At 43.1% G+C, this 537,758-nt stretch overlaps 7 protein-coding genes and 2 long non-coding RNA genes across 16 annotated transcripts; 4 read left to right on the forward strand and 5 right to left on the reverse strand.

Annotated features, from left to right (window-relative positions):
- Positions 1-106,645: 106,645 nt before the first annotated feature.
- On the forward strand, positions 106,646-124,486 carry LOC311138500 (rap1 GTPase-activating protein 1-like; the record flags this gene model as incomplete). Its single annotated transcript, XM_084173207.1, has 21 exons — positions 106,646-106,678; positions 110,287-110,334; positions 110,896-110,934; positions 111,152-111,337; positions 111,701-111,804; positions 114,578-114,656; positions 114,806-114,859; positions 115,103-115,186; positions 115,467-115,567; positions 115,908-116,037; positions 117,726-117,881; positions 118,153-118,224; positions 118,325-118,411; positions 118,736-118,876; positions 119,726-119,845; positions 121,943-122,052; positions 123,054-123,170; positions 123,402-123,537; positions 123,675-123,786; positions 123,882-123,982; positions 124,403-124,486. The coding sequence occupies exons 1-21, from the start codon at positions 106,661-106,663 to the stop codon at positions 124,484-124,486; spliced, it is 2,079 nt and encodes a 692-aa protein (XP_084029333.1). The 5' UTR covers positions 106,646-106,660.
- Positions 124,487-126,437: 1,951 nt separating this feature from the next.
- On the reverse strand, positions 126,438-136,589 carry LOC311138497 (protein-arginine deiminase type-2-like; the record flags this gene model as incomplete). Of its 2 annotated transcripts, none has more annotated exons than XM_084173201.1 (16): positions 126,438-127,385; positions 127,628-127,756; positions 127,866-127,945; positions 129,149-129,242; positions 129,505-129,652; positions 129,861-130,012; positions 130,125-130,232; positions 130,475-130,586; positions 130,710-130,813; positions 130,926-131,116; positions 131,272-131,424; positions 131,776-131,893; positions 132,298-132,359; positions 132,539-132,608; positions 133,052-133,220; positions 136,386-136,589. In XM_084173201.1, 16 exons carry the CDS (start codon positions 136,562-136,564, stop codon positions 127,152-127,154), a joined length of 2,103 nt encoding a protein of 700 aa, XP_084029327.1. In that variant the 3' UTR covers positions 126,438-127,151. The 2 variants fall into 2 exon arrangements, with proteins under 2 accessions (XP_084029327.1, XP_084029328.1); XM_084173202.1 differs by lacking the exon at positions 136,386-136,589 and adding an exon at positions 134,627-134,721.
- Positions 136,590-145,432: 8,843 nt separating this feature from the next.
- LOC311138507 (E3 SUMO-protein ligase ZBED1-like) lies at positions 145,433-147,769 on the reverse strand. Its single transcript, XM_084173215.1, has 2 exons — positions 146,354-147,769; positions 145,433-146,199 (listed from the first exon to the last, which is right to left on the reverse strand). The coding sequence occupies exons 1-2, from the start codon at positions 147,532-147,534 to the stop codon at positions 145,533-145,535; spliced, it is 1,848 nt and encodes a 615-aa protein (XP_084029341.1). The 5' UTR covers positions 147,535-147,769; the 3' UTR covers positions 145,433-145,532.
- On the forward strand, positions 147,756-165,727 carry LOC311138492 (leucine-rich repeats and immunoglobulin-like domains protein 2). The gene is made up of 17 exons (XM_084173193.1): positions 147,756-148,481; positions 150,399-150,473; positions 152,308-152,442; positions 152,706-152,849; positions 153,143-153,286; positions 158,104-158,247; positions 158,530-158,673; positions 159,565-159,645; positions 159,742-159,813; positions 160,019-160,087; positions 160,221-160,384; positions 160,506-160,817; positions 160,986-161,267; positions 161,456-162,049; positions 162,991-163,131; positions 163,320-163,619; positions 163,800-165,727. The coding sequence occupies exons 1-17, from the start codon at positions 148,297-148,299 to the stop codon at positions 164,030-164,032; spliced, it is 3,219 nt and encodes a 1,072-aa protein (XP_084029319.1). The 5' UTR covers positions 147,756-148,296; the 3' UTR covers positions 164,033-165,727.
- Positions 165,728-172,601: 6,874 nt separating this feature from the next.
- On the forward strand, positions 172,602-387,824 carry LOC311138782 (membrane-associated guanylate kinase, WW and PDZ domain-containing protein 3-like; the record flags this gene model as incomplete). The annotated part of the gene is made up of 21 exons (XM_084173606.1): positions 172,602-172,908; positions 335,951-336,067; positions 343,867-343,986; positions 362,326-362,532; positions 365,179-365,347; positions 366,750-366,829; positions 369,702-369,759; positions 371,653-371,759; positions 374,171-374,362; positions 379,710-380,327; positions 382,696-382,727; positions 383,304-383,466; positions 383,726-383,832; positions 383,950-384,142; positions 384,281-384,466; positions 384,715-384,900; positions 385,047-385,143; positions 385,345-385,453; positions 385,694-385,831; positions 386,000-386,138; positions 386,743-387,824. The coding sequence occupies 21 exons, from the start codon at positions 172,602-172,604 to the stop codon at positions 387,822-387,824; spliced, it is 4,407 nt and encodes a 1,468-aa protein (XP_084029732.1).
- A 58,389-nt stretch (positions 387,825-446,213) lies between these two features.
- LOC311138511 (complement decay-accelerating factor, GPI-anchored-like) lies at positions 446,214-468,677 on the forward strand. 4 transcript variants are annotated; one of them, XM_084173224.1, is made up of 11 exons: positions 446,214-446,468; positions 446,651-446,842; positions 446,957-447,059; positions 447,184-447,254; positions 447,567-447,752; positions 461,970-462,059; positions 462,207-462,257; positions 462,344-462,385; positions 464,833-464,884; positions 467,191-467,272; positions 467,423-468,677. In XM_084173224.1, exons 1-10 carry the CDS (start codon positions 446,405-446,407, stop codon positions 467,252-467,254), a joined length of 915 nt encoding a protein of 304 aa, XP_084029350.1. In that variant the 5' UTR covers positions 446,214-446,404; the 3' UTR covers positions 467,255-467,272; positions 467,423-468,677. The 4 variants fall into 4 exon arrangements, with proteins under 4 accessions (XP_084029350.1, XP_084029351.1, XP_084029352.1 ...); XM_084173225.1 differs by lacking the exon at positions 464,833-464,884; XM_084173227.1 differs by having other exon boundaries at positions 446,293-446,842.
- LOC311138518 lies at positions 449,370-457,418 on the reverse strand. Its single transcript, XR_014614054.1, has 2 exons — positions 455,822-457,418; positions 449,370-455,259 (listed from the first exon to the last, which is right to left on the reverse strand). It is a non-coding gene; the product is annotated as an uncharacterized lncRNA (long non-coding RNA).
- Positions 468,678-468,742: 65 nt separating the features above from the next.
- LOC311138517 lies at positions 468,743-506,602 on the reverse strand. Of its 4 annotated transcripts, none has more exons than XR_014614050.1 (10): positions 506,490-506,602; positions 503,383-503,477; positions 503,028-503,173; positions 501,708-501,959; positions 500,735-500,840; positions 472,658-472,830; positions 472,428-472,556; positions 472,199-472,289; positions 471,932-472,044; positions 468,743-469,908 (listed from the first exon to the last, which is right to left on the reverse strand). It is a non-coding gene; the product is annotated as an uncharacterized lncRNA (long non-coding RNA). The 4 variants fall into 4 exon arrangements; XR_014614051.1 differs by having other exon boundaries at positions 500,735-501,611; XR_014614052.1 differs by lacking the exons at positions 468,743-469,908; positions 471,932-472,044; positions 472,199-472,289; positions 472,428-472,556; positions 472,658-472,830 and adding an exon at positions 493,632-493,913.
- Positions 506,603-518,150: 11,548 nt separating this feature from the next.
- LOC311138783 (uncharacterized protein) lies at positions 518,151-523,354 on the reverse strand (the record flags this gene model as incomplete). Its single annotated transcript, XM_084173607.1, has 8 exons — positions 518,151-518,333; positions 518,800-518,949; positions 520,463-520,515; positions 520,614-520,734; positions 521,999-522,079; positions 522,185-522,429; positions 522,985-523,104; positions 523,339-523,354. 8 exons carry the CDS (start codon positions 523,352-523,354, stop codon positions 518,151-518,153), a joined length of 969 nt encoding a protein of 322 aa, XP_084029733.1.
- Between the last annotated feature and the right edge of the window lie 14,404 nt (positions 523,355-537,758).

The following is a 537,758-nucleotide window of genomic DNA, read 5'->3' on the forward strand; positions in this document are numbered from 1 at the left end:
GATAGCGCCTGGGGAGTAGGAGTGATACTGAGGGCTGCAGGGCCTGGGTTAGCCTCTACATCACCAGAGGAACAGAGGAGGACTAGAATAAGGATACGGCTAAAGGCTTTAAGAACTGGTCTTCTAGTGCGTTGGGTACATAGAATAAAGGGGGCAGATTTCCGGGTGTTATAGAAAAGATTCAGGGCATTATGTACAGACAAGGATATGGAAGGATATGAGTAAAGTGGAGGTAAACCTAAGCGTTGGGTAACAATGAAAGAGATAGCATCGCTGGAGGCATCAATTGAGTCGGTCCGCGTGTATAGGGGGAGGGGCAAAGGAGCTATCTAAGGCAGGTTTAGCTAGGCTGGGGGGTCTACAGTGATATAGTAAAATTAGAAATAACCGAAACAACAATAAACTAACCATGTTTGGGCTGAGGCTAAACATAAACAGGATGTAGTACCGTAAAAAGGAACAGTCCAGCAGACATCAGCTGTATAGCTGAGTTATCATAAGGTCCGGTGGTAAACTAGTGAGTAAGAGGCCACGGCTAGCGTGTGCTAGCGGGCCGGGGCTAGCAGATGGATGGAATCTTCGTGGTTAACGTCGTAACCACATCAGACGATTTCGTCGGCAGACCAGTCGTGTAGGATCGGCGGGGCTCCGTGTCAACACTAGGTGGTCCCGTCCGGTTGACAGAGAGGTAGATAGCCGGGAGATGGGCCTAGCTCAGGATGATTAGCCAGACCACAGCGTCCGTTTTGTTGTAGCTAGCTGATAGCGATGAATCCGGAGTTAAAGGTCCAGTGATTCAGTGATTCCGGCGGAAAAACTGATATGTTCTGGGTCGATAACGCGCTGTGCAGACTGGCCGAATATCCGGTGATTAATGTCCAGTGATTAAAATTAATCCCGCAGAAAAAATCCAATGTTCTGGGTGAAATACCGCTAGCTGAGGCTAATAGCAAGTAGCTAGTTAGCTGGCTAGCTAGTTTCAACTGGAGATTCTAGATTCTAGATAAAGGTAAGTCAATAATAGAATCCGTTCCACATTGAGTGAGGCGGGTTGCAGGAAAGTATATTTTGTAGAAGGATGAAAAGTCTGATATGGAAATATGTACGAAAAATACAGAAAAATAGGGTATTTACAGGCTATTTACAGACATACGATAAATACACAACTGCACTACTACGCCATCTTGGAACACTGCATTCATCTTAGCCCCGGGCTATCTTAGCCCCAGGCTAGACTGGCCCTGGGCTAAGGTGCAGTGTGAACATGTCCTTATTCAAGACACTTGAAAATGAATTAAAGGTCTTGAGTAGTTTCTAGAGAGTTCATGTGGTTGTGGACATGGATATGGGACTTCGATATCTGCATGTTTTTTTTATGTTCACCAGTAGCATACTACATCTCTCTATGAAAAGCAAAAATTATATATACATTTTATGAACATTTGTGCTTTTTAGTGTGACTGTCATGTGAAACAATTCCAAGATTCAGATCAAGATTCCCGTTGCTGTAACAAATGATCAGAACCCTTTTGGTACCCTTTTTTCTAAGATTTTACAGGGAGTAATATTTGTGGTGTATTTTATGGATGGATACTGTTATTCTCTTGTTGCAGGGCTTCATATACTGACATGGTCCATGGCTATAACAGTTACTGTCATGACTCCCTCTCCTTGTTCAGGCAGGCTCATTACACACACCTGGTTCATATCCCCTCATCGGTACCTGTATAAGTGTTCCCTCTGCCCCCTTGTCTTTGTGTGTGATTGTTTATTGTGAGGATATTGAAGCTCGGTGGAGCTCCTTGTATTTTGCATCGTTGGGTTATTTTCCCTGTGTGCCTTGTTGGTTCCAGTGTGCCTGTTTTGCGCACTGGACTGTTTTGACGCATTTCTGCGTAACTCTGTTTTCCGGAATAAATCCTGTTATTCTGTGATTTACCCTCCTGCGCCTGACTCCTTCAAATCACCCATCACAATTAACCTGTTTGGGTTAGGTCATAACACAGCCAGGGAAGTACATCAGCACTGCTCTTATCTGTGATTGACAGGGAGGGTGGAAGAGAGGAAGATGGATGAGCCTTTGAAGGAGAGGGATGTAAAAGAACAGAAATGTATAAAACCGAGCATAGGATTGGTGGAGAGAATACAAATCTGCAACTGTAGATTACCCTGCACATGTCCTGTCCAGCAGTCTACACCAGTGATTCTCAACTCTGGTCCTTGAGTACACCCAACAACACACGTTTTTGCTGTAGCCCCAGATAAACATACCTGATTTAACTCATTGAGGGACTGATGATTACTTGACAAGTTGAATCAGGTATGCTTGTCCGAGGCTACAATAAACATGTGCACTGTTGAAGGTACTCTAGGACGGGAGTTGGGAAATACAGTTGGGAGTCTACACACAATGAGACATATTCCTCATCAACTGAATAGGGAATAGAAGTCAGATCAGAACAGTGTCAGGATCCCCATGGGCCAATGGGTGAGTCAGACTGCTGGCCAAGGCTGTTTTTTTTTTGTTCAGGAAAGTATGGAAACAGTGCAGCCTTCTTCTAAAGGGAAAATAAGAATGTTCTGTCCCTTCCTACTGCTATTCTATCAAGAGGAATAAGGATTATCAGTAGGTAGCCGGTGTGTCTACATAAACATAATAACTAATAAATCAATCAACATAGATGTTTTATTTTCAACAGTGAGAAAACATTAAAAGGCTAAAGCTTACAGACACATTTTATCTTCCACAGCAGTGAATGCTGGTCAATGAGATTGGACAAAAAAACTGATTTGAGACTTTAGAATAGAATATGATGGTCTTTATTATTCTATTGTTGTGATGGAATTGTTTAGCTGCCTGAGGCTACTATTTGGCGTGTATCGAGCATTGGGTATTGAGGGGTCTGTGGGGATTGGTCCTGTGACAAGGAAAAATAGTGTTCAGTGTAGCAGATCTGCGCTGATACGTCAAGAGCGGATTGGTCGAACATCACACTGCTCTGCTCACAGGATTGCTGAATGGGGAGAACTGGCACAATTAAACATTGCGAGCTACCCTACCCAAACGCCTGAGAGGTCAAGAAACATCGATGAACTGCTCGTATTTTAAAGGAATGCAAGCAAACTTCCTTCAACGAGTTCAAGTGTATTGGGGTTAGTCGCGCCAGCATCCAATACCCGATTCATCAATAGAGTTACGGGCTCCAGCAGAAGGTAAGATATCGTAATTCTTTAGATAAGAAGAGTCGGCACGCTGTATTTTCACCATATTATGGTTGTAGTATTTTTTTTCTTTCTCTTATTATCGAGTCCGGTAAAGTGCAAGGTTCAACCACCTTATTTGCCTTCTATAGTATGCTTAAATTAGGTTAGATCTGCCTAAACAACGCTTATAGTCATGTCACTGATCTTAACCTGCTTTGTTGATGTACATATTGGCACGCTATCTCTTGCTCACTTCTCGCGTTGTAGTATCTAGAGAGCGGTCCAGTTTTTATTAATTGAGCGCCTCTTCACCTGCAACAGGAGTGGCAACTCCTTTATTTTTGAGGTAGCAGCCTACACAGTTTCATACCTGGTTTCAAGTTGTATAAATGATTTCCCTCTATGAGTCCTAATGAAACCGAAAAGGTTATATATTTGTATGTAGGCATTTCACCAGGTAGTTATAATAAGAATACCATTTAGATGTATGGTAGGCTGTAAAATATAGCCCACATATCAGGTGTCACACTGCTCCTTATTATACAAATGTAACACAGTCCATGGTCTCTAGTTAATCATGAATACCTATTACCTTACTTACCATATTTTATTTCCAAATATCCCTACAAGACCCTATCCAGAACAAGGATAAAGGCTTCATTCCCAGTTACAGTCAACTCATTTCAAAACCATTTGGGTTTAGGTCAGCGGTGTCAAATTATTTTTTTCTGGGGGTCCCTCTGTGTTCATGTCAGGAGGAATGCACATTGGCAAAACATGACCACTGCAAATAAACCTTTATACTAACATACCCATGGTAGAGTGGTGGTGTAGAATCATATGGTAGGCTACTGTATGCACATTAAGCCTCGGATGAGTTAAGACAATGTATTCACATAAAAGTGAACTGCAACATGGGACTGCTCAGTAACAATTGAATATCACCTCATAGTTACATTATGTGCAATCCAATACATTTTGTCCATGGTCATTACTGGCTCATTGCCTAAACAAATAAACACTTTTACGGTAAACTTGATTAGAGTTGATGAAAATCCTAGAGGGTTAACACTAATAAGATGAGATATGCCATGAACCAGATACATCCCACTACATTTGTGACTACATTTCCCATTAGAGACTTATGTACCATTTCCAAGATTGGCTTTTTTGTACATTTTATAAAAGTACAGAGAGATCTTCAAAATGATATATCATACACTGTAGTTGGGGGAAAAACATGGGAAAGTTATGCTTATTTGAAATATGATAAACTTGTTATTCCACCAAGTACCAGAAAATCCCCTTGAAAGTTTTTGCAAACTAGAGCTCTTTTTTGAGTAGTCCCATTCAGCATCATTCATTTACATTACATTTTAGTCATTTAGCAGACGCTCTTATCCAGAGCGACTTACAGTTAAGTGAGTGCATACATTTTCATACTGGCCCCCGTGGGAATCGAACCCACAATCCTGGCGTTGCAAACGCCATGCTCTACCAACTAAGCTACATCCCTGCCGGCCATTCCCTCCCCTACCCTGGACGACGCTGGCTAATTGTGCGACGCCCCATGGGTCTCCCAGTCGCGGCCGGCTACGACAGAGCCTGGATTCGAACCCGGATCTCTAGTGGTGCACCTAGCACTGCCACTCGGGAGCGCCACAGTCACACCCTGTTAAGCCTTAACCCCACCCATCTCTTTAAGGATTCACTGTGAGTGATTAAGGTAGTGTAGTAAACAAGTGGTGAAAGTAGTAGCCTACAAAAAGGAACATCTCCAGGTAAAAATACACCATCTAGTCCATGGCCTATATCCTAACATGTTGTTCTTCACATTGTCTCTGGTAAACACACTATATATATAAAATCAAACCAAATCAAACCACCTCCCAGATGCATCTAGCTAAGTGGATGGGTCTCTATTGTCTAGACCTGTTCACATGTTCATGAAGTACAATAGATGGCCGTTTTATACAAGAGCCCACTGGGCACACACTGGTTGAATCAATGTTTCCATGTCATTTCAATAAAATTAAGTTCCCTTATGAAAAAAGATTGTAGTCATAGTGCTGAATAACTGCAGTACACTGCAGTATAACTGCCGTTAGAGTGCAGTATAACTGCAGTATGCAGCAAATACTGCGTCCAAAATAACAGTTTAATAGCAATGGACAACTGCAAACGTGTTGCTACAGCTCTTAACAACATAGCTGCCCTGAATTTAACTGCCGCTATCGAGAAAAAATAAGAAAATGTGATATTTGTTTTGTCATAATATATGTCATTATGGGGTATTGTGTGTAGATTGATGAGGGGAAAAAATAATTTTATCAATTTTAGAATAAGGCTGTAATGTAACAAAATGTGGAAAAAGTCAAGGGGTCTGAATACTTTCCGAATGCACTGTATCACTTGATGGCCTATCCCTTTGTACTGGTACATATCTACTACTCACACCACTCTACTACTCCCTCCCCCTTGACCCATCTTCTTCTTTCTTCACTGCCTCAGCATACAACAACTTCTGCACTACTCTAACCATGGAAACCTCAACCTGCCTCTCTCGCACCGGACATTTCTGATCCCCAGCCCCATGGGCACCCCTGCATTTAACACATACCACTACTTTCCCCAATGCTACACATTCCTTTGTCTCATGCCCTTCTGTACACATCTCACACCTAGGAACCTCCCTCCTACACACTGCTGCCACATGCCCATAAGCTTGACACCTGTAACAACGTAATGTATTCGCCACAAAAGCTTGTATGGGATATCTTATATATACTAACATCACTTTGTCGGGCAAAGACTCAACATCAATTCTCAAAAGAACAGACAACGACTCTTCTGTTTCACCACTCACGCCACCCTGTCTGCGTCGCACCAAACGATGAGCATCACAAACACCGTGAATCTTCCCCTTCAGTTGGTCAACTTTCACATTTACTGCTACACCAGTAATCACTCCTTTCAATGGTGCCCTTTTCTTGAGAGCATAACAATTCACATCTCTTGCCCCCATTTGTTTAACACGGAGCGCCTGCTCCCTCTGACCAGCAGAAACACAAACAATTATCACCAGACCATTTCTGATTACCTTCACCAATTCCACAGCACCCAACTCTGTTTTCACCCACCCTGAAACCACAAATGGATTAGCCAAAAGGCTTTTTCCCCAAAAAAAGTCACTCCTACCATCACAGACTCATCTTTATCCTGACCCTCAGTGCAAGCTTCGGGCACCGAGAACTTCACCACACCTACCCCCTCTTGTACTTCGCCCTCACTCACTTCCATTTCTCCTCCTGTCTTCGATCCGGCGTACAGCTCACTCTGCTTACACTTTCTAACATTCTTCCTTAAAAACCTCTTAAATGTAATAGCAAAATGTAGATTTCCGCCTAAAGACATATCCAAAAGTAACTGCTATTCATGTGTAATTACATGATTCTGACATGCAAAAACTTGGTATATTTGGAAAGAAGACATCTGGGAGATTATGAGGAAATGATCAGAAGATAGATAGGAGTTACATAGCTCAGAATACACAAGATCAAGCACACACTAAAGAACAATTTTTTTTATTGTGAAAGTCATCTTTCATTGACAAGCTATAAGTTAATTATTGATGACTAGAGCTGGAAACACATCAGATGGCTTCCACAACATGTGAACAATATCAGAAAAAAATGGGATTGATAGACCTAACAACTAGAAATAGGCAGATGTTTTAGTAAGTGGTGTCAGGTGTGGTCACGGGACGTTTCCAAGTGTCCCTAAACCTGTCCAAAGTGGCATATGTCTGTAAATTAGATAATTCCAGTGCTATTACATATTTGCAATCCCCAAATGCTATTTGTTCAATATAAAAACAACATTTCTACCATATCAACCTCACTCAAACATTGTGGTGGTGTTATGGGGTATCCAGGGTACATTCAAGTGTCCTTTCAACCTCTGCAAAGTGTCTGAATGTGGTAATTGCACTGTTTTTGCACACTGGCTGTGCCTAAAAGTGAATTAGGAACGTCTGTCTTATGCCTCACTTGAGAGATCCAGCACATTTGACCACTCATATAGTGCATAATGGACAATTTGTAATATTCCCCAGAAAAGCACTAATCTAGAATCATTTTACATTTTAGTAGACACTCTTATCAGGAGCAATTAGGGTTAAGTGCCTTGCTCAAGAGCACATCCACAGATTTTTCACCTAGTTGGCTCGGGGATTCAAACCAGCGACTTTTCAGTTACTGGCGTAACGCTCTTAACCACTAGACTACCTTCTCCCCCAATTAAAAAAATAAATAAATCCAAACTTAGAAGCATTAGTAATACCTGTCCTATCCAGTGGTTGTATCTACAGTATACACCAGTTATCTCAGGGTGCTAGCTAGAAGCCTGGTGAGCAAATGAAATCAAATTGTATTTGTCACATGCGCCGAATACAACAGGCTTCTTACAAGCCCTTAACCAACAATGCAGTTTTAAGAAAAATAAGTGTTAAGTAAAAAATATATAAGAAAAAAGAAAAAAGAAAAAAAGAAGAAAAATAGCTAATAATTAAAGAGCAGCAGTAAAATAACAGTAGCGAGGCTATATACAGGTGGTACCGGTACAGAGTCAATGTGCGGGGGTACAGGTTAGTCGAGGTCATTGAGGTAATATGTACATGTGGGTAGAGGTAAAGTGACTATGCATAGGTAATAAACAGAGAGTAGAAGAAGCGTAAAAAGAGGGGGTGACAAATAGCCTCTTGTCTGTTTGGTGTATGATTGCCAGAGATCATTTCCCCATCTCAGCAGGAACCGGGGCAAGCAGGCAGACTATTTTCTCTCTCTCCACAGTTATTTTGCCTCGTCAGCCTTATGTCTAAGCAGAAATCGTAAACAAATTAACAGTTGATTCAGTATGGGTTTGATTGCTTGTGCAATCTATTTGTGTCTTCATCCTAATGAAGGTTATTAACTATTAATGTTTAAAAAAGACTGCACTCTCTGCAGAAATTAATGGATTGAGATATTTTATATTGAGAGAAAAATTCAACACCAGCCTTTACATCACCATAGCATTCCCCTGTTGCTTATGGCTGAGCTTGCATTGCCCACTCCTCTCTGTGAGGAGAAACTGACAGCTGCTTGGATGTTACGGAGTGCAGGGTCCTAAAGCTATTTTCTGATTGTTTCCTTCTAGACTGACCTTCTGGATGTAATGGGTCTCTACACTTCACAGGAATAAAACAGAAAAATACCATTATTATGTGCTGCCAGTGTAGGAATCTACTGATGGGTGAATTTTGCCGCCGGCCAACGCTTGTAGTCCACTGTTGGCCTAGTTAAGTTTTTGGTTTGTTTTTGCAAATTCCACTTGATGATGTAGGCATGAGGCCGTGCCCTGGTGTAGTTCAAGGACAGAGACGGTTGTCATTGATGATGTTGTCATCGTTGCTCTTGTTACCACAATAAGATGTTGTCATAAAGTTATTTGGCAAACTACAACGCTCCCTCCCTCCAGCAGTTTTCTATGCAATTAAGTAAATTAAAGTCATCCAGATCTGCTGGCAAATATAAGGACACTTTTGGAGCTATCCGAGCATCCCTCATTAGTATCAGCCAAAACTGTTCCTGAAATAAGTCTGCCAATTAAGCAAATATATAAATTAAGATTTAATCGCCTTGAAGTATCCGGTTCATCTTTTGAAATACTCGAGCTGGCACCCATGTAGCCCTCTTTCTATATTCTGGAACATGCACTTCTCCTTGGCCTGCACTCTTAGAAAAAAGGGTTCCAAAATGTTTTTTGGGCTGTTCCCATAGGATAACCCTTTTTGGTTCCAAGTAGAACCCTTTTGGGTTCCACGTAGAACCCTCTGTGGAAAGGGTTCTACATGGAACCCAAAAGGTTTCTACCTAGAACCTAAAGGGTTCTAACTGGAACCAAAAAGGGTTCTTCAAAGGGTTCTCGTATGGGGACAGCCGAAGAACCCTTTTAGGTTCTAGATAGCCCCTTTTTTCTAAGAGTGTGTGTTAATTCTTCTATGTAAAATGAAATTACAGTGAACTTAAGATGAACCATAAAACATTGCGATCTACTCAACACTCTGTGCAGACACATAATCTAGGCTCCTTACTGAGGGTGCACATACATTACATAAGCACTCAAGACAAAAATACTAAACACCTCCAAGAAATACCCATAGGTAGGCTCCTGCTTAAGTGGGTCAATGAATGGAGATTGTTTTAAATGTAATACCTCCAGGAAAGTCTAATAGTTTGGGACAAGGACAAATTAATTTGACTGGGGCTTGGGGCGGTGAGGATATTTTAAGCAGAGGCATCTGAGAACAGCGGCGTTACACAGTGCTTGCTGAAGGACCAAATTCAGTAAGCAAATGGCATTTCTCCTTGCAGGTGTCTGAGTTTTCCTCCAGCTGTGCTCCATCTGTGGCTCAGACTCAGATTTGTAAAAAATTAAAAAAACCTGGGGAACACTCCAAGTCCCAATGTCCTTCAAAAGCTGTTTGTTACACATTAATCTATTTTCTCTCAGAGGGCTTCAATCCAACTGTGGAGTGAATACAGAATTATTGTAGGGTTGGTCTGAAAATTATATCCGAGGTGAATACATTTTCTGGATATGACATAGTCATCATTCCAGTTTGATTTGACATGGAAAATATGACTGAATTAGTCATTTTCGAGTTTCTTTAGTGACTGTGAGGGCGAGACTGCAAATGTAATTACATAGTGACCTACTGGAATAGAGTTACACCCAAGTGAATGAGTGGGATGTTACTAAAATATAGTTTCTTATCCCTGGGGTTTCGATCAAATTAATACTGTAATCATTGAAGGACTAAAAATAGTGATTTTGAGTAAGAATGGAATGTCTCATTTCTGGAGCTACAGTACCTGAAGAGCTGTCACCATAAAAAATATGTTGATTGCCTTATCTTTTGACAATTCCAAAAAGGGTTGCTTGTAAGATAGAGGGGCAGAGCTATATAAATATGTATTTAATGGTTGGAGTGCTAGTGGGCACGTAGGGCTAGCATCATGAGCATCCTTTCCTCATGACACAGTATTTGCCCCCTCGATTATGGGATGTATGCACCAATGAGTCTCTGTCTGAGTTGTTTCCTGATTAATTTTTTAATTTACGTACACTGCATGCATAAGTAAGAAAAGTCAATTTGCGATTCCCTGTTAAACTGTGGAAATTGTTTATCTTAGGTTAAATAAATCATGTACGTTTTGCTTTTTGTTTTCTATGCAGACATTGAAATTGAGCATGTATGAAAACAATCATGATATTACAAAAAAATAGTGATGAAAACGCAGGGCCTGACTGACTGTCTACCAGTATATTAACATGAATACATTTTTAAAAATCTGTCAGTTGTTAGTAAAGTTGTTGGCAGTTTAAATCGTTTTATATCCCTTCTGAATTTTACTCACTATTCACCCATTATGTTTAACACCCCAGTTCAACATTCCAACACTAATATATCCAGTTAGTCAGTGTAGCTACAGTTGAAATCGTAAGTTTACATACACCTTAGCCAAATACATTTAAACTCAGTTTTTCACAATTCCTGACATTTAATCCTAGTAAAAATGTCCTGTCTTAGGTCTGTTAGGATCACCACTTTATTTTAAGAATGTGAAATGTCAGAATAATAGTAGAGAATGATTTATTTCAGCTTTTATTTATTTCATCACATTCCCAGTGGGTCAGAAGTTTACATACACTCAATTAGTATTTAGTAGCATTGCCTTTAAATTATTTAACTTGGGTCAAACGTTTCGAATAGCCTTCCACAAGCTTCCCACAATAAGTTGGGTGAATTTTGGCCCATTCCTCCTGACGGAGCTGGTGTAACTGAGTCAAGTTTATAGGCCTCCTTGCTCGCACATGCTTTTTCAGTTCTGCCCACAAATGTTCTATAGGATTGAGGTCAGGGCTTTGAAATGGCCACTCCAATACCTTGACTCTGTTGTCCTTAAGCCATTTTGCCACAACTTTGGAAGTATGCTTGGGGTCATTGTCCATTTGGAAGACCCATTTACGACCAAGCTTTAACTTCCTGACTGATGTCTTGAGATGTTGCTTCAATATATCCACATAATTTTCCTTCCTCATGATGCCATCTATTTTGTGAAGTGCACCAGTCCCTCCTGCAGCAAAGCACCCCCACAGCATGATGCTGCCACCCCCGTGCTTCACGGTTGGGATGGTGTTCTTCGGCTTGCAAGCAACCTCCTTTTTCCTCCAAACATAACGATGGTCATTATGGCCAAACAGTTATATTTTTGTTTCATCAGACCAGAGGACATTTCTCCAAAAAGTACGATCTTTGTCCCCATGTGCAGTTGCAAACCGTAGTCTGGCTTTTTTATGGCGGTTTTGGAGCAGTGGCTTGTTCCTTGCTGAGCGGCGTTTCAGGTTATGTCGATATAGGACTCGTTTTACTGTGGATATAGATACTTTTGTAAAAGAAAAGGAAAGCCACACACTCTAGTAGCTCAGATGCAATTATTAAATTATTGCATCTGAGCTACTAGAGTGTGCGGCTTTCATTTTCTTTTTCAAGTGTTTTACTCCATTAGCCAGCACCTCGTCTACATAGGTGTGCATTTATTTCGCCTATATATAGATACTTTGTACCTGTTTCCTCCAGCATCTTCACAAGGTCCTTTGCTGTTGTTCTGGGATTGATTTGCACTTTTCGCACCAAAGTATGTTCATCTCTAGGAGACAGAACGTGTCTCCTTCCTGAGCGCTATGATGGCTGCGTGGTCCCATGGTGTTTATACTTGCGTACTATTGTTTGTACAGATGAACGTGGTACCTTCAGGCGTTTGGAAATTGCTCCCAAGGATGAACCAGACATGTGGAGGTCTACAATTTATTTCTGAGGTCTTGGCTGACTTCTTTGGATTTTTCTATGATGTCAAGCAAAGAGGCACTGAGTTTGAAGGTAGGCCTTGAAATACATCCACAGGTACACCTCCAATTGACTCAAATGATGTCGATTAGCCTATCAGAAGCTTCTAAAGCCATGACATCATTTTCTGGAATTTTCTAAGCTGTTTAAAGGCACAGTCAACTTAGTGTATGTAAACTTCTGACCCACTGGAATTGTGATACAGTGAATTATATGTGAAATAATCTGTCTGTAAACAATTGTTGGAAAAATTACTTGTCATGCACAAAGTAGATGTCCTAATCGACTTGCCAAAACTATAGTTTGTTAACAAGAAATTTGTGGAGTGGTTGAAAAACGAGTATTTATGACTCCAACCTAAGTGTATGTAAACTTCCGACTTCAACTGTAAATGGACTATATTTGTTATAGATTGGGTATCCAACAGTAGCATCATTTACAAACACATAGGCTGAGCTTCCCTGTGAACTGTAAGGTAGGATGGGAATACAAAACGAAAATTAACAAAAAAAGGAAAATAAAGGAAACCAGTGGTTTTTAACCAGCAGTTAATTACCTTTCTATTGATTCCTTTAGAGTGTCTCCTGCTGGTGCTGGGGGGGTCGATTGTGGGAAATCCATTGTTCCACAGTGGGAAATCCATTGTTTCCCTGCACTCCATTGACACAGAAATGTAGCACATAGGTTTAATTCCATGGCAAATTGGCTTGTCCACCGTGATGGACACAGCCATCTGTCCTCAGCAACAGCGCTGCAGGGACCAGTGCCATTGGCCACAGGTAAATGGCTGACTGCTCACACTCTTGATTGTGCCTTTTTTAAGAGGAAGGTGGCTTCATGTGTGGTGCAGCTAATGACTTTGATGTAATGGTAAATTATAGGACTGTATTATGTGTTCATGTATATATATTTTTATGGATTTGGGGTTATCGTCAGGTGTTAAGTTCCAGTTATTAAAATCAATAAAACAGAAGAGCCACTATAGAGCCAGAAGAGCCACTAAAGAGCCAGATTTACTCAGCATTGCACGGGTGCAAAGTTGAACTGAGATAATTAGTAAATTTGGCCCTAGATGGAACCTCTCAGCGGTTACACTTTTGCATGCTTCAAACATAGCATGTTATTCTTTTGCAGTGTATTATTACTACAGCATTACTGCCTTCTCTGCAAAAAAAAGGCCTACAATAACACTAGCATAGAACTGATTCAGATGATAATGTACAGTGGTTTGCAAAAGTATTCACCCCCCTTGTCATTTTTCCTATTTTGTTCCCTTACAACTTGGAAATAAAATGGATTTTTGGGGGATTTGTATCATTTGATTTACACAACATACCTACCACTTTGAAGATGCAAAATATTTTTTATTATGAAACAAACAAGAAATAAGACAAAAAAACGGAAAACTTGAGCATGCATAACTATTCACCCCCCCAATGTCAATACTTTGTAGAACCACCTTTTGCAGCAATTACAGCTGCAAGTCTCTTGGGGTATGTCTCTATAAGCTTGGCACATCTAGCCACTGGGGTTTTTCCCATTCTTCAAGGCAAAACTGCTCCAGCTCCTTCAAGTTGGATGGGTTCCGCTGGTGTACAGCAATCTTAAAGTCATACCACAGATTCTCAATTGGATTGAGGTCTGGGCTTTGACTAGGCCATTCCAAGACATTTAAATGTTTCCCCTTAAACCACTCGAATGTTGCTTTAGCAGTATGCTTAGGGTCATTGTCCTGCTGGAAGGTGAACCTTGCCCTGTATTTAGCGCCATCCATCATTCCTTCAATTCTGACCAGTTTCCCAGTCCCTGCAGGATGAAAAACATCCCCACAGCATGATGCTGCCACCACCATGCTTTACTGTGGGGATGGTGTTCTTGGGGTGATGAGAGGTGTTGTGTTTGTGCCAGACATAGCGTTTTCCTTGATGGCCAAAAAGCTCCAATAATGTGACTTCTGAAGGTAATTGGTTGCACCAGATCTTATTTAGGGGCTTCGTAGCAAAGGGGGTGAATACATATGCACGCACCACTTTTCCATTCTTTATTTTTTAGATATCTTTGAAACAAGTTATTTTTTTCATTTCATTTCACCAATTTGGACTATTTTGTGTATGTCCATTTCATGAAATCCAACTAAAAATCCATATTAAATCCAGGTTGTAATGCAACAAAATAGGAAAAATGCCAAGGGGGATGAATACTTTTGCAAGGCACTCTACTCCATGTAAAAGGTAGTCTATCATTTTAATTATGTTCTCAGTGTAACCCACACAGTGGCAGTGATATTTATTGACTGTGTATCGATATGGATGTTGTATCTGTCATCTTTTTGTTGACGTCAATATAGGTCCATTTAAAATGGAGTCAATAATACAATTAAATGTTGTGCAATGTGTAGAGGATGCGGAAAACATTGATGAGAATATAAATATTCAATAGTAGCAAGCTGATTTATTCTGATTTTGTATGTAAAATGAGTCCCTATTGTCACTGTAATGGTATGTGGAAATGCAAGCTTAATTCATTCAAATACATCTGAGGATTACATAATTGTTTCTCAGATTATTGTTCCTCTCTAGTGGTTTCATATTCTGAGATCATATACTGTAGCAAACATGGAGACGCATTTATGAAGGCCACTGTATTTTCTTTCTTTTTTTAGAATACTGATTTGGTGCAGTATATATAAAAATCAAATGAAATTGTATTTATCACATGCTTCGTAAACAACAGGTGTAGACTAACAGTGAAACGCTTACTTATGGGCCCTTCAAACAATGCAGAGAGAAAGAAAAAAGAGAAATAATAGAAAAGAAAAACAATAATAATAGATAATAATAAATACACAATGAGTAACGATAACTTGGCTATATACACGGGGTACCAGTACCGAGTCGCTGTGCATGGGTATGATAGATATGCACATATAACTAGGAATAAATGTACACGTAATAACCAGTAGCAGCAGCTTATGTGATGAGTCAAAAAAGTTATTGCAAAAAGGGTCAATACAGATAGTCCGGGTATCTATTTGGTTAACTATTTAACAAACTATTTAGCAGTGTTATAGCTTGGGGGTAGAAGGTGTTCAGGGTCCTGTTGGTTCCAGACTTGGTGCATTGGTACCGCTTGCCGTGCGATAGCAGAGAGAACAGTCTATGACTTGGGTGGCTGGAGTCGTTGAAAAGGTTTAGGGCCTTCTTCTGACATTGCCTGGTATAGAGTTCCTGGATGGCAGGGAGCTCGGCCCCAGTGATGTACTGGGCTGTACGTACTACCTTCTGTAGCGCCTTGCGGTCGGATGCCAAGCAGTTGCCATACCAAGTGGTGATGCAGCCAGTCAAGATGCTCTCAATGGTGCAGCCGTATAACTTTTTGAGGATCTGAGGGCCCATGCCAAATCTTTTCAGCCTCCTGATGGGGGAATATGCGTTGTCGTGCCCTCATCACGACTGTGTTGGTGTGTGTGGACCATGATATATCCTTAGTGATGTGGACACGAGGAACGTAAAGCTCTCGACCCGCTCCACTACACTCCCCGTTGATGTGGATGGGGGGCGTGCTCGGCCCTCTGTTTCCTGTAGTCCACGATCAGCTCCTTTGTCTTGCTGACGTTGAGGGAGAGGTTGTTGTTCTGGCACCACACTGCCAGGTCTTTGACCTCCTCTCTATAGCCTGTCTCATCGTTGTCTGTTATCAGGCCTACCCCTGTCGTCAAACTTAATGATGGAGTTCAGGAGGGGACTAGATAAGCACCCCTGAGGGGCCCCCGTGTTGAGGGTCAGCGTGGCAGATGTGTTGTTGCCTACCCTCACCACCTGGGGGCGCCCCGTCTCAGAGGTAGGTGTAGGTGTTCAATCCCAGGCTCCTTAGCTTAGTGATTAGCTTGGAGGGCACTATGGTGTTAAACGCTGAGCTGTAGTCAATGAACAGCATTCTCACATAAGTATTGTGTGGAGATACCTAGTCAGTTGCAAAACTGAATGCATTCAACCAAAATGGGTCTTTAACCCAACTTCTCTGAATCAGAGAGGTGTGGGGGGCTGCCTTAATCAACATCCACGGGGAGCAGTTGTTGTTGGGGGTTAACGGCAGATTTTTCCACCTTGCTGGCTCGGGGGTTCGAACCAACGACCTTTCAGTTACTGGCCCAACGCTCTTAACCGCTTGGATACTTGCTGCCCCTGCCATCCCTGTTCCTCTTGTCCAGGTGGGAAAGGGCAGTGTGGAGTGCAATAGCGATTGCGTCATCTGTGGATCTGCTGGGGCAGTATGTGAATTGGAGTGGGCCCAGGGTGTCTGGGATGGTGGTGTTGATGTGAGCCATGACCAGCCTTTCAAAGCATTTCATGGCTGCAGATGTGAGTGCTACAGGCCGATAATCATTTAGAAAGGTTACCATGGTGTTTTTGGGAACAGGGGCTATGGTGATCTGCTTGAAACATGTAGGTATTACAGACTGGAGAGCGTGATCACACAGTCGTCCGGAACAGCTGGTGCTCTCATGCATGGTTCAGTATTGCTTGCTTCGAAGCAGAGCATAGAAAGCATTTAGCTATTCTGGTAGGCACACCTCACTGGGCAGCTCGCAGCTGAGTTTCCCTTTGTAATCCGTGATGGTTTGTAAGCCCTGCCTCATCCACATTGTCTGTATTTTCTCTCTGTTTATCTGTCTGTTATTGTCTAACTCTGTAGCGGCACCATTTCACACTTGCATGTTTCTTTGTCGAGCAAAACTTTTTGTGGAAGCTACTACGTTGCGTACAATTTATGAAAATAAACAGTTCATGACAAAATATTCAGATCTGGTAAAAGGCTGACATTTGGTGGATTCAATATAAAAAAGTATCTTTGCCACATGACAAACGAAGTGGAAACATTGTGATTTTAGAGACACAAAGTAACAATAGCCTCTATGATGAAAGGGATCGGAGTCCATCTGTTACTGGGCTCTCACCATCATCATTATCATTATTTACATCATTCAAATTCACTGAATCATTTTGTTTATAAGCCCACTAGGCTACTCATTTGATGTCACATTAAATGTCTTGAATAATAGAAAGGAAATACCTAGGGTGTTCGCGCAATAGCCTAGGCTATCCTACACAATCGCACACAGTAGCCTAGACTCAGTGTCCAATCCGACGTACAGAAACATATGAAAACATTAACTCATTACCTTGATGCGTTATCTGTTAAATCTTCTAGACCCTGCTGTAAATCAACCAGACAATAGCAAATAATCAACATAAATAAAGGGGTATTGTATTAGATCCAACGTGGATCACATCGGTCTTCACTGGCGCAACAAACAAGACATCAATATATTCTGGACATTCTTCTGAACACCGTTTTCCCACACTGGCTGTTTTTTAATCATGTGCTATAGGCCTATCACAACAGCTGTTTGCCACTTGACTGTCATTCAGAAAAATATTTCCTGGATCAGCTGATGATGGTCGACAATATCATTAAGCCTAGCTAAACATCTGGATACCAAATGCACCCAACAAATAGGTATATCAGCCTACACATAGCCTATTGAAGAACCACGCAAGTTAGGTGACTCTTTTGGTTAGTGTCACGATCGTCTACCAATGAGGAGGACCAAGGCGCAGCGTTGAATGTGAACATGATAAGACTTTATTACATCAAGCACGAACAAAACAATAAACGACTCGTAACGTCCAACGGTAAACATATACCGACACGGAACAAAAACCCACAAACACAAAGTGAAAAACAGACAGTTAAATATGGCTCCCAATCAGAGACAACCAGCCAACAACTGACACTCGTTGCCTCTGATTGGGAGTCACTAAGGCAAACATAGAAAACAACAAACCAGAACCCCCAACATAGAAACACACCACATAGAACAAACACACCCTGGCTCAACAACTAGAGTCCCATAGCCAGGGTGTGACAGTTAGAAGCATTCGATTTTGCAATCTTATAGACCTACATCGTATTAGATTTGTGTGCCCATAAAAACTGTTCACGGCGTAGTCTAAAATATCAATATGAACATTTGATAAAGCGGTGCTGCTGTTAATAGTACACCATTTCATAGACTCAGCAAGACTTTTGTCCCGCTGATGGCCATAAGGGGTTGATGGGTTGATGGGTTAAGCTTGGAGAACATTCACACCTAGTCTACTGGTCAATCAGCTCACAGTGGTCTGGACACTTCTGCCATATCAACGCATTTATATACAATATTTTGCCCATATGAACAAATGTATATACAATATTCTTCCAATATTTTTTATTTTATTTTAGGGCATTAGTGAACCAATAGGATATATAAGAGCCTTCAAACAGGTTTAAATTAGGTTCCCCATGGCGCCACCAGCGCACACGCATTGTTCCCCAGCCAATCGCGCTCATGTGTGCGGGCGCGCGCACGGACGAAAGAGTCTCTGACGAAGGAGTTCGCTTCTGCTGCAGCCTTCGCTGTAAAAAATAAACGCGTTGTGGCGGTGGTTCGCCATTTCACTGAGTCAAATTCCTTTACATGCAAATGTATTTGGCTAATAAAGGTGATTCTGATTCTGCATCTGTTAGGAAAAATAAGACATACTGACTGTCGCACTCTGCCTTTGAGAAGAGCGGAAACTATGTTCAGTATTCAAGGGAGCCGCTTGTTATATGCCTTAGCACACAATGGCTCTGATTATTGCCAGAATGAGACAGCAGCTCCAGACCAAATTCTTCATTCCTCCTCTCTGTGTGTCTGCTTTGTTTGCATGTGTACTGCATGCCTGCCAACTGTTATATAGTCTCTGAAACAAGTCCAAGTTTGTTTTGCCTTCTGCCACAGATTGGTTCTTTGATTATTTTACCATTACATTTAATAGAAACATGAAATACATTATCCTTCAGCTAACAGCACACACTGTGGCAGAGACAGAGTAGGTTATCAAAAGAATCCCGAAAATGTTATTACGTTTCTGTCTTGTGCTCTCTGCCATTATAAAACACTTTGTCAAAGTGTCCCCCTGATGTTAGTGTGAGTTTGATTCTTTCGCTGTGTTTACTGTTTACTGTGTGTCCAGAATATGACATTGGCTACTGTAGATGTTGTTGGAGCATAAGACCAACTTGTTTGCCAACAGACAGTAACCCCAGAACGTTCAGTGGGGAAGGCGTTGACAAGAGGAAACTCAGCAGATATGAAATGATGAGAGTCATTGTTCTGAGGAGTTCTGGGGTCAGTGGGGTCATCGGTGGAACATGAACAGCACTGATTCATCAGTTTAATATCTTAAGCCTGGAGCCACTGGGAAGCAAAGCTAATCTGCTGTGAGTGTATTCTACACAAGGCTCAGTCTGGGCCCAACGATGACACACCCAAGGCCACTGCTTTCTTTCTTCCCCTATCTCTCCTCGTTCTAGTTGTGTTCTATGAGGCAGTGGCATCTGAATGGAGTAATATCACAGCCCTCTCTATTTCTCTGCAGCCTCTGTTCCTGTGCTTCTCCGCACTGCAGTGCAGCATTCTCCAAATGTTCCGAGATGAATACACGAAGCCGCTTGAAAGTAGATATTTTCTGATAGGGTATCCTAGAGCTTTTCTCCATTTGGTTCTGAATAGATGTGTAGAATGGTTCAGACAGGAACAACAATACAGAAGTATGAGGACGAAGGCGCTCTTCATATAATTAAAATTGGTCCTCCTCATTTTCTTTATGACCAATTAACCCCTTTACCAAAGAGCACCTTCTATCTACCAAGATCTACTGTTATGTGTCCTAGCAGGGCTTCCCTTCAGTATGGTTGTATGTGCTCAAAAAGATGGCAAGGACGGTGAAACCTGACCCCGACTTTAGTATTTTAAATCGTATACAACTATCCATATTTAATGCATACTGATTGCATGCTAGGGTGTGTAACATGGGGGATGACAGATGTGTTTGATGATAGTTACCTCCCATTTATTTTCTATACAGTTGTTATGATGAGTTTCTCTGGTATCAAGGAATTCAATATGCAAGAACATATTTCAACACTTAGATGGAGAGTTGATACATGTATTTAATATACACGGTACGGGTTCAACATAACAAGACGCACGCACGTTGCCCCTTCCTATTTGAATGATGTGCATACAAAATCTCTCAGTTTATATACTGCTTTGCAAGCTAATTCTATCCAACAGTTGCCAACCATCATTGGGTGTCACTCCCAACCACAATAGTATCACCCTAGATGGTATCATCTTGCACCCTAGTCAGGACATTCCATCACATACTCATTCTAAAATTAACATCAGTGGCCCCCCAGCCTTCTTGGCATGCAGACCTTCTGGTACCCACCAGTGACAGAATGTCCTCATCCTCAAAATCCTATGCAGCACACAATATCAGTCACATTAGCAAATCCTGTATAAAAGACATCATATCAACAGTGTCCCTGAGTGATCATTTTTACTCCCCATTAAAATGTGCATAGAAATTGGGAAAATCTGCAAGGGAGGGACAGTATGGGGTGCTGAGGGTGTATTTAAATTATAACATGACAAACAGTAGGAGCATGGTGCTTTTTGCTGGGGAAGAGGAAGCCTATTGACCCATCCCTTTTGTGCAATAACTAGTACCACTCAGTGGCAAGTTGTCCTGGTGTACTTCAAATCAAATCAAATTGTATTTATTAGTCTTATGGACAGAAGAGTGATTATTGGACAGTCAAGTCAGTCAGTCAGCAAAATGTAAAGTTTTGAAAGTAAGTTGAAGAGCTCAGGGACGTAAATGTAATTTCCTCTAAATTACACGGTTGTGTAAGCGTGGCCTATTGGTTGGAGTGGAATAAGGAAGTGGATACTGCAGAGTGCAGCCAAGGTCAAGACAATAGACATCGCATCATTGTATCTGTTCCATTATGGCGTCTGTGAGAGCACGGGTAGCGCCATTGAGGACATCTCCATCTTGAAGTAGTATATTTAGTCTACTAATACTTCTGAGTTGGCAAACAAACTGAAAGGGTGCATACTGCCACCTGGAGTTTGTTTGAACACATACAATTTATTGGCTGATTCCTCCTGGTGACCTGGGTGGAATTATGTGATCATTCCTTAACCCATAGGAAGTCCCACCCAGTTGAATACTTAAAAATTGTGAAAGTCCTCAATGGTACTGCCCATGCTAAAACAGGCTTTTGGGAACTAGAGTCCTCTACCTATCTCTATGCTCCAGACACTCCTGTAAGCTCGCCTTCAGCATGATGACGTCAGGAGGAAGAGGAAAGGTTAGCTGGGGCTCTCTGCAATGAGTCACTCTTGTGACGAACAGATGATGACCTGTTTGTCTGCATTCCGCGCCATCAAATGTCAATCACATCTCGGCTCCCCCTGTGCCTCTTTCATACTTCTTGCTGCTGTGACATTTGTCATCACGTAATGATCTGAACACTCCGGTGTTTGAAATTGACTTTTATCCTGACACACTCCCACATAGTGCAGTAAACACACACATACAGCTTTGTTTTCACACACACACACACACACACACACACACACACACACACACACACACACACACACAGTCTTGCGCAGCTAACCTTGTGGGGACATACAATTCAGTCCCATTCAAAATCATATTTTCCCTAACCCTAAACCTAACCCTAACCCAAAAACCTAACCTTAACCCTAACCCTAAACTGAACCCTAGCTCCTAACTCTAACCCTAATTCTAACCCTAACACTAATTCTAAACTTAACCCTACACCCTAGAAATAGCATTTGACCTTGTGGGGACCAACAAAATGTCCCCAGTTGGTCAAATTTTTCTTGGTTTACTATTCTTGTCCACACACACACACACACACAGAGAGAGAGAGAGAGACGATCCTGCTACACTGGCACACTGGGAGGCATGCACACAGCACATGCAGAGCACATGTTGAACTGAAATGTCACGGAGATAAGCGTAATTGTTTTGCAGCTCCCCAGGGAGCAAGGAGTGCAGCGATACAATTACCTTAATGATGTGCTAGTGCTGTCTGCACTGCTGGCACACTACATCACTACACACAGAGGGCAGGCTCACTCCATCACTACTCACAGAGGGCAGGCTCACTCCAACACAACTCACAGAGGGCAGGCTCACTCCATCACTACTCACAGAGGGCAGGCTCACTCCAACACAACTCACAGAGGGCAGGCTCAGTCCATCACTACTCACAGAGGGCAGGCTCACTCCAACACTACTCACAGAGGGCAGGCTCACATCTCACCCATGTACTGTACGTACTTACACGCAGACACACCCCTCTGTTTGACCACAGTGGCTGGCCCCTTCGTGCTCTTTACGACAGGAAAAGTATTGTTTTCTCTCTGTTCTGACTCAATCTATTTTTACATGGTAAAGACTCCAGGCAGGCTACTGAGTTTCTTGTATTGATGTACTGCAATAAATTGGTTGTAGTTTCATGTTGACGCATATGAGTTCTTGTGTTGGATTTTTTCATTCTCTTGTCAGTGTTATTCATACGCAGGTCTACATGTTTACACAAATATAGTTGTTTGGAACTTCTAAACATCAGGGAGAAATTGAATGGAGTTTTTGATCCACACATCTTTCGAATTCTTACTATAATTTCTATCTCCCAAGGGAATTCGCTTAAATTGTGCTAACCAGTGTTTACATCCCAACGCAAGCTAACGCCAGCAATGCCATCGGCGAACTAGCACATCACAGTTCCACAGTGGAAAGATCTCACCCCAACGCCACAACAATCGTGCTGGGTGATTTTAACCACTCCAATTTGTCCCATGAGTTACCTAACTATGAACAACTGGTGACATGCCCCACAAGAGAAGATACAATTCTGGATCACTGCTATAGTTCAATCTCATCTGCTTACCGTGCATTCCCTAGAGCTCCGCTGGGAAAAGCTGACCACGCAATGCTGCTCCTCATTCCAACGTATAAACAAAAACTCAAAACTAATAAACCAAAGTCCTAAACGGTTAAAATATGGTCCACAGATGCCGTCGAAACGATTTGGGATACCTTCAGAGACTCATGTACCACACTCGATGAGTACATAGATACTGTGACGTCATACATCCGGTTCTGTGTAGAGAGACGTGTATCCCCACAAAAAATGTGACGTGATACGGCAACTGCAAGCCATGGTTTTCAAAAGAACTAGCTTTACTACGTAGGTAAAAGAACCCTGCCTACATCAGTGGAGATAAAGAAAAAGAAAATCAGCCAAATATGAACTGCACTCTGCAATAAGGAAGGCCAAAACAAATCACACAAAAAACCTGGAAGCGCAATTCACTGCCAAAGACTCAAGATTAATCTGGAAAAGTTTACAGGAGATGACAAACTACAAAAAAATGACCCCCCCCCCCCCCCTTCAAATGAGGACCCTGACCTCCCAGACAAGCTCAATGGTTGTTATGCGCGGTTTGAGGAAACAAGCACACAGACACTCAACCCCCCACTTCAGGTACCCCCTCCCACCACCATTCACCATACAGGAGGATGAGGTGAGAATGTTTTCAAAAAGCTAAACATAAGGAAAGCAGAAGGGCCAGATCAACTTGCCCCAACTGTACTCCACCACTGTGCGGAACAACTGGCTCCAGTGTTCACTGACATTAACACTTCCTTTTGCCAGTGTATAGTACCACAATGCTTTAAAGTATCCACCATCATCCCTGTCCCCAAATCACCCAAAACAACCTGCCTCAATGACTTCAGACCCATCGCCCTGACTTCTGTGGCCATGAAAACGTTTGAACGCTGGTCCTGGCCTACTTTAAATCATGCACATCCCCTCTGATGGACCCACTCCAGTTTGCTTACCGAGCTAATAGGTCGGTTGAAGATGCTGTCAACCTTGCGCTCCACCACATATTGCAACACCTGGAGACACCTAACACCTACGCATCTTGTTCATATACTTTAGCTCGGCCTTCAGTACCATCAATCCCCACAAACTATTCACTAAGTTGCTGGACATGAACATCAACCCAGCTATCTGCCACTGGATACTGGAATTCCCAAGGAACAGAAGCCAGACTGTCAAGGTAAACAATCTGACATCACTCTCTGACCCTCAGTACTGGTGCACCACAGGGTTGTGTGCTGTCCCCACTTTGCTTTTCCCTCTTCACAAACTAACTTACATCTCAGGAGACCTCAGTTAAGGTCTTTAAATATGCTGACGACACTTCCATAGTCGGTCTCATCACAGACAACAATGAAACACAGTATCACTGTGAAGTGGCTCGGACAGTGACGTGGTGTAAGGACAACGACCTCATGCTCAACGCCTCAAAAACCACAGCGATAGCAATAGACTATGGGAGAAGAAAGAACCTCAAGGACCCCGTCATAATCACTGACCAACCAATAACCCTGACAGATTCGTTCAAATTCCTCGGCACTTACATCAGCGACTTACTGAAATGGGACATCAACTCCAACCACATCATCAAGAAGGCCCAGCAGAGACTGCACTTTCTAAGACAACTGAAAATGTACAGGGTTAAACAACAGCTGCTGGTTCAGTTTTATACAGCCATCATACAGATCATTCTCACATCATCCATTACAGTTTGGTATGGGAAAATGGACAGTCACACTAAGAAAAGAGTGGGTTGTGTTGAAAGCTTCAAAGATCACTGGCTGGGACCTTCCCTCTGTGAGCTCTCTATACAAGCGCACCTCCAAAAGTGCGGAAGAAATAATCAACGACCCCTCCCATCCAGCCAAGTACCTCTTTCAGTCCCTACCCTCTGGTCATTGACCACCAAAATTGAACGTTTTAAAAGCATTTTTTCCCCCGCAGCAGTCAGAACATTGAACTCCCTTCACTAGCCTCACCCACCTCCTCCCTTCCGTGGCTACTCCAGGGATCTCGCACTTTATGGATTTATGGACTTTATGGATTGTTGATATTACATTTATGAATTGTGATTATGCTATTCTAGCTGCTTTGTACTAATTGTGAATGTAAACCCTGTATATGTTAAATTAATGTGGGTGAATGTTTGTTGTATGATGTGATGCTGGGGTATATACAGTCATGGCCAAAATTGTTGGCACCCCTGAAATTTTTCCAGAAAATGAAGTATTTCTCACAGAAAAGTATTGAAATTACACATGTTTTGCTATGCACATGTTTATTTCCTTTGTGTGTATTGGAATAACACAAAAAAAACAGGAAAAAAGCAAATTTGACATAATTTCACACAAAACTCAAAAAATGGGCCGGACAAAATGATTGGCACCCTTAACTTAATATTTAGTTGCACACCCTTTGGAAAAAATAACTGAAATCAGTCGCTTCCTATAACCATCAATAAGCTTCTTACACCTCTCACCCGGAATTTTGGACCACTCTTCTTTTGCAAACTGCTCCAGGTCTCTCATATTGGATGGGTGCCTTTTCCCAACAGCAATTTTAAGATCTCTCCACAGGTGTTCAATGGGATTAAGATCTGGACTCATTGCTGGCCACTTCAGAACTCTCCAGCGCTTTGTTGCCATCCATTTCTGGGTGCTTTTTGAAGTATGTTTGGGGTCATTGTCCTGCTGGAAGACCCATGATCTCGGACGCAAACCCAGCTTTCTGACACTGGGCCCTACATTGCGACCCAAAATCCTTTGGTAATCCTCAGATTTCATGATGCCTTGCACACAGTCAAGGCACCCAGTGCCAGAGGCAGCAAAACAACCCCAAAACATCTTTGAACCTCCACCATATTTGACTGTAGGTACTGTGTTCTTTTCTTTGAAGGCTTCATTACATTTTCGGTAAACAGTAGAACGATGTGCTTTACCAAAAAGCTCTATCTTGGTCTCATCTGTCCATAAGACGTTCTCCCAGAAGGAATTTGGCTTACTCATGTACATTTTGGCAAACTGTAGTCTTGCTTTTTTATGTCTCTGTGTCAGCAGTGGGGTCCTCCTGGGTCTCCTGCCATAGCGTTTCATTTCATTCAAATTTCGACGTATAGTTCGCGCTGACACTGATGCACCCTGAGCCTGCAGGACAGCTTGAATTTCTTTGGAACTTGTTTGGGGCTGCTTATCCACCATCCGGACTATCCTGCGTTGCAACCTTTCATCAATTTTTCTCTTCCGTCCACGTCCAGGGAGATTAGCTACAGTGCCATGGGTTGCAAACTTCTTGATCATGTTGCGCACTGTGGACAAAGGAACATCTAGATCTCTGGAGATGGACTTGTAACCTTGAGATTGTTGATATTTTTCCACAATTTTGGTTCTCAAGTCCTCAGACAGTTCTCTTTTCCTCTTTCTGTTCTCCATGCTTAGTGTGGCACACACAGAAACACAATGCAAAGACTGAGTCAACTTCTCTCCTTTTTATCTGCTTTCAGGTGTGATTTTTAGATTGCCCACACCTGTTACTTGCCCCAGGTGAGTTTAAAGGAGCATCACATGCTTGGAACAAACTTATTTATCCACAATTTTGAAAGGGTGCCAATAACTTTGTCCGGCCCATTTTTTTAGTTTTGTGTGAAATTATGTCAAATTTGCTTTTTTCCTGTTTTTTTTTGTGTTATTCCAATACACACAAAGGAAATAAACATGTGCATAGCAAAACATGTGTAATTTCAATACTTTTCTGTGAGAAATACTTCATTTTCTGGAAAAATTTCAGGGGTGCCAACAATTTTGGCCATGACTGTATGTATATTTGTCACATCAGAGCTACCATGCTATACCGTGAACACATACCACCAACCTTGGTTGCGTGGCAATAAAATATATTGTATCTTGTAAAATATCATTTTCAATTATCTGTATGTTTTACACTGAACAAAAATATAAACGCAACATGTTGTCACGCTCGTCTAAGGAGGAGGACCAAGGCGCAGCGTTGAAGGCAAACATCTTCTTTATTTAATAAATGATCACACGATCAAAACAACAAAACGAAACCGTGACGTCCCTGGTTACATACACCAACCAACACGGAACAAGAAACCACAAACACAAAGTGAAAGACAGACAGTTAAATATGGCTCCCAATCAGAGACAACCAGCTGACACTCGTTGCCTCTGATTGGGAGTCACTCAGGCCAACATAGAAATACAAACATAGAATTACACACCCTGGCTCAACATAACAGTGTCCCCAGAGCCAGGGCGTGACACATGTAAAGTGTTGGTCCTATGTTTCATGAGCTGAAATAAAAGTACCCCGAAATTTTCCATATGAACAAAAAGCCCATTTCCATCAAATGTTGTGCACAAATTTGTTTACATCCCTGTTATTGAGCATTTCTCCTTTGCCCAAATAATTCATCCACCTGACAGGTCTGGCATATCAAGAAGCTGATTAGACAGCATGATCATTACACAGGTGCACCTTGTGCTGGGGACAATAAAAGGCCACTCTAAAATGTGCAGTTTTGTAACACAACACAATGCCACAGATGTCTCAAGTTTTGAGGGAGCCTGCAATTGGCCTGCTGACTGCAGGAATGTCCACCAGAGCTGTTGCCAGAGAACTGAATGTTAATTTCTCTACCATAAACTGCCTCCCATGTCGATTTAGAGAATTTGGCAGTACGTCCAACCGGCCTCACAACCGCAGACCACGTGTATGGCATTGTGTGGGCGAGCAGTTTTCTGATGTCAATGTTGTGAACAGAGTGCCCAATGGTGGCGGTGGGGTTATGGTATGGGCAGGCATAAGCTACGGACAACGAACACAATTGCATTTTATCAATGGCAATTTGAATGCACAGAGATACCGTGACGAGGCCCATTGTCATGCCATTCATCCACCGCCATCACCTCATGTTTCAGCATGATAATGCATGGCCCCATGTCACAAGAATATGTACACAATTCCTGGAAGCTGAAAATGTCCCAGTTCTTCCATGGCCTGCATATTTACCAGACATGTCACCCATTGAGCATGTTTGGGATGCTCTCAACGTGTACGACAGCGTGTTCCAGTTCCCGCCAATATCCAGCAACTTCTCACAGCCATTGAAGAGGAGTGGGACAACATTCCACAGGCCACAATCAACAGTTTGATCAACTCTATTCGAAGGAGATGTGTTGTGCTGCATGAGGCTGATGGTGGTCACACCAGATACTGACTGGTTTTCTGATCCACGCCCATACCTTTTTTTAAGGTATCTGTGACTAACAGATGAATATCTGTATTCCCAGCCATGTGAAATCCATAGATTAGGGCCTAATGAATTTATTTCAATTGACTGATTTCCTTATATGAATTGTAACTCAGTAAAATCTTTGAAATTGATGCATGTTGCGTTTATATTTTTGTTCAGTATATGTTTTTGCCTACACTATCATTATATTCATTTTCACCCTGTGGTGTTTCTTGCTGAATATTTGAGTTTGTTCCATTCTTTACGAGCTACTGCAATGTTTACTCCCAATATGTCCATGTTGGTGTCTCCCCTGGCATTTCTCTCTTTGTTTCTCCCTATCTTTTTCCAAATGTCTCCAATGCCTGCAGCTCACAGGGGCATCTGCCCTCGCTATTCTCTATTCCATCTGTCTGCTTTTGTATTTTACTTTATATTTGTGTCAGTCCTTGGGGATATTCTGCTGAAGCGTATCATTAGAAATTCATTACAAAGCGTTATTAGATTAATGTCTCAACTGAACAGGTTGAATTATTCAACTGTGGGAATACTCATCCATTTGAGATTGCGTACACAATTTTGTATGCTACTGTTATGAAAAATATAGATAGTTCTACCCATTCACTTTTAACAGTTTCAGATTTACTAATTGAATATAAAAAATTGTTTCTGAGAAGCCAAAACCAGTTTATTGGAATGATGTTTACTGCACATGTAATGTAAAATCCTATCATGTATTTTACCACACTTAGGATAACACAATAAAATTGCCCATGCTCTCAGCATGTACAGTTGAAGTCGGAAGTTTACATACACTTAGGTTGGAGTCATTAAAACTCGTTTTTCAACCACTCCACAAATTTCTTATTAACAAACTATAGTTTTGGCAAGTCGGTTAGGACATCTACTTTGTGCATGACACAAGTAATTTTTCCAACAATTGTTTACAGGCAGATTATTTCACTTATAATTCACTGTATCACAATTCCAGTGGGTCAAAAGTTTACATACACTCAGTTGACTGTGCCTTTAAACAGCTTGGGAAATTCCAGAAAATGATGTCATGGCTTTAGAAGCTTCTGATAGGCTAATTGACGTCAATTGGAGGTGTACCTGTGGATGTATTTCAAGGTCTACCTTCAAATGCAGTGCCTCTTTGCTTGACATCATGGGAAAATCAAAAGAAATCAGCCAAGACCTCAGAAAAATAATTGTAGACCTCCACAAGTCTGGTTCATCCTTGGGAGCAATTTCCAAATGCCTGAAGGTACCACGTTCATCTGTACAAACAATAGTACGCAAGTATAAACACCATGGGACCACGCAGCCGTCATACCGCTCAGGAAGGAGACGTGTTCTGTCTCCTAGAGATGAACGTACTTTGGTGCGAAAAGTGCAAATCAATCCCAGAACAACAGCAAAGGACCTTGTGAAGATGCTGGAGGAAACAGGTACATAAAGTATCTATAGTAAAACGAGTCCTATATCGACATAACCTGAAAGGCCACTGAGCAAGGAAGAAGCCACTGCTCCAAAACCGCAATAAAAAATCCAGACTACGGTTTGCAACTGCACATGGGGATAAAGATCGTACTTTTTGGAGAAATGTCCTCTGGTCTGATGTAACAAAAATGTAACTGTTTGGCCATAATGACCATCGTTATGTTTGGAGGAAAAAGGGCTGCTTGCAAGTCGAAGAACACCATCCCAACTGTGAAGGACAGAGGTGGCAGCATCATGCTGTGGGGGTGCTTTGCTGCAGGAGGAACTGGTGCACTTCACAAAATAGATGGCATCATGAGGAAGGAAAATTATGTGGATATATTGAAGCAACATCTCAAGACATCAGTCAGGAAGTTAAAGCTTGGTCGCAAATGGGTCTTCCAAATGGACAATGACCCCAAGCATACTTCCAAAGTTGTGGCAAAATAGCTTATTGTGGGATCCTTGTGGAAGGCTACCCGAAACGTTTGACCCAAGTTAAACAATTTAAAGGCAATGCTAACAAATTCTAATTCAGTGTTTGTAAACTTCTGACCCTGAAATTCTGACATTTCTCATTCTTAAAATAAAGTGGTGATCCTAACGGACCTAAGACAGGGAAACTTTACTAGGATTGAATGTCAGGATTTGTGAAAAACTGAGTTTAAATGTATTTGGCTAAGGTGTATGTAAACTTCTGACTTCAACTGTATCAGTTGATCTGTTCACAGAACTTCACACTCATCCCAGTCTCTGTGGAGATAGCTGGATGTGAGATAACAATAATGTTCTCCTCCTCTTCTCAGCTTGAAGAGGTTTCTCTGTAGGCTGCAGATGTAGGATCACAGCACTCATCATCCCATGGATATGTGTGGGTTCTGTTGTCCGAGGAGTTTTGTGTAGGTGAGGTTTTATAGTCAACATTATTTTTGTGGAATGTGTCATGGTATTATACAAAGACACCTGGCGGTGAACATGCTGTCCAGCTACTGTTGTACTTTGAGATGTGAGGTTGCCGTGAAGCTTGAGCATCTTTCCCAGCTTATCTTCTTTGTTCTCTGCTTTTTCTGAACTTCAGCTAGAATGAGGGTCAGTTTGCTGTGGCCTTTCTGTTGGCACACAACTACAACCTCCATGCGTTTGAGCTGTTGCTAACAGTCACACCTAGCACATAACATGAACAGAAAATACGCTAATCAATAGACTCATGAACCCCCCCCAGATAGTGTGAATAGTTCTGTCTCAATCCCTGCTTTCTTTACCACAGTATAAGGGTATTAGTTCTTATTTCTGTAACCTTTGGCAGTGTATTTTATGGGGTTCCCTGTCAGCCTCTATAAACCCTGTATTTCACTGCCATTTATCCTGTCTCTGGCTTGGAAAGAAATCCAATACTGCCATGTCATTTACCATCCAGAGGAAGTGGGCTAGTTATGCAGTCTGTGCTGCTGAAACTGTGTGGAGAGGTGCAGATACATTGGCAGACCAATTCTTAATACAAACACGTCCTCTCAAACTACACCATGGAAAATCATGTCTGCTGCTGCTATCATATGGCTGGATGTGATTAAACATCATGTTGGAAGATAAGCAGAGAACGTTAGTCTGCTTACAGTGAGGAAAAAAAGTATTTGATCCCCTGCTGATTTTGTACGTTTGCCCACTAACAAAGAAATGATCAGTCTATCATTTTAATGGTAGGTTTATTTGAACAGTGAGAGACAGAATAACAACAAAAAAATCCAGAAAAACGCATGTCAAAAATGTTATAAATTGATTAGCAATTTAATGAGGGAAATAAGTATTTGACCCCCTTTCAATCAGAAAGATTTCTGGCTCCCAGGTGTCTTTTATACAGGTAACGAGCTGAGATTAGGAGCACACTCTTAAAGGGAGTGCTCCTAATCTCAGCTTGTTACCTGTATAAAAGACACCTGTTCACAGAAGCAATCAATCAATAAGATTCCAAACTCTCCACCATGGCCAAGACCAAAGAGCTCTCCAAGGATGTCAGGGACAAGATTGTAGACCTACACAAGGCTGGAATGGGCTACAAGACCATCGCCAAGCAGCTTGGTAATAAGGTGACAACTAGGAGCACGATTATTCGCAAATGGGTTTATTCGCAAATGGAAGAAACACAAAATAACTGTAAATCTCCCTCGGCCTGGGGCTCCATGCAAGATCTCACCTCGTGGAGTTGCAATGATCATGAGAATGGTGAGGAATCAGCCCAGAACTACACGGGATGATCTTGTCAATGATCTCAAGGCAACTGGGACCATAGTCACCAAGAAAACAATTGGAAACACACTATGCCGTGAAGGACTGAAATCCTGCAGCACCCGCAATTTCCACCTGCTCAAGAAAGCACATATACAGGGCCGGCTGAAGTTTGCCAATGAACATCTGAATGATTCAGAGGAGAACTGGGTGAAAGTGTTGTGGTCAGATGAGACCAAAATCGAGCTCTTTGGGATCAACTCAACTCGCCGTGTTTGGAGGAGGAGGAATGCTGCCTATGACCCCAAGAACACCATCCCCACCGTCAAACATGGAGGTGGAAATATTATGCTTTGGGGGTGTTTTTCTGCTAAGGGGACAGGACAACTTCACCGCATCAAAGGGACGATGGACGGGGCTATGTACCGTCAAATATTGGGTGAGAACCTCCTTCCCTCAGCCAGGGCATTGAAAATGGGTCGTGGATGGGTATTCCAGCATGACAATGACCCAAAACACACGACCAAGGTAACAAAGGAGTGGCTCAAGAAGAAGTACATTAAGGTCCTGGAGTGGCCTAGCCAGTCTCCAGACCATAATCCCATTGAAAATCTGTGGAGGGAGCTGAAGGTTTGAGTTGTCAAACGTCAGCCTCGAAACCTTAATGACTTGGAGAAGATCTGCAAAGAGGAGTGGAACAAAATCCCTCCTGAGATGTGTGCAAACCTGGTGGCCAACTACAAGAAACGTCTGACCTCTGTGACTGCCAACAAGGGTTTTGCCACCAAGTACTAAGTCATGTTTTGCAGAGGGGTCAAATACTTATTTCCCTCATTAAAATGCAAATCAATTTATAACATTCTTGACATGCGTTTTTCTGGATTTTTTTGTTGTTATTCTGTCTCTCACTGTTCAAATAAACCTACCATTAAAATTATAGACTGATCATGTCTTTGTCAGTGGGCAAACGTACAAACTCAGCAGGGGATCAAATACTTTTTTCCCTCACTGTAAGTATCTATGAAGCCTCTCATTGCGATCAAGGTTGCAGAGATATTACCGTATCACTGTGTCAATTGTGTGTAATCTGCATTCATGCAGCATCGTTGTACCTTAAAAAATATTGATTTGTGAAAGGTCAGTGGTACTTTTTCTGTTACCACTATGTAAGTAATTCTCTGTTTTGTACTCTATAGTTTCCCTCATTGTTATTGATTTTCTAGTTTCACCTGGAAAGCAGGATATGTTGGAGGTATTATTTTAAAAACAATAATATAACAGTATTTGTTTGAATTAGAATTTGATTAGGATCCCCATTAGCTGACGCCATAACATAAGCTAATCTTCCTGGGTTCCAACACAGAACTAAAATGACATTACAAACAATTACAATTTACATTAAGACATTACAAACATTTAACAAGTAGACATTACAGATCAGTTAAAATACGTAACAGGTAATACATTTAGCATTCAGTAGATGCGCTCTAGTATCTGACCAGTCATATGGTCGATTGCAATAGATGTTCTTTTATTGTTTTCTTGAAGATGGATTTACTTTTTGCCTGAGAAATGTGAGTTGGTAAAGAATTCCTTTCAGTGATGGCTCTGTATAAAATTCTAGATTTTAGGAGATTTGTCCTTGGCCTGGAAGTTATCAGATTGCCTGACGACTCAAACCGAATTATTCCGCTGCTTTATGTTCACTACGTACTTCAGTCTGAGACTGCCATCGTTGATGTAGTTTTTATTTTATTTCATTGTTTTATTATTATTGGGGGTAGATCAGCTTAATATTGCAGAAAGATTGTAACTTCCATCAATGTAATTGTCTGCATCACTTCCAATCCCCCATGTTATATATATATATATATATATATATATATATATATATATATATATATACACATATACACACACACATACATACATACATACATACACATACATATCCTTTAAAAAATATATATTCCCCTTTATTACTTTCCAACCCCGCCACCCTTTCCCTACTTGGAGTAAACTAGTGAACAACAATGCTTAGGCCTCTACTTCCAGCTTATACTTACTATCTACATTTTATGGACACAGTCAATTTTACAATAATTATATTTTGTTAGTTTTTTCTCCTGAACTTCTTCTACTCTCAACCTCTCCAATCATTTTCATGATGTCCATCCGGTTTGCTTCTATATGCCATATCTTTCTAACTGTGCTCTTTCACAAAAGCTCCCAACCTACAACCTATATACTTCTTATGGACACAGTATGCTTACATTATTAGTTATCTTGTTATTATTTGTTGTTAGTTGTTATTAGTCCCATCCTTCAATTCCATTCAACACCTCCCATCTATCTCTTAACACCATCCATATAGGAATTCTATTTGCCATATATATTTCAACTGTACTGTGATGTTTTACAAAAGTTCTGAACCTTTCTATTCTCATTGTTTCTACAGATTGTGAATTGAAAATAAACATTTTTGCTAAAAGTATTATTATATTATTAATAAATTGACTATGACTTTTCAGATCACCCAGTAACGCTATCTGCAACGTTAGCTCCAGGTAAATATTGCAATCTTTTAGCCATTCCTGGACCTGTGTCCAAAAACAAGCTACAAATGGACAGTACCAAAACAAATGATCTAATGATTCTGTCTCTTCGCAGCAAAATCTGCAGAGCTGGGAAGATTGTATCCCCCATATAAATAACATTCTATTGGTAGCAAGAATTTTATATAATAATTTAAATTGAAAGATTCTAAGTTTTGAATCCGATGTCGTTTTGCGTATCAGTTCATAAACACTATGCCATGGGATCGGTACGTCAAAAATCTCTTCCCAACTATTTTGCAATCTATATGGGACAGCTGTCAATCCTTTGGTCCTTAAATGAAACTGATATACTTTTTTATTTATCACAGTTTTCCTTAACCAGTTATGTGCTTTAATGCAAGGCCGACAGACAAGTTCCTTACTTTCTCCCCCTTCCACTTTCCTCTTCCATTTTTGCGGTAAGGCTGGGTAGAGCAGACATTTCCATATGTCTTTGTTAGCTGCATGTGCGTCATAACTCCACCAGTCCTACCGATGATATCATTTACGAAGATTATACCTTTTTAAACATTTTGTCAAAAAAAAAGGTTTTTTGTCAATTAGTATATTTGAGTTTAACCACAATATTTGTTGCATTATTTGTTCTGTCGTTTCTGGAGGATTTAATTGAAATTGCAACCAACTTTCTATGGCTAGTGATATTTGGGAGATGATTTCCTTTTCAAATAACTGAAAGTGAGTGGTTGTAATCTGAATAAAGTGAAAAAGGCCATTCTTGCACATTGGGTGATACAATCTTACTAATTTTCTAGAGAACCAGTTCGGATTTAAGTATAACTTTTGTATGACTGAAGCTTTTAGTGATAGGTCTAATGCTTTAATATTTAATAGTTTCTGTCCTCCGAATTCATATTCATTATATAAATAGGCCCGTTTAATTTTGTCTGGCTTGCCATTCCAAATAAAATTGAATTTTTTTTTTTTCTCATATAATTTAAAAAGCTGTTCGCTAGGCATAGGCAAGACCATAAGCAAATAGGTAAACTGGGATAATACTAAAGAGTTAATCAGGGTGATTTTTCCACAAATTGACAGGTATTTACCTTTCCATGGTAGCAAGATCTTATCTGTTTTTGCTAACTTTCTATTAAAATGTATTGAAGTGAGATCATTTATTTCCTTTGGGATATTCCGAGTATATCCACATCACCATCAGACCATTTTATTGGTAAACTACATGGTAATGTAAAAATTGTATTTTTTAGTGATCCAATACGTAATATAGTACATTTGTCATAATTTGGTTGTAATCAGGAGGGATTCTAGTTGTGGATTTAAAAGAAAACATGAATCATCAGCGTACAATGACACCTTTGTTTTTAAGCCCTGGATTTCTAATCCCCTGATATTATTGTTGGATCTGATTTTAATAGCTAACATCTCGATGGCCACAATAAATAGATATGCCGATAGTGGACAACCTTGTTTCACTCCTCTTGACAGTTTAAAACTTTCTGAGAAATTGCCATTATTTACAGGTCCGGGTGCCTTGTGAGAATTCGTCGGCGAGTGGGTAACCCGCCTCTACCATCCGTCCTTTTGGCCAACATGCAATCATTGGAGAATAAACTGGATGAGCTCCGGTCAAGACTATTACATTTACATTTACATTTTAGTCATTTAGCAGACGCTCTTATCCAGAGCGACTTACAGTTAGTGATTACATATATATATATATATATATTTTTAACGTGGTCCTCTGTAGCTCAGCTGGTAGAGCACGGCGCTTGAAACACCAAGGTAGTGGGTTCGATCCCCGGGACCACCCATACACAAAAATGTATGCACGCATGACTGTAAGTCGCTTTGGATAAAAGCGTCTGCTAAATGGCATATTATTATTATTATTTATTTATTATTAACGGGACATTAAAAGCTGTAATATCTTATGTTTCACCGAGTTGTGGCTGAACGACGACATGGATAATATACAGTTGGCTGATTTTCCCGTGCATCGGCAAGACAGAACAGCTGTCTCCGGTAAGACAAGGGGTTGCGGTCTGTGTCTATTTGTCAATAACAGCTGGTGTGAGAAATTAAATATTAAGGAAGTCTCTAGGTTTTTCTCGCCTGAGGTAGAGTATCTCATGATAAGCTGTAGACCACACTATTTACCAAGAGAGTTTTCATCTATATTTTTCGTAGCTGTCTATTTACCACCACAAACCGATGCTGGCACTAATACCGCACTCAACGAGCTGTTTAAAGCCATAAGCAAACAAGAAAATGCTCATCCAGAGGCGGCGCTCCTAGTGGCCGGGGATTTTAATGCAGGCAAACTTAAATCCGTTTGACCTCATTCTACCAGCATGTTACATGTGCAACAAGATGAAAAAAAAAAACTCTAGACCACCTTTACTCCACATACAGAGATGCGTACAAAGCTCTCCCTCGCCCTCCAGTTGGCAAATCTGATCATAATTCTATCCTCCTGATTCCTGCGTACAAGCAAAAACTAAAGCAGGAAGTACCAGTGACTCGCTCAATATGGAAGTGGTCAGATGACGCAGATGCTAAGCTACAGGACTGTTTTGCTAGCACAGACTGGAATATGTTCCAGGACTCATCCGATTGCATTGAGGAGTATACCACAGCAGTCACTGGCTTCATCAATAAGTGCATCGATGACATTGTCCCCACAGTGACCGTACGTACATACCCCAACCAGAAGCAATGGATTATAGGCAACATCCGCACTGAGCTAAAGGGTAGAGCTGCCGCTTTCGAGGAGCGAGACTCTAACCCAGACGCTTATAAGAAATCCCGCTATGGCCTCAGACGAAACAACAAACAGGCAAAGCGTAAATACAGGACTAAGATTGAATCCTATTACACCGTCTCCAACACTCGTCGGATGTGGCAGGATTTGCTAACTATTACGGACTCCAAAGGGAAGCCCAGCCGCGAGCTGCCCAGTGATACAAGCCTACCAGACGAGCTAAATAACTTATATGCACGCTTCAAAGCTAGCAACACTGAAGCATGCATGAGCACACCAGCTGTGTGATCACGCTCGCCGTAGCCGATGTGAGAAAGACCTTTAAACAGGTCAACATTCACAAGGCCGCAGGGCCAGACAGATTACCAGGACATATTCTCTGAGCATGCACTGACCAACTGGCAAGTATCTTCACTGATATTTTCAACCTTTCCCTGGCCGAGTCTGTAATACCTACATGTTTCAAGCAGACCACCACAGTCCCTGTGCCCAAGAACACCAAGGTAACCTGCCTAAATGACTACCGAGCCGTAGCACTCACGTCTGTAACCATGAAGTGCTTTGAAAGGCTGGTCATGGCTCACATCAACACCATCATCCCAGAAACCCTAGACCCACTCCAATTGGCATACCACCCCAACAGATCCACAGATGGCGCTATCCTTATTGCACTCAGCACTGCCCTTTCCCACCTGGACAAAAGGAACACCAACGTGAGAATGCTGTTCATTGACTACAACTCAGCGTTCAACACCATAGTATGATCAAAGCTCATCACTAAGCTAAGGACCCTGGGACAAACGCCTCCCTCTGCAACTGGATCGTGGACTTCCTGACGGGCCTCCCCCAGATGGTAAGGTTAGGCAACAACACATCTGCCACGCTGATCCTCAACACAGGGGCCCCTCAGGGTGCGTGCTTAGTCCCCTCCTGTACTCCCTGTTCACCCATGACTGCGTGGCCAGGCACGACTCCAACACCATCATTAAGTTTGCCAACGACACAACGGTGGTAGGCCTGATCACCGACAGCGATGAGACAGCCTATAGGGAGGAGGCCAGAGACCTGGAAGTGTGGTGCCAGGACAACAACCTCTCCCTCAATGTGATCAAGACAAAGGAGATGATTGTGGACTACAGGAAAAGTAGGGCAGAACATGCCCCCATTCTCATCGTTGGGGCTGTAGTGGAGCAGGTTGAGAGCTTCAAGTTCCTTGGTGTCCACATCACCAACAAGCTATCATGGTTCAAACACACCAAGACATTTGTGAAGAGGGCACGACAAAGCCTATTTCCCCTCAGGAGACTGAAAAGATTTGGCATGGGCCCTCAGATCCTCAAAAAGTTATACAGCTGCACCATCGAGAGCATCCTGAGTGGTTGCATCACCGCCTGGTATGGCAACTGCTCGGCCTCCGACCGCAAGGCGCTACAGAGGGTAGTGCGTACGGCCCGTACATCACTGGGGCTAAGCTTCCTGCCATCCAGCATACCTCTATACCAGGCGTTGTCAAAAATTGGCAAAAGACTCCAGCCACCCTAGTCATAGACTGTTCTCTCTGCTACTGCATGGCAAGCAGTACCGGAACGCCAAGTCTAGGTCCAAAAGGCTTCTGAACAGCTTCTAACCCCAAGCCATAAGACTCCTGAACAGCTAATCAAATGGCTACCCGGACCATTTGCATTGACCCCCCCGTACACTGCTGCTACTCGCTGGTTATTATCTATGCATAGTCACTTTACCCCTACCTACATGTACAAATTACCTCGACTAACCTGTACATTGACTCGGTACCCCCTGTATATAGCCTTGTTATTGTTATTTTATCGTTGCTCTTTTATTTTTTACTTTAGTTTATTTAGTAAATATATTTTTCTTAATTCTTATTTTTCTTAAAACTGCATTGTTGGTTAAGGGCTTGTAAGTAAGCATTTCATGGTAAGGTTTAAACCTGTTGTATTCGGCGCATGTGACAAATAACATTTGATTTGATTTGAATTTGTCTGTCTGGTTGTTAGTATACTCTAATTAGTCTTAGAAATACTGTGGTTTCTTGAAAAATATAACGTTCCTAAAGAAAATCTAAATACTGGATAGTAATTTGTGTTCAACAGAAAGCCATGAGAGATTCTGATGCATTTGGTTGACATTCATTCGGATAGAGCAATGAATAGCTCATCTGGCAGCCCTGTTTTGAGCGAGTTAGAGCTTTTTTAGGTATTTTTTTGCTGCAGATGACCATATGACTGGACAGTACTCTAGGTGTGATAGAACCAGAGATTGAATCACCTGATTCAGAGTGCTGGATGTTACATACTCAGAACATTTTGTTGTTACAGTAATGCCCTTACCCATTTTAATTACAATATTATCTATATATTCAGACCAGGATAGAGCTGCATCCAACGTCACACCAAGTAGTTTGGTATTTTTTCAAACTCGTTCTACAGGCATCCCATTCATCGACACATTTAATTGGGGGTCTCCAGCAAACACATACTGTATCTTGGACCAAATACAATACATTCTGTTTTAGAAATATTAAACACCAATTTGTTAATATTAACCCACTCAGACACCATTCTTAGTTCTCTGCTCAGTACATCTGTTAGTGCATTACATGCTAATGCAGCACTATACATTGTAGAGTCATCAGCATAACCACTCTTTCTTTGTTCATTACTGAGTGTAAATCATTAGTAAAGATAGATTATAGAAGTAGGCCTAGGCAGCTGCCTTGAGGAACCCCATAGTGTAGCTCTTTACGGTCCGAAAAGCAACCATTAAAGAAAACCTTTTGCCTTCTCCTGGATATCTTTCCATCCAGGATAGAGCGGCAGACATAAAACCATACCATTTTAGTTGAACTAAAAACAGTTTGTGATCAATTACATCAAAGCAGCACTAAAGTCAAACAACACTGCACCCACTAACTTCCTGTCATCCATACTCTTTAGCCAATCTGTCATTTGCTCTAAGGCCTTACTCGTAGAATGCCCTTCTCTGTATGCATGCTGGAAACCCTTTATCGACCATTACATTTAAAAAATCCTGGATTTCTACAGATACATTTTTTTCCAAGAATTTATTTAACACCGGCAGCAAGCTTATAGGACGACTATTAGGACCAGTGAAGGCAGATTTTTTATCCTTAATTAGTGGAATAGCCTTTAACTCTTTCCAGACTTCTGGGCACACCCCACACATCAAGAACCAATAGTATGTGGACACCCCTTCAAATTAGTGGATTCGGCTATTTCAGCCACACCCGTTGCTGACAGGTGTTTAAAAATCGAGCACACAGCCATGCAATCTCCAAAGGAAAACATTGGCAGTAGAATGGCCCGTACTGATGTCACGATCGTTGAGAGATGGGTCAGACCAAGGTGCAGCGTGGTATGCGTACATATTTATTAATGAAGATAAAAACTTGACAAAACAACAAAAGCAACGTAACGTGAAGTCCTATGGGCTATACTCACAACAAGCCTAACAGGAACACAAACAAGATCCCACAACTAAGGTAGGCAACCAGGCTACTTAAGTATGATCCCCAATCAGAGACAAAGAGCGACAGCTGCCTCTGATTGGGAATCACACCCCGGCCAAACATAGAAATACAAATACTAGAATCCAACATAGAAATACAATAACATAGATCTCAAACTGAACTCCTAGCCCTGACCCAACCAACAAGAGTTCTCTAGGTCAGGGCGTGACAACTGAATTAAAAATATGACAAATTGGGGTGGATATGTGGTTGGCTGTAACTCTAAGCAATTTGCCATCTCTTTAAGGAATACCCGGAATAGTATAACAGTAATCCTTTAACCCCCCCCCCCCCCCCCCCTCTCATTCATGATTCAGTCTTTGAAGTGTATATGACAGAGAGCCATCAGTTGGACTCATTACATTTCTCAACTTGTCCACTTTGCCAGTAAAATATGATTTTAAGTAATTTGCAATGTCACATGGTTTCATAATACAAATACCCTCTGAATTAACAAACGAGGCATCCTACCCATTATGACATTCAAAGTTCTCCATAGTTTTTTTCCATCATCCTTGACTTCATCGATTTTGTGCTGATTGTCCTTGGTCTCCCGCTCCAGCTCCTCATTGCCAAGGAGTAAATTAATGTAGCTAGCCCAGACCTCCTTCCTGATAAGAGACAAACTAATTACCTACATTATTTACCACTAATTACATATACAGTGAGGGAAAAAAGTATTTGATCCCCTGCTGAGTTTGTACGTTTGCCCACTGACAAAGACATGATCAGTCTATAATTTTAATGGTAGGTTTATTTGAACAGTGAGAGACAGAATAACAACAAAAAAATCCAGAAAAACGCATGTCAAGAATGTTATAAATTGATATGCATTTTAATGTGGGAAATAAGTATTTGACCCCTCTGTAAAACATTACTTAGTACTTGGTGGAAAAACCCTTGTTGGCAGTCACAGAGGTCAGACGTTTCTTGTAGTTGGCCACCAGGTTTGCACACATCTCAGGAGGGATTTTGTTCCACTCCTCTTTGCAGATCTTCTCCAAGTCATTAAGGTTTCGAGGCTGACGTTTGGCAACTCAAACCTTCAGCTCCCTCCACAGATTTTCTATGGGATTAAGGTCTGGAGACTGGCTAGGCCACTCCAGGACCTTAATGTGCTTCTTCTTGAGCCACTCCTTTGTTGCCTTGGTCGTGTGTTTTGGGTCATTGTCATGCTGGAATACCCATCCACGACCCATTTTCAATGCCCTGGCTGAGGGAAGGAGGTTCTCACCCAATATTTGACGGTACATGGCCCCGTCCATCGTCCCTTTGATGCGGTGAAGTTGTCCTGTCCCCTTAGCAGAAAAACACCCCCAAAGCATAATGTTTCCACCTCCATGTTTGACGGTGGGGATGGTGTTCTTGGGGTCATAGGCAGCATTCCTCCTCCTCCAAACACGGCGAGTTGAGTTGATCCCAAAGAGCTCGATTTTGGTCTCATCTGACCACAACACTTTCACCCAGTTCTCCTCTGAATCATTCAGATGTTCATTGGCAAACTTCAGACGGCCCTGTATATGTGCTTTCTTGAGCAGGGGGACCTTGCGGGCGCTGCAGGATTTCAGTCCTTCACAGCGTAGTGTGTTTCCAATTGTTTTCTTGGTGACTATGGTCCCAGTTGCCTTGAGATCATTGACAAGATCATCCTGTGTAGTTCTGGGCTGATTCCTCACCGTTCTCATGATCATTGCAACTCCACGAGGTAAGATCTTGCATGGAGCCACAGGCCGAGGGAGATTGACAGTTATTTTGTGTTTCTTCCATTTGCGAATATATCGCACCAACTGTTGGCACCTTATTACCAAGCTGCTTGGCGATGGTCTTGTAGCCTATTCCAGCCTTGTGTATGTCTACAATCTTGTCCCTGACATCCTCGGAGAGCTCTTTGGTCTTGGCCATGGTGGAGAGTTTGGAATCTGATTGATTGATTGCTTCTGTGGACAGGTGTCTTTTATACAGGTAACAAGCTGAGATTAGGAGCACTCCCTTTAAGAGTGTGCTCCTAATCTCAGCTCGTTACCTGTATAAAAGACACCTGGGAGCCAGAAATCTTTCTGATTGAGAGGGGGTCAAATACTTATTTCCCTCATTAAAATGCTAATAAATTTATAACATTTTTGACATGCGTTTTTCTGGATTTTTTTGTTGTTATTCTGTCTCTCACTGTTCAAATAAACCTACCATTAAAATTATAGACTGATCATTTCTTTTTTAGTGGGCAAACGTACAAAATCAGCAGGTGATCAAATACTTTTTTCCCTCACTGTAGGCTGACAGATTACAGGATAACTGATGATGGTGGTACCTTCATAATAATAATTGTCAGAGTACATTGTTTATTACTTGTTCAACATGTGACTGTCTGAGTTAAATACAGCATAATAAGATTCAATAAACTCATCTCTGCAGCAAATACACTGAGTGTACAAAACATTAGGAACACCTTCCTAATATTGAGTTGCACCCCCTTTTTCCCTCGGAACAGCCTCAATTCATCGGGGCATGGACTATAAGGTGCTGAAAGTGTTCCACAGGGATGCTGGCCCATATTGACAGTTGTGTCAAGTTGGCTGGATGTCCTTTGCGTGGTGGACCATTCTTGATACACACGGGAAACTGTTGAGCATGAAAAACCCAGCAGCGTTGCAGTTCTTGACACACTCAAACCGGTGCGCCTGGCACCTGCTACCATACCCTGTTTAAAGGCACTTAAATCTTTGTCTTGCCCATTTCACCCTCTGAATGGCACACATACACAATCCATGTCCATCCATTCATGAGAAACATTAAGGAAGCTAAATCAAGCTACTTTTTAAGCGCTATCTTTAACTCTGCTGTCGCAAAACAGTAAATGCACTGAAGCGTACAATTCCTCTTCTTCCCTGCATAAGCAAGTTCTGTCTGACTTTAGTCATAATTTTATCTCGGCAGGCTTTTTATTTAAGAGAAACTGTGGTTTAATTGACCCTGGTCAGTCAATCGACTGCTCTTCCCTGTGCCAGCCTCTAGCTGACTCGACGGTTAACCTGTCAACTTCTAGTGAATCTTTGTTTTCATTTCAACAATTTACTATATGTGATGTGCTAGATGCCTTGCTTAAGATTTATGTTTAAAAAAAACACTGGGGCTGATATGCTTGATCCAGCTCTCTGCTCCCCTGATTGTTGAATCATTAACCCATTTTTTTAAGGTTTGGAAGGCGGCCCATGTACTCCCACTTCACAAAGGTGGTGACCTAAATAATTATCGCCCTATTTCTAAACTTTCTTTCCTAGCTAAAATATTAGAATCCTTGATTAATTCTAAGCTAAGATCTTTCTTATCTTTGAGATGTATTCTAAATATACATCAGTCAGGTTTTAGACCAGGTCATAGCACTATCTCTGCTGCATCCCTAGTTATAAATGATGTGGTTACCTGTATGGATATAAGGCAACATTGTGCTGCCCTCTTCATTGACTTGTCAAAGGCTTTTGATACTGTTGATCAATGACTGCTAATTCAGAAGCTTTCCTCAATTGGCCTAGACCAGGCTGCATGTAACTGGTTTAAAAAATATTTGACAGATAGAACTCAATGTGTATCTACTGATGGTGTTGGATAGATGAAAAGCTGTCTTTTAAAAAGCATATTGATTAGTTAATTAAGAAGCTGAGAATAAAATGGTCTTATTCTATAGAAAGAAATAGGTCCTGTCTCTCGCTAAATAGTAGAAAGCAGATTATTCAGTCGACGCTCCTATCGGTCCTAGACTATGGTGACATCATCTATATGAACGCAGCTGCCACCTCATTAAAGCCGTTAGATGCAGTTTATCATAGCGCACTGCGCTTTATTACAGGTGACAATTTTAGTACTCATCACTGCATTCTCTACCAGAAAGTTGGTTGGCCCTCTTTTTATTTATTTATTTTTATTTAACCTTTATTTAACTAGGCAAGTCAGTTAAGAACAAATTATTATTTACAATGACAGCCTACACCGGCCAAACCCGGACGACGCTGGGCCAATTGTGCGTCGCCCTATGTGACTCCCAATCACTGCAGGTTGTGATACAGCCTGGAATCGAACCAGGGGGTCTGTAGTGACGCCTCAAGCACTGAGATGCAGTGCCTTAGACCACTGCTATATTTTCATTTATAAAGCCCTTTTACAAAAATTCCCACTGTACCTAACATCTTTACTAAACTTTAGACATACGAGTTACCATGCCTGGTCTCAGGGATGGCTAACTCTGGAAATTCCTTTGGTCTCTATTGAGTTAGATAAATCAGCTTTTAGTTTTCTTGCACCTTATTTGTGGAACAATCTTCAAAATGTTCTTAAGCTAATTGAGGACCTTTTTACTGATGAATGTGTTTGTTTTTTATGACCGTATTTTTCTTTCTTCTTGCATTTTGCATTTATATTTTGATATGTGTATTTTCTGTAATTTCTGTAATTCAGGGCTCATCTGTAAAAGAGACATTGGTCTCAGTTTGACTCTCTGATAAAATAAAGGTTCAATTAAAAATTAAATGTCTCAATAGTCCCAAGGCTTAAAAATCCTTATATTACCGGTCTCCTCCACTTCATCTACACTGATTTTAAGTGAATTTAACAGGTGACATCAATAAGGGATCATAGCTTTCACCTGGATTCACCTGGTCAGTCTACGTCATGGAAATGTTTTGTAGACTCAGTGTATATACTTTGAGATTTATCTAGTCTCAACTGTGTCTGCATTATCGAAGTACAGCTCAACTTATAGACTGCATACAGTAGCTTTAAGTCTTTCTCACAGGTGTGAAACAGACCTTAAGAGCCCGCGATACTATATGGATAGGAATCCCATTTTTTAAGTATTAATTATCTCACATATCTTCAGAGGCTCCATAGACTGAAAGGCATAATGGTTTTCATGGCTTGGCTTGTACATCACCCCAGAGCCTATGCAGATACACACACTGTAGCCTATATAATGTACTGTATTTTTTAACATGCTACAGTATATTTATTATGTTGACATGTTTGTGACTATTTATGTTGCCTTACATACAGTGGCTTGCAAAAGTATTCACCCCCCTTGGCATTTTTCCTATTTTGTTGCCTTACAACCTGGAATTAAAATTGATTTTGGGGGGGTTTGTATCATTTGATTTACACAACATGCCTATCACTTTGAAGATGCAAAATATTTTTTTGACTGAACTTGAGCGTGCATAACTATTCACCCCCCCAAAGTCAATACTTTGTAGAGCCACCTTTTGCAGCAATTACAGCTGCAAGTCTCTTGGGGTATGTCTCTATAAGCTTGGCACATCTAGCCACTGGGATTTTTGCCCATTCTTCAAGGCAAAACTGCTCCAGCTCCTTCAAGTTGGATGGGTTCCGCTGGTGTACAGCAATCTTTAAGTCATACCACAGATTCTCAACTGGATTGAGGTCTGGGCTTTGATTAGACCATTCGAAGACATTTAAATGTTTCCCCTTAAACCACACAAGTGTTGCTTTAGCAGTATGCTTAGGGTCATTGTCCTGCTGGAAGGTGAACCTCCGTCCCATTCTCAAATCTCTGGAAGACTGAAACAGGTTTCCCTCAAGAATTTCCCTGTATTTAGCACCATCCATCATTCCTTCAATTCTGACCAGTTTCCCAGTCCCTGCCGATGAAAAACATCCCCACAGCATGATGCTGCCACCACCATGCTTCACTGTGGGGATGGTGCTCTCGGGGTGATGAGAGGTGTTGGGTTTGTGCCAGACATAGCGTTTTCCTTGATGGCCAAAAAGCTCAATTTTAGTTTCATCTGACCAGAGTACCTTCTTCCATATGTTTGGGGAGTCTCCCACATGCCTTTTGTTTTACTTATTTTAAGCAATTGCTTTTTTCTGGCCACTCTTCCGTAAAGCCCAGTTCTGTGGAATGTACGGCTTAAAGTGGTCCTATGGAGAGATACTCCAATCTCCGCTGTGGAGCTTTGCAGCTCCTTCAGGGTTATCTTTGGTCTCTTTGTTGCCTCTCTGATTAATGCCCTCCTTGCCTGGTCCGTGAGTTTTGGTGGGTGGCCCTCTCTTGGCAGGTTTGTTGTGGTGCCATATTCTTTCCATTTTTAAAAATAATGTATTTAATGGTGCTCCGTGGGATGTTCAAAGTTTCTGATATTTTTAAACAACCCTGATCTGTACTTCTCCACAACTTTGTCCCTGACCTGTTTGGAGAGCTCCTTGGTCTTCATGGTGCCGCTTGCTTGGTGGTGCCCCTTGCTTAGTGGTGTTGCAGACTCTGGGGCCTTTCAGAACAGGTGTATATATACTGAGATCATGTGACAGATCATGTGACACTTAGATTACACACAGGTGGACTTTATGTAACTAATTATGTGACTTCTGAAGGTAATTGGTTGCACCAGATCTTATTTAGGGGCTTCATAGCAAATACATATGCACACACCATTTTTCCGTTATTTATTTTTAGAATGTTTTTAACAAGTTATTTTTTTCATTTCACTTCACCAATTTGGACTATTTTGTATATGTCCATTACATGAAATCCAAATCCAAATCCATTTAAATTACATGTTGTAATGCATCAAAATAAGAAAAAATGCCAAGGTGGATGAATATTTTTGCAAGGCACTGTATCAATTATCCGGGCCCAAAGTGAGAAATGTTCATGGTAGCTTTGCTCTGGCATTAACCCGTGATGTTAACCGCCCATGTGCATTTCCATTAACCCACACAATGGAACCGCCTACTAATTGTCCCAGCTCCACTTTAGGAATAATTTATTTTCATGATGCATACAGCTGACAGTTCAATTCAGTTTACTTATGTAGAAACATGGCATTAACAGCACTATGCAGTTTAGTGTGTAGTCAACCAATTATATTAGGCAAGATACAATTATTCTGACACTGATGATGCTGATGGTGGAATACATCAAATCCTGAAATGGGTCTATCACAGTAAGGTGTTAATTAAGATGTTTACGTTTTCTTTGTGATTTAAAAGTATTTTCCTTTTTTCAGGAAATCAGGAAGAGGAGAATACACAGACATAAAACAGGTAAGACAATGGACATGTTTATCACACTGTTTAACTTCTGACAATATTGAGAGATAAATTAAATCAAGCTGTTTGTTGAACCTGTGGTGTGTTTGTTTGGTGAACTGACAGACACAACTTTCGGGGTTGTCAGCTTTGCCTGTCGGCCAGGAACAGGCAGGCACACTTGCAGCTCTATTTCCTGCTGTTGATGTGAGCGGCAGCAGCAGAAGCAGCAGTGAGGATGGCTCAAGGTTATGTCCTGTGGCGTTTGAAATGGGGCTGGCCAGTCTGATGACTCCATGGGCTCAGATTATTGCCCCAGCGTGGAGGCAGCAGCAGGAGGAGTTTGCATGGCTTTAGTCCCTGCTGTCTGTCACGCGGCTCAGTACTGAATCCATTTGGAGAGGGATGGATAGTTGTGTTTTGATGTGAGTGTTTCATCTGCCCGGAGGCAGCAGGCGCTCTGCGCTTTGCCTGAGTGATGTTCTATAGTAATATAAGGCCTCCTGTATTTTCAACTGCAATGAGTACTCTGACCTGCCATGCCTCTCTTCTCAAGAGTTTTAGAGAATGGGCTATACCCAGAACTCCAACCAGGCTGTATGATTGTTCTATTTATAGGAGAAATAGGTCTTCAGTTTCCCTGCCCAGCTAACAATTATAATGTTTGAGTGTCCAGTTTTCCATTAGTTAGGGGAACATTCTATCTATGTTAGCAAAAACCTTCTGAGAACCTTTTAAGCATGTTTTGGTGTTAAAGTTAGGAGAACATTCTCTTACGGTTGCCATGTTCTCAGAATATTCTGGACACGTTTTATGAGAACATTCCTGTGTCCAGTTTTCTGAGGGTTAGGAGAATATTCCATCAACATCACATCAAACATACACAGAACATGGTTGCCATGTTCTCAGAATATACAATATTAATGTTCTAGACACGATTCATGGGACGCTGCATTACACATCACGCCTTGTTACAGTTGCCAAGCCCATCAAGGCCCTAATTGGTGAACCACTGATCAATTTACAGCTTTTTTTGTCTGTTGGCAAGGTTAGGGACACTCACACACAGTGCTTTTAACATACAGTGTTTTCATTTTTTTTTTTGGGGGGGGGGGGGCGGTGTACTTTTTACCCCTTTTTATCCCCAATTGGTAGTTAGTCTTGTCCCATCGCTGCAACTCCCGTACGGACTCGGGAGACTCGGGAGAGGCGAAGGTCGAGAGCCATGCGTCCTCCGAAACACAACCCCGCCAATCCGCACTGCTTCTTAACACTGCTCGCTTAACCCGGAAGTCAGCCGCACACCAAAGTGTCAGAGGAAACACTGTACAGCTGGCAACCGAAGTCAGAGTGCATGCGCCCGGCCGGCCACAAGTGGTCGCTAGAGCGCGATGGGACAAGAACATCCCAGCCAGCCAAACCCCCCCCTAACCCGGACAACGCTGGGCCAATTGTGCACCGCCTCATGGGTGTCCCGGTCACGGCCGGCTGCGACACAGCCCGGGATCGAACCCGGATCTGTAGTGACACCTCTAGCACTGCAATGCAGTGCCTTAGTCCGCTGCGCCACTCGGGAGGCGAGTGTACTTTTAACAGAGCTGAGATTTACTTCAAAGTGCATTCACCCTATTGCTTATACCTATCAAGTTGTTTCAGATCTACACAAGTGCCTAGGGAGGAAGGGTTAGGGTTTCTTCTGGACAGGGCCTAACTATACTGGCCCAATAAGCACATGCCCTAGCGATATCCCTTATTGAGACAGTGGTTAGGGCGTTAGTCATTGGTGCTGGTGATCTGGGTTCAAAACCCGCTAGGGGAGTCACCCTACTCTCACATTGTTAACAAAATACACTATAAATACCAAAGTATATGGACACCCTTTCAAATTAGTGGATTTGGCTATTTCAGCCACACCCGTTGCTGACAGGTGTATAAAATTGAGCACACAGCCATGCAATCTCCATAGACAAACTTTGGCAGTAGAATGGCCTTACTGAAGAGCTCAGTGACTTTCAACGTGGCACCGTCATAGGATGCCACCTTTCCAACAAGTCAGTTCGTCACATTTCTGCCCTGCTAGAGCAGCCCCGGTCAACTGTAAGTGCTTTTATTGTGATGTGGAAACTGCTAGGAGCAACAACTGCTCAGCCGCAAAGTTGTAGGCCACACAAGCTCATAGAACGGGACCGCCGAGTGCTGAAGCACGTAAGGCGTAAAAATCGTCTGTCCTCAGTTGCAACCCTCACTACCGAGTTCCAAACTGCCTCTGGAAGCAACGTCAGCACACAAACTGTTCGTCGGGAGCTTCATGAAATGGGTTTCCATGGACGAGCAGCCACACACAAGCCTAAGATCAGCATGCGCAATGCCAAGCGTCGGCTGGAGGTATGTAGAGCTTGCCGCCATTGGACTCTGGAGGAGTGGAAACGCGTTCTCTGAAGTGATGAATCACGCTTCACCATCTGGCAGTCCAACGGATTAATCTGGGTTTGGCGGATGCCAGGAGAACGCTACCTCCCCGAATGCATAGTGCCAACTTTAAAGTTTGATGGAGGAGGAATAATGGTCGGGGCTGTTTTTCATGGTTCGGGCTAGGCCCCTTAGTTCCAGTGAAGGGAAATATTACTACAGCATACAATGACATTCTAGACGATTGTGTGCTTCCAACTTTGTGGCAACAGGTTGGGGAAGGCCCTTTCCTGTTTCAGCATGACAATGTCCCTGTGCACAAAGCGAGGTCCATACAGAAATGGTTTGTCGAGATCGGTGTGGAAGAACTTGACTGGCCTGCACAGAGCCCTGTCCTCAACCCCATCGAACACCTTTGGGATGAATCGAAACGGCGACTGCGAGCCAGACCGAATCGCCCAACATCAGTGCCGACCTCACTAATCCTCTTGTGGCTAAATGAAAGCAAGTCCCCGCAGCAATGTTCCAACATCTAGTGGAAAGCCTTCCCAGAAGAGTGGAGGCTGTTGTTATAGCTGCAAAGGGGGGACCAACTCCATATTAATGCCCATGATTTTGGAATGAGATGTTCGACTGGCAGGTGTCCACATACTTAGGGGTCATGTAATGTAGGTAGGGGTAAAGTGACTAGGTAACAGGATAGATAATAAACAGTAGCAGCAGCGTATTTGATGAGTCAAAAGAGTGTAAAAAGGGTCAATGCAATGCAGATAGTGCGGGTAGCTATTTGGTTAACTATTAAGCAGTCTTATGGCTTGGGCGTAGAAGCTGTTCAGGGTCCTGTTGGTTCCAAAATTGGTGCATCAGTACTGCTTGCCGTGTGATAGCAGAGAGAACAGTCTATGACTTGGGTAGCAGGAGTCTTTCACAATTTTTAGGGCCTTCCTCTGACACCGCCTGGTGTAGAGGTCCTGGATGGCAGGGAGCTCAGCCCAGTGATGTACTTAGCCGTATGCACTAACCTCTGTAGCGACCGGGAGACCCATGGGGCGGCGCATAATTGGCCCTGCGTCGTCCAGGGTAGGGGAGGGAATGGCCGGCACGGATGTAGCTCAGTTGGTAGAGCATGGCGTTTGCAACGCCAGGGTTGTGGGTTCAATTCCCACAGGGGGCAAGTATGAAAAATAAAATAATGTATGCACTCACTAACTGTAAGTCGCTCTGGATAAGAGCGTCTGCTAAAATGTAAAATTGATTTTTTGGGGGTTTGTATCATTTGATTTACATAGCATGCCTACCACTTTGAAGATGCAAAATACAAAAAAATTGTGAAACAAACAAGAAGTAAGACAAAAAAAAGAAAACTTGAGCGTGCATAACTATTCACCCCCCCCCCCCGCCCAAAAGTCAATACTTTGTAGAGCCACCTTTTGCAGCAATTACAGCTGCAAGTCTCTTGGGGTTTCTCTCTATAAGCTTGGTCTCCCACATGCCTTTTGGCGAACACCAAACGTGTTTGCTTATTTATTTTTTTATAGCAATGGCTTTTTTCTGGCCACTCTTCCGTAAAGCCCAGCTCTGTGGAGTGTACAGCTTAAAGTGGTCCTATGGACAGATACTCCAATCTCCACTGTGGCGCTTTGCAGCTCCTTCAGGGTTATCTTTGGTCTCTTTGTTTCCTCTTTGATTAATGCCCTCCTTGCCTGGTCCGTGAGTTTTGGTGGGCGGCCCTCTCTTGGCAGGTTTGTTGTGGTGCCATATTCTTTTCATTAAAAAAAATAATGGATTTAATGGTGCTCCGTGGGATGTTCAAAGTTTCGGATATTTTTTTATAACCCAACCCTGATCTGTACCCTTGCTTAGTAGTGTTGCATACTCTGGGGCCTTTCAGAACATTATATATATATATATATATATATATATATATATATATATATATATATATATATATTGTGTATAGATACTGAGATCATGTGAGACTTAGATTGCACACTGGTGGACTTTATTTAACTAATTATGTGACTTCTGAAAGTAATTGGTTGCACCAGATCTTATTTAGGGGCTTCATAGCAAAGGGGGAGAATACATATGCACGCACCACTTTTCACATTTATTTTTTAGACATTTTTTAAACAAGTTATTTTTTTCATTTCACTTCACCAATTTGGACTATTTTGTGTATGTCCATTACATGAAATCCAAATAAAAATCCATTTAAATTACAGGTTGTAATGCAACAAAATAGGAAAAACGCCAATGGGGATGAATACTTATCTCTGATTAAAACAGATTAAAATTCCATTCCAATTATTGTGTTTTTTAAGGCGTGTAAAAAGCAGTTTTAGACAGTGGCCTTTGAATTGATTCAATGTGATGATTCACCATTATGTAGGTATTTTCTACCATACTCAAGATCTAGGGAAAATTATTACCAATGCTACAGTTTAGTTTGTTGTATCCAGCTGGTAGTAAAACCAGCGCAGCTGTGTGATTTATTTTTACCACAGCTTTAATGGGTCTTAGAAAAGTGTTCAAGTCTCAAGGCACTACTTTACACTGCATTAAAACATCAAGCTCCGTTCAAATAACACTTTGCTTTTATTTTTTTTATTTTTTTATTTCTCTTTATTTTTTTTATTTTTTGGGGGGGTAGATCAGCTTAATATTGCAGATAGATTGTAACTTCCATCAATGTAATTGTCTGCATCACTTCCAATCCCCCATGTTTTATATATATATATATATATATATATATATATATATATATATATATACATACATACATAAATACATACAGTGGGGAAAAAAAGTATTTAGTCAGCCACCAATTGTGCAAGTTCTCCCACTTAAAAAGATGAGAGAGGCCTGTAATTTTCATCATAGGTACACGTCAACTATGACAGACAAATTGAGAGAAAAAAATCCAGAAAATCACATTGTAGGATTTTTTATGAATTTATTTGCAATTTATGGTGGAAAATAAGTATTTGGTCACCTACAAACAAGCAAGATTTCTGGCTCTCACAGACCTGTAACTTCTTCTTTAAGAGGCTCCTCTGTCCTCCACTCGTTACCTGTATTAATGGCACCTGTTTGAACTTGTTATCAGTATAAAAGACACCTGTCCACAACCTCAAACAGTCACACTCCAAACTCCACTATGGCCAAGACCAAAGAGCTGTCAAAGGACACCAGAAACAAAATTGTAGACCTGCACCAGGCTGGGAAGACTGAATCTGCAATAGGTAAGCAGCTTGGTTTGAAGAAATCAACTGTGGGAGCAATTATTAGGAAATGGAAGACATACAAGACCACTGATAATCTCCCTCGATCTGGGGCTCCACGCAAGATCTCACCCCATGGGGCCAAAATGATCACAAGAACGGTGAGCAAAAATCCCAGAACCACACGGGGGGACCTATTGAATGACCTGCAGAGAGCTGGGACCAAAGTAACAAAGCCTACCATCAGTAACACACTATGCCGCCAGGGGCTCAAATCCTGCAGTGCCAGACGTGTCCCCCTGCTTAAGCCAGTACATGTCCAGGCCCGTCTGAAGTTTGCTAGAGTGCATTTGGATAATCCAGAAGAGGATTGGGAGAATGTCATATGGTCAGATGAAACCAAAATATAACTTTTTGGTAAAAACTCAACTTGTCGTGTTTGGAGGACAAAGAATGCTGAGTTGCATCCAAAGAACACCATACCTACTGTGAAGCATGGGGGTGGAAACATCATGCTTTGGGGCTGTTTTTCTGCAAAGGGACCAGGACGACTGATCCGTGTAAAGGAAAGAATGAATGGGGCCATGTAACGTGAGATTTTGAGTGAAAACCTCCTTCCATCAGCAAGGGCATTGAAGATGAAACGTGGCTGGGTCTTTCAGCATGACAATGATCCCAAACACACCGCCTGGGCAACGAAGGAGTGGCTTCGTAAGAAGCATTTCAAGGTCCTGGAGTGGCCTAGCCAGTCTCCAGATCTCAACCCCATAGAAAATCTTTGGAGGGAGTTGAAAGTCTGTGATGCCCAGCGACAGCCCCAAAACATCACTGCTCTAGAGGAGATCTGCATGGAGGAATGGGACAAAATACCAGCAACAGTGTGTGAAAACCTTGTGAAGACTTACAGAAAACGTTTGACCTGTGTCATTGCCAACAAAGGGTATATAACAAAGTATTGAGAAACTTTTGTTATTGACCAAATACTTATTTTCCACCATAATTAGCAAATAAATTAATAAAAAATCCTACAATGTGATTTTCTGGATTTTTTTTCCTCATTTTGTCTGTCATAGTTGACGTTTACCTATGATGAAAATTAAAGGCCTCTCTCATCTTTTTAAGTGGGAGAACTTGCACAATTGGTGGCTGACTAAATACTTTTTTTCCACACTGTACACCTACATATCCTTTAAAAATATATATATTCCCCTTTATTACTTTCCAACCCCGCCACCCTTTCCCTACTTGGAGTAAACTAGTGAACAACAATGCTTAGGCCTCTACTTCCAGCTTATACTTACTATCTACATTTTATGGACACAGTCAATTTTACAATAATTATATTTTGTTTGTTCTTTCTCCTGAACTTCTTCTACTCTCAACCTCTCCGATCATTTTCATGATGTCCATCCGGTTTGCTTCTATATGCCATATCTTTCTAACTGTGCTCCTTCACAAAAGCTCCCAACCTACAACCTATACACTTATTATGGACACAGCGTGCCTACATTATTAGTTATCTTGTTATTGTTTGTTGTTAGTTGTTATTAGTCCCATCCTTCAATTCCATTCAACACCTCCCATCTATCTTTTAACACCATCCATATAGGATTTCTATTTGCCATATATATTTCAACTGTACTGTGCTAATAGTATTATTATGTTATTGATCGATTGACTATGACTTTACAGATCACCCAGTAGTGCTATCTGGAGGGTTAGATCCAGGTAAATATTGCAATCCTTAAGCCATTCCTGGACCTGTGTCCAAAAACAAGCTACAAATGGACAGTACCAAAATAAATGATCTAATGATTCTGTCTCTTCGAAGCAAAATCTGCAGAGCTGGGAAGATTGTATCCCCCATATAAATAACATTCTATTGGTAGCAAGAATTTTATATAATAATTTAAATTGAAAGATTCTAAGTTTTGAATCCGGTGTCGTTTTGCGTATCAGTTCATCAACACTATGCCAAATCTCTTCCCAACTATTTTGCAATCTATATGGGACGGCTGTCAATCCTTTGGTCCTTAAATGAAACTGATATACTTTTTTATTTATTACAGTTTTCCTTAACCAATTATGTTCTTTATTTCAAGGCCGACAGACAAGTCCCTTACTTTCTCCCCCTTCCACTTTCCTCTTCCATTTTTGCGGTAAGGCTGCAATTATTTGGTTGTAATTTTGGGTAGAGCAGACATTTCCATATGTTTTTGTTAGCTGCATGTGCGACATAACTCCACCAGTCCTACCGATGATATCATTTACAAAGATTATACTTATTTTTTTTTATGTGTCAAAAAAAAAAGTTTTTTTTCAATTAGTATATTTGAGTTTAACCACAATATTTGTTGCATTGTTTGTTCTGTCATTTCTGGAGGATTAAATTGAAATTGCAACCAACTTTCTATGGCTTGTTTTAGAAATAGTGATATCTGGGAGATGATTTCCTTTTCAAATAACTGAAAGTGAGTGGTTGTAATCTGAATAAAGTGAAAAAGTCCATTTTTGAACATTGGGTGAGACAATCTTACTAATTTGCTAGAGAACCAGTTCGGATTTAAGTATAACTTCTGTATGACTGAAGCTTTTAGTGATAGGTCTAATGCTTTAATATTTAATCATTTTTGTCCTCCGAATTCATATTCATTATATAAATAGGCCCGTTTAATTTTGTCTGGCTTGCCGTTCCAAATAAAATGGAATATTTTTTTCTCATATAATTAAAAAAACTGTTCGCTAGGCGTAGGCAAGACCATAAGCAAATAGGTCAACTGGGATAATACTAAATAGTTAATCAGGGTGATTTTTCCACAAATTGACAGGTATTTACCTTTACATGGTAGCAAGATCTTATCTATTTTTGCTAACTTTCTATTATAATTTATTGAAGTGAGATCATTTATTTCCTTTGGGATATGTATTCCGAGTATATCCACATCACCATCAGACCATTTTATTGGTAAACTACATGGTAATGTACATTTTTTATTTTTTATTGATCCAATACGTAATATAGTACATTTGTCATAATTTGGTTGTAATCCAGAGAGGTTAGAAAATGTATCTAGATCCTCTATGAGGCTGTGGAGTGATTCTAGTTGTGGATTTAAAAGAAAACATGAATCATCAGCATACAATGACACCTTTGTTTTTAAACCCTGGATTTCTAATCCCCTGATATTATTATTGGATCTGATTTTAATAGCTAACATCTCGATGGCCACAATAAATAGATATGCCGAGAGTGGACAACCTTGTTTCACTCCTCTTGACAGTTTAAAACTTTCTGAGAAATAGCCATTATTTACTATTTTACACCTAGGGTTACTATACATGATTTTGACCCATTTTATAAGAGATTCACCAAAATTGAAATGCTCCAGGCATTTATATATAAACCCCAGTCGTACTTTATCAAATGCCTTTTCGAAGTCTGCTATGAATAGCAGGTCTGGTTTCTCAGATTTTCCATAATGTTCTATTGTTTCCAATACTTGCCTTATATTATCTCCAATGTATCTTCCATGTAAAAAACCTGTCTGATTAGAATGAATAATATTCGACAATACCTTTTTAATTCTATGCGCTATACATTTTGCCAGAATTTTTGCATCACAACACTGAAGTGTAAGGGGCCTCCAATTTGTTTAATGGACTGGATCTTTATATTTTAGGTAGCATTCCTATGTTGAAGATTAAAAAAGAATTTGGTGCATTTTTACCCATATTCCATCCAGTTTGCTTTATTTTTATAATACGCATATTACACTTGATCTTTCTTGAATAAGTTTCTCAATTTCTTTTAGTTTTTCCTCTAATTTATTCTGAGCCTCTATGTTACAGTTTTTATTGCCATCTATCTTTTCTGTTAGACTTTCTATTTCCTTTTTTAGTATAAACTCCTTTGACCTAAATTGCTTTTGTTTTCAAGATGAGTACTGAATTGCATGGCCTCTAATGGCACATTTTAAAGGTGTCCCATACAATAAGGGGATTTGCTGTACTTATGTTATGTCGGGAAAAGTCAGTTATAAATTCCTTTGTCCTAGTTAAAAATAAATTATCATCCAATAGGCTTTGATTACATTTCCAATATCCTCGCCCACGTGGAAATTCAGTAAGAGTAATGTATATGCCAATTATATGATGGTCCGACCGCATTCTGTCCCCTATCAACACTTTTTAAACTTTTGGTGCCAACGAGAATGAGATAAGAAAGAAGTCAAGATGACTAGCTTGATTGAGTCTCCGCCATGTATATCTCACTAGATCAGGATATTTAAGCCTCCATATATCTACTAGTTCTAATGTATCCATGACATTAACGATTTCCTTAAGAGCATGTGGGTGATTGTTTGTGGTGTGATTTCCTTTACGGTCCATTGAGCTATTTAAAACAGTATTATAATCACCCACCATAATAATATTGTCTTGAATTGCTTGCAGGGTTGAGAATGTATTATATATATTGTCAAAGAAGTGTGGATCATCATTATTTGGTCCGTAAATGTTAATGAGCGATATCTGTTTATTGTCCAATAACATATTTAAAATAATCCATCTACCTTGCGTATCTATTTGGACAATTTGCACATTCGGATCAAAATTACTATTAATTAATATCATCATCCCTTTTGAATTTCTTTGCCCATGGGAGAAGTATATTTCGCCCCCCCATTCCTTTTTCCACACAACTTCATCTAGAATTGTTGAATGAGTTTCCTGTAAACAATAGATATTATATTCCTTCTCTTTGAGCCATGTAAATATTGTTCTTCTTTTGTTATTATCAGCTAAGCCATTACAATTATAACTGGCTATACTTTGTTATTGACCAAATACTTATTTTCCACCATAATTTGCAAATAAATTCATTAAAAATCCTACAATGTGATTTTCTCGAAAAAAAATTCTCAATTTGTCTGTCATAGTTGACGTGTACCTATGATGAAACTTACAGGCCTCCCTCATATTTTTAAGTGGGAGAACTTGCACAATTGGTGGCTGACTAAATACTTTTTTTCCCCACTGTATCCCTTCAATTGTTCTCCACTAATTCCCCCGCTAAAGCCCCTCCCCATCCCAAGTTGAGCCGTCATCCCAGTGATCGGCATCCCACCCACATCCCTCCGGATCCCTAGGGCCCCGAGAGGCCAGGACCCATCCATCGAAAACAGCACACAGTGCCACGCACAAAACAGAAGCAGATTAACCGCCAAAAGCATTTCCAATGCTGTCACCTCTATATATAACTATTTAAAAATATATATCTATTCAAATATCTTGCATATCTTATTTTCCATCATTATCAATTAATATGCGTAATATGTCGGCAGTTCATGCGTAGGATTTTAACATATAAACCGGATTGCCATTGTAATACATTTAATTTATTGACAAGCAATTATTATCCTAGCAAATAATTACCGCGGTCCATCCCATACCCCCCCCCCCCCCCCTCCCCAACATCCCCCCCCCCCCCCCCCCCCCACAACAGATGCCGGACAAACACACACGCACATACTCACATACTTCAACACACTCAACCCCCCTCCTCCACAATCCACCATAAAATCATATACTCAACGGTTGTTATATCCCAGAGCCCAACTCAAGAAAGGACCTGATTTACGAGTGCACATACAGTTACAGCTGATTGAGAAAGCATGCAAGATTGAGCAGAAATTGACAACAATGTGAGATTTGATTAATCTACTTAATCTATGTCAAGTCCTAGGTGATGGAGATCAGATCCACCCTCTTCACCTGAGACACAAACACTCTGGTCCCCCGTTGTAACCATTTTTCCCAAGCATTTCCGTGCAGTCAGACCTTTGATTATTTTGTGCCACCTGGGCCACAATGATAAACCCCCTCTCTGATTGTCCGAGTGTGACCCCCTCCCCATGGGTTACTGCAGCCAGTGTTGCCAGCACTGCCACTACCTGGGTGGGGGTACCCCACCGGAATCCCCACCGGCTAGGTACAAGGTCGTCAAGGTTCTCATTAGCAGCTTTGAGAATTTCCTTGTATATAATGCTCTCCCATCAGGGGGCTCTGGCTTTGTAGGACCAACCCTGCCAGGCAGGCTCAGAATCTTTGCTTTTTGATATTTCATTAGACTCTAGTAGAAATACCGCTCAGTTATCAAGGGGCCAAATCACTGTGTGGACGAGTTGGATTTCTACAAGCTTAGATGCCATAAAGTCAAATCCAAACTCGTATTTTACCCTCAGCATCTCCCAGCTCCTCAGGTCATCCATCATTCCCAACACACCCATGGTGATTGGGTTTGGTTTGGTGTGAAAGGAGGACTGGGGGAGAGGCAGTTTTTCATCCCTGAGCAGAATACTATTATGATTAAATGGGATGTTGCTGTTGACCCACACCTCTGTCACTCTGCTTTAGTTGCCCCCTCATTCTTCAACACTATTTATGGATTTCACAGACACTGTCCTCCAATCCATTCCCAAATGGCTTATACAGTACTATGTACCGTACCGTATATTGAAAGGAAGACTGCAGTCAGAGTAATGGAGTGTGTGTGCTTATTTCTGGAAATAAGCACACACAGTGCTTAAAATAAGAAAAATGTTTATGAAGTAAGCATTCTGGGCACGATCTTAAGATGGAATTGTACAGTATAAAATGTTGTATGGATAGTGCATGTTTTTCTGACATTTTATGCCAACTCATCATTGCATTTTCAAATGTGTTTGATGATCGATCTCTCTCATCGCCAGGATTCACTGGTTGAATATTCAGAAAATGTGGCCTGAAACGCAGTGGTTCATGATACTATCAGGGATGATGCATGTCTTCAGATCAGGTTTAAAGCAGTCATTGCCCATGTTTTATAGGTGTATGAAGTGAAGTGTGTTAGTGGTTATCCGGCTGTGATCTCCCTCAGTGGCACTGTGAAGGGGGGAATGCACGGCTGGATCCTGTTTCACATCTCAAGGTCATAGGTACAGCAGGGGCTGGCCATTGAGCTGAAATACGCTGAAATGCCACTGCCGCCCGCTACAAAGGTAAATGAAAGAGGACAGTGGCACTTTGATGGTGTGACTGAAGACAAGGACTATTGGAGAGAGGCAGGGTGGAAGGAACACATACCTACTACACGGATCACACTACACACGGGGAAGTTCCATTACAGTACTGTCCATACCTTCAGCAATACTGCTGTCATTGAAAAGCATCAGGTTCATGATCTGGAAAATACTCATAGATATATCCTCCCACTAGACTAACGTGTGCTTATTTAATTGTTTTCATAAAAGCAAGAAATTGTTTGTGTTTGTGAATTAAAGAGAGACAGAGTGTATGTGTACTGTATGTTTCCTTTACTCTACTCTGGCCCCTTACCATGCTGCTGTCCATGGTGCTGAAACACACTCCAGCCAAAGAAACAATAAAGCCCATTGTTGAGCAAACCCCAAAGAGTGGCTTGTTGCCGAGAAACCGCACCTGGCATTCTTCCAAAAGCTTCCAGTGAGATCAGTTCTTTTGAAGCAGTAGGATTTTCAGCCTCTCCTTTTCCATGTGGTCTGATTGCCACTATTGCTAGAATCCAGGGATTCAGATGGGATTTTGTGGAAGTTCTGTAGTTGATTGCTTTTTCATTATGATTTTCAAACTGTGTGTGATGCTGTTACAATAGCTATAAGCAACTCAAGGTTGTAAAAACATATTGCATTTATTAATGAAGTGGTGAGAGCTAGTAGGCAGGCCTGTGTTATTTTAATAAAGCAGTGTGATGAGACATCCCCACTCTGTCTGGCCCTCTCAGTGTCTGTCCCTCTCCTCTGGATGAATCAAAGTAGGTCTCAAACTGTGTCCCTCCAGCCTCTGTTTCTGCACAGTCATTAACCCAGGCCTTTGGTCTGTGGGTGCTCTCTTTCTAGTTGAGCTGAAAGAAAGTTCACCTTCTCCATATCTCTCTGTTGTTTATCCTAGAGGCCTCTGCCTCTCAGTATTCACCTCAGAGAATGTGTGTGTGTGGTGTGGATGTGTTGTCCTGTAGTGTGTACAGTATGTGGGTTGCTCCAGTTGAGACACACAGGCAGGCAGGGATTCTCTCCATGTCTCTCTGCAGTGTTTCCATACTTCCACTACTCTGCTGTCACATGCAAAGAATCCTAGCGTGTCCCTCAGGATTTGTGTCTTCATATATCTTCTTTATTTCCTCTCCTCCACCTCGCTCTTCAGTTGTTAATCTGATCAATACATGTGGGGAGAATAAAGGTGAATGGATCCATATTCCCAACCACAGTTTTCCAGGCTTGAATGGTGCCTATGTAATAATAATAAGGTGGGTGTTTACATTTGTCCTATTTCACACATGTACAACATGTACACATTTTTGCATATCCCACTCCCCCTGAAACACCCTCAGAGAGTGTGGTCACGACCAGCCATTAACGGTGACCCTGTAGCAATGAGGGTTAAGTACCTTGCTCATCTAGTCGGCTCAGGGATTCAAACTAGCTACCTTTCGGTTGCTGGCCCAGCTCTCTTAACCGCTAGGCTACCTGCCGCTCATGTGATATTCAACTGACACATACATTGAGCCTGAACCCCTTCCTCATCCTTTTTTTCTCCTCTCACACACCAAAGTCAAGAATGTCCTCTATCCAGCAGTAACCTCATTTTTTTTAATCCATCTACCAGCTAAGTACATACCAAACCTCAACCCTTTTTATCTCTCTCGCTCGCTCTTTTCCTCTCCCCTCTCCCCCTCTCTCACTTTTTCTTTCTTTCTTTCTTTCTTTCTTTCTTTCTTTCTTTCTTTCTTTCGCTCTTTCGCTCTTTCTTTCTTTCGCTCTTTCGCTCTTTCGCTCTTTCTCTCCTTCTTTCGCTCTCTCGCTCCACCTCTCTCTCCGTTCTCACCAACCCCATGATTTATGTCGTAATAGGCATGCATACTTTTCTCTAGCAGTCCCAGAGAAGACATTTGTGGAATTCACGACATTCAGTGGACTAAGCGATGCTGGACAATAATAGCCTTGTGAATTCCTTCCTACTGGAAGCAGTCAGTTTGATGACGGGGTTATAAAATGTCTGTCTATTACAGTTTTTCTCGATTGCTAAGACACATTTCTTGAAAGCTGCTCTCCTTTTCTCTTAACTGTGAACACAAAACCCAATTTTCAAGCTACATTCACAAAACCTCAGACTCTTCTTGCAAAACCAAACTTTCACCTCAAAACAGTTCAATCTGTGCTCAAAACTGAACTATGTTGTCAAATCGTGCCCCGAGTCAATCAAAATAAAAAACACTACTGAACAGTCACTAAACACTACGTAGAAAAATAGAAAACACAATGCTCAGGACATGAAGCTGGAGAAATAAATGTTTATTGTTCACTGTAGGCTAAATGCATGTTGCAAAACAAAAAAATCTGTGCATTTAGCACTTGTACAAAAAGACAAAACAGAAATCTTGTGCATTTACATGTAGCACTTGTAAAAACAAACAGAAATCTTATGCGTTTGCCACTTGTGTACAGTAAGCCCATGTAAAAATAAAGTACAAAAATATACAAATAAGTGCATTACTCAGCCACAGCATCATGTCTCCGTACTGGGTCAGGCCACAGGACTTCATCCACATCACAGGCCACATTTTGTCTGGCCAGGCAACGGGGGAAAAAACCCCTGGCATGCCGTATCCAGGCTTGGCATGCCTCCACACCTATGTCACCACAGGCAAGTCCCATGGCTTGCAGGAGATTTACCCTGGTGTAAGGTTGGCGTTCATATACCTTCCACCGCCATGAGGAGAAGAATTCCTCAATGGGGTTTAGGAAAGGGGAGTACAGTGGAAGGCAAAGATTGATAAAACCTTGGTTCATATTGTACCACTCTCTAACCTGGAGGGCTCTGTGAAAACTCACATTGTCCCAAACAACAACATAGATGGGATGCTCATCCTGTTGCCCTAACAAAGCATCTCGCATGTGATTGAGGAAAATGAGGAGCTGGTGAGTGTTGTAGGGCCCCAGGTTGGCATGATAGTGGACAACCCCATGATTGCTGATGGCAGCACATAATGTGACATTGCCACCACGCTGCCCAGGAACACCAACAATGGCCCGATGGCCAATCACATTACGGCCTCTCCTTCTCCTTTTGGTGAGATTAAACCCAGCTTCATCCATGTAGATGTATTGATGGGGTCTTTCCATTGCATCCAGTTGAAAAACCCTCTGTAGAAATAGATATAGTTTTGTAAGTGATACGGAAAAAGTGATTTAGGCCACTACAGTAAATCACTACTTAGAGTAATCAACATTGAATGTGTCTGGATATATGCCAACCTGTACATACTGGAATCTTTGTTCTTTGACTCTGTCTGAGTTGCGATCAAAGGGCACTCTGTATAGCTGTTTCATGCGCAGTCTGTTGCGCTTGAGGACACGATCAACAGTAGAGAGGCTGACACTGTTGATACCCTCAAAATGTAAATGGTCCTCAATGATCTTCTGCTGAATTTCGCTCAGTTTAATGGCATTGTTCACACGGACCATATCAACAATTAGGGTCTCTTGGTGTGGGGAGAACATACCTGTCCTCCCACCCCCATGTGGCAGTCTTTCAATTCTACAAAAAGAGAACATGGAGTTACAAAAAATATACATGGAATACTAGGCCTACAAACAGTTAGACCAACCCTCCATTACAATACTACAGTACATTGGTACAGTGATGTACTGAAACATATATTTACTTACAGTATACTGTGGTACAGTATATAGTATGTCATACAGTAATTGCTGTCAACATTTACATACTGTACTATAATGTCAAAAAAAGTTAATTACCTGTTCTCTTCTCTAAATCTTCGGATTATGGTGGACACAGTGAATCTACTGATGTTTGGTTGTACCCTTTGTCCAGCCTCCCTCATGCTCATACCATGGACAAGAACATGGTCAATCACAGTAGCTCTGATTTCATCAGATATTACTGTTCTTTGTCTTCGCTGACCACCTCGACCTCCTCTCACACGAACTCTTCCTCTCAGATTTCTATCCATTGTAGGGCCTCACAAACCAGTGCTCTCTGAACTGGCTTACTGTATATGTTCCCTCACATCATTAGCCACAAGTGTGATCAATTTTGAGTTGTTGTGTTCAAGTGGTGACACCTGTGCTCTAATTGTGTTTGACTTTTGTCACCTGTGCTCACCATTATGCAGCACGGGTGCATCACAATGAAAATGTGTTGGCAAGTTATGTCTAAACAGGTGAAAAGTGCTTATGGTTTTGCCAAAAGAGTGATTGATTCAATCAGTGGGTTCAGGCAACTGAGCATTTGGTTCAGACAATAGGGTTTAGTGTTTTAGCAATTGAGAAAAACTGTAATCTGTGTTTTGCAATTTGAGGCAGACAGAATCTAATTTGTTACATTCAGTTACGGAACACTGGCCTTCGCTGCATCCTTCCATAATTATAATACTCCTCTAATGAGTGTACAGGTCCTGGCTGGAATAAAAAATATACTATTTTAATATAATTTTAATCTCTGGCTTGGTCAGATAATGAATGGGAAAAGTTTTTCTGGAGAAGTCTTTCCTCACCTTATTATTCTAATTCCCTTCTGTTGATATGTTCTGGGTGTATAGGGGCTCTAAGAGGACTGCATTAGTCCACTACTCCTTGACTGTTTTTGCTTTTCAATTCATTGTGATTTAGTAGATAGTATTAAACTTAAATTAAAGGACTATAATAGTATAGGGTACACATTGTATAAATTCTGATTCAGACCAATCTAACCAAATAGAAAAAACATGCAATACACCATACAATACACCTGGTTGGTAACAGTATTTTGACACAACCCAAATGTATTAATCAAATTTTTTTCCAAGGAAAGGTGCTCTCACACTCATGCTATCTCCCTGTCTGTGTCTCTGTCTCTGTGTCTCTTTCTCTGCCAGTTTTTCCTCATTTAATTGGTGCTGATGGCTTCTGACAGGTTAGTCAGATGGGATGGGATGGTGGGCGGCACTAGGTATACTGGAACACAAAACAACAGTGTGGAACTGTGATATGTCAATCAGTGGTGGAGAGGGTGGAGAACACAAAGTACATCAAGGTAGAGGAAGAATCTGTGGGCAGACATTTACAAGGGAGGTTGTCACTTGAATGAATGAAATGGAAAGGAAATGGCAGCACGTGTTAGTGCTGCAGGTAACTGATGCTGTTGTACATCCTTTGAGTATTTAAGAAACAGCAAAATGGTGATAACAAACAGACAATGCAAGAAAATCCTGCAAATCCTGTGCATACTGCAAGACAGGAGTTTCCCAACCATGATGTATGGTGAATCTTGGCGATGTGATTTTTGTGTTTGATTGCACTCTGTGTCAATTGTCAGTCCTTTGCAGGCTAGATGGGCAGAACCTTCAGATCGTGTCAGGGGTGTAGTTGTGTGGACAGAGAGTAAATATTTAATGTCAGCTTTTCCCAGTAGACCAGTTGACATGACAATAATGTAATGGGTTGTTAGCCCTGAGGACCTCTGTTGGACGAGGTATCCTCTAGTTAAAAAGCATATTTTCTCTTTTGAAGAAATAGTGCTGAGATAAATGATTAGTGAATGTCTATACAGTAAAGTTTATATATGCTGTTATGGTTCTGTAAGTCACCTTTGTCAGATGATAGAGAAACATGTTATTGTATAGGCCTACCAACCCTTACAAAAAAACACGTGAAAAAACAGAGGCGTCTCAGGGTGTACTCAACCCCATCTCTGAGGGCAGTCGCTCATTACTGTGCTGCCCTTGTTGCCGTCTGAGACTGTCTCAAAGTTGCGTCTGACCCACTTTTATAGGAGCACAAGCATCGCCGTGGCCATTGAGACTGGCGGACATAGACTAATTATACTAACGTACCCTTCCCGTTTCACCTGCCCCACACACATTACACTGGGTATTTATTTTTTTATTTTTTATTTTGCATTGGACATCTCTGGAGGGGAAGTGGAAAAACAGTAGTCAAAAGAACTCTTCAAAGTGCATTACCTTGTAACAATGATGAGGTATGAGATGGCAGTACAGATCCAGAGGATCCTGCTTTCATTCTGTTGGAGAAATTACATTTCAGTTGCTATGGTTATCACACACAGCACCACACAGCATAGCTGTGGTTAGCTGGAACAAAGTGCAGGCTTGTCCTTAAGATTTCACCTAGTTTGACTCAATGTAGGGTATACAGTATCACTCAATACATTGCTTGTTCAAGACTAGACACGATACATTATACTCCCCCAGAGCAACATCATGGGATCTATATCAGTTTCATCTTGAAAATATGATCCATAAACCATTACACTGGTCAACTTAGGTGAAGACAAAGGATAATCAGTTGCCAAATGAAAGACTTTCTAACATGGCTAACTTTAATCCCACACAGCTCCTGGGTCTTCTTCATTTTATGACCTCAGCCCACTTTATATAGAGATTATTGAAGTATGGAAGTGGAATCAACATCCCATTCTTCTGTGGCCCAACAGAAGAGAAGGCATGTCCTACAGGAGGTTGTCTGACTAATCTCCACTCAATGATGAGAGCAAACGAGTGTCAGGCAGGCGAGCGGATGGGAGTGGAGGGGAGCAGACAGGTGCAGAAATAACAGTCCTATGCTTTGCGTGTTTGTGATTTGATTAAGAGCCTATGTCTGGCCCCCGTCCATTCTGGCCTAATTGAATAAGAGCAGGTTTGATGGACACCAGGGCACCCCGACACCACAGCTGATGGATGGGGAACGGAGGAGGAGAGGTCGCACTGTAGCCCTGGACAGGACACTCCTGGAAAAGACGCTCTGACCACAGGACAGTGGGCAGGCTGGAGGGGAATCCACTTATATAGAGGGCAGAGCAGAGGAAGGGAGAGGAGGAATCTGTGGGGTGGCCCATCCCTTTATCCTTGGTTGACCTTAGGACAGGCTTAGGACCCACTCTGTCAGCAGATACTCCACCTGCACCACACCCTTAACCAGCTTTCTGTACAATCAACATTTCTGCATGAGATGCAAGGGTGTTTGTTTGGGTTTGACCTCCTTAACCTTTTGATTTTTACATAGACTTGACTGTAGGGTAGGAGAAAAGTCATGAGATTCCAATTTCCAATAGGGGTGAGCTGATTACCACAAGGTCAGTGCAAGTCATTATCGTCCACTATTCAACCTTTTGTCAGAGCCTTGAATCTGGCAGCTGCTACTAACAAATACAAATGTTCTCCCTTGTACAATATTAAGACTACTTAAGTAAAGGACATATTCTATTGAACAACTTAGTGATAATACGACTGAGGTTTTAAGCTGAAACAAGAAGTTACCTCTTTTTAGGATGAGGATGGAAATTGAGGACATGTGAGTTCTTTCTTTCTGAGTGCCTGGAAATGAATTTAGTCTAAGTGAGGGAGAGAGAGGCACCTGCTCGTTACCAGGGCAACGGAATGGTTGGACGCACCTTTCTCTTAGTCTGAGGGAGATATGACGTACTGAGGGAGCGGAGGAGAGAAGTGAGGAGGAATTGAAGAAAGGAGAGAGGGAGGTGGAGAGCAGGGATGTTTACAGACAGAAATGTATTCTTGTAAAACACACAGCCTCTGACAGCCTAGGGAGTTTAAAGAGAATAACTGAGGGAGGGAGGTAAGGAGGGAGGGAGGAAGAGCGAGGGAAGGAGGGAGGGGAGAGGTATGAGTGCTCCCATTGCTCACTTGCTGTGAACTCCACTGATGTGGACAGTCTCCCAAGAAAGCCTCAGCAGCCCTAGCAAGTAGGATGTCACAGAGAAAGAGGAGCTTCACTTTTGGAGCATATGGAGGGTAAGGATGAAAGCCATTCGGACAACAGATAACATTTACTTATGTGTGTCTCTCGGCATGCTAGAAATAGCCTTGGTGGGGGATAGTAATGGGGAGGTGTAACAGACAGTAATACCTGGTATGGAATTAACTCCATCACTGAAGACTTAGGCCTGAGATCTAATGAGGCCACCTGGGGAATAATACTTTAGATATTCAGCAGACTAGCAGTTGAGAGGAAGATACCAAGGTCAGGCAACAGTGTCTGCTCTGAACTACAGCTCGTTAACATCTATGATTAGCTCTGAAAGTTACTCAAGTGGTTTCATAATGAGGTCAGTGAAACAGGAGTTGAGTTAGATAGAAATAGAGGTACAATTATGAAATATACTCCAACACGTTTACCGCTGTGATCATTACTTTTTAAATTACAATAGTAATGTGCGGGAGAGTAATGTGTTTCGTTTATGTCCAACTAGTGAGTTTTATTGTTTTTATTCCCAGCACTGCAAAGATAGGCATGGTGGGGGTGTGTATGTTTGTTTGTTTGCTTGCTTGCGAGACAGAGGTTCATAGGTTTTAGATTTGATTAGTTTTTGGAGAAGTCAGTGCACTTTAACCTGTTGCTTTGGCTCTTTGGGGTACTGTTAGATGCTGCTGGGAATGTGTTGCATTGATGAGGTCAAGAGTTCAAGGGATGCTGTTAAACCGGTCTATGTGTTATATAGTGTACGGTCTCTGTGTAAAACACACTGGCAGATCTGTTACAATTAATTCAGTGTTATTGTGGTCTGTGGATGGCATATGAAGAGTTTAGCTAGATGTGGCTCACGTCAATGCATTATAATGGTATGAATGTTGGTCAGTGTGTTTTTACTGTAAATTACACACTTCAGCACAGCACTGATGTGCATTCAATGATGTATGATACTGTGTAGACTAGTTGCTTCGAAAACCCCTTGGCACTGGAATAACTATAACTTCCATCATTATGTTGCCCTGGCCTTGGGCACTGACAGCTACATGCAGGAAAACATTTCACTCATGAGACTCAGAGCACAAACTCAGCCTTTGGCTGACCCTTAGGCACTGTGTGAATAGTACAGTACAGTGTGTGTGGAGTTTCATGGACACCGTTTGATTCAAAGTCAGATCGTCAAGGCTGTTTTAACATAATCGCCCACCCTCCAGCCCAGCATCAACCGACTGTTCAGGCTCTACATGCTGTGGTTGGCACTGTAGTGAATTATATGGACAGAGTGAGATTCTTAGGTTTTTTTTGTGCGCCAGGTTTGCACAGCTATAGAAGTGGGGGAGGAACCACATGCATGTGTTCACACACACACACACACACACACACACAGCTCTGAGTAGTGGAGCACATTAGATAGTCTCCCTGACCGCCATCTGCACTCTGAGAAATGGAGCTTGTCCCCGTTAATGGACATTTTATTCCTCTAGTTCGTTTTTTTGTCACATCTTTATAACCGCGTGCATCTTTCCATACACAGCCTCCCCGAGCACATAAATGGTTAATGGAACTCAGAAAATTGGGGGAGAATAATACATAGGGCGAGAATACTATTACAAAGAGCCTTTGTCCATATGAAGAAATAAAACACAACAACAGTGTTCAGTTCATTCACATGGTTCAAGATACTATACTGCACCGTATACACGTTGTGGGCCTCAGGTAAGAATAAGGAATACTGTATAGCAGGCATGGTGAACAGCCATGCTGACATTACTGGATGTACTTGAGTGTTCAGGATGGACATGGTTTTCTGTTAGTTTTCTTTGACTGTATGTATTTCTTTGTTAATTTTTCAAAAGGGACATTTGCTTTTAGTATCAAAATAAATCCTTGAGAGGAGGAAGGCCCTGAAAAATCAACCAATCGCTGCAACTCCCGTACGGACTCGGGAGAGGCGAAGGTCGAGAACCGTGCATCCTCTGAAACACAACCCAACCGAGCCGCACTGCTTGTTGACACAATGCCCGCTTAACCCGGAAGCCAGCCGCACCAATGTGTCGGAGGAAACACCGTACACCTGGCGACCGTGTCAGCGTGCACTGCGCCTGGCCCACCACAGGAGTCACTAGTGCGCAATGGGACAAGGACATCCCTTCCGGCCAAACCCTCCCCTAACCTGGACGACGCTGGGCCAATTGTGCGCCGCCCCATGGTTCTCCTGGACTCGAACCAGGATCTCTAGTGGAATAGCGCATTCGACCACTGTGCCACTCGGGAGGCCTCTAACCAAGGACATTTCAACCTTCAGTTTAGCCATGAGCTAGAACTTCTTCCTCACTTTGCTGTGTTGTATTGGACTCCATTCTACAAAGAAGTGAAAAGACATGCAGGGAATGGATTTTATTAATTAGAAAACCTTGATTGCCTCTTAAGGCCAGGCACCACACCCTAATAGGTATTTTTATTTATTTATAATCATATAACAAAAATCTTTTGTGTTAAAAAAAGGTGTGCTATGTGGCATTACAACCAAACAGCATAGAGCTAGATTAACAATTTGATCAAATCTTAATGGGACACAGGTCATCCTATTTTTGGGATCAGGTGTGCCAAGAGGTCACTAGATGGGCACTGGTAGTTAGATCCAGGAGGGAGATAGGGAAGATAGGGAGGGAGGGAGGGAGGGGGGCAGGGAGAGGGGGTAGTACAACCCTGGGAGGGAAGGAGATGGGGGGGGGACATTGTATTTTTTGTATGCATAGCTGACTATTATATATTCAATGAAAGAAATGCTCATATCTTTGTGTTCTCTGTACCTAAACATGTATTTTCCTTCTAATTTTTATTTGCATATAAGCAATGTATAGATTTTATATTTTAGTAGACGCTCTTATCCAGAGCGACTTATAGTTAGTGAGTGCATACATTTTCATACTGGCCTCTCGTGGGAAACAAACCCACAACCCTGGCATTGCAAGCGCCATGCTCTACCAACTGAGCTACCAACTGAGCTACAGGGGATCAGATACATGCTGTGCATTCTAAGGGGAAAACCCCCAAAAAGCTTGTTATTATAACATTTATATAGTGTATAGTATGTCATATCTAATTCAAAGAGAGGAAGTAGCATGAGTAAGAATAAAATAACTATTTTTTTTGTTGAAAAAGGTGCACTACTGGTAATGCAAATGAGCTGGCAGCCTTGAATCAATGTCATATTGTGGTGGTGAATAAAACCGAAATTAACATAGAACTGTTGTTTACGATTAAAGAAAATGTTGTAATTAATGTTGTTGTATTGTACTGGAATGAATGACCAACAAACTATAATTTAATGGGTTCAATAAAAATAGGATTCTGATTGGGGTGACAAAATCGTACAAGGCTTATCAAAAAGCTATAGGATCGAATAGGATTGATTTCCAATAGGAAAAAAAGTAGTCCAATAGGATTCCGATAGGGTTCTGATAGAGGTGACACAAAATCCTATAGGATTGTGAGAATCTTATTGGATTCTATTGGAAAAATCACTAATCCTGTAAGGGTTGGTGTGAGGTGTGACCCAGGTGCGGTGCAGGATAGACAGTAGGCAGTAGGCAAGGATGGCGAAACAAGGATCTTTACTGGTGGTCCAAAGCCAGGATACAAAACAATGGACTATACACGAAAACAAATGAGGAGCACATAGGTCTCCAAAAAACAGGCTGACAGCAAACAATACGAAATGATAACTCTGACTGGAAAAACACAATGACACAGGGAGAACACTTCTCGAGTACCTGTAACTCCGTCACGTGATCCGACACTGATACGTACTGCTTGACATTAAGGAACTAGCAGAGAAAACTGAGCAAGGGAACACAGGGAAGTGAGGGCATAAATACACAGGTGTATCAGATAGCCACAGGTGACATCAACAGGCAGATAATTAGTCCCGACTGTGAGTGAGGAGGTGCATAAGGTTGTCGGAGGATGACACCTAGTGGGTCGCTCCGGAACTGCAACCCACTCCTGTAACATAATCCTATACGATTTTTTGACTAGGGTTGATTTTGTATACACATACAAATTAAAATTGCCATTAGTAAATAATGCATCCTACAGCATGTTCAAAATGATGGCACATACTGTAATTTCAAACGGAGGACTTAATCAATGTGAAACTAGAAATTCATATATTTGGGGCAGCACAAAATGTCTTTTTTCATATGCCATTTTGGGCCCTGTTTTGAGGGTATAATTTAGCCCAGGAAATGTATTTGAAGTAGATTAAAATGTACTGTAGAAGAAGAAGATGATTTTGTTAAAAACAATGAGATGTTCAATGAGGAGGAACTGCAGTGTGGTGCCAGGACAACAACCTCTCCCTCAACGTGAGCAAGACAAAGGAGCTGATCATGGACTACAGGAAAAGGAGGGCCGAACATGCCCCCATTCACATCGATGGAGCTGTAATGGAGTGGGTTGAGAGCTTCAAGTTCCTTGGTGTCCACATCACCAACAAACTATCATGATCCAAACACACCAAGACAGTCGTGAAGAGGGCCCAACAACGCCTGTTCCCCCTCAGGAGACTGAAAAGATTTGGCATGGGTCTCCAGATATACAGCTGCACCATCGAGAGCATCCTGACTGTTTGCATCACCGCCTGGTATGGCAACTGATCGGCATCCGATCGTAAGGCGCTACAGAGGGTACCGGAGTGCCAAGTCTAGGTCCAAAAGGCTCCTTAACAGCTTCTACCCTCAAGCGATAAGACTGCTGAACAATTAATCAAATGGCTACCCGGACTATTTGCTTTTTTTACTTTAGCTCATTTTGTAAATATTTTCTTAACTCTATTTTCTTAAAACTGCATTGTTGGTTAAGGGCTTGTACTGTAAGTAAGCATTTCACGGTTCAATGGGTGACATGTCTGGTAAGTATGCAGGCCAAGGAAGAACTGGGACATTTTCAGCTTCCAGGAATCGTGTACAGATCCTTGCGACATGGGGCTGTGCATTATCATGCTGAAACATGAGATGATGGCGGCAGATGAATGGCCTGACAATGGGCCTCAGGATCTTGTCACGGTATCTCTGTGCATTCAAATTGCCATCGCTAAAATGCAATTGTGTTCATTGTCTGTAGCTTATGCCTGCCCATACCATAACCCCACCGCCACCATGGGGCACTCTGTTCACAACGTTGACATCAGCAAACTGCTCGCCCACACGACGCCATAAACGTGGTCTGCGGTTGTGAGGCCGGTTGGACGTACTGGCTCTTTAGGCTTTAGATATCACTTCCTAATTATGGTCACTGCCATTTATTTGATAAGATAATTATAAATATGTTTTATATTATTATGTTTGGTTTGATACCATGATCTGTATTATTATTGTTATGGTGGCTGCCTGGTAACAGGTTGTGACATTGTTTTTGTGCAGGCGTGTTTTCCACTGTGTACTGTTAACACCAAAACAGAGATTTCCCCTCAGTCAGCAGAAAGAGGAGCAGAGAGAGATCCCTGAGTGACAGCCTGATATTTGTTATTCCTAACAGTCAAACACAAACAGAACGCAAATGGCCTTTTCCTGTTGTCTTACAACAACTTTCAAGTTGTGCAGAATGTCATACTGTAACGATGAGGGGGGAATAATTGTTTGTATGAACACAACTAATGGTGCGATCATGTGAGGGAGTTTAACAGTTGGTTCTTATTTTTGGATTGTTAAGCAAATGTTGAATTTTTCACGTTACCTATCTTATAAAACAGGTAGTAGGTCTCTAGGTAGTTCCTCATCTCCTCAGCCGTAGTTCCTCATACTGTATCTTCAGCCATGTAGAGACAAAGAGGATGTCCTGAGGGAACCCATCACTCTCCTCCACAGACCACAGGAGGCTGCTGAGGGCTCATAATAATGGCATCAACCACATGGAAACCATGTTGTTGATGTATTTGATACCATTTATTTACATTTTACTCATTTAGCAGACGCTCTTATCCACTTACAGTTAATGAGTACATACATTTTTTTTTTTTCATACTGGCCCCCCGTGGGAATCGAACCCACAACCCTGGCGTTGCAAGCACCATGCTCTACCAACTGAGCTACACGGGGTGATATTTATTCCGTTCCAGCCATTACTCTGAGCCCATCCTCCTCCTGTGCAACAGACTGAACCTCCAGCTCTATTGAGCCATCCAGTGGCACAGCCATTCTACTGCAAGATGCACCCATACATCTAAAGCATGTTTCACCACTCCTCCTTCCTGTCCTGTCCTAAAACCCTGAAGAAGGCCAGAAGCCAAAACGTGTTGGTTCTACTTTTAACAATAAATAAGCTTTTTTAATTAAATTGCATTGTCCTCCAAGAGTTGATGAATCTCCTGTCTACTTCAGTTTGCTCCTCAATTCATGCACCTTGGTTGGAAAGCGAGGTAGCGGCAGTGATCCCTTCCCTTTGCACTGTCCTGTCCTCAGGACAGGGATTCATCTCATCTTTGCTGCTAATATCCCATAGAACTCAAACAAGGCATGAATGGATCAGTTTAAATTGCAGAAAATTCCCTCCTTAGAATAGATAAGGGGGATGATATTAAACCATGCTGGGTTTAAAGTATGCTATTAGGATGCACGTTGTGTCACTGGCTTGGCATTGGAAAATCTGAACTGTTTCAGGGGCCGTCGCTTGTCACATTCATCAACCTGAAAGGGCCTGTATGAAAAGAGAGGGAGAAAGGTAGGATAGATTAATGACATCCATCCAATGTCACCTAGTCAGCATCGATGAGGTCTGCAGCAGTATGCTAGTTCTGCCCAGCAGATTGTATACTTTACTATAAAAGCATATTCAATCTGCTGTGCCATCCTATATTAACCTAGAATGCCTGTTGTGTTCTAAAGCATATTCTCCTGTTGATGGGGTGTGTGAAGGGTACCTGTACCTTTAATCTCTCTCTCTGATACTTTCCATTAGAGAGACTTGGGGCTTTGATTGCCTGTTTGTTATTTTACATGATGGATGGCTTTCGTTTGATTTGCTATGAATGACAATGACATTTGTTTGATTGGCTTAGGATTCAGGGGGGCAGGGATAAGCGGTGATTAGCAGTTGATTGATTGACCGTATTCAGCATTTATTCAGCATTTACTCCACAACGGCTCCTGTGATTGATCCAGGCAGAGCATTTGTCCGGTTTGATTTGTATGCAGCATGGTAAATGTAGTCAGAATTCGAACTGCTATCTCTCTCTGTGCAAACACCACAAACAAATCCATGGAAAATTGCCAAGAGAATAAAATGGGCTGTTGCTCTCTCCATCTCATCCATAGAGATCCTATTAAATTACTAGACGGGCTATGTCATATACCCTCAAAGTTCCAGAATGGGGTGATGACAGCCATTGTCGCCAAGGAGAAATCCATGAATGAATGGCAGTAGACACATAATCCTGATTTTACTTATGCATGAAAATAAAAGCTGTGAGTGATATTATACGAAACAATATCAGTACTTGTTGCATTTAAAACTTGTCAAAGTCCTATCATCAATTGATTTCAGCCAGTGTATGGCTACGGATTGACTGCAATGTTGGCATATTGGCATTTAATTTGAATAATTCCTCTAAAACTGTCTGGCTAGCTAGCTAACAAGCATACAGTGCAGATCAATTCTTCTAATTCATTGTTTTACACAATATCTTATCACAGCACTGGCAAACCATGGTTGACCAACCGCCTGACCAAAATGGCTAACCTTTTATACCATCATAAGAAGGTTCATGTCCATTCTAGTATTCTAATTCCTAATTCTATGATTATCGTCATCCTATCCGCTGTGGATTTCCTCATATTTTGAGCGCTACAATGGGCTCTGACTGTCTGACTGGCACACTGGCACCTCAGCCAGACTGCCTACTCACCTAGGAGATGGTGCCAGCCATAAGCCTGAGAGTGTGCCCATCGGCTGGTTGTCAGGCAGAGAGAGATGAATTGATGGACTCATTAATCTGGTGCCATGGGTCCATGGAGGTTGATGCTGTTTTAAATACAGACTATGGTTAAATTCTCTTTCTGAATGATGATTTTTACAGGCATGTAAATGACGTAGATATTATTTTCAGCCAAATTAGTCCTCAGCCAGAATCCCTCATGCTTTCACCTTAGAGTTTAATCTAAAACGCTGTTTCCATTTTTTGTCATTTAGCAGACGCTCTTATCCAGAGTGTAGTAGTGAGTGCATTTTCATACTTTTACGTACTGGTTGCAAGCGCCACGCTCTACCAACTGAGCCAGTCAGTTGGTAGTCTTACGGTTAAGGCAGTGGTCTAGACTCTTCTTTAGTCTGATATGACCTAACACACTCAGTGGAACCCAGTTGATTAAACCAGACCAGGTGAAGATGGTGGGAGACAAGAAGTCTGAACTGACATCTCTTTGTTCTTTCTCTTTCTAGTATCGACAAGACCTTCTCCAGGACCAGAAGTCTATGGTGAGTTTACCCCCCCCCCCCCCCCCCATAGGTGGCTCTAGATCACTCTTAAAAGTACTGGAGATTAATTTAATAAGAGGTTTCTAAGATAGGCCACCTCATACAATAGCTTTCTTTATCCAGCTAAGATGTCCAACCACGGTTAAGTACTGATTCCAGTCATAATAACAGGACATGAAACATTACATGGATGTCAGCCAATGTCTTTATTTACTGTGTATGTTGTACCAAATATGTCTATGCTCAATGTGCCATACTGCTGTTGTAGCCATGCTTGGGTTTCCTTCAGTGAACTGCTACATCAGACAGTAACATATATGGGCACTGAGGAAGCCTAATGTCATGGCTGTGGATCAGGGCATCTGGTAACATAATTAATATTGAGAAGGAGGGCAATGTAATATTCCCTCCTTGGCAGCATGATAGAAAGATGTGTGAATTCCCTGTAAATACAGGCAAGGTAACAGATGGAGAGAGTGCTAGAGAAATGGAGCGTTTGGAAAGAAGGCCTCCACTTATCAGACATATTTTATTTTGCCAGGGTGTCGTAGTGCAGGCAAGGAGCTGTGTGTGAGTCTGTCTCACACGTGTCCTTTTCACAGGGACAAAAATACACACTCACAACCCAGTCTGATAAAGTCTTCTTTTACCACTGCCACAGGGTGAAACGTGAGTGTTTGAACATAGTACAAGAGAGTAGTAGAGATTGAATCACCATTGTCTCCCCTGACCCTAATGTATGTACAGTTTCTGGCCAAGCAGCGTTTAAACATGAGATAGAGTCCCTTTTACACATTATCATCTGAAATGGAATATATCCGTGTAAAGCAATCTCATAAGAACTTTGGAAAGGGCTGATAATCTGCTGAAAAGAGAGAGGGAGAGGGGTGAAGATGGGGGGTGTGGACAGGGCCAATAGAGGTGCAGGATGATTCTGAAAGACCATCAGAGGGTAACGTTGGCCACATTCTCCCACTGAACTTAATCAAGAGGGGATTTGGGGGTTCATTCTGCATCGTGTTCCGAACAGGTCTGTAGCGCATGCTAATGTAGCAGGACACCAAAGGGAGGGAATGCCTTCTAGTCACTGAACAGTGCTGCTCTGAACAGTGCTGCTCTGCACAGTGCTCTCGCTGCACTCAGTAAGTCATTATGTTGAATTCTATCATTATCTACAGTGGGGGAAAAAAGTATTTAGTCAGCCGCCAATTGTGCAAGTTCTCCCACTTAAAAAGATGAGAGAGGCCTGTAATTTTCATCATAGGTACACGTCAACTATTACAGACAAAATGAGAAAAAATATCCAGAAAATCACATTGGAGGATTTTTTATGAATTTATTTGCAAGTTATGGTGGAAAATAAGTATTTGGTCAATAACAAAAGTTTCTCAATACTTTGTTATATACCCTTTGTTGGCAATGACACAGGTCAAACGTTTTCTGTAAGTCTTCACAAGGTTTTCACACACTGTTGCTGGTATTTTGGCCCATTCCTCCATGCAGATCTCCTCTAGAGCAGTGATGTTTTGGGGCTGTCGCTGGGCAACACGGACTTTCAACTCCCTCCAAAGATTTTCTATGGGGTTTAGATCTGGAGACTGGCTAGGCCACTCCAGGACCTTGAAATGCTTCTTACGAAGCCACTCCTTCGTTGCCCGGGCATGCTGAAAGACCCAGCTACGTTTCATCTTCAATGCCCTTGCTGATGGAAGGAGGTTTTCACTCAAAATCTCACGATACATGGCCCCATTCATTCTTTCCTTTACACGGATCAGTCGTCCTGGTCCCTTTGCAGAAAAACAGCCCCAAAGCATGATGTTTCCACCCCCATGCTTCACAGTAGGTATGGTGTTCTTTGGATGCAACTCAGCATTCTTTGTCCTCCAAACACGACGAGTTGAGTTTTTACCAAAAAGTTCTATTTTGGTTTCATCTGACCATATGACATTCTCCCAATCCTCTTCTGGATCATCCAAATGCACTCTAGCAAACTTCAGACGGGCCTGGACATGTACTGGCTTAAGCAGGGGGACACATCTGTCACTGCAGGATTTGAGTCCCTGGCGGCGTAGTGTGTTACTGATGGTAGGCTTTGTTACTTTGGTCCCAGCTCTCTGCAGGTCATTCACTAGGTCCCCCCGTGTGGTTCTGGGATTTTTGCTCGCCGTTCTTGTGATCATTTTGACCCCACGGGGTGAGATCTTGCGTGGAGCCCCAGATCGAGGGAGATTATCAGTGGTCTTGTATGTCTTCCATTTCCTAATCATTGCTCCCACAGTTGATTTCTTCAAACCAAGCTGCTTACCTATTGCAGATTCAGTCTTCCCAGCCTGGTGCAGGTCTAGAATTTTGTTTCTGGTGTCCTTTGACAGCTCTTTGGTCTTGGCCATAGTGGAGTTTGGAGTGTGACTGTTTGAGGTTGTGGACAGGTGTCTTTTATACTGATAACAAGTTCAAACAGGTGCCATTAATACAGGTAACGAGTGGAGCACAGAGGAGCCTCTTAAAGATCTGTGAGAGCCAGAAATCTTGCTTGTTTGTAGGTGACCAAATACTTATTTTCCACCATAATTTGCAAATAAATTCATAAAAAATCTTACAATGTGATTTTCTGGAGAAAAAAATTCTCAATTTGTCTGTCATAGTTGACGTGTACCTATGATGAAAATTACAGGCCTCTCTCATCTTTTTAAGTGGGAGAACTTGCACAATTGGTGGCTGACTAAATACTTTTTTTCCCCACTGTACCTGCAGGTGGATAAAAAACCCATATCATGAAAAGCCTTTTTTGGGTTTGTTTGTGTGAAAGTTTTATTTTTGAGAAATAAGACAAACATTCATCTGTATTTATTAAATGCATTCATCACTGCTATAAATAATTTAGGAAGGCTAGACCATGTATGACTTACTAAGAAGTCAGAAGAAGGATGTCCCAGACTGACTCCATCTCCATTATACAGGACTGAAAGGTGTCACTGTGTAAGAATAGCAGCTTGATAATCAGATTTACGAGAGCAGGTTTAAATCAGACACAGTATGCTATCGCATCCCTCTTAAATCCATCAGAGCCTCAGTCATCCTTTCTCTCAGCAGCCGGCAGGTGTGTGTGTGTGTGTGTGTGTGTGTGTGTGTGTGTGTGTGTGTGTGTGTGTGTGTGTGTGTGTGTGTGTGTGTGTGTGTGTGTGTGTCGTTTTTCCTCTTATGGTTAGCAGTGATAATGGTAACTTGACACTCACTACATAGTAAACTCCATCCATGTAGGCTGTGTTGTTTTTTTATCCCTCAGTGTATGTGTGGCAAGTGCCCTCTAGTGGTTAATGATCAATCATGACCATCTCAGAACACAATGTTCTTCAACATTCTTCAACGTTCTTCTTGCAGTGAAATAGTTGTAAACTTCATTACTCTTGATTATGGGACCGTTTACCCTCTAAATTTTCTTCACTGCCATGCTGAATATATATATAACCATCCAGACTTTTCTGAATGACATTTTCAGTGTTAGTCTTAACTGTGGTTTTGGAAATAACACTTCCCCAAGGACATAACTCAGCTTTAAGCCATGGTAAAGTCCTTTGTCCTCAGTTTGTGTGTGTGTAACAGTTTGATTGTGTCGGGGTTAGAGAGTGTTGATGAGGTGGTGTGGGTATGTGTGTGTGTGTGTGTGTGTTTGCATGTCAGTGAACCCAATGGGTATCCCGTCTGACTGCTGCCGAGGCTCTGTTCCCGTTCAGGGCCCAGAGCGGTGTCATGAAGTCATGAAGTGATCATCAGTGGTGAGTGATGAGGAGGGGGAGCTGAAGTAGGACCTCATTACCAGGATGTCCTCCTGAGCTCCTCTGTAATGGCTTGCCATCCACCCTAACACAAGCATGCAGGCAGCGGCAGGTCGTGAGGGGAAAGCTGAACTCAGCCCCAGAGAAAACAATTGTGGATGTGGGCACCAGTGTCACAGTGTGTCTCACCTGTCAAACGGGTCCCTGTAGTCCTCTTGGCATCTCTAATGACACAGAAAGCTGGTGAGGACGGAACTCACTTATTCAACTGCTACTGGGAGTGCTTAAGATGCTGATTACTTGAGTGTTTCGGATTATGCATTTGAATGGGGTCTGGTTATTTTTGGGGTACTGTAAGTCACTGAGCATGTAGAGAAAGCTGAGTATTCACTGAGCATTCAATTTGAGTGGTGACCCAGACAGAGTGGTGTCTATGCTAGTTAGATAGAACCCATTCTACTGTATGACCATTACCACTAGGTGACTCTGGTGGAGGTTGTAGAAAAGACAGACCTTTGACGCAACAATTAACAAAAGTTGTTAAGCAGTTTTTACACTTCACTTCTAGTCTAAGCACCTGTTCTGTTTAATGCATGCTAGAGAGCAGGCAGCTGGAGGAGGAGGCACACACATCCGCCCATTTGCCGATTTATAAATCACACCAATCGTGCCCTGTTAAAATGGTGTGCCTGTCACGACTTCCTCCGAAACTGCCTCCTCTCCTTGTTCGGGCAGGCTTCGGCGTTCTTCGTCACTGGCCTTTTAGCCACTGCCGCTCCTCATCTCATCATTCCATTTCACCCGTGTGTCTTGTTGTTTCCCTCAGCCCCGGCACTGGCCCATCACGATCCATCATTACCATTCGTAGTGGAGGTGGATGCGTCCGAGGTTGGGATAGGCGCCGGCCTCCTGCATTGTGGCGCCGGTAGTGTGGGCGATGGACGCGGACAAAGAGCAGGCGTTACGCACAGAGCCATCTCCACCTCAGTGTCCAGCTGGGTGCTGTCTCTTGTCCGTGACCGTCTGATCTACGTCACCCTCCTCTAGTCACCCAGGTATCGGCCGTACAGTGCGCTGCCTGACCGGAAAGTACTGGTGGTCTTCCTTGGCTAAGGACGTGAGTGTGTATGTCTCCTCCTGCTCGGTGTGCGCCCAGAGTAAGGCACCTAGGCACCTCCCAGCGGGTAAGTTACAGCCCTTACCAGTTCCACAACGGCCATGGTCCCATCTGTGTATTGACTTTTTCACTGATCTTCCCCTCTCTCAGGGTAACACCACCATCCTGGTCGTTGTGGACCGCTTTTCTAAAGCCTGCCGCCTCATTCCTCTGCCCCTGCTCGGTCTCCCCACGGCCCTGCAGACTGCGTAGGCCCTGTTTACTCACGTCTTCCGGCACTACGGGGTGCCAGAGGACATAGTGTCTGACCGGGGTCCCCAGTTTACATCCAGGGTCTGGAAGGCGTTCATGGAACGTCTGGGGGTCTCGGTCAGCCTGACCTCTGGGTTTCACCCTGAGTCTAATGGGCAGGTGGAACGGGTGAATCAAGATGTGGGTAGGTTACTGCGGTCCTACTGCCAGGACCGGGCGGGGGAGTGGTCGGTGTTCTTGCCATGGGCCGAATATGCCCAGAACTCTCTCCGCCACTCCTCCACTAATCTATCGCCATTTCAATGTGTTTTAGGTTATCAGCAGGTTCTGGCACCATGGCATCAGAGCCAGACCGAAGCTCCTGCGGTGGATGACTGGTTTCGGTGTGAGGAGGAGACGTGGAACACTACTCACGTCCACCTCCAGCGCGCCGTGCGTTGCCAGAAGGCCAACGCCGACCGCCACCGCAGTGAGGCCCCAGTCTTTGTACCGTGTAATCGGGTCTGGCTCTCGACCTGGAATCTGCCCCTCCACCTGCCCTGCTGGAAGCTGAGCCTGCGGTTTGTGGGGCCGTTCAAAGTCCTGAGGAGGATAAACGAGGTTACCTATAGGTTACTACTCCCTCCAGATTACCGTATTAACCCCATGTTCCATGTGTCTCTCCTCAGGCCGGTGGTGGCTGGTCCGCTCCAGGAGTCTGAGGTACGGGAGGTTCCTCCGCTCCCTCTGGACATCGAGGGGGCCCTGGCGTACTCCGTCCGTTCCATCCTGGATTTGAGGCATTGGGTGGGGGGCCTTCAGTACCTCGTGGAGTGGGAGGGGTACGGTCCGGAGGAGTGGTGCTGGGTCCCGGTGAGGGATATCCTCAATCCCTCTCTCTGATTTCCACCGTCGCCATCCGGCTCGCCCTGCTCCGCGTCCTCCTGGCCATCCCCGAGGCCGGTGTCGGCGCACTGCTGGAGCTGCGCATCAAGGGGTGTGGTACTGTCACGACTTCCTCCGAAGCTGCGTCATCTCCTTGTTCGTGCAGGCTTCGGCGTTTGTTGTCACCGGCCTTCTAGCCACTGCCGCTCCTCATCTAGTCCCGTGTAGCTCAGTTGGTAGAGCATGGCGCTTGCAATGCCACGGTTGTGGGTTCGATTCCCACGGGTGACCAGTATGAAAATGTATGCACTCCCTAACTGTAAGTCGCTCTGGATAAGAGTGTCTACTAAAATGTAAAATCTTTCCTTTTGTCTTGTTTATTACACACACCTGGTTCATATCCCCTCATCAGTGCCTGTATAAGTGTTCCCTTTGCCCCCTTGTCTTTGTGTGTGATTGTTTATTGTGGAGGTTAGATTAGCTCGGTGGAGCTCCTTGTATTTTGTTTCGCCGGGATATTTCACCTGTGTGCCTTGTTGTTTCCCAGTGAGTTTTACGCACTGGAGTGTTTGACGCATTGCTGCGTACCGCTGTGTTTTCGGAATAAACCCTTTTATTCTGTGATTTACCCTCCTGCGCCTGACTCCTTCAAAATCACTCCCCACAGTGCCAATCCCACCTCCACAATACCACACAGCTGCAGGTTTGAAATAAAATATGACCAACTTGATATCCCCAGTGGGCCCTGCTATAGTTGGATAGGCTACTGTAGATACCATAGGGAGAAACTCCACAATCACCAGCCACCACATTACTAGTCAAGGATCATTTGTCTCAACCGGTAACACTTACCTTTATCATAAAAATAAAAATAAATAAAAATATTTTAAATCATCATCTACATACATCATCATACCTTAGGAAGATTATGTGTTGAAGACTGACATAGGGAGGGAGCGGTCTAAAGTGATGTGTAATTTCCCTCCCCATTCTTTTGAATGACTCGATTCCAATCCATCACATTCCCTCTCCAGTTTCCCCCTCATATCTGATGATATGATAATGCATGGGGCTGTGAATACCATCTAATCATGCAGGTTAATGCTTCTCAGTGACACCACATATCACTAACAAATGCCTCCATCGAGTGTCTAGTTGAGTGGATTGAAGAGGAAACTCTTTCCTTTCGCGCCTCAGTGTGTCCTGTCCTCTGCACCCCCCCCCCCCCCCCCCCCTCACTCCCTTCTATCCCTCCCGCCTCCCATCACTCTCTCTGTAGAGGCTTGCTGATTTGCAGCATCTAGCTTTCAGCATTTGCATTTGAGAGTGCATTCACTCAGCTGTGATCTAGGTAATCTGTCAGAGTCCCTCCACTCAGGGTCCATATATTAATGCTATTAATCGATAAGATGTGACTCATTGAGGGAGTAATGTGGTCCTCTGTAGCTCAGCTGGTAGAGCACGGCGCTTGTAACGCCAAGGTAGTGGGTTCGATCCCCGGGACCACCCATACACAAAAAAAAAAATGTATGCACGCATGACTGTAAGTCGCTTTGGATAAAAGCGTCTGCTAAATGGCATATTATTATTATTATTATTATTAATGTCCCTTGCAGTTGTGAGCCTTCCCTATAGTCTGGGGGTTATTCTAATCTAATCAAGGGTTGTTAAAATTGGTTTAGTATGAGCACAGGGGATTGGCCAGAGTAGCGGCCGCCAGGTGAATTAAAGTGTGTAGGCTACCTCAGTGGAGATAGAAGGGGAATGTCAACGTCAACTTCTTATCAGTGGGTTGTCTTGCCTTCATTATTCACAGGATAATGAATGCGTCAGTCAGAAGGATCTGGTCTGGTTTGACGCAGTTTGAAGAATGTTGGCTACTCACTTATGAGTGGAACAATGAAATCCAACTATTCACAGTTCTTATATTGTTCTTATGCAAATCCCAGTGCTTTGGGCATTGTGTGGCTAGTGCATCAGCATAACAATACCTGAGTGGTTCAGATACATCTCTTCTATATTTAACTCTGCTGCTTTCATCTGGTGGTATAGTCATGGCTAGCCTAGAGTATGGCTAGCTTTACTGTTTGCTGCTTTTGGAGTTTAATGCACTTCAGTCAGCCACTGAGGTCCACCTGGAGCACCCGCTGAGATCACTGGCCATCCTATTAATGTCTGTAATCACCTAAATAGTCACCTTGTCAGCAGAGCAAAAGCCACAGCTAAGCTGGGCTCCGACTGGACCAGGACCAGGGCAGAGCAGAGCAGAACAGTACACTGAAGCACAGGGACAAAGGATGACCTGGGTTAGGCCTGGGCTCATTACTGAGCAGAGGAGCTTACCTCCAACCCCAGGGGTCAGGTTGACTGGCGCTGACACTAGGAATGAACTAGGAGGCTGCTGCCTGCCTGCGTGCCTGTCTGTCTGTGTGTCATCATCACGGGGTCAGGGAGACTGGCGTTGACACTGGGAATGAACTAGGAGGCTGCTGCCTGCCTGACTGTCTTCCATCATCACGTTGGGCTTCAGGGGACTGGGGACAGGGGCCATGGCCTTGCCTGCCTGTCTGCCGGGTTGTCGTGTTGTCTCACATCACACTGTGTTTCCAGCACCGGGCTACCTAAATCAATGGAGTAAGAGTTCCAAACACAATGTAATTATGAGAAGCAGAGGGGGGAGGCAGGGTTGACAGGGTTCTCATTTTCTGTGAGGCCAGCCATGTGTAGTCCTCCTAGTCCCTGCAGACTCAGAGGGAACGATGAGTCAGAATCCCACAGCCCCAGGACAGGCCAGACAGGAGGTATTTACTCTGATAAAGTTACTCCTTCAGTCACACTCAGTGAGGAGGCCATTGCCACTCTCCTTACCTCTCTCTGTCACACACACTCAATATAGTGTCTGTGCCTCCTCCCACATAGGCATTGTCTCTCAGCATGGAGTGAAGTATCTGCAGTATGACAGTGTGTAAATGTGAAGTTTAGCCTAGCTGCCTCCACAGATGACTGCAGGGACTGAAAAGACAGTGGCAAAGGGAGAGGGAGTGAATGGAGAGAGAGAGAGAGAGAGAAAGAGAGAGAGAGAGAGAGAGAGAGAGAGAGAGAGAGAGAGAGAGAGAGAGAGAGAGAGAGAGAGAGAGAGAGAGAGAGAGAGAGAGAGAGAGAGAGAGAGAGAGAGAGAGAGAGAGAGAGAGAGAGAGAGAGAGAGAGAGAGAGAGAGAGAGAGAGAGAGAGAGAGAGAGAGAGATTAAACTCCAGGCAAATGGGGTATTATACATCCTTTTAATTAGCATTAGCACATGCCAAAGAGCATTATTTTTCTAAATATTACTCAAATACATTGATCTTTGTCTGGGCTGACAATGAGAGTGGGATATTGACTCCCCATGACCTAGTTTTGACTCTCTCATTCTCTTTCTGTTTGGGAACAATGATACCCTGCTCATACTATTGTCAGCTTTGCCAATCGGAGAGGCCCAGATTGAGATGTGTGTCTAGCCTCACATGCCACGTGCCTCATCAGACCCTTCCAGGCTGCCTGGGTCTCGGTCTGGTTGTCGTCTCCTGAGGGGAAAGGTTATCGGAGGTAAAATTATCTTCCCTGTGTGAGTGCCAAAGTAGTTCACCTGGGAGAGAGACAGGGGGAAACTACGGGCTGTGAAAACCTTAGAAAAAATTGTTTTGTGTGTCTATTGAGACTGGTGTTTAACCACACCCAAACAACCACATTCCCAAATAATGGGCTTTAGGGAGCTCTGGGCTGGCCTGTAAGACTACACTCTGAGCTGGGTGTGGACCACAGGACTAAGTCTTCCTCCCGCCAATGACCTTGGGTTTCCCCACCAATGGGCATCCACCCTGGTCCTTTGTCTAGTTGAGCCTGGGCGGTCCAGGCAGGTCCAGGTGGAACCCTCCTCCACTGTAGAGCTGCAGCAGGCAGCAGCCAGAGAACATGCCTCAGAGCAGGAGGACAGGAGCAGGCAGCATGGGCTTTGGAACCAGGAAAGGGAGCTTCTCTGACACAATACTCCATAAGGTGCAGCATATCTGGTAAGTACTCATAGAGGAGGTGGAAAGAGACTGAAATCTGGCTCAGTGGAGAATGAGATAGACTTCTGGTCCTGGTAGACATGGTGGTTTGAAGATGATGCTATTTATAGATGCATTTGACTGTGTTTTATTTGAATTGTCCTCTATGAAAGACAGAATCTCAGCAGAATCATTGGTTAATAGCTGACTTTGTCCTTTACCTATTCGGCTATGTTTATCTCCATATGTGAATCCATAATCTATGCTTGAGATTAGAGTTTTTTTAGCGCTTTTCAGCTGTCAGCTACAGAGTCAAATGGCGCATGGGCTGGACGGGATAATTGTTGTCAGAGAGATGAGGTAGATAATGGGGACTGAGTGATTTGATATCTTGTCTGGTAGATAATGTCCTTCTTAGCACTTCGCATCATGAGTCCCGGCCACTCCATACACCCACTGCACTCTGATCACTCATGTGCATGTGGTGTGTGTGTACATGTGAGAGAAGGAGAGAGAGTGGGTGAAGAAAGAGAGAGAGAGTGGGAGGGAGGGAGAGAGAGAGGGAGGGAGGGAGATAGAGAGGGAGAGAGAGGGTGGGGGTGTGAGAGAGAGGGCGAGAGAGAGAGAGAGAGAGAGAGAGAGAGAGAGAGAGAGAGAGAGAGAGAGTAATGAGGAAGGGAGGGGGAGAGAGGAAGCTTTCCACAGCATCATCTGACAGGAGAGGCTGAGATCCGACAGCAGGTGTTAGAGCACTAAAACTGAATCAGACAGAGAAGTAGAGGGAGAGAAGGAAAGAGAGAAAGTGGGGAAGACATTTGGTGGTGAGCGATAGCAAAATACCATTCTGTGAAGCAGTTAAGTAAAAGGGGAGAGGTAGAAACTAAGAGCCTGTGAGAGACGGAGACAGCGAGAGGGAGAGAACATAGTTGTATCCAGCACTTTCCATCAGCGTTCTCCTGACTAGGTTCTGCTGCATAGAGCAGTGCTGATCGTCCACTGATCTCTTCATCCCATGCTGGACCCTGCCTCTGCACTCCGCTCGCTCTGCTCACACTGATGCCTAGGGTAAGTAACTCTGCTTTCATTGTGCATTAGCTGCTGCGGTTGATTAAATTGCCTCCTGTCTGTCTGTGTTCTGGCTGGCTGGACTGGCCGGTTAAGCTCTGGTAACTATAAGTGTGTGTGGGTAGAGGACAGGTGGGGTGGGCAGTAGAAGAGAAAGACGGGACCATTATGCTAGATGTTGTTAGCTATAAGAAGGCAGGTATGAGTATGTTGGTGTATTAGAGGGGTGTTTGTATACATGATGTCGATGCAGGAATCTGACAGTGCTTGGATTCATGGTTTTATGTCTCTAGGCTATGTTTGCAATCCCAGGCTAAACTCTGGTGGATTGTGGCGTATTTAGGCATATTGAAATGGTGAAATTATGGCATGGGGTGTCATTTTATTTCCATTGCAATTTCCTACCATCATTACAGGCAACACGAGTGCCTATTACCATCTAGTAGGTTCGCGACGAGCTAGGGTGTTGCGGGTGGGGTTGAGGACGGGCTCAAACCGCGAGCTACGGCTCAGAGGATCGCAAATTCAATCCCAGAGCTAGGCACTTTTTTGTCATCTTTTGTTTTTCTGTTTTAACCCTATTCCAAACCTTAACCTTTACCTTAACCACTCGGAATGAATACCTAAACTTAATCGTCGAGGTTAACCCTATCCCAAACATTAACCTTAACCAAACTGTCAAGGTTAGTTTCGGTTTCACTGAAAGCTGACATATGACAGTTAACATACTGCAAAATATGCCGTAATTAAAATGGCAACACACTCCATAATCTGCAGATGGCACCACAGACAGCCCCAAACGCCATAATTAATGGCCCCACATGCTCTAATTAAAAGGGCCAGCCATGCCATATCTCTATTGATGCAGTTATGGCCAGATATCTTTGGAGATTTAGTTGCGCAATCTGGATGAGATAACAGTCAGTGACGCATTAAATACTTGTAGATTAAAATGTTTTATATTCTCAATGTCTTCATTAAGCTTTACTAAGGACTATGTCCCAGACCCCTTCATTGAAACTGTACCTCATTAAGTACATGTTGGTATGATACTGTATAATATACAGTGCCTTGCAAAAGTATTCATCCCCCTTGGCGTTTTTCCTATTTTGTTGCATTACAACCTGTAATTTAAACAGATTTTTATTTGGATTTCATGTAATGGACATACACAAAATAGTCCAAATTGGTGAAGTGAAATGAAAAAAATAACTTGTTTCAAAAAATTCTAAAGAATATATAACGGAAAGGTGGTGCGTGCATATGTATTCACCCCCTTTGCTATGAAGCCCCTAAATAAGATCTGGTGCAACCAATTACCTTCAGAAGTCACATAATTAGTTAAATAAAGTCCACCTGTTTGCAATCTAAGTGTCACATGATCTCATGATCTCAGTATATACAGTGGGGAGAACAAGTATTTGATACACTGCCGATTTTGCAGGTTTTCCTACTTACAAAGCATGTAGAGGTCTGTAATTATTATCATAGGTACACTTCAACTGTGAGAGACGGAATCTAAAACAAAAATCCAGAAAATCACATTGTATGATTTTTAAGTAATTAATTTGCATTTTATTGCATGACATAAGTATTTGATACATCAGAAAAGCAGAACTTAATATTTGGTACAGAAACCTTTGTTTGCAATTACAGAGATCATACGTTTCCTGTAGGTCTTGACCAGGTTTGCACACACTGCAGCAGGGATTTTGGCCCACTCCTCCATACAGACCTTCTCCACATCCATCAGGTTTCGGGGCTGTCGCTGGGCAATACGGACTTTCAGCTCCCTCCAAAGATTTTCTATTGAGTTCAGGTCTGGAGACTGGCTAGGCCACTCCAGGACCTTGAGATGCTTCTTACGGAGCCACTCCTTAGTTGCCCTGGCTATGTGTTTCGGGTCGTTGTTATGCTGGAAGACCCAGCCACGACCCATCTTCAATGCTCTTACTGAGGGAAGGAGGTTGTTGGCCAAGATCTCGCAATACATGGCCCCTTCCATCCTCCCCTCAATACGGTGCAGTCGTCCTGTCCCCTTTGCAGAAAAGCATCCCCAAAGAATAATTTTTCCACCTCCATGCTTCACGGTTGGGATGGTGTTCTTCGGGTTGTACTCATCCTTCTTCTTCCTCCAAACACGGCGAGTGGAGTTTAGACCAAAAAGCTCTATTTTTGTCTCATCAGACCACATGACCTTCTCCCATTCCTCCTCTGGATCATCCAGATGGTCATTGACAAACTTCAGACGGGCCTGGACATGCGCTGGCTTGAGCAGGGGGACCTTGCGTGCGCTGCAGGATTTTAATCCATGACGGCGTAGTGTGTTACTAATGGTTTTCTTTGAGACTGTGGTCCCAGCTCTCTTCAGGTCATTGACCAGGTCCTGCCGTGTAGTTCTGGGCTGATCCCTCACCTTCCTCATGATCATTAATGCCCCACGAGGTGAGATGTTGCATGGAGCCCCAGACCGAGGGTGATTGACCGTCATCTTGAACTTCTTCCATTTTCTAATAATTGCGCCAACAGTTGTTGCCTTTTCACCAAGCTGCTAGCCTATTGTCCTGTAGCCCATCCCAGCCTTGTGCAGGTCTACAATTATAACCCTGATGTCCTTACACAGCGCTCTGGTATTGGCCATTGTGGAGAGGTTGGAGTCTGTTTGATTGAGTGTGTGGACAGGTGTCTTTTATACAGGTAACGAGTTCAAACAGGTGCAGTTAATACAGGTAATGAGTGGAGAACAGGAGGGCTTCTTAAAGAAAAACTAACAGGTCTATGAGAGCCGGAATTCTTACTGGTTGGTAGGTGATCAAATACTTATGTCATGCAATAAAATGCAAATTAATTACTTAAAAATCATGCAATGTGATTTTCTGGATTTTTGTTTTAGATTCCGTCTCTCACAGTTGAAGTGTACCTATGATAATAATTACAGACCTCTACATGCTTTGTAAGTAGGAAAACCTGCAAAATCGGCAGTGTATCAAATACTTGTTCTCCCCACTGTATACACCTGTTCTGAAAGGCCCCAGAGTCTGCAACACCACTAAGCAAGGGGCACCATGAAGACCAAGGAGCTCTCCAAACAGGTCAGGGACAAAGTTGTGGGATCAGGGTTGGGTTCTAAAAAAATATCCGAAACTTTGAACATCCCACGGAGCACCATTAAATATCCATTATTAAAAAATGGAAAGAATATGGCACCACAACAAACCTGCCAAGAGAGGGCCGCCCACCAAAACTCACGGACCAGGCAAGGAGGGCATTAATCAGAGAGGCAACAAAGAGACCAAAGATAACCCTGAAGGATCTGCAAAGCTCCACAGCGGAGATTGGAGTATCTGTCCATAGGACCACTTTAAGCTGTACACTCCACAGAGCTGGGCTTTACGGAAGAGTGGCCAGAAAAAATCCCTTGATTAAAGAAAAAAATAAGCAAACACGTTTGGTATTCGCCAAAAGGCATGTGGGAGACTCCCCAAACATAGGGAAGAAGGTACTCTGGTCAGATGAGACTACAATTGAGCTTTTTGGCCATCAAGGAAAACGCTATGTCTGGCGCAAACCCAACACCTCTGATCACCCCGAGAACACCATCCCCACAGTGAAGCATGGTGGTGGCAGCATCATGCTATGGGGATGTTTTTCATTGGCAGGGACTGGGAAACTGGTCAGAATTGAAGGAATGATGGATGGCGCTAAATAAAGGGAAATTCTTGAGGGAAACCTGTTTCAGCCTTCCAGAGATTTGAGACTGGGACGGAGGTTCACCTTCCAGCAGGCTAGATGTGCCAAGCTTATAGAGACATACCCCAAGATACTTGCAGCTGTAATTGCTGCAAAAGGTGGCTCTACAAAGTATTGACTTTTGAGGGGGTAAAAAGTTATGCACGCTCAAGTTTTCAGTTTTTTGGTCTTATTTCTTGTTTGTTCACAAAAAAAAAAAATATTGCATCTTCAAAGTGGTAGGCATGTTGTGTAAATCAAATGATACAAACCCCCCAAAAATCCATTTTAATTCCAGGTTGTAAGGCAACAAAATAGGAAAAATGCCAAGGGGGGATGAATATTTTCGCAATTACAGCTGCAAGTCTCTTGGGGTATGTCTCTATAAGTTTGGCACATCTAGCCTGCTGGAAGGTGAACCTCCGTCCCAGTCTCAAATCTCTGGAAGGCTGAAACAGGGTTCCCTCAAGAATTTCCCTTTATTTAGCCGTGCTCCGTGGGATGTTCAAAGTTTCAGATTTTTTTTTAGAACCCAACCCTGATCCCACAACGTTGTCCCTGACCTGTTTGGAGAGCTCCTTGGTCTTCATGGTGCCGCTTGCTTGGTGGTGCCCCTTGCCCTCTTCAACAGACTTGGTTTTGCTGCTGAAGTTAATCACTAGATCAAATTGGATTTTTACTGCATCTTGAACCATTGTATCGATCTGTTGGTTGCACCAATAATCAGGGAATGTTTTTCCCTCCACATTGCAGCCTTTTCAATTTTCTGCAGGAGATGTGTTTATACATTATGACTGGTATGGATTATACCAAACAGGGAACACCTTACTGAGGATATTGAGCTATTGTCTTGGTGCAAACATGTGCTCTCTTTTCTCTCTCTCTCTCTCTCTCTCTCTCTCTCTCTCTCTCTCTCTCTCTCTCTCTCTCTCTCTCTCTCTCTCTCTCTCTCTCTCTCTCTCTCTCTCTCTCTCTCTCTCTCTCTCTCTCTCTCTCTCTCTCTCTCTCTCTCTCTCTCTCTCTCTCTCTCTCTCTCTCTGCAGCTCAGGGACTAGAGAAATGAATTTGTCATTCCATTTTGTTGCAATACATGCAAACCAGTCCAGCTCATTTGTATTTCCAGGTGTACTCCACACCCACCAGAGGAGTAGAGAGAGCTCATTTGTATTTCCAGGTCTACTGGCACAGGTCAACAGTGTGTTGATCTCCTGAGTGGCACAGTGGTCTAAGGCACTGCATCGCAGTGCTAGCTGTGCCACTAGATATCCTGGTTCGTATCCAGGCTCTGTCGTAGCCGGCCGCGACCGGGAGACCCATGGGGCGGCGCACAATTGGCCCAGCGTCGTCCAGGGTAGGGGAGGGAATGGCCGGCAGGGATGTAGCTCAGTTGGTAGAGCATGGCGTTTGCAACGCCAGGGTTGTGGGTTTGATTCCCACGGGGGGCCAGTATGAAAAAAATAAATACAAAAAATAATGTATGCACTCACTAACTGTAAGTCGCTCTGGATAAGAGCGTCTGCTAAATGACTAAAATGTAAATGTAAAAATGTACTCCACACCCACCAGAGGAGTAGAGAGAGCTCATTTGTATTTCCAGGTGTACTCCACAGCCACCAGAGGAGTAGAGAGAGCTCATTTGTATTTCCAGGTGTACTCCACACCCACCAGAAGAGTAGAGAGAGCTCATTTGTATTTCCAGGTGTACTCCACACCCACCAGAGGAGTAGAGAGAGCTCATTTGCATCTTCTTATCAGAAACCATGACCCAGCAGTACCGTGTGGAGGAAGGCTTTTCAGGTTTAAAATGTTCACCTTGACTGGAAGTTTCCACGGTCAGTGTGGGACACCCAAACACACACACACAAACACACACACACAGCATTCATGGTAGTGGCATCTTAATCAGATTTGTGGTTGAAGGTTGGTGACCTCTTCACCTGGGGCTATTCTTGGACAGCTGTATTATGTAATGGCTGCATGACTCTCATTCTCTGATTCAGTTCTCCAGATTAGCCCTGGACCAGGACATGCCCTCTCTCTGCCAATCACTCCTCCACTGCAGTCTGTTAACTGAGGCACTCATGGATGACCAGCTGCACCCATCACTTGTTTCACACAATGTTCTGGCATTTGTCACTATTAAATAAAAATAGTTTACAAAAATGTATTAGATTACTGTACGTAGTACTAACTCGAGGTGCACAAAACCATTGCTCTGGACTTGGTGTTTCAGTGTATTTTTTTAAACATTGATAGTATGGCAGGTGTCCCTGTAATTGGTATTGGGATGTGACACGTATAGGATAGTATTGCTACTGTCATCAGTCACACTGTGAGACCATCATCTATTCTCTCTGTAAAGCTCACCCTTAGTGGTGAGATGATTACATGTGTGCTTTGTTAGGTGTCTTTTAAGCTACCATTGACGGGCGCACACACACACACACACACACATTCTGCTCCCGTAATCTGAGCCATTAAGCAGGCTGTGTGTGTTCCTGGGGTGAGGCTGAACCCTCTGATCCCTCCCTGTGTATTAGTGCCTGCTTTACCCAGCCGTGATCTAAACCAGCCTACTACCAGATGCCAACGTGTCGTACTGTTGTAGGATGGAATAAGCACTGCAAGGCCCTGCTTTGTAATGGGGCAATGTTATGACGTGCCATGCTAGAAAAGCATTTGAAATGAGCTCTCCGACATGATTCTGCTATGTTTTCAAATAGAAGATATGAAATAATGCTAGTAAAGGAGTGTCTGCTCCAGGTCAACAGTGTGTTGTCAGTGATGTTCAGTGGTGTGCACTGAGGGATTTTGCAGGGTTATGGGGCAGGGAACCCTTCAGCCGAGTAGAGCTGCAATTTAAGGATAAGGATAACACTTGGTAAATAGGCTTATTGAACCTCCAAACTACCCCCTGTGCCATGTGATTGAAAAGTGTGCATGCATGTGTGTGTGTGTGTGTGTGAGAGAGAGATTTACATATTCTCAGCAGCTCACCTTCCCCTGCCAGCCAGGTTGTTGTGCCAAGCCTTACTCCTTAATAGAACGCCTCCTGCTTCAAGGCTCAGTGTGGTGCCCTCTGTTCAAGGTTTTGTGTGGTGCCCTCTGTTCAAGGTTCTGTGTGGTGCCCTCTGTTCAAGGCTCAGTGTGGTGCCCTCTGTTCAAGGTTCTGTGTGCAGAAGGCTCTTCCATTTATTTAATATGGGCCGTTAAAACCCTGACTGCCAGTCGTTCCAGCAGACTGCTTTGTGAGACGTTGTGTGAAGTAACATGTTTTGACTCAATCACACAGCTCTGGCCAGGCTACTAATAAGATCTTGTCACCAGAGAAAACATGATCAGGCAGAGGGAGGGAGGGAAGAAGAGATCTTAACCTCCCTTTTCACTCTGTGTTGTTCAAGCCAAAGAACTACTCAGTAATTCTAATTCTATTTCAATTATTCAGACATTCCAGTTTCCTGACAGCCCTAGTTATAGCCTGTCCTCACCACTTCACAGGCTCAGGAGACAACACTGTAGACCAGTCGAACAAGACAGAAAAACAAGTTTGGGTTAACCCCAAGTATTTACTGGGGAGAGACTGGAAAGACATTCAGCTCAGTCACATAATCTACGGTGTGCTCCTCTCTTTCATGTGGTGAGGACCAAACGTGGACCTCCGTGATTGCCAGAATTTACACTGCCATTTCTCTGATCTCTACCGGAAATGTTCAACTCAAAACCAACCGAACCCTACCCCTGACAGTAACCCATAATGTCATCATATATCAATGTTAATAACTCTGACTTTTCCTTTGTGTTTTCACAGCAAACAGGATGGAAGGATTCCTCGTATCTCTGACACACTAGAGCCCTCGCTGTCACACTCCAAACCTCCGTATCGCGCTCGCTCGTTATCAAAGGTAGGAGCGGGATCCAAGCCCCAACTGCACCCTGTCAGCTCTAGTATTGAGCCTTGACCTCTCACCTTTCACAAGTCTCTCTCTTACCTGTCTCTTTCTTTCCTCTTTTCTATTCAGCCCCACTCCTCCCTGTGTTGTTCCATTGCCCTACTCTGTGTGCAGGGGAAAGGTGTCACCAATCAGACAGGGATGGCAGGTAGCCTAGCGGTTAGAGCATTTGTTACCGAAAGGTTGCTAGTTCGAAACCCCATCCAACAAGGTGAATTGAAAATCTGTTGATGTGCCCTTGAGCAAGGCACTTAACCCTTATTGCTCCAGGGTCGCCGTTGATGATGGCAGACCCTAGCCGTGACCCCACTCTCCGAGGGTGTCTCAGGGAGAGTTGGTATATGCAAAAAATAAAATAATTCCAAATAGGACAAATATAAGCAATTATTATTACTATCATTATTATTACTATTATTATTATTACTATTATTATTATTATTATTATTATTATCTAGCTGTAATCTAGTGGATAGTCTGCTCTGATACTTTACTCACACGGAGGTGATGGCCTATATGCCACAAGCTGCTGGGGTTAGGTCGGCTATTCATTAAAGTCAAAGTCATTATCAAGGGCTTATGATCTATTACTTTTAGATAAAATAATATATAAGTTGTTCCAACAGCCAAGGACAAAGCTTTTGTTTTAGTCCGGAAGATGCTAGTAGGTGCACTTGCAAAACACCTTAAATAATTATATGATACTGGGGGCTGAGGAATTTAGAGAATGCTATCAATTTCACACAGAAATAAATATTTTAGCAAACTGTTTTGGGTCTTGGGTCCCAGCTCATCACAGGTACATAGAGTCTCATAAAGAATATCTGTGTCTCAAAAACCCATATCTACCCCTTACATTTAGGAACTGGAGGGAGTTGGAGTGTTAGAGTGAGGTAAAGAGAGATTCAGTGGTCTAGACTCTAGTGGTCCGTCCTCAATCTCTGTAAACCTGCTGTCACTCACTCAGATGACTGAATCACTCTCTGTGGTTTTGGCTCATGGGAATTCATTTATGCTGCTCTACGAACCCAGGTGATGTGATTAGTTTGAACATGAGGAATACTCAATGATTAGATCTACAGTAATGCACACGTTTATGAGGTGAGTGTCCTTGTCAAGAAGCTGTCAATGATAGTTATGCATAATGCATTATCTTGTAATATATAAACAAATTCAGCAGAATATAAATCACAGAGTACTTCATTAATGTAGCTGTATCAGGTAAATGCTTTTGGTCCAGACTGTATTGCCGTAGTATCTAGGCATATTCTCACTGCTGTGTGCTGGGGCTCAGTGCCTTAGTACCTCAGCCTGCTGATTTTTCTCTGGTGGTGGTGGAGGTGGTCCTGGAGACACTGCTGCCCACTGCATCAGTCAATCCCTCTGATGGATGGATGTGTGGAGAGCAGAGCAGACTAGAGCAGCTGCTGTAGTGGAGACTGAGGCCTCTTTGTGCTCTACCGCTGCTGGCCAGAGGAAGGTCATGCAGGAGCCTGCTGCTGACGGCCACAATGAATGGATCCTGATGGATTTTCTCCGGCCCGTGCCGATTGGCTTTTGTGCACACTGCAGACTCATTGATTGACTCTCTTTGAAGGTTTTTTATAACCCTGCAGGCACCAGCCAATCAGAGGACATAATTGGAGAGGAGTGGATAGTAGGGTGCGTGGCCAAAGCATTGGCAGGTCTCACCACAGGTAGAGGATGGGAAACTCAGGTATCTGGTATTGGAGTGTGGTGGGAGCGAGCTGAAAGCTGTGATGGGGGCTGTGGGTTATAGTGGTGATGGAATAGACCAGGGAATCAGGTCCATCTTCCTCAACCCAGTTTGTCAAGTCCCTTCCATTATACTGTGGGTTTGAAATAGACTGAAATAGTCTGGAATAGCTGAAAGTGTTCATGTCCTTTTATGCAACAGCCTTATAGTGATCGTAGTCATTGATTCGTGGTCAATAGGGTCAGTGTAAGTGCTCTATAACTCATTGATATCAGCCTCAGCTAATCGTCTCTCCAGCCTGGCACTATACATATTTCTAAGCACCTCCAAGACATATGATACCTACTAATGGTCTAATTACTTTAGACAGAAACAAAAGTAGTGAGGTTGGTCGGGGAGGATGGGTAGGTGTATACCGCGACCGTCTAGCAATCCAAAGGTTGTGTGTTCGAGTCACATCGGGGACAACTATAGCATTTTTATTTAACCCTTCCCCTAACCGTTATTCTAACCTTAACCCAATTCACCTAGGCCCTGGGCCATCAGGCGCCTTGTCACTGAGCTCCACCAAGCTGTTTTATTTAGGGTCTGGGGAGCATCATGGCACTCACACAGACCAGATCTGGTAATTAAGTCAGAAAAAATACATATAAAAAATGCATAGCATTTAGGCCCCCAGGCCAGGGAGGCAGGAAAAGTGACTCAGTGGGAGAGAGGTTCATTATTACCTCTATTCTAGGGCACTAACCTGGAGTGCTTAAAGGACTCGTAAAAGGAAATGAAGGTAAAGTGTACTTGGAGTCTCAATATGATGGTGGGGCTTGAGAAAGAGAGCCGTGATCTGTTCCTCTATGTTGTCTGGTTATTACTTCTCTCTCCCTCTTATCATTTGGCCCATATCCCTTCTCTCTGTGAATACATGGTTTCCATTTTAAGCTACACCGTGCAGTAGACAGACAGCTGAGATTTTAGCAGTTTTGACTTGATTTTAACATTAGCTATACAGGATATTTCACTTGTGTGCGGCTGCTCGGCCATGGAAACCCATTTCATGAAGCTCCTGATGAACAGTTTTTGTGCTGACAGTGCTTCCAACTGACTTGTTGGAAAGGTGGTATCCTGTGACGGTGCCACGTTGAAAGTCACTGAGCTCTTCAGTAAGGCCATTCTACTGTCAGTGTTTGTTTATGGAGATTGCATGGCTGTGTGCTTGATTTTATACACCTGTCAGCAACGGGTGTGGCTGAAATAGCCGAATCCACTAATTTGAAGGGGTGTCCACATACTTTTTAATATATAGTGTATGTGTGTTCTACAAAATTCAACTGCTGCCATTTTTGTAAATGTACGCTTCACTCAAAGCTCTTCACACAACAAAAGGTCCTTCACAGTAAAGACTCCATTTTATTTAACAAAGGACATAAATCTGTATTATAAGTTTAAAGTGGCATACATAAGGTGCCTTCGGAAAGGATGGATTCAAAAATGGATTAAATAAAAATTTTCCCACATCAATCTACACACAATACCCCATAATGACAAAGCAAAAACAGCTTTTAAGAAATGTTTGCACATTTATTACAAATAAAAAACGGAAATATTACATTTACATAAGTATTCAGACCCTTTACTCAGTACTTTGTTGAAGGACCTTTGGCAGCGATTACAGCATCGAGTCTTCTTGGGTATGACGCTACAAGCTTGGCACACCTGAATGAAGAAGATGGCTGCCGGAGAAGATGGCTGCCGTTTTACAGCCCTCTAACCAATTGTACTATTATGTGTGTTTTTCCGCGTTATTTGTAATTTATTCTGTACATATTGTTTCTGCCATCGTCTCTCATAACCAAAAATAGCTTCTGGATATCAGGACAGCGATTACTCACCTCGTATTGGACTAATAATTTTTCTTCAACAAGTTGGACGCGAAGGATATCCTACAGACACCCGACAAGGCCCAAATCCCTGTCATTCACATGAGAAAGAGACAGAGATATCGTGGACGTAGGTCGGGGTGCCTTGTAAGGATCCGACGGCGAGCGAGTAAACTGCCTCTTCCATCAATCCTATTAGCCAATGTTTAATCATTTGAGAATAAATTGGATGACCTAAGATTACGGTTATCCTACCAACGGGACATTAAAAACTGTAATATCTTATGTTTCACCAAGTCGTGGCTGAACGACGACATGGACAACATACAGCTAGCTGCATCGGCAGGATAGAACGGCTGACTCCGGTAAGACAAGGGGTGGCGGTCTGTGTATATTTGTAAACAACAGCTGGTGCACAAAATCAAATACTAAGGAAGTCTCAAGGTTTTGCTCGCCTGAGGTAGAGTATCTTATGATAAGCTGTAGACCACACTATTTACCAAGAGAGTTTTCATCTATATTTTTCATAGCTGTCTATTTACCACCACAAACCAATGCTGGCATTAAGATTGCACTAAATGAGCTGTATAAGGCCATAAGTGAACAGGAAAACGCTCATCCAGAGGCAGCGCTCCTAATGGCCGGGGACTTTAATGCAGGGAAACTTAAATCCGTTCTACCTAATTTCTACCAGCATGTTAAATGTGCAACCAGAGGAAAAAAAACTCTAGACCACCTTTACTCCACACACAGAGATGCATACAAAGCTCTCCCTCGCCCTCCATTTGGCAAATCTGACCATAACTCTATCCTCCTGATTCCTGCTTACAAGCAAAAACTAAAGCAGGAAGCACCAGTGACTCAGTTAATAAAAAAGTGGTCAGACGACGCAGATGCTAAGCTACAGGACTGTTTTGCTAGCACAGACTGGAACATGTTCCGGGATTCTTCAGATGGCATTGAGGAGTACACCACATCAGTCACTGGCTTCATCAATAAGTGCATCGATGATGTCGTCCCCACAGTGACCGTACGTACATACCCCAACCAGAAGCCATGGATTACAGGCAACATCCGCACTGAGCTAAAGGGTTGAGCTGCCGCTTTCAAGGAGCGGGACTCTAACCCGTACGCTTATAAGAAATCCCGCTATGCCCTCCGACGAACCATCAAACAGGCAAAGAGTCAATACAGGACTAAGATTGAATCGTACTACACCGGCTCTGACGCTCATCGGATGTGGCAGGGCTTGAAAACTATTACAGACTACAAAGGGAAGCACAGCCGCGAGCTGCCCAGTGACACAAGACTTCCAGACGAGCTAAACCACTTCTATGCTCGCTTCGAGGCAAGCAACACTGAAGCATGCATGAGAGCACCAGCTGTTCCGGATGACTATGTGATCACGCTCTCCGTAGCCAATGTGAGAAAGACTTTTAAGCAGGTCAACATTCACAAGGCCGCAGGGCCAGACGGATTACCAGGACGTGTATTCCGAGCATGTGCTGACCAACTGGCAAGTGTCTTCACTGACATTTTCAACATGTCCCTGACTGAGTCTGTAATACCAACATGTTTCAAGCAGACCCCCATAGTCCTAAGACACTAAGATAACCTGCCTAAATGACTACCGACCCGTAGCACTCACGTCTGTAGCCATGAAGTGCTTTGAAGGGCTGGTCATGGTTCACATCAACACCCTTATCCCAGAAATCCTAGACCCACTCCAATTTGCATACCGCCCCAACAGATCCACAGATGATGCAATCTCTATTGCACTCCACACTGCCCTTTCCCACCTGGACAAGAGGAACACCTACGTGAGAATGCAATTCATTGACTACAGCTCAGCATTCAACACCATAGTGCCCTCAAAGCTCATCACTAAGCTAAGGATCCTGGGACTAAACACCTCCCTCTGCAACTGGATCCTGGACTTCCTGACGGGCCGCCCCCAGGTGGTAAGGGTAGGTAACAACACATCTGCCACACTGAGCCTCAACACGGGGGCCCCTCAGGGGTGCGTGCTTAGTCCCCTCCTGTACTCCCTGTTCACCCATGACTGCATGGCCAGGCATGACTCCAACACCATCATTAAGTTTGCCGATGACACAACAGTGGTAGGCCTAATCACCGACAACGATGAGACAGCCTATAGGGAGGAGGTCAGAGACCTGGCCGTGTGGTGCCAGGATAACAACCTCTCCCTCAACGTGACCAAGACAAAGGAGATGATTGTGGACTACAGGAAAAAAAAGAGGACTGAGCACGCCCCCATTCTCATCGACGGGGCTGTAGTGGAACAGGTTGAGAGCTTCAAGTTTCTTGGTGTCCACATCACCAACAAACTATCATGGTCCAAACACACCAAGACAGTCGTGAAGAGGGCACGACAAAGCCTATTCCCCCTCAGGAGACTGAAAAGATTTGGCATGGGTCCTCAGATCCTCAAAAATTTCTACAGCTGCACCATCGAGAGCATCCTGACTGGTTGCATCACCGACTGGTATGGCAACTGCTCGGCCTCCGACCGCAAGGCACTACAGAGGGTAGTGCGTACGGCCCAGTATATCACTGGGGCCAAGCTTCCTGCCATCCAGGACCTCTATACCAGGCGGTGTCAGAGGAAGACCCTCAAAATTGTCAAAGACTCCAGCCACCCTAGTCATAGACTGTTCTCTCTGCTACCGAACGGCAAGCGGTACCAGAGTGCCAAGTCTAGGTCCAAAAGACTTCTCAACAGCTTCTACCCCCAAGCCATAAGACTCCTGAACAGCTAATCATGGCTACACTGACTATTTGCACTGCCCCCCCACCCCCACCCCCACCACATCTTTTTACGCTGCTGCTACTCTGTTAATTATTTATGCATAGTCACTTTAACTCTACCCACATGTACATATTACTTCAACTACCTCAACTAGCCGGTGCCCCCGCACATTGACTCTGCACCGGTACCCCCCTGTATATATAGCCTCCCTACTGTTATTTTATTTTACTTCTGCTCTTTTTTTCTCAACACTTTTTTGTTGTTGTTTTATTTTACTTTTTTATAAAAAAAATAAATGCACTGTTGGTTAAGGGCTGTAAGTAAGCATTTCACTGTAATGTCTGCACCTGTTGTATTCGGCACATGTGGCCAATAAAATTTGATTTGATTTGATTTGTATTTGGGGATTTTCTCCCATTCTTCTCTGCAGCTCCTCTCAAGCTCTGTCAGGTTGGATGGGGAGCATTGCTGCACAGCTATTTTCAGGTCTCTCCAGAGATATTCGATCAGGTTCAAGTCCGGGCTCTGGCTGGGTCACTCAAGGACATTCAGAGACTTGTCCCAAAGCCACTCCTGCGTTGTCTTGGCTGTGTGTTAGGGTCGTTGCCCTGTTGGAAGGTGAACTTTCGCCCCAGTCTGAGGTCCTGAGCGCTCTGGAGCAGGTTTTCAGGCCAAAGAGTTCAATCTTGGTTTCATCAGACCAGGGAATCTTTAGGTGCCTTTTAGCAAACTCCAAGTGGGCTGTCATGTGCCTTTTACTGAGGAGTGGTTTCCATCTGGCCACTCTACCATAAAGGCCTGATTGGTGGAGTGCTGCAGAGATGGTTGTCCTTCTGGAAGTTTCTCCCATCTCCACAGAGGAACTCTAGAGCTCTGTCAGAGTGACCATCAGGTTCTTGGTCACCTCTCTGACCAAGGCCCTTCTCCCCCGATTGCTCAGTTTTCGCTTTGTCATTATGGGGTATTGTTAGTAGATTGCTGAGGATTTATTTATTTTTTAAATCCATTTTAGAATAACAAAATGTGGAAAAAGTCAAACGGTCTGAATACTTTCCAAATGTACTGTAGCCTCCTCATCATAGAAACTCAGATCTCTCCCTGCTCGAGTGTTTCGCCCATTGATTTCTCTCAGCAGAAATCAATTTAGGTGGAAGACCATAATAAATTACTCCAATCTGTTTTCATTGAGAGGTTCCTGAAATGTGTTTCCCTGTGGTAGGAAGTAGGGCAGTATTGGTTGGACATGTGATAGTGGGAGAGTACCTCAGAGAGGAGGAGTTCCACACAATACATAATAATACAACTACTCTTCACTCTTTCTCTTCCTCGTACTCAAAAATGTAATCCAACATACTACAGAATGATTACCCTTCTTTCTGTTCTGAAAGTTGAAAAGATGAGATGATGAGATCCTAAACTCAGACCCTGGACCTGGCTGTGTCAGCAGACCTACTCTGGGCTACTGCAGCCTGCTGACTCCTCTCAGACCCGGCCCATGAAAACTTTCCCAGGGTCAATAAAGGCCCCTGAAGAAATGTGATGTGTGTCAATAAAGGAAGAAGGAGGGTCTTACTGTAACATCAAGGTCTTTACAGAGCTTATCACAGTATCATCCCATCTTATCAAAGTGGCCGTGTGAAAATATCTGTGCGAGAAAGGCAGTGTTTACCCAGCTTTCAGCAGTGTACAATTGAAAAGAAATATGATCTATTGTACACATATGCATTTATGATATGTGTTTAGCTCAGAGGATTTGTGGACTATGGATCTTTTTGACTGTATGTTTGCATAGTTTGACAGTCAAGTGTATGATAGCTTAGACAATATATATATATAGAGAGAGAGAGAGAGAGAGAGAGAGAGAGAGAGAGAGAGAGAGAGAGAGAGAGAGAGAGAGAGAGAGAGAGAGAGAGAGAGAGAGAGAGAGAGAGAGAGAGAGAGAGAGAGAGAGAGAGAGAGAGAGAGAGAGAGAGAGAGAGAGAGAGAGAGAGAGAGAGAGAGAGAGAGAGAGAGAGAGAGAGAGAGAGAGAGAGAGAGAGAGAGAACAATATGCTTACCATATGAAAGGGTAAAAAAGAGAAGTCCACAAAGCGAGAGAGGAAGGGCGAGTAAGCCAGAGAAAAGCATAGTTATTCACAGAAGGAGGTGGAGAACAGACAGAGTGTGTGAAAAGAGGGAGGGAGGGAGGAGGATCTTTACAGTCAGGCACATGCTCACACAGATATAGTACATACAGACCTAAACAAACCCATGCATTCTAATGGGCATGCAGACCTATTTAGAGACCTGAGACACAGCAGCAGCAGCAGTTCCTGTTGTGTTTTTAGGGACAGTAGAAAACAGAGTGTAGTCAGGCCTCTGACCCTCGTCTGGTCAATATACACACAGAGACAAATATACCTGTACTCTGTTTTTGGAGTCAGAGTTTTGGAGTTATGACTGACTTCAGGATGACTAAGAGTGGCCATGTGTTCCTCAGTCCTGCGGTTATTACATGGGGCCAGAGGAGACGACACAGTGATGTAAGTATTCATTCTTACTATTGCATATGATTAAGAGACTGAGAGATAATGTAGTCAGATAACTGTGATCTTAGGTATCTTACAGTGTAGTGTTATAGATACACATCTGTTCACCATTACTCTGTAGCAGTCAGAAGAGCTGCTCTCACTTGACTGTAAGTCTTATCATTTTATATTTTAGTCATTTAGCAGACGCTCTTATCCAGAGCGACTTACAGTTAGTGACTGCATACATTATTTTTATTTTGGCCCCCAGTGGGGCCAACTCTACCAACTGAGCTACATCCCTGCCGGCCATTCCCTCCCCTACCCTGGACGATGCTGGGCCAATTGTGCGCCACCCCATGGGTCTCCCGGTCGCGGCCGGCTACGACACCAGGATCTCTAGTGGCACAGCTAGCACTGCGATGCAGTGCCTTAGACCACTGCGCCACTCGCCACTTATATTGATGTGTAATTTCTCATGTGGACAGAGATTGGTTTTGGTAGCACTCCATTTCCAGTAGCTACAGAGACAGTGGAGAGGCTAGGAAAGGAGATCATTAGGTCAGGGTCGGTCTTTACTGCTGTTTCCAGTCCCGTCACTTTCACTCGTTACCATGGCAGTACCTCTCAATGGTCTGTTTGTCTCTGGCAGAGAGTTCAGTCACCCCACACATGTAGGTTACTACTGCACTCACATGTTTGGTAGAGGGGTTGGTGAGGTGAATATTTGTGTATGCAAAACAGTAATATTTCTGTTTTGGGTTCCGATCCTCACTGATTATTTGGTCCATGTTAGTTTGCACTCATGTTTGCTTTCAAGGCAGCAGTATGATCTGCCAGCGTATTATATGACACTGTTTGTTCACACAGGGAACAATGGGTTGCACCCATGGCTTTATTAAAACAAGCCAGTGTTGGTCAGTATGTGCCCCTACAGTAAGTTTTGGTGTGCTCATAGTAAATTAATGTTGTCATGTGGAAACATTAGCTTGACACCCTAGTCCACTTGTGTTACATGGTACAGAGAGTGCCTCACTGGACAACAAGCTGGGCTGTCATTGGCTATCTCACCCAATAGCACAGTCTTTAATTGGTAACTTCCCTAGTCCATGTGTTGTGGTCAGGATGGAACTGCCCAGCATCAGGATAGTGGGCTTCGTGGAGAACAACTGCCTGGCTGTGGGTATTCCTTCTCTTATCTTGGATAGAATAGATCCTCAAGCCTCAGTAGAGTACAACTGCTTGACAGTGAGTATCCTTTCTCTTTATGAGTTCTTGTATTTTTACATTTGAGTAATTTGCAGATGCTCTTATGCAGAGAAATTAAGGTTAACTGCCTTGCTCAACAGCACATCGCCACATTTTTCACCTAGTCAGCTCGGGGATTTGAACCAGTGACCTTTCAGTTACTGGCCCAATACTCTTAAGCGCTAGGCTACCTGCCGCAACCTTATCTGGGATAGAATGGATTATGCAGTTAATGGGAGCTGATAGTGAATAGAGTTTGTAATGAGGTTACAGCACTGGTGTTGATTTTTGGTTAAAGGAGTCTGGAAGTGATGGATCTTTGGCTCACTTCCAGCAGGACTTGTACAGTACACTACTATTGATTAGAAATTAACAGGGCTGACAGACGGGGGGTAATATTAGACCCCATGCATCTAATTTGTTTTCATTTTCTGACTTCTCCTCTCCCCATTCCGTGTTGATCTAATGGGCTAAGTGTGTTACGGTCACACATCAACACATCCTGAGTGTACAGAGTTAACACACAGTCTCAGGCAGTCAGCTAAGGTGGTTAGTGGCTGTTTGCAACCTTAATATTCCCTCCCCTTCTTTAGAGGCACTGGGCTTCACACTGCCGGCTCCTTCAGAGGAAAATATCGGTGTTTCCAGGCGATTGTTTTCCAGTGTTAGGAGCGATTCGGTGAATAGTGAATGGAGCCTCAGTGAGGGTGATGGTGTGCTGGGGTGGTGTGACTGGCCTGGGAAAGAAGCGCAACACATTGATGCCATGGAGCATGCAGTCAGAGGCAGGTTGGAAAGTAAAGAGGGCTCGGTTCAACTACACTCCCAGCTCCACATCCAGAAATGTGTTGGGATGAACACGAGAAGAAGAAGACTGTAGAGCCAGCATATTTTACCAACCAGTAAACCGCTCTCCCTCTTTGATTTGTTTGTCTCTCTCCCTCAGACCTCAGACCTATTTGCAATGATCGAGAGAATGCAGGTACAGTAAGTTGTCTGAGATCTCTGCTGTATACTATACTCACTACTTTGTCTTCTTTGTAGTTTCCGTTTACTATTCTTGTGGGGACTTCTGGTCCCCACAAGTATAGTTAAACATGTCCACACACCCACACATACACACACACACACACACACACACACACACAGTCTTGTATAACTAACCATGTGGGGACACACAATTCAGTCCCATTCAAAATCCTATTTTCCCTAACCCCTAATCCTAAACCTAACCCTAATCCATACCCTAACCTTAACCTTAACCTTAACCCAAAAACCTAACCTTAACCCTAAACCTAACCCTAGCTCCTAATCCTAAAACTAACCCTATCTCCTAACCCTAAACCTAATTCTAACCCTAACACTAATTCTAACCCTAAACCCCCTAGAAATAGCATTTGACCTTGTGGGGACTAACAAAATGTCCCCCAGTTGGTCAAATTTGTGTTTGTTGACTTCTGGTCCCCACAATTTTAGTTACGCACACACACACACACACACACACACACACACACACACACACACACACACACACACACACACACACACACACACACACACACACACACACACACACACACACACACTGTGCAGTAATTAGAATCCATAGAGCAGCTTTAAGTGATACAGTCTACTGTTTGCTCACCCCTCCGCTGCCTATCTCCATCGCTTTCCCTGTGTCTTCTGTTGCTGTCTCTCTTGTTGCCCTCTTCTGTTGCTTTCTCTTGTCTACCTTCCTCTCTCGTCCTGTCCTGGTTGTAAAAAGGGTAAAAGTAAATCATTGTTTTAATAGTAATTTCACAGGCTTTTTCACCTCACCTGCAAATTCTTTGTAAACCATGTTTTACTTTTTCACTGTCTGTATTACACCTGTTATAATTTGTATAAATAAATCAAACTAATTAGAATCTATAGAGCAGCTTGAAGTGATACATTCTAATGTGTGCTCAACGCACCTCTGTTCTCTCTCCATCTGCCCTCTTCTGTCACCTTCTCTGCTTCTTGTTGTTGGTGTCTCCTTTGTCTATCCTCTTCTGTTATGGCCCGTTCTGTTCTTCCGGTGTCTCTCTCCATCATAGCCTATTCTTCTGTTGCTGTCTCTGTGTCTTGTCTGATGTGTCTTTCTCCATCATATCCTACACTTATGTTGCTGTCTCTGTATCTTGTCTGGTGTGTCTCTTTAGTTTTGCAATCCAAAACGGTCAAGGGGATACTCGGGTAGCTTAACTTGTTTTGGGCCTGTGTCTAGGTCACTTAAATCATCCTCTTTCCTACCATTTGCCCTTGGCTGCTACTGTTCTAAGTGCTCCACTGGCCTGCGGTTCTCATCTGTCCTCCTCCTTGGCTCATCTGAAAGGTAGCAAGGTAGAGGTGCAACATGTCATTAGTTCGTTTTAAAGGCCGACTACACTTCCTGATTTGGCCTAGTTTTAGATTTGGTTCATTAAGAAATGCTAGCGGCCATGACTGAATTCAAATGTGAGTTGGTTTCATGGTGTGGTTTGATGTGGGTGTCTCGTGTGTGTTCGCAGGTGGGAAGAGTTAGCCAAATTATTTCGTCAATTAGCTTGAGCCAGCTGATGTGCAACCTGACTGACTCAGCCTTAGGATAACCTATCTCCGGGACTAGTTAGGCACCGTCAATAAATTACACAATGTAAATTAGACCATTTTCATGTTGCACACCTTTTAGCTTTCAATATTTGTACATACATGTCTACAATTTATAGTTGGTTTGAGGGTTTAAGTCATTCAAATGTGGAGCTATTGGAATTGTAACATAATGTGCCATATACATTTAATAAATTACCAATGGTCCCTAACTAGCCCCCATAGGGATATCCGAAGTCAACCCAAATTTACCACAGGCATTACGATTGGGTCGCGTGCAGCTGCACTCCAAATGTATGATTACTTGTGTGCTGCCAGCTGTGGGCATGTGGGCAGGATTGAAACAACCCCAACCTTTATTTATGTTGTGATGCAGTCACGACCACAAGTCTCACAAATCTCCGTTTTGGATGAGACTGACTTTATGACCAGAATTATCCTATTTACACTTTGTAGTCAATTTTGACAGTAGAATAAATGTTTCTGACTCATATCGGTGCCACATAGGCTATTTTCTAAATGAGAAGTTGGTTTTTAGGGGCAGTTGCTCTTTTAAAGTGACTGTATACTGACATGACCAGGGCAACTAAACTGAAAAGAAAAATGTGTCCACATAACAGTGCAACACAACTCCAAACATGACATATAAGAAGCTACATAGCCCCTAGGCTATATTAATATTAAGAGATGTGAGCCCCAAAAATTGTCCTGTAGAATGGAATGAGTTATAAGACCTTTGTCAGTTCTACCAGCTAATGTGAGATATTTAGATTACATAACATTTGTGGACACATAACTTAAGGGCCTATGTAGTTTCAATGTTTTGTTCACCTACAATCACAAATAACCACAAAGCTGGCCATCTTTTCCCTCTCTTTCTGGCTGCCCTCCCCCTTCCCTTCTAAGCTCAAGTTCAAGTTTGTTTATTTGTCATATACACATGATATACATGGAGTACACAGTGCAATGAAATGCTTACTTGCAAGTTAACCTCTCAACAATGCAACAACATTAGAAAAAGTAAGTAGCTAAGTGAATAAAAATAGTAATACAAATAAAAGCTCAATGAAATAATTTCACCAATTTAATAATGGGCATTTTTTTTTAGTTTTTTAGTTTTTACAAATAGTTACATAACATACAGTATATGGAAATAACAGACATGAGCCAAGCATGTTTACCTGTAGAATGGAATAGGTCATTAGACCTGTAGAATGGAATAGGTCATTTTGTCAATTCTACCACCTCAACATTGCTAACTTTAAACAGGGTTAAATATAATGTGAAGTTGTGAAATCTCTACCAATCACAGCAGTCACCGCGTCACTCCAGGGGCTTCATGCAGAGCCTGCTACTGCCTAGAGCAATATATTGTATTGTTGATTTTTGTCATAAAAATGTCAGTAGATTTTTTTTTTTGTTAATACTGCGTGGTGCAGGTTATGGAAACTCACATCAGACTGAAATTTAAAATAAAGGTTTCAGGCTGGACCAAAAACATCCAGGGCTGAAGCCCTGGAAGCCCATGCCTAATGACGATGCTGTTAACTGCTTCTGTTTCAGTAGGTTTACTCCCTGTGATTGACTCATTGATGTGTGTGGTCTGGGCCTGGCTGTTGGTGACGCTTTCTCTGTTGTCCTCGGTCTCTCACACACTCACTCCTCAGCTTCAGTTACTACCCTATCTTTTTTCTTCCAGTGACATTTTAATTCTCTCCGCTTTTGCTTTATCTTCATGCTATGTTTAGTTGATATGTTGAAGCAATGTATTGTCCTTAATCAGAAATCTTCCCATGTCTCTCTTTTCCTATGTACCTGTAATGCCAAGATTGGTTATAGAGGAACATTTAAAACATATTACTATTGTTTTGAAGTTAACTTGAAGTGAGATGTATATGTTGGTTATTTCTGTGCAGCTGTGTGAGTGTGTGTGCTGTGTATATCACCTGGCCCCTGGCATGCCTCTATCTCCCTCCACAGGGTAGCAGAATGGACGAGCAGAGATGCACCTTCCCTCCACCCCTCAAAGTGAGTCTAGTCCATCCTCACATTTCCCCACAGACTCCCTGTGGACAAAGGCTCCATTATGGCAGAGCCTTGAACCTCTCCTTATCTCCCGTCAGACAGGCTTTCAGACACACACCACTCAAATTAGAACCCCAGCGTTACAAACCTCAGCAATCTTATCACACAGCTAGACTACTTGCAGTGTTGGAAAGCTGGATTGTGTAACATATCCTCGGCGGGTCGGCAGTCTGTGTCCGATTAAAGGGATGCTCGCCAAGGCTCTGAGTGTCACAATAGTGGACAATATGGATGTGAATACATTGTTGCGTTTATTGTGGTGGACACTCAAAAAATTGGGTCGAATTAGTTGGGTTAGCCCACCCAATATCGGTATGAGTCAATGTGGTTTCAATCTATGATTTCATGTGGGTTCCTTTCATTCTAGTTATGTGCTTTGTAGATTGATCATTTGCATATTGGTTGATTGTGCTATCAACATAAAAGTCACATGCTGCATTTATGAGGGGACTATGATGGTAAATGGAAATGTTTTGTTTATTATCATATGTGGTTTTCTTGCAGACAGAGGAGGACTATATCCCTTACCCCAGCGTTCACGAGGTACAAACAATCTAAAACTGACTCACATATGGAGCTGTGCATGATACAAACCATCGGAAACTGAAATCTGTATCACATATAGAGCTCTTTGATACAGCATAAATGGTCTGAATGAACCCACAGTGTGGTTGCCCTTTATCTGCTATTGAATTTAATCCCATGAATTGTATTTATTTTCATTTAACTTTATTAACTTCATCATCCTGGTTGGTATCAGGTCCTGGGTCGTACGAGCCCCTTCCCCCTCATCCTGCTGCCTCAGTTCGGAGGCTACTGGATCGAGGGGACCAATCACAAACCCAGTGCCACACCTGAGCCTGAGCAGAAGCCATGTGCTGCCTCCCACATCAAGCTGGAGACCAACAGCACAGCCAAGATCTACAGGAAACAGTTCATGGGCAAGGTGAGCATCATCTGATAAGCACCATTCTGCTCCCCACTTTTTTTCTGGAGTTTTCATTCCAGCTGAAAGATTGAAATAGAAATAGAACACAAGGAAGTAGCATATTTCTTTGCTAGCTGAGAGTCCCTCAAAATGATTACATCACAGGCTGAGGCTAAGTCCATTCATTCTCCTGGCAGGGGACTGTGTTTCTAACAAATGAAAGTATTTTCTGTATGTACCACTGTTGAGTTAGCTGGAGGAGCTTCTGTCTGTTTGAGCAGTGGAGCTGAGGGGGACTAGGCCAGTCAGAGGAATAATTAACATTACCTGAGGTGTGGATTATTTGTTATCTGAGTGTACTGCCTGGTGATGTCTCTATAGGAACACTTTAATTACTACTCCATGGACATCGCCCTGGGCCACCTGGTCTTCTCCATGAAGTATGATGTCATCGGGGACCAGGAGCACCTCTGCTTGCTGCTAAGGTACCAATTCCTATTATCTTTATTTCTCCCCTGCCTCCTCTTTCTCTCTACAAACCACAGGCGGCTGGTGGCACCTTAATTGGGGAGGACGGGCTCATAGTAATGGCTGGAACAGAATAAATGGAATGGTTTAAAAAAAAAACATCACACATGTTTGATACCATTCCATGCACACTCTATTCCAGCCATTATTATGAGCAGTCCTCCCATCACCAGCCTCCTGTGCTACACACTATTTGTCTCTTCTCCTGTCTCATTTCTCTATTGCCCACTGCCCTTCTCCCCATTCTCTTCTGTTTTCACCACTCTCTCTATCTCTCTCCCCATGTCCCGCTTTCTTTCTCCCTCTCTCTCTCTATCTCTCTCTCTCTCTCTCTCTCTCTCTACCTCTCTCCCCATGACCCACTCTCTTCCTCCCTCTCTCTCTCTCTCTCTCTCTCTCTCTCTCTCTCTCTCTCTCTCTCTCATTATACTCCCTCTCTCTCTTATCTCTCTAATCTCTCTTAATTCTCTCTCAATTTCAATTTAATTTCAATTTAAGGGCTTTATTGGCATGGGAAACGTATGTTAACATTGCCAAAGCAAGTGAAGTAGATAGTAAACAAAAGTGAAATAAACAATACATATTAACAGTAAACATTACACTCAGATGTTCCAAAAGAATTAAGACATTTCAAATGTCATATTATGTCTATATACAGTGTTGTAACAATGTGCAAATAGTTAAAGTACAAATGGGAAAATAAATAAACATAAATATGGGTTGTATTTACAATGGTGTTTGTTCTTCACTGGTTGCCCTTTTCTTGTGGCAACAGGTCACAAATATTGCTGCTGTGATGGCACACTGTGGTTTTTCACCCAGTAGATAAGGGAGTGTAGTATCGAGTAATGCTGGCAATTATTGCTGATAAACAAAGGAGTCCGCTCATACTGAACCTTAATCATAAGTTTATTCATATCACAAGCTTTCAGCATGAGTTACAGGTGTCAAGATCACCCGGAGAACGGCATCCCCCGAATTGCAATGGCCGCTCTAACCTCTTCGTCGTTTTTACCCAGTATATATAATCTTCCCAAGATAGGGGTGGCTCCCTCTACTGTCCAATCCCCTGTCTACAACACACATACTTCTCTGTCCTATCCGGGGTGTCACATTAAAACCGGCTCTCTTTCTGCTAAATAAACATCCTTTCAGGTTCCACTTAAAAACATTAACAAAGACATAATCCTAATACACTACAGGAGTTTATCAGAATTGGGTTTGTTTTCGAATTCTTTGTGGATCTCTGTAATCTGAGGGAAATATGTGTCTCTAATATGGCAGGAGGTTAGGAAGTGCAGCTCAGTTTCCACCTCATTTTGTGGGCAGTGTGCACATAGCCTGTCTTCTCTTGAGAGCCAGGTCTGCCTACCACGGCCTTTCACAATAGCAAGGCTATGCTCACTGAGTCTGTACATAGTCAAAGCTTTCCTTAAGTTTTGGTCAGTCACAGTGGTCAGGTATTCTGCCAATGTGTACTCTCTGTTTAGGGCCAAATAGCATTCTAGTTTCCAATGTGTCAAGTAATTCTCTTTTTGTTTTCTCATGATTTGGTTGGGTCTAATTGTGTTGTTGTTGTTGTCCTGGGGCTCTGTGGGGTCTGTTTGTGTTTTTGAACAGAGCCCCAGGACCAGCTTACTTAGGGGACTCTTCTCCAAGTTAATCTCTCTGTAGGTGATGGCTTTGTTATGTAAGGTTTGGGAATCGCTTCCTTTTAAGTGGTTATAGAATTTAACGGCTCTTTTCTGAATTTTGATAATTAGCGGGTATCGGCCTAATTCTGCTCTGCATACATTATTTTGTGTTTTTCGTTGTACACAGAGGATATTTTTGCAGAATTCTGCATGCAGTCTCAATTTGGTGTTTGTCCCAGAAGGCCCTTCTTGCCTTGTCTCTCAGATTGTTCACAGCTTTGTGGAAGTTACCTGTGGCGCTGACTCTTTTTGTGGCCTCCTCTCAGGCTCTCTTCAGCCATTAAAGGACTGCAGGTGCTTTTCAATAACACCTAACCCAGAGCAGAGGACATCTGTCTGCTTCAGCCTCTAATAGTGTTTGTTAAGCAGTCCTGTCCACATTTCCATCCCTATCCAGTTCTACTATGTGGTCAGGGAGAGGTTCATTTAGCTTAGCATGGCAGCACTCTAGCCTTAAATACTGGCCAGGCCAGCCTGTACACTGCGCTAGCACAAACACACCCATCTCTCCCCAACATGTTCACTCACTGTGAAATTATCAATTCGACCACGTTATAACACTAATGATAGAGTAGGAAGGAGGGAGGCAGCACTGAACGCTCCATAAAAGCTGTGAATGAATTTTACAACCCTAGAGAGAGCACTCCAGCTGTAATGGCTGTTGTGTTAGTTAGTGTGCTCAGTTTGCAGGTGGTGTATGCCTGAGAATTATGGCTGGCTGAGAGTACGTAGGTATGTCGGTTCATGTGCCTGCTGTGCTGTCACTGAAAAGACAGTAGGTGTGAACAGGTTATGTTGCTCATAGTTGACTGTGGCAAGGCGGGCTATGCAAATCGCCATTGTATATCCACGGCATCCAAGGAAAGATGATCCACATTGGTTTTGCATCACATTTGCATCAGCAGGGATGTCAACAAAATGAGAAGGATTTCTTTTTTTAAATGGGACCAAAGTGTTGAAGAAAAAATAGAGAATCCCCTTTCTAAAGACAGAATGCTGAATATCTATGAAACTATTCCATCAATTTGTCTTTTAGGACCAAATTAAAAACCCACCATGATGTGATTCCTATCTCCTGCCTGACTGAGTTCCCCAACGTGGTCCAGATGGCCAAGGTAGGATGACAGACATCCCAGAAGGAGATATTAATGCTCCGAGCCGGTTGAGAACGGTTGGAAAGGGATTTACTGGATGTGAAGTTGAAACAAAAGTTATTGTATAAAGTTGCAATGGCAGGAGGAAAAGTTTAGTTTTTATTTTGCAGCTGGTGTTTGAAGAGGTAAACGTGGACAGATTTTACCCGGTCCTCTACCCGAAGGTAGGCTCTGTTTTCATCTTGAAATTATTCAGTTACATGGTCAGCACTGTACATTTACAATGGAGTAGCTAACTATAACTATTTTATTATACAATAATAGTATGGTCCAGCAAGGAGCATTTATTGCTGTATTAATATTTATTTCTCAACTACAGTGTATTTATGTTCCCCCCTCATTGCTTTACATTGATGCAAGTCACATTCACCTTGACTCTGCTGAATGCACTACTCTAATTTTTCCAGGCCTCAAGGCTCATTGTCACCTTTGATGAGCATGTCATCAGCAACAATTTCAAGTTTGGAGTCATTTATCAGAAGTTTGGCCAGGTGAGTGGTATATAGCCTGTGGTAGTAAAATCATTTAAAGTCATATACATTTAAACAGTTGGTTGCTTCCCGTATTTGGAGGATTATTATGACTGTGCTACTTCCTGTTCATCATAGCACTCCAGCTTAGCCATTCTCAGGAGAGTTTAGGTGTATGAACTTCTCCCTCCTTCCCAAACTAAGAGGATTTGCTGTGCCACCTCCAGAGGAGGCCTGATTGATTTCCTGTTGAGCTCAGATGTAATATTTCCTCTCCACGGCCTTTTATTTCTCCCTGCAGACCACCGAGGAGGAGCTATTTGGGAACAGTGACGAGAGTCCTGCTTTTGTAGAGTTCTTGGAGTTTCTGGGGGACAAGATTGAGCTCCATGACTTTAAAGGGTAAGCGTGGCCTTAGAATGGTATTGACATGGCAGATGAAAGACTGGTCATGTCTCTATCGATTACAATTGACTTTGACATGACTCCCTGAATGATGACACTGCAGTCGTTCAGACGTCTAGAACCTCGTTTATTATAGTAGATCTGCTCTGATTCTCTCGATTTAGAGCAATATAATATTCTGAGTGATACTGACATTATGATTGAGTGGAAGGGGATAACTGCCCTTGGCATTCACTCCATGATGGATGAGACAGAGTGGTGTGGATGCGCTGGCTGAGACGACCTGTGCTACTGCTGTTGGTAATGTAACGGTCTGGTTCACACTCTGGTTCTGCAGGTTCAGAGGAGGACTGGACGTCACCCATGGCCAGACAGGAACAGAGTCTGTCTACACTAACTTTCACAACAAGGAGATCATGTTCCACGTGTCCACCAAGCTGCCATACACAGAGGGAGACTCCCAGCAGGTAACTAGCTCAGTCAGGCCCTATCCTGTCTGTCATTATGTCTGTCAGTAGCTAGATTGGATGTATAGTATATCTACTTCATTTCTATCAAGAAACATCACTGGGTAATTGGTACAGGTTTGTCAAATCTGAGAAAAAGAAAAAGATCCCCAGGGGCTAGCCACCATGAACAGCACTGTTATTATTTTCACTGTTTTTCTTTACTCCTGTTGGTGTGCTCAGTGACCCTGTCTGTTTTGACCTGAAGGGGCTATTTCTCATGACAAGTTGTCACTTCCATGAAGATGAATATGGAGTAGCTAGGCATGGGCAACATGTAGTTTCTCATTTGAGGACACAGTTTGGTGGCTTGATGCTTTCTCCTGCTGCTTTGAGTGACCTTAGCTACCTCACCTGCCCCACTGGGAGAACCATCCCAAGGAGAGTCCTTATTCTCAACAGATGAATGAGCAGCAGAGCTGAGCCATGTGGACAGACAGACACACATAAAGACGCAGGGGATACCCATGTAGGCTAAGACGAGCAGAGATTCACTGTGACACCAACGAGATAAAGGCAAAGATGAACAGACACAATGTGTTGAGAGGAAGAGGAAGGAAAACAACTAGCAGTCTAAAGCTGAGGCTGACCTGGCGTTGAGCCTGTGTTGAGTTCATTATTGAAAGTCTGTGTTTCACCATGGTTATACATGACAGCTCTCACTCCCTCGCTGTCCATCTGCTCTCATGCATAGTGGATGTTCTGGTACCATCTGGCCCCTACTGGCGTGTGTGTGTGTGTGTGTGTGTGTGTGTGTGTGTGTGTGTGTGTGTGTGTGTGTGCAAACATCAACAACAGGCCTCAGAGTTCCCACTGCCCAAGAGCCAGACCAACCATGCAACACAAGAACCCTGCTCAACATAATGCTACTACTGTATAAAATGGCCTTTGAACTGCCTTTGAACTTGTCAGGTGATCAGTCCTGAGTCTCTCACTTACTTTTTTTTATGAGATTATTAAATAGATAAAGCCTCTATGACAATAACAACTCTTCCTTATTTCTCCAGAGCTTGAAACAAATGGTTTATTGTTTTCATGTGTAAGACACAGTGCCAAAATACACAACTATAAAGCAATTCAGCAGCCAACAAGAGAGGAAATATCCATAAAGCCCTGAAAATAAATATTTGCCTTAATGTTTTATTCAGACAATCAATATGCTCTGTGTTATTTTATGACAGTACTTTGCCCTGCAGTAAATGTCATTCATCAACAGGTGTCATGTGGCCCTGCTGTGTAGAATAATTCCCCTATGTTCACAATGGTGTGCAGAATAACAGGGAAACTGGTGACTGATCAGTGAGTCAACACATGTTAGAGAGCAGGTGCTAAGCTGCAGAGGCCTATAATCACAGTGCAGGGAAATAGGTTCTGTCCTTTTCAGTCTCCAATCACTGAATGGGCTATAGGCCGCCCTATGCCTTTCAATATGCATCACATGACCGCCACTGTTTGATGAAAACTAATTGTAGAGAGATGTTTCATACCTACAATTAGTAAGCACAAATTGTTTCTGTAGTAGACTATGCATTTAGTGGATTATTTGCCTATTTAATTAATCTATATAGGTGTTCTTGGCTGACCTAAATGTAGTGGTAAAGTGTATGACCGTAATGGTGACACTGTTGTTTGTGCTGTTGTGTTTGCAGCTGCAGAGGAAGAGGCACGTAGGCAACGACATCGTGGCCATCTTGTTTCAGGAGGAAAACACACCCTTTGTGCCAGACATGATAGCCTCCAACTTCCTGCATGCCTACGTGGTGGTGCAGGTGGAGAATGCCTGCTCAGACAACGTCACATACAAGGTACTGTTAGCCCAGGGATAGTCAGACTCCTCACAGTCTATAAACCTGTTCAAGCCTCCTATTTCAATACATAGAGACTCGGCCCAAGGCAACCTGCATATTCCTTATTAGAAATCAATCAGTAACTGACTGGCGACTAACTGTCCTGCTTGTTCCTGCCTATTACCTGCCTCATAAATGTTTATAGAGCCTAGTCAGTGTTATGTGATTTAGTGGTGGCATATGGGCTGTTGTCATTTGGATACATTCTACCTCTCTTCTACCCCTCCAGGTGTCTGTGACAGCGAGAGATGATGTGCCTTTCTTTGGACCCGCTCTACCGGACCCAGCCATCTTTAAAAAGGTGAGAAGTCATGAATCTAAATAATGCATAAACTAGGTGAGCCCATGAGAGGGACAACATATTAATTTAGACTTTCCTCCTCCCTCCTTTTCTTCTCTAGGGACATGAGTTCCATGAGTTCCTGTTCACCAAGCTGATCAATGCGGAGTACGCCTGTTACAAGGCTGAGAAGTTTGCCAAACTGGAGGTGAGAGCAGGAGCATGCCACGGCATGCTGTGCAGTGTGGGGGCAGAGTCACGCTGCTCTCGCTGCACCACTTACCGTACTGTCTGTCTGTGTGTTTGTGTGGATGCTGTATGTGAGGGTGAATGACTGGATCATGGCAGTTTGCAGCTCATGTTCCTTTGTTTGTATCTCTGTAAAGGCACGTTTGTGTCTCTGTGTGTGCGTTCGTGTGTTGAACTGTATTGTACACTGAATGCCTGCAGAAATGTCTGCACAAGTGTTTACATGTCATTGATTTCTATTGAGGACACTATCCTCTGACTGATGAGTGTGTGTTGTTGTCAGGAGCGCACGCGGTCGGCCCTGTTGGAGACCCTGTATGAGGAGCTACACATCAACAGCCAGTCCATGATGGGCCTGGGAGGGGACGAGGACAAACTGGAGAATGGGGCTGGGGGGGGGGGGGGCTTCTTTGAGTCCTTTAAGGTAACCCCCTACTATGTAAGGTGCAAGCTTAATCGGGCACTTGACCTGCATGAGAGAGGTTGAATATTGAAAAATAAATGCTTTCTTTATTTCCTGGAAGGGATTCTGGGTATTCATACATTCAAAATAAGGCACAGAAAAGGAAGTGCCAGTATAAGTGCTCTCTGGAAGTGCCCTGATGCTGTTGAAGATTGGCTGTTGCCATATCATATCTCATTGTGTCACGTGACCAGAGGAGGATCAGGGAGTTGGGAGCATCCCTGTCGATGTGCATCCAGCACTCTGACTCTAAATCCTCTATCAATGACCATTAGGGTGGTGGAGCGTGGGCAAGGCAGTGAGCCATGGCAGTGGAGGAGCTGTGATTGTGTGTCTCTGACGAACACTGTAATGGCCTCATTAGGGAGCGGATGAGCCTGTCCGCATGGCTCCCCATCTGCCACTCTGCTCTCTTCCTCTCTGGCTCTGTCTCTGGCTTGTCTATCTCTCGCTCTCTCCTTTCTTGTCTCTCTCTGTCCCTCCCACTTTCTTTCTGTCTGTGCCACTCTCGCAGGTAGCTTAGTGGTTAAGAGCGTTGTGCCAGTAACCGAAAGGTCGCTGGTTCTAATCCCCGAGCCGACTAGGTGAAAAATCTGTCGATGTGCCCTTGAGCAAGGCACTTAACCCTAATTGGTCCTGTAAGTCGCTCTGGATAAGAGCGTCTGCTAAATGACAAAAAAATGAATAATCAAATACGGTCCTGCACAATCTCCATCACAGGTTATCATTAGAATTCAGGGTTAGTGTGGTTAAGGCGATGTTTAGGATCCATACACACTCACCGACCGTGTCTCTCTCTGTACTCTGTAGCGGGTGATCCGCAGCAGAAGCCAGTCTATGGATGCCATGGGCCTCAGTAACAAGAAGCCACACACTGTCTCCACTAGTCTCAGTAGCAGCTTTACTGAGACCCCCAAAACCCCAGGGATAGTAAGTAACCCTTTTGGTTTTACCAGAGGCCCACGTGGGCCTGTCTACTGACTCCCCTGTAGTAGACACTGACCCTCCCCTAACAACACCCAATACCAACTACTGCATACCCTATCGTCTCTCCCATGTGGGATAGTCATATACCGTCTGTACCTACCTGTGCTCAAATCCCTTGATTTAACACAATGTTTCATATATGGTATGAGCAAGAGTTTTAAATACTACCCCCCCCCCCTTACCTTTACCCTCATATCTGTCACCTCCATAGTTTGCCATTTTCCATGACTTTTTCCATGGCATTTTCAAATGAACCACTGTTCATTTTAAAGTAATGTTTATTTTCATGTCGTGAGAATGGGAAAGGGAAAGGGGGATACCTAGTCAGTTGTACAACTGAAATGTGTCTTCCATGTCATACAAAGTCATGCTCAACCCTAAATCATATTCATTTCATATAGTTAAATCTAGTTATCAGGGATGTTAGATGTAACTGGACTTGGTATAATGGTATAATCTGCTCACAGACCTGTTGAGGCTATAAGTAGGTGCTGGTGTGCTTTTTGGAAAGTTTATTTTATGTGAATGATCTCAAAGAACCTTTAACCCTTTCTGCCACTTCATAGACTTTGTGGGCTTTTGAGTCTCATAAGATTGTGAAGCTTGATTTGCTTTCTCTGGCAACCTGAGAGCCATTTGAAAAGAGATAAGTTTAGCTGTCAGACTACCCAGAGTCCCTCCCTTGTTACCTTGCTGTCATGAGTGTTTCATGGGCGCTGCATGAAGCCAGTCTGGCATGGAGCTGTGCATGGCAGGCAGTTGCGGAGATAAGAAGTGTATGCATGCATCTTTTTCCACTTTGTGTCACTGTACAGGTTGCAAGTACTCTGGTAGGCAATTCAAAGAAACAGCTGCTAGTTAACTATTAGTTTACTAATGACTTTTTACTACATTCAAGAAGTAAATCTGCCCTCTCACATGCTAACTCTTTGGATTGTGCCAGTCCCTCCTCTTCATCTCTCTATCTCTCATCTACCTATTTAAACAGGTCCACTCTGTTGTTTGACAAACTCCTCCTTGTTTTTGTTCATTCTCATGATAAGGAAAGAAGAGTGAGACCAAGCTACATGGGCTATTATTCAATTTCCTTCCGCACTCTGTGGTCTCTAACTCTAGTCCAGCTTTCAATGTGAATGGCCTTTCAATGTGTGCTCAATATGTCTCCTGTCTTCTGTGTCTTATGGTGTACTGTGAGCTCACATTCTAATTTGTACCTTGCTGTTCAAATGGTTCCTGCTGCATGAAATGTTGTGGTGTATTATTGTATCTTCTCCTCTCATTCTCTTTCTCTTTCTCTGCTTCCTCCTCCCCTGTGTGATTCAGTCATTACTTGTCCCAGGGAAAAGTCCCAGTAGGTATCATGGACGTCGCGGCAGTGCCATAGGGATAGGAACAATAGAAGAGGTTCATGTATAAATCTCCCTTCTAATGTGCTATTTCTCTGCTCTTTTCTTCGCTTACTTGTGTGGTTCTATGTCTCTTTGCATGACTCAATTACTGTTGCTTTCTGCTGAAACCAATATTTCTATAGCCATCTATAAAGCAATCATTTTCTACATCTCAAGTGTGGGGGGGAAAACCACTGGGATGTAAGAAAAATATAATTTAGGTATTAAAGATTTTATGAAGAGTATCCATCACAAAAATGGAAAGGTCTGTGAGAATAATTACTGGTTTATTACCTTCCTTTGTGGATCAATTCCTATCTTTCACTCGTACAACATGATGGAGTAGCTAAAATAGTATTTCACCAACAAGCCACTGTCACTTCATTTTAGTCCCCCCATAACGTTTCTCATGTGATGTAGATAGCAAGTATCAAATACTGAAGGCATTTGAGTCATTGTGCTGCAGAATCTCAATGACATTCAACAAATGCCATTCAACAAATGCCTTTTTGAATGGAGTTCACGTTTTCACTGACTGTAAAACAGACCAAGTCGTATATTATAGCCGTACAGTAGCCTCTGTCTTTTACTATATAAGTCATGCTAGAGGAATATAGTATTGAGGCTGACTAACCTAGCCACTCCTCCCCAGTCTCTGATAATTCCTGGGAAGAGCCCCACCAGGAAGAAGTCTGGGCCCTTCAGCGCCAGACGGAGCAGTGCCATTGGGATCGAGAACATCCAGGAGGTGCAGGAGAGGAGGTGAGAGGAGGGCTTCTTGGGCTATCTGGAGAAGAAAGAGGAAAATGGGGAGTGTCAGAGAGAAAGGATAGAAAGAGATGGAGAAAATAAACATACCAGAAGTACGTTCCAATACCACAAGTCACTCTGAATGGCGGTCAGCTGTCACGTGGTTGCATTTTACAGAAGTGTCGCCGTTGCATTAGCATTAGTGGCTAACGTTAGCTAGCAGGTTAAGGTTAGTGTTAGGTTAAGGTTAGTGATAGGTTAAGTTAAGGGTTAGGGATATGTTAAGGATAGGGTTAGAGTATGGCTAGCTAACATGCTAAAGTACTTGCAAAACGCTATTGTTGTGTTTAGCTAAAGTTGGTTATTAGCTAAGACGCTCAAGTTGACACCGACACAATTCGAACACACAACCTTTGGGGTAAAGAGAGCGATGAGGATTTCAAATATATGTCAGGTCACTGGAGAGACGTGTTGGTGTTTGACTCTTGGAATGATATGCATTTTATGCACTGCAGAGCTAGCTAGCTGTAGCTTATGCTTTCAGTACTAGATTCATTCTCTGATCCTTTGAGTGGACAACGTCAGTTCATGCAGCAAGAGCTCTGATAGGTTTGAGGACGTCCTCCGGAAGTTATCATAATTACTGTGTAAGTCTATGGAAGGGGGTGAGAACCAACAGCCTTCTAGGTTTTGAATTGAAGTCAATGTACCAAGAGGAGGACGAAAGCTAGCTGTCCACCGGCTACACCATGGTGCTACCCTACAGAGTGCTGTTGAGGCTACTGTAGACCTTCATTGCAAAACAGTATGTTTTAATCAATTATTTGGTGACGTGAATATATTTAGTATAGTTTTATTTAAAAAGGATAACTTTTTCAATTTCTTTTAATAAAAAAATAAATGAAATTCACTGAGGAGGATGGTCCTCCCCTTCCTCCTCTGAGGAGCCTCCACTGATTAGCGGTAATGTCTAAGAGCCCATCCTGATACCTCTCTATCACCTCCTACCTCAGTCGGGAAGTGTCTCCCAGCACACAGAGGACTCCAGACAGTGGACACATCTCCCAGGAACCCAAATCAGAGAACTCATCCAATCAGAGCTCACCAGAGATGCCCACCACAAAGAACAGGTGAATAGACAGCACTTAATAGTGCTGTCAAGCTCATGCTGAAGAACATGTGTATAGTGTGTGTGTGTGTGTAGTGTGTGTGTGTGTGTGTGTGTGTGTGTGTGTGTGTGTGTGTGTGTGTGTGTGTGTGTGTGTGTGTGTGTGTGTGTGTGTGTGTGTGTGTGTGTGTGTGTGTGCGTGTGCGTGTGCGTGCGTGCATATTAGAGTGGTCAGATTGACCCAGGTGTGTAGTTTGGCCATGTGTTGCAGGGCCCCTTCTATCCCTGAGGCCCAGGACCTTTCCCGCTCCTCGTCCAATGCCAGCAGCTTCGCCAGCGTGGTGGAGGAACACGATAACGAGGGCATCGAGGAGTACGACACAGGACTGGTAGGAGCCCCTCTTTTCCGACCCTCAATCACTAACATACATCACATAGAGGTCATGTCAATATAATAGTGACACACTCAAAATTAATAAAAAGCTAAAGATCCTGACAATTGCGCTTGTGTTTTTGTTTGTTGCAGGAGAGTCTGTCCTTTTCTGGAACACCACACAAGAGGGACTCATTTGCGTACGTCTCCTGGGTAGAGGATAGTGTGAGCAGTACTAGTGCCACCAGCCAGGGCAGCTCTCCAGGTGAGTTGTTTCAATAGTGTTTTCAATACTGCCATAAGGTACCAAAAGTTGAGTTTGTTTGTCATGATGGCCCATTGTCTGCCCCTCCCTGACAGCACCTGCATGGCCCCAGCAGCCTGAGGGGGGCAAAGGGGTAGAGCTCAAAAAGGCGGAGAGCCGAGACAAGACAGAGCGTTCACAGGATAAGTCATCATCGGTGAGATCGGTTTTACTCATTTAACAATCAGATCCTCTGTAACATATCCGCTCGTTCACTGTACTAGCGGTGTACATTGGAAGACAAATTTCATTCCGCTTACATACAGGTATATATAACCATTTATAAATCTGCTTATAAATGTATAAATGCCCTAAACTTACCCTCTTCATTGTTGTTCAGTCATTGTGGTCTTTGTTAACCTTGTCATTCTCTTTCTCTTTCTGTGTCTGTGTCCAGAACTGTTAGCCTCTCCCCATTGATCACTACATGGATGTCCATTAGCAGGTACCTGGAGTTGTTCAACTCAGTAGATGTAGCTTACTGACCATGTGTTACCCATGTCTGTATTTGGGTGTTTGTGTGTGATGACTTGTAGTAAAGATAGTGTCTGACCCCAGTCCCCCTATCCTCCCACAGCATTCCCATAAGAGGCACCCCCTGCAGGAGATGAAGCAAGCGCACGTGTTTTCCACCACTGACGCAGAGGAGGAGCAGAGCTAGTCGCTGGGACAGAGACAGACCTGGTGTAGGCTAGTCCAGTCTGAACAGCCAGGTCCATGGACATGCACTTACTGCCCTCCCTCATCCCAACTCTATGTGGCTGACTCCCAGCATGCCTAGAGGGGTGAAGGAGAGGAGCGGCCCGCACCCATTCCCAAAAGGAGTGCCACTCACACAGCATCACTTCTGGCTGTTGTCTGTTGGCTCGCTTAGCCTGCATACATTTTTGCTCCGTGAGCTCTGTGAAGCCTGAATCATAGTACACTCTCCCTTGTCCTGTCTATGGCATTGTTTATTGTTTTGTTTTGAAGGTGATGGCAGGGGTGGATCTTAAGCATTAGACAGATTGGTGTTGCAGGAGATCCGTTGATCATGCATTAGGGGAAGTTTTCTGTTAGGCTAAAGAGGAATGCATGAGAAGGATAAGAGGGTGTTGTCCTGTTGTCATTGTTGGAAGAACTGACATTATTGCTCCCATCAACCTCATGTCCCACCATGATACTGTACATTTGTTACTCTTGGTGTCCCGGATCCTTTGATGTCACACCAAGCCTGTTTTATTAATGGTCAATTATGAGTGTAATGGTGGATGTTGACTAGAAACTTTTGGTAAATGTTACATGTTTTTGATAGAAGGTACTTTTATCCTCATGCTGCTGCTGGTTTTGATTCCATTATTCATTTCCCCTGACAAACTGTACAATTACAGTTTGCAGTTTATGTTGATGAATGGAAAATATTTTACTGACTCCATAACTATGGTCAACCTATTTCAGGCCATTTAAAGGGGTAATCTGCAGTTCTAAAAAGAACAAAGTGGCAAACCCGCCACTATTTCAATAACCAGCTGAGTGATGGGGCTGGAGAAAAGTAACCACTCTCAAATTCATAGACAAAGCTATGGATGCAAGGACTGACCATCTATGATAGCAAAAGTATAGTTTTAACCATGTTGAGGCTATATAGTGTCTGTTTACAGTTACCTTGTTTACAAACAAATGAGTAAAACAAACTTATGTTTTGGGTTTTGATGGGGTACGACAGTTGAACTAGGTGCATGAGGGACTTCCAAGTTATATTCTTCAAGAATCAATGGATATATTTCATTAATTTAACAGTCCAAAAAGTGATGTAGCAATCACAGATTGCCCCTATAAGCTGAGGAAAAAAACATGAAGTATTGAATTACAGATAAGGTCCGGTGTCCAGACTAAATGACTCTCATCAGTCTTCATCACTGTCCCATACTGTAGATAGTACCACATAGTCAGACATTCCACCAAGGTGACCTAACCAAAGCAGACAGCCTCCAAAGCCAAGCTACTGTCCAGTGACTACTGTCTTCAGCTTCTTTTTTGAAATCACAAACCACTAGTTTGATTTAAAGTATGTGTTTGGATATGTATACATGGTGCATGGTGTAAATCTGCTTGCAAACCCATGTCAATTGGTGCCATGCTCGAAAATAGTTGTTCCTGTGATTTGTGTTACTTCAAACCAGTCAAACTTCTCAAAAAATACATATAAAGAGACATTATTTCTTTAGATTTCTTTATATCAGTTTCACATAGGTTTCGATTGAGAAAGATGGGGAAACTGGCACTACATTTTCAAATAATTGTTGATCTTTTGATAATCTGACTCATTTTTTAAAAGATTTACACTGTGACAAGTCTTGAAGTTGCCTTTTTAATGATTGTGTTAAGTAAGCTGCTTTGTAGGAGGGTATCCCCCTTCATATATGGAATCTATGCCATGGTGGATATCGCCAACTGGAATCTATCACCAACTGGTTTGAATGTAAAACTAAACAGATATATGTATTAATTTGTAGATATCTGCTCTCAATGAATGGAACCTTGGTATCTTGTGAAACGTCTTACATTGCCTGATTAGAGCCATTTTCCCTCATCTCAGATTTATATAATGAAAATAACTGATATGAAGGCATGGTTTTCATGACTTTTTATTTCAATGAAATAAATGGCTCTCTGAGTAAGTAAGGAACACTACATCAAAATACAGTTAGTCTGACATTTATTTAATCATGTATTTATTATTAAACACCATTCTGAAGATTATGATTCAACAAAATACTATTAATTGAAATGTGATTGGAAAGTGAAGTTTCATCAGGTTAAGAGAGCCTTTGGAGTCATAGTGTGTGTATCGCAGGCACTGAAACTCAAAATATATCAAAAACTATTTTAATCTCAAAGCTTAAAATAAATGTATTAAAGCTCTCTCACTAGTCTTTGGAAATGCTTGAATAGTTGGATCATGCCCTCTGGTGGCTCCAGATTATACTTGCACATTTCTCTGTGGTCCTGTTCATCTGTACCTGTGTTTGTACATGTAAATGCAAGACACTTGGATTGAGCACCCAGTCAATCCAAACAACAGATTCAACCTGCAATGTGCTTAATTCAGATGATTGTATTTCTGTTCTCGTTGATATTACGCTTAAGCCCTTGTTCAAGTTCGAAAGTCTTGTTTGTAAATATAGCCTTTCATCCTTTTGTAAATAAAGCCAATTACATGTTTAATAAAGACAAAGGGGTAATACAGTACAAGGACTACTGTTGTTGTTTGAAGATGACTACTGCTGGCGATAGTTGCTGCTGTTTACTTCAAGCCTTATTCCCTCTTCCTTGCCCCAACTCCCTCACATCTCCAGGTTCCACCACTTGAAGGAGAAGGATTCCCTGCGGACATTGGAGCCACAGTGAACCTCTCCCAGCAGTTTGTGGTAGGAGGCAAAGTCATCAATGTATGTGCAGCTGAGTCCCAGGCCCTCCATGAGGGAGGTCATCTCTGCCTCCAGGGAACAGCGGCCGTCCACCTTGGGCCCAAACGGCTTAGGGATGCCCAGGTTCTTCCCCAACACAATCATGTTCACCTGGAGGTAGAAACATATGCCTCAATTAGGATTTGTTTCTTGCGCTACTTGGGTAGTAGATGATTTGAGCATACGTCCTAATCACATGTAGAAAATGATCACAAAATTGCTAAAATTATTTGCCAGCATTTTTGAGAGTTTTGCCATTCTGAAATGTACAATGTATAACAAATAAAATAAGAAGTACTTTTGGGTTGGAGGTCAGCATGAGGTGTTCTAGTGTAGAACTAGTGTATTCTCACCATGTCTGGGTAGTAGGCCACTGCCCTGTTTTCCTCCATCACATGGAAAAGGATGGGCAGATCAATGATATCATCGTCGTCTAAACCCAGCTCCCTCTTAAGGACATCCCTGTTCCAGTCTATACAGCTCTGTGGGACAGCAGCAGTCACAACATTTACATGGTTATTTCACCAAGCACTGCAACACTCTGCTAGCCTCTCTGAGTAACTAGTTCATCTGGCCTTTAGTTTCCCTCACCTGGACATAGTTGTTTTCTGCTCTGAGTTTCTCATCACTCAAAATCTCATCTACCGTAATCTCTTCTTCTGCTCCAAGACCTGTTAGGAAGGAAGTGGGTGTTAATTAGTAAAACATACAGTTCAGCGGCGGTCGGTGACGCTTAAGATGAGGGAGGACTATTTCTTTTTTTATGAGCATGGCCCTATTTCTATTACAGCATATTGGATGACTTATTCATATTCCATTCACTCAGCCAAATGTAACATCGATAGGTTTAGGCTACTACTTGATGCTCAAATTTTCCCTATACCCATCGAGGTTGCTACAACCTAGCCTATGAATGTAGGTGCACAGGTCAAGAGAAATTTGAGTAATCAAGGTGACAGACATTGACACATTCAATACCGCCTTGCACACTCTTGCCTGTATCTAGCTGATCTAGGGTGTAATCATTAGTCTAACAGTTGCAAACAAGAGTTTCTATTAGACAAATTCAAGTATGTTTATCCCCGTTTCATTCCATTTAAGTAACGTTTTTCAACAGAATCGGCGGAATGAATACACCCCTGATCACACACAAACACACTTTCCTAGCAGCCACATACAAACAGCATGATCACTTTGCTAGTTGTATAATTACTTCACGCATCTACGCGCTCTCCTCCTCTCACATTTTCCCTTCACTTGTGGACTTCAGTGCACAACACATCAGCCATCTGTGACCAGGGAAAAAAAACTTTCCAAGCCAAACCTTCATATCATAACCGAGTTAACTACTCACCACATGTTATGCACTGCAGTGCTAGCTAGTTATAGCTTATGCTTTCAGGACTAGATTAATTCTCTGATCCTTTGATTGGGTGGACAACATGTCAGTTCATGCTGCAAGAGCTCTGATAGGTTGGAGGAAGTTGTCAGAATTACTGTTTAAGTCTATGGAAGGGGTTGAGAACCATGAGCCTCCTAGGTTTTGTATTGAAGTCAATGTACCCAGAGGAGGACAGAAGCTAGCTGTCCTCTAGCTACACCATGGTGCTACCCTACAGAGTGCTGTTGAGGCTACTGTAGACCTTCATTGCAAAACAGTGTGTTTTAATAAATTATTTGGTGATGTGAATATATTTAGTATAGTTTTATCTAAAAAGGATAACTTTTTTAATGTTTCACTATTTTTATTTTTTATTAAATTCACTGAGGATGGTCCACCCCTTCCTCCTCTGAGGAGCCTCCACTGATACAGTTCTAACTACGGTGATACACACTGAGACACACTGAAATGAGTCCCCTAACTGAACGCCTACCGTCAAACATTTTGGCTTGTCCATGCCCGTCATTCTGTAAGCCCCTGAATAGTTTATAGCCTGCGTCAGGGCTGGCGAGCAGCAGCCGGAATCCCTAGACAGAGAAACAGTGGACAAAGACAACATTGGCTGTGTGCTTCATTTGACTTCCTGACAGCTTTACACTATCACATAACCACAGGGCAGCCACAGCCTGCGTCATGTCTAAATGCTTTATGTGCAAATGGACGGCATTAACAATTCTTTGCTTAGAGGCTCTCCATCATTTCTACTCTAGATTACAGAGCATAGTGTTTTTACTCAGATGTTCTAAAAGAGGGGGCAACTATACTTTCCTTGAGGATATTTTTTTTTACCTTTTTGTCAGGAGCTGGGACAAAAGTCATGAATTCATCCACATGCCCAACTAGCAGCCAATCAGAGAACAGTGCAATGGGCTCCTGGACTTTCTGTGCCCACAGGAAGTCTTGCACTACTTTGGTCATATTGCGGCCCTTGGTTGCCCTGAAAAGTTAAACAGCCTTATCACCACTGTTCACAGCCATCTCTTTGTTCCAAATATTCATGAATCATTAGCAAGAGATTTATAGAAGGAAGTAGCATCAAGGTTATTTAATTAATAAATCAACTTTGGAGTAAAGGCAAATATTGTTATCTAAAAACCAGACTCTCTTCCTTTGAAGCAACTAACCCCTGGCTATGTTACACTCACGTGGGGAAAGCCACTCCAATTATGATCCTGCCCAGAGGGTATTTTTTTCCATTTACAGTGACTGGAGGGCTAACTTCCAGGTTACCAAATGAGTCCAGGCTGCTCACTTCCTCATCATATGCTGTCCTCGTCACATAGCCAAAGTCTGGGCCCTGAGGGCACCAGGCAGAGTGAGGTTGAGAGTGAGACACAGATCCACCACACCCCTCACAGTACGGAGATAAGCACATTTTAACTCTAGGTGTTGTGAATGCCTTTTCTTACCAGTAGCACATCATAAGGGAAATCCTGTAGTTTTCCATCTCGGGGGGAGTCCAGCACAACAGGGAAACGATGGTGAGGAGAGTCAATGTAGCCAAACTCTATCTCATCCTGAGAGAGAAACCTCTTTTAAATGTCTATTACATTTCTATATTTTTCATGCAGTTAGAAAAAAGACACCGGTCTTTATTCTGATATATCTTATTTAAAACCTAGAGACAAGACTGACAATGATTAGCATTGATGAAAAAGGATGTGAAAAACATATTGTGTTTAAAAAAAAGGTCGGAATTTAAAAAGGTTAAAATGCACAAAACTGCATGAAAGACTAGGAGCTGAATCCCACAGCTTACCTGCATCCAGCGGTCTCCTCTGTTCATGTACTCATGGCAAACCTTCAGCTTGTACCCACTGTCCTCCACCAGCCTCCTCATTCCCTTTAGGAACTGGTAGTTATCAGATGTGCTGGGTAACCAAATGCACAGAAACACTTGTCTAAGTACGTTTACAGCTAGCACCATCATTATTTCCATCAACATCAATGCCATCATCATCATCATCATTTTCTTTTTCATCATCATCTCTCACCTGCAGACGAAGACCTCCACAGGGTTGAGTGTGTTGGGTGTCATGATCCAGGGAGCCACTCGGAACACCACCCTGTCTGTAAAGATGGGCGTCTCAGGGAAGCCCTGGCAAAATAATAGAACAAAAACATGAACGAGAGATTCCACGACAGAGGTACAGTATATACCATTTGAAGTTTTAAACTACGAAGAGTAAAAGAGTTCAACTACAATGTACCCGAGAGCTGGGCTCCAGCAGGCTGAGGCTGATGCTGATGAGACCCTCAAAGTCTTTGTCAGGGAACCTCAGGCCCTCAACATATAAATTCATCTCAGCGTTTCCCCCGAGGTATGGGACCTCCTTGGACAAATCCTCACTGCCCAGCACCAGCGGGTAGTCCTTCACAAAGCTATTGTAGAACAGGTTTTCTGCAGCAGTAAATCATGTTTTATAATGATGATCAAATGATTCTCCATTTATATGCATATGCAGTCATAAAACCCTATTGTATACACATTATACATTAATGGACTGCCACAAGAACAAATACAAGATCTGACTGAACAAAATGTCCTTGACTCACTCAGTGTTTGGTGCATGCCTGCTGTGGACCTGGTCCTGAAGACCCTGACACTCTCTGCATCCCCCTGGGAGATGTGCATGGTCAGCTTGTAGCCCTCTGGGAGCTTGGCAGGGCCACTGGTCCGCAGCACCATCGGGGACATGTCTTTCAGATCTGACATTTCACAAATACTGACATTATGGTACATCAAGTGTCAACCCATCAATGTCATCATCAATGTGACAATGTGACAACATAGGTATGACAGTGTGTAATACAACTACTTATCCGAGGAGGATGGTGGTCGAGAAGGAACCATCAAACCAGACCAGACACACCCCTAGCTCAGGCATTTTGTGTTTAGCCAACACAAACACCCACATCCCTACTGCTCTTCTCTGCTGACTCCACACCAGAGACAGAGACCTGCAGCCTTTAAATGTTGATTTATTGCAATGCCTGCAGCACTGTCAGCCTGTCAGCTCAGTGTGCCATGATGACTTGGCTGTTGCTGTTGTTATATACCTGACACTCTGGTGACCTCAGCACGCTCACTGTCCCGCCTTTTCCCATAGGTGCGTTCTGAGTCACAGTTGACCAGTAGGATGGCACCATGACCATTAGGCCCCCACATCCATGATCCCTGTAGAGAGATTCTCTAGTCATTCAGCGACAAGAAATAACACTGCCCTGCCGATTTAGCTTTTCCCAATGTGTTTGCATGAGGTTAGATTAGATTTACAGCTGAGTGGAAAAGCACCATGTTCAAAAGAATTTCCCACTTCCAGGAATATAGCATGAACAGTATTTTGATATACCTATTCATATCAGTGGAAGGCTATGCCCTGTGTTAGTTGACAGATAATTTCCTAGAAGTGCCATGGCAATCTTCCTTTGTATTTTGGAATACAGCATGAACACTAGTCTTCTGACATGCCTATTCATGTTAGAGCGTCTCCTTCTGTACCCTGCTATGTTATGAAACAAAGATAGTGACCTCTGAGCTGAAAGCGACCTGGCTGGACAGACCCAGCAGACATAACTCACCTTGTTGGGGTTGTTCCTCTCCACCTGGCCATCTCGATCAGCATCTACATCCAGAGAAATCTCTACAAGACAGACAGGCCCTTGGTGTCACTTAAGCTCAAGAGCTGCTTTGGGGTCTCAAGTAGCCCAGTGAAATACAAGAATGTACAAATGACAGATTCACAAAGGTATGCTATGAAGGTGGGGGCGGGTGGTAGTTTATATGGGTGTGTTCTCCTATCCTAAGCATAACACAACATACCAACAGCGGTGAGGTGAACGACAGCTTTCCCTAACACCTCCGTCTTCTCTCCATAATACATGACCGATAGCTGCACAACAAAGGACAACATTTACAAAGTTAAGTTAATCTAGAACACTGGTGACTAAGCAGTGGTTGTGTTTTGATGGGGTATTCTATGATATATTAATGTCCAGATATGTACAGTACATTATTTCAGTAGAGAATCTGAACACCTGGCCCATTTTGGAACTGACAAAAAGTATCCTTCAATTCCTTATCAATAGAACTGGCACTGTGGTTAACCACATCACTTTCCACTGTTTCACATCTCTCTGGTATCATGTTGAGAGTGCCACATTTGCATTATTTCAGTGTGGTTTGCACGTCACTCTTAAGAGGTGTAGGAGCTGCAGATACTTGATTTATTTTTCTTATTAACATACTTCCCTGTAGCGTGTTCAGTCCCAAGAGGAAATATTCAACTCTAAATGTGTAGCTATTATTGTTGTAGGAGTGGCCTACTTTATTTACCTTGCTATCATTTACCACTTCGCTGGCAGTGTCCATTGTAATAAGAAGCACTGTATTCCCATTGAGCGTGGTGGGGAGGGGCCCACTCTCCGGTGGGGGTGGGGTGATCCTGTAGTGCACTCTGGGACTGCATTGCACAGAGAAGTACTTTGAGCTAGGAGGGGCACCCCTAGGGGAACAATAAATACACGTGACAGTTACATATCATATCCTGATACTTTGCTTATACAAATCTATAGCAATAACAGAGAAAACACAAGAGGACATATCTATAGTGCAGTGGAGCACCAGCAGTGAGTGCAGTTCAGTCTCCTATTTCCAGAAGCAACAGGTGGCAGTGCTAGTACTAAAGTTACATTGCTACAGTAATCGTAGAAGTATGATGTCTTCTACATGCCTCTAAAATGAGTAACGTACCAAAGGGGGAGAAATACTGGACTATCAACCAACACAAGAATACTGGCAATGAGGATTGTACTTATATGTCAAAGCATCAACCATCATCCCAAGTTGTTATACTCAGTATGACACTTGTTTATAAACATTAGGCTGAGCTGTAAAACCTAACACCTGGAGTCCAGGCTGAGCCCAGGAGGTGGTCCACACCAAAGGAACATTAGGTTTTTGGAGGAGGGATAGTATTTGCCTGAACAACAGAGCTTAGGCTCCTCTAAACAACAGCACAAAGAGAAGTGTTTCTTAACAATAAGTATTGAAGTTGTTACACACACCGATGTTGTGAAACCAACTGTATCTGTTGTGTAATCATACCATGTGGAGTGTCTGATAAACTACCCTCAGCCCTAGTCATGATAGTCCCACAATATGTTTAATTCTTCAGGTTGGCGATTTGTGTTGGGCTTACCACTCTTTTCTATCATGTTAACTTGGAAATAATAGGCTACAGTAACTGCTTATAACCCGAATCGAATTCGGTTGCACTGGAGTCATATGGATTGTCAGCTTGTAAGGACAACAAAGGAGAGTCTGTTGACTAGCAGAAAGACGTGACTGATGCAGACTCCCTCCGCTAAGAACAAGAGGTCTGACTCCTCCGCTGAATACAAATGCCATCCACAAACAGTCCTTTCAGACCAATATTGGGGGCATGATCATCCAACTCCTTCTGCAGTTGGAATATCCAAGAAGTAAAATGACAACAAAATAGTCAGTGGATGTAATCAGTCATTTAAAAATATATTATCACTGCAGGACCTACAAGTGGAATAAGATTATAAAGCAATTAAATTATTATATTCAATTAAATTATAAATAGGTGTAAAAGAAAAATACTATTGACATTTTATTTCATTTACTAGGCTATATTTGAAATGTTAATAACAGCACCACACCCCTTTACATTAGACTAATTAAAATCTAATGTGCCATTTTCATTTCACTAATAGCTCTGAATAATAACAAATGAGGGATACGATTTTCCACAAACAATAACAGAGATTGTTGTTAATCAACCGTCCTTACCGATGCATGACATAAGTAAATATTTTATTATATTTTTAATAAATTAATTAATAAATTACAACCCAAACTTGATGCCTTGGAGAACTAGCCTACCTGTCCATGTTTACAGTAAGTTCCGTGCCAACCACGCACATGACTTGAGTTGTTTCTCCATACTCAATTCTCAGCGTCCGAGGGTGGATGATCATGACTGTCCCTGCGGCAGTGGCTTAATTAATTGTTTGCTGTAGGCTATGATAAATTAGAGTTGTACCACAATTCCTTCACCCTGATATACAGTATTGGCAGGAAGTAGCTGCATGCTGCTGGGCAGGCTCTCGTGACCAGCTGATTATACAGCAGGTGAATGCCTCGCGACATCTGATGATTGGTTACAAATGGTCTCGCGCAGTTACTGTAACTGTATGCAGCAAGCCCCAATCGGCAATACGAAACATGACAGAGGTGCAACATTGTATTCGCCTTAACAAACGAAATAAAGCAATAGTGTTATTCAGTATTGTGCGCCTCCAAACCGGGGCAAACTACCCAGCTAGCATATAACATTCTGAGAACCATATGTTTCTTTGGGCTTGGTTGTCCTATGGTTATTTTGCAAACAACCTTCCCATAACATTTCCTACAAGTTTCTTCATGGTTCTATTTAAAGTAATGTTCTCAAATTGTTCAGAGAACGTTAAGAAACAACGTTCTTCTGTTGGAATTTCAGTACTTCAGCATAACTTTTCTACATGTTTCCTCATGCTTATATTTAAAGTCATGTTCTCAGAACATTCAGAGAATGTTAAGAAACAATGTTCTGTGGGAATTTCAGTACTTCAGCATAATGTTTTCTACAGGTTTCCTCATAGTTCTATTTAAAGTAATGTTCTCAGAATGTTCAGAGAACATTAAGAAATAACGTTCTTCTGTGTGAATTCCAGTACTTCAGCATAGCGTTTTCTTAATGTTCCCTCATGGTTCTATTTAAAGTCATGTTCTCAGAACATAAAGACAACTTTCCATAAAAAACACCAGAAAACATTAGTAACGTTTAAAGAACTTTGTAAGAATGTTATTTAAAACATATACATTCCGTTCTCAGCATCAACAAAATTCTCTCTATCCTCTATCTTGTTAAGTGTGTTCAGGTGTGTTGGCCACGCCTACTAATTGGCCACACCTGATCTTAATGAGTGCTTGTTTTCTTTGAAATAGGGTCTGTTTGAATAGGCTAAAATGAACAGCTTTGTTTGAGTAAAAACAAACATGGCATGCTAGCTCCATCCTGGAGCTATGAATTTCTATCTGTGCTTGTAGTTCAAAACAGTTAACCCAAATGAAGCGAGCAGCCTTATTGAAAAATGTTCTCATAACTTTATTTAATTACCTTCAAATAACCTATAATTTCTGTTCTCGGAATGTTAATAAAATCTCATAGGAAAACGTTTAGGGAACCATAGAAAAACGTTCTCAGAACTTCCCTACAAATTAAAAATGTATGTTCATAGAACAGGCAACATTTTCACTTCCATTCTCTGAACGCTTAAAAAACGTTCCGTTTTAACCGTCAGGAATATTATGGCTTGGTTCCCAGAACCAATGGGAAACCAAAAACGTATGTTCCCACAACTTCCAAGGAACCAAATGTGCTAGCTGGGTAGGCTACTGAGAGATAATCCCCAAATAGTTTATATAGCAGTACATAACTGGTGAAACAATGTATTGCCATACACATTTTTTTTTTTCTATGTCAAATATAGTATTGTCACTCTACCGTGTTATAGGCTACACTGTAGCCAACAACAGCCTACTACCACCTGAATACATCTATTGGTGCAGTAGCCTAGCTAGCATAGATACACACACTCACCTGTTTAGGTTCGCTTTCAACACTGTGCCAACAACGTAAAGAGCCGTCAAAGTTTTCTCAATGTCGAGACGAAATGTCTGTTGATACAGTACTGGCATGTTGGTTGCTTTTCTCTTATTAAGGTGCTGAAGGAGATTAGGGTGCATGGTCATAGAAACTTGCTCCTGTGAAACATCCATGGTGATACAGTCCACTGCAGAGGAGCAGAATGATGGAATACGATATGGCGGTGGAGGGTAGGCTTGGCCCTATTGTTAAGGGGGTGTTTTCCTGCCAGTAATTTGAGGCAGAGAAGGCTGCAATTACCCAGCAAACCAAACATGTGTCAACTTGCATAGCAGTCGGCACTTGAATAGCAACAGGATAATGTAGGCATAGGCCTAGACTATGCATACAGTATACATTTCGTTGTCACACTGATTGTCATGTTGAAGGCTATATTTGAATCACAAAAATATGTCCTAAAAATCAATCCCTGCCCTAAAAGCTATGCAGTCGTTAGACATTAGGCTCTGTACAGAGCCTAGGAATCTGGACCTACATGGCACCATTCATTGTCCCCTCACCTGGACTGTACGTACATTTTCTAACCAGAAGCCATGGATTACAGGCAACATCCGCACTGAGCTAAAGGCTAGAGCTGTCGCTTTCAAGGAGCAGGACACTAATCCGGACACTTATAAGAAGTCCTGCTAAGCCCTTCGACGAACCATCAAACAGGCAAAGGGTCAATACAGGACTAAGATCAAATCGAAACAAGGAGCTGATCGTGAACTACACACGCCCCCATTCACATCGACGGGGCTGTGGTGGAGCGGGTCGAGAGCTTTAAGTTCCTCGTGTCCACATCACTAAGAATCTTTCATGGTCCACACACACCAACACAGTCGTGAAGAGGGCACGACAACACCTCTTCCCCCTCTGGAGGCTGAAAAGATTTGGCATGGGCCCTCAGATCCTCAAAAAGTTTTACAGCTGCACCATTGAGAGCATCTTGACTGGCTGCATCAACACTTGGTATGGCAACTGCTTGGCATCCGACCGCAAGGCGCTACAGAGGTTAGCGCGTATGGCCCAGTACATAACTGGCACCGAGCTCCCTGCCATCCAGGACCTCTATACCGGTGTCAGAGGAAGGCCCTGAAAATTGTCAGACGCCAGCCACCTGGACTGTATGACTTGGGCGCTGATGCACCAAGTCTGGAACCAACAGGACCCTGAACAGCTTCTACCTCCAAGCCATAAGACTACTAAATAGTTAGTCAAATTGTTAACCAAATAGCTACCCAGGCTATCTGCATTTAGCCTTTTTGCACAAATGTGTTTTACTCATCAAATATGATGCTGCTACTGTTTATTATCTGTCACTTTATTCCTAGTTATATGTACATACTGTATCTACCTCAATTACCTCGTACCGCTGCACATCGACTCGGTACTGGTACCCCATGTATATAGCCAAGTTATCATTACTCATTGTGTATTTATTATTACTTTTATTATTACATGTTTTACTTTTCTTTCTCTTTGCATGGTTGGGAAGGGCCCATAAGTAAAAATGTCACTGTTAGTCTACACCTGTTGTTTACGTAGCATGTGACAAATACAATTTGATTTGATGGGGACTTGGGGATCTGGTGACTCAGGGTGATTGTTCCTTCAAATGGGCAGCTTTCTCTGATACCACTGGGTGGCTCTTTATTTCACTCTACCAAATGAATGATGATGAGCACAAATGGTACAAGTTTAAGGACTATTCTTTTGTAAACCAACATAAACCAGTTAGCATATCAACTAGTTACACTCAGAATAAAATGCCAGAGACCAAGTACAGGAATAATAGTAATACAAGTGGGGGGAAAAAGTATTTAGTCAGCCACCAATTGTGCAAGTTCTCCCACTTAAAAAGATGAGAGAGGCCTGTAATTTTCATCATAGGTACACGTCAACTATGACAGACAAATTGAGAAAAAAAAATCCAGAAAATCACATTGTAGGATTTTTAATGAATTTATTTGCAAATTATGGTGGAAAATAAGTATTTGGTCACCTACAAACAAGCAAGATTTCTGGCTCTCACAGACCTGTAACTTCTTCTTTAAGAGGCTCCTCTGTCCTCCACTCGTTACCTGTATTAATGGCACCTGTTTGAACTTGTTATCAGTATAAAAGACACCTGTCCACAACCTCAAACAGTCACACTCCAAACTCCACTATGGCCAAGACCAAAGAGCTGTCAAAGGACACCAGAAACAAAATTGTAGACCTGCACCAGGCTGGGAAGACTGAATCTGCAATAGGTAAGCAGCTTGGTTTGAAGAAATCAACTGTGGGAGCAATTATTAGGAAATGGAAGACATACAAGACCACTGATAATCTCCCTCGATCTGGGGCTCCACGCAAGATCTCACCCCGTGGGGTCAAAATGATCACAAGAACGGTGAGCAGAAATCCCAGAACCACACGGGGGGACCTAGTGAATGACCTGCAGAGAGCTGGGACCAAAGTAACAAAGCCTACCATCAGTAACACACTACGCCGCCAGGGACTCAAATCCTGCAGTGCCAGACGTGTCCCCCTGCTTAAGTCAGTACATGTCCAGGCCCATCTGAAGTTTGCTAGAGTGCATTTGGATGATCCAGAAGAGGATTGGGAGAATGTCATATGGTCAGATGAAACCAAAATAGAACTTTTTGGTAAAAACTCAACTCGTCGTGTTTGGAGGACAAAGAATGCTGAGTTGCATCCAAAGAACACCATACCTACTGTGAAGCATGGGGGTGGAAACATCATGCTTTGGGGCTGTTTTTCTGCAAAGGGACCAGGACGACTGATCCGTGTAAAGGAAAGAATGAATGGGGCCATGTATCGTGAGATTTTGAGTGAAAACCTCCTTCCATCAGCAAGGGCATTGAAGATGAAACGTGGCTGGGTCTTTCAGCATGACAATGATCCCAAACACACCGCCCGGGCAATGAAGGAGTGGCTTCGTAAGAAGCATTTCAAGGTCCTGGAGTGGCCTAGCCAGTCTCCAGATCTCAACCCCACAGAAAATCTTTGGAGGGAGTTGAAAGTCTGTGTTGTCCAGCGACAGCCCCAAAACATCACTGCTCTAGAGGAGGTCTGCATGGAGGAATGGGCCAAAATACCAGCAACAGTGTGTGAAAACCTTGTGAAGACTTACAGAAAACGTTTGACCTGTGTCATTAACAAAGTATTGAGAAACTTTCGTTATTGACCAAATACTTATTTTCCACCATAATTTGCAAATAAATTCATAAAAAATCCTACAATGTGATTTTCTGGAGAAGAAAAATCTAATTTTGTCTGTCATAGTTGACGTGTACCTATGATGAAAATTACAGGCCTCTCTCATCTTTTTAAGTGGGAGAACATGCACAATTGGTGGCTGACTAAATACTTTTTTTCCCCCACTGTATGAGTAAATAAGATAGATAGTCACTGCAACCAATAAGTTAGGGATAATGAACTGCACTCAATCGGTTATGAAAAATGCTTTCAATTCACCATAAATAGTCTTAACCAACACCAATGTTACATACAAGTTCAAACTTTCAATATCAATATCACACTTAAAAGGTCAAAACACACTAGGCCTTACCCAACTAACAATTCTAGAGCGAGAGAGGCCTTACATATCTAACTATTCTAGTGAGAGAGAACGTTTTTGTAATGTTACCCATAATGTTCCACTAATGTTTGAGTGTCCAGTTTTACATAATAATAATAATAATAATAATAATAATAATAATAATAATAATAATAATAATAATATGCCATTTAGCAGAACCCTCAAACATGTTTGTCCTGCTGGAAGGTGAACATCAGTTAGGGGAACATTCTATCTATGTTAGCAAAAACCTTCTGAGAACCTTTTTAGCATGTTCTGGTGTTAGAGTTAGGAGAACATTCCCTTAATGTCGTAATCAGCAGTTGCTACATCCATTTTTGGACTTATGAATGATACAGTGGCTTGCGAAAGTATTCACCCCCCCTTGGCATTTTTCTGATTTTGTTGCCTTACAACCTGGAATTAAAATAGATTTTGGGGGGGTTTGTATCATTTGATTTACACAACATGCCTACCACTTTGAAGATGCAAAATATTTTTTATTGTGAAACAAACAAGAAAAAAAAAGAAAAAAAAACGGAAAAACCCCCAAAAGTCAATACTTTGTAGAGCCACCTTTTGCAGTAATTACAGCTGCAAGGCTCTTGGGTATGTCTCTATAAGCTTCGCACATCTAGCCACTGGAATGTTTGCCCATTCTTCAAGGCAAAACTGCTCCAGCTCCTTCAAGTTGGATGGGTTCTGCTGGCGTACAGCAATCTTTAAGATTCTCAATTTGATTGAAGTCTGGGCTTTGACTAGGCCATTCCAAGACATTTCAATGTTTCCCCTTAAACCACTCGAGTGTTGCTTTAGCAGTATGCTTAGGGTCATTGTCCTGCTGGAAGGTGAACCTCTGTCCCAGTCTCAAATCTCTGGAAGACTGAAACAGGTTTCCCTCAATAATTTCCCTGTATTTAGCGCCATCCATCATTCCTTCAATTCTGACCAGTTTCCCAGTCCCTGCTGATGGAAAACATCCCCACAGCATGATGCTGCCACCACATGCTTCACTGTGGGGATGGTGTTCTCGGATTGATGAGAGGTGTTGGGTTTGCACCAGACATAGCGTTTTCCTTGATGGCCAAAAAGCTCAATTTTAGTCTCATCTGACCAGAGTACCTTCTTCCATATGTTTGGGGAGTCTTCCACATGCAAACGTGTTTGCTTATTTTTTTCTTTAAGCAATACCTTTTTTTCTGGCCACTCTTCCGTAAAGCCCAGCTCTGTGGAGTGTACGGCTTAAAGTGGTCCTATGGACAGATACTCCAATCTCCGCTATGGAGCTTTGCAGCTCCTTCAGGGTTATCTTTGGTGTCTTTGTTGCCTCTCTGATTAGTGCTCTCCTTGCCTGGTCCGTGAGTTTTGGCGGGCGGCCCTCTCTTGGCAGGTTTGTTGTGGTGCCATATTCTTTCCATTTTTTAATATTGGATTTAATGGTGCTCCGTGGGATGTTCAAAGTTTCTGATATTTTTGTATAACCCAACCCTGATCTGTACTTCTCCACAACTTTGTCCCTGACCTGTTTAGAGAGCTCCATGGTGCCGCTTTCTCGGTGGTGCCCTTTGCTTAGTGGTGTTGCAGACTCTGGGGCCTTTCAGAACAGTTGTATATATACTGATATCATGTGACAGATCATGTGACACTTAGATTGCACACAGGTGGACTTTATTTAACTAATTATGTGACTTCTGAAGGTAATTGGTTGCACCAGATCTTATTTAGGGGCTTCATAGCAAAGGGGGTAAATACATATACACGCACCACTTTTCTGTTATTTTTTTTTTAAGATTTTTTTTTAACAAGTTATCTTTTTCATTTCACTTCACCAATTTGGACTATTTTGTGTATGTCCATTACATTAAATCTAAATAAAAATCCATTTAAATTACAGGTTGTAATGCAACAAAATAGGAAAAACGCCAAGGGGGATGAATACTTCAAAACATGGTTAAAATGATACATTTAATATCATGGATGGTCAGTCCTTGCATCCATAGCTCTGTCTATGAATTCTCCAGGCCCATCCCTCAGTTTTTTACTAAACCAGGGGTGGGGAGACCGCTTTGTTATTGTTTCTACTGCTCCTTGACGCTTTAATGTCAAACAGAATATACACAGAACATGGTTTCCATGTTCTCAGAACATGAGATCTTAATGTTCTAGACACGTTTCATGAGAATGTTGAACTTTCATGTGTCCAGTTTTCTGAGGGTTAGGAAAATATTCCATCAATGTCCCACCAAACATACACAGCACATAAGATATTAATGTTCTAGACACATTTAATGGGAACGTTGCAAGAACATTCATGTGTATCAGTTGTCAGGACGTCGCAAAGAAGTGTTCTCCCCCAAACATTTTTTTTTCATTACACATCACGCCTTGTTACTGTTCCCAAGCCAATCAAGGCCGTGATTAGTGAACCACTGATCCATTCACAGCGCTTTGTCTGTTGGCAAGGTTAAGGACACACAAACACAGTGCTTTTAACATACAGTGTTTTCAACTTATACATATTTGTCATACATGATTTTATTGTGCATGCTCATTTATTCAGTAATTATTATTCAATATGTCCTCACCTGGGATTTAAACTCACAACCTCTTGGTTCACAGTACTCTGATCTTCCGGCACCATGTTCACGTCAGGTACAGTGGCGGGTGCTGAGGTGAGGACGGCTCATAATAATGGCTGGAATGGAGAGTATGGAATGTCATCAAAGACATGGAAACCATGTGTTTGAAACCATGTGTTTGATGTGTTTGATACCATTTCACTGATATGTGATACCATTCCACTGAGTCCGCTCCAGCCATTACCACGAGCCTGTCCTCCCCAATTAAGGGGCCACCAACCTCCTGTGGTCAGGTATCAGTTAATCTGACTATACTATACTCATTGATTTGAGGTTCATTGATCATATACTCTCATCATTGATCATTGATTTACTTAATTCAGCAATTTAAGGGCTTTCTGTATAGTTATCTAATGTTGGTGGGGCATATTAACCTGTTTTAATTATATTCCGGAATCACTATGATCACTTCTACATTAACTTCTACATTAATGTGGATGCAACCATGATTACAGACAATCCTGAAAGAATCGTGAATAATGATGAGTGAGAAAGTTACAGAGGCATAAATATCATACCCCTCAAAAAATGCTAACTTCCTCTGTTATTGTAATGGTGAAAGGTTAGCATGTCTTGGGAGTATAATATTTGTGCGTCTGTAACTTTCTCACTCATCATAGATGATTTGGACATGAAGCGTGGAAATGGCTTGCATTGGATTTGTGCCACAAATGCTAAAAAGGTAGCATTTGAAACAGTGGCCAGGTAAACAAAACCAAAGCATGGATTGCTGTCATATGTTGTCCATAAACTGCTTACAGGGTAAGGAAACCAATATGGTGAATTCGGAAAGTGTGGGACATCATATAAACTGGAACAGTTTAATCCTTGTGCGTTTATTTCTTAGTCTGACAAAATAAAATCTAAACTATTGTTATTAAACCTTTGCAGAGAAACCACATGATCAAAATCACTTAACTTGACAGAGGGGGGCAGAGGAAGCTTCAAACAGTAAGCTCACCCTGCGAAGCACATGGTAAGCTCAGTGACATATTGTAGTTAATGTTAAGGTTATAAAACTGTCATAAATAATGCACTGTGCCAAATTGTGATTTAAATGTGCATACTGTGTACTGGTGCATCAAAATACATAAAAAAAAGTTGCCAATACTATGTTTACATTTGTTGTTGTTCTGCTTTACCAACCTTAGCTAGCCAAAGTAAGTGTGACAGTTTACGTTAGGGACCCTCTGTTTTTTGCAGTAATATATCCTTTTAATTTTTTATTGTAGTACTGTTATTTGAGTGAATTCAGAAAAAGTGGGACACTTTTTGCATTTCCATATTCTGTACCCTCATCAGACATCTATATAAATATAGATCAGATGTTTCCTAATCACACAAAATTGAGTTGTCATTGGGGTACAATTAGCACTATAATAATGGTGCCCCTGTTTATCTAACCTGCTGAAATTTACTCCTCAGCCTTAAATCTCCCGCTTGCGTCGCTTCATTAGCTAGCGTTTGAGGTGGCGCGATTGGTTAAGATGCTTGAGGAGGGCTGTCAGGCGTGTTTGTGAGTGAGAGGTCCGGAATTCACGCCAGGTATGGACCGAATCCGGAAGGAAGTGGTACTCTCTAAACTAAGCAAAGCAGCATGATGTCCTTTACACAAACGCGCCAATCTGACATGTAGAATAACAGACTAAACGTAACATAGCAAACGTAAATCCAGGACAATCAAATTAGTTTGGTATGGTTACATAAAATAGGTTTCTTATTAAGGCAATAATGAAAGGTAGGTAGGTGGGTGTATAACACCCGTCTAGTAACCCAAAGGTTGCATGTTGAAATCTCATGCTAATTAGCAACTTCACAACTACTTAGCATATTAGCTAACCCTAACCCCAAGAGCTAGCTAACGTCAGCCACAACAAATTCTTAACATATTGTCCGAATTGCAATTCATATCGTATAGGAAATGGACAAAAATGTATGCACTCACTACAGTAAGTCGCTCTGGATAAGAGCATCTGCTAAATGACTAAAATGTAAAATACATACCATACGAAAGGTAACAAACTAATTGGGGTGTCTCGGATTTACATACAGAACAATACTAAATGCTCTGAAACCACATTGCGAATAAGGAATCACTTCGGCTCTATTCATGGGATTTATATCTGCAACGGTCGAGAACGTTTTGTAACCAGTATGAAAAATTTATGCACTCACTAACTGTAAATCGCTCTGGATAAGAGCGTCTGCTAAATGACTAAAAATGTCAATTGAACGTGGCCAGGGGCAAGGCCACTTGAGTTGTACTTATTATCGGGATAATAATATAGCCTAGCCCAGACTGGTCTACAACTTCTACTTTTGTAAAATTTCTCAAATAAATGTGTGCATGACATGCGCTCTTTTGATCGACATTCTTGAAGGAGAGCTTTTGACGTTCTCTCAACCAGTACCTAGCTATCTATTATTACAAATCGAATCAGTTAAGAGAAAATAATTGAGAAGCATGCATACTGACCAATAGGACAGCTGTAAACATGCTCTAAAGAGGCAGGATTCACGGTAATGATGGGAAGTTCGGCTCTTTTCTGAGAGCCGGCTCTTTTGACTCGGCTCCCAAAGAAGAGCCGGCTCTTTCGACTCCCGAACGGCTCTTTATTTAGGATCTTTTGTAGCCTATATTTTACCTTAACTTTGAAAAAAAATCATGGTTTATGTGTTGAAAACCCTTTTGCTTTCAGTGTTTTTATGAGAGACCTTATAATGCCTAATTCTGTGCATTTATTCTGTGACAAAACCACTCTTACATTTGTTTATTTCAATTAAACTTTTTTATTGCACAAATTAACAATAAACTTCAAACAAATCCACAGAACAGAATCAAAACCAGAACCAAACTCCAGCAAACAGCATTAGTCCTCAGGGCAGGTTGGCATTCAGGAAGATCAGATGCCTCAGCTTGGATGGGCTGATAGGCCTGATACGATTTCGCCTCTCCGTGAGTATCTGCCCTGTTTTGGAGAAGATTCTCTCAGAAGGAACTGATGTGGCAACAATACATAGTCTCCCCTCCATCACCTTCACCAGGAGTGGAAAGACTGAGGCCTTGGCCTGCCACCAGCTCAGTGGGTCTTCTGCTCTCTGGATGAGGGGCTCCTCAAGGTAGCTCCTCACCTCCATTATAGCATCAGCTGTCGGATTTCTCCTTGAAGCATCTCCTGTAGCTCTGTCATCAAAAAGCCTCCAAACAGCAGAGGTTTGCTGCTCCTCCTCCACTTGGCCCTGTAATGGTGGAGCTGGCTGGCTGCTGGGGGTGCATTTTGCTGCTGCTGCTGCACTAATCCTCTGAAGAGCTTCATCAACAGCTCTACGATCACTGAAGGCAAGTTTTTTAAACCTTGGATCCAATAAGGTAGTTTCTGAAAGGACAGTGTTGTACTCCATCCGCAGAAATTTGCGGTCCATGGCTGAACAAAGAGCTGCAACTAATTCCTTCACTTTCTGCACAGTTACTGTCCATTGGTTCTCGGCTGTCACCAGCTGCAGACCTTTGCAAAGCAGGAGCATTTTCGAGGCTGTGACATAGCTGAAGGAGAGAAAACAGCAACTTTTAGAATTTAGTTTTTTAAAAGTATGTGGCATATTATACGTGATGCATTATACTGTATGTGTTGTGTTTGCAATGTATAATAGTGACTGAATAGTAGTAGAGAAAACAATGCTTCAATGGTTCTAGGTACCTGTCTGCACTTATCTCCACAGTCACCTCCTGGAATGGTTGCAGGACGGCGCAGACCTCTTTCACCAGCTCCCATTCCTCTTGGCTTAATGGCTCAATAGATGCGTTGATGAGGGCCAGGGTGGAGATGATGGCATCTTTTATTTCAAGCATTCGTTTCAACATATCAAATGTTGAGTTCCACCTGGTGGCACACTCTTGTTTGGGCCTCAGTTCAGGAATCCCCATTTGGCGCTGTGTGGACTTTAGCTTCTGTGCTGCTACTGTGCTTTTGTGGAAAAACTCCACAACAGCCTTCACCTTATCCACGGTTGTTTTGATCACCTTCAGAGCATCTCTAACCACCAGGTTTAGTGTATGCGCCAGACATGGGTGATGGGTCCACTTCAAAACTTTTATGGCTTTGGTGATGTTTGCAGCATTATCACTCACACAGCACACCACTTTGTCCTCTACTTGCCACTCTTTTGCCACTCTTAGTAGCTCCACTGCCAAGTTTTCTGCAGTGTGTCTGTCGGTGAACTCGAAGCAGTCCAGAAGGCAAGATGTCATCTTGTAATCTTCAATAAAGTGGCAAGTGACAGACATGAAAGAGCAGGTTGTTCTGGAGGTCCAGCAGTCAGTTGTCAGGCAAACTGATGGAGCTTTTGTCACCCTTTCTTGCCATAATGCACGTTCTGTGTCATATAGTTTTGGGATCATTGTTTGGGAAAGTGTTTTTCTACTGGGTAGAGTGTATGTGGGATTTAGGGCTTTGACAAAGTTTTTCATTCCTTTGTCCTCCACAATGGAAAAGGGTTGAAAATCAGAAGCTACCATTTTAGCCAACTCATCATCAATACTGTGCTGTTTGGCTGGGGTCATCAGTTTAGGTAAAAACTGACTTATTTTGCTTTGAGTTGCAGTAGGAGAGGTTATACTTGCACGCATGGGGATGGCAGTAGACGTTACAGCAGCTGTTGTTCTGGTATGAGACACACCAGGATCAGTAGATGGTGAGCTGGCTTGCCCTCTCTCCTCTAACTGCACTGTAGGATGGACAGTTCTTGTATGTCTATGCAGGTTTGTGGTGGAACCTGCTCTTATAGTGACCTTCGTTTTGCAGTGAAGGCACTCTGCTTTCTTGTTCCCAATATCTTTAAACTGCAGCCAGATGCTGCTTCGCTTTCTAGTGTCACTCATAGTTAAACGACACGACAATGCAAGACGCACACACGCTCCTCAGTCCGCTCTGTCTCTCTCTTCACTTGCAGTGGAGTCAAGTGGTGTGTCTGCCCCGCCCCCTCTCTGTTTACACATCCTTAATTCTCACGTGAATGCCGCATGCTGGTCGCCATGCTGGCCAATCATAACAGACCTCTGTGAAAGTGAAACCTAAGCAGCGAATGGGCAAAAAACTGGGAGCCGGCTCTCACTCGATGCGAGCCGGCTCTTCTGATTCACTACAAAGAGCCGGCTCTCAGAGCCGATGCTTGTGCGCATGACCCATCACTAATTCACGGTATCTTATCGCTATTGTTGTTCCTTCGAACAGAAGTCGGGATAATCATACTAGATAATTAATATGTTAAGTCAGAACACTTTGCACGATCCAAAGCTGTTTGATATGAAGTCAAATTAACTTGGTCCGTGGAAACATCGACATTCAGGGTTACTTTAAGAAAGCAAGCTAGCTGCTGCTACTGCTAGCCACTTAGCTTGGGATTTGTGATGAGATTGGAAGCGGAAGGAAATTCTAAGGGAAATGAGAAAAAATCTGTACTGGGATGTCTTGGGCAAGTTGGAATAAATATTTTAGCTATGTTATACGACAAATGGGCTTTGCGACTCGTGAAAGCAGGGGGTTTATTTTGTTAAGATGAAGTTATAGCAATCGGTTGGTGTTGAGACATTTCGTAATTGTCAGAAGCTAACTAGCCACGTATTGATAGTTAGACTTTTAAAATGGCGGAAGGCTGGCCCATCCCCCCGGCCCTCTTCTTGTTGAGTTTGAGTGCCTGCTGGGGTCTCGATTCCTGCCCTGCGCCATGCTCTTGTCTAAGGGGATCAGACGAAATCCAAATCCTGGATTGCAATAGGAAAAGGTTGTCAGCGGCCCCCCTGGATCCACCTCATGGGATAACTCATCTGTAAGTAGTCTACTGTAAGCTAGCTAACCGGTAACAAGCTAGCTATGTAGCTAGCACGTTTGTTTACAAGCTGCAGTGGCTCCTGAGCAAGCCACCTGGCCTTGTTAGTTTGCTAGCGAGGTCTATATGTGAAGTTAATTATTTAACTAGATATATATGTGGATCAGTGGAGGCTCCTCCGATGAGGAAGGGGAGGACCATCCTCAGTGAATTTCAGAAAAATAAAAACTGAAACATTAGGTAAAACAACAAAATATATTAATGTCACCAAATAGTTTATTAAAACACACTGTTTTGCAATGAAGGTCTACAGTAGTCTCAACATCACTCTCTGGGATAGCACCATGGTGTATGCAGATGACAGCTAGTTTCCTTCCTCCTCTGGGTACATTGACCTCAATACAAAACTTTTGAGGCTCATGATTCATACCCCCTTCCATAGACTTGCACAGTAACTATGATGACGTCCGGCTCCAACCTATCAGCGCTCTTGCAGCATGAACTGACATGTTGTCCACTCAAAGGATCAGATAATTGGCAGGTAGCTTAGTGGTTAAGAGCGTTGTGCCAGTAACCGAAAGGTCGCTGGTTCTAATCTCCAAGCCGACTAGGTGAAAAATCTGTCGATGTGCCCTTGAGCAAGGCACTTAACCCTAATTTCTCCTATAAGTCGCTCTGGATAAGAGCGTCTGCTAAATGACTAAAAATGTAAAATGTAAATAATTAATCTAGTACTGAAAGCATAAGCTACAGTTGGCTAGCACTGCAGTGCATAAAATGTGGTGAGGAAGTTAGTTGACTCAAAGAGAAAGACAATAGTTTTACAGTTCTGAACAAATTCATTTCTTCAAAAATGAAGAAGCAAGAGGGAGAGAGCGTTAGCTATATTTCGTTGCATTTGTTTCACTTAGGTAGCGAATGCAGCTAGCTCATTTAGCCTACTCAACTGGCTCAAACAGAGAGGGATGCTATGTTAGCTAGCTGGCTAGGCTAAGGCTATCCAACACTGGAACTCTTCCAAGTCAAGGTAATCTTTTGGTTTTATAAATGTATTGCCACTCGGGCCTGCAGGTGTAACTACAAAACTGCTTGCTGTTGTAAACTGTATTATATGATTGTACCAGGTTTACTATGACATTAGCGAATATGGTGACAATGATGTAGGCTGTGTAGCAGTTCGGGTATGACGGTTTGGCTTGGATTTTTTTTTTTTACCTGGTCACAGACAGCTGTTGTGTTGTGCACTGAAGTCCACAAGCGAAGGGAAAAGGTGAGAGGAGGAGAGCGTAGATGCGAGAAGGAATTATACAACTAGCAAAGTAATCATGCTGTTTGTATGTGGCTGCTATGAAAGTGAACTGTGTTTGTGTGTGATCAGGGGTGTATTCAGTACGCCGGTTCTCTTGAAAAACGTTTCCTAAATGGAAACAAACAGAACGAAACGGGATAAACATACCTGAATTTGTCCAATAGAAACTCTTGTTTGCAACTGTTTGGACTAATGATTACACCCTAGATCAGCTAGATGCAGGCAAGTGTGTGCATAGGCGGTATTGAATGTGTCACTCTGTGTCCTTGATTACTCAAATTTCTCTCTTGACCTGTGCACCTACGTTGTAAACTTTCATTTGTAGGCTAGGTTGTAGCAACCTCATGATGGGTTAGTGACATTTTTAGTATCATGAAGTAGCCTAAATCTAGCGATGTTACATTGAGCTGGGTGAATGGAATATGAATGACAGTCATCCAATATGCTGTAATAGAAATAAGGCCATGCTCATAAAAATTGAATGAATCTTAAACGGCATTTACCGCCACTGATCTGGATGTTGTTCTTGTAAAGATGCCAAGGCAGCTGCAAGGTCCACTGAAGGTGGCTATGGAATTCCCGGTAATAACTAATGGAATCCTTTTCAGCACTATGAATCACAATGATCTGACAACTGTTCCATACCTTGGAGAAGTTACCCCAAACATCACAACACTCTCATTGTAAGTGAAAACAATTTTATCCTCCTGTCTGTAAGTTGTGTGATTCCTAGGTGTCCTGTAGTAGTATGCGTGCCATAGTAGTGATGTGCAGTTCACAAACAACTACTTTTACTGACTGAGTCATGATTAGTTTTTCTGAGCGACTCATTCATTTAAGTAGTTTATTTGAACTGCGAGTGCTGGCCGCAATGAGTCCTGCAGCAGGATTAATACACGCTCCTCCGGCTCAGCGGCTCCAGAGACGTGCTTCGACCACCAACTGTCTGTCTCGCAGGAAAATATACTGAACAAACATATAAACGCAACATGTAAAGTGTTGGTCCCATTTTTCATAAGCGGAAATACAAGATCCCAGAAATGTTCCATGCGCACCAAAAGCATATTTCTCTCAAATGTTGTGCACACATTTGTTTACATCCCTGTTAGTGAGCATTTCTCCTTTGCCAAGATAATCCATCCACCTGACAGGTGTGGCATATCAAGAAGCTGATTAAACAGCATGATCATTACACAGGTGCACCTTGTGCTGGGGACAATAAAAGGCCACTCTAAAATGAGCTGTTTTGTCAAACAACACAATGCCACAGATGTCGTCTCAAGTTTTGAGGGAGCATGCAATTGGCATGCTGACTGCAGGAATGTCCACCAGAGCTGTTGCCAGAGAATTGAATGTTAATTTCTCTACCATAAGCCGCCTCCAACGTCGTTTTAGAGAAATTGGCAGTATGTCCAACTGGCCTCAAACGCAGACCACGTGTTACCATGCCAGCCCAGGACCTCCACATCCGGCTTCTTCACCTACGGGATCGTCTGAGACTAGCCACCCGGGCAGCTGATGAAACTGAGGAGTATTTCTGTCATAATAAAGCGCTTTTGTGGGGGAAAAGCTTGTTCTGATTGGTGGGCCTGGGAGGGCATAGGCCCACCAACTGGGGAGCCAGGCCCACCAATGGCTGCGCCCCTGCCCAGTCATATGAAATCCATAGATTAGGGCCTAATACATTTATTTAAATTGACTGATTTCCTTATATGAACTGTGACTCAGTAAAATTGTTGCATGTTGCATTTATATTTTTGGGCATTGAGAAGAAAAATACATGTTTAGAACTGACAATTGATTGCATGGTGCAAGAATGAATGCAATTAATTGATTATTGAACGTTATGATGGACACAGCTTTGTAGAACCAAAACATACACAGCCTCTGATCAACAAACTTGAGGATAAATTATTTGGAGGGCTGCAGTTCGTGAACGACATTGTTCTTATCACCCTGATCGTCAAGCAATACATTCCGCCAAGAGTCGTTCTCAATCTAGTCCAGTTGCGGCCACAATTAGTCTAGGCCTCGTTTCTAACGTATCAAGGAATAATCATATTTGTTTGCATGCCTAGCAATCAACAAATGTACATTGTTTAAAGCACATGTTTTACACATCTGTCACAAATGACAGCTCCAATAAGCCCCGCCCCCTATGGTGAACGACGTGAACGAGAGGCTTGTAGAATCATGACACAAATTTCGAGTTTTCAGTTCATTGTTCGCGTGCTATGGGCATGACTGACTCCAATGAATGAAATTTGTTGAAAGATTTGTTCTTTTGACTGAACGAGTTGAAAAGATCTGAGTCAGTAAAAAGAACTGAACTTCCCATCTCTATGCCATAGGGAAGTGTCGGAAGAAAGGAATCACCGGCCGGGGGCCTTCTGTTCTCCCCTTAGTCCTACCCTACATTCTTTATGCCATGGTTTGGGTCATTACCTCTTCACATTGATGGTGTATTTATGTAGATTCATGTTGATTATTATGTACATTACTGCTCATTGTGCACAGGGTTCACAACCGGATCTCGGAGCTGTGGATGCATCAGCTGCATCCATACATCTCCTTGGAGACACTTGACCTGTCATCCAACTCCATCTCAGAGATAAAGGCTGTAGCCTTCCCACTCATGCAGCTGAAATACTTGTGAGTCCTGCCTGTGGCATTGTTTTCCAACTATAGTAGACTACTTCTAATGAGTGAGGAGATGGTCGTTTCAGCCATAACCAGAAGGGTGTGTTCTACTGTACTTGTTGTCATTGGCTTATTAATGTTGTATTAATGTGACTTCTTAATCCAAAATAAAGACCTTAAAGTATTTGGAATGTATACATGCAGGTGTAATGTAAAAGTAAACTGATCACCCTACGCCCTTCCTGATTGAATGTTTCTGCATCTCTATCTCCCAGGAATTTAAGCAATAACAAGATCAGTGTCCTTGAACCTGGCTGCTTTGACAACATCTCCAGCTCCCTGCTGGTCCTGAAGCTGAACAGGAACAGAATAACACTGCTACCATACAAAGTGTTCAGGCTTCCCCAGCTGCTCTTCCTGTAAGTCAATGTTCTTCTTCAGTCAAACCATTACCATAGCAATGATGAGCAGCGTGCAAACCTAATTACCAGACCCTCGCTAGGTGGTAGGTTTCTTACATGATTTAGTCTACATGTTAAGCTTTGGAATGTGGTCTATACTTTTGTATGAGGGACTTTCCTTAGTTAAATACATTTTCTTTCAAAGGCATTCATGAGTGAATTTTTAGATTTCATAGATTCAGTATGTAACACTGTTTTTATAGTAGTTGAAACAAATTATTCTAAACTACCTGATTCTTACTCTATCCTAGGGAATTAAAGCGCAACAAGATCAAGATGGTGGACAGCCTGACCTTCAAAGGGATGGACTTACTGAAATCACTGAAGATGCAGCGGAATGGCATCACAAAGCTGATGGACGGTGCGTTCTTTGGGCTCAACAACATGGAGGAGCTGTGAGTTCTTCTGCCTTTTTGTGTTTTATAAGAAAGATCTGTACGGTATATGCACAGATAGAAGGAGCCAGATATCTCACAGGATGTATAAATCTGAAGAATCTGTTTAGAACTTCCACTCACCACCAAATATGGTGATAAGAGTAAGTCCAGTGGCGGGAAGTGGGAGAATATGGAGCTAGATAATACTTGGCCAACATTCTGCAAATTTTCTCATCAATGGAACATTTGATCCCAATTCTGTTTTCTTTCCCAAAACTACAATCTGTTACGAACAGAGTGCACTAAGTTTAGTAAACTTGACCCTTTGCCAAAGTAAAAAAAAAAAAGCGTTGTTTAGGAGTGTTAAAAACACCATTAGTTGCTCGTACTTGGTTATGCCCACCTCCTTGCTTGTTCTGCCCACTATGCTTCATTTGCTCCAATTGGAAACGACGCCGATGAGATACAGTGAGCTCTAGGGTTGTGCGTTATTACGATATAATCGGAAATCAACAATGTTTGACAGACATCGTCGATGGCAACAACATCGTGATGTGACAGATTATCGTTTTTATATATTAGATTTGTTTTTTACAGACGGTAGTTTAACCTATTTTGAACATGACTGGCAGCGCACAACAGTGCAGTTTAGAGCCAGGCGACACGCCAAATGACCTACCTAGTCCTATTTGCCATAGCCCTTTTCAATAAATATGTAGGTAGACTTAGCCTACTATTAACATAATGCAAGAGTAGGCCTACAATGTATGTAGGTTGTAGACGGAGCGGAGAGTGCCAAAAGCTGCGTAAAATGTCAGATTACATTTCTTTCGCTCACCTCTCCAATGTCGGATGATCATGGGTCTTTTACAGCGGACACGCCGTTGTCTGGCTTGTTTTAAAAGCTTAATTTCCCTTCTTTTTTTTTACGACCGGAGAATAACACCAGATATAGCAGACTGACCCTAGCTCCTCCGGCACATAGACTATTGCAGCATAGATACTGGAGGCTGTGACGGGGGGGTCGGGAGACACTGTGGCCCTGTCCGACGATACCCCCGGACAGGGCCAACCAGGCAGGATATAACCCCACCCACTTTGCCAAAGCACAGCCCCCACACCACCAGAGGGATATCAACAGACCACCAACCTACTACCCTGAGACAAGGCTGAGTATAGCCCACGAGATCTTCTCTGTGGATGACTTCGTCAACCATTTTGAAAAGAAGGTTGACGACATCCGATCCTCGTTTGTTAAGTCAAATGACACCGCTGGTGAATGCACCAATTTGTAAGTCGCTCTGGATAAGAGCGTCTGCTAAATGACGAAAATGTAAATGAAAATGTACTGAAGAGATGAGCCTTCAGTAAAGACTTAAAGGTCGAGACCGAGTCTGCATCTCTCACATGGATAGACAGCCCATTCCATAAAAATGTTGCTCTATAGGAGAAAGCCCTGCCTATAGCTGTTTGCTTAGAAATTCTAGGGACAATAAGGAGGCCTGCGTCTTGTGACCGTAGCGTACGTGTAGGTATGTACGGCAGGACCAAATCGGAGAGATGAGTAGGTGCAAGCCCATGTAATACTTTATAGGTTAGCAGTAAAACCTTTAAATCAGCCCTAGCCTTAACAGGAAGCCAGCCTAGCACTGGAGTAATATGATCACATTTTCTGGTTCTAGTCAAGATTCTAGCAGCCGTATTTAGCACAAACTGAAGTTGATTTAGTGCTTTATCCGGGTAGCCGGAGAGTAGAGCATTGCAGTAGTGTAATCTAGAAGTGACAAAAGCATGGATTAGCTTTTCTGCATCATTTTTGGACAAAAAGTTTCGGATTTTTGCAATGTTACGAAGATGGAAAAAAGCTGTCCTTTAAATATTCTTGATATGTTCATGAAAAGAGATCAGGGTCCAGAGTTCCTGCCTTTAAAAAAAAAATTTTAGATGACTGTACAACCATCAAGATTAATTGTCAGATCCAACAGAAGATCTCTTTGTTTCTTGGGACCTAGAACTAGCATCTCTGTTTTGTACGAGTTTTAAAAGTAAAACATTTGCTGCCATCCACTTCCTTATGTCTGAAACACATGCTTCCAGGGTAAGCAATTTTGGGGCTTCACCATGTTTCATCGAGATGTAGAGCTGTGTGTCGTCCGCATAGCAATGAAAGTTAACATTGTGTTTCCGAATTACATCACCAAGAGGTAAAATATATAGTAAAAACAATAGTGGTCCTAAAACGAAACCTTGAGGAACACCGAAACGTACAATTGATTTTTCAGAGGACAAACCATCCACAGAGACGAACTGATATCTTTTAGACATATAAGATCTAAACCAGGCAAGAACTTGTCCGTGTAGACCAATTAAGGTTTCCAATCTCTCCAAAAGAATGTGGTGATCGATGGTGTCAAAAGCAGCACTAAGGTCTAGGAGCACGAGGACAGATGCAGAGCCTTGGTCTAACGCCATTAAAAGGTCATTTAACACCTTCACGAGTGCGGTGTCAGTGCTATGATGGGGTCCATAACCAGACTGAAGCATTTCGTATACATTTTTTGTCTTCAGGAAGGCAGTGTGTTGCTGCATAACAGCTTTTTCTAAAATGTTTGAGAGGATTGGGAGATTTGATATAGGCAGATATTTTCTGGGTCAAGGTTTGGCTTTTTCAAGAGGGTATTTCCTGTATACCAGGGAGCTAGTTTCTGGTGACAAATGTTGTATTTTTTTACGCAAGGTTAAATTTAGATCCTCAGTTAGGTCGTTAACTGATTTTTGTACTCCGACATCCTTGAGTTGGTGGAGGGAGTCTGGAAGGGCCTCTAGGAATCTTTGGGTTGTCCGAGAATTTATAGCACAGCTTTTGATGGTCCTTGGTTGGGGTCTGAGCAGATTATTTGTTGCGATTGCAAATGTAATAAAATGGTGGTCTGATAGTCCAGGGTTATGAGGAAAAACTATATTTATTCCATGGGACAAAACTAGATCCAGGGTATGACTGTGGCAATGAGTAGGTCCGGAGACATGTTGGACAAAACCCAATGAGTCGATCATGGCTTCGAAAGCCTTTTGGGTCTGTGGACTTTTCCCTGTGAATATTAAAGTCACCAAAAATTAGAATATTATCTGCCATGACTATAAGGTCTGATAGGAATTCAGGGAACTCGGTGAGGAACTCTGTTTACGGCCCAGGAGGCCTGTAAACAGTAGCTATAAAAAGTGATTGAGTAGGCTGCGTATATTTCATGACTAGAAGTTTAAAAGACGAAAACGTAGTCATTTTGGGGGGGTAAATTGACATTTGCTATCGTAAATGTTAGCAACACCTCCGTCTTTGGGGGATATGGTCACTAGTGTAACCAGGAGGAGAGGCCTCATTTAACACAGTACATTCATCAGGCTTAAGCCATGTTTGTCAGGCCAATCACATCAAGATTATGATCAATGATTAGTTAATTGACCATAACTGCCTTGGAAGTGAGGGATCTTAACATTAAGTAGCCCTATTTTGAGATGTGAGATATCACAATCTCTTTCAATAATGACAGGAATGGAGGAGGTCTTTATTCCAGTGAGATTGCTAAATTAAACACTGCCATGTTTTTAGTTTTGCTCAACCTAGATCGAGGCACAGACACGGTCTCAATGGGGATAGTTTCTGGCCTCCACCTGACCAAAGCTTTAGGAAAAATTAATTGTGTGCTGCTGGAAAATCCTTGCAAACCAAACAGCCAATAATATAGGCCTACACGAAATAAACATGTAATTCAATAAAATTTGCAGTAAGCATAACTTGTACAAGTTAAACTTCTAAACAGATATTTATATTTTTGTGGAAGTGTTTATTCATATCCTTGAATTGCGCAGGAACAATAAATAGATGCTGCCTATGAAAACAATAACCCACAGTTGGATGGGCTACAAATGACAAAATAAATCATGTAAACAAAATAAGTACAAAATTAACCACATAAATTACAGTGCTAAAAAGTTTATGGCACACAACAGAATATTCTAGCCTAGGCTACATTTATTTAGAATAAGACGTGTCTGTGGAGACAGGCTTTGGAAATTAAACAAATAAAAGAACCAACAACACATTTGTTGTTGCTTTGGCTCTGTACTCCAGCACTTTGGATTTGAAATGATACAATGACTATGAGGTTAAAGTGCAGACTGTCAGGTTTAATTTGAGGGTATTTTCATCCATATCGGGTGAATAGTTTAGAAATTACAGCACTTTTTGTACATAGTCGCCCCATTTTAGGGGACCAAAAGTATTGGAACAAATTCACTTATGTGTATTAAAGTGTTTTAAAGTTTCGTACTTGGTCATATATTCCTAGAACGTAATGATTTACATCAAGCTTGGGACTCTACAGACTTGTTGGATGCATTTGCTGTTTGTTTTGGTTGTGTTTCAGATTATTTTGTGCCCAGTAGAAATTAATGATAAATGTGTTTTTTCATTTTGTAAATAAGAATAGAATATGTTTCTAAACACTTCTACATTAATGTGAATGCTACAATGATTACGGATAGTCCTGAATGAATCGTGAATAATGATGAGTGAGAAAGTTAGACGCACAAATGTCATACCCCCCCAAAAAAAAAAAAGTACTAACTTCGCATGTTATTGTAATGGTGAGAGGTTAGCATGTCTTGGGGGTATTATATTTGTCATCTGTAACTTTCTCACTCATCATTATTCACGATTCATTCAGGACTATCTGTAATCATGGTAGTATCCACATTAATGTAAATGTGACTCCAAAATGACACAATACATTATTTACCATTAACTTCTATTGGTCACAAAATGTATGTTTTCTAAGAGAGCTGGAGCACAACAATTTGACGGAGGTCAACAAAGGCTGGCTGTATGGCCTGCACATGCTGCATGTTCTGCGGGTCAACCAGAACGCCATCGGCATCATCCGACCAGACGCCTGGGAGTTCTGCCAAAAACTGGAGGAGCTGTAAGTGTTCTCTTTCTAACCCCAATCCCACTTTTCTCACGCGGTTCAAGACGGGAGTGTGTCTACACTAGTTTTGCATAAGGGTTAGGGTTTATTGTTACCCCTTTATGAAGCTGCAAGACCAGTATCTAGTTGGGATTTGGGGAGGGTGTATTGCAGATCCTTTATGTTGATGTTAACACATGGATTTAAGCTGATTCTTAAGGGGTCAAGATGTTTTAGTACAGTGTGATTGCACAAGACCATTGTCCAAGCTTGTCTCCTGTGGATGTCCTCCTTTAGGGATCTGTCCGTCAACCACCTCACCCGGCTGGAGGAGAACGCATTCATTGGACTGGGCCTTCTGGAGAACCTGAACCTAGGAGAGAACGCCATCAGCCATCTGGGAGAGGGAGTCTTCAGCAGCCTGGCCAATCTGCGCTCACTGTAAGGACCACACACCACTCTATAAAAACCTGTGCCTTTATATAATACACACTGCATTCTGATGAAGACTGCGAACTACAGTAGGTTTGTTTTTTTATATTTCTGATTGGTCCCGTCTTCGTTTTGTTGAATTAGTAGTACCCTAGTGTACTGGTAGTCTATTAGACTGTTGTATGGTAGACCACTAAACTATAGTATAGTAAGTAGCACCTTCATGTTCTCGTCGTCATGTCTTTGTCTTTACATGTAGTATAGAACCACTCATTCGCATAATTTAGCTTAAAGACCTCTGAGGCAGGAAGAATACTGTTGGAGGACAGAATTAACAGTAAATGTAGCCTCAGGCCAGAAGATTGGCTCAATTAACGAAATACTACCTTTTCATCCAAAATCGCTCTGGGAAGTGGAGGAGGGGGCACTAACACATTAATTGACATGCTGAGTGCCTAGAAGTCATTGAGCTTCAAAAAGAGGGAGGTCAGGGCTCGGGGTCAGCACACCTCCCTGGGCTGTCCGTGGCAGGGGGAATTAGAGGGTTCAGGCCCTTTGAGAGCCACCCAGGCATGAGCAAGGAGAAACAAAAGCGCCCATGACCTGTCCTGTGAACACAAGCCGTCTGGGTTTCAGAAGGACCTGTGAACCGTTCAATGCTAAACACAGCCAATTATTCCCCTCATCAGAACTGCAGGAGCACTGAGCTATGACACTCTGGAAAGTATGCCACTTCACATTTGCCAAATTAATCAAATTGGTTTGGACACCCGGAGCAGAAATTAACTTCTATCTGTCTTGTACTGTGTTGTCACCAAGCAATGCAGCTCAGAGTGATCTTTGTGCTTCTTATTCTGGGGAAAGTATTTATTTTCTTACATATTTCTGTTTGCATTTCAGAGACCTACGGAATAATGAGATCTCTTGGGCCATTGAGGATTCCATGGGTGTGTTTGTTGGAATGAAGAAGCTGAACACATTGTAAGGGCATTCTGCATAATATATATGAATTTTGTTGCTATGGATACTGATATTGGCAGAATATTTGTAGGCATATTTAATCTGTTTATCCCCCAGGATTCTACAGCGGAACAAGATCAAATCTATCACAAAGGAAGCCTTTGAGAGTCTGGAGGAACTAGAGCACTTGTAAGTACCTCCATAGCAAAGTCACTCTTGAGGGATGGATGGTTTCCATTAAGACGATTCAGCAGCTATCACTTCAAGACCAAGACAGGATATGTTTCTGATTACCCCAGTGCAGCTGTTGTATTGTGCTAGTATCATAGGATGGCACTTTGATAATGGCATGGTGCTAGCGCAGCACTTCATTCATATTTATTTTCACCAACAGGGACCTGAGCAAGAATGGGATCATGTCCATCCACCCTGATTCATTATCTCACATGAAGCTAAAAGTGTTGTAAGAACTACTAATTTCTGAGGTGGTGTCTTGGGAGTCCTTGTGGCAGAGTTTACAATATTTTTTCCCTGTATAGAATACATTCAAAAATTGAATAATGATGTGATAATATTATCACTGTGTGTCCTGTCAGTTTCCTGAATACTAGCAGCCTGCTGTGTGACTGCCAACTGCAGTGGCTGGGCTCGTGGTTGACTGACAACCACTTCCTGCAGTCTGTCTCAGCTATGTGTGCTCACCCTGCCAGCCTGCTGGGCCGTAACGTCCTGTCTGTCAGCCTGGAGGAGCTGGTCTGTGGTCAGTCACCTAGCTACCTACCCTGCTTTATCTAGTCTGGACCAGATCTCACTTACTGGGACAATTATCCCAAACGTATTTATTTAATCTCATGGCCCCCTCTCTCCACTCTTTCCCACAGACGACTTCCCAAAGCCCCGGATCACTGATCACCCTGAGACCGCCACCGTCCTGCGTGGAACCAATGTAACTCTGAGCTGCCTGGCGTCCAGCAGCAGTGACTCCCCCATGGCCACGGCCTGGAGGAAGGACGGGGAGGTGCTGTACGATGCAGAGGTGCAGAACTACGCCCGCTACCAGGAGGGAAAGCTGTTCTACACCACCGTGCTGCATCTCCTCAACGTCAACTTCACAGATGAGGGACGCTACCAGTGTGTTGTCTCTAACCACTTTGGCTCTAACTACTCCAACAGGGCCAAGCTCACCGTCAATGGTGAGGAGACTTTTGGTTTTCTCTCCTAACGAGTTTTTACAGACTAATCTCTGACTCGTTCCTTGGCATTTAGCTGTTGATGTTTGAGCTTGCGTGGTTTAGATAGACGTCTATTGAAAGCTGTCTTCAACCTTTTCTTAACTCCTTTTTATTTCCCCTCTCCCTCAGAGATGCCATCCTTTCTGAAGACTCCATTGGACCTGACCATCCGCACAGGCACCATGGCCAGGCTGGAGTGTGCTGCTGAGGGTCACCCGTCACCCCAGATCGCCTGGCAGAAAGACGGGGGCACGGACTTCCCTGCTGCCCGGGAGAGAAGGATGCACGTCATGCCAGACGATGACATCTTCTTCATTGCCAATGTAAAGACGGAGGACATGGGGGTGTACAGCTGCACAGCCCAGAATGCTGCAGGGAGCCTGTCTGCCAACGCTACACTCACTGTGCTAGGTGAGCTTCATTCTTACCTGCCCGGCATAGTTTACTAGACCTTAGTGTCTTTGTATTAATCACTGGGTCATAAAAAACAATACCAAAAAACTTGGAGATATCCACATCTATATAATCTGTTTATAATTTGATAAATGATAATTGAATATGAACTACTGTATGTTAAATGTAAATCTCTCTCCTCCCAGAAACTCCGTCCTTTATGCGTCCCCTGGAGGACAGGACAGTAGCACGTGGGGAGACGGCAGTGCTCCAGTGTATCGCAGGCGGAAGCCCAGCGCCCCGCCTCAACTGGACCAAGGACGACGGGCCCCTGGTCCTCACTGAGCGCCACTTCTTCGCCGCCGCCAACCAGCTCCTCATCATCGTGGACGCGGGGCCGGCAGACACCGGGAAGTACATGTGCATCATGTCCAACATGCTGGGCACGGAGCGCGGCCACATCTACCTCAGCGTGTCGCCCTCGCCCAACTGTGACACGGCGGGCGGCTACGACCAGGACGGCTGGACCACGGTGGGCATCGTGGTGATCGTGGTGGTCTGCTGCGTGGTGGGCACCTCGCTGGTCTGGGTCATCGTCATCTACCACATGCGACGGAAGAGCGAGGACTACAGCATCACCAACACAGATGAGATGAACCTGCCGGTAGACATCCCCAGCTACCTGTCCTCTCAGGGCACACTGTCTGAGCCTCAGGAGGGATACAGCAACTCTGAAGCAGGGAGCCACCAGCAGCTCATGCCACCACTGTCCAACGGCTACGTCTACAAGGGAACTGACGGTAACCTTAACTATACTTACTTCCCAGATTCACCATCAGTGTCCTTCATCTGAGGCCCTTTGACATTACAATGTAAGTATCTGTTTTTGTACTCAGTCACAGACTGTTATTCTGATATTACCTTTTTTAAATTAGGGGGTAGATCAGCTTTAATATTGCAGATATATTGTGGGTTCTATCAATTTAATTGTTTGCATCATTTCTAATCCCCCTTTATTTTTGTGATTTATATATTTAATATTTTTGCCCAACCCTTCCTTCCCTACACTGATTGGAGTAAACTCATTTCCTCTTTCTGCAAGAGCTGGATTTTCACCCACAGCGGCCAATCCACCATTCATTGTGATCTTATCTCCAACCCTCCGATGTCCACAGATTAACCCATCTTTCCCAGTATAATGCCATTTTGCTATTTCCTTTTGCAATACATCCCTCCATTTGACTGTGATGTCTTATGAGGGTCCTGAACTTCCTTATTTGTAACATTTCTACCAATATTGCCCTAAAAATAAATACTTTACCCAAGAGTATAAAGATATTTCCAATTGACTGATCATGGTTTTTCAGGAATCCCCTAACAATACAGTTTGCAGGTCCATCTGAACCCTGATATTATGATGTAACAACCATTCCTGGACCTGACTCCAAAAGCGAGCCACGGATGGACAGTACCAGAAAATATGATCTATTGCTTCTGTTTCCTCGTGGCAGAGTCTGCACAAGGCTGACTGTTCAATGCCCCATATATTGAGTATTTTATATAATAGCTTAAATTGAAATGAATGGATTGACGTGTCAATTGTTGTTTTTATTTAACAGTTCATAGATCTGTTCCCAACTAACTTGAACTTGTTCTGAATTTTAAATGACTGGGCAACTATTGCCCCTGACTGGTGAAAAGAAGGTTGAGTGAGTCACCATCCTGTTTGTGGGTTGTCCAGGTGTGTGCTACGGTGACACAGGCAGCGAGGTGGACACCGAGGCCAACGGGATGCTGCACTGCCGTGTGGGCTCTCTGTTCACGGGACAAAGCAGCTTCCATCCTGGGCAGCCCCGCGAGGGACTGGCTGGGGTGTCGACAGGTCGGTTTAGTTATGAGAACCAACAAACAACTTATTCATCTCCAAAATCACACATTGTATGTATCCTCTTAAATGCACAGATGAACAATGGCTTTTTCATCACAGTTTGTTGGAAGGTGTATGTCTCCATCAGATAGTGAGGATTTGTTACAGAGCAAGAGTTTGATGAAATAGATTGTCCTCAACAGGTGGTGCAGGGCCGCTGGTCATCTGCTCGGACTGCTACGACAACGCTAACATCTACTCTCGGACCCGGGAGTACTGCCCCTACGCCTACCTGGCCGAGGACGACCCCCTGGACAAGGGTCTCTCTGGCATCATGGCCCACCTCCCAAAGGAGCCCTACAGAGAGCAGCACGCCCAGCATGAGGACACAGCCCTGGAGAGCCTCATCAACAACCAGGACTCCTCAGTCTTCCTCACCAGCCACAACCTCACTAAGAGGCTGAGCAAAGCCCTCAGCCCCCCAGAACAACACTACAGCACCGGTGAGAGATCAGCTACAGACAGGCTATCTGACAGACCTTAGTGGCATGCATTCTAAACCGTGAGCTCACAGACGCTCATTTTGCAAGTCAATTTTCAGACATCGCCACATTCAAGTCTGAGGTCCTCTTTATGGATGGAAACCCATTCTGTTGAGTAATGTCTGTTTGGTCTCTCTGCAGATGTTCCCTCCAGGTCGTTTTGGGGCGAAGGGGAGGACTTGTCTACAGTGCCCCAACCAGGTCTGTCACAGCAGCCAGTGACTGTGCACACGACTCCCTATGCATCTTCAGTTGCTGAGGGACGGGAGGAGAGGAGTGTGGAGATGGATCCCACCCTTCCCCAGAGCACACAGGACTACAGAAGTGCCTCTTCTAGGACTAAGTCTCAGGAGCACATCAAGGCCCCCACATAAAGCTCTGCCCCTTCCCTATACACCCTGCCATCCTTTCTCACTGGGTCCTCTTCTCTAGCCACTACCTCCAAAGAGACCACTCTCTGCCAAAAATGCTTTCTTGTATGTTTACAGTATTTCAATCACGCAGAGACTATTTGTTCCTATGATTTTGAAAAAGGACCAAATCTAGGGCTTGAACTGAACAGGTGAATGATGCCCACTGAGTCCCTCCACCTCCCCTTCCTCCCTCTCAATCTAGAGGAAGCTATGAATGTATGCGTCAGAGTGATGTTGGATGCTGCCTTTTGAGTTTTAAGATGTCAGAAGTTTGAACGTGCTCTCACGCCGTCCTCTGTCTGGACGGTGGAATGGCAGCATGGTGAATGGGTGCCCCAAGCGTTGTGCTTTCTGCTTGCTGATGCCACATTCTTGGTACAGTCACTTGTTGGAGCAGCCTTCATGATTTAAGGTACAAATCCAGGACATAGCTTCCTCTCGTCCAGGACCAGAGGGGACAAAGAGACCCCAGTTGTTGCTTGTTCAGCAGTGAGTGGTACGTACCTATAGGATCACAATGAATCCCTCCTCTAGCCATCCGTGTTGACTGTAACTGTCTGCTATTATGCAAACCCAGAGACAATGACACCAGACGTGGTATGTGTATATATAATTTTCACCAATTCCCATCAATGTCTCTTAAGCTAAGATTGTTTTGCCTTGGGTCAATTAGAGGCAGTCGTACCGACAGTTACTCATGTTATTTTTTGTATGAAAACGCACTGTCAAAGCAAAGAAAATATTGAGTAATGCACATTTATTTTGACAGTCAATGTTCAGGTGGCCTCTCTTTGTAATGGTCATCTTTCAGATGGTATTCAGGCATTCTTAGTAACCCTCCATCAGGTAACCCTAAGGTTTCTAATCACTTATATGCGCTGACCATCATTTCCTCTCAAAAGGTTATTTTACAGGCACTTACCTCATACGTGGTATGTTTTATCATGTAGTGTGTGTATACCATTTTAGATTCCTAAAGGATAATATATGCCTTTACCCCCAATTTCATCGACCCAAGACTCTGACCAGATTTGACATTGGGATTGTGAAGAACTAATGTATTGTATGGATTAAACGTGTATGTCTATTCAATACTATGTCCCCCAAACCCTAAGCTGATAGTTGGAATGATTTTAGTCCTAAGCTGTGGTAAGTTTGATTTATTTTATTTTTCACTCCAGGGCAATTCCTAACTTGAGATGGTAGATCACAAGTCAGGATTTGGCCCAAAATGTTGGTATAAATTTAATCTAGCTAAGACCAAGGCTTTTAATAAGGGTTCTCTTTCATCAAATCTGCTTTGCAGTATTTCTGTAGTAGTATATAAACACACCTGTTTCCTTTGCTCAAATAAAATAACTGAATCTTTTTGGCAATGGAACATGGATACTTCAGAATAAGATGTAGATTTGTGTAGGCTATACAAACAAAGATACTACATGAACATTGCTCTGACAGGTTTGATTGAATCTGTCCTTTAGTCATTATTTTTCACCTTTTGAAATCTCACAATTATTGCACTTCCGATTCAGCATTTCCTCTCTCTCGTGCATGCTTTCATTGCTGGTTTCTTTTACGTGTATGTCAACTACACCACAGTGTTTTTATTCCTGCCTCTACCATGTTGACCGTTATACATTTCCATGTAGGAGTGTTTCTTGTGGTTATCTTTATTTGAATGTGTTCCACAATGCATTCATGCTAAAATCACAACTTTTTGATAAGACATTCCGTATGACATTGCTTGATAATGCATCTGGTACATTTTGGCATTTTGAGATGATCCAAAAAGGATGCCTTTTGTCAATGCCTTTTGCAGTTGGTCTCAAGCTGTTCTTTGTCTCTGTGGTACTTGACTTACTGGATTTGCACATGATTCTTGCACACAATTGATTTTTGTTGTGGCTTCTTTTCAAAAGTCCATTGTTTTGAAGTTCTTCCATAAACCAGGTCATCCCTTGTACAGTCGTGGTCAAATGTTTTGAATGACACAAGTATTGGTCTTCACAAAGTTTGCTGCTTCAGTGATATTTTTGTCAGATGTTACTATGGTGTACTGAAGTATAATTACAAGCATTCCATAAGTGTCAAAGGCTTTTATTGACAATTACATTAAGTTTATACAAAGAGTCAATAATTGCAGTGTTAACCTTTCTTTTTCAAGACCTCTGCAATCCGCCCTGGCATGCTGTCAATTAACTTCTGGGCCACATCCTGACTGATGGCAGCCCATTCTTCCATAATCAATGCTTGGAGTTTGTCAGAATTTGTGGGTTATTGTTTGTCCACCCGCCTCTTGAGGATTGACCACAAGTTCTCAATGGGATTAAGGTCTGGGGAGTTTCCTGGCCATGGACTCAAAATGTCGATGTTTTGTTCCCCGAGCCACTTAGTTATTACTTTTGCCTTATGGCAAGGTGCTCCATCATGCTGGAAAAGGCATTGTTCGTCACCAAACTGTTCTTGGATGGTTGGGAGAAGTTGCTCTCAGAGGATGTGTTGGTACCATTCTTTATTCATGGCTGTGTTCTTAGGCAAAATTGTGAGTGAGCCCACTCCCTTGGCTGAGAAGCAACCCCACACATGAATGGTCTCAGGATGCTTTACTGTTGGCATGACACAGTACTGATAGTAGTGCTCAACTTGACTTCTCCGGACAAGCTTTTTTCCGGAAGCCCCAAACAATCAGAAAGGGGATTCATCAGAGAAAATGACTTTACCCCAGTCCTCAGCAGTCCAATCCCTGTACCTTTTGCAGAATTTCAGTCTGTCCCTGTTTTTCCTGGGGAGAAGTGGCTTCCTCGCTGCCCTTCTTGACCCCAGGCCATCCTCCAAAAGTGTTCGCCTCACTGTGTGTGCAGATGCACTCACACCTGCCTGCTGCCATTCCCGAGCAAGCTCTGCACGGTGGTGCCCCGATTCCACAGCTGAATCAACTTTAGGAGATGATCCTGGCGCTTGCTGGACTTTCTTGCGCCCTGAAGCCTTCTTCACAACAATTGAACCTCTCTCCTTGAAGTTCTTGATGATCCGATAAATGGTTGATTTAGGTGCAATCTTACTAGCAGCAATATCCTTGCCTGTGAAGCCCTTTTTGTGCAAAGCAATGATGACGGCACGTGTTTCCTTGCAGGTAACCATGGTTAACAGAGGAAGAACAATGATTTCAAGCACCACCCTCCTTTTAAAGCTTCCAGTCTGTTATTCTAACTCAATCAGCATGACAGAGTGATTTCCAGCCTTGTCCTCATCAACACTCTCACCTGTGTTAACGAGAGAATCACTGACATGATGTCAGCTGGTCCTTTTGTGGCAGGGCTGAAATGCAGTGGAAATGTTTTTTGGGGATTAAGTTCATTTTCATGGCAAAGAGGGACTTTGCAATTCATCTGATCACTCTTCATAACATTCTGGAGTATATGCAAAACTTTGTGAAAATTAGTATTTGTGTCATTCTCAAAACTTTTGACCACAACTGTATATGAAATCATTCCAATCCCATTCCACTGCATTCAATATTAGCATGAATAGAGCTAATACACAGATTACACTTTCTGCTGGATAATTAAGGCACTTAAATTCAAGGTAGTAATTGTAGCCGATTAGTTTAATCATCAAAAAAAATGTATGCACTCCTTGCTCCGGTAGAAGCAGTTCTCTAATAATCCGAGTCCTTTGTGTGTTGCTCTTCTGAATGATGTTGGATTTTATGCTGAACAAAAATATAAACACAACATGCAACAATTTAATGATTTTACTAGCTTACAGTTCATAGAAGGAAATCAGTCAATTGAAATAAATAAATTAGGCCCTAATTTATGGATTTCACATAACTGGGAAGCGGCGCATCCATTACATTTTACATTTACATTTTAGTCATTTAGCAGATGCTCTTATCCAGAGCGACTTACGGTTAGTGAGTACATACGTTTTCATACTTTTTCATACTGGTCACCCATTGGTGGGCCTGTGAGGGCATAGACCCACCCACTTGGGAGCCGGGCCCAGCCAATCAGCTGGATGTGGAAGTCCTGGGGTGGCATGGTTACACATGGTCTGCGGTTGTGAGGCCGGTTGGACGTACTGCCAAACTCTCTAAAATGACGTTGGAGGCATCTTATGATAGAGAAATGAACATTCAATTCTCTGGCAACAGCTCTGTTGGACATTCCTGCAGTCAGCATGCCAATTGCACGCTCCCTTAAAACTTGAGACATTTGTGGCATTGTGTTTTGTGACACAACTGCACATTTTAGAGTGGCCTTTTATTGTCCCCAGCATAAGGAGCACCTGTGTAATGATGTAATCATACTGTTTAATCAGCTTCTTGACATGCCAAACCTGTCAAGTGGATGGATTCTTTTGGCAAAGAAGAAATGCTCATAAGTGGGATGTAAACAAATTTGTGCACAGAATTTGAGAGAAATACGCTTTTTGTGCGTATGAAAAATGTATCGGATCTTTTTATATCAGCTCATGAAACATGGGACCGACACTTTACATGTTGCGGTTATATTTTTGTTCAGTGTATATATGGATTTGTACAGTGACTTTTCTTTCTAATGGGAGCTCAACTATGTGACATGCATTTGAATTGGTGTAAAAAACAAACAAACAAATTTTTTTTTACATCTCTTTGCTTTGTGTTACACTCTGACTATTTTGTTTTTTTCTCTATACCAAAGTTCAGCAGTAATGCTCTGGCAATATTTAAAATGCTGCTTGTTTTCTGTGTTGTTGAAGTTTTTTTATTTGTTAAGTGTATTTTTGTATCTTGACTACTTGTACATTCTGTAAAGCATGTGTAAAGAACATTTTGTTTCTTGATATGTACCTGTCATTAAAACAATCACAAATTTGATAATTCTGACCAGATGTGGTTTAAAATGTACTATGTGGAAATAGGCTTTGAAGAAGTAAGAAAAAAATGTCAGTAGTCAAGCCATCTGCAATGAGTCCATGCCAACTTTAAAAGGTCATCATATTTCACGGATCTTGGTCTTAAAAAGTATGCCTTATCCTCCTCCCACAGCAACACTAGTAGGGCATATAATGCTGATGAGGAACAGAGTATGTAGAGAAGTATCAGAGTTTGACTAATCATTGAGTCTTCGTGCTTTGCAGGGTGGGTAGAACAGAACTGGGTGTAAGTGAGTCATTCCCTAGACCTCACCAAAGGCATCATCATGGCAATGCTGCTCACCACCCAGCATCAGTCAACTAATTATTCAATACAATGTCCAGGGTGGCATCATCACACTAACCAAACACACATCTCACCCTTTTATGTTTCATTCAGATAAATGCTGGTATGCAGACGCAAGCGCTTTGGAACATGACACACAGCCTAGACTGCACTGCAGAGAGTAAGTTAATAAATATCTGGGTGTGTCTGGATTTTTGACACATTTCTTGACTTCTCTGCCACTACAAAGTGAGTTAACTATCACTTTTGATGCCAGCAATTTGTCGAGGTTGACTTAGGCCTATTGTTGTTGAATCAGACTGTCCCTGTCAGTTTAGCAAATATCTGTATCACAGGGAAGAGAGAGTAATGGCAATATAGTCTGATTAAACATAATTTACTGTATAATATACACTGCTCAAAAAAATAAAGGGAACACTTAAACAACACAATGTAACTCCATGTCAATCACACTTCTGTGAAATCAAACTGTCCACTTAGGAAGCAACACTGATTGACAATGAATTTCACATGCTGTTGTGCAAATGGAATAGACAACAGGTGGAAATGATAGGCAATTAGCAAGACACCCCCAATAAAGGACTGGTTTTGCAGGTGGTGACCACAGACCACTTCTCAGTTCCTATGCTTCCTGGCTGATGATTTGGTCACTTTTGAATGCTGGCGGTGCTTTCACTCTAGTGGTAGCATGAGACGGAGTCTACAACCCACACAAGTGGCTCAGGTAGTGCAGCTCATCCAGGATGGCACATCAATGCGAGCTGTGGCAAGAAGGTTTGCTGTGTCTGTCAGCGTAGTGTCCAGAGCATGGAGGCGCTACCAGGAGACAGGCCAGTACATCAGGAGACGTGGAGGAGGCCGTAGGAGGGCAACAACCCAGCAGCAGGACCGCTACCTCCGCCTTTGTGCAAGGAGGAGCAGGAGGAGCACTGCCAGAGCCCTGCAAAATGACCTCTAGCAGGCCACAAATGTGCATGTGTCTGCTCAAACGGTCAGAAACAGACTCCATGAGGGTAGTATGAGGGCCTGACGTCCACAGGTGGGGGTTGTGCTTACAGCCCAACACCGTGCAGGACGTTTGGCATTTGCCAGAGAACACCAAGATTGGCAAATTCGCCACTGGCGCCCTGTGCTCTTCACAGATGAAAGCAGGTTCACACTGAGCACGTGACAGACGTGACAGAGTCTGGAGACGGCGTGGAGAACGTTCTGCTGCCTGCAACATCCTCCAGCATGACCGGTTTGGCGGTGGGTCAGTCATGGTGTGGGGTGGCATTTCTTTGGGGGGCCACACAGCCCTCCATGTGCTCGCCAGAGGTAGCCTGACTGCCATTAGGTACCGAGATGAGATCCTCAGACCCCTTGTGAGACCATATGCTGGTGCGGTTGGCCCTGGGTTCCTCCTATTGCAAGACAATACTAGACCTCATGTGGCTGGAGTGTGTCAGCAGTTCCTGCAAGAGGAAGGCATTGATGCTATGGACTGGCCCGCCCGTTTACCCAATCCTGAATCCAATTGAGCACATCTGGGACATCATGTCTCGCTCCATCCACCAACGCCACGTTGCACCACAGACTGTCCAGGAGTTGGCGGATGCTTTAGTCCAGGTCTGGGAGGAGATCCCTTAGGAGACCATCCGCCACCTCATCAGGAGTATGCCCAGGCGTTGTAGGGAGGTCATACAGGCACGTGGAGGCCACACACACTACTGAGCCTCATTTTGACTTGTTTTAAGGACATTACATCAAAGTTGGATCAGCCTGTAGTGTGGTTTTCCACTTTAATTTTGAGGGTGACTCCAAATCCAGACCTCCATGGGTTGATAAATTTGATTTCCATTGATAATTCTTGTGTGCTTTTGTTGTCAGCACATTCAACTATGTAAAGAAAAAAGTATTTAATAAGATTATTTCATTCATTCAGATCTAGGATGTGTTATTTTAGTGTTCCCTTTTTTTGAGCAGTATATATATATATATATATTTTTATTTTTATTGAATGAATGTGCCTTACCTCCACTTCTGCTGGGTTGAAGTGATATATATATAATAGTCAGAGGGTGGCACTGTGGAGACGTGTACGGAATAATACACACTGTGTAGGATTATAAGCAATTTGTGTCCACATTTGTATGAGTTTTAACAGCAACCGTGTAGCCCATATTTGGCATGGTGAAGTTCCCTGTTATCCATTACAGGATTCAACCTCCACCCAAATCAGTCTGCCATGCAATAACTGTAGGCCTTGTCTTTATTGAGAGCAAGAATGCACCATGTGTTTCTATCTATTGGTAACACTTAATAAGGATGTATAAAGGGGTGATATGTAGTTTATACAAACTAAGTTATTAGTTTATAACCGTTATAACACATTGGTTTATTTGTATTGTTTTGGTGACATGCCATTGTATGTATTGACAAAAGGTTTATACAGTTATTCACTATTATACAAGACTGCTAAAGTGACCCACTACACCCACTACAATGTATATGCAATACTTTTTAGTGTTCATTCTGCTACTATACACGGAGGGATGGAGCCCGTGTAAAAGGTTGTTGAGCGGGGCGCAGTGACATCTGCATAAATGGGCGTTCCGGGATTCGCGCATCTCGCTTGGCAGTGACAGGTGTATTTAACCTGTGGCGAGGGATGCAGTCGCGGTTGTCATCAAAATGCATGGAATGCGAACTACGACCTGGAACGAGAGTAAATTACCATTGAGTGAATGCTGTGATAGAAAACTGCTGGTGTCGTCATCTGTCACAGGTATATAAAGGCACTCTCGTTGACGTACTAAATATACGGCTTCCGATGTTCCAAATTTCCGAGAAGATTTGTCTCTCACGCAGTCAATGGTGAGGTGAGTGGATACCTTGTTTTGACAACTTCCATCCAAAGGTTTAGGAGAATAAGACGAACCAACCAATGATAAGGTGATGGGGAGGCTGAAACACATTTATGAATTCATGTAGGTATTGTATTGCGGTCTTATTTGCTGTTTTAGTATTGCAATATTACGGACGCATAGCGCGTAGTGAATTTTATTGGAAGTCATGCTACTCCAGCATTACTGTGGTTTTTTCTTGGACAATACGACATTTATTTACACATTACCCGGGAAAACCTCATCCATGACAGGCTGGCTCTCAAAAGTGAATTTTCAATTATAATAGAGAAATTAAACTCCGACCAGATCCAGGGAATAACTCAAGATTAGAAATCTCTGTTCGCCCATATTTTCTCCTGCGTTAGTGCTTGTGAAACAAAGCAAAACCAGAGATACCATTTCAGATCAGTGACGAACCACATCAAAAAGATACAATATGTCCAGAACACTGAAAAAGAAGAAACATTGGTCCAGCAAAGTGCAGGAGTGTGCCGTGTCATGGGGAAGCCTCGGAGAATTCGGCAATGTGGTGGAGGTGCTGGGGGGTGCAGAACACGGAGAGTTCCCTTACCTGGGCCAGATGAAGTTGGATGTGATGGTGTGCCACGTCGGTAGAATGCCCTATTTCGGTGACGTTTTGTTGGAGATCAACGGAACCCCAGTCAGTGGACTTACAAACCGCGATACGCATGCTGTCATTCGCCACTTTCGGGAGCCCATTCGTTTGAAGACTGTCAAACCAGGTGCGTCTTCTTTTTTACCTCAAGTATTTGATATACAAAATTGGCCTAACTACATTAGTCTACATATGCTCTATGCCAGAGTAGTCTACCAACTAACTACCAGTTGAATAATTGTGTGTAATTAACTTTTAGAAATAAGTACATATATTTTATGGGGGTATTTACCATTTATTCTATCACTTATTTTTTTTGTCTCTGATAATAAAATGGCATGCTTACAGTGTACGGTAATTATACAGGTTGTTCTATCTATAATGCAATGTAAAGGGTAGTGCCCTTTTTGTTATTCCTACATATTTATTGGAGTGACTACTCCTTCATACAAAGGAGTCAGTGTCCATCCCTTACTGGGGCTCTTCATGTATGCCATTTGGCTTTGAGCATTGGTCAAGTCTACCAGAATGTTCTTATGCCCTTTGCTTTCTGTTATTGATGAATGCCAATGCCTCTCACATTGCTGGTTGTGATGTGAGTGGCATGGCAAGTCATTTAACCCCACTGTACAGACATGGACCCCTACCTCCTGTAGCTAGAATCCTTTATTGAAACAATAACAAAGCAGCCACCCCACCTGTGTGTTGGTAAAAAGCTGAGGGATGGGCCTGGATAAATGTAACCACTGTCAAATTCATAGACAGAGCTATGGATGCAAGGACTGACCACCCATGATATCAAAATGATAGTTTTAACCATGTTTTGAGGCTATACGTTTGTTTACATTTGCTTACAATCATTCGAGTAAAACAAGCTTGTATTTTGGGTTCAGAGACCTATACTACGAATCAGGTTTGAGGAGTTAGCGAGGTAACTTTGGTCAACTCTGGGTTCAACTCGAGATAAAGTGGCTCACCTTTTTAGCCAGGTACATTTCTATGGCAATGAATCCTTCAGAACTAACGTGCTCCGGGGCAGGCTAACTCCATTTATACTGAATGAAGTGTCTGAGCCACGAGTTGAGGACCAAAGAAATCAAATACCCTCCCTCTCGCAAAGATTGTGTCATGATCTCCTTTATTTGAGGAATACGACTGATGAAATATTTTATGAATCCAATGTTTTTTTGTGTGAGATATATATATATATATATATATATAATATAATACTTATCACATTACACATTCAGTTAATGACAGCATTCACTCTCCAAAACTGTACATTCCTTTGCCCAATTGTATTTAGAAATTTGCTAAAGGCAAACTGACAGCTGCAACCATTGCTATTGTACCCATGAGTTTAAAGGTGCACTATGCAGAAATCGCTCAGCCGTTTCCTGGTTGCAAAGATTCTAATAGTTTGCCTGATTTCAGTTTGTGACCAAACAAGCAGTCATTGTATAGAGAATCATTGTACCATCTAAACCACTGTGAAATATATTTTCCATAACCACAGTTTTTTTTTCCAGCTGTTTGAAGCTGTTGTACAAAAGTAAAAGACAAAACAAAAAAACTTAAGCGTGAAGCATAGAAATGGTGCACATAGAACACGTCTACCGCTTCTTAGACTTGCTTTCAATGAGAATGAAAGCCAAATTGAGCAATCGGGGGAGAAGGGCCTTGGAGCTGACCAAGAACCGGATGGTCACTCTGACAGAGCTCTAGAGTTCCTCTGTGGAGATGGGAGAACATTCCAGAAAGTCAACCATCTCTGCAGCACTCCACAATTCAGGCCTTTATGGTAGAGTGGCCAGCGGAAGCCACTCCTCAGTAAAAGGCACATGACAGCCCGCTTGGAGTTTGCCAAAAGGCACCTAAAGACTCTCAGACCATGAGAAACAATATTCTCTGGTCTGATGAAACCAAGACTGAACTCTTTGGACTGAATGCAAAGCGTCATGTCTGGTGGAAACGTGGCACCATCCCTACGGTGAAGCATGGTGGTGGCAGCATCATGCTGTGGTGATGTTTTTCAGTGGCAGGGACTGGGAGACTAGTCAGGATCGAGGGAAAGATGAACAGAGCAAAGTACAGAGAGATCCTTGATGAAAACCTGCTCAGGACCTCAGACTGGGGTGAAGGTTCACCTTCCAACAGGACAACAACCCTAAGCACACAGCCAAGACAACGCAGGAGTGGCTTTGGGACAAGTCTCTGAATGTCCTTGAGTGACCCAGCCAGAGCCCGTACTTGAACCCGATTGAACATCTCTGGAGAGACCTGAAACCTGACAGAGCTTGAGAGGATCTGCAGAGAAGAATGGGAGAAACTCCCCAAATACAGGTGTGCCAAGCTTGTAGCATCATACCCAAGAAGACACAAGGCTGTAATCGCTGCCAAAGGTGCTTCAACAAAGTACTGATTTAAAGGGGCTGATATTGTGATATTTCAGTATAAAAAATATACAAAATTAGCAAAAAAATCTAAACCTGTTTTTGCTTTGTCATTATGGGCTGTTGTGTGTAAATTGATGACGGAAAACAACAATTTTAATCAGTTTTAGAATAAGGCTGTAATGTAATAAAATGTGAAAGAAGTCAAGGGGTCTGAATACTTTCCGAAGGCACTGTAAGCACTCGGTGGTCCCATTCTGTGAGCTTGTGTGGCCTACCACTTCGCGGCTAAGCCGTTGTTGCTCCTAAACGTTTCCACTTCACAATAGCAGCACTTGCAGCTCTAGCAGGGTATACATTTTACAAACGGACTTGTTGGAAAGGTGGCATCCTATGATGTGCCACATTGAAACTCACTGCGCTCTTCATTAAGGCCATTCTACCGCCAATGTTTTGTGAAGTGCACCAGTTTCTCTTGCAGCAAAGCACCCCCACAGCATGATGCTGCCACCCCCATGCTTTATGGTTGGGATGGTTTTCTCCGGCTTGCAAGTAACCCCTTTTTCCTCCAAACATAACAAATGTCATTATGGCCAAACAGTTCTATTTTTGTTTAACCAGACCAGAGGGCAAAAAGTATGATCTTTGTCACCATGTGCAGTTGCAAACCGTAGTCTGGCTTTTTTATGGCGGTTTTGGAGCAGTGGCTTCTTCCTTGCTGAGTGGCCTTTCAGGTTATGTCGATATAGGACTCGTTTTACTGTGGATATAGATACTTTTGTACCTGTTTCCTCCAGCATCTTCACAAGGTCCTTTGCTGTTGTTCTGGGATTGATTTGCACATTTCGCACCAAAGTACGAAGAGAGACAGGACGCGTCTCCTTCCTGAGCGATATGACGGCTGCGTGGTCCCATGGTGTTTATACTTGCGTACTGTTGTTTGTACAGATGAACGTGGTACCTTCAGGCATTTGGAAATTGCTCCCAAGGATGAACCAGACTTGTGGAGGTCTACAATAATTTTTCTGAGGTCTTGGCTGAATTCTTTTGATTTTCCCATGATGTCAAGCAAAGAGGCAGTGAGTTTGAAGGTAGGCCTTGAAATACATCCACAGGTACACCTCCCATTGACTCAAATGATGTCAATTAGCCTATCAGAAGCTTCTAAAGCCATGAGATCATTTTCTGGAATTTTCCAAGCTGTTTAAAAGCACAGTCAACTTAGTATATGTAAACTTCTGACCCACTGGAATTGTGATACAGTGAATTATAAGTGAAATAATCTGCCTGTAAACGATTGTTGGAAAAATTACTTGTGTCATGCAGAAAGTAGATGTCCTAACCGACTTGCCAAAACTATAGTTTGTTAACAAGAAATTTGTGGAGTGGTTAAAAAAAAGTTTTAATGACTCCAACCTAAGTGAATGTAAACTTCCGACTTCAACTGTAGCTTCTTACTTTCTGGTGTTCTTATTTTTATTTATTGTGTGTTTTTGTTCTACCTTTTATTAAAACTGATGTTTCAGCATTGTCTCAATGAAGAGTTTGGTGTTCGACTAGCCATGTGTGACATGCACGCGCAGTTACAAGCTTGCTAGAGTCAGCAGCAGGCCGACAAGCAGTATCCACCGTCGTAGTACGGATGAAGCCTGACCTGGAATGGGAAGCTAACTGAAGCTTGCTAGCTTTATAAAAGCCTGAGTAGATCTAGCTTGCTTCGTTTTGTACCACTCTGATGGGGTACGGCCGTTTTAACGAAGTTAATTTATAAGTTATATTCTTCAATAATCAATGGGTGGATCATTCATTTATATGTCCAAAAAAGGATATAGCAACTATGGATTCCAGCTTTAAGGTCTATATACCGGTTTAATGAATTCCTATCTTATGGGCCTAATGGAACCCTGGTTTCTGCAGTCTGTATGAACTCTAAGGGCTTCCGGGGTCAGCCAGGCTGGAGGGTTGGCTGTCTGTTTATCTGGTATAGGGGAAGGGGTGCTGTGTATTTGAACTGAAATACCTAAACAACAACTGAGACTGCAAAAGGTTGCAGCAGCTGATTCTTAGGCCTCCAGGCCAGTAGCCCTAAACATCAGCTGTGTTTGGGAGAGTGAGAGTTTGCGTGTCCTCCACTGCACTGCATGCCCCCAGAGCTCCTCACACCGCACTCTATGCCCCACTAACCAAGGTTGATTAATAAAGGGCATGGTAGAGCGAAGGAATCAGCTCAGCCTTTGGCTCGAGGCTCAACTCCCATGCTATGCTGTTTTTGTTCTTAAGCTGGTAGTGATGACAATATTCCTCATTACCTTCTACTTCACATTCATCATTACCAGCAGCAGCAACAACGGCCTGAACTAGCTTCATTATTCCGTTAATGTATCAGTCATCCATATGATGGGTCACAGTGAGGGCTTGTAGTGTCTTGCAGAGGCTCCTCCTTAGCAATGTGTTTGCTGCTACAATGGTCAAAACTCACATAGAAACCTCCGTAACAAACAGCTTTTTGAGTGTGTGTGTGTGTGTGTGTGTGTCTTGTCGCTTGTGGATGAACACACATGCACACACAGTGTTTCCTGTGCGGTAAGCTCATGTTTAATTCACGCCTTTTTGCATAATTGAGGAAGCAAGTGTTTCTGTGTCCACGCTGATGGGGGCGGTGTGGTACAGGGCAGCGTAGTGGCGATGGGCCAGGAGGATCAGCTGTTACCAGGAAGCTGTTATGTAGTGCTAATGGCTGGCGGGAGAGGGGAGAGCAGAGGGTGAAGGGATGGAGCTGACAGAGCTTGGTCCACCAGATGTTCTACTGCTGCTGTTCCCAGGATCCTCTGCTCTCTCTCCCCTGGATCATGGAGCTGGTGGACTTCCTGTATCTGCTGACAGCTGGAAGAAGAGCTAGGAGGAGGAGTTGGGAGTGTAGTATAATTGCAGTATGAATCACTTTATTGTGGGAATTAGGCTGTTTTGAGAAGTTTTAAATCTTAAAAGTAGCTACAGTAGTAAGGCATAGCTGTGCTGGATGCATTGGTAGAGCATGGGTGAAGTTAGGATGTGTGGTGCTCATGTGGAGTAGTGTGACTGACGAGGCATTGTGAGAGGACAGGAGGAGTCTCCTTGGAGGCTGTCAATGGAGCTGAATGAGGGCTCAACTCTAGTCTCTTGTTCCATAGGGCATCGGCTTGCTCCTACCTAATGCATCATCCACATCTACGCACATACTCAATGAGCTGCCATAAGGCATTGCTCACACACGTAACCCCCTTTGATATGTAAAAATGCACATTGAGCCAAAGGCAAGAACCTATGATATGTGTGCATTTTATTCAATAGAGAATGTGATTAAACTGGGGGATGCCTTTTTTTAAGTCATTTTTATTTTAGGGGGATGCTTTTAATAAAAGCTACTGAAATAGGCATGAGTGTATCATGAAACTTTTGTTTTAATAAAGGCATGTTTCTGCAGGTTCCACCTAGGGATTAGAATTCATGATGGAAATGTTGAGAGATGGTGAGTGTACTACACTGCATTACCTCCTCTGTTCAATGTTGCTGCATATTTTACATTATAGTCATTTAGCAGACGCTCTTATCCAGAGCGACTTACAGTTAGTGAATGCATACATTTTCATACTGGCCCCCCGTGGGAAACGAACCCTCAACCCTGGCGTTGCAAGCACCATGTTCTACCAACTGAGCTACAGGAGGGCATATCACCTACATAATCACTGCAGAAAAGAACTCTTATAGTCTTTCAGTCCCTAATTACACCTATAGGTGTCATGCCCTGATGAACACATTAATTCCATTTCAAAGTCTTTGTGCCCAAATGAGATACCATATTGCATTAAGTCAATGGCCAGGGCCTTGGTGTATTTTGCCTCAGACCTCAGAAACAGCATCTCTGTAATGGTATGCATGCTGTGTTTGTCTGCAGTGGGTCCCTCTAATGAGTGTGCTGAAGGCAGTGGAGCAGCCTGGCTCTCACAGCCCTGTCTCTCACACATGCCACCATATTTCACATTACCTGCTGATTACAGCAATACAGAGCAATGTTAGTGGATCCTATTCTCCGCCCTGTAATGGTATCCGATAGAGATGGTGGACGTGGGTTAATCACGTTAATGCATAACTCATATCTATCTGGAAAGTGGCTACAGTCTCAATAGTCCTCCTCTTGACAGGTCCTGCTTTGTCATTGGAATGAGATTTGTGTCGGTCGGTCGTTTGCCAAAAAACTGGAGAGGGAACACAAGCTGAGAGGCCCTCTGGTCTGGCACACATCTGGCTTCTGCTTTAGCTGGGTCGTTCCACCAATCCGGTGCCTTAGCATTCTGTCAAAAAGAGCACATGTTCAACTTCATAAAAAAACAAGATTTCCCATCTCAAGAAGTAAATACAGTGAGGGAAAAAAGTATTTGATCCCCTGCTGATTTTGTACGTTTGCCCACTGACAAAGACATGATCAGTCTATAATTTGGTTTATTTGAACAGTGAGGGACAGAATAACAACAACAAAATCCAGAAATGTTATAAATTGATTTTCATTTTAATGAGGGAAATAAGAATTTGACCCTTCTGCAAAACATGACTTAGTACTTGGTGGCAAAACCCTTGTTGGCAATCACAGAGGTCAGACGTTTCTTGTAGTTGGCCACCAGGTTTGTCAGGAGGGATTTTGTCCCACTCCTCTTTGCAGATCTTCTCCAAGTCATTAAGGTTTCGAGGTTGATGTTTGGCAACTCGAACCTTCAGCTCCCTCCACAGATTTTCTATGGGATTAAGGTCTGGAGACTGGCTAGGCCACTCCAGGACCTTAATGTGCTGCTTCTTGAGACACTCCTTTGTTGCCTTGGCCGTGTGTTTTGGGTCATTGTCATGCTGGAATACCCATCCACGACCCATTTTCAATGCCCTGGCTGAGGGAAGGAGGTTCTCACCCAAGATTTGACGGTACATGGCCCTGTCCATCGTCCCTTTGATGCAGTGAAGTTGTCCTGTCCCCTTAGCAGAAAAACACCCCCAAAGCATAATGTTTCCACCTCCATGTTTGATGGTGGGTATGGTGTTCTTGGGGTCATAGGCAGCATTTCTCCTCCTCCAAACACGGCGAGTTGAGTTGATGCCAAAGAGCTCCATTTTGGTCTCATCTGACCACAACACTTTCACCCAGTTCTCCTCTGAATCATTCAGATGTTCATTGGCAAACTTCAGACGGGCATGTATATGTGCTTTCTTGAGCAGGGGGACCTTGCAGGCGCTGCAGGATTTCAGTCCTTCACGGCGTAGTGTGTTACCAATTGTTTTCTTGGTGACTATGGTCCCAGCTGCCTTGAGATCATTGACAAGATCCTCCCGTGTAGTTCTGGGCTGATTCCTCACCGTTCTCATGATCATTGCAACTCCACAAGGTGAGATCTTGCATGGAGCCCCAGGCCGAGGGAGATTGACAGTTATTTTGTGTTTCTTCCATTTGCGAATAATCGCACCAACTGTTGTCACCTTCTCACCAAGCTGCTTGGCGATGGTCTTGTAGCCCATTCCAGCCTTGTGTAGGTCTACAATCTTGTCCCTGACATCCTTGGAGAGCTCTTTGGTCTTGGCCATGGTGGAGAGTTTGGAATCTGATTGATTGATTGCTTCTGTGGACAGGTGTCTTTTATACAGGTAACAAGCTGAGATTAGGAGCACTCCCTTTAAGAGTGTGCTCCTAATCTCAGCTCTTTACCTGTATAAAAAACACCTGGGAGCCAGAAATCTTTCTGATTGAGAGGGGGTCAAATACTTACTTCCCTCATTAAAATGCAAATCAATTTATAACATTTTTGACATGCGTTTTTCTGGATTTTTTTGTTGTTATTCTGTCTCTCACTTTTCAAATAAACCTACCATTAAAATTATAGACTGATCATGTCTTTGTCAGTGGGCAAACGTACAAAATCAGCAGGGGATCAAATACTTTTTTTCCCTCACTGTATGCCAGCACTACTGAGATCCCATTGATCTCACTTGCAATGAAAACTCCAGGCAACATTGACATCGTAGAAGCAGAGAGCTTAGTGGGCTAGATACAGTGGGGAAAAAAAGTATTTAGTCAGCCACCAATTGTGCAAGTTCTCCCACTTAAAAAGATGAGAGAGGCCTGTAATTTTCATCATAGGTACATGTCAACTATGACAGACAAAATGACAAACAAAAATCCAGAAAATCACATTGTAGGATTTTTTATGAATTTATTTGCAAATTATGGTGGAAAATAAGTATTTGGTCAATAACAAAAGTTTCTCAATACTTTGTTATATACCCTTTGTTGGCAATGACACAGGTGAAACGTTTTCTGTAAGTCTTCACAAGGTTTTCACACACTGTTGCTGGTATTTTGGCCCATTCCTCCATGCAGATCTCCTCTAGAGCAGTGATGTTTTGGGGCTGTCGCTGGGTAACACAGACTTTCAACTCCCTCCAAAGATTTTCTATGGGGTTGAGATCTGGAGACTGGCTAGGCCACTCCAGGACCTTGAAATGCTTCTTACGAAGCCACTCCTTCGTTGCCCGGGCGGTGTATTTGGGATCATTGTCATGCTGAAAGACCCAGCCACGTTTCATCTTCAATGCCCTTGCTGATGGAAGGAGGTTTTCACTCAAAATCTCACGATACATGGCCCCATTTATTATTTCCTTTACACGGATCAGTCGTCCTGGTCCCTTTGCAGAAAAACAGCCCCAAAGCATGATGTTTCCACCTCCATGCTTCACAGTAGGTATGGTGTTCTTTGGATGCAACTCAGCATTCTTTGTCCTCCAAACACGATGAGTTTAATTTTTACCAAAAAGTTCTATTTTGGTTTCATCTGACCATATGACATTCTCCCAATCCTCTTCTGGATCATCCAAATGCACTCTAGCAAACTTCAGACGGGCCTGGACATGTACTGGCTTAAGCAGGGGGACACGTCTGGCACTGCAGGATTTGAGTCCCTGGCGGCGTAGTGTGTTACTGATGGTAGGCTTTGTTACTTTGGTCCCAGCTCTCTGCAGGTCATTCACTAGGTCCCCCCGTGTGGTTCTGGGATTTTTGCTCACCGTTCTTGTGATCATTTTGACCCCACGGGGTGAGATCTTGCGTGGAGCCCCAGATCGAGGGAGATTATCAGTGGTCTTGTATGTCTTCCATTTCCTAATAATTGCTCCCACAGTTGATTTCTTCAAACCAAGCTGCTTACCTATTGCAGATTCAGTCTTCCCAGCCTGGTGCAGGTCTAGAATTGTGTTTCTGGTGTCCTTTGACAGCTCTTTGGTCTTGGCCATAGTGGAGTTTGGAGTGTGACTGTTTGAGGTTGTGGACAGGTGTCTTTTATACTGATAACAAGTTCAAACAGGTGCCATTAATACAGGTAACGAGTGGAGGACAGAGGAGCCTCTTAAAGAAGAAGTTACAGGTCCGTGAGAGCCAGAAATCTTGCTTGTTTGTAGGTGACCAAATACTTATTTCCACCATAATTTGCTAATAAATTCATTAGAAATCCTACAATGTGATTTTCTGGAGAAAAAAATTCTCAATTTGTCTGTCATAGTTGACGTGTACCTATGATGAAAATTACAGGCCTCTCTCATCTTTTTAAGTGGGAGAACTTGCACAATTGGTGGCTGACTAAATACTTTTTCCCCCCACTGTATGTACAACCGTCAACGTGATGTGAAAAGCATACTGAGGTCCTGCAGGCCCAGTACAGTTATATGCATCAGGATTTTGGAATGCTTCACACATCTGATAGGGCTTGTGTTGTGAATAGGGTTGCAAAGGAGGGGTATATTGCTGGAAACTTTTGAAGTTTACCTGTAAACTACCAGCATTTTTGTAACTTTTAAAGTATTTTGGGAGTTTTATAAAACGACATTAGTGGCCTTTTTGGGTACTTCAGATAACCACAGGTGTGTATAATTATCTCTGGTCCTCTGTGTGGCCTTATTACATGTAAAATATAAAATCATTAAATAAGATGATTTTAATATACAAAATAGAATGACAAAGCTGTAAAGCATTATCCTAAATATAAACCATCAACTTTGAATACCATTGGTGTTTTTATATGAGGGTTTCAGTATGAAATATATATACAGTGGGGAAAAAAGGTATTTAGTCAGCCACCAATTGTGCAAGTTCTCCCACTTAAAAAGATGAGAGAGGCCTGTAATTTTCATCATAGGTACACGTCAACTATGACAGACAAATTGAGAAAAAAAATCCAGAACATCACATTGTAGGATTTTTTATGAATTTATTTGCAAATTATGGTGGAAAATAAGTATTTGGTCACCTACAAACAAGCAAGATATCTGGCTCTCACAGACCTGTAACTTCTTCTTTAAGAGGCTCCTCTGTCCTCCACTTGTTACCTGTATTAATGGCACCTGTTTGAACTTGTTATCAGTATAAAAGACACCTGTCCACAACCTCAAACAGTCACACTCCAAACTCCACTATGGCCAAGACCAAAGAGCTGTCAAAGGACACCAGAAACAAAATTGTAGACCTGCACCAGGCTGGGAAGACTGAATCTGCAATAGGTAAGCAGCTTGGTTTGAAGAAATCAACTGTGGGAGCAATTATTAGGAAATGGAAGACATACAAGACCACTGATAATCTCCCTCGATCTGGGGCTCCATGCAAGATCTCACCCCGTGGGGTCAAAATGATCACAAGAACGGTGAGCAAAAATCCCAGAACCACACGGGGGGACCTAGTGAATGACCTGCAGAGAGCTGGGACCAAAGTAACAAAGCCTACCATCAGTAACACACTACGCCGCCAGGGACTCAAATCCTGCAGTGCCAGACGTGTCCCCCTGCTTAAGCCAGTACATGTCCAGGCCCGTCTGAAGTTTGCTAGAGTGCATTTGGATGATCCAGAAGAGGATTGGGAGAATGTCATATGGTCAGATGAAACCAAAATATAACTTTTTGGTAAAAACTCAACTCGTCGTGTTTGGAGGACAAAGAATGCTGAGTTGCATCCAAAGAGCACCATACCTACTGTGAAGCATGGGGTGGAAACATCATGCTTTGGGGCTGTTTTTCTGCAAAGGGACCAGGACGACTGATCCGTGTAAAGGAAAGAATAATGGGGCCATGTATCGTGAGATTTTGAGTGAAAACCTCCGTCCATCAGCAAGGGCATTGAAGATGAAACGTGGCTGAGTCTTTCAGCATGACAATGATCCCAAACACACCGCCCGGGCAATGAAGGAGTGGCTTCGTAAGAAGCATTTCAAGGTCCTGGAGTGGCCTAGCCAGTCTCCAGATCTCAACCCCATAGAAAATCTTTGGAGGGAGTTGAAAGTCTGTGTTGCCCAGCGACAGCCCTAAAACATCACTGCTCTAGAGGAGATCTGCATGGAGGAATGGGCCAAAATACCAGCAACAGTGTGTGAAAACCTTGTGAAGACTTACAGAAAACGTTTGACCTGTGTCATTGCCAACAAAGGGTATATAACAAAGTATTGAGAAACTTTTGTTATTGACCAAATACTTATTTTCCACCATAATTTGCAAATAAATTCATTAAAAATCCTACAGTGTGATTTTCTGGATTTTTTTCCTCATTTTGTCTGTCAGAGTTGACGTGTACCTATGATGAAAATTACAGGCCTCTCTCATCTTTTTAAGTGGGAGAACTTGCACAATTGGTGGCTGACTAAATACTTTTTTCCCCACTGTATATGTATATGTGTATGTGTATGTATATGTGTGTGTATTTATATATATATATATATATATATATATATATATTTATTTTTTCTTCTTTTTTTTTTACACACTTTTCTCTATTTTCCTATCCCATTATGTCTTTGTTGTAAATGTTTTAATGCCAAACTGGTGGCAGTTGTGAAAAAAGTCAATAGTTGGAAGAGTTGCTTGAAAATAATGTGATTATTGATTAATGCTTTTTAAATTAATTGAACTATTTTCTCTTAAACATGTACATTTACATTTTAGTCATTTAGCTTAAACCATATGGTTTATCCACTAGAAACTCATTGACAATATGGACACAGATATCAAAAATTTAATTACAGAAGAACTTTAGGTAGCTTTGCAACCCTAGCTGTGTTCCTAGCAGCAGGCGATGATGACTGCAATGGACCCAGTATGTGGATCGAACCTTCTACAAATAGCATGTTTGAAGCACTTTGTCACATCCTTGTTCAGAGACTCTACTACCAGCAGGCAACTAACACTGTAATCACCAGCATCCATGCAACAGAGGGACACGTGAGCCTGTCAGGAACTAAGAAGGGTGCTGCTGCTGCCGCAATGCTAGAGCATGACAATAAGTTGTGGAAGTGTTTCTTCATGCCCGAAGCGTCCCACTCTGATCAACCTTTCCTCATGAATGACTTTATCTCTTTATTTATCTTTCTTTTTTTCTCTCTCTCACTCACTCACTCACTCACTCACTCACTCACTCACTCACTCACTCACTCACTCACTCACACACACACACACTTCCCCCCCCCCTCCTATTTGCTTTATTCTTGGTGGTTCTGAGATAATAAACTGCACACCAGCAACCACTTGTTCAGGAAAAGTTGTGGTTGCTATCAGAACAATGGGAAGGTGAAGTAATGATCACTGAATGTGTGGGCAAGGTTCTTCTCCAGAAGCATGACAGTCTTCTGTAGTCTACTTCAATCACCAAGGACACCCATTCACACAACATACCTTTCGTTAAACATCCTGAAGATATTTCTTTAAACATCCTGCTCTTTTAGCTTTATTTTGTGTTTTATCATGTGTTTTCATGACATCACTTCCTGTTTAAACTTCTGTTTCTGCTTCTTTTACCGTCTGCCATCAGAGCCTTAGGCAGCCGCTATGCCCTCACTATTGGCTTACCTCACACAGCTTGCTTACCTCACACAGCTAGCCTACATCACCGGCCTTCCCAGAACACTCCCCTCTCATCAGACATCATCTAAACATCTCAGTTTACAACACAACCCAGTCTCATATGCAATGGTGTGTGTATGTTGTGGCGGTAAAAGGTAATATGGTACAACAAAAACAAACAAGCGTGAAGTCGATCCCAACCCTACTCCTAGTGCTCAATAATTCATTTAGGAGAGGCAGCTACTCTGCATACTCTCCCCAGTGTGTGTGTGTTGTGGTGCGTACTGGTGGTATTACAGTAAACGTGGAACGTCTAAAGTACATTGCGGTCCCTAGTGCTGTCTAATTAGTCCCACCATAATCAAATTGGTGTCGCTCACTCTCCAGCATCATCTTGGAATAGAAAACATGAGGAAAAAGAGGCTTATAGTCTGTGAGGATAGGGTGACGGCTGCAGCTTCTACATTAGGATTGGATGATGGCTGGAGCTCCTCAGTGGGATTGGCTTATAGTTATATCTTCTGTGTATTAAGATCTGACGGTGACTGGTGGCTTGATCCACAGTGTGTGTGGATTTACTAGAGCTGCTCCTGTATGGAACTGGTTGCATTCTTAATCACTGAAATAGAATGAAGGAAAGATTTCACAATATTACAGGCACAACTTAGCCTCCATAGAAACAAATTATGCCTATCTTTATTTGATGTAAGATTTTCTTTGTATTGTTCTGGTTCACATTGTCACATGAACTAACAATGTTTGATATTGTGAGTACATTTTGTACGATTTCAGACCGAGTCCTGTGTCTCTTTGCCCTCTGACTCTCCCTGTGATGGCTCACTCTCTCTCACAATCTTTCTTTTTTTTGGAAGGCCCCCTCTTTGCCTCTCTTTCAGTCTTTCTCAGTCAGCATAGATGACATATCTAATAGCTGCTGCATTTTCCATTTTGATAGATTCTGCTTGTCATGGACTGTGATGTATAACCACACTGCTTTGTCCTGTAGCAGTGCATTTGGTTCTATTGGAATAATTTACTGAAATATCACCATCATTTATCCTGTATTTTAGAATAAACATAACATAAAGTGTACTCACCAGGGTTGGTCCTCATCAGGTTGGGTTGAGTGATGTGTCTGTGTCACTGGTTTTGAGTGATTCCTCGTGATACCAGGACAAAAAAATACCATTATTTGGGGGATCTTCACAAAATGTTATCCACAGAATGGTCCTTTGGATGAAGGATTGTTCACATACAGTATATTTGACATTTGTTGAAAAATATGAATATTGAAAGAACACCATTTTTGATTTATTGTTGAACATAATATACTCTTGATATAATATCAAAGTTCCAGAGTGGGATCTCTGCAAATTGTTTAGTTATGATCCAATTTGTAAGCATTACCAACAGAGTGAATGTGAAAATGGATTCAAAATGGTTGCCCGCTGCTAGTGATTTGCAGGATGTGCAATGATACAAGTAAAAGAAGGGCTGTGATTAGTTACATTGCCTACTATGACAATTTCTCTGTATAAAATGGTGCTTAACCTTAAAACTAACAGAGATCCCACTCTGGAACTTCGATATATCCATAGAGTATATTATGTTCAACAATATATATAAATATTTGCCAAATCAAACATTGACTTTTTTCAATATTCATGTTAATATTTTTCAATATTCATAAATGAATGTTAACAATTATAATATTGAAATAAAAACACTACTTATATTACAGGCCAAACAGTAAAGCTTCATATGACACCAATTTTTGCTTTGTAGCACCTAGAGATGAAATATTCTGGAGTCTTAAAAGAGGGCCGTGTGCGGCCAAAATGTCAAATATGCCAAGTTTGATTAATTATTTCTCAGTTATAATTTTAGATACAAATTGAGATGTCAACAATCATTCCTCCAAAGGACCATTCTATGGATAAAAATGTTTGGGCCCCTCCTGGTTTTGTGAGGAATCACTCTTTTCAGATATTATTAGTAGGCTATGGAGTGGTGGTTGAGAGTCATTCTCTGACTGTTTCTCTACAGTCACTGACCCAAACACTCCCATCATGAAGGACATTATCTTTATGAGCGCCAGCCGCTTTAGGAACAACTGTCATTGATTCTCCCCTTCAGCATGGGCCAGAGATGTGAGATGTCACTATAGCCACTACTGACTAACTACCCCAGAACAGTGTCACTTTTAATCCAGCAGCATTTATTATTATATCCCCACTTCCCATTGGTGTTCATCCACTGGAAGATGAACTCAGGTTACCTTTAAATCGCTCCAAGGTAATGGCCTGGACATTACCGTGCTCTTTTAAAGGAACATTAGCCACCAGCTTAGTTTTCTGACTGAGGCCAATTGATAGGCCGCCATAAACATCAGTCATGGAGAGATTGTGTGTGGGAAACCTGCCAGTCATACAGCTCAGTGTGGCTATGATGATGATGATGATGATGATGATAGGAGGGGGCCACGGAGGGAGATGGCTCTCTCAGGGTTAGTGCCAGGGCAGTGTTAATGTTTGTGTGTCTGTGTGTGTATCCAGGCAGGCAGCACACACATTAAGGGGCTGGGGAGAGTTGCATTGCTACTAGCATTAGCGCAATGAGTACTTAGCATTCTACATGTAGAAACCAGAGAAAATGCCGGCAGTCAGACGCCTACCGTCAGCAAGCGAACGAACAGCAAACTAATGGCAGATGAACGGTAGGCTGTCATTCGGTGCAATGTGTTTTCTCTATTACTGGCCGTGTGTTGACGAATGCCAATGAGACCTTACAGGGCCAAGGCAGCTACAGCGGCAGAGCCTTAGACTGACTGAAGAGCCCTTTACAGGACGACATGGGTTCCCAGAGCCTCACATCCAGGAGCACTGGGCTTTTCTCTTACCCCCATAATCAACAAGATTCTGCTCTCATGCCTCTCTTCAAAGGGCAGATACCAAGGGAATCTAAGAAAGCGATGTCCTGAGAGAACGTCTGTCTTTAAGAGATTACATAATTTGTAGTATTCTCTGTGGGTTCACCATAGAGCCACGACCCCATGGCTGCCACGGGGGGAAAGGGGGAGGTGTGTGTGTGAAATCTTCACTGTGGAATCCACTCTGATCTGTTGATGACAGAGCGGCCGTTGCATACCCATAGAGCTGACGTGCAGAGCTCTCTCACACACAGACACACACACACACACACTGATGTTAATCTGCCCCCCTATGCTTGCACACTATGTTATCAGTTCAACTATATGCAATAGCACCAAAGTAGAGCCATCTCTGGCTGTGATCTGATTATAAACAGGTTCATATAGGGGTACTGACTCAGTGATGAAGCACATTTTAGAGGTAGAAGAGATGAGATGAGTTTGGTTTTATAGCAGCTTTTATTGTGTAATGCGTAGTGATATGCAGTAAGTAACCCATAAATGTGTTAACGTTGACACACCACCCATCCTCTCTCTGTCATAAAACCACTCATGCCATGTCAGGTTGTGATCTTCTTGAGAGAATGGCTATATGAATATTCATAAGTGAAGCTGCCCCTGGCAGAATGTGTTCTGAGCTGTGGCTTAGTAAGGAAAGAGGTGATTTTGGTCTGACCTGTTTGACAGGCCTGGTGGATGTGTGTGTGCATCCTCTCTCGCTCTCGCTCTCTGGGTTGTGTACAGTAGTTGCATTGTGCAGCATTATGGTCTCCACAGGCTCATTACAGATAATTTGTTTTTGTTTTGACATGGTTGCCTCTGCTCCGTTCATCTGCCTGGCTGTCCTCTAGCAATGGTCATCGAAATGCAACAGTTGGACAATGGATGAAGATACTCCAAACTTCTTGATTTTCTATAATAATCAGATATAGACTGAATTATTATAGCACATTATACAACATGTGGGTCTAATCCTGGATGCTGATTGGTTATTGTGTCTATTCCACAAGTTACCACCGGCTAAATCATGACGTTGAAATGCCTATTTACTCTGTTCCATCTGACTGCGCAATCCACTGTCTCATCAACCCAGCCAGACAATTTTATAAACTTGATCTCCACTATAAAAAGCATCTAGACATTATCTCCCATTTCTTTTAGACTAGCAATTGGATTTCAACAGCAGAGATTTGTATAAAATCTCTGACATTTGCAACATTGTTTCTATATTGAAATTTGATCTCCAGCAGTCCCATAGTAATGAACATGTCGGGACGAGACAGACAGGCAGACAGCTTTTCTCAGCCAGTCAAAATCATGAATCAGCTGGCATAACTTTTAAGGATATATACAAAGAAATGTCAATAGAAAACAGGTCAAACGAAACTAAATGCAGCTAGTTTGCAGTCTTTCCAGCTTCAGTTTGAAGTGATTGTGTTAGCTGTGTTGTTGGCTAGCTCCTCTGATCAACAGTGTCCTGACGAGAGAGCACATTTTCTATGCTAAAATCGTGCATCATTAGCTCGTTAGCTCATTGTTATGAATGTATCCAAATAAATGTCACTAGAAAATAGCTTAAACAAACGCAAATACAGCTACTTTGCTGTTTTTCTGGCTGCAGTGTTTGATGTGACTGTAAGTTAGCCGTAGTTGGCTAGCTAGCAAGCAAGGGATAAGAACATTGCCAGCCAGTATGGAAATTGAATATTTAGAATAAAAGACTTAACGACTGGGTCGCATCTCTGGCAACCGAACCGATAGAACGAACGACCAGCCAGCTTGGGTAGCAACCTTAGATTTGTGTCAGGACTATATCTTGTGGAAGGATGAAATAGTATGAATAAATTCATAAAAGTAAAAATTTTTATGAAAATATGTCAATCATTATTTGAATATGTTGGTAACCCGTTGTATAAAAGCAGGTATTTGGAGGATATATTGGTACAGTTTGCCGACTTTGTCTCGGGCCTAACAACACCTGTGCCAATATATCCTCCTAACACCGGCTTCTCGGGCATTATCACTTAATAAAATATTTTACTGGCATGGACAAATAATCGAGTTCAGGGATTTTAGTGGGAATTCAGGTGTCAAATGTAACTTTTTTTTCTTTGAGTGCACTCATATATATATATATATATATATATATATATATATATATAAATTGTCTTATTGTATCAGGTATCTTTTTATATATTTTGTGTTAAAATAAAGAAAATTACTGTTGGTGTATTTGCGTATATGAATACATTAACAGAAAGGGGAGGAACAGGGCTGCAACCACCAAACACTTGCTCTGTCTACCCTACCTGCACTGTCTAGACTGACTCATTAATTACTGTTGTTGTCACGTTATCTTACATAATTCAACAAGTGTGTCAATAGTAGGATACCCTCAGATAAAAAATCAACACGCTTGGCTCTAGATGACCTGTATCGAAAACATACTTTACATTATTTGCAAGACCAGACATAATATCACTGTTATCCGAGTGTTCATTTTCGGAAGTTGCTTTCATTTCAGCGCATCTAATTTTTAAACATTTCAACTGTATTAAATGATTACTTTTTTAAATTCCACAAAAAATGTACGCTGATCAAAATCAGTGGTGAACTGTGATTACAGGACCTAGGTCTTCAGAGGGACCAAAAATCTTCCAATACGTTGTATCAAACTCAAAAATCAAGAAAATAACAGAAAACAGCATCACTCAATGCGCCCAACATGATATATTCTGTAGTCAGACCGTTATAGTGAATGAGGAGCAATGCTTTTTGATGACATTATGAATTAATCAAACAGGCTTGGCCACGCTTGGGCTGCCGCACACACAGAGACAGAACCGGCACGGACATGTGACACACACCATAAAATAATGCGACTAGCAAAACAAACAACACACTGTTTACACAATCTATGGTAGCCTAACACCACTATCACACCGTCACCAATAGCGACAACAACAGTGGTGACAGGCTCGTGGTGCTGCGAAAGGACAGCGACCGTAATATCTGTGCACTCCATGGCGTGAAGGAGAGCCAGTTTTGGTCAAACACATAGACACTGCTGATAGACAGGCGTCAGTAGTCACACACAGCATCAAATAATGTTAAAGAATAAGCAGAACATTCACTCCAGTTGGCCCCATGAAACCGAGTTGCAACAAAAAAACAGTGCAACTGACCAGCTGATGATCATTTGTAAAGTTTAAAAGTTAATCTTGAAAAGGGTGATGCTAACAAATTAGCAACAACATCCACCTTGAAGTTGATAACAGGTGCTGCCGCCACTGTTGTCATTGCCACACTACTGCAACACAAGCTAGCTGACATTACTAGTGTTAGCATTCGAAAACTACTGCTTGTGCCACTGATTATTTGCTCTCAGTAGTGACCTGTCTAGGCTTTAGCCGAAATCACAAGAGAGACGCCCGTCAATGGTGGGACATTTGCATGCGAGAGTAGCGATCGTCAATTGCATGCGGATGCCAATGTAATTGTCATGAAAATCCATGATAAACAGTTATTTGTTCACTATGTAGCCCCTGGGAGTTATTGTTGTGAGTTCCTTTTGACTCACCTTGTCCTACGGGAGCCACCGTACCTGTGCTAAACTGTTGTTGCTTTGCTAGCTCATGAGGAAGTTGTAGCTAATAAACCTGAGTCGTTTATAAACAACAAAGTCTTGTTCTCCTACATAAACAGTATTCTCTCTTGAAATCGGAGTTCTCGAGTTTTCCAGCCGTAACCTGCCTAGGCTATATGCCTATAATCGAAATCAACACAGGGAGGCTGCAATTGTTTTCAAATATGTAGACTATTTGACTGATAGCTTACATCCCAATACATTTTAAACTACATCTTTAGTCTACTTAGCATAGGGAAGATCATAACAATTCCTCTAATTCCTTTTCTACAAACGATCAACACAATTGATCTGCTTATTTTACCTGCATTGCTCCGCGTAGATGCGAGAAAAATAGACTTGCTTTCTAATTTGATGAGCTATGACGCCGAAGATGGAGTTGACGCTCGCCCGTCTGTTTTCTCTCATTCACTCATGTGCATTTTATTTCCAGCGTGAGCACGCTTGTTCACGCACTTAAAATAAAAGCTTTTCGTTTGAATTGAGCTTTTCGAGAACGCCTAGACACAGAACTTTTTCTTTTAAACGGCCCTACCCATTGCAAGTCAAAATATGATTGGTTCATTCCACTATCATTCCCAAATTTTGCTCTAATACAGTTGAATGGCAGAGGCCTTCTGTCCAGCTTCTGAAGGATTTTTCTGCCCGTAACCTTTCTCTTTCCAACACAAACTGAAGAGATGAAATCGCAAGATCATTACAAAGATGAAATATAAAATAATGTATCATATAAAAAAAATATAAAATATATATAAACCCTTAGGCCTTCTCTGAAGGCCTAGAAGGCCTTCATGTTCCACACTGATCACAATAAAGTTATCTTTCTTCTCTTTCTTGTGATGTACAGTACCAGTCAAAAGTTTGGACACGCCTACTCATTCCAGGGTTTTTCTTTATTTTGACTATTTTGTAGAATAATAGTGAAGACATCAAAACTATGAAATAACACATATGGAATCATGTAGTAACCAAAAACATATTTGAGATTTTTTAAACTAGCCACCCTTTGCCTTGATGACAGCTTTGCACACTCTTGGCATTCTCTCAACCAGCTTCATGAGGAATGCTTTTCCAACAGTCTTGAAGGAGTTCCCACATATGCTGAGCACTAGTTGGCTGCTTTTCCTTCACTCTGCAGTCCAACTCATCCCAAACCATCTCAATTGGGTTGAGGTTGGGTGATTGTGGAGGTCAGGTAATCTGATGCAGCACTCCGTCACTCTCCTTGGTCAAATAGCCCTTACACAGCCTGGAGGTGTGTTTTTGGTCATTGTCCTTTTGAAAAACAAATGACAGTCCCACTAAGCGCAAACCAGATGTGATGGCGTATCGCTGCAGAATGCTGTGGTAGCCATGCTGGTTAAGTGTGCCTTTTAATTGTAAATAAATCACAGACACTGTCACCAGCAAAGCACCATCACACCACCTCCTCCATGCTTCACGGTGGGAACCACACATGCGGAGATCATCCGTTCACCTACTCTGTGACTCACAAAGACATGGTGGTTGGAACCAAACATCTCAAATTTGGACTAAAGGACAGATTTCCACCAGTCAAATGTTAATTGCTTGTGTTTCTTGGCTCAAGCAAATCTCTTCTTATTATTGATGTCCTTTAGTAGTGGTTTCTTTGCAGCAATTTGACCATGAAGGCCTGATTCTTGCAGTCTCCTCTGAACAGTTGATGTAGAGATGTGTATGTTACTTGAACTCTGTGAAGCATTTATTTGGGATGCAATTTCTGAGGCTGGTAACTCTAATGAACTTATCCTCTGCAGCAGAGGTAACTCTGGGTCTTCCATTCCTGTGGCGGTCCTCATGAGAGCCAGTTTTATCATAGCGCTTGATGATTTTTGCGACTGCACTTGAAGAACCTTGAAAAGTTCTTGAAATTTTCAGTGTTGACTGACCTTCATGTCTTAAAGTAATGATGGACTGTCGTTTCTCTTTGCTTATTTGAGCTGTTCTTGCCATAATATGGACTTGGTCTTTTACCAAATAGGGCTATCTTCTGTATACCCCCCTACCTTGTCACAACACAACTGATTGGCTCAAACACATTAAGAAGGAAATCAATTCCACAAATTAACTTTTAAGAAGGCACACCTGTTCATTGAAATGCATTCCGGGTGACTACCTGATGAAGCTGGCTGAGAGAATGCCAAGAGTGCAAAGCTGTCACAAGGCAAAGGGTGGCTAGTTTGAAAAATCTCAAATATGTTTTTGGTTACTACATGATTCCATCAGGGGCGGCCTGTTCAATAGGGCGATATGGGCGACGCACTGCCAAACGGGAAAAGGAAGGGATTTTTTTTCTAATCAATTATATCACGGCAACAGTAGTTATCAGTGTTGTAATCTAGATGTCTGATCTGCCACAGTGCCACACTGCCACTAAATGTCCAATTGCTTCAAATGGCCACCCCCCCTTTTGGGGCGATTTCAGTCAGGTTGAAAATCGCCCAGAAGTCTGTCATAGACTCCCATGTAAAATCTATTTTTTTCAAATTTCAGAGCTTTCAATACAATCTCTATGGGTGTCTGAGGGCTTGCACTTACGCGCTTTCGTCATACGTAACGTAACCATGAACGTAACAACTCGATTGTGTCTTTGAAAGAAGTTCCTTTTTGTCGGCGAACAAATGAAGATAAATTGGCAACGAAACAATTAGGACCTCCCAGACCAAATTTAATAATTCAACAGGTTTCTACTAAAGGCGGAAAGTCCTACACCCGAGGATTTTCCAAAAATTGGTACGAACGAAAAAAGACATTGCCACTCAACTGGATGAGGGATACAGGCTAGCTGTCCGCCGCCACAACGATGAGGTTAGTGTTGATAATCACAAGTTTACTGGAGAACTGAGACCAAGTAGAGACTTTGGACAGGGTGGATATGGTATAATAAAGGCAGTTTATTCAGAGGTAAAGATATCTGGAATCGCGTGCACGGACCCGTTCGTCAAACTCTTAGGGAGCTATACATTAAGCCCCATTACTTACCATATCAGATAAGAGAAATTGCTGCAGCTACATATATTTTACATCCTGGCCCTACATAGTTCACTATTTGCATCACTTACCAAAATATTACATGTGGTCATATATGCTTGGAAAGTGGAGATGCCATAGAACGTCAAAAAAGTAAACATTGCTGGAGACACATTGCCGTTTTGGAGAAGACATCGCGTTTGCTAGCGAAGAGATTTGTTGTGGCAAATGAACTTGGGCTGGGAATTGCCAGGAACCTCACGATAAGATATATGCATTGCGAGTCTCATGATTCTATACGTATTGCGATTCGATACTGTGATTTTATTGCGCACCATATGTCTGTTGCAGAGGGATCAGAAAGCCATGAGAACGAGTTTTGATCAGTCATGGAAATAAAAGTGCTGAAAACAAATTGGCTCCCAATGTGAAAAGATTGAGAACAAGCTATGAAGGAACAATAATGGTGTTTTGGTGCAGGTACAGCCAACTAGCGCTAAAATATTGCGATATTGTCAATACAGTATATCGTAAAGTATCACTATGTAACTCGATTTCTTTCACCCCAATCCCTCAAATTAACGGTAAATAACTGAATTGTTTGCCCCACATTTAGCTAAGATGATTAGCTAGCCAGCTAAAATGTTTTATTTAGTTAGCAGTCGCATCTACAATAGTTTACTGTCAATAACATGTCTCCAAAAATGACGTGGTGTCTCCAATTGTGTTGACATTTTACAATTGCGATGCGCATCCATGAGTATCCACTTTCTGTAGCTCAGCTGGTAGAGCACTGCGCTTGTAACGCCAAGGTAGTGGGTTCGATCCCCGGGACCACCCATACACAAAAATGTATGCACGCATGACTGTAAGTCACTTTGGATAAAAGCGTCTGCTAAATGGCATATTATTATTATTATTATTATTATCTGAAGAGAGCCCCGAAACATTGTGTGCAGACATTTTAAAAAGATGAAACTGAGGGCTCCACCAACCCTGGTAAGCCAACACTTTTGAGATCAGTCAATAAATGCTGCTGGTATTGACTTATATGCTGCCCCTGTCTTCATGTTGTTGCTGGACATATCTTTTTTAAAATGTGTGTAGGTCACCTAAATCATCAGAAAAATTGCCCCCCCTGAGAATTTTTTCAGGAGCCGCCACTGGATTCCATATGTGTTATTGTTGAAGTGCATGACTGCTGTTACTGCTGCTTGGCTCCCATCACGTGAAGGGGACGTTCTGCAGACAGCTGTATGTCAAGACAACTTCCATATCACACACCATACACCCAGCCTTGACACGGCACAATTGCATTTGATTTACTGTCTACTTGAGGAGGATGTTTATGTTATGTTGGAAATTAATGATGCCACTCAAACAATGCCTGCAGTACTGGTTATGAGAGGATAATGGAAGTGCGTTTACTGTGCTGTTTGCATGACATTTGAACAATTAATAAACCTGAAATAACTGTCTATTATAGTTACAAAGCTGCTTACATGATGGAGCCTTCGTTATTCCTTTAGTATCAGTCCATTGTGAATACGGTCTTATTGGTTGGACATGTCTAGACCTGAACCATCCCTCCTATGTGAGTCATGGAGTGAGCTTTATTGCTTTCTCCTGCACTTTAAATGGAAGTGAGTATCAATCAATGGTGTTGCGTTGTATGCCTAGAATGCATAGACTTAAATCCCTGTTGCTCAGGTAGAGAGGAACAATCTCAATCTCACTGTGGTAGTGACCTCATTCCCATGCTGCTGGAAGGCAGGAAGGCATGGGGGTAGTGATGAATAAATGCACTATGGGCCGTGATAGGACCCTGGCTCTGTGTGACAGCTTCAGTGACAGGCCTGGATAGGCCCAGGGATTATGGGACTTTAGGAGAGGAGCGTTTATCACCCTGATGGCCAGGACAGGGTTTAAACATTGTCACTGACCCTGCCATCATACCTCTGTGGCATGCAAATAATCTGATTCTGCATCATGCTTTTATGTTGCTGACAAGGGAGAATGTTGTTTGATGAAAACTGGCTGGATCTGAAGCAGAAACAGCATAGTCCTACTGTAAAAGTGTCATGGTTATAGTGGTATTCATGGTTCAATACTTTTACATTTTAGTCATTTAGCAGACGCTTTTATCCAGAGCGATTAACAGGAGCAATTCGGGTTAAGTGCCTTGCACAAGGGCACATCAACAGATTTTTCACTTAGTCGGCTCGGGGTTTGAACCAGCAACCTTTCGGTCATTGTATTGTATTTATTATGGTTCCCCATTAGCTCCTGCCAAGGCAGCAGCTACTCTTCCTGGGGTCCAGCAAAATTAAGGCAGTTAGTTATATACAATTAAAAACATTACATTACATTTCACAACAGATTTCACAACACATTAAGTGTGTGCCCTCAGGCCACTACTCTACTACCACATATCTACAACACAAACTCCATGTGTACGTGTGTGTATAGTGCGCATGTTATCGTGTGTGTATGCGTGTGTCTGCGCCTGTGTGTGTGTGTGTCTCTTCACAGTCCCCTCTGTTCCATAAGGTGTAATTTCTTATGTTTTTTACATCTGATTTTACTGCTTCCATGATAGAATTCCATGTAGTCATGGCTCTATGTAGTACTGTGTGCCTCCCATAGTCTGTTCTGGACTTGGGGACTGTGAAGAGACCTTTGGTGGCATGTCTTGTGGGGTATGCATGGGTGTCTGAGCTGTGTGCTAGTAGTTTAAACGGACAGCTCGGTGCATTCAAAACATGTCAATACTTCTCACAAATACAAGTAGTACAAATCAGAGGAAGGCCCTGAAAATTGCTGAAGACTCCAGCCATCCTAGTCATAGACTGTTTTCTCTGCTACCGCACGGCAAGCGGTACCGGAGCACCAAGTTCACAAGGCTTCTTAACAGCTTCCACCCCCAAGTCATAAGACTGCTGAACAGCTAATCAAATAGCTACCCGGACTATTTGCATTCACCCCCCCCACCCTATGCATAGTCACTTTACTCCTACCTACATGTACATATTACCTCAACTAACTTGTACCCCCGCACATTGACTCGGTTGGTACCCCCTGTATATAGCCTCGTTATTGTCACTTTATTGTTGCTCTTGAATTTTTTTACCTTAGTTTATTTAGTAAATATTTTCTTAACTCTTATTTTTCTTAACTGCATTGTTGGTTAAGGGCTTGTAAGTAAGCATTTCATGGTAGGTTTATTTGAACAGTGAGAGACAGAATAACAACTGGCTTACCTGGTTAAATAAAGGTGAAATAAAATAAAATAAAAACATGGGGGAGAGGCGTTGTGCCGTGAGATGTTGCTTTATTCGTTTTTTGAAACCAGGTTTGCTGTTCACCTGCGCTATATGAGATGAAAGGGAGTTCCATGAACTCATGGCTCTGTATAATACTGTATGTTTCCTTTCATTTCTTCTGGACCTAGGGACTGTGAAAAGACCCATGGTGGCTTGTCTGGTGGGGTAAGTGTGTGTGTCAGTGCTGTGTGTAAGTTGACTATGCAAACAATTTGGAATTTCCAACACTTTAATGTTTCCTAAAAAAACAAGAAGTGATGCAGTCAGACTTTCTTCAACTCTTAGCCAAAAGAGACTGGCATGCATAGTATTAATATTAGCCCTCTGGTTACAATGAAGAGCAAGACGTGCCGCTCTGTTCTGGGCCAGCTGCAGCTTAACTAGGTCTTTCTTTGCAGCACTTTACCATATGACTGGACAATAATCAAGATAAGATAAAACTAGAGCCTGTAGGACTTGCTTTGTGGAGTGTGGTGTCAAAAAAGCAGAGCATGTCTTTATTACGGTTAGACCTCTTCCCATCTTTACAACCATTTAATCTATATGTTTTGATTTTCATTTAAGGTGATCCAAAGTTTTTTACTATACTTTTTTATATAATTTATCTTTGTTTCATTGTACAGTTTCTTCTTCTTTTTGTTAAGTTTAGTCACATAACTTCTCAATTTACAGTGCTTTTGCCAATTGGCTGTGCAGCCAGACTTATTTGCCTTTCAACTCATCCCTCTCAAACATACCATTTTTGAATTCCTCACCAATCCACAGGGATTTAACAGTTTTTAGATTTTCTTAAAGGGTGCATGCTTATTAGTAACTGGAAAAAGCAATTTCATAAAAGTGTCAAGTGCAGCGCCTGGTTGCTCCTCATTACACATCACAGACCAAAAGTAATCAAATCAAAAGTAACAGTCAGTATCTGGTGTGGCCACCAGCTGCATTAAGTACTGCAGTGCATCTCCTCCTCATGGACTGCACCAGATTTGCCAGTTCTTGCTGTGAGATGTTACCCAACTCTTCCACCAAGGCACCTGCAAGTTCCCAGACATTTCTGGGGGGAATGGCCCTAGCCCTCACCCTCCGATCCAACAGGTCCCAGACGTGCTCAATGGGATAGAGATCTGGTCTCTTCGCTGGCCATGGCAGAACACTGTCATTCCTGTCTTGCAGGAAATCACACACAGAATGAGCAGTATGACTGGTGGCATTGTCATGCTGGAGGGTCATGTCAGGATGAGCCTGCAGGAAGGGTACCACATGAGGGAGGAGGATTTCTTCCCTGTAACGCACAGCATTGAGATTTCCTGCAATGACAACAAGCTCAGTCCGATGATGCTGTGACACACCGCCCCAGACCATGATGGACCCTCCACCTCCAAATCGATCCCACTCCAGAGTACAGGCCTCGGTGTAACGCTCATTCCTTCGACTATAAACGCGAATCCGACCATCACCCCTGGTGAGACAAAACCGTGACTCATCAGTGAACAGCACTTTTTGCCAGTCCTGTCTGGTCCAGCGATGGTGGGTTTGTGCCCATAGGCGACGTTGTTGCCGGTGATGTCTGGTGAGGACTGCCTTACAACAGGCCTACAAGCCTTCAGTCCAGCCTCTCTCAGCCTATTGCGGACAGTCTGAGCACTGATGGAGGGATTGTGTGTTCCTGGTGTAACTCGGGCAGTTGTTGTTGCCATCCTGTACCTGTCCCGCAGGTGTGATGTTCGGATGTACCGATCCTGTGCAGGTGTTGTTACACGTGGTTTGCCACTGTGAGGACGATCAGCTGTCCGTCCTGTCTCACTGTAGCGCTGTCTTAGGCGTCCCACATCTGCAGTCCTCATGCCTCCTTGCAGCATGCCCAAGGCACGTTCACGCAGATGAGTAGGGACCCTGGGCATCTTTCTTTTGGTGTTTTTCAGGGTCAGTAGAAAGGCCTCTTTAGTGTCCTAGGTTTTTATAACTGTGACCTTAATTGCCTACCGTCTGTAAGCTGTTAGTGTCTTAGCGACCGTTCCACAGGTGCATGTTCATTCATTGTTTATGGTTCATTGAACAAGCATGGGAAACAGTGTTTAAACCCTTTACAATGAAGATCTGTGAAGTTATTTGGATTTTTACGAAATGTCTTTGAAAGACAGGGTCCTGAAAAAGGGGATGTTTCTTTTTTTGCTGAGTTTATTATCCAGATACTGACTGTTAGCACTCGGGGGTCTATAGCAGCGTCCCACAAGAATGGGCTTTAGGTGAGGCATGTGAACCTGTAGCCATATTACTTCAACAGCATTTGACATGATCCTCTCTAAGCTCCAGCATTGACATTCCTGTCTCTTCTGAAGATGTTGACACAATGTATTGCTACCACTGTATCATCAAAGGTATTATCTACAGTGAGGGAAAAAAATTTTTGATCCCCTGCTGATTTTGTACGTTTGCCCACTGACAAAGACATGATCAGTCTATAATTTTAATGGTAGGTTTATTTGAGCAGTGAGAGACAGAATAACAACAAAAAAATCCAGAAAGACGCATGTCAAAAATGTTATAAATTGATTTGCATTTTAATGAGGGAAATAAGTATTTGACCCCCTCTCAATCAGAAAGATTTTTGGCTCCCAGGTGTCTTTTATACAGGTAATAAACTGAGATTAGGAGCACACTCTTAAAGGGAGTGCTCCTAATCTCAGCTTGTTACCTGTATAAAAGACACCTGTCCACAGAAGCAATCAATCAATCAGATTCCAAACTCTCCACCATGGCCAAGACCAAAGAGCTCTCCAAGGATGTCAGGGACAAGATTGTAGACCTACACAAGGCTGGAATGGGCTACAAGACCATCGCCAAGCAGCTTGGTGAGAAGGTGACAACAGTTGGTGCGATTATTCGCAAATGGAAGAAACACAAAAGACCTGTCAATCTCCCTCGGCCTGGGGCTCCATGCAAGATCTCACCTCGTGGAGTTGCAATGATCATGAGAACGGTGAGGAATCAGCCCAGAACTACACGGGAGGATCTTGTCAATGATCTCAAGGCAGCTGGGACCATAGTCACCAAGAAAACAATTGGTAACACACTACGCCGTGAAGGACTGAAATCCTGCAGCGCCAGCAAGGTCCCCCTGCTCAAGAAAGCACATATACAGGGCCGTCTGATGTTTACCAATGAACATCTGAATGATTCAGAGGAGAACTGGGTGAAAGTGTTGTAGTCAGATGAGACCAAAATCGAGCTCTTTGCCATCAACTCAACTCGCCGTGTTTGGAGGAGGAGGAATGCTGCCTATGACCCCAAGAACACCATCCCCACCGTCAAACATGGAGGTGGAAACATTATGCTTTGGGGGTGTTTTTCTGCTAAGGGGACAGGACAACTTCACCGCATCAAAGGGACGATGGACGGGGCCATGTACCGTCAAATCTTGGGTGAGAACCTCCTTCCCTCAGCCTGGGCATTGAAAATGGGTCATGGATGGGTATTCCAGCATGACAATGCACACGGCCAAGGCAACAAAGGAGTGGCTCAAGAAGAAGCACATTAAGGTCATGGAGTGGCCCAGCCAGTCTCCAGACCTTAATCCCATAGACAATCTGTGGAGGGAGCTGAAGGTTCGAGTTGCCAAACGTCAGCCTCGAAACCTTAATGATTTGGAGAAGATCTGCAAAGAGGAATGGGACAAAATCACTCCTGAGATGTGTGCAAACCTGGTGGCCAACTATAAGAAACGTCTGACCTCTGTGATTGCCAACAAGGGTTTTGCCACCAAGTACTAAGTCATGTTTTGCAGAGGGGTCAAATACTTATTTCCCTCATTAAAATGCAAATCAATTTATAACATTTTTGACATGCATTTTTCTGGATTTTTGTTTTGTTATTCTGTCTCTCACTGTTCAAATAAACCTACCATTAAAATTATAGACTGATCATGTCGTTGTCAGTGGGCAAACGTACAAAATCAGCAGGGGATCAAATACTTTTTTCCCTCTCTGTAAGTGAGTTTCTGAGGAGTTTATGTAAATTTTATCTGTTACTAGCAAGCTATCGATTTCATGGACCTTGTTTCGTAGGCTACATATGTTAATGTGGGCTATTTTAGCACTTTTCTGGGATTCTTGATTGTTTTTATTGCTGGGCTTATCAGAGGTAGACATGACAGTGATATTTATGTTTGAGCTGATAGTGCAGGGTGAGCTGCACACAGTGGACTTCCTACTAGAGCAAACCGCCTCAGTGCTAACAGTATAACTCGGGTTCATAGGCACATGATTACTGCATACAACAGCTGTAGTATTGATAGAGGCATTCAGGGGAGTAAGAAGGACATACATTAGGTTACTTACATTATGAATGCCAACGCCCCTGGGACAATTTACATTTGCAGCAGCACTATGACAATTCAGCGACACAATGGTAGGGATTATCAAAATCAAATCAAATCAAATGTATTGGTCACATACACATGGTTAGCAGATGTTATTGTGAGTGTAGCGAAATGCTTGTGCTTCTAGTTCCGACAGTGCAGTAATATCTAGCAAGTAATATGTAACAGTTCCACAACAAATATCTAATACACACAAATCTAAGTAAAGGAATGGAATAACAATATATAAATATATGGATGAGCAATGTCATTGTCAGAGCGGCATAGGCTAAGATGCAATAGATAGTATAGAATACAGTATATACATATGAGATGGGTAATGCAAGAAATGTAAACACTACGATAGTATAGAATACAGTATATACAGTTGAAGTCGGAAGTTTACATACACTTAGGTTGGAGTCATTAAAACTCGTTTTTTTCAACCACTCCACACATTTCTTGTTAACAAACTATCGTTTTGGCAAGTTGGTTAGGACATCTACTTTGTGCATGACACAAGTCATTTTTCCAACAATTGTTTACAGACAGATTATTTAACTTATAATTCACTGTATCACAATTCCAGTGGGTCAGAAGTTTACATACACTAAGTTGACTGTGCCTTTAAACAGCTTGGAAAATTCCAGAAAATGATGTCATGGCTTTAGAAGCTTCTGATAGGCTAATTGACATCATTTGAGTCAATTGGAGGTGTACCTGTGGATGTATTTCAAGGCCTACCTTCAAACTCAGTGCCGCTTTGCTTGACATCATGGGAAAATCAAAAGAAATCAGCCAAGACCTCAGAAAAATAATTGTAGACCTCCACAAGTCTGGTTCATCCTTGGGAGCAATTTCCAAACGCCTGGAGGTATCACGTTCATCTGTACAAACAATAGTACGCAAGTATAAACACCATGGGACCAAGCAGCCATCATACCGCTCAGGAAGGAGACGCGTTCTGTCTCCTAGAGATGAACGTACTTTGGTGCGAAAAGTGCAAATCAATCCCAGAACAACAGCAAAAGACCTTGTGAAGATGCTGGAGGAAACAGGTACAAAATTATCTATATCCGCAATAAAACAAGTCCTATATCGACATAACCTGAAAGGCCACTCAGCAAGAAAGAAGCCACTGCTCCAAAACCACCATAAAAAAGCCAGACTACGGTTTGCAACTGCACATGGGGACAAAGATCGTACTTTTTGGAGAAATGTCCTCTGGTCTGATGAAACAAAAATATAACTGTTTGGCCATAATGACCATCGTTATGTTTGGAGGAAAAAGGGGAAGGCTTGCAAGCCGAAGAACACCATCCCAACTGTGAAGCCCGGGTTAGCAGCATCATGCTGTGGGGGTGCTTTGCTGCAGGAGGGACTGGTATACTTCACAAAATAGATGGCATTATGAGGAAGGAAATGTATGTGGATATATTGAAGCAACATCTCAAGACATCAGTCAGGAAGTTAAAGCTTGGTAGCAAATGGGTCTTCCAAATGGACAATGACCCCAAGCATACTTCCAAAGTTGTGGCAAAATGGCTTAAGGACAACAAAGTCAAGGTATTGGAGTGGCCATCACAAAGCCCTGACCTCAATCCTATAGAACATTTGTGGGCAGAACTGAAAAAGCGTGTGCGAGCAAGGAGGCCTACAAACCTGACTCAGTTACACCATCTCTGTCAGGAGGAATGGGCCAAAATTCGCCCAACTTATTGTGGGAAGCTTGTGGAAGGCTACCCAAAACGTTTGACCCAAGTTAAACAATTTAAAGGCAATGCTACCAAATACGAATTGAGTGTATGTAAACTTTTGACCCACTGGGAATGTGATGAAAGAAATAAAAGCTGAAATAAATCATTCTCTCTACTATTATTCTGACATTTCACATTCTTAAAATAAAGTGGTGATCCTAACTGACCTAAGACAGGGAATTTTTACTAGGATTAAATGTCAGGAATTGTGAAAAACTGAGTTTAAATGTATTTGGCTAAGGTGTATGTAAACTTCCGACTTCAACTGTACATAGAATTGTGAGAATCGCAATACATATCGTATCGGCACCTAAGTATCGTGATAAAATTGTATCGTGAGGTCCCTGGCAATTCCCAGCCCTAAAAGCTATATTCCTCTGCTACTGAGCTTGTCTCATATCATCATGTACATGTATAGATCCCACTGTAGGCTGCACAAGTCTGGGTTGTATGTCAACCACATTGTACCAGCACAAGAGAGGCTGGTTAGATCCATTACCAAGGACACTATGAGAGTATGAATTCCCTACAAACAAATCAAAGAGCTTACATTTTCTATACTTCCAATTACTCCTGTAAAGAATGGCTGCAACCATAGAGCAGCAGAACAGACTAGAAACGGAATGATCTCTGTCCTGACACAGGAAAATGACTAATGTTTCTCTGCTCTTCAGTGGTTTACACACACACCCTGTTCTTGGACATTAATAATGTGGTAGGCTCTTTTCTTTCCGTTTCTCCCACTGCTTTCTCCCTTCATACTTGGCTTTGAGTTCTGGATTCTTTGCTGCAAACATTCTGATGCTCTTCTCTGGAGAGTTAGAATATTTAACAACACAACTATTTAGCTTTCTCCTAGTAAGAAGCATTGGCAGAGCAATCGCTTCCAATGAAAGTGGTACACTGAAACGAGGGCCTGCAAATCTCCTCTAGTGGCGTTACGGCAGTAACTTACAAGCCACTCTGGGGTGGTATCAGGCTATTGAGGGCTTACAAGATTATACCCTTAAATATAATTTTGTCCTTTAAACTGCACAACAAGCAGGGTGTTTATTTTCACAACACACTTCCTAAAACCCAGCCGTAATCAGGCCCAGTCCTTAAATCCAGCTCTAATCTCCTGTGCTTAACTCTCCAGACGGGTGATTCCTCTTCCTCACTGCGTCAGCCAGGGAACCGAGGGTTGGTTCTTTCCTGCATGTGCTCCTGTTCCAGACACGCTGATGTTAACTTGATAGGATGTGGCCTATCAAAAGCTCCCCTGCCACCGGTGCCAAAGGGCAGAGAGCAGATGTGACAGGTGTTTAGCTGTGAGTACTGATGCTCTGGGGCTGGACAGAGGCCTCAGGACAGTTAGAGGGCGGGCCAGTGAATCAAGACACATTATTACAGGCAGGCTGAGCCAGACGTAGTAGAGTAGTACCTTCCACCTCCTGTATCTCCTACAGCGCTCAGTTACCAGCCGTCTACAGTCACTCCCACTGCATGGTTACTAATAAAAAAAAAAAATCAAATGTAGTTTACGAAAGTTCAATCAGGAAGGCTGGTCTGAATGACTCGTCACTTTTATTCATCTAGTAAACACATATAATTCACATCGCTTCCTATCTCACTCATCAGCATAGCAGCTATTTACATTGTAGTGGTTATAATGATACCTGATCAGCATTGCAGATATTTATAAGATAGTGCCTATAACGTTACCTCGTCAGCATAGCAGGTATTTATATAGTAGTGTCATAATGTTACCTCATCAGCATAGTGTCACGTCTCTCCTCTTTTACTATTAGCAAGCGTGTGGAATGTCATTCACCTATTAACTTCAGCCTATGAGCATGGCGCACTGAGGCAATTCCACCACACTTGCTGATTAACCCATGGGCTCACTTGTGCAATAATCACTTTCCTTTCTTTCAACCAATGGGCATAAATCTAGGGGAGTATTTATATGTCAACTCAAACCCTGTCTCCCACTGCTGTTTTGCAGCAACAGTCTTCCAATGACCTTCCACCTCCCCACCACCACCAACTGAAGGCCCGTCATCAGATCCCCGTTCTCCCAGTGAGGGGGGGGGGTTTGATGCATAGGGCAACCTGTCATCAGCATTTGGCTCTGAGTAGCATTCCTCGGAGACGAGGCCTACCCCAAACTATTCAATACAATTCCAGATTGTATTCTGTCTCTGTTGTCATTCAGTTAAGCCTGTACTTGATTGAATCGTTTTTATTTTATAATCAAGCAAATAGGCAAAAAATAATCAGCATTGGACAAATAACAAATTCGTTGTCAGTGCACGTTCAACACATTTTCACATGATATTCAAGATAACAGAAAATTCATAGGACATGCACACCCTACCAAGCAACAAGATATTATGTTAATCACTAATGAGCTTCTAATTAGTGGTTTACAATATTCATGGTTCTCAACTGGAAATAGAAAAGCAGAGTGGAACACATACTGAGTCTGAGCCTGGGCTTAACAGTCAGATACACACTGCCTTTGAGGCTTAAAAAAAAAAAAAAACGCTGCATTCTGGCCCCTTACCAAAGCTCTATGTAGAAAACAAGATTAACAAATATTTTAGCAATATTTCCAAACCAAACAGTGCTCATACTGCCTGTACTCCTTTGGCTTTCATATTAGATCAGTAAGGACCCAGGTGGTTAAACAGTCTTCTCCCTAAAATTGTTACTTGAAGTATAATGTTCACCAATAAAAGTACATCCCTTCCCTCTGACGCTGTTTGTTTAGCCTTTACCATTCCCACTGGCTGACTGGTGGGGTGTTGGTTTTAAGATGGAGTTAGTGTGATGGAGCTCAGGAGGAGCCCTGTTCTGTCGCACATGGTATCTGTGGCATATGCTGCCTGCCCTCTCCTGCTGAGTGCTATGCCCAGTAACAACGCCTCCATATGGGTCACTACCTAACACTTTTCCCCTTTCCACTCCAAGCCCCTGGGCCAAGAATGGCTCCCCACACTCCTCACCCCTCTCCCTGGGCTTGGTCCCTAAGCATGGAGCAAGGGCCAGGGATGCCATGTTATGTCATGATCCAGACAGCCAGCCAGTGACAGCATCAGCATAGTACTGTAGATCTATGTGAATCCACTCCAGTGGAGCAGGTGAACAGGGTGAGCTGGGGGTCTTTGCTAGCAGGCCTTTCAGACATTCATTATTTAGACCAGCTGAAAATCCATCAGAGGCAGCTCCCTCGCAGCACATGATGCATCTGGATCTCACAGGCAGGCAGCATCCTGCTCAGTCTTTAGTCTGATGTGTAGGGAGCAGCTAGATCTAGATCATCTCCCCTGTAACTATTCCCCAGGTCGTTGCTGTAAATGAGAATGTGTTCTCATTCAACTTACCTGGTAAAATAAGGGTAAAATAAAAAATGTAATAAAGATCTACGGTACACGTAGGGAGGTAACAAGCAAATCAAAAGAATACATATCTATTTACAGAACCCCTAAATATAGGCACACACATCTTTCTCCCACACACACTCGAATAGACAAGCTAATGGATACACAAGCTAATGCAATTCAGAGCAGCTCCCATATCTGACAGTAGGCTAATTTGTACACAAGCACACCGAGCATACAACACCAGATCAGTGAACCAGATATGTCTCATGGGCAGATTGCACTGAACTAAACATATCCCTGAGTGTGACATGCTGCTGCCTTGCTGCATTAAAAAATGCTACGCGTCATGGACAAGTAATAAGAAACACAGCCCATAAAATCAAACAGCTAACAGGTCACAGATTGTACTGCACTCATTGTTAATTGCATTAGGGAGAGAATGTCAGCTTAATTATTTCACTTTGAGTTGGAAATCATTCCCTGCAAATCTATTTGCCATGTTTCCAATGCAATTCAGAACTCGCACACATCAGAACCCCCTAAAATCTAACCAAGGTCCCAGTGATCAAAATGATGTTCAAAATGAGACTGCAAAAGTGGTAGCACATAAAGAAAGAGTTGCTCTTGAACTTTGGCAACTACTAAGTATTTTTTAAACCTCCCACTTTGGGCTGGATATGTCAATGTGTAGTTCATACATGCATAATCTATGAGCAGAATTACTGTCATACCTAAATTAACCACGAAATCCCTAGTTTGAAAGTAACTGCACTGAAAAAAATGGTGCTTTGAATTTACTTAATTCAAATGTGTACATCGGTTCCACATGAATGAATACGTTAGATAAACACAATTAATATTTTTCAGTTTACTTCTTTTCTTTTTGTCAAGCAAATATAATTTGTTCAAGTAAATGCATTGTAATGGAATAGAATGAATTGAACATGATTTGGTAAAGCTGATTTTATTTGAATTAAATGTGTAGCTTCAAATGGATTCAATCATGTTCCCTAAACCTGATCACTACTTAATAATTAACCTTATTTTATTGATAATATTACTTGTAATTATGTAGAACTTTGTCCATAATTTATATTATCGACAAGGTTCTACATAATTATTCATGTAAGCACAAGATGAAATGCTGCCATTTTCTACCTTAGTGTTTGTATTTACACAAATTAATAGGGAAATAAAAAGTATATGCTAAAGATGTGTAACCAAGGATCAAGAGACCATTTGCATCAGTGACAAAGAAGGCAAAAGGCATGTGTTTCAAAAAATTAGACTGTATTTTTTGTAACGGTTCAGCTCTTTGGAACGACAAATGTCCATTCACTGACATTCAGTGTTCAATGAATTGCACAGGTCTAAATTACAGTGCTGTAGGCTATATATCTGTATAAAAATAATAATAATAAGAGTTGTCCTAACAATGATTGGGCACTCTCTCTAATGCATTTTGTTACAACATGAGGTAGTTATTTTTCATAAGGAGTAACATAGACAAAGAATGAGGTAAGTATTTGTACGTGTTAATTCTATTAACTAAAAGTCACTACAAAATGAGCAGCAAAGAAAATCTACTCAAAACACAATACAAAATATCTAACAAAATCACGATAGCTCCATCTTTGGACATGCTCATTCTGTTTTGAGTTTTTGTGAACAATCTAACAAGTTCAACATAAGTCAAACGTACAGTGTGAAACACAACATACAGTCTAAAACACAACACACAACAAAACAGCTCACTGAAACAGCCTGTTTTTAAATGGAACAGCTTTGTTAGAAAGTTTGTCCCCATTCAGTTCCATAAAAACCTTCTGAAAGACTTCAAAGGTGTGGCGGAGCTCAGTAGGGTAACTGAGGTCCATGGCTTACATGAGGCCGAACAGCATTGCATCAGCAAATGCTACGTTGCCCAGATCCTGCAGCACCTTGACGCCTTCAAGGACAATCCCAGTGTCCTCTGGTTCCTCACTCGCGGCATGGTAGCTTAGTGGTTAAGAGCGTTGTGCCAGTAACCGAAAGGTCGCTGGTTCTAATCCCCGAGCCGACTATGTGAAAAATCTGTCGGTGCCCTTGAGCATGGCACTTAACCCTAATTGCTCGTGTAAGTCGTTCTGGATAAGAGCGTCTGCTAAATGACTAAAATGTAAATATGGTCTTTGATAATATAGATCCCCACAGTAGTGTCCTCAATGGCTGCCTTGGTGGACTCTTCATCCATGCCCTGAACAAGACACAAAGGCAAAACTTGTCAATCATACGAAATGAATCATTCATCAATGAAGTGTTTACAGTTAGGGACTCTAGATTGCAAAACGCATAGCTCATGAAGCACAAGAGCATGATACAGACAGAAATAAATCAAGACTGGAGTCCTTTTAAGTGTCAACTAAATCATGAACTGCTGGTAATATTTGAACACCGCCTATTACAAGGCTAAAATTAAAAGTGTTTCTAACCAAGATTTCCATTCTATTCAGATTACATTTGAGACATAGACAATTTGATCACTGTATTCAGCATTCATGCAAACAAAAAAAGACATGGACTCTTTAATCAGAATAATAACATTCTGAATAAAAAGAATTGTGCATCTAACTGCAGCTAATGAAATAAGATGGAAGACAGAGGAGATGACACAGTAATAGAATAGCTAGTGATAGAATATGACGGTGGCACGGAACAGGAGAGGAAGAGAAAGAATAAGGAAGGAAGAAGGAAACACTTCAGTCTATTAACATACCACATATTCCTGAACAAGATTTTCTGGGTCTTCACCCATATACATACTCACTCCCTTTATGATGCACTCTCGTCCAACATCTATGTTGCTATTCTAAGAAAAGAGAAGAAGGATTGTTTTTAATTTATGTCTCATTTTGATGTCAACTTGGTGTAGAACCACATATGGCTAACTTACCTCAATTACTTCAAAGAGCACAGGCCATCAAGTCCTTTACCATGGTTGTGTCATGGACAACTTAATTTCTCCTGTATGCAAACATCTTCAACTTCACTGTCTCTCTGTTGTTCCTTTTCTTCACATCGGACAGTAAAGCTTTCCGCATGTCTTCGAGGCTCTCTTCTGTTTCTCCTGAGGGATATGTGGGGCAAAAGTCAATAACTTTAAGTACCTTTGTCCTCTACGTCTGCCATTGAGATCAGGTTAAAGAACTCATTTCCAAAAATAGGGTCCATGAACTGAAGTCTGAAGTTGCCGTGAAGTCCATACTGCTTCTTTACATTGTTCAAAAGGTCAGTCACATATTCAGGTAGTCCACAAGGGAAGGTCAGTCTCTGGCAGCTGCCATCAATAAGGATGATCTTCATAATTGCAGGAGTTGACATCATCTTGCTTCTTAGTCTGCAAAGAAGACAGACAATAACGACAGTCAAGGATTATTTGTCATGGTCCATAAAATGTTAATTATATTTGAAAGTTGTAAGAAATATAGTTTTCATATCTATTTTCTACTGATTAGGCAGGCATGCATATTAATTGATATTCAACCAGTATGTGCTAAACATACTTAACTTCTTATTGGATATGCCATTTCATAGTCACCATGCGGACTGATCCAATGATGTAGTCAACCATTGGATAACTGTCTGCCAGTTCACTTAGTGCCACTAGAGTGACATCTCTTGTGGGAGCAGGACTACGTTCAAAGGCTCTATAATGTTCTCTGTACCAACCACACAGTTCCTTGACAATGAAAAACACACTCTCATGCTAAATGCAAATTTGAACAATTTCACAAAAATTTGGTAGTCCACCTGCTAATTTATGGGCAACTATCATTCCCTTCCTGTAGGTTATGCCCTTACTTGTCACACACTGGGAAAGATGAACCTCAGGTGTGTACTTCTGTCTAATGGCTTCAGCTATTTCATTTTTGAGTAAATCCACTGGGTGAGTGGAGACAGTTGAGACCTCAAGTTCAGACTTGCTAAGATATATATATTTTTAACTAGGCAAGTCAGTTAAGAACAAATTATTATTTACATAAAAGTTGTCTTGATACAGGTAATGCTAAGCAGTGAGACAGCTCATTTGGGACAATACCCTCAAAAATATAATCAGCAAGATCTGGAGGATAGCCAGAGATGACGTGAAAATGAGATAAGTTGCTTGTGAAAACACAGTCTTTCTTCACCCCATAAATGTTTGTACAAGTGTCTTGAGCTTGTTTTACATGAGTCTCATTAAGTTATTTTGTTCTCAAGCTGAACGCACCAGATGGAACTTCATGTAACTGAATATCACAACTCTTTCCTGTGCAAAACCTGCAATAGTACTCCCTTGAGAAACTCTCAATGAAACCAGCTATGCTGTGAGCTCCCAGATTGTCAGCCACTACACTCTGTACTGTATCTTTGACAGATACACCTAGTAGAGGGGCATAAACACCAAGTTCCTCCAGAGTTCGTAGATCTCGTAGAAGAGGTTCTAAACCTTACCATAACCATAGGTTTTAACATCATTGCTCTTACACAGAACCGCTAAATAAATGGATGATAAAGAGGAATGAGACCCATGGGGCAAGTTAGCCAACACCCAATAAACAGCACATAGCTTATGTTTCTTCCGTGAAGTGCCAAGGGGATTATACGTTTCGAAGTCATCCACATAAAGTATCCTTAGCTCTTCTCCAGAGAGAAAACAGTTCTCCTTGAAATGTGAACCATCTTTGTAGGGCGTGTATTGATATGATGGTCCAATATTAATGTCCTGCTGTCCCCAATGACTCTCAACTACTTCATCAACAATGTCTCTTCTACTTAAAAGCTTCTGTAATGACTTCAGTATTGGGACATACTGGAAAGTGTGTCTCTTTTTAGCGTTGAGTGTGTATTCAATTGGCTACACAACACTGGAGTTCTCCTTGTAATACTGCTTATGCTGATAAGCAGTGCTAAGACGACAACCTTTTTCAATAGACTTTTGCACAGGATTACCAGAACAAACTGCAACAGCAATTTCTTTAATGGTCGATTCATCCACTTGGAGGTTATGTTGACGACAGATGCCACTAACAAAGTCACTAGATAAAGGGACAGGTGCGGAACAAATCAAATGATGGAGCTCCCTTAAAACCTCATCAATAGCTGAGCTTGGCACATGGACCAAATGCCCTAATTTCAGTAGAGAAGCTGCAAATCTTTCCTCAATAATAGTTGCTAAGCCTTTAGCTGTACAATACAAATCAGAAGAAGCATTGGCATCATCAACAAACTCTTCTTCCTGACTATTTGCAAGTGATTCATCCACTGATGGTGAAGATACTCTAGTAGTTGTGACTACTCCAGGTTTAAAATCCAACCATGTATGAGAGCAATGTTTGCGATTTTTGTAAGATTTAAAGGTACCATTAATGTTTGTCTGAAAATTACAGCCTACAAACATACAAGTGATAGTTTCATTACTCTTGAGATGGCTGTTGATGTGTACAAAATATTCATTTTCTGATGCTAAATCATTTCAAGCACATAGATGACAACTGAATATTGCCACGTTTGTGAGATTCTTAGTAACCTCTGTTGAGTGGACTTTACTTTGGTGCACAATTAAGGTATTCCAGGTCTTAAATGCACATGGACCGTCAATGTATGTACATGGGTAACGGACAGTACAGCCATAATGTGGGTGATTTAACTTCTAATGATGCAAAAGTTGGGACCTGTTTGACACCAATTCTGAACGCCCCTTACATTTCCACATTCACACAACACTGAAAAAAAGAGAACAGAAATACCATAAGACCTAAAGACCGACATTCGCAGAGATTTTTTTGTTGTTGAATTAAAATAACATCTGATAACAGTACTCACCAACACTATATAGCCTTTGAATGGTTAGACAAAGCAGCACAAATGTAGTAGGCAAACATCATGGACCTGTAAATATAAATTATGTTCATGAATTATTATTATTTTTCGTTATGAAATGTTTGATTCAATTATCTATTGATTTATGCATGCATCCCACTCATATGCACATACGTTGAATGATTTGTATTTTAGTCAAATAATTTTTTATTTATTGATAAATGGACACCCATAATATAAGTAAAAAGTAACACTGTTCAAGTGCTAAAATGAACTCTGTATGTCACCTTTGCACCACGTTTTACAACATGGAGGCATCCATGGGCAAATTGTTAAACTGCATGAAAGCACCAATCTCATAGGATTAGGTGTATAATCATTAGATCTTAAATATGTAATAAATAAAAAGAAATGTCTGTTTTGATGCAAATACATTAACTTTTAAATTGTTTTACTTTTACCTCACAAGAAAAAAAAATGGACACACTAAATGCTCCTGCAAAGTGATTGCAGACGATGTCGTGCACAAGCACCAAAGCATTAGTTAGCTAGCAAGTTAGCTAGCATGTTAGCTAGCTCAAACGGTGTGCACTCCTCAGCAAAATTCGAAGTTCTTGACCAATAGGTAAATATCATGGTGTTTCGCCAACTAACTTTACCTCCTTGCAAAATGTTAATAATCTTGACCTAGTCCTGTTTTACTGTTCATAGAAGCTAGCTAGCAACATCGTCTTTTACCTTTAGCTGCCATACCAATATGTTTCAGACTCAAGAGCACAAAATGAGGATATGGGGCAATCACTAATAACGTTACTACTTACAGTTCTGACTACAACCACACAGACAGACGTTGAATAAAATCAAATTCTGACTACAACCACACAGACAAACGTTGAATAAAATCAATCACCATGCTTATCTTGACCAAGATTCTAGGTACTGTCTTCTCAGCTAACGCGCCAGCGTTCTTTCTGGAAGATTCTTCTCTTGCGCGGTTTGAATTGTCCCTCATTACTCGTCATGAAATAGCTTTATTGGTTCACACTCCCCCTACATGATTCAAACGAGTAGATCAGATTTTGCTTCATGTTGCATTGATTGCAAGCAATGAAATCGCGTTGAGAGGAGAAACAAAACATGTTTGAGTAAATCACACATTACGTTTTCGTAAATCTGACAGCCCACCTTGTCCCGTTTTTTCAGTGTGTTTACTGGGCTAGTCCCCTAGCAATTAGAGTTCCAGCCAATTAGCTTTAGCCCCTTGCAATTTGAGTTGCAGCTAGCAAGATGCACACACAGCAGAGTGAGAGAAAGAGCAATGATGTGGTGCACATATCTGCATATACTGTATGTGACGTAGTACACAATTTTCGGGACCACTTTAGGCTCGTGAGCGCTACTTTCAGAACTACTTGCTAAAAAGTATACAAAACAGAATCTCTTTAAAGGAATAAAACACTTTAAAGTCCACAAATGCACCTTTAGCTTCACAAAATGACATTACCAGATAATAAAAACATTATTGGTTTCCTTACAGTATGTTTGGTAGCCTATATCATATAGTGTTTGTTTTTACCACAACTGATCAATAATCCTTAATGGTCTACAAAGAAGAAAATCCTCATTAGGGAACATATCAAAAGCAAGTTGACTTCAGTTAGACAACCATCCATTTCTAAAGAGGTAATGATTTCCAATTTGGATAAATTGGCTTCCAGGTCCCCCCATGGACATGGACTGAATTGAACCAGCACCATGATGTTGTCGATAGAGAAGTAAACAGATCGATTTTGCGTTCAAGCACTTCAGGAGAGAAAGTCCTCATGAAAGTGCAACACAAATCACGTTATTCTCCATACAGTCGAAGACTGCTACCGAGCCAAGCTCATTATGCAAATGGGAAAACATCATTCACACTCTCTACAAACGGCTGCTTGCAGCAGTGGCTGTGTATGTGTGCACAGACAGCATAGGCTACACAGAGATTCCAAAATACATAAGAGATGCATCTCTTTTTACTATCATAAAACCCATACATACCAATTCGGTACAAAGTCGTGCAACAATAGCAGCCATGCCCCAGATCTATTCAGGGAGGTATATGGGAACATAGCTTTGAGTGGAGTAAAGTAACAGCATGGGAAAAGGGACCAGAGAAAAGCAGACATCTTCAAAGTAGCAATGTGAGCCGGTAGCTCAAAGAGAACTGATCTTACGCAACTTGAAATCTACAGTAGGATCTCAACATTCAGAAGCAGCTAGATATAAGCTCTTTAACACAAGGTTACATATCAGATTTCTCTATAAAGGTTTTCGGAGATTTATCTGAAAAGTATTTCAGCTGACATTGGTTGGAAAAAAGGTGTTTGTGGTTTGAGCATGTACATTCGTGCCATTTAGCCTACATTTACTATGTTTGAGTATTGATGTATCTGTCCATTATATGGTGTTACATCACCCATGACAATTCCCCTTAGACTGTAGCCTACGTGACAGAGCCATCATCTCTGCTATCGCCATGACCTGTCACCTAGCCCTTCCCTGGAGTCCATGTAAACGTCTGCACCAGAATGGCTGTCCATTTCCCCTGTCCTCCCACATGTATGGATACAGGAGTGTACATGTCCTGGCCCATGACACACCTCCAATCTGGAAAGACAGGCTTATAACAGAAACTAGACACAGCTAGAGCCTCCCTCCCACTAAATCAACACAGACGGACGAGCATAGCCAGTTCTCCTCAGCCCTTTGAATCTGTCCATCTCTTCAGTACACAATGGCCTATTTATCTAGCCAGCGCTTTATCCTTTAGCTCTCTGGACCCTGCCATCAGCCTGCCCTACTGCCCCCCCCCCCCCCCCCCAACACACAGGCACACAGAAATGCACGAATGTGCACGTAAACACAATGTTCCATTCAATTCCATCAGTGTACACACAATAGAAGAGGAAAGAATAAATACAGACAACGCTTGAATGATCAACCTTTTGACTCAAGGGTTTGTGGTTAAGACACAGACACATACCTTGGCACGTTCCCCCATGGCCTAAACAGGAGGAGAAAATAAATGTGTGTGGCACAGGGAGGAGAACAGACTGGAGAAAGAGAGTGAGAGAAAGGAGGAAAGGAGAGAAAGGGAGAAGGAAAAATGGAGAGAGAGGGCACTTGGAGCGGAATTGCATCACTGCCTCTGTGGCCTGCCACCTCGCATCACGGAGCAGGGGCTGACAGATAAATGCAGGAGCGGCCCAATAATAGAAACCGTTTGGCCAGGAATAAACCCCTGGATAGGAAAGGAGCACAGACACATCTAGGAAGAGCACTGGGGATGGGAGAAACAGTCCTTCACATTCCTAAGAACCCATACACTATACAATGGCACAAGGTTTCCATGATCTCTCCTCCTCCTTCCTCTCATCTCTCATCTCCCCTCCTCTTCCTCTCCCCTCAGTGTCCTGCCACAATGGGTCCATGGAGGCTCACAGAGCAGCGCTAACACCATGTGACCTGTTTTCTCATCTCCTCGCTATTCCCTTCATTTAAGCTATCCCCCTGCCATCATTCACCTCTGAAATGTTGCCAGAGGATAGAATCTGGTCAAGACTACTATGTGCCATTGTCACTCAAGGTCGATATGCGGCTAGCCGGCTACCTGCACACACAACATTCTGCCACAAGGAACAGAATCTGAATAGAGAGTGTGGTGTTTGGGGTTTTTCAGGCTGAGCTAATGTACATTCAACTCAGGTGGGGTAAAATAAGGCTGCTGGGATGTCTCCCATGTCTCAATAAAACGATATAATAGTCAGAGTAATTTGAGTGATTAGAGAGAAAAATAAAATAACAAAAACAAATTGGCTCTGTATTTAAAAAGAAGATGGAGAACAAACTATGAAGGAAAAATACTGGAGTTTTGGTGCAGGTACAGCCAACTAGCCCAACAACAATATTTCAATATGTAACTATGGATTTTCCCCCCCATCACAAATAACAATGCCTTATATTAAAAAAAAAAAAATTTGCAACACCTCTGTCCCGCTAATTCAAGAAAGTGTTGGCTCTCATCTTTCACAGGTACATTTTGAGATCTAAATGGTGATATAGAAAGCAAGCAAGGTAACAGATACAGATATCCAACTGATGTGAATGTACTGGAATCAGCTGTATACATCTGCATTGACAAATATCCATGAACTACACTATACAGTACCAGTCAAAAGTTTGGACACACCTACTCATTCAAGGGTTTTTCTTTTTTTTAAACTATTTTCTACATTGTAGAGTAATAGTGAAGACATCAAAACTATGAAATAACACAAATGGAATCATGTAGTAACCAAAAAAGTGTTAAACAAATCAAAATATATTTTAGATTCTTCAAAGTAGCCACCCTTTGCCTTGATGACAGCTGCTTTGCACACTCTTGGCATTCTCTCAACCAGCTTCATGAGGAATGCTTTTCCAACAGTCTTGAAGGAGTTCCCACATATGCTGAGCACTTGTTGGCTGCTTTTCCTTCACTCTGTGGTCCAAATCATCCCAAACCATCTCAATTGGTTTGAGGTTGGGTGATTATGGAGGTCAGGTCATCTGATGCAGCACTCCATCACTCTCCAAATATCCCTTACACAGCCTGGAGGTGTGTTTTGGGTCATTGTCCTTTTGAAAAACAAATGATAGTCCCACTAAGTGCAAACTAGATGTGAAGGCGTATCACTGCAGAATGCTGTGGTAGCCATGCTGGTTAAGTGTGCCTTGAACTGTAAATAAATCACAGACTGTGTCACCAGCAAAGCACCCCCACACCATCACACCTCCTCCTCCATGCTTCACGGTGGGAACCACACATGCAGAGATCATCCGTTTACCTACTCTGCGTCTCACAAAGACACGGCGGTTGGAACCAAAAATCTCAAATTTGGACTCATCAGACCAAAGGACAGATTTCCACCAGTCTAATGTCCATTGCTCGTGTTTCTTGGCCCAAGCAAGTCTCTTCTTTGTGTCCTTTATTAGTGGTTTCTTTGCAGCAATCGACCATGAAGGCCTGATTAACACAGTCCCCTCTGAACAGTTGATGTTGAGATGTGTCTGTTACTTGAACTCTGTGAAGCATTTATTTGGGCTGCAATCTGAGGTGCAGTTAACTCTAATGAACTTATCCTCTGCAGCAGAGGTAACTCTGGGTCTTCCTTTCCAGTGGCGGTCCTCATGAGAGCCAGTTTCATCATAGCGCTTGATGGTTTTTGTGACTGCACTTGAAGAAACGTTAAAAGTTATTTTTCCGCATTGACTGACCATGTCTTAAAGTAATGATGGACTGTCATTTCTCTTTGCTTATTTGAGCTGTTCTTGCCATAATATGGACTTGGTCTTTTACCAAATAGGGCTATCTTCTGTATACCCCCTACCTTGTCACAACACAACTGATTGGCTCAAACACATTAAGAAGGAAATAAATTCCACAAATTTACTTTTAAGAAGGCACACCTGTTAATTGAAATGCATTCCACGTGACTACCTGATGAAGCTGGTTGAGAGAATGCCAAGAGTGTGCAAAGCTGTCATCAAGGCAAAGGGTGGCTACTTTGAAGAATCTCAAATATATTTTGATTTGTTTAACACTTTTTTGGTTACAACATGATTCCATATGTGTTATTTCATAGTTTTGATGTCTTCACTATTATTCTACATTGTAGAAGATAGTAAAAATAAATAAAAACCCTGGAATTAGTAGGTGTGTCCAAACCTTTGACTGGTACTGTAAGTGTCGAGATGGTGCGCTAAATCCCCAACGATTTAACGGACCGTTCTTAGAAATTCAACGGAAACCAATGTATCCCATTGATGCCATTTCAGCCATTAACGGGGTGTGTTTGACAGGTCATTACAAACATTTCTGTGGTTGTAACGATAATGGGAAAAAACGACAGGCACAAGTAAGAAATGAAAGAGTCACAATCAATCCAGCAAGATTTCATTGACAAGTGGATTATGCACCTCTGAAACAGAACAAATAGATGGCTGAAAAAGACAGATCCTCAGGTGGGTGGGGCATGCGCATTGCTACTGTCCTCATTTCTCCCTGGCTGAAGTGCATGACTGCTGTTGCTGCTGCTTGGCTCCCATCATGTGAAGGGGACGTTCTGCAGACGGCTGTCTGTCAAGACAACATGCATATCACACACCATACACCCAGCCTTGACACGGCACAGCTGCGTTTGATTTACTGTCTACTTGAGGAGGATGTTCATGTTATGTTGGAAATTAATGATGCCACTCAAACAATGCCAGCAGTACTGGTTATGAGAGGATAATGGAAGTGCATTTACTGTGCTGTTTGCATGACATTTGAACAATTAATAAACCTGAAATAACTGTCTATTATAGTTACAAAGCTGCTTACATGATGGAGCCTTCGTTATTCCTTTAGTATCAGTCCATTGTGAATACGGTCTTATTGGTTGGACATGTCTAGACCTGAACCATCCCTCCTATGTGAGTCATGGAGTGAGCTTTATTGCTTTCTCCTGCGCTTTTAAATGAAAGTGAGTATCAATCATGCTTCAAGAGTGTGCAAAGCTGTCATCAAGGCAAAGGGTGGCTATTTGAAGAATCTCAAATATAAAATATATTTTGATTTGTTTAACACTTTTTTTGTTGCAACATGATTCCATATGTGTTATTTTATAGTTTTGATGTCTTCACTATTATTCTACAATGTAAAAAATAGTAAAAATAAAGAAAAACCCTTGAGTGAGTAGGTGTGTCCAAACTTTTGACTGGTAGTGTGTATATATATATATATATATATATATATATATATATATATATATATATATATATATAAATTATTATTATATATATTTTTTTTTTTACAAAAAGTATCGATATAAAACAATTATATTGTGAATTTTAACTGTATCAATTTTTTGCCCCATTACTAGTGGCTTTACTCTGATGTCTAGGAGTTAAGTGGCCATATCGGTTAGACACCTAAACCAAATCTGCATTCCCATGTTCCTTCATCTATCTAACCTCTGCAGTGCCACACATCCCAGCAGCAGCCTGTGTAATCTATTCATTTCTCATGCTGGTCACACTGCAGATCCCAGTCAGCCTGCCTGTCTGTCTGGCTCAGCCCCCGCTCCACTCTCAGGTAGCTAGAACATGCATGGCTAAGAGTAGGATAGCTTTTCGTCTCACTGGAACAGTAAGTGCTGTCTGTGTGGGCAGGGGAGGATGTGACATAGCCGACTCTACGCTGTGAAGTGTGAGTGAGATAAACCCTGCTCTAATACGTTATCATTCAGACACAGAGTAAGCCCAGAGCTGTTAACACTGGAGAGGCAGGCATTACAGGCAGATAGATAGACATGGTGCTCAGAGAGGCACAGAAATAGGCATAATGTTCAGAGCAAAAGACTGACTGCCCATTCAGTGGGATGCTCGCTCTCTCTCTCCATAACTCCACTCCCTTACATACAGTGAGGGAAAAAAGTATTTGATCCCCTGCTGATTTTGTACGTTTGCCCACTGACAAAAAAATGATCAGTCTATAAATTTAATGGTAGGTTTATTTGAACAGTGAGAGACAGAATAACAACAAAAAAATCCAGAAAAACGCATGTCAAAAATTTTATAAATTGATTTGCATTTTAATGAGGGAAATAAGTATTTGAACCCTCTGCAAAACATGACTTAGTACTTGGTGGCAAAACCCTTGTTGGCAATCACAGAGGTCAGATGTTTCTTGTAGTTGGCCACCAGGTTTGCACACATCTCAGGAGGGATTTTGTCCCACTCCTCTTTGCAGATCTTCTCCAAGTCATTAAGGTTTCGAGGCTGACGTTTGGCAACTTGAACCTTCAGCTCCCTCCACAGATTTTCTATGGGATTAAGGTCTGGAGACTGGCTAGGCCACTCCAGGAGCTTAATGTGTTCTTCTTGAGCCACTCCTTTGTTGCCTTGGCCGTGTGTTTTGGGTCATTGTCATGCTGGAATACCCATCCACGACCCATTTTCAATGCCCTGGCTGAGGGAAGGAGGTTCTCACCCAAGATTTGACGGTACATGGCCCCGTCCATCGTCCCTTTGATGCGGTGAAGTTGTCCTGTCCCCTTAGCAGAAAAACACCCCCAAAGCATAATGTTTTCACCTCCATGTTTGACGGTGGGGATGGTGTTCTTGGGGTCATAGGCAGCATTCCTCCTCCTCCAAACACGGCGAGTTGAGTTGATGCCAAAGAGCTCGATTTTGGTCTCATCTGACCACAACACTTTCACCCAGTTCTCCTCTGAATCATTCAGATGTTCATTGGCCAACTTCAGACGGGCATGTATATGTGCTTTCTTGAGCAGGGGGACCTTGCGGGCGCTGCAGGATTTCAGTCCTTCACGGCGTACTGTGTTACCAATTGTTTTCTTGGTGACTATGGTCCCAGCTGCCTTGAGATCATTGACAAGATCCTCCCATGTAGTTCTGGGCTGATTCCTCACCGTTCTCATGATCATTGCAACGCCACGAGGTGAGATCTTGCATGGAGCCCCAGGCCGAGGGAGATTGACAGTTCTTTTGTGTTTCTTCCATTTGCGAATAATCGCACCAACTGTTGTCACCTTCTCACCAAGCTGCTTGGCGATGGTCTTGTAGCCCATTCCAGCCTTGTGTAGGTCTACAATCTTGGCCCTGACATCCTTGGAGAGCTCTTTGGTCTTGGCCATGGTGGAGAGTTTGGAATCTGATTGATTGATTGCTTCTGTGGACAGGTGTCTTTTATACAGGTAACAAACTGAGATTAGGAGCACTCCCTTTAAGAGTGTGCTCCTAATCTCAGCTCTTTACCTGTATAAAAGACACCTGGGAGCCAGAAATCTTTCTGATTGAGAGGGGGTCAAATACTTATTTCCTTCATTAAAATGCAAATCAATTTATAACATTTTTGACATGCGTTTTTCTGGATTTTTTTGTTGTTATTCTGTCTCTCACTGTTCAAATAAACCTACCATTAAAATTATAGACTGATCATTTCTTTGTCAGTGGGCAAACGTACAAAATCAGCAGGGGATCAAATACTTTTTTCCCTCACTGTACACACCAGGGCAGCATATCTTCTTGGAGGCAGCGGGCTTTGGAACACAAGCGTTGCTTGTTACCCGCCCCTGCTGGAGTTTGCTGCAGAACAACTGTGAAGCCGTGGACCACAGCTGTCCTGGGGATTGGATAGATTGATTGATCAATTAGGGGAATAAGTAATCCCCTACAAACTCTACACTTATTCACTCTACGATTGATTCTCACCATGATAGCCAATACACTGGACGTCTGGTTATTTGAAGAGCAACATCCCCTTTGTGTTTCATGTGTCTTCCAGAGGCCTGCCAGAGCAATAAGAATGTTTATTTCAACTGGAGATATCCATCATGATTCTGTAATGGGGTTAGAGGGTGTAATGAGAACACTCATGAGCTCCAAATTATTTGGTTCCATGGTTCACATTGAGTTTTAATTATATCCCAAAGCCCATCTCTGTGTGTGTCTGTCTCAACACCCCAATTCTTAAACAACCCCTCTCAGAGAGGGGCTACACCAAGGGGCTTTGGAACACAGACATTTTAAGAGACTTTCGAAAGAAGCACTTACCTGAGATCGGGGCCCTAAAACCTTTACAATTGCAGGATTGATCGCTGGTGCCTGTAAAGGTTAAAGTGAAGACGACAAAGTGCTGAGGCTAATTAGCTCCCAGACTGACGGACTGAGTCCTGTGCTGTACGTCTTGCCTACTGTAGCACTGGGGAGCCATGGGCCTGCTGGGGCTCTACCACCCATTGGTGTGCTAGTCCGCTGACAAGATCACTGTCACTGGATCGAAAGACGAGAGGAATAGACTGGAGGTGTCCTTTGGCCCTTTGTCAGAGAATACATTGTTGTGTCCTCTGATATATTGTTTGCAGATTTCTTTCATTCTTTAACCTTGGCCATGAAAATAAGCTTTCCCATCAATTTGACACAAACAGGCACTCTCTTTATTTGTTTACTTTTGTTATAGGGTGTGTAGTAGGCTGTACTCAAGTAATCACTTGAGAGTGGCAGCCGCAGTCTCTCTTTGGGGCAGACAACAGACTAATTGGTCTCATCTCTTCCAGGGTAGATTTGCCAGGAGCTGGCCATAATCTCATTATACACAGGCAAAGTGCGATGGCTGGATGCCGGGAGACCAAAGGACTCCCTTAGTCCCTGTTGTGATATAGATGTCGGAGCTTAACTGATCACTATTTTGTCATGGAGAATTTTCCTACTGCATCAGGACATTCAAATGAGCCTCGTGAGTGGCTGAAAATGAGCATTTCTCTTTCTCTCCATGCGGGGGCAGTTGAGTCATTGAGATCAGGGCTTGCTATCAATATTATGTTCTCTCTCGCTCGCTCAAATGCTAGGCCTAGGTCCTATTACTGCAACATTCAAATGTACAAAAATGTATCTGAAATGCAGGCATACACATCCACAACCATCGTTTAATATAGCTTAATAACACTAGATACTGTACATATTGGTCTCCACTAGGCTATGACATACAAGTGTCTAGTGTATCCTAAGGTTATGAATGAACTCAAAATTTAGCAGTTAAGGCTGCTACCTTCAGAGTGCACATATAGGGCTACCGTGTCAGCGTGGGTTTGATTCCGGCCCACACCCTTCTGGCACAAATTACTCAATCCCTCGATTGACTTGATGTAGTTACACATTTAAAATATGGACAGTCCAGGGTTATTTTACCCCCAATCTTGATAAGAAATTACCATACCAGACACTTTTGGATAACATAAATAGGAAACGAATAAAATAATAACAGTCAGGAGGCTACACCAACATTAGTTTCCATTCATACAAAGTGTCAAAAGGATTGCCCAGCACTGTGCGCGAACTCGTGATGCTAGGAGCCAAAGCATGCTGCTCAGACCACTGCGCTACGACAGTTCATAATGCTCTACCTACCTAGCCGTGAGAATACAGTACTTGATGATACTTGATGGTATGAGGTCGGTTGGTTTGCAGAGCCTTCCCCAAACCATAGCCCCCTAGGTACGGTACTGCGTTGTATAGCCTACAAACACCGCTTCCAGCTGCCCCCTGGCAGCAATTATACATTTGAAATATTTGATCAAATCCTCCTGCTGCAGGATTATTTTCCTCCTACGACGAAATGGGTCATATTAAGATTCGACATCTGTAGCTGTTCAGGGGAAAGTCCTCCAATGGATTCCATTGGCCTGGAGGACACAATGTCAGGTAGGGAAATGTAATGCATACTGGGGGTGAGTTGGTCAGTTTTCATGGTCTGCACTGTACTGTATTTGAACACAACATAATCCGAGCTAATTGTTTTTGAAAGCCAATGTATTGCAAAATAACTAAAGTAATTCATGCAACCTGCAAGCTTTGCCATTGGGCACAACTTTGTTCTGTGAGAGACCTCAGAGTGTGGCTGATAAACAATGCAGATTCTTGGAAATTAGTTGAGATAAGAGAAGGCCATCCAAAGGTTACTCTTAGAGCCTGACCGAGTTTCTGCCTCACAGATGTGTTTTAAAAGTATTCTAAAAGCCCCCAGAGGTCAATTTATTGTAATATGTTTTGGAGGAACTTTTCATAGGGATTTCATTATTTCTTTGTTAGTGTGGTGAATAAGAAAATGTATTTTTCTTACATTAGATAAAGGTTTTATGATAAAGTTTCTGAAGGCCAAACTCATTTTGTAGGATTTCAGACAGTGATAGGTAATAATAGTCTTATTAGGGCTGTATTAGGGGTCTGAGATCTAAGATCACCAACCATCTTCATTTCCTGTCACATAGGAGTTTAGACTTAATGTGTTGGATCATCCCCTCCAACCCATGTCCTTGGTTCTCATTTAAAATATTAATGAATGTGTTTTCCAGAGAGCATACTGTTCAATTGCCACCTTCGAGATCTGTCTCCCCCAATCATCGTAAGATATAGTACCTGATTCCTATCCTATTTCCACTAAAGCTCCCTTGCAGAACACTGACACCTTAAGTTATTGCAATGTCATAAAAAAAAAACATTCATCATCTCTCATCATCTTCCCAGCCAGTTGGTCTCACAAAGCAGTGCTGAGGCTATTAAGATATGTGTCAACACCACTTCCCCAGTGAGATGCCTTTGGCTCCTGATCTAATTCCTCTCACTCCTACCTCTTCAAATAAAATGAAATAAAATACAAATGTATTTTTCATATGCTTTGTAAACAACATGTGTAGACTAACAGTGAAATGCGTAATAGTAAAAGTAGTAATAAATACACAATGAGTAATGATAACTTGGTTATATACACAGGGTACCAGTACCGTGTCGATGTGCAGTGGTACGAGGTAATTGAGGTAAATACAGTATGTACATATAACTAGGAATAAAGTGACACGTAATAAACAGTAGCAGCAGCGTATGTGATGAGTCAAAAAAGTTAGTGCAAAAAGGGTCAATGCAGATAGTTAAATAGTTAACCAAATAGCTACCGGTCTAACTATTTAGCAGTCTTATGGCTTAGGGGTAGAAGCTGTTCAGTGTCCTGTTTGTTCCAGACTTGGTGCATCGGTAACGCTTGCCATGCAGTAGCAGAGAGAACGGTCTATGACTTGGGTGGCTGGAGTCTTTGTAAATCTTTAGGGCCTTCCACTGACACTGCCTAGTATAGAGGTCCTGGATGGCAGTGGAGCTTGGCCCCAGTGATGTACTGGGCTGTACGCACTACCCTCTATAGCGCCTTGCAGTCGGATGCCAAGCAGTTGCCATACCAGGCGGTGATGCACCCAGTCAAGATGCTCTCAATGGTGCAGCTGTAGAACCTTTTGAGGATCTGAGGGCCTATGCCAAATATTTTCAGCCTGCTGAGGGGGAATAGGCATTGTTGTGCCCTCTTCATGACTATGTTGGTGAATGTGGACCATGATAGATCCTTAGTGATGTAGACACAGAGGAACTTGAAGCTCTACTCCACTACAGCCCCGTCGATGTGAATGGGGGCATGCTCGGCGATCGGTCATCGGTGATCAGGCCTACCACCGTCGTGTCCTCGGCAAACTTAATGATGGTGTTGGAGTCATGCGTGGCCACACAGTCATGGGTAAACACGGAGTACAGGAGGGGACAAAGCACGCACCCCTGAGGGGCCCCCTTGTTGAGGGTCAGTGGTGCGAACGTGTTGTTGCCTACCCTCACCAACTGGGAGTGGTGCGTTAGGAAGTCCACGATCCATTTGCAGAGGGAGATGTTTAGTCCCAGGGTCCTTAGCTTAGTGATGAGCTTGGAGGGCACTATGGTGTTGAACGCTGTTGTCAATGAACAGCATTCTCAAATAGATGTTCCTCTTGTCCAGGTGGGAAAGGGCAGTGTGGAGTGCAATAGAGATTGCGTCATCTGTGGATCTGTTGGGGTGGTATGCAAATTGGAGGGGGTCCATGGTGTCTGGGATAATGGTGTTGATGTGAGCCATAACTAGCCTTTCAAAAACGGCTGCTATCCGATGCAGCGCCATTCTTATATTGTCATCGCCTAGCTCAACACCTGATAGGATGAGTATCAGTGGAGTTTGTACTTCATTTGTTATTGATTTGGTTCCAGCACTGGAAGAAAAGAAAAAAACACCCACAAATCTAGTTGTTTCAACTAATTATTATTAAGTAACTGGTTCCACAGCCATTTTTTTGTTTACTCATCTTTTCAGTCCAAGTGTTACCTGAACAACAACAAAAAATGTTGGCCCAAACTTGACAAAACATTGGCAAAAATGCAGTCAATTTAAAATGATGTGTTTGCTGAACTTGTCTCATATGTTCATTCAACTATAAATTATTAACAAAAAAAGGCTGTGCAACTGGTTACACACACAATGCTTTTAACATAGAATGTTTTCAACTTAAATATTTGACACACAGGATTACACTGTGCATCTTCAAGTTAATTTATAAATCAAATCAAATTGTATTTGTCACAAGCGCTGAATACAACAGGTGTAGACATTACCTTGAAATGCTTACTTACAAGCCACTAACCAACAATGCAGTTTTAAGAAAATCGAGTTAAGAAAATATTTACTAAATAAACGAAAGTAAAGAATAAATACAATAACAATAAAATAACAATAACGAGGCTATATACAGGGGGTACCGGTACCGAGTCAATGTGCGGGGGTACAGGTTAGTCAAGGTCATTTGTACAGTGACTTGCAAAAGTATTCATCCCCCGTGGCGTTTTTCCTATTTTGTTGCATTACAACCTGTAATTTAAATGGAATTGTTTTTGGATTTCATGTAATGGACATACACAAAATAGTCCAAATTGGTGAAGTGAAATGAAAAAAATAACGTGTTTCACCCCCTTTGCTATGAAGCCCCTAAATAAGATCTGGTGCAACCAATTACCTTCAGAAGTCACATAATTAGTTAAATAAAGTCCACCTGTGTGCAATCTAAGTGTCACATGATATGTCACATGATCTCAGTATATATACACCTGTTCTGAAAGGCCCCAGAGTCTGCAACACCACTAAGCAAGGGGCACCACCAAGCAAGCGGCACCATGAAGACCAAGGAGCTCTCCAAACAGGTCAGGGACAAAGTTGTAGAGAAGTACAGATCAGGGTTGGGTTATAAAAAAATATCCGAAACTTTGAACATCCCACGGAGCACCATTTAAATCCATTATTAAAAAATGGAAAGAATATGGCACCACAACAAACCTGCCAAGAGAGGTCCGCCCACCAAAACTCACGGACCAGGCAAGGAGGGCATTAATCAGAGAGGCAACAAAGAGACCAAGATGCAAAGCTCCACAGCAGAGATTGGAGTATCTGTCCATAGGACCACTTTAAGCCGTACACTCCACAGAGCTGGGCTTTACGGAAGAGTGGCCAGAAAAAAAGCCATTACTTAAAGAAAAAAATAAGCAAACACGTTCGGTGTTCGCCAAAAGGCATGTGGGAGACTCCCCAAACATATGGAAGAAGGTACTCTGGTCAGATGAGACAGAAATTGAGCCATTTGGCCATCAAGGAAAACACTATGTCTGGTGCAAACCCAACACCTCTCATCACCCCGAGAGCACCATCCCCACAGTGAAGCATGGTGGTGGCAGCATCATGCTGTGGGGATGTTTTCCATCGGCAGGGACTGGGAAATTGGTCAGAATTGAAGGAATGATGGATGGCGCTAAATACAGGGACATTCTTGAGGGAAACATGTTTCAGTCTTCCAGAGATTTGAGACTGGGACGGAGGTTCACCTTCCAGCAGGACAATGACCCTAAGCATACTGCTAAAGCAACACTCGAGTGGTTTAAGGGGAAACATTTAAATGTCTTGGAATGGCCTAGTCAAAGCCCAGACCTCAATCCAATTGAGAATCTGTGGTATGACTTTAAGATTGCTGTACACCAGCGGAACCCATCTAACTTGAAGGAGCTGGAGCAGTTTTGCCTTGAAGAATGGACATAAATCCCAGTGGCTAGATGTGCGAAGCTTATAGAGACATACCCCAAGAGACTTGCAGCTGTAATTGCTGCAAAAGGTGGCTCTACAAATTATTGACTTTGGGGGGGTGAATAGTTATGCACGCTCAAGTTTTCTGTTTTCTTATCTTATTTCTTGTTTGTTTCACCCCCAAAAATATTTTGCATCTTCAAAGTGGTAGGCATGTTGTGTAAATCAAATGATACAACCCCCCCAAAAAAAACATTTTAATTCCAGGTTGTAAGGCAACAAAATAGGAAATATGCCAAGGGGAGTGAATACTTTCACAAGCCACTGTACATGTAGGTAGGGGTAAAGTGACTATGCATGGATAATATACAGTAATTATTATTCAACATGTCCTCACCTGAGATTTGAACTCACAACATTTTGGTCTATCACACTCCGATCTTCCTGCTACACCACCGTGTCTGTGTCAATTATCAGTTAATCTGACTATTCTCTCATCATTGATTGGATTTACTTATTTAAGCAATTTTAGGTTTTTCTGTATAGTTGTCTAATGTTGGTGGGGCATATTACTCTGTTTTTAATGTTACTCAGTTTTTCTTGAGTGTATTTTTAACAGAGCTGAAATGTACTTTGAAGTGCAAGTTTACATAGACATGGTGGCATAGCAGGTAGATTGGAATGCTGTGTACCAAGAGATTGTGAGTTAAAATCCCAGTTGAGGACATGTTGAATAATTAATTACTGTATAAATGAACATGCACAATGTAATCATGTATGTCAATGTGTGTCAAATATGTAAGTTGAAAACATTGTATGGCAGAAGCATAACTATACTGAACAAAAATATAAATTCAACATGCAACAATTTTACTGAGGTACAGTTCATATAAGGAAATCAGTCAATTTAAATAAATTCATTAGGCCCTAATCTATGGATTTCACATGACTGGGCAGGGGTGCAGCCATGGGTAGGCCTTGGAGGGCATAGGCCCACCCTCTGGGGAGCCAGCAGTGGTGGAGAAAGTATCCAATTGTCATACTTGAGAAAAGTATAGATACCTTAATAGAAAGTTACTCAGGTAAAAGTGAAAGTCAGCCACTAAAATACTACTTGAGTAAAAGTCTAAACGTATTTGGTTTTAAATATACTTAAGTATCAAAAGTAAATGTAATTGCTAAAATATACTTAAGTATCAAAAGTAAGAGTAAAAGTATAAATCATTTAAAATTCCTTATATTAAGCAAAGCAGACAGCACAATTTTCTTGTTTTTAAAACTATTTTCCTTTCTTGCTAAGCATTCAAAATATAACCAGTACTTTTGGGTGTCAGTGAAAATGTATGGAGTAAAATATACATTATTTTCTTTAGGAATATAGTGAAGTAAAAGTAAAAGTTGTCAATAATATAAATAGTAAAGTAAAGTACAGATACCCTAAAAAATTACTTAAGTAGTACTTTAAAGTATTTTTACTTAAGTACTTTACACCACTGCGTGGTCTGCGGTTGTGGGACCGGTTGGACGTACTGCCAAATTCTCTAAAACAACGTTGGAGGCAGCTTACGGTAGAGACATAAACATTACATTCTCTGGCAACAGCTCTGGTGGACATTCCTGCAGTCAGCATGCCAACTGCATGCTACCTCAAAACTTGAGACATCTGTGGCATTGTGTTGTGTGACAAAACTGCACATTTTAAAGTGCCATTTTATTGTCCCCAGCACATGGTGCACCTGTGTAATGATCATGCTGTTTAATCAGCTTCTTGATATGCCACACCTGTCAGGTGGATGGATTATCTTGGCAAAGGAGAAATGCTCACTAACAGGATGTAAACAAATTTGTGCACAAAATCTGAGAGAAATAAGCTTTTTTTTATGGAACATTTCTGGGATTTTTTATTTCAGCTCATGAAACATGGGCCCAACACTTTACATGTTGCGTTTATATTTTGGTTCAGTGTAGTTCCACAGCCTTTTTTTAGGTAAGCGGCCCAAATGGTTGTTTTTGTTGAATGAACATATGAGACAATTTGAGCAAACAGAATGTTTTAGTAAAAACATTTTTTTCAGGTAACACTTTTCACTGAAAGGTTAGAGTAAACAAAAAAAAGGTGGTGGAACCATTTACTTAATAATGTTTAGTTGATACAACTAGATTTTTTTACAGTGAGGGGAAGGGAGAAGTAAGGTGCTAAGAGACAAGTGCCACCTCACAGGATCAGTGTGATTATTATGATTGTGGACCTAAAGCTGTGTGACTCCTCTACTGTCGGCATGCCAGGCACGCCAACAGCGAGGTGCTTCATTAACCTTCAATCCGCCTGTCGTCAGTTGAAAACGTGACTCTCATCTAACCTCATCAGAGATGAAGGCGGACAGCCTCAGGTGTCAGATCAAAGACCCCCCTACTCCTTTTATTAACCCACTTCTCATCCTCCTATCCCACATTCACAACCCCGACGACATCCCCATGGAAACTCAGGCTACTCAAAATGCAAATGTGAAACAAAGCCGATGATAGGGGCTCAGTGTTTCATCTCTCTGGGGTAATACTTTTCTGTTTGAGAAAGAGGGAGAGATAGAGATAGAAACAGAGAAAGAGGCTTCATGACCTTGGGCAAATATCTCTCCCAGCTCTCTGGCAGTGCCATCTGTTTTTTTTTCTACAACCCCCCCCCACTTCTCCTTATTTTTTTAAATTCTGTTATCTCGTCTCTCTCCATCACACCAATTACCCTGTTATTGCCAGATTCTGAAATTGAATTTTTTTGGGGGTAAACTGTGGTGGTGCTACATTAATCACTGTGGAGGTAGGCGTGGAGGCTGTGATGAATGCAGTCATAGCGACAATAACGAAACACTGTTGGCCAACACTCATGAATATGAGATGGATGAAATTAAACCAGTGCAGAATTGAATGCTGCCAGTGGTAATTGGCATAGAGCAGCCTAGGGGAGAAAGTAAGACAAGTCACCCAGTGTTCTGTTTTTCTCCAACAGTTAGACAGACGTATACTCTGTGTTCCGTATGAAGCATTCCATAAACATCCATAAATGCACATTTTCTCTCCTTTTATGCTAGCATTTCCAAGTATTAATTTGCTGAAGTAGCAAAACATCATTTGGAGTGTTGTGATTTAGTATCATGCAAGTCATTTAAAGTTTACCTGTATTGTTTTGCACGGTTCTTATTGTATTGCTTTTCCTGGAGAGAACACAGTAGTGACTGGAGTATTGGCGTCCACAGTCTTTCTCTTGGTTGGGATTCAGCATGGGCAGCAGAGTAATCTGGCAATCACCACCAGCAGGCCATTGTAAAGACTTACCTTAGTTTATTACATCCCCTCTATGATTTCCTATCTTAAAATTGCTTCAAGGAATGGCACCATTATTGGGGTTGGGGGTGTAGGCAAATTATTTTCAGTTTCCAAAGTAAAATGATTCAATACTTTGTACTTATTTTATTTTTCATTTTGCGTGGCAGCCCACAGAATGTACTGTATATATTGTACCTGTACCTGTAACCCCCCCCCCCACCCAACAAAGAAAATGACAAAATGAATAAAAATAAAATAAACAATAAATAAACAAATCTAGATAAGAAATGGCACCTTCACTCATTGACACGTATTGAATTTCAAGGGAAGATTAAATCTTTGATGGACCTGTGGGAAGGAAAGGAAGTGGAGCCCTTCGTTGGCCCTTTACCCCAGTCAGGTGTGAAGGCCAAAGTCTTGTCTGCTTCAGATTTTCCAGAGCCACACACCGGACCAGTTAAAAGAGCTTAATTACCCAGCATGGGATTTCTCTATGAGACCATCTCTCTGAGCATGCATCATACCTTAACTCTGCAATTTGGTTGCCGGGCTGGCTCCCTAAGGGCTTTATGAGCGCACCGGCAGCCGCTTGTCTGACCAATTTGCTGCTGGCATTAGGGTTTCATTACAGGACTCACAGCATACGCATACCTTGTAAGATAGGACTTCATTAAGTTTATGCTTTCCTTGGCAGACCCAAGGTCTGCATGGTTTCTGCTGCTGATTGTTGATTTATGTAGAGTCCTCAAGATCAATCTGCTTTCCCTGCCATAGAGCAGAGCAGAAAACTAACTGTTATTGAGGCAGCCAGCTGTTAGCTAGAATTTCACACCTCCTGCCACTTGTTTTCAAACATTATTAAACCCAAATGAACACTGTTTGATCCAATGGTTGGCATTTAGCAAACCGTGTCATCTGTAGTTTGTGTCTTTCAAGTGTTTTTCCAGCCTTTCATCAATGTGTTCATCAGAGTCAACGTCCCCATGTCCTGGTTCACAGGTATTTATTGAATTCAGGGGAAGCGACCCACAATAGCAATGTTTACACACACACGCACACACGCACACACACACACACACACACACACTTCTTATTCTGAAAACTGGAAGCGTCTACTTGTGAGAGAAGTCAACCCGGTAGTAATAGTAGTAGTAGGTTTTTACAGTATTTGACCATGGGACAAAGAGCTTCTCTGTAAACACTGCAAAGTGAGCCCTCTGTGAGAGCCTGCGTAAGCTTCATAAAAACAAACCTCTCAAAGAGTGTTCACCTCCCATGAGACCAGTAGCCTGCAGGCCCTCTGCTTTAGACCAGAGCTTGTATTGTTTGGAGTTTAGGGTGGTTAATATCTGGGCCCATGCATAGAGTTATTGTGACTCATAGTGGGTCTGTTGTTCCATGAAGCCCCAGACAAATGACATGTTTGGCAGAGATAAAGCAGCGGTTCAGTTTCTATGGCTGAAAAATATTTCACAATTGTCATCATATTAGCACAATATGCACTGGTCCTAGAGAAAAGGCCAAATGGAAAAAGGCCTTTCAGAACAGACAGTCCACCGTAATTAGCTACTTAACCACAGTGCATGCAGCTGTGATATTTACCACCACTGAGGAGGAGAGGAACAGAATGAAAATGTACCACAGATCTTTGGTGATCCTCTGATGTGGCCTCAGAGGTACTGTAGCTTGGGTGGAGCAACAGGTGTTATTGTTAGGTTATGTCTGGTTTAAGGCCTTTAGAAAATTATAATCTAGAAAGTACACTGCTGCTTGCAGACACGGCTGTAACATCCTCATGCTGCCTGCAGCTTTCATACCTCACCACCTATGATATTGCAATGTCCACAGTGCCTCTAGGGTCTGTATGGACACAATAGCCGGAGGTGCACAGACCTTTTGCTCAGATGAAGCGGACAGCATCCGTCTATGCAGACCTTTTGTACAGATAATGTAGACAGCCTCTTTCAATCTGCAATCACGTCACCCTAACGTCTACATTTGTATGAATTGTAGAGTGCAGTCTACTAAGTATGTATTTTCCTTTCAAGACGATTCAATACTTATCTAGTCCCGTGTAGCTCAGTTGGTAGAGCATGGCGCTTGCAACGGCAGGGTTGTGGGTTCCATTCCCACGGGGGGCCAGTATGAAAAATGTATGCACTCACTAACTGTAAGTCGCTCTGGATAAGAGCGTCTGCTAAATGACTAAAATGTAGATACATGGGTTCCGATATGATACAGGAATCAAATACAATGTTATTGGACACGTACACATATTTTGCCGGTGTAGCGAAATGCTTATGTTCCTAGCTCCAACAATGTAGCAATACAAAACAATACACGCAAATCGCCAAAAATAAAAATAAATATTAGAACGAGCAATGTCAGAGTCCGGAATATAAATATACACTGCTCAAAAAAATAAAGGGAACACTTAAACAACACAATGTAACTCCAAGTCAATCACACTTCTGTGAAATCAAACTGTCTACTTAGGAAGCAACACTGATTGACAATAAATTTCACATGCTGTTGTGCAAATGGAATAGACAACAGGTGGAAATTATAGGCAATTAGCAAGACACCCCCAATAAAGGAGTGGTTCTGCAGGTGGTGACCACAGACCACTTCTCAGTTCCTATGCTTCCTGGCTGATGTTTTGGTCACTTTTGAATGCTGGCGGTGCTTTCACTCTAGTGGTAGCATGAGTCTACAACCCACACAAGTGGCTCAGGTAGTGCAGCTCATCCAGGATGGCACATCAATGCGAGCTGTGGCAAGAAGGTTTGCTGTGTCTGTCAGCGTAGTGTCCAGAGCATGGAGGCGCTACCAGGAGACAGGCCAGTACATCAGGAGACGTGGAGGAGGCCGTAGGAGGGCAACAACCCAGCAGCAGGACCGCTACCTCCGCCTTTGTGCAAGGAGGAGCAGGAGGAGCACTGCCAGAGCCCTGCAAAATGACCTCCAGCAGGCCACAAATGTGCATGTGTCTGCTCAAACGGTCAGAAACAGACTCCATGAGGGTGGTATGAGGGCCCGACGTCCACAGGTGGGGGTTGTGCTTACAGCCCAACACCGTGCAGGACTTTGGCATTTGCCAGAGAACACCAAGATTGGCAAATTCGCCACTGGCGCCCTGTGCTCTTCACAGATGAAAGCAGGTTCACACTGAGCACATGTGACAGACATGGCAGAGACTGGAGACGCCGTGAAAAACGTTCTGCTGCCTGCAACATCCTCCAGCATGACCGGTTTGGCAGTGGGTCAGTCATGGTGTGGGGTGGCATTTCTTTGGGGGGCCGCACAGCCCTCCATGTGCTCGCCAGAGGTAGCCTGACTGCCATTAGGTACCGAGATGAGATCCTCAGACCCCTTGTGAGACCATATGCTGGTGCGGTTGGCCCTGGGTTCCTCCTAATGCAAGACAATGCTAGACCTCATGTGGCTGGAGTGTGTCAGCAGTTCCTGCAAGAGGAAGGCATTGATGCCCGCCCGTTCCCCAGACCTGAATCCAATTGAGCACATCTGGGACATCATGTCTCGCTCCATCCACCAACGCCACGTTGCACCACAGACTGTCCAGGAGTTGGCTGATGCTTTAGTCCAGGTCTGGGAGGAGATCCCTTAGGAGACCATCCGCCACCTCATCAGGAGCATGCCCAGGCGTTGTAGGGAGGTCATACAGGCACGTGGAGGCCACACACACTACTGAGCCTCATTTTGACTTGTTTTAAGGACATTACCGGTACATCAAAGTTGGATCAGCCTGTAGTGTGGTTTTCCACTTTAATTTTGAGTGTGACTCCAAATCCAGACCTCCATGGGTTGATAAATTTGATTTCCATTGATAATTTTTGTGTGATTTTGTTGTCAGCACATTCAACTATGTAAAGGAAAAAGTATTTAATAAGATTATTTCATTCATTCAGATCTAGGATGTGTTATTTTAGTGTTCCCTTTATTTTTTTGAGCAGTGTATATGTATATGATGGTGTGTATAGACATTATAGACAGTATATGAATAGAAAAGGTGTGTACAGCAGTAGTTATGTAGGATGAGCTTTGACTAGAATACAGTATACATTAGGTAAAACAGTATGTAAACATTATTAAAGTGACCAGTGTTCAATGACTATGTTCATAGAGCAGCAGTCTCTAAGGTGCAGGGTTGAGTACTGGGTGGTAGCCGGCTTGTAACAGTGACTAAAGTTCAGGACAGCGTACTGGGCGGAGGCTGGCTAGTGGTAACTATTTAACAGTTTGATGGCCTGGAGATAGAAGCTGTTTTTCAGTCTTTCTGTCCCAGCTTTGATGCACCTGTACTGTCTCCACCTTCTAGATGGTAGCGGGGTGAACAGGCCATGGCTCAGGTGGCTGAGGTCCTTGATGATCTTCTTGGCCTTCCTGTGACACCGGGTGCTTTATATGTCCTGAAGGACAGGTTGTGTACTCCCGGTGATGCGTTGGGCTGACCGCAGCACCCTCTGGAGAGCCCTGCGGTTGCGGACGGTGCAGTTGCTGTACCAGGCGGTAATACAACCCGACAGGATGATCTCAATGGTGCATCTGTAGAATTTCGTGAGGTTTTTAGGTGCCAAGTAAAAAAATGTCAGCCTCCTGAGGTTGAAGAGGCGGTGTTGCGTGACTCATAGCGTGACAAATTCCCATGATTTGTGAATCTGTTTCAGACCGAACAGCTAGCACTAAGATTTCTAATGCTTCCCCAGTCTGGATTACCTGAAATGATACAAAGAAGATTTCTAATGCTCACTAGCTTCGTCCTCCATCTCAAGATCATGCTCCATACTCGAAATAACTCAACTGGCTAGTTTGCCTGTCTGGAATGAAAAGGGTGGTCCGTACGTTGATCCTGCTACTCTGATTGGATAGAGCGAAGCTCTCTCTCGCTTCATATTTCACCCGATCGCTTCTCATCACACTTCTTTCAGTTTTCACACAGAACAACTGTATTAGACAATGACCACAACCACACAACTACAGACCAAAACCACACAGCTATTGACCACACAACTACTGAACCACACAACTTCTGACCACAACCACACAACTACTGACCACAACCACACAACTACAGACCAAAACCACACAGCTATTGACCACACAACTACTGAACACAACTACTGACCACAACTACTGACCACAACTACTGACCTCGACTACTGACCACGACTACTGACTGCAAATACTGATCACAATCACACAACTACTGACCACAACCACACAACTACTGACCACACAACTACTGAACACAACTGCTGACCACACAACTACTGATAACAACTAATTACCACCACCACAAAACTACTGACCACAACTACTAACCACAACCACACAACTACTGACCAAAACCACTGACCACAACTACTGACCACAACCACTAAACTACTGACAACACAACTACTGACCACGCAACTACTGAACACAACTACTGACCACCACCACACATCTACTGACCACAACTACTAACCACAACCACACAACTACTGACCACAACTACTGACCACAACCACACAATTACTGACCACAACTAATGACCACAACTACTGACTACAGCCACACAACTACTGACCACAACTACTGACCAGAACTACTGACCACAACTACGGACCACAACTACTGACCACACAATGACTGAACACAACTCCTGACCTCAACTACTGACCACAACTACTGACCTAACCCACTGACCACAACTACTGACCACATCTTCTGACCACAACCACACAACTACTGACCACACAACTGTTGACCAAAACCACACAACTACTGACCACAACTACTGACCTCAACCACACAACTACTGACCACAACGACACAAATGACCACAACTACTGACTACAGCCACACAACTACTGACCACAACTACTGACCACAATCACACAACTACTGACCTCAACTACTGACCTAACCTACTGACCACAACTACTGACCACATCTTCTGACCACAACCACACAACTACTGACCACACAACTGTTGACCAAAACCACACAACTACTGACCACAACTACTGACCTCAACCACACAACTACTGACATTTACATTACATTTACTGACCATAACTACTGACCACAACCACACAACTACTGACCACACAACTGTTGACCACAACCGCACAACTACTGACCACAACTACTGACCTCAACCAGACAAATACTGACCACACCTACTGACCACATTACTGACTACAACTACTGACCACAACTACTGACCACTACAATTACTGACCACTACAACTACTGACCACTAAAACAACTGACCACAACCACACAACTACTGACAACAACTACTGAACCACACAAATGGTTGTGGTCAGTAGTTGTTTGGATGTGGTCAGTAGCTGTGGTCAGTAGTTGTGTGGTTCAGTAGTTGTGGTCACTAGTTGTGTGGTTATGGTCAGTAGTTGTGGTCAGTAGTTGTGTGGCTGTAGTCAGTAGTTGTGGTCATTAGTTGTGGTCAGTAATTGTGTGGTTGTGGTCAGTAGGTGTGGTCAGTAGGTGTGTGGTGGTGGTCAGTAGTTGTGTTCAGTAGTTGTGTGGTCAGTAGTTGTGTTGTCAGTAGTTTAGTGGTTGTAGTCAGTAGTTGTGGTCAGTGGTTATGGTCAGTAGTTGTGTGGTTGTGGTTAGTAGTTGTGGTCAGTAGTTTTGTGGTGGTGGTAATTAGTTGTTGTCAGTAGTTGTGTGGTCAGCAGTTGTGTTCAGTAGTTGTGTGGTCAGTAGTTGTGTGGTTGTGGTCAGTAGTTGTGTGGTTGTGATCAGTAGTTGCAGTCAGTAGTCGTGGTCAGTAGTCGTGGTCAGTAGTTGGGGTCAGTAGTTGTGGTCAGTAGTTGTGTGGTGGTGGTAATTAGTTGTGGTCAGTGGTTGTGGTCAGTAGTTGTGGTCAGTAGTTGTGGTCAGTAGTTGTGTGGTGGTGGTAATTAGTTGTGGTCAGTAGTTGTAGTGGTCAGTAGTTGTGGTCAGTGGTTGTGGTCAGTAGTTGTGGTCAGTCGTTGTGGTCAGTCGTTTCCTGGTGTTTTTAGTCTTTTATGTCCAACAAAAAATAAATATAATAATAATAACTTGGGGGGCAAATAAAAAACCCATACAGCAGATTTGGGGAACCCTGCTGTACTGCCCAAAGAACTGCCCAAAGAACCACAACTACTGACTACAGCCACACAACTACTGACCAGAACTACTGACCAGAACTACTGACCACAACTACAGACCACAACGACTGACCACTACAACGACTGACCACTACAACGACTGACCACTACAACTACAGACCACAACTACTGACCACTAAAACACTGACCACAACTACTGACTACAACTACTGACCACAACCACTGACCACAACTACTGACCACAACTACTGACCACTACAATTACTGACCACTACAACTACTGACCATTAAAACTACTGACCACAACCACACAACTACTGAAGCACACAAATGGTTGTGGTCAGTAGTTGTTTGGATGTGGTCAGTAGTTGTGGTCAGTAGTTGTGTGGTTCAGTAGTTGTGATCAGTGATTGTTGTCAGTAGTTGTAGTGGTCAGTAGTTGTGGTCAGTAGTTGTAGTGGTCAGTCGTTTTAGTGGTCAGTAGTTGTGGTCTGTAGTTGTAGTGGTCAGTCGTTGTAGTGGTCAGTCGTTGTAGTGGTCAGTAGTTGTGGTCTGTAGTTGTGGTCAGTAGTTCTGGTCAGTAGTTCTGGTCAGTAGTTGTGTGGCTGTAGTCAGTAGTTGTGGTCATTAGTTGTGGTCAGTAATTGTGTGGTTGTGGTCAGTAGTTGTGATCAGTAGGTGTGTGGTGGTGGTCAGTAGTTGTGTTCAGTAGTTGTGTGGTCAGTAGTTGTGTTGTCAGTAGTTTAGTGGTTGTGGTCAGTAGTTGTGGTCAGTGGTTTTGGTCATTAGTTGTGTGGTTGTGGTTAGTAGTTGTAGTTTTGTGGTGGTGGTAATTAGTTGTTGTCAGTAGTTGTGTTCAGTAGTTGTGTGGTCAGTAGTTGTGTGGTTGTGGTCAGTAGTGGTGTGGTTGTGATCAGTAGTTGCAGTCAGTAGTCATGGTCAGTAGTCGTGGTCAGTAGTTGGGGTCAGTAGTTGTGGTCAGTAGTTGTGGTCAGTAGTTGTGTGGTGGTGGTAATTAGTTGTGGTCAGTAGTTGTAGTGGTCAGTAGTTGTAGTGGTCAGTAGTTGTGGTCAGTGGTTGTGGTCAGTAGTTGTGGTCAGTCGTTTCCTGGTGTTTTTAGTCTTTTATGTCCAGCAAAAAATTAATAATAATAATAATAACTTGGGGGGCAAATAAAAACCCCATACAGCAGAGTTGGGGAACCCTGCTGTAGTGCCCAAAGAACTGCAACCCAACTACACAAACACTGACCACAACTGCTGACCACAACTACTGAACACAACTACACAACTACTAACCATAATTACTGACCACAACCACTGACCACAAAAATACTTTTAAAGAGCTGTCACCACTAGATGCACCATCATGTTTATCTCCCCAAATAATAGCCTACAACTTTCTAATCATTACATTATCATTCAACTAACATCAACCTTAATTTACACTGAATGTTTTACAAAAGTAAATCGTGCATCTATTTATCTGAAACCCACAGCATGAATGATTCAGAGTTGCTTTGCTTTCGTAAGAGTGTTGTCCACGTGATCCTGCCTTTTATTCCAATCTGACAGAAGATCACTTTGTCTTTCTTCTTTCAGTTTTCACACGCAACAACTGTAGTTTAGACATTTTTGTGATCTAATTTTCCCACAATCCAAAGTAATAAGGTTGATATAGTAGTCTATTGAAGTAATGAGACCAATTATTTTTGAATATACTGTATGTAACTGCTTTGCTTTAAATAGTAGAGTAAAACTTTTTAAACTTCTTCCATTACCACAAAAAAGAGATAAAGCAAGCCCCACAACTTTACTTGTAAAGTTACCATCTAGTTGAATTCAATGTTATGAATGTATATTCAAATAAAATCCCATTATCCACGAGAAAGCTTTTTTATTTATTTTATTTTTTAATACATTTTATTTGATCACCAGGTCATACAAAGATATAAATGATTGTACAGTGGGGAAAAAAAGTATTTAGTCAGCCACCAATTGTGCAAGTTCTCCCACTTAAAAAGATGAGAGAGGCCTGTAATTTTCATCATAGGTACATGTCAACTATGACAGACAAAATGAGAAAAGAAATTCCAGAAAATCACATTGTAGGATTTTTTATGAATTTATTTGCAAATTATGGTGGAAAATAAGTATTTGGTCAATAACAAAAGTTTCTCAATACTTTGTTATATACCCCTTGTTGGCAATGACACAGGTCAAACGTTTTCTGTAAGTCTTCACAAGGTTTTCACACACTGTTGCTGGTATTTTGGCCCATTCCTCCATGCAGATCTCCTCTAGAGCAGTGATGTTTTGGGGCTGTCGCTGGGCAACACGGACTTTCAACTCCCTCCAAAGATTTTCTATGGGGTTGAGATCTGGAGACTGGCTAGGCCACTCCAGGACCTTGAAATGCTTCTTACGAAGCCACTCCTTCGTTGCCCGGTAGGTGTGTTTGGGATCATTGTCATGCTAAAAGACCCAGCCACGTTTCATCTTCAATGCCCTTGCTGATGGAAGGAGGTTTTCACTCAAAATCTCACGATACATGGCCCCATTCATTCTTTCCTTTACACGGATCAGTCGTCCTGGTCCCTTTGCAGAAAAACAGCCCCAAAGCATGAAGTTTCCACCCCCATGCTTCACAGTAGGTATGGTGTTCTTTGGATGCAACTCAGCATTCTTTGTCCTCCAAACACGATGAGTTGAGTTTTTACCAAAAAGTTATATTTTGGTTTCATCTGACCATATGACATTCTCCCAAACCTCTTCTGGATCATCCAAATGCACTCTAGCAAACTTCAGACGGGCCTGGACATGTACTGGCTTAAGCAGGGAGACACGTCTGGCAATGCAGGATTTGAGTCCCTGGCGGAGTAGTGTGTTACTGATGGTAGGCTTTGTTACTTTGGTCCCAGCTCTCTGCAGGTCATTCACTAGGTCCCCCCGTGTGGTTCTGGGATTTTTGCTCACCGTTCTTGTGATCATTTTGACCCCACGGGGTGAGATCTTGCGTGGAGCCCCAGATCGAGGGAGATTATCAGTGGTCTTGTATGTCTTCCATTTCCTAATAATTGCTCCCACAGTTGATTTCTTCAAACCAAGCTGCTTACCTATTGCAGATTCAGTCTTCCCAGCCTGGTGCAGGTCTACAATTTTGTTTCTGGTGTCCTTTGACAGCTCTTTGGTCTTGACCATAGTGGAGTTTGGAGTGTGACTGTTTGAGGTTGTGGACAGGTGTCTTTTATACTGATAACAAGTTCAAACAGGTGCCATTAATACAGGTAACGAGTGGAGCCTCTTAAAGAAGAAGTTACAGGTCTGTGAGAGCCAGAAATCTTGCTTGTTTGTAGGTGACCAAATACTTATTTTCCACCATAATTTGCAAATAAATTCATTAAAAATCCTACAATGTGATTTTCTGGATTTCTTTTTCTCAATTTGTCTGTCATAGTTGACGTGTACCTATGATGAAAATGACAGGCCTCTCTCATCTTTTTAAGTGGGAGAACTTGCACAATTGGTGGCTGACTAAATACTTTTTTTCCCCACTGTATGTATGTAGAAGAGCGGCTTTAAAAAAATATGTATATAAACAATGTACAATATCAACATGTGTTTACATAGGTAGTACAATTCTGATATCCCCTCCACCAATCGGTCACCCGACCAACCACACCAGACATTTTCACATCAGATCTTTCTCAGAGCTGATCTGATTGGTTAAAAGACCAACCACCGGGAAAAAAAGACCGGAACCAGGCCGCCTGTCCAAATGCGGCCCAACTGATACACTACATGACCAAAAGTATGTGGACACCTGCTCGTCGAACATCTCATTCCAAAATCATGGGCATTAATAGGGAGTTGGTCCCCCCTTTGCTGATATAACAGCATCCACTCTTCTGGTAAGGCTTTCCACTAGATGTTGGAACATTGCTGCGGGGACTTGCTTCCATTCAGCCACAAGAGCATTTGTGAGGTCAGGCACTGATGTTGGCCCAAAATGTTCGATGGAGTTGAGGTAAGGGTCTGTGCAGCCCAGTCAAGTTCTTCCACACGGATCTCAACAAACCATTTCTTTATGGACATCACTTTGTGCACGGGGGCATTGTCATGCTAAAACAGGAAAGGGCCTTCCCCAAACTGTTGCCACAAAGTTGGAAGCACAGAATCGTCTAGAATGTCATTGTATGCTGTAGCGTTAAGATTTCCCTTCACTGGAACTAAGGGGCCTGAACCTTGAAACACAGCCCCAGACCATTATTCCTCCTCCACCAAACTTTACAATTGGCACTTTGCATTTGGGCAGGTAGTGTTCTCCTGTCATCCGCCAAACCCAGATTCGTCAGTCGGACTGCCAGATGGTGAAGCGTGATTCATCACTCCAGAGACACAACCAGAACACATGTTCATGAGTTCCAGTGTTATGTTGGCATCGTTCACATTTGGGGTCAACTTGGGAATAGAATTTGGACAGCTTGACATTTGTGTAGTGACTTCTATGTATCACTTTAAAGTGTGTAACATGCCTGGTACATATAGAAATAGAACAGACTTTTTATTTATTTTATTTTATCCCAACTATTAGATGAAATTTCTATTCCTAAATCCTGTTCCCAAGTTGATCTCAATGATTGTATGCATGGAGTGCCAACAGTTAATAATTTTGACTACATAGCTGATAGACATCCTTTTGCAGTTGGGTTGGTTTTAAATATATCATCCAAAATGGTGTGAAATGGTACCTGTGGGAAATCACTTGTAATGTTTTAGGCCCAATCTCTGGCTTGTAAGTATCTAAAGAAATGGGCATTTGGAATATTTAATGCATTTGAAATATATTCAAATGATGCAAAGGTGCCATCTTTATAGAGGTCATAGAGTGATTTCACAGTACTTTGTCTGCATATACAGTTGAAGTCGGAAGTTTACATACACCTTAGCCAAATACATTTAAACTCAGTTTTTCACAATTCCTGACATTTAATCCTAGTAAAAATTCCCTGTCTTAGGTCCGTTAGGATCACCACTTTATTTTAAGAATGTGAAATGTCAGAATAATAGAAGAGAGAATGATTTATTTCAGCTTTTATTTCTTTCATCACATTCCCAGTGGGTCAGAAGTTTACATACACTCAATTAGTATTGGTAGCATTGCCTTTAAATTGTTTAACTTGAGTCAAATGTTTTGGGTAGCCTTCCACAAGCTTCCCACAATAAGTTGGGTGAATTTTGGCCCATTCCTCCTGACAGAGCTGGTGAAAATGAGTCAGGTTTGTAGGCCTCCTTGCTCGCACACGCTTTTTCAGTTCTGCCCACACATTTTCTATAGGATTGAGGTCAGGGCTTTGTGATGGCCACTCCAATACCTTGACTTAGTTGTTCTTGGGGTCATTGTCCATTTGAAAGACGCATTTGTGACCAAGCTTTAACTTCCTGACTGATGTCTTGAGATGTTGCTTCAATATATCCACATAATTTTCCTTCCTCATGATGCCATCTATTTTGTGATGTGCACCAGTCCCTCCTGCAGCAAATCACCCCCACAGCATGATGCTGCCACCCCGTGCTTCACGGTTGGGATGGTGTTCTTCGGCTTGCAAGCCACCACCTTTTTCCTCCAAACATAACGATGGTCATTATGGCCAAACAGTTATATTTTTGTTTCATCAGACCAGAGGACATTTCTCCAAAAAGTACGGTCTTTGTCCCCATGTGCAGTGGCAAACCGTAGTCTGGCTTTTTTTTATGGCGGTTTTGGAGCAGTGGCTTGTTCCTTGCTGAGCGGCCTTTCAGGTTATGTCGATATAGGACTCGTTTTAATGTGGATATATATACTTTTGTAACAGTTTCCTCCAGCATCTTCACAAGGTCCTTTGCTGTTGTTCTGGGATTGACTTTTCGCACCAAAGTACATTCATCTCTAGGAGACAGAACGCGTCTCCTTCCTGAGTGATATGACGGCTGCATGGTCCCATGGTGTTTATACTTGCGTACTATTGTTTGTACAGATGAATGTGGTACCTTCAGCCGTTTGGAAATTGCTCCCAAGGATGAACCAGACTTGTGGAGGTCTACAATTATTTTTCTGAGGTCTTGGCTGATTTCTTTTGATTTGCCCATGATGTCAAGCAAAGATGCACTGAGTTTGAAGGTAGGCCTTGAAATACATCCATAGGTACACCTCCAATTGACTCAAATGATGTCAATTAGCCTATCAGAAGCTTCTAAAGCCATGACATCATTTTCTGGAATTTTCCAAGCTGTTTAAGGGCACAGTCAACTTAGTGTAACTTCTGACCCACTGGAATTGTGATACAGTGAATTATAAGTGAAATAATCTGTCTGTAAAGAATTGTTGGAAAAATTACTTGTGTCATGCACAAAGTAGATGTCCTAACCGACTTGCCAAAACTACAGTTTGTTAACAAGAAATTTGTGGAGTGGGTGAAAAAAATTAGTTTTAATGACTGTATCAAAAGCTTTGTCTGCAAGGGATGGTGGAAATAGATGGATGCAAATTAATGGGAAGAATATCTCTAATATCTAGGTTCAGCCTTAGATTATTCCATATCAGTTTGACCAGGTCATTCTTACTGAAGGTAGTGAATGTAGCTGGAAGGGGAGAGCATTCAATAGCTCTTAACGATGTGGCCATACAGGATTTGGATTCTATGATTGCCCATTCTGGCAATACAGAGTCATTGTGTCCAGCACCTTAAAAAAAGTTTTAGTTATAGCAATTGGAATACACCGGAGAAAATAGAGGATTTTGGTAGTACGTTCATTTTGAAAGAATTTATTCGAACCCATAAGTGATATTAGCCATTTCCAATTGCTGCATGATATTTTCCTTCAGCAAGTCTGACCGGAGCGTGTAACAGTAATTCCTAAGAATCTAAAATGATCTGTAACTATTTGAAATGGGAAATTAAGAGTAGTATTAGACAGAGCATTCTTTGTAAATGGGTACAGTTCACTTTTGCTGTAATTTAGTTTGTATCCTGAGATGTTCCCAAATTCATTAAAATATTAAGCACCAGAGGAATGTAAGCAACCGGGTCTGAAATGTATACTGAACAGAAATATAAATGCAACATGCAACAATTTCAAACATTTTACTGATTTACAGTTTATATAAGGACATCAGTCAATTGAAATAAATGTCTATGGATTTCACATTACTGGGAATACAGATATGCATCTGTTGGTCACAGATACCTTAAAAAGTGTACTCCTGAGTGGCGCAGTGGTCTAAGGCACTGTATCGCAGTGCTAACTGTGCCACTAGAGATCCTGGTTCGAATCCAGGCTCTGTCGCAGCCGGCCGCGACCGGGAGACTCATGGGCGGCGCACAATTGGCCCAGCGTCGTCCAGGGTAGGGGAGGGAATGGCCGGCAGGGATGTAGCTCAGTTGATAGAGCATGGCGTTTGCAACGCCAGGGTTGTGGGTTCGATTCCCACGGCGGCCAGTATAAAAAAATATATATGTATTCACTAACTGTAAGTCGCTCTGGATAAGAGCGTCTGCTAAATGACTAAAATGTAAATGTAAAAAAAAAGGGAGGGGTGTGGATCAGAAAACCAGTCAGTATCTGGCGTGACCACTGTTTGCCTGATGCATCGTGATGAGTTGATCAGACTGTTGATTGTGGCCTGTAGAATGTTGTCCCACTCCTCTTCAATGGCTGTGCGATGTTGCTGGATATTGGCGGGAACTTGAACACAATGCCGTACACGTCGATCCAGAGCATCCCAAATATGCTCAATGGGTAACATGTCTGGTGAGTATACAGGCCATGGAAGAACTGGGACATTTTCAGCTTCCAGGAATTGTGTACAGATCCTTGCGACATGGGGCCGTGCATTATCATGCTGAAACATGAGGTGATGGCGGCGGATAAATGGCACGAACAATGGGCCTCAGGATCTCGTCACGGTATCTCTTTACATTCAAATTGCCATCGATAAAGTGCAATTGTGTTCGTTGTCCGTAGCTTATGCTTGCCCATACCATAACCCCTCGGCCACCATGGGGCACTCTGTTCACAACGTTGACTTCAGCAAACCGCTCGCCCACACAACGCCATACACGTGGTCTGCGGTTGTGAGGCTGGTTGGACGTAATGCCTTTTATTTCAGCTCATGAAACAAGGGACCAACACTTTATATGTTGCGTTTATATTTTTGTTCAGTGTATAAAAGCAAGTTGTTAGCATATAGAGACACTTTCTGTTCTCTGTCCTCTCTTTTCACTCCACTAATATTTTCATTGGCCCGGATTGAGTTGGCCAAGGTTTCCATCGCAATAGCAAATAGGAGTCCTGAGAGTGGACAGCCTTGTCTAGTTCCTCATATTTGCGAGACATATTGTGATTTGGGGCCATTCATTCTTACTGAAGCACATGGTAAAGCATAAAATAATTTTACCCAGGAAAGGAAATTGCAGCCAAGTTCAAATTTTCCTGATGTTGCAAAGAGGTAATTCCACAAATGCCTTTTCTGCATCTAATAATAATACAACCTCTGTTTTATTTTAATCCGTAGGGTTATAGATTATGTTTAACAGCCGTCTAAGATTACAGGAGGACAGGCTATTTTGTATAAAACCGGTTTGGGCCAATGATATTATCTGTTGAATATTTGTTTCCAACCGTTGGGATAGGACTTTAGATAAAATCTTTGCATCCATATTAATTAAGGATATGGGGCGATAGGAGCTACACTCACATGGGTCTTTATTTGGTTTGAACAGTAATGAGATGCATGATTGGTTCATAATTTGTTTTCAAATGATTCATAGGAGCAAAATAGGAGTGAGTTGGACATCACATTGTTTGTAGAAGTCAGATTGGAATCTGTCAGGTCCAGGTGACTTATTAGTTTGCATTGACTTAATTGCTTTTTTTTTTTTCATTGACAGTTAGCTCTTTGTCAAGTAAATCTCTATCTCTAGAATCAAGAGTATGTAAAGGGTGGTTATTAAAGAATGATTCAATTAAAGGAGTGTTTCCAATGGATTCTGATTTATATAAATTAGAATAGAAGTTTGTTGTCACAGGTGGGCATACCATCACTATCATTTATTTGTGCAATTGTATGCGAAGCAGCAGATCGTTGTAGTTGGTGAGCTAGCATTTTACTGGCTTTTTCTCCAGATTCGTAATGTTTATATCTCGATTGCAGTAGAAATTGTCTGTCCTCGGTTGCAACACCCACTACCGAGTTCCAAACTGCCTCTGGAAGCAACTTCAGCACAATAACTGTTCGTCGGGAGCTTCATGAAATGGGTTTCCATGGCCGAGCAGCCGCACACAAGCCTAAGATCCCCAAGCGCAATGCCAAGCATCAACTGGAGTGGTGTAAAGATCGCCACCATTGGACTCTGGAGCAGTGGAAATCTGGCAGTCCGACGGACGAATCTAGGTTTGGCGGATGCCAGGAGAACGCTACCTGCTCCAATGCATAGTGCCAACTGTAAAGTTTGGTGGAGGAGGAATAATGGTCTGGGGCTGTTTTTCATGGTTCGGGCTAGGCCCCTTAGTTCCAGTGAAGGGAAATCTTAATGCTACAGCATACAGTGACATTCTAGACGATTCTGTGCTTCCAACTTTGTGGCATCAGTTTGGGGAAGGCCCTTTCCTGTTTCAGCATGACAATGCCCCCGTGCACAAAGTAAGGTTCCTACAGAAATGGTTTGTCGAGATCGGTGTGAAAGAACTTGACTGGCCTGCACAGAGCCCTGACCTCAACCCCATCGAACACCTTTGGGATTAATTGGAACGCCGACTGCGAGCCAGGCCTAATTGCCCAACATCAGTGCCCGACCTCACTATTGCTCTTGTGGCTGAATGGAAGCAAGTCCCTGCAGCAGTGTTCCAACATCTAGTGGAAAGCCTTACCAGAAGAGTAGAGGCTGTTATAGCGGAAAAGGGGGGACCAATTCCATATTAATGCCCATGATTTTAGAATGAGATGCTCGACAAGCAGGTGTCCACATACTTTTGGTGATGTAGTGTACTTTCGGAAGGTAAGAATAATGTAATATGAGCAAAAAATTTTAGTTAACTGTCAATTCATAACATTTTAATCGGTTTTCTGACCGATGCATGCTACATTTGGACAGTGACATGTATTCAAAATTCATCTTTCGTCTCTCTGTTTCATAATTTTCCTTCAATTCGCAAGTGGCTTTCTCAACTGAGAAATCATCTGAGCGAGGAAAACAGCTCCCCTGTGTCTCAGTGTGTGTAGCCCAAGTATCTGATGCTGTCTGGACAAAAAAGAGTATGACATGTTGGCATGTTGCCACCGGTAGCATTGAATTCAATAGCAAAGGAAGCCAGCTAGAATTTGGCCTCCCTTGATAAAAAATAAAGAAATAATAGCCAATCAGTGTTGAGCTGAGCTGAGAGAGCTAAACTGTGAGTGGTCCTGGCACAGCATTTAGCAGATGATATCGTGGGTGTAGCGAAATGCGTATGTTCCTAGCTCCAACAGTGCAGTAATACCTGACAATACAAAATAATACACGCAAAGCAAATAATGTAAGAAATAACACACAACAAAAAAAATACTGTAAAGTTGGTAAGGAGCTAGGAACAGGGCGACCATGTCTGTCTGCGCCATCCTGTCAAAGGGAGGCCAGTTTGGATTTGGCTTCACACCAATCAAATCACACCAAAGCAAAACGTAATTGTTAGCTTCTCTGTGTCATTGTCCTGCATTAGCTAGCTATGGATGGAGATGGGATCTAGAGTTTCTAGTTGGAAAGGATATAGTAAAATTGGCATTTGAGCAGTAGCTGAAAATAGGAGGCCGACTCCAAAATTGGATATTGTGCAGCGGAGAGAGCAAGGGGTGGGACCCGATCTTTCAACACTGAGAATTACAATAGGACCGACTAGCTATCTGGGAGTGCTAGGCTAAAGAAGCTGTTTTGCTATTTGACAAGAGCACATGTTCACTCAACAACCCTTGGGCCACCACCGTTTTTTCTGATCTTGCAAACCTGGGCAGGTCCCTTGACCGACATAAAAAAAAAAAAAAAAACATTATGGCGAGCCTGAAACTAAAGTTCTTTGGTCGTGTCCGGATCAACAACGCTCTCGACCAGGCCGCAGTGATCAGTGTCCAGAGGCACAACGAACAGGTGTAGAAACTGGTTATTGCGGTAATGTACCTGGGCACGACAAGTCAGCAACAAGCCTTAACGAAGGTAATTTTGTGGAACTTGTCAATGCGTTTATGGAGTTTGGAACTGCCATGGCTGAACACCTTGGGACAAGCACCGTATTTACAGGTATGTCAAACACCATACAGAATGACAACATTCAGAGCATCGTAGACATGATGCGGCAGGGCGGCAGGTAGCTTAGTGGTTAAGAGCGTTGTGCCAGTAACTGAAAGGTAGCTGGTTCTAATCCCCGAGCCGACTAGGTGAAAAATCTGTCGATGTGCCCTTGAGCAAGGCACTTAACCCTAATTGCTCATGTAAGTCGCTCTGGATAAGAGCGTCTGCTAAATGACTAAAATGTAAATGTATGATATAAAGTGAGATTGACATTAATCAGTTCAGTACCCTTCTTAGCAGTCCAGGTAGATGACACCACAGACATATCATGCAAATGTCAATTGACAATCATAGTACGCTACAGTGGGGAGAACAAGTATTTGATACACTGCCGATTTTTCAGGTTTTCCTACTTACAAAGCATGTAAAGGTCTGTAATTTTTATCATAGGTACACTTCAACCGTGAGAGACAGAATCTAAAACAAAAATCCAGAAAATCACATTGTATGATTTTTAAGTAATGAATTTGCATTTTATTGCATGACATAAGTATTTGATCACCTACCAACCAGTAAGAATTCCGTCACTCACAGACCTGTTAGTTTTTATTTAAGAAGCCCTCCTGTTCTCCACTCATTACCTGTATTAACTGCACCTGTTTGAACTCGTTACCTGTATAAAAGACACCTGTCCACACACTCAATCAAACAGACTCCAACCTCTCCACAATGGCCAAGACCAGAGAGCTGTGTAAGGACATCAGGGATAAAATTGTAGACCTGCACAAGGCTGGGATGGGCTACAGGACAATAGGCAAGCAGCTTGGTGTGAAGGCAACAACTGTTGGCACAATTATTAGAAAATGGAAGAAGTTCAAGATGACAGTCAATCACCCTCGGTCTGGGGCTCCATGCAAGATCTCACCTCGTGGGGCATCAATGATCATGAGGAAGGTGAGGGATCAGCCCAGAACTACACGGCAGGACCTGGTCAATGACCTGAAGAGAGCTGGGACCACAGTCTCAAAGAAAACCATTAGTAACACACTACGCCGTCATGGATTACAATCCTGCAGCGCACACAAGGTCCCCCTGCTCAAGCCAGCGCATGTCCAGGCCCGTCTGAAGTTTGCCAATGACCATCTGGATGATCCAGAGGAGGAATGGGAGAAGGTCATGTGGTCTGATGAGACAAAAATAGAGCCTTTTGGTCTAAACTCCACTCGCCATGTTTGCAGGAAGAAGAAGGATGAGTACAACCCCAAGAACACCATCCCAACCGTGAAGCATGGAGGTGGAAACATCATTCTTTGGTGATGCTTTTCTGCAAAGGGGACAGGACGACTGCACCGTATTGAGGGGAGGATGGATGGGGCCATGTATCGCGAGATCTTGGCCAACAACCTCCTTCCCTCAGTTTTTTATTTATTTTATTTCACCTTTATTTAACCAGGTAAACCAGTTGAGAACAGGTTCTCATTTACAACTGTGACCTGGCCAAGACAAAGCAAAGTAGTGCAACAAAAAACAACACAGAGTTACATATGGGGTAAAAAAAACATAAAGTCAGAGATACAACAGAAAATATATATACAGTGTGTGCAAATGTAGCAAGTTATGGAGGTAAGGCAATAAATAGGCTATAGTGCAGAATAATTACAATAGTATTAACACTGGAATGCTAGATGTGCAAGAGATTATGTGCAAATAGAGATAATGGGGTGCAAAAGAGCAAATTAAATAACAATATAGGGATGAGGTAGTTGGGTGGGCTAATTTCAGATGGGCTGTGTACAGGTGCAGTGATCGGTAAGGTGCTCTGACAACTGATGCTTAAAGTTGTTGAGGGAGATAAGAGTCTCCAGCTTCAGAGATTTTTGCAATTCGTTCCAGTCATTGGCAGCAGAGAACTGGAAGGAATGGCGGCCAAAGGAGGTGTTGGCTTTGGGAATGACCAGTGAGATATACCTGCTGGAGCGCAGACTACGGGTGGGTGCTGCTATGGTGACCAATGAGCTAAGATAAGGCGGGGATTTGCCTAGCAGTGATTTATAGATGGCCTGGAGCCAGTGGGTTTGACGACGAACATGTAGTGAGGACCAGCCAACAAGAGCGTACAGGTCACAGTGGTGGGTAGTGTATGGGGCTTTGGAGACAAAACGGATGGCACTGTGATAGACTACATCCAATTTGCTGAGTAGAGTGTTGGAGGCTATTTTATAAATGACATCGCCGAAGTCAAGGATCGGTAGGATAGTCAGTTTTACGAGGGCATGTTTGGCAGCATGAGTGAAGGAGGCTTTGTTGCGAAATAGGAAGCCGATCCTAGATTTAACTTTGGATTGGAGATTCTTTATGTGAGTCTGGAAGTTGAGTTTACAGTCTAACCAGACACCTAGGTATTTGTAGTTGTCCACATACTCTAGGTCAGACCCGTCGAGAGTGGTGATTCTAGTCGGGTGGGCGGGTGCTAGCAGCGTTCGATTGAAAAGCATGCATTTAGTTTTACTAGTGTTTAAGAGCAGTTGAAGGCTACTGAAGGATTGTTGTATGGCATTGAAGCTCGTTTGGAGGTTTGTTAACACAGTGTCCAATGAAGGGCCAGATGTATACAAAATGGTGTCGTCTGCGTAGAGGTGGATCTGAGAGTCACCAGCAGCAAGAGCGACATCATTGATATACACGGAGAAAAGTGTCGGCCCAAGAATTGAACCCTGTGGCACCCCCATAGAGACTGCCATAGGTCCAGACAACAGGCCCTCCGATTTGACACACTGAACTCTATCTGAGAAGTAGTTGGTGAACCAGGCGAGGCAGTCATTTGAGAAACCAAGGCTATTTAGTCTGCCAATAAGAATGCGGTGGTTGACAGAGTCGAAAGCCTTGGCCAGGTCGATGAAGACGGCTGCACAGTACTGTCTATTATCAATCGCGGTTATAATATCGTTTAGGACCTTGAGCGTGGCTGAAGTGCACCCGTGACCAGCTCGGAAACCAGATTGCATAGCGGAGAAGGTACAGTGGTATTCGAAATGGTCGATGATCTGTTTATTAACTTGGCTTTCGAATACTTTCGAAAGGCAGGGCAGGATGGATATAGGTCTGTAGCAGTTTGGATCTAGAGTGTCACCCCCTTTGAAGAGGGGGATGACCGCGGCAGCTTTCCAATCTCTGGGGATCTCAGACGTTATGAAAGAGAGGTTGAACAGACTAGTAATAGCGGTTGCGACAATTTCGGCGGCTAGTTTTAGGAAGAAAGGGTCCAGATTGTCTAGCCCAGCTGATTTGTAGGGGTCCAGATTTTGCAGCGCTTTCAAAACATCAGCTGTCTGAATTTGTGTGAAGGAGAAGCGGGGGGGGCATGGGCAAGTTGCAGCAGAGGGTGCAGAGTTGGTGGCCGGGTTAGTGGTAGCCAGATGGAAAGCATGGCCAGCTGTAGCAAAATGCTTGTTGAAATTCTCGATTATTGTAGATTTATCGGTGGTGATAGTGTTTCCTAGCCTCAGTGCAGTGGGCAGCTGGGAGGAAGTGCTCTTATTCTCCATGGACTTTACAGTGTCCCAAAACTTTTTGGAGTTAGTGCTACAGGATGCAAATTTCTGTTTGAAAAAGTTAGCCTTTGCTTTCCTGACTGCTTGTGTATATTGGTTCCTAACTTCCCTGAAAAGTTGCATATCGCGGGGGCTATTTGATGCTAATGCTGTACGCCACAGGATGTTTTTGTGCTGGTCAAGGGCAGTCAAGTCTGAGGAGAACCAGGGGCTATATCGGTTCTTAGTTCTGTATTTTTTGAAAGGGGCATGTTTATTTAAGATTGAGAGGAAATTACTTTTAAGGAACAACCAGGCATCCTCTACTGACGGAATGAGATCTATATCCATCCAGGATACCTGGGCCAGGTCAATTAGGAAGGCCTCCTCGCTAAAGTGTTTTAGGGAGCGTTTGACAGTGATGAGGGGTGGTTGTTTGACCGCGGACCCGTTACGGACGCAGGCAATAAGGCAGTGATCGCTGAGATCCTGGTTGAAGACAGCTGAGGTGTATTTAGAGGGTATGTTAGTCAGGATGATATCTATGAGGGTACCTATGTTTAAGGATTTAGGGTTGTACCTGGTAGGTTCGTTGATAATTTGCGTGAGGTTGAGGGCATCTAGCTTGGATTGTAGGATGGCTGGGGTATTAAGCATATCCCAATTTAGGTCACCAAGCAGTACAAACTCAGAGGATAAATGGGGGGCAATCAGTTCACATATGGTGTCCAGGGCACAGCTGGGGGCTGAGGGGGGTCTGTAGCAAGCGGCAACAGTGAGAGACTTATTTCTGGAAAGGTGGATTTTTAGAAGTAGAAGCTCAAACTGTTTGGGCACAGACCTGGATAGTATGATAGAGCTCTGCAGGCTATCTCTACAGTAGATTGCAACTCCACCCCCCTTGGCAGTTCTATCTAGACGGAAAATGTTGTAGTTGGGGATGGAAATTTCAGAATTTTTGGTGGCCTTCCTGAGCCAGGATTCAGACACTGCTAGAACATCAGGGTTGGCAGAGTGTGCTAACGCAGTGAATAACTCAAACTTAGGAAGTAGACTTCTGATATTTATGTGCAAGAAACCAAGACTTTTGCGATTACAGAAGTCAACAAATGATAGCTCCTGGGGTGTAGGAGTGATACTGGGGGCTACAGGGCCTGGGTTAGCCTCTACATCACCAGAGGAACAGAGGAGGATTAGAATAAGGATACGGCTAAAGGCTTTAAGAACTGGTCTTCTAGTGCGTTGGGTACAGAGAATAAAGGGGGCAGTTCTCCGGGCATTGTAGAAAAGATTCAGGGCATTATGTACAGACAAGGATATGGAAGGACATGAGTAAAGTGGAGGTAAACCTAAGCGTTGGGTAACACTGAAAGAGATAGTATCTCTAGAGGCATCAATTGAGTCGGTTTCTTTGTGTATTGGTGGAGGGACAAAGGAGCTAACTAAGGCATGTTTAGCTAGGCTGGGGGGTCTACAGTGATATAGTACAATTAGAAATAACCGAAACAACAATAAACTAACCATGTTTGGGCTGAGGCTAAACATAAACAGGATGTAGTACCGTAAAAAGGAACAGTCCAGCAGATATCAGCTGTATAGCTGAGTTATCATAAGGTCCGGTGGTGAAACACTAGTAAGAGGCCACGGCTAGCGTGTGCTAGCGGGCCAGGGCTAGCAGATGGATGGAATCTTCGTGGTTAACGTCGTAACCACATCAGACGATTTCGTCGGCAGACCAGTCGTGTAGGATCGGCGGGGCTCCGCGTCAATACTATGTGGTCCCGTCCAGTTGATAGAGAGGTAGATATCCGGGAGATGGGCCTAGCTCAGGTTGATTAGCCAGACCACAGCGTCCGTTTTGTTGTAGCCAGCTGGTGGCGATGAATCCGGAGTTAAAGGTCCAGTGAATCAGTGATTCCGCGGAAGAACTGATATGTTCTGGGTCGATAACGCGCTGTGCAGACTGGCCGAATATCCGGTGATCAATGTCCAGTGATTAAAATTAATCCCGCGGAAAAAATCCAATGTTCTGGATGAAAACACCTTAGCTGTGGCTAAAAGCAAATAGCAAGTAGCTAGTTAGCTGGCTACGCTAGCTAGTTTCAACTGGAGATTCTAGATTCTAGATAAAGGTAAGTCAATAATAGAATCCGTTCCACATTGAGTGAGGCGGGTTGCAGGAAAGTATATCTTGTAGAAGGATGAAAAGTCTGATAGGGAAATATGTACGAAAAATGTACGAAAATAGAGTATTTACAGGCTATATACAGACAGACGATAAAAAAACAACTGCACTACCTCGCCATCTTGGAACAAGTAAGAGCATTGAAGATGGGTCGTGGCTGGGTCTTCCAGCATGACAACGACCCGAAACACACAGCCAGAGCAACTAAGGAGTGGCTTCGTAAGAAGCATCTCAAGGTCCTGGAGTGGCCTAGCCAGTCTCCAGACCTGAACCCAATAGAAAATCTTTGGAGGGAGCTGAAAGTCCGTATTGCACAGCGACAGCCCCGAAACCTGAAGGATCTGGAGAAGGTCTGTATGGAGGAGTGGGCCAAAATCCCTGCTGCAGTGTGTGCAAACCTGGTCAAGACCTACTGTCACGATCGTCTAATGAGGGAGACCAAGGCGCAGCGTTGCGAGTGAACATATTCTATTTATTAACTGCTCACACGAACAAAACAATAAACAACGAATGCGTGACGTCTATGGTACAACACGAACACACACGAACAAAATCCCACAACCCGAAAGAAAAACAGACAGATTAAATATGGCTCCCAATCAGAGACAACCAGCCGACAGCTGACACTCGTTGCCTCTGATTGGGAGTCACACCGGCAAACATAGAAAATAGACAACCTAGAACACCCACCAAAGAAACGGAAAACATAGAATGAACACACCCTGGCTCAACATAATGAGTCCCCGAGCCAGGGTGTGACACCTACAGGAAACGTATGATCTCTGTAATTGCAAACAAAGGTTTCTGTACCAAATATTAAGTTCTGCTTTTCTGATGTATCAAATACTTATGTCATGCAATAAAATGCAAATGAATTACTTAAAAATCATACAATGTGATTTTCAGGATTTTTGTTTTAAATTCCATCTCTCACAGTTGAAGTGTACCTATGATAAAAAATTATAACCTACAAAACTACAAACCCCTACATGCTCTGCAAGTAGGAAAACCTGCAAAATCGGCAGTGTATCAAATACTTGTTCTCCCCACTGTATGTCAATGATAAGGGTGTTATATGCAAGAGATTCCTAGGGTTTTTCGATGTGAGCTCAGCGAGAAACAGAGAGGCGATAACTGCTGTTGTAATTAAAACTATCGGCAAATGCAACCCAGCAGCCAAACTCATCTGCCAGACTTACGACAGGGCAAGCTGCATGAGTGGGCAGCGAGGTGGGGTTCAGGCGCTCTTGAAAACCCACTGTCAATATGCCCTGTTCATTCATTGTTATGCCCACAAACTAAACTTAGTTTTATGACAGTTTTCATAACTTTTTTACTCGGTCATGCAAAAAGGCAGCCATGCTTACTGAGGTTGACAATACCATTCGGCTACCAGGAGGTTGTGCCACTCATTGGAACTTCAAAAGTAGAGCAGTGCATGCTGTGCACGAAGGCCAGAGATCATTGGACATTGTTTTTGATTGGATCATTACTAAGCCCGGCTGGGATAAAGATGCACTCGCCCAGAGCAGTGATCTAAAACAGAAACAGAAGGAATTCATGTTACAAGTACATCAGCTGAAAGGTCATTTTCCTGCCTGAAAAGGATTCAAACCTACATGTACTTACACAATAGTTGTGGACAAGAGAGACTCAAACATGTCAATAGAAGCGTGTGTGTTGCATGAAGTCCAGCGGAGGAGGCTACTGTATGACAGAGTCACTGACCATTTTGCCAGCATGAAAGATAAGAGGATGGCAATCCTCTACAAGTAGGGTGAATCAACATGTTTTTCTCTTTGCACACACACACACACAAACTGATTAGACTGAATCGTTTTTGGTGTTTATTAAATTGCTATTGTATTAGACTAGGCATATGGTTGATGTTGTTGAAGTTGAAATGGTTTGTGTTCTCATCTTCGTCATAAGATGATCAATGTCTAAATGCTTACAATGTGCGTACCATGTTATTCATTGTTTCATCGGTTTATTTCATGTTTGCTTCCATCTTCATCGCAAGATGGTAGTACTTAACTATCTTGTCTGGACTGTGAGCATATATTCTCAACATGTTTATTGTTGCATATATTATTGTGAATGTGCTCGTTGAAATGCTGCCTCCGCCTGAGAGGCGCTGTCCAGCTGGTGGTGCTGATAGCGGTAGGCCACACTCTCCAGTAACTCTCTGTGGTCCTGAATCAATAGTTAGAGTGTGCTGTTTTAATGCACATCTTGGGGTTACCACTTGTTAACATCAGTATTCCGGTGGCTTCTCCCTATAGTTAGCCTACAACATATGTCATGATCGTCAGGGAGAGACCAAGGCGCAGCGTTGAATGCGTACATATTTATTAATAGAATGATCACACGATCAAAACAACGGACGATAACGTGATGTCTACGGTTTAACACAAACCAAACAAGAACAAGAAACCACAAACACAAAGTGAAAGACAGACAGTTAAATATGGCTCCCAATCAGAGACAACCAGCTGACACTCGTTGCCTCTGTTTGGGAGTCACTCAGGCCAACATAGAAATACAAACATAGAATTACACACCCTGGCTCAACATAACAGTGTCCCCAGAGCCAGGGCGTGACAGTACCCCCCCCTAAAGGCGCGGACTCCGACCGCGCCAACTAAATACCACAGGGGAGGGACCGGGTGGGCACTCCGCCTTGGCGGCGGAGCCTGATCCCCACTCCCTCTCCAACCCCCCAAAGTACCCCTGGTCCGGTCTGGCCCCGCTGGCCGGAGCTGGACTGCACACTGATGGAGCGGATTGCTCTAGCTCCGGCGTAACGCATCTGACCGGTGCCGGACCAGGCACCAGTGGAACAGGCACGGGCCGTGCCGGACCGACGACGCACACCACTGGCTTGGTGTGGGGAACAGGCACGGGCCGTGCTGGACTGACGACGCACACCACTGGCTTGGTGTGGGGAGCAGGAGCGGGCCGGACAGGGCTGACGATACGCACCACAGACTTGGTGCGGGGAGCAGGAATGGGCCGGACTGGGCTGGCGACGCGCACCACAGACTTGGTGCGGAGAGCAGGAACGGGCCGGACTGGGCTGGCGACGCGCACCACAGACTTGGTGCGGAGAGCAGGAACGGGCCGGACAGGGCTGACGAAACGCACCACAGACTTGGTGCGGGGAGCAGGAACGGGCCGGACTGGGCTGGCGACGCGCACCACAGACTTGGTGCGGAGAGCAGGAACGGGCCGGACAGGGCTGACGAAACGCACCACAGACTTGGTGCGGGGAGCAGGAACGGGCCGGACAGGGCTGACGAAACGCACCACAGACTTGGTGCGGGGAGCAGGAACGGGCCGGACAGGGCTGACGAAACGCACCACAGACTTGGTGCGGGGAGCAGGAATGGGCCGGACTGGGCTGGCGACGCGCACCGTAGACTTGGTGCGAGTGGCAGGAACAGGCCGGACCGTACTGGGAACACACACCACTGGCCCTACGTGGGGATCAGGAACAGGCCGGACCGGACTGGCAACACACGCCAGTACCTCTCGCCGTGCCTCTACATCTTCCACCCCCTCTTCGACCAGTGGCCCCCGTAACCTGGCGGCCTCCTCTGCCAATCCGCTGGGCCGCTCTGCCGCGGTCTCCTGCTGGCCCGTCGTCCACGGTGTTAGCCCCCCCCTAAAAATTTTCTGGGCTTCACTCCTACCCGTGGCCAAGGTCTCCATGTCCCTCGCCAGCCGTTCGCCCTTCTGCCACAATGTCAAGCCCCTCTCCTCCTCATCCGGCTTGACCCAGTCGAGGAGGCGAAGGAGATCTGTTAGAGATCTCCCTGGCGATGGCTCCTGGACACGCTGCTTGGTCACATCTTGGTGGTTTCTTCTGTCACGATCGTCAGGGAGAGACCAAGGCGCAGCGTTGAATGCATACATATTTATTAATAGAATGATCACACGATCAAAACAACGGACGATAACGTGATGTCTACGGTTTAACACAAACCAAACAAGAACAAGAAACCACAAACACAAAGTGAAAGACAGACAGTTAAATATGGCTCCCAATCAGAGACAACCAGCTGACACTCGTTGCCTCTGATTGGGAGTCACTCAGGCCAACATAGAAATACAAACATAGAATTACACACCCTGGCTCAACATAACAGTGTCCCCAGAGCCAGGGCGTGACAACATATTAAGGTTGAAGTGCATTGCGGTTGTATTTTAATCAGGCTGTTTCGGAAATATTTTAGTAATGACGTTATTACAACTTCAGCAAACCGTGGGGAAATTAACTTTGCCAACTAACTTTAACTTGCATTTGACCATGCGGCTATCACGCCGTATAAATGCATTTCTAACGGGTTATAGAGCAAATAACGCAATTATCACAACAAAGGATATAAAAAATTAAAATAAATCCTGGCTTGACTTCCCCATTGATTTTACCCACGCACTACTACTGCATTTGGGGTCCACTGTCGATGCACTCGCATCTTAAACATTTGAATCGGGGACCGATGCGTATCAGTGAATCGTTACATCCCTACATTTTACATCAGACAAAGAATTATGATAAGGCTTACGACCAGTTGTATCAACCTATCACCATTCGATTTTGTCTGTGCATGATTCAACAGTAGAATTTCCTGGTAGTGATGTGCATTGTGCACCATGAATTTCTCTACTATCATCAAATCGAAGTGTAGGGCCCTTTGTAGAGTAAGATCCCAGGGTGATTTCCCTGTCCCCCATTCCACTTCCTCATCCCACTCCACTAATGGTTTGTCAGTGGGAGGCCTATTTTTAGTGCACCCTCCCAGGATAATGGGGGTATCTTTGTGTAGAGCCTCCGTTTGCCCTGTTCCCTGTGAGACACGTTATCACTGTTTGGTTTCCTTAGGGTAACCTTCCTCTCATTCATTATTAAAGGAAAATACATTTGTCTGTGTGGGGCTCGTCTTTGATGTGCTCGTCCCTAGCTGTCAGCCACAATAAATGAGATTCATCTCAGCTGCTGAGCAAGACAAACAAATTCAATAAGGTTTTGTCACTCTGTGTGTCCTTAGCGACATCTCTCCTTTCTCTCTCTCTCACTCTCTCTCCTCCCTCTTCCACTCCTTCACTATCACTCTGTCTCTCTGCTGATCCCATGTGACAAAGCATAACAATAGTTGACTTTTTCGGGTGGGAGGCTTATAGAAAGCCCCATCGCTTAGCATACCTTGTCTCTCTCTGTTTGGTGAGGTGAGATAGCTATCTGTAGGAGCAGAGCAGAGTGACAGTAGATCAGTGTGTGAGGAGTGACAGAGACAGCATGGCTGAAACAACAGCACATCAGTCAACTGGCTGGCATGCCAAGGTTTCACTTTGAGGGCCTGCCTGGCAGGCTGCTAGTACCAGCAGGATGTTAATGTGCCACATGACACTGGTATGGAATGACGGCCCCTGGCTCATAGGGTAACTGCATCAGATTCCTCTCCAAGATGCTCACACTGTGTTCAAACACAAGCTTCCTTGGAATCAATCCAAGAAGCACAGGAACATGCAAACACAGTGTGACCGAGTGATGGTGGTGCAACCCATGAATGTACAGTATCTTGATTTTTAAAACTGTTTTCTCTAAATAAGCTTTGTTGTACAATTAAAGGTAAAATGCAGTGCATTTAAAACAGTCAGGAATAATCTAATGAATTATACCTAGGCTAAATATAAGCCTTCCACAACCATAAGACCCACTAATCATTTTACAATTGTATCGAAATAGTTTAACCTGCTTTTTTGCAATAATCACTGATCTGGCTTTTAAGTATGTCTATGAAAATGCCCTTTTTGTAACAAATGTAACCAGAATGACTAACTTCTTGTAGCAGGCATTATAGAAAATGTACACAGGTCTGATAAACGATCTCTCAAGCACAAGCCCACGTGCTACTGAGTAGCCAGCTAATCTTTATATTTCAAGTTTAGCCAACTTGGATCTTTTTGCTAGTTAACAAGGTAAAACAGTTCAATTGTTATGAACACACCCTTCTGTGCTATCCGAAATCCTTGGGATGTCCCTAACCTAAACCCTAACCTTAATCCCTACCCTTACCCTAACCATAACCCTTACCTAACCCTAACACTAACCTTAACCCTTACCTTAACCATTTAAATGTCAACTTCGAAGAGGTAGGGATATCCCAAGGATCCCGCATTGCACAGACCCTTCTGTCCATCTCCAACTGTTTGAACAGCATGCTAGCCTGTCCACTTTGTTCAGATGTTGAAATGAAGTGGCCTATCTTATTTCTCAGAATGAGAACGAGTTGCCAATTCCTTATATAATTTTGTTTTATGCTTATTGCACATTTATAAAACACAGACTAGACTGCTAGTATAAAATGCTGCTAGCGGTAGGTGGTACCACAGTGCCTCGCGCAACAAACTGAACATACATTTTCCTGAATCACTGTTCATTGATACAACAGTTTTAGTAGTGACTGCTCTGCGTGCAATTTGAGGAGTTGAGACATAAAAAGGGTATCGTTAGAAAGGTTAACTTCTCCTCTATTGCAGTAAAATAATGTTTCAATGTGTTTCGGTGTCCATATGACCGATTCTGTTGGACTAAACCACAAATGCAAATATCTCCAATTTGGACTCCAGACCAAAGGACACATTTCCACCGGTCTAATGTCCATTGCTCGTGTTTCTTGGCCCAAGCAGGTCTCTTATTATTATTGCTATCCTTTCGTAGTGGTTTCTTTGCAGCAATTCGACCAAGAAGGCCTGATTCACACAGTCCCCTCTGAACAGTTGATGTTGAGATGTGTCTGTGACTTGAACTCCGTGAAGCATTTATTTGGCCTGCAATTGCTGAGGCTGGTAACTCTAATAAACGTATCCTCTGCAGCAGAGGTAACTCTGGTCTTCCATTCCTGTGGTGGTCCTCATGAGAGCCAGTTTCATCATAGCGCTTGATGGTTTTTGCGACTGCACTTGAAGAAACGTTCAAGTTTTTAACATTTTCAGTATAGACTGACCTTCATGTCTTAAAGTAATGATGGTCTGTCGTTTCTCTTTGCTTATTTGAGCTGTTCTTGACATAATCTGTATACCTTGTCACAACACAACTGATTGGCTCAAACGCATTAAGAAGGAAAGAAATTCCACAAATTAACTTTTAATAAGGCCACACCTATTAAATGCATTCCAGGTGACTACCTCATGGAGCTGGTTGAGAGAATGCCAAGAGTGTGCAAAGCTGTCATCAAGGCAAAGGGTGGCTACTTTGAAGAATCTCAAATATAAAATATATTTTGATTTGTTTAACACTTTTTGGTTACTAAATGATTCCATATGTGTTATTTCATAGTTTTTATGTTTTCACTATTATTCTACATTGTAGAAAATAGTAGAAATAAAGAAAAACCCTTGAATGAGTAGGTGTGTCCAAACTTTTGACTGGTAGTGTATATATAAAAAAACTAAATTTTGGCGATACAGGCATTTGGAATATCACGCAAAAACATACATTCAAATTAATCGAATTAGAGAGAGCTGGGGCTGGCGCTGTGCCTTATGCAGCACTAACCCTGGGCTGGTTGGCCTGCCTCTTCTGCTGATAAAGTCTCCTGGAGACAGTTTTAGCACAGTGATGATGTGGATGCTTTCCCCATGAAGGTAAACAGAGAATATAGAAATGGGTTTAGCATGATCACTTCTCTCCCTTATGCAGTAAGCCCAGCAACATATCCATACAGCTGCTCAGCCTATTCACAGGATAGGATTGGATAGCCGCTGGAACATGTCAGATAGCCGACTCCTACAGAATTATGATCCATTAATCAGTCAGTATGAATATTCAGCAGGGCCACTGAGATGTTGCTACTGCCTGCTACCTAACTAGACGTCCTGCAGCGTGGTTTTTAAATAGAGATATATCTGTTGCAGTGGAGCTGGGGTCGGACAGCAGGGCTCTCTCTCTCTCTCTCTCTCTCTCTCTCTCTCTCTCTCAAAGGCCTCACGCTAGCTCTCTCCACATCTTCCTCTCTTTTTTCCTCCCCCCTGTCTCCTTCCAGGGGTAGTGCAGGAAATCTTTCTCATCAGTTATGCGAGAAGCAAACGTCAGTGTTTTAAGAGCTTTATCCTCCTGCTCTGCTCTGTGCTGTGGATGGACAGGGAGTGGAGGCCTTGAGCTGCACTTTGAACAATTAGCAGTGAGCTTGAGGGAACGAGCCAGGGTGTCCTCTTCAGGAACCCACTCATCAACCCCCCACAGCCCCCTTTACTCGCCCCTCTGTCTCTCAGAAGAAGCCTATGATGTAACTGATCAGACATCATTAATAAGGCATGAATAGACATTGAACGTAGTTGGTACCAGAGCCACCATGTATTAATACATGTCACTGGTTTTAACAGATGAACAGCGCTGATTGGATATCCAGCACGGAGTGCCTCAAGGCGGTAGATGATGTCACTGAGGATGCCCCACTGTGGTCATGATGGTCAAAGGTCAAATGTAGTCAGCTGGACTTATTAAAAGACATCCTCCATCAACCACAGCCAACCCACTGGGCACAGACGTCAATTCAACATCTATTCCACGTTGATCCATCGTAATTTCATTGAAATGACGTGGAAACAACGTTGATTCAATCAGTGTGTGCCCAGTAGGAATGCAGTTCTACCAAAGCACAGTACAGCCGCCTATAGGCAGCAGAGGGGTGTAGGGATCGCTAATCCCTTATAAATGTTAGATACCATTTTCATTGCGGCAATCTGTCATGATGGAATTAACCAGGTTAAGGGAAATAACACTTTAAGGCTGTGTAGAGGCTTCCCTGCACCTCAATCAATAACGTCTCAGTCCCCAGGATTTCTCTGAGAGTGCTCAGACTAAGCCCGAAGGGCCTTTTCTGCTTTGAGAACTCTAAACCTGTGTTATTGAAGAAAGATAGCTCTCATCTTGTCTGGCTCCTGCTGCCCCTCAAGTTTGCTAAATCATTTGCACACACGCTGTCTGACTTTTCCATGCTTGCCACTGGCGATTCAATGTGAAGTGACATAGAAGGAAGTTGACAATCAATATGCCTCTGCTGCTCACAACATGGCTTCAAGTTCAACTCAGACTCATATCCTCACAAACCTGACCTACTTAAAGTTTTTTAACTACTCAGAATTCTCTCTGAAACATTGGGGGTGTGCAACAACTACAGTCTTCATTCATTTATGTTTCATAAGTTATCAGACACTGGTAACTGGCACATATTTTGTTTGTGCAGCACTAGCCTACGCGGTTCACGCTTCTCCTCAGATGAAGCAAAATGATTCAGATCTGAAACAAAGCTTGTTCTCTCAACGCACCACTACTTTATTTTTTTATATTTTTTAGGGGGTAGATCAGCTTTAATATTGCAGATAGATTGTAACTTCCATCAATGTAATTGTCTGCATCACTTCCAATCCCCCATATGTTGTTTATTTTCACGCATATATATATATATATATATATATATATATATATATAAACATACATACACATACATATATACAGTGGGGAAAAAAAGTATTTAGTCAGCCACCAATTGTGCAAGTTCTCCCACTTAAAAAGATGAGAGAGGACTGTAATTTTCATCATAGGTACACGTCAACTATGACAGACAAATTGAGAAAAGAAATCCAGAAAATCACATTGTAGGATTTTTTATGAATTTATTTGCAAATTATGGTGGAAAATAAGTATTTGGTCACCTACAAACAAGCAAGATTTCTGTCTCTCACAGACCTGTAACTTCTTCTTTAAGAGGCTCCTCTGTCCTCCACTCGTTACCTGTATTAATGGCACATGTTTGAACTTGTTATCAGTATAAAAGACACCTGTCCACAACCTCAAACAGTCACACTCCAAACTCCACTATGGCCAAGACCAAAGAGCTGTCAAAGGACACCAGAAACAAAATTCTAGACCTGCACCAGGCTGGGAAGACTGAATCTGCAATAGGTAAGCAGCTTGGTTTGAAGAAATCAACTGTGGGAGCAATTATTAGGAAATGGAAGACATACAAGACCACTGATAATCTCCCTCGATCTGGGGCTCCACGCAAGATCTCACCCCGTGAGGTCAAAATGATCACAAGATCGGTGAGCAGAAATCCCAGAACCACACGGGGGACCTAGTGAATGACCTGCAGAGAGCTGGGACCAAAGTAACAAAGCCTACCATCAGTAACACACTACGCCGCCAGGGACTCAAATCCTGCAGTGCCAGACGTGTCCCCCTGCTTAAGCCAGTACATGTCCAGGCCCGTCTGAAGTTTGCTAGAGTGCATTTGGATGATCCAGAAGAGGATTGGTAGAATGTCATATGGTCAGATGAAACCAAAATAGAACTTTTTGGTAAAAACTCAACTCGTCGTGTTTGGAGGACAAAGAATGCTGAGTTGCATCCAAAGAACACCATACCTACTGTGAAGCATGGGGGTGGAAACATCATGCTTTGGGGCTGTTTTTCTGCAAAGGGACCAGGACGACTGATCCGTGTAAAGGAAAGAATGAATGGGGCCATGTATCGTGAGATTTTGAGTGAAAACCTCTTTCCATCAGCAAGGGCATTGAAGATGAAAAAGCACACTTTTTCACACAGGGTCATGTAGGTTTGGATTTTGTTTTCCCTTAATAATAACATCCTTCATTTCAAAACTGCATTTTGTGTTTACTTGTGTTATCTTTCACTAATATTAAAATTTGTTTGATGATCTGAAACATTTAAGTGTGACAAACATGCAAACAAATAACAAATCAGGAAGGGGGCAAACACGTTTTCACACCACTGTATATGTATGTATATGCGTATACAGTGGGGAAAAAAATATTTAGTCAGCCACCAATTGTGCAAGTTCTCCCACTTACAAAGATGAGAGAGGCCTGTAATGTTCATCATAGGTACACGTCAACTATGACAGACAAAATGAGAAAAAGAAATCCAGAAAATCACATTGTAGGATTTTTAATGAATTTATTTGCAAATTATGGTGGAAAATAAGTATTTGGTCAATAACAAAAGTTTCTCAATACTTTGTTATATACCCTTTGTTGGCAATGACACAGGTCAAACGTTTTCTGTAAGCCTTCACAAGGTTTTCACACACTGTTGCTGGTATTTTGGCCCATTCCTCCATGCAGATCTCCTCTAGAGCAGTGATGTTTTGGGGCTGTCGCTGGGCAACACAGACTTTCAACTCCCTCCAAAGATTTTCTATGGGGTTGAGATCTGGAGACTGGCTAGGCCACTCCAGGACCTTGAAATGCTTCTTACGAAGCCACTCCTTCGTTGTCCGGGCAGTGTGTTTGGGATCATTGTCATGCTGAAAGACCCAGCCACGTTTAATCTTCAATGCCCTTGCTGATGGAAAGAGGTTTTCACTCAAAATCTCACGATACATGGCCCCATTCATTCTTTCCTTTACACGGATCAGTCGTCCTGGTCCCTTTGCAGAAAAACAGCCCCAAAGCATGATGTTTCCACCCCCATGCTTCACAGTAGGTATGGTGTTCTTTGGATGCAACTCAGCATTCTTTGTCCTCCAAACACGACGAGTTGAGTTTTTACCAAAAAGTTCTATTTTGGTTTCATCTGACCATATGACATTCTACCAATCCTCTTCTGGATCATCCAAATGCACTCTAGCAAACTTCAGACGGGCCTGGACATGTACTGGCTTAAGCAGGGGGACACGTCTGGCACTGCAGGATTTGAGTCCCTGGCGGCGTAGTGTGTTACTGATGGTAGGCTTTGTTACTTTGGTCCCAGCTCTCTGCAGGTCATTCACTAGGTCCCCCGTGTGGTTCTGGGATTTCTGCTCACCGATCTTGTGATCATTTTGACCTCACGGGGTGAGATCTTGCGTGGAGCCCCAGATCGAGGGAGATTATCAGTGGTCTTGTATGTCTTCCATTTCCTAATAATTGCTCCCACAGTTGATTTCTTCAAACCAAGCTGCTTACCTATTGCAGATTCAGTCTTCCCAGCCTGGTGCAGGTCTAGAATTTTGTTTCTGGTGTCCTTTGACAGCTCTTTGGTCTTGGCCATAGTGGAGTTTGGAGTGTGACTGTTTGAGGTTGTGGACAGGTGTCTTTTATACTGATAACAAGTTCAAACATGTGTCATTAATACAGGTAACGAGTGGAGGACAGAGGAGCCTCTTAAAGAAGAAGTTACAGGTCTGTGAGAGACAGAAATCTTGCTTGTTTGTAGGTGACCAAATACTTATTTTCCACCATAATTTGCAAATAAATTCATAAAAAATCCTACAATGTGATTTTCTGGATTTCTTTTCTCAATTTGTCTGTCATAGTTGACGTGTACCTATGATGAAAATTACAGTCCTCTCTCATCTTTTTAAGTGGGAGAACTTGCACAATTGGTGGCTGACTAAATACTTTTTTTCCCCACTGTATATATGTATGTGTATGTATGTTTATATATATATATATATATATATATATATATATATATATATATATATATATATGCGTGAAAATAAACAACATATGGGGGATTGGAAGTGATGCAGACAATTACATTGATGGAAGTTACAATCTATCTGCAATATTAAAGCTGATCTACCCCCTAAAAAATATAAAAAAATAAAGTAGTGGTGCGTTGAGAGAACAAGCTTTGTTTCAGATCTGAATCATTTTGCTTCATCTGAGGAGAAGCGTGAACCGCGTAGGCTAGTGCTGCACAAACAAAATATGTGCCAGTTACCAGTGTCTGATAACTTATGAAACATAAATGAATGAAGACTGTAGTTGTTGCACACCCCCAATGTTTCAGAGAGAATTCTGAGTAGTTAAAAAACTTTAAGTAGGTCAGGTTTGTGAGGATATGAGTCTGAGTTGAACTTGAAGCCATGTTGTGAGCAGCAGAGGCATATTGATTGTCAACTTCCTTCTATGTCACTTCACATTGAATCGCCAGTGGCAAGCATGGAAAAGTCAGACAGCGTGTGTGCAAATGATTTAGCAAACTTGAGGGGCAGCAGGAGCCAGACAAGATGAGAGCTATCTTTCTTCAATAACACAGGTTTAGAGTTCTCAAAGCAGAAAAGGCCCTTCGGGCTTAGTCTGAGCACTCTCAGAGAAATCCTGGGGACTGAGACGTTATTGATTGAGGTGCAGGGAAGCCTCTACACAGCCTTAAAGTGTTATTTCCCTTAACCTGGTTAATTCCATCATGACAGATTGCCGCAATGAAAATGGTATCTAACATTTATAAGGGATTAGCGATCCCTACACCCCTCTGCTGCCTATAGGCGGCTGTACTGTGCTTTGGTAGAACTGCATTCCTACTGGGCACACACTGATTGAATCAACGTTGTTTCCACGTCATTTCAATGAAATTACGATGGATCAACGTGGAATAGATGTTGAATTGACGTCTGTGCCCAGTGGGTTGGCTGTGGTTGATGGAGGATGTCTTTTAATAAGTCCAGCTGACTACATTTGACCTTTGACCATCATGACCACAGTGGGGCATCCTCAGTGACATCATCTACCGCCTTGAGGCACTCCGTGCTGGATATCCAATCAGCGCTGTTCATCTGTTAAAACCAGTGACATGTATTAATACATGGTGGCTCTGGTACCAACTACGTTCAATGTCTATTCATGCCTTATTAATGATGTCTGATCAGTTACATCATAGGCTTCTTCTGAGAGACAGAGGGGCGAGTAAAGGGGGCTGTGGGGGGTTGATGAGTGGGTTCCTGAAGAGGACACCCTGGCTCGTTCCCTCAAGCTCACTGCTAATTGTTCAAAGTGCATCACTGCTCTAGAGGAGATCTGCATGGAGGAATGGGCCAAAATACCAGCAACAGTGTGTGAAAACCTTGTGAAGGCTTACAGAAAACGTTTGACCTGTGTCATTGCCAACAAAGGGTATATAACAAAGTATTGAGAAACTTTTGTTATTGACCAAATACTTATTTTCCACCATAATTTGCAAATAAATTCATTAAAAATCCTACAATGTGATTTTCTGGATTTCTTTTTCTCATTTTGTCTGTCATAGTTGACGTGTACCTATGATGAACATTACAGGCCTCTCTCATCTTTGTAAGTGGGAGAACTTGCACAATTGGTGGCTGACTAAATATTTTTTTCCCCACTGTATACGCATATACATACATATACAGTGGTGTGAAAACGTGTTTGCCCCCTTCCTGATTTGTTATTTGTTTGCATGTTTGTCACACTTAAATGTTTCAGATCATCAAACAAATTGTAATATTAGTGAAAGATAACACAAGTAAACACAAAATGCAGTTTTGAAATGAAGGATGTTATTATTAAGGGAAAACAAAATCCAAACCTACATGACCCTGTGTGAAAAAGTGTTTGCCCCCCCTGTTGTAACACAACTCAACTGTGGTTTATCACACCTGAGTTCAATTCCTCTAGCCACACCCAGGCCTGATTACTGCCACACCTGTTCTCAATCAAGGAATCACTTAAATATGACCTGCCTGACAAAGTGAAGTAGACCAAAAGATCCTCAAAAGCTAGACATCATGCCGAGATCCAAAGAAATTCAGGAACAAATGAGAAAGAAAGCAATTGAGATCCATCAGTCTGGAAAAGGTTATAAAGCCATTTCTAAAGCTTTGGGACTCCAGCGAACCACAGTGAGAGCCATTATCCACAAATGGCGAAAACATGAAACAGTGGTGAACCTTCCCAGGAGTGGCCAGCTGTCCAAAATTACCCCAAGAGCGCAGCGACGACTCATCCAAGAGGTCACAAAAGACCCCACAACAACATCCAAAGAGCTGCAGGCCTCACTTACCTCAGTTAAGGTCAGTGTTCATGACTCCACCATAAGAAAGAGACTGGGCAAAAATGGCCTGCATGGCAGAGTTCCAAGATGAAAACCACTGCTGAGCAAAAAGAACATTATGACTCGTCTCATTTTTGCCAGAAAACATCTTGATGATCCCCAAGACCTTTGGGAAAATACTCTGTGGACTGACGAGACAAAAGTTGAACTTTTTGAAAGGTGTGTGTCCCATTACATCTGGTGTAAAAGTAACACTGCATTTCAGAAAAAGAACATCATACCAACAGTAAAACATGGTGGTGGTAGCGTCTGGGCCTGTGTTGCTGCTTCAGGACCTGGAAGACTTGCTGTGATAAATGGAACCATGAATTCTGCTGTCTACCAAAAAATCCTGAAAGAGATTGTCCGGCCATCTGTTTGTGACCTCAAGCTGAAGCGAACTTGGGTTCTGCAGCAGGACAATGATCCAAAACACACCAGCAAGTCCACCTCTGAATGGCTGAAGAAAAAACAAATGAAGACTTTGGAGTGGCCTAGTCAAAGTCCTGACCTGAATCCTATTGAGATGCTGTGGCATGACCTTAAAAAAGCAGTTCATGCTCGAAAACCCTCCAATGTCGCTGAATTACAACAATTCTGCAAAGATGAGTGGGCCAAAATTCCTCCACAGCGCTGTAAAAGACTCATTGCAAGTTATCGCAAACGCTTGATTGCAGTTGTTGCTGCTAAGGGTGGCCCAACCAGTTATTAGGTTGTAGGGGGCAATCACTTTTTCACACAGGGCCATGTGGGTTTGGATTTTGTTTTCCCTTAATAATAACAACCTTCATTTCAAAACTGCATTTTGTGTTTACTTGTGTTGTCTTTGACTAATATTTAAATTTGTTCGATCTGAAACATTTAAGTGTGACAAACATGCAAACAAATAAGAAATCAGGAAGGGGGCAAACACTTTTTCACACCACTGTATATATACAAAAATATATATATTTACATTTACATTTTAGTCATTTAGCAGACGCTCTTATCCAGAGCGACTTATATTTCCCTTTACTACTTTCCAACCCCATCATCCCTTCCCTAATTGGAGTAAACTAGTGAACAACAATGCTTAGGCCTCTACTTCATGCTTATACATACTATATACATTTTATGGACACAGTCAATAATAATATTTTGTTTGTTTTTACTCCTGAACTTCCTCCGGTCATTTTCATGATGTCCATCTGGTATGCTTCTATATGCCATATCTTTCTAACTGTGCTCTTTCACAAAAGTTCACAATATATAACCTATATACTTATTATGGACACAGCATGTCTTACACTAGTTATCTTGCTGTTGTTAGTTGTTGTTATTAGTCCCATCCTTCAGCTCCATTCAACACCACCCATCTACCTCTTAACACCATCCATATTGGATTTCTATTTGCCATATATTTTTCAACTGTACTGTGATTTTTTACAAAAGTTCTGAACCTTTCTATTCTCATTGATTCTACAGTTTGTGAATTGAAAATAAACATTTTTGCTAAAAGTATTATTATATTATTGATCGATTGACTATGACTTTTAAGATCATCCAGTAGTGCTATCTGCAGGGTCAGCTCCATGCAAATATTGCAATCCTTCAGCCATTCCTGGACCAGTGTCCAGAAACAAGCTACAAATGGACAGTACCAAAACAAGCAATCTAATGATTCTGTCTCTTCACAGCCAAATCTGCAGAGCTGGGAAGATTGTATCCCCCATACAAATAACATTCTATTGGTAGCAAGAATTGTATATAATAATTTAAATTGAAAAATTCTATGTTTTGAATCCGGCGTCGTTTTGCGTATCAGTTCATAAACACTATGCCATGGAATCGGTACGTCAGATCTCTTCCCAACTATTTTGCAATCTACAGTGGGGGAAAAAAGTATTTAGTCAGCCACCAATTGTGCAAGTTCTCCCACTTAAAAAGATGAGAGAGGCCTGTAATTTTCATCATAGGTACACGTCAACTATGACAGACAAAATGAGAAAAAAAAATCCTGAACATCACATTGTAGGATATTTAATGAATTTATTTGCAAATTATGGTGGAAAATAAGTATTTGGTCAATAACAAAAGTTTCTCAATACTTTGTTATATACCCTTTGTTGGCAATGACACAGGTCAAACGTTTTCTGTAAGTCTTCACAAGGTTTTCACACACTGTTGCTGGTATTTTGGCCCATTCCTCCATGCAGATCTCCTCTAGAGCAGTGATGTTTTGGGGCTGTCGCTGGGCAACATGGACTTTCAACTCCCTCCAAAGATTTTCTATGGGGTTGAGATCTGGAGACTGGCTAGGCCACTCCAGGACCTTGAAATGCTTCTTACGAAGCCACTCCTTCGTTGCCCGGGCGGTGTGTTTGGGATCATTGTCATGCTGAAAGACCCAGCCACGTTTCATCTTCAATGCCCTTGCTGATGGAAGGAGGTTTTCACTCAAGATCTCACGATACATGGCCCCATTCATTCTTTCCTTTACACGGATCAGTCGTCCTGGTCCCTTTGCAGAAAAACAGCCCCAAAGCATGATGTTTCCACCCCCATGCTTCACAGTAGGTATGGTGTTCTTTGGATGCAACTCAGCATTCTTTGTCCTCCAAACACGACGAGTTGAGTTTTTACCAAAAAGTTCTATTTTGGTTTCATCTGACCATATGACATTCTACCAATCCTCTTCTGGATCATCCAAATGCACTCTAGCAAACTTCAGACGGGCCTGGACATGTACTGGCTTAAGCAGGGGGACACGTCTGGCACTGCAGGATTTGAGTCCCTGGCGGCGTAGTGTGTTACTGATGGTAGGCTTTGTTACTTTGGTCCCAGCTCTCTGCAGGTCATTCACTAGGTTCCCCCGTGTGGTTCTGGGATTTTTGCTCACCGTTCTTGTGATCATTTTGACCCCACGGGGTGAGATCTTGCGTGGAGCCCCAGATCGAGGGAGATTATCAGTGGTCTTGTATGTCTTCCATTTCCTAATAATTGCTCCCACAGTTGATTTCTTCAAACCAAGCTGCTTACCTATTGCAGATTCAGTCTTCCCAGCCTGGTGCAGGTCTACAATTTAGTTTCTGGTGTCCTTTGACAGCTCTTGGTCTTGGCCATAGTGGAGTTTGGAGTGTGACTGTTTGAGGTTGTGGACAGGTGTCTTTTATACTGATAACAAGTTCAAACAGGTGCCATTAATACAGGTAACGAGTGGAGGACAGAGGAGCCTCTTAAAGAAGAAGTTACAGGTCTGTGAGAGCCAGAAATCTTGCTTGTTTGTAGGTGACCAAATACTTATTTTCCAGCATAATTTGCAAATAAATTCATAAAAAATCCTACAATGTGATTTTTTGGCATTTTTTCTCTCAATTTGTCTGTCATAGTTGACGTGTACCTATGATGAAAATAACAGGCCTCTCTCATTTTTTTAAGTGGGAGAACTTGCACAATTGGTGGCTGACTAAATACTTTTTTTCCCCACTGTATATGGGATGGCTGTCAATCTTTTGGTCCTTAAATGAAACTGGTAAACTTTTTTATTTATCACAATTTTCTTTAACCAATTATGTTGTTTAATGCAGGGCCGACAGACAAGTTCCTTACTTTTTCCTCCTTCCACTTTTCTCTTAAATTTTTGCGGTAATGCTGCAATTATTTGGTTGTAATTTTGGGTAGAGCAGATATTTCCATATGTTTTTGTTAGCTGCATGTGCGACATAACTCCACCATTCCTACCGATAAGATCATTTATGAAGATTATACCTTTTTTTTTTTTTTTTTAAGAATGTTTTTTTTAACCACAATATTTGTTCTGTCATTTCTGTAGGATTAAATTGAAATTGCAACCAACTTTCTATGGCTTGTTTTAGAAATAGTGATATTTGGGAGATTATTTACTTTTCAAATACCTGAAAGTGAGAGGTTGTAATCTGAATAAAGGGAAAAAGTCCCTTCTTGAACATTGGGTGAGACAATCTTACTAGTTTGCTAGAGAACCAGTTCGGATTTAAGTATAATTTTTGTATGACTGAAGCTTTTAGTGATAGATCTAATGCTTTAATATTTAATCATTTCTGTCCTCCGAATTCATATTCATTATATAAATAGGCCTGTTTAATTTTGTCTGGCTTGCCATTCCAAATAAAATAGAATATTCTTTTCTCATATAATTTAAAAAACTGTTCGCTAGGCGTAGGCAAGACCGTAAGCAAATAGGTAAACTGGGATAATACTAAAGAGTTAATCAGGGTGATTTTTCCACAAATTGACAGGTTTCCATGGTAGCAAGATCTTATCTATTTTAGCTAACTTTCTATTAAAATGTATTGGAGTGAGATCATTTATGTCATTTGGGATATGTATTCCGAGTATATCCACATCATCATCAGACCGTTTTATTGGTAAACTACAAGGTAATGTAAAATTTTTATTTTTTTGTGATCCAATACGTAATATAGTACATTTATCATAATTTGGTTGTAATCCAGAGGCGTTTTAAAATGTATCTAAATCCTCTTTGAGGCTGTGGAGGGATTCAAGTTGTGGATTTAAAAGAAAACATGAATCATCAGCGTACAATGACACCTTTATTTTTAAGCCCTGGATTTCTAATCCCTTGATATTATTGTTGGATCTGATTTTAATAGCTAACATCTCGATGGCAATAATAAATAGATATGCCGATAGTGGACAACCTTGTTTAACTCCTCTAGACAGTTTAAAACTTTCTGAGAAATAGCCATTATTTACTATTTTACACCTAGGGTTACTGTACATGATTTTAACCCAATTTATAAGAGATTGTCCAAAATTGAAATGCTCCAGGCATTTATATATAAACCCCAGTCGTACTTTATCAATTGCCTTTTCGAAGTCTGCTATGAATAGTAGGCCTGGTTTCCCAGATTTTCCATAGTGTTCTATTGTTTCCAGTACTTGCCTTATATTATCTCCAATGTATCGCCCATGTAAAAAACCTGTCTGATTAGAATGAATAACGTCTGACAATACCTTTTTAATTCTATGCGCTATACATTTTGCTATAATTTTTGCATCACAACACTGAAGTGTACGGGGCCGCCAATTTTTTTTAATGGTCTGGATCTTTATATTTTCCACTTGTATCCTGTTTCAGTAATAATGAAATCAGACCTTCTTCTTGAGTGTCTGATAATCTACCATTTACATAGGAGTGATTAAAACATGCTAATAACGGTCCTCTGTGTATATCAAAAAAGGTTTGGTATACCTCGACTGGTATGCCATCCAACCCTGGAGTTTTCCCGGACTTAAAGTCTTTAATTGCATCCAGAAGTTCCTCTGTAATTTCACCTTCACATGAGTCTTTCTGTATGGCTGTTAATTTTACATTATCAATAGAAAAAAAATCTGTACAATTTGCTTCAGTTAGACGAGATGGAGGCGACTGAAATGAAAACATATGCTTAAAGTACTTTGTTTTCTCCTTCAAAATATAATTTGGTGAATCATGGGTGACTCTGTCATTTGTAACCAGTTTCAATAAATTCTTTTTGGTAGCATTCCTATGTTCCTATGCATTTTCCTCCATATTCCACTGTCACGCCCTGACCTATAGAACTCTTGTTTGTTGAGTCAGGGTGTGGAAATCTAAGTTATATATTCTATGTTTATGTTCTAGTTATTCTATTTCTATGTCTGGCCAGGTATGATTCCCAATCAGAGGCAGCTGTCGCTCATTGTCTCTGATTGGGGATCATACTTAGGTAACCCATTGCCTACTGTGTATTGTGGGATCTTGTTCTGTGTAGGCTTGTATGTGTATAGCCGGAGGACTTCACGTTAAGTTGTTTCTTGTTTTGTTGTATGTTTATTGAGGAAATAAACATGTACGCTTTTCACGCTTCACCTTGGTCTGACCCGTCTATCAACGACCGTGACATCCATCCAGTTTGCTTTATTTTTACAATATATTACACTTGATCTTTCTTGAATAAGTTTCTCAATTTCTTTTAGTTTTTCGTCTAATTTATTCTGAGCCTCTATGTTACAGTTTTTATTGCTATCTATCTGTTCTGTTATACCTTCTATTTCCTTTGTTAGTGTGGACTCTTTTGACCTAAATTGCGTTTGTTTTCGAGATGAGTACTGAATTGCATGGCCTCTAAAGGCACATTTAAAGGTGTCCCATACAATAAGGGCATTTGCTGTACCTATGTTATGTCGGAAAAAATCTGTTATAAATTCCTCTGTCCTAGTTAAAAACAAGTTATCATCCAATAGGCTTTAATAAAATTTCCAATATCCTTGCCCACGTGGGAATTCAGTAAGAGTAATGTATATGCCAATTATATGATGGTCTGACCGCATTCTGTCCCCTATCAACACTTTTTAAACTTTTGGTGCCAATGAGAATGACATAAGAAAGAAGTCAAGACGACTAGCTTGATTGAGTCTCCTCCATGTATATCTCATTAGATCAGGATATTTAAGCCTACATATATCTACTAGTTCTAATGTATCCATGACATTCATGATTTCCTTAAGAGCATGAGGGTGATTGTTTGTAGTGTGATTTCCTTTACGGTCCATTGAGCTATTTAAAACTGTATTATAATCTCCCATCATAATAATAGAGTCTTGAATTGCTTGCAAGGTCGATAATTTATTATATTTTCAAAGAAGTGTGGATCATCATTATTTGGTCCGTAAAGGTTCATGAGACATATTTGTTTATGGTCCAATAACATATTAAAAATAATCCCTACTTTGCCTGAAAGGGATCCAGGTTTCAATGAAAAGTACTCTGAGGAGCTTAGCAAAACTGGAATCTCAGAGGCTCCTGTGACAATACTGACGTGATTTTGTGTCTATAGCCTGAACCAAAGGCTTGTGAATCCACACGTCTTAAGTCTCCAGATGGCCAGGATTAGTCCTGGTAGACAACCTGGAGGGGTGAGGCATCGACAGAAAGAGATGAAGTCGATCAAAGCCACCAGGAGTTAGAGGGTGGTGAGGTGGCAGGCAGAGCTGTCATATAGGCTCTGTGATTGTAAAAAAAAATGTATTCACTAACTGTAAGTCGCTCTGGATAAGAGCGTCTGCTAAATGACTAAAATGTAAAAATGTAATGAATCTCTGTTTGACAGGCTCTATATTCACAGAAAAGGATGAGGTAGAGATTAGAGAGATACAGAGTTGTTTGTGTGAAGGCATCAGAGGGAGAAAGTGTGTACATTTCTAGTTATGGAACTTGGGCAGTAATGAGGAACACAGTATAGTAAAGTCTTCAGAATGACTGCTCTTCACTGTGTGTGGGTGTGTGCATGCGTGTGAGTACGAAGACGAGTTTATGTGAACATCGATGAGGATTTGACATCCAATGGATAAAAAGTCAGACAAAGATATATTACATTTTTCCGCCTGACCCATCTGACACAACACTGTTTAGTCCTGTAGTTTGAGCCTAACAGAGACAGACAGCTGTTTAGTACCTGTCACTGATTCAGCTGCACAGGGAGTTTGACTGACATCATATGATAGGCATAGGGAGATTTAGGATCTGCTTCATTTACAGACTGGTCTTCTGTTGGGTCCACTGCAGCATAGGCCTTTATGTTTCTGTATGCTAGACACAATGTGGGTGTTATAAATGCCAGCTAATATTAATTTTAGAACAGGTATAAAACCATCTAGAAAATCTGCCCTTCTCAGTTACTTTTAATGATCTTTTCTGTCAATATTTGTTCATCAAATCTGTACGCAACTATTTGCTGCAGTTCATGGCATTTCCCTCTGACATATGAAACATGTAATTTGCTGGTTAAAGTATATATATTTTCATCAGAAAACACCCTGCTTGGGAATAAGGTGAGATGTGGAAGAGGTGGACATCAAATGCCACTCATTTCTCTGGCTATTCCATTAGTTAAAATGTTCAGCATCAATCATTCTGACCCCCCTTCTACCAGTGGTTGTGGTATGTTCCATTCACAGCATGGTGATATATTTAGACTGAGACTTAAGGCAGTTTTAGAGCTGTGTTGAAGAGACATGTTGTGCAGTCTGGTGGTGAAACACACCCTACAGTAGCTCCATAGCTCCTTCTAATGAGATGCTTCTTTACGTTGTTGAGGTCCGCAGCTTGACCTTTCTCAGCTAATACAAGATATAGATCTTCCACCTTGGCCCAATTTGACCAAGGTGTCATATGTGAACAGGGATCTCTTCTCAGAACGTATCATAGTCCCAGTCGATATTAAATACAATGTTGTGTCCCGCCCACCTGTGGGTAAAGCAACCTGTGGTTACCTTGGTTACCCAATTGGCTCACAGCAAAAACATGACTTTTTCAAATGCAATTTTTTTGTTGTCTGCTCTGTTTTAGTCAATTACAAAACTACATTTAAGAAAAGTACAACATGTCTAAAGATTACTTTTCAACATTGCCTGCTCCCAAGCGTTCTCACTACTAAAAACGTACTATTGTAGAGCTTCCCTCATCCCCCTTTTCATGTTAGCTTGCTACCAACCAGAACATTAAGCTAGCCAAGACCAACAACACAAATAAACCGACTATAAAGCTACAAGTAGTGAGTTGAGTTACAAACGGACTATACTAAACGAGTTAAATGTCTTACCTTTGATTAAATGTTTTCCACACACATAGCTAATTGAAGCCTACTTGGACACCGGGTCACCACAATTTCCCACTCTCCATATCGAATATCCTGAAGCCACAGGGCTCTTCTCGCAGGCTGTATTTCCCTACGTGGGAGCATTGCGAACCGTAGGTCTGGACTTTTGACCTGGTTAAGTTTTTGAACAACACAGCAGCTTTTCGGCATGTTTTGTTATTTCTGTATAACAAAAAATTGACTACGAAGTTGGCCCCTTTACAATGGGGTTAAATGGGAAAGAATGTTTGTTTTCCCCAATTTGTGGGCGTGGTCAAGGGGAATTCCTTTTTATGACATGAATACCGACTCGGAGTATGACGTCTATTCAGTGTTCCGAAGATTAGACAAGTATAATTGAGTATACTGTCACCCAATGTTCTGGGGCAGAAATCACATGCACTCTGAGAAACACAACCTCACCTTACATTATTTAGTTTCCCCTGTCATAATATTATTCAGCCTTTGCTTATTTTACTTCCTGAGTGTTTGTGTGTGTGTATGTGCGTGTGTGTGTGCACTGAATGCGTCTGCATGTGTGTGTGTAGCAACGAAGCAAATGTAACTTGTGTTCGTGTGCGTGCACACCCGTGTGTGTGTATACTCACATGCTGATCGACTGGGATGCAGCTCCCTGCTCAATGAAACAGGCAGGCTCCACTCCATCCACAGGCAAGGAACAGAACAGCACTTCTGGATAAGCTCATGAAAAATGTAGAGAGCAGCCTTATCTTCAGAGCCTTGCACAGGGCGGTTTGTGTGCAGCTCCAGCCTTTGATGTGGTCCATTGAGCTTCCCTCTCTGACATGTTCTCCCAGGCCCAGGGCTGCAACAGCCCGAGGGGTGATTAGCCTTATTAGTGTAATGGAGGGAAGTAAAGGGCTTTAGAGATGGTGGTGTTGGTGGTGCGGTGGGGGCTGTTTGGCCAGAGAGGAAAGATATCAAACGTTTGCTATAGATTTTTCTGGCTGGGATCAACGTGAGGAGGAGAGAGGGAGAAGGAGACAGGGAGTAGGAGACAGGGAGGAGGAGACAGGGAGGAGGAGACAGGGAGGAGGAGACAGGGAGGAGGAGACAGGGAGAAGGAGACAGGGAGGAGGAGACAGGGAGAAGGAGACAGGGAGAAGGAGACAGGGAGGAGGAGACAGGGAGGAGGAGACAGGGTGCACGTGAACAGCTGTGTTTCAGTGATTAAGTGCAGTGCACTGCTGCAGTACAGTCCTCTATGTTTGGGTTAGCTGCATGGTGTTTAGACATGGAGGATGTTGTGATAATTACTGTGATGCCTCTTAGGGTGTCATATAAAGTCCAGATGCTGCACTATATCGCTTGGTGAAGCTCCACCAGTCCCTGTGAAACAACACATCTGTCCCCATCTGCATGCGTTACCATGAGAAGGGTGTTATTGGCGGAAGGCGGTGGGTGACAGAAGGGGCGGGAAGGGGGAGGATGGGGGGGGGGGGGGGGGGGGGGGGGGGGGGGGCTGATGCGTGCTGGCATCCCCTCTCCACAGCTTCCCTCCCTAAGACGCCAGGCTTTTTGGCAGATGCCAGAGGTGTGAGTGTGTGTGTGTGTGCCTGTGTGAATGCCCTGCTGCTCTCTCTTGCCTCTCAATGGCATCTCCTGTGAAGGGCCTTGGCCATGCCAGAGTCATGGGGGTCTGCAGTGGGGGGTCCTGGGGGGATAAAGTAGTGCCATTCTCACATCTTCACCTCTTAGCCCAGCCCAGCCCAGCACCACACTGATACTGCTGTCCAAACATTTGGAGTGGTGCAATGATGCGTAAACCCCCAGGCAGGCAGGCAACCTCAGAGATATGACAACCCCATATCTTCCTAACATAGGATTTATTTCCTATAGGTGGGAGAAGTATTTATTGTAGTAAGTTACACGAATAGCCATCTAAATTAAACGGATTAATCAGTGGAGAACGTGGTGCTCATTTTGCATTAGTGCAGCACAGGTGTGAGGGGGCTCCCAGAATGCAGCTCTCTGCCAAAGACTCACTCCATGGTTCAGAGCTAGAGAGCCAGAGAGATGTATGCTGCTGTCACAGATGATGATGGAGAACAGTGGATTTGAGCTCATTGTTTGTCTCAGAGTAGGGATGATGGATGCTATATCTTGGAACTGTAAGGAAGTGTACTAATCCAGAGAAGATACATACATTGTGTACATGCCCCAACAAATTGGTTGCTGTTCTGAGGCCAAAAGGGGGTGCAACTCAATATTAGCAAGGTGTTCGTATGTTTTTTACACTCAGTGTACATGGGATGTATCACATATATTGAGATGCTCTCTCTCTCTCTCTCTCTCTCTCTCTCTCTCTCTCTCTCTCTCTCGCTCTCTCGCTCTCTCGCTCTCTCTCTCGCTCTCTCGCTCTCTCTCTCTCTCTCGCTCTCATTGTCTTGTTGACCAGACAGAGACTTTTAATGAGCTCAGTAAACAATGCCAGGATGACAACCTCACTGGGCCTTTGTTTTTCTCCAGGCTGGAGGGTCAAAAGTGTATCGTACCTCAATTATCGCAGGCCAATTGGTTTGACCGCCGCACCTGTCCCCCGGCCAGAGACAGAGATGGTGAAATGATACAATCTCTTATCATTTAAAAGATCTTCTCTCCAAATACCCTTTAATTTGAATTCACTTCTGACATAACGCCAGCCTGAATGTCAACCTCTTTAAATGTTGAAAAATAACAGATAACCATGGAGGACCAATGAAATGCTCTATTCCATGTTTTATTCCAATCAGCTTGGTGATAGGGAAGCAGGGTGGGTACATGTTTGCTAATCCATGACCTGGTTGTTTCCCCGGCGGCTGTTTTCTCCAGGGCGCTGGGTCTTTGTTCAGACAGGATGTGACAGGCCATGTCACAGCCCTCTTCTCTCGCAGGCCATGACTCCCCCATGCGGACACACAGGCACGAATGCACACCCACAAACACACACATATCCACACACACATAATGTACACACAAACGCTCACACACTCCGCCATGTCGCTGTGTGACTGGGATGCCCCTCGGCCCCAGACTGGCATCACAGTGTTGTCCACAAGCGTTAGCAACAGACGTTCATAGCACCCCATCTGTCTGCTAGTATCACCACAGCAGGCCTAACGCGGATGCCCGCTCAACACTCATCTACCATTGATCCTCCGCTAGTTTTTTTCTTCTTATCGACACGTATGTTGCCAATTGATTTCTTACTTTTCTTGTTGCATGGCGGAGTGTGTGAACTGTTGCTCAATGTGTACTCGTTTCCTCTTGTTTCGACAGCGTTGTTTTGTCTCAAACCCTGCTGGGGAACATGCGTTGGCTGCCAATTTTCCCTTTTATTTATACTTCTGACAAATACACAGGAGGTGTCTGGGATATTTATTTAAAGCTTTACTTCCTTTGTGTTGAATAATTGCCACCACTTTCCTTCTTATGTTTATATCTGGGACCAGTGGAAGTTTTATTATGCTGAAATTATTAGTGAGGCAGCCATTAAAAGACTAGGCTGGGACCCTGTTTAGTTGTCTCTCTTTAAATGAATAGAGGAGACATTTGAATGTGAATGCAGTTGAGTGTAGAGGATGGGTTATTCCAATGGAAGTAGTTTCTGCAGCCAGCCAGTTACACAATAGTGAAAGGCTAATGTACTATATTATGCTAACAGCTACTCTCCTTTGCAGAGCATTGTCAGACTAAGTACTGGAAGATGTCTGGGTTGCAGGGGAACATTATTCAGTAAGTAAAAAAGCTTCCAAGCCCGGCAGAGTTTTAGCCATGATGATCCTAACACATCAGTAGTTGTAGTTTAAAGTATTACACACATACTTGGCGTCATCCTGGACTCCACCCTCTCCTTTGACCACCACATAAGACAGATTGTCAAATCCTCAGTCTTCCACCTCCGCAACATTGCCAAAGTCAGATCCTCCCTCTCCCGCCCTGCCGCGGAAACCCTCATACATGCATTCATCTCCTCCCGTCTTAACTACTGCAACTCACTACTCTCCGGCATCAACTCAAGATCCCTCCATAAGCTCCAAATGGTTAAAAACATTCCAGCCCGACTCCTCACCAACACTAAGTCAACACAAGTCCTGGCAGCACATCACCCCTGTCCTCTGTGAACTCTACTGGCTCCCTGTTTCCCAACACATTGATTACAAGATCCTCCTTCTGACCTACAAAACCCTTCACCACCTTGCCTCTCTTTATTCATGTTTTTGTTTAGTCTGATGTTTTGTTTTGTCCTTGAAAAGCACTATATAATTCCCATGCATTATTATTATTATTGTTATGGATTTTGTTAGCGTGAGTTGTTCTATAATCTCTAAATTATATATTTTTGTGACTTTTGCACAGACGTGGTGTGTTTGTCCATAAATGGTAATGTAAAAGAAGATCTGAGAAGGAATAAAAAGGGCTTATGCATGCTCAGTAGCATTCTACTATGCTTTACATTAGTTTATTCAATATTTACATAGTGTACCTGTGCATACGTTGCCTATTCCAGTTCGTGTCTGGATACGGCCATACACATACCAGTATTTCACGGTTCTTTGTGACTTACTAGGGATGTGTTCAGGGTCCTCAACAGTGGCCTTGATTTTGTTGGTCATTTCACTAACAGCTCTCCCTGGCACAGCATAGAAAACATCTGCCCCAGTCTGAGTGGTCAGCTCCTACATAGACACCCCAGGCCCTGCATTCACAGCAACACTGCCATCTCTCTGGCAGTTGCCAGACTAAATGAATTACTGATGGAGCTTTTCTACTAGCCACACATTGATTGGGAGATGTAATGCTCTCCTACCAATCCCATTTTCCTGTCCAATGCCCTTAAATTTGTCTGTGTTTAGTAGTCCTTTAACCTACAATAATACTAGCTGAGGAACGGTCATCTCCGTTCTCTTAAATCGAGGCGGAGTTGAGTATTGACAACTGGTCGCGCGATTTGCTAGCAACAACATTGAGTCACCATCAGTCGAAACTTGTAAAAAATTTAATTCTGAAAACGCTTACCTGTACCTACATTGCCTTGCAAAAGTATTCATACCCCTTGGATTTCTTCACATTTTATTGTGTTACAAAGTGGGGTTAAAATATATTTAATTTTTGGTCAATCTACACAAAATACTCTGTAATGTCAAAGTGGAAGATTTTAAAATATATATTTTTAAAGATTTATAGAAATTAAATAACTAATATATAGTCATTGCATATTGCATAAGTGTTCAGCTCCCTGAGTCAATACATGTTAGAAACACCTTTGGCAGCGATTAAAGCTGTGAGTCTTCTTGGGTAAGTCTCTAAGACCTCTACACACCTGGAATGTGCAATATTAGCCCATTATTATTTTCATAATTCTTCAAGCTCTATCAAGTCTTGCCATAGATTTTCAAGCAGAAGTCAAAACAGAAACTTGGCAACTCAGGAACATTCTGTCAACGTCTGGGTGAAGTGGTGAAACGGAATCAGGCGCAGGACACAGAACTGAGAAAATGAATGGCTTTACTAAACAAAAGTAAACCATAACAAACCCTCCACGCAGGGAAGAGCAGAACAACAGCTCACCAAACGACGTAAAACAACGGACAATCACGCACAAACTCAGGAGGGAAAACAGAGGTAATTATAGGGACACAAATAAGCATAATGGGTAAAAGGTGTGATTAATAAAGACAAGACTAGTGTAACACAGAAACATCGATCGGTGGCAGCTAGTACTCCGGTGACGACGAACGCCGAAGCCTGCCTGAGCAAGGAGGAGGGGCATCCTCGGCTATATTCGTGACAGTACCCCCCCCGACGCGCGGATGACGACGATGGAAATCCCTTAACAAGGAGGGGTCGAGGATGTCCCTCCTGGGAACCCAGCTCCGTTCCTCCGGACCGTACCCCTCCCACTCCACGAGATACTGCAGGCCTCCCACCCGACGCCTCAAATCCAGAATGGAATGGACCGAGTACGCCGGTGCCCCCTCGATGTCCAATGGGGGCGGAGGAACCTCCCGCACCTCAGACTCCTGGAGCGGACCAGCTACCACCGGCCTGAGGTGGCGGTTGGCACTCGCCTTCTGTCTCCTAATAGCCCTTTGCAGGCGTACATGGGCAGCGTTCCATGTCTCCTCCGAGCGCCGAAACCATTCATCCACCGCAGGTGCCTCGATCTGGCTCTGATGCTATGGTGCCAGGACCGGCTGGTAACCTAGTACACACTGAAAGGGAGACAGGTCAGTGGAGGAGTGGCGGAGGGAATTTTGTGCCATCTCTGCCCAGGGGATGTAAACTGACCAATCCCCCTGCCGGTCCTGGCAATATGACCTCAGAAACCTACCCACATACTGGTTTACTCTCTCCACCTGCCCATTACTCTCGGGGTGAAACCCTGAGGTCAGGCTGACCGAGACCCCCAGATGGTCCATGAACGCCTTCCAGACCCTTGATGTAAACTGGGGACCCCGATCAGACACTATATCCTCAGGTACCCTGTAGTGACGACAGGACTTAGAAAACCGATCCACAACGACCAGGATTGTGGTGTTACCTTGTGACGGAGGAAGATCCGTAACAAAGTCCACCGATAGGTGTGACCACGGCCATTGCGGAACGGGGAGAGGTTGTAATTTCCCTCTGGGCAGGTGTCTAGGTGCCTTGCACTGGGCGCACACCGAACAGGAAGAAACATAAACCCTCACGTCCTGAGCTAAGGTAGGCCACCAGTACTTCCCACTAAGACAGCGCACTGTCCGACCGATGCCAGGATGGCCAGAAGAGGGTGACGTGTGAGCCCAATAGATCAAACGATTGCGAACCTCAGACGGAACGTACACACGACCCACTGGACACTGGGGGGGAGTGGGCTCCGTGCGTAACTCCCACTCGATGTCCGCGTCAACCTCCCATACCACCGGTGCCACCAGATAAGAAGCCGGAAGTATGGGAGTGGGCTCCCTGGTCCGCTCCTCTGAGTCATACAGCCGGGACAGAGCGTCTGCCTTAGCATTCTGGGAACCTGGTCTGTACGATAGGGTGAACACAAAACGCGTGAAAAACATGGCCCACCTTGCCTGATGAGGGTTCAGTCTCCTCGCTGCCCGTATGTACTCCAGATTGCGGTATTCAGTCAAAATGAGAAAAGGGTGTTTTGTCCCCTCAAGCCAATGTCTCCACACCTTAAGAGCTTTCACAACAGCTAACAGCTCCCGGTCCCCCACATCATAGTTTTGCTCTGCTGGGCTGAGCTTCTTCGAAAAGAAAGCACAGGGGCGGAGTTTGGGAGGCGTACCCGAGCGCTGAGACAGTACAGCTCCTATCCCAGCCTCGGACGCGTCCACCTCGACTGTGAATTGCAAGGAAGGATCCGGATGAGCCAGCAAGGGAGCCGAGGTGAACAGCGCCTTCAGCTGACCAAAAGCCCTGTCCACCTCAGCTGACCAGTGCAGGCACACCGGTCCGCCCTTTAGCAAAGAGGTTATGGGAGCTGCTACCTGACCAAAGCCCCGGATAAATCTCCGGTAGTAGTTGGCAAACCCCAAAAATCGCTGAACCTCCTTTACCGTGGTAGGAGTCGGCCAATTACGCATGGCTGAAATGCGGTCACACTCCATCTCGACCCCTGACTCTGACAGGCGGTATCCTAAGAAAGAGATGGATTGTTTGAAGAACAGACATTTCTCAGCCTTAACATACGGGTCATTCTCCAACAGTCTACCAAGCACCTTGCGCACCAGGGATACATGCTCGTCGCGTGTATCGGAGTAGATGAGAATATCATCTATATACACCACTACACCCTGTCCGTGCAGATCCCTGAAAATCTCATCGACAAAGGATTGAAAGACTGAGGGAGCATTCATCAACCCGTACGGCATGACGAGGTACTCATAGTGACCAGAGGTGGTACTAAATGCCGTCTTCCACTCGTCCCCTTCCCGGATATGAACTAGATTGTACGCGCTCCTGAGGTCCAATTTTGTGAAGAAGCGCGCCCCGTGCAATGACTCCGTCATACTAGCTATGAGAGGTTGAGGATAGCTGTATTTTTTTTACGTCATCTGATTTAGACCTCGATAGTCAATGCACGGGCGTACACCTCCATCCTTCTTCTTCACAAAAAAGAAACGAGGAGGCAGGGGAAGTGGAGGGCCGAATGTATCCCTGTCCCAGAGATCCGATGACATATGTCTCCATAGCCACCGTCTCCTCCTGTGACAGAGGATACACGTGACTCCGGGAAGTGCAGCGCCCTCCCGGAGATCTATCGCACAATCCCCTCGTCGATAGGGTGATAATTGAGTCGCCTTCATTTTACAGAAGGCGAGAGCCAAATCGGCATATTCTGAGGGAATGTGCATTGTGGAGACATGGTTTGGACTCTCCACCATAGTTGCCCCTACGGAAACACCTACACACCTTCCCGAGCACTGAGTTGACCATCCCTTAAGAGCCCTCTGTTGCCACGAAATCCTGGGGTCATGGTTGGCTAGCCAGGGAAGCCCCAGCACCACAGGAAACGCAGGAGAATCGATAAGGAAGAGACTCATTCTCTCCTCATGACCCCCCTGCGTCTCCATCCGGAGAGGAACTGAGACCTCCCTAACCATAACCGACCCTAAAGGGCGACTATCTAGGGCACGTATGGGGAAGGACACATCTACAGGCAATATAGGAATCCCTAATTTATGCGCAACCAGCCTATCCATAAAATTCCCAGCTGCGCCGGAATCTACGAGCGCCTTATGTGGGGAAAACCCAGGGAAATGTACATTGACCGTCATGTGAGCAACAGGGAGCTCTGGGTGAGGTGGGTGCCTACTCACCTGGGATGGTCCACCAGGGCCCTGCCTGCTGCCTCGATTCCATGAGGGTCCTCTCCTGCACCGGCCCGCAGTGTGTCCTCTGTGGCCAAAGTTGGTGCAGGAGACCACCCCCTTGCCAGGTCTCTTTTTATTTATTTTTTTATTTCACCTTTATTTAACCAGGTAAGACAGTTGAGAACAAGTTCTCATTTACAACTGCGACCTGGCCAAGATAAAGCAAAGCAGTGTGATAAAAACAACAACACAGAGTTACATATGGGGTAAAACAAAACATAAAGTCAAAAATACAACAGAAAATATATATACAGTGTGTGCAAATGTAGCAAGTTATGGAGGTAAGTCAATAAATAATTACAATTAGTATTAACACTGGAATGATAGATGTGCAAGAGATGATGTGCAAATAGAGATACTGGGGTGCAAATGAGCAAAATAAATAACAGTATGGGGATGAGGTAGTTGGGTGGGCTAATTTCAGATGGGCTGTGTACAGGTGCAGTGATCGGTAAGGTGCTCTGACAACTGATGCTTAAAGTTAGTGAGGGAGATAAGAGTCTCCAGCTTCAGAGATTTTTGCAATTCGTTCCAATCATTGGCAGCAGAGAACTGGAAGGAATGGCGGCCAAAGGAGGTGTTGGCTTTGGGGATGACCAGTGAGATATACCTGCTGGAGCGCAGATTACGGGTGGGTGTTGCTATGGTGACCAATGAGCTAAGATAAGGCGGGGATTTGCCTAGCAGTGATTTAGAGATGGCCTGGAGCCAGTGGGTTTAGCGACAAATATGTAGTGAGGACCAGCCAACAAGAGCATACAGGTCACAGTGGTGGGTAGTATATGGGGCTTTGGTGACAAAACGGATGGCACTGTGATAGACTACATCCAATTTGCTGAGTAGAGTGTTGGAGGCTATTTTGTAAATGACATCGCCGAAGTCAAGGATCGGTAGGATAATCAGTTTTACGAGGGCATGTTTGGCAGCATGAGTGAAGGAGGCTTTGTTGCGAAATAGGAAGCCGATTCTAGATTTAACTTTGGATTGGAGATTCTTGATGTGAGTCTGGAAGGAGAGTTTACAGTCTAACCAGACACCTAGGTATTTGTAGTTGTCCACATACTCTAGGTCAGACCCGTCGAACGCCAGCAGCGTTCGATTGAAGAGCATGTATTTAGTTTTACTAGTGTTTAAGAGCAGTTGGAGGCTACTGAAGGAGTGTTGTATGGTATTGATGCTCGTTTGGAGGTTTGTTAACACAGTGTCCAATGAAGGGCCAGATGTATACAAAATGGTGTCGTCTGCGTAGAGGTGGATCTGAGAGTCACCAGCAGCAAGAGCGACGTCATTGATATACACGGAGAAAAGAGTCGGCCCAAGAATTGAACCCTGTGGCACCCCCATAGAGACTGCCATAGGTCCAGACAACAGGCCCTCCGATTTGACACATTGAACTCTATCTGAGAAGTAGTTGGTGAACCAGGCGAGGCAGTCATTTGAGAAACCAAGGCTATTTAGTCTGCCAATAAGAATGCGGTGGTTGACAGAGTCGAAAGCCTTGGCCAGGTCGATGAAGACGGCTGCACAGTACTGTCTATTATCGGTCACGGTTATAATATCGTTTAGGACCTTGAGCTTGTTTGAGGTGCACCCATGACCAGCTCGGAAACCGGATTGCATAGCGGAGAAGGTACTGTGGGATTCGAAATGGTCGGTAATCTGTTTGTTAACCTCCAAGCTCCATAGGAGTGGAGTCGGAAGTGCTGGGGGATGGACTGGACGGACCCTGATCCGTACGTCCGCGGTTGGCCAACAGGTTATCCAGCTGGATCGATAAATCTACCAGCTGGTCCAGGTTTAGATTTGTGTCCCTGCAGGCCAGCTCCCTACGAACGTCCTCCCGTAGACTGCATCGGTAGTGGTAAATCAGGGCCCTCTCATTCCATCCCGCGCTGGCTGCCAGTGTCCTGAAATCCAGGGCAAAGTCCTGTGCGCTCCTCCTCCCTTGTCTGAGGTGAAACAGACGCTCCCCCGCCGCTCTCCCCTCCGGCGGATGATCGAATACTGCCCGGAAACGGCGGGTGAAATCCTCGTAACGTACGGACTCAGCGTCTATTCCACCCCACTCCGCGTTGGCCCATTCCAGCGCTCTGCCCGACAGACAGGAGATGAGGGCGGACACGCTCTCGTATCCCGAGGGAGCCGGGTGGATGGTTGCCAGGTAGAGCTCCACCTGGAGCAGGAAACCCTTACACCCGGCAGCTGTCCCATCATATTCCCTCGGGAGCGAGAGCCGGATTCCACTGGTTCCAGGGTTTGATGGTCTTGATGGGGGAGAAATCGGAGGAGGAGGAAGTGTAGGAAACCCACTTCTCTCCCATCGATCCATGGTGTTCACCACTCAATCCATAGTCGACCCTAAAACCTGCAGCATGGTTGAGTGCTGCTGGATGCGTTCCTCCACCGAGGTGCTGGGATCGGACGTGCCTGCTGACTCCATAGGTGGTGTGTGATTCTGTCAACATCTGGGTGAATTGGTGAAACGGAATCAGGCAAAAGTAAACCATAACAAAAGTAAACCATAACAAACCCTCCAAGCAGGGAAGAGCAGAACAACAGCTCACCAAACAACGTAAAACAACGGACAATCACGCACAAACTCAGGAGGGAAAACAGAGGTAATTATAGGGACACAAATAAGCATAATGGGTAACAGGAGTGATTAATAAAGACAAGACTAGTATAACACAGAAACATCGATCGGTGGCAGCTAGTACTCCGGTGACGACGAACGCCGAAGCCTGCCCGAGCAAGGAGGAGGGGCAGCCTCGGCTATATTCGTGACACATTCACTGTCTTCCTGGTAAGCAACTCCAGTGTAGATTTGGCCTTTTGTTGTAGGTTATTGTCCTGCTGAAAGTTGAATTCCTCTCCCAGTGTCTGGTGTAAAGCAGACTGAAGTATGTTTTCCTCTAGGATTTTGCCTGTGCTTAGCTCTATCCCATTTATTTTTTATCCCGAAAAACTCCTCAGTATTTGCAGATTTCAAGCATACCCATACCATGATGCAGCCACCACCATGCTTGAAAATAAGGAGGCAGTTACTCAGTGAAGTGTAGTGTTGCGGTCTGAGGGTGGTGCGGTCTGCCCAACTCATCACCGGGGGCAAACTACCTGCCCTCCAGGACACCTACAGCACCCGATGTCACAGGAAGGCCAAAAAGATAATCAAGGACAACAACTACCCGAGCCACTGCCTGTTCACCCCGCTATCATCCAGAAGGCGAGGTCAGTACAGGTGCATCAAAGCTTGGACCGAAAGACTGAAAAACAGCTTCTATCTCAAGGCCATCAGACTGTTAAATAGCCATCACTAGGCGGCTTCCACCCGGAAGCCCTGCACCTTAGAGGCTGCTGCCTATATACATAGACTTGAAATCACTGGCCACTTAATAATGGAACACTAGTCACTCTAATAATGTTTACATATTTTTGCTTTACTCATCTCATATGTATATACTGTATTCTATTCTACTGTATTTTAATCTATGCCACTCCAACATTGCTCATCCTAATATTTATATATTCCTTAATTCCATTCTTTTACTTTTAGGTTGTGTGTATTGTGTGTATTGTTGTGAATTGTTATATATACTGCACTGTTGGAGCTAGAAACACAAGCATTTTGCTACACCTGAAATAACATCTGCTAAACATGTGTATGTTACAAATACAATTTGATTTTATTTGGATTTGACCCAAAAATAAGGCTTTGCATTTAGGCCAAAAAGTGTATTCCTTTGACGTGTTTTTTTGTGCAATATTACTTTAGTGCCTTGTTGCATACAAGAAGCATGTTTTGTAATATTTGTATTCTTCTTTTCACTCTGTCATTTAAGTCATTGTTGTGGAGTCACAACAATGTTGTTCATCCATCCTCAGTTTTCTCCCATCACAACCATTGAACTCATGGTAACATCCCTGATCAGTTTCAGTCCTATCCTGCAGCTCAGTTCAGAAGGATGACTGTATCTTTAATGTGTCTGGGTGGTTTAATACATAATCCACAGCATAATTATTAACTTGACCATGCTTAAAGATGTATTCAATGTCTGATTGTTTTTTTGTTTTGTTTAATATTGCAGATAGATTGTATCTTCCATCAATGTAATTGTCTGTGTCACTTCCAATTCCCTCTCACAGGTCCTCAACTGGCAGCTTCATTAAATAGTACCCGCAAAACACCAGTCTCAACGTCAACAGTGAAGAGGCGACTCCGGGATGCTGACCTTCTAGGCAGAGTTGCAAAGAAAAAGCCATATCTCAGACTGCCCATCTTAATCTTTTCTTTTTATTGGCTAGTCTGAGATATGGCTTTTTCTTTGCAACTCTGCCTAGAAGGTCAGCATCCCAGAGTCACCTCTTCACTGTTGACGTTGAGACTGGTGTTTTGCGGGTACTATTTAATGAAGCTGCCAGTTGAGGACCTGTGAGGCGCCTGTTTCTCAAACTAGACACTCTAATGTATTTGTCCTCTTACTCAGTTGTGCACCGGGGCCTCCCACTCCTCTTTCTATTCTGGTTAGAGCCAGTTTGCGCTGTTCTGTGAAGGGAGTAGTACACAGCGTTGTACGAGATCTTCAGTTTCTTGGCAAATTCTCGCATGGAATAGCCTTCATTTCTCAGAACAAGAATAGACGAAAGTTATTTGTTTCTGGCCATTTTGAGCCTGTAATCGAACCCACAATTGCTGATGCTCCAGATACTCAACTAGCCTCAAGAAGGCCAGTTTTATTGCTTCTTTAATCAGCACAACAGTTTTCAGCTGTGCTAACATAATTGCAAAAGGGTTTTCTAATGATCAATTAGCCTTTTAAAATGATAAACTTGGATTAGCAAACATAACGTGCCATTGGAACACAGGACTGATGGTTGCTGATAATAGGCCTCTGTACGCCTATGTAGATATTCCATAAAAAATCAGCCGTTTCCAGATACAATAGCCATTTACAACATTAACAATGTCTACACTTGTCATGAGTGTCAGTGTAATGCGGTGAGTCGAAGTCAGGCGCAAGACACAGAACTCAATGAAAACGTACATTACTGATAAGTAAAGAAACAAATACAAAATACCTCCACACAGGGAGGAGCAAACCCGCTCACCAAACGACACACGAAACTAAATAACAAACACGCACAAAACACAACGGGAGCCACTGGGTTAAATAGGGAAGGAGTAATTACACGATGGGAAACAGGTGTGTGACAATCAGACAACAACAGGTAGAACATAGAAACATAGAACATAGATCAGCAGTAGCTAGTATTCCGGTGACGACGAACGCCGAAGCCTGCCCTAGCAAGGAGGAGGGGCAGCCTCGGCAGAATCCGTGACAACACTGTATTTCTGATCAATTTTATGTTATTTTAATGGACAAAAAATGGCTTTTCTTTCGAAAACAAGGACATTTCTAAGTGACCCCAAACTTTTGAATGGTAGTGTATCCTTTAAAAAATATATATTTCCCTTTATTACTTTCCAACCCCACCACCCCTCCCATAATTGGAGTAAACTAGTGAACAACAACGCTTAGGCCTCTACTTCCAGCTTATACATACTATATACATTTTATGGACACAGTCAATTTTACAATAATTATATTTTGTTTGTTTTTACTCCTGAACTTCCTCTACCCTCAACCTCTCCGATCATTTTCATGACGTCCATCTGGTTTGCTTTTATATGCCATATCTTTCTAACTGTGCTCTTTCACAAAAGCTCTCAACCTATAACCTATATACACTGCTCAAAAAAATAAAGGGAACACTTAAACAACACAATGTAACTCCAAGTCAATCACACTTCTGTGAAATCAAACTGTCCACTTAGGAAGCAACACTGATTGACAATACATTTCACATGCTGTTGTGCAAATGGAATAGACAACAGGTGGAAATTATAGGCAATTAGCAAGACACCCCCAATAAAGAAGAATCTGCAGGTGGTGACCACAGACCACTTCTCAGTTCCTATGCTTCCTGGCTGATGTTTTGGTCACTTTTGAATGCTGGCGGTGCTTTCACTCTAGTGGTAGCATGAGACGGAGTCTACAACCCACACAAGTGGCTCAGGTAGTGCAGCTCACCCAGGATGGCACATCAACGCGAGCTGTGGCAAGAAGGTTTGCTGTGTCTGTCAGCGTAGTGTCCAGAGCATGGAGGCGCTACCAGGAGACAGGCCAGTATATCAGGAGACGTGGAGTAGGCCGTAGGAGGGCAACAACCCAGTAGCAGGACCGCTACCTCCGCCTTTGTGCAAGGAGGAGCAGGAGGATGTGACACTCTGGCTCTATGGACGTTTATATTGAGCCAGGGTTGTTCATTTTCGTGTGTTTGGGTGTATTTCATTTGGTGGTGTTGGGGATGGGTGAGTTTCATTTTGTTTGTGTCATGTGGTGATTGGTCGATGACTCCCAATCGGAGGTAACGAGTGTCAGCTGTCGGCTCGTTATCTCTGATTGGGAGCCATATATATTCTGTGTGTTTTCTCCTTTGTGTTGTGGGTTATTGTTTCCGTGTTGCTGCTGTCTGTATCAGTAGTGGAACTTCACGTATCGTATTTTGTTGTTTTCTCGTGTTGCACTTTAATTAAATAAAGTCATCATGTTTATTGGTACACGCGCTGCGCGTTGGTCTCATCCTTCACACGATCGTGACAGAAAAACCCACCAAAAAAGGACCAAGCAGCGCGTCCAGGAGCAAGGGGTCTGGACACAGGAGTTATGGATGCCTCCTAAGGACTTTTGGACATGGGAGGAGATTCGGGCTGGAAAGGGTCCTTGGGCACAACCGGAGGAACATCATCGCCCTCGTGAAGAGCTGGAGGCAGCTGCAGCCGAGAGGAGGTGGTCTGAGGAGGAATATCACCGCCCTCGTGAAGAGCTGGAGGCAGCTGCAGCCGAGAGGAGGTGGTATGAAGAGGAAGCGCGGAGTCGAGGCTGGAAGCCCGTGGTTACTCCCCAAAATTTTTTTGGGGGGGGGCACATGGCTTGGGCGCCTGGGCAGCAGGAGGCTGCCACAGGGAGAAAAGGAGAGAAGGCTATCGGATTACGGGAGCCATTGGCGAGTAGAGGGAGGGAAGTTGTTGTGGCACGGCATGAGAGACTGAAGTGTGTTCCCAGTCTGGTCCGGTCCGTTCTTGATCCCCAGTTAAGGCCAGTGGTGGGTGTTCCCGGTACGGTCCGGCCTGTTCCTACTCCACGCACCAGGTCCACGATGTGCGTCGCCAGCCGGCCTGAACTGGCCGTCTGCCCAACGGCGCCTGAACTGCCCGTCTGCCCAACGCCGTCTGAACTGCCCGTCTGCCCAACGCCGTCTGAACTGCCCGTCTGCCCAACGGCGCCTGAACTGCCCGTCTGCCCAACGCCGTCTGAACTGCCCGTCTGCCCAACGCCGTCTGAACTGTCCGTCTGCCCAACGCCGTCTGAACTGTCCGTCTGCCCAACGCCGTCTGAACTGCCCGTCTGTACTGAGCCTGCAAAGCCGCCCGTCTGCCATGAGCCTTCAGAGCCGTCCGCCAGACCGGAGCCGCTAGAGCTCTCCGCCAGACAGGATCAGCCAGAGCCTTCCGCCAGACAGGATCAGCCAGAGCTTTCCGCCAGACAGGATCAGCCAGAGCCTTCCGCCAGACAGGAGCAGCCAGAGCCTTCCGTCAGACCGGATCAGCCAGAGCCTTCCGCCAGACAGGATCAGCCAGAGCCTTCCGCCAGCCATGAGCAGCCAGATCCGTCAGCCAGCCATGAGCAGCCAGATCCGTCAGCCAGCTATGAGCAGCCAGATCCGTCAGCCAGCCATGAGCAGCCAGATCCGTCAGCCAGCCATGAGCAGCCAGATCCGTCAGCCAGCCATGAGCAGCCAGATCCGTCAGCCAGCCATGAGCAACCAGATCCGTCAGCCAGCCATGAGCAGCCAGACCCGTCAGCCAGCCATGAGCAGCCAGACCCGTCAGCCAGCCATGAGCAGCCAGATCCGTCAGCCAGCCATGAGCAGCCAGATCCGTCAGCCAGCCATGAGCAGCCAGATCCGTCAGCCAGCCATGAGCAGCCAGATCCGTCAGCCCGCCAGGATCCGCCAGATCCGTCAGCCAGCCAGGATCCGCCAGAGCCGTCCTGCCAGGATCCGCCAGAGCCGTCCAGCCAGGATCCGCCAGAGCTGTCCAGCCAGGATCCGCCAGAACCGTCTAGCCAGGATCCGCCAGAGCCGTCCAGCCAGGATCCGCCAGAGCCGTCCAGCAAGGATCCGCCAGAGCCGTCCAGCCAGGATCCGCCAGAGCCGTCCAGCCAGGATCCGCCAGAGCCGTCCAGCCAGGATCCGCCAGAGCCGTCCAGCCAGGATCCGCCAGAGCCGTCCAGCCAGGATCCGCCAGAGCCGTCCAGCCTGGATCCGCCAGAGCCGTCCCGCCAGGATCCGCCAGAGCCGTCCCGCCAGGATCCGCCAGAGCCGTCCCGCCAGGATCCGCCAGAGCCAGCCAGCCAGGATCCGCCATCTAGTCAGGTACTGCCCCTTAGCCCGGTGCTGCCCCTTAGTCCGGTGCTGCCCTTTAGCCCGGTGCTGCCCCTGAGTCCGGTGCTGCCCCTGAGTCCGGTGCTGCCCCTGAGTCCGGTGCTGCCCCTGAGTCCGGTGCTGCCCCTGAGTCCGGTGCTGCCCCTTAGCCCGGTACTGCCCCTTAGTCCTGTACTGCCCTTTAGTCCGGTACTGCCCCGTAGTCCGGTGCTGCCCCTTAGTCCGGTGCTGTCCCTTAGCCCGGTGCTGCCCCTTATCCCGGTGCTGCCCCTTAGGCCGATGTTGCCCCTTAGTCCGGGGTTGCCCCTTAGTCCAGGTGGGGTTAGGTGGAGGGTGGTCATTGGGAGGAGGCTACCGAAGCAGGTGGTGACTGTGGTGGGGTGGGGATCACGACCGGGGCCAGAGCCGCCACCATGGACAGACGCCCACCCAGACCCTCCCCTAGTCCTGATGTTGGTGCGCCCGGAGTTCGCACCTTTAGGGGGGGGTACTGTGACACTCTGGCTCTATGGACGTTTATATTGAGCCAGGGTTGTTCATTTTCGTGTGTTTGGGTGTATTTCATTTGGTGGTGTTGGGGATGGGTGAGTTTCATTTTGTTTGTGTCATGTGGTGATTGGTCGATGACTCCCAATCGGAGGTAACGAGTGTCAGCTGTCGGCTCGTTATCTCTGATTGGGAGCCATATATATTCTGTGTGTTTTCTCCTTTGTGTTGTGGGTTATTGTTTCCGTGTTGCTGCTGTCTGTATCAGTAGTGGAACTTCACGTATCGTATTTTGTTGTTTTCTCGTGTTGCACTTTAATTAAATAAAGTCATCATGTTTATTGGTACACGCGCTGCGCGTTGGTCTCATCCTTCACACGATCGTGACAGAGGAGCACTGCCAGAGCCCTGCAAAATGACCTCTAGCAGGCCACAAATGTGCATGTGTCTGCTCAAACGGTCAGTAACAGACTCCATGAGGGTGGTATGAGGGCCCGACGTCCACAGGTGGGGGTTGTGCTTACAGCCCAACACCGTGCAGGATGTTTGGCATTTGCCAGAGAACACCAAGATTGGCAAATTCGCCACTGGCGCCCTGTGCTCTTCACAGATGAAAGCAGGTTCACACTGAGCACATGTGACAGACGTGACAGAGTCTGGAGACGCCGTGGAGAACGTTCTGCTGCCTGCAACATCCTCCAGCATGACCGGTTTGGCGGTGGGTCAGTCATGGTGTGGGGTGGCATTTCTTTGGGGGGCCGCACAGCCCTCCATGTGCTCGCCAGAGGTAGCCTGACTGCCATTAGGTACCGAGATGAGATCCTCAGACCCCTTGTGAGACCATATGCTGGTGCGGTTGGCCCTGGGTTCCTCCTAATGCAAGACAATGCTAGACCTCATGTGGCTGGAGTGTGTCAGCAGTTCCTGCAAGAGGAAGGCATTGATGCTATGGACTGGCCCGCCCGTTTCCCAGACCTGAATCCAATTGAGCACATCTGGGACATCATGTCTCGCTCCATCCAACAATGCCACGTTGCACCACAGACTGTCCAGGAGTTGGCGGATGCTTTAGTCCAGGTCTGGGAGGAGATCCCTCAGGAGACCATCCGCCACCTCATCAGGAGCATGCCCAGGTGTTGTAGGGAGGTCATACAGGCACGTGGAGGCCACACACACTACTGAGCCTCATTTTGACTTGTTTTAAGGACATTACATCATGATCCACAAGTTGGATCAGCCTGTAGTGTGGTTTTCCACTTTAATTTTGAGTGTGACTCCAAATCCAGACCTCCATGGGTTGATAAATTTGATTTCCAATGATAATTTTTGTGTGATTTTGTTGTCAGCACATTCATCTATGTAAAGGAAAAAGTATTTAATAAGATTATTTCATTCATTCAGATCTAGGATGTGTTGTTTAAGTGTTCCCTTTATTTTTTTGAGCAGTGTACTTATTATGGACACAGTATGCTTTACATTAGTTATCTTGTTGTTATTAGTTGTTGTTAGTTGATATTAGTCCCATCCTTCAGCTCCATTCAACACCTCCCATCTATCTCTTAACACCATTGTCACGTTCGTTGTATAAAGGATCGGACCGAGGTGCAGCGTGGTATGCGTACATGTTTAATTTATTATTACAAACAACAACAAAATAACGAAAGCAACTGAACGTGAAGTTCAAGAGGCTAAACATCAAACAAGGCAAACAGAATCAGAAACAAGATCCCACAACATAGGTAGGCAAAATGGCTGCCTAAGTGTGATCCCCAATCAGAGACAACGATCGACAGCTGCCTCTGATTGGGAATCACACCCAGCCAACATAGAAATAGAATAAACTATATTCTATCCAAATCACAAGACGACCTAACCAAACACAGAATACAGGTGATCTCTAAGGTCAGGGCGTGACAACCATCCATATTGGATTTCTATTTGCCATATATTTTTCAACTGTGCTGTGATGTTTCACAAAAGTTCTGAACCCTTCTATTCTCATTATTCTACAGATTGTAAATTGAAAATAAACATTTTTGCTAAAAGTATTATTATATTATTGATCGATTGACTATGACTTTTCAGATCACCCAGTAGTGCTATCTGCAAGGTTAGCTCCAGGTAAATATTGCAATCCTTCAGCCATTCCTGGACCTGTGACCAAAAACAAGCTACAAATGGACAGTACCAAAACAAATTATCCAATGATTCTGTCTCTTCGCAGCAAAATCTGCAGAGCTGGGTAGATTGTATCCCCTATATAAATAACATTATATTGGTAGCAAGAATTTTATATAATAATTTAAATAGAACAATTCTAAGTTTTGAATCCTTTTTGCGTATCAGTTCATAAACACTATGCCATGGGATCGGTACGTCAAAACTCTCTTCCCAACTATTTTGCAATCTATATGGGACGGCTGTCAATCCTTTGGTCCTTAAATGAAACTGGTATACTTTTTTATTTATCACAATTTTCTTTAACCGATTATGGTCTTTAATGCAGGGCCGACAGACAAGTTCCTTACTTTTTCCCCCTTCCACTTTCCTCTTCCATTTTTGCGGTAATGCTGCAATTATTTGGTTGTAATTTTGGGTCGAGCAGACATTTCCATATGATTTTGTTAATTGCATGTGCGACATAACTCCACCAGTCCTACCTATGTAATCATTTACGAAGATTATACCTTTTTTTCCCCAAAATAATGTTTTTTTAATCAAATAGTTATTTGAGTTTAACCACAATATTTGTTGCATTATTTGTTCTGTCATTTCTGGAGGATTAAATTGAAATCGCAATCAACTTTCTATGGCTTGTTTTAGAAATAGTGACATTTGGGAGATGATTTCCTTTTCAAATAACTGAAAGTGAGAGGTTGTAATCTGAATAGACAATCTTATTAATTTGCTAGAGAACCAGTTCGGATTTAAGTATAACTTTTGTATGACTGAAGCTTTTAGTGATAGGTCTAATGCTTTAATATTTAATAATTTCTGTACTCTGAATTCATATTAATTATATAAATAGGCCCGTTTAATTTTGTCTGGCTTGCCGTTCCAAATAAAATTGAATATTTTTTTCTCATATAATAAAAAAAAAACTGTTCGCTAGGCGTAGGCAAGACCATAGGCATATAGGTAAACTGGGATAATACTAAAGAGTTCATCAGGGTGATTTTTCAACAAATAGACAGGTATTTACCTTTCCATGGTAGCAAGATCTTATCTACTTTTGCTAACTTTCTGTTAAAATGTATTGGAGTGAGATCATTTATTTCATTTGGGATATGTATTCCAAGTGTATCCACATCACCATCAGACCATTTTATTGGTAAACTACATGGTAATGTAAAAATTGTGTTTTTTAGTGATCCAATATGTAATATAATACATTTATCATAATTTGGTTGTAAAAATAATAATAATATGCCATTTAGCAGACGCTTTTATCCAAAGCGACTTACAGTCATGCGTGCATACATTTTTACGTATGGGTGGTCCCGGGGATCAAACCCACTACCCTGGCGTTACAAGCGCCATGCTCTACCAATTGAGCTACAGAGAGGTTAGAAAATATATCTAGATCCTCTATGAGGCTGTGGAGGGATTTAAGGTGTGGATTTAAAAGAAAACATGAATCATCAGCATACAATGACACCTTTATTTTTAAGCCCTGGATTTCTAATCCATTGATATTATTGTTGGATCTGATTTTAATAGCAAACATTTCGATGGCCAGAATAAATAGATATGCCGATAGTGGACAACCTAGTTTTACTCCTCTTGACAGTTTAAAACTTTCGAGAAATAGCCAATATTCACTATTTTACACCTAGGGTTACTATACATGATTTTAACCCATTTTATAAGAGATTCTCCAAAATTGAAATGCTCCAGGCATTTATATATAAACTCCAGTCGTACTTTATCAAATGCCTTTTCAAAGTCTGCTATGAATAGCAGGCCTGGTTTCCCAGATTTTTCATAGTGTTCTATTGTTTCCAGTACTTGCCTTATATTATCTCCAATGTATCGTCCATATAAATAACCTGTCTGATTAGAATGAATAATGTCCGACAATACCTTTTTAATTCTATGCGCTATACATTTAGCTAGAATTTTTGCATCACAACACTGAAGTGTAAGGGGCCTCCAATTTTTTGTATGGACTGGATCTTTATATTTCCGTGCATGTATCCTGTTTCAGTAGTAATGAAATCAGACCTTCTTCTTGAGTGTCTGATAATCTACCATTTACGTACTAGTGGTTAAAACATGCTAATAATGGTCCTCTGAGTATATCGGATCAAAATTACTGTTAATTAATATCATCACCCCTTTTGAGTTTCTTTGCCCATGGGAGAAGTATATTTCACCCCGCCTAGTCCTTTTCCCACACAACTTCATCTAGAATTGTTGAATGAGTTTCCTGTAAATAGTAGATATTATATTCCTTCTCTTTGAGCCATGTAAATATTGTTCTTCTTTTGTTATTATCTGCTAAGCTATTACAATTATAACTGGCTATACTTATTTCACCATACACCATAATGAGATATACATTTCAAGTCTATTTATCATTATATATGTTTGTAAATTTACCAATAAAAAATACCGTAATGATTGAGTGTCCATATAGCTGTACCGTGATATTTGCATTGCTACTAAGTAACCCCAATTGTTCTCCACTATTCCCCCCGCTAAAGCCCCTCCCCATCCCAAGTTGGGTTGTCATCCCAGTGATCGGCATACCACCCCCGTCCCCACGGATCCTTAGGCCCCCCGAGAGGCCATGACCCATCCTTCGAAAACAGCACACAGTGCCACCCACAAAACAGAAGCAGGTCAACCGCCAAAAGCATTTCCAATGCTCTCACCTCAATTTGCCCAACTCAAGAAAGGACCTGATTTACGAATGCATATACAGTTACAGCTGTTTGAGAAAGCATGCAAGATTTAGCAAAAATTGACAAAATTCTGAGATTTGATTATATATATATATACAGTGGGGAGAACAAGTATTTGATACACTGCCGATTTTGCAGGTTTTCCTACTTACAAAGCATGTAGAGGTCTGTAAATTTTATCATAGGTACACTTCAACTGTGAGAGACGGAATCTAAAACAAAAATCCCAAAAATCACATTGTATGATTTTTAAGTAATTCATTTGCATTTTATTGCATGACATAAGTATTTGATACATCAGAAAAGCAGAACTTAATATTTGGTACAGAAACCTTTCTTTGCAATTACAGAGATCATATGTTTCCTGTAGGTCTTGACCAGGTTTGCACACACTGCAGCAGGGATTTTGGCCAACTCCTCCATACAGACCTTCTCCAGATCCTTCAGGTTTCGGGGCTGTTGCTGGGCAATACGGACTTTCAGCTCCCTCCAAAGATGTTCTATTGGGTTCAGGTCTGGAGACTGGCTAGGCCACTCCAGGACCTTGAGATGCTTCTTACGGAGCCACTCCTTAGTTGCCCTGGCTGTGTGTTTTGGGTCGTTGTCATGCTGGAAGACCCAGCCACGACCCATCTTCAATGCTCTTACTGAGGGAAGGAGGTTGTTGGCCAAGATCTCGCGATACATGGCCCCATCCATCCTCCCCTCAATACGGTGCAGTCGTCCTGTCCCCTTTGCAGTAAAGCATCCCCAAAGAATGATGTTTCCACCTCCATGCTTCACGGTTGGGATGGTGTTCTTGGGGTTGTACTCATCCTTCTTCTTCCTCCAAACACGGCGAGTGGAGTTTAGACCAAAAAGCTCTATTTTTGTCTCATCAGACCACATGACCTTCTCCCATTCCTCCTTTGGATCATCCAGATGGTCATTGGCAAACTTCAGACGGGCCTGGACATGCGCTGGCTTGAGCAGGGGGACCTTGCGTGCGCTGCAGGATTTTAATCCATGACGGCGTAGTGTGTTACTAATGGTTATCTTTGAGACTGTGGTCCCAGCTCTCTTCAGGTCATTGACCAGGTCCTGCCGTGTAGTTCTGGGCTGATCCCTCACCTTCCTCATGATCATTGATGCCCCACGAGGTGAGATCTTGCATGGAGCCCCAGACCGAGGGTGATTGACCGTCATCTTGAACTTCTTCCATTTTCTAATAATTGCGCCAACAGTTGTTGCCTTCTCACCAAGCTGCTTGCCTATTGTCCTGTAGCCCATCTTAGCCTTGTGCAGGTCTACAATTTTATCCCTGATGTCCTTACACAGCTCTCTGGTCTTGGCCATTGTGGAGAGGTTGGAGTCTGTTTGATTGAGTGTGTGGACAGGTGTCTTTTATACAGGTAACAAGTTCAAACAGGTGCAGTTAATACAGGTAATGAGTGGAGAACAGGAGGGCTTCTTAAAGTAAAACTAACAGGTCTGTGAGAGCCGGAATTCTTACTGGTTGGTAGGTGATCAAATACTTATGTCATGCAATAAAATGCAAATTAATTACTTAAAAATCATACAATGTGATTTTCTGGATTTTTGTTTTAGATTCCGTCTCTCACAGTTGAAGTGTACCTATGATAAAAATTACAGACCTCTACATGATTTGTAAGTAGGAAAACCTGCAAAATCGGCAGTGTATCAAATACTTATTCTCCCCACTGTGTATATATATATATATATATATATATATATATATATATATATATATATATATATATATATATATATATATATATATATATATATATATATATAGCTATTAAAAATATGTATCTATTCAAATATCTTGCATATCTTAATTTCCATCATTATCAATTAATATGCATAATAATGTCGGCAGTTCATGTGAAGGATTGTTACCTATAACCCGGATTGCCATTGTATTACATTACATTTTTGTCAAGCAATTATTATTTTAGCAAACAATTATTGTGGTTCATCCTATATTTTCCCTAACATCCTTACCCCCTTACAAAATATGTGGGATACGCAAACACAGACACACACACACACACACACATACTCTTACACACTCAACCCCTTTCCTCCACAATCAACCATAAACTCAGATGCTCAACTGTTGTTACGTCCCAGAGCCCATCTCAAGAAAGGACCTGATTTACGAATGCATACAGTGAGGGAAAAAAGTATTTGATCCCCTGCTGATTTTGTACGTTTGCCCACTGACAAAGAAATGATCAGTCTATAATTTTAATGGTAGGTTTATTTGAACAGTGAGAGACAGAATAACAACAAAAAAATCCAGAAAAACGCATGTCAAAAATGTTATAAATTGATTTGCATTTTAATGAGGGAAATAAGTATTTGACCCCCTCTCAATCAGAAAGATTTCTGGCTCCCAGGTGTCTTTTATACAGGTAACGAGCTGAGATTAGGAGCACACTCTTAAAGGGAGTGCTCCTAATCTCAGTTTGTTACCTGTATAAAAGACACCTGTCCACAGAAGCAATCAATCAATCAGATTCAAAACTCTCCACCATGGCCAAGACCAAAGAGCTCTCCAAGGATGTCAGGGACAAGATTGTAGACCTACACAAGGCTGGAATGGGCTACAAGACCATCGCCAAGCAGCTTGGTGAGAAGGTGACAACAGTTGGCGCGATTATTCGCAAATGGAAGAAACACAAAATAACTGTCAATCTCCCTCGGCCTGGGGCTCCATGCAAGATCTCACCTCGTGGAGTTGCAATGATAATGAGAACGGTGAGGAATCAGCCCAGAACTACACGGGAGGATCTTGTCAATGATCTAAAGGCAGCTGGGCCCATAGTCACCAAGAAAACAATTGGTAACACATTACGCCGTGAAGGACTGAAATCCTGCAGCGCCCGTAAGGTCCCCCTGCTCAAGGCACATATACAGGCCCATCTGAAGTTTGCCAATGAACATCTGAATGATTCAGAGGAGAACTGGGTGAAAGTGTTGTTGGCCACCAAGTACTAAGTAATGCTTTGCAGAGGGGTAAAATACTTATTTCCCTCATTAAAATGCAAAATCAATTTATAACATCTTTGACATGCGTTTTTCTGGATTTTGTTGTTGTTATTCTGTCTCTAACTGTTCAAATAAACCTACCATTAAAATTATAGACTGATCATGTCTTTGTTAGTGGGCAAACGTACAAAATCAGCAGGGGATCAAATACTTTTTTCCCTCACTGTATACAGTTACAGCTGTTTGAGAAAACATGCAAGATTTAGCAAAAATTGACAAAATTCTGAGATTTGATTAACCTATGTCAAGTCCTAGGTGATGGAGATCAGATCCACCCTCTTCCCCTGAAACACAAACACTCTGTTGGAACCATTTCCCCAAGCATCTCCGTGTAGTCAGATCTTTGATAATTTTGTGCCACCAGGGCCACAATAATATGCCCCCTCTCTGATTGTCAGAGTGTGACCCCCTCCCAATGAGCTACTGCAGCCAGTGTTGCCAGCACTGCCACTACCTGGGTGGGGGTACCCCACCAGAATCCCCACCGGCTAGGTACAAGGTCGTCAAGGTTCTCATTAGCAGCTTTGAGAATTTCCTTGAATATTATGCTCTCCCATCAGGGGGCTCTGGCTTTGTAGGACCAACCCTGCCAGGCAGGCTCAGAATCTTGAGGGGATGGTGCTGCTTTATTAGGTCTCTGACGGCATTTATCTTTCTGTTTTGGCTACATATAGGCAACTTACCGCAGGGCCATAAAACAGACTTCTCTTTGGTGTATGGGTCGCTCAGGTGGGTGTCTAGGATATAGGGTTGGGGATCGTTCCATCATGATAGGACAATAAAAAATAAATTAGATACTTTATTTTAAAATGTATATCCCTCATCTGCACAACATTGAAAGCCCTCTCTCACAACCCCTGCTCACAGACACACATTGGTTCTGGGATATGCAACCATTTCCATTCTCACTAATTTAACGTCGCACTTTTCTAAACACAAAAACGCACACCACACCTTCTATCACAATACATCCACACATACCCACATACTGTGCCTTCTATGTCTTCTGTTTGCTATGTTTTTATCTCCACTATGTTGATTGAATACTTGTGTTCTAATTAGTTATATTTGAAGATGTATTATTTAGCTTGTTATCCTTTCTTGTAATGCCGTCTTATCCCTTCATAAAATACTATAAATACTATAAATGTGTTTTATTATTACAATCCCTACCATGGCTTGTATTGGGTGTTCCATTATTCGACTCTTCTAGTAGAACTTTCAGAATAGCCATGGGAGTAGTCTTTGTGTCGCGGAAAACATTTGGTTGTCAATATACAGTTTATCGACTACGAGAGCAACACGCTTCCCTTTTAATCTATTTTCCTTGAAGATTGGGTACAGAACTTTGCGCCGTTCTGCAATCTTCCTCGGGAACTGATCATTTATGCCTATTTTCGTACCAGCAAGTATTTTACCTAGGCTTTTAACCATTACTTTATCCTCAAAGAAAGCAAATTAGGCAACGATTGGACGCTCATATCTCTGTCCTCTTTGTCCGAAACGGTGTACACGTTCAAGTTGGATTTTATCGACAGCATCGAGTGGGATTTGAAACGCTGTAAGAAAGAAGTCCTTCACAATGTTTTCGGTAACCTTTCCTTCTTTTTCTTGGATACCCGTAAGTACTATATTTTCTCTCATCGATCCAGTCTGTCTGTCTAGTAAGGCTTCTCTCAGAATGTTGTTCTCCTTTTTAAGTTAATTAACGTCCGTTTCTATCTTAGTGACTGTCCCTTTTAGTTTTTTTGTATCTTTCTCCTTTATCGCAGCTTTTTCGTCACTCATTTCAAGACTCGCCTTCAACTCCTTTACATCCTTACTGACCAACTCTAGTATGCCCAGTTTGTCATTTAATGACTTCAACAGATCGCTTTCCACACTTACCAGTCCCAGTGGTGAAAAGCATAAATCATCTGTATCCGTTGAGGAGTCGCGTTTTCTCTTGGAGATTGACTCTCCTCATTTATCCTCAGTCATGTTTGAGTGTTGCTTGTTGTTGTAATATTTGTCGATACGTTTCTCTAGCCTTATGATTTGTTTTGTGTTATTATCCAGATTGAATGTTTTTACCCACGAGTATATGAAGTGCTAATATTTAGTCTAATATTACGTTTTTATCTTGAGGTGATTCGCACCACAATACTCAATTTGTTATTGTTACCCATCTACCAATCACTCCCCTTCTTTATGAGCTCCCTGGTGTTTGTAGTTGAATCTGTGCTTGAAATTCAATACTTGACTGAGGAACCTTACAGATATTGTATGTATGGGGGACAGAAGAAGGGTTAGTCATTTAAAAATCATGTCAACTCCTATATTTTTACACAGAGTGAGTCCATGTAACTTATTATGTGATTTAGGTTTGCCTAAATAAAGGGGCTGAGTACTTATGCAACGACTATGTTTTAGTTGTCAAATTTGTAATAATCTTAAAAATATATATATTTTTTCTTCCACTTTTACATTACAGAGTATTTTCAGTAGATTGTTGACAAAAAGTGACAATTAAATAAATGTTAATCCCACTTTGTAACAAAATAAAATATTAAGAAATCCAAGGGGTCTGAATACTTTTACAAGGCACTGTATGTTTGTCCTGTACAACTGCCGTCCTTCCGCGCGCGGTGTGCAGAAATTCATACTTTTAATAAAAACTTTGATCGAATGAACCACCAACTTATTTGTGTTACTCAACTTGAGACGTAGCAGCCTTGACGACTAAGCTGAGATTCAACTGGCACAAGCGCATTCGTGCGGAGTTGAGCAACACAGAGAGATCTGTCAAAAATAAGCTCAATGCTTTTCTATGGGCTTATTTTGGACCTTACCTTGTCGCCTGCCTTCCTGACTTTGGGACAACAACTCCCATTGTTAGGGCAGAGACATGAGCATCTCGTCCTTATATACAGATTTCTGACACAAGGAAAAAGTCAGTGGTTGTATTAGATAAAAGTATTTATTAAAAATATGAATTATAGCACACCGCAAAAGGGCCACAGTTGTACAGGACAAACATAGGTACAGGTAAGCGTTTTCAGAATTTAAATTTTTACAAATATCGACTGATGGTGACTCACTGTTGTTGCTAGAAAATCGCGCGACCAGATATCAATACTCACCACCACCTCGATATAAGTGAATGGAGTTGAGCGTTCCTCAGCTACATTAATACCAGCAATGTCTGAGACACTGTTGGGTTACGCTGTGAGGAGATTTTTTTGTGTGTGACAGAGTCCTCATTTCTTTATGTGAGGAACAGCAGAGGATGCTGCCACCCTGAGATGAGAGTAGGGCTGATTACTGTAGCCTCCGCATGCTATATGGTGAAAAAACACAAACACACACTCACTTCACCTGTGAAGAAGTGCTTTGGGCCTGTGCACTTACACATAGTGGTCAAGAGGAAGGGGAAGAGGCAAAGAAAGAAAAACTATTCTGACTTTGACGAATCACTGTCCAATGACGGAGCATTTTCAACTGTGTTTTAGGGAGGGAGGGAGGAAGGGAGAGGTGGATGGACGGAGATCAGGGGCGACATGGGAGGCCAATGTTTTGGCGACATTGCCGTTGAGCTCTCCTGATCCCTGCTCTCTAATTCTGGATTCCCATGGTGGGCGGCGGTCCTGGGATCCCATCTATTATGCATGGCTGAGCTTTATTGCATTATGTTTTTTGGCTAACACACTTAGCAGGCTTGTAGCATGCAGTACACACATCCCCAGCCCACTCCACAAAGCCAGTGAATAATTCAGGGGAAGGCAGGCAGGGCATTAGGCTGGGGATGGAGGGCTTTAATCAAAGGCTCCAGCACCCGGCCCAGCCAGCCCCAACCAACCCAGCACACCCCCATTGGCAGTGTCACACTTCTGCCTGCCTGCTTTAAATAGGAAGTTGAGTTATGGGCCAGAGGCGGGCCTTCTAGAGCTGAGCCGTAAGCGACAGCCATATTTGACTGTAATTTAGGAATGCGATGCATACCGTAAATAGAGTCATCAATTATCACACTTTCTAGTTCTCTATGTAGAAAAACTCCACTGCAATCACATACTGTAGGCAACACTACCCATATTCATATCTGTAATCCAGATATACAGAATGATTCATGTGTGAATCAGAGCATGAGCATCAGAGCGTTTGTGTATCCTCAGAGCATGTGCAGACCAGCTGGCTTGAGTGTTTACGGACATATTCAATCTCTCCCTATCCCAGTCTGTTGTCCCGACTTGCTTCAAGGTGTCCACCATTGTTCCTGTACCCAAGAAAGTGAAGGTAACTGAAGTAAATGACTCACACCCCGTAGCACTCACTTCTGTCATCATGAAGTGCTTTGAGAAGCTAGTTAAGGATCATCACCTCCAGCTTATCTGACACCCTAGACCACAGGGGGTTGGTGGCATCTTAATTGGGGAGGACGGGCTTGTGGTAATGGCTGGAGCGGAATTAGTGAAATGGTATCAGATACATCAAACAAATTGCTTCCATGTGTTTGATGCCATTCCATTCACTCTGTTCCAGACATTATTATGAGCCATCCTCCCCTCAGCAGCCTCCACTGCCCTAGACCCACTCAATTTGCATACCGCCCCAACAGATCCACAGATGACGCAATCGCTGCAAAACACTGCACACTGCCCTATCCCATCTGGACAAGAGGAATACCTATGTAAGAATGCTGTTCATCAACTACAACTCAGCCTTCAACACCATAGTGCCCTCCAAGCTCATCACTAAGCTCGGGGTCCTGGGTCTGAACCCCGCCCTGTGCAACTGGGTCCTGGACTTCCTGACGGGCCGACCCCAGGTGCAACAACACCTCTGCTACGTTGATCCTCAATACGGGGGCTAGTGGTGACTATTTAACAGTCTGATGGCCTGGAGATAGAAGCAGTTTTTCAGTCTCTCGGTCCCAGCTTTGATGTACCTGTACTGTCTCCGCCTTCTAGATGGTAGCTGGGTGAACAGGTCATGGCTCGGGTGAGGTCCTTGATGATCTTCTTGACCTTCCTGTGACACCAGGTGCTGTAGATATCCTGGAGGGCAGGCAGTGTGCCCCCGGTGATGCGTTGGGCTGACTGCACCACCCTCTGGAGAGCCTTGCTGTTGCAGACTGTGGAGTTGCCGTACCAGGCGGTGATATAGCCCGACAGGATGCTCTCAATGGTGCATCTGTAGAAGTTTGTGAGGGTCTTAGGGGCCAAGTCAAATACTTTTTTTCCACCATAATTTGCAAATAAATTCATTAAAAATCCTACAATGTGATTTTCTGGATTTTTTTTCCTGATTTTGTCTGTCATAGTTGACGTGTACCTATGATGAAAATTACAGGCCTCTCTCATCTTTTTAAGTGGGAGAACTTGCACAATTGGTGGCTGACTAAATACTTTTTTCCCCCACTGTATATATATGTGTGTGTGTGTGTGTGTGTGTGTGTGTGTGTGTGTGTGTGTGTGTGTGTGTGTGTGTGTGTGTAAAGTACCAGTCAAAAGTTTGGACACACCTACTCATTCAAGAGTGAGGAAAAGCAGCCAACAAGTGTGAAGGAAAAGCAGCCAACAAGTGCTCAGCATATGTGGGAACTCCTTCAAGACTGTTGGAAAAGCATTTCAGGTGAATCTGGTTGAGAGAATGCCAAGAGTGTGCAAAGCTGTCATCAAGGCAAAGGGTGGCTACTTTGAAGAATCTCAAATATAACATGTATTTTGATTTGTTTAACACTTTGTGGGTTATTACATGATGTGTTATTTCATAGTTTTGATGTCTTCACTATTATTCTACAATGTAGAAAATAGTAAAAATAAAGAAAAACCCTTGTATGAGTAGGTGTGTCCAAACTTTTGACTGGTACTGTGTATATATATATATATATATATATATATTTACATTCCCTCTAACTCCCTTTCTCTGCATCCATCCCTGTTGTCTCTTCACAGCCAGGCTCCCTCTGGTGCTAATCCTGTGTGTAATGTTGTGGAGCTGCAAGGATTATGTTGTGCAGCTGCATGGTCTTGTTGAAAGTTCACTCATGCTTGATTCAGATAAATAACTGTTCCTAGCAGGCTAATAACAGGTCGTGAAGAGGGCACGACAATGCCTATTCCCCCTCAGGAGACTGAAAAGATTTGGCATGGGTCCTCATATCCTCAAAAAGTTCTAGAGCTGCACCATCGAGAGCAGCCTGACTGGTTGCATCACCGCCTGCTATGGCAACTGCTCTGCCTCCGACTGCAAGGCACTACAGAGGGTAGTGCGTACGGCCCAGTACATCACTGGGGCCAAGCTTCCTGCCATCCAGGACCTCTATACCAGGCGCGGTGTCAGAGGAAGGCCCTAAACATTGCCAAAGACTCCAGCCACCCTAGTCATAGACTGTTCTCTCTGCTACCCCCCCTCCCCCACTGACTGACTGCTATGTTCGATACTCATTAGTATTGATCAATGGATATGATAGACTGTCCTGTTACAGGCTGCTTAGCACTGTGAGGTGTCAGGTAGGGGAGGAGGAGGGGGTACTGTAGTGGAGGCCTGCTGTGGGGGGTTTATCGGTGTTATGGCCCGTGAAGAGAGGACATGCCCAATGAAGCTTTACAGATAGGATACTGAACTTAACCTTGAGATGATCAAGATAAACATTGTCCCTCCTCCTCATCATCCCCCTGCTCTTTCCCTCTCTCTCTCTCTCTCTCTCTCTCTCTCTCTCATACTCGCTCTTGCCCTCCTTCTTCCTGCTCCTCCTCTTCTCTCTCTCTCTCTCTCTCTCTCTCTCTCTCTCTCTCTCTCTCTCTCTCTGAGCTGACTCCAGCTCCTCTGTGCCATGGCGGAGCATACGGCTGCAGAGACTGTATTAAATAATAAAATCCTCTCATTATGTTAGTGAAAACCTAAAGTTACAGTCTCGCTAAGTAGTTTCATAGAAGGAAATCAAAACTTCCCTTTCAAAGGAAATCATTACAGCTGGTGGTTCTTCTGGGGGCCAAGCAGCCAGCAGTGTTTACGCCTGATCATTACTATGGTGGAGCAATTACTCCTCAGCAACACTCCTAGTGTCATCCCCCTCATGAGTATTAGGATAATGGCTGCCAACACTCCTAGTGTCATCCCCCTGTCTGTGTATGGTAGTAGAAGGTTGGAGGCCCTTGCAGTGAGGGGAGTGAAGAGAGAGAGGCATGTCCTCTGCATCAGCGCATGCAGAAGGCAGAAGAGCCTGAGAGAGACGTGTGCATTTTCATAAATGTCCGACTTTCCATCTCATCCCTCATGCCTCCAGGGATTCATCACGTTACATCATGCGCTTCTTGCTCAGCAGACATTCTGACTGAAACACCTTTCAAGTCAGACTGCTCTAAGAATACCAGAGGAGAGGTCTGTTGCGTAATGTGTCTGCAGAAAGAGCTTGTTCCATCTCCCCTCAATGGCCCGCACCTGATTATGTCTCCATCGACTATGCATCCATCATCGATTTCCCCTCTGAATAGAAACTGCATTGGGGCCTCAGAGAATTAGCAGGCCCTATGAATTTGGCCATGTGAAAATGGGAGACAGAAATATAATTTTTCTTAATGTTTACAGCAGATCAGGTTTTCATATGTTTTCAAAACATATTATTTCTACCTGGCAGGTCACAGCTGCAGACTGTGTGTATGTAATAATTTGGTGGGTACTTATATTTGTCCTATTTCACACATGTACAAGTGTGTATTAAAACACGTGTGAATTGGAAATGTGCTTTTTGTATATCCAAACTCTCCCTGAGAGAGTGGGGTCACGGCCAGCCATTATCAACGGCGACCCTGGAGCAATTAGTGTTAGGTGCCTTGCTCAAGGGCACATTGGCAGACTTTTCACCTTGTCAGCTCTGGGATTCAAACTAGCAACCTTTCAGTTACTGGCCCAACGCTCTAATCGCAAGGCTACCTGCGGCCATGCAAGCTGTGGGCATCCTTCTTGTGGTCAAAGTCGAGCTTGCGGTGGAACCAACCCCGAAACCTCATTTACCAACACCTGGTGTGTGTGTGTGAGAGTGTATGCATGCATGTGTGTGTGTGTGTGTGGGTGGGTGTGTACACAGGCATGTTTGTGCATGTGTGCATGCGTATCTGTGTGTGCCGTGGCCCATGTGGAAACATTTTTAGGCCTCGGGAGGGGTGTCTCTGGTGTCCCTGGTTACTTCTCTCTTCCTCTCTTCCTTCCCATTTATAATACAACACATCCACTCTTTACTCACCACCTTTACAGAGATCATGGCAAAAACCTGGCCTTCCATTTGAACCTTTGAGCCAGGTTGTCATACGAGTCATACAGAGATGACCCCAGGAGACCGTCAACACCTTTTCTCTCTCTGGGTTTTTTCAATTACAATTGACAGTGTCCAGTAGGGCCAAGAGCTCTACTAAGAAACAGACATGTACTGTAGAGACAAGCCCTCAGTGCTTTCCCATCCACTTCCAGGCTTGTCAGTGTCAGCACACTTGGCAGAGCTCCCTCAGCAGTGGGCTGGGTGGCAGGCAGGCCCTCGTCCCCGGCCCTCGGCGCACATGATTGATTTTCCTCAGCTCCTCAGCTCCTCATTGGAAACATGAAATCCCTCTTCTGTCACGTGTTAAGTATCAGTTGAGTGCCTCTGAGTGCGGTCATGATAACCGCCTTACGCTTTACATCGGCGCAGGATTAAGGGTCTGCCTAGGGACTCTCTCTGCAGGTCTATGGTACATCTCTGAGCTAGGCGGTGTTGGAGAGAAGTGGCTTAGTCGAGCATTTCTCTCTTAAAGGGCTATCCCCAGCTGTGTACCACGGCCTTCCTCTGCCTGTCTGCCAAGCAACACAACCAGCAGGGCAACCATGTTGCACTCATATCTCTGCCACCACCACATCCCTCTGCACTCATTTGCTGTGCTGTGGTTAGTGAATCAAGTACAGCTACTATACAGTTCTATTTTGACTCTGTTTACATCTGCTGTCTTATTAACCTGGCACACAACACCATCCTTTCTCCTTACCTTTCCTACAGTAACAGCAGGGGAGGCCGGGTTTAACACCTAATGAATGTGAATGGATACATTCAAGTCTTGTAAAGTCCTAAACCATTTACTTGTTTCACCTAGAGTATCGTTTTAAAACTGCGGCGTACAATTGGCCCAGCGTCGTCTAGGGTATGGGAGGGAATGGCCGGCAGGGTTGTAGCTCAGTTGGTAGAGCACGGCGCTTGTAACGCCAAGGTAGTGGGTTCGATCCCCGGGACCACCCATACACAAAAAACAATTTATGCACGCATGACTGTAAGTCGCTTTGGATAAAAGCGTCTGCTAAATGGCATATTATTATTATTATTTAAAAAAATGTATGCACTCACTAACTGTAAGTCGCTCTGGATAAGAGCATCTGCTAAATGACTAAAATGTAAATGTAAATGATTAATCTTGGGTAATAGGATTTGGAAAGGGATTAAGATGAGATGAACATTAGGAATGTCCACAGCCAGGGAGGACACATTTTAGGAATGGTCTCATCTGATGCTTCATGGCCTCAGTCAGTCAGCGCTACATCCAAACAAAGGAGCTCTGCACCAAGCAACACAACATTATGTTGTGAGGAGACAGGGTGAGGAGTGGGCAGTGAGGTCGAGCTCTCAAAACAATCCCTCACTCTCCTGAAGACGTCCACTGTACACTAGCCCTCGGGACGCTTTTTGCTCACTCAACAATTAAATGCACAGCATTGGGGGACAGTAACCTACCATTTCAAGAGGCTCACAAACGATTGCCTTCTCCTGCAACAAGACGCTGACAAAAGAGAGAGGAGCAGTGGCCTGTGGTCAAACAGAGAGAGGAGCAGTGGCCTGTGGTCAAACAGAGAGAGGAGCAGTGGCCTGTGGTCAAACAGAGAGAGGAGCAGTGGCCTGTGGTCAAACACAGAGAGGAGCAGCAGACACTTATTTTGCTGCACAGATCCTTTTCTCTTGTTTCAGTCTCATCTAAATGTTGAGAAGCACGTACCCAAATTCATTTAGAAATGAGCTCCTTCAGTCGAAACCTTGAGATAGATCAGTAGCCTTGAAAGGGACGCGTTTATGAATGATAAACACACTCACGCTCACAATGGAAGCGAGTGAGTGAGTGAGTGAGTGAGTAAGTGAGTGATGCACAGGCTCCCTCTCCTCTGTGAAATCTCCAAAGGCTGCTTGCCACAAAACAGTGACTGGAGCAGATATGATCATAACAGCAACGGCTGGCTCTATTTCAGACGTATCTGGCTGCATGGGTGTGCTGCGGCTACAATGATAATTGGATTTTCTTCAGTCAGTCAATCATGCCTCAGATCAGGATCCATCTCCTCTGATTGCTGTCTTTAGTTCCCCCTTCACAATGGCACGTGGTTAACAAGCACGATGTAGTCAGGCTCATATCTGAGGCCATTGAGGATGTTGACTGTGATATAATTCCACATTTCCCTCATCATTCACTAGCGGATGACAGCACTAATGCTATAGCTGCAGAATGAATCCAGCCAGCCAGCAGGAGATGGTACTGATTGATTGACTCAACCACATTATTATCATTATTATCCTGTACTGTTTTAGTCAATCTGTGCCAAAGCTAATGAGATAAGAGATGCAGTTGAAATGATTGCAAATGAAGGCCTTATAGTGTTTTGATTAAGTCATTCAGTATAAAGCAACAAATAAACAGCACTGTAAATGCTTTCTAATTCAATCATATTCTCTTCCTGCGGCTGCCTGCTAGGTTGATAACATCCTGATGTGAGTGTTAGGTTATGTTCTCTCTGTTGTGGTATGTGTTGCGGTTGGAAAGGGGCATGCTTGGAGGGGGAGCGACTCTGCACTCAGTCTGTAGACATGTCCCCTGAAGTCAGGGAAAGTGGCGGGGTTTGTGTATCACTGTGCTTCTCTCTCCCGATGTTCCTCCCTGTGTACGCTATGCCGGTTTGCTTTCCCTCATTTCTTTTCTATTTTTTTCCTTTTCAATTATTGAGTACATCTGGCCGTGTTCTTGCTTCACAGAAACATGACTTCACTTTTACGGAGACATGAGTTGACAACAGGCCTGGGATTAGGACGGAGGACCTTTCTGAACCATACTGAACAACACAGTCTACTTGAATCACACTTGTTTTTGGATAGCACTATGAAATTCAGATCTGTCTCTCTCCAGCAGAGTACTGCGGTTATATGAGTATGTGCGTACATACATGTATGTTTGTCTGGGTGTGTGAGAGAGAGATGGGCCAGTATGTTACACTGTAGTGGATTGGGTGGATAAATGTGCTCCATTCACATGTGAGTGTAATCATACTGATTCCTCCGTTGATCTTAGCCAGATGTTAAATGAGGCTCCTCACTGGGATGGGGTAGGTGTGTGTTTTACTCTCCAGCTGTATCACACTCCACGGACCCATGTATGACATAACAAGGATGGACCGCTGACAGCAGGGAGACAGAGAGATGGACAATGAAGAGAGGCAGAACGACTGAGAGGAAGAAGGAGAGCAAACTAGAACAGAAGTTGGAGGGGGAAAAAATGTGATAGTGAGAGAGAGCGACACCATGAGTCAGTGTCCTGAGGGTAACCCTCTTCTCCCTCTCGCCCCCTCACTAATGCTGGGATCCTCTGTTCTTTTCTCTCCTCACATTATTACAGTCACTGTTCTGCTGACTGCTGCTAATCATGAACCTGAGAGGAGGAAGGTCATCTCTCCTCCCCTCCTCTCCTCCTCCCCTCCTCTCCTCCTCTCTTCCTCTCCTCCTCTCTTCCTCTCCTCCTCCCCTCCTCTCCTCCTCTCCTCCTCTCCTGTGCTCTTTGGCTCAGCAGGGGGGAGGGATGGAGGTAGCTTATGGTTGGTTAACTTTAATATGGATGCAGCTGTGACCCATGCTCTGCAAATACTGCAATAGGTTGAGGCTCTAGCCTATCCTAGGTCTTTGTACTCTATTAGATAGTTGCAGCTGCTGTAGCCTACACCCAGTGCTGGTTATATAAGTGTAGAGAATTCATTTACAGGGCTGGGGATGTGTGACGTGAGACGATAGCCTTTCCTACTCCTACACATGCTCAATCCAGACACCGTTTACTCTCTGAGTTGCAGCTTGACCCGCATCACACCTACAGCAAGAGAGAGAGAAAGAGAGAGGGAAGAAAATAAAGACAGAGCGAGCAAGAGAGAGAGAGGGCTCACGTTCCAGAGCTGCAAGGTTAGAAAGCAGTGGATGGATTGTGCCGTGGGGGCAGCGTGACAACTCAGTGGTGTGATGGTGGGTGCAGCGGTCATGCAGGTGTGTGACTGAGCACAGGGGATATGAACCACTGATGAACAGGACACCAACAGCCCGCCATTAATCACATGATGTAGTGTTGTGATTGGGCCTCACCGTGTTGTGGCATAGAGCTAGTTTATGTCTCACAGGGAGGAGCACCACAGTGTTACAGCCCGTTTCACAACACCCACCGTTATGCTAGTAAACGCCTTGAGGCCAGCAAAGAACTCAGCCATATGGAGGAAAGGAATGGATGTGTATGTTCTCTGTATTACACAAATTTGGGACTTATCTAGGAAAAGGCTTTTGGCCAAATGGAGAAGATGCCTGACGTGACGTGTAATGGTTTGTGGCGGTCGGGTACTAAACCTGTTGACACCCTGCCTTGTTAGGTGAATCTTCATTATGTGGCATTCAGATAACAGAATAAATGACCTCCCTGGAGAATTCCACATGCATGTGAGAGATGTGGAACAGAACGACAAGTCACCATAAGCTTCATAGCTGTCTCGTTTGGAAACAGACCAATTAGGTGACTGTGATATCTGTCTCTCTTTTACCCAGTGCCAGCTCTAAATTCCTGAGCCATGCTCTTCTCTGCATGATGCCAGTCAGATGCTGCCGTGTTTGATTTGTGTGGGTGTCTGTGTGTGTGCTTGCGAGCATCTTCTTGCCTCGGTAGCGAGGTGTTAGTGTAAGTGTGGAGGCTCTGAGTCAAGCCCCTCACCAGGGGAACCTGACTCGGCTCCGTCTGCTCCTCCTCTCTGCTGGTATCTGCCCTGAGATGCTACAGGCTCTACAGAGGATTACTGGATTGCTGATTCTAAAGAAAACCAAATAGATATTGAAGAATTCCTGGGGGTGACCTTCCACTTCAAATCAAATCAAATCTGATTTTATTTGTCACATGCGCTGAATACAACAGGTGTAGGTAGACCTTACAGTGAAATGCTTACTTACAAGCCATTCACCAACAATTCAGTTTTAAGAAAAATAAGTCTTAAGTAAAAAAAGGTAAGTAGAAAATAAAAATAAACAATAATTAAAGAGCAGCAGTAAAATAACAGTAGGGAGGGTATATACAGGGGGTACCGGTACAGAGTCAATGTGCGGGGGCACAGGTTGGTCAATGTAATTGAGGTAATATGTACATGTAGGTAGAGTTAAAGTGACTATGCATAGATAATAAACAGAGAGTAGCAGCAGTGTAAAATACGGGGTGGGGGGGACAATGCAAATAGTCCGGGTAGCCATTTGATTAACTGTTCAGGAGTCTTATGGCTTTGGGGTAGAAGCTGTTAAGAAGCCTTTTGGACCTAGACTTGGCGCTCCGGTACCGCTTGCCGTGCGGTAGCAGAGACAACAGTCTATGACTAGGGTGGCTGGAGTCTTTGACAATTCTTAGAGCCTTCCTCTGACACTGCCTGGTATAGAGGTCCTGGATGGCAGGAAGCTTGGCCCCAGTGATGTACTGGGCCGTACGCACTACCCTCTGTAGTGCCTTGCAGTCGGAGGCCGAGCAGTTGCCATACCAGACGGGGATGCAACCAGTCAGGATGCTCTCTATGGTGCAGCTGTATAACTTTTTGAGGATTTTTGAGGATCATGCCAAGTATTTTCAGTCTCCTAAGGGGGAATAGGCTTTGTCGTGCCCTCTTCACGACTGTCTTGGTGTGTTTGGACCATGATAGTTTGTTGGTGATGTGGACACCAAGGAACTTGAAGCTCTCAACCTGCTCCACTACAGCCCTGTTGATGAGAATGGGGGCGTGCTCGGTCCTCTTCTTTTTCCTGTAGTCCACAATCATCTCCTTTGTCTTGATCACGTTGAGGGAGAGGTTGTTATCTTGGCACCACATGGCCAGGTCTCTGACCTCCCTATAAGCTGTCTCATCGTTGTCGGTGATCAGGCCTATCACTGTTGTGTCATCGGCAAACTTAATGATGGTGTTGGAGTCGTGCCTGGCCATGCAGTCATGGGTGAACAAGGAGTACAGGAGGGGACTGAGCATGCACCCCTGAAGGGCCCCCGTGTTTAGGATCAGCGTGGCAGATGTGTTGTTACCTACCCTTACCACCTAGGGGCGGCCCGTCAGGAAGTCCAGGATCCAGTTGCAGAGGGAGGTGTTTAGTCCCAGGGTCCTTAGCTTAGTGATAAGCTTTGAGGGCACTATGGTGTTGAACGCTGAGCTGTAGTCAATGAATAGCATTCTCACGTAGGTGTTCCTTTTGTCCAGGTGGGAAAGGGCAGTGTGGAGTGCAATAGAGATTGCATCATCTGTGGACCTGTTGGGGCGGGATGCAAATTGGAGTGGGACTAGGGTTTTGGGGATAATGGTGTTGATGTGAGCCATGACCAGCCTTTCAAACCACTTCATGGCTACAGACGTGAGTGCTACGGGTCGGTAGTCATTTAGGCAGGTTACCTTAGTGTTCTTGGGCACATGGACTATGGTGATCTGCTTGAAACATTGGTTGGTATTACAGACTCAGTGAGGGACAGGTTGAAAATGTCAGTGAAGACACTTGCCAGTTGGCAGCGCATGCCCGGAGTACACATCCTGGTAATCCATCTGGCCCTGCAGCCTTGTGAACGTTGACCTGTTTAAAGGTCTTACTCACATCGGCTACGGAGAGCGTGATCACACAGCCGTCCGGAACAGCTGATGCTCTCATGCATGCTTCAGTGTTGCTTGCCTCGAAGCGCGCATAGAAGTCATTTAGCTCGTCTGGTAGGCTCGTGTCACTGGGCAGCTTGCGGCTGTGCTTCCCTTTGTAGTCTGTAATAGTTTGCAAGCCCTGCCACATCCGACGAGCATCGCAGCCGGTGTAGTACGATTCAATCTTAGTCCTGTATTGACGCTTTGCCTGTTTGATGGTTCATCGGAGGGCATAGCGGGATTTCTTATAAGCATCCGGGTTAGAGTCCCGCTCCTTGGCAGCTCTACCCTTTAGCTCAGTGCGGATATTGCCTGTATTCCATGGCTTCTGGTTGGGGTATGTACATATGGTCACTGTGGGGATGACGTCATCGATGCACTTATTGATGAAGCCAGTGACTGATGTGGTGTACTCCTCAATGCCATTGGAAGAATCCCGGAACATATTCCAGTCTGTGCTAGCAAAACAGTCCTGTAGCTTAGCATCTGCGTCATCTGACCACTTTTTTATTGACCGAGTCACAGGTGCTTCCTGCTTCAGTTTTTGTTTGTAAGCAGGAATCAGGAGGATAGAGTTATGGTCAGATTTGCCAAATGGAGGGTGAGGGAGAGCTTTGTACGCATCTCTGTGTGTAGCGTAAATGTGGTCTAGAGTTTTTTTCCTCTGGTTGCACATTTAACATGCTGGTAGAAATTAGGTAAAACGGATTTAAGTTTCCCTGCTTTAAAGTCCCCAGCCACTAGGAGCGCCGCCGCTGGATGAGTGTTTTCCTGTTTGCTTGTTGCCTTATACAGCTCATTGAGTGCAGTCTTAGTGCCAGCATCGGTTTGTGGTGGTAAATAGACAGCTACGAAAAATATAGATGAAAACTCTCTTGGTAAATAGTGTGGTCTACAGCTTATCATGAGATACTCTACCTCAGCCGAGGAAAACCTTGAGACTTCCTTAATATTGGATTTCGTCCATCAGCTTTTGTTTACAAATATACAGACTGCCACCCCTTGTCTTGCCGGAAGCAGCTGTTCTATCTTGCCGATGCAGCGTATATCCCGCCAGCTTTATGTTATCCATGTCGTCGTTCAGCCACTACTCGGTGAATCATAAGATATTACCGTTTTTAATGTCCTGTTGGTAGGATATCCGTGATCTTAGTTTGTCTATTTTGTTATCCAATGATTGTACGTTGGCTAATAGGACTGATGGTAGAGGCAGATTACGCACTCGCCGTTGGATCCTTGCAAGGCACCCCGACCTACGTCCCCAATATCTCCATCTCTTTCTCATGCGAATGACGGGGATTTGGGCCTTGTCAGGTGTCTGAAGAAAATCTTCGTCCAGTACGAGGTGAGTAATCGCTGTCCAGAAGCTCTTTTCGGTCATAAGAGACGGTGGTAGAAACATTATGTACAAAAGAGGTTACAAATAACGCAAAGAAACACACACAATAGCACAATTGGTTAGGAGCCCATAAAACGGCAGCCAAAAACGGCAGCCATCTCCTTTGGCGCCATTGTAATATCTAATGCGGAAAGTGAAGCCTATTCGGCCTGAATGGAGAATGTTTTCTGAGTGACTCATTCATCTTTGTCAAAAGGGTGATGTGTACGCGGCAAGTGAAGTCAGACGCAGGACACAGAGAATCAGGATGACTACTTTACTGAATGCAAATGCACAAACAAAAGTCTCCAAAACACTGGAGGGAAAAAACACCCTGTGCGTAATGAGGCGAAATAGCTATGCCGAACATCAACGAGACAATACATAATAACACACAAAGGCCAAACGTAAAACAAGGGAACTTATATGCTACACAATCAACACTAATAAGCAACAGGTGTATAAACTAGACAACACAAGACAAACACCGAAAACATCGATCGGCAGTAGCTAGTACTCCGGGGACGACGAACGCCGAAGCCTGCCCGAGCAAGGAGGAGGAGCAGCCTCGGCAGAATCCGTGACAGTACCCCCCCTTGACGCGCGGCTCCAGCCGTGCGCCGACCCCGGCCTCGGGGACGGCCAGGAGGACGCGGAGCAGGGCGAGTGGGATGACTCCGGTGGAACTCCGTCAAGAAGGGAGGGATCTAAGATGTCCCTCCTAGGCACCCAGCACCGTTCCTCCGGACCGTACCCCTCCCACTCCACGAGATACTGCAGACCCCCCATCCGACGTCTCGAATCCACGATGGACCGGACTGAGTACGCCGGAGCCCCCTCGATGTCCAGTGGGGGCGGAGGAGCCTCTCGTATCTCATTGTCCTGGATTGGACCAGCTACCACCGGCCTGAGGAGAGACACATGGAACGAGGGGTTAATGCGATAATCATTTGGCAGTTGTAACCTGTAACATACCTCGTTCAATCTCCTCAGGACTTTAAATGGCCCCACAAACCGCCGACCCAGCTTCCGGCAGGGCAGGCGAAGGGGTAGGTTTCGAGTCGAGAGCCAGACTCGATCTCCAGGTGCATACGCTGGACCCTCACTGCGGTGGCGATCGGCGCTCGCCTTATGCCTACGGATAGCCCGCTGCAGATGGACATGCGCAGCGTTCCATGCTCCGAGCGCCAAAACCATTCATCCACCGCAGGAGCCTCGATCTGGCTCTGATGCCAGGGTGCCAGAACCGGCTGATACCCCAACACACACTGAAAAGGAGTCAGATTCGTAGAGGAGTGGCGAAGGGAGTTCTGGGCAATCTCTGCCCAGGGGATATACCCCGACCACTCCTCCTGCCGGTCCTGGCAATAGGACCTCAGAAACCTACCCACATCCTGGTTTACTCTCTCCACCTGCCCATTACTCTCAGGGTGGAAACCCGAGGTAAGGCTAACCGAGACCCCCAAGCGTTCCATAAACGCCCTCCAGACTCTAGAGGTGAACTGGGGACCCCGATCAGACACTATATCCTCAGGTACCCCGTAGTGCCGGAAGACGTGAGTGAACAGGGCCTCAGCAGTTTGTAGGGCAGTAGGGAGACCCGGCATTGGAATGAGACGACAGGCCTTAGAAAACCAATCCACAACGACCAAAATAGTGGTATTCCCCTGGGAGGGGGGAAGGTCCGTGACAAAGTCTACCGATAGGTGAGACCACGGCCGTTGTGGAACGGGTAGGGGTTGTAACTTCCCCCTGGGCAGGTGTCTAGGCGCCTTACACTGAGCGCACACCGAGCATGAGGAGACATAAACCCTCACGTCCTTTGCCAATGTTGGCCACCAGTACTTTTCACTAAGGCAGTGCACTGTCCGGCCAATACCAGGATGACCAGAGGAGGGTGACGTGTGCCCGCTCGATCTCCGCATCGACCTCCCACACCACCGGTGCCACCAGACAAGACTCCGGAAGTGTGGGAGTGGGCTCAATGGACCTCTCCTCTGTGTCATATTGCCGGGACAGGGCGTCTGCCTTAACGTTCTGTGACCCTGGTATATAGGTGAGCTTAAAGACAAACCGGGCCAGAAACATGGCCCACCTAGCCTGACGAGGGTTCAGTCTCCTAGCTGCCCGGATGTACTCCAGGTTACGATGGTCAGTCAGAATGAGAAAAGGGTGTTGAGCCCCCTCAAGCCAATGCCTCCACACCTTTAGGGCTTGGACCACAGCTAGCAGCTCCCTGTCCCCCACGTCGTAATTACGTTCCGCCGGGCTGAGCTTCTTAGAGTAAAAAGCACAGGGCCGGAGTTTAGGAGGCGTGCCCGAGCGTTGAGACAGTACAGCCCCAATACCCGCCTCTGACGCGTCCACCTCCACTTGGAACGCCAAAGAGGGGTCCGGATGTGCCAGCACCGGAACCGAGGTGAACAGGTCCTTCAGTTGTCTAAACGCTCTGTCCGCCTCAGCCGACCACTGCAAACGCACCGGGCCCCCCTTTAGCAGGGAGGTGATGGGAGCTGCTGCCTGTCCAAAACCCCGGATAAACCTCCGGTAGTAATTGGCAAAACCCAAAAACCGCTGCACCTCCTTAACCGTGGTAGGAGTCTGCCAATTACGCACGGCTGAAACGCGGTCAATCTCCATCTCCACCCCTGACGCGGACAACCGATGGCCCAGGAAGGAGATGGACTCCTGGAAAAACAGGCATTTCTCAGCCTTCACATACAAGTCATGCTCCAACAGCCTACCCAACACTCGACGCACCAGGGCCACATGCTCGGCTCGTGTAGCAGAGTATACTAGAATGTCGTCAATATACACCACTACACCCTGCCCATGCAAATCCCGGAAAATCTCGTCCACAAATGATTGGAAGACTGAAGGAGCATTCATTAACCCGTATGGCATGACGAGATACTCATAGTGACCCGAGGTGGTACTAAATGCTGTTTTCCATTCATCTCCCTCCCTAATGTGCACCAGGTTGTAAGCGCTCCTGAGATCCAATTTTGTGAAGAAGCGCGCTCCGTGTAATGACTCTGTCATACTCACAATCAGAGGGAGAGGATAACTGTATTTAACAGTGATCTGATTGAGACTACGGTAATCAATACACGGGCGCAAACCTCCATCCTTCTTCTTCACAAAAAAGAAACTCGAGGACGCAGGAGAAGTGGAGGGCCGTATGTATCCCTGTCCCAGAGATTCGGCAATGTATGTCTCCATAGCCGCCGTCTCCTCTTGAGACAGAGGATACACATGACTACGCGGAAGTGCAGCACCTGCCTGGAGGTCTATCGCACAATCCCCCTGTCTATGAGGTGGTAATTGTGTCGCCCTCTTCTTACTGAAGACGAGTGCCAAATCATTATACTCAGGAGGAATGTGCAGTGCGGGCATTTGGTTCGGACTTTCCACCGTGGTCGCCCCTACAGAAACACCTATACACCGCCCGACACACTGATCAGACCACTCCCTGAGAGCCCTCTGTTGCCATGAAATGTTGGGGTCATGAGATATTAACCAAGGAAGCCCCAGCACCACGGGAAATGCAGGAGAGTCGATCAGATACAACTGTATGATTTCCTCATGACCCCCCTGCGTCTTCATCTTTAGTGGCGCCGTGACCTCCCTAATTAATCCTGACCCCAAAGGACGGCTGTCTAGGGCATGGATAGGGAAAGGCACATCTACTGGTAGGAGGGGAATCCCTAACTTATCACAGAAATTACGATCAATAAAATGCCCAGCTGCGCCTGAATCGACTAGCGCCTTATGCTGGGAATGAGATGAAACCTGGGGAAATTCAACTTGAATACACAAGTGGACAACAGAGAGCTCTGGGTGAGTTGGGCGCCTACTCACCTGAAATGACTCATCAGTGCGTGACCTGTTGCCTCGATCCCCAGGAGACCCTCCCCAGCACCGAACCACATTGTGTCCTCTACGGCCACAGTTGGTGCAGGGGACGGCCTCTCTCCGGGTCTCTCTCCTCCTCTCTCTAGCACCAGCACCCCCGAGCTCCATAGGGCTCGGCTCGGAGGTGCTGGGGGATGGAATGGGCGGCCCCAACTCCGGACGTCCGCGGGTAGCCAGCAGGGTATCCAGACGGATCGACATGTCCACCAACTGATCAAAGCTCAGGTTGGTGTCCCTGCAGGCCAACTCTCGGCGAACGTCCTCCCGTAGGCTGCACCGATAGTGGTCGATGAGGGCCCTCTCATTCCACCCCGCATTGGCCGCCAGAGTCCGGAAATCCAGGGCGAACTCTTGCGCGCTCCTCTTCCCCTGTCGGAGGTGGAACAGACGCTCCCCCGCCGCTTTCCCCTCTGGGGGATGATCGAAAACCGCCCTGAAGCGGCGGGAGAACTCCTCATAACTGATGGTGGCGGCGTCTATTCCCCTCCATTCGGCATTGGCCCACTCCAATGCCTTGCCGGATAGACAGGAGATGAGGGCGGAAACGCTCTCGTATCCCGAGGGCGCCGGGTGAATGGTTGCCAGGTAGAGTTCTACTTGAAGTAGGAAACCCTGACACCCGGCTGCGGTGCCATCATATGCCCTCGGGAGCGAGAGCCGAATCCCACTGGACTCCGGAGATGGAACGATGGGTCTGGCCGATGGTGGTGGTATTGTAGGAGGAGGTGTGGGCAAACCTCCTCTTTCCCATCGGCTCAAAGTGTCCATCACATCCTGCATGGCGGTGCCGAGTCTTCGGATCATGGCGTCCTGGCTGCTGACGCGCTCCTCTAGAGACTCCGTTACCACCGCTGGTCCTGCTGACTCCATGGTGGGTGTGTTATTCTGTCAAAAGGGTGATGTGTACGCGGCAAGTGAAGTCAGACGCAGGACAAGATATTACCGTTTTTAATGTCCTGTTGGTAGGATATCCGTGATCTTAGTTTGTCTATTTTGTTATCCAATGATTGTACGTTGGCTAATAGGACTGATGGTAGAGGCAGATTACGCACTCGCCGTTGGATCCTTGCAAGGCACCCCGACCTACGTCCCCAATATCTCCATCTCTTTCTCATGCGAATGACGGGGATTTGGGCCTTGTCAGGTGTCTGAAGAAAATCTTCGTCCAGTACGAGGTGAGTAATCGCTGTCCAGAAGCTCTTTTCGGTCATAAGAGACGGTGGCAGAAACATTATGTACAAAAGAGGTTACAAATAACGCAAAGAAACACACACAATAGCACAATTGGTTAGGAGCCCATAAAACGGCAGCCAAAAACGGCAGCCATCTCCTTTGGCGCCATTGTAATATCTAATGCGGAAAGTGAAGCCTATGCAGCCTGAATGGAGAATGTTTTCTGAGTGACTCATTCATCTTTGTCAAAAGGGTGATGTGTACGCGGCAAGTGAAGTCAGACGCAGGACACAGAGAATCAGGATGACTACTTTACTGAATGCAAACGCACAAACAAAAGTCTCCAAAACACTGGAGGGAAAAAACACCCTGTGCGTAATGAGGCGAAATAGCTATGCCGAACATCAACGAGACAATACATAATAACACACAAAGGCCAAACGTAAAACAAGGGAACTTATATGCTACACAATCAACACTAATAAGCAACAGGTGTATAAAGTAGACAACACAAGACAAACACCGAAAACATCGATCGGCAGTAGCTAGTACTCCGGGGACAACGAACGCCGAAGCCTGCCCGAGCAAGGAGGAGGAGCAGCCTCGGCAGAATCCGTGACAATCTTTAATGAATATGAGGATGAGAAGGTAGTGTAATAAACATGTACAAAAATAGAGACTGACTGAAAAGCTGATAATCAAAGGAACCTATATTTTATTAATCATGCCCTGATTGAAATACCTGGAAATTATTCTGGTTCCCCTTGTTACTTCCAATAGCGTGTACGGGAATGGAAAGAGTCACTGTAGATAGATGTTAAGTACAGATACAGTTGACTGAGAAAGTGGTGGGAAGATGGAACACTGCGGAGTGGAGGAAATGGATAGGTACTGTGGCAGTACAGAGAGAGACAGAAAGAGACGGGTACAGAGAGTGGTGCTGGCTGCACTCACTAGAAATACCCCAGAATACAGGGCTGACTGGGTACAATGGAGGCCATTGAGTCCCCACCTCGAGAAGGAAAGCTAATACAATGGCTCTGTTATCTGTAAAGAGGAGGAATGAGACTCATCTCTGATGTGACAACCTCACTAACACCGTCTGACAGGACCGAGCAGGCCACAAAGACACCACTGTACAGCCATGGGGTTGGTGACATGGTTTTGTGTGTGTTTGTGCGTGTATGTGTGTATGTGTGTGTGCATGTGTGCTTGCGTGCAATCAGCAGGAGCCTCTCAATAAAATAGCACAGTAACACATTAATGATATAATATGTTTAATAATTCTGAGTCATAATCTAAGTACCATAAGTTATTTCACATTTTGCAGAAGGGATATACAGGTAACTGACAAAAGAAAGGAAACACTTGAGTAAATGAGGGATACAAAGTATATTGAAAGCAGGTGCTTCCACACAGGTGTGGTTCCTGAGTTAATTAAGCAATTAACATCTACCATGCTTAGGATCATGTATAAGAATGCACAGTTGCCCATTATTTTGGTTACCATGGCTAGAAGAGATCTTTGTGAATTTGAAAGAGGGGTCTCAAAGGAGCATGAGGGTTTAAAGGGTGTGTGTGTGTCTGTGTGTGTGTGCGTGTCTCAGTCACCAGATCTCAACCCAATTGAACACTTATGGGAGATTATGGAGGGGTGTGTCATGTAAATTCTAGTCAATAATGAGGAGAGACAAGGTCAATAACCAATCAGGATATTACTTTATTCAAAACTTATTAAAAAGGGAGCAGGTCACAAAACACACACACATGAATATAGTTGAGTGTTGGGCCGAGAGCACTGACATACAAAGAATATAAAGATATTTTATAGCACGATACCCCCTCCTATTCTAAATAACAAACAGCAGATGTGTGGAATGGGTCAAAAGGTGAGACTTGATATATGAGAAAGGAGTATCCCCCAGCCAGATAGCATTTGCTGTGAAGACTGTTCTTATTGTACAGAAACCAGAGTTTGGCCCCTAAGACAAGGTTCCTCTCATCATTATCCATACCCGAGCCATCTCTCCTTGGTACCTTACATTACACAAACACCAACTCATTCTATGAAATACATGCTGTAGGTTTCATCACCAAACCATTCATAAATCAATTGTCAGCTCCAGATACTCCTATCTAGAGTAAAACCCATGTCCTTGACCACACACCTAGACTAGCTGCAGGAAGCTGGAGTAGAAACCATCCCTTTACAAAAACACAGCATTAGTAGAACAGAAATGTCTTACTATTTGTTAAGTATATAATTGTTAACTATTAATATTAAACAAAGCAGGTAAACATGTTACATGTACATTTTTCTCTCACAGGTGCTTAAGACATCAACAAAACACTAAATGATGGAAGAATGGTGTCACATCCCTCTAATAGAGTTCCAGACACTTGTACAATCTAAGCCAAGGCGCATTGAAGCTGTTCTGGTGGCTCGTGGTGGCCCAATGCCCTATTAAGACACGTTGTTGGTGTTTCCTTTATTTAGGCAGTTACCTCTAACTTATTCATTGCAAGCCATGACACAACTGGTCTAGATTGTGGCCTGGTATCAACTTTACCCTTTGAAGGATTTGATGTTATCATAGCCTTCTCAGTCTTCAGATAGATGTCACATAAAGCGTATGGGATGTATTTTAGACTGTTTATATGGCCTGTTTCTTTGGCATTTCTCTGGGGGGAGGACTTGCATGGACAACAATCAAATTCAGGGACAGTTTGAGCTGGGGCTGCCAGAGTGGGCCTCTATTCCCCTGTGTATTTCTGTCTGTGTGTCTTTGAGCCTGGACCAGCTGTGATTTGGCCCTCTTTCAAATCAAAATCACATTTTATTTGTCACATGCTTCGTAAAACAACAGGTGTTGACTAACAGTGAAATGCGTACTTACACGTCCTTTTCCAACAATGCAGAGTTAAAGATAAGATAAAAAATATAAAATAACAAGATAAATAGTGACACAAGGAATAAATACACAGTGAATAGCGAATAACAACAACAAGTAAAAATAATATGGCTATATACAGGGAGTACCAGTACAGAGTCGATGTGCTGGGGTACGAGGTAATTGATTTAGCTATGTACATAGACAGTGGGGAGAACAAGTATTTGATACACTGCCGATTTTGCAGGTTTTCCTACTTACAAAGCATGTAGAGGTCTGTAATTTTTATCATAGGTACACTTCAACTGTGAGAGACGGAATCTAAAACAAAAATCCAGAAAATCACATTGTATGATTTTTAAATAATTAATTTGCATTTTATTGCATGAAATAAGTATTTGATCACCTACCAACCAGTAAGAATTCCGGCTCTCACAGACCTGTTAGTTTTTCTTTAAGAAGCCCTCCTGTTCTCCACTCATTACCTGTATTAACTGCACCTGTTTGAACTCGTTACCTGTATAAAAGACACCTGTCCACACACTCAATCAAACAGACTCCAACCTCTCCACAATGGCCAAGACCAGAGAGCTGTGTAAGGACATCAGGGATAAAATTGTAGACCTGCACAAGGCTGGGATGGGCTACAGGACAATAGGCAAGCAGCTTGGTGAGAAGGCAACAACTGTTGGCGCAATTATTAGAAAAGAAAAGTTCAAGATGACGGTCAATCACCCTCGGTCTGGGGCTCCATGCAAGATCTCACCTCGTGGGGCATCAATGATCATGAGGAAGGTGAGGGATCAGCCCAGAACTACACGGCAGGACCTGGTCAATGACCTGAAGAGAGCTGGGACCATAGTCTCAAAGAAAACCATTAGTAACACACTACGCCGTCATGGATTAAAATCCTGCAGCGCATGCAAGGTCCCCCTGCTCAAGCCAGCGCATGTCCAGGCCTGTCTGAAGTTTGCCAATGACCATCTGGATGATCCAGAGGAGGAATGGGAGAAGGTCATGTGGTCTGATGAGAAAAAATAGAGCTTTTTGGTCTAAACTCCACTCGCCGTGTTTGGAGGAAGAAGAAGGATGAGTACAACCCCAAGAACACCATCCCAACCGTGAAGCATGGAGGTGGAAACATCATTCTTTGGGGATGCTTTTCTGCAAAGGGGACAGGATGACTGCACCGTATTGAGGGGAGGATGGATGGGGCCATGTATTGCGAGATCTTGGCCAACAACCTCCTTCCCTCAGTAAGAGCATTGAAGATGGGTCGTGGCTGGGTCTTCCAGCATGACAACGACCCGAAACACACAGCCAGGGCAACTAAGGAGTGGCTCCGTAAGAAGCATCTCAAGGTCCTGGAGTGGCCTAGCCAGTCTCCAGACCTGAACCCAATAGAAAATCTTTGGAGGGAGCTGAAAGTCTGTATTGACCAGCGACAGCCCCAAAACCTGAAGGATCTGGAGAAGGTCTGTATGGAGGAGTGGGCCAAAATCCCTGCTGCAGTGTGTGCAAACCTGGTCAAGACCTACAGGAAACGTATGATCTCTGTAATTGCAAACAAAGGTTTCTGTACCAAATATTAAGTTCTGCTTTTCTGATGTATCAAATACTTATGTCATGCAATGAAATGGAAATTAATTACTTAAAAATCATACAATGTGATTTTCTGGATATTTGTTTTAGATTCCGTCTCTCACAGTTGAAGTGTACCTATGATAAAAATGACAGACCTCTACATGCTTTGTAAGTAGGAAAACCTGCAAAATCGGCAGTGTATCAAATACTTGTTCTCCCCACTGTAGGTAGGGGTGACTAGGCAACAGGATAGATAATAGACTGAGCTGTAGCAGCAGCGTATGTGAAGCAGTAGCTGCAGCGTGTGTGTGTTTTTTGGCCTCAGTATGCATGTGTGTGCATATTCTGTGTGTGTGGGCGTATGTAGTGTGTGTGTATGTGTGTATGTGTGTGTTGGGGTGTCAGTATAAGTATGTGTGAGTGGGTGGGTAGAGTCCAGTGTGTGTGTGCATAGAGTCAGTGCAAGAGAGCTAGTTCAAAAAGGGGTCCGTGAGGTAGTCCGGGTAGCCATTTGATTAGCTATTTAGCAGTCTTGTTTAGCAGTCGTATGGCCTCTTTAGAGAGGAAGAGGGGACACACACAACTTTCATCCTGAAAAGCTTCCCCCTCCCTAAAACATGTCAAATGGAATGCAAAATAGGGCTTGATTTAATTTAAGGGTAACATCAATCTTTAGGGACAAAATATTTAGGGGTCAAACGAGTAATAGTTTTTGAAAAGTTTTAATTTTATGTTTTGTTACTGGAGTTAGATGGTGTTCCAATGACTTGCTCTGTCCTAACAGTTAGTTAAGTAGCCAAACATTACATTACCCATTCCACTACAAACAGTTCACTGAACAGCATCTTGCAACAATTTGTCATTTTGGTATATGTTGTATTTGGCCATTGTTTGATGAACAAGGAGATTAGAGACTTTATTCTACACTGAACAAAAATATAAACACAATATATAAAGTGTTGATCCCATGTTACATGATCTGAAATAAAAGATCGCTGACATTTTTCATACGCACAAAAGCTTATTTCTCTCAAATTTTGTGCACAAATTTGTTTACATCGCTGTTAGTGAGCATTTCTTTTTTGCCAAGATAATCCATCCACCTGACAGGTTTGGCATATCAAGAAGCTGGTTAAACAGCATGATCATTACACAGGTGCACCTTGTGCTGGGGACAATATAAGGCCAGTCTAACATGTGCAGTTTTGTCACACAACACAATGCCAAGATGTCTCAAGTTTTGAGGGAGTTTGCAATTGGCATGCTGACTGCAGGACTGTCCACCAGAGCTGTTGCCAGATAATGGAATGTTCATTTCTCTACCATAAGCCGCCTCCAACATCGTTTTAGAGAATTTGGCAGTACTTCCAATCGGCCCCACAACTGCAGACCATGTCTATGGCGTTGTGTGGACAAGCGGTTTGCTGGTGTCAACGTTGTGAACAGAATGCCCCATGTTGGCGGTGGGGTTATGGTATGTGCAGGCATAAGTTACGGACAACAAACACAATTGCATTTTATCAATGACAATTTGAATGCACAGAGATACCATGACGAGATCCTGAGGCCCATTGTTGTGCCATTCATCCGCCACTATTACCTCATGTTTCAGCATGATAATGCACGGCCCCATGGCGCAAGGATCTGTACACAATTTCTGTAATCTGAAAATGTCCCAGTTCTTCCATGGCCTGCATACTCATCAGACATGTCACCCATTGAGCATGTTTGGAATGCTCTGGATTGACGCGTACGACAGAGTGTTCCAGTTCCCGCCAATATCCAGCAACTTCGCACAGCCATTGAAGAGGACTGGGACAACATTCCTCAACAGCCTGGTCAACTCTATGCAAAGGAGACTGACTGGTTTTCTGATCCTTTTTTAAAAAAGTTCCTAGGTGTCCATATCACCAACGAGGTATCATGGTCCAAACACACCAAGACAGTCGTGAAGAGGGCACGACAATGCCTATTCCCCCTCAGGAGACTGAAAAGATTTGACATGGGTCCTCAGATCCTCAAAAAGTTCTACAGCTGCACCATCGAGAGCATCCTGACTGGTTGCATCCCCGCCTGGTATGGTAACTGCTCGGCCTTCGACCGCAAGGCACTACAGAGGGTAGTGCGTACGGCCCAGTACATCACTGGGGCCAAGCTTCCTGCCATCCAGGACCTCTATACCAGGTGGTGTCAGAGGAAGGCCCTACAAATTGCCAAAGACTCCAGCCACCCTAGTCATAGACTGTTCTCTCTGCTACCACACGACAAGCGGTACCGGAGTGCCAAGTCTAGGTCCAAAAGGCTTCTTAACAGCTTCTACCCCCAAGCCATAAGATTCCTGAACAGCTAATGAAATGGCTACCCGGGCTATTTGCATTGACCCCCCCACCATTTTTACCCTGCTGCTACTCTCTGTTTATTATCTATGCATAGTCACTTTACCTCTACTACATGTACATATTACCTCAATTACCTCGATTAACCTGTGCCCCCACACATTGACTCTGTACCGGTACCCCCTGTATATAGCCTCGTTTCTGTTATTTTATTGTTGCTCTTTAATTATTAGTTTTTTTTTCTTCAGTTTATTTAGTAAATACATTCTTAACACTTATTTTGTTTAAGGGCTTGTAAGTAAGCATTTCACTGTAAGGTCTACACCTGTCGGCGCGTGTGACAAATAACATTTGATTTGATTTGATGTTGCGTTTTTATTTTGGTTCAGTATATTAAACCCTACACTGCCTCCCCATTGTATCACCAGCTATATCTACTGTAGGGGGCTGTTCCTTTCTGAAAGGATGTATTAGTATTCAAAGCCATGTATACAGAGTTGTGTTAAGCAGAGTTTTGTCCGCCCGGCAGAGAGGAGAGAGGAGAGAGAGGGAACATGATGATTACTGAAGCTCAGCGCCAGTCGAGCCATTTCAATGCTACTTTTCCCCCCACTGTCAGCCAGGGGACGAGGCTCACATCCAAGACACTTAAAGATCTTGTCTCTTCTCTTTCCTCTCTCTCTCCTCTTCATCTTTTCCAACTCCCAGCAAACATTCACCTGCTTTCACAGGATGACTCTCAAGTTTCTGTCTCCTCTCAAACTTTGTGTGAACTTCCTCTGTTTTTACAAAGTCATTGGGGGGTTGGTTAGGAGAAGAGCTATCTCCTGAGAGTTTTCCGTTAAAACCTCTCACTCATATTTTTGCGTTGAGACTTCACAGTTCCTTTGAAATATAAGCTTTTGGCCTATGCTTGGTTGTCATTGTTGCAGTGAGTGTCTATCATTGTATGCATATTATATAAAACCTTTTGTTGTCCGTTTTATTGTGTAGATTAGATGCCTTCACAGGAGTGACTGATGGAAAGGGAAGGCATATTTGTAAATAGGCCGTCATTGTAAATAAGAATTTGTTCTTAAGTGACTTGCCTAGTTTAATAAAGGTTAAATAAAATAAATAAATAAATTGTTTGACATCTAACCTCTTGACACTGTACCTCTAGTACACTTGCCCTGTAATAACACTGTGTGTTTCTGTCTGCTCAGGGAAGGTTTTGAACACAGACCTGCGCCACTACCTTAGCCTGCAGTTCCAGAAGGGCTCGTTGGACCACAAGCTGCAGCAGGTCATCCGGGACAACCTCTACCTGCGCACCATCCCCTGTAAGTCTCCTCAACCTCTGCTCCTAGGCTGTGTCTGAAATGGCACCCTATCTCCTAGTGCACTACTTTTAACCAGAGCCCAATGCAGGCCATGGTCAAATGTAGTGCACTAAAGGGGATAGGGTGACATTTCAGACGCACCCCTCACACCACCCCTCACACGCACCCCTCACACCACACACTTCACAGAGCCAGGTCTCGCACACACACCTAAAGCTCGCTATGACAGCAAAAACTAAGAAATCCTTATAAGCCCAGATGTTGCTCCAAATTTCAGTCTGTGATTGTGGTCTTTTATACGAAAGCTTTTACTCTGAGTGGTGCAAGATGTGTGTTATTGAAACAATCAATCTGCAAATGACCTTCAATCTGAATTACTTTCAATCTGAATTACCTTCAATCAGAATTACTTTCAATCTGAATTACTTTTAATTTGCATTAACTTCAGTCTGAATTACCTTTAGAGCCGTCAGTTAAGAGTAGATAGAGGTGTTATCCTCTCCTCAATGGTCATAATAGCTGTGTGCTTAGAGTAGGAAAGGAATGTGGTTCTGATAGAAGACAGAATGAACATGCTGGATAACAGAGACCTTATCTCCAAATGATGTAGTAATTATGTCATTATTAACACACATTAAGTGACAACATTTAGAGCATAATTTTTACCGTTTGATTTTTCCAAAGAAGGACAATCTGTAATAAGAACAGTAACATGTTTGAGCATACTTAAAGTTTTAGTCACACACAGTCCCACTGTTCCTCAGGCTATGGCAGACAGTTCTGCAGGGCACTGTCACAAATGCACAGCGAGAGGCTCCCTGCTCTTTTCTGGGAAGTAAGCCACCTACCTCTCATGTATATTTACATTTCTGGAGAGGAGGAATATTTCTCCCACTATCAATCAATCCCTTCTCCCAACCACTTTTCGATCATATGTGAGGTGAAGATTTCTGCCTTCTCTTGGGCAGTCAACGTACACCTGTTTGTGCCTGACAGTTTCTGTTTCCAGTCTGTGCTCCTAGTTTGTATTCTTCCTTGGTCTTTCTTACTTTACCTGGCAGAGTGAAAACTATTCTTTCTCACTTTAAAGGTTGAGTTAGTCAGTGCATCATTCTGGCAGTGCTGAATGTTTTATGTTGTGCTGTAATTGAGTTTACTGTGTCTCTCTGTTGGTGTGTTGTTCTCCAGAGGCTAACCTGTCAGATCTCTCAGGGGACGGTCACCGCTCCTTAGAACTCATCTCATGGCTATATGGGATTTTAAAGACTTATTTGGGGATGGCGACAATGGTTACTTGCAGAATTAAATGACTATTTCAGGGATCTACTCTTCTTCCTCCACACGTTTACAGTGCCTTGTTTTATATTTCTCCCAGTCCTACAGTTAAGGTGCTAGATCACAGAGCTGCAATCCACCATCCATCAGCTACAGTGGCCTCACCGCATGACTGTGACTCCATAATTCCCTCTCTGAATTACTGTCTTAATGAGTGAGTGACTGAGACAGAAAGACTGAATGACTCTCCATCATTCACCCTCCCTTTCTCTCTCCGTCTTTTACCCCCTTTCCGTCTCTCTGTTTCTGGCATTCTTGCCTTCCATATCTCTCTTTCATTCACTCCCTCTCTATTCCTCTCTCCTCTCTCTCTCTCTCTCTCTCTCTCTCTCTCTCTCTCGCTCTGTCTCTCTCTCTCTCTCTCTTTCTCTCTCTCTCAATATCCCTCCCACATGTGAGTTAGTAATACATTACGTCTGGATCAGAAGTCTTCAGTTGATAGAAAATATCACTCTGAATCTTTTTGAAATCAATACGCTGAGATGAATAAAAGTCAGAGATCAACAAGCCTCACTCAAACATGCATTTGATTAATGTCTATACATCCAGCATCTAAAATACACTGCTACCACACAAACCAACATACCTTTTGTGTTGGTTTGTGTGATGGTAGTATATGTGGTGTACTCCCATGTCACTGTGCCAATGACCTAGTTCCACAGCTCTAAGTGCTGTTGGTCAGAAACATCTATAAATATGTCCTTTGCATGTGTGTAGTACACAATCCTGGAAGGCCATGCTGTCCTTGTGCTTTTGAGAGCTTTCTAGCACTTTGGGCCGATAATAAAGATGATGCTCTGTTATAAAACCCAAACGTCAGCCACTCCCCTTGGCGTGACCAGGGCACAGCAGTATTATGGGCTCTGTGAGGGCCATGAAATATGGGACAATCAGGAGGGGAGAGAGAGATAGAGGGAGAGTGATAAAGGGAGAGAGAGAGAGAAAGAGAGAAAAAGTGCTCACAGGACCTTACTGCATGCCGTGGTAATCCCTGAGTCTCCTTCATTGGGCCTCAGATTGCCTCAGACTGCCTCAGGCTGCCTCAGACTGCCTCCACATCCTCCAATATAACAAAGGCGCAGCAGGAAGCTATTAAGAGCTCATAAGAGGACAAAGAGAGGAAGCAGTATCCGAGAGGGAAAAGGGCCCTGGGTCGCACTCAGTCCCAGGACGACTTCCTTTCCCTGAGGAGACACAGCCTCCTGACCCCCCCTCCCCTCTCAGCTGCACTCTCTTTCTCTGCTAGCTTATATTGACTTGGTGAGAGGGGAGTGCAGTACTGCACCCCGCCAGTGTGTGACATCAGTTAGGCTGTCGAAAGGCAACTGGCACTCCTGATTGATCTCTTGGTGACGTAAAACCATTGAGTTCAGTTTTTGGCATGAATATAGTTCAGTGCCACACAAAAGTAGGTTTGACATTTTATTCTGAGATCTTTGTAAGAGACATGCCATGGCCTTGAATTACATGATCTTCCTGAATTTGGGCTTTCACATAATACCCTACTGGGCATAGACGTCAATTCAACATCTATTCCACGTTGGTTCAACGTAATTTAATTGAAATGACGTGGAAAAAACGTTAAGTCAACCAGTGTGTGCCCAGTGGGACAGTTCTTGAATATGCTCTTTAAAATTCCTGCACACATATATTTTGTATATATAACCCATTTTCTAGCATTAAACAAAGCTGATGCTTGAAGTCAGGCATTACTGAGACATCAGAAGTTCAGTGTCTCTTCTTCAAAGTAAATGCTATTGCCACAAAATAACTGAGGCTCCTCGTTTTTGCAATACTTTTTTCCCAGTGGCATTTTCAAGTGCCAAGATGAAACAATGCAAAAAAATTCCATGTTATATTTCTGGTCCTCTTTTTCTGAGTGAAACCGTCTCTGATGTCCCTGCTGTGGTGTGCGTCTTTGTCTGTGGCTGTGGCATCCATGCAAGCCAGGTCTTAAAAAAGTAGGACCGCAGTATATGAAAGGGAGAGATTATGAAAGACTTGATGGAGTGCCAATTTGGGTCCAAGGTAGACACATGTTCATGCATTCTCATTATCTCTCTCACACACACATACTGTGTAAACACACACACACAGAGGCACACACACACACACACACACACACACACACACATTGCCAAGAGTTACACTGTTGAGGGAGAGGTGTTTGCTTCTGATGAATGTTACCATGTGAATCAAGATTATTATAATAAACAAAAACTGAAACGAAAATTTAAACTAATCATGAAAAAACAATTTTATAAACTGAAATAAAATAATTAAACCCCTAAACTTTAGGCAAAAATCTAATGGGGTTTTCAATCGGGTTTTCAAGCTATTTATTTTTCTTCTAATGGGGTTTTCAAGTTTCTGAATCTGGCAGGTAAATGCTGCCAGATAATGGCGATGTTTCAAATAGGCCTAGTTTGTGAATCACTATCACTAATTATCACTTGCTAACAGGGTAGAAATCTGATACTGTAGGTAGCTAGCCTAGCCAAAAGGCGAGCACGGACCGTGAACTATGGCGACAGCAAATCCGATCGAGAGTTTCCTTTCAAATCAAATGTTATTTGTCATGTACACAGTTTACAGCATGTATAAAAGGTGCAGCAAAATACTTGTGTGCCAGCTCCCTCAACATTGCAGTACAATAATCAAGAGTAAAAAAAAAAAGTAATAGAAGAGGTAGTAATAGCATAGTATTGGCATAGTAATAGCCTGATATGTACACAATAGGATATACAGTATAGAAAATGAATTGCTATGTCAAGTACAGTGAGGGAAAAAAGTATTTGATCCCCTGCTGATTTTGTACGTTTGCCCACTGACAAAGACATGATCAGTCTATAATTTTAATGGTAGGTTTATTTGAACAGTGAGAGACAGAATAACAACAAAAAAATCCAGAAAAACGCATGTCAAAAATGTTTTAAATTGATTTGCATTTGAATGAGGGAAATAATTATTTGACCCCTCTGCAAAACATGACTTAGTACTTGGTGGCAAAACCCTTGTTGGTAATCACAGAGGTCAGACGTTTCTTGTAGTTGGCCACCAGGTTTGCACACATCTCAGGAGGGATTTTGTCCCACTCCTCTTTGCAGATCTTCTCCAAGTCATTAAGGTTTCGAGGCTGACGTTTGGCAACTCAAACCTTCAGCTCCCTCTACAGATTTTCTATGGGATTAAGGTCTGGAGACTGGCTAGGCCACTCCAGGACCTTAATGTGCTTCTTCTTGAGCCACTCCTTTGTTGCCTTGGCAGTGTGTTTTGGGTCATTGTCATGCTGGAATACCCATCCACGACCCATTTTCAATGCCCTGGCTGAGGGAAGGAGGTTCTCACCCAAGATTTGACGGTACATGGCCCCGTCCATCGTCCCTTTGATGCGGTGAAGTTGTCCTGTCCCCTTAGCAGAAAAACACCCCCAAAGCATAATGTTTCCAGCTCCTTGTTTGACGGTGGGGATGGTGTTCTTGGCAGCATACCTCCTCCTCCAAACACGGCGAGTTGAGTTGATGCCAAAGAGCTCGATTTTGGTCTCATCTGACCACAACACTTTCACCCAGTTCTCCTCTGAATCATTCAGATATTCATTGGCTAACTTCAGACGGGCCTGTATATGTGCTTTCTTGAGCAGGGGGACCTTGCGGGCGCTGCAGGATTTCAGTCCTTCACGGCGTAGTGTGTTGCCAATTGTTTTCTTGGTGACTATGGTCCCAGCTGCCTTGAGATCATTGACAAGATCCTCCCGTGTAGTTCTGAGCTGATTCCTCACCGTTCTCATGATCATTGCAACACCACGAGGTGAGATCTTGCATGGAGCCCCAGGCCGAGATGGATTTACAGTTCTTTTGTGTTTCTTCCATTTGCGAATAATCGCACCAACTGTTGTCACCTTCTCACCAAGCTGCTTGGCGATGGTCTTGTAGCCCATTCCAGCCTTGTGTAGGTCTACAATTTTGTCCCTGACATCCTTGGAGAGCTCTTTGGTCTTGGCCATGGTGGAGAGTTTTGAATTTGATTGATTGATTGCTTCTGTGGACAGGTGTCTTTTATACAGGTAACAAACTGAGATTAGGAGCACTCCCTTTAAGAGTGTGCTCCTAATATCAGCTCGTTACCTGTATAAAAGACACCTGGGAGCCAGAAATCTTTCTGATTGAGAGGGGGTCAAATACTTATTTCCCTCATTAAAATGCTCATCAATTTTTTACATTTTTGACATGTGTTTTTCTGGATTTTTTTGTTGTTATTCTGTCTCTCACTGTTGAAATAAACCTACCATTAAAATTATAGACTGATCATTTCTTTGTCAGTGGGCAAACGTACAAAATCAGCTGGGGATCAAATACTTTTTTGACTCACTGTATTTACAAATATAAAGTGGGTACTAGTAGTGTCTTGGTCGCGCAGTTGAATAAATAGTATATAATAGAACAGCAACGTTGACTGTGGTTCTGTGTGTGTGTGTGTGTCAGTGGAGGCTGGTGGGAGGAGCTATAGGAGGTTGGGCTCATTGTAATGGCTGGAATGGAATAAATGGAACAGAGTCAAACATGTGGTTTCCATATGTTTGATACCGTTCCATTTATTCCATTCCAGCCATTACAATAGCTCCTCCAACCAGCCTCCTCTGCTGTGTATGTGTGTGTGTGTGTGTGTGTGTTTGTGTTTGTGTGTGTGTGTGTGTGTGTGTGTGTGTACGTGTGTGTGTGTGTGTGTGTGTTTGTTTATGGGTGGTTGTGTGTGTGTGTGCTTGTGTTGGATGTGTGGAGAGTCAGTGCAAATAGTCTCTAAGGTGCAGATAGTCTCTAAGGTGCAAATAGTCACTAAGGTGCAGGTCTGTGCAGGGAGACAGCTAGGGTTAGCTGTTCAGCAGTTATGGCCTAATTGTAGAAGCTATCGCGAAGCCTGTTGTAGGGCCATATAAAATCTGTTGTATTTTTTTGCCTGATTCCGTTAATTATTTTCCCAAATTCGTTTTTCTCTTTTTTGTTGTTCAAGGTTTTTGCTCTCAAAATCACACTTTTTAATTAGAAAACAACTAAATTGGATGTTCTAAATCCTCAACAATGCTTAAACCACATCAGGAGACCACTTTTGAGGTCTGGGTGTAGTGACCCTTAATTCAGAGACTGTTGTTTGGTTAGCGATGTTTCTGTAGCACTCATGTGATTGCAGTGTTTGCAAAACAAATGGCCACTGTATTGATGAAAATAATCATGATATCATTATGCCAGGTAGGCATGGGCTACTTTGTAGTTAGCATTTCATTGAGAAGGTTTTTGGGGACCTTTCCCTCTACTAGAAGACGGTTGTCATTACATTAGCATCATCGCTAACTGCTACACAAAGTTGTAGACAAACACACACACACAGACAGGGGCATTCCTGTGCCATTGTCTCTTCAGAAGGTTGAAGGAAAATACGAATCACTGATGCATTTTGTTCATGTCTTATAATAATCTTGGGCAAATTTAATGAATTTTCGAATAAGTTCAATGCATTTTTGAACATTGTTGAATTCCATTCTAATGTCTGGATTTCATGATTCTGTCTGCGTTCTCCACAACGTAGATTTTATAGTGCCCTACTGTTGGTCCGAGACCAGTTGCTCCGATACCGTTTGCCAGATGTTAACAGAGTGAACAGTCCGTGGCTTGGGTGACTGGAGTCCTTGGTGGTCTTCCGGGCCTTCCTCAAACACCGCCTGGTGTAGATAGATGTCCTGGAGGGCAGGGAGCTATGTCCCAGTGATGTATTGGACCGTCCGCACCACCCTCTGTACAGCCTTGCGGTTGTGGGCGGTGCAGTTGCCATACCAGGCGGTGATGCAGCCAGTCAAGATGCTCTCGATGGTGCAGCTGTAGAACTTTTTGAGGATCTGAGGGCCCATGCCAAATTTCTTCAGTCGCTTGAGGTTGAAGAGGCGCTGTTGTGTAATTGCTCCATGTGTGATTGGTCAAAAGCGCTAATCCTTTAAAATCCAAGTCACATTGAGATTGACGAACAGTAGGGCACTATAAAATCAAGTAGATACTCAGCACCCTCAAAGCAAAGCACAGTTCATCCTCATGTTTCCCTCAAGAGGTTGACAATGGAATAATCACAGTAGCAGTATATTGGTGTGACATCTAAATGATGCTGCAGGCGAGATAGAGGCTTGGCAGGTAGCGGTACACTCAGTAATTGGCCTATGGGGGACATTTTCAGGGACCAAAGCTGGCATAAGAAGACAGAAACAGCCATCCTGTTAATGAGAGAATGCTGTGAACCCCCTAATGCTCATATCACCATGTCCTTTTCTTTGATCTATCTGTGATACTAGTGAGCACTAAATAGGCACTCCCTCCATATGTTTCCTACCTTTTGCATCAGTGTGCATGGGCTCATTCTGTTGTTCAATTGTTGTTGCATTCTCATATGCTCATGTTTGTGTTTGTTTGTGTGATTGACAGGCACCACTCGGCTGCCCAGAGAAGGGGAGGTGCCCGGGGTGGACTACAACTTCATCAGCGTGGGAGACTTCCGTATCCTGGAGGAGAGTGGTCTTTTGCTGGAGAGTGGAACCTATGATGGTAAGGACTCACTAAGGAAGCGTTCAATAATTGATTAATAAACTTAGTCAGTTGTTAAATGAGTGACAGCTGGCAATAGTGAATTGCATTGGCCAAGGCTAAATAGATTTATCAGGGAAACATTATTAAGAGGCTTGTTAGAACTGAAACCTTCGATCACAAGGATGCAAGGATACTCAAGAGCCCTTGAGCTGCTCTAACCATTAAGAGCTCTTTTAATATGTAGAGCAGCAATGTGCTGATGGGCTGCCCCACCTGATCACGACCCTCAGTAGATCCTCTGTAGATGTTTTAACCTGCTGAACCGCATCTGGCCAGCTGGCTCCACTACTGCAGAGGCAGAGGAGAAGCTATCTATGGTTTATGTATTGATGGCCCTCTCCACCTATGCTTCCAAAAACTACTGGCAGCTACCAGATCTCTTTATGTGGCCTTCCATCCTTACAGTATCCTCTCAGACAAAAGAGGTGTCCTCCTCTTTATAAGGGAAAATCAGTTTAGTTTTTGCATTGGTGATGACACACTGAACTTGGCTCTTGTGTGAACTCCTGTAAGTAACCACAGCAAACGTTGTTATAGCAGCGGATGACAGTTCATACATAGGAAAATACATATACAGTATATGACACAAGAATGGCTGTTTATGGGTTTTCCTGCTATCGTATGTAGTCCCTCACAGTTGAATTAGTTATTATCAGTTTTTTTACTTTTTAATAACACTTCAATGGTACATTAAGTACTCAACCTGCATTATGGGGTTGAATAGTCTCAGAGTATTAATGTCATGAAGGGATTGGAGCCAGGGATTTTTCTCACGTTGTCCGATGATTATGGCAATAACATGATAATCTCTTCTCTTTAAGCTCAGTCTTTCATACACCAAATCCCAGCTGCCTGCTGTGGAATCAGAATGGAATGGACTAAGTCTTTGAATGTTAGAGGAGCACCTCTGGTCTAATGATTGGCCCATATCACACACTCTCCAGTGTCTCTTCTATTGCCTCGCGTTCATATTCCCTGTGATCGAGAGTTTAAAAATGAAGTAAAATCATTTTCTGGAGTAAGAGTCTTACCAACCAGCAGCACAGGGTCTATGAAGGAGCTTGGCACTGGCAGGTCCTGACTGTTGACAGTTTCAAGTTCAAGTTTCATGCACAACTACAGTGAAATGCCTTTCTTGCAAACTCAAAACCCAATAATGCAATAATCAATAACAATGTACAGTATTACTAGAAAAAAACTAGAATAAGAAATATGAAATACACAATAAAGTAAGTAAGGAAGCATACTATATACAATAAATATACAGTTCCAATACTATATTTACAATGTGCAGGGATATTGGAGTGATGGAGGTAGATACAGTGCATTTGGAAAGTATTCAGACTTTTTCCACATTTTGTTATGTTACAGCCTTATTCTAAAATGGAATCAATACAAAAGTATCATTAATCTACACACAATACCCCATAATGACAAAGCAAAAACAGGTTTTTAGAAATGTGTGCAAATGTATAAAAAATAAAAAACGGAAATACATTATTTACATAAGTATTCAGACCCTTTGCTATGAGACTTGAAATTGAACTCAGGTGCACCCTGTTTCCATTGATCATCCTTCAGCTGGTTCTACAACTTGATTGAAGTCCACCTGTGGTAAATTCAATTGATTGGACATGATTTGGTAAGGCACACCCCTGTCTATATAAAGTCCCACAGTTGACAGTGCATGTCAGAGCAAAAACCAAGCCATAAGGTCTAAGGAATTGTCCGTAGAACTCTGAGAGAGGATTGTGTCGAGGCACAGATCTGGGGAAAGGTACAAACATTTATGCAGCATTGAAGGTCCCCAAGAAAACAGTGGCCTCCATCATTCTTAAATGGAAGAAGTTTGGAACCACCAAGGCTCTTCCTAGAGGTGGCCGCCCAGCCAAACAGAGCAATCGGGGGAGAGGGGCCTTGGTCAGGGAGGTGACCAAGAACCCGATGGTCAATCTGACAGAGCTCCAGAGTTCCTCCGTGGAGATGGGAGAACCTTCCAGAAGGATAACCATCTCTGCAGTATTCTACCAATCAGGCCTTTATGATAGAGCCAGATGGAAGCCACTCCTCAGTAAAAGGCACATGACAGCCCGCTTGGAGTTTGCCAAAAGGCACCTAAAGGACTCTCAGACCATGAGAAACAAGATTCTCTGGTCTGATGAAACCAAGATTGAACTCCTTGGCCTGATTGCCAAGCGTCACGTCTGGAGGAAATCTGGCACCATCCCTAGGGTGAAGCCTGGTGGTGGCAGCATCATGCTGTGGGGATGTTTTTCAGCGGCAGGGACTGGGAGACCCGTCAGGATCAAGGGAAAGATGAACAGAGCAAAGTACAGAGAGATCCTTGATGAAAACCTGCTCCGGAGCGGTTCACCTTCCAACAGGACAACGACCCTAAGCACACAGCCAAGACAACGCAGGAGTGGCTTCGGAACAAGTCTCTGAATGTCCTTGAGTGGCCCAGCAAGAGGCCGGACTTGAATCCGATCAAACATTTCTGGAGAGACCTGAAAATAGCTGTGCAGCGACGCTCTCCATCCAACCTGACAGAGCTTGAGAGGATCTGCAGAGAAGAATGAGAGAAACTCCCCAAATACAGTTGTGCCAAGCTTGTAGTGTCATACCCAAGAAGATTCGAGGCTGTAATCGCTGCCAAAGGTGCTTCAAGAAAGTACTGAGTAAAGGGTCTGAATACTTATGTAAATTTGATATTTTCATTTTTTGTGTGTTATTTTTTGCACAAATTACTAAAAACCTGTTTTTGCTTTGTCATTATGGGGATTTTTGTGTAGATTGATGAGAGGGAAAAAATTATTTCATCCACTTTAGAATAAGGCTGTAACAAAATGTGGAAATGGTCAAGGGGTCTGAATACTTTCCAAATGCACTGTATGTAGAGGGGTAAGGGGACTAGGCAACAGGATATAAGATAAACAGAGTAGCAGCATCTTGTATGTGAGTGGGTGTGCGTGTGTGTAGAGTCAGTATAAATGTATGTGCATGAGTGAGAAAATTATGAGTGTTTGTGTGTGTGTTAGAGTGACATTGTGTTTGAGTGTGTAGGGCCCTGTGAGTGTGCATAGAGACAGTGCAAAAAGAAATAAAAGATCAATAAAGATACAAGGTTAACTCTGATTGTCCGTGTAGCTATTTTGTTAGCTATTTATCATATTGCTTGGGGATAGAAGCTGTTCAAGAGCCTGTTGGTGTCAGACTTGATGCACCGGTACATCTTGCTGTGCGGCAGCAGAGACAATAGTCTATGTCTTGGGTGGGTCGAGTCTTTAACGATTTTCCTGGCCTTCTTTTCACACCGCCTGATATAGAGGTCCTGGATGGCAGGGAGTTCGGCCCCATTGATGTACTGGGCTGTCCGCATAAACCTCTGTAGCGCCATGCGATCGAGGGCGGTGCTATTGTCATACCAAGCAGTGATGCAGCCAGTCAATATGCTCTCAATGGTACAGCTGTAGAACCTTTTGAGGATTTGAGGGCCCATGCCAAACTATTTCAACCTCCTGAGGGGGGTGAGGCACTGTCACGCCTTCTTCACAACTGTGCGTGTGTGTTTGGACCATTTTAATTCTTTAGTGATTTGGACACCGAGGAACTTGAAGCTGTCTACCTGCTCCACTGCAGCCCCCCCCCCCCCCCCCCCTCAGCTCCTTGGTCTTGCTGACGTTGAGGGAGATGTTGTTACTCCGGCACCACACAGTCTCCTGGGCCCTCTGATGTGATGTCCCTCCAGATGCTCCCTGAGGTTCTCCCTGTGAGTCAACCCCCAGTTGACAGACAGCAGGTTGGCATTGACGCCTCCTCAGACACACTTTGAGCAAGTCCCAGCCCTGTAGGGGAAGACAGAATTGAGATCACATACAGTAAGAAACGGGCTGCAGGTTTCAGAAGCTGCCAAGTCAAGGGACAGCCACCCACGACTGTGAGCTACCCTTCATCTCTGAGCTGGAGCCAGACTTGTGGGATTTTCTGCACCTTTACAGGCAGCCAGATAACACAGTAAAGCACATATTCTGAATGATTTGATTAGGCTAGAGAGAGAGAGAGAGAGAGAGAGAGATTAGGGGAGGGAGAAAGTGAGAAAAAGTGAGGGCCAAGGATAGATTTAAAGGACTTCAGCTGAGCTGCTCCCAGAGTCAGCTCTTGATGGCAAGCTCTCAAAGCTGTACACTAGCAGTGTTTGGCTGGGTGCAAATATGTGTATTGACTTTCTAGGTCTCTAGGTTGCACTTTGCTGTCCTCTGGAGTGCATTGAAGGCCCTGATAGTGGCAAGTCCTCTAAAGAAACAGAGACAGCACAAACATGTTTGGGTACTGGCACAGAGCTGTGGTCTCGCTGCACAATGAGTATACTAGGTACAGAGCTCGAAGTAATATGATATTGAAATGGGATTTTTTCCATTTAGATGTGCTTGAACTGCATTGTATTTTGCCAAATAGAGTATCCATTCTGACTAAGTGTGTGAAACAAACAAGACCCAATTCTGCTGGAGTAGCCTTATGTATTTGAGCCCTATTTTATGTCCTACTTTAAATGCCCATAAATTTGACTTGCCCAACTGAGTTGGTTGTGATCATATTACTCTTCAATGTGATCTGTAGCTAATCTTAATGGTGTTTCCAATAGCCCATTAGCCATTAGCTACCTAGCATCCCTGCTCTCTGGCTGATTTGTACTGCCATGCCAGACATTCCACCATCAGAAAACTAGCACTATTATCCTCTCTCTCTTCCCTGACTTCCTGTCATCCATGGCCGTTAACCCCACCTCCTACACCGACTGTCTCCTTCCTTCTCCTGTGTCCTACACTGAGTATACAAAACATTAAGAACACCTGCTCTTTCCATGACAGACTGACCAGGTGATTCCACGTGAAAGCTATAATCCCTTATTGATGTCACTTGTTAAATCCACTTCAATTGTGTATTTGTGCCATTCAGAGGGTGAATGGGCAAGACAAAAAATGTAAGTTCCTTTGAACGGGGTATGGTAGTAGGTATGGCAGTTTCCTGTCTGTATCAAGAATGGTGCACCACCCAAAGGACATCCAACTTGACAACTGTGGGAAGCATTAGAGTCAACATGGGCCAGCATCCCTGTGGAACGCTTTCGACACCTTGTAGAGTCCGTGCCCCGACGAATTGAGGCTGTTCTGAGGGAGAAGGTGGGGTGCAACTAAATATTAGGAAGGTGTTCCTAATGTTTGGTATACTCAGTGTATATCCCCCATAGTTAAGGAGGGGCTTCGCCACACAGACCACACAGACCCACCCAGTGCAATGCCAGACCTGCCCTGCCCAGTGAGCTGAGGCCTCTTTCTTCTCCCAGGCGGTGCTGCTGGGATGCAGTTCATGCCAGGGCCAAGCAGACACAGCCATCTGTACCAGGCTCTGAGAGGGAGTCCGTCTGGGCTCAGCCCTTAGTCTGGCTCTGCTCTTCTGTGTGGTTCAGGTCGGGTCAGGCGGCACAGCACAGGGACAACTGCCCAGAAATGAACAAAGCACATGATTTGGGGATGATGACATAACTGTTACCAGGAAATGGAAGTCTGTCTAATTCAAATTCATGATTCTGATTCCTATGAGAACAGAGTACGTACAGTATGAGTGTACATGTGAAATTAGTGGACTGCCCCGATGAGTGTAGCCTATTGATGTCCAGGGTGTACTGTGGCCATTTGGGACTCCGCTTGGCTCTGTATGTTTGGCCAGCGTACATCAGTGTACAGTATACATTGCAGTCATGTCCATGAAATGCACTGAATGAGAAAGGTGACTCATCAACCTCTTGGCATTTGCCATGTTTAAGTAACGTCAAACAAGCCACCCCTCTCTCTGCTTGTCGGATTATGAGGCCTCCCCATAGTTTAAAATAACAAATTATAGCAGAAATATCCCCTGACTGGACGCTTTCACACGCCTTCACGTCAATGACACACATTTACCAGGGGCCCAGAGATATGTTTTTGTAAGTAATTCATCAGCGTGCTATAGCATCTGACTGATGAATGGCAGGAGACAGGCAGGGATTAGAGCGGCCTCCAATCTCTCCCTGCTATCTCTGTTCCACCGGTGTTAATGAAGCCATCTCTGAAAAATGCGGATGAGTGTCATTTGGAGAGCGGTGGTGAGTGGTGAGCCCGTAGCGCGAGACATGACAGCGGGAGGGAGATCCTTTGATCCAGGCTCCTCCTCCCCACTGCTATGAGGGAGTCGGAGATGAGCACAGCTGCATTAACCCACTTTACCATACTGTAGCTACTAGCATTCTGCGGGTGATTTTCCTCCAAGCATTGTGTTGTATTTGCTGCACTTGCTTTTTTGAAGTCTTTGTCCTATTTCCCAACTTTGTTACATTATAAAGAGAAAATAAAGCTTTGTTTTGAGTTCATGCATATCTTCTATAATAGACGTACCTGTAATGTTTACATTTTAATAGGTGGAGAGATAGATCAAATGTTTATAAGATGAGAATAAACACAGTTCAAATGAAAAGGAGATACATTTTATAGAGGGTAATTAATTTGCTGAAAAGCCCTATTTCCCAGTGGCATCTTTTCCCGATTCTTTAATTACGCTGCTTATGAGTTATGTGTTCACAGAATAGGCTCTGTCTAATTGTTACCTTTTGTAAAGCAAAGTAAATATTTGACCTTAAAACATTTTATTGCCTAAATATAATTCCATAATATTCCCATGACCATACTCTCATGTTTAGCAAACAAATACACATAAAATATTGTGGGCATCTCAAATCAGTGTGCACATAATTCATTATCTTAATGAATGTTGAATTATTACATTTTCTGTGCATACATTTTTATACCCAGAGTGTTCAACAGCTAGTCAGATATTGATCATCCCATGAGCTAAATTAGCAAATGACGCTCTATTATCTTCACTAAATATTTATAGGCAGTGTCACAAGGTTTTTCTTCATCAGGAGAAAAAAACTCGCATAGATAGTTAATTGCTATATTCAGTGTAATTGGTTGCTGGCAAATCCCTAGTGGGGGAGGGGGGGCGGACATGCTTCTGACAAACAGTTGTGGCAAATATTTGGCCAATTTGGTGCAAATTTGCGGCAAGATCATATTTAAACATGCAAATTAGTTTTGTGGCAAACTGTTTTGGCGATTTTTGTGGCAACTTGAAAACTTCTGGTAAGCAATTCTGGGAAACTTGTGGCGAACATTCTACTGTTTGCTGCAAATTTGCTGCAAACTCATTATGAATATGGAAATTAGATCAGGTTTTTGGCAAGTTTGTGTATTAACAACATTGAAATGTTGTATCTACATAAACCAAATCACATATAACTTTAAATGAACTTGCTTCTCACAGAGTAAACTAAACATACCAACACATTCTAAATACACTAAACAACATGTAATGCCTTAACAGATCAAAATAAATCCAATACAACTTGAAATCATCAGCATGCTAATGAAGAAAAGAGCAAAGACAGGATATTTCCAAAATAGATTGTTTATTTAATATTTTTATGTAGCAACAACATTTACATGAAATGTGAACACCACACCAAAAAATGCTGGTTATTTGGTAACCCAGCGCTGGGTAAATATTGGACAGAACGCGCACTGGGTTATTTTGACCCAGACAGTGTTTGGGATTACCCAAACATGGGTTAATTTAACAACCATCAGTTGGGTATTTTTTACTCTCATGCTGGGTTGACCTAGCAGCTAGGAGGCTTGGCTTATTAGGGGCGTGGCTTTCAGCTAGATCTTATTATTTATAAAACATTTATTTAACCTTTATTTAACTAGGCAAGTCAGTTAAGAACAAATTGTTATTTCCAATGACGGCCTACACCGGCCAAACCCGGACGATGCTGGGCCAATTGTGTGCTGCCCTATGGGACTCCCAATCACGGCCGGTTGTGATACAGCCTGGAATCGAACCAGGGGGTCTGTAGTGATGCCTCTAGCACTGAGATGCAGCGCCTTAGACCGCTGCGCCACTCGGGAGCCCTATCCGTGCAAGTAAATGTCATTCCTGTTCATCATGTTAAGTTTACATACTTTTTTGTATTTTACACATTCTGCTATAATATTAAGATTATTTATTACATATTATAATAAGGTGTACCAAATAATTTGGTTATTTGGTAACACAGCACTGGGTAAATACTGGACAGAACACATGGTTGGTTATTTTGGTCCAGGCAGTTGGGTTGTGTGAATAATCCAATGTTGGTTTGTTGGGATTACCCAAACATGGGTTAATTAAACCATCAGTTGTTCACTGCCTTTCAAGGTGTGTTGCATTATGGGGATAAAAATTGTCCAACTTGCACCTACATGTCGACTGCATGAATTTTACAAAAAGGTCATGACATTTTGACTGCAGTTGACTACAAGTTTTTGCAGTTGCGCTTCACCAATTTCATCCTGCAGCCATCGCCTGCATTGTGGGAGGCTCTATTGTCAACAAGTCATTATGGTGTTTTTGTTTGACCCACACGAACCTGACAAAAGAGATGACTGAAACAGGAACCAACTTTGCCACGATTCATACTGTGGATACAAATTAATGTGATATGTAAAGCTCTCTCTCAGCAGTTGGGTAGTTTTTTATGTAATTAGGTTATTTTCAGGAGGCGTGGATTATTAGGGGCGTGGCTTTCAGATAGTTATTTTTTGGCCACCTGTGAGACTAAATGTTATTCCTGTTCATCATGTTAAAGGACAACGCCGCCACTTTTCAACCTCATATTCATTATCTCCAGCACCATACCAGTGTCTACATATGTGAAAATGGCATGTTTCTATGATCTGTAGTTAAAAAGATAAGAAGAAAGGTCCTAAAAAATCACAGGGTAGGATTAAAAGTAAGAAGAACAGTGATTTTCAAAACCTGCAACCAGTTTCTAGCTAGAGGGAGGGTATTTTCTTGCTCTCCACGTCACCGTGAATCTCATAGTGTTTTTAAAACGTTGTAACTTTTGATGATGTCATCGGGTAGAACTTTTTTACTTTATATATTTTTATACAAAACGTAGAAAGCACCTTTTTCACATATGTAGACATACAGTACCTTTTGCCTTTTAAGTTTGTATGCTGCAAATAACATTTTTATTTGAATATTTTTGTACATTATATATTCTAATATAATTATTAATAATAATATTATTTACATACTGTATCAAAGTGGTAACTATCCCAACATATACACGTATTCGCATAGGCTCTTAAGGAACTCATACACTTGTGTAAGCCTCATGAAGGCTACAAAAATGGCAGTGTTCAACTATCTTAATTAATGTTGAATAATTACGTTTTCTATGCATACATTTAGATACCCAGTGTTCAACAGCTAGTCAGAGATTGATCATCCCATGACCTAAATTTGGCAAATGATGCTCTATTATCTTCACTGAATATTTATAGGCAGTAAAAAAAAAACGCTAAAACGTAGAAAACTGCCATTTTCACATATGTAGAGACTTGTGGTCCTCTGTAGCTCAGCTGGTAGAGCACGGCGCTTGTAACGCCAAGGTAGTGGGTTTGATCCCCAGGACCATCCATACACAAAAATGTATGCACGCATGACTGTAAGTCGCTTTGGATAAAAGCGTCTGCTAAATGGCATATTATTATTATTATTATGGTATTGTGCTAGAGATAATGAAAATGAGTTTGAAAATGGTGGAATTGCCATTTAAGTTTGTACACTGCAAATTGCAATTTTCCTTGAATATTTTTGCACATTATGTATTATAATATTATATGAATAATATTATTATTTACATATTGTAACAAAGTGGTAACTATCCCAACATTGGTATTTGCTTATGTTCTTAAGGAACTCATACACTTGTGTAAGCCTCATGAAAGCTCCAAAAATGTCAGTGTTCAACCTTAACGTGATAACAATACAAAAGCAACATAACATTTTGTTTTGCCTAATTTGGCAATTCATATTATTCTTCCAAAATGAATTATTGTTAACTTGCATCTCAAAGCCATACATGCAAGAAGCCTTGACATGGTGCACACATTTCTCGGTCCACAGTTTGATTGAAGGCCTCAATCTGTCCTTTTGCCTTGTAACTGATTGCTTCTAGATAGAAAGAGAGAAGGAACAACACATGATCAAGATGAGCTAGCTACTAGTTTAAAGCAATGAAAGATCTAATTGTTACAAAGAATGAATTTATAGTTTACATTAATGAGAATAATACATGCATTTGCTTACCTTATCAAGATTGAAGACGATACACTAATTTATCACTCAAAAAAAGGGTTATGAGTGAGTGCACCATAAACATCTTTCCTGGGTGTTGACGCATCCTCTTCCCAATGCAGCTTCTTCCAACACCACGGGTAGGGGAAGGGTATCCATCTGGAAAAGTTTTGTGTTGACGTCAAGTCAGCTCATATTGTTGCTACCTTAGCTGTTGTGCTAGCTAACATGCTACTGAACAGTGACACTAGCATATTGACATGCATATTGGTATTAAAAGACATTAACGTGTTCACCTAAACACATAAGTGTTCAGGTAAATCATTAGTTAGCTAGGTAGCAATCACAGTAATTGTGCAAAAATATGATAACTAATGTTTGCTAGCTAGCTAATATTAAGCACTAGCCAGTCAGAGGCGCTGACTAGGGTTGAATTAAGCACTAGCCAGTCAGTGGCGCTTACTAGGGTTGAATATTTTCCCAGTACTTTACAAATGTTCCGTCCCGAGAATAAATCACTTTTCTCCCTGGTAACCCTGTATTTCCCTCCAAATCCGGAAGCGTCATTCTAAAGCATATAAAGCATATACATGTATGTACAGTGGGGAGAACAAGTATTTGATACACTGCCGATTTTGCAGGTTTTCCTACTTACAAAGCATGTAGAGGTCTGTAATTTTTATCATAGGTACACTTCAACTGTGAGAGACGGAATCTAAAACAAAAATCCAGAAAATCACATTGTATGATTTTAAAGTAATGAATTTGCATTTTATTGCATGACATAAGTATTTGATACATCAGAAAAGCAGAACTTAATATTTGGTACAGAAACCTTTGTTTGCAATTACAGAGATCATACGTTTCCTGTAGGTCTTGACCAGGTTTGCACACACTGCAGCAGGGATTTTGGCCCACTCCTCCATACAGACCTTCTCCAGATCCTTCAGGTTTCGGGGCTGTCGCTGGGCAATACAGACTTTCAGCTCCCTCCAAAGATTTTCTATTGGGTTCAGGTCTGGAGACTGGCTAGGCCACTCCAGGACCTTGAGATGCTTCTTACGGAGCCACTCCTTAGTTGCCCTGGCTGTGTGTTTCGGGTCGTTGTCATGCTGGAAGACCAAGCCACGACCCATCTTCAATGCTCTTACTGAGGGAAGGAGGTTGTTGGCCAAGATCTCGCGATACATGGCCCCATCCATCCTCCCCTCAATACGGTGCAGTCGTCCTGTCCCCTTTGCAGAAAAGCATCCCCAAAGAATGATGTTTCCACCTCCATGCTTCACGGTTGGGATGGTGTTCTTGGGGTTGTACTCATCCTTCTTCTTCCTCCAAACACGGCGAGTGGAGTTTAGACCAAAAAGCTCTATTTTTGTCTCATCAGACCACATGACCTTCTCCCATTCCTCCTCTGGATCATCCAGATGGTCATTGGCAAACTTCAGACGGGCCTGGACATGCGCTGGCTTGAGCAGGGGGACCTTGCGTGCGCTGCAGGATTTTAATCCATGACGGCGTAGTGTGTTAGTAATGGTTTTCTTTGAGACTGTGGTCCCAGCTCTCTTCAGGTCATTGACCAGGTCCTGCCGTGTAGTTCTGGGCTGATCCCTCACCTTCCTCATGATCATTGATGCCCCACGAGGTGAGATCTTGCATGGAGCCCCAGACCGAGGGTGATTGACCGTCATCTTGAACTTCTTCCATTTTCTAATAATTGTGCCAACAGTTGTTGCCTTCTCACCAAACTGCTTGCCTATTGTCCTGTAGCCCATCCCAGCCTTGTGCAGGTCTACAATTTTATCCCTGATGTCCTTACACAGCTCTCTGGTCTTGGCCATTGTGGAGAGGTTCGAGTCTGTTTGATTGAGTGTGTGGACAGGTGTCTTTTATACAGGTAACGAGTTCAAACAGGTGCAGTTAATACAGGTAATGAGTGGATAACAGGAGGGCTTCTTAAAGAAAAACTAACAGGTCTGTGAGAGCCGGAATTCTTACTGGTTGGTAGGTGATCAAATACTTATGTCATGCAATAAAATGCAAATTATTTACTTAAAAATCATACAATGTGATTTTCTGGATTTTTGTTTTAGATTCCGTCTCTCACAGTTGAAGTGTACATATGATAAAAATTACAGACCTCTACATGCTTTGTAAGTAGGAAAACCTGCAAAATCGTCAGTGTATCAAATACTTGTTCTCCCCACTGTATGTCTGGATTTGATCGGCATTACAATTCAAGCCTGATGCTACTTGAGCCTGATGATCCATACATTAAAGACATTTTATGTGCCCTAGATTAAAGACATTTTATGATCCCAATCACCAAACAGCCCAAATGATTGTGCCATTATCCAATACATAGCCTGTGATATATAGGCTACCACACATTACGCACGACAGAAAAACATAAAAGCCCATAGATGTAGCTATGCTCTCTTGGGTAAATAAATGAAACAAACTCCAGTAGCATAATTATTTTGAGTGTGGACTGTATTACTGTACTTTATTGTATTATGCTGTATTATATGGACTGGAATTACAGACCTTGTTCAAACCATGAGCTGGGAGAGAACATGTGATGTTGGTGCAGGACATGCGGCCTACAAAGTTACAATTATAGGCCAGCAAATTGTATTTTAATTTAGAAATATAATAGGGCCAATTTTACATTTAAATAATTAGTAGGCTGACCTTTCATAATATTTCACCTAATGTTGTGTGCCGTGCGCATTAGCCTACCTCAGTTACAGTGGCTTGCGAAAGTATTCACCCCCCTTGGCATTTTTCCTATTTTGTTGCCTTACAAGCTGGAATTAAAATTGATTTTTTGAGGCTTTGTATCATTTGATTTACACAACATGCCTACCACTTTGAAGATGCAAAATAATTTTTTTTGTGAAACAAACAAGAAATAAGACTCATATATTATAAAAATAAAGCTAACTGGATGGAATATGGGGAAAAATGCACAGAATTCTTTTTTAATCTTCAACATAGGAATGCTACCAAAAATAACTTAATGAAACTGGTTACAATTGACGGAGTCACCCATGATTCACCAAATAATATTTTGAAGGAGGAAACAAAGTACTTTAAGAATATGTTTTATTTTCAGTCGCCTCCATCTCCTCTAACTGAAGCTAATTGTAGAGATATTTTTTCTATTGATAATGTCAAATTAACAGCCATACAGAAAGACTCATGTGAAGGTGAAATTACAGAGGAAGAACTTCTGGATGCAATTAAAGACTTTAAGTCTGGGAAAACTCCAGGGTTGGATGGCATACCAGTCGAGCTATACCAAACCTTTTTTGATATACTAAGAGGACCGTTATTAGCATGTTTTAACCACTCCTATATAAATGGTAGATTATCTGACACTCAAGAAGAAGGTCTAATCTCATTATTACTGAAACAGGATACAAGTGGAAAATATAAAGATCCAGTCCATTTACAAAATTGGAGGCCCCTTACACTTCAGTGTTGTGATGCAAAAATTCTAGCAAAATGTATAGCGCATAGAATTAAAAAGGTATTGTCGGATATTATTCATTCTAATCAGACAGGTTTTTTACATGGAAGATACATTGGAGATAATATAAGGCAAGTATTGGAAACAATAGAACACTATGGAAAATATGGGAAACCAGGCCTGCTATTCATAGCAGACTTCGAAAAGGCATTTGATAAAGTACGACTGGGGTTTATATATAAATGCCTGGAGCATTTCAATTTTGGAGAATCTCTTATAAAATGGGTCAAAATCATGTATAGTAACCCTAGGTGTAAAATAGTAAATAATGGCTATTTCTCAGAAAGTTTTAAACTGTCAAGAGGAGTAAAACTAGGTTGTCCACTATCGGCATATCTATTTATTGTGGCCATCGAGATGTTAGCTATTAAAATCAGATCCAATAATAATATCAGAGGATTAGAAATCCAGGGCTTAAAACAAAGGTGTCATTGTACGCTGATGATTCATGTTTTCTTTTAAATCCACAACTAGAATCCCTCCACAGCCTCATAGAGGATCTAGATACATTTTCTAACTCTCTGGATTACAACTAAATTATGACAAATGTACTATATTACGTATTGGATCACTAAAAAATACAATTTTTACATTACCATGTAGTTTACCAATAAAATGGTCTGATGGTGATGTAGATATACTCGGAATACATATCCCAAAGGAAATAAATGATCTCACTTCAATACATTTTAATATAAAGTTAGCAAAAATAGATAAGATCTTACTACCATGGAAAGGAAAATACCTGTCAATTTGTGGAAAAATCACCCTGATTAACTCTTTAGTATTATCCCAGACTACCTATTTGCTTATGGTCTTGCCTACGCCTAGCGAACAGTTTTTGAAATTATATGAGAAAAAAATATTCAATTTTATTTGGAACGGCAAGCCAGACAAAATTAAAAGGGCATATTTATATAATGAATATGAATTCGGAGGACAGAAATTATTAAATATTAAAGCATTAGACCTATCACTAAAAGCTTCAGTCATACAAAAGTTATACTTAAATCCAAACTGGTTCTCAAACAAATTAGTAAAATTGTCTCACCCAATGTTCAAGAAAGGCCTTTTTCCCTTTATTCAGATTACAACAACTCATTTGGGTTGTTGAAATCATCTCCCAAATATCACTATTTCTAAAACAAGCCATAGAAACTTGGTTGCAATTTCAATTTAATCCTCCAGAAACGACAGAACAAATAATGCAACAAATATGGTGGTTAAATTCAAATATACTAATTGACAAAAAACCTTTATTTTTTGACAGAATGTTTAAAAAAGGTATAATCTTCGTAAATGATATCATCGGTAGGACTGGTGGAGTTATGTCGCACATGCAGCTAACAAAAACATATGGAAATGTCTGCTCTACCCAAAATTACAACCAAATAATTGCAGCCTTACCGCAAAAGTGGAAGAGGAAAGTGGAAGGGGGAGAAAGTAAGGAACTTGTCTGTCGGCCTTGCATTAAAGAACATAATTGGTTAAGGAAAACTGTGATAAATAAAAAAGTATATCAGTTTCACTTAAGGACCAAAGGATTGACAGCCGTCCCATATAGATTGCAAAATAGTTGGGAAGAGATTTTTGACGTACCGATCCCATGGCATAGTGTTTATGAACTCACACCCAAAACGACACCGGATTCAAACATTTTAATCTTTCAATTTAAATTATTATATAAAATTCTTGCTACCAATAGAATGTTATTTATATGGGGGATACAATCTTCCCAGCTCTGCAGATTTTGCTGTGAAGAGACAGAATCATTAGATCATTTGTTTTGGTTCTGTCCATTTGTAGCTTGTTTTTGGACACAGGTCCAGGAATGGCTAAAGGATTGCAATACTTACCTGGAGCTAACCTTGCAGATAGCATTACTGGGTGATCTGAAAAGTCACAGTCAATCGATCAATAATATTATAATACTTTTAGCAAAAATGTTTATTTTTAATTCACAATCTGTAGAAGCAATGAGAATAGAAATGTTCAGAACTTTTGTAAAACATCACAGTACGGTTGAAATATATATGGCAAATAGAAATCCTATATGGATGGTGTTAAGAGGTAGATGGGAGGTATTGAATGGAGTTGAAGGATGGGACTAATAACAAATAACAACAAATAATAACAAAGATAGCTAATAATGTAAGCATACTGTGTCCATAATAAGTATATAGTTGTATGTTGGGAGCTTTTGGGAAAGAGCACAGTTAGAAAGATATGGCATATAGAAGCAAACCGGATGGACATCATGAAAATGATCGGAGAGGTTGAGAGTAGAAGAAGTTCAGGAGCAAAAACAAAACAAAAAAATATATATAATAGAATTCTTGTAAAATTGACTGTGTCCATAAGATGTAGATAGTAAGTATAGGCCGGAAGTAGAGGCCTGGGCATTGTTGTTCACTAATGTACTCCAAGTAGGGAAAGGATGGCGGGGTTGAAAAGTAATAAAGGGGAGTATATATATAAAAAACATGGGGGATTGGAAGTGATGCAGACAATTACATTGATAGAAGTTACAATCTATCTGCAATATTAAGCTGATCCACCCCCCCCCCCCCCATAAAAAAAAAAAAAAATCATAATAATAATAATAAAAAATTAAATAATTATAATAATAATAATAATAAAAAATAAATAAGACTAAAAAATAAGAAAACTGGAGCGTGCATTACTATTCACCCCCCCCCCCCCCCCAAAGTCAATACTTTGTAGAGCCACCCTTTGCAGTAATTACAGTTGCAAGTCTCTTGGGGTATGTCTCTATAAGCTTGGCACATCTAGCCACTGGGATTTTTGCCCATTCTTCAAGGCAAAACTCCTCCAGCTCCTTCAAGTTGGATGGGTTCCGCTGGTGTACAGCAATCTTTAAGTCATACCACAGATTCTCAATTGGATTGATGTCTGGGCTTTGACTAGGCCATTCCAAGACATTTCAATGTTTCCCCTTAAACCACTCGAGTGTTGCTTTAGCAGTATGCTTAGGGTCATTGTCCTGCTGGAAGGTGAACCGCTGTCCCAGTCTCAAATCTCTGGAAGACTGAAACAGGTTTCCCTCAAGAATTTCCCTGTATTTAGCGTCATCCATCATTCCTTCAATTCTGACCAGTTTCCCAGTCCCTGCCGATGAAAAACATCCCCACAGCATGATGCTGCCACCACCATGCTTCACTGTGGGGATGGTGTTCTCGGGGTGATGAGAGGTGTTGGGTTTGGGCCAGACATAGCGTTTTCCTTGATGGCCAAAAAGCTCAATTTTAGTCTAATCTGACCAGAGTACATTCTTCCATATGTTTCGGGAGTCTCCCACATGCCTTTTGGCGAACACCAAACATGTTTGCTTATTTTTTTTCTTTAAGCAATGGCTTTTTTCTGGCCACTCTTCCGTAAAACCCAGCTCTCTGGAGTGTACGGCTTAAAGTGGTCCTATGGACAGATACTCCAATCTCCGCTGTGGAGCTTTGCAGCTCCTTCAGGGTAATCTTTGGTCTCTTTGTTGCCTCTCTGATAAATGCCCTCCTTGCCTGGTCCGTGAGTTTTGGTGGGCGGTCCTCTCTTGGCAGGTTTGTTGTGGTGCCATATTCTTTCCAATTTATAATAATGGATTTAATGGTGCTCCGTGGGATGTTCAAAGTTTCTGATATTTTTTTATAACCCAACCCTGATCTGTACTTCTCCACAACTTTGTCCCTGACCTGTTTGGAGAGCTCCTTGGTCTTCATAGTGCCGCTTGCTTGGTGTTGCCCCTTGCTTTGTGGTGTTATTTAACTATTTATGTCACTTCTGAAGGTAATTGGTTTCACCAGATCTTATTTAGGGGCTTCATTGCAAAGGGGGTCCTCTGTAGCTCAGCTGGTAGAGCACGGCGCTTGTAACGCCAGGGTAGTTGGTTCGATCCCGGGACCACCCATACACAATAATGTATGCACGCATGACTGTAAGTCGCTTTGGATAAAAGCGTCTGCTAAGTGGCATATTACTACTATTACTACATATGCACGCACCAATTTTTCAGTTATTTTTTATTTTTTGAAACAAGTTGTTTTTTTCATTTCACTTCACCAATTTGGACTATTTTGTGTATGTACATTACATGAAATCCAAATAAAAATCCATTTAAATTACAGGTTGTAATGCAACAAAATAGGAAAAACGCCAAGTGGGATGAATACTTTTGCAAGGCACTGTAAATGAATACATTTCGTTGTCCTTGACCTTACCTTCATCATTGTAATGACATTGAATAATAAAGGCCTAGAATAAGATGCAGATGTCTATTACTTCTCTTCACGAAGATTGACTGGTTATGGGTCTGAATAAATAATTGCTATAGCCAATTGCCATCGCGCGTTCTCTCTTCTTTCAAATTCCTTGTGTGTTTTATTGGCTGCTGTGTTTAACCTTCAGCAAACAAGAGCTTGCATCCCTCTACGAATAGTCTGTTATATAGTTTGCTGCAAACTTACCCCCCCCCCCCCCCCCCCCCCCCCTCCCTGTCTATCTCACTCTCTCCCCTCCCCCTCTCTTTCCAGGTAACTACTATGGAACCCCAAAGCCCCCAGCGGAGCCCACCCTGGTGCAGCCTGACCTGGTGGATCAGGTGCTGTTTGATGAGGACTATGACAACGAGGTCCAGCGTAAACGCACCACGTCCGTCAGCAAGATGGACAGGAAGGACAGTGTGGTCCCTGAGGAAGAAGACGATGATGAGAGGCCACCTCTGGCCAACGGCCTCCCAGGTCAGTACATCTCACACTCAAAACCACTCTCCTGCCCTTTCTCTCTTTCCTCAGGATAGTCCTCTGTTGTACCTCACATATATCTCCCAATATCTGTCTCTCATGTTCTACTTTTAGCTTTACATTATTGATGACTATGGTCCAGGGGTGGGAACCAAAATTATTTTCCAATAATTATTTTCTTCGTTCCGTTCCAGTGTTCCGACCAGAACCGGTTCGAACTACAACAAAAGAACGGTTCATATAGCCTAGTTCCTTTTCGTAAATGTTTTAACCTGTGAAATAGTTTTTACATTTACAGTAGCTCATTAATTTACTCCACCAATTAGCGGGATAGAGAAGCTTGCTACGGAACGGGTAAGCTAGTTGTTTACATGTTTGATTGGCCATACAAGTGCAGGTGCGAGATGCGACTGAAATTTTACAGGTGGGGAGAGAGTGAGAAAGAGGGATGGACATGTAGGGGGCTTGGCATGAAGCCCTGAACATCATGACCTGACATGAATTGGAATGTGTTTAGGCTATTATTAGCATCAGAACTTCACTGAATTGCAGAATTATATACTAGATATTAGGAATATTTTGGGAACAAAAAATAACATTATTAACCGATTCTCAAGATTTGAAAATAATGATTCTGTTCCGGAACACTACAGATCTGTTTCCGTTCTGCGAACATTTTTGTTCTTTTCCAGTTTTTGGTTATTTTGCCTGAACCTGTTCCAACCCCTGCTATGGATGATATAATATTTATTCTCTATAACATATTTCTGCTCTATACATATTGACCTATGGAGCTCTGATCACCTTCCCCATTACTCCCAGTCTGTGCTATCTGTCATGCTCTGTCTGTATAGCCAGCCACTTCCCGCAGGCTCCATCTCAAGTTTATGCCTCAAGCACATTCAGTATCAGTAACACTTTCTACTGGAGTGCAGGGTACCTTGAAGACAGCAGACTTCTTACCCAGAGACCAGAGACTCCATGTGTGTTATCAAGCAGGACTCCTTTCTCTCAAAGGAGCAGTCATTGATGTGCCCAAGGATAGCCTGACTCTAAAAGAAATGGGTTACAGTATGCCTTCTGCTATTTTATTATCAGGCATGCACGATGGACAAGCACAAGTCTTTCTATGTAAAATAAATCACATTTCTGCTGTACTGCAACCATAGATGGAAACAGTTATAAACGGGTCAGAAGGTTTATGGAAAAATTAAGCATAATGTCCAAACTGAACTTCCCTGACCCCTACCTGACTTCCTGCATGTGTCTAGTGCAGGGCTGTCCAACCCTGTTCCTGGAGAGCTACCGTCCTGTAGGTTTTCGCTCCAACCCTAATCTAGCGCACCTGATTCTAATAATTAGCTGGTTGAGAAGCTGATTCAGGTGAGTTACAACTGGGGTTGGATTGAAAACCTACAGGAGGGTAGCTTTCCAGGAACAGGATTGGAGAGCCGTGGTCTAGTGCAGTCAGTATGGTGTGGGCTGTCAGGCTCTCAGCCCTCTGTGATCTCTCTGATGATCTCCGGTCTCGTGTGTGTGTGTGTGTGTGTGTGTGTGTGTGTGTGTGTGTGTGTGTGTGTGCATGCGTATGAATGAAGTCAGATTAGTATTGGGAGTCAGACCCATTTGGAGATGTTTGCCAGTTTCTCCCCATCCTTCAAGTAAATATGTGATCTGTTGAAAATATCAGCAAGTCTTATGGATGCAGTAGTGTAATATTTACTGAAATACAGAAGCACATGCACAAATTTGACACGCTCATGGGCTACATCAGTTCTGTGAATACACTAAAATAAGCTGTGTGGCCTTGAGCCTCATTGTATTATATACTTGTGCAGAGGTTAGCATTACACAAACAGTCCCTCGATTAGAAGACCCTTGTGTATGTTTCAATCGGCAGCTTTTTGTAGCCCGAAGTTTCCAAGGACCAGTGGGGTGCAAAATGAATTTGGAGGGACTTTGTTGTGTCCATGCTCAAGTTGATTGGTGTGCTTTTATTGCAGTTCTCATTAAATGAATACATTTTTTTTTTAAACAGAAATAACCATAAAGAGCAGTGGGAGAGTATTATTGTGCCAAAATAGCCTCAAGCTCGAATGGCCTTTTTACTATGAATCCTCCCCAGCTACTTGTATCATTGAAACCCAGGGGGAGGGTACCACATATGCATAAATACGCTCACACGTACATGCACACGCAAATGCAAAACAGAGCCTTGGTGAACAGAACACACCATCTCTTGCATGCAAATCCTGTAGCGACATCAAACCCTCCCTCCTCCCACTGCATGCTGGGAGAACAGGAGAAGGCTGGAGGTGTCCAAGCAGGCTAACCTGCTCTCTCTCTCTCTCTCTCTCTCTCTCTCTCTCTCTCTCTCTCTCTCTCTCTCTCTCTCTCTCTCTCTCTCTCTTCTCTCTCTCCTCTCTCTCTCTCTTCTCTCTCTCTCTCTCTCTCTCTCTCTCTCTCTCTCTCTCTCTCTCTCTCTCTCTCTCTCTCTCTCTCTCTCTCTCTCTCTCTCTCTCTCTCTCTCTCTCTCTCTCTCTCTCTCTCTCTCTCTCTCTCTCTCTCTCTCTCTCTCTCTCTCTCTCTCTCTCTCTCTCTCTCTCTCTCTCTCTCTCTCTCTCTCTCTCTCCTGGGCTACAGAGCACAAAGAAGGGGCATCGTGGAGGAAGGCGGTGCCCAGCTACACCCAGTCCAGCAGTGCCATGGACTTCCGTATGTGGAGCTCTCTGCCCGGCGATGACAGCCTTGAACCCCTGCCTCTCAACTGGGAGATGGCCTACACCGAGACGGGCATGGTCTACTTCATAGAGTGAGTACTGCACCAGCACCTGTATATCTACTCAGGGACAGGACAAAGAGACAGCCTTTTAGTCTACTGAGTCCTGGTTGGTTACACACTGCTACTACACTGTACATGCATAGATACTGTAACTCCTGAGTTCAAAGCTCATTCCCTAAAAATGTTTTGGAGTTTCACGCTTAATATGTTTTAAATGCAGAACATATGACATACATTTCTGCTCTAGACTGAATGTGGAATGTTACGTACGGTATAGGTTATGCATGGATGACTATATCTGATCAGGATCATGCAAAGTATCATGACATTGTTGATTAGATTAGTGAAGCACATAGCACGTGTTACATAAGCCATGCTGAACAGACAGAGGATTTAGGTTAGTTAGGTAAACAAGCCAAGGCCTGTACTAGTGTGGGTCTCTTTAAGATCCACTTATATTGACTGACAGCCCTAGCCTACATGATTGTTCCAAAAGTGGTTCTGGTCTAAGCTAATTAATTTGGTGGTTTCTCTTCAAGACAACTTCCTGACAAATCAATACTGTGTTTTAGTAAATATAGCTCTCCCAGAGGCCCCTGAGTTCTTTATAAACAGATTTGGCTTACAGCTAGAGCTCTGCTACCCGACCCGAGCCCGACGGGTTAGGGACAATTTTTCATCAATAACTAGGGTACGGGCAGGGCTCGGGTATCACTAAATTGATCACTTACATTTGAAGCAGAGCCATTTGCTCGTGCTCTGCTGAGCAGTACAGTCATATCTGATTAAGATCATAACATGGTGTCAGAAGTGCTTCAACCTCATCAAATATAAGACAGGAGAGATTATTTCACAGAAAATAATAATGTTCTTTGAGTTTTGTCGGAGTTTAGAGTGACGAAAAGTAGCTAACAGCTCTCTCATGTCTCTTCATTGAGCAGAGCAGCCCGTTGCTATGGATACTCACAGACTCAGAGCGCCATGAGCAGAGCGCATGCAGAGCGAACTGCGTGCAGGAAGCGAGTGACAGACGAGAGAGGAGCAGCTAATGGGTTTACTAAAGGAGGAAGTTATTTCTGATTTCAGGTTTCGGGCAGGGCCGGGCCTTGAATTTGGCAGAAGCAATCAGGCCTGGGTAGGGTAGGGCCTGAACGTCGCTGGCATGGGTAGGGCTCCGGCTTAAAATTCATGCCTGTGCAATGCTCTACTTCTAGCTGCTCTTGTCTGAAGTCGCCACAATAACATAATGAATACATAGCAGGATGAATAAATGTGTCAATCAGTTATTTATAACTTGTGTAAATTTCAAAGAAAGTATATCATAGAACATAGAGTAGGTGGGTACATGACTGTCTACCTTTCCTCTGATGCAAATACCAGTGTCAGTAACTGGCTCAGGTTTTTGAATGTTTCTCTTATCTGCCTTTCACAGTCACAATAGCAAGACCACCACCTGGCTGGACCCCCGCCTGGCCAAGAAGGCCAAGCCCCCAGAGAAGTGTGAGGATGGAGGTAAGGCTTCAGGACCTTTGAGCCTCTACAATTGTCATGTGTGTAGATATTTTGGTAACATGATACCTTGCCGGTCCAGACTCCCAAATAGCAACATTTGTGGTGAAAGCTAAAGAAGAGTCTCTCTTGTTGTCTTGTTGTCTTCCGTTGCTAGCAAGTTGGCTAAACCAGGCCCCCAGTGTCCGGTCTGGAGTGTGAAGTCACAAGCTCTGCTGGTCGGCTACTGCGTAGCAACCTAGCGGTGCCAAAAGACCTGGTCTGCCCTAGAAAGCCTATGTAAATTACGATCGCCAGAACGGCCCCAACGGCTGTTTTGGGTTCTAAAATGTGTTTATTATGATCAAGTTCAATCCCCACAGTGAATTATTTTAAAGTTCGCTACAAATCATGATATTTAATTAAAATGTGTTCTGACTACTACATTTGTCATCACATAGGACAACGTGCTGATATTCTTATACTTGCCAGTGTAACTTACCACATTATACCAATTTGATATGCTGCTTCAATGTATTCGCTCCCATATCAGCTAAAATGGAATGTCATCATTTTTTGTCAAAGATTTAAAAAAGCACATGGCTATGTTTTTTTAAATGTTTCAAAATAGCCTAGAATAACGTTATCACTTCTAAACAAAATAACTTTTGGGGGGATTCTAATAAGGCTACACTGTTGTTTGGTTTATTGTTTAGATAAAATATAATTAGCCTTTCAGCTTCCCACTTCTCCATGTGAAATAATCAGATTTATAATTAAATAATATGCCCTGACAAATATTCTTATTCTTGCCGGTGTAACCTACAACATTATCCCAGTTTGATATGCTGCTTGAATATATTCACTCCCATATCCGCTAAAAATAGAACGTCATCATGTTTTGGTTGCGGAGTACATTTTTACATTTTATATTTTAGTCATTTAGCAGATGCTCTTATCCAAAGCGACTTACAGTTAGTGCATACATTTTCATACTGGCCCCCCGTGGGAAACGAACCCACAACCCTGGCGTTGCAAGCGCCATGCTCTACCAACTGAGCTCACAGCTGTTTTTACCAATAGCCTGGATTCACTAGTCATTTCTTCTAAACAATATACCTTTTGGGGGGATTCTAATAAGGCTACAATGTTGTTTGGTTTATTGTTTGAACAGTCTCTGAGATTATATTTGCTTATCAATGCAAAATAGGCTTCTTTGATGTATAGCCTATAGCCAATAGATCAGATCAAGGAACCAAGCGCGCTTCATTGCCAAGCGAGCTTCATAGGAGTAATACGGCGCGTTATGCCCCGTTCACATCGTGACGTATTTCATTACGCCGTGCGTCATCCTCATGGAGTCTTGCCCCGCTACTGAATTGTCACGCCCTGACTCTGGGGACTCTTATTTGTTGAGTCAGGGTGTGATTTTCTATGTTGTGTAGTTCTATGTTTTCTATCTAGTATGTCTAGATCTATGTTTGGCCGGGTGTGTTTCCCAATCAGAGGCAGCTGTCGCTCGTTGTCTCTGATTGGGGAGCATACTTAGGCAGCCTATTGGCAATTAGGTGTTGTGGGATCTTGTTCCGTGTGAGGTTTGTTGTGTGTACCTTAGGACGTCACGTATCGTTGGTTTATTGTTTTGTTGTTGTGTTTATTCGTTAAATAAACATGTATGCATATCACGCTGCGCCTTGGTCTGACCCGTCTATGAACGAGCGTGACATGAATGGACCAGTGCAATGTTTGTAACGCAAGATGGATGAGAGCCTGTCTCTCGTCAGAGATCGCATACACTATCATTCAAGGGTTTTTCTTTATTTGTACTATTTTCTATATTGTAGAATAATAGTGAACACATCAAAACTATGAAATAACACATATGGAATCATGTAGTAACCAGAAAAGTGTTAAACAAATCAAAATAGATTTTAGATTTTAGATTCTTCAAAGTAGCCACCCTTTGCCTTGATGACAGCTTTGCACACTCTTAGTGTTCCCACATATGCTGAGCACTTGTTTGCTGCTTTTCCTTCACTCTGCGGTCCAACTCATCCCAAACCATCTCAATTGGGTTGAGGTAGGGTGATTGTGGAGGCCAGGTCATCTGAAGCAGCACTCAATCACTCTCCTTCTTGGTCAAACAGCCCTTACACAGCCTGGAGGTGTGTTTTGGGTCTATTTCCTGTTGAAAAACAAATGATAGTCCCACTAAGCGCAAACCAGATGGGATGGCGTATCGCTGCAGAATGCTGTTGTAGCCATGCTGGTTAGGTGTGCCTTGAATTCTAAATAAATCACTGACAGTGTCACCAGCAAAGCACCCCCACACCATTACACCTCCTCCTCCATGCTTCACGGTGAGAACCACACATGCGGGGATCATCCGTTTATCTACTCTACGTCTCACAAAGACATGGAGGAGGACGACAGATTTGAATACTTTCTGAAGGCACTGTATATGTTGAGTTTTTTATTCAACATGGAATGAAAGCTTGGCTGATTAACTTGAATGACATGGGTGCCAGGAGTACCCGGAGTGCCCACTCGTTTGCCCGTCCATTCCCAGGGTGTGTGGCTGTGACGTGGGCTAAGTGCAGCGGGAGAGTGTGGGGATGGGGGAGACACAGGGCCCTGGTCGGCTGTTTCTAATGGATTTTTAAAGGCAGGCAGAATGCTAGTTGGTGTGCTACCTCTGAAAAACTGTTCCAAGCTCTCTCTTGCGTGACGAGCCAGGCTGCCTGTCTGCGAAAACTGCAAAATGTTCACCAAATCATTGTGTCTGGTGTCTGCTGGGCTCTTCTCGTCACTATGCCCTGTTATCCTGCAGTGCTGTACATTTGCATGTTTTGTGTGATAGTACTTGGACACAATGCGTCTCTTCCTGTATCCACAGAGCTTCCGTATGGCTGGGAGGAGATAGAGGACCCACAGTATGGAACATATTATGTAGAGTAAGTTTGTTCAGTCTGCCTCAACATGTACATCTGAGAGATACTACACCACAAACCCATATTCCCCAGCAATACCATAGATCAAAAACGAACCATAGGTACACTACACATTATACACTAAGTGTACAAAACATTTATAATAACTGCTCTTTCCATGACATAGACTGACCAGGTGAATCCAGGTGAAAGCTATGATCCCTTATTGATGTCACTTGTTAAATCCACTTCAATCAGTGTAGATGAAGGGGAGGAGACAGGTTAAAGAATGATTTTTAAGCCTTGAGACAACTGAGACATGGATTGTGTATGTGTGCCATTCAGAAGGTGAATGGGCAAGACAAAATATTTAAGTGCCTTTGAATGGGGTATGGTAGTAGGTGCCAGGCGCACTGGTTTGTGTCAAGAAACTGCAACGCTGCTTGGTCTTTCACGCTCAACAGTTTCCTGTATGTATCAAGAATGGTCCACCACCCAAAGGACATCCAGCCAATTTGACACAACTGTGAGAAGCATTGGAGTCAACATGGGCCAGCATCCCTGTGGAGCGCTTTCGACACCTCGCAGAGTCCATGCCCGACGAATTGAGGCTGTTAATAAATATTAGGAAGGTGTTCCAAATGTTTTGTCCACTCAGTGTATATAGATAGCAGGGATACAATGTGTTACGAGACATGTGGTGTACTGCTAGGAAACCACCATCACTTTGAGAACAATACTATATAATGATCAAGGCTTGTATTGGTTTTTCAGTGGGTGCTAAACTGAAGCTCTGTTGGTAACATGACATTCACCCGGGTGAAAACACAGCATTACTTGTGTGAGTGAGTGTGTGTGGGTCTGTTTACAGAAGATGTGTGAGTACTGGCTGCCCCAGCAGGACGTCGTTGAAACTCAGCCATTACAGCAGCAGTAGGGAGAAGAGGAAGGTTGTGAGAGTTATCAAGGAGGGAAGTAGAGGCGGAGGGGGTGCTAGGAAGGTAGAGTAGTCTGTTTTGATGAAAAGGAAAGGAAACACTTTCTTTCTTTTATTACTGGTATTGTAGAAGTGTCCCTCCTTGGTAGAGGCCATGGGGGAGAGAGAGGAACTCACACTGTTTGTTTTTACAAGGAGAGTCAAAGACAAGTGGATGGGGACTTATTGCCGCCAATGTTCCAGTTCAAAATTAAATCTGTGTAAAACAATTTGGCTTTGTTATGTCAGAGGGACAGTTTTTACCTCACAAAAGAGAAGCAAAGGCAGTCAGGAGTTCATCTCTAGTTTTATTAAACTGCCCAACCATTAGGCATACACCAGCCCACTTGTCTCTGTATATTTACATTTTACATTTTTAGTCATTTAGCAGACGCTCTTATCCAGAGCGACTTACAGTTAGTGAGTGCATACATATTTTTTTATATATTTTTTATACTGGAATCGAACCCACAACCCTGGCGTTGCAAATGCCATGCTCCACCAACTGAGCTACATCCCTGCCGGCCATTCCCTCCCCTACCCTGGACAACACTGGGCCAATTGTGCACCGCCCCATGGGTCTCCCGGTCGCGGCCGGCTACGACAGAGCCTGGATTTGAACCAGGATCTCTAGTGGCACAGCTAGCACTGCGATGCAGTGCCTTAGACCACTGCGCCACTCGGGAGAACAGGGAGACTTGTAATCAACAGCTCACAGAAGAAACACTATCTAAAAATCCCTATTGTTAATGGATTGAGAATTAACATATAGTCCCTTCTATAAGACATGCTTTAACCATTCATAATAATTAATTCAGAATTAATCACACACAGGTGGTTCACATAATTACATAAAGATGGTTCAGGGTAACTTGTATGTGTCTGTGTCAGTAAATTGGTGTCTAAAATGTAAATCATATAATGGATTGTTTCTGTTTCAGTCACATCAACCAGAGAACCCAGTTTGAGAACCCAGTCCTGGAGGCTAAGAGGAAGCTGAGCCAGGAGACTACTGCTTCTATCCAGCAGGGGGCACCACCTCCCCCAGGTAGACACTACTCACCTCACCTAACTTTTTCTTTACCTCACTCTTTCTTCAGCTCTGGATAGCTTTCTGAAGGCTGTTATACAGACTGAGACTGAAAACAAACTCAACAATGACATGATTGTGTGTTGACCTCCTACACCTCATTATGTGTTGTGTTGAATAGGTTTGAAGTGGTGGAAAATGTAGAAGCCATCTCCTTGCTCAAGGTTGTAGGAGAGATGTCGTGTCAAGTGTCATCATGCATGAATAGCCGTTTGAAACTAGTAATGTATGATCAACTCTGCGCCCAAGAGAAGACAAGTTCTCTCCCATTCACACCAGGGTTGGGGTGGAAGACAAGCCACTCTTCTGCCATAATAAACAATATGAATTAAATATGCTTTCATTACAGTGGATGTATAATACATTAGAGTGCGGGGAGTACAGATTGACAGTCATGTTCTGCTGCTGAGGCTTACTCATATGGGTTGGTTGAGAGGAGGGAGGGAAGGGGAGCAGCTCTTAGAAATTGTGACAGCTTGTGACAGCAAGCTGACATCTTAAGGGCCAAGCATAACAAGACATCTCTCAACTAGCTAACTTGCTAGCCAGGTGGGGAGGGACTGAGATAGGCATCTCCCCTGTGATTGCACCAGACTGTTGTCAGACGGTTGCTATGATGTAACCAAAACAACAGCAGTTGCACCTCAGGCTAGAGTTCTCCGTTACAGTTCTCCAAGCCCACAGATTTCCAGAGCATCTAATGCAACATAGAGGCTCATCTGCAGTGTCTACCAGCCAAGGGAGCTGAGTGGAGACCATTTCATCATACCTCAGCTTGGAGGGCGCAACTTTGGTTTTAGAAGTGGGGGGGGGGGCATAATTATATATAAAGAAAAATATCCAGTCGGATAAACACTCCAAACAACCTACCTGACCGCTCGGAGGCGACCGCATGGTCCTAAAGCACACTGTTGCCTTGTTTTGTATCACATTCCAATGATAAAACTGGGGGGGACAAAAATGCAATTTCAGAATGTGGGGGGGACATGTCCCCCCTGTCCCCAGTGAAAGTTGCACCCCTGGATTGACCTTTACTTCCTCTACCAACACTCATCTTCAACAACATGATCTTGACCTACAGATCCCCACAGTGCAATACTACACCCTCTGGACCTTACTGACCATGGTCTATGTATCAGACCAGACCCTGGCTGTTGAGGTGAGATGGTTGAGATGCCTATGAGATGCTCTTTTAGAAGAGTTTTGACAAGGCTCCCCACTCCAACCTGCCTAGAGACCCATACTACTTAGAGCAATGGTAATCCCTCAGCATTTCAACTAGACTGACAAGCCTTATACGGCTATTACTCAGTCTCCATCCTTTTTACCACTACCAGCAGCTTTATTTTAATCAACTGAACAAGACTGTCTGTGCTCATTGTGACTGATGTCTGTGGTGAAATGTACCAAACATTCTACACATCATGGCTGTTGAGGATGATTTGGCCTATTCTGTTCTGGCCTTCAAATGCTGTCAACATGTTATCACAGAGAGCTCTCTTGAGTATAACACACACATGCATGCACACACGCACGCGTGTGTGTGTACACACACACACGTTAGACATATGCAAAATTACAGTTTTTATCACTGTCACAGTTTTAAAAACGAGATCGTCATGTTGAGTTCATCAACCAATTTTACTGTGATTATGTAAATGAGATTCTCTTGATCCATTGAACACGACAGCTGGAGTCCATCCACACTGTATTTAATTCCCCTCAGCTCTGAGCTGCTCTTTGGGCCATACAGTACCATACATTCAGCACAGGGCTGCTTTGCTACATCATATAGGACTGGAATGTATCTCAATTCCACCTTAGCCTGGACAGAGGCAGTTAAGCAGAGAGAAAAGATTGTATGCTTCTGATATAAAGTGCTGATAGGACAGTAAAGCCAGCGAGTAAAACGCTCAGCTGGCCCATTTAATGCAGTATACCCCTGACAGCCTGTTATTTACTGGACTGTGTGTCCACTGTCATACAAGGGGATATTTATGCTGCCAATGACCTTATGTTGTTCCAAACTTATTTTCTTGACTCACTGGCTCTTTAGGGAGAAGATGAGAAAGGACCTCATGCCTAAATGAACAATTTCAGAGGTGTTATGTCACTGTTTGAATCCACAGCATGTTAATGAATCAGTGAAAGCTCAGACTAATAATGTAGCTACTAAAGCTATAATTTAATATTTTGTCTGTTACTGTTTTAGTTATCATACAGGGCAGTGTTTTAGTCAAAGCAAATGTGACTAGTGTGACTACATTGGTATTAAGGTTGTTACTTTGTTAATATGTTGAAAAATGTCACACCTTATTTAGCTATGCAACTTCTTCTAACTCTCCCACTGTGACACACTTACGTTGCAGGTGAGGGAGGTGCGTCAGGCTTCACCCCAAACCCGTCCCAGCTGCAGGGGGAGATGTTCCACACTGCTCTGAGGAAAAGCTCCCAGGGCTTTGGCTTTACCATCATAGGGGGCGACCGCCATGACGAGTTCCTGCAGGTGAAGAATGTCCTCAGCGACGGCCCTGCTGCCCATGACAACAAGATCACCTCCGGTGAGAAGTACACTGCTGCACTGCACTGCACTGTGGGGAGCCACACACTTTTACCAGCTCAGAAGGCAGCTAGTGAACATAATAAAAGCCTGGTTGGTCCATATAGAGGGGCTGCACTTACCCTAACACTTCCCCAAGAGATACAGTGAGAGGGAGAGCAGGAATTCTGTCAGTTTCATGTTCAAGGGGATCATTTTAGGCAGAGAGCATAGCCGTGGGAAGTATTGGTGCTGAGGGTGCTGTAGCACCCCCTGAATTGTTTTTATATTTTGTATTATTAATACATAAAACAAATATCCCAAACGTAGTGCACTGGGCCTTTACTAAGTAGTGGACTGGGCAAATTTCCCCTATTCCACCCAAACGACTTTCCGCGGCTATGTCAGAGAGACAGGTTATGGTGTATTCTGGGTGTAGCCCAGTATCTTTGTTGCATACTCTGATCTTCCTTTAGCTTTGAGGCTGTCTGGGGCTCTGCATCCTCAGCAGCTTTTCTTGTGTGAGCTGAGAGGGGCTGGCGGTTGCTGTTCTCTGAGCCAGCTGTCAGGGTGAGATGTAAAAGGACACAGCTCTCTCCTACATGCAGTAATGTTCTGCCTGGCTAGAAGCACTGCAAGTTGATGTCTGTTAGAACAATGGAGAGAGGGAGCAGAGGAGGGAGGGAATAGGCAGGAAGAAAGAAGGTAAGGAGGACAGAAGATGAAAGGGATAGGGAGAAAGGTTGGTCTCAATTCATAATTTTGGAATTTACTCCCATTCAACTCATGAGTTGAAATTCGAATTGAATTGGCCACACCCCACAGGATGTAGAATTTGAATTTGAGTTTGAGTGGCAGGAAGTAGAATTTACTTCAGTGCAATTCAAAGAAATTCTACTCAGTCATAGAATATGAGAATTTCCTTGAATCTGACAGGTCACACTTCCAGATACCAAAGAATATATCACTTTTCTCTGGAAACAATGTTAATATACTATCTTAACCTTAGTGCTTAGAACATACATTTTTATTTCCGCCAATCATTTCTTCTTCTTTTTTGATATCATGGCATTCGCACACTTTGTTTGTGCATACCGCCACCTACTGTGCGGTAGTGTGTGGTCAATCACGTTAAATTTGTGATACCAAAATATATACCACTAAATAATAATAATAATAAAAACCCCTTCCAACTAACCCTACACTCATTAAAAACCCACTACCCCATTCCACTACTTTGACCCTATCTGCTCCTGCACCATGCCAACGACCTAAGAGGACGGGACACCACCACTCAACACACCCTGTAACTCTTCTGAAGTCAAATCTCATATACCCAAATACTACTCTGCAGCTGCCACCACAACTGTGATTTACGTTCCATTTCTACAGTACAGTTGATAACCATTGCTATGAACGCTAAGAATCCAAGCTTACTGAAGCATATATCACTCATTGGCCTATCCCTCTGTGCTGGTACATATCTAAAACTCACAGGGATCCTCTCCAGATCCCTCACCGTTGACCCATCCTCCTCTACTTTCTTCACTGCCTCAGCATACGACACCTTCTGCACTATTCTGACTCTGGCCACCTCAACCTGCCTCTCTCGTACCAGACACTTCCAATCCCCAGAAACATGGGCACCCCTACAGTTGACACACACAATTTCTATCCATCGAAACTACAGTCCTCGGTCCCATGCCCTCCTGCACACTTCCCACCTTCTATACACTGCTGCAACATGACCATAAACATTGCACCTGAAACAGCAAAGTGGATTCAGTACAAAAGCTCTAACAGGATAACTGATATATCCAAACATGACTTTGTCGTGTAAAATTAAAAAGGACTGACAGTGACCGGGTCTGCGTCGCACCAAACGGCGGGCATCACAAACAGCAGGAATCTTCAACTTCAATTGCTCCACCTCCACACTTAACGCTACCCCAGAAATCACTCCTTTCAATGGTGCCATATTCCTAAGTACAAAGCAAAAAACAGATCTTGACCCAAGTGGCGTGACATGGAGCGCCCGCTCCCTCTGCGCAGAAGAAACACAAACAAATATCAGAAGTCCACTACAGGTTACTTTCACTGATTCAACTGCAGCCAACTCCTTTCCCACCCACCCTGAAACCGCCAAAAGGCAAGGATCCATCTCCAAAAAGGTAACTCCTACTGGACCAGATTCTTCTTTATCATGTCCATCGATGCCAGGCTCGGGTTCCGAGCTCTTCACCATGCCTTCCACCTCACTTAACTAGCCCTCATTCACTTCCATTTCACCTCCAGAACTCGGTCTGGTGCACGGCTCACTTTGTTTGCACTTGACATCAATCTTCTTCGACAGCCATCTCCATTTTTATCGCCAGCTTCCTCAAACTTAACTCCACCCTCTGCTTTAATCATTCTCTTCAACCTCTTCTTACTCTTTTTCCACCTCCATTCCTCCTCAGAAATCCACCTTTCTGTGTCCCTGTCCCAATATTCCTCTTCCATCGCCATCTTAGAACTTTACAGAAACGTCGCACTGAATCCGGTGAAAGAACACACCCACCAGAAATCACCTGCTGCTCCAGTCACACCAATCATTTAATTTGTTTTGCTTCTTTTTGAAGGCCTCAGGGTCAACTTGAGGGTTAAACTAATGCATTCTGGGAAATGTAGTATTTCCCCCATTTTGAACAAAATGTAAGTGATAAATTAAATATAATAGCTTAGAATATTCGCATACAGGTTGTGTTGTCCTTGATCATTCATTTAATTAAATTGTTTCAACAATATTTTATATAACAACATGTTTGATGTTTTATGTACAAGATGTTTTCGGTACAAGATGTTTTATGTACAAGGGAGGAGATGAGGGCCCTGGTGGAGTGGTGCCAGGAAAATAACCTCTCCCTCAACGTCAACAAAGGAGCTGATTGTGTCCTTCAGGAGACAGCAGAGTAAGCATGCCCCGATCCACATTGACAGGGCTGCAGTGAAGAGGGTGAAAAGCTTCAAGTTCCTCAAAAACGTCAAGTTCCTCGGTGTGCACATCACTGACAACCTGAAATGGTCCATTCACACAGAGAGTGTGGTGAAGAAGGCGCAACAGCGCCTCTTCAACCTCAGGTGGTTGAAAAAATTTGGCTTGGCCCTTGAGACTCTCACGAACTTCTACAGATGCACCATTGAGAGCATCCTTGCGGGCTATATCACCGCCTGGTATGGCAACTGTATCGTCCACAACCGCAGGGCTCTCCAGAGGGTGGAGTGGTCAGCCCAACACATCACCAGGGGGCACACTGCCTGCCCTCCAGGACATCTACAGCATCCGGTGTCACAGGAAGGCCAAGAAGATCATCAAGGACCTCAGCCACCAGAGCCCGGCCTGTTCACCCGCTACCATCTAGAAGGAAGAGATCGTACAGGTGCTTCAAAGCTAGCACAGAGACTGAAAAACAGCTTATTTTCCAGGCCATCAGACTGTTAAATAGTCACCACTACCCGGCCTCCGCCCAGTACCCTGCCCTGAACATTAGTCACTGTTACTACCCGCTGTCTATTATCTATGTATAGTCACTTTACCCCTACCTACATGTACAAATTACCTTGACTAACCTGTACCCCCACACATTCACTCAGTAACGGTACACCCTGTATATAGCCTCGTTATTGTTATTTTATTGTGTTATTTTTTATTATTTTTTACTTTCGTTTATTTGGTAAATATTTTCTTAACTCTTTCTTGAACTGCATTGTTGGTTAAGGGCTTGTAAGTAAGCATTTCACGGTAAGGTCTACACCTGTTGTATTCGGCACATGTGACAAATAAAATTTGATTTGATATATTTATATTCCGGACTCTGACATTGCTCATTCTAATATTTCTATATTTCTTGATTCCTTTCTTTAGATTTTTGGATTTGCGTATATTGTTTTGTATTGTTAGGTATTACTGCACTGTTGGAGATAGGAACATAAGCATTTTGCTACACCCGCGGTAACACCAGCGGTATGTGTATGTGACTAATACAATTTGATTTGATATTTGTATAGACTACACCAAATATAGAATAGAAGAGGCATTTGAATTTCACTGAATTCAATTATATTTCCTTTCATTCAAATTCAAATTGCATTTCTGTATCCTGTTAACTATTTCAATTCAAATTAAATTCAAATTCAAGAATTGAATTGGAATTTATGAGGCATTCTCAATTCAATTCTGAATTGAGCCCAAGAAAAGATGGGGTGGCAACTATCACAATGATCTGAAACTGTGTCTAACACACAATTAAATTAAACACATACTACCACTTGCTAATCAGGAAACTCTTGGGTATGTTATGGTGGACTGTCATTACAATTGCTACACGGAAACCTGGTGAAATTATGTTTATAGCTAGTGTAGCTACCACCGAATGGCTCTGAATTCACTCTCAGCTTGCAGTCAAAGCTATAACCACTTATGGGGTTGACTATAGTGCTCTCAAATTGTATACTAATGTTGACAGCAGATGGGAGTATTCACATCATTGCTAACTTAGCTAGCTAACATACATTTTGAGAAAACAAGTTAGCTATATTATGTGGCTAGCTAGCTAGTGTTAGCAACGTTTGGTGGTCAATGGGCGGCAGGTATCGTAGTAGTTAAGCGCTTTGGGCCAGCAACCGAAAGGTCGCTGGTTCAAATCCCCAAGCTGACTAGGTGAAAAATGTGTCGATGTACCCTTGAGCAAAGTACTTAACCCTAATTGCTCCTGTAAGTCACTCTGGATAAGAGGGTCTGCTAAATGACTAAAATGTACACCATTTTTTAATTGTATTTAATGAGACTAAGAGCTAGCTAAACTGCTGAGCTAGCAAACAATGTAACAAAAGTATAATTTTGGATTCGAAAAATACTCCATCAACAGGCTCTGCATTTCAGGAATCACAGTAGCAAGTACTCCTGGTGCACTGTTCAATTATTTAGCCATTGAAACTTGAAATTTATATTTGGAATAAAACTCAGTTTTTGTTATAGCCCTCACTGGCTTTCATGTGATTTAAACGTGAGCTTGTCCGAGGTGTCGGACTCGGCGACAGTTGCTATCCATTGGAGTGCTGCGATTGGTTGCCCAAAATTCTGGGCTGGGCTTAGCGAATGGTCAATTCAGTCCGTCACAAACAGGACAGTCATCTAGCTAACAAGCTACTATATTGCCGTAACAACCATTACATCGCCCATGGATATGTCTGTATATTTTCACTGTTTGCTAAGGCTTGTTTCTTCTCTCCAACACTTCTCTCTTCACCCTCTCTCTCCTCTCCCTCTTCTCCCTCTCTCTTTTCTCTCCCTCTCCCTCTCCCTCTCCCTCTCTGGTTTGCTCCGCCAGGCGATGTGATCGCGGAGATCAACGGGACATGTGTGCTGGGGAAGACCCACCCTGAGGTGGTGCAGATGTTCCAGTCCATCCCAGTAAGTCAGTATGTTGATATGGTGCTGTGCCGCGGCTACCCACTGCCCCCAGACGTGGAGCAGGACACCGAGAACCCCCCTCCCCCGCCTCCTCCGCTCCTGCAGGGGGGCGAGGTGATGACGGCCGTGCCCCTCATCAATGGCCAGCCCCTGCTGGTGAAGGGCAACGTGCTGCATGGCTCCTCCCAGGAGCTCCACTACGTCACCACCGACGCCAACGGACGGCCCATGGTGGCCGCGCTGCCCAATGGGAGGCTCCCTGAGCAGGGGGGAAGGGGCCTGCTGCAGCCCGAGTTGGTGACCGTGCCCCTAGTGAAGGGCCCGGGAGGGTTTGGCTTTGCCATCGCAGACTGTCCCTTGGGCCAGAAGGTGAAGATGATCCTGGACGCCCAGTGGTGCCGCGGCCTGCTGAAAGGGGATGTGATCAAGGAGATCAACCATCAGAATGTTCAGATGCTGAGCCACGCCCAGGTGGTGGACATCCTCAAAGACCTGCAGGTGGGGAGCGAGGTCAACGTGCTGGTGCTCAGAGGAGGTGGGTCACAGAGTGTATTATTAACACTGCCTTGTGGTTACATAACACTAACACTGTGACTGTATTGCTGCTGCGACATCACTGTTGCCATGGCATTAGTGTGATACAGTGATATCACTGTCAATGTGACCTCATCAGTGTCCTTGGTGAGTGAGGTCAACGTGCTGATACTAACAGGAGGTGAGAGAGTGGGTCAACTACCACTCACGTACACACACTATGGTATGGTATCTCGGTGATGTCACTATGTCTGCAATAGGTGAACACATGAGGGAATGTTGCCTCTTTGGCTTAAATGATCACGTAGTAATGACAATTGTAGAGACCCCCTATACAACCCAACTCTCCTGTCAAATACACCTTTCACATATCCCCGTAAACACCTCTCTGTATGCACAGATCTCTACCACATCTCCCTGTACAGGATATATACTGTATCTCTTCAGGCTGCTTCACAGCTTCTACTAAGGCTCTCTCTCAGTCAGGCATTCATACTGCAGTCTGTTGCAGGGAAGGGAAGTTACGTAAGCACGGGTCTCTGCCTGCTCTGCTCCTGGGGAGAGAGGGAGGGGAAAGCACCCTTCAAACGTCTCCCACATCCATCTCCAGCCGCCCTGGGGAAATGGTACACAAGTCGATGAGCCCGGATTGGCTTTGATCATTATCGGAGGCGCAGAATAGTTCTGCATGCTTCTATATCCATGGCCCTTTAAAGGGATACTTCAGGAGTTTGGCATTTATCTACTTCCCCAGAGTCAGATTAACTCATGGATATCATTTTTATGTCACTGCGTGCAGTTTGAAGGAAGTTGCTATCTAGCGTTAACGCAATTGCTAACTAGCGTTAGCGCAGTGATTGGCAGTCTATGGTAACTGCTACAATGCAAGTAGATACCATAGACTTCCAGTCATTGAGCTAATGCTAGTTACCATTGGCATGCAAAACTACGTCTAACTTCCTTCATACTGGATGCAGAGACATAAAAATGGTATCCACGAGTTCATCGGACTCTGGGAAGTAGAAAATCCCAAAGTATTCCTTTAAGAGGGCGGCAGGTAGCTTAGTGGTTAAGAGCGTTGTGCCAGTAACCGAAAGGTCACTGGTTCTAATCCCCGAGCCGACTAGGTGAAAAATCTGTTGATGTGCCGTTGAGCAAGGCACTTAACCCTAATTGCTCCTGTAAGTCGCTCTGGATAAGAGCGTCTGCTAAATGACTAAAATGTAAAGAGCCAGAGCTAATCGCTGTATGGCCCTGGGTGTGGGATGCCCCAGGGGTCTCCTCCTCAGGGTCTCCCTCTCTTCCTCTCTACCCTTATACACCCACCCACCACCCCTTCCATCTCAACCCACACACACAGAGCATGACCCGCCAGTGAGAGCATCCCCTACCTTATTCAGGCAGTCCAGCGGAGGAAATAATGTCAGATTTAACCCTCATTAGAGATTGGCTGAGAGGCAGATGGTGGGTAGTAATACATAGCCATAATATGACATTTGAAATGTCTTTAGTCCTTTGGAACTTATGTTAGTGTAATTAATGTTTACTGTTCATTTTTTATAGTTTATTTCACTTTTGTTTATTATCTATTTCACTTGCTTTGGCAATGTAAACATATGTTTCCCATGCCAATAAAGCCCTTTGAATGGAATTGAGAGACCGAGAGAGAGAGAGAGACAGAGAGAAAGAGAGAAAGAGAGAAAGAGTGAACATACTGCATTCATCTTATCATCTTATATCATGTCCTTGATGACAGTCCTTGGGTTAGATTATTCACATTGGAGCGGAAAAATGGAGCTGGATCTCCTGGTTACATCAGGGTCCATAAACCCTTTCACACTTTTCAGACTGAACCGTCGTCCCCTTTAGACTTCCAGAGAGGAGCATGCTCGTGAATCAATTTAATGCTGGAGCTACATTAACTGTGGGAACAATCTGTGCGTGAGAGATGAACATGTGGGTGTACTGTACAGTTGACATTATTGGTCATTGTATTTTATGCATGACTCTCTCTCTCTCTCTCTCTCTCTCTCTCTCTCTCTCTCTCTCTCTCTCTCTCTCTCTCTCTCTCTCTCTCTCTCTCTCTCTCTCTCTCTCACTATGCTATGCTAGTCCTCTCTCATGTAGGTCCCCCCTCTCTCTCAAATGTACATATCTCCTATTTATCTTTAATAACACAGTGATGTCATACTTCTTGATGGAGTAGGCTACAGCACTGTTTTAAACCTCCTGAGTCTAGAGTATTGAAACTGTTATTCCTTCACTGCTCTCGTTCTCTGTTAGGGAGGCAGGGACATCTACTGGTTGATGTCTCATTAGTACTTAAAAAAAAATTAAAAATCCATGACTCTTCCTTGTGTTTCTCACAGGTCAGACATCTCCTGTGAACAGCCTGAAACCTGTGAGTAAAAGCAGACACTGTTTTATAATACTCTGAGTTTTAAAGCCTTAAAGCCTTTTGTCCTTGAGTAGAAAGTGGTTAACCAGTGAGCCCCATTGCATCACATTAAACGATAACTATAAATTTGATTATTGATTATGTTTCACGGGGCCTTCTTTTGTTTGCTTTGAAAATGGTCTTAATTACTTCTATTTAGCATTCCTTTTATCATTCTTTTGTCTGGGGATTTAAATGGTAATGAAGCACAGAGCCTCTTTAGATAATATTGTATATTAGTATGACAGTTTAAGATTAATCTGGCCTTTTCGACAGAATAAGCCTGTCAGCGCCATAGGGAACTCTTCTTTAGCCTGTGAATGGTAAATTATATTAAAATCCCATCAGTCTTTGGTTTACTATTGAGCTAGCAGGGGTAATGTGAAAGCAATGCGGAAGCCAGCGGTAGAATGACCTTTCGTTCATTTACTATTCAATCACCATTACATCCTGTGCTATGTGTCTGGGTAATGAGGTGTATATAGACGGTCTTTAATGTGCTCAAATTGTGCTGTGTCTGTGGCCCTGTGTCCCCGTCAGAGGCAGGAAATGACAGCTAGCACAGAGACTCTGGACTGTGTCACAGACTCGGTCCCCCAGGCCCTCCCCTACCACTCCAACACCTCAACCCTGCGCAATGACTCCCCCAAACGAGACGCCACAGAGATGTACCTGAAGTCCAAGGCCCTGCTGGAGAGCAAGCGTGAGTGCACATACTGTAGCTACACAGACAGAGGAGGCCTAGTAGCCTTATGCTCAGTTATTCCATCCATAGCTCTATAATGGATGCCAGTGTTTAATTTGTATGTTCGTGACCGTCTGTTAAGGGTCACCCTACATTTGTGAGTACAGTATCAATGTGAGCTGCAAGATAAGCCTGTGAGTTCACCCTGCTGACCGGATGATTGGGTGGTGCTCACCTCTATGATACCCTATCTAACCACTGTAACCCCTGTCCACAGAGCCTCACACCAAAGACCTGGATGTGTTCATCAAGAGGGACCAGGAGACTGGCTTTGGCTTCCGTGTTCTGGGAGGAGAAGGTCCAGAGCAGCCAGTGAGTACCGAAGTATGGACTTCCTCCCTGTTAGATTATCTTTGTTCATTTTCAACACCCAGGAAAGGCTATTGCCTACTGTCTTCTATGGACAGTGTTTCTGACTCAAAGTGTGACTCCCTCTGACAGGTGTATATAGGTGCCATCGTGCACCTTGGTGCAGCTGAGAAGGATGGACGCCTGAGGGCTGGTGATGAGCTCATAGGCATCGATGGAATCATGGTCAAGGGCCGCTCCCACAAGCAGGTTCTGGACCTGATGACCAACGCTGCCCGCAACGGTCAGGTCATGTTGACCGTGCGTAGGAAAGTAATCTACAGAGGTGAGCACTCACTGACTGCCTGGAACCTCTACACCTTGGTCTCTAACACATACACACACACATATATACATACACAGACACCATCTATGTGTTTGATACTGCACTTCAGTCTATACTCTCCATGCGTTTTTCAATCAGATATGACTGAAGAGGAGGCAGGGCTCCACATGGCTCCAGTGTTGGTGAACGGCTCCCCCAGACTCCCTCGTATCCAGATGCCCAGTGTGCTTGACCACGAGTCCTTCGACATCACCCTCCACCGCAAGGACAGCGAGGGCTTTGGCTTTGTCATCCTCACCTCCAAGAGCAAGCCCCCACTAGGAGGTGAGAATGGACCCGATGCTCAGTATTACCACTGCTTATCCAAGACAAAACCAAACACACACCACTCTCCTCTGTAGCATCATATCACCCAAAGTAACTGGGAACATAGTTTGAAGGTTCTTCCTTTGAAAATATTATTACTTCTTTAGTAATGAGTAATTTAGTCCCTTACATACCTATTGTATATTTCTGACTGAATCCATCAGGTGGGATGGGTGTGTTATCATTAGACATCTCTCTGTTTGCAGTGATCCCTCATAAGATCGGACGCATCATCGAAGGCAGCCCCACTGACCGCTGTGGCCTGCTGAATGTAGGCGACCGCATCTCAGCGGTCAACAGACAGTCAATCGTGGGGCTGTCTCACAATGACATTGTTCAGCTCATCAAGGATGCTGGCAACGCTGTTACCCTCACCGTGGTCCCTGAGGACGGTAAGCTTCACCAGTAGTATCACCCATGGGATGGGACTGTGTTGGTCTCCCTAGTATTCCCAGTCATATACCAATGATCTCTGTGTGGGATGGTTGGTTTGTGTTTGTGTTATCATAATGGTGTGACTTGTATTGGTGTGTTCCAGAATATAAGGGCCCTCCCTCTGGAGCCAGCTCAGCCAAGCAGAGCCCCGCCCCTCATCATAGAGCTATGGGTCAGAGGTCAGCCATGCAGGACGAGCGGTAAGGCCCTGATCTCACTACTACACCAAGACATGGATTAAAACCCTGCTTCAGCATTTAGCAGAACAACCCATATACTTATGTCTGACACAACATCTTAATGATAAAAATTGCTTTGCTCTCTGTGCCCCCCAGCGGAGACACTGCTGTACATTATTGAAGATATAACATAGTGTTACTGAATGCTGTTGTCTGTTCTAGTTATAACCTAGATCTGGAGGAGGAGAAGAGGGAGGGAGTCACCTGGGCCGACTACAAAACTCTGCCTCTGAGCGAACAGGGAACAATGTGTGTTACAGGCCCTAAACAGGCAAGGCTCATACCATTATTACTGTCATTTTTTATATCCAGTGTTTTATAGATTTTACATCAATTAAATAATATATGACTCAGAAAAAAACAGCACTAAGTTATAACTTAAGTTATAACGTGTGTGTGTGCTTGTGTGTGTGTTTATATGCGTGTGTGTGCATGTGCTTACGTGCATGTGTGTGTGTGCATGCTTGCATGTGTGTGTGTATGTATGTGTGTGTACGCATGCGCCATGCAGGGCTGTATCACGGTGGAGCTGGACCGGGGGTCCCGGGGTTTTGGCTTCAGTCTGAGGGGAGGGACTGAGTACAACATGGGCCTGTACATCCTGAGATTGGCTGAGGAGGGGCCTGCCCTGCTGGATGGCAGGATCCACGTAAGTCTGACCCCCGGTGCCATAGGAAACATCCACACACATCCACACAGATGACTGTTACTACACTATTCATAATATCAAGACATTCTGTCATGTCTTATAACAGACTAATTACATGTTTTGTTGCCATTGAGGAGTTGATCATCTAGATTGTGCATGTATGTGCAGGTGGGAGATCAGGTAGTGGAGATAAATGGAGAGCCGACCCAGGGCATCACCCATACCCGCGCTATTGAGCTGATCCAGGCTGGGGGCAGCAAAGTGCTGCTCCTGTTAAGGCCAGGGCAGGGGCTGGTACAAGACAACAGTAAGTACACACAGAAGTCTAGATCTACAAGATAAGATTGACCTTTTTTGTGGTATGAGATGCAGGGTGTTTGAAAATGCTTGTTTGTTGATGTGTGTTATAACATGTTACTAGCATTTAACAAGGGTACGCTAATTAACATGAACTGATGCAGCAATGCTTTGTACACACATTAATTAATGATTTAGCTATCCCTGTTAGCTACTTCATTAATTTATATGAATGTACCCTTAATGTGAAATGTCACCCAAATTGAGTGCCTGACTGTGTTGGGGATGTTTGTTGTTTCATGAATGGAGTCCTCAGCTGTCTATAACTGCTTACTCTTGGCACTTCCTCTCCTCCCCCTGTTGCAGGTGATTGTGTCCCCTCTACTGTGTGCTACTACTCAAACGAGCACCACCACTAACCACTTCACTGTTTTTACTGGCCTGTCCTCTTTTACCTTGGTAATTCCTATAATTTCCTTCTTGCTTCCTCCTTTCATCTGTCTAGACTAGGTCATATGAATTTTGCTCTTGTACGTTACTTGTTATTCTCATAAGGATCTGTGAGCCACTCTATACATATTTTACATCTGTGTAATTACTTATTTTACTTCTAGGTAAATTGGATCCAACCGTCACTTCACCCACAAGCTTTCCTAGAGAGGCGCTTGTCTCAGAGATGTCCCCTCTCTCTTCTCCATTCTCCACCTGCACCTCCATCTCAGGTTCCTCCTCTTTCACCAGTGAGACCACTGACTGGAACTCCCTGTCCCCCCGAACACTCCACCCCCAGAGCAGCAGGGGCACTGGCTCAGTTGAGTGGAATGGAGAGTGGGCAGACAGGCAGGCTGACAGGCTCTCTCCCATTACCCCTGAGCAGATCAACCTCTACAAGGTCAAACCAGGTCATACCAGGTCTAAAGACTCCAAGGAGCCCAGCAGCCCAAAGAAAACAGATGAAACATTCTCTAACGCCAAAGAGCGCTCACACAGTCCCAAAAAGTCTGAGAGGAAGGCACAGGAAGCAGATCCAAGCAAAGACAGGAAGTCCCACCCCCAGAAAGGAAGTCGGTCACCCAGCCCCAGGAAGTCTACTCGAGAAGGACAGGAAGCCTCGGGCCAGCTGCATGTAAAGAAACAGCAGGTACAGCAGAGCACATCAAAGGAGCTTTCCAGCAAGGAGCCCTTTGATGAAAACAAAAACAGCAAAAGGGGGAATTCAAAGGGCAGGAAAAGCACACAGGAGAGAGAAGGGATAGCGGGAACGACCAAGGCTGCCCATGACCAGGTCAGTATTGAAAAGAGAGTGGGGACAGAGGCAGGACATCACAGGCCAACCCCTATGGAGACAGGGGCATGGAGAGATATTCTGAAAGTTACTCTGGAGAAGAGTAAACCGAGAGACGGGGAAAAGGAAAAACGCAAAGAGCAGAAAAGCAAAAAAGACACAGGGGCTTCCTCAAAAGAGGGAAAGACTATAAAATATTCTGGGGCCTCTACAACAGAGGGAAAGAGTAGAAAATACTTGGTGGCCTCTCCAACAGAGCAGCGGATCAGAAAAGACACACAGTCCTCCCCAAATGCCATTCAGGAGGATCCTCTGAGGCAAAAGGGTCGGATTAGCCCTGGCCCCTGGAAAGTTCCCAGCTCAGCCAGAATCCTCTCCCAGGCTGAGGTGCTGCGTAATCCCCTTTACTGATACAGTATGGACAACACTGTGTGGACACATAATCCCACAGACTTGAGCTTTACCACAACATGCTGTATATTGTTGGTCTGTTTCTTTCGCCAATGAGAGGGATGGACGAGGAATGGCAGGCAACCTTATCGGCCATGTGTCATGTCCAGCTGTGTCCATGAAGAGGACTTTTTTAACCTCTATTGGCCTTTGACATTGGGAATGGCATGTAACGCCAACGCTGTCATCTCTCTTCCTGCCTCATGTGCTGCTTCAGACATTTCTGATCTGGGCTGTACGCATGTTTGGCATGTTTAGGGCCTTGCCAGTCAGTGACACTTAAAAATGTGATCATGTGCCAATTCTTGGACGTCTTGTAGAATTAATACTAACCATGCTTCACCCATTATAATGCATTTATTATCCCATATGCAACCAAGGAGAACGGTCTCCAACCCACACAAAGGTAACCTGTCAGTAAAGGTTTTATTTTCATGTTGGGTATCTACAGCAAGCACCTTGAGATTGACCTTTTCACATGGCACTCTTTTCCGAAGGGATTTGCTCAACTTCATGCGGTCCATATGTTTATTTTATTGCACGCCTTTACCACTCCACTGAGGATGATCCTTTCTCCTGATGTGAAAATACTGATGCTGAAGTTCTGACCTTAACACCATGTAGAGATTTCAGACTTTATTCAGAAAGCTTTACCAAGGATTCTAGACTGTTCTAAGACAATAGACATTGTTCCTGAATACAAAATACATCATTACAAAAGACCAGAAACTTGTGGTTTGAGACATTGTTTACCATGTGTATGAGAACCTATGTGTAAGTTATTGAAATGATAGATTAATATATATATATATATATATATATATATATATATATATATATATATATATATATACAGTGCTATGAAAAAGTATTTGCCCCCTTTCTAATTTTCTCCACTTTTGCATATTTGTGATACTGAATGTTATCAGATCTTCAACCAAAACCTAATATTAGATAAAGGGAACATAAGTGAACAAATAACACAACAATTACATATTTATTTCATTTATTTCTTAAACAGAGTTACGCAACACCCAATTCCCCTGTGTGAAAAAGTAATTGCCCCCTTACACTCAATAACTGGTTGTGCCACCTTTAGCTGCAATGACTCCAACCAAATGCTTCCTGTAGTTGTTGATCAGTCTCTCACGTCGCTGTGGAGGAATTTTGGCACACTCTTCCATGCAGAACTGCTTTAACTCAGTGACGTGTGGGTTTTCAAGCATGAACTGCTCGTTTCAAGTCCTGCCACAACATCTCAATTGGGATAAGGCCTGGACTTTGACTAGACCATTCCAAAACTTCCAATTTGTTGCTTTTTAGCTATTTTCATGTAGACTTGATTGTGTGTTTTGGATCATTGTCTTGCTGCATGACCCAGCTGCGCTTCAGCTTCAGCTCACAGACGGATGGTCTGACATTCCCCTGTAGAATTCTCTGATACAGAGCAGAATTCATGGTTCCTTCTATTAAGGCAAGTCGTCCAGGTCCTGAGGCAGCAAAGCATCCCCAAACCATCACACCACCACCACCATGCTTGACCTTTGGTATGATGTTCTTACTGTGGAATGCAGTGATTGGTTTTCGCCAGGCATAATGGGACCCATCTCGTCCAAAAAGTTGACTAAAGTTTGCCAAAAAGCACCTGGATGATCATCAAGACTCTTGGAAGAATGATTCAAAAGTATAACTTTTTGGACGACAAACACTGCATTCCACAGTAAGAACATCATACCAAAGGTCAAGCATGGTGGTGGTGGTGTGATGGTTTGGGGATGCTTTGTTTGGGGATCACATTGTATGATTTGTAAGTAATTAATTTGCATTTTATTGCATGACATAAGTATTTGATACATCAGAAAAGCAGAACTTAATACTTGGTACAGAAACCTTTGTTTGCAATTACAGAGATCATACATTTCCTGTAGGTCTTGACCAGGTTTGCACACACTGCAGCAGGGATTTTCGCCCACTCCTCCATACAGACCTTCTCCAGATCCTTCAGGTTTCGGGGCTGTCACTGGGCAATACGGACTTTCAGCTCCCTCCAAAGATGTTCTATTGGGTTCAGGTCTGGAGACTGGCTAGGCCACTCCAGGACCTTGAGATGCTTCTTACGGAGCCACTCCTTAGTTGCCCTGGCTGTGTGTTTCGGGTCGTTGTCATGCTGGAAGACCCAGCCACGACCCATCTTCAATGCTCTTACTGAGGGAAGGAGGTTGTTGGCCAAGATCTCGCAATACATGGCCCCATCCATCCTCCCCTCAATACGGTGCAGTCGTCCTGTCCCCTTTGCAGAAAAGCATCCCCAAAGAATGATGTTTCCACCTCCATGCTTCACGGTTGGGATGGTGTTCTTGGGGTTGTACTCATCCTTCTTCTTCCTCCAAACACGGCGAGTGGAGTTTAGACCAAAAAGCTCTATTTTTGTCTCATCAGACCACATGACCTTCTCCCATTCCTCCTCTGGATCATCCAGATGGTCATTTGCAAACTTCAGACGGGCCTGGACATGCGCTGGCTTGAGCAGGGGGACCTTGCGTGCGCTGCAGGATTTTAATCCATGACGGCGTAATGTGTTACTAATGGTTTTCTTTGAGACTGTGGTCCCAGCTCTCTTCAGGTCATTGACCAGGTCCTGCCGTGTAGTTCTGGGCTGATCCCTCACCTTCCTCATGATCATTGATGCCCCACGAGGGGAGATCTTGCATGGAGCCCCAGACCGAGGGTGATTGACCGTCATCTTGAACTTCTTCCATTTTCTAATAATTGTGCCAACAGTTGTTGCCTTCTCACCAAGCTGCTTGCCTATTGTCCTGTAGCCCATCCCAGCCTTGTGCAGGTCTACCATTTTATCGCTGATGTCCTTACACAGCTCTCTGGTCTTGGCCATTGTGGAGAGGTTGGAGTCTGTTTGGTTGAGTGTGTGGACAGGTGGCTTTTATACAGGTAACGAGTTCAAACAGGTGCAGTTAAAACAGTGGAGAACAGGAGGGCTTCTTAAAGAAAAACTAACAGGTCTGTGAGAGCCGGAATTCTTACTGGTTGGTAGGTGATCAAATACGTATGTCATGCAATAAAATGCAAATTAATTACTTAAAAATCATACAATGTGATTTTCTGGATTTTTGTTTTAGATTCCGTCTCTCACAGTTGAAGTGTACCTATGATAAAAATTACAGACCTCTACATGCTTTGTAAGTAGGAAAACCTGCAAAATCGGCAGTGTATCAAATACTTGATCTCCCCACTGTGTGTGTATATATATATAGATATATATATATATATATATATATATATATATGCAGAACCAGTCAAAAGTTTGGACACAACTACTCATTCAAGGATTTCTTTATTTTTTACAATTTTTTACATTGTAGAATAATAGTGAAGACATCATAAATATGAAATAATACATATGGAAGCATGTAGTAACCAAAAAGTGTTAAACAAATCAAAAAATATTTTATATTTGAGATTCTTCAAATAGCCACTCTTTGCCTTGATGACAGCTTTGCACACTCTTGGCATTCTCTCAACCAGCTTCATGAGGTAGTGTTACGAACTCCGTGGCTTTAAACGTCTAGGGTGGATGGACATGAGACCCGTAACATAATTCATGCAAATGATAAGCGTGACATGGAACAGTGAGAACAAAAACTACACGACAACCATAAACTACCGTCAAACATAAAAGGTTTATTTTTGAACACACGGTAAAGGTTTGGGAAAAAGGGCTGAGCAGGACCCTAGAAATGAAACAATAGTGTAAAAAAACCCTAAACTGATCTTGCCTGCCTCAAGAACCGCTAAGCTACTGCTAATCATACAAAAATACAGTGGGTGGTCCGCTCAGGTCTAACTAGTGTTTTTAGACAGTTTTCTTCCTACGGGTAATGTACGCCCAAGGGCAACTTGCTTAACTTCCCCTTTTCCCAGAAACACACAAAGTTACCAAACAGAGTAACCAGCAAATGAGTGAGTACACAAAACACCACAGTATCCATACTCACATACGGAAATAGTCTAACAAAGTTACCAAACAGAGTAACCAGCAACTTAGTGAGTACACAAAACACCACAGTATCCATACTCACATACGGAAATAGTCTAACAAAGTTACCAAACAGAGTAACCAGCAACTTAGTGAGTACACAGAACACCACAGTATCCATACTCACATACGGAAATAGTCTCTAACAACAAACACAACTGACTGGCTTTTAAACAATGGGATGTGTGATTGAAAAACCAGAAACAGGTGGTGCAATGCAGAGGAATGTTCACTGATTGGTCCAACTTAGCAATCAGCAGACACCCCAACGACCACCAATCAGGAACATACAGGACACCTGTGATTAGAAGGAGAGGAAAAACACAAAAAGACACAGGATACCTGTATCCGTAACACTCCCACCCTTAAAAGAGCAAACCACAATGGTTTGCGACACACGTACCATCACAACACCCAAAATTCAAAGATCAACCTCATCCTGACGGGATAACAAAAAAAAAACTAGATCTTTAAACACGAGACAAAGCATCTGCCAACACATTATCCGACCCCCATCATTAACATGACCTCCCACTACAGCCGTAGCAGCAATAGAGACAGCCTGTCTATCTGAGTGACGGGTCTGGTGTGGTATGTCTTCAACATGTTAACGTGGCACACACGAGATTGGCGTTTTCTATCAGGAGTCTGTATCACGTAGTCAGTTTCACTTAGTTTCTTTTCAATTACATAAGGACCAGAGAAACGTGCTGACAATGACGCTCCTGGCACCGGCAACAATACAAGAACTTGGTCACCTGGCTGCAGTGAACGAGAAACAGCCTGTGTGTCATAGTGTCGTTTCATCCGTCTCTGTGAGGAAGACAGCGCTTCCTTTGCTAGAGCACAGGCACCATGTAGGCACTCACGAAAGCGACTAACGTAGTCCAACACATTTTCTTTCACACACAACTCTTGTGATAAAAACGGATCCTTAAGGACTTTCATAGGTCCTCTCATGGTGTGTCCAAACACCAGTTCAGCTGGGCTGAACCCTAAGGATTCCTGTACTGTCTCACGGACAGCAAACAAAACTAGAGGAACTCCCTCATCCCAATCCTTCTCAGATTCCAAGCAATATTTACGGAGCATAGACTTCAGTGTCTGATGCCAACGTTCAAGCACACCCTGAGACTCTGGGTGATATGCGCTTGACACATGGTGTGTAACTGACAAGGATTTTAACACTTGTTTGAAAAGTTTAGAAAGGAAATTCGTACCCTGATCAGTTTGTATCACCTTAGGTAACCCAAAAGTTGAGAAGAATTTGATCAACGCTTTACTCACCACCGGAGCAGTAATCCTTCGCAGAGGAATGGCCTCTGGGTACCTGGTGGCCACACACATAATCGTCAACATAAACTGGTTACCAGATTTTGTCTTTGGTAATGGTCCAACACAATCAACCATCACATGTTCGAATGGTTCACCTATGGCCGGTATGGGACAAAGAGGCGCGGGGGAAATAACCTGGTTCGGTTTCCCAGTTACTTGACAGGTGTTGCAAGTCCGACAGAACTGAGCCACATCTTGTTTTAAACCAGGCCAAAAGAAATGTTGCAAAACTCGATCATAAGTCTTGGTGACTCCCAGATGTCCGGACCACTGGTGATCATGAGCGAGGGATAAAACATTTTGTCGAAAGGCTGTAGGAATCACTATTTGGTAAACAGCATTCCAATCTCCGCCAGCGTCAACATGGGATGTCCATTTACGCATGAGGAGATTACCATCAATGAAGTATGCCATGTTTTTCTTCTTTAGCTCCTCCTCTGAGACAACACTAGAAAAACATTTAGCCAGGCTAATGTCAACCTTTTGGTTAGCGATCAGCTGCTCACGAGTGACTGGTAACTGAATTGCCTCAGCAACAAGTTCCACATCCTTCTTCCTTTCTCTGGACTGTTGGTCAGACTGCACCAGCTTACCAGAGGTAGCACCCGAACTATCCTCTGGGTCACACTCTCTGAATAGAATCGTGTTCGACAAATCTATCACTTCACCCACTTGTCGTGCTTGAGCACGTGTGACAGCACAAGCGGGGAACACATCTGGATAACCCTGTGCCAGCTCCTCGGAGAGAGACTGGTCACTTTTATCCAATACCTCCAATACGGGTATCACCTTTCCTCCGGCAATATCGTTGCCCATTATAAATGTCACACCTTTTACTGGCAACATAGGACGTACGCCAACTCTGAACAATCCACTGACTAACTCAGAGTGTACGTTCACAAAGTGCAATGGCACTGGGACGAATCCCATTTCAATTCCTTGTACTAACACACTGGAACCACAATATGTATTATTGGACAAGGGCAACACATCAGATAGTATGAACGACTGCGCCGCACCAGTATCTCTGAGGATTCTAACTGGACGCTGAGACGCTTCGTCATCTGATATGGAAACAAACCCCTCAAAAATGAACGGTTCATAACTGTGATCTGGGACAGGGACTTTCAAACCACATTCACTATGAGGCCTCTGTCTTGATTCCGGCCTTACAACCGTACGAATCAGCCCAACAACTGTTGGCGGCATGGCGTGCTGAGGCATCCCCTGTTTGCGTTTAAGCAGAAAGCAATCATTAACCATATGTCCCACCTTATGACAATAGAAACAGTGACGCACATCTTTTGGGCGTGCTGGATGTACTGCTGGTCGACTAGGACTAAAAGTTAACAACTCTGCGGCCCTGCTCTCCGTACGAGCCGAAAACACGCTCTTATGTGTCGACACAAACTCGTCTGCCAATACAGACGCTTCCGACAGTGAGGATACTTTCTGTTCGTTCAGATAAACTACAATGCGTTCGGGTAAGCAATTTTTAAACTCTTCTAACAAGATTAACTCCCGTAGAGAGTTAAAATCAGTTACCTTACTAGCACTGTGCCATTTGTCAAACAGATTTCCTTTGTCTCTAGCAAACTCCACATAAGTCTGAGTAGAAGCCTTTTTATGAGACCTAAATCTCTGTCGATATGCCTCAGGAACAAGCTCATAGGCACGAAGAACAGTAGCTTTGACCACATCATAATTCAAGCTGTCTTCAAGAGGTAGCGCTGACAGAACCTCTTGGGCTTTACCTGTTAATTTACACTGAAGTAATAGGCACCATACCTCTTCGGGCCATTTCAATGCTACCGCTATACGTTCAAAAACACTGAAATAGGAATCAACCTCTGACTCCCTAAACACAGGTACCAAGGTGATCTGTCTACTAATATCAAAAGTAGCAGACGACACAGCTGGTGTGGACGGCTCACTAGAAGACATAGTATGAGCAGAGACCAACCTCGCTGTCTCTGCCTCTAGTTCCATTTTACGTATCTCCAGTTCCATCTTACGCATCTCCTGTTCTGCCTCTAGTTCCATCTTACGCGTCTCCTGTTATGCCTCTAGTTCCATTTTACGCATCTCCAGCTTGTCTTGCCTGATTTGTGCCCGCTCTTCCGCCTCCATTTGGAGCCGTGTCGAGCGGACATCCATCCTAGCATCACTGTCAGTCAGTGGGGAGAGTGGGTCAAAACGGGGCAATGTGGCTGGAGCCTTAGCCTCGTCCTCAGACACCGATGGGCTTACAGGAGCAGCAGCCACATCCCCTACAGGAGCAGCAGGGTCAGGCGGCGGTAACTCAAGCACTCGCTCGTTCAACAATATCTCTAACACTGTTTTCCTAACTTCTGCTTTCACTAAAACCCTTGATATGGGTACAGAAAAGTGGTCAGCCAAAGCCTGTAGATCCACTCTACGGCAATTCTCAAAAACCTCCCACGTAGGGTTTTCCAAAAATGCATCCAACTCAAAAGTAGCCATCCTAAACTAGCAACACGAGCCGACGAACACAAAAAAAAACAGGTAGTTACAGCTGCCAAGCTCAACACTGAACCAGACACTAACTAATTTGCATGAGTAGCATGGGTATCAATGAGATATATCCCGGACGAGCCCCCACATTATGTTACGAACCCCGTGGCTTTAAACGTCTAGGGTGGATGGACATGAGACCCGTAACATAATTCATGCAAATGATAAGCGTGACATGGAACAGTGAGAACAAAAACTACACGACAACCATAAACTACCGTCAAACATAAAAGGTTTATTTTTGAACACACGGTAAAGGTTTGGGAAAAAGGGCTGAGCAGGACCCAAGAAATGAAACAATAGTGTAAAAAAAACCTAAACTGATCTTGCCTGCCTCAAGAACCGCTAAGCTACTGCTAATCATACAAAAATACAGTGGGTGGTCCGCTCAGGTCTAACTAGTGTTTTTAGACAGTTTTCTTCCTACGGGTAATGTACGCCCAAGGGCAACTTGCTTAACTTCCCCTTTTCCCAGAAACACACAAAGTTACCAAACAGAGTAACCAGCAAATGAGTGCGTACACAAAACACAGGACACCACAGTATCCATACTCACATACGGAAATAGTCTCTAACAACAAACACAACTGACTGGCTTTTAAACAATGGGATGTGTGATTGAAAAACCAGAAACAGGTGGTGCAATGCAGAGGAATGTTCACTGATTGGTCCACCTTAGCAATCAGCAGACACCCCAACGACCACCAATCAGGAACATACAGGACACCTGTGATTAGGGCAGAAGGAGAGGAAAAACACAAAAAGACACAGGATACCTGTATCCGTAACAGGTAGTCACCTGGAATGCATTTCAATTAACAGGTATGCCTTGTTAAAAGTTAATTTGTGGAATTTCTTTCCTTCTTAATGTGTTTGAGCCAATCAGTTGTGATGTGACAAAGTAGGGGTGGTATACAGAAGATAGCCCTATTTGGTAAAAGACCAAGTCCATATTATGGCAAGAACAGCTCAAATAAGCAAAGAGAAACAACAGTCCATCATTACTTTAAGACATGAAGGTCAGTCAATACGGAACATTTCTAGAACTTAGAATGTTTCTTCAAGTGCAGTCGCAAAAACCATCAAGCGCTATGATGAAACTGTCTCTCATGAGGACCGCCACAGGAATGGAAGACCCAGAGTTACCTCTGCTGCAGAGGATACGTTCATTAGAGTTACCAGCCTCAGAAATTGCAGCCCAAATAAATGCTTCACAGAGTTCAAGTAATGTATACATCTCAACATCAACTGTTCAGAGGAGACTGTGTGAATCAGGCCTTCATGGTGGAATTGCTGCAAAGAAACCACTACTAAAGGACACCAATAAGAAGAATAGCCCTGCTTGGGCCAAGAAACACGAGCAATGGACATTAGACCGGTGGAAATGTGTCCTTTGGTCTGGAGTCCAAATTGGAGATTTTTGGTTCCAACCGCTGTGTCTTTGTGAGATGCGGTGTAGGTGAACGGATGATCTCCGCATGTGTGGTTCCCACCGTAAAGCATGTAGGAGGATGTGTTATGGTGTGGGGGTGCTTTGCTGGTGACACTGTCTGTGATTTATTTATAATTCAAGGCACACTTAACCAGCATGGCTACCACAGCATTCTGTAGTGATACGCCATCCCATCTGGTTTGGCCTTAGTGGGACTATCATTTGTTTTTCAAGAGGACAATGACCCAACACACCTCCAGGCTGTGTAAGGGCTATTTTACCAAGAAGGAGAGTGATGGAGTGTTGCATCAGATGACCTGGCCTCCACAATCCCCCGACATCAACCCAATTGAGATGGTTTGGGATGAGTCGGACCGCAGAGTGAAGGAAAAGCAGGCAACAAGTGCTCAGCATATGTGGGAACTCCTTCAAGACTGTTGGAAAAGCATTCCAGGTGAAGCTGGTGGAGAGAATGCCAAGAGTGTGCAAAGCTGTCATCAAGGCAAAGGGTGGCTATTTGAAGAATCTCAAATATAAAATATATTTTGATTTGTTTAACACTTTTTTGGTTACTACATGATTCCATATGTGTCATTTCATAGTTTTGCTGTCTTCACTATTATTCTACAATGTAAAAAAGAGTACAAATAAAGATAAACTCTTGAATGAGTAGGTGTGTCCAAACTTTTGACTGGTAGTGTATATATATACTATATATATTCTGTACATAGCCGTACTGAGCCATTCCATGTTTTGATATAGAGTACAAAGGTTGTTCTGAATCATCTTGCACCTCCTTCTAATGTCTTTTAGTGGTAGCAACTGCCATTAGTCTTCATCATTCATGACATATATACAGTATCGTACTACATGCAGACTGCCACATGTATCAGAAGTTGCCATTGCTCCAAATGTGTTATATTGTGGAAAAATATGTGAACATCGTAATATTTTACAGAAACTACTTGTAGCATTACAATATAAAAAAAAAAACCTGAGAATCTTGATTCCTTTGAAAATAACAATTTGTGATGGCTAACATTGTTGCCAATTCATTACAGTACTATTAGCAATGATTTTGATAAATAACTTATCTGTTATTAAAAGCTAAAATATTGTTTATTGATGAAATGACCAGAACCATGCATGGCCGCAGGAAGCTTTTATTTTATTTATTTTTTTGGGGGGGGGGGGCTTTTTGTCCCCGCTCTGCTGAGGAGTATTTTTCTCCACTCATACAGGAGTAATAAAGGCCTAGTGCACTAATTTGGTGGAGAATATATATTTTTTCAATCTTTATTTTTTTCTGGGGATTTATCTGGGGATGCTGCAGCACCCTCAGCACCCCTACTTCCCACGGCTATGGAACCATGTCCCTTGAATACGTTTTACTGTTGATGGCCAATATCATCATTTCAAATTGCAGTTTTTCTGCAATGAATTTTGGCATGTGATTGTGTTAAACACCAGATATAACATTTAGACAGAAATGTTATATCGAAAACTGATTGAGTGTATTGTTTTTGTATGAGGGTCATACCTTGACGGACAATGGAGTGGACATAAGTTGTGTCAAAAGTTGAAATGAGTCTGTGTCCTCCAGGCCCTAAAGCAGCTAGGATCAAGACATGTTTATAACTGAGCTCAGGGAATGCAATAAAGTATCAAATGATGACTGGTGATAAAGTTACAATTTAAAGCCAGATTTGACCGGATATCAACAGTGCTCTGAATTGGATCCAGTGTGTGATGATAGAATGGTAAGCACAGACTCTAAAGGTATAGGCCACTGAGAGGACATACTGTATTCATTATGAGCCATCCAGTGCTGTTTTCTAGGCAATAGATCGCATGAATGAGCACATTCAACCTCCAGTGGTTCTTGAAGCTGCTAGTAGCAAGGAATGACATGTTACAGACTGGAAATAGATAATTAATGTCTTACAGTACTTATGTATTCTGCACTGTTGTATGCCCCCACAAATTCATTTATATCCAGTCTTTTATCTAGTCTCTGTATCATAATGTGGCCTTTCATTGCTTCATTAGAAAAAACAAATCCTTGTGGTCTCTACATTATGTGGGTATAGTAGCTGTAAATGTTTATATATTGTACAGCACCTTTATAAATACTCACTGAGTGCTCTTTCGGGAAGAAAATAGAGATATATAGAAAGCTCCATTATTTTTTTATTTAAAAAAAAAATATTTAAGTGGGTTAAAAGGAAATGACTTTGACATTGTGTTCTGTTCATGCACTGAAAAAATAAAGTTTTACTGAAAACATTATTATTAGTATTGTCCATCCATAGTAGATATTCAAGAGCTCTTTACTCTTTGGCTATAGAATCATGATGTGTACAGTGGCTTGCGAAAGTATTCACACCCCTTGGCATATTTCCTATTTTGTTGCCTTACAACCTGGAATTAAAATTGATTTTTTGGGGGGCTTTGTATCATTTGATTTACACAACATGCACTTCGAAGATGCAAAATATTTTTTCTTGTGAAACAAACAGAAAATTTAAGCGTGCATAACTATTCACCCCCTTAAAGTCAATACTTTGCAGAGCCATCTTTTGCAGCAATTACAGCTGCAAGTCTCTTGGGGTATGTCTCTGTAAGCTTGGCACATCTATCCACTGGGATTTTTGCCCATTCTTCAAGGTAAAACTGCTCCAGCTCCTTCAAGTTGGATGGGTTCCGCTGGTGTACAGCAATCTTTAAGTCATACCACAGATCCTCAATTGGATTGAGGTCTGGGCTTTGACTAGGCCATTCCAAGACATTGAAATGTTTCCCCTTAAACCACTCGAGTGTTGCTTTAGCAGTATGCTTAGGGTCATTGTTCTGCTGGAAGGTGAACCTCCGTCCCAGTCTCAAATCTCTGGAAGACTGAAACAGGTTTCCCTCAAGAATTTCCCTGTATATAGCGTAATCCATCATTCCTTCAATTCTGACCAGTTTCCCAGTCCCTGCCGATGAAAAACATCCCCACAGCATGATGCTGCCACCACCTTGCTAGGTGGTGTTCTCAGGGTAATGAGAGGTGTTGGGTTTGCGCCAGACATAGTGTTTTCCTTGATGGCCAAAAAGCTCATTTTTAGTCTCATCTGACCAGAGTACCTTCTTCCATATGTTTGGGGAGTCTCCCACATGCCTTTTGGCGAACACCAAACGTGTTTGCTTATTTTTTTCTTTAAGCAATGGCTTTTTTCTGGCCACTCTTCCGTAAAGCCTGTGGAGTGTACGGCTTAAAGTGGTCCTATGGACAGATACTCCGCAGTGGAGCTTTGCAGCTCCTTCAGGGTTATCTTTGGTCTCTTTGTTGCCTCTGATTAATGCCCTCCTTGCCTGGTCCGTGAGTTTTGGTGGGTGGCAATCTCTTGGCAGGTTTGTTGTGGTGCCATATTCTTTCAATTTTTTAATAATGGATGTAATGGTGCTCCTTGGGATGTTCAAAGTTTCAGATTTTTTTTATAACCCATCCCTGATCAGTACTTCTCCACAACTTTGTCCCTGACCTGTTTGGAGAGCTCCTTGGTCTTCATGGTGCCGCTTGCTTGGTGGTGCCCCTTGCTTAGTGGTGTTGCAGATTCTGGGTTCTTTCAGAACAGGTGTATATATACTGAGATCATGTGACACTTAGATTGCACACAGGTGGACTTTATTTAACTAATTATGTGACTTCTGAAGGTAATTGGTTGCACCTGATCTTATTTGGGGGCTTCATAGCAAAGGTGGTGAATACATATGCACACACCCCTTTTCCGTTATTAATTTCTTAGCATTTTTTTAAACAAGTTATTTTTTTCATTTCACTTCACCAATTTGGACTATTTTGTGTATGTCCATTATATGTCCATTACATGAAATCCAAAAAAAAATCCATTTAAATTACAGGTTGTAATGCAATAAAATAGGAAAAACGCCAAGGGGGATGAATACTTTTGCAAGGCACTGTAAGTCTATGGAAATGGTGTCTGGTGATGGTGTAGCTGTTCCTACTAATCACCCCAGACAACCCAAATGAACCACAAAAGAAAACAAAAGTACCCTAAACAGGCCTCCCGAGTGGTGCAGCGGTCTAAGGCACTGCATCGCAGTGCTTGAGGCGTCACTACAGACCTGGGTTCGATCCCAGGCGGCGCACAATTGGCCCAGCATTGTCCGGGTTAGGGGAGGGTTTGGCCGGCCGGGATGTACGGCCGGGATGTCCTTGTCCCAACGCGCTCTAGCGACTCCTTGTGGCAGGCCGGGTCGCCTGCAAGCTGACTACTCCGACACGTTGGTGCGGCTGGCTTCCGGGTTAAGCGAGCAGTGTGTCAAGAAGCAGTGCGTCTTGGCAGGGTCTTGTTTCGGAGGACGCATGGCTCTCTACCTTCGCCTCTCCTGAGTCCGTACGGGAGTTGCAGCGATGGGACAAGACTGTAACTATCATTTGGATATCACGAAATTGGGGTAAAAATTATAAATAAAATAACAAAACGTACCCAAAACAATCACAAACCGGTACCCAAAACCACCACAAACAGGTACTCAAAATAACCACAAACAGGTACCCAAAAGTACCACAAATTGTCTCTCCCCCCCGGTCTCCCTAAAACTCCCCCGCCAGTGGTCGCTGGGCTGGTACTGAACCACATCTGTCTCCACTTCAGAGAGGGAGTTAAATCTCTCTCCCTCTCTCCATACTACCTGTCTAATAAACAGTCTGGAATGAAGGATGACTGATAGGCTGTGTGAAGGGTATGATGGGAGGACTGTCCTCCATGATGACCTACTTAATAGATTTGTCCCAAATGGCACACTATTCCCTATAAAGTGCACTACCCATATTAGTGGTCAGCTGTTTGTTCACCCGCACTCGCCCGCAATTGCTAATAACCCATCCGCAACCACAGGACTATATGTAATCAAGTCAAAATCTAACTCTAACCCACAATTATAGAAAATGCTCTGTAGGCTACTGGCCAGAGACGGCAGAACGATTTTTTGACAGGGGGTCCAGGATTTTTTACACTGAACAAAAATATAAACGCAACATGTAGAGTGTTGGTCCCATGTTTCATGAGCTGAAATAAAAGATCCCAGAAAATGTCCATATGCACAAAAAGCTTATTTCTCTCAAATTGAGTGCGCAAATTTGTTTACATCCCTGTTAGTGAGCATTTATTCTTTGCCAAGATAATCCATCCACCTGACAGGTGTGGCATATCAAGAAGCTGATGAAACAGCATGATCATTACCTCCCGAGTGGCGCAGTGGTCTAAGGCACTGCATTGCAGTGCTAGCTGTGCCACTAGAGATCCTGGTTCGAATCCAGGCTCTGTTGTAGCCGGCTGCGACCAGGAGACCCATGGGGCGGCGCACAATTCGTCCAGGGTAGGGGAGGGAATGGCCGGCAGGGATGTAGCTCAGTTGGTAGAGCATGGCTTTTGCAACACCAGGGTTGTGGGTTTGATTCCCACGGGGGGCCAGTATGAAAAAAATAAATAAATGTATACACTCACTAACTATAAGTCGCTCTGCTAAATGACTAAAATGTAAATTACACAGGTGCACCTTGTGCTGGGGACAATAAAAGGCCACTCTAAAATGTGCAGTTTTGTCACACAACACAATGCCACAGATGTCCACCAGAGCTGTTGCCAGATAATTGGATGTTAATTTCTCTACCGTAAGCCGCCTCCAACTTCGTTTTAGAGAATTTGGCAGTACGTCCAACCGGCCTCACAACCACAGACCATGTGTATGGCGTTGTGTGGGCGAGCGGTTTGCTGATGTCAACGTTGTGAACAGAGTGCCCCATGGTGGCGGTGGGGTTATGGTATGGGCAGGCAGAAGCTACGGACAATGAACACAATTGCATTTTATCAATGGCAATTTGAATGCACAGAGATACCGTGATGAGATCCTGAGGCCCATTGTCGTGCCATTCATCCCCTGCCATCACCTCATGTTTCAGCATGATAATGCACAGCCCCATGTCGCAAGGATCTGTACACAAGAAGCTGAAAATGTCCCAGTTCTTCCATGGCCTGTATACTCACCAGACATGACACCCATTGAGCATGTTTGGGATGCTCTGGATTGGTTCCCGCCAATATCCGGCAACTTCGCACAGCCATTGAAGAGGCATTCCACAGTCCACAATCAACAGCCTGATCAACTCTATGAGAAAGAGCAATGTTGTAGTACTTGAGACCGGCTTCGGTCTCGAGTCCGGTCTCAAGACCACATATTGAGTGTCTCGGTCTTGTCTCAGTATCGGATACATTTGTACTCGGTCTTGCCTCGGTCTCGGATAATGTCTAAAGTTTAAAGTGGAACTGACAGCATTTTAACTACTTTGCAGATATGAAACAAACAGACAATCATCATATCACTCAGAAATATCAAATTCCCAGTTTATCCTACAAAATCAACTTTATAAGAGGTTTTAAAAATAGGTTATATTTGACTCAACATTCCATGAAGTACACAAAGGCATTGTTGGCAGAATAGATGGATGCAGTTCAGTGCATGATTAATATAATTCACCAATACGTTTCTTGGTAGTCCAAAAAAATCAGGTTGTAAATCACAGCTGGCCTGTTACATTGTTTGCTGCCTCCATTTGGGATGCACTGTTACAGTTTCAATGACTCAATATTCTGGACAAAAAATTGACAATTGTAACTAAGGCTGGGAATGTCAATACAATTAAACTAGCAAGGGCAATGATCACAAGTCAGTCATAACGTGGCTAATAGGCTAGCGTATCTTTATGTAGCAAGCTAAAAACACAGAGCCTAACGTTAGGTAGATAGCTAGCTGCTAAGAGGATGTAATGTCATGCCATTGGAGGAGTGGGTGAGTGACTGACTTTTTCCCCTCATATCATTTTTCGGTGGCTATACACAGCTAGAGATGCAGGTGTCATTTGGTTAGCTAGCAAGAACTTGAATGACTGTTATCCAGTTAGCATATCTCTTGCATTCGCAAATTCACTCTGGCTATCTACTCCGATTTCAGAGCACTCTCGTCTGAGTGTGCCAGAGCGCAGAACAACTGATGAATTTACGAACGCGCAACACCCGATGTCAAAGTAAGGCCAAAAAGATAATCAAGGACAACTACCACCCGAGCCACTGCCTGTTCACCCCGCTATCATCCAGAAGGCGAGGTCAGTACAGGTGCATCAAAGCTGGGACCGAGAGACTGAAAAACAGCTTCTATCTCAAGGCCACCAGACTGTTAAACAGCCATCACTAGCACAGAGAGACTTGACAATCACTGGCCTAGTCACTGGAATGCTAGTCACTTTAATAATGCCACTTTAATAACGTTTACATATCTTGCATTACCCATCTCATATGTATATACTGTATACAGTACCATCTTAATAATGTTTACATATCTTGCATTACCCATCTCATATGTATATACTGTATTCTATACTATCTATTGCATCTTAGCCTATGCCGCTCTGACAATGACATTGCTCATCCATATATTTATATTTTCTTATTCCATTCCTTTACTTAGATTTGTGTGTATTAGGTATTTGTTGTGGAACTGTTAGATATTACTTGCTAGATATTGCTGCACTGTCAGAACTAGAAGCACAAGCATTTCGCTACACTCGCAAAAACATCTGCTAACCATGAGTATGTGACCAATACATTTGATTTGATTTGATTTTGATTTGATTTGACCGGTGTCAGTAAACATAGACAAAAAAGGTCATAGTTAGTCAAGAACACTCTAGATAACATGTAAACAGCCTACTGCTATGGCTAGTAAAATGGTCAGAGTGAGGTGTTCTCTCATTTGTGTCTGGAAGTAGCTAGCTAAAAAGCTATCCAGCTTTTGTCACTTCGCTTGGGTGCTTGGTTGGGACAAGCATGCATTGGCAGGCAAGCTGCAGAAGGACAAAGAGGCTACAATTCCCCATTGTTTATCAGTGTAATTTTGACGGACAACTAGCTGAAAAGGTTTGAGAGGGTTTATCTAATGTTCCTTTGTTAGATTGCGCAGTGACCTGTTGGATTTCAAGGCAGAAGTTTCCATACGTTTTTGTAAAAACGGTCCCAGCCATTAAGTCAAAATGTGATTGGGTGATTTCACTGCCACTCCAAAATGTTGCCCTAAACGTAGCTAGCTAGATTTGTCTCCCCAGAGACCAGCAAAGAAAAATGCTGATTGGATATTTCTTTCTCTTCAGCGTTAAACCTTTCCTTTCCAACAACAACTGACGAGATTAAATCAGATCATCACTGAAAATAATAATATAATTAGAATTATTATTATATTATTATAATCATTATTTTATAAATCCTTAGCCCTTCTCTGAAGGCGTAGAAGGCAGATTGTTCCCCACTGTGTTTGGGTTAGTAATAATTTGCAGTGGCTCTATTTTCCCTCAGCATCCACTTTTTCACTATTATGAATGTCTAAAGAATCTATATGTTGTTCTGAAATATGAACACAGAAATATTGGAAATTTTGAACTCTTATTATGGTGGTGATTTGACAAAATTACAATCATGGTCTTGAAATGGGCTTGCATTTTTCTGGTCTCTGTCTTGACTAAGTCTCGGACCCCTTGTCCCCCACCCGGTCTCAGCCTTGACTCGGTCTCGCCTGTTCCCGAGTCAACATTTATTTAGCCTACATTTGGTGTATCATTTTACTGCAAGAAATGCTTAATTCAGCAGGAGGTAATATTAAGGTTATGTGAGAGGCAATGGACCTACAGTCATTTAACCCATCTGAGCAGTCGTCTACAGTTCCCTTTATGTGCCATAGGCCTATTTGAAGTCCCCGTCTTGCGACTTTCGAATTTGTATAGGGCCTCACAATTCTCAGACATAGGCTAACATAGACACTACTATCATCCTCTTTTACCACTTCACCAAATCTTTCCCAAACATTACTTTTCTTGCCCTCCCTTCTCTTTATTTTCAACTGTCCATTTCGCAGCTTTTCTCTAATTGAATTCCCAAAAGCATTTGGCGATTGGCATGCAGGCTATGTGGCGCGTAGGCTATGAGGCCCACATGCTGACCAAACCGTCCGCGTTGTGTGCGAGAGCGTTGCAAAATATATGTACACATACATACATGTATTACAATCATGTCATCCAAACTGCTCGCGCGCGTCTGAATAGCCAGGCCCTAAAACACAACTTTGTTTCTATTTTAGATGCTTCACCCGCTGCATGTCCCGCCTCTCCTATCTACTCATTGGTTTTTAGGAGCATATACCCATGTGTGTGATTGAAAGATGAAGAGGTCCACACTCCAGTCCAGTTGGTGGCGGTAATGTACCTTAAAGTTGGTTGCAAACTGCCATATAACATCCACAGAAGAAGAATGATGACTGAGGAGAGATTAATAAAAGAAAACGAACTAAAAACTAACTAGTTTTCCCCTGTTTAGCTGTGGATTAATTGTCGGAGTAGAAAACACACACTTTAGTATTACTCAAAATTGAGAAAAATTCTACAAAGATCCAGCTAAAAAAGCACTATATGCATTTCAGGTTAAAATAACAACCCAATGTTTGCCTCTCAGGACATATTAGCTAGCAAGAGCAAGCTAGCTAAATGTCCATGAATGTTTCATGTGTGTTTTGACCTGTCCCCAAATTAATGTAGTTGGTTTTGATATTTTAACCTGCGTGTCATGAACGCGTCTGGTGATGACAGACAAAATCAACATGCACCCGATGGCGCGCACAGACACACGCACGGCTCTGGTTTGGTCAGCATGTAAAGCTTAGGCTTACGGTCATAGCACTATCTCTGCTGCATCCCTAGTTATAAATGATGTGGTTAACTGTATGAATAAAAGCAACATTGTGCTCCCTCTTCATGGACCTGTCAAAAGCCTTCGATACTGTTGATCACTAATTCAGAGGCTTTCCTCAATTGGCCTAGACCAGACTGCATGTAACTACTTTAAAAATGACCAGACAGATAGAACTCAATGTGTATCTACTGATGGTGTTAAATCAGGTTTCCTGGATATTATGAAAGGTATCCTGCAGGGGTTAATTCTGGGTCCTGTACTTTTTACTGTTTACATTAACAATATTGAGTTGTCTGTAAAAAATTGTAACCTGCACTTCTATGCTGATGATACTGTTGTGTATGCTATTGCCCCCACAGTTGACCAGGCTCTATCTGAACTACAGTCTGCCTTCCTTGATTACAGAAAACTTTTATTGACCTGAATTTGGTATTGAATTCAGGTCAAACTAAGTGCAGTGCCTTCAGAAAGCATTCTCACCCCTTGACTTTTTCCACATTTTATTGTGTTTCATCCTGAATTTAAAATGGATTAAATTGAGATGTTGTGTCACTGGCCTACACACACTACTCCATAATGTGGAAATATGTTTTTAGAAATGTTAAAATGAAAAGCTGAAATGTCTTGAGTCAATAAGTATTCAACCCCTTTGTTATGGCAAGCCTAAATAAGTTCAGGAGTGAAAATGTACTTAACAAGTCACATAAGTTGCATGAACTCTGTGTGCAATAAGTGTTTGCAATAAGTGTGCAATAAGTGTTTAACATGACTTTTGAATGACTACCTCGTCTCTGTACCCCACACATACAATTATCTGTAAGGTCCCTCAGTCGAGCAGTACATTTCAAACACAGATTCAACCACAAAGGCCAGGGAGGTTTTCCAATGCCTCACAAAGAAGGGCACCTATTGGTAGATTGGTAAAAATGTAAAAAGCCGACATTGGATATCCCTTTAAGCATGGTGAAGTTATTCATTACACTTTGGATGGTGTATCAATACACCCAGTCACAACAAAGATACAGGCGTCCTTCCTAACTCAGTTGCCGGAGAGGAAGGAAACCTCTCAGGTTTTTCACAATGAGGCCAAAGATGACTTTAAAACAGTTATAGGAAAAGGGAAAGGGGTATACCTAGTCAGTTGTACAACTGAATGCATTCAACTGAAATGTGTCTTCCACATTTACCTTCCCAACTGAATGCATTCAACTGAAATGTGTCTTCCACATTTACATTCCCTCTGAATCAGAGAGGTGTGGGGGGCTGCCTTAATCGACATCCAAATCATTGGCGCCCGGGAAAGAGTTTAATGGCTGTGATTGGAGAAAACTGAGGATGGATCATCAACATTGTAGTTACTCCACAATACTAACCTAATTGAAGGAGTGAAAAGAAGGAAGTCTGTACGGAATCAAAACTATTCCAAAACATGCATCCTGTTTGCAATAAGGCACTTGCAAAACTGCAAAAAAATTTGTAAAAGAAATTAACTTTATGTCCTGAATAAAAAGCGTTATGTTTGGGGCAAATCCAACAAAGCACATTACTGAGTACCACTCTTCATATTTTCAAGTTTGGTGGAGGCTGCATCATGTTATGGGTATGCTTGTCATCAACAAGGACTAGATCGTTTTTCTTAGGATAAACAGAAGTGGAATAGAGCTAAACACTGGCAAAATCCTAGATGAAAACCTGGTTCAATCTGCTTTCTAACAGACACTGGGAGACAAATTCACCTTTCAGCAGGACAATAATTTAAAACACAAGGCCAAATATACACTGGAGTTGCTTACCAAGACGACATTGAATGGCCTAGATACAGTTTGGATTTAAATCGGCTTGAAAATGTAAATGGTTGCCTAGCAATGATCAACAACCAACTTGACAGAGCTTGAATAATGTTTTTAAGAATAATGTGCAAATATTGTACAATCCAGGTGTGCAAAGCTCTTAGAGCAGTTCTCCAACCCCAGCTGTTCCTGGAGAGGTTTTCACTCCAAACCCAGCTGTAACTAACCTGATGCAGCTGATCAACCAGCTAATTATTAGAATCAGGTGAGCTAGATTAGGGTTGGAGTGAAAACCTACAGGACGGTAGCTCTCCAGGAACAGGGTTGGAGAGCCCTGTCTTAGAAGCTTACTCGCTGCCAAAGGTGATTCTAACATATATTGACTCAGGGGTGTGAATACTTATGTAAATTAGATATTTCTGTATTTCATTTTCAATAAATTTGCAAACATTTCTAAACATCTGTTTTCACCTTGTCATTATGGGGTATTGTGTGTAGATCGGTGAGATTTGATTTATTTTTATTAAAATGGGCTTATTCTATAGAAATAGGTAATGCCTCTTGCTAAATAGTAGAAAGCAGATTACTCAGTCGACGTTCCTATTGGTCCTAGACTATGGCGACATTATCTATATGAATGCAGCTGCCACTTCATTAAAGCCATTAGATAGTTTTAGTACTCATCACTGAATTCTCTACCAGAAAATTGGTTGGCTCTCTTAGATGTCACGTAGGTTGAAACGTTGCTATGTTTTCATTCATAAAGCCCTTTTTTTTAAAGTCCCACTGTACCTCATTACTAAACTTTAGACATATGAAATACCACACCCGGTCTCAGAGATGGCTAACTCAGAAAATTCCTTTGGTCCCTGATAAAGGTTAAATAAAATAAAGGTTAATTTAAAATAAATAAAACAATTCTTGCACATTTTCTCATAAAATGTATATTTCAACACTGTCTGCTCAGGCACATTTGCCGAACCAATCAGAACTCCCATACACAGATGCGGTAAAAGGGTCCATTGACAGATTGGCACACATTCAACAAATCAGATCTAACAAAGTGGATATTCGTCAAATCATGATGTATGTATTGTAACAGGTCCACAATGTGGTTACTTCAGTCCTGTTTTCGCTGCATAATATTTAGAAGTTGTCTCTTTTCAGGTTTAGAAGAAGTGACTGCTAAATGCTAACTCCCGTTCGTATAAACTGCTTAGCATAGCTAGCATACAGAAATCAGTGGTGGTAGTCAAAGTCCTTTTTAGCTGTAATGCAGTTGACGATGACATAAACATGTGTTGGGGTTGACATCCATACAAGTATTATACTCCGATTTTAACTCAACATAGTGTGAAATACACATATAAACAACAGCCTAAATGAAGGCTAGTTTTGCTGTGGGGCAATGAGGAGATTGGGGATCTCTCCCCCACGGCCCCCCACATGTTTCCATGGCAATTCCATTGTTTTGGTCGAGTTTGATTGACCTTTACCACATCTATACCCCTAGTGATGATGGCAGCCAATGGCCAGCTTCTATCTACACTTCTATCTATGCCTCTTGTGAAAATGCAAGTTGCTGTCTGATGAAGACGAACAGATATAGCTACCTATCAAAGACTGAAATAAGATACATATCTGTTTTCGAGTGCACTTGAAATATGCAGTATGCAATACGAATTGTCTTGATCGTATGAAGAGGTAACTCCATTGACCATTTAGCCAATTTATTGAAAGCTAGCCAATGTTACAGTTTGATTAGCCTGCTACTGTAAATTTCAATTGATGTTTCATAGCTACAGTGGGGGAAAAAAGTATTTAGTCAGCCACCAATTGTGCAAGTTCTCCCACTTAAAAAGATGAGAGAGGCCTGTAATTTTCATCATAGGTACACGTCAACTATGACAGACAAAATGAGGAAAAAAAATCCAGAAAATCACATTGTAGGATTTTTAATGAATTTATTTGCAAATTATGGTGGAAAATAAGTATTTGGTCACCTACAAACAAGCAAGATTTCTGGCTCTCACAGACCTGTAACTTCTTCTTTAAGAGGCTCCTCTGTCCTCCACTCGTTACCTGTATTAATGGCACCTGTTTGAACTTGTTATCAGTATAAAAGACACCTGTCCACAACCTCAAACAGTCACACTCCAAACTCCACTATGGCCAAGACCAAAGAGCTGTCAAAGGACACCAGAAACAAAATTGTAGACCTGCACCAGGCTGGGAAGACTGAATCTGCAATAGGTAAGCAGCTTGGTTTGAAGAAATCAACTGTGGGAGCAATTATTAGGAAATGGAAGACATACAAGACCACTGATAATCTCCCTCGATCTGGGGCTCCACGCAAGATCTCACCCCGTGGGGTCAAAATGATCACAAGAATGGTGAGCAAAAATCCCAGAACCACACGGGGGGACCTAGTGAATGACCTGCAGAGAGCTGGGACCAAAGTAACAAAGCCTAACATCAGTAACACACTACGCCGCCAGGGACTCAAATCCTGCAGTGCAAGACATGCCCCCCTGCTTAAGCCAGTACATGTCCAGGCCCGTCTGAAGTTTGCTAGAGTGCATTTGGATGATCCAGAAGAGGATTGGGAGAATGTCATATGGTCAGATGAAACCAAAATAGAACTTTTTGGTAAAAACTCAACTCGTCGTGTTTGGAGGACAAAGAATGCTGAGTTGCATCCAAAGAGCACCATACCTACTGTGAAGCATGGGGGTGGAAACATCATGCTTTGGGGCTGTTTTTCTGCAAAGGGACCAGGATGACTGATCCATGTAAAGGAAAGAATGAATGGGGCCATGTATCGTGAGATTTTGAGTGAAAACCTCCTTCCATCAGCAATGGCATTGAAGATGAATCGTGGCTGGGTCTTTCAGCATGACAATGACCCCAAACACACCGCCCGGGCAACGAAGGAGTGGCTTCGTAAGAAGCATTTCAAGGTCCTGGAGTGGCCTAGCCAGTCTCCAGATCTCAACCCCATAGAAAATCTTTGGAGGGAGTTGAAAGTCTGTGTTGCCCAGCGACAGCCCCAAAACATCACTGCTCTAGAGGAGATCTGCATGGAGGAATGGGCCAAAATACCAGCAACAGTGTGTGAAAACCTTGTGAAGACTTACAGAAAACATTTGACCTGTGTCATTGCCAACAAAGGGTATATAACAAAGTATTGAGAAACTTTTGTTATTGACCAAATACTAATTTTCCACCATAATTTGCAAATAAATTCATAAAAAATCCTACAATGTGATTTTCTGGATTTTTCATTTTGTCTGTCATAGTTGACGTGTACCTATGATGAAAATTACAGGCCTTTCTCATCTTTTTAAGTGGGAGAACTTGCACAATTGGTGGCTGACTAAATACTTTTTTTCCCCACTGTATCTCTCTGTCAGTGAATACACATTTTGAATCATGTTTTGGCATGATTATTTGTCTCATTTCAAGTAACTAGCTGTAGGCTTAAATAAACTTTAAATCATATACGTTACATAGAAAACCCAAATAAAAGCATGTAGATAGAAAGACGTGTGTGTGTGTGTGTTGTATGCTAGAATGGCAGTTTAAAAATGACAGCTGCATTGGCCAATACATATGGCATAGCCTACACATATAGCATACATTGCAATACAATCTTCTCTAAAAACAGTTGTACAATTTATTCTGCAATAAGATAACCAGAGTTTGATTTGTGTTCTCAATACCATGGTGGGTATGCATAATGTTGGATGCATTGGAATATAACATACCCAGCCATCACCATGTCTTAAGACATATAAATTAAGACATCTCAGGACATGTCTTAGAAAATGAAGACGTCGTTCAGACACGTCTTGGAAACATCAATGCCTTGAGACATCCGTCTTGAGACATTTTATATATTTTTTTCAAGTTTTATTAGTTATTAATACTAATCATTCACTCTAGAACTCTCATGCACATTCATAGCACAAATTGTACTGCACACCAAATCTAAGTAATCAAGATTTATTGACCAAAATCATTTCAGATGCAACAAAATAACTTGTGGTAAAGGCAGTATAGAGCTCCAAACAACACCTATCTTCAAGTCTTTACAAGATGATGATCACTCCTTTGAGGATCTCAGATCTGATCCACCTTAATCTGCTGGAAAATAAAATGCCATTAAGTATCATATCATAAATACACCAATAACAATACCACATCTACCCTGCTATTTTCTTGTACTTTAATTATGAATAGCTCACCTAAAGTAGAAACCCCTATTGTCCATGAGTTATTCATGTTTGACACCAGATAGGACCCCAGCTTTATTGTATGTCCAGTCTGAAAATAGAATGAATCAGTTAAACTCTTAAGCATCGGACCCTTTTTTTTCAATTTACACTGAAAATGACATACCCAAATCTAACTGCCTGTAGCTCAGGACCTGAAGCAAGGATATGCGTTTTCTTGATACCATATGAAAGGAAACACTTTGAAGTTTGTGGAAATGTGAAATTAATGTAGGAGAATATAACACATTAGATCTGGTAATGCAAGTGAAAGGCCACAATATAATATTGCAGTTCAGGCGCAGTTTGGATTTTGGCCACTAGATGGCAGCAGTGTGTATGCAAAGTTTCAGATTGATCCAGTGAAACATTGCAATACTGGACTATATTGTATCGAGTCTGCCCAAATGTGCCGAATTGGTCAATTGATACATTTTCAAGTACATAACTATAGAGAACATACAAAAATGATATGGTAATACAAAATGTATGGATCATTAGCTTATACACTAACTTTCACACATCTAGATGGCCGGGTGGGGTGGGTGTGGAGCCAGAGACAGCAGGGGTTTAAACTGTAGAATCCAGTTCCTACATTTGAATATAAAAATGGATTTTATTAAACAAAACTATGCTACATTTTATCTCTGGGACCCTTAGGATGACAAATCAGAGCAAGATTACTGAATGTAAGTACATTATTTACCTTCAGAGGTGAATGTATCAAACCAGTTGCCGTGATATGTTTTTTATTGTTGTGCACTCTCCTCAAACAATAGCATGGTAGTTTTCCACTGTAATAGCTACTGTAAAGTGGACAGTTCAGTTAGATTAACAAGAATTTAAGCTTTCTGCCCATATAAGACATGTCTATGTCCTGGAAAGTTTGCTGTTACTGACAACAGTCATGCTAATCACATTAGCGCACGTTAGCTCAACCGTCCCGTATACGGGACACCGATCCCGTAGAGGTTAAGCACTCGGTCTGTTCTCATTGGAAGAAATTAACATTGCATGTGTCATGTTCCTTTTGCAATGCAGTGTTTTCACTTGTATTTGCTGGGGTAGACTTGTATATGCTGGGTGACAGCTTAACTTGATTGAATTGAGTTGCTGACATGTCTTCCATCCTCAAATCCTGACAAAAGAGAGCAAAAGCAAATACAAGCATTCAGTCACTCAGATAAGTCCAGCCTACTCTGCAGCATGTGAGGTCGGCATCCCTGATCAATAAAACAGAAAAATCATTATCTATACATTTATTTAGAGGATGTATTTTATGTAACATTTAGATCTATTCTCTATTTAATAAAACTGCACCTAAAAGACCAGAATTGTAGTCACCTGTTAACAAGTGTCTATCAACTTTATGTCTCAGACATCTTAAGAGGTGGTGATGGCTGAGCTATCATCGAGGTTGAGACATTTGACATGATCCCTTCCCTTTTTCTGATCCCCCATGAACTCAATGGGCAACTGGAACAAAGTAACATGCATTTAGAGATTTAACTTCATGGTTTAACTTGTAGGCCCCTACTTGCTAGCTAATGTCAGTTGTTAGCTAGCTACAGTAACTAACTGTCTGCATATGATATCAAATTTAGTAGTGCTGAAACAAGATGTCATTAACATAGTTCTTCATATTGACAAAATATTGTTTTGGCTAACATACATTACTAATTAAAATGCTTTGCTTGCTTTCCTCAAGTTGGAAAACAGTTTGTAAATCCTCCAGGTTTGACAGTCTTTCATTAACTGTCAGAATGTTCTATGAATTTGAAATGTTCAACATTCCGAAATTCCAAACATAGAATGTTTCAAGACATAGCACTATTTTACATCAGTGTCTTAAGACATGTCTTGAAGACAGACATAAAATGTCTCAAGACATGGCATTGAGTGTCTTGAGATTACAGGCTGTCTTAAGACGTCTTGAGAACAAAAGTATCTCAAGATGTCTTGAGACGTCCCAATTGCATGTCTCTAAGACATCAAGACAAAGGTGATGGCTGAGTATGGAGAATGATAAAGAGCCTGTAGTAAAAGCAGTTGGGAAATGAATGTTTGAGTATCAAATACTAAATGTTCAGTGAATGTGAGTATATTTAGGTGGTTTTAAATGATTATCTTTCCTAATAACCTTCTAAAAAGTTTGTGGTGCCAAAAACTTGCCAAGCCATTCATTATTTTACTAACTATGACTGAGTATGAGAAATGTTTTCCATAATGTACATTTCATGCATATACATTGGAACAAAGAACATCATGAAGTGATTCACCATTTATTGAGTACGGAGACAAATAGCAAAGGTGTCTCAGGCAGTATTTGAAGTATCTGAATATAGTGTAACCTACCAATCAATGTATATCAAGTGCCGTGGAGGGCACAATCTTACAGGCCCCATAGGCATATCTGTCACACCCTGGCTCTGGGACTCATTATGTTGAGCCAGGGTGTGTTTATTCTATGTGTTTATTTCTATGTTGGGGGTTCTAGTTTGTTGATTTCTATGTTTGCCTGAGTGACTCCCAATCAGAGGCAACGAGTGTCAGCTGTTGGCTGGTTGTCTCTGATTGGGAGCCATATTTAAACTGTATGTTTTCCCTTTGTGTTTGTGGGTTTTTGTTCCGTGTTCGGTCATTGATACCGTTGGACGTCACGAGTCGTTTCTTGTTTTGTATTGTGTTTAAACTTTAACTGATTAAAGTATGTTTGTTCATCACGCTGCGTCTTGGTCTCTCCCTGACGATCGTGACAGAAAAACCCACCATGCAACGACCAAGCAGCGTGTCCAGGGGCAGCTCTTGGGCTGGACATGGGAGGAAGCGCCGGGAGAAGAGACGGTGGAGGCGCGCCATAGAGAGGAGCAACTGCGTGATCAGGGTCGTCGTTGGGCGGTCGAGAGGCAACCCCAGAAAATGTTTAGGGGGGGGCACACGGCATGGACGACGGGGCTGACGGAGGCAAAAGAGGGGCGGATTCTGGAGGCCACCAGGTTACGGATACACCGCCCTGTACGTCCTGTGCGGATGCCTCACACAGAGTGTGTGAGGGTAGGCATTCAGCCAGGACGGGTTGTGGCCGCTCTTCACTCCAGGGCTCCTATCCGTCTCCACAGCCCGGTTCGGCCTGTCCCTGCTCCACGCACCAAGCCTACGGTGTGCGTCGCCAGCCCAGTCCGGCCAGTCCCTGCTCCACGCACCAAGCCTACGGTGTGCGTCGACAGCCCAGCCCGGCCTGTCCCTGCTCCACGCACCAAGCCTACGGTGTGCGTCACCAGCCCAGTCCGGCCAGTCCCTGCTCCACGCACCAAGCCTACGGTGTGCGTCGACAGCCCAGCCCGGCCTGTCCCTGCTCCACGCACCAAGCCTACGGTGTGCGTCGACAGCCCAGCCCGGCCTGTCCCTGCTCCACGCACCAAGCCTACGGTGCGCGTCGCCAGCCCGGCCCGGCCTGTTCCTGCCACTCGCACCAAGTATACGGTGCGTGTCGCCAGCCCGGCCCGGCCTGTTCCTGCCACTCGCACCAAGTATACGGTGCGCGTCGCCAGCCCGGCCCGGCCTGTTCCTGCCACTCGCACCAAGCCAGGGGTGCGAGTCGTCAGCCTGGTAAGGCCCGTCCCTCCTCCACGCACCAAGCCAGGGGTGCGAGTCGTCAGCCTGGTAAGGCCCGTCCCTCCTCCACGCACCAAGCCAGGGGTGCGCGTCGTCAGCCTGGTAAGGCCCGTTCCTCCTCCACGCACCAAGCCAGGGGTGCGCGTCGTCAGTCCAGCACAACCCGTGCCTGGGTCACCGGTGCCTGGTAAGGTACCGGTCAACTGCTCCACTATGGAGCTGAAGCTAACCGCTCCTGCTAAGTCCAGTTCGGCTCCAGCCGGCGGGGCCAGACTGGACCAGGGGCGCTATGGGGGGTGTATTGGAGGGTGGTGGTCAAGGCCGGAGCCAGAACCGCCGCCGAGGAGGTATGCCCGCCCAGCCCTCCCCTGTTTTGTTTAGTTGAGGCGCGGTCGCAGTCCGCGCCTTTAGGGGGGGGTACTGTCACACCCTGGCTCTGGGACTCATTATGTTGAGCCAGGGTGTGTTTATTCTATGTGTTTATTTCTATGTTGGGGGTTCTAGTTTGTTGATTTCTATGTTTGCCTGAGTGACTCCCAATCAGAGGCAACGAGTGTCAGCTGTTGGCTGGTTGTCTCTGATTGGGAGCCATATTTAAACTGTATGTTTTCCCTTTGTGTTTGTGGGTTTTTGTTCCGTGTTCGGTCATTGATACCGTTGGACGTCACGAGTCGTTTCTTGTTTTGTATTGTGTTTAAACTTTAACTGATTAAAGTATGTTTGTTCATCACGCTGCGCCTTGGTCTCTCCCTGACGATCGTGACAATATCGAAAGGATCACACCCTGGTCACCAATGTAACTGACTGATGTAGAGAGAGACAAGTGCCTTAGCAGGAGGCAATCTAAAGCGTGTGTGGTCCAGAGACTAAAACTACCATTTACTGTATGTATGGCAAAAGCCTAGGCTCCTGATGGGCACAATATAATTCTCTACACTACATGTTACAATAGTAAAATCTGTTTCTCACCTGTTCAACTGATTCTACATTAAATGTAGTCTTCAAGATCCTCAAACAGGCACGTGTATCTGTAGTTTGTGTTCTTCAACTCTGAAATGTACTAGCCTGTGTAAGACGAAACCCACAAAGAAAAGACAACAGGCGAATGCATATGCATATGTAGTCCCAATGTCTAAATAGTGACGGCATGGCTAGTTCAAACTGCAGTAGAATAGTTATCCTCACAGGTGAGTGAATCAGCCCATGTTTGGTGAATAGCACTTGGTTGATCTCTGGGAGCAGGACATAAGAGAGCTGAATAGATCAAAAGTGAAAGTGAGACAAAAGTGAAAGACAAGAATGAATAAAAGAAATCACAGCAAATGAATGTACATAGTTTGGGAGCTAGAAAATGAACATCCTGACAGTCCGAGGCAGGGTGTTCTGCAATTATCCTACTCCAACTAGTATTGAGAGGGATAATGTGGCATTTCCTATTTGTCAGTATGAATAAAATTAGTGGGTCCTGCCTTGAAGACTATTAGATTTACTCTACTTGTCCTATAGATTTTTATAGTCTTAAATTATTACTTGGAATAAAAAAAAATAAATAAAAAAAATTGTATTCACTAACTGTAAGTCGCTCTGGATAAGAGCGTCTGCTAAATGACAAAAATGTAAATGTAAACTGATAGCCAAAATGCTGCTTGTCCCGGAATGACATGCTAGCTAGTGAAAAAGCTATCTGCTCCTGCTCGCTAGGCATAAAGTATTCAGACCCCACATTTTGTTATGTTACAGCCTTATTCTAAAATGGAATGAATTAAATTTTTCCTCAACAATCTACACACAATACCCTATAATGACAAAGCGAGAACAGGTTTTTAGAATGTTTTGCAAATGTATTAAAAATAAAAAACAGAAATACCTTATTTACATAAGTATTCTGACCCTTTGCTATGAGACTCGATATTGAGCTCAGGTGCATCCTGTTTCCATTTATTATCCTTGAGATGTTTCTAGAACTTGATTGGAGTCCACCTGTGGTAAATTCAATTTATTGGACATGATTTGGAAAGGCACACACTTGTCAATATCAGGTCCCACAGTTGACAGTGCATGTCAGTGCAAAAACCAAGCCATGACGTTGAAGGAATAGACCGTAGAGCTCCGAGACATGATTGTGTCGAGGCACAGATCTGGAGAAGGGTACCAAAACAATTCTGCAGCATTGAAGGTCCCCAAGAACACAGTGGCCTCCATCATTCTTAAATGGAAGAAGTTTGGAATCACCAAGACTCTTCCTAGAGCTGGCCGCCCGGCCAAATTGAGCAATCGGGGGAGAAGGGCCTTGGTCAGGGAGGTGACCAAGAACCCGATGGTCACTCTGACAGAGCTCTAGAGTTCCTCTGTGGAGATGGGAGAACCTTCCAGAAGGACAACCATCTCTGCAGCACTCCACCAATCAGACCTTTATGGTAGAGTGGTCAGACGGAAGCCACTCCTCAGTAAAAGGCACATGACAGCCCGCTTGGAGTTTGCCAAAAGGCACCTAAAGACTCTCAGACCATGAAAAACAAGATTCTCTGCTTTGATGAAACCAAGATTGAACTCTTTGGCCTGAATGCCAAACGTCACATCTGGAGGAAACCTGGCACCATCCCTACGTTGATGCATGATGGTGGCAGCATCATGCTGAGGGGCTGTTTTTCAGTGGCAGGGACTGGGAGACTAGTCAGGATCGAGACAAAGATGAACAGAGAAAAGTACAGAGAGATCCTTGATGAAAACCGGTTCCAGAGTGCTCAGCACCTCAGACTGGGGCGAAGGTTCACCTTCCAACAGGACAATGACCCTAAGCACACAGCCAACCCAGACAGCGCCGGAGAAGATGGCTGCCGTTTTACAGCCCTCTAACCAATTGTACTATTATGTGTGTTTTTCCGCGTTATTTGTAATTTATTTTGTACATAATGTTTCTGCCATCGTCTCTTATAACCAAAGAGAGCTTCTGGATATCAGGACAGCGATTACTCACCTCGCATTGGACGAAGATTTTTTCTTCAACGAGGCGTTCGCGAAGGATATCCTACAGACACCCGACAAGGCCCAGATCCCCGTCATTCGCGTGAGGAAGAGACAGAGATATCGCGAACGCAGATCCGGGTGCCTTGTAAGGATCCGACGGCGAGCGAGTAAACTGCCTCTCCCATCAATCCTATTAGCCAACGTTCAATCTTTTGAGAATAAAATTGACGATTTAAGATTACGGTTATCCTACCAACGGGACATTAAAAACTGTAATATCTTATGTTTCACGGAGTCGTGGCTGAACGACAACAATGATAACATTCAGCTAGCAGGCTATACGCTACATCGGCAGGACAGAACGGCAGACTCTGGTAAGACAAGGGGTGGCGGTCTCTGTATATTTGTAAACAACAGCTGGTGCACAAAATCAAATACTAAGGAAGTCTCAAGGTTTTGCTCGCCTGAGGTAGAGTATCTTATGATAAGCTGTAGACCACACTATTTACCAAGAGAGTTTTCATCTATATTTTTCATAGCTGTCTATTTACCACCACAAACCAATGATGGCATTAAGATTGCACTGAATGAGTTGTACAAGGCCATTAATCAACAGGAAAATGCTCATCCAGATGCAGCGCTCCTAGTAGCCGGGGACTTTAATGCAGGGAAACTTAAATCCGTTCTACCTAATTTCTACCAGCATGTTAAATGTGCAACCAGAGTGTCAGCTTCCTGCCTCCTGTTTGTCTCCGGGCCTCTAGAGGTCATCTGTGTTCCCCTCTGCCTTAGTTCTTCCTCGTGTGTCCTAATTAGCTTGATCCAGGTCACCTGTGCCTTGTTTCCCCTTGTGTATTTTAGCTGTGTGTTTTCCCCTTGTTTCTCACTTGGTTATTGAGTCCTGGCTATGTGTCTCCTGCTTTGTTCCACCGTGTTTTTCCAAGTAAGGTTTTCTAAGTAATCTTTAGTTTGTTTTTCTCCCCTCGCGGAGTTATTTTGTTTTGCCTCCTGTTTTGTTAATATACCTCTGTCTGAGAAGAACTTTTGTTGGACTATTTGTGAAGTGCGAAGAACCTTTGTTTTTTCATTAAATCTACTTGCCTGGAGTATTGCCTTGGGTGTTTCATTTGGGTCCTACTACACCTCCTCTGTGGCTAAGGGGTATTACCCCCAGCTCTCCACATCTGAGACCGGAGTTCTAGCCCAGCTTGTGACAGAATAACCAAGTCAATCATGGACCCAGAAACACTCAGTTCCCAGGACCTGTTGGCGGTGATCACTCGACATGAGGCTTCTTTCCAGCGCCATGAAGCCGTTCTGAGCCGACAAGAGGAGCTGATGGCTAGACATTCTCAACTCCTGGCCGAAATGATGAGTTCCCTTCACCAGCTCTTTGAACGCCTCCTTGGTCCTCTTCCTTCCCCCCGGTCACCTCCCAGTGACGACAGGCCTTCTCGGTTGGCGGAGCCCCGACTACCACCTCCCAAGCCCTTTTCTGGGGATCCAAGCTCTTGCCAGGGTTTCCTCACCCAATGCTCCCTCACCTTCGAGCTCCAACCCTCAAGTTTTCCCACAGACCGTTCCAAGATTGCCTACATCATTACCCTTCTTTCAGACAAGGCGCTCGCCTGGGCCTCTGCGGTGTGGCAGTCCCAGGAGGCCTGTTGTGACTCCCACGCTGCATTTGTAGAAGAGTTCAAGCGGGTGTTCGATCATCCTGTCAGTGGGCGGGAGGCTTCCAAGCGCCTACTGTCTCTCCGTCAGGGCTCCCGAAGCACGGCAGATTTCGCCATTGATTTTCGGACCATAGCAGCAAGGAGCGGATGGAATGATGAAGCGCTGAGGGTCTGCTTTCAGGGAGGGTTATCTGAGCCCCTTCAAGATGAGTTAGCCACCCGAGAACCAGCTGGAGATCTCGAGTCCCTCATAGCCTTGGCCATCCGCCTGGACAATCGTCTAAGAGAGCGGAGAACGGCTCGCCGCCAGGTGTCTCAGTCCCAAGTTCCTCGGAGCAGCTCTGTTTCTCCTGTTTGGACTCCGTCATTCAGAGCTTCCCCGGCTCTTGAACTGCTCCAGGATTCCCCGGAGAGCATGCAGTTAGGCCGTTCCAGGCTTTCTCCCAATGAAAGGGAACGTCGCATGAGGGAGCGTCGGTGCCTCTACTGCGGGGTTGCCGGCCACTTCCGCTCCACTTGCCCCGAGCTTTCGGGAAACGCCAGTCCCCGCCCAGCTACAGGAGGGCTGTGATGGGGAGAATCAGAGCTCCTCCTACTAACGCTGTCCTGGCTATTCCAGCCACTCTGTCCTGGGAGGGCCACCAGCATCGGGTCCAGGCTATGATCGATTCCGGTGCCGCAGGTGATTTCCTGGATGTAACCTTGGCTAAGGAACTTAAGATCCCTACCCAACTACTTCCTCATCCCCAGGCAGTTACAGCCTTAGATGGCAGACCTCTGGAACCAGGAAAGGTTACAGAGGCGACTCAGTCCCTGAGACTTACCATCTCTCAACACCAGCAGGAGGAAACCTTCTATCTCATTGACTCTCCCGAGTATCCTATCATCCTGGGTCACCCTTGGCTATGCAGACATAATCCCCAGATCGACTGGCCTACTGGCACCATTCTAAGCTGGGGTCCCACTTGCCAACTCACCTGCATGCTTCAGAGTCCCTCAGCCCCTAGTACCCAGTTTCAAGAGTCTGTTGACGTCTCCCTAGTCCCCAGTGTTTACCATCGGTTCAAGGCTGTGTTCAGCAAGGCCCGGGCTACTTCCTTACCGCCTCATCGCACGTATGACTGTGCCATTGATCTACTCCCTGGGTGCTGCCCTCCTAGAGGTCGGATCTTTTCCTTGTCCTCCCCCGAGCACGCAGCTATGGACACCTACATTAAGGAGTCCTTGGCAGCCGGCCTCATCCATGCCTCTACTTCCCCGGCTGGGGCGGGCTTCTTTTTTGTTGAAAAGAAGGACGGGGGTCTTAGGCCTTGTATTGATTACCGGGGACTCAACAAGATCACGGTTCGGAATCGATATCCTCTTCCTCTCATGGCCACGGCTTTTGAGCTGCTTCAAGGGGCTTCCATTTTTACTAAACTGGATCTCCGCAATGCTTACCATCTCGTGCGGATCCGGCAAGGTGACGAATGGAAGACGGCGTTCAACACGCCCACGGGGCACTATGAATATCGGGTGATGCCGTTCGGGCTCACCAATGCCCCCGCAGTATTCCAAGCCCTGATTAATGATGTTCTCCGGGATATGCTTAATCTGTTCGTCTTCGTGTACCTGGACGATATCCTCATCTTCTCGAGGTCACTGAAGGAGCATGAGGGGCATGTTAGCCGGGTTCTCCAGAGGCTCCTTGACAATCACCTCTATGTTAAACCTGAGAAGTGTGAATTTCATGTTTCTCAGACTCAGTTTCTCGGGTTTATTGTCACTCCCGGGCACCTAGAGATGGATCCCAAGAAGGTCGAAGCGGTCCGCAGCTGGCCCACACCTGCCACGGTCAAGGAGGTTCAACGGTTCATTGGCTTTTCTAACTTCTATCGGAAGTTCATCAAGAATTTCAGCTCAGTGGTAGCCCCCTTGACGACGCTTACCAAGGGAGGAGGGACCAAGATTCACTGGGGTCCGGAAGCAGCAGGGGCCTTCGAGGATCTCAAGCGCCGCTTCACGTCTGCTCCGATTCTGGTGACTCCTGACCCAGAAAGACCTTTCGTGGTGGAGGTGGACGCCTCAGAGGTGGGGGTGGGAGCCGTCCTGTCACAGAGGGGTGAGGATGGGAGATTACACCCTTGTGCCTTCATGTCTCGCCGCCTGTCTGAGGCCGAGCGCAACTACCACGTGGGGGATCTAGAGTTGCTTGCAGTTAAACTGGCCTTGGAAGAGTGGCGCCATTGGCTTGAGGGGGCTCAGCACCCGTTCCAGGTTCTCACAGACCACAAGAACCTGGAGTATCTCCAACAGGCTAAGCGGATGAACCCTCGGCAAGCACGATGGTCCCTTTTCTTTAATCGATTCCAGTTCCTCCTGTCTTACCGACCTGGCACCAAGAACGTCAAGCCGGATGCCCTGTCTCGAGCCTATTCTCCCGAGGTACAAGAGAAGCCCTTGGCATCGATTATTCCGAGGTCTAGGATCGTCGCACCTCTTCAGTGGGAACTAGAAAGAGGGGTACGAGAAGCCCTTGTCCATGAGCCCGATCCAGGCGGTGGTCCTGCCGGTCGCCTGTACGTTCCTCTCTCTGTTCGGGCCCGCGTCTTGCAGTGGGGTCATGAGTCGCCCTTGACATGCCATCCAGGCAGTGCTCGCACACTGGAATTCCTCCGACGGCGGTTTTGGTGACCGTCCATCAAGAAGGACGTGCAGGGCTATGTTGAGGCCTGCCCGGTGTGCAACCAGGGAAAGTCGACGCGCCAGCGACCCCAGGGACTGCTCCATCCCTTACCTATTCCTCGAAGGCCATGGTCACACCTTTCTCTGGACTTTGTTACGGGACTTCCTCCATCCCAGGGCAACACCGTCATCCTAGTGATCGTTGACCGGTTCTCTAAGGCTGCCCGGTTTATTCCCCTGCCCAAGCTGCCCTCGGCTAAGGAGACTGCTGAGCTCCTCATGAACCATGTCTTCCGGATATTTGGCATTCCCCTGGACGTGGTCTCTGACCGAGGTCCCCAATTCTCGTCCCGGTTTTGGGGGGCCTTCTGCAGGCTTATTGGGGCCACAGCCAGCCTATCGTCAGGGTTCCATCCAGAGTCTAATGGCCAAACGGAACGGATTAATCAGGATCTGGAGACCACCCTGCGGTGTATGGCGGCCAGTAATCCCACGTCTTGGGCCACCTATATCATTTGGGCTGAATATGCCCACAACACCCTCCAGTCTTCAGCCACCGGATTGTCCCCCTTCGAATGCCAGTTCGGTTACAACCCTCCATTATTTCCAGAGGAAGAGGCGCAAGTTGGTGTTCCCTCGGCCCAGCGCTTTGTCCAACGCTGTAGGCGGACCTGGAAGAAGGCCAGGTGTATCCTCCTTCGGACCTCCCAGAGATACCAAAGTCAGGCTAATCGACACCGCCGGACGGCCCCTAGTTTCCGAGCTGGTCAGAGAGTTTGGTTGGCCACTAAGAACCTGCCCCTCCGGGTCGAATCCAAGAAGCTTTCCCAGAGATACATCGGCCCTTTCCGCATTGCTAGAAAGGTTAACCCTGTTTCGTATCGTTTGGTTCTGCCTCGCTCCCTTAGAGTTAACCCCACTTTCCATGTTTCACTCCTTAAACCTGTCTTGTCTTCTCCTTTTGCCCCCCCACGCAGACCCCCGCCACCTCCCAGGATCATTGACGGCCAGCCAGCCTACACAGTCCGCCGGATACTGGACTCCCGGAGGGTCCAGAACTCTCTACAGTATCTGGTGGACTGGGAGGGCTACGGGCCAGAGGAGCGCTCCTGGGTTCCAGCCAGGGACATCCTGGACCCAGGTTTGATCCGAGATTTTCGCACCCTGGGGCCGGGGTGTTCTGGAGGGAACGTCAGGAGTCGTTCCTAGAGGAGGGGGTCCTGTCAGCTTCCTGCCTCCTGTTTGTCTCCGGGCCTCTAGAGGTCATCTGTGTTCCCCTCTGCCTTAGTTCTTCCTCGTGTGTCCTAATTAGCTTGATCCAGGTCACCTGTGCCTTGTTTCCCCTTGTGTATTTTAGCTGTGTGTTTTCCCCTTGTTTCTCACTTGGTTATTGAGTCCTGGCTATGTGTCTCCTGCTTTGTTCCACCGTGTTTTTCCAAGTAAGGTTTTCTAAGTAATCTTTAGTTTGTTTTTCTCCCCTCGCGGAGTTATTTTGTTTTGCCTCCTGTTTTGTTAATATACCTCTGTCTGAGAAGAACTTTTGTTGGACTATTTGTGAAGTGCGAAGAACCTTTGTTTTTTCATTAAATCTACTTGCCTGGAGTATTGCCTTGGGTGTTTCATTTGGGTCCTACTACACCTCCTCTGTGGCTAAGGGGTATTACCCCCAGCTCTCCACATCTGAGACCGGAGTTCTAGCCCAGCTTGTGACACAGAGGGAAAAAAACTCTAGACCACCTTTACTCCACACACAGAGACGCATACAAAGCTCTCCCTCGCCCTCCATTTGGCAAATCTGACCATAACTCTATCCTCCTGATTCCTGCTTATAAGCAAAAACTGAAGCAGGAAGCACCAGTGATTCGGTTAATAAAAAAGTGGTCAGATGACGCAGATGCTAAGCTACAGGACTGTTTTGCTAGCACAGACTGGAACATGTTCCGGGATTCTTCAGACAGCATTGAGGAGTACACCACATCAGTCACTGGCTTCATCAATAAGTGCATCGATGATGTCGTCCCCACAGTGACCGTACGTACATACCCCAACCAGAAGCCATGGATTACAGGAAACATCCGCACTGAGCTAAAGGGTAGAGCTGCCGCTTTCAAGGAACGGGACTCTAACCCGGACGCTTATAAGAAATCCCGCTATGACCTCCGACGAACCATCAAACAGGCAAAGAGTCAATACAGGTCTAAGATTGAATCATACTACACTGGCTCTGACGCTCGTCGGATGTGGCAGGGCTTGAAAACTATTACAGACTACAAAGGGAAGCACAGCCGCGAGCTGCCCAGTGACACAAGCCTACCAGACGAGCTAAACCACTTCTATGCTCGCTTCGAGGCAAGCAACACTGAAGCATGCATGAGAGCACCAGCTGTTCCGGACGACTATGTGATCACGCTCTCCGTAGCCGATGTGAGTAAGACTTTTAAGCAGGTCAACATTCACAAGGCCGCAGGGCCAGACGGATTACCAGGACGTGTACTCCGAGCATGTGCTGACCAACTGGCAAGTGTCTTCACTGACATTTTCAACATGTCCCTGACTGAGTCTGTAATACCAACATGTTTCAAGCAGACCACCATAGTCCCCGTGCCCAAGAACTCTAAGATAACCTGCCTAAATGACTACCGACCCGTAGCACTGACGTCTGTAGCCATGAAGTGCTTTGAAAGACTGGTCATGGCTCACATCAACAGCATAATCCCAGAAACCCTAGACCCACTCCAATTTGCATACCGCCCCAACAGATCCACAGATGATGCAATCTCTATCGCACTCCACACTGCCCTTTCCCACCTGGACAAGAGGAACACCTACGTGAGAATGCTATTCATTGACTACAGCTCAGCATTCAACACCATAGTGCCCTCTAAGCTCATCACTAAGCTAAGGATCCTGGGACTAAACACCTCCCTCTGCAACTGGATCCTGGACTTCCTGGCGGGCCGCCCCCAGGTGGTAAGGGTAGGTAACAACACATCTGCCACACTGATCCTCAACACGGGGGCCCCTCAGGGGTGCGTGCTCAGTCCCCTCCTGTACTCTCTGTTCACCCATGACTGCATGGCCAGGCACGACTCCAACACCATCATTAAGTTTGCCGACGACACAACAGTGGTAGGCCTGATCACCGACAACGATGAGACAGCCTATAGGGAGGAGGTCAGAGATCTGGCCGTGTGGTGCCAGGACAACAACCTCTCCCTCAACGTGACCAAGACAAAGGAGATGATTGTGGACTACAGGAAAAAAAAGAGGACTGAGCACGCCCCCATTCTCATCGACGGGGCTGTAGTGGAACAGGTTGAGAGCTTCAAGTTCCTTGGTGTCCACATCACCAACGAACTATCATGGTCCAAACACACCAAGACAGTCGTGAAGAGGGCACGACAAAGCCTATTCCCCCTCAGGAGACTAAAAAGATTTGGCATGGGTCCTCAGATCCTCAAAAAATTATACAGCTGCACCATCGAGAGCATCCTGACTGGTTGCATCACCGCCTGGTATGGCAACTGCTTGGCCTCTGACCGCAAGGCACTACAGAGGGTAGTGCGTACGGCCCAGTACATCACTGGGGCAAAGCTCCCTGCCATCCAGGACCTCTATACCAGGCGGTGTCAGAGGAAGGCCCTCAAAATTGTCAAAGACTCCAGCCACCCTAGTCATAGACTGTTCTCTCTGCTACCGCATGGCAAGCGGTACCGGAGTGCCAAGTCTAGGTCCAAAAGACTTCTCAACAGCTTCTACCCCCAAGCCATAAGACTCCTGAACAGCTAATCATGGCTACCCGGACTATTTGCACTGCCCCCCCACCCCATCCTTTTTACGCTGCTGCTACTCTGTTAAGTATTTATGCATAGTCACTTTAACTCTACCCACATGTACATTTTACCTCAACTACCTCAACTAGCCGGTGCCCCCGCACATTGACTCTGCAACGGTACCCCCCTGTATATATAGCCTCCTTACTGTCACTTTATTTTACTGTATATATAGCCTCCCTACTGTCACTTTATTTGACTTCTGCTCTTTTTTTCTCAACACTTTTTTTGTTGTTGTTTTATTTTTACTTTTTTTGTTTAAAATAAATGCACTGTTGGTTAAGGGCTGTAAGTAAGCATTTCACTGTAATGTCTGCACCTGTTGTATTCGGCGCATGTGACCAATAAAATTTGATTTGATTTGATTTGAAGACCACGCAGGAGTTGCTTCGGGACAAGTCTCTGAATGTCCTTGAGTACCCCAGCCAGAGTCCTAACTTGAACCCGGTCAAACATCTCTGGAGAGACCTGAAAATAGCTGTGCATCAACGCTCCCCATCCAACCTGACAGCGCTTGAGAGGATCTGCAGTGAAGAATGGGAGAAACTCCCCAAATACAGGTGTGCCAAGCTTGTAGCATCATACCCAATAAGACTTAAAGCTGTAACTGCTGCCAAAGGTGCTTCAACAAAGTACTGAGTAAAGGGTCTGAATACTTGTGTAAATGTGATATTTAAGTTTTTTATTTGCTAAAATTTCTATAAACCTGTTTTTGCTTTCTCATTATGGGGTATTGTGTGTAGATTGATGACGGGGAAAAAACTATTTAATCCATTTTAGAATAAGGCTGTAACTTAACAAAATTTGGAAAAAGTCAAGGGGTCTGAATACTTTCCGAATGCACTGTAGATCTACTTGTAACTAGCAAGCTACCTATATTACTTAGGTTGCTGTGTTCTAAGTTGGGAGTCATTTTACAGCTTACATTGATGGTGTCACGTGTCTATAACTAAATAGTTAGCTATAGTTAAATAAATAATACTTTACCTGATAGCAGTTTGTCAGACAGAGATCTCTCGAGATGGCTTCTTATTCTTCTCTGGTATAATGGCGGTCGCAACAATTGGAAGTCCATTCTGCCCCCCTACTGTGCGGGTGGATAATAAAAAGCCCAAAAAGGAAATAATGCAGGGTAAAAATTATACACAAGGTATCAAAAAGAAAGTTAAACAAAATCAACATGCTTTTCTATTAAAATCCAAATTCTAATCAGGTCTCTACACAGACTCAGAAGGATCCTGTGAGGATGGGACATTTTCTGGTGACAGTAGTTCTTGCAGTCCTTCTGCCGTGAAGTCACCAGCTTTCTACTACCTTAGGATACGGATTCACGATTTTAAGGACCAGCCATTGAAATAGGTTTAGAATATGTATTAAGGAAATTGAATGTATTTGAGAAGGAGTCAGGAGGGGAATGAGAATGGACTGGATGAAGCAGATGAAGGATCTGGGGGGTGGACTCTGTAGAGTTTGACTTGGAGTCTCAGGTAGACATCGTCAGGCCGTGGTAGTTAGGCTACTGTGGTGATGGCAATCCCCAAAAAGAGAACTCCAAATTAGTCAGACCCTGGAGAGGAAGTGAGGTGCTGAATGGTTGCCGATATCGTTGAGGTAGTACGGCACATGAATGAGATGCCCACGGAGTGACCCAACCTTAGACCCCAGGAGAGCAAGCAGAAAAAAAGCAAGAAAAAAAGAAAAAAGAAAAAACTCAGTTGAAGGAAGAAACCCTTGTGAAGAACCAGGCTCAGCTAGGAAACCAATCCTCTTTTGGCTGGTTGGGTTGGATTCGGTGCGTGAGGTAGATGGTGTCCCTGAAAGGAGGCAGGGACTAGAAGACAGTGCTTAGTTAATGTAGGTTCTGAGAGATGAGCATGTGGTGTGCTCTCCTGATGTTGTTGATGTCAGAGCGGATGTAGGAATGATAGGCTTGAGGACCAGCGTGCAAGGAGTTGTACAGTATATCTGGGATTCTGTGTCAAGATGCAATGGATGCAGCTCCGATGTGGAAGGAGTGTCCGGAGAATTGATCAGCAGGATAGCCATACAACAATAATATTTGTCCCAGATGGGAATGGAACCTTTGGCGAGGCGATGGAACCAGATTTGGTGATGAACAGTGTATCGGATGGAGAGGCATGTTGAGATTCTCTGAGCTGTAGGAAGTCGGTGAGTGTTGGTGAGGGCTGAGGGTAGATGTTAGGTGAAGAGGTGAAGAGGTGAAGAGAAGTCATCACTGGCAGAGAGGGTTAGCCACCGCTGGAGTGTTGAAGGCAAAGGAAGTCACCAGGTCATTGGAGCATGTGGGACGACAGCTTTCCCTCACCACAGAGGAGAAAGTCAAGGCTGAGCGTTGTCCAGAGGAAGGAAGGGAGGCGGATTGGAGCAGCAAGCAGAGGCAGTGCGGGGGATGCATCATGGGCTGCTGGCATCGGGGCAGACGGGATACAGGCAGGGTGGGATGAACAACCATGGGGTTCACAGCGATGGACACCCTGTGGGCGAAGAGGCGCCCGTAGAGCTGTCGAGAGCGCCCCAGTATGTGCTGACATTTCACTGCAGGAGCCTGAAGGCAGTGATAGAACCAAAAACAGGCAAAGGCAGTCATAGATTGTTGCGCCACCAAAACGAACGGCCAGATCCATAACGATGGAGTGGTAGTCATCCAAGCCTAGCGGCGAGAAGGGTGAGCCGAGCAGATGACATCTCTGTAGTATGAGAAGGTCAAGGACTGGGCCAGGGGGACCCGAGGTGGGGAGAGGTCGGCAGAGAGAGGGTGAGACATTGCTGGAGCAGCGGTCATAGGGCTAGCGGGACCTTGTAGGATCTGCTGGTGAAGCAAGGAAGAGACTGGATTTGAATTGAAGTGGAGGATGTTGGGTGAAGAAAGAGCCAGGGCGGCCGTCGAGAGGGAATGGTGAACCGGAGGGCAGGGCTGGGCTGCGGCCAGCAGTGAAAACTGGATCATCGAGGCAATTGGCTCTGAACAGAGAGGTCACAGCTGTGAGGAACAGGGGCAGAGCCACAGCTGGAGGAGCAGGAGCAGCAGGCACATATAGCTGTCTGAGCAGTCATCGCTGGCAGAGAAGGTGAGGCAATGCAGGGGTGGCGGTCACTAGTGAGACCAGAGGTGAAGATGGAGTTTGTCACTGGTTGAGAGGGAGGGTGTGTCACCGTGGGAGGAACAGTCACAGGCCGGCGGGGCCTGAGGTGGGGAGAGAGGTCATCACTGGCAGAGAGAGTGAGTGAGCCGCTGCCAGAGAGGCGGACATGGGGCCAGTGAGACCTGAAGGTGGGAGAGGAGCAAAAGGCTGTGATGATGGAGCCGGCAAGATAGCCGGGAGGCCAGAGCATAAAAGCGGAAAAACAGTTGTACCGCCAGCAGAGGCAGAACATGAGAGGTAGAGGGTGGAGGAAGCAGGATGCTGAGAGGTCGTCACTGGCAGAGAAAGAGGGTGAGCCGCTGCCAGAGCAGCAGTCACAGGGCCAGTGGAACCAGCGGTGGGATGAGCCGGAGGCAGTGAAGACAGAGCAAGCAAGGTAGCCGGGAGGTCGGTGAGACCCGAGGGAAAAAGAGAGGTCGGGCCAGTGAGACCTGAAGGTGGGAGAGGAGCAAAAGGCTGTGATGATGGAGCCGGCAAGATAGCCGGGAGGCCAGAGCATACAAGCGGAAAAACAGTTGTACCGCCAGCAGAGGCAGAATATGAGAGGTAGAGGGTGGAGGAAGCAGGATGCTGAGAGGTCGTCACTGGAAGAGAGAGGGTGAGCCACTGGGTCCAGTGGGGCCGGAGAGAAAAACTGTTGCAAGAGGCAATGGAGCTGGGGGGCCAGAGCAGCCGTTGGATGCATGTAGTGCACTGCCGGCATGGAGGAGACAGAGGCAGTGAGAGAGAGCAGGGGAGATAGGGGAGAGGGATGTGTACCTGTGTCAGGTATTAGAGAGAAGGCCTGCTGGGCCATCGGGGGGAGCTGTAGCTGCAGGGACTTAGGCTGTGTCGGATGCCAAGTTGTAATTTGAGGCTGGGAGAGAAACCAGGTCCGGAGCTGGTTTGGGGACCTGGGTCAAAGTCTTTGAGGCCAGATCTGAGGCTTGGAAGTCGAGTTGGTGGTCTTGAGGTTGTCATCATGGTGGCCCTCGTGTGCGTGGTGTCATCATGCAGTAGCAACATGGGTGGAGGTGGTTCTGGTCCTCTGCCAAGACATATATTTTAACTGTGCGTTATCTAGTTATAATGGGAAGACTGTGTGTGTGAGTGTGTGTGTATGTGTGTCTAAGCCCGAACCCAGTTGTCTCATGCTGTATTGAGTGTTAAATGAGGAAGGGCAGCAGAGGTTTAGTAGTAACTTGCTCCCTGCTTGGCCTGGCTGTATCATGGCAACTTACATTTGGGTACCTGTTTTGGGTTGTTTCGGGTACTTTGGGGTTGTTTTGGGTACTTTTAGTTTCTGTAGTGTACTTTTGGGTAGTTTTGGTTACCTACACTACATAATCAAAAGTATGTACATCTCATTCCAAAATCACGGGCAGTAATATGGAGTTGTTCCCTCCTTTGCTGCTATAACAGCCTCCACTCTTCTGGGAAGGCTTTTCACTAGAGGTAGGAACATTGCTGCGGGGACTTGCTTCCATTCATTTACATGCTACACGCATTCAGCCACAAGACTAGTAGTGAGGTTGGGCACTAATGTTGGGCGGTTAGGCCTGGCTCGCAGTCGGCGTCCCAAATTATCCCAAAGGTGTTCGATGGGTTGAGGTCAGGGCTCTGTGCAGGCCAGGCAAGTTCTTCCACACTGATCTCGACAAACCATTTCTGTATGGACCTCGCTTTGTGCATGGGGGCATTGCCATGCTGAAACAGGAAAGGGCCTTCCCCAAACGGTTGCCTCAAAGTTGGAAGCACAGAATCGTCTAGAATGTCACTGTATGCTGTAAGATTTCCCTTCACTGGAACTAAAGGGCCTAGCCCGAACCATGAAAAACAGCCACAGACCATTATTCCTCCTCCACCAAACTTTACAGTTGGCACTATGCATTGGGGCAGGTAGCGTTCTCCTAGCATCCGCCAAACCCAGTTTACACTGCTCCAGAGTCCAATGGCGGCGAGTTTACACCACTCCAGCTGACGCTTGGCATTGCGCATGATGATCTTAGACTTGTGTGCGGCTGCAGGGCCATGGAAACCCATTTCATGAAGCTCCCGACTAACAGTTCTTGCGCTGACGTTGCTTCCAGAGGCAGTTTGGAACTCGGTAGTGAGTGTTGCAACCGAGGACAGGCGATTTTTACACGCTACACGCTTCAGAACTTGGCGGTCCCATTCTGTGAGCTTGTATGGCCTGCCACTTCGCGGCTGAGCCTTTGTTGCTCCTAGACGTTTCCACTTCACAATAACAGCACTTACAGTTGACCGTGGCAGCTCTAGCAGGGCAGAAATTTGACAAACTGACTTGTTGGAAAGGTGGCACGTTGAAAGTCACTAAGCTCTTTAGTAAGGCCATTCTACTGCCAATGTTTGTCTATGGCGATTGCATGGCTGTGTGCTCGATTTTATACACCTGTCAGCAACGAGTGTCGCTTAAATAGCCGAATCCACTAATTTTAAGGGGTGTCCACATACGTTTGTATAGATATTGTATTTTTTGGGGTTGTTTTGGGTACTTGTTTGTGGTTGTTTTGGGTTATTTTGGGTTGGATAAGTAGGACCCGGTGTAGCTGCTGTGGCCAGTAAATATTAAGACTTTCTTGTGTAATTTATCACCACTGACTAAAACTGTACATCCTATGATTCAGCATGCTGCTCTTTCATATTAGGAAGGAGGATTCATAAGCTGCTGTTACCATGGTGGCAGAGCTCCAGTTGTCATGGCAGCTGACGGCCTAGATGCTGGGAATGGAGAAGAGCTTGGCTGCTTACCTGCCTTGTGCAGAGGAGAGAGCTCAGAGGCAGCTCTCGCCAGAACTGTGTCCAGTACATCAACAGGGTTCAGTCTCAAAGGGCTGGCTGGATGCTTCAGGAATGTCTGATTTTTAATGAGAATGAAACTGTGTTAGCCCATCCCTTTGAATCTGGATGGAAAACGGGTTTGAAATGCACCATGAAATGCTCTCCTTCACATATTGTAACTTTTCGGCTGCAGTCTATATTATAACAAAAATGGGCTCCAATAATGTTGTGTTCATAAACTTCCCATATCTGTTAGCAAAAGATCAAAGTGTGAAAGGTACAGATATGCTGAAGCTACTGAATATTGATTAAAAATAAAGAATTCTGACATAAATAAATTTCTTGGCATATGCATTTCATGACTTATTTTCTATAATCCAATACACTGAGTATACCAAACATCAGGAACACCTTCCTAATATTGAGTTGCACCCCGCCTTTTGCTCTCAGAACAGCCTCAATACACACGGGAAATTGTTGAGCGTGAAAAACACAGCAGTGTTGCGCCTGGCACCTACTACCATACCCTGTTCAAAGGAACTTAAATATTTTGTCTTGCCTATTCACCCTCTGAATGGCACACATACACAATCCAAGTCTCAATTGTCTCAAGGCTTAAAAATCCTTCTTTAACCTGTCTCCTCCCTTTATCTACACTGATTGAAGTGGATTTAATAAGTGACATCAATAAGGGATCATAGCTTTCACCTGGTCAGTCTGTCATGGAAAGAGCAGGTGTTCTTAATGTTATGTATACTCGGGGGAATACTGTATATGTACTTCTCAGTACTTCTGTAAGATAATTTTCATTACAAAGAAATTGTATATTTTCATGATTATCCGGCCTCACAGAGATTCATACATTAAAGGAGGTCTGAAGTACATAATATTTAATCATATCACATTAACAATGTTGCAAAGATGTGAAATTCCATCACAAGTAAGCATCTTTGGTTTGTTATACACTACCAGTCAAAAGTTTGGACACATCTACTCATTCAAGGGTTTTTCTTTATTTGTCCTATTTTTTTTACATTGTATAATAATAGTGAAGACATCAAAACTATGAAATAACACATATGGAATCATGTAGTAACCAAAAAAGTGTTAAACAAATCAAAATATATGTTATATTTGAGATTCTTCAAGTAGCCACCCTTTGCCTTGATGACATCTTTGCACACTCTTGTGTATATTCACAAGAAGCCTACTGTAAGTAAATCTTGGCAGATAATGTGCTGCACTTTTAAGATTCCCCGTTATTTATGACATTAGTATTTATATATCCAAGCTTAGGTTGGACATTATATATCTCATCATTGGATATATACAGTGCCCTCATCAATCTACACACAATCCCCCTTTATGACAAAGCAAAAACAGTTTTATTGAAATTGTAGCTAATTTATAAATACATAAAAACTGTAAAATGACATTTACATAGGTATTCAGACCCTTTACTCAGTACTATGTTGAAGCACCTTTGGTAGCGATAACAGCATATAGTCTTCTTGGATATGACACTACAAGCTTGGCACACCTGTATTTGGGAGTTTCTCCCATTCTTCTCTGCAGATCCTCTCAAACTCTGTCAGGTTGGATGGGGAGCGTTGCTGCACAGCTATTTTCAAGTCTCTCCAGAGATGTTAGATCGGGTTTAAGTCCAGGCTCTGGCTGGGCCACTCAAGGACATTCAGAGACTTGCCCCGAAGCCACTCCTGCGTGGTCTTGGCTGTGTGCTTAGGGTCATTGTACTGTTGGAAGGTGAACCTTCACCCCAGTCTGAGGACCTGAGTGCTCTGGAGCAGGTTTTCATCAAGGATCTCTCTGTACTTTGCTCCGTTCAGCTTTGCCTCGATGCTAACTAGTCTCCCAGTCCCTGCCACTGAAAAACATCCCCACAGCATGAACCTGCCACCACCATTCTTCACCGTAGGGATGGTGCCAGGTTTCCTCCAGACATGATGCTTGGCATTCAAGCCGAAGAGTTCAATCTTGGTTTCATCAGACCAGAGAATATTGTTTCTCATGGTCTGAGAGTCTTTTGGTGCTTTTTGGCAAACTCCAAGTGGGCTGTCATGTGCCTTTTACTGAGGAGTGGCTTCCGTCTGGCCACTCTACCATAAAGGCCTGATTGGTGGAGTGCTGCAGAGATGGTTGTCCTTCTGGAAGGTTCTCCCATCTCCACAGAGGAACTCTGGAGCTCTGTCAAAGTGACCATTGGTTTCTTGGTCACCTCCCTGACCAAGGCCCTTCTCCCCCGATTGCTCAGTTTGGCCGGGCGGCCAGCTCTAGGAAGAGTCTTGGTGGTTCCAAACTTCTTCCATTTAAGAATGATGGAGGCCACTGTGTTCTTGGGGACCTTCAATGCTGCAGAAATGTCTTGGTACCCTTCCCCAGATCTGTGCCTCGACACAATCCTGTCTCGGAGCTCTACGGACAATTCCTTCAACCTCATGGCTTGGTTTTTGCTCTGACATGCACTGTCAACTGTGGGACCTTATATAGACAGGTGTATGCCTTTTCAAATCATGTCCAATCAATTGAATTTACCACAGGTGCTCCAATCAAGTTGTAAAAACATCTAAAGGATGATCAAGTTATTTCAGTTTTTTATTTTTAATAAATGTGCAAAAATGTATAAAAACCTGTTTTCACTTAGTCATCATGGGGTATTGTGTTTATATTGATCATTAAAAAATACATATTTAATCCACTTAAGAATAAGGCTGTAACGTAACAAAATGTGGAAAAGGTCAAGGGGTCTGAATACTTTCAGAATGCACTGTATATATATATATTGAACAAAAGTATAAACGCAACATGTAAAGTGTTGGTCCCATGTTCCATGAGCTGACATAAAAGAGCCCAGAAATGTTCCATACACACAAAAACCTTATTTCTCTCCAATTTTGTGCGCAAATTTGTTTACGTCCCTGCTAGTGTGCATTTCTCCTTTGCCAAGATAATCCATCCACCTGACAGGTGTAGCATATCAAGAAGCTAATTAAACAGCATGATCATTACACAGGTGCTGGGGACAATAAAAGGCCACTCTAAAATGTGCAGTTTTGTCACACAACACAATGCCACAGATGTCTCAAGTTTTGAGGGAGCTTGCCAATGGCATGCTGACTGTAGGAATGTCCACCAGAGCTGTTGCCAGATAATTTAATGTTAATTTCTCTACCATAAGCCTCCCCAACGTCATTTTAGAGAATTTGGCAGTACGTCCAACTGGCCTCACAATCGCAGATCATGTGTAACCACGCCAGCCCACGACCTCCACATCAGGCTTCCTCACCTGCGGGATCATCTATGACCAGCCACACAGACAGCTGATGAAACTGAGGAGTTTTTCTGTCTGTAATAAATCCCTTTTGTGGGGAAAGACTAATCTGTGGGTGGGCCTATGCCCTCCCAGGCCCACCCATGGCTGCACCCCTGCCCAGTCATGTGAAATCCATAGATTATGACCTAATGAATTTATTTCAACTGACCGATTTCCTTATATGAACTGTAACTCAGTAAAATCATTGAAATGTAAGCATGTTGCGTTCATATTTTTGTTCAGTATATTTTTAGGATTAATAGTAATGCATTTGCCACTGTACAGTATGTAAGTGATCTAATGTAGCTGTAACACTATTACATCACCATGTTGTTTTTAGATATCATGCTTATAGAGGTGTTCTATAAGGTTCAATGTGTCATTGAAGCATGTTCATATATCCACATTTTGTTTTCCCATGTGGCCCGACTTGAACCACTGAAACTTTTAAAATGAGGATGTTATCTCAATGCATATGTATATATTTCTGTCTGCACTATCTCAATGTTTAGACAGTTGGGTTTTTAATTAAGATCCACTGCCTCCGGGAATGAGAAAAATAAGGCTTTGCCCAAGTGCACAGTTTCACAACAGATGAACTCAGAGGCAGATGATCTCAATAATTAATATCTAATTTAATTAGTTCAACTTCAGTCTTGTGATGAGAGTGCTGAGTTTGCACATTACGGACACAGGGAGTGATATCAATGGAAAGTAGTTTGGTTAACAGTTAACTTAATGTCACATTGGAAGGGTAGCATACATTGTGGTCCTCTGTAGCTCAATTGGTAGAGCATGGCGCTTGTAACGCCAGGGTAGTGGGTTCGATCCCCGGGACCACCCATACGTAAAAATGTATGCACACATGACTGTAAGTCGATTTGGATAAAAGCGTCTGCTAAATGGCATATTATTATTGATGACATCCTCGCTGACTCTTGACACATCCTAAAGTAGGCCCAAAAGCATAAGCCTTTTTTGTTATGTACCAAACACAAAATATGTGTCATTTACTATAGATAAGTGGGTTGATTACGGAAGCTACCAGAAAAAAGTACAACCATAGAATTCTTTATTGATTTATTACAAGACCTAAAAAAATGTGAAACAAATTGCTGAGAGAGGGCTTAGAATGAAACTTGAATGGAATATTCAATATACATTTTTATTTCAAACAGCTATTGAACTGATGTATTACTGACCTGCATATTTGGAACAACTTTATCACAAGTCATCATTTATTTTAAAGTACTGACACAGGTAGCCTACAGGGTTTCACATTTTTCACTGTCGTTTCATTCCACCAGATGTCACTGCATCTTAAAAAGTGAACTATTGAATTGCACTCAAATGCTGCGCTACTCAAGGTCATATCCAGTTCCAGTCCATTTATGTAAATAGGAGGTCAATAAGTATCAATGTCAGCAAGAAAGTTGAAACATAACTGATGGTTCCAAAATTGAACTTCCTCATAATGGCATTGCAGCTACTAACAGTTGCATCCTCAGCATGCCTGAGCGTGGGTAATCCAGCTAGGCCTAGATTACACAAACCGTTTGGGTGGATGGGAGTTGATCATTTCACCACCACAGTATCAATGAGTAGCAACAGGCCCTGTCCTCACATCCAGGGCCAGATAACGGTGGTGGAGCAGTGTGCCAGCGCTCTATAGGACACAGAATGTCACTGTTTAAAAACGGACATTAACACAATGATGAAGCCTTATAAAGAGATTGGGATATATGTGTCATGAAAAGGTGAACAAGGGACTGTCAGCAAGGGAAGAGACTTTATGAGACAATAGAGAGACTGGTACGATGAATAAGTTCTGTCCAATAACAGTTTAGCATGTTATGTGGATAAAAAAAATGTATGCTGAAACATTATCTTGACAGTTTACTAATGACATTTTGTAGCATATTTCAATTTTAAGTTCATCACGTGGCAGCATGCCTTTGGGGAAGGTTTATAATGTTAAATACTAAGGGAGTGTGCCTAACTTCACTTAAAATAGTGAACTCTTTTCATTCCAGAGCTTCCCTCATGTGAGAGCTATCAACATACTGTATACACATTGCTCAGATTCTGTTGCTGTCGAGCCATCCCAAATACCTCATATGATACACAGCATGTAGTTCTTTATCAACTATTTTTGAGGCAGGTTTCTAAATGTAGGAAAGAGGACAACTGTCACCAATCTACTGAGGTTCTGAGTTTGGAGTTAACACCCTTACATTTACCCAGGGCTCGTTGAGGTAATGAGGGCCAACCCTCATGTTACTGTAAATGATGGAATGTTTCCATGACAGTGGAACCCACAACCTCAGAGAGTGACTCATAGCCAAAATAGTTGATGGTGGTATGAGAAGTGTGAGACACTGTAAGCAGAAAGAGACACAGTAAAATTCCACTACAATACCATTCCTGTTTACTGTTTTTACAAGACCTCAGTGTATGTCTTTGTATTCTGAGGCTAGTATGTCTCATAAGAGTCACCTGTGTAGTCAGGTTTCTCATCAACAAGCCTCCCACAGGTTTTGATGTATTCAAACAACTTTTCCTACATAACTACAGAAACAAATTAAATGTTTTACATTCCTTGGACCACAATATCAATATGCAGAACGTGTTTGACCTGTATAGGTTCTCGCCATTGTCATCTAGTTAGGGATGGATAAATATTATTTAACTTAATGGTAATTTAATTAATGTTGCAGTTTTGTGTTAGCCAACTACTTCTCTTTCAGTTTTCTGAATTTGGAGTGGAGATTGAACAGTGGCAGAGCAGTGAGATTTTAAGTGGATGGAAAGGAAATTAAACATGGACACATGAAAAACTAAATTATTCAGCTATAGAATTGCCCCTCTTTTTTCTTTTAGAGTGCTACAGGGAACACCCATGAGTGGCTCTTACGTAATGAATCTGTTTCTGTTTTTAAACACACAGAGTCCCCCTTCAGGGAGACTTCTTCTAAATACTATTTACTTACCATGGCAACGGTGATGTTTTGGAGACATCTCCACCAGTTTAGGGGAGGATCTACCGATATTTCTCAAACTGTTGGGAAAAAAGCTCAGCTATTCTAATGCAGGAAGTGGAAAATACAATATCATTGTCGTTTGATGTATTACTTGAAATGAATTGATGTCACTCAGAATGGAAGTTTGTATACTTGTTTCCATAGTCGCGGGAAGTAAGGGCACTGAGGGTACTGCAGAACCCCCTAATAAATCATAATACCAATATAGGCCTATGTCCATGCGTGAGCAAATGTTAATTACCATTGTAATATGCAAGTACTTTATATGACAGAGAGACTATAGGGTGTTTTGTTAAAACGATGTTTTAACCAAGCATGCCCAAATCCCTGACCTCTATCCTGTGCAGTTTCTAGCATAGGAAGCACAACAACACCTGTTGACAGATCCAGTGCATTCTTAATCTTCAGATGAGCCAACCGAAACTCAATATTAACCCTTGTCCATGGATCACAGGGCAGGGGAGGATGGAAACTGTTCAATGATGTGTTCAGTTAACTCCACCCATAGCTTTCTCCATTTCAGTGAAAAGTACATGAACTCGAGATCCAGACAGCAGCTATAATATGGCCAATCTCCATTTCCCATTATATGTTATCTCATTTACTTCAGAAACATATCCCACAAACTGGTTGAATCAACGCTGTTTCAATGTAATGTGTCAACGTATTGTGGTGTGGAATCTATGTGGAAAATACAATGGATTTGAAAAAAGTAATCAACGTGAACTGTTGTTTTGAAGGTGAAATTTCAACAACAGGATTGTGTCATCATGGTAACCAATTCTCAACATAGACAAACCTTGTATAAAATACGTTGAATTTGTACTTCGTCAGATCTTCAACATTATCTCCACGATCAGACAAAAAAATAAAATAGGCTGGGCAGCACCTAATGGAGAGTTGATCTAGCTACAGCTATTCATTTGGTCTCCCATCCAGGGTTTTAACCAAGCCCAGCTCTGCTTAGCTTTGACATTTGTCACTAACTACTACCAATGTGCTATCATGAGAATTATTATTGAGAGATCTCTTAATAACTTCACCAATCAGGCCTTTATGGTAGAGTGGCCAGACAGAAGCCACTCCTCAGTAAAAGGCACATGACAGCCCACTTGGAGTTTGCCAAAAAGCACCAAAAGACTCTCAGACCATGAGAAACAATATTCTCTGGTCTGATGAAACCAAGATTGAACTCTTTGGCCTGAATGCCAAGCTTCACATCTGGAGGAAACCTGGCACCATCCCTACGGTGAGGCATGGTGGTGGCAGCATCATGCTGAGGGGATGTTTTTCAGCGGCAGGGACTGGGAGACTAGTCAGGATCGAGGAAAAGATGAACGGAGCAAAGTACAGAGAGATCCTTGATGAAAACCTGCTACAGAGTGCTCAGGACATCAGACTGGGGTGAAGGTTCACCTTCCCCCCCCCCCCCACCCCATTGACTTTAAAAGACACAGACTTAGATTTAGTCCTCTGTAGCTCAATTGGTAGAACATGGCGCTTGTAACGCCAGGGTAGTGGGTTCAATCCCCGGGACCACCCATATGTAAAAATGTATGTACACATGACTGTAAGTCGCTTTGGATAAAAGCGTCTGCTAAATGGCATATTATTATTATTATTATTTAACTTTGATTTTTGGTTGAGCTGGAGATGTGAATCCAACATATCATATCATGTAGATAAACAGGATACTGAATTGTGTTTGGTTGTCAATGCAACTAAATATCAACATTTGAAGGAGATGTATCTTCCGCCTAGATAGTTCCATCTGTGCCACTGACTTAGTCTGGCTTTAATTCCAGTTTTTCTACAAATTAATAATTTATATGTTGGATCCATGTCTCAATCAGTCTCCATCTCAACTAAAATGACTAAATCAAATCAAACTTTAAATGCACTTTAAATAAAGGTTGATTTGATTTAGTCCGGTTCTTTAACTTTGATTATTGGTTGAGATGGAGACATGAATCCAACATAAAAATTATTAATTTGGAGACTAACTGGAATTAAAGTCAGTGGTACAAAATATAAATCTCCTTCAAATGTTGTGTTGACAACCAAACACAATTTAATATCACTTTTGCAATACAGTAAATAGCCTATTAATTTGTCGACAAGTTAACAAATGATATGTTGGATTCACGTCTCCAACTAAACCAACATTAAAGTAAAGAATAGGATTAAGCCAGTGGCTCAGATGAAACTATCCAAGCATTAGATGTCCTTTAAATGTTGATATGTGGTTGCATTGTCAACCAAACACAATTCAATGTACTTTTGTAATACAGTAAATAGCCTAAAGTTAAGACTCTTACAAACTAAAGTAACAGTATTTATTCAACCTTAAAATGAGTAACACATCAATGACAACATTTTGAGGTTACAAAATATAAATATATTTTATGTAATCATAGAAAAAGTGCATGTTGAAGATAGCAAAGCCTGGTCTCAGAGCAAAACATATTATTTTTAATAATATTCACACTATTTAGTTTGATATGTTACTTTACGTTAGGTTATATTATTTGACCTGTTTAGCATGATATATAATAATATAATATGCCATTTAGCAGACGCTTTTATCCAAAGGGACTTACAGTCATGTGTGCATACATTTTTGTGTATGGGTGGTCCCGGGGATCGAACCCACTACCTTGGCGTTACAAGCGCCGTGCTCTACCAGCTGAGCTACAGAGGACCACCGATATATTACATTCGACTGCTTAGTATGATATGTTATGTCTGGCATGTTACATAAGACAGTACGTTACTTAAGGCGAACATCTAACAACTCAAATCTCATCACGGACAACTTTAGCATTTTAGCTAATTACTACTTTTGAGCTACTTTGCAACTAATTAGCATGTTAGCTAACCCATTTAGTATGATATATTATGTTTGACTGTTTTAGTATGATATGCTACGTTCGACTGCTTTAGTATGATATGCTACGTTATGTTAGGGGTTAGGGTTAAGGTTAGGAGTTAGGTTAAAGGGTTAAGGGGAAGAGTTAGCTAACATGAAGTAGTTGTAAAGTAGCTAAAAAGTAGTAAGTAGTTGCAAAGTTGCTAATTAGCTAAAATGTTCAAGTTTTCCATGATGAGATTTGAATACGCAGCCTTTGGGTTACTAGACATTCACGTTTGCACTTGATGTAACAACATACGCAGAGTGGTTCTGCCCCATAGAGATCTATGCTCTGCCCTTCCCCGAGCCAATGACGTGCAGTGGTGAGTAAATTTTTGTTACTCATTCCATTTCTTTGGAAAGATCACACCTATTTTTATTGAATCCAATGCCAAAGTCTAGACTAGTTGCTGACTAATTCACTACTCAAACACCATATAAAAGGGGTGTATCTGAATAATTTATAGGAGACCGAAAAACAAAGTGAAATGCATTCTGAGATCATCAAGACCCATGCCTCACCCAATTGGCCGTTGGTATAAAGCCTAATAATAATAATAATACCTTGAAAGTAATAACCAAATAATAAGTTATAGTTTTACATACTTATAATGAATCACAAAACCAGCTGGGCACATCACGTCGTTTCAATGTGGAAATGTGGGTAATACTTGGTTGAGACATTGATGAATTACATTTCAACCTTTATTCACCATTTAAAATTCCCAATGTGTTATCACTATATGCTTTTAGCCATCTAAAAGCACAACCAAATTCCAATGGAAAAACTATATCTGATTTTTCGTTTAGTTGTCAACTAAATGTGTTATCACTGCGCTTTCAACCATTTAAAAGCACAACAAAGTTCAAATGGGAATACAATGTCAGATATTTTGTATTTATACAACAACTTAATGTGTTATTATTTCATCTAATAGCACAACAAAATGTCCTGGATTGCAGTTGAGATTACATTAAAAGCACATAGTGCAAGTGATCAATGCTGTTCGAGATTCTGTGCAGATTATTATAGCAATTGTGAAGATCTCTACAGACTTGTTACCTTTGCATGTCCAACCTGGTCTCAGAGCAAAAGTATTATATTTGACAAATATTTGTGCCACTCCATTTAGGATGATATTTTACTTTAGGTTAGGTTACATTACATAGGCCTCCCAATGTAATAGCGGTCGTACAATATAATACGAATTGTAGGACATATATTATCCTACATCATATCCTCCCGAGTGGCGCAGTGGTTTAAGGCACTGCATTGCAGTGCTAGCTGTGCCACTAGAGATCCTGGTTTCAAATCCAGACTCTGTCATAGCCGGCCGCGACCGGGAGACCCATGGGGCGGCGCACAATTGGCCCAGGGTATGGGAGGGAATGGCCGGCAGGGATGTAGCTCAGTTGGTAAAGCATGGCGTTTGCAACGCCAGGGTTGTGGGTTCGATTCCCACGGGGGGCCAGTATAAAAAATAATGTATGCACTCACTAACTGTAAGTTGCTCTGGATAAGAGCGTCTGCTAAATGACAAAAAAATTAAAATCTTGATTGCACCAGTTTGCTATGACCCATTTAGTATGATATATTACGCTCGACTGCTTTAGTATCATTGGAGGTTCCTTAGAGGAGGAAGGGGAGGACCATCCTCCTCAGTGAAAAAATTTAAGTAGTGAAACATTAAAGTTATCATTTTTAGATAAAAAATGGAAATAAAATAAAAAAATTAAAAATGCATTGTTGGTTAAGGGCTTGTAAGTAAGCATTTCACTGTAATGTCTACACCTGTTGTATTCGGCGCATGTGGCAAATAAAATGTGATTTGATTTGTCTAGCAACCCAATGGTTGGGTGTTCGAATCTCATCACGGACAACTTTTAACATTTTAGCTAAAACTTTGCTACTACTTACTACTTCTAACTACTTTGCACCTACTTAGCAAAATATAATACGTTTTGCTCTGAGACCAGGTTGAATAGCATGCAAGGTGGAAGGTCTGTAGAGATTTTAACAATTGCTATAATAATCTGCACAGAATCTCGAACAGCATTGATCACTTGCACTATGTGCTTTTAATGTAATCTCAACTGAAATATACTCCCGAGTGGTGCAGTGGTCTAAGGCACTGCATCGCAGTGATCCTGGTTCGAATCCAGGCTCTGTCGTAGCCGGCCACGACCGGGAGACCCATGGGGCGGCGCACAACTGGCCCAGTGTCATCCAGGGTAGGGGAGGGAATGGCCGGCAGGGATGTAGCTCAGTTGGTAGAGCATGGCCTTTGCAACGTCAGGGTTGTGGGTTCGATTCACACGGGGGAAGAGTATGAAAAATAAAAAAGTAATGTATACACTCACTAACTGTAAGTCGCTCTGGATAAGAGCGTCTGCTAAATGACTAAAATGTAAAAAAATGTTAAATGTAAATCCAGGTCATTTGGTTGTGCTATTAGATGAAGCACAGTCATAACATATTAAGTCGTTGTATAAATACAAACTCTGACATTGTATTCCCATTTGAACAGTGATAACACATTAAGTTGTTATATAAATACAAAATTTCTGACATTGTATTACCATTTGAATTTTGCTGTGCTTTTAAATGGTTGAAAGCACAGTGACAACACATTTAGATGACAACTAAACCAAAAATCAGAGTTTTTTCATTGGTATTTGGTTGTGCTTTTAGATGGCCGAAAGCATATAGTGATAACACATTAGGAATTTTAAATGGGTGAATAACGGTTGAAATGTCATTGATCAACGTGTCAACCAAATATTACCCACATTTCCACGTTGAAATTACGTGATTTGTCCAATGGGATATTATAATGAGTTACTATAATTATGTATTACTATAATGTATTATTAGGTTATTACTTTCAATGTATTATTATTATTATTATTATTATTATTATTATTAGGCTTAATACCAAGGGCCAATGGGGTGAGGAATGGGTCTTGATGGTCTCAGAGTGCGTTTCTCAGAGTGCGCTTTTTTCGGTCTCCTATAAATTATTCAGATACACCCCTTTTATATGGTATTTGCTCAGCAACTGGTAAGACTTTGGCTTTGAAATCAATAGAGGTGTGGTGTGTTCAAAGAAATAGAATGAGTAACAAAAATTCACTCCCTGCCGCACGTCACTGGGTCGGGAGGGGCACGCTGCACAGTGTTGCTAGGTTGCTAGAAAGTGAAACATCAACAGACAGTTGAAGTCGTCGATGGACTGGGACTGAGACTGATTAGCCAGCCAGCTATAGATAAAGTGAACAAGAATAGAGAGAAATTGTTAGATCGAGACACAGACTTGTCTTTACATGAATTCGATTTTAAAATGTTTTATTCAAATTCATGGACCAAGTGCTTGATTTGCCTTATCTTTATAACATGTGGAAATTGTGAGTGAGTTTCTAGCCATGGTAACATCGTAACCCTTTGCTAGTTAAGGTTGATACAAGTTTTTGCTGAAAATGTTTTGCTTAGCTAGCTAACGTTACATACTTTGCTAACTTGAACTGGCTAACGTAACTCTGTCATTGTGTGTGGAGTTTACCTATTTTACTTTATCATATTCTCACAGCTGAATGTCCCAAACCTCAAGTGGAGGGAAATCAAAATGTTGTTCTAACGAATGATGCGCTCCTAAAGAACGATTTTCCGGAGGGCTCGGAAGCCACTTTTGAGTGTGCCAACGGCTACATGAAAGATCAAGGATCTGAAAGTATCACCTGCACGAGTGGAGAGTGGAGCACGCTGGAATTAACCTGCAAAAGTAGGCAGCGAAATACTATTCCTTCTGTTCTTCTGTCAAGTGCGATTGTTATTGAGTGTTTACTGTTGGTTGATTGTTTGCTGCTGCCATTAGCTCGCTGATTATTGATTTCAGAGAAGGACTGCGGTGCACCCAAGGAGATGCCACATTTGACATATGAGTTTGGTGAGGAAGGGACGCTTTTTGGTGCATCAGCAAGAGCATTTTGTGAAAAAGGGTGAGTATGCTTCAATATCTGATGTATCATCAGAGTATGGGGGAATTATTTTGCCCAAAGATTCAATGCCAGACAACCTTCCCCCCACCCCACCTCGTCTCACATGCTCTCTCCCCCTCTCTAGCTATCAAGTTCAGGGGTCAAGTTACAGGCAGTGTTTTGCCACAGGTTGGAGTGGAAGATCAAGATGTGAAGGTAAATCTCACATATTTGCCGTTGACACACCTTGGACATCTAAGGCATTGAACTTGTTTGAATGAAGATCACAAATATTACTGCTGAGCGATTAGTGCTTTTTAGAGTCAGTTCTGTTTCGGTTCAATTATTTGAAAATAATCACGGTTTTTGGTTTGATTCTTTTTAAATAATGACATTAAAATGATTTTAGAACCAACAATAATGAACTTTCAATTGCAGAAACATTAGTTATTTAATAGCCCAAAAATTATAATTTGGTTAATCGCTCAGCACTAACAAATATATTGCACCCATGTATTTCTTCCTCAGTGGTAACTTGTGACGAACCTTTTGAGATAAAGAATGGCACGATCTTAGAGAAGCCTGACAAAGAGTTTCCAGAGTATGGGGATGTCATACAGTACTCCTGTGATGAAGGTTACACCCTCATTGGAAACAAATCCATTGAGTGCAATGAAGATGGTGAATACAACTCATTCCCTCCTGAATGCAAAGGTATGGATTCCATTTATGTTTGATAAATTATCTGCCAACTGTGGGTTATATGCTTTACAGAGGATACATAATAAACTAAGGTAATGAATTCAGTGAAGTTCCACCTTCGCCCTACACTGCAGGCATCCCATCCCTAGACACTGCAGGCATCCCACTGGACACACGCTGGTTGAATCAACGTTGTTTCAATGTAATTTGTCACCCTATTGTGAGTGACGTGGAATCTACGTGGAAAATACATTTGAATTTGCAAAAAGTAATCAACCAGTACTGTTTCTCTTATTTCAACCAGCGTTGTAAACATTACAATTTGTTTAAAACTTCAACTTACATACAATTAATTACTTGACTAACAGGTTGTTACATCAATCAAATTTCAACATAATCATCAGAACTATGTTTACGTTGAAATTTGCCTTGAAAATTCCACGTAGAAATTGAATTTCTGTGTTTGCAAACATTGCCGCACGAGGGCGATGCGCGCAAGTTGGTGGCAGAACACGGAGTTCTTATAGAACGCCAGCAAAAAAAGCCTTTATTTACATGTTGCTTATGAGTGCATTTCACACTACTTTTGGATTATAATTGGATTTTAAGGCTCGTATGAATGTCCTGCTATATGTACTATAATGTTTGTGTCATCATCGCAAATCAACTGTATTATACTTAAAAAACACTTAAACTTCAACCAGTAAACTGGCGCTTTGGCTAGCTTTTGCTACAGCCTATGTCAATGAGCGTTAGCATTCTAGCTAACAACTGCTGCATCCAAAATAATTATTTAGCAAAGATCACAACCAAAAATGATCTTAGCGACTGTTCAAGCAAGAATCACGACATCATTGTAAGCGTATGAGAACCCCAAAAATTATTTTGTTTAGAAGTAATAAAAACATAAATCTAGGCTATGATGAATGGGCGCCAAGAGTTGTGAGCATCTGTGCATCTGGAAAAGGGTATATAGTCAATACTGGATGTTTGAAATTATGATTAATTTAATATTTGATTAGACATATTTTATTGTCCCAGGCTATGTTTGGAATATTTATTTATTGCACAGAATAGGTCAACTTTTGTACTATGGGGATAGTATATTGACATAGACAGCCTATGTCAATCTACTATCCCCCATAGTACAAAAGTTGATAGGCTAGTGCTTTTGCTGTTCGTTAGGCCTACTCATTCTTGTTGGCTCACGAAAAGTAAATGTGGACAGTCCTTCCAATATCGTCAATATGCGCCTCGGAATTGGATAAGGACGCATCCCGATGTGTCTGTCTTAATTTAGCCTGTGAGAAAGACCCGATCACGTGACGGGCATTGGCTAATAAGAATTGAGATATCCGAGAGAGCCATGTGAGTGAGAGGTGCTTCGGAGCACGCAGCCAGGAGGGAATTATAATTATTAAATTCAGCCCAAGGGCACAACGGCCACTGGATTTTTTTAGTGGGCATTACGGCCACACAAAGGGGATGCTGCCGGGTAATTCGAGGCATTATCAAGTGCTTGTCAAATTGTGAATACGAGTCTGATGAAGTGTGTACAGCCTGCACAAATAACAAAGCAGAGCTCATGCCTTTCATGCGACTTTTTTCAAATCAACATTAGTCGCATCATGCAGCCTTAGAATGTATTAAAATGTATTTCATACAATCGAACCCAGAACCCTGGCGTTGCAAGCTACACGGGGCCCATACAGTATAAATATCCATAATTCTATTATGACCTTCCTCATCCTGAGAATAAATACAGATCATTATCTCAACGCATTCTTAATACTATTAATTTAGCAGTGTATATACCTCCTACCCAAATTAGCAAATTTAGATAACTCCAAATGTATTATCAACACAGCTAACCAAATCCCTTCCTTCCCCGGCACTTACATCTTCTGGCGTCTCTTCATTATGTTCTTCAGACAACTTCATAGTTCAAAATGAATTGCCCATGATAATGTCCCACCTTCAATGTCTCATCCGAGTCACCACCATCACTACACCCCATTGTGTCTTGTCCATTTGCCAACCATTATACCAACAACATCAAAAATGTTGTATTTGAACAGATCTTTCTCCATTCTCACTCAATGGTGGACTCCTGTCCCACTCCCTCTAAATAAAAAACATGAGAGAAAATCAGTTGATAGCTTCGATTGGCTGTTGTAGACCGGTTGCAGGTAGAAGTGGTGCTGTACAGGAACGTCTTCAACACCTCTGATGTTCATCTTCAGCCGGTTCAGAGGTTGTTTCTTTTTAAGGTTCACACCATTCTAGGCCAAATTATCCCTACTACGCATCAAGACACCATCTGTATTTACCTCAATAGAAGACAGAACATAACAGTTTAGTTGAGTTCATTCCTAATCCAAGAAATCCATATAAGCATTGACTATATGACAAATTATTATGTTTTACCACTTATTCTTAATACCAATTTCTAATATACTTCCCAATTTCTGTTAGGGAAACCCTCCACAGACAGAGAAATGAATGGTGTGAAAGTCAGGTGATTCTTGAAATTCTGGAAGATCTTGAAGTTCTTGGAGGTCTGTCCCTCCGCCTAGGGAATCATCCAGAACACATAGCTCATCAGTATCATTCCCCTTTCCATCGTCTCCCATCACCTGATTCTTGTCAGCACCAGCATCCTCAGCTCCCTCATCTCTAGGTCGTCGGTTTCCTCGTAGTACTCTGTTGTAGTACAGACACAAAAGAAAACAATGCTCCGCAGTGGTGTTTCCATCTTCCTCCTCTGGGTTGGAACACTCCTACAGTGGGACACATAGATGCAGGTATCTTTCTCTGCTACTTTCCCCTCCATCGAGGTAGCCAGCAACATCTAGTACTAACCTCCCCACCTGGGTTTTGTCCATCTCTTACTTCTGTAATCCTTTAGCGCATACAATGCCCAGATTCTCCTGTTAGGTTTGGCAGAGAAGCCTTCACCCGTGGGAAGAAAGTCTTAGCAACATTGTTAGGTGCGACACCGTATGCTACTATACCCTGTCTTCTTATCAGTCAGGAGAAGCCTTGAAAAGTGCCCATACTTGCAGCTTGTTATAGGTCACCAGTTTCATAGACAGGCCTCCTCTACATCCTGCCTTATACCACAAATACATTTTCACCTAAAACATTTCATCTAACCCATAACACATTATTTACTACTGCTCATATTCTTAATACAACTTGCATATTTACCAAAAAACCTCATGCGGGCAGTACTTCCCCCCTTTGGACACATGACTCACATCGTGATTAATGCATTCAAAAAACCAAAACAACAACATTGCCTGTTAAACTAAAATAATAAATGAAATTAAAATGACAACATTTGATAATACCTTAACTTAATTGTATCCCATTAAGTAATTCAAGTAACATCAAACTTGACTAGCGCCAGGTGTTCCTCATTCAGGACTAGCTCTCTCACTCTGACCTTATTATGGTCAGAATCATAGATATGACTATTGCCAAATTATAAACTTCTTCAAAATTTTCAGTATTATAAATACCCTCAACTCTGTATAATAAATTACCATAAATCCCTCATCCCATGCCTATTGGCTTTCCAGTGTGGGTGATCAATTCACACTAGAAAGTCAGGACAGAGTTCAGAGGTCATTCAAACCCTTCAAAGAAGTGTTCCATTCTATAGTATAAACTAATCATTAACAACAGTCAAAACATTTCTTAAATGTTTTGTATCCCCAGTGTACAGTAAGTCCTCATAACATTTATTCTCGAAAGAAAGCACGTATTTACCCAAAACTCACTCATTAAAAAAAAAAAATCCTAAAATCAAAAATATAAACCCTATATAACCATTATAATAGGTGGGTTGTGTGTGGTTATCTGAAAAACCATATTGGAAAACAACAAACAAAAATGGCCAGACGTTATTTAATTCGGTAGCTCCCTCTTATGACCTAATTATAAGACTGCCAAATTTTACTAACTGCTCCACCTAGCCCACATACTTTTGAAACATCCCAATGAGAGATAAGGAAATCCCCATTTTCCTGGAAGAGAAAGTATATATTTAGTTAACATTCAATTATAATCAGCAATCCAAAAATATTAATTTCACACAAAACATGATGCAGATATACCCTGTCCTACCTCACATCAATAATTGTTTGTTTCAATCTAATTCCTCATAACTACTCCAGAAGAAGATTACATCAAATCTCTCAAAATATGAAAACCACTCAAAGTTCTCAGGGTTTACAATGAGTATTGTGAAATTATTACTCTTTATACCTCAAGTCTCACAATGATTATCAAACCCCCCAAATCGGCTTCATTTTATCCCATATCAAATCTTCATGGTATCTGTCACGATCGTCAGGGAGAGAAGTAGACCAATGCGCAGCGTGATGAACGAACATGTTACTTTATTTAATAAAGCACGAAACAAAACAACAAACGACTCGTAACGTCCTTGGTAACAATGACCAACACGGAACAAAAACCCACAAACACAAAGTGAAAAACAGACAGTTTAAATATGGCTCCCAATCAGAGACAACCAGCCAACAGCTGAACTCGTTGCCTCTGATTGGGAGTCACTCAGGCAAACATAGAAAATGAAGAACTAGAACCCCCAACATAGAAAATAAACACATAGAATGAACACACCCTGGCTCAACAAATAGAGTCCCAGAGCCAGGGTGTGACAGTACCCCCCCCTAAAGGCGCGGACTGCGACCGCGCCTCAATACGAGCAAAACAGGGGAGGGCTGGGTGGGCATTCCTCCTCGGCGGCGGTTCTGGCTCCGGGCTTGCCCACCACCCTCCAACAAACCCCCCATAGCGCCCCTGGTCTGGTCTGGCCCCGCTGACTGGAGCTGGACTGGACGTAGCAGGAACGGTTAGCTTCAACTCCTTAGTGGAGCCGTTGACCGGTACCTGGTTAGGCACCGGTGACCCAGGCACGGGTTGTGCCGGACAGACGACGCGCACCCCTGGCTTGGTGCGTGAGGCAGGAAAGGACCGGACCTGGCTGACGATGCGCACCCCTGGCTTGGTGCGTGGATCAGCAACGGGCCGGACCGGGCTGACGATGCGCACCCCTGGCTTGGTGCGTGGAGCCGGAACGGGCCTCACCGGACTGACGACTCGCACCCCTGGCTTGGTGCGTGGATCAGCAACGGGCCGGACCGGGCTGACGATGCGCACTCCTGGCTTGGTGCGTGGAGCCGGAACGGGCCTGACGACTCGCACCGTAGACTTGGTGCGAGTGGCAGGAACAGGCCGGGCCGGGCTGGCGACGCGCACCGTAGACTTGGTGCGAGTGGCAGGAACGGGCTGGACCAGGCTGACGACTCGCACCGTAGGCTTGGTGCGTGGAGCAGGGACAGGCCGGACTGGGCTGGCGACGCACACCGTAGGCTTGGTGCGTGGAGCAGGGACAGGCCGGACTGGGCTGGCGACGCACACCGTAGGCTTGGTGCGTGGAGCAGGGACAGGCCGGGCTGGGCTGGCGACGCACACCGTAGATTTGGTGCGAGTGGCAGGAACAGGCCGGACCGTACTGGGAACACACACCACTGGCCCTACGTGGGGATCAGGAACAGGCCGGACCGGACTGGCAACACACGCCAGTACCTCTCGCCGTGCCTCTACAACCTCCTTCTCCCTGGTGACCAGTGACTCCCGTAACCTGGCGGCCTCCTGCTGCCCCGTCGTCCACGGCGTTAGCCCCCCCCTAAAAATGTATGGGCTTCACTCCTACCCGTGGCCAAGGCCTCCATCCCTCTTGCCAGACTCGCACTCATCTCCTCCCAAGTCCATCCTCTCTCCTCATCACGCTGCTTGATCCAGTTTTGGTGGGTTTTTCTGTCACGATCGTCAGGGAGAGAAGTAGACCAATGCGCAGCGTGATGAACGAACATGTTACTTTATTTAATAAAGCACGAAACAAAACAACAAACGACTCGTAACGTCCTTGGTAACAATGACCAACACGGAACAAAAACCCACAAACACAAAGTGAAAAACAGACAGTTTAAATATGGCTCCCAATCAGAGACAACCAGCCAACAGCTGAACTCGTTGCCTCTGATTGGGAGTCACTCAGGCAAACATAGAAAATGAAGAACTAGAACCCCCAACATAGAAAATAAACACATAGAATGAACACACCCTGGCTCAACAAATAGAGTCCCAGAGCCAGGGTGTGACAGTATCATTACTGGATGACTTACCCCTTAGATTGTTCCTGTCACCCCTCTAAATGTAATATTTGAGACATTCACAAAAATAATCAATTACTACGCGTAAATAATCAATGATATTAGATTCCAACCGTCTATTAAAATTTGTTGAGATGTGATCTCCTACGTCTTCCTTAACATACCTATTGGAGGGTACTTCCACCAATCCTATAACACATAATTATACTCAAAACTCATCAGATAATACCATGTTTAATTAAGTTGACTACACCTACTAATATAAACCTATAACCCCTTTTCGGTAATGTAATCATCTTTACTTGTTGCCTTGATGTTTTAAAATAAAAACCTATTGTTTAATAAATTCAGAACTTACAAAAAATGTTTACTTCTCCATCAGCCAAATAGTAAAAACGACCTCCCATTATGCAACACACCAGAAACAGATTATCGTTTTTAGGAATTAATTATCCGTCTGCATAACTCACTGGTGGTTAAACAAACTATAGAATTTAATAATAATAATTCAAAATTGTTAAAGAACGTTCCATATTCCACTATTCAGATATCTGCTTCACATTACCCTCTGCGTCCTTTACTTCCCGATATAGCACAGCAAGCACGACTCTCTTTCACCCGATTACTAAATCATGGCATTAGTAAATTATATCCACAAGTCACTACTACCTAATAACATATTTTCATTGACCTTACTAGAAATAATTATTTTAATACCAGTCTACTCAAACAATACAATGCAACATTTCTCATCTCCCAATTAACCTACTTTCCTTTTAAAACAGAAAACCCTCTACAATCTCTATTATCCTCTACCGCTGTCTTTCCATCTAACGGTACTTTAGCAGGTTACAAATGATTGTTAAGTTATAGTCAAAACATATAAAACCTCTATTCACAGAGATTCCACTTAAATTACTATGTTATCCTATACGCCATGGGTTGGTAGGACAATCTCTTCCGTATAATCTTATCAATTCACCCAGTGATCTAGGTCAACAGCATCAATGTAACAGTTTTGCTTCCTTCCCTACATGGGCTTGAACCAGGTACCCTCTGCACACATCGACAACAGTCACACTCGACGCAACATCACTCGTCATTCAACAAAAGGCGCGACCTTGCAGAACAAGGCAAACAACTCCTTCAAGGTCTCAGAGCAAGTTATGTCACCTATCGAAACGCTACTAGTTAACACCACTAACTAGCTAGCAATATCACACCGGTAACACTCACCACCCTTTGACTTCCTCCTTTTCCACAGCAACCATTGATCCGGGTACACCAAACTTAACCCATTATTTTTATTTAACCTCCTAGGGCTTAGTGGTCACATACGTGGACAGCACTTTTTAGCTCTTATGTCCACAATTGTGTAGAAGTTCTGTCATATTTCATGGCTTATTCTGATTTAGATATTTATAAAAGCCTTGTATATTTGTCATGACATGCAAATTTGAAAAAAAAAGTGTAAAACTAGCAACTTTGTAGGTCGCTAAACATGAAGTACACGTAAGTGTACTTATGGACTGAGGCTCCTCGAAACAGCTAATATGCTTGTAAACATGCACACACGTAAAATGGGAAAAAAGCTAGCTCTGATGCAGCTAAAAAGCTGTACATGGTCCCAATGAAATAAATAACAATTAAATCACTAAATACATACATACATACTTAAATTAGTTGTGTTGAAAATGTTAGCCTAATGCAATTCGGACCATGAATCCACATATGTGGACATCATTTTTCTCTAAAAGTACATCATATCAAAAGATGATACTTAGTTTTTATTCTAATTAGGTTCCAATAAGCCCAAATAGCAAAGAGAAATAAAAAATGCATGTAAAAAAACAGCTTGGGCCTTAAGAGGTTAACCTTTATTTAACTAGGCAAGTCAGTTAAGAACAAATTCTTATTTACAATGACGGCCTACACCGGCCAAACCTGGACGACGCTGGGCCAATTGTGTGCCGCCCTATGGGACTCCCAATCACGGCCGGTTGTGATACAGCCTGGAATCGAACCAGGGGGTCTGTAGTGACGCCTCAAGCACTGAGATGCAGTGCACCACTTATGACACTTACAGCTGGCTAACACCCACAGATCAACACCTATAAACTCTCCAGACAACAAATAAAAACCATTCTCAAACAGCGTTATGCCTTTATCTCTATCGTAGGGTTTAAAAACTAACTTGACACCTTATATAATAAGTAATATTTCTGTAGTGACGTCAGCTACAAGTTCCTATATTCCTCAGTTAATGTTATCTTTCATCCTCTGCTTCCTTCCAACACTGCTTCATAATCCCTGGTGTTTTCTTAATACTCTTTTTATTCTCTTTGTCCCCTTGCTTCACTTCCCATTAAGATAAGACACTCGCTTCTCTGTGCGTCGTCCCTATACTATTATTATCAACGAAGATAATACCAATCCGCCATTACTAGAAGTCAGCAGATCTGGGTAACTGTCCTTTCTAAGTAGGCTACAAGTAACAAACCAAACACTTGCTGTAGTTGACAAGCATATATTGAATTTATATCCATATTATCAATATCCATTTAATTGATAGACATTACGCCACCATTCTCAATCGTTTAATCTAGCAAACCCTTATGCAACCCCAAAAAAATGACTACCTCGAAATCGTCTCGCTATTCCTGTTAAGTGATTCCTTCAATTTGAACCCCGCACGCTGATAAATCTTCCATTCTACATCACCAAAAATAAATACTTTGTAGTATCTGTCTAAGCAACACATACCAACAGTTGAATTACACTCAGAAACCCAGATTTTACTCTATGCCATTGAAATGACAAAGAAATCCCACAAATAGCCCAATTACACTGGTTTATCGTCTTACCATCTGATACAAAATGAAATTCCTTCACTTCATCACCTTAGCTCCACAATGATAATTAGTTGAATGGAAACCCTAAATTGGCTTTGTACTATGTTATACGTTACTTCTATAAATCCCACTCCTTGTTGGCAGTTCATTTCTTAAACCTTATCTCTATCAAATGATCCATCAACGTCTCAAACACAGAAAACCTGTATTTATTATTTCCCACCCTTGACGTACGTCTACGTTTGGTTGAGTAAGTTAATACATACATATTATTCAAATTATTACTGTATCACCTCTCTATTAATCGATTACACACATAAAATACATCCTATTTTCACATCGTCACATACTCCATATAGAACATTAGAAACTCCTAGGTACTCACAACAAACAATCCTTTCATGTTTTTTTTTACGATCCTCACAACACAAATCAACTTCTTCAAACATACTCCCAGCGGAACCAAAAAAACAGACTGTAGTTTCAAGGACACTGATCTTCCTGTCCTTGGATCATCACCGGTTCTCTAACCTTCAGGAAACCCTGTCAAAGTCAAGCCTCTCATTAAAACATATACAGTGGGGAAAAAAAGTATTTAGTCAGCCACCAATTGTGCAAGTTCTCCCACTTAAAAAGATGAGAGGCCTGTAATTTTCATCATAGGTACACATCAACTATGACAGACAAATTGAGGGGAAAAAATCCAGAAAATCACATTGTAGTGAATTTATTTGCAAATTATGGTGGAAAATAAGTATTTGGTCACCTACAAACAAGCAAGATTTCTGGCTCTCACAGACCTGTAACTTCTTCTTTAAGAGGCTCCTCTGTCCTCCACTCGTTACCTGTATTAATGGCACCTGTTTGAACTTGTTATCAGTATAAAAGACACCTGTCCACAACCTCAAACAGTCACACTCCAAACTCCACTATGGCCAAGACCAAAGAGCTGTCAAAGGACACCAGAAACAAAATTGTAGACCTGCACCAGGCTGGGAAGACTGAATCTGCAATAGGTAAGCAGCTTGGTTTGAAGAAATCAACTGTGGGAGCAATTATTAGGAAATGGAAGACATACTGATAATCTCCCTCGATCTGGGGCTCCACGCAAGATCTCACCCCGTGGGGTCAAAATGATCACAAGAACGGTGAGCAAAAATCCCAGAACCACACGGGGGGACCTAGTGAATGACCTGCAGAGAGCTGGGACCAAAGTAACAAAGCCTACCATCAGTAACACACTACGCCGCCAGGGACTCAAATCCTGCAGTGCAAGACGTGTCCCACTGCTTAAGCCAGTACATGTCCAGGCCCGTCTGAAGTTTGCTAGAGTGCATTTGGATGATCCAGAAGAGGATTGGGAGAATGTCATATGGTCAGATGAAACCAAAATAGAACTTTTTGGTAAAAACTCAACTCATCGTGTTTGGAGGACAAAGAATGCTGAGTTGCATCCAAAGAACACCATACCTACTGTGAAGCATGGGGGTGGAAACATCATGCTTTGGGGCTGTTTTTCTGCAAAGGGACCAGGACGACTGATCCGTGTAAAGGAAAGAATGAATGGGGCCATGTATCGTGAGATTTTGAGTGAAAACCTCCTTCCATCAGCAAGGGCATTGAAGATGAAACGTGGCTGGGTCTTTCAGCATGACAATGATCCCAAACAAACCGCCCGGGCAACGAAGGAGTGGCTTCGTAAGAAGCATTTCAAGGTCCTGGAGTGGCCTAGCCAGTCTCCAGATCTCAACCCCATAGAAAATCTTTGGAGGGAGTTGAAAGTCCGTGTTGCCCAGCGACAGCCCCAAAACATCACTGCTCTAGAGGAGATCTGCATGGAGGAATGGGCCAAAATACCAGCAACAGTGTGTAAAAACCTTGTGAAGACTTACAGAAAACGTTTGACCTATGTCATTGCAACAAAGGGTATATAACAAAGTATTGAGAAACTTTTTATTGACCAAATACTTATTTTCCACCATAATTTGCAAATAAATTCATAAAAAATCCTACAATGTGATTTTCTGGATTTTTTTTTTCTTCATTTTGTCTGTCATAGTTGTCGTGTACCTATGATGAAAATTACAGGCCTCTCTCATCTTTTTAAGTGGGAGAACATGCACAATTGGTGGCTGACTAAATACTTTTTTTCCCCACTATACTTTTCCACTACTCTAAAATAACCTCACGCTCTCCATACCACTCCTTGGTATTATATGATGGGCATTGATGTACGGAACCACAATATTATGTTATATCAAAGCTTATTATTGAAACTTATATCAACTTATCATACACATTCATATAATTTATTATGCATCCTTTCAGAGTAAAATTACTTTCTGCTCTTTGTTCATAAAATAGCCTATGTTGTTCCATATACCTCGATGCCATCTGGTAAACAAAAAATGGTTGCAGAGTTTCCTTAAAAGTTATCTTCCCATGAACGCCATAGTAGTTGTAGCGCTAACTATAAATGAATGTTGAAAATCCTCCAAATCAATTTGTAATGGGAGATCTATATAGGATCAATATGCGGCGTTCCACTAATTCTGATAGACTGGACTTTCTGATTACTTAAAGGACACCTTCAATCTTGTTGCCTTAAACATGACATAGTTGCCCCTGTATATATTAGAAATTGAATTATTTTACCAGATACACATAAACTTAACTGTGGTATTTCTAATGGGCTATCCGAAATATGCAATTGTGGTGCATTGATCACCTCCTCCCTGCCTATCGGTGTTGTATGTCATTGTCCCCTTAATAGATTACCCGGCTTCTCCTCTCTAGGTTTATTCTGGGAATTAGGGTGCGGTTGGGCAAGAGTCCACTTTCCCTCTCTCTCCCTCGTTTATTATCGTTCCCCTGCTTCAACGAAAAATTCCATAATTGTATTTGCTAATCTATTGTTTAAATCAACATTTTGGTTTTGTTTGATTATTGTAAATATAATTTTATATTCATTTTCCACACTCTCTAGTATATCTAATTTTTTCAATGTTTATTCGTCCTGTATGACCTCTAAACCTTCTTTCTGCCGTTTCTTAAGCTCTACCAAACCTTTGTAACCACAATGGCTTGCATTCCTCGTGCCACCGTTTGACCTCAAAGTTATCTGTTTTAGCTATAGGAAACATGTATGTTGACCTGAGTTTAGGAATAGCCCATGTGGACGGACTCTTTTCATAAGGTAGATTATGTTGCTTCATTACCAAATTACGTAATGTCTTAACTGACTTTTCCTCCTTCCTAATTATATTTACCAGCCATTGTGCACTCATTAAATCCCATGCTTTAGACACCTCTTTCATATAATCTAAATCCCCTTTCGGGTTGCTTATGGCTGCATTATCAATTATATACTTTCGCGCTACTTGTAATTTATCCCTTTTAAAACTACCATCTTGAGGATAGTCATTATCTGTCCATGCTGATAAATCACTAAGATATGGTTCCACATAGAAAAATCCTAATTTACTTAACATCCATTTGCACATTGTCTGATTTTCACTACTTTTACAAGAGACTTGTTCTAAATGCAGATTTGTCTGTAATAATTTCGTCATTTCCTTTCTCTCTCTTCGAGGTAAATGAAGCTCTGATTTACTCTTAATGGTGACTGTTTTTCCAGATACCGGTCTACTAAGCTGGCCATCCATTACTTCTATTAGTTCATGCAATATTAGTAATCACATACTTGAATCAAATCCCCAACTTGATCTTTACTAAAATTTTGTTTGCCTATTTTGTCATTGGTGCTATGATTCACCATGCTCAATTGTATCTGCTCTGATCCCTTATGCAGTATGAGTTATTGTTCTCTCTCTTTCCTGACCGTTTTGAGTAACTTCACAAAGGACTCATTTTCTCATAGGGCTTTTATAACACGGTTGAGGCCTTGAACCTCTTCACATCTATCTCTTTATTCTGTTTCCTTGAGGACTGGAACCCTGAACAATGTTTATTCTTTCGTCATAGGACTTGAACCTATTTTATCTAGGACTTGAACCTCTGAACAATGTTTATTCTTTCATCATTGGACTTGAACCTATTTATCACACCTTATAATCTAGTCATTTTGAGGACTCGAACCTCTGACCTATTTTATAATGTGTCTTTTCACTTTATAGGACTCACACCTATTTTATAATGTCATACACTGTATAATCTCATCATTGTGAGGACTCAAACCTGACCTTATTATAATGTCGTACCCATTAAAAGACTCTACGCCCAATCTTGTTAAACCCATTTTCCTTCTCCTCTGTTGTTTTTAGTCATTACTCTGAACAAACCCGTCTTAATCATAGCACCATGTTATTGTCTAATTTGATATTTCTCCTTACATCTATTTACGTACTCTAATACCACTCATCTGTTCCCCTCAAAAATATATTGAATTTTAAACATTCGTTACAGCTCAGCTTTACCACAGATAAGCAGAATTTGACATAATAAAAAAAAAAAGAAAGTCTGCTTACCTGTTAGTTCGGCTGTAAACTGCATCCTGTTCGTTTAGACGCCAATCTGTTATGATGAGTTTCAGGTATCGAGAAGTTCAGGATGCAAGAAAGTATTCGACCATTCAGATGGAGAGTTGATTCAGTCATTATTTAATTGTTACTGTACTGGATTCAATATGACAGGTGGTACGGACGTAGCCTCCTGTCATCTGAATGACTTCCATAGAAAATCTCTCAGTTTATATAATGCTCTCCGAGCTACTTCTGTCCATCAGCTGCCAACCATCATTGAGTGTCACTCATCTACTACAATAGTATCACCCTACATGGTATTGTGTGGCACCCTAGCCAGGCCAGTCCATCACATACTCCTAAGATTAGCACCAGTGGCCCCCAATCTATCTTGGCACACCGACCCTCTGTCACTCATCCATGACATCAATAACACATGGTGTGTCCTTGTCCTCTGTCCCTCACATACAGCTTATGAGTTAACATACATTAAATAATCTTGTATCAAAAAGTCGTCATATCAGCTAATTACCAGTAAATTACCGTGAGACCGGCAGTTATTTGTTTGACAATCACCAGCTGACAAAATTTCATGACCGCCACAGCCCTAGGTGTACACTTATATAAAAAAATGAAAGCACTGCATGAAGGTGCAATACTGAATAACCATTGTGCAATTCTATTTCACAGATGTCAATGACATTCCTTTGAAACCAACAACAACTATATCAACAACATCAGCATCAATAACAACATTGACTGTTCCACCCACAATACGAGGTAGAACAAATCCAAGTAAATCTAGCCCAGTATAATCAAGGGCTTGATGATTAGTTGAATCAACTATGTTAGACTGCTCTAGAGTCTAGACCATGGTAATAACATTCAGTCCCTATCCATGATTCTATAATAATTTGGTATTTGCAGTTTCAGGGAAACATAATGACATTGGTGAACATGACACCAACGCAGCTACAGGTAAGTTAATTCAAGTCATTATTATTTTGTCGTTGTAGATTTTTCCAGCTCACATTTGACCAAACGATACTGAATCTCTCTTTCAGGGAATGCAGCAGTTGTGGGAAGTGTGATCGGCATGGTCATAGGTAAGAAATCTATCATTTGAAACAATCACAAATGAGAGGGGGATATTTGTGTCTGGTACACTTTTTGTCCAAGAAGCTTTTGATTTTAACATGCTGACTACACCTCCCCAGTTGCATGCGCGAGCGTTGCGAAATACATTTACAGATGTTATTCAAGCATTTCATCCAAACTGCTCACATGCGTCAACGAGCATCTGCATAGCCGGGCGCTAAAATAGAACTTGGTTCTTGCAAGTCCCGCCTCTCCCATCTCCTCATTGGTTTTTAGGAGCATATACCCACGTGGTGATTGAAAGATGAATGAGGTCCACACTCCAGTCGGTTGTGGTAATGCACCTTAAAGTTGGTTGCCAACCACCATATAAAATCCACAGAAGAAGACTGAATAAGGAGAGATTACTAGAAACTAACAAGGTTTCCCCTTTTATCTGTGGATTAATTGTCTGAGTAGAGAACACACAATGTGACTCAAAATGGGTCCGAATTCTACGAAGATCCAGCAAAAACAAAGGATCTTGTACATTTCAGATAAAATAACCCGATGTTTATATCCCAGGACAAATTAGCTAGCAACAGCAAGCTAGCTAGCTAAATGTCCATGAATGTTTCATAAACTCAGCAAAAAAAGAAACGTCCCTTTTTCAGGACCCTGTCTTTCAAAAATAATTCGTAAAAATCCAAATAACTTCACAGATCTTCATTGTAAAGGGTTTAAACACTGTTTGCCATGCTTGTTCAATGAACCATAAACAATTAATGAACATGCACCTGTGGAACGGTCGTTAAGACACTAACAGCTTACAGACGGTAGGCAATTAAGGTCAGTTATTAAAACTTAGGACACTAAAGAGGCCTTTCTACTGACTCTGAAAAACATCAAAAGAAAGATGCCCAGGGTCCCTGCTCATCTGCGTGAACGTGCCTTAGGCATGCTGCAAGGAGGCATGAGGACTACAGATGTGGCCAGGGCAATAAATTGCAATGTCCGTACTGTGAGACGCCTAAGACAGCGCTACAGGGAGACAGGACGGACAGCTGATCTTCCTCGCAGTGGCAGACCACGTGTAACAACACCTGCACAGGATCGGTACATCCAAACATCACACCTGCGGGACAGGTACAGGATGGCAACAACAACTGCCCAAGTTACACCAGGAACGCACAATCCCTCCATCAGTGCTCAGACTGTCCGCAATAGGTTGAGAGAGGCTGGACTGAGCGCTTGTAGGCCTGTTGTAAGGCAGGTCCTCACCAGACATCACCGGCAACAACATCGCCTATGGGCACAAACCCACCGTCGCTGGACCAGACAGGACTGGCTAAAGGTGCTGTTCACTGACGAGTCGCGGTTTTGTCTCACCAGGGGTGATGGTCGGATTCGTGTTTATCGTCGAAGGAATGAGTGTTACACGAGGCCTGTACTCTGGAGCGGGATCGATTTGGAGGTGGAGGGTCTGTCATGGTCTGGGGCGGTGTGTCACAGCATCATCGGACTGAGCTTGTTGTCATTGCAGGCAATCTCAACGCTGTGCGTTACAGGGAAGACATCCTCCTCCCTCATGTGGTACCCTTCCTGCAGGCTCATCCTGACATGACCCTCCAGCATGACAATGCCACCAACCATACTGCTCGTTCTGTGCGTAGTTTCCTGCAAGACAGGAATGTCAGTGTTCTGCCATGGCCAGCGAAGAGCCCGGATCTCAATCCCATTGAGCACATCTGGGGCCTGTTGGATCGGAGGGTGAGGGCTAGGGGCATTCCCCCCCAGAAATGTCCAGGAACTTGCAGGTGCCTTGGTGGAAGAGTGGGGTAACATCTCACAGCAAGAACTGGCAAATCTGGTGCAGTCCATGAGGAGGAGATGCACTGCAGTACTTAATGCAGCTGGTGGCCACACCAGATACTGACTGTTACTTTTGATTTTGACCCCCCCCCCCCCCCCCCCTTTGTTCAGGTACACATTATTCAATTTCTGTTAGTCACATGTATGTGGAACTTGTTCAGTTCATGTCTCAGTTGTTGAATCTTGTTATGTTCATACAGATATTTACACTTGTTAAGTTTGCTGAAAATAAACGCAGTTGAAAGTGAGAGGACGTTTATTTTTTTGCTGAGTTTTATGTGTTTCGACCTGTCCCAAAATGAATATAGTTCAGAGTTTATTTTTCAACCTGCGTGTCCTGATTGCGTCTGGTGTGGATGGACAAAATCAACATGCGCATGCATGTGCCCGGTGTGGTCAGCATGTAAGGATATGTTCTAACTAAACTGGATACTTTGTTGTATACTGTACTGGGGAAAACATTCCCTTCACATTTGTTACACTAGTAGGCCTAGTCGAACTGCTGACTTTCCAATGTTACCATGTTTATCAGATTTGTATTACTTTCTCTTGACCATTTGAAGATCATACAGGGGACTCATGCTTGATTCCTTATCTTTTGCAGTTACACTTATTATTGTGCTGTTCATATTATATTGTTTTCATAAGAGGAAAGGGTGAGAACCTACATTTGATAATTTATCTTACTAGAAAATAGTGCACGATTAAGCACAATTTCACCTACAATGAAATCACAGCTATTATTTTCCTCCTACTAACTATACAGTGCATTCGGAAAGTATTCAGACCCCTTGACTTTTTCCACATTTTGTAACGTTACAGGCTTATTCTAAAATTGATTAAATTGTTTTTTCCCCCCTCAATCTACACACAATACCCCATAATGACAAAGCAAAAACAGGTTTTTAGAATTGTTTGCACATTTATAGAAAATAAAAAACGGAAATATTTACATAAGTATTCAGACCCTTTACTCAGTACTTTGTTGAAGCATCTTTGGCAGCGATTACAGCCTCGAGTCTTCTTGGGTATGACGCTACAAGCTTGGCACACCTGTATTTGGGAGTTTCTCCCATTCTTCTCTGCAGATCCTCTCAAGCTATGTCAGGTTGGATGGGGAGCGTCGCTGCACAGCTATTTTCAGGTCTCTCCAGAGATGTTTGATCGGGTTCAAGTCCGGGCTTTGGCTGGGCCATTCAAGAACATTCAGAGACTTGTCCCGAAGCCACTCCTGCGTTGTCTTGGCTGTGTGCTTAGGGTTGTTGTCCTGTTGGAAGGTGAACCTTCACCCCAGTCTGATGTCCTGAGTGCTCTGGAGCAGGTTTTCATCAAGGATCTCTCTGTACTTTGCTCCGTTCATCTTTCCCTCAATCCTGACTAGTCTCCCAGTCCCTGCCGCTGAAAAACATCCCCACAGCATGATGCTGCCACCACCATGCTTCACCGTAGGGAAGGTGCCAGGTTTCCTCCAGACGTGATGCTTGGCATTCAGGCCAAAGAGTTCAATCTTGGTTTCATCAGACCAGAGAATCTTGTTTCTTAAGGTGTCTTCTGGCAAACTCCAAGAGGGCTGTCATGTGCCTTTTACTGAGAAGTGGCTTCCGTCTGGCCACTCTACCATAAAGGCCTGATTGGTGGAGTGCTGCAGCGATGGTTGTCCTTCTGGAAGATTCTCCCATCTCCACAGAGGAACTCTGGAGCCATGTCAGAGTGACCATTGGGTTCTTGGTCACCTCCCTGACCAATGCCCTTCTCCCTCGATTGCTCAGTTTGGCCGGGCAGCCAGCTCTAGGAAGAATCTTGGTGGTTCCAAACTTCTTCCATTTAAGAATGATGGAGGCCACTGTGTTCTTGGGGACCTTCAATGCTGCAGAAATGTCTTGGTATCCTTCCCCAGATATGTGCCTCAACACAATCCTGTCTTGGAGCTCTATGGGCAATTCCTTCGACCTCATGGCTTCGTTTTTGCTTTGACATGCACTGTCAACTGTGGGACCTTATATAGACAGGTGTGTGCCTTTCCAAATCATGTCCAATCAATTGAATTTACCACAGATGGACTCCAATGAAGTTGTAGAAACATCTCAAGGATGATCAATGGAAACAGGATGCACCTGAGCTCAATTTCGAGTCTCATAGTAGTGAATACTTATGTAAATAAGGTATTTCATTATTTTATTTTTTTATAAATTTGCTAAAATGTATACAAAATTAATTTCACTTTGTCATTATGGGGTATTGTGTGTAGATAGATGAGGGAAACAAATAATTTAATCAATTTTAGAACAAGGCTGTAATGTAACAAATTGTGGAAAAAGTCAAGGGGTCTGAATACTTTCCAAATGCACTGTATATGCATTAACCACAGCTTCTGGCAACGGACTTTACACCGTCATTACACAAATGAATTATTTGGATAAACTAGCCATATGGCTGGCCAATTAATTGACCTAAACAATAGTGTTTATGGAATTTAACTTACATAACCCATGAACTAACATTCAGTCTGCCATTTCATATTTATGTATTCTCTATGGTACCTGTGATTTGCATGATCAAACTTTTTGCTGGATACTTATTCAACTTGCTGCTGTACATGTGATGGTTGCCTTTGCCTGTTTTTGGCCATTCCGCTAAAGCTTTCAGTTTTTCCTGCTGGGTGTTGAAAAATCAAGGAAGTCAGGAAATCCTTTGCTAAGGCACTCTTGAACAGAGATAATGGCATTGAAAAAGATAATAAGAGTATGTTGTTCAAAAGGGTGTGGCTAGGATGCTAGGCCTACCATACACCGAGCTAAACTGACCAGCTGACTACCACACTGGAACACACAGCTACCAAACTAAACACTACTAAGATACTGAGGTTGGCATGCATAATCTACTGTATTTCCTTGCTGCACTATTATTTATATGTAAACATGATAATCCTGACAAAATGTCATTATTTGAAAATGTTGCATAGCTCGTACCAGACGGGAGAAGACCCAAGAAGAAAAGAGGAGATATTACAATTTCTAAATAACTAAATTGAATGCCTACCCAAGGTATCTACATTTCGTACATGATTCTATTAAACCCATTATTTTAAAAATATGTCCCGTCATTTAACCAAAATCTCACTCATATGACTATACAGTTTGTGGTCGTCTTTGAGCTTGAGTAAGCTTTGTCTAAAATATCTCATTTCTTTTCAGGGCTAGGACTGCTCCTATCTGCTAGTCTGCATCTGTTTCCTTGAAAGGAAGTTTCCAGCAGATTGTCTCTCTGACCATTTTCTGGTTGGACAAACATGTACAGTGCCCTTTACGTATGTGGCATTACTGAATGGAAGTTATAATTGCACTTTTTCTATGAAGTTGTAAATATTTTTTGAAAGTCACCTCAATGTAAATGTTTTAACCCAATGTTCAAAGACCGATATTTAAACCTGTCTTTAAATGTTTTGTTTTTATTTATATTGAAAACTGGAATATGCGTAATAAAAAGCTTTTTGCCTTTTCAACTACCATATGTCTACATGTTGCTAGTCTGCTGTATTGAGTGGGCAAAATGCCCTTTAATAAGATTAATGCACTAAACAAAATGTATGATCGAGGAAATCCCCTGGTTGATAATCCCTGACCATTCCTAAATGTGTGCGGACTGATTGCGGTTTACAGGAAAATAACAGGAATGGTTGCTTTCCCTGACCCAGGTTAAGCCTACTGTATTTATTTTCAAGTAGGCTTAATATGGGTCTGGGAAACCAGCTCTTCATGTTCATTTCTGGACCCCAAATGTCACAAATTAATGTCAATCTTATTTATTTTGAGGTTTTGTTCTTTGATTCTATAGTGTGTGATTTAAAGGAAAGGTTCGCCCATTTTGAATGTTATATTGTTTTTGTGCATCTCAGTGATGTTCAATCGATTCCCAGGGTCATTTCATGTTTTCATGTGTATCCGAGTTATTGACATTCAAGTAAGCAGAAATCTGGCTGGTATGACCGTGATAAAGTCGCTCTCACTACACTGAAAGTTAATAGGAATACTACTTTTAGATCGCGAAAATGTCTATCATACATGTCAGATTTCAATACTCGGGAGGATGTATTCTCTCGAATGAGCCATTTATCATATTTTTGCAATATTCCTACCTCAATAAATTTTTTCTTTTACGGAGGGTCTAGCACATTGTTCCTATTTGCCTCTAGTCCAGGGTGCATTGCATGGTGCGGTTGCTAGATATATTATCGAAAGGATATCCAATGAATGAAGAAACGTATATGCCCCACCCAGCAGACTGTCGACCAATCGCGTTCACGTTGTCATGTGACGTCACGCGGTTGCTAAACTAATCATCACGCAATCCCTTCTCAAAAAGTGTATATGTCAACAAACATGCCTATTTTCCTCGAAAGTAGGTAATGTCACGATTCCAAAGCTATACGCTACTACAGATAACAAGTTAATTATCTCACATCTCGGAAAATATTTGTAATGTTGTAATTCTTGTTGACGAAATTCGTGCTAATGTTGGGTTTTTGAGCTAGCGCCCAATAGACTCCCATTCACTCTTTGAAGGAGAGCGCGCCTTGTCCCAGAATCGCCCAGAATGCACCGCACGGCCCATTGGCGTAGTTTGATCAACGTTTCCCATGTCCTCAAAAGTATATCTGCCGTTGCGAATGTTAGACTCTACTCTGTGAGGCACATCCATCTGCAGGTTGAACATGGTGAGATCGTACACTTCTAAATTGTGTAGTGTAAAAAGTGTAGTTTGTTTTGGCGATTTTACAGTTAACTAGCTACTTCATATGCTGATATTGTCTACCCTGCCCAAAGAGCGTTGCATTGTGGATTTTGTAGTCGACTTGAGCTGCAACAGATTTCCACAACGATTTTCCATGTTGCTACCAACCTTATTATAAGGCCAAAATGAAACATTTGTTCACAAAAAAGATTGTTCTCCCGTATTAGTGTTATTTAACACTGTAAATTAAAGGAATGAGTGGTTTTGCGTGGATTTTTCCTTTAAGAGATCAAAATGTCAAGGTATTTTATGATAAACTGCTTTTTCTCCTAGACACGTTTGTTTAAATATTAAAGTAGTATGTAAATGTTCTAATATTAATGGGGTTTGTTTGCTCAAGATACACACATTAGTTTTGGCAGCAGGGATTTGTTAAAGTAATAGTTATTTACTTCTGTGTAGCTCCAAAGCAGCAAGCTGCACAGTTAATGCTGTGGCCACAACAATAGCCATGAGAGATGAGATCAACCATGCCAGGCTGCTGCCTATGCTCTTAGGATCTGGAAAGAGATGTATTAAACACCACTTTCACAAAGGCTTGCAGAAATGACAAACATGTTGCATTTATAAACCATTGCAATTAAGGAATGTATGATAGGTCAAGGAATATGTCCGTTATGACAGAGGATGTAATGAAAGACTGAAGCATGTTAAGCCAGTCTAACAAAATAACAAAATCACTGCCAAATGAAGAAACTCAATAGATAAGTTCACAACCATGCTTACTGAGAAGAACCAAGCCATTATCTAAACCTGACTTTGAACACATGACCAGAAAAGCTCCTCGTTGCACTGTGCTCACACTGCTCCATTGTGCGTCCGTCCATGGTCTCAGAGCCTTGAACTGTGGCTCTTATGATTACTGGTCCCAGGATGAGGCTTCTGGTATCTGATGCAATGGAGACATTGAGGCAAAACATAAATAAGTAACGCTTCACAACATTTACATTTTACATTTACGTCATTTAGCAGACGCTCTTATCCAGAGCGACTTACAAATAGGTGCATTCACCTTATAGCCAGTGGGATAAGCACTTTTTTTTGGGGGGGGGGGTTGGAGTAAAGGGGGGGGTAGAAGGATTACTTTATCCTATCCCAGGTATTCCTTAAAGAGGTGGGGTTTCAAATGTCTCCGGAAGGTGGTGAGTGACTCCGCTGTCCTGGCGTCGTGAGGGAGCTTGTTCCACCATTGGGGTGCCAGAGCAGCGAACAGTTTTGACTGGGCTGAGCGGGAACTATGCTTCCGCAGAGGTAGGGGAGCCAGCAGGCCAGAGGTGGATGAACGCAGTGCCCTCGTTTGGGTGTAGGGACTGATCAGAGCCTGAAGGTACGGAGGTGCCGTTCCCCTCACAGCTCCGTAGGCAAGCACCATGGTCTTGTAGCAGATGCGAGCTTCAACTGGAAGCCAGTGGAGTGTGCGGAGGAGCGGGGTGACGTGAGAGAACTTGGGAAGGTTGAATACCAGACGGGCTGCGGCATTCTGGATGAGTTGTAGGGGTTTAATGGCACAGGCAGGGAGCCCAGCCAACAGCGAGTTGCAGTAATCCAGACGGGAGATGACAAGTGCCTGGATTAGGACCTGTGCCGCTTCCTGTGTAAGGCAGGGTCGTACTCTCCGAATGTTGTAGAGCATGAACCTACAGGATCGGGTCACCGCCTTGATGTTAGCGGAGAACGACAGGGTGTTGTCCAGGGTCACGCCAAGGCTCTTCGCACTCTGGGAGGAGGACACAACGGAGTTGTCAACCGTGATGGTGAGATCATGGAACGGGCAGTCCTTCCCCGGGAGGAAGAGCAGCTCCGTCTTGCCGAGGTTCAGCTTGAGGTGGTGATCCGTCATCCATACTGATATGTCTGCCAGACATGCAGAGATGCGATTCGCCACCTGGTTATCAGAAGGGGGAAAGGAGAAGATTAGTTGTGTGTCGTCAGCGTAGCAATGATAGGAGAGGCCATGTGAGGATATGACAGAGCCAAGTGACTTGGTGTATAGCGAGAATAGGAGAGGGCCTAGAACTGAGCCCTGGGGGACACCAGTGGTGAGAGCACGTGGTGCGGAGACAGCTTCTCGCCACGCCACTTGGTAGGAGCGACCGGTCAGGTAGGACGCAATCCAAGAGTGAGCCGCGCCGGAGATGCCCAGCTCGGAGAGGGTGGAGAGGAGGATCTGATGGTTCACAGTATCAAAGGCAGCAGACAGGTCTAGAAGGACAAGAGCAGAGGAGAGAGAGTTAGCTTTAGCAGTGCGGAGAGCCTCTGTGACACAGAGAAGAGCAGTCTCAGTTGAATGACCAGTCTTGAAACCTGACTGGTTTGGATCAAGAAGGTCATTCTGAGAGAGATAGCAAGAGAGTTGGCTAAAGACGGCACGCTCAATAGTTTTGGAGAGAAAAGAAAGAAGGGATACTGGTCTGTAGTTGTTGACATCAGAGGGATCGAGTGTTGGTTTTTTGAGAAGGGGTGCAACTCTCGCTCTCTTGAAGACGGAAGGGACATAGCCAGCGGTCAAGGATGAGTTGATCAGCGAGGTGAGGTAAGGGAGAAGGTCACCGGAGATGGTCTGGAGAAGAGAGGAGGGGATAGGGTCAAGCGGGCAGGTTGTTGGGCGGCCTGCCGTCACAAGTCGCAAGATTTTATCTGGAGAGAGAGGGGAGAAAGAAGTCAAAGCATAGGGTAGGGCAGTGTGAGCAGGACCAGCAATGTCATTTGACTTAACAAACGAGGATTGGATGTCGTCAACCTTCTTTTCAAAATGGTTGACGAAGGGGCTGTAGTTGGTGCAAATTCCTAAATTATGCGAATTAATTTTTCTGTTCTGGTTACATATGTAGTATTTCACGGATCATCTAAATAAATAAATGTACACACGTAGGCTACAGTATGTTATTGTACAACAAATACACTTGGGTTACCCTCAGTCGCTCGTCTAGAGATGCCCCTTCTCATCCTTATGTTTTCACATCCGGAGTCACAGCATTCACACACCTCATCAGCCCCATGCACAGGACCATGCTCTGATTGCGAACTGATGTCACATTTTACAAAAATTGTGGGTATTGAAGTGGTAAAACACATGTGAATGTAAGTACAAAACCTGGCAGGAAATTATGCTAAAAATACATCCACCATAAAGAATTGTCCCTTTCCTGTAGGTCAGAATGTGAATTATTGTCCCTCACCTGGATATAGACTGGTCATATGTGCGGGCTTGTTGACAGCAGTTATAGGGCTAGACGCAAAAGCAGCTCTCAGGGTACAGTTAATATAAACCTGCAACACAACAATAAGGCAACAAGTAACAGTGATAACTATGGCCATGGGTCTTTACCGATAGGCCACCACAGATTCAGTATATGACGTTAGGAGTGTGTGACTTTTTTTTCATTAAGAAAGATTTCATAATCTCACTGTAGATATGTCCATGTTTTGAAAGTGGAAGGCATCCAGAAGAATTTGCAGAGTGCTGCTGTCCTCTCTAGGGATGCTGAAGTCAGAGAGTCCTGCATTCTTCCATCTACAAAGCAACTGGAGAGAAACCTGTCCACATCCCAAAGAAAAATACATTCAATCATGGCAAGGAAGGAGGAAGAAATTGAGATTGATGGGAAAGATGTACGTGGGTACTCCCTATGACTTACCCGTGGCCAGAAATGAAGGTATTGAATGAGATTGTTGCAGTTGGCATGACAATGCATTTGCCCACAAATACGGCAACTCCTTGGCAGCATAGCCAGTTACAGACGCCTTGATATAAATGGAGTCATCAAGAGTGTAGAGATTTGTCTCCCGCTCTGTAGTCCAGTCATCTATACTGAACAAAAATACAAACGCAACATGTAAAGTGTTGGTCCCATGTTTCATGAGCTGAAATGAAAGATCCCAGAAATGTTCCATACGCACAAAAAGCTTATTTCTCTCAAATGTTGTACAGAAATGTGTTTACGTCCCTATTGTGAGCATTTCTCCTTTGCCAAGATAATCCATCCACCTGACAGGTGTGGCATATCAAGAAGCTGATTAAACAACATGATCATTACAAAGGTGCACCTTGTGCTGTGGACAATAAAAGGCCACTCTAAAATGTGCAGTTTTGTCACACAACACAATGCCACAGATGTCTCAAGTTTTGAGGGACTGTGCAATTGGCGTGGTGACTGCAGGAATGTCCACCAGAGCTATTGCCGGATAATTTAATGTTAATTTCTCTACCATAAGCCACCTCCAACATTGTTTTAGAGAATTTGGCAGTACGTCCAACCAGCCTCACAACCGCAACCACGTTTAACCACGCCAGCCCATGACCTCCACATCCGGCTTCTTCACCTGCGGGATCGTCTGAGACCAGCCACCTGGACAGCTGATGAAACTGAGGAGTATTTCTGTCTGTAATAAAGCCCTTTTGTGGGGGAAATCGTATTCTGATTGGCTGAGCCTGGCTCCCCAGTGGGTCGGCCTATGCCCAGTCATGTGAAATCCATAGATTAGGGCCTAATGAATTCATTTAAATTGACTGATTTCCTCATATGAACTGTAACTCAGTAAAATCGTTGAAATTGTTGCATGTTACATTTATATTTTAGTTCAGTATAGAACACAAGGCTTTCCGTTGGCAACCTACAAGTGTTGATAGTGCCTTCTCCTCCAGTATTATTAAATGATAAATGTGCTGACAGACCTGCAAGTAAGCAGAGCAAAGAGCAAGAAGGTCAGACTGGAGACAAGGGGTGTCCAGGCTGGCTGCAACCCCTTGCTAGACACTCACCCTCCTAGTAGAAAAACACAGTTAAGAGGTGGGGAAATGAAAGTAAATGTTTCTATTTTCATTACCTGTTAAATTTAGTTTCTCTTGATGGCCATTTTTGAATTTGATGACCTTCATCCATGATTGATTGCTGTTAATTTGAGCACTGTCTTAGCCATCTCTTCACAATTCCTTAACAATTTTCTTTTTAAGAGTGCTCTAACTAACTTAATCAGTATTTTTAGAGGACACCAACAGCTGTGCCCATAAAGGCAAATGTTGTTACAGTACAGCTGTGGTCTAACACTGTAGCACAGATGTACATAGATAAGTAGCTGGCTGGTGTGTTTACGGACATATTCAATCTCTCCTTTTCCCAGTCTGCTGTTCCCACATGCTTCAAGATGGCCACCATTGTTCCTGTACCCAAGAAAGCAAAGGTAACTGAATTAAATGACTATCGCCCTGTAGCACTCACCTCTGTCATCATGAAGTGCTTTGGGAGACTAGTCAAGGATCATATTACCTCTATCTTACCTGTCACCCTAGACCCACTCCAATTTGCTTACCACCCCAATAGATCCACAGATGATGCAATCGCCATCACACTGCCCTATCCCATCTGGACAAGAGGAATACCTATGTAAAAATGCTGTTCATTGACTATAGCTCAGCATTCAATACCATAGTACCCTCCAAGATCATCATTAAGCTCGAGGCCCTGGGTCTGAACCCCGCCCTGTGCAACTGGGTCCTGGACTTCCTGACGGCCGCCCCCAGGAGGTGAAGGTAGGAAACAACATCTCCACTTCGCTGATCCTCAACACTGGGGCCCCACAAGGGTACGTGCTCAGCCCCCTCCTGTACTCCCTGTTCACCCATGACTGCGTGGCCAAGCACGCCTCCAACTCAATCATCAAGTTTGCAGACGACACAACAGTAGTAGGCTTGATTACCAACAATGACGAGACCGCCTACAGGGAGGAGGTGAGGACTCTGGGAGTGTAGTGCCAGGTAAATAACCTCTCACTCAACATTAACAAAACAAAGGAGATTATCGTGGACTTCCGGAAACAGCAGAGGGTGCACCCCCCTATCCTCATCGACGGGACCGCGCAGTGGAGAGGGTGGAAAGCTTCAAGTTCCTTGGCATAAACATTACCGATAAACTGAAATGGTCCACCCACGCAGACAGTGTGGTGAAGAAGGTGCAACAGAGCCTCTTCAACCTCAGGAGGCTGAATAAATTCATCTTAGTACCTAAAACCCTCACAAACTTTTAAAGATGCACAATTGAGAGCGTCCTGTCTGGCTGTATCACCGCCTGGTACGGCAACTGCACCGCCCGCAACCGCAGGGCTCTCCAGAGGGTGGTGCGGTCTGCCGAACGCATTACCGGGGGCAAACTACCCCACCCTCCAAGACACATACAGCACCCGATGTCACAGGAAGGCCAAAAAGATCATCAAGGACATCAACCACCCAAGCCACTGCCTGTTCACCTCGCCATCATCCAGAAGGCGAGGTCAGTACAGGTGCATCAGAGCTGGGACCGAGAGAATGAAAAACAGCTTCTATCTCAAGGCCATCAGACTGTTAAATAGCCATCACTAGCACATTAGAGACTGCTGCTGCCTATTGAAATCACTGGCCACTTTAAGAAATGGAACACTAGTCACTTTAATAATGTTTATATATCTTGCACTTCTCATCTCATATGTATATACTGCATTCTATTCTATAATATTCTACTGTATCTTAGTTCATGCCACTCTGTCATTGCTTGTCCATATATGTATATATTCTTAAATCCCATTCCTTACTAGTTTTGTGTGTTTTAGGTATATGTTGTGAAATTGTTAGATATTACTTGTTAGATATTACTGCACTGTCGGAGCTAGAAGCACAAGCATTTCGCTACACCTGCTATAACATCTGCTAAACACGTGTATGTGACAAATAACATTTGATTTGAAGTATTTTAACAGCCCTACATGCAAGCTTGCACCAGCGCACAGAGTCAAATTGTCTGTGTTATAAAAACATTGCATCTCAAATCTGGGGTATATGCACTTCACAGGAAGCTGAGGTTGGGTTGGTACAAACAATAACTTCAAAACTGATGGAGCGTAGAACAGTGTGTTGAAGTAGATAAGAACCTCCTCTGTCATCTGGTTGGCTGGATGGAGGACAACATGTAGGCTACTGCATAGCAGTTGAAAGGTTAATGAAACAGAATAAATATTTGGTATTCTTGCCATTTTAGATAAATCAATGTCTGTCAATTAGACAGACTGATTAGACATTTTCTATTACAATACTTTGTGTTTGGCGGTGACAGGCTTTGTTGCCTGTCTTTTCAGTGAAAGGCTGCCACCTTGTGGTAATAGTACGGCTTAGTGATAAATCTGCAAACTGCACTGCATTCCCGAGTTATGTTTCCAATGGGTAAGTAAAATAGATGATCCACTCGGGAGACAAGCAACCGATCCCACCCTTACGAAATATTGCAGTCAGAGTGCAGTATAACTGCAGTATAACAGATAGAGGAACAGAAGAACCGAGAGAGGTAACTCTGGCCAAAATCGGTCTCCTCCAGCAGGTGGCGTTTTTTCTGCCCACCAAGCTAGGCGTTTTTGTATGGAGGTCAATGAGTGTGTGGAGTTTGGGCAACAAAAAATGGAATGACTTCTTTGCTACGTGAGGCTTATTTGATCGAAAAGAAGTTTCGTAATGCTGTCGTGACATCCCGGCAACTTTGAGAAAAAACACTTTATATCAGTTTTCCCTGTTGAAATTCGAGACGGTCTATGCATATTCATGAGGCTAGCATAGCATTTCACTCTCCATTGAATACAGGCGGTTGACGTAAACACCCCTCATCGAATATTCAAAAAAGTATTCAAATAATTAGTAGCTATCCACCAATCCAAAGAAAGGAATAAGCGGGAGCTTGACAGCCTGCGGTTCAGTTCTGTGGACAGGGGCAGAGACACGTTTCTTCATTATATCCAAATCTCTGGGCGGGTTTGAGTGGATCACTTTTGTTAAGTCGGTGAACATCGTTGGCCACCACCTTTCAAAGTGTATTGCGTTCTGGGGATAAAAATTTCTGACTTGCGCCTACATGTTGACTCCATAAACTTTACAAAAAATCATGTGATCAAAGGTCATGAAGTTTTGACTGCAGTCGACTGCAAGTTTCTGCAGTTGCTCTTCACCAACTTCATCCTGTAGCCATCGTCTGCATTGTGGAAGGCTCTATTGTCAACCAATCATTATTGTTTGTTTGACCCATGCGAACGTGACCAAAGACATGAAATAGGAACCAATTTGCTGTGATTTGTGTACAGTAGATATGTGATATGAGGCTCTCTCTCACTAATTAATTGTATCTTGTGTACACATAATATTATATTATGGTTTGTGTTTGATATGGGGGTTACAAACATTCAACATTATAAAGAAAACGTTTTATAAACAATGGCAACAGTGCCATGTTGATCTGAGCCTTGCTGTTGTTAAACCACATTAGTGTCCGACCTTCTGCTGCCGTAGAAGCACCTCCTGTGACGTCACTTCTCGACTTTCGTCTAGTCAGTTGCTTTAAGCCGAAACCACAGACGCAGTAAACATTTGCGTGCGAGAGTAGAGCGTGTCACATACACTGCATATAGCCTAGGCAGGCTACAGCTGGGAAACTCAAGGGACTCCGTTCAAGAGAGAATACTGTTATGTAGAAAAAACGAGACTAGCCAAATTCTTTATAAACTGCTAGGTTATGTTAGCCAAACCTATCCTCACATTCATGAGCCAACATAACAGGAGGCAGGTACGGTGGCTCCCATAGGACATAAGGGGACTCAAAAGGAACACGCAACAATAATTAACAAGTGGTACCACATCTAGAACAATGAGACAGATATTTCACCGGATGTATAAATGTGAAGCATCTGCTTGGCATTTCCACTCACTACCAAATATGGTAGTGATGGTAAGGAATAAGCGGGAGCTTATATGGTAGTGAGAGGTTGCCCAGTAGGCGGCAGTAGGAGAAGCTGGAACAAGATGGATTTTGGCTGACATTCTGCAAATTTTCTCATCTATGAAACATTTAATCTCAATATAGTTTTCTGTTCCCAAAACTAGAATCTGTTACGAACAGAGTGGACTAAGTTTGGTAGACTTTACCCTTTGCCAAAGTCTCAAAATATTGCGTTGTTTAGAAGGAGTGCTAAGGCGAATTGAGTTATTGCACATGCGCACTTCAGAGTAGGCATTCCCTAATGGATATATGCAAATGTATGTGAGAACGCGCCAATAGGATCTCGTTAGCTCGTGCTTGGCTCTGCCCACCTCCTAATTTGTTCTGCCCACTTTGACTCATTTGTTCCTGTTTGAAACGACAGGCTGCGGTCTATCTTGGTTTATAAAAAAATAATATTTGGTGGTACATAGCGAACATGACAAATACAACTGTTTATAATGGACTTTCATGACAATTAAGTTGGCATACGCTATGCAGTGTATGTGAATTGATGCTCTCTACTCTCACACGCAGATTTTGACGCCGTTGACTTCTCTCTGTGTGGTTTCGGCTTTAGACTTAATACTCAAACGCGCCCACTGCTTCAGAGCGAAGTGCTATCCCGACATGCACCGCGATATGTTTTCAGTTTGCTTAATTTGCTAAAAAAAGAACAGATGGGCGTGCCTAATTATATACCAGTCAGGAGTGTGTCCCGAAGTTGATAGGTTTATTAATCCCCTCGCTGCTTTCTGGAAGTCACCCTTGGAGTTTCAAATCAAATCAAATGTTATTGGTCACATACACATGTTTAGCAGATGTTATTGCGGGTGTAGCGAAATGCTTGTGTTTCTAGCTCCAACAGTGCAGTAATATCTAACAAGTAAAATCTAACAATTTCACACAAATCTAAAGTAAAGGAATTAAGAATATATAAATATTTGGACGAGCAATGTCGGAGCGGCATTGACTAAAATACAGTAGAACAGAATACAGTATATACATATGAGATGAGTAATGCAAAATATGTAAACATTATTAAAGTGGCCAGTGATTTCAAGTCTATGTACAGTGGGGGAAAAAAGTATTTAGTCAGCCACCAATTGTGCAAGTTCTCCCGCTTAAAAAGATGAGAGAGGCCTGTAATTTTCATCATAGGTACACGTCAACTATGACAGACAAATTGAGGGAAAAAAATCCAGAAAATCACATTGTAGGATTTTTTATGAATTTATTTGCAAATTATGGTGAAAAATAAGTATTTGGTCACCTACAAACAAGCAAGATTTCTGGCTCTCACAGACCTGTAACTTCTTCTTTAAGAGGCTCCTCTGTCCTCTACTCGTTATCTGTATTAATGGCATCTCTTTGAACTTGTTATCAGTATAAAAGACACCTGTCCACAACCTCAAACAGTCACACTCCAAACTCCACTATGGCCAAGACCAAAGAGCTGTCAAAGGACACCAGAAACAAAATTGTAGACCTGCACCAGGCTGGGAATACTGAATCTGCAATAGGTAAGCAGCTTGGTTTGAAGAAATCAACTGTGGGAGCAATTATTAGCAAATGGAAGACATACAAGACCACTAATAATCTCCCTCGATCTGGGGCTCCACGCAAGATCTCACCCCGTGGGGTCAAAATGATCACAAGAACGGTGAGCAAAAATCCCAGAACCACACGGGGGGACCTAGTGAATGACCTGCAGAGAGCTGGGACCAAAGTAACAAAGCCTACCATCAGTAACACACTACGCCGCCAGGGACTCAAATCCTGCAGTGCAAGACGTGTCCCCCTGCTTAAGCCAGTACATGTCCAGGCCCGTCTGAAGTTTGCTAGAGTGCATTTGGATGATCCAGAAGAGGATTGGGAGAATGTCATATGGTCAGATGAAACCAAAATAGAACTTTTTGGTAAAAACTCAACTTGTCGTGTTTGGAGGACAAAGAATGCTGAGTTGCATCCAAAGAACACCATACCTACTGTGAAGCATGGGGGTGGAAACATCATGCTTTGGGGCTGTTTTTCTGCAAAGGGACCAGGACGACTGATCCGTGTAAAGGAAAGAATGAATGGGGCCATGTATCGTGAGATTTTGAGTGAAAACCTCCTTCCATCAGCAAGGGCATTGAAGATGAAACGTGGCTGGGTCTTTCAGCATGACAATGATCCCAAACACACCGCCCGGGCAACGAAGGAGTGGCTTCGTAAGAAGCATTTCAAGGTCCTGGAGTGGCCTAGCCAGTCTCCAGATCTCAACCCCATAGAAAATCTTTGGAGGGAGTTGAAAGTCCGTGTTGCCCAGCGACAGCCCCCAAACATCACTGCTCTAGAGGAGATCTGCATGGAGGAATGGGCCAAAATGCCAGCAACAGTGTGTGAAAACCTTGTGAAGACTTACAGAAAACGTTTGACCTGTCTCATTGCCAACAAAGGGTATATAACAAAGTATTGAGAAACTTTTGTTATTGACCAAATACTTATTTTCCACCATAATTTTTTAATAAATTCATTAAAAATCCTACAATGTGATTTTCTGGATTTTTTTTCCTCATTTTGTCTGTCATAGTTGACGTGTACCTATGATGAAAATTACAGGCCTCTCTCGTCTTTTTAAGTGGGAGAACTTGCACAATTGGTGGCTGACTAAATACTTTTTTCCCCCACTGTATATAGGGCAGCAGCCTCTAAGGTGCTAGTGATGGCTATTTAACAGTCTGATGGCCTTGGGATAGAAACTGTTTTTCAGTCTCTCGGTCCCAGCTTTGATGCACCTGTACTGACCTTGCCTTCTGGATGATAGCGGGGTGAACAGGCTGTGGCTCGGGTGGTTGTTGTCCTTGATGACCTTTTTGGCCTTCCTGTGACATCAGCTGCTGTAGGTGTCCTGGAGGGCAGGTAGTTTGCCTCCGGTGATGCGTTGGGCAGACTGCACCACCCTCAGCCCGACAGTATGCTCTCAATTGTGCATCTGTAAAAGTTTGTGAGGGTTTTATGTGCCACATTCCTTCAGCCTCCTGAGGTTGAAGAGGCGCTGTTGCGCCTTATTCACCACACTGTCTGTGTGGGTGGACCATTTCAGTTTGTCAGTGATGTGTATGCCGAGGAACTTGAAGCTTTCCACCTTCTCCACTGCAGTCCCGTCGATGTGGATAGGTGGGTGCTCCCTCTGCTGTTTCCTGAGGTCCACGATCAGCTCCTTTGTTTTGTTGACATTGAGTGAGAGGTTATTTTCCTGGCAACACACTCCCAGGGCCCTCACCTCCTCCCTGTAGGCTAACTCGTCATTGTTGGTAATCAGGCCTACTACTGTTGTGTCGTCTGCAAACTTGATGATTGAGTTGGAGTCATGCGTGGCCACGCATTCATGGGTGAACAGGGAGTACAGCAGGGCGCTGAGCACGCACCCTTGTGGGGCCCCTGTGTTGAGGATCAGCGAAGTGGAGCTGTTGTTTCCTACCTTCACCACCTGGGGGCTGCCCGTCAGGAAGTCCAGGACCCAGTTGCACAGGGCGGGATTCAGACCCAGGACCCGAGCTTAATGATGAGCTTGGAGGGTACTATGGTGTTGAATGCTGAGCTATAGTAAATTAACAGCATTCTTACATAGGTATTCCTCTTGTCCAGATGGGATAGGGCAGTGTGCAGTGCGATGGCGATTGCGTCGTCTGTGGATCTATTGGGGCGGTAAGCAAATTGAAGTGGGTCTAGGGTGTCAGGTAAGGTAGAGGTGATATGATCCTTGACTTGTCTATCAAAGCACTTCATGATGACAGAAGTGAGTGCTACGGGGCGATAGTCATTTAGTTCAGTTACCTTTGCTGTTTTGGGTACTTCAAAAATGGTGGACATCTTGAAGCATGTGGGGACAGCAGACTGGGATAGAGAGAGATTGAATATGTCCGTAAACACTCCAGAATGCTCTGAGGACGCAGCTAGGGATGCCGTCTGGGCCGGCAGCCTTGTGAGGGTTAACACGCTTAAATGACTTACTCACGTCGGCCACGGAGAAGGAGAGCCCACAGTCCTTGGTAGCTAGCCACATCGGTGGCACTGTGTTATCCTCAAAGCGGGCGCAAAAAAAGTGTTTAGCTTATCCGGAAGCAAGACGTCGGTGTCCGCGACGTGGCTGGTTTTCCCTTTGTAGTCCGTGATTGTCTGTAGACCCTGCCACATACGTCTCGTGTCTGAGCCATTGAATTGCGACTCCACTTTGTCTCTGTACTGACGTTTTGCCTGTTTGACTGCCTTACGGAGGGAATAACTACACTGTTTGTATTCAGCCATTTTCCCAGTCACCTTGCCATGGTTAAATGCGGTGGTTCGCGCTTTCAATTTTGCGCGAATGCTGCCATCTATACACGGTTTCTAGTTTGGTTAGGTTTTAATAGTCACAGTGGGTACAACATCTCCTATACATTTCCTGATAAACTCAGTCACCGTATCTGTGTATTCGTCGATATTATTCTCAGAGGCTACCCGGAACATATCCCAGTCCGTGTGATCAAAACAATCTTGAAGCATGGATTCCGATTGGTCAGACCAGCGTTGAATAATCCATAGCACGGGTACTTCTTGTTTGAGTTTCTGCCTATTGGAAGGGAGGAGCAAAATAGAGTTGTGATCAGATTTGCTGAACGGAGAGCAGGGGAGGGCCTTGTAGGCATTTCGAAAAGTTGAGTAGCAGTGGTCCAGTGTTTTCTCAGAGCTAGTGCAGATTAGTTTTGTTAAAATCCCAGGCTACAATAAATGCAGCCTCAGGATATGTGGTTTCCAGTTTGCATAGAGTCCAGTGTAGTTTGTGGTATCGGCTTGAGGTGGAATATACACGGCTGTGACTATAACCGAAGATAATTATTTGATTGTGAGGTATTCTAGGTCGGGTGAACAAAAGGACTCGAGTTTCTGTATGCTATCACAATCACACCATGAGTAGTTAATCATGAAACATACCCCCCTGCCCTTCTTCTTCCCGGAGAGATCTTTATTTCTGTCTGTGCGATGAACTGAGAACCCAACTGGCTGTACGGACTCAAACAGTATATCCCGAGAGAGCCATGTTTCCGTGAAACAAAGTATGTTACAATCCCTGATGTCTCTCTGGAAGGAGGTCCTCGCCCTGAGCTCGTCAACTTTATTATCTAGACTAAACACTAGCGAGTAATATACTTGAAAGTGGTGGGTGGTGTGGGTGCCTCCTGAGTCGGACTAGGAGTCCACTCGGAATACCTCTTCTCTGCCGGCAGTGTTTTGGATCAGCCTCTGGAATCAGTTCAATTGCATTTGGGGGTACGAAAAAATGATCTAATTCTGGAAAGTCGTATTCCTGGTCGTAATGCTGGTAATGCTGGTGAGTTACAGCCGCTCTGATAAGTTATTTCTGATTGTATGTAATAACACCAAAAACATTATGGGCTAATAATGTAAGAAATAACACATAAAAAACAAAAACTGCAAAGTTGCATAGGAGCTAGAAGCACGGCTGCCCTATCTCCGTCACAATGGAGGGCCCAACGAGCGAGTTGTGCCTGGTTTACATCGTGATGTATTTCAATACGCCGTACGTGTAGTGTTTATAACGCGACACAAGAGCATTTATTTTGGAAGATTGCAAAATATGACATTTTCATTCAAGACAGGATAAATATATTGTATCAGGTGATAAAAAAACATATTTTATTTAATTACTTTATAGCAGAGCAGCTAGCAAGCTAGCTAAAAAATCTAGGCTAGGTTGACGATACCATTGTAGCAAGCAACTTCCACCTAATAATTATAATAAAAACAAACGTCATTACCATCGAACTTAAACAGTCATATAATATAATTGGCTTAACAGCCAATGTGTATTATTTAACATTACTATTAAAATAGTACTCACTTATAGGAATGGGTAATTGTTTACAAGTTGCTAGCCATCACCGAAAACCACATATTTTCATCTTCTGTGGTTTGGTAACTTCCTGTTCTTTGACGGACTCTGACTGGACTGAAGATTACGAGGGGATGGTTTGGGATTCACCGTACGTCTTGCAATGAAAAACGTTTACTGTTTAAGAACCAAATGGAAGCAAACAGCAAACGGAGCGAAACAGGGAGGGGAACTACCTGAATTTGATCAATAGAAACTATTATTTCCATTGCAAAACGTTTTACGTTTGGAGTAAACGGTTTCTGCATAGATCAGGGATGGGCAGCTTTGATGGGGGTGGGCCCCACAAAAAAATCTGAATTCGTCATGAGGGGCTGCAGTGGCTTGCTGCAATTATACACATTTTGCCATAGGGCTGAGGAAAATTAGCAGTTTTACAGCTAATTTCCTGCAATTCTACAAATGTTTGCCATTGGGTGGAGATACAGTTGAAGTCGGAAGTTTACATATACTTAGGTTGGAGTCATTAAAACTTGTTTTTCAACCACTCCACAAATTTGCTGTTAGCAAACTATAGTTTTGGCAAGTCAGTTAGGACATCTATTTTGTGCATGACACAAGTAATTTTTCTAACAATTGTTTACGGACAGATTATTTCACTTATAATTCACTGTATCACAATTCCAGTGGGTCAGAAGTTTACATACACTAAGTTGACTGTGCCTTTAAACAGCTTGGAAAAATCCAGAAAATGATGTCACGGCTTTAGAAGCTTCTGATAGGCTAATTGACATCATTTGAGTCAATTGGAGGTGTACCTGTGGATGTATTTCAAGGCCTACCTTCAAACTCAGTGCCTCTTTGCTTGACATCATGGGAAAATGAAAATGGTAGACCTCCACAAGTCTGGTTCATCCTTGGGAGCAATTTCCAAACGCCTGAAGGTACCACGTTCATCTGTACAAAGAATAGTACGCAAGTATAAACACCATGGGACCACGCAGCCATCATACCGCTCAGGAAGGAGATGCGTTCTGTCTCCTAGAGATGAACGTACTTTGGTGCAAAAAGTGCAAATCAATCCCAGAACAACAGCAAAGGACCTTGGGAAGATGCTGGACGAAACAGGTACAAAAGTATCTATATATCCTATATCGACATAACCTGAAAGGCCGCTCAGCAAGAAAGAAGCCACTGCTCCAAAACCTCCATAAAAAAGCCAGACTACGGTTTGCAACTGCACATGGGGACAAAGATCTTACTTTTTGGAGAAATGTCCTCTGGTCTGATGAAACAAAAATAGAACTGTTTGGCCATAATGACCATCGTTATGCTTGGAGGACAAAGGGGAAGGCTTGCAAGCCGAAGAACACCATCCCAACCGTGAAGCATGGGAGTGGCAGCATCATGCTGTGGGGGTGCTTTGCTGCAGGAGGGACTGGTGCACTTCATAAAATAGATGGCATCATGACGAAGGAAAATGATGTGGATAAATTGAAGACATCGGTCAGGAAGTTAAAGCTTGGTCGCAAATGGGTCTTCCAAATGGACAATGACCCCAAGCATACTTCCAAAGTTGTGGCAAAATGGCTTAAGGACAACAAAGTCAAGGTATTGGAGTGACCATCACAAAGCCCTGACCTCAATCCTATAGAAAATTTGTGGGCAGAACTGAAAAAGCGTGTGCGAGCAAGGAGGCCTACAAACCTGACTCTGTTACACCAGCTCTGTCAGGAGGAATGGGCAAAAATTCACCCAACTTATTGTGGGAAGCTTGTGGAAGGCTACCCGAAACGTTTGACCCAAGTTAAACAATTTAAAGGCAATGCTACCAAATACTAATTGAGTGTATGTAAACTTCTGACCCACTGGGAATGTGATGAAAGAAATAATAATAATAATAATAATAAATAATAAATCACTCTCTACTATTATTCTGACATTTCACATTCTTAAAATAAAGTGGTGATCCTAACTGACCTAAAACAGGGAATTTTTACTAGGATTAAATGTCAGGAATTGTGAAAAACTGAGTTTAAATGTATTTGGCTAAGGTGTATGTAAACTTCCGATATCAGAGTGAGAGTGACTAACAAAATCAATGGGGGACACCGCCCTGTCGGTAATTCGACCATGATTAGGCCTACTACAATTTCAGATAGCTGGCCGCAAGACTAACTTACTAATCTAAAAATGTTTAGCTGACATGGGCTTATTGAGTGACTATCAGTGAATGACATAACAAGAGAAAAACTGCTGATGCACAACCAAATTTTGAAATTGCACCTTGTGTATTCTACTATTCTAACTTGCAAGAGTAAGTTGAGACCCCGACTGCGGGGAGGGGGAATTGATCAGAGGGCCTTCAAAAAGGGGGGTCGCGGGCCGCCAGTTGCCCATGCCTGTCATAGATGGTTTGCTTTCATGTTTCAAATACATAATCAACTTTTTCCTTCCCTTGTATAAACCTGTGGTCGAAATCTGATAAACAGCTTAAAGGGATACTTTGGGATTTTGAAAATGAAGCCCTTTATCTACAGTGCCTTGCAAAAGTATTCATCCCCCTTGCCGTTTTTCCTATTTTGTTGCATCACAACCTGTAATTGAAATTGATTTTTATTTGGATTTCATGTAATGGACATACTCAAAATAGTCAACATTGGTGAAGTGAAATTAAAAAAATAACGTTTCAAAAAATTATATAAAAAATAAATAACGGAAAGGTGGTGCATGCATATGTATTCACCCCCTTTGCTATGAAGCCCCTAAATAAGATCTGGTGCAACCAATTACCTTCAGAAGTCACATAATTAGTTAAATAAAGTCCACCTGTGTGCAATCTAAGCATCACATGATCTGTCACATGATCTCAGTATATATATACCTGTTCTGAAAGGCCTCAGAGTCTGCAACACCACTAAGCAAGGGGCACCACCAAGCAAGCGGCACCATGAAGACCAAGGAGCTCTCCAAACAGGTCAGGGACAAAGTTGTGGAGAAGTACAGATAAGGGCTGGGTTATTATCCGAAACTTTGAACATCCCACGGAGCACCATTAAATACATTATTTAAAAAATTGAAAGAATATGGCACCACAACAAACATGCCAAGAGAGGGCTGCCCATCAAACTCACGGACCAGGCAAGGAGGGCATTAATCAGAGAGGCAACAAAGAGACCAAAGATAACCCTGAAGGAGCTGCAAAGCTCCACAGCGGAGATTGGAGTATCTGTCCATAGGACTACTTTAAGCCGTACACTCCACAGAGCTGGGCTTTACTGAAGAGTGGCCAGAAAAAAGCCATTGCTTAAAGAAGAAAAATAAGCAAACACATTTGGTGTTCACCAAAAGCCATGTGGGAGACTCCCCAAACATATGGAAGAAGGTACTCTGGTCAGATGAGACTAAAATTGAGCTTTTTGGCCATCAAGGAAAACGCTATGCCTGACGCAAACCCAACACCTCTCATCACCCCGAGAACACCATCCCCACAGTGAAGCATGGTGGTGGCAGCATCATGCTGTGGGGATGTTTTTCCATCGGCAGGGACTGGGAAACTGGTCAGAATTGAAGGAATGATGGATGGCGCTATATACAGGGAGATTCTTGAGGGATACCTGTTTCAGTCTTCCAGAGATTTGAGACTGGGACAGAGGTTCACCTTCTAGCAGGACAATGACCCTAAGCATACTGCTAAAGCAACACTCGAGTGGTTTAAGGGGAAACATTTAAATGTCTTGAAATGGCCTAGTCAAAGCCCAGACCTCAATCCAATTGAGGATCTGTGGTATGACTTAAAGATTGCTGTACACCAGCGGAACCCATCCAACTTGAAGGAGCTGGAGCAGTTTTGCCTTGAAGAATGGGCAAAAATCCCAGTGGCTAGATGTGCCAAGCTTATAGAGACATACCCCAAGAGACTTGCAGCTGTAATTTCTGCAAAAGGTAGCTCTACAAAGTATTGACTTTGGGGGGGTGAGTAGTTATGCACGCTCAAGTTTCCTGTTTTTGTGTCTTATTTCTTGTTTGTTTCACAATAAAAAATATTTAGCATCTTCAAAGTGGTAAACATGTTCTGTAAATCAAATGATACAAACCCCACAAAAATCCATTTTAATTCCAGGTTGTAAGGAAACAAAATAGGAAAAATACCAAGGGGGGTGAATACTTTCGCAAGCCACTGTACTTCCATATGTTTCTGCATCCAGTATGAAGGAAGTTAGAGTCAATGCCAATGACTGGAAGTCTATGGTAACAGCTAACTCACCTGAAAACCACTCACCTGCATCGACATGTCTGTCGTTATGCCTCATAATGTGAAACATTAAACAAACAAACTATTAAAATGAAAACGCTTTGCATGGTCAAGTCAATGAACATTTCACAACTGCGGCCCTCTGTCTCGCCTTTCGTAAAGTCTACTGAAAATTACATTTTGAAAAGGTTCTACCAAATAACTAGGACAGGCCAGTTTACCTTGCCAATGTGTTAGACCAAAATTTGACGTCTATCCATGTCCTGAGGACGTCGGGAAATACCTTCAAAACCAGAGCAATATTACCCTCAAGTACAATGGCTTGCGAAAGTATTCACCCCCCTTGGCATTTTTCCTATTTTGTTGCCTTACAACCTGGAATTAATATGGATTTATGGGGGGTTTGTATCATTTCATTTAAAACAACATAACATGCCTACCACTTTGAAGATGCGAAATATTTTTTTATGTGAAAAAACAAGAAATAAGACACAGAAAACTTGAGCGTGCATAACTATTCAACCCCCCCCAAAGTCAATACTTTGTAGACACCTTTTGCAGTAATTACAGCTGCAAGTCTTTTGGGGTCTGTCTCTATAAGCTTGGCACATCTAGCCACTGGGATTTTTGCCCATTCTTCAAGGCAAAACTGCTCCAGCTCCTTCAAGTTGGATGGGTTCCGCTGGTGTACAGCAATCTTTAAGTCATACCACAGATTCTCAATTGGATTGAGGTCTGGGCTTTGACTAGGCCATTCCAAGACATTTAAATGTTTCTGCTTAAACCACTCAAGTGTTGCTTTAGCAGTATGCTTAGGGTCATTGTCCTGCTGGAAGGTGAACCTCCGTCCCAGTTTCAAATCTCTGGAAGACTGAAACAGGTATCCCTCAAGAATTTCCCTGTATTTAGCGCCATCCATCATTCCTTCAATTCTGACCAGTTTCCCAGTCCCTGCCGATGGAAAAACATCCTCACAGCATGATGCTGCCAGCACCATGGTGTTCTCGGGGTGAAGAGAGGTGTTGGGTTTGCGCCAGACAGCGTTTTCCTTGATGGCCATAAAGCTCAATTTTTGTCTCATCTGACCAGAGTACCTTCTTCCATATGTTTGGGGAGTCTCCCACATGCCTTTTGGCGAACACCAAATGTGTTTGCTTATTTGTTTCTTTAAGCAATGGCTTTTTCTGGCCACTCTTCAGTAAAGCCCAGCTCTGTGGAGTGTACGGCTTAAAGTGGTTTGCAGCTCCTTCAGGGTTATCTTTGGTCTCTTTGTTGCCTCTCTGATTAATGCCCTCCTTGCCTGGTCCGTGAGGTTTGGTGGGCGGCCCTCTCTTGGCAGGTTTGTTGTGGTGCCATATTCTTTCAATGTTTTCTATAATGGATTTAATGGTGCTCCGTGGGATGTTCAAAGTTTCTGATATTTTTTTATAACCCAACCCTGATCTGTACTTCTCCACAACTTTGTCCCTGACCTGTTTGGAGAGCTCCTTGGTCTTCATGGTGCTGCTTGCTTGGTGGTGCCCCTTGCTTAGTGGTGTTGCAGACTCTGGGGCCTTTCAGAACAGGTGTATATATATAATATAATATATATAATAATGTAATATGCCATTTAGCAGACGCTTTTATCCAAAGCGACTTACAGTCATGCGTGCATAAATATTTTTATTTTTTTTGTGTATGGGTGGTTCCGGGGATCGAACCCACTACCTTGGCGTTACAAGCGCCGTCCTCTACCAGCTGAGCTACAGAGGACAGATCATGTGACAGATCATGTGACACTTAGATTACACACAGGTGGACTTTATTTAACTAATTATGTGACTTCTGAAGGTAATTGGTTGCACCAGATCTTATTTAGGGCCTTCATAGCAAAGGGGGTGAATACATACAGTGGGGGAAAAAAGTATTTAGTCAGCCACCAATTGTGCAAGTTCTCCCACTTAAAAAGATGAGAGAGGCCTGTAATTTTCATCATAGGTACACATCAACTATGACAGACAAAATGAGGAAAAAAAATCCAGAAAATCCCATTGTAGGATTTTTAATGAATTTATTTGCAAATTCTGGTGGAAAATAAGTATTTGGTCACCTACAAACAAGCAAGATTTCTGGCTCTCACAGACCTGTAACTTCTTCTTTAAGAGGCTCCTCTGTCCTCCACTCGTTACCTGTATTAATGGCACCTGTTTGAACTTGTTATCAGTATAAAAGACACCTGTCCACAACCTCAAACAGTCACACTCCAAACTCCACTATGGCCAAGACCAAAGAGCTGTCAAAGGACACCAGAAACAAAATTGTAGACCTGCACCAGGCTGGGAAGACTGAATCTGCAATAGGTAAGCAGCTTGGTTTGAAGAAATCAACTGTGGGAGCAATTATTAGGAAATGGAAGACATACAAGACCACTGATAATCTCCCTCGATCTGGGGCTCCACGCAAGATCTCACCCCGTGGGGTCAAAATGATCACAAGAATGGTGAGCAAAAACACCAGAACCACACGGGGGGACCTAGTGAATGACCTGCAGAGAGCTGGGACCAAAGTAACAAAGCCTACCATCAGTAACACACTACGCCGCCAGGGACTCAAATCATGCAGTGCCAGACGTGTCCCCCTGCTTAAGCCAGTACATGTCCAGGCCCGTCTGAAGTTTGCTAGAGTGCATTTGGATGATCCAGAAGAGGATTGGGAGAATGTCATATGGTCAGATGAAACCAAAATAGAACTTTTTGGTAAAAACTCAACTCGTCGTGTTTGGAGGACAAAGAATGCTGAGTTGCATCCAAAGAACACCATACCTACTGTGAAGCATGGGGGTGGAAACATCATGCTTTGGGGCTGTTTTTCTGCAAAGGGACCAGGACGACTGATCAGTGTAAAGGAAAGAATGAATGGGGCCATGTATCATGAGATTTTGAGTGAAAACCTCCTTCCATCAGCAAGGGCATTGAAGATGAAACGTGGCTGGGTCTTTCAGCATGACAATGATCCCAAACACACCGCCCGGGCAACAAAGGAGTGGCTTCGTAAGAAGCATTTCAAGGTCCTGGAGTGGCCTAGCCAGTCTCCAGATCTCAACCCCATAGAAAATCTTTGGAGGGAGTTGAAAGTCCGTGTTGCCCAGCGACAGCCCCAAAACATCACTGCTCTAGAGGAGATCTGCATGGAGGAATGGGCCAAAATACCAGCAACAGTGTGTGAAAACCTTGTGAAGACTTACAGAAAACGTTTGACCTGTGTCATTGCCAACAAAGGGTATATAACAAAGTATTGAGAAACTTTTGTTATTGACCAAATACTTATTTTCCACCATAATTTGCAAATAAATTCATAAAAAATCCTACAATGTGATTTTCTGGAGAAAACAAAATCTCATTTTGTCTGTCATAGTTGACGTGTACCTATGATGAAAATTACAGGCCTCTCTCATCTTTTTAAGTGGGAGAACTTGCACAATTGGTGGCTGACTAAATACTTTTTTCCCCCACTGTATATACACTGCTCAAAAAAATAAAGGGAACACTTAAACAACACAATGTAACTCCAAGTCAATCACACTTCTGTGAAATCAAACTGTCCTCTTAGGAAGCAACACTGATTGACAATACATTTCACATGCTGTTGTGCAAATGGAATAGACAACAGGTGGAAATTATAGGCAATTAGCAAGACACCCCCAATAAAGGTCTGGTTTTGCAGGTGGTGACCACAGACCACTTCTCAGTTCCTATGCTTCCTGGCTGATGTTTTGGTCACTTTTGAATGCTGGCGGTGCTTTCACTCTAGTGGTAGCATGAGACGAAGTCTACAACCCACACAAGTGGCTCAGGTAGTGCAGCTCATCCAGGATGGCACATCAATGCGAGCTGTGGCAAGAAGGTTTGCTGTGTCTGTCAGCGTAGTGTCCAGAGCATTGAGGCGCTACCAGGAGACAGGCCAGTACATCAGGAGACATGGAGGAGGCCGTAGGAGGGCAACAACCCAGCAGCAGGACCGCTACCTCCGCCTTTGTGCAAGGAGGAGCAGGAGGAGCACTGCCAGAGCCCTGCAAAATGACCTCCAGCAGGCCACAAATGTGCATGTGTCTGCTCAAACGGTCAGAAACAGACTCCATGAGGGTGGTATGAGGGCCCGACATCCACAGGTGGGGGCTGTGCTTACAGCCCAACACCGTGCAGGACGTTTGGCATTTGCCAGAGAACACCAAGATTGGCAAATTCGCCACTGGCGCCCTGTGCTCTTCACAGATGAAAGCAGGTTCACACTGAGCACATGTGACAGACGTGACAGAGTCTGGAGACGCCGTGGAGAATGTTCTGCTGCCTGCAACATCCTCCAGCATGACCGGTTTGGCGGTGGGTCAGTCATGGTGTGGGGTGACATTTCTTTGGGGGGCTGCACAGCCCTCCATGTGCTCGCCAGAGGTAGCCTGACTGCCATTAGGTACCGAGATGAGATCCTCAGACCCCTTGTGAGACCATATGCTGGAGCGGTTGGCCCTGGGTTCCTCCTAATGCAAGACAATGCTAGACCTAATGTGGCTGGGGTGTGTCAGCAGTTCCTGCAAGAGGAAGGCATTGATGCTATGGACTGGCCCGCCCGTTCCCCAGACCTGAATCCAATTGAGCACATCTGGGACATGTCTCGCTCCATTCACCAACGCCACGTTGCACCACAGACTGTCCAGGAGTTGGCGGATGCTTTAGTCCAGGACTGGGAGGAGATCCCTCAGGAGACTATCCGCCACCTCATCAGGAGCATGCCCAGGCGTTGTAGGGAGGTCATACAGGCACGTGGAGGCCACACACACTACTGAGCCTCATTTTGACTTGTTTTAAGGACATTACATCAAAGTTGGATCAGCCTGTAGTGTGGTTTTCCACTTTAATTTTGAGGGTTACTCCAAATCCAGACCTCCATGGGTTGATACATTTGATTTCCATTGATCATTTTTGTGTGATTTTGTTGTCAGCACATTCAACTATGTAAAGAAAAAAGTATTTAATAAGATTATTTCATTCATTCAGATCTAGAATGTGTAATTTCAGTGTTCCCTTTATTTTTTTGAGCAGTGTATATATATATATATATATATTTTTTTTTTACCCTATCCCAAACCTTAACCTTTTAAATTTGACAGTTTTTTTTTTTTTTTTTTTTTTTGTCATTTAGCAGACGCTCTTATCCAGAGCGACTTACAGGAGCAATTAGGGTTAAGTGCCTTGCTCAAGGGCACATCGACAGATTTTTCACCTAGTCGGCTCGGGGATTAGAACCAGCAACCTTTCGGTTACTGGCACACACAGTTGGGAGAAATGGAACAATACCGACCAGGTGTGAACTCAGGGTGTCAAAAACGCTTCAAAATGTGATGTTTGGAGCAACTTCGAAATTTGACTTTTGGAAAAACGTGGATAAACATCTAATTCTGCAGTGAGACTGCGAGAGCCTGTTGCATAGGCATCTGTAATTAGTGAATAGAGCAATTAGTTATGAGGCCATGAGGCTACCTATAACAAGTGTTTTTCATCTTCTGTTCAGATGATATTCCCCCTACATTGTAACCGATTTCAAATGGTGCTAGAAATAGAGGAGACTCTAAACACCAAAAGAAAAGGGTCAACCTTGGCAAGAGGGGTCATGGAGTGGGGGCGGCAAGGTGTGATCCTGAGAGGGGGGGGGGGGGTACATATGACCTTAACATCATTGGACACGGAATGCAATGTTTTTATTGTCATGTGTTCCAGCCAAATAATTATGTTAACAATACCCGCCATGCCAAATGTGTGAGAAATGATGAGACGGCTGTAGGCCTACTGTATGCCTTCATCCATCCTGCTTTAAATTGTGTCCTTCTTACACCAAGAACACTGATTTCAAATGGTGCTAGATATGTTATTGATACTCTAAAACACTGTCTGAAACCAGTTTTCAGGGGAAGTTATGAACAGGGCTGTGCATGAGTCTGCATTGGCCTCCCAAGTCATCCAGTCCTGTAGAAGTGTCAGAATAAGAATTGTTACTATCAAGTGTTGAATAAACAGTGGGTGCTGTCAGTGCATTGCTTTCAGTCCTTATTGAACAGTATCAGCCACAGTTGCATAAAAATAGGTTTAAAAGGCAAGTGCAATATATCATAGCATGATGCCAATCATAAGGGCTAAAAAGTGCATAGACAAACGTTTCAGTTACTCTATCATCAGGTCATCAATATATCACTTTTAGCATCATGCAGAAATACATATTATATATTTTTGCATTTCTCATCTCTTCTTTTGGATTTGTCAAAATTATGACTAGTACTATCATGTACAGTGCATACGGAAAGTATTCAGACCCCTTGACTTTTTCCACATTTTGTTACGTTACAGCCTTATTCTAAAATTGATTAAATTATTATTTTCCCCTCATCAATCTACACACAATACCCCATAATGACAAAGCAAAAACAGGTTTTTTGAAATGTTTGCAAATGTATTACAAATAAAAAACCGAAATATGACATTTACATAAGTATTCAGACCTTTTACTCAGTAATTTGTTGAAGCACCTTCTTGGGTATGACGCTACAAGCTTGGCACACCTGTATTTGGGGAGTTTCTCCCATTCTTCTCTGCATATCCTCTCAAGCCCTGTCAGGTTGGATGGGGAGCATTGCTGCACAGCTATTATCAGGTCTCTCCAGAGGTGTTAGATCGGGTTCAAGTCCGGGCTCTGGCTGAGCCACTCAAGGAAATTCAGAGAGCCGTCCCGAAGCCACTCCTGCGTTGTCTTGGCTGTGTGCTTAGGATCGTTCGTTGTCCTGTTGGAAGGTGAACCTTCGCCCCAGTCTGAGGTCCTGAGCGCTCTGGAGCAGGTTTTCATCAAGGATCTCTCTGTACTTTGCTCCATTCATCTTTCCTCGATCCTGACTAGTCTCCCAGTCCCTGCCGCTGAAAAACATCCCCACAGCATGATGCTGCCACCACCATGCTTCACTGTAGGGATGGTTCCAGGTTTCCTCCAGACATGACGCTTGGCATTCAGGCCAAAGAGTTCAATCTTGGTTTCATCAGACCAGAGAATCTTGTTTCTCATGGTCTGAGAGTCCTTTAGGTGCCTTTTGGCAAACTCCAAGCGGGCTGTCATGTGCCTTGTACTGACGAGTGGCTTCCATCTGGCCACTACCATAAAGGCCTGGAGCTTGGCGCCGACTAAACTTTGCGGTATTTTGTTTTTTTATGTATTATTTTTTACATTATTAGCTCAGAAAGTGTTTTGTATCATTACATACAGCCGGGAAAAACTATTGGATATCAGAGCGGCGGTAACTCACCAGCATTACGACCAGGAATACGACTTTCACGAAGCAGATCCTTTGTTTGCTCTCCCCAGGGCAATTGAACTGATTCCAGCGGCTGACCCAAAACATCGGCGGCGTAGGAGGCACTCGGAGCGGCCTGCTGGTTCGACTTAGGAGGCGCACACACCAACCACCGCTTCCAAGTATACTACTCGCTAATGTTCAGTCTCCAGTTAACAAAGTTGACGAGCTCCGGGCAGGGATTTCTTTCCAGAGAGACATCAAGGCCTGTAACATACTTTGTTTCACAGAAACATGGCTCTCTGGGGATATTCTGTTGAAATTGGTCCAGCCAGATGGGTTCTCAGTTTATCGCGCAGACGGGAATAAATATCACTCTGGGAAGCAGAAGGGCGGAGGGGTGTGTTTCATGATTAACGACTCATGGTGTAATTGTAGTAACATACAGGAACTCAAGTCCTTTTGTTCACCCGACCTAGAATACCTCAAAATGAAATGCCGACCGTATTATCTCCCAATATAATTTTAATTTGGTTATAGTCACGGCCGTGTATATCCCCCCTCAAGCCGATAACACGACGGCCCTCAAAGAACATCACTGGACTTTATGCAAACTGCAAACCACATATCCTGAGGCTGCATTTACTGTAGCTGGGGATTTTAACAAAGCAAATTTGAGGACTAGGCTGCCGAAGTTCTATCATCATATCGAATGTTGTACTCGCGCTGCTAAAAAGGCCCTCCCCCGCCCTCCTTTTGGCAAATCTGACCACGATTCCAATTTGCTCCTCCCTTCCTATAGGCAGAAACTCAAACAGGAAGTACCCATGCTAAGGATTATTCAACGCTGGTCTGACCAATCGGAATCCACGCTTCAAGATTGTTTTGATCACGCGGACTGGGATATGTTCCGGGTAGCTTGCGAAAATAATTTAGACGAATACACTGAAACGGTGACTGAGTTTATCAGGGAGTGTATAGGTGATGTTGTGCCCACTGTGACTATTAAAACCTACCCTAACCAGAAACCGTGGATAGATGGCAGCATTCGCGCAAAGCTGAAAGCGCGAACCACCGCATTTAACCATGGCAAGGTGACTGGGAATATGGCAGAATACAAACAGTGTAGTTACTCACTCAACAAGGCAATTCAACTGGCAAAACATCAGTATAAAGACAAAGTCGAGTCACAATTCAAAGGCTCAGACACGAGATGTATGTGGCAGGGTCTACAGACAATCACGAACTACAAAAGGAAAACCAGCCACGTCGCTGACACTGACGTCTCGCTTCCAGACAAGCTAAACACCTTCTTCGCCCGCTTTTTGGACAACACAGTGCCACCGACGAGGCCCACTACCAAAGTCTCTTTCTCCGTAGCCGACGTGAGTAAGATATTTAAGCATGTTAACCCCCGCAAGGCTGCCGGCCCAGACGGCATCCATAGCTGCGTCCTCTGAGCATGGGCAGACCAGCTGGCTGGTGTGTTTACGGACATATCCTTTCCCAGTCTGTTGTTCCCACATGCTTCAAGATGGCCACCATTGTTCCTGTACCCAAGAAAGCAAAGGTAACTGAACTAACTATCGCCCCATAGCACTCACCTCTGTCATCATGAAGTGCTTTGATAGACTAGTCAAGGATCATATCACCTCTACCTTACCTGTCACCCTAGACCCACATCAATTTGCTTACCGCCCCAATAGATCCACAGACGATGCAATCGCCATCACACTGCACACTGCCCTATCCCATCTGGACAAGAGGAATACCTATGTAAGAATGCTGTTCATTGACTATAGCTCAGCATCCAACACCATAGTACCCTCCAAGCTCATCATTAAGCTCGAGGCCCTGGGTCTGAACCCCGCCCTGTGCAACTGGGTCCTGGACTTCCTGACGGCCGCCCCCAGGTGGTGAAGGTAGGAAACTACATCTCCACTTCGCTGATCCTCAACACTGGGGCCCCACAAGGGTGCGTGCTCAGCCCCCTCCTGTACTCCCTGTTCACCCATGACTGCATGGCCAAGCACGTCTCCAACTCAATCATCAAGTTTGCAGGCAACACAACAGTAGTATAAAAATGTATGCACTCACTAACTGTAAGTCGCTCTGGATAAGAGCATCTGCTAAATGACTAAAATGTAAACGTAGTAGGCTTGATTACCAACAATGACGAGACCGCCTACAGGGAGGAGGTGAGGGCTCTGGGAGTGTGGTGCCAGGAAAATAACCCCTCACTCAACGTCAACAAAACAAAGGAGATGATCGTGGACTTCAGGAAACAGCAGAGGGTGCACCCCCCTATCCACATCGACGGGACCGCAGTGTGGTGAAGAAGGTGCAACAGAGCCTCTTCAACCTCAGGAGTCTGAAGACATTTGTCTTGGCACCTAAAACCTTCACAAACTTTTACAGATGCACAATTGAGAGCATCCTGTCGGGCTGTATCACCGCCTGGTACGGCAACTGCACCGCCCGCAACCGCAGGGCTCTCCAGAGGGTGGTGCAGTCTGCCGAACGGATTGCTGGGGGCAAACTACCCGCCCTCCAAGTCACCTACAGCACCCGATGTCACAGGAAGGCCAAAAAGTTCATCAAGGACATCAACCACCCGAGCCACTGCCTGTTCACCCCGCTATCATCCAGAAGGTGAAGTCAGTACAGGTGCATCATAGCTGGGACCGAGAGAATGAAAAACAGCTTCTATCTCAAGGCCATCAGACTGTTAAATAGCCATCACTAGCACATTAGAGGCTGCTGCTGCCTATTGAAATCACTGGCCACTTTAAGAAATGGAACACTAGTCACTTTAATAATGTTTACATATCTTGCACTACTCATCTCATATGTATATACTGTATTCTATTCTATAATATTCTACTGTATCTTAGTCCATGCCACTCTGTCATTGCTTGTCCATATATGTATATGTTCTTAAATTCCATTCCTTACTAGATTTGTGTGTATTGGGTATATGTTGTGAAATTGTTAGATATTACTTGTTAGATATTACTGCACTGTCGGAGCTAGAAGCACAAGCATTTCGCTACACCCGCAATAACATCTGCTAAACACGTATATGTGACAAATAAAATTTGATTTGATTTGATTGGTGGAGTGCTGCAGAGATGGTTGTTCTTCTGGAAGGTTCTCCCATCTCCACATAACTCTGGAGCTCTGTCAGAGTGACCATCGGGTTCTTGGTCACCTCCCTGACCAAGGCCCTTCTCCCCCAATTGCTCAGTTTGGCAGGGTGGCCAGCTCTAGGAAGAGACTTTGTGGTTCCAAACTTCTTCAATTTAAGAATGATGGAGGCCACTGTGTTCTTGGGGATCTTCAATGCTGCAAAAATGTTTTGGTACCCTTCCCCAGATCTGTGCTTCGACACAATCCTGTCTCGGAGCTCTAAGGACAATTCCTTCGACCTCATGGCTTGGTTTTTGCTCTAACATGCACTGTCAACTGTGTGACCTTATATAGACAGGTGTGTGCCTTTCTAAATCATGTCCTATCAATTGAATTTACCACAGGACTCCAATCAAGTTGTAGAATCAATGGAAACAGGATGCACCTGAGCTCAATTTCGAGTCTCATAGCAAAGGGTCTGAATACTTATGTAAATAAGATATATTTATACACATTTGCAAACATTTCTGAAAAACCTGTTTTTGCTTAGTCATTATGGGTTATTCTGTGTAGATTGCTGAGGAAAATTGTTTCATTAATCAATTTTAGAATAAGGCTGTAACTGAATACTTTCCGAATGCACTGTATCAACAGGTTTTGATTTAAGACATCTTTATTCCTTTGCAGGATGGTTACCAAAGCCAAGGTGCACATGCACCATCATCATGGATACCTTACAAGGAGGAAGATGCCCAGTGTCACCAATTGACCAGTTGTCCATCACCCTGGTAACAGCTGGTCAGGTACAACACCACCACCCCATTAACAATATCTTATATGTTCAGTACTTTCCCCTTTCCATTATTATAGCATGTCCAATTAAAGATCACGATTGAGCCGTAAATATATAATTTCCTTTATCTTAACTCTATTTGTTTAACTGCATTGTTGTTTAAGGGCTTGTACGTAAGCATTTCACGGTAAGGTCTACACCTGTTGTATTCGGCGCATGTGACAAATAACATTTTATTTTATTTGATCTTGTCAAAGAGGAGAGAATATGCCTGTAAAGACTTATCTTGGATGCCTTGTACTTTTGTTTCTGTTGACATGCATTTGTGACAATTCCCTCATGACATGTAAAGCCTGTGATTTATTGTGTGCATACTCAGGCGTAAGAAACCATTTGGGCAGATCAGCTAAATACACATGAAATTCTACTTACTGTAAATGAATTGATGTAAACATAGATGGGCGATTCCACGCCATACTTTTGTGGGTGTTCTAGCTATTCTCACATAATAACTTCATTGGGAGGAAGGATGTTTCACATGCTTTTTATATTTGTATCGAAAAACATTTATTTGAAAATCATGATGAAAGTGGCCATTTTAGGTCCATTTTAGACCTATACATGTCCTTTACAGGAGGTAAGACCCTATGTTCTGTGAACCGATACAGACAACATATTAGTGTCATTATACTCCTTATAGTGTTCTCTCAAATATTGAGTATGTCTAGATTCTGAAATAAACATTTTCACATTAATTTATTCAACATTAAACATATTAATAGTAATATCTCAAAATAACCCTTTTTGATTTAGCTTATTTTTAGACAGATTTTTTGTAACAATACAATACGTCGAATTTGTAACAACACGTACAATTTCAAGAATGGGCTCTCTGTTACTTTTAATGATGAAATTGACATGATTGGTTAATGACCAATCACAGCCCTCCTTTAGAATTGCACATTCAGCAAATCACCAGCAGAGGGAGTTCCCTTTGAATCCATTATCCCATTCACTGTGTTGGTGGTGCTCATAAAATGTATCATACCTTCAGAATTAGCAGAGAGCCCACTCTGGAATTGTTATGTCCTTGTTCCAAACAACATCTTAAAATAAACAAAATCAAAAAGGGTACTTTTGAGATAGTAATATATATATATATATATATTTAAATAAATTAAATTATTATTTTTCTGTATCATGTACGACCCACAGATCATAGGCTCTTACAGGAGGCACGTGTAGGTCTAAAAAGGGCCTAAAATGGCCCCTTTCATCATAATAAAAAAAAAGGTGTATGATACAAATGTAAAAAGCATGTCAAACATCCTTCCTCCCAATTTAGTTTATGTGAGAATTGCCAGAACAATCTGAGATACCAGAAATAATTTTGGGCTATGCTGGCATGGAATCTCCCAGATATGACGACGAGAGACTTGAGACTATTTAGCCAATCAAACTGTAAAGGCCTTTTGGAGTTAACTAAATCGCAGGTTCATGGTTTGGAATCATGTGTAGAGTCCACTTAGTCTGTTGGGAAGGTTGAATTTGATTTCAGCTCCAAGTTGTATGAGAGAACATTTGATTACCTTGTACAGATGCATGTTGTCAAGTAGAGAACTGCAGGCCCATCTCTCCGCTTAATAGCATTCTGGGATGCATCCCATCTCTTCTGGCCACCATAGGGTCTCAGCACTGCAAGAGACAACATAAGAGAGATGAGTGTCATCTTCACTGTTTGAGTGAGTGTGTGTTTCAAGGAATGAGTTACTGTGTTGGTTAATTAGTTTATGCAGAATTGGAGAGAGAAAGAGGATAAAAGTATCTAACTGTACGCAGAACTAAGAACACAATATCTGGGTTAAAATAGTAACAGTCTTCCTCAATCAACATTGGATAGGCTACATTATAAAAGATCTCTCCCATACAACAACAAAAACAATGCCTATAAAGCCAATCAGTACCAATCTTCCACTTCCTTGTTGTCATCCAATAACAGGACACAGGGTCCTCCCTATAGACTAATAGGGGAAAAATGCATCCAGTCCCCTGTAACTCAGTTGGTAGAGCATGGCGCTTGCAACGGCAGGGTTGTGGGTTCGTTTCCCACGGGGGGCCAGTATGAAAATGTATGCACTCACTAACTGTAAGTCGCTCTGGATAAGAGCGTCTGCTAAATGACTAAAATGTTAAATGTTAACTTAGCCTGTGGTCCAGTTGCTGCATGAAAGTATCCCATCCGATTACGAATGCTGCGAGCAATTTTAATGACTCCTCTCATATGGAGCCATGATATACAGGACTCTGTGCTGCCGCTTTAAGAGGGAAGCTCTTCCAGGAAGCACAGCTTGGATCCCTCCCCTGACTGACTGACATGGGATTGGAGCGAGAGAGAGAGGCATGGAGAAAGCGAGAGAGACGAAGGAAGAAAAAGGCACCGATCCAGCTTGTCCCTCTGCTGGCACACTGAGGAGGAGAGAAATAGAGATCACTGCGTCAAGGCATGGGCCTTCAGGAGCCACACAGCAACTAATTTCCTGGCAGGAGAAGTACACCACTCACCCCAGTGCTCACTGCAGAAAAAGCGGCTAGGGAGGGCAGGTGCAGCTGGCTGGCACCATGGATGAACCCAGACCAGGGTAAAAAAATGACCTCTACCCATGTCTCTTCATGGTCTCCTGCAGATTTCCTGAAAATCAACACGTGCCTTGTATTCTCCCCTGAGCCTCCCTCTGTCCACTCAACATGCATGCAATCTTTTGGCCCATCAAGGTTTTCACTGCAGGTGTAAGAGTAGTTAATTGGAGAAATGATCTGGAATGAGAAGAAAACACAAATATCTCTCACTGCTGGGATATTCATTCCAAAGAAGTACATCTGAACATCTGGCTGCAACCCGGGTAATGTGCGCCACATAATCAGCATCCTACAGTTTATCCACACTCTTCCCTGGATGAATACAGAATCTCAAATGACAATGCAGTAGAGCACAGTTAATGAATACAAAATTAACGGCAAGGTAAACCCTCAAGGTAAACCCAGGCTTTAAAGTTCTGCCTGATCTAAAATAAAATTGCCCTGGCCTCAACATGCTGTTGCCCTGCGGATGTGGAAAAACTGACGTAGCAACTAATTCCAAAATCTCCTCCTCTGTCTCCCTCTCACAATTTCCTGTCTCTCACCCATCTGGCCATATTCTCACTACACAGACTGCTACAGTTGTTTTATTTTCTCACGTCAACAATACACGTTTAGTCTGACAGTTAGCCTCACACACAAACAGAAGCTCTTAGACCAATGTGCAAGCTCCAATGAGGTGATGCAGCTGTTCTTTCTCCAGGCATTCCCCCTGTATACCCAAAACCAAATGCAGCTTCTTGAACTACTCAGGCTGGCTGACTCACCGCTACAATCGTCATCTAGTTTTAGGGCCACCGCGAGCTCCTCCTCTCTCCGCTCTCTTCCCTCTCCCTGTTTTTGCTCTTCTCTTTCCTCACAGCTTTAACATTGTGATCCGTGAACTGGGTCTCTCTCTCTCTTTCTCTCGCTCTCACTCTCTCTACTGTTCGCAGTTGCTCTGTTTTCTGCTTCAGAGCTGAGTTTGCTTCTGCTTACCAAGTCACCTGACTGTCTACTGCTTTTAAAGGCACATCGTTCCCTTTTAAACCAAAACAAAGGCCTATTTTCGTTTTGTGAGGCCGTTTTGTGGCCCTTTTTAGGCTGTCAACAGTGTGCCAGTTGTTATTGCAAAACCTATAGTTTTAACTACTGCACTGTTGGAGCTAAAAACAAAAGCATTTCACTGCACCTGCGATTACATTACCTGCGACCAATACAATTTGATTTTATGTGATTTGATTTGATTTGATATAGGGTACGTACATTGTTTGTAGAGCCATTTATAATTTCTAGGACATCCCATCGCCTATGATGAGGCAGGAGTGGCTGATGTTGAGAACGGGAAAGGCACTGGTACAGGTCATTCAAGGCTAGAGCATTTGCATGGGCTTCTGATGTAACATGGAGGGCTGGGTGGAGGGGGCAGGTGACAAAAAAGCATAGACAGATTATCCTCTTATAGATGAGATGATGGAGACTACAATAACATTCAAACATGTACATTCAAAAGTTAATCCTATGAAACAATAAGATTAATATATCTCCATGTTTTATATGTTGTATACTGTAAGAGGGAGGGGGCACATTGATTTATATGCTAGATTGCAGAAATAGCTACCATCTCTAGACATCAGCCACTCTGCAATGAAGGAGAGATGGTGTAGCAAAGCTTTGCTGTCTACGTTGCTGAGGTGCAGTGATACACCAGGGGCTCTGGAAGAAAAAGCAACAATTTGAGATATTCTGTGAGAGATGAGATAGTGGACAACCTGCTCAGGCTGCTGAGAAGCGTGACATTGTGTTTTGCTGGCAGGAGGGTGGGGTTAGCGGCGAGACTATTGACGGAAGAGTTGGCTAACACCCTGTACACTCTGTTCCACCTCTTGCTATGTCTGTAGTGAAATGTAAGCTGCACGTCACATGTCAGTTCCCGCTCAGCCCAGTCAAAGCTATTCGCTGCACTGGCACCCCAATGGTGGAACAAGCTCCCCCACGACGCCAGGACAGCGGAGTCACTGACCACCTTCCGGAGACACTTGAAACCCTACCTCTTTAAGGAATACCTGGAATAGTATAACAGTAATCCTTGTTGTAAAGGGTGGTTGTACCACTGGCCTAAGTTGAATGCACCAATTTGTAAGTCACTCTGGATAAGAGCGTCTGCTAAATGACTTAAATGTAAATGATCAAAGCAGTGGTTTGTGTGCCTCACAAAGTGAAAGACAAATTATCTGCAGTTTTTTGCCTATGAGGTCTTTCTGTTTCATACAAATACTTTGTAGTCTATGAGTTCACTAGGCTTATCATGAAAGTACTTACTGCTGTATATGCAGAGAATTACTGGAATGGAGTTGTGCATCTCACTGACGTATTGGAAATAATGGTATTATTAACAGGGACAATAACAAAGCAATGCACATTTAATAATATGGGCGCAAGAGGTTTTTCCCCTCAGCAGCACTTTAAGTGCATAGCTGCTAATGATGCCTGTGAACGAACACCGCTTCTTCCCACTTGTCTATTTATACATCATCATCCAGCAGGCAGTGGGGTTTAATTTTAGCACTTTCATCTCTCAGCAGTATTCCACCTCCCAAACTCTCATCTCCATGTAGGAGGGATAAGGCTCCGTTGTAAAGACAAGTGCCAGGGTCGCTGTTTTCTCTAAATTGAATTGACAGGTGATTCAGTTCCTGCAGTAAACTGCAACATTTAGTTTGGATGTTTTCTTGCCATTGCTACAGACTGAGAGATACTGAGTATTGGCAGACAAAAATAGCATTTGCTATTGCTAAACTCAATTTCGTTGCACATGTTTTTCTTTCATAGTCCTCAACAAAAACATTGATGTTAGATGTCAAAATCAAGCTTTATTTATACAGCACATTTCAGACATGGAATGCAACGCAATGTGCTTTACAGGAAAAAACTAATACAAAACAATGAAAATAAAAGCTGAAATATTTACTACACAACAAACATAAGATAAAAGATATGCATGTGTGTCCGCTTCTTTTTGTTTGGCTGGAACAGCAGCCTCCCAGAAGAATAGAAAAACTGCTACTGAGGTCACGTATTTTCCTTTTCTCTGAAAGTGGGTCAGTTCATAAACTGGTCAGTAGAGGGAGGATATGGTAAACGTTTGCATCATTTGTTATGAAATGCCCATTTTGGGTTGGTTTTTATATCAAAATGTGAAGACATTGAGTCCAGAGTCTACGACATTTTGCAAGCTTTCAATGCACAGATGCTGAACGCATATTTCTATTCGGAATATAACATGGGAAGTTCTTTTAGCACACCATTATTTTTCACATACAAGATTTCTAGCCTGAGGTGGCAGATCTACTTGGCGGGGGTGGTCAGTGATCGTCTGTACTGTGACTGTGAGTCATTTTCACCTGTGTAGTTTCATGACCTGCCCCCCAGGGTGAAGCAGTGGGAAGGTGCTAGACATCGACTGTTAGGGTCATTAGCCAAGACTGGGAAGCTTGTGGCTTGACTGTCAACAATAGTGGCATCACAACAGGTGTGTCAAGCTCCTATTGTGAAAAGGGCTTTCTCTGGCAGGTGTAAGTTTTATTCTGTTCCCAATAGACACGAGCCGAGCCAAGCCTGCTAAATAACTTTACCTGTTTGGATGTCCCGTCATGCCCCCAATACAGAAGGGGAGAAATCTAGGGGTTTAGCTTCTATTATTTTTCACATTTATAAAACTAAGCTCATTTCAGTTGATTATTCTGTCTGTAAATGATTGTAATATGGTGCAAAAATCTCTTTAATATGAAAATATGAAAAGTAACTACCTAGAGAGCTGGAGATGATAATACGATGCCATGAATGGAGAAAAGGCAACACCTTCATGGGAATATGCCCAACAGCGCCCCCATACTCATGGGAAGTAGCCTACAGGGTGTTTGGGTTTCTTTACATCTAGATTGGCATTTAACATATTGGTCATTAAGCAGATGCTCATCAAGTCCGCAGTGTCATGCAATCCCAACAAAATAAGTATAATTATGGCCTTCATTCACATACAGTCATAAGATTCATATTAAACAATGTTAGTAGCACGGATAGTGCTTTGTTTTTATTCTTGAGCTTTGTTGTGTTTGATAATAATGTTTATGGCCACGAGGACATAATTGGCCTGCCATTATGAAGTGCGTAACATCCTCCTAGCTCATACGACAGGATTATTTACACACATCTCTTGCGCAGCATCCTATTCCCAATCCCCGTTTCACACGCCATCTCGTCGCCAACATTTTAGCCTACCTGACATTCCTTTATCCAAAACAAATAGCCTATATCCAGTAAATGTTTAATCGCACCAAGGGATGTTTCTAAACGGTTTCCATGATCTGTGGTTTGGCTCCCATTCCCACCGGATTCCATTGCGTTTGTCGCAATAGCACTCGCTCCCTCTGACGCAGTCAAATTGCTACCTCCACTATGCATCGTTTACTAAATTGCAATTTTCAGATTGATTTGAAGATGAAGAGCATTTTGAGAGGACCATCATATTCATAATGCCTTTATTATAGGCTATACACTATACACTTCGTTAAGAAATTGTTTGAGATAACGTTTACATTTTAGTCATTTAACAGTCGTTACTAGGCTACATAGTTTGCATTAGGCTACTGAAATAGGTTACGCATATCTGTATTTCCTAGAATAAAAATATGATTTTGCCAACTTGAATAGCCTGAAATAGCTTACCTCAAAGTATGTCTTCTCTCCTCCCTTGGGTACCCTTTAAGCTAGATCATGTTTTCAATAACTGGGTAGTCACCTGTTTCCATGAGCGTGTTGTCATTATTTTCTATCTTGAAGCGCCGCTCACATTATTACAGTATTCCCTTCGACTTTTCCAAAGCGAACCCCGCCCCTGACACGCCTCCGTTCGCTGGTTGGCCAGATTCTTGTAAATTATTTTGCCTACGTTGGAATCACATGTGGTTGACGCATGTTTACAAACATTGGATGACATCGCATGGTGATGGGACCCAGTTTACCGTATTCCACTCGACATTAACGCATCGATTGGAACCAATGCAAGTAGGCCTACGGGGGTTTATATAATCCCTTCAGGCTTAAAAATAAACATATTCACACGGATATACCATTGCCTTGTGCATGTTTACAATAGACCCTACATAATGTTTGATAGTAAGATAGGCCTATGGGATTTTATACATATTATAAACGCGATCGATAAAAGACAGTACTGCGCAGCCGTCTTCATCGACCTGGCCAAGGCTACTCTGTCAACCACCGCATTCTTATTGGCAGATTAAATAGCCTTGGTTTCTCTAATGACTGCCTCGCCTAGTTCACTACTTCTCAGATAGAGTTAAATGTGTCAAATCGGAGAGCCTGTTGTCTGGACCTCTGGCCGTCTCTATGGGGGTGCCACAGGGTTCAATTCTTGGGCCGACTCTATTCTCTGTGTATATTTTTACATTTTACATTTTAGTCATTTAGCAGACGCTCTTATCCAGAGCGACTTACAGTTAGTGAATGCATACATGTTTTTATTTTTTTATTTTTTTCATACTGGCCCCCCGTGGGAAACGAACCCACATCCCTGCCGGCCAAACCCTCCCCTACCTCGGACGACGCTGGACCAATTGTGCGCCGCCCATGGGTCTCCCGGTCACAGCCGGCTGCGACAGAGCCTGGACTTGAACCAGGATCTCTAGTGGCACAGCTAGCACTGCGATGCAGTGCCTTAGACCACTGCGCAATGATGTCGCTCTTGCTACTGGTGACGCTCGGATCCACCTCTATGTGGACGACACCATTTTGTATACATCTGGCCCTTCATTGGACACTGTGTTAACAATCCTCCAAACGAGCTTCAACGCCATACAACACTCCTTCCGTAGCCTCCAACTGCTCTTAAAACTAAATGCATGCTCTTCAACCGAACGCTGCTTGCACCCGCCCACCCGACTAGAATCACTACTCTCGGCGGGTCTGACCTAGAGTATGTGGACAACTACAAATACCTAGGTGCCTAGTTAGACCGTAAACTCTCCTTCCAGACTCACATTAAGCATCTCCAATCAGAAGTTAGATCTAGAATCGGCTTCCTATTTCGCAACAAAGCCTCCTTCACTCATGCTGCCAAACATGCCCTCGTAAAACGGACTATCCTACCGATCCTTGACTTCGGCGATGTCATTTACAAAATAGCCTCCAACACTCTACTCAGCAAATTGGATGTAGTCTATCACAGTGCCATCCGTTTTGTCACCAAAGCCCCATATACTACCCACCATTGTGACCTGTACGCTCTTGTTGGCTGGCCCTCACTACATATTCATCGCCAAACCCACTGGCTCCAGGTCATCTATAAATCACTGCTAGGCAAATCCCCGTCTTATTTTAGCTCACTGGTCACCATAGCGACACCCACCCGTAGTCTGCGCTCCAGCAGGTATATCTCACTGGTCATCCCCAAAGCCAACACCTCCTTTGGCCGCCATTCCTTCCAGTTCTCTGCTGCCAATGACTGGAACGAACTGCAAAAATCTCTGAAGCTGGAGACTCTTATCTCCCTCACTAACTTTAAGCATCAATTGTCAGAGCACCTTACCGATCACTGCACCTGTACACAGCCTTTCTGAAATTAGCCCACCCAACTACCTCATCACCATATTGTTATTTATTTTGCTAATTTGCACACCAGTATCTCTATTTGCACATCCTCTTTTGCACATCTATCATTCCAGTGTTAATATGAAATTGTAACTATTTTGCACTATGGCCTATTTATTGCCTTACCTCCATAACTTACTACATTCGCACACACTGTATATATATTTTCTGTTGTATTTTTGACTTTATGTTTTGTTTACCCCATATGTAACTCTGTGTTGTTGTTTTTATCGCACTGTTTTGCTTTATCTTGGCCAGGTCGCAGTTGTAAATGAGAACTTGTTCTCAACTGGCTTACCTGGTTAAATAAAGGTGAAATAAAATAAATAAAATAAAATATTTTTAGAAGCTTACCATATGTAACTCTGTGTTGTTGTTTTTATCGCACTGTTTTGCTTTATCTTGGCCAGGTCGCAGTTGTAAATGAGAACTTGTTCTCAACTGGCTTACCTGATTAAATAAAGGTGAAATAAAATAAATAAACTAAAATATGTTTAGAAGCTTATAGGATGCTATAGGGTATAGGGTCTTACATAATAAAATGTTTGTGTGTGTGTGTGTGGGGGGGGTGGGTGGGGGGAGGGGGTATTACACAATGTCTAAATGTGTAGGTACAAAATTAACCTGTATGGACAATTGCTTCTTGGAGAAAGTGGTACTTGATGTTCTATTCCCTCCTGTTTTGGGATTCAGGCAGCCGGAAGGAAAGTTAATGTGCCAGTGAGGGAGTTCGATTTAGGTCGTCTGCTTCACCCGATGAGAGTAGTTTGCACCGTTTTAAAAGTAATTGCATTGGTTTTGAAACTGGGCTGCCTCCTGGGGGTGAGCCAGGTGCCCTGTTGAAAGCCGACAGCCTTGTCGGCAGAAAACAAGTGTACATCAAGCACGTGGAGTAATGAGTTTGGATTCAGTATTTTCACATGCAAAAGAGTTTGCTATTGATAAAAATGCATTACCTGCCTTCCCAAGGAAAACGACTTTGAAAATATTAACATACATTTTATGGAAAATACATGTTTTATGTTTCCCAACGATTCATCATGCAGTTTTGTTGACATTATGGCCTGGTGATTCTCGATTTGAGCATGGCGATCCTCCCTCAACGCTTTTGCCCAGTGACGGGTCATAGCTTGGTCCACCCCGGTTCAGTCTAATTGAACTCCCTCAGTGTACCTAAACTGTTATTGTAATGCCTTCTTAAATACAGCAGAGGGCAATATGATACAGCAAAAACACATGCCTATACCAGTTGCCATTACTTTGCTGCGTAGTTTGATTTGAACAGGAAGACCTTATAGGCTTCTTATAAACTTTAATTTTCCTGATAGAAGGGTTTTGTATGTGCATTTTTACTACACATCTAAACTAATGTGTGCATTCATATTTACAGCACTGAAAACATTTGCTGAATATTGTTGGGTATGAGTAATAATATAATATTTGGCAGACGCTTTTATCCAAAGCGACTTACAGTCATGCGTGCATACATTTTTACGTATGGGTGGTCCCGGGGATCGAACCCACTACCCTGGCGTTAAAAGCGCCATGCTCTACCAATTGAGCTACAGAGGACCACAAAAGCTACAGAGTACTGACATGTCATGGCCTTCAGTTAACTGTTTTCCAACATGCAAATTTGTGGAATGAGAAGGTTTTAGACGAGTAATATCGGATGGGAAATCCATTTTGATTCAATCACTTTTTGAGTTTCCATACATGTTTTGTCCATGGAAGAAGTAATCAGAAAGTGAAAAAGATAAACGGTTGAGTTTGATAATATTTTAAAAGCAACAGGGTTGTCAAACGATTCTATAATTTCTTGAAAAAATTATGCCTTTTTTTAACCTTTAAAGTCAATTATCTAAAAACGTATATATATTTGCATATGTTGTTGCTTAGACCCTACTTTACATCATCTGAGGTGTTTGTGTTGTGCCCCCAGTCAGTTGAGACACATCATGCTCTTGATTACATGGTGGATGTCATTTTTGTTATAGAAATATAATTCATAGAATGGACCTATTCCTTCAGACCACAGCAATTTTGCTGGTACACAATTGAAATGTAAATTGAATTGAAATTTAAACTTCTAATTACTACCACAAAGATGGCCGCCGGTCCACCCACCGTTGAATGTCAACTTAAATAGTCATGTCTATTCTAGTATCTATATTTCTATGATTTCAATAGGTTTCCTATGGAGGATTGACAGTATAATTTAAAACAACATATGTTGCCATGCAGTCCTGTGTAGCTCAGTTGGTAGAGCATGGTGCTTGCAACGCCAGGGTTGTGGGTTTGATTCCCACGGGGGACCAGTATGAAAATGTATGCACTCATTAACTGTAAGTTGTTCTGCATAAGAGCGTCTGCTAAATGTAAAAAGTCAACATTCTCTGATGTGTGGACCTCCAACCATCTTTTTTAATTTTTATTTAACCAGGTAAGCCAGTTTGAGAACAAGTTCTCATTTACAACTGCGACCTGGCCAAGATAAAGCAAAGTAGTGCGATAAAAACAACAACAACACAGAGTTACAAATGGAATAAACAAAACGTACAGTCAATAACACAATAGAACATCTATATACAGTGTGTGCAAATGTAGTAAGTTATGGAGGTAAGGCAATAAATAGGCCATAGTGCAAAATAATTACAATTTAGTATTAACACTGGAGTGAAAGATGTGCAGAAGATGATGTGCAAATGGAGATACTGGGGTGCAAATGAGCAAAATAAATAACAATGTAAATAACAACTTGGGGATGAGGTAGTTGGGTGGGCTAATTACAGATGGGCTGTGTACAGGTGCAGTGATCACTAAGCTGCTCTGACAACTGATGCTTAAAGTTAGTAGTGGTACCATTAAAGTTGATATTTCAATTGTATTCCCCTTTTAGTACATTTATCAGCCAAAACATGACACTCACCATGTATTCAACAGTATGTTGTGTCTCAACCGATGGCGGGCACAACGCAAAAAAACTAAAATGATGTAAAATATGGTCTAAGCTGCAACATATGCTAATATGAAAAAAATCTGAGTTCAGCGTTTTTAGGTTAAAAAAAAGGACCCATGAGCACCAACATATGAAGTTCATAGGACCATGTTAAATTATATATATTTTATATATATATATATATATATATATATATATATATATATATATATATATATATACAGTGGGGAGAACAAGTATTTGATACACTGCCGATTTTGCAGGTTTTCCTACTTACAAAGCATGTAGAGGTCTGTAATTTTTATCATAGGTACACTTCAACTGTGAGAGACGGAATCTAAAACAAAAATCCAGAAAATCACATTGTATGATTTTTAAGTAATTAATTTGCATTTTATTGCATGACATAAGTATTTGATACATCAGAAAAGCAGAACTTAATATTTTGGTACAAAAACCTTTGTTTGCAATTACAGAGATCATATGTTTCCTGTAGGTCTTGACCAGGTTTGCACACACTGCAGCAGGGATTTTGGCCCACTCCTCCATACAGACCTTCTCCAGATCCTTCAGGTTTCATGGCTGTCACTGGGCAATACAGACTTTCCGCTCCCTCCAAAGATGTTCTATTGGGTTCAGGTCTGGAGACTGGCTAGGCCACTCCAGGACCTTGAGATGCTTCTTACGGAGGCACTCCTTAGTTGCCCTGGCTGTGTGTTTCTGGTCGTTGTCATGCTGGAAGACCCAGCCACGACCCATCTTCAATGCTCTTACTGAGGGAAGGAGGTTGTTGGCCAAGATCTCGCGATACATGGCCCCATCCATCCTCCCCTCAATATGGTGCAGTCGTCCTGTCCCCTTTGCAGAAAAGCATCCCCAAAGAATGATGTTTCCACCTCCATGCTTCACGGTTGGGATGGTGTTCTTGGGGTTGTACTCATCCTTCTTCTTCCTCCAAACACGGCGAGTGGAGTTTAGACCAAAAAGCTCTATATTTGTCTCATCAGACCACATGACCTTCTCCCATTCTACCTCTGGATCATCCAGATGGTCATTGGCAAACTTCAGACGGGCCTGGACATGCGCTGGCTTGAGCAGGGGGACCTTGCGTGCGCTGCAGGATTTTAATCCATGACGGCGTAGTGTGTTACTAATGGTTTTCTTTGAGACTGTGGTCCCAGCTCTCTTCAGGTCATTGACCAGGTCCTGCCGTGTAGTTCTGGGCTGATCCCTCACCTTCCTCATGATCATTGATGCCCCACGAGGTGAGATCTGCATGGAGCCCCAGACTGAGAGTGATTGACCGTCATCTTGAACTTCTTCCCTTTTCTAATAATTGCGCCAACAGTTGTTGCCTTCTCACCAAGCTGCTTGCCTATTGTCCTGTAGCCCATCCCAGCCTTGTGCAGGTTTACAATTTTATCTCTGATGTCCTTACACAGCTCTCTGGTCTTGGCCATTGTGGAGAGGATAGAGTCTGTTTGATTGAGTGTGTGGACAGGTGTCTTTTATACAGGTAACGAGTTCAAACAGGTGCAGTTAATACAGGTAATGAGTGGAGAAAAGGAGGGCATCTTAAAGAAAAACTAACAGGTCTGTGAGAGCCGGAATTCTTACTGGTTGGTAGGTGATCAAATACTTTTGTCATGCAATAAAATGCAAATTAATTACTTAAAAATCATACAATGTGATTTTCTGGATTTTTGTTTTAGATACCGTCTCTCACAGTTGAAGTGTACCTATGATAAAAATTACAGACCTCTACATGCTTTGTAAGTAGGAAAACCTGCAAAATCGGCAGTGTATCAAATACTCCCCACTGTATATATATATATTTGAATTAATGCATAAATACATTTTTCAACCATTTTCCATCCTAAAATTTAGAAATAAGCAAAGGCTTTGATTTCTGGTCAACATCTACCAGAAATAGTCTTAAAAGATATTAAAAATACATAAAAACACAATAATGTTGAAGTAAAGACCCCTGCCAACTAATATTATTTCATTTTGGAGAAATTATTAGCCTTAAGTTTAAGAAACATTGCCTTGTGCCTTCGATACCAAATCCCACATATCTTTAAGATATTTTGTAATTTCTCTCCCTCATAACGGAATTACTGCAATTGAACTGGCTACAATCTTCCCTTCCACTAGCATACTGTTATGTTCAGCTCATAATTGTTTTCTTTCTCTTTCTGTCGTCTTGTGGTCAATGCAAGACTGGGAAAACCGTCTGGACAACCCCTCACTCTCCCTCTCCCTCTCCCTCTCTCTCCCTCTCCCTCTCCCTCTCCCTCTCCCTCTCCCTCTCCCTCTCCCTCTCCCTCTCCCTCTCCCTCTCCCTCTCTCTCCCTCTCCCTCTCTCTCTCTCTCTCTCTGCCACTCTCTCTCTCTCTCTTTTCTCTCTCTAACCAGTTAATGTCACCTCTCCCGGCTCTTACTGACACCTACAGTACCATGACACCTACCACCTACCCTCTTTCCATTTACTGTAACAAGCATTCTCACCCACTGGGCACCGACCGACACTGGACATCCATTGACGTTTAAAAGTAGTTGAAATTTGGTCAGTCCGACCTGGCTGGACCAAATCTGAACCAATCATAGACGTCTATGTTTCACAAGTTTGGACAGTACAATACATTACAGTACAGTACAGTAGAGCACAGTAGAGAGCAGTACAGTACAGAACAGTAAAGTAAAGTAAAGAAAAGTGGAGTACAGTACAGTAGAGCACACTAGAGTAGAGTACAGTATAATGTATTGTACTGTACTCTGCTCTACTGTCCTGAACATATTTACTTTACTTTACTGTACTGAACTGTGTTGTGCTGTACTGTAACTGTACTCTACTCTACTGTGCTCTGCTGTGCTGTACTGTGATGTCCAAACTTGTAAAACATATAGTGCATTCAGAAAATATTCAGACCCCTTGACTTTTTCCAAATTTTGTTACGTCACAGCCTTATTCTAAAATTGATTAAATAGTTTTTTCCCCCCTCATCAATCTACAGTGGGGAAAAAAAGTATTTAGTCAGCCACCAATTGTGCAAGTTCTCCCACTTAAAAAGATGAGAGAGGCCTGTAATTTTCATCATAGGTATACGTCAACTATGACAGACAAATTGAGAAAAAAATATCCAGAAAATCACATTGTAGGATTTTTAATGAATTTATTTGCAAATTATGGTGGAAAATAAGTATTTGGTCACCTACAAACAAGCAAGATTTCTGCCTCTCTGTCCTCCACTCGTTACCTGTATTAATGGCACCTGTTTGAACTTGTTATCAGTATAAAAGACACCTGTCCACAACCTCAAACAGTCACACTCCAAACTCCACTATGGCCAAGACCAAAGAGCTGTCAAAGGACACCAGAAACTAAAATTGTAGACCTGCACCAGGCTGGGAAGACTGAATCTGCAATAGGTAAGCAGCTTGGTTTGAAGAAATCAACTGTGGGAGCAATTATTAGGAAATGGAAGACATACAAGATCACTGATAATCTCCCTCGATCTCACCCTGTGGGGTCAAAATGATCACAAGAACGGTGAGCAAAAATCCCAGAACCACACGTGGGGGACCTAGTGAATGACCTGCAGAGAGCTGGGACCAAAGAAACAAAGCCTACCATCAGTAACACACTACGCCGCCAGGGACTCAAATCCTGCAGTGCCAGACGTGTCCCCCTGCTTAAGCCAGTACATGTCCAGGCCCGTCTGAAGTTTGCTAGAGTGCATTTGGATGATCCAGAAGAGGATTGGGAGAATGTCATATGGTCAGATGAAACCAAAATATAACTTTTTGGTAAAAACTCAACTCGTCGTGTTTGGAGGACAAAGAATGCTGAGTTGCATCCAAAGAACACCATACCTACTGTGAAGCATGGGGGTGGAAACATCATGCTTTGGGGCTGTTTTTATGCAAAGGGACCAGGACGACTGATCCGTGTAAAGGAAAGAATGAATGGGGCCATGTATCGTGAGATTTTGAGTGAAAACCTCCTTCCATCAGCAAGGGCATTGAAGATGAAACGTGGCTGGGTCTTTCAGCATGACAATGATCCCAAACACACCGCCCGGGCAACGAAGGAGTGGCTTCGTAAGAAGCATTTCAAGGTCCTGGAGTGACCTAGCCAGTCTACAGATCTCAACCCCATAGAAAATCTTTGGAGGGAGTTGAAAGTCCGTGTTGCCCAGCGACAGCCCCAAAACATCACTGCTCTAGAGGAGATCTGCATGGAGGAATGGGCCAAAGTACCAGCAACAGTGTGTGAAAACCTTGTGAAGACTTACAGAAAACGTTTGACCTGTGTCATTGCCAACAAAGGGTATATAACAAAGTATTGAGAAACTTTTGTTATTGACCAAATACTTATTTTCCACCATAATTTGCAAATAAATTCATAAAAAATCCTACAATGTGATTTTCTGGATTTTTTTTCTCATTTTATCTGTCATAGTTGACGTGTACCTATGATGAAAATTACAGGCCTCTCTCATCTTTTTAAGTGGGAGAACTTGCACAATTGGTGGCTGACTAAATACTTTTTTCCCCACTGTACACACAATACCCCATAATGACAAATCAAAAACTGTTTGTCATTATGCAATCACTAGGAAATATCACATTTACATAAGTATTGAGACTCTTTACTCAGTACTTTGTTGAAGCACCTTTGGCAGCGATTACAGCCTTGAGTCTTCTTGGGGATGACGCTACAAGCTTGGCACACCTGTATTTGGGGAGTTTCTCCCATTCTTCCCTGCAGATCCTCTCAAACTCTGTCAGGTTGGATGGGGAGCGTCGCTGCACAGCTATTTTCAGGTCTCTCCAGAGATGTTTGATCGGGTTCAAGTCCGGCCTCTGGCTGGACCAGTCAAGGACATTCAGGGACTTTCCCGAAGCCATTTCTGCATTGTCCTGATATATTTGAGCTTGAAGCGACAAATCCGAACTGCCCACTTCATGCAAATCCGTGTGAATGCAATGTCTTTTCCTATGATATGACATACAAATTATTTTCAGCCTATGTTTCGTTACCACCCACCAGCGTTGTTTATTAATCAGAAACAGCTGCAAAGTTATTCCTATTTCCGACTGAGATGAGCCAAACAGCCTGGTGTCCACTTGGCCACCTGAGCCATGGAGCAAATAAAAATTGTGGATACAAACGTATGCTTTTGCACGTCCACTTTTGTTACCAGAAAATTATCATAATCCATTGGATATATTGTAAATGTTCACCTATTTTTTTAGCTTATTTTTAGGCTAGTGTGGCCTGGTCAGATAGACAGAGAAACAGTAGCAACATTGACACAATCAAAATGTATGGGGCACACAGATATTTCTAACAGAGAAAGTAGGCATATTTACACATGCAGTATTGTATGAAAACAATCAGTCATTCAAAAAACAATAGCTAAAATACATCTTTACTTTCATCCATGTAACTGATATTTCATGATTAAATGATTTATTGAGGACATAAAAAGTGCCTTTGGAATGTTGTAGATATCTAACGGCAGTGCTTCGCCACACAAAACCTACAGGTTATGTCTGTTTTCAGGAATGATAAGATTAGTCTACCTGGTTCAACATTCTCAAAGACTTAGTGGTGAGTCAGAACAGAAAAAAAACATTTAAACAACTGTACAATATAACGTTTGTCATGATGGAAATTGTGACACACTACACTCTTAGAAAAAAGGGTTCCAAAATGGTTATTTGGCTGTCCCCATAGGAGACCCCTTTTTGGTTCCAGGTAGAACCCTTTTGGGTTCTATGTAGAACCCTCTGTGGAAAGGGTTCTACATGGAGCCCAAAAGGATTCGACCTGGAACCAAAAAGGGTTTTTCAAAGGGTTTTCCTATGGGGACAGCCGAAGAACCCTTTTAGGTTCTGGATAGCACCTTTTCTTCTAAGAGTGTAGGCTTACCAGCGTTGTTTATTAATCAGAAACAGCTACAAAGTTATTCCTATTTCCGACTTAGAGTAGGCCTACAGAATTATGAAACAAACATACGGCAGCCCATCTCACACAACTATTATGATAGGCCTTGATAAAAGGCAACAGGCTTGAACTCTGATCTCTGCACTAGCCAATCATATTGATACTTATTTAAAAGCAGCCTATTCAAATCTCTTCAATGGTTCAAATAATTTCCATGTATTACTCTTTCTCCACTTCTGTTACCCAAATGTAATTTCTTACCTCAAACAGGCGATTCAAGCAAACGATCACACAAGATCATAAACACAAATTAACCAAGCAATACTTTAAACTACGATGACCCTTTTGGTTAAAATGAGTCCATTTGAGATCTGCAAGACTAAGAGCTTGCATATACTGTGCTTCATACTAGAATTTGGAAACAGCAACACAAACTGTCAATTTTGGTGATTTCTTGTTCATTTTTTGCAGCGATTATAGTTTTTGGAATGCAATCTCTGAACCGGCTGTCTAGTCCCTCAAACTAAGCATTTAGGCTCCTTCTCTACCACCACTGAAACCTAATAGAGGCCAGTGATCACAATCTCTTCTCTTCACATTACAGGCATTGTCATCATTGTCATCATCCTGGGAGTCAGGGGTTGGATGGGGTAGGGTGAGGTGGGCTTGGATATTGAATGGGTGTTTAGTGTCAGTCTTGTATCCCCAGGTACACTATGAGGGGAGAGGGATTGGGAATGTGGTGATGATGGGGAGCACGAGGAATGAGAATGGGGCGGTGGGGATGTAATTCAGAGCTCGTTCACATCTCAGTGTCAGCAACGGGGGTCTGGGTGGCGGGTTGGCCGTTGTTGGGGGGTGGCTGGCTCTCAGGAAACTCCCCATTGCTGGTGGGCTTGCACAGGGGCACCTGTGATTGCAGAGGGGCCACAGACACCAGGGTGTTGGCCTGGTACTCCTCATCCACCTTGAAACCCTCTTCAGCCTATGGGCACAACAAAGGAACCATATAGATTAGAGGAGAGAAACCTTGATGGTAGGCTTGGCTGGGTAATAAGTGTTATTGTGATACAGTACAGATTTAACTGAAGGAATCATATGTTTTGTTTGTTGTTCAGAAAAGCGAACATGTTTATGTGTACTGAAGGGAAGGTGAAGTTGAAGGTGAAGCCTGATGACGAGAGGATTCAAAAGCAATCACTCTCTGCCTATCAAACACGTATGGTGGAGACAGGGAGTCGTGTCACTTATGTCTGAGGAGGTCTTAACTATCTTGGCTGATGTTAGGAATGTTTGTGTCAATCAGATGAGGAGATTGAGGTTAGCTTATACGATGCCTATGACGAATGATTGTGAAAACAAGACCCACCCAATCTTCCCAGTAAACTGGGTCCTGTACACAGTATTAGTTTGCTATGGGTCTCTCTCACGTCATGGCCACTCTGACTCACCAGTCTCGCTCCCTTGGGTGGTGGCCGGTGGGTTTTCAGGTAGTAGCCTGCGATGAGCAGAATAGCCAGGAGCAGTCCAGTGAGCAGCAGGGAGACCAGTACCAGCTTGGATTTCTTCCCCCAGCGAGGAACGGCCTCCTCAAAATCAATCTAGAGAGACAAGGACAGTTATACACATGTTAATATCAGGAATTCAGGCTGTACTTTGAAGTTATACCCTATGTGAATTATAGTAGTGTGTAATTTGCATTGTCTTGTTTTAGATGGTTTACTGACAGTAGGAATAGCAGTGCCCCTGATGCCTCCTTGGATCAGGCTATTTTACCCCCAGACTGTAGAGGATGGATTTCAGGCTTTATGTGGCCTGGACTAGCATACATTTCGAGAGATTCAGCTGAGTGGAAAAAGGCCAGCATCTCCCTACACCAGGGCTCCCCAACTGGCGGCCCACAAATGTTTTAATTTTAATTGTTGGACATAAAAGACTGTAAAAACACCAGCAAATCAGCTCAAAGTGATTTTCATTTGGGAAATCTGTTCCAAAGTATTCCCACTCATAATGGAGCGATATCCCTTTTGGCTGAGGAGGTCTTAAGTATCTTGGCTGAGGTTAGGAATGTGTGTGTCAATCAGATGAGGAGATTGAGGTTAGTTTATACGATGCCTATGACGAATGATTGTGAAAACAAGACACCAAAGGAAGGCTGTTCCACATGCTTCTCTCTAAACCAGCATTTGGGTGTGGCCCATATAAAGCAATTTCAGATTGTCATTTTTTTTTTATTGTTGGACATAAAACACTTTACAAACACCAGCAAATCAGCTCCAAGTGATTTTCATTTGGGAAATCTGTTCCAAAGTGTTCCCATGCATAATAGAGAGATATACAGTATGTGATTGTATACAAATGTAAGCAAGGTTTGAAATGATTATGTTTTATTCAAATATTATATCTGTTTGGGCTTCTTGAGGTCAATTTGCAGTCTACAAATTATTTCTAATTATTTTCCGGCCCCCTGACCATCAGCTCAAGAAACAAATCAGCCCACGGCTGAATCTAATTGATGATCCCTGCCCTACACCTTTCAGACCAGGGCAGTATCTAAACACAAAGGTGCCATTGAACTAACTGACCAACATAATGAGAAGATTGTGGATGGGTGCAGCTCACTTAACTGTTTAATGAGTTAGGGGGGTTGTAAGGATGGGTGTAGGGATGGAGCACAGAGTATGTCTAATGTCAAAGGGACAACCGGGTTGAAGCATGAGAAGGAAACACCCATTCCTCATTCCCACTGGGAACACTCAACCCCATCTCCACCGCGAACAAAAATGTATTCCAGCTGACAGGAAAATAGGGATTGTTTTCTGTCATACAGCATCTTCCCGGCAGCTTGGAGCCGTGAGTGAGGATTTCTGTCTGGTTGAGGAGTGTGTCACAGTGGTGTTTATCTCACAATGGTTAGATCAGGAGCCAAATCAGCATTGTGGTTTTGCCTCACCTACCACGGTGCACAAATTAAAGCATTTTATTGAGGGTGTGACAGCAATTGACACTGATCATAATGCCTTTCTCATGAAGTGTATGTGGTGTGAATTATGTGAACTTCATATGTGCATGGGGAATTGGAATACTCTAATGAATAGAGAGGTGATACTCTACCTTGTCTTTTATGTTGTCATTGTTGAACTTCTCAGCCATTCCTTTGGCATCAGCTGTAAGTAGAGATAATATGATTTGGTTAATGTTTTTTCAACACCAGACACTCAACAGAATCATCCCACATCATTAAAAAGGAGAAGAGGGAAGCAACCTTCTATGCATTGGCCAGAGATCAGGATTTCATTGGAGTTGTCTTCCTGGTAGACCTCCAGTTTACAGTCATCCCCACACAGGTGCTCCAACACACTCTCAATTTTAGACCTGGTCTCCTCCTGTGGAAATATCAGTTGGATTGATAACAAAGCATATGAATTTGGGGCTGAACCTGGTCATCCTAGTTAACAGAAATGTTAATTGTCACACAGAAATGTGTTCACACCGAATTGTGGTAATATACATTCTCGTGCATACACAGTTACAACTATGTCTCTTGGAAATGTACACTACGAAAGGGCCACACCCCCCTCCCATATCCCTCTCCCTTAACCCAATAAATGATATCACAACCTTGCAAAACTCCACCCTATTTAACATGATCCAAATAGAGCCACTAGCACCTACAGACGGCTCTGCTCAAACCTTTGATCCCAGCCCCAGATAGGACAGCTGGCCTCGTTACAAACCTAACAGGCTCCGTGCCAAGGAAACAGGACCGCTCTCAAGACCTCATCTGCTACGGCACTCAGACCATGTTCAATACAGTGCATGTAAAGCACATGAACTCTCATCTTTAAGTTGAAAACAGTTTTATTCACTTCTCAGCTGTTTCTTGATCCCTGATGCAGTCTCTTTTCAAAACTAATTTGGGTCCTGCCCCTGATGCGGCTATATTGTCTAGTGTGATCAGTGCATAGCATGGCAGGTCTTCTAACATTTTCAAGATGTTTCCATTATATAATTTTTTCAGTATTTCTTCCTTAGTCATTTGTTCATAATTTAAAACCATATAAAAAAAAACATCTACAGTATAATCCTCATATGATTGGAAACATACAGGAATCCCTTTGATACACACGCTACAGCAGCGTCCCCACCACCGCCTTCCCACCTTCCACGCCAAATCTTTGAACACCTTTTTCCCTCTCCCTCTCTGGACCTCTCTCCTGTAGGCATGTCTTGGGTTGTAACAAACTCTTTTTGCTCCCCCTCCTCACCTGGCAGGCAGAACTTGGGAGGAGGAGGGCTGGTGTGTCACTAGCCTCCTTGTTCACTGCCCACTGGAGATGTATTAATCACTGCAGCTTAATGAATAGGAATTTCCTGCTTAGCTAATGTGAACTGGTCTGAGAAGGGGCAAATTGAAAGTGGCAATTTGCTATGATTTTGCCTCAGGAGTTGGTCATCTATAACATCTTACTCTGACTCTCAGCTTCCACTAACGTTTTTAACCCTGAGACTACCCTGTGGATACAGTTTGAACTGAAGTGGACACTGCTGTGAGGGTTTCCTGGATGTCAGATCAGGAATGCATTGGCTTTTCGTTTAGTGAGGTGTGCGTGTGTGTGTGCGTGTACCCGTGGTGTGCACATTACTTACACAGCTGGATGAGGCCTTGAGTTTCAGACTCACTGCATCTCTGTCCTGGACAGCTTCTTTATCAACACACATCACATCAGCCTGTAGAGAGAGACCAGACCACTTCAGTTAGACTAGAGTCTGTATCATTCATTCTGAACTTGGATTTATGATTTGGATGGCATTGTCACTGCACTTGAGGCTCACCTCTGGGATGAGCACAGTGTCACTGGACTGGGAGGTCAGAATCTGCTGGGGAGCCTGGGTCTCCTGGTCGTCGTCTGGGTCTGTGGTTGCTGCTTCACCAGCCTCCACTGTGGCCTCCCCCATGTCTGTGGTCTCCACTACCCCCTTGGTGACTGGAGCTGCTGTGGTGTCATGTAAGATGCCTGACAGATCCAGGCCAGGAATACTGGGGAATACAATGATCTGGACTTGGGATGTATCTGCTTCTGAAAAAAAAACAGCAAGTCTCTTTCTTAGTGTTTTATGTCCAGTCAGAGGCGTCATACCCATAGGGGGCACAGGGGCACGTGCCCCCTCAGATTGTATTATTATAATTTTTGTTGTTGTTGTTCCTCTGTAATATTACTAGCCACCTAGCAATTTTATTAAGTTGAGCCCAGATAGGTTCCCAATAACCCAACCACATAAATAGCTACCAAGAAGCCATTTTAGGCTATCACGCATAAAATAACCAGACAGCTCAAAAGGTATGCTTGGATATGCAAAAAATTATACATATTTTTAAATAGAATTAAGCATAATGATTATGGCTCTAAATTGCAGGAAAAAGCTGTTTCAGGTCTTTGAAAAATGCACCCCCCAGACATTCTCATGTACTTTGTGTCCCAACAGGTTTTTGGGGTGCATGACGCCCCTGTGTCCAGTTGTATTTAATACATTGATGACAAAAAGCTGATAGGATGAGCCTAGGACGGTATATTAATACAGCAACACCAATAGTGGCTCTGTGGAGATCATCTGCTAATGGATCAATTTCTTACCTTCATCTGCCGGTTGTGTGGTGTCAATGTCGTCTCCACGAATTAATTCAGCAATATCCACTGGCTGTGTGGGCCCAGTGACAACATCTGATTCACTCTCATCTTGTGCAACTACACCACCTGGAAGAGAACAATGAAGGGATAACTTGCACTATAACACTTGCATGCCAACACGTAATGTAGATACCATGACAACTTTGTCACAACAGTGATGTCCCTTTATGAAAGAGTAAAGAGTCTGCTACCTCCCAAAGCTTAATGGCTGCTATTCTCATTTACACCAATCTACATGGTCATTTGTCTTGACCTTTACATGACATTGTCTTTCCAAGCTATGTTCAACTGATCCCACACCTGTGTCCAGGTCCATAGCACCACATTAATCGGCAGCATGTGTGCAAACAGCCTTGACTTAGCACCTAGACTCACAGGACTGATAGCAATCCTGCCACACTCATATAGTCTGGTATTACTAGTGATCCCAGGCGGGGAGATCTCATTGGCTGTGAATGTAATCTTGACTGAGGTGTTTGTGTTGGAGCTATGTCTCTAATAGGCTCTAATAGGCTTCACCCAGGACCTGACCTGAAATAAATTAGGCCTGACCCAGCTGGGACGGTGGGTACAAGCCCCCCAGGGGAAATCTCTCTCTGGTCTAATTACAGACATAATGGGAGCTATGCAGCAAACACACTGGCTTTAATACATGGGCCTCTGGGTCATTTACTCTTTAAAGTCTTACTATGTGCATTCATATCCTCATGCCCAGTTACCTATGCAGCTGGACCGAGGAATGTGATTGTTTCTTCCTCCTTCATAGCTACTTATGTGGATGAATATAATACTCTCAAAAACCATCTTGTAATTTCTAAAACCTTGAAGAATTTGATATTTCAATGCCCAACTATCAGAAGACTATGAAGTCTTTCATTGCCAGGCATCATGCAATAAGAGAGATGCCGCTCAATGCTAAGAGGGTAAGGATATCTCCCCAGTGTGTGATTATAACACCCATTTATCCTCCAACAGGGTGAAGTCATGCTGTGTATGTAACTGCTCATGGGCACATAAACGCCATGGCAGGTTTGAATGTGAAATATAATGTGAAATATACGTCCCTTGTGCCCGTCTGTGCCTGTATGTGGGTGCTTTGACTGGGCGTCTTTATATATCACTGATACCCTTACTTGGGGATGGCCATGTCTTTTAGACTGATGGGCTTTGGTACTGACACCATCTCAGTCCCAGCTCTCACATGCAAAGAAGTAATGGGAGAGCTGTGCCACCCAACAACAGTTCACATTCATTAGTCAGTGGGATACACAACATCAAGTCATCTAGGTGAATTAAGTTTCCATCTAGCTAGCCTGTTAAACAGCCGAACACCCTGCAGAAATATACTGCTGCTTTACTAAAACTGTTGGCTCAATGATGTCGAATACATAATTTGATCAAAAATTGCTCTCTTTTTTTCTACTAGTTCTACCTATCAGGCCCTCTGACTTAAAAGCTTGTTTTACACAACGTGATGTGCCATTTTATCTTTTCAAGTAAGTTATTGTGGTGGTGGGTTGAATCAAGTTCAAAACTCATAGTTTGTCATATTGTATTCTAGTCTTGTCAGCAACTATATTTCATGTGGGCAGTGCTAATGCAGTGCATACCATGCAGGTCAGTGTATGTTTAATAAACTAAACTGGGCATAGATCTTGCTGGTATGAAATACCTTAATAAGCTGTGCGTCTGACTCCCTTTTTCCTGATATTGAACATATTTACTGAGATACTTATGGCAATGAAGAAAGCTCTGCAATCGTCTGCCCCCCATAGCCCCCTCCTCTAACACAATGGCATTACCTCATCCACAAGGCTTTGCCATAATTCTGTAAATCTCATTAAGACTCTCTCCTCCCTCCCTGCCATTTCCCCATGCAGTTACACTTTGTTGTTTTCTGGTTAAACCCACAGAAGCCTTGTCCAAGCCAGAACTGAATGTTGCGTAATTGGTCAGGGTTTTGATAAGCTACTGTAATCACCAGGTTGGTCATTTCTGACTGTCTTTCCACCCTGTTAGCTTGTGGAATTTAACTTTTACAGTCAGTTGTTGTAGTATGCTAAATGCAGTGTGTTGCATTGATTGGATTTGCTAAATCTGTATGACGAGCAGGTGCCACAAGTGCTAAACAGTCAGCGTGCCATAGTAACAGGTGGGTCAACAGTACTGAGGGAGGTCTCACACTGGTATACTTAGACTAGCAACTGTTGATTATAGCTGTCACTTGTGTTTGGTTTGTCCTGCAATTCTGTGACAATGTTATTGTGTTTACTAGCTACCTCTCTGGCATTGTAAATAATGTATGTGCATATTGCTACCAGCTCTGTTTTAGGTATATAACATCCCACAGAGCCAGCCAACCAGCGTCTCCCACTAGTTCCTAGCTCAGAGGGCTCCACTCCGCCACCCAGCCATTGACCCAACAGGGAGGGTTGAGGGTCTTTGGGGCAGTCAGTGACATGTCAAGGAATCCCTGACCTTGTCTCTCTCCCAGAAGACCCAACCCTGTCCTCTAGCCTACATCTGCAATCCCTCATACAGTTGAAGTCAGAAGTTTACATACACCTTAGCCAAATACATTTAAACTCAGTTTTTCACAATTCCTGACATTTAATCCTAGTAAACATCACCTGTCTTAGGTCAGTTAGGATCACCACTTCATTTTAAGAATGTGAAATGTCAGAATATTAGTAGAGAGAGTGATTTAGTTAAGCTTTTATTTATTTCATCACATTCCCAGTGGGTCAGAAGTTTACATACACTCAATTAGTATTTGGTAGCATTGCCTTTAAATTGTTTAACTTGGGTCAAACGTTTCGGGTAGCCTTCCACAAGCTTCCCACAATAAGTTGGGTGAATTTTGGCCCATTCCTCCTGACAGAGGTGGTGTAATTGAGTCAGGCTTGCTCGCACACGCTTTTTCAGTTCTGCCCACAATTTTTCTTTAGGATTGAGGTCAGGGCTTTGTGATGGCCACTCCAATACCTTGACTTTGTTGTCCTTAAGCCATTTGCCACAACTTTGGAAGTATGCTTGGGGTCAATGTCCATTTGGAAGACACATTTGCGACCAATCATTAACTTCCTGACTGATGTCTTGAGATGTTGCTTTAATATATACACATAATTTTCCTTCCTTATGATGCCATCGATTTTATGAAGTGCACCAGTCCCTCCTGCAGAAAAGCACCCCCACAGCATGATGCTGCCACCCCCGTGCTTCACGGTTGGGATGGTGTTCTTCGGCTTGCAAGCACCCCCTTTTTCCTCCAAACATAACAATGGTCATTATGGCCAAACAGTTCTATTTTTGTTTCATCAGACCAGAGGACATTTCTTCAAAAAGTACGATCTTTGTCCCCATGTGCAGTTGCAAACCGTAGTCTGGCTTTTTTATGGCGGTTTTGGAGCAGGGGTTTCTTCTTTGCTGAGCGGCCTTTCAGCTTATGTCAATATAGGACTCGTTTTACTGTGGATATAGATACTTTTGTACCTGTTTCCTCCAGCATCTTCACAAGGTCCTTTGCTGTTGTTCTGGGATTGATTTGCACTTTTCACACCAAAGTACGTTCATCTCTAGGAGACAGAACGCGTCTCCTTCCTGAGCGGTATGACGGCTGCGTGGTCCCATGGTGTTTTTACTTACTATTTTGTATAGATGAACGTGGTACCTTCAGGCATTTGGAAATTGCTCCCAAGGATGAACCAGACTTGTGGAGGTCTACAATTTTTTTTCTGAGGTCTTGGCTGATTTCTTTGGATTTTCCCATGATGTCAAGCAAAGAGGCACTGAGTTTGAAGGTAGGCCTTGAAATACATCCACAGGTACACCTCCAATTGACTCAAATGATGTCAATTAGCCTATCAGAAGCTTCTAAAGCCATGACATCATTTTCTGGAATTTTCCAAGCTGTTTAAGGGCACAGTCAACTTAGTGTATGTAAACTTCTGACCCTCTGGAATTGTGATACAGTGAATTATAAGTGAAGTAATCTTTCTGTAAACAATTGTTAGAAAAATGACTTGTGTCATGCACAAAGTAAATTGTCCTAACCGACTTGCCAAAACTATAGTTTGTTAACAAGAAATTGTGGAGTGGTTGAAAAACGAGTTTTAATGACTCCAACCTAAGTGTATGTAAACTTCCGACTTCAACTGTAGGTGTGAGATGACGGGCACATGGGCCCCCAGCGCTCGTCCCCCCACGGGGGTTTCCGCTATGCCAGTGCATAGCAGTCATCTCATAATTTATTTATTTATTTTTATTTATTTTTTTCACCTTTATTTAACCAGGTAAGCCAGTTGAGAACAAGTTCTCATTTACAACTGCGACCTGGCCAAGATAAAGCAAAACAGTGCGATAAAAACAACAACACAGAGTTACATATGGGGTAAACAAAACATAAAGTCAAAAATACAACAGAAAATATATATACAGTGTGTGCGAATGTAGTAAGTTATGGAGGTAAGGCAATAAATAGGCCATAGTGCAAAATAGTTACAATTTCGTATTAACACTGGAATGATAGATGTGCAAAAGATTATGTGCAAATAGAGATACTGGGTTTCAAATTAGCAAAATAAATAACAATATGGGGATGAGGTAGTTGGGTGGGCTAATTTCGGAATGGCTGTGTACAGGTGCAGTGATCAGTAAGCTGCTCTGACAACTGACGCGTAAAGTTAGTGAGGGAGATAAGAGTCTCCAGCTTCAGAGATTTTTTCAGTTCGTTCCAGTCATTGGCAGCAGATAACTGGAAGGAATGGCGGCCAAAGGAGGTGTTGGCTTTGGGGATGACCAGTGAGATATACCTGCTGGAGCGCAGACTATGGGTGGGTGTTGCTATGGTGACCAGTGAGCTAAGATAAGACAGGGATTTGCCTAGCAGTGATTTATAGATGACCTGGAGCCAGTGGGTTTGGCGACGAACGCCAACAAGAGCGTACAGGTCACAATGGTGGGTAGTATATGGGGCTTTGGTGATAAAACGGATGGCACTGTGATAGACTAGATCCAATTTGCTGAGTAGAGTGTTGGAGGCTATTTTGTAAATGACATCGCCGAAGTCAAGGATCGGTAGGATATTCCGTTTTACGAGGGGCATGTTTGGCAGCATGAGTGAAGGAGGCTTTGTTGCGAAATAGGAAGCAGATTCTAGATCTAACTTTTGATTGGAGATGCTTAATGTGAGTCTGGAAGGAGAGTTTACAGTCTAACCAGACACCTAGGTATTTGTAGTTGTCCACATACTCTAGGTCAGACCCGCCGAGAGTAGTTATTCTAGTCGGGTGGGCGGGTGCAAGCAGCGTTCGGTTGAAGAGCATGCATTTAGTTTTACTAGTGTTTAAGAGCAGTTGGAGGCTACGGAAGGAGTGTTGTATGGCGTTGAAGCTCGTTTGGAGGTTTGTTATCACAGTGTCCAATGAAGGGCCAGGTGTATACAAAATGGTGTCGTCCGCATAGAGGTGGATCCGAGCGTCACCAGCAAGCAGCAAGAGCGACATCATTGATATACACAGAAAATAGAGTCGGCCCGAGAATTGAACCCTGTGGCACCCCCATAGAGACGTCCAGAGGTCCAGACAACAGGCCCTCCGATTTGACACATTGCATTCTATCTGAGAAGTAGTTGGTGAACCAGGCGAGGCAGTCATTAGAGAAACCAAGGCTATTTAGTCTGCCAATAAGAATGCGGTTGTTGACAGAGTCGAAAGCCTTGGCCAGGTCGATAAAGACGGCTGCGCATCATTACCAGACATGGTAACGGCAAGGAACCTTTGAACACCATTTTGTTTAATTTTGATTCGCTTTTTAAGGGCTCCATGGTTTCATTACATTATATGGCTGTTAATGTTAAGTTCAGGCGACTGGTGGTGCTGTATGAACGATTTGATATAGCTGTTAGTCATCACCGATGATCCTCACTATATTGGAATTGGGAAGTGTAAATAACCTTTAGCATAGCTGTGGAGCATAGGGCCAGTATGTAGACATCCCCTTTGGTTTGTATTGTAATGGATACAGTGGGGTCTTGTGGGGTCAGCTGCCATGCCGCTCAGAGCAGGAGGTTAGCTATCAGACAGAACACTTCCTCTCTGATTCTCACAAGATGACCTCTCCTCTGCCCTCTACCCAGGAACCACGGCTATAGCTTATCAGTCTATTAATTACTGCATCCATTCCTTACACTGAGACCCCCTTTGTCTCTCTACCCCTCTCTTTATTCTTCTTACCTATTATTTATGTGTTGCATGGAGCACTAATGTGTAACCCTGAGCCATGTCACTTAACCCCCTCACCCCCCTATATCACCACAATATCCCCTAGGCCTTTTCAGCCACTCCGCTCCAGATGTTATTCCAACGGCCTCTACTGAGATTTTCCCAGCAGATGGTCAGATTGACAGGTCTGGATATCCTCCGGCTTTCACTCGTCTCAAGGGAGTTCTGGATGGGGGAATGCAGGCAGCAGCAGCAGCCTTGGAGGCGAACAAGCCGGCTAAACATATAGGCAACCCCCCATCTGTTCCACTCACCCTCCTCCAGTTGTGGACCTCTAATCCCCAGGATCTACAGAGGTGAGAAGTATTGGCTTTCACCAGGTCGCATCCCTCCCTCCCACGCAACGCAACACGCCATGCCCATAGTCAGAGCTGGGTAGTGGCCTTGTCTTCCCGTGGCCAGGAACAGACAACCAGACTGGCCCCTACAGTAGGCTACTCCTATCTGCTGCTGGAGGGGCAGGGGCAGAGTAGGCTTTGGACTGTGGCACAGGGCTTAGTGAGGTGATAATGGTCTGCAGGCACGAGAGGACCACCATTCTCACACAGTGTGCTAACCACAGGAGATAGTGTTTGCACAGGGAGGGCCAGACACACAAACTCTAAAACAAACTGTCTCATTAATCTTCAAATTCCACTAATAAAATGCTGCTTTAGCCAAACCTTTTTTCCACCAGCTATAAAGCTAAATGCACATGTCTTTAGAGTAAGGGAGTCTCCTCTATGCAAGACAGGTTCTATAAACTGGACTGAAATATCTATTTTTTTTGCATCAGCGATATATGTTTGGAATATTCCTCACACATCCTCCAACAGGATATGTGTGAAGGGTGGCTCAGTGAGGAATGAGAGGGGTGTGTTGGAGAAGGGGCACCGGGTGATCCTGTGTGTAAGACCCTGATTATAATCCTCCCCTGTCTGTCATAACACCCCTCTGACACCCTCCATGGTATAGTTATCTATTTTCCCTGGCATTAAACCCAGAAAGAGGATGGAGGATCTCAAGTTTTTAATCATTCCCTAGTGCTGCACCCATGGCTTCCCAGATGCTCTCATCCCACCCGGGGGCTATGACAGCCAAGTGCTGGGGACTTCAGTCAGGACTCGGGACACATGACATCTGTTTCTATTTGTGTATGTATTTCACTTTACCGATTGTCCGCTACAGTTTCACTGCTGTATACATTACCTTAACTGTTCCTGTCTGGGTGGACTAAATCAGTAAAAGTTTGGACATTGATTCAGTTCAGAGAGAATCGCAAGGAGATCGCAAATCTCCTGCAGACTAATTACTAACATGCCTCTGGAGGTGGGATTGAATAACAGCCATGTCCAGACTATACTAGACAATTTCAAGACACTAAACTGGAAACGTAGACTGGCCCTCAACAAAAAACAGAATGCTTTTCCATTTAGAATGATCAATTTCTTATCTGCTGTTAAGTACCCATATTACTTCTGCTTATCACCACAGAGAGTAAAGGAAAGACATGGACATGTCTACTCTCCCACACATCCTGAGAGAACAGTAACCATGAAAGATTGTTTCACAGAAAGCTAGAAACAGTTATAAAACAGACTACAAAAATGTAACAGGCAACTTGAAACAGTGCGATTTAGCAATCTTACAGAAACTAAGATGAAGAGGATGACCTGTCCTTCTTCAGACCATATAAGATAACAAAATTAATTTTCCTCTTCCACAGGTGCTGGACTTGGACTGGGTTTTCAGCCATGCCCTGGACATACTGGTATTTACTTTATGAGAGGAGTAGCTTCTTTGTTGGACATGTTCCTGTGTGAGTGTTCAGTAGATGTTGCTAAAACAATATCTATGATTCACATAATTGCAGGTCCTGAGGTCAGGTCGAGTTCACTCTGAAACTAATAAGCCTCCTAAAACCAAGGAAAAGCATATGGCTTAAATCCTTTGTAGTGTGTTTACAAACACAACCTCTAGAAATGTTAGTGGTGCAGCGGTCTAAGGCACTGCATCTCAGTGCTTGAGGCGTCACTACAGACCCCCTGGTTCGATTCCAGGCTGTATCACAACCGGCTGTGATTTGGAGTCCCATAGGGTGGCGCACAATTGGCCCAGCGTTGTCCGGGTTTGGCCGGTGTAGGCCGTCATTGTAAATAAGAATTTGTTCTTAACTGACTTGCCTAGTTAAATAAAGGTAAAATAAAAAAACAATAAAAAAAACAATAGGTGGTTCTACTCCAATTGTGATTTAGGCAGGCTGCAGGTAGCCTAGCGGTTGGGCCAGTAACCGAAAGGTCGCATGTTTGAATCCCTGAGCCGGCTAGGTGAAAAATCTGTCGATGTGCCCTTGAGCAAGGCACTTGACCCTAATTGCTCCTCTAAGTAGCTCTAGATAAGAGTGTCTGCTAAATTACTAAAATGTAAAAATGTAAATTTACACTCATCATGTGATGCTGAGATGAGGTAGAGAGATGAGATCCATCTATTCTCTGTTTTGGTTAGTTTAACTTTTAGAGGTGACTTTAAAACGTTACAATTGCATTTGGCTGTAGCTCCTAAATCCATTCTCCACACCCATATTTGACAAGCCCCTCCACCTAAACTACTGTACTGCAGCTATGCCAACATCTGTCTTTTAGCTCTGACTCAATCCATGGTACTACAGTAATTCGGCACAGTGCTTACATAATACAGCCCTCTCCCACATTTCTAAAGTTGACGGGAGCATCCGGCGGTAAAACAAATGGTATAAGTTGGACTTTGTTTGAAAGCAGAAATACTTGTCTTTTCTCAGGAAATAGACTTTAAACAAACTATAGACTGTTTTGTTCTTTTCCCTCCTTTTCTCCCTCTCTCCCTCTTTCTCTGTCCCTACCTCTTGCTTCTCCTGTTGCTTTTCCACCTCTTGCGCACATGCATTCTCCCTCACACTGTTTAGGATAACTATGAGGCATTCTGCTACCATTCATTTTTGTCAGCTAACTTGGCATGGCATTGGGATGTCCAGCTTTTCATTGAATGGTAAATTATATTAAACAAGTGTCCACACATTCTTAAGATTCAAGGTTCTCCTAAGATATGTGTAGACATAACATGTTTACTTTTCAACATTAATCTACATGCATGTGTTTCTCAGATCATAGCAGAACCAACTGCCTTCTACTTATAGGAATATAATTGTGCTTCCAATACCAATGACATCATTTCTAATAAATCTAATGAACATTGCATTACTTTCAGATTAAGCTATTAACTATGTCAATATTTCTTCCCACACCACAACAAAAGACTAATGCAATTAGGTATCACATAAATAACTGCTATTGTTGTAATGTTAATTGATGTGCAGTTTGGTGTTGCTGTCAGAACAAAGACAAATGTTTTAGGTTAACTCAAAGTTCAAGTGTGGTCTCTTCTGATTGGCAGGAAATGTGATAGATCAGATGGAGATGGCAGGCAAAACCTCCCAATCCTGTACTTAACCCTCTCATCAGGCATGTGGCCAGTGTTTATGCTCCAGACAATAGCTGCTATTCTGCCATGTGAAGACTAGTCTATACTCTAGGTAACCACAAAGAGAGTCTCTAATTGACATAGTTTCACCCCTGGGTGCCTTGTTACGGCCCCTGCTGTATCAACACAAGCACAACTGCCACCCACATTTTATACCCAACAGTTCCTCACTCAACCTCACCCTCCCCACCCCACCCCACCCCATACGTCCACACACAACCACCTGCTAATTATAAACACACACAGCTATAGTAGAACATTGGCATCTAGTCAATGAAATAGCAGACATTGCAGTACAGTAAGTCAGCCCTGGGGCCTTGAAAGGGTCACATTGTTGAGAAGTAGTATAATTTGGAGAGAGAGCTCCCATAGGCAATGAATAGTCACATGTTATGCATGCAAGACTCAGCTGCTCCATGACTGTAGGTTTCATATTCAAATTGCCCCCTTTGTTTGCTATGTTATGCTCCAAAGTAACTTTTCCCTCTCAGAATCATGGGAAAAAAACTTTTCCATGGAGTTATCCTGCATTTATAAATTATTACACACTGCTAAACCATGGGTTTATTTTCATGAAAGTGAAAATCATGTTGATATCGTTGTATAAAGTTTATATCATGAAAATCTGTTTTCAGCCTGAGACACCCCCAGAACCCCACCACTGACCCTCCCTCTCTCTCTACTGCAGATGGCCATGCTTTCTTTCAAGTTCAGCTTGAGGAGTCTGGATGTATGAATTTGTACTTACTGTGAAAGGGGGTGGTGATGAGAAGCAAAGTGAATACCAGCATTTTGTGGGTCTCATTTATTCTCTGTGTGGATGCTGCTACTGCCATTCTCCTCCTGTTTGTGTGAGCGTCCAGTGTGTGTGAGCGAGAGAGAAGGGGAGCACCAGTGGACCAGACCAGTTTAGGATTTCCTCTTACCGTGAGCAGGACGGGACGGATAAAGTGCAACTTGTGCTCTGGCACTTTTATATGGCTGCCCCCCCCTTGCTGAGGCCCAACCCCACACCCCTTCTCTCACTGCTTACTTTAACCCTTTCTCTTTGGCCCCTCCCTCCTGGGTGGATGCGGTGAGAGAAGGAGCATGGCAGAACGAGGGAAAACGAGAAATAAGAAAATAATGGACTTGTGTTGTGATTCTAAACTTGTGTTTGGTGTATAGTTGACTCTGCACCGGTACCCCCCTGTATATATAGCCTCCCTACTGTTATTTTATTTTACTTCTGCTCTTTTTTCTCAACACTTTTTTTGTTGTTGTTTTATTTTTAATTGGATAAATGCACTGTTTAAAAAATAAATGCACTGTTGGTTAAGGGCTGTAAGTAAGCATTTCACTGTAATGTCTGCACCTGTTGTATTCGGCGCCAATACAATTTGATTTGATTTGATTTGATTTGATTAGTTGAATGTAGTTTGAAAATAGTTGATCTGCAGAAATCGTGTGTTATTTTGTTGAACTTCTGTATTATACAGATTATGCTGGTTAATTAAACAACTTCAAAGTAATGATGCCTGTCATAAAATGAAACATCTAACATCATCATTGGCTATAACTTAACATCTATTGTTCATAGTGGAGATGTTTACAGTTGGAGTCTAATTCTGTTGTGAACTCCTAAAAGGCTTTGAAGGGAACCAGTCATTCTACACACAATGGAAGGAATTAGAGGAAAATACAAATGTGGACCATTTGTCTGTAATGGGCTTATGCAGATGCCCTGAGGTAAGGTACGCTTTAAGGTGCTAGCTGAAACAGTGGTGTGATCCTCTTCTTATGCTAAAGCCTTTAAATCCATCCCAGCAAGTTTTAGCTGTCGATGTCCCCATCCAGGCCATCAATTGACACCAACCAATCCAATACTGTCAGCAGCATGACAGGGCCTAGCACTGCTGGAGATGCCTCTAGCTTTCACACCCGTACAGGGTACAGAACGCTCTTCTCCCTCCACTTGTGGATCTTTGGTTTACTGTTTGTTAGTTCTTCTCCTCTGTTCTTATATACAGTGCACATCCAACATCTGGAACCACTGGTAGAGGTATGGTAAATGACCTGTTAAAAGCTCCAACCCCCCCGAGGGCAGTCGAAGCCAACTGGAGTTTTTAAGACCTTCCTATACATTTTTTTTATTTTTTTTTTTTTGAAGAAACAGGCCTGTAACATGATACCGAAGGTCCCCTGTCCCTGCTTTGACCTCCATCCCCCTCTCTCCCTTTACTCCATTTCCTTCCTCTCCGCCATCCCCCCTAACCAAACCCATATTAGTAACATTAAATGAAAAACAATGGGGCACTGAGGTGGGTAGTTGGCCTCTTGGTGCTTCTCAGCCTGAGCTTTGCCCTCATCCCGGGGGGCTGGGGTTGATGGGGCAGCATGGGTAACTGGGTATATTGGGACACATCACAGCTGGGAATCAGTGTCCATGTCACAGCAGTAAAACATTCACTACTTAGGCTGTTAGGCAGAGGCATTCATTGGCTGCTGGGGTCCCATTGAATCATGGCTTCCTCTCAGATGACCGTAAATGCACAGAATACCCCTTTTCCTCTGTGAAAGGGCATTTGGAAGTGCCAGGGCAAATTCCTCTATCTGTTTCTGTTTCTCTCTCTCTTTCCCGCTCTCAATTTCAATTCAATTTAATTCAATTTAAGGGCTTTAATAGCATGGGAAACATATGATAACATTGCCAAAGCAAGTGAAGTAGATAGTAAACAAAAGTGAAATAAACAATAAGAATTAACAGTAAACATTACACTCAGACGTTCCAAAAGAATAAAGACATTTCAAATGTCATATTATGTATATATACAGTGTTGTAACAATGTGCAAATGCCCTTTTCTTGTGGCAACAGGTCACAAATCTTGCTGCTGGGATGGCACACTGTGGTATTTCACCCAGTAGATAAGGGAGTTTATCAAAATTGGGTTTGTTTTTGAATTCTTTGTGGATCTGTGTAATCTGAGGGAAATATGTGTCTCTAATATGGTCATACATTTGGCAGGAGGTTAGGAAGTGCAGCTCAGTTTCCACCTCATTTTGTGGGCAGCGTGCACATAGCCTGTCTTCTCTTGAGAGCCAGATCTGCCTACGGCGGCCTTTCTCAATAGCAAGGCTATGCTCACTGAGTCTGTACATAGTCAAAGCTTTCCTTAAGTTTGAGTCAGTCACAGTGGTCAGGTATTCTGCCACTGTGTACTGTCTGTTTAGGGCCAAATAGCATTCTAGTTTGCTCTGTTTTTTTGTTAATTCTTTCCAATGTGTCAAGTAAATCTCTTTTTGTTTTTTATTCATGATTTGGTTGGGTCTAAATGTGTTGTTGTCCTGGGGCTCTGTGGGGTCTGTTTGTGTTTGTGACAGAGCCCCAGGACCAGCTTGCTTAGGGGACTCTTCTCCAAGTTCATCTCTCTGTAGGTGATGGCTTTGTTATGGAAGGTTTGGGAATCGCTTCCTTTTAAGTGGTTATAGAATTTAACAGCTCTTTTCTGGATTTTGATAATTAGCGGGTATCGGCCTAATTCTGCTCTGCATGCATTATTTTGTGTTTTTCGTTGTACACAGAGGATATTTTTGCAGAATTCTGTATGCAGAGTCTCAATTTGGTGTTTGTCCCATTTTGTGAATTCTTGGTTGGTGAGTGGACCCCAGACCTCACAACCATAAAGGGCAATGGGTTCTATAACTGATTAAGTATTTTTAGCCAGATCCTAATTAGTATGTCGAATTTTATGTTCCTTTTGATGGCATAGAAGGTCCTTCTTGCCTTGTCTCTCAGATCGTTCACAGCTTTGTGGAAGTTACCTGTGGCACTGATGTTTAGTCCGAGGTATGTGTAGTTTTTTGTGTGCTCTAAGGCAACGGTGTCTAGATGGAATTTGTATTTGTGGTCCTGGCAACTGGACCTTTTTTGGAACACCATTATTTTTGTCTTACTGAGATTAACTGTCAGGGCCCAGATCTGACAGAATATGTGCAGAAGATTTAGGTGCTGTTGTAGGCCCTCCTTGGTTGGTGACAGAAGCACCAGATCATCAGCAAACAGTAGACTTCAGATTCTAGTTGGGTGTTGCCGGGTGCTGCAGACTGTTCTAGTGCCCTTGCCAATTTGTTGATATATATGTTGAAGAGGGTGGGGCTTAAGCTGCATCCCTGTCTTACCCCACGGCCCTGTGGAAAGAAATGTGTGTGTTTTTTGCCAATTTTAACCGCACACTTGTTGTTTGTGTACATGGATTTTATAATGTCGTATGTTTTCCCCCCAACACCACTTTCTATCAATTTGTATAGCAGACCCTCATGCCAAATTGAGTCAAAAGCTTTTTTGAAATCAACAAAGCATGATGTTGCCTTTGTTTTGGTTTGTTTGTTTGTCAATTAGGGTGTGCAGGGTAAATACGTGGTCTGTCGTACGGTAATTTGGTAAAAAGCCTATTTGACATTTGCTCAGTACATTGTTTTCACTGAGGAAATGAACTAGTCTGTTGTTAATGATAATGCAGAGGATTTTCCAAAGGTTGCTGTTGACGCATATCCCACGGTAGTTATTGAAGTCAAATTTGTCTCCACCTTTGTGGATTGGGGTGATCAGTCCTTGGTTCCAAATATTGGGGAAGATGCCAGAGTTAAGGATGATGTTAAAGAGTTTAAGTATGGCCAATTGGAATTTGTGGTCTGTATATTTGATTATGTCATTGAGGATACCATCAACACCACAGGCCTTTTTGGGTTGGAGGGTTTGTATTTTGTCCTGTAGTTCATTCAATGTAATTGGAGAATCCAGTGGGTTCTGGTAGTCTTTAATAGTTGATTCTAAGATTTGCATTTGATCATGTATATTTTTTGCTGTTTGTGCTTTGTTATAGGGCCAAAAAGATTGGAGAAGTGGTCTACCCATACATTTTCTCTCTCCTCTCCTCTCTCTCCTCTCTCTCTCTCTCTCTCTC

Source organism: Coregonus lavaretus (genome assembly GCF_964263955.1).
Source record: "Coregonus lavaretus genome assembly, chromosome: 12".
In the NCBI taxonomy this organism is placed as follows: Eukaryota; Metazoa; Chordata; class Actinopteri; order Salmoniformes; family Salmonidae; genus Coregonus; species Coregonus lavaretus.

Coding starts and splice junctions, on each gene's coding strand:
- LOC311138511 (XM_084173224.1), top strand. CDS start 446,405: ATGTTTTATTCAAATTCATGGACCAAGTGCTTGATTTGCCTTATCTTT. Junction 462,060..462,206: donor TGTTCCACCCACAATACGAG/GTAGAACAAATC, acceptor TGGTATTTGCAG/TTTCAGGGAAACATAATGAC. Junction 462,258..462,343: donor TGACACCAACGCAGCTACAG/GTAAGTTAATTC, acceptor TCTCTCTTTCAG/GGAATGCAGCAGTTGTGGGA.
- LOC311138492 (XM_084173193.1), top strand. CDS start 148,297: ATGGCGGAAGGCTGGCCCATCCCCCCGGCCCTCTTCTTGTTGAGTTTG. Junction 158,674..159,564: donor CTGGCCAATCTGCGCTCACT/GTAAGGACCACA, acceptor TTTGCATTTCAG/AGACCTACGGAATAATGAGA. Junction 162,050..162,990: donor CGTCTACAAGGGAACTGACG/GTAACCTTAACT, acceptor TGGGTTGTCCAG/GTGTGTGCTACGGTGACACA.
- LOC311138507 (XM_084173215.1), bottom strand. CDS start 147,534: ATGAGTGACACTAGAAAGCGAAGCAGCATCTGGCTGCAGTTTAAAGAT. Junction 146,200..146,353: donor GTGGAGATAAGTGCAGACAG/GTACCTAGAACC, acceptor TCTCTCCTTCAG/CTATGTCACAGCCTCGAAAA.